This window comes from Ambystoma mexicanum, chromosome 14 (assembly GCF_040938575.1).
Source record: "Ambystoma mexicanum isolate Mex_15411 chromosome 14, UKY_AmexF1_1, whole genome shotgun sequence".
Taxonomy (NCBI): Eukaryota; Metazoa; Chordata; class Amphibia; order Caudata; family Ambystomatidae; genus Ambystoma; species Ambystoma mexicanum.
In genome coordinates this window covers 431,133,382-431,710,097 of record NC_090940.1, presented here as the reverse complement: position 1 = coordinate 431,710,097, position 576,716 = coordinate 431,133,382, and the positions used below count along the sequence as shown (strand labels likewise).

At 46.7% G+C, this 576,716-nt stretch overlaps 1 protein-coding gene across 3 annotated transcripts; it reads right to left on the bottom strand.

Annotated features, from left to right (window-relative positions):
• Positions 1 to 148,414: 148,414 nt before the first annotated feature.
• On the bottom strand, positions 148,415 to 454,309 carry VSX2 (visual system homeobox 2). 3 transcript variants are annotated; one of them, XM_069637612.1, is made up of 5 exons: positions 453,730 to 454,309; positions 429,596 to 429,680; positions 300,710 to 300,833; positions 188,300 to 188,480; positions 148,415 to 156,150 (listed from the first exon to the last, which is right to left on the bottom strand). In XM_069637612.1, the coding sequence occupies exons 1-5, from the start codon at positions 454,091 to 454,093 to the stop codon at positions 155,768 to 155,770; spliced, it is 1,137 nt and encodes a 378-aa protein (XP_069493713.1). In that variant the 5' UTR covers positions 454,094 to 454,309; the 3' UTR covers positions 148,415 to 155,767. The 3 variants fall into 3 exon arrangements, 2 of the variants coding, with proteins under 2 accessions (XP_069493713.1, XP_069493714.1); XM_069637613.1 differs by having other exon boundaries at positions 148,415 to 156,087; positions 453,730 to 454,301; XR_011283759.1 differs by lacking the exons at positions 188,300 to 188,480; positions 300,710 to 300,833; positions 429,596 to 429,680; positions 453,730 to 454,309 and adding an exon at positions 163,668 to 168,553 and having other exon boundaries at positions 155,953 to 156,087.
• Between the last annotated feature and the right edge of the window lie 122,407 nt (positions 454,310 to 576,716).

The window sequence follows — 576,716 nt, the reverse complement described above, 5'->3', positions numbered from 1 at the left end:
TGCCATCCATTTCCTCCCATTCCCCCGTACCCCGGTCCACCTCCTCTTCGGCCCCTGTACCCACCTCGTCCCCCTCGAGGGGTCCACTCTTGCCACTGCGGACCTCCACCTTGCTCCTGCTCATTCCACTGCCGCTGTCCTGTTCCCGCCCAATTAGTTGCCACCCTTCCTTGTAGTGCTATCAGCCCCTCCTCCTCATCGTCTCCCTCCCTGCTGTGTGGGAGCGCGGCTACTGCTGCTGCGACCTTCACCAACTTTGTCTGTACTAACTTCGCCTCGTCTGCCAATCTTTTCTGCGCCACCTCCTTCTCCCTCTCCTTTATTCGTTTACAATGGTGTACTATTATGCTCTGAATTTCTGGCCATCCCTTTGCTTCAATACCTGCTATCTTGTCGAGCGCCTTCTGCACTTCCTTTGGGAGCCCTCTTTTTATAATGAAGTAAAATAAAGATGTCGATTGATACTAGGGCGTGCCCGTTTCTGCTCTCCACATCTCTTGGACCCGAAAAATGTAATCCATAGCCTCCTCCCCGTCATTCATTGTACACTGCATCACTGACTGTAAGTCCGGTGTGTCTGGGAATGTTTCGCGTAAGGCATCCCATACCCTAGCACGCACTGTGTTAAAGGAGGCCCCATCATGGCGGTCACAGTCTAACGTTACTCCCGGGAAACCGGCTTTAACCCATACCCTTTCAGCCTGATCGCCCACTGCTGATACGAGCAGACTTTTCACATCTCCTATAGCTAGGGGTACCCCAGCAGTATGTTTCTCAAAGGCGTATATCCACTTACTTGCCCCTCCTGATAACGGGGGCAATAGCTTTAATAAATTGGCTTTATCCATCTGTGCCCATGGGATATAGTTAGGCCTCCCTCCTCCCCTGTATATCAACGGGAGCTGTAGCCTTCCTTTCGCCGTGGCATCCGGACCCGTTTTGGCTGCTGATGTTCCCAATGATGCCATTTTCCCCACTCTGTTCCTTAGTCGTCCCGTCCACTCATCGTCCAGGGTTCTCACTGAGCATGTACCATCCCCCCCTTCGCTTCCCCCTCCCATTGCATGCTCAACCTGTCACTTTCTTCTAACTCGTCCCTTATGTCACATAGTAATTCCTCTCTATCCCCCATAGGCCTTTCATCATTGTCAGTATCTCCGTCGCGTGTCTCTATTTCAATTATTCGTGTCGGTTCTTCTTCAATTCTGAACAGTATCTCACCTTTCTTCCACCCCTCTTCAAGTTTTCTATTCTCACCTGGCGCTCTAGACGTGCGCCCTGATCTAGCCGCGGTAAGTGGTGTTTGTCCGCACATGTCTTTTATCCTCGAGAGCTCATCTTTTGCTATTGAGAGTCTTGACTGTAAATCATCTGTGAGTTTCTCTATGTCCACCCTTTGTGTACTCGCCTGGTCTCGCTCTCTCGTGCTTTCATATGGTGGGGGTGCAGTGGGCCGGTGGGGTGTAGTAGTTGTCGGGGGAGGCACATACGTCGGATCACTGTATCCTTCTGCGGGTACAGGCTTTTTTAATATCGGGTACAAACTTATTACCTCTACTGGTGGCGCTACACTTGACAATTCTTTGACATCTTTCTGTATCATCAGTGGATTGTCTGTGGTGGATGGGAGATCAGGATTTAATGCTGGTGTTTTAGGCGGTGGTATCTCTTCAAATAACCTCCAAAGATCTAATATTTCCCTCCTATTTTGCAACTGCTTTCCTTTGTACTTCAAATAAATGCATGTGGCCACCATATCCAGAACACTTTTATCAAATGACCCTCCCTCTGGCCATATCTGGTGTAACCCCTCTCCCTTCAACTCAGTTATCCATTGGTCGTGATATTTCTTAATCCGCTCCGCGTACCCTGGGAGATTCTTACAAATATGTGATAAGGGTGTTTCAGCCCCCATCTCTGTGCCCTCCTAGTGCTTGTGTGTCTCTGTGTGTCTGCAACTACAATGTAAATGTAGTATCAATATTATTTTTTTTTTATGCTACTTCACATTCAATGTTGGGCTCGTTTGGGCTCTCCCCCCTTCCCCTGATTGCACAATACAAAACTGGCTATACACAGTGTCTACTCTGTTCTCTTGGGGGGGCACATACAAGGGCAACCCATCATTTATTTCGACAATATCAATCCGGAAATCAAAAAGGTACACACTCACTTCACTGTATCAACTTTGCTTTCAAAAAAGTTTTATCCGGTCACACTTACCATGACCATTTAACTAATATACATTTATAACCGTTATGCACATTCACAACATCAAATTGTCCCCTGACACATACGAGGTGCACACACCTCTTGGTAACACTCAATTCACCATTCAAGCTGCCCTCCCTTTCCTCCCTAGCCGGCTGTCCCTGTCCGTCTTATTTGGATAGATGGATGCGCATATGCATATATGTATATGTTTTAACCTGCTCTCCCCCTTCTAGTAGGACCCTTTTTCTCTTACTTTCTTCCCAAGTTCGTGCTAATCTCGCTTTTTATTCTCCCCCTACCCCTAAAGAAAAAGAAAAGAAAGAAGTAATAGCGGTCACTAATATATTCTCAGTGCCCCCTTTTGCTGAACACTTTTATCTTGTATTTCACTTCGTCATATATTCCCAGTACTAGTCAATATAGCACTATGCGGCGCCGCCTTCCACCCCCTTTCGGAGCTAGGTTCCCGTCACTTTTATCTCTTATTCACCTCTTAATCCTAATGGCCATATGCAAAGAAAAAGCAAGGAAATTTTAGGATGATCTTTAGTATATCTTCGTACCCCCTCTTCGTTCCCTGTCCTACACTTCTCTCCCCGCTCCCTTTACAATCGCTCGCACTCAGTACTCACGTGCCCGTCTTGAACCGATAGTCTCCGAAACTGGGTCCGTCCAGGCAGTGTCAGCTCAACAGTCAGCCCCGGCTCCGGCGAGCGGTACTCAAAGGGGATTTTTCAACTGGGATCCCGTACCCTCTCTCTATTGAGTGCGCACTTCTTAGTGTACCGGTCGCCGTTGGCGGGCAGCCTCCCGGAGCCGGCTCACTGTGCGTATCCCTTTTCGACCGGAGATTCTCGTGCCAAAAGGGGACGGTTATAATGAGTTAGGAAGAAATAAAAATCACGCTATCGGGGTCACCACTGAAGGTAAGCGTCCCCAAACAGCACGATCCTCCCCGCAATGAGAGACAATGAAGGACTCTCCCAAAATGGGAATAAGGCCAAGACAGAGTGCGGGTGAGCGTAAATGGGAGTTTATCAATCAGAATAGGGCATGCAAAGAACTCTGCAAACTCCGAGAGCGCTCTGTCTGACAATAGCAAAGACAGGCGTATATATTTACAAAAAACATCATAAGAACCTACACACTATAGGGGGCACAAGTTCAAGGGGATTGGGTGGCGGCGACTAACTATAGGTGCTGCTGCGATGTGGTTGGCTTTGGCTGGAAGACGTCACTGGTCAGCCTCGTGGGTTGGGCTGGGCCTGGCAGGGTGGCAGAGTTCATCCGGGCGGTGTTGTTGTGCCATCGCGGCCAGTGTCAGAGATGAATGTCTTTTCCTGACTTATTTGCCCTAGGCCATGCACACCGCAGCCATTCAGTCATTTCAATATTATCTTCTTTAGTAAATCTTCCAATAGGTTATACTACAGGTTAATGCAACACAGGAGGAATGTACCTTGTGAGGGGTCTGGAGGTAATACGTCAGGACATGGTTACCAGTGTCCTGTTGACCGGGGCCTTAGGTCGAGGGGCTAAGCTTCAGGGCCTGGGACGGGCGGTACAGGTCTTTCTGCCTTGTTAGAAGTTGTTATGGATGTTCCGCTGTGTGTTGTCAAAGTGTTGGGTGTCCTGATTGCACAGGGCCATAAGTCTGAGATGGTCCGGTGGGTTGTGAGGTTTACGAGGGGGCGCGTGTGTTCAGGCAGAGGTTTACTGCTGTGCTGTAAATAATGCAGGTGGCGGGCGGCGGCCTTGGGTGCTACAGAGGGGGTTACAAATCTTTGAAGCGGCTCCAGTCTGGTTGGGGGAGGTAAAGCAGCGCGGCACGGCCTCTGCTCTCATGCCTTGGCAGCCTTTGCAGGGTGGGAGGGGGCATGGCCTTGCACATATTTCACAAAGGTATCTCCCTCGTGTGTTGCCGATTTAGGTAAAAACATCACAAACATTTGAACACTCTATAATACTTATTCAAATCAATACAAAACATGCATTTAAACCTTGCTGGATGTGTCTCGATTATACCCAGTCTGAGCACCTTATTCATACATTATGTTTTAACAAGTACAGTATTTAGTTATATGCATATATATTTGCAGTAAGTGAGGTAGAATTAGGATTGGTGGAGTACATAGAAGGTAACCCGCCACTGTTCGTGACGGTGGTGGCACATGTGGGGCCTAGACATGCACACATGACAAGCGCCTTCTCGTGCATCCTTCACATAGGCCCTCTGTATGGTTACATTCGTCTTCTCGTGTCCTCTAGCAGCATTAGTTCAGTTATGGCGCAAGCCCATGGAGTGTAAGTTTCCCAGTGATACGCGTAACAAATAGATCCCTGGTGCGTTCCTTTATTATTAGCACCCAACTGCAATGGTGTGGGCTCGCCATCGCTTATATCATGGAAGCATGCTTTCTTATATTTATACATTTTACAGGCTTTTGTAATATAAGGGATTTTGTGGAAGAAAGCATACTTTGCGAGTGGTCTTAACATTAATATATAAAGACTGTCTGCCATCTGATGACTATTTTACTGTTCTTTTCATTGCCCAGGCCTGCTGGCCGGGTCATGCTGGGAGCGATGATACACTGCGGGAGGTGAACTGTTACAATGTTAGTGTATTACGCTAGCTCATGTCCGTCTTGTTCGTGGGAACGTGCTCGCAGCGGATCTGCCAGGGTGCTGCGGCGACAGGGATGACTGAAACTCTCCAAGGGTGGGGGCCGCGCTACAGTGCGCTGAGCTCACACCATCTTTACCAGACAAAATGGTTTCTGGGCCTAGCTAAATTTTAATACATGTGGGCAATCAATACGTGTGGGCAATGTCTCCAGCGGGTGAACCCTCCATCACCTGGGCCCGGGTGGCATGAGGGGAACGTCACTAGGAACGTCACTAAATACACAACGTCCCATTGGCAACACAACCTATAGGACCCTTAATTATGCGGTCCTCTACAATTGGTTGGCTTCTAACCCCCGTCAGCACTTTTCGACCTACGTCGAGCAGCATGCAGTCTGAACATCCAGGTTCGGGTAAGCTCATCTTAACACTAGCTTCCCACCAATCAGCAAATCAATCCATCATCACCTCAATGGTCCAGTGTCAATTAGGGCTTTAATGTCTGGCCTTGAGTTTGTACTGTGCTCTGAGAAATGTTAAGGAATGTGCACACATCCTGCCCTCGTGCGTAGGTGTGACCACCTCGTTCTTCCAACTTCATCCTTCCACGTGACTGGAGACCATGGAATCAAGCCTTTTCGTGTATTTAGTATTATTTTCTAATAGTTCTCTGACCTCTTTTGTTTTGCTCAAGCCTTCTGGACAGGAGTTTCTGTACTTTGACACTTTTTGTATCCAATGTCAGTTCATTCCAGTTTGATAAGACCTTGGGTTCTTTGGCTCATTCAACTCCTTCTGCTGAGATTCATTTTGTACTTTAATTTGCTTTTTAAATGCAACACACGGAAATGAGGCCTTCTTGCTACTGTCAAGCACTGATTATAATGCGTAGTGGAAACATCCATCCCTTACTCGTCCATATGCATATATATACATATATTGGCTCTTGCCGCAATCTATTCACTATAAAGCTAGCCTCAAGATGAATTTGTCTGCTTGCGTTTCTCTTGCATCTGTACATGTGTAAACTAGCTTAATATCTTCATCTGTCTCGGTGGCATAGGCATTTTCACCTTGATCCCAAGATGTCACTTTTCTTGAGACTTTATTGATGCCTTATAGAATATCTACATTCTCTGGTCTCTGCATCTCTTCTACAGACGTCAGATCGATTCTGTGTGACGTCACCATTCATCTTTGCCTTTTATCTGCCCTGCTTCTTCAGGAATCTCATTCAAATGGCCATCATATTTTCTTGTATGCAGGTACGGTTTTCTCAATGGGCACCTTGCCTCCCAGATCTTCTTAGGTATGGCTACTTTCACTGGTACTGCACAGAGTCCATACTCTGCTGTTTGTCTGTTCAACTGCTCCATGTATGTCTCATACTCTGGTTTCCAACAGACAGGTAATATGGGTGGCCCGGTTGGAGTAGGGGTACTTGACTCCTCCTCTACAATGGTTTCAGCTCCTCTTGTACACTCTAGTACATCCAGAGATGTAATGAGTGCTGCTCTTCTGATACAGTGTAGTTTGTTCCACCATCTAATGGTTTCAGCACCTCTTATACAGCATAGCACATCCAGAGATTTAATGAGTGTTGCTGTTTTGATACAGTGTAGTTTGTGACACCATCTGAGGGTTTCGGATCTTCTGGAACTCTAGCACATCCAGAGATTTTAATTTGTTCTGCCATCTGATGGTTTCACCTCCTCTTGTATACGTTAGAACATCCAGATATTTGATGAGTGCTTCTCTTTTGATGCACTGTATTTTGTCCTGCCCGATGGTTTCAGCTCCTTTTATATACTCTTGCACATCCAGAGATTTGATGGGTGCTCCTCTTTTGATACAATGTAGTTTGTTCCACCATCTGATTGATGGTTTCAGCACGTCTTATACACTGTAGCACATCCAGAGATTTCATGAGTGCTGCTCTTTCGGAATAGTGTAGTTTGTTCCACCATCTGATGGTTTCAGCACCTCCTGTATGCTGTAGCACATCCAGCAATTTGATGAGTGTTCCTCTTTTGATACAGTGTAGTTTGTTACAAGATCTGAGATTTTCAGATCTTCTGGCACTTGAGCACATCCAGAGATTTGATGAGTGCTACTCCCTTGATACAGTGTAGTTTGTTCTGCCATCAGATTATGTCAGCTTCTCTGGTACACTGTAGCACATCCAGAGATTTGGTGAGTACTTCTCTTTAGATACAGTGTAATTTGTTCTGCCATCTGATAGTTTCAGCTCTTCTTATACACTGCAGCACATCCAGAGATTTAATGAGTACTTCTCTTTTGATACAGTTTAATTTGTTCTGCCATTAGTTCTTTCCTTTTTTCCTCCTCTCCCATTAATCGTGGCACCCGGTGGGAGGCCCTCCTGGACCCCTTCCACTCCTCCAAGACCATCAATAATGTCTACCTAAATGGCACTGTCTTGCTCCAGGGCCCTCAGGCCAATCTCTTCCTTTTTGATAGATGCTTCCCGTGTCTTATCAACTTCCTTCCTTCTCCTGCTACTCCTACCTACCCCTCTCTGGCTCCTCCCCCGCCTCCTGCCTTCGCCACCTCTCTGGCACCTTCTGCTGCTTCTCTGGCCGCTTTGGCTTCTCTTTCCTCTGCCACCTCTACAGCATCCTCTTCTTCCTCTCTGACTACCCTGCCATCTCCTGCTTCCTCCTCTGCCCATTCTTGGGCACCTCTAACACTTCCGCAGGGCGTATCTCATGCCTGTAGCCCTCTACGGAAGAGTTGCAAAGGTGGAATCTGCTCCACGTCGCTATTCTTAACTCTGCTCCACTGTTAAACACTCCTCGGACATCTGCAATCTCCTCGAAGAGCTTGATTTGGATGTACTCGGTCTCACCAAGACTTAGTTCACGGCCAGTTCTGTCACAAGTTTTGACACTCTCCTCCCTGATAGCTACAAGATCCTCTGCAAACACAGAACCAACCATCCTGGAGGGGGAGTAGCCCTGAATTTCCCAGAGTGGATCCCTGCTTCTGTCATTCCTACGCAGGCCTACCCCTCCTTTGAATGCCTGATCTGCTGGCTCTCTATCTCTCCTAGACTCTCTCTCTGTGGCCACCATCTACAGGCCGCCTGGCCAGATCGCCCTCTTTCTCTCTGAGTGGGCTGACGTCTCCTCCTCCCTCCTTGCCTCTACCTCTCAACATTTCCTCCTCGGAGACCTCAACATCCACTTGAATGCTTCTAGCCCCTCCTCAGGGCTCTTTTGCAACCTCTGGTACTCTCTTTCTCTCTCTATTCTTCCCTCTGGCCTGACTAACTTTGCAGGGCACTGACCTGGATTTTCATATCTCATCAGACCTCCCTCTCTCCAACCCTCTCACCACTACTCTCTCTTGGACTGACCACTCTCTTCTCTCCTCTCACCTGTCGCGCTCTGCCCCTCAGGTTAAGCCAACCCCAGAACTGCCACCCACCTTCTTAGTCATCTGTCCCATGAAGTGTGTGTCAGAGGAGGCTTTTGCTGTTACTTTCTCTCCTCCTCCTACACCTTTAGCTGACACACACTCTGACAAAGCCCTTTCCAACCTTTATCTCTTAATCTCTGACACTCTGGATGTCCTTGCCCCTGTCATGAGGATCGGTCTGAAGCCCACATCCAAGTGCAACTCTGGGTTACGATTCCGACCCCCCACCCTTAAGCGCAAGTGTAGGGTGGCTGAAAGGCAGTGGAGAGCATCAGGCTCGTCCTCTGACAACTTGGCCTGCCACCTGCTCCAAAGGCAAAACGGAATCTATGTTCTTTCTAAGAAGAGAGCCTACATCCAAGCTCGTGTCTCAACAGCCTCTAACAACTCGGCCGAACTTTTCAAAATCCGCAAGGAGCTTGCCAATCCTGCTGCAGTCTCTGCTTCTCCTGGTCCCTCCCAGCCCCTTTGCCCAGCTCTGGCATCTCAATTCACCACTAAAACTCAGGACATCCTGTCCACTCTCTCCTCTTCATCCCCTTCCTCTCCCTCTACCATTCAATGCTCCTATCCGGCCGTATCTCTTCTTCCTTTCTCCTCCTTCTACCTGTTCACTCCTGACGATGTTTCTAGACAAGTCTGATCTATGAAAGTCTCATCAAAGCAGGTGCTCCCCTGCTCCTCTAGAACCATTAAGGACCACATTGACACACTTGCTTCAGCCGATTTCTGCAATCACTCCTATGCCACTGGAACCTTCCCCTTACCCCTTAAGCACTCCCTTGTGCACCCCTGTAGAGATGTCTCTTATTAGTCACACCGGACACACAGACCAGCTGTGGAGACTTAAGTTATTTCCAAGCAAGGCTTTATTTTACATATGTACAATCTGTACATTGCTCCAGTTACTCTTGTTATAGTTACAGCACACGTGGACATTGACAGGGACATGGGAAGGTATAAACATCACTCACAAAGGAGCAGACCCACCGGCCATCCATTCAACCCAGCTCAGGCCCCCAACTGACACTCACAGAACATTCACACACAGATCCACCCAACATTCTCCTGAGCTGCATTCATGCACCAACATTCTACAGCAAGCATCCAGGCCAGTGGCAAGACAATACAACATTACAACATCTCCCTTTCATACCAGACTCATCACACTCAACATCTCCCTTCCATAACAGACTCACCACAACATCTCCCCATCACCAAAACATCTAACCAAACAATCACCTTCCATTTGGACCTGCCACATCCAAACACAGAGCCTGCCACACTCTGGCACCAACCATACACAGCCAAGGAAACCAATCATACATTCAGGTGGGGAAAAAACAGGGGGGGGTCACGCATTTGCCCCACCACGGACCTGGTGTCACCACAAACATGACACCCTGGGGAAGCATAGTCCAAGTCCAACCAACTAACACACAACAAGAGGTGTTGCCATGACAGGTCAACAATTGCAGAGGGCTACTTAGATCACTCCTCTTCCTCTTACACCCTCACATCACATCCAAATACAAATCACTCCCACTTGACTCCCTCATACATCCCACAGAATCACCAACACGCAGAAAGAAAAAAACAAAACCACCACAACCAACAATCGAACTGCAACCAGAAAAGGGGAACATACGCACACGTCACTTATCACCAATATCATCCAAACCAGACACTACCAGAATCACACACACAAACGACATGTAACAAATGATGTGCTCCTGGTAGCACTAATGCATTGAACAACTTAACTTTGACCTGTAGGGAAACAATAGTTAACATTCTAATAACTTAAACCTATTAACTAGAGTGCACTCTATATACATTGTAATTACAACCGCTGGCCAGTTCAACCCCAATTGGTTGATATAACTTTACTTGTAAAGTTCCACTAAATATTCCACTATACTCACACCATAGCAACCTTAATGACGGTTGACCATTAACTTCGACAAATACTACCCCAATAAATATTATTATAACTGTCAGGCGCAACCCTTACCCGGTTGGCCACCACTGTACCTCAAACTTGAGTGTACATATCACATATGTACCTCATAAGTGAGTGTGAATTCCATCACATACACTGGCAAATACCTACAACTTTGAACACATCACATAAATATATGACACTTTAGATTACCCTGTACTTCGGCCATGAACAGCAACACATGAGTCATGGTCGGGATGAGACACTTCACAATTAGGGCCACAACACCAGACAAACGTCACAAGACAATGGCCCAGCACTATTACAGGATATCTGTACCGTTCACCTAGCAATACATTACATACATAGGTCATCACTAAACCCAATAACTTTTTCCAAGATCCTTAACATTAAACTCCAAACTACAAACATAAAATGATGCATGTGTTTAAAACACCTGAAATAAATTCTTGCATATGCACAAAAACATTCACTTTTTGATTACCTCGCCTAACTATCTTGCAATAAATGATTTCTCAATTCAGTTCAATTGCTGAAAAGAAGAAGAAAAAAAAAATCTAACTATCAGAATGTGTTGCTTGATCAAGGCCACACATATTTATATAACATTTTGCAGTAAAACACACATTATATTGACACACTGATTTCTCCCACACATTAATGACATTGTTACTGTGGATCAAAAGCTCTGTGATAATCATGCTCCTATAGATAGCTCATCTGAACATAAATACACATGTTCATAAAACATTAATTGTTGCAATCGTCAAATCTGAATCTTTCACTGTATTTGTAAATATAAAGGCTTATGTCTGTAACATAAAAAAACTTCCAAACCGGCACCATGTTGTGCAATTTAAGTGTGCCTTAAGTCTTCAGGCATTGTCCACATAAATTCATTAGTACGCACTTTATACCCCAAATCCTTATTGCCTTTATAAATGCCACCTAAAACACGTAACATTAACGTTAGCTGCCTGCAGAACCACGAGGGAAACAGTACCCTTTTCCTGGTCCTTTTTATAAAACATGCGCTGTGGCAGCAATGTACTACTATCAACACAGTACCTCTTTGCACATCCATTGGAAGATAATAAACATCCCCACTGATGCTGCATCGGACGATTTCATCCTATAACAGTTGATCACACGGAAGACAGACCAAAATCCTTCCGTGTGTGTCATCACGCTGGCCGACGTTCCTGCGGCCTCATCTAATGTTTCTCTCTCTTTCCGTGCGCTTTGACAGGAACGCATCATCATAATTGGAATGTTTGAAAACACCAGTTCACACGTTCCAGGCTTCGCCATACTCCCTCGCATTCCGAGCCACGTCATCATTCTTTGTTTTGATCCGAACGAGCAAGACCTAGCTGGGCCTCCTCACCGCAACCGCCACTCACGCACAGCATTATTCAAATGGCAAGTTCATGCTGTATGGCACTGGATGCCAACTTGTTTGCCTAACATCACAATTATAAAACTGCACGGGAAACTGAATATATTAATAGATCTCCCTTATCCGAATTCCAGACATCACTGATCGAAGTTGATCACAAACGCACGGCACATTTCCTCCATAGACGCACGGGCCATGTTCTTTCACAATTTTGTTATGCACGTTTCTCGAAAAGTACATGGAGCTCTGGCGCCACCCGCTGGATAATTACAGCATTTACTCCACCAAGTCACTTGTAGATAGTCATAGCAACTTAATGTATCTCCAATTCGTATTCATATGTCCTTCAGGTGGGTCTGACTAAATCACAGCCGCCCCATGTTCCTCTTTGATGGTAATTCCTGGGCATATCTGTCGGATGGGGGCCTCCCTCCCAGGGAATCCTATGAGCTTATTTCTTTATCCATTATGCATGCTGGGCAGGACGGTTATACAAGATGTTGGGGGAACGGTGGGTCACTCTAATGCTGCTTCCCCCCCACAGCACTCCTTACTGTACTTTATGGTAGCTGCAGCTCCTCTGTAAGCACGCTGACCAGTCCATTTCTCCATGTCCTCTTAATTTTCTGGTTTTCCTCGTCGCCATTTGTAGAGATGTCTCTTATTAGTCACACCGGACACACAGACCAGCTGTGGAGACTTAAGTTATTTCCAGGCAAGGCTTTATTTTACATATGTACAATCTGTACATTGCTCCAGTTACTCTTGTTATAGTTACAGCACGCGTGGACATTGACAGGGACATGGGAAGGTATAAACATCACTCACAAAGGAGCAGACCCACCGGCCATCCATTCAACCCAGCTCAGGCCCCCAACTGACACTCACAGAACATTCACACACAGATCCACCCAACATTCTCCTGAGCTGCATTCATGCACCAACATTCTACAGCAAGCATCCAGGCCAGTGGCAAGACAATACAACATTACAACAACCCCCTCCTTAAGAAGCCCTTGTATGATCCTTCCTCTGCGGCAAACTATCGCCTGATCTCCATGACTCCTTTCCTTGGCAATCTCCAGGAAAAGCTGGCCATATCCCAACTTAATTTACATACTGAATCTGTTGTTTGTCTCCATGACCACTAGTCTGGCTTCAGAGCAGCCAGAAGCATGGAAACTGCTCTCCTGAACACCTGTCAACCACACCATCCTGCTCAATTGTCTCAGTGACAACCTGGGTATCTCTGGTCAGGCCCTAATCTGGTTGACCTCTTTTCTCTAAGATCGACCCTCCCAGGTCCAGCTTGGGTCTTCCCTCTCTTCTATCTCTCTCTCTAAATGTGGTGTATCTCAGCGGTCTAACTTCTCTCCCTGGATCTTGAACCACTTCTGGCACCTCTGGCCCACCACATCTCTACCTTCTGTTCTAACTTTCAGTGTTATGTGGAAGACACCTAGCTCTCCTTCAGGCTTCCCGCAGCCTCTTCTGCTCCTTCTCTCATACCTGACTGTCTGTCTGCAATTCCGGAATGGTGTGCCTCCAACAATCTCTGCTTTAATGCCAGTAGAACTGAGATCCTCCTCATTGGGACACTTGCTTCCGCATTCCCTCTCTCACTCTGGCCGCCCATCCTTGGCCCTCTACCTGCACCTTCCTGTGCGGCTAAGAACCTTAGTGCATGCTTGTTTGTTTCGACTCCAACCTCTCCTTATCTCATCACATCTCAGACTTCTCTAAGAAGTCATACTATCAGCTGCACCTCTTCAGAGGTATTCTTCCTTTTCTCACTTTCCCCCGGAAGCTCACTGTCTGCAGAGCCCTGGTCCTCTCTAGACTGGACTACTGCAACAACCTCTTTCTAAATCTTCCTGCCTTTACTCTTCGCCTTTTCAACTAATCCAGAACAGGACTGCAACACTTGTCCTTGGCCTCACACCCAGTGATCGTATCTCTCCAGCCCTGAAATCTCTCTAATTGTTCCCTGTGGCTGCAAGGATCAAGTCCAAGACCCTCTGCATCGTCCACAAGGCTTTCTGGTTGACGGGGACCACACTACATCCAGCTTTCTCTTCCTAAGCATCTTCCTTCTCGAGCCCTCCGCTCATCCACCTTCAAATCTCTGAGGAGCTGAGGGTCAGACGCTTCTCCAGGCAGAGAGTGGAGGGTAGATCTCTGTCCTCGCCTGGGGCCTTCCTCTGGAACAGCTTCCTTGCTTCTCTCAAACTTGAGCAGGACAACCTAAGGTTCCGGAAGCAACTCAAGACCTTCCTTTTTGCTTCCGCTTTCTCTCTCTGTCTCCTTTGCTGATGTCCATGTCTGCTGCGCATACTGGTTACCTGGCCACCCACTGAACTTACGGGATCAGGCTCCTGCATGAGCAGTTGCCCTTGAACTGCCTCCCAGCCTCCCAACCACTTAGGGACTGTATCTGCAACCCTACAGTGCCTGACTCTCTGCACCTAAGAGCCACCTCCATGGCAGCACTTAAGAGTTCCTTTGCGCTCTCTCCTTCCCCCTCCCGCCTCCCCCTGGCACTTCTCCCCCTCCTCCCCCGGCACTTGGAGCTCTGAATGACGCAAGGCCTAGTAAGATAGTTATTTTGTCCTCCTTCTGGCTTCCCTTCCTTTTCTTGTTGAACCTAGACACACATGTGTACAGGCACGTTATGAAAGACTTATATCATATCATATCTGAGGGTTTCAGCACCTCTTGTGCACTGTAGCACATCCTGAGATTTGATGAGTGCTGCTCTCTTGATACAGTGTGATTTGTTCTGCTATCTGATGATTTCAGCTCCTCTTATACACTGTAGCACATCCCGAGATTTGATGAGTGCTGCTCTCTTGATACAGTGTGATTTTTTCTGCTATCTGATGATTTCAGCTCCTCTTATACACTGTAGCACATCCGGAGATTGTATGGGTGCTGCTCTTTTGATACAGTGCAGTTTGTTTCACCATCTGATGCTTTGAGATCTGAAGTGACCAAATACACGCAGGAAGACGTGATTGATTAACACGCTATTTATTTACATTTATAGCTAAGTGATAGTGATTCGGCCCCACCGACCGCGGAAAGCAACTGACATGAAGCGGGTTTGAAACTCGCATTCCGAACATACATCTTTATATTCTATTCACCCTTCCATCACGAGAGCTCGCGCAGGGTCTCGTGATGAAATGATGAAAGGATTTTACACATCTCCCCTCCTTAGTCTCTTGCTGTTTATGGAACACAGTCTAGTATGCTTCTTCTGTATATTCGGTAATATTAGACAAAATCCTTCATGTGGTTTGGTTTGCGGATTACTCTTCCTGTTCTTGACATATGCAGAGGATCTGGTTTAGATGTTGGCAAGGAAATTTTTGATATTACATTTCTATTCAACCTAGATCTCACATGCTCAACATTCCTCTTCATGCTTTCATTACCACCCCTACTGAATTGCTCCTTGTGTTCCACTTCACTAGTTTTCACATCCTTACTTGACTCCATCACACATACTCTCTCCATATTCCAGACTCTACCATCTTGCACTCTCACCGCATGTCTAAAAACCTCAATCACACTCACCGGTTTGGACCATTTGCAGGGTCCATCTCTTAGTACAGGGGGTAGTTTAATTCTCACTAGACCCCCCACTCTGGGAACCTTGTTTCTTTTCCCTTCGCTCATTAGACTATCGTGAGCTGCCTTATTCCTCAGCTGGATTTTCCTGATACTCTCTACTGCCTCTCCAAAATCTTTTCTTACTATAGTCTCTCTCTCCAACCAAGATGGTGTCAATTTGGTGTTTGCTCTGCGCCCTCTACTTAACTCAAAAGGTGATAGACCAGTTGTACTATGGGGAGTAAAACGGTGAGCAATTATTTTCCTTTTCACCGCTTCTTCCCAGTTGAGCCCATTTGACCAAGCCCACCGAATGGCATCCTTGAGCACTTTATTGAATCTCTCAACCACTCCATTGGTTTGTGGGTGGTATATTGCGCTAGTTTTGTGTACAATGGAATTACTGGTACAGAACCTTTCCATCTCTTTTGACCTAAATTGGACACCATTATCAGTTAATATGCTTCTTGGGAAACCCTCTCTGGTGCATATCTCTGACAAAAAATCTATCACTATTTTAGCATTCATATGAGGTTTGATTAAGACTTCTACCCATCTGGTCAGAAGGTCAATGACCACCAAGCAAAATTGTTGCTTACCATCACAATGAATAGGCCCTAGTATGTCCATGCCTACTTCATCCCATACTTTTCCTGGAATATTCGTTATTACCATAGGGTATTTCACACTCACACATGCCCTGTCACTCTGATTACAAAGGATACATTCTCTGATGGTTCTCTCGATTTGCAGATCACATCCTGGCCACCAGAAATCATCGCGTATTCTCTGTTTAGTCTTCACAATTCCTTGATGACCTTCGTGGCCCAGATCGATGATTCTTTGTCTCAGACTTGTAGGCGGAATTATTCGATCTCCTCTCATAATTCTGTCACTTGCTACATTGAGTTCATCTGCAACTCTCCAGTATTCGATGAGACCGGACCCTTCAAACATAACTTTCTTTAGACTTCCATTGCTTTGTATAATTTGCTTCAACTGTTTTATATTATCATCTTGTCTCTCTGCTTCTTCCCACTCAGTTTTGGATATGGATAGCGCTTCAACGTTCAAAACAACCTCTGGATTGTTTTCACTTTCATTATCTACCTCAGAATTGTTGGTAAGTCGCGACAAACAATCAGCAGCACGATTCTTCACTCCCGGTACATATCGTACGGTACAGTTGTACTCTTGCAGAAGTACAACCCATCTTTTAATCCTGTTAGATACATTGTCCAAACCTTTATTCATAATGACATGTATCAATGGTTTGTGGTCAGTGCGAATCTCCACCTCCACTCCCCAGATGAAATTCCTGAACTTTTCTGTTGCCCACTTGATGGCCAGTATTTCCTTTTCTATTGCAGCATGCGATCTTTCTGCACCCTTTAACAATCTAGATGCAAATGCGATAAGAACTTCTTTTCCTTCGACTTCTTGTGTGACAACAGCTCCTAACCCTAGGTTGCTTGCATCTGTTGTTATTATAGTCTTCCTCCCACTCTTGAAATTCTTCAATGATGGTGCTCTATTTAATTCTGATTTGATATTTTCAAATTCTTCTTCGCACTCCCTGTTCCATTCAAATGACTTCCTCTTTAAAAGTTCACGTAGTGGAACAGTATGTATGGCAAAATCCTTTATAAACTTAGAATAGTACTCCGCCATTCCAATGAACGTACGCACGCCTTCCTTTGGCTCTGGTCTTGGCATGTTCATTATGGCATCAGCAAGTTGCTTCTTTGGTTTTATGCCGCTAGCAGATATGGTATGTCCTAAATATTCGATTTCGCTACAATTTATATTACATTTATCTTTACTAAGGGTCATACCTGCTTCATATAACTTCTTGTAGACGTGTTGTAATCTTTCATTATGCACCTTCTGGTTGACGGCGTGTACCAATATGTCATCTTGAAAACAAATAATCCCTTCGTCACCTTCAAATAGTTTGTGCATGATTCTCTGAAATACTGAAGCAGCTGACACCAACCCAAATGGCAATCTTCTGTATTGATACAGCCCATCTGGCGTGATAAAGGCTGTCATTTTCTTAGAATCTTTATGAAGTCTAACCTGATGGTATGCTGATGTTAGATCCAGAGTGGAAAAATACTTTGAGGGCCCAATAGTGGATACAATCTCTTGAATATTGGGGAGTGGATGTCTGTCCGGGATCACGCTCTTATTTAATTCTCTCATGTCTACACATATTCTCAATTTTCCGGACTTTTTTCTTAATACAACTAATGGTGAAACCCATTCACTGGCATCTATTCTCTCGATGATCTTCTGATCTTCCAATAATTTAATCTCCTTTCTTACTTCTTCCCTCATTGAGAGCGGAATGTTGCGTAACTTCTGTGCAACAGGAACATGTCCTGGCTTCATTTTGATCTCATGAACAAACCCACGCAGACATCCAATTTCTTCCCTGAAAATTTCTTTCATCATATCAGCCTCTTTGGTGATTTCTTTGTTTCCTTGAATTCCTCCAGCGTTGCTTTCAACCGAATATACAGACTCATCCGACGCAGCATCTAACTTCACTTTGAGTTTGCATTGGTGAGTCCAACTTAACAAAGGCGTTCTCCCCTTCCTTGTTATGTATATTTTCCCATTTGCTTTCCTCTCCTTGAATTTGAGTGCTCCCCAAAACCATCCAATGACATCTATTTTAACTTCGCCATATGCCCTGGGTTTTATGTCTGGTTCATGCAGGTATTCATGTTTCTTCCTGTCCCAGAAGATTTGTGGTATCAAGGTATATTTTGCACCTGAATCAATCATCATGTGCATGTTGGTTCCATCAACACAAACTACGGCCTTGGGGCTTTCTATTTCTTGTTCATTTTCTTCGTCAGTCACGACAAACACGCATTCTTCTCCATCTTCATCACTATTTTCATCGCTTCCTATCCAGTTAGTGGAAGTGTTTTGCATTCTGCAACATCGGGCATAATGCCCCTAGCCTTTGCATTTCCCACATATAATTTTCAAAGCAGGACAGTCCGGGTTATCCGCCCAATGATCCATGCTATCACATCTAAAACATCTCCCTGTGTTCTTCCTTCTAGGGTCGTCTCCACGCCTATGTGGACTTTTCTTTCTCACATCACTGTTATTAACTCTGGAACTTGGTTTTTTTCTTTTATCATCATTCCAAGGTAATCTCCCGTTCCTTTCTGATTTGTATCTCCTATTGGGATTTCCTGAAATTTGAGCAATGGGTTCATTCTCTTTACTTGTGGTGAGTGTCGCATACATCTCTTTGGAAATTTCATGTTTAATATCAGTAGTTTGTATCCTGCTTTCTAATTCTTTAACACATTTCTCAGTGTGCTCCACTTCCTTGGCCACACGTAAGACAGTGTCCAAGTTGGGGTCATCCTCAGCCCATAATCTTTCTCTTACTTTGCTACTCCTACACTCCAGCATTAATTGATCTCTCAACCTCTCGTCCAACTGAGTATTGAAATTGCATGTCTTGGCTAGCTTTCTCAAGCTAGTGATGTATTGTTCTATGCTCTCACCCTCTCCTTGAGTTCTTTTCCCAAATTTGTAACGTTCCAAAATAGTGCTCAGTTTCTTTTCATAATGTTTTCCCATCTTCTTCACTGACCTTTCATATTCATTTAAGTCATTATCTTCATCAGAAAGCAGATCTTCAAATTTTTCCTGCCCTGCCGGGCCCAAACAATGCATTAAAAGAGATTTCCTCCTCTCCACGCTGCAATTCTGACCACACACAACGCCAGCGTAATGTTCAAATGATTTAATCCATCTTTTCCATGGAATAGCTGGCTCACCAACATCCGAAAGGAAGAACATTGGCGGTGGTACACTATTGAAAGACATGCTGACCAAAATGTGTATGTGCCACAAAATTGGAAAGGATTGACCAAAATTGCGAATTTCGGTCCTCTTAATGTCTCTTTTAGATTAGAATGCAGGGAGCTGCTGCAGTACAATAATGTATCACCTTAATTCTCTGTTTTTTTTTGTTTTTTTTATATGTACTTGCACAATGAGTTGAGAATATTGATGGGAGGTTTGAAAATAGTTAATTATCAGCCAAACATATGATTTCCTGCAGTTTAAACGCTTGTCAGTTTATGTGTACCTTCACTTTCCATGTGATTGCGCCTTTATACTGGGAATTTCGGTAGATGAAAAAACTTGTAACAGGCAAAAAGCACCTCTATTCTGTGAAATACGGTAAGATTAACAGCACAGGCCAAGAGGCGTGTCCGGACGGCATACATTGAAAGTAAACACAAGCAGGATTAAAGAAAACCACTCACTTAATTGACCTTGACTGGCGTCGCTGGAAGTCGAGTTGATTGTAAGTGGAGCGGAGCGGCCACAGCTTTTATGACAGCTGCAGGGCCTGCTCACGCACATAAATCACGGCTGACAAAACGAGCGTCGAAGATGGTAAACAGAATCAGGTAAAATGAAAGCCTGGGGCACACAAAGGGGCGGTGGGGCCTGAAGATCCTCGTCGCCACTTGAAGTGACCAAATACACGCAGGAAGACGTGATTGATTAACACGCTATTTATTTACATTTGTAGCTAAGTGATAGTGATTCGGCCCCACCGACCGCGGAAAGCAACTGACATGAAGCGGGTTTGAAACTCGCTTTCCGAACATACATCTTTATATTCTATTCACCCTTCCATCACGAGAGCTCGCGCAGGGTCTCGTGATGAAATGATGAAAGGATATTACAAGATCTTCCAGCGCTGTAGCACATCCAGAGATTTTATGAGTGCTGTTCTTTTGCTATTTTGATGCAGTGTAGTTTGCTCCGCCATCGGATGGTTTCAGCTCCTCTTGTACACTCTAGCACACCCAGAGATTCCTCTCCCGACAAGGCCAATACTTTGTTTTCGTCACAGGTGTCCATAGAGGCGTAAACAGGAGACATGGGAGGGAAAGACAGTTGAGTGAACAGCATAATGGGAACCGCATTATCAGAAAAAGAGGTAGAAGTGGGGAATTTGTTTCAGAATGTGGGTAAGTTGCCATCTATGGGGGTGGTAAAGCTGCAAGGTGGTGCACATTTGCTGACAGACACAAAGGCCAGGATTTGGGTAGGAGAGTTTGTGGAAGTGAGGTGCAAGAAGGGTCCGAAAGAAAGGGAATTGACTGAAGATGCTGACAGTTCAGACAACCTGAAAACTGAGCAGTAGCTTTTATTTATGATGATATATATTGGGAAAAGTTCTGAAAGTTGAGTGTGGTGTTAATGAAATATTTGAACATAATAAAGACATCTCAGATGAACATCAACAGTTTTCCTTCAATTCTTAATGAAAAATAGTTCTGATCAAGGATGGCAGAGAAATTGATTTGGAGCTTTGGTTACAGTGGGTGATCCTTAAATGGCCAGTGGAAGAGCATGTAAGATGAGTGTCTTGCCAATACCCTGCACACCCTTTTCAGCTTGTCTCGCTCAGAGGGGTTGAGTGGCAGGCAGATTTGGGAACAGGAGAGGATATGTCTTGGTTACCATATAAAGGAAAGGCATGCAGTAGAGCATCAAGTAATGCACCAATTGTACATACAAGCATTCACAGGTGCAGGGTAATGGACAAGGGCGAAATGGTGCTGGTAGCAGGAGACAAATTACCGGAGTGGATGCACCACTACCCAGACAAAGAGACTGCCTAATATCTCAGTGATTGATTGAGAGAGGGTTTAGGATCTGGTAATGGGGAAAGGTCAGGTGGGCAGAACATGTATTATCATCTTAGTGTACAAAAAGTTAAAGAAATGTGTCCTAGGAGGAGATGGCTGAGGCATGCTCAATGGTACCAGAACTAATGACATTGTAAATGGGGATAGTGCCCAATAAGGAAAAGAGTGAATTCCGGTAGATCCATCACCGTTTATGGCTTGGATGGGAATCGATCAATGACTCGTAGAACAAAGTAAATTTACAATGTCATGCGCAAGTGTGGATGAGATGATTGGACTACTGAGGGGATGAGGGAAAGGCTGAATGACTACGTGTGACCTGAAGTCATTGTAAAGACTGTTCCTGGTAGGCCCAGATGATTTCCCTTTGCTGGGAATTAAATTTGAGGGACAGGTTTACGTCAACAAAGCATTGCCCATAGGGTCGTTCAGTGGCATGTGTCTATTTGAGTCTTTATGGGCATTCACAAATTGTGTCTACTCAAATACCTAATTATTAAGGAGATTCTTAATGGAGGGCAGGTGTACGGAGTGGGGAGAATACACCGGCCTGCTGAGTAACTTTCATGAGCTGGCAGTGGTCTTGGGCGCCCAAATGGTTTGCTAGAAGACAGAGCACCCATCAGTACCACTAACATTCTTGGAGACTGACTTGGACTCCATTGTGATGCAGTTGCGGCTGCCGGTAGACAAGCGGGTGATGCTGGGAAGATTATTAAATGAGGAACACAATGTGAGGTGAGAAAGGTGCAGCAACGGTATTACCCAAATTCGAATGAACAATTGACCGAATTTAAAGGGTCACAATTGACCTTTTCACAATTGACCGTATATATATATATATATATATCGCTTTGGTAATATATATATATATATGTATATATATATATATATACATACAGGGTTTTGGGCGGGTTTGGGTTGGGTGGGGCTTTCCCCCCGTATATATGTTACAATTGACCTTCACAATTGTGAAAAGGTCAATTGTCATTCGAACAGTTGTAATACGAACAATTCGTATACAACCGCAGCAACTATTGGGACCCCCCAGTTTTGCTTCTCATGTGGTGGCCCCTGTCAGGGCTTTCTGTAGAGCATTACCTTTGGCTCTGCCAGGGTGCAAGGAACCACACCATGGAATCAGTGTAATGGTGAGAATTTCCATATGTGGTATGACTGTTTTAAGGACTGTGATGTGGTGTGGATGCGGCTGCCATATAAGAAGGCCCAGGGCAATGGAGATCGTTTTGGATGCAGGAGGGTCCACAGGCCTAGACTGTACCTGGACGGCTAAGCAGCGAGCAAGAAATCACAGCAGCACTTTTCTTAAAACCATTCCAGTGGCAGTACTTGGAGTGGTAGGGAAAGGAAATGGTGGGATAGGGGGGTGACATTTGTAGTGGACAATAAGAGTGCCGTTGCAGTGGTAAACAGGCAAGCTAGGAAGGACAAGTGAGTTTTACCTTTACTAAAAAGGATGGTTTTGTTGTGTGAGGTGGAATCTTGTGTTTAGGGGAAGACATATTCTTGGGGTGGAAAACTGCGCTGATGATGCGTTGTCTTGTTGACAGTGGGCCAGATTTCGTGGGCTGGCTCTGGCAGCAGAATGGTGCCCTGTGCTTGTATCGATGGAGATGTGGGTGCTGCCAGTGTGAACATCCTGGCTTTGATGGAAGGTTCGCTGTCGGAATTGACCTAGACGGTATAGAGACTAGCGTGGGTCGAATTTTAGGGAAGTGTGGAATGAGAGATAATGGGTTGGGGGGTATGCATTCAAATGCATCTGTCGCTTAGTAGCGGGAGTGTTTGTCCCAGGTTACAGTACCTGTAAGACGGACGGGGTGGCATTGTATGGCAAGTGGTTCTGGGGCTATGAGCCATCGACTGGGGAACTATGAAAGAGAAAGATGGATTGGCCCAGCAGCAGGGAAATGGAAAGGCCTGCACAGTCCAATAAAAGCAGACCACTACGGGGCTGGGAGATTGGTGGAGTTAATAAAAGTGGTATGCTTCCAACTGGGAATGTCCATTGTTGAGGGCGATGTTCACGGGGATGGTTTTGGGGGTTTTAGGGTTTCTTAGGTACTCTGAAGAGAGGGGTTGCCTAATCTATGAGTTGAGAATATGGGATGTTTGTAGGCTCTTGCAACAAAGGAGTATGTCTGGGGATATGGAAGAAAAAAACATATAAGCACACGATCAGTGGTGTGGTGTGCAGGTCATAGGTGTAGCGGGTTTGCCCTGTGTTGGTGTTTTGTAGTTTCAGAGAGGTAAGACAGAGGCAAGGCCCAGACAAATATATTTGCCGTGAAAATGATTCACTTGGGCTATGAAGTTGAACCCAATGTGTGTGGGAAACAAGTGCTGATTGTACTGTGAACATGACTGGTCGGGGTAGGAAGAATGATGTGCAATTTCTGACTCTCTTTTTCCATAGGTTCAGCATTGGATGATACCAAGTAGGGAATGACTGCTGGTGAGATACAGATTGTAGGCAGGTAGAGGATTGATATAAAGATGATGTGCGAAATTAGGAGTTAATTGCCTTTTGTTGTCAGCCGTCCCTTTCTGCTCTGCCCTGCTCCCTTACCTCAATCTGTCTCCATCCAGCACACCAGAAACCTGGTAAGGCGTTTTGGGCCTTTTTTGTTCTATGTTAGAAGGATTGTGCATTCTGGTGCTATTTTCTGCCCGTTTATCTCTGGACTACTCTTAGACTGCACGGTGGTTTTGCCTAGTCCTTTGTTTGTTTCTGGCTTTTTCCTTTCCCCTCCCACCACATGGCAATTGGCGGAGGCAGTCACATGACCCTTGTCTTTGTTGCCAGCCTTCTCTTTCTGCTCTCCTCCACTCCCCTACCTCAATCTGGGTCCACCCTGCATAGCAGACACCTGGTAAAGAATTGTAGGCCTGTTTTGTACTCTGTTGGAGGTATACTTTGTACTTTCTAGTGCTATTTTCTGCCCCTTTTCTCTGGACTACTCCTAGACTAAACTGTGTTGTGGCCTAGTCCTTTGTTTCTTTCTGTCTTTTTCCTTTCCCCTCCCAATCAACGGGAATAGGCTGAGGCACTCACATGACCCTCACATTTGCTGTCAACCTTCTCTTTCTGCTCTCCCCTGCTCCCCTGGATCAATCTGGCCCCATCTTGCACACCAGACATTTGACAAGGAAGTTTGGACCTCTTTTGTGTTGTGTCTGAGGGATATTGTATGCTTTCTTGTGCTAGCTTATGCCCGGAACTACTCATGGACTGCACTGTGTTGTGGCCTAGTCCTTTTTTTTGGTTCTGTCTTTTTCCTTTCCCCTCCCAATACATGGCAATTGGCTGATGCAGCTACATGACCTCACCTTTGTTGTCAGCTTTCACTTTCCGCTCTCCCATGATCACCTACCTCAATCTGACTCCATCCTGCACAGCAGACACCTGATAAGGAGTTCTGGGCTGATTTGTAATCTGTTGGAAGAATATTTTGTGCTTTCTTGTTCTATTTTCTGCTGCTTTTTATCTGGACTCTGGGTTTCGGCATAGTCCTTCGCTTGTTTCTATTTTTTCCCTTTCTCAGGCAGCCAGGCCAAGGGCAATGGCAAAGGGTGCCTCCTGTTAGCCTGTTCTCCTGTCACCTCAGTCCTTTCCCTAATTCAACCACTGATCAGTCAGAAAATACAATATACAGGTATGGTGAATCTACACTTTAATATCCCCTGCATTCCTAACAATTTACTTGGTTGTATGTAATTACTGTGTGCACCTGTACCCTTTAATGTGTTTGGATCCTGATATCTATGCCTGAACACCTTAGTTCATAGCTATATTAAACCATTATGCTAGCCACACATCTGTATGGTTAATTACACTGCAGCCCACATATCTGGGACATATTCTGCTCTGACTCACTGTGTTTGCCTGCATGTCTCGGGAGGATAGCTCAAGGGCAGCATGCTCACCTTGGAAGCAAGACAACATGGAGTAACACAGGTTAGACCCCGGGTCCACACTTAGAAACCTCTGGGTATTAAGTGTGTTATAAATAACATATCATATCATATGATACCTAACACATAGCCATATAGACTCAATTGTATATATGAGTACCACAACTGACTAGCTCATATCTGTCCTGAACACCTGGGACTGTAGAACATTGAAACATTGTTTTAGCCATCACAACAATTTTAATTTGCATGGGTAATTATACTGCTGAACCCATAACACTTAGCTAGATTGACTCTTTTTTGCCTAAAATTTCAGCTAACAATCGTGATTGACTCGTGTTAGAATGCATGACAAGAAATGATGTAGACGCGTTTGGCGGAGCACTAATAAAAGTGGTGGTAATTCAGTTTCCGCCACTTTGTTTGGTGGTAACAGAATGACCTCTGTTTTTATTGCTCTGCCAAACCCCGAGTTTGTCATTGAAGTGGAGTATTTACCTCCAGCATCATGCATTAAAAACTGCCTTGCAGAGATGGACCCACAGAGAACCGCAAACAGACTCAAATGAAATCCTAGCAAAACAGAAATGATGCTCTTCAATCCTGCAGGTTCTAACTCCAAAACAATCCCTTGGCCTGACAAGAAGGACCCTTGCGCAATACCATCAACCACAGTAAGGAATCTGGTAACCGCAATGGGCAACACCCTCAGTCTTGAACCGCAGATCGGTGCCATCGTCAGAAGCTGTTTCTCCCATGTGTGCATGCTACGCTGCCTCTTGCCTTATTTAGCATTCACCGACAAGGCCATGGCCATAATTTCTTTAATACTATCCAAACTAGTCCATGTAAACAATAGTACTTCTCAGACTGAAGCAATCTGAATATATCATGCCGGCAGTACGTTTTCTCCACTGGCTAAAAAAACCTTGATCATCACCATCCATCGTTCGTACCATGGAGGGGGCCCTTCCTCATTCAGAAGCAAGTTTCAACACTACACTCCCTCCAGAATACAATGCTGCACTAGTACTAGTCCCCAACTTCAACAAGAAATGGAAAGGACGATCCTCGGTTTCAGTTCTGACCATGAAACTGTGGAACACCCTACCAGTCCTCTCCTCCCGGACGTGAACGCATTTTCTGGAGACCTTTGCCCACAATATATTCTGGTGTGAGCAGACCTTTTCATGCTGGGTGTCGCAATAAATGCCAGTCTTGCCATATAAGAACACATTCATGTTGGCCCTGCCGATAATGCTAGTAATGCCATTGTAAGAAATCATATCAATGCAGGATGCTTAATATATGGCAATATCCACACATGGGAACACAGCCAGTCATGTTTATTTTGCCCATAATGCACTAATTCTAGTGTAGGAAAGCAATTCAGTGCTGACTGCACCAATATTTGCCTGTATCCCTATGTAAGAGCATGTTCATGTTGGCTTTGCCCATAGGCACTAATGCTAGTGTAAGGAAACATATCTATGCTGGCAGCACCAATATAGGGTAGTATTCCCGCCTAAGGACACACTCATGTTGGCTTTTCCCATAGTGCACTAATGCCAGTGTAAGAAATGATGTCCAGTCTGGCTGCGCGAATATAAACCAGTATTCCCACCTAAGGACACATTCATGATGGCGTTGCCCATAATGCATGAATGACAGTGTAAGACAACATGTCTAGACTAGCTGTGGCAATATATTCCAGTATTCCCATTTACAGTGTAACGATATATTGGGAGATCATGCTTAACATAGGGAGTTCCTTCCCCACCCCAAATAAGAGAGCCCACAGCACACTGTTGATTGGGATTGAACACGCCCTATCTATGACTCAAATAGAGCCACATAGACCCTTCCCCTGTGCAAACAATGAGCCAAGAGCCAGGCATGGGGTATAGGCAGAATAAATATTTATTTATAATTTATGTTCAGTTTATAATTTCCTTTATTGGTGTCACGTGCCATTTTCTCTGTGGCACACGACTAAACTTCAACAATAAACAGGTAAATAGTACTTGATCAAGTTTAGAATGAAAACAAAGCACAGTTTTAACATGAGAACACGTTACACATTGTACATGCGGTCCTTTGCTTAATTTCTTGCACATTTTAAAATGCTTGCAGCTTTGGAAACACAGACTTGGGCAAATGCATGTGACAAATACCACCCTCTTCCCTTTTCACCCCAAAACAATCTAAAATTGTTCTGCTAGCAGGGTCACTTACTCTCAGGAGACAGTGGATACTGTCCAATGGAAATTACACTCGTTTCACTTTGCAAAGCGCCTCTGCCCAAGCACCAAAAGCTCAGGCATCTGCGATCTCTTTAAGAAGGAAGTTGACATCTGTACTATTTATAACGCCGGGGTTGAATCTAGCATAACACTCAAACCATGGACAGAAGCTGCTATAATCCTGGTGTATAAGAAAGGAGGAGGGGGGGACAGGTCTCTGGGAAAATATTCGCATGTACACTTTTGTCACACTTGGTAGCATGGGCAAAGGTGTAATTTGCAATCAGCCACCTCCAAGCGCGGTTTGAACCCGGCTTGAGTACAGTGGACCAGGCCTTTAAATTCTTTTTGATCCACTGAAAATATGCTGCCCTGAGGAACCGTAATCTTTATATCATCTTGAATGACCTCAGAGCTGCATTTGATGGTGTTTCAAGTCACAAACTCTGGAAGGACCTAGCAGTTAATGGCATTCCATCAAGAGCCTGTACACCGGTAACACTGGGAAGGTAAGGTGGGATTTGGCAGGTAATATGACTCGCCCCATTGACATCAACCTTGGCGTACATCAAGACTGTGTACTTGCGACTACCTTATTTTCCATATACATCAACAAGTTGATATTGGCTCTATCCCAGGTAGAAACGGATGAACCAAGAATGGGCTCTGACCTCATACCCCTCTTGCTCTTCGGTTATGATGCCATTTTGATTTCCAAAACACCAGTGTGTCTCAAAAGGCAAATTGATACCTTTCACAAAGCCTGCATTGATAGTGGCCTCACCATTAACATCTCAAAGACCAAATCCATGGTACTTGGGCCATCTAACAGTAAGAAGCGACCTAGGTTGAAGGTGACGATAGGGGGATCACCTATCAAGCAGGTCGATACCTTTGACTATCTGGGTACTAGATTCACAGCAAAAGGTACATGGTCCGTTCAGGTAGAGAAGGCAGTGACTACAATGGATAGAACAAGCAATGCCTTGCTAAAACTTGGCAGTTTGTTTGGTGGTGGTGGCCTGTCTCCCACTCTTGAACTTTACAATGAGCACAGACGATGCAACGTCTGTTCATTGCGGGATGTTTTTTCACTGGGTTTTTGACCGCACATTTTTAAACGAAGAAAAACTCATCTCATTTTTTAGGGGGTTGGAATAATATATATTTGGGGTGTGGGTGTTCGAGATCATATAAAAAATTAAATTGGATGCAGGGTTTGGGGGGAACCCCCCGTCAAAAATTTAAAATAAAAAAAATTTGCTGTAAGAAACGCTGCGAAAAAACATCCCGCAATGAAATGACAGAAGCGAGAAGGCAAGGGCAGCTAGCTGCACTTTATGGAGCTGATATCTGAACCTGTGTTAATTGTGTGAAATTGCAAACCATTGAAAAAATCCTTTTCTAAAAAAAAATACTAGGAGCACCAAAAAGCACCCCGACCATGTCTTTGCATATAGAATTAACACAGCCATTGGTGGCGGATGTATTTGCCAGTAGACCCACATGTTATTGGATACAACTCTGGGCAACTCCTGAACTGTTGCAATCTAGAGATGCCATTTGTGATGTATTGCAGCAACTAGGTGGTAGTACCATTCCGTGCTGTATGCATGTGAGGGAAGAATTGAGCTCACTGGGCATGCTGCAATTGTGGTAGAGTCCAAAATTCACAACTTTGCAGATGAAAGTCCAGGTTAAGCACAGACATTGGCTCAAATCCCAATGTAATATTGATAGATACCTCGCATCAACAGTCCAGGCAAGGGGAAACCCACGATGCAAGCAAATCCTAGCTAAGCAGGAGTATTTGGATAATATCACCACAATGTGAAGCATAGGTTCGGAATATTGGCCCTAAACGCGCTACTCTTTAGGTGGCACGTAATTGATTCCGATCTTTGCAATGTATGCACCCTTGGCTGGGTAGACATTGTGCACTTCTTGTTTTTATGCCCACACTACTCAGGACTCAGAAGAAATGTATTGAAGCCTGTTCCGTTGAAATACAATGCCAGACATTCATATGATGCACTGTTACTGTCCAGGAGCACAGCTGACAAGATGGTGACCTTCACATATGCAACGTATATACACCGTGCCTGTTTGCTTAGAAATAGATTCTTTATATAAGACCGACCAGGATGAATATGCCCTTGGCCGAAGAACAATAAGGGCAAGCTATACCAAGTGGCTTCGACAACATTGTCAGTTTAGAGAGCATGAAAAGTGGAAGAACTTGGTTTTTAGTGCTCAAACCACTGATTCTAAAAGATTTGTCAGATCAATAATAAACGAAACAAGAGCTGTACTGCCATAATCAATGGTGTGGCCGAACCTGCCTGGGTCACCTACATTAATGACACACTTGGGGGTATCAATCTGGAACAACCGTAATTCCACCCCAGTCCGGTGAGTGGCACTTGCGGAAAAGCAGACATGAAGTTGCTAGGCTCATCAGTAACAGCAAGTCATCTGGGGCTCCTGCCCCTGACGGGCTAAGCAACCTACTGCTAAAATCAGACATTGGGCTGTGGACCAATGTTCTACAGTACCTCTTTACTAGTATTTCTGCTACCCAATTGCTCCCGCAATCATGGCATGATAGGCAATCGTACCAAAATGTCGGCCTCACAATTACGACGGCCAAAAATGCTGCCTTTTTTTATTGACCCCCCTTTACACTACATATATATGTGGGGGGGTACAGAATATAATATTAATATGGTGGGGATGCGGGGGTCTCCCCCTACATATTTATGTGGTGTAAAGGGGTTTAAAAAAAGTCACAATTTTCGGCTGTCGCAATAATCAAATAGATCTCATGATAGCATTCTGGCTCCGGTACTTAAGAAAGGTTCCCGTACAGATACTCAAAACTATCGCCTTCTTGTGATGTTAGACGTTCCCTCCAAAATATTTTGCTAAGATCTTACTCGAGGAACTGACAAGTTGGTCTGAGACAGCTGCTATCATTCCATGGAACCAAACTGGGTTCCGTAAATCACTTTCCACTTCTGTTAATGTGTTAGCCCTTACAACTATAATCCAACAGTCATGGCAGATTCAAAGATGCCCTATTTATGTGGCATTTGTGGATTATAGTGCTGCATTTGAATCAGTAGACTGTGGAATGTTATGGGGAAAGTTGTCTAGTTGGGGGATTCCATCTGGCTTGTTGGAAATGATAATGAAATTGCATGAGGAGACGGGTAAAAGTGAGATTGGAGCGCAACGGTGGAATCAACACGAAATTGGGACTCAAACAGGGCTGCACATTGGCAGCTCTGCTGTTTAACCTGTATCTACCCGACATGGGGAGGGAACTGGTTGATGTCAGATGTACTCCACCCAAACTGGGTAACCAGGTGTACAATGGTTTTGCTATGCCGATTACATAGTTATTTTAGATCTCACACCAAGTGGTCTACAATTTGCTTTAGACAACCTCCACTCATTTTCTGAAGCAAACTCATTAAAAGTAAACATGACAAAAACTAAAATCATGGTGTTCAAACCTCCTCACAAAAGAATTGGCACAATCTGTCTGGAAATTTAGTGGGGTCCCTATTGAAGTAGTAAATGACCTTGTGTGTTCATCGCATTTGAAAATGTCTGCAGTGCTCAAATCACAGCAGACATTTGTTCCTTTGCCTATAAGGGAGGGGGATACTCAGTGGGATCTGTGGTCAAACTGTACTCCATGAAGATTGCCCCTATTATCTGCTATGCTGCAGAGGCATGGGCTCTTGGTTCGTTGGAGGCCATCTCTCGAATAAAATTGATAAGACTACCACAATACGTGTCCTCTGAAATGCTTTTATTAGAATTTAATCTGATGCCTAGAAGAAAACATATCATGCTGTCTTGCCTAACTTTGTACTGGAAGCTAGTCCATGCTGTGAGTAATACTACTCTCATGGGCTTGCTGCATGAAGTGTTTCATACCAAACTTGTTTATATGAAATGTTCCACACTGGGAGCCCTTAAACAACTGTCTGATCTATGGCTTGGGAAACCCAGTTTAGATCATCCTGTAAGGAACATTAATCAATATAAACGAGTTATGAGGACACTTTTAGAGGCTCACTTCCACCAACAGATGATAGTTGATTTGGCCACGAAATCAACAGCCAAATTCTTTTTTCCTTACATTCTGGAAAGACAATTGGTTCCATCTTATGTCCGAAACTTTATTGGAAACCCACTGGTATGGGACTATTTGCGCCTTAGGTTTAATGCATCAAAAATGCTTGAAATCACTGGGCGTTGGACCAAAGTTGCAAGGAACAATAGGCTTGGCCAGTTCTGTGAGGAACTGGTCTTGGAATCTGTTCATCATCTTCTGTTTGACTGCAGCTCAATGAAAAAGCGATGAAAGCCTCGGGCCTTGAGAAGATAACAAACTCCAATGAGCTGTGGGCCATATTTGTGTCTGGGAACTATGAGGGATGCATAATTATTTTTACTAGGTTGTGGAAAGAAATATATGCAATAATAGCTGTCAGCGAAGCATGAATGAGAGACAAAAGGTGGATATACTGATGTCAGTGAAATGATATACATGTCTTTTATGATGTGACATACCTTTCTTTTATTATGTGATGTATGTGTGTAACGGATCAAAAAGTTATTAATTTAACTATACAATAAAAAATAAAAAAGAAGTGCCTTAAAACCACTCAGATGGTATAAGTGCTGGCTAAAGAATGGTTGGACTATTTTTAGTCCTGTAAGGATTGGAACTGGTATCCATAAACAACTATTTTTGAGGCACAGTGACCCAAAGGGACGATCTTTATGTAATCTTTTGTATTCTGTCATATCAAGCATGTGCCTATGAATCTATGTATTGATTGTGATTGTTGTTGTGTTACACTTTTTATGACGTTGCCGAAATAAAAGTATTTCATAATGATGATATGCAGCACCCCTCTGTTTAAAGGCCAGGTCTAGGGAGTGGGGACAGTTTAAGCATTTCATTTGGGGCCATGGGCACCCCTTTATTTAAATACAATGTTTAAGAAGTGGTAACAATTGGAAATTTCGTTTGGTGGCAAAAATATATTTTATTTAAAAGCAAGTTTTGGGAAGAGGTTTCAGTTGGAACTTTTGTTTTAGGGACAAAGACCATTTTGTTTTAAAGGCAAGGTTTGGGAATGGTGACAATTACAAATTATGTTTTTGTGGCCAAGACACCCCAATTACTTTATGTGGCTATAACATTATTCCTGCTAGGAAGGAGGGTGGATGTTTCAAACTCTTCCAAGCTCCCCCTGCATCAATCTATTTGGGAGTAAATAAAATTAATGTACAGTCAAATATGCTGTGGGTCTACACCATTTGCCCCTCCCACCCTCTCTGAAGGGAATATACTAAGGCAGACAGATCACCCACATATTTGGTTTCAAATGGATCAGTTCTACTTACTTGGGACTTCTGTTTTGGGGTGCTCGGGGAAGACAGCCTGGCTCCTCTTAGGACAGCTCGGGGTCTGGTCACTTCAGTTAGAGATCATCACCAGCTTTCCTTATGAATCAGGTCCTAGTCAGCTGTTGGCTTTACCATTTCTCTCTCCCAGGCAAAGTTTGAGGCTTCTCTCTCAATGTTAAGGCCTCTCTTCCCATGATGTCAGGCAGCTGTCTCAGGATACCCCAGGTGAATTAAGGGCATGTCCTGGAAGATGTTTGGCAGATCTCCCTCAAAGATGGTTTTTAGGCAGCTTTTCTCCTTGTCTCCTCTTTCTCCCCATAGAGCAAGTGCTTTTTAATGTATAAGCAACACCTCCAAATATTACAAATGGGAGGTGGCAGTTTATTGGTGCTAACTTTCTCATTGGAGGACTATCCTCTTTTCCTCCACCCCAGAGCTAAACCCTACCTCCGACTAAGTTTGAGGAGTTCTAGGATTTGAATGCAGTGACGAGGTACACAGCTTCTTTCCTTTACAATTTTTTTCATGACAGCTTTTTGCCTCAAAATGTCCCTACATAGCACATTTTTGTAACTTACTGATAAATGCCATAACATGTAGATATTAATATTACCCTCCTCATGACGGATTGGTAGAGGTTACATTCATTTTGGCATGCTATTACACGGGCATGCCATGGTTTTTCACCCTTTATTCCAAAACTAACATAGTGAGGAATATGAAACTTCATAATCAGATATCCAATGTAAAAGGTCATTAGCTCCCCAACTTACAGATTCAGAACTTTATCGAGGAAGCTAGAAACACTTTTTCAATTATAAAGTGAGTCCCAAAAGTCGCATTTGGATGAAATTTGTAGAAACACAATCACCTTGAAATTAGCTTTGAAATGACACCAGAATAAACATGGTGTGGCTTATCATTGCTGAGAAAATCACCAGTTATGAAAGTCCATTTAAACTAATGGGAAATCTGCAACATGTTTGCAAATCTTAACTCCCATTTCTCCATATAGGCTAAATTTCTCTTGAAATGTTCACTTAAGCTCTGCAGCCTCATTGTTGGTTCAACCTGCAATAAACCCATCAGCCTTTCTTCTCTTGAGGGTTGATGGGCTGAGGGGATTCTTATCATGCACTAGATGGTCTCTGACATCAGGCGGCTGTGCTGGCCTCTCTCCCTTTGTCCTTGTAATCTTAAGTTGACCACAATGATGATCTAATACATTGTAGTTTCAAGATTTTTCACCCACCCAGGCCGGTCCTGTGGGAAGCTGGCCCATCGTTAATAATTGGTGTGCATCAGCTTCACAGAGATCTCCCTTCCAGATAACATTACAAAGGAGTGTGGGAGTTCCTCCAATGAGAACAAACATGGGTCAAATACCCTGTTCTATGGAATTTCTTCCACCCAGGAGAGTCTACAACCACGTTTTAGCGCACTGCACCCTTCACAGAGGAGAAATATCCATTTGCATATCAGTATTTGTCCAACTCACAAGGGCAGTGAAGAACCGAAATGCTAGGCAAATCACCTCTGAACAAGAGTACCATCAGTAACCCTAAACTCTCCTTGTATTGCGTATTAGGGAACTTTGGGTCTCACCCTGAGTTACCAGGGAAATCCAGGCGTGGACCCCTTGCTCACTGCTCTTAGAGAGGCACAGCTCCACCTCACTGTTGAAGCCCGACTAGGTCGAAGCATGTGTCAGGGTTTGCTGTTGGTACTCTTGTTCAGAGGATAATTGCCTAGCATGTTGGTGCTGAATTGCCCTTGGGCAGGACAAAGACTGATATGCGGGGACATTTCTCCTCTGTGAAAGGGACAGTGAGCTAAAGAGTTGGTGAGATTCTCTCGGGGGCCATTCACCCAAGAACAGGTCAATAGGCTGTGTTTGTGCCAGTAGAGGGACACCCAGACCCCCCCGCCTTATTTCCCTTCCAGATAAGGCCCAGACAGGCCTAGCATGGGGCAGTCACTTGAGAAATCTGCTTAGCAACCCAAAATAAACGCATGTTTTACTTGTGCTGAGGAGATACACTGTTCATTGTGTCATTTCAGCAAGACACATATTTTCACTCACCATGCCCTTATGCTGTGCTAAGGTTTTAGGCCTGTCAGTTTTTTTTGCGGGTCTTGCCATTAGCGGAATATATTTCACAGTAAGGCCTAACCTGGCCTTACTGTGAAAATATTTCTGTCTGTTGATTCCCATCTGCGACAGAGCAAGGAAGAGTGGGATTTTATTTCTTCAGTTCTTTTCCAATGGAGCCCATCCTGCTCCTTTTCCTTTCATAGGGAGTGGGCATTCTGGCCTTCCTTCTGTGTTTTAGGTTGTGTGGTATGGGATGGAACCCCCTTTCCTTTTCCTTTCCGGGGTTCATAGGGTCCTCCCGGACTCCACTCCTCCAGTATGCAGGCTGGAAGTGAAGGAAGTTAGTTGTTATGAGATAGGAAGAGAAAGAGAGGCCCAGTACTTGGTACAAAACATATTCCCCTGGAAATGTTACAGAGAATTAAAGACACAATATTTGAGAAACACATAGAACAACATTGCAGAGAAAAATAAAAACATATATGGACAGCAGTTTCAGTGTTAGTGTTAAACTATACTTTCCTTTTTTTCTTTTTTACATTTTTCATATGTATTAATTAAATTACTCCCTGACAAATATATATTTTGGTCTCCATCCAAGGTTTTCCTCCTCACATGTCATTCCTGAGATGATTTCTCAGCTCAACCTTCATTGGGCTCCTCAATCAGTCGTAAAGCTTGTCTGGGATGACAGCTTTTCAACTGATTGATGTGGACCCATTTCCCTTCCATCTGTTCTCCTTTTGGGATGCAGATCTTGTAGGCAACAGGTGATATTGTATCTACAATTTCAAAGCTGCCACGACAGGCCGGAAGGAATTTCTGTTCCTTGGTCTGGTTCTTCTGGAATTTGCAGAGGTAAACTCCCTACCTCGTACTGATTCTTTGTGGACTTAAGATCATAATACATTTTCATTCCTTGAGCTGACTTTTCTAAATTTTGCTCAGCATAAGCAAAAGCGTGCTGGAGATGCTTTCTTAAATGTTCTTAAATGTTCTATTTACTCATGACTGGTTGACGCATTTATCAGATTCTGTTCCTGAGTTCTATAGAGCAGATGCGGAGGTGACAACATTTTTCATCCGGTCATATATTTTTGTTGCAGAAGATGGCGCAGACCTAATAGCCATCTGGAGAAGCGTTAATTGAATGTCCCAACTGGGCCCAGAGTCTGCCACAAAAACCTTTAAGATGCTCACAGTTGTCTTGTTGTATCTCTCTTCCCCCGGTCAAGGCTGGGCCATAGGCAATGTGGAGTTTTCTTTTTATCCCTAGAATCTCCCACATCGTCGCCATACCCTCACTGCTAAAACGACTTCCTTGATACGACTCAATCCTTAGCTGTAGGCCAAAATGAGAGAAGATGTGATTGATCATTAGGGCTGCAGCTGTCTCCGCCTTACAATTAGGGGCTGGAAGACATTCTACCCACTTTGTCAACAAGCATGTTACAATCAGTGGTCGAAGTGAGCGGGAGCGGTCGGGAGCGGTGCTCCTATACTTTTTTAATTTACCTTGTACAGCTCCTATACTTTTATTTTAAAAAGAAACCGTTCCGGAATGGTTTTGTTTTAAAATAAAAGTGTAGGAAGGAGTTGAAACCTTCACTTTCAGTGCACTGCACTGAACGTTCCCTTAAACAGCAGGTGCAAGTGTTTGGGGGGTGTATTGTGTGTGGGAGGGGTTGTGGCAATGGGGTTTGTGGGGAGCAGGGGCAGGCCAGCAGGGAACATAGCTCCACTACTTCTTTTCGTACACTTCGACCACTGGTTACAATCAACATGTACTTGTTTCCTCCAGCGGAGCGAATCACTGGCCTGATGAAACCGACTTGCAAATCTGATAAGGGAGCGTCATTCCCATTTTTTGAAGGGGAGCTCTGTGTATGAGTGAACTGGGTTGGAATTGAGCACACACAAGACACCCATTCAGATAAATGTGAAGATCCTGGCCCATGTGTGGCCAATAGGCAACCTCGCGCAAGATTTCCAATGCAGTATGAAACCTCCTATGACCGGCGGTGGCCGCAGCATGGGCGTGGTTCAACATCAGGCTTCGAAATGAGGTAGGTACCACCCACTGGTCAAATCCAGATAGGGTTCTCCGTACCAGCAAACCTTATTGGATTCAGAACATCTTGATAAACTTCATCAACACCCAGCGATCCTCTTTACCGGCATAATCCGATTCTGTTAGAGGGAAACTCATGGGGTCTTCAATGTGTCGATAGAATCTTCTGATAATCAGGTCCTCTTTCTGTGCAGTGATCAAATCTGCATTTGGGGTAGCTTTACTCCACTGGGCAGTTGAGAGTTCACTGGTGGCATGTGTTTGTTACCTAGTGACAGTGGTGACTTGGATTTCACCCAGCAGATGTTTCAGTTTCTATGAAATCCCCCTTCAGAGCTCTGGTTTTAGCCAGATGGTCAGTCAGGTCATTCACAGTCTTATCTGGCCCCTCTATTTTGCAATGACCTCTTATTTTCTTCCAATAGATGGTCATCTCATTGGAGGTCAACAGATTATCAATTGATTGGATCAATTTGCCATCGTTTAATGGTTTGTGGTTGGCACAAAGCATGCCTCAATGCTTTCAGTTAATCAGGTACTCCACAAACCCTTTCAGTCAGTGATTATGAGTAGTTCTTGGAGTTGGTGGTGCACTGCAGGGATGATGGCTTGATAAACGGCCATCAACTCTGCCACCTGATTACTTCAGGCTCCTATTTTGCAGCCAACCGAGGGTTCCAGGGTATCATTCACCAAGGCATTCCAAATGCCAGCCACTATTTATTTTTCCCTGTTATTATCAACATGGTACAAGCACCCATCCATAAACTGTGGGTATCCCCTGGCAGGTGTCTTCTTCATAGACCTTGTATGAGGAAGTTAAGTATGCCTCCATGCTGTTGTTGATCCTTAGACTTTCGTCCTCAAGACAGTTTTCTTGAGCACAATCATGCAAGTCCCCCAGCCCTTGCGCTAGGGGGCTCTTCTTGTTTTGGCTATATCTGACCTACACAGGAAAGGCTTGCATGGACAGGATGCAGGAAGTAATTCTGGAATTACTCATGTTCCTTGTCCAGATTCGGTCCCTTTGTAAATATTGCAAGGGTTGGTGAGGAGTCTCGATGATCATATGCTCCCCCTGGATGAATGGGCGATAATTTTTCAATGCCCACACCGTTGCCGGAAGTGCCTTTTCACAGTCATTGTATTTTTCCTCCACCAAGGACAATGTTTTTCTCGCGTACAAGATAACTTTGTTGACCTTGTCATGTTTTTGGTACAAGACTGCTTTTAGGCAACTATCTGAATACCCTCCAAGAAGAACTCCTTGTTCGTTATGGGGTAGGTCAAACAATGGGCCTCAGAAAGGCTTCTTTTCAGTTGTTTAACTCCCTCAGATTGTTCTGGACCATACTCTCACTTGACTCCGGCCTTTAATATATAGACCAAAGCTGTAGTCTTCAGTGAACTTCCAACTATAATTAGTGAGTCCAAGAAGGCTTCTTAATTCTTTTAGGGTCTTTTATTTCATTAAGGCTTCCACCTTCTTCGCTTGGGGATTAAGACCTCCACGGGTGATCTTGTGCCCTAAGAAGTTCACTCGGGTCTTACGCCACTGTGCCTTCTGAAACGAAAGTTTTGCTCTGGCTTTCTGCAACTGGGTTAAAACATAGAGAATTTCACCTATATGTTCCTCCACAGTCGAGCTCTTTATCAGAACATCATCTCCATAGGCCAAGGCTTCCCCTTTTGCCCAAATCGGGCATGGCCTTATGCAGAAAGATGTTGAACTCATTGCCGGAGTTTATATATCCAAAGGGGGTTCGGGTCCACGTGTACTGCTGCCCCCTCAAGGTAAGGGCCAGCTTGTATTGGTGTTCTCTACTCACGTGTACTGTCCAGTAGCCGTTGGTCAAATCAATGGAGGTGTACACCTTTGACCCATGGATCTGTGCCAGCCCTTGATTGATGTAAGGAAGTGGGCATCTTGACATGTGATCCCACATGATTCTACATTTTTAATAATCCCCATGAGGGACTCCATGGATGCGAGAGGCAACCGGTATTGCTTCCTAAATACTGGAGCCTTCTCGAGGTGGTTGAATGAATATATGTGCGTCCACAATCATATGAGTCCACTGAAAATATATCCGGTAATTCCAGGAAGACCTATTTCCGTTTTTGTCTCTGCTCTTCGGTCTCACAAGCATCAGCAAGATTGATCTGTTCTTCGACCATCTGCGTGAAACCTGGAAAGACCTTGGGCTTTGCAATTTTAGCGGTATTCTCGAGTTGGGTGAAGAGATCTCTTTGTATGGTGTTAACCTGGACAAGAGGTTCCAGGGATTCAGGGATGTGGTCCTTGACTCTGAGTACTAACTCATCACGCCCAATGTCACTGGCCACCTCTTCCACCCCATAAGGGTAGGAAGAGTACACCAAGAAATTCCCCTCCCCAGTCTAGTAAAAATATTTTCTGGACGAATACCGTTGCAGGTGTCGAAACAGTAATTTGGGATTGGTCCAATGATTTTATTACCTAAATCAATAGAATGTTGGGCATCAACCGCCATTCCAATAAAAGTATCTGCGCCCAAAGTGATACTTTGAGGGTCGCTGTTATCCACCAATATTCAAATGGTGTTGTGCTCTAGGTTCACTAGAGGTGTCAGATTTAACGGCAAACCTTGCTGTTGGAGATGGGAATTCAAATTTTTATAGGCATTCTGATGTTTGAGGTTCTGTTCTCGGTTAATTTGGAGGGCAATAGTGAATTGTCGCACCTGTCCTGGGACAGTAAACTCTTCTCACACTTGAACCTCAAAACCATAGGGCCGCAACTGAGCTCCCCAGAATGCTTTTTCAGTGTTGTAAGAGCCCATGGGTTTACCCCCCCAGCCGCAACCAGGCTATTAATTAGGTCCAAATTGATTGCGAATTGGTTGTGAATGTCACTACCTAAGTAAAAGGCAGAAGGGGCATCTCTCACGACCCAATGATTATGTTCTATGCTTTTATCGCCAATGGTCATTTTTAGCATCCACCTGCCAGGCAACAGATGTTTGAAATTTGGGTTTTGCAGACCTTCTTCCCATTTATCAATCAATTTAAATGTGAGAATTGTCCGATCTTTTGGGAGTTTCTTGAATAATCCTTAGCTGGTGAAGCTTCTTCCATTATTCAGGCATACTCTGGAGGGCACAGGCTCCTCTCCCTCATTTATCTCAATGGGGAAAAACGATCCTATGTGATTTTATCAATAACGTTTTATTCAAGGCATTTTTACAAAGAATTTTATGGAAAAAATACAGAATTTTGATTTTATTTGGGGGGCTCATCCCCCCAAAGCCCCTGGTTCCCCATGTTTGTGACCCACCCAACTCCCTCCTCACCTGTTTTTACACCTTACCCACCCCCAGCCCATATATATATATATATATATATATATATATATATATATATATATATATATATACACATATATATATATATATATATATTTGCTAAAAGTAATATTTTTTTCAGTAAAAAATGACTCGGATAAAGCGTTTTCAGTAGCATCACTGGAAACCAGGAAAAACAACCATTCCCCCTTTTTTCTGAATGTCCATCAGACTTTGAGGTGGTTCTTCATCGTCTTTTTTCACAGGACTCAATGCTTCTTTGGATTTGGACTGGTGTAAAATTTCAGAGTGTTCCCTTCTGGTGTGGAATGGCACTTAAATCTGGGAGAAAGGTTGATTTTCAAGAATTGAGAAGGGTTTCCATCACCATTTTGTTCTCCTACAGAGATGACAGTGTTGTGTGGGACCTGGTTATTCTTGAAATGGAATTCTACTTTCTCCGAGCGTTGGTCAATTAAATGCAGGTACCATTCATGTCTACATCATTTATACTCATTTTTAGTTTGATAACCCGATTAGTCTGGGTCCAGAGGACCTTGTTTACACAGTCGATAAGAGGTGATAATCTTCTTGTTTGTTACCCAGCAAACAAGGTGTGACCTCTGGAGTCAAAACTATCACTGGGTGTTTTAACCAATGCTGCCCAATTTGTATTTCCAGATCCGCAATCCCTTTGACGGAAATGCCATTCCCGTTGAAATTTCCCAGATTTATAGGATCTCGGCTGGACCAGAGTGAACCCTCAGGGTCACTTTCCATGTGGTCACGTTTAGGCCCAGGATAAAACAAAGTTTCTTCATCCCTCCTTCCCAGGATTCTGGGGAAATCTCCCCCCCCTTCCCCTGAATGTATGGAGGTTTTCAGTATGCCCTTCCTAGGCTGGAACACTGTTTTTTCTCCTCCAGCAAAGCTGGCGAGGTGGAGTCTTTGCAATCCTATCTTCAGCCAATGTAACTCCCTAATTTTCCCATCATAGGAGCTTTCATGGTCTAAAGTGCTCACAATATTCTTTTTAGTCTCCCAGGACACGCTGGTCCGGCCCCCTTCCCTTCTGTGCGGTACAGATGAATACTCATCGATATCAGATACGGACTGGCCTTCTGGATCAGTTTGGCTGAACCTGGGTAAGTCCAACTGCCTCATGTTCCACTGTTCTTTATCAGTGGCATGCATAAGGACAGTTCCCATTTGTACATGGGAAGTTGTGGGTAACAGGCCTGAGGCCCCTGATGGGTGGGGTGTCTCTCCTTGATCAGACTGCCCTACCTCAGTCCCTGATTGGTCAGGGTGCCTCAAGGCCTGCTTATAATTTTCAATTTCATTCTCACGCCTACCTCTCCCTGTCCTTATTTCCTGTTGATATTCAGAGAGCTGGCTTTTTATTTCTGACACCAAAGCCTGACTAGTCTCAAGCACCCTACTCTGAGCCACTAATCGGCCCTTCATTTGCTGCAATTCCTTGTGAAATGCTTCATTTTCTCTTTCTGGGAGTCCTGTATTAGTGCAAACTCTTGGCGCTTGTCTTTCAAGAAACAAATCCCTTTTTCCTGTGTGTTCCTACAATGAGCTGCCTGTAACAGGTCAGCTTCTGCTTGCTTTACATGCTGCACAAGCTCCATGAACTCTTATCTCATTCTGCTCATTTCCTGAGAATCTGACTGACCCTTTTCTGCATCCATTTTCACTTTTAATTCATTTTTGTCTATACTCATTTGTAAATTATGTTGCTTCAGAATATTTAAATCCTGAAGCAATTTCTCAAACCCCTGTTGTCAGTCCAGGGGCGTCATTATGAGTGTGGCGGTCCGGAAATAAGGGTGCTGGTAGCAACATACCAGCACCCTTTTCGGACCGCCTCACCATCCGACTCTGCGGGCGGGGCTGTTACGCCCGGAAGGGCTGACCTGCCGGCCGCAACGGCCTTGGACGGGAGAGTTTTCACGGAAGCACTGGCCCTGTTACCAACAGTGCCAGTGCTTCCGTGAACCCATTCCGATGGAGTCCTATGGGACTGCACGGAAAAGGGGACTTCCCGAATCTGCTGCCTGATATCCCTGTAATGTCCCAGTGGCATATCAGGCTGCGGATTAAGTGTTACGAGGACGGAGGCAACCCGCCCATAGCTGCGGCGGGTTACCGCTACCCTCATAATGAGGCCCCATCTCTTTATTGATGAACTGACTGTTTTCCCTTTCTAATTCCCTAATTTGTTGTTTGAGGGCCACCATGTAATCTAACAGCCCTTTATTATGAACAATCTGGTCATTCAGTTTGCATTGGAGACGGCTCACTGTTTCTGCACTCTCTTTGCCTATGTCTTACAGCGCAGAAAACTGTTTTTCTCGCTTTGCACTGGCCTGTAAGTGGGTTTTACCCTCATTTTGTAATTGCTCAATGAGGTTTTGTTGATTTACTTAAAAAATATGGCTCTGTTGTACTTTACCTTCTAACTATTTGCACTCACTCTTCCACTAACTTCAAGTGGAAATACAAATAAACTGTGAGCTGGGCCATTTGACTCAGTTCTTCACAAGCATTTTGGGTCATGTAAAATGCCTCTAATGCTTTGTGTAATATCAAACCTTCAAGCCAAATGTCAGCGCTCACTGAGCTCCCGGCTTCGCCAACACACTCCATTCTCCTCGAATGAAAAGCTTAGCCAGGAGATGTTTCATTGCATCACTCTTCTACAGTAGTAATTTCTAATATGGCTTTTTGCAACTTTATAACACTTTCCTTAAGCAGGGGCAACATTACCCTGTTCTGGCTTGATTTCTAACACAGTGCCAAATCAACAATCTCTACATAATCTCATTCTTCTACACCTGTATACCTCCCTGTTGCCCAGGTGTCAAGTCCGAGTGGTACATTAATTAACACAGCAAAAACAACTTTCTATCCACCTCACTGTGATTACACCAGAATGAATAGTCTATTGCAATGCATGTGTCATGAGTCAAAAGACAGTAAGCAAAATCCTGGCATGAGCCCCCACTTTGTAACAATATATTGGGAGATCACACTTAAGAAAGGGAGTTCCTCCCCCACCCCAATTAAGAGAGCCAGCAACACACTGTTGATTGGGATTCAACATTCCCTAATTATAACTCATATAGAGCCACATAGATTCCTCCCCCTGTCCCAACAATGAGCCAAGAACCAGGCAGTGGTAAAGGCAGAAAATATATTTATTTATAATTTATGTTCAATTAATAATTTCCTTTACTGGTGACAGATGCCAATTTCTTGAGTAAAAACAAATCACAGTTTTAACATGAGAACACGTTACACATTATACATGCAGTCCTTTGTTTAATTTCCTGCACACTTTAAAATTCTTGCAGCTTTGGAAACACAGACTTGGGCAAATGCATGTGGCATATACCACCCTATTTCTGTTTCATCCCAAAACAATCTAAAATCGTTCTGCTAGCAGGGTCACTTACTCTCAGTAGAGAATGGATATTGTTCAATGGAAATTACACTAGTTTCACTTTGCAAAGCGCCTCTGCCCCAGCACCAAAATCCCAGACATCAGGGGTATGTAGCACCCCTCTGTTTAAAGGCCAGATCTAGGGAGTGTGGACAGTTTAAGAATTTCGTTTGGGACCAATGGCACCCCTTTGGTTAAATACAATGCTTAAGAAGTAGTGACAATTGGACATGTTGTTTGGTGGCAAAAACACCTTTTATTTAAAAGCAAGTTTTGGGAAGGGGTTTCAGTTGAAAATTTTGTTTTAGGGACAAAGATCTTTTTATTTTAAAGGCAAGGTTTGAGAATGGTGACAATTACAAATTACGTTTTTTTGTGGCCGGGAAACCCCAATTACTTTTTGTGACTATAACATTATTCCCGCTAGGAGAGAAGGTGAAAGTTCCAAACTCTTCCAAGCTCCCTCCTGTGTCAATCTATTTGTGAGTTAATTAAATTAATATACAGTCAATTCACCAAACTTTACATGGAGTCCTATGGCCTCCAAAAATGGGGATTAACACTGTCTTTCCACCGTTTGTAATCCTGTGGTAAGTACACAGGTCTGAGTTGTGCTAACGGCAATACATTTTAGTGGATTTTCACCAGATTTACTGCTGACTCACTACCAAACTCATAATGAGGCCCTATATAATCTTTATATAGAAAAGGGCAAACAGAAAAAGCAATATACCCACAGGTAAATAACTTTGCAAAAGTGAAGATGCCACAATGTACCAGGTACGTAACACAGTTTTAAGTAAGAGTTCTTTAGAGTCAATAGAGAGTCCCTGCTAGACTGAAAAATGCAGTTCAAGAGGAGACCAAGGGTGACAAGTATTGTTAATAGGGGCAGTCATTCTAGGGAAAAAGTTACCTTTAAGCGAAAGGTCCTCAAGGTGCAGTTCCTTGAGTCGCATTGGATAGAAATCCTAAAACGTTCCTTGAAGATGAAGAAAATGCCCAGGGATAAGGAAGTGTATGAAGAAAAGACTTGCCAGCAGCGCTGCAGAGTCAGGATAGCAATACTCACACAGCACTACCCACAGACCAAAAAAGGCAGTTCTGCACCAGTTGGTCTGTGGTTTCCAGATGCGGTTGTTTTCAGTGTTGGTCAGCAGACATCTGGAGATCCATCAACAGATTACCACAGCACGAGGGACCCCAAGACCTGCTTCCAAAAGCAATTGTTCTCAATCTAGTCAGTTGGCTGTGGTCGGTCATTGTCAGTGATGCAGGGTTCCTGCGTCAATCCCTGGCACACGATTTGGGTACTACAAATGCCTCATTTGTAGTACCTGAATCATGTGTCAGAGATTGATGCAGGAACCCCGCATCACTGGCAATGACCGACCACAGCTCGCAGAGCCCTCAAATAAGAATGACTGTTAAAGACATTTTAAAGAAGCCACACTCAAGAGGGGCTAGGGATGGAAGAAGGACCGGGAAGGGATAATAGACAGCACATGCTTCTAGAGTTTCCCAATTGATAGAGATGGAACCAGAACACATGCATGAGGCCCTTCGATGATGATGCTTTGGTCAGTTTGGCATTGGCACAGAGTTCTATGAATCCTGACAGCGAAGAGGCACTTGCTTCTGAGTCCGGTGATGCAGGCACAGACAAGGATTTAAGGGATACGAAGCCTTTGAGCAGGAGTTGTGATCCAACTCCCCACCAGATCAGGGGAAGGGAGTCTGTTGTGGGTTCCTTCTGTCATGCTGAAGTGGCAGGGCTTTGCCATCAGATTATTTGGAGCATTGATGGATGCTATTGCAATTCTTCGAATAGCAAACCATCAAGAGGGCAGGTTCAGAGATCCAGCTGTTGACAAGGTGAGTGGGAAAAGGGGTTTGTCTTATCACCCTCAGGAGTAAGTGAGTGAATACAGCACTGAATCACGCACAGATCAGCATTCAAACAGAAGGGTGGTCAGCCAATGGCCAGACATCCCACGAAGCACACCCATGCCCACAGGAATGGCTCTCACACAAAGGAGTGAATTAACACTTTGTCAGACAGGCTTCTACATATTACTGGGGTGAGTGATAAGGGATTGCTGATTGATTAATGGGGGCAAAGCAAAGGGGTGCATTCAAGGGAAGGGAAGGGATAGAGGTAAGGGATAAGGGACAGAGCAAAAGGGGAGCGGAAGTCTAAAATTTATTTGTAAGGAAGGGTGGTGAAGGAGCAATGAGGATGTGGTTTAAGGGAACTATACCGGAAGGGGGTGCATAAGGAAAATAGGGCAAATGGCACAGGTACAAATCTCAGCCGAATGAGTGACTTTTGCTGAGATCTATACCTCACCTGCATGACACTATACACCCATGTCTGGGACTGGCTTGACACTGTTCTTTCTTCTGACAAAGTGATGCATACTTGCTTTGTGAACATATGTTTCAATGAAGACTTCTCTTAGATTTCATCAGCTTGCTTCATCGTGTACGTTGGTGCTTTGAAAGCCAGATTGATTGAAAGGTATACTAGATTAGCCTTTGAATAACAACTTTGCAGAAACCTTTTTTTGGTTCTAATGTTGATGACGGGATAGGAAAAGATGAAGTCGCTTCTGCTGTCTAAATTGAAAACTGCGGAACCAGGAACCAAGACGCAAATCACAGCCTTCCACATGTCCCACATTCTGCGGTCCTCAGAAAGCCACTTTTCAACAGTGGGCCTTATTTTCTTGAAATATCTGTAGGGAAAGTCTTGCTCATATGTTTTTATATTTTATAGTGTTACTCCATAAATAATTATATAAACCATTTATATAATGCACACTGGTGGGAAGGCAGCATGCCGAATGAGGGTCTTATGCTGTGGTACAGGGTAGAGATGCTGCTATGTGTGGGTTTTGTATTGTGGGCTGGGGAGGCAAGAAGCCATGTATAGGTCTTTTGCCATGCCTTCTCGTGGTTGGCTATTAGAATGATGATAGACCCCCTGGTTCAGCTATGGCTCAGCTCTACCAATTAATTCTCTAGCTTCCTCCCCTTTTTAAATCGGTCTAAAACTAAAGATGGGAAGCGTTGCAGCCTGCTGTCAAATTGCAAACTTTGACATAGGGCAATCTGGGTGCAAATCCCACCTTTCCCATTTCACTAAAATACACTATCCTGGTGAAATCATTTTTACTATGCTTGGTCTGTGGGAGAGCTTCCCTGGGGCCCACATATCTAAGAAACAAGAAACATAACTGGAATATATGTTGCATAAAAGGAGAGTAATTTCAATAATGTCTACTATATATACTTGAGAATATGTTGCTGGGAGTGATGTTGGTATTGAGTTCAGTTGTTTTCAAAGTTGGGGCCGCTGCATTCTGGGCTTGTACCCACTGCACCATGGATGGGACATTAATACTTGCCCTCTAGGCCACAAGTCGTGAATCCTCCTATGACCCTACCCTTCTCTGGGTCAGTCCGACCATGGTTACACTCCTATTTATCTTATCACTCCTTTTCTGTTCCCTGGGCAGCTAATAAGTCCTCTCTTGCTCTTCGGCGCCCAGGGTACAGTCCTTGGCCTCCTCTTGTTCTCACTTTACACTGTCTTCTATTGCACTTCCTTCCATCATTCCTATTATTTCAAGGCTGATGATTGTCAGATCTGTGTTTCTTTCTGTGAATTTTCTGGCATCCTCTTCTCAACCCGTTCAGCCAGTCTGTTTGGCTGTTCAATCTTAGATGCACTCCCACTTTCTACAGTAACTCTAGAATCACAAGTAAATGCAATAATCAAGAAATGTTTCTTCCTCCTACACACAGTAAAACGGATCCAGCCATTCCTCTCCTTCACCCATAAAACACTTACCATCATCGCACTCATCATGTCCAGAATAGACTACGCCAACAGACTATACCTTGGAATGCCGGAACGTATCCAAAGCACAGCGGCCAGACTCCTTCTCAGGCTACCGCGGAGGGACCACATCACCCTAGTGCTAAAAATGCTACATTGGCTACCCATCAGACAACGAATATGCCTAGAGCACAGAACTATCCACAGCCAAGGTGCAGAATTCCTGCAAAAGAAAATAACCATCTACCTACCGGCAAGATCACTCAGATCAAGCAATGACTTTCGCTTAGAACCAAAACCATGCAAAAAAAGACTTGGGGGGTCATATTTCACCCATCTGGCAGCAAAAACTTAGAATTGCCTCCCAAAAGACATACGCAATAAAAAGGATCACCTTAAATTCTGAAAACGACTTAAAACTTGGCTCTTCGCCTCAGAAACAGAAGGGAATGACTAGGAAAAACAAAGACTCCATTGGAGACAGAGAGCACACCTCAATGAGCATACACGGAAGGAACATGCCAGAAAGAGAGCCCAAAAGAACAAAAAAACAACCCCGTCAATAGCCCACTCTAGTTATTAGCCCAGAATCGGGAACTCCAGCTGTAAGCGGGGGAGCATTAATCAATAACGCGTACCCCCACCCCAGGAGGTCTAGTGCACCCAGTCCTCAGAAGGTGGGTACTTCCCACAAGAAACTAGGGGATACAACCAAAACTCCCAATCCCTAGCCATCTCCAGTCCAGCACGGGGGTTGGGGGAGAGCCACATAAACTCATGCCCACAAACTGCTAGGCACTCACAGGGAGCATCAACCAATTACAGGCACCCCTGGTGGCCTTAGTGCACCCGGTCCTCGGTTGACGGTTGACAGGGAATTGCGCACAAGACATTCAGGGAGTCAACCAAACCCCCAATCTTTAGCCATCTCCAGGCCGGGGACGAGGGACAGCCCACACAGCCTCATGCGCCCAAAGAACAAGTAAATAGAGAGAAAGCCTCCACATCGTGCAATACTAGGCGAACAAACCGTTACAAATCACTGAACACACAACACAGGCAGAGACAATGAGCAGAGAAATCGAAAGCCACAAGGTAAGAATAAGCCATACTAACCCAACCTTAAAACCTCAAGCTCTGCATACACTTCTCAAACGTAAAACAAAGACAACCACCGCTCTGCACAGCAATCCTCACGCACTTCACCACACTGAAATGATAAAACAATCCACGCATAGCTTTACAAAACAGCACATGGGAATCTACTGATCCGTAAATCACACCCATGTTCAGCGAATGTTGCAAACCGAACTGAAGCTGTCCACAGAACATCACAACTCCCACTCTACCTACTTCCACTATACCCTACTAACCCCACCATCCCCACTCTTACCTTTCAGATCTGCCACATCGCCACGAGCCCACCTCGGTGGTGACAGTGTGCGGTACACATGATCTATAACATTAACACCATTAACATGTTAACACATCTAAAACAGAAGTTTTCTTTTTCCTTTCCTCTACCATGTCCCCCTCCCCATTTCCCTCTTCCCATTCCTTCCCTCGGTTGCTTCTTTTTCGGCTTCTGCACGTAATGTAGGTGTTTTTTTTTACTCTTTCCTTTGTTTGTCCTGACATATGTCAAATGTTTCTCGATCCTGTTGTTTAAACCTGTTTAAAGTTCATAAAATGCACACATTTCTTTCCATTGTCACCCCTAAATGACTCACTTCTACTCTTATCCTCTATCTTCTGCCTTGTTACGGGCCTCTCTGCCTATCAGCTTTGTCCTCTACGCACAGTCTTTAAATCAGCAATTTGCACTCTCTTCCGCCTCCCCCTTTCCTCCTGACTCCGCTGCCTTTCCTTGCTCTCTTTTGATTACCGTCTCCTTTTTGTTTTCCTCTTTATTGTTTTGTTTTTAAATGCATGCATGGTTTAGGTCCAGCGTATCTTTCTTTCTTAATTGTTTTTTACTCTTCTTTGCGTTCTAATTTCCATTCATTGGGCCTCGTTACGAGGTTGCCGGTCCGGGAACAACCGTACTGGTATGCTTGCCGGTACTGTTGTTACCGAACCAGCAAACACCAGGTCTGCCCTGGCGGAATGAAAGGCAACCGCGAGCACAGCAAGCCTGTAGCACCAGCACCATTATGAACCCCATTCCCATTGAGGCCCATGGTTCTGAAATGGGAACGGGGATCTACCGGCACCCGTGAAAGGGCAATTACTGGGTCTTGCGGGGTCGGAATACCCCGGTAATTGCCCATTCGCGGGTGCCAGACTTTCATGCCAGTATGGAGGTAGCCTTGCTGCTCTTACCGGAAAGGCTACCTCCATCCTCGTAATGAGGCCCATTCTCTTTACTTCCCCCAAATACTGGAGCTCTTTACTGCTTCTTATGCACCCCACTCCCACCACTGTGCTTTTCTGTACCCGCCTGAAAGGTCATTTGTTACCTTCTCCAGTCTAATAATATGTCATTTTCATGTCGTCTTCTCTATTATTACCGTTTTCCTTTCTACGGCGCTTTGGCGAAAACGCTCTATAAACAAATACGATACAGTACAATAAAAATCCAATACCGACCTTCAGTACTGGAACACAACTATCCAGTGGCCACAGATGGCCACCTCTTCCTCGTTACACATTGGGACATGGGCTAGTCATGTGACCCCCTCTGGGCTTAGAGGCAAACAAGGACATGGAGATGGTGGGAGGGATGCAGGGGGTGGGGGGTCTTAGAGGACCTATTCATTTGAAATGGATGCCACCATTTGGGAGGAACCATATTACACAGACAAAAAAGCCACCACCAGCCCAGCCACAGGACTATCAGAGAGAGGGTACTCCCTGTGGGAGACTACGGGGTACCTTTGGGGTACATAAGCCTTGGGATTTATAAGGATTCTTAAGACAGAGCACCTACAAGACAGAGCCAGTCTCTCAGGTTTTGGATTAGGCCTGGCTGGGAGAAACACAAGCCCAAAACACAGTAAAGCAAGAAAAGAATACCGGAGGTTAGCACACGAGGTACAAAGTGGGCTTGCTACCGACCATAGAGTCACAACAGCCACACTTAATGCCTCGTCACTTCACGACTATAATATCACGCTGAGCCTCTGCTTGGAACTAATGATGTTAACATGTCAGCGTTTACAAGAATAATCTGTTACTTACATACAGGCATGTTTTGTAGTGAACATACATTGCATGCAAGGGGACCACTGACAATGTTCATGAGGCGGAGGGGAAGAGGAAAGAGTACAAGCAATGCGTTTGCTCTTTCATTTTCCTCTCCCTTTCGGAGACAAGTAAACGCTGCCTGCAAATGACTCTCTGCAGGCAGCGCTTACTAAAGGGGACTGAACAGCACCTAAATGCAATCGCTGATAGTGCCCTGGGAGTCATTTTTATTTATGTTTAATGAAATGTATAAATATTTCAACAGTGAGCATTTAATAATTAAATAATAATTTAGCATTTATATAGCGCTACGAACCCTCGGGTATCTGAGCGCTGCTTATTATTACCCACAGTGTGTGGTGCTCATTTATCGACCTCGGAAGGATGAAAGGCGGCGTTTGGCCCTGCTGAGATTCGAACCTGCGTCAGCAGGCTCTGCACAGATGTCAAAACAAGCGCTCTACTCGACTATCCGACCAGCAATAACCTGCTGTGCTACCTAACTGGCTCTTTTCCCTTAGATGTGCAGACTGGCATCATTTGGCAATGCCTCCACTGTGGGGGGTGGGGGTACATTTCTAATGTATATAACATATATTATTACAGTGCTTAAAAGCCAGGGGAACATTTAATGTCACATCATAGTACACTTCTTATCGACGTGTTCATAAATGCCTCTTTGCACCTGAACAGTGTATTATATTATTGTAAAGGTACATGCAGGATGTGGTATTGCCATTATGAGAATGTTGTATGTGCCAGAGTTTCAACACTGAATGCAAATTATATATATATTTAACCGGTATGCTTTGGTCATAATGTTGTTTGGAGTTGATTGCATTCAGAATTTCTTTTATCAACAATACTTTGACTCAGCACAATATCCACAATGATGCGTAAATAGACAGCCACTCCTTCAGCTGTGCAAATATGTGCGCAATTATTGCGCGCTGTCTTCTGGCTGCCTGCACAACATCACGCAGGGCTTATACCTGATGTAGCCCCATCAGGAACCTTTATCACGGCATGGGGCTTATGGAAACCTCTGTATGGGCAGCTGCTTCTCTCTGCTTCCGTGGCTTTATCAAATCTCGACTCTTCAGGTATCACAGCCACTCTGCAATGTATCCTCCTCATCACTGTGCTCTCAGACTCACTTGTATCCCATCCTCGTCGCCACTTGTAGTATTGGGGATACTGGAGGAGTCACAGGAAGAATGCGATGACTCAGGAGGCAGGTATGTATCAAAAGAAAGTTGCTTTATTTAGTTTCAGGGCTAGTTGGGAAAAAGGGAGGCAGGAGCTAGGTAAGAAGCATCCTCTCAAGTTAGATCTCCCATCCTGAATAATCAACTGTCATTCCTGGAACCAAGATGACCTGTAAGGTTCCAGGCTACCTCATAAAATTCTACTGCCTGCATTGGTGCACACAACACAAGCTGATACTACACACAGTTGATCAAACACTATACTGTAGCACAAGTGGATAGCTCAGTGAGTTAATCACTCAGCTCTGCCATGCATAAACCTGCACTTTCCAAGTGAACTTTTGACTGTTCATGCTTCTGAGGTTGATAAATGGAGTACCATGTAATTTGCTAGCAATACTACCATCTATGGTCACAGGAGCAGGGGAATCAGGCGAGGTAAAGATGAGATATAATATCACCTAATCCAGGCCACAGTAAAATGAAAATGTTGAGTATCTGTCCCCACACAGAATGACAGGCCACAGAAACATGAAACAATCCAGTTGACTCTTTATAAGCAGTGGTATTCAATCACGTTTATGCTGAGTCACCCTTCAGTAAAAAGAGTGTTGCTGGGTAGGGCGACTGTGACGTTCTGGTTTTGCCGGGACTGTCCCAGTAATTGGTGCTCTGTCCCCCTTTCTCAAGATTATGTTCCCATTGGAAATTGCAGTGGTCCCAGTTTTTTGTGGTAGGTCTTCATGGCTGGCAGGCAAGAATGAACAATGGCTAATCCCCCACACTAACATGAGATGGGGGGTTCGATTCTATCAAAGACAAGGAGGCGATTATTATGCATAACAATCTTTACTCTGAAACCACAGCAGCAAAGAAACAACTTTTACAAACAAAAAGGTTGTAAAGAACAGAACTAAATAGAGTTCAATGTCAATGTAAGGGAGCTCCCCAATCCATCATGGAGGACAGGTCATGCCCTGCAGGAGACCAATGAGCAGGGACCCTTCCTTATATAAGTCCATTACTCTAATCCCAACTCCTCTTTCTGTAGCTGTCTTGAACCAGACGTCCACTGCACATATCAGATGATAAACGATGACGACAAATCAAACAAAGCTCTCGTACCACGCACTCCGCATCTTGCAACTGTGATCCACACTCCTGATCAGAACCTCAACTCGTAGCTGTAAGAACAACAAGCAAGAAGGGTGGGTGGATGGGAAGAACAACAAACCAAGAATGTTCTCTCTTGAAACACCTTGTATATGCGTGTCATAACTGCCATATCATATCAAGGGTGGGTGGGTGGGATAATACTCGCCTCCTTGTCTTTAATATAATCTAAACCCCCATCTCACGTTAGTGTGGGGGATTAGCCATTCTATGACAAGACAGGAGGCTCATATTATGCAAGTTTGAAGCCCTTGCATTCCATTAGTACAATATGATCATTACAATAGTGACAATATAATAAAAATAATAGGAGAAGAATGTTTTAAAATGTTTTCATTTGATCCATCAGCTGACCGCAAGAGTATTGCCCAAGGATAGGCTTGCCGAATAACTGTCTTATAAGGCATAGCCCAATACACTGCAAGAAAATCAACTGGAAGATGTGCCAATTCCAGCAATCCTTACAGGCCACCAAAACCAACTGGTTAAAAAGAGAGGGGAAAAACACTGAACAAAGTTTCCCTATACTCACAGGTTAGGAAAAAAAACAATTGGAGTAATCAACTCCCCTGTTGTCCTATCAAACATTTAAAACACTTAAATTCATACCATCTTTGGGAACTTAGATAGCAAACAAAAGAAGATAAACACTTAGCTCTCCTGGAGATAAAGAAAAATATCCTTAGGGGGTGAAAGCTTTGTAGGTTCCATCCCATGCGTTAAAGGAAGATATCGTATTAGAAACAGGACATGTCACATAACTACACTGGGGAACCAAGTGGGAAAGACAAATCTTCATAAAAGGTAAAATGGGAGTAAAAGGTCATTATATTAATTTGTAATAGGATGACCTATCCTGAGCGGAGCTGAAGCAATAGACTTAACCCACAATTGTCCCCAAACATATGTCTATACTAAGAAAGGTATGTCTTCTGGAGGTAGAAGCAGAATGGAAGAGAGGGGCTCCACCTGAAAAGTTAAACCTGCCAAACCGCCAAGACGGAGAACAACAGATCTCCCGAGCTCTTGAAGAAGGACTCTGCTACCCTGACAAAAGGAAGATATTTACAAAAACCTGACCCTTAAGAGACCGACTTGGCAAGGATAAAAAATGTATCTTGCATCCAATCGCTACCATTATAGTGATATCTGAACCCCCTTATAGATGTGCCAGGTGCTTGGACCGTGTTCCCTCTTCCATGGTTGATAATTCCCCTAGAGGATCATAAACTAACCGAAGGAGGACCACTAAATTCCATAGTCTTAGCAAAGACTCTAAAGTGCAAAGAACTGATCACTAAACAGTTCAAATGAAGTTGCTCACCAGAAGAAAACTAACCTCTACCCTAGCCAATCTGAAGAGCCTGGAAGTGCTGGCACCTTATTGCAAAACAATCTCCTGTGAAAACCAAAAGGTCTACCTGCCATGCAGGTGACTAGGAGAACCAAGTCATTAACTAAATATATCCCAGCCCTCTGGTAATCGCACTGACAGACACCTTCTGAGATGGTTAATGTAGAGACATTGGAAGACCCTGTTATAGAGGGCCGTAATAACCTGGATGGAAGATGAGTAGCCCTCCCAGACCCCTCTATCCCACCAAGGGATATTGTGCCTTCCCAAAGGAGGAGAAAACCTCCCCCACTTATCTAAGGAAAAACTTTGCAACCCAGAAGAAGGCTACCCTGAGGACCACACTAAAGCCCTGCTTTACACCCTTAAAATAAATACACTCTTACACTTCTAACCAACCCCCTAACAGTGGAAGGGGTTAACGTAGTGAAATACCAGGAAGTAGCGCAAAGGAAAGTAAACTGACGGGAGGGAAATGCTCAGTGCGAGTCTGCACTGTTCATGAGCCAGAACTCCTGTAAAAGGAAAAACGGAAACCATCAGGTGTAATATTATGATGCAATCTCCCCCAAGGATGGCGGGAAGGGGAATGAGGGGGAAAGGGACTTTGGGATAATTATCATGCCCCGTAAATGAAAGGTTGTGAAAGAATACTGGGACCACTGTCCCTTCAAACACTGAGGTCTGAGTCTCGGTATGCATGTGAGGCTGACTGGCCACTATGGGGATCAGGGGAAGGAAAAAATTAAGCACATTGCCCATAGCAAAATAGCACTTATATAGTGCTACAAACCCTCAGGTATACGAGTGTTGCTCATCACTACTACCAACGGTGCGTGATGTGAGGTGTTCACTTATCGATCTCAGCAGGATGAAAGACTGATTTAGACCCTCCAAAATTAGGAACCTGCATCAGTAGGCTCAGCACAGATCTAAAAGCCAGCACTATATTCGCTGCACTGTAGAAACAAATATATATATAAAGAAAGAGGCTAAACAACTCTCTTGAGGGTACAGAAGCCTGCTTGTACTCCTCGAGCAGAGGTGAAATTGTAACACACTGCTAGACGGATAGCTGAAAAGAGGCCAAGCCTTGGGAGGAAAACCATGGGGCCAGTGCCAGAAAGTTATTATTTGGCAACTCTTCCCTCTGATACCAACAAGTGTTTCCAAACACTCCATCCAATTAGAACATGGTTGCCCAACCTGCCTTGCAACAAAACTGAACAGATACGCCCGAGCTGACCTTGGGCCTCATTCCGAGTATGGCGGTAAGGGATAGCGGCCACCGGTAACGAGACCGGTGGCGGTGATCCCTTACCGCCATACTCCGAGTTCCCTTTGCTCCCTCGCCCTTAACGCCTGCTTTGAGCAGGTGTTAAAGTCGAGGGCGCAAAGGGGCCTCCAAGCCAATAACGGTGACGGTAATGAACGGTCACCGTTATTTGCATCTTCCCCATTCCCATTGAGCCCTATGGGGGCTCATTTGGGAATGGGGAAGAGCCTTGGTGAATGGGGAATTACCGCCCCGCCAACCTTGGAATGGGGCGGTAATTCCGCCATCCACCAAGGCGCTGCCGGTCCGGGTACGGCGTCAACCAAGGCGTTAATAGCGCCATTGGTTAGCGCCGTACTCGGAATGAGGCCCCTTGTCTCCATCAATAGTCCAAATAGTATAATGAATGTCATAATGAAACAAATAGTCAGGGAAACACGCCACCCACTAAAGAGAGCATCAAGCCCTGCAGACATCAATAGAGGCATAACACATCATATTTTTCTTCCTCATGTTGAGAGAAAAATACCTGCGCTTAATCAGCACGGGTATTGGGTGGAGCAATTGTTATCAGGGAAAGCAAAACCTAAGGAAAGGACTGAGTTGTCCTGAAAATAACTAATGTAAAGGACAACAGAATTTTAACTAAAAGACGAAGGTTAACACCAGAGTGATGGCTAGAGAGGAAGGGACAAGCCCCCACATGGGTCTGTTTACAACTACCTCCACACACTCTTTTCTTTAAAGTACTTAATAAATAAATAAAATAATATAAAATAATATAAAATATCCAAGGAAGAGGGGTTATGCCCTCACAGGGCTCCGAACCCCACCCTTATAGAAGCTGATACCTACTGAGCTATCCTGGCTACTGACAATTCTGAAAACGCAAATGTGTTCCAGGCATCACCTAAACATATTGTTTAGCAAAAGAGTACACTGAGCAAGTGCACCTCAACTGCTCACCCTAGCATGGTGGCAACCACCAGCACACGAGGGGGGACCTCACAAAAGAACACAGGCAAAGCCTGCCACCGAGCAGGTGACAGCAGACCTACAGGGAAGATAATGATAACTGCCACCTGCAGCACCTAATATAAAACAAAGCTCTAGACTTTAAGGGAGAAATACACTGAGCAAGTGTACCTCCAACTGCTCGCCCGAGCAGGGCATGATAACCAGCAGTACACAAGGGGGTAACCTCGCATTAGAACTCAGGCAGAACCTGAACCCGAGCAGGTTATGGCACACCTACAGTGAAGGTAATCATCAATGCCATATGCTGCACACAAGCAAAGTTGCGGGGTTTAAGCGAGGAATACACTGAGCAAGTGCACCTCAAACTGCTCACCCGAGCGGGGTGGCAACCAGCACCACACAATGGGGGCCCTCGCACTAGACCACAGGGAATGCCTGTCACCGAGCAGGTTATGGGACACTTACAGTGAAGGTAATCATCAATGCCATATTCAGCAACCAAACAAAGCAGCCAACTTTAAGCGAGGAATACACTGAGCAAGTGCACCTCAACTGCTCACTCTAGCAGGGTGTGGCAACCAGCAGAGGGGGGCAACCTCGCACTAGAACACAGGCAAAACCTGCCATCGACCTAACCATTTACAGCACTTCAACAAAACTACAGACTGGCAGCGCATCGGGCTCTTGCGCTGGAGGGTCATACTTTGACCTAACAAACACACAGTCTATCAGTATACATTCTTTCTTTCTAGCACTAAAGGGAAGGAAATGTTATTGTATCACCAGGGCTACAAAATTACAAACATCTTGGACAAAACTACATTTTTTAATATTAAAATGTTCACGCCTAAGGAGTATCCGGGATTCAAACCTGTGTTGGTTTGCATGGGCTTGCTTCCAAGACCAGCAGGTTGCCCTTGTACTATAATCCTTCTGAAGAGGTTATGAACCAACAAAATCCTCAGTAAGAAATCCATGCTCAACTGAGCCAAAAGGTGACACTCAATCAAAATACATCCATTGTAAAATATAATTATTTAAAATATAATTATTTAAAATATCTAATCTTAAAATATATATTCTAAAAAATATATACTTTATTTGGCAGGAAGCAAACCCAGGTCTTACTGCATGGAAGGCATGCAGCTCTATCCTTGAGCTATCCTGCCTCTGAACTGAAGCAGAGGCTTTTGTTACAAACATAGGGTCATAGAGGGCAGGCCAAGCCCAAATGCCTGCAGCACCTGGAATCCCCAGGCGACCCTAAATCCCCCAAGGGGCACGAATTCAAACAAGAGACCTGTGCGCGCCGGGTCTTAAGCAACAGCTTCTTTCTGACTGGCGCGCAACGGGAGCCTAAAGGGCGTCACGCCCAATAAACCACTGCACCTGGAATTCCCAGGCGAAACGAAAGAGGGCACAGTGTAATCAACAATGCTCGCGTGCGCCGGGAGAGAAGCTGGGCTTCCGCTCGAACGGCGTGTACGAGTTCAAATGACCTACAAATACATTTTACATGCGCTTAAAACACCGAAGTTTACAAGCGCGTGCGACCATGTTCGCCATTCTTCATTTCCCCATGCCCACTGAAACGTGAGATATAAACGTAATAAATATTTTTTGCTAACATTCTAAAAGACACATAAATAAAACCAACGGCCGCACGCAGCTTCCCAGAGACAATGTATCAAGCATAAAACTTCCTTTATAATAAAGGTAACTTAACACATATTTACAATATATATACATTATTTAAACTCTTAAAGCCTACTACTGACAAACATGCAAGACACAACTGAAAGGAGTGACTTAGCTGTGGTGTCAGCAGCAAAGAAAGAGGAGTTGGGATTAGAGTAATGGACTTATATAAGGAAGGGTCCCTGCTCATTGGTCTCCTGCAGGGCATGACCTGTTCTCCATGATGGATTGGGGAGCTCCCTTACATTGACATTGAACTCTATTTAGTTCTGTTCTTTACAACTTTTTATTTGTAAAAGTTTTTTCTTTGCTACTGTGGTTTCAGAGTAAAGATTGTTATGCATAATATGAGCCTCCTGTCTTGTCATAGAATCTCACACAGAAGAAAGGCTGCATTTCACAACGTAAGATAGTGTTATTTTGTGATAAATTAATTAGAATATGTGTTTCTTTGAAAAGTAACACAAACTCCCATCTCCTCCAAACGCTACTGAAGTTTAGGGCCTTGACAGCCACTTTGAAGAGTTAGTCCTACTTTTATGTTAGTTGCCCCGTCCCGGTTTTTTACTTTTTAAATCTGGTCACACTTTTGCGGGCCCATCAGTTGTCATATATGCTTATATTTTCTATTGAAAGCAGTCACCATCCTCCCTTTTTAAAAATCCTCATGCCAGCTGTGTCCCGCCTTCGGCCCCCTAGCTGGGTCAGCCCCCACAGTTAGAAGACCACTTCTATAGAGCAAGCAACATTCTGATCCTGCTTCTGGTTCCTAGTATTTTGGTAGAAATACCATACTGCAGCTCACATTAGGTGCAATACCCACACATTTCGGCTGACTAGAGTGCACAAGAAGGCAACTGTTTCTGCATTCTGCCTGGGCCCAGTACCGAGGCGTCCTGTAGGGCTATAGGGCCTAAACTGTAGGGCTCAACCTGTGGAGGCGGGTGCGCATGCGACCACTGGAGCTGGCCGGTGATCTACTTCATTGCGCTCCTCCATGGAAGGTTTCCGACCAGGCCGAGGCATTTCACGTGACAGGAACCGAGGAACATCATAGACATGAGTTTTATTTTTAACTCGTGATATGTATGGCTCTTGGCAGCAGCATTGTGGATCACAAGCTGTTTTTCTTCACTGAAGACATGGAAAGACTGTCCTCTAGTGGACATCAGCGGTACTGTGGGAGTGAAATCGTAACCGCGATTGGAGTGCCTGCTCTTCTTACACATATTAGACATCTGACGCTGAGTCGCCACATGCAAGACTGCAGCAGTAGAGTTCATGCGCTTATTGTGAAGCGGAAGCGAGGCGCCTGGAGTTATCATACAGCAAGAAATGAGGCTGCAGCTTTTAGACAGAAAGGATCGAGTCACTGCAATGAGTTATTAAACATGCAGGACCTGCACCTGAGTCATCAGTGCGGAACACCACCACACCAAATATCGTGACAGATGGGTTTTCTGCTGCGTTTCTTCCACCTTTTTTTTGTTTAGGTGAATTTTTGTAGTGCGTGCGCTACAAAATTGCTGAAATCATTGTTGCATAAGAGAGAGAGGGGGGAATAGGGGTTCTGAACTGAGAATATCTGGTTGGCATAGCAAAAGGCAAATCACCAACTCCTCCGCTGTACTTCCTAATGAGAAGTTCCCCAACTATATTTGCTCCAATCAGCAGCTTTGCAAGAAGCAAGACGGGTGCCTGGCTTTCCATTTCCCAGCTGAGCAGTGATTTCATATTGGGCTATTGTGGGCTATGTTTGCAGGCAATGTGGCTATTTTGGGCTACTTTTGACAGCAAATATATTTTTGTCCTCCCGAGGCTGCCTTTCTGCACCCACCTACCCACCCGATGTCCTCTCTTTCTCTACCCCCGCCCCACTCTCTCTACGCTACCCACCTCACTCCACTCTACCCACACCCCACCCCCATTACATGTGCTGGTTGGGGTTTTTGGGCTAATTTGGGCTACTTTTGACGAGACCTCCCAAGGCTGCTTTTCTTCATGTTTTTTGCTTTAACCAGCTACCATCATCCACCCACCCCACACACTCACCCACCCTACCCATCCTACCCTCACCCTACCCCTCACTCTCTACCCCCAGCCCACCCAATCCCCACCCTCTATACCCTCACTGAATTCTCAATCTCTCTACCTACACCCAACCACCCTAACCCCACCCTGTCTACCCCACCCACACAGCCTGCCTCCACTCTCTCTACCCCCACCCACCCTACCTCCACTCTGTCTACCCACACCGACACACCCTAAACCCACCCTGTCTACCCCCACCCTCCCCACCCACACACTAACCCCACCCACTAACCCACTCCAACCCACCCTACCCCACCCTCTACTCTACCCCTCCCTCTCTACCCCTACCCAACCAATCCCCACCCTCTCTACCCTCACTGAATTCTCAATCCCTCTACCTACACCCAACCACCCTAACCCCACCCTGTCTACCCCACCCACGCAGCCTACCTCCACTCTCTCTACCCCCACCCACCCTACTTCCACTCGCTCTACCCACACCCACCCTAACTCCACTCTCTCTACCCCACCCACCCTAACTTCAATCTCTGTACCCCACCCACCCACCTTAACTCCATGTCTCTACCCCCAAACACACACCATAACTCCACATTCTCTACCCCCACCCACCCTACCCCCACTCTCTCCTACCCCTCCCACCCTAACCCCACTCTGTCTACCCCCACCCACTCAACTCTCTCTACAACCAACGCACCCACCCCACCCCACTCTGTACCCCCTTTCATCCTACCTATCACACTCCTGCTATTTTTTTTACACTCTCTGGCTCATATTTCCTGTTGCCCATCATCGTTGCCACCCTCTCTCAATCATTTCCTCCCTTGCTCTATTCTCCGTCCTTATCATTCTATTGCACAACTGCACCCATTATTGCATCCTCCTTTGAAATTTTGCACTCTCCTCTTTGCACCCTGGTGCCTTTATATGCAAAAGGCAAACAACAGCAGTAAATGCCAAAACTATTGGCTTTGCCAGTGGTTGTTCTCTTAAGGATACCACTTTTCCTGGATGTGCAATCCATACCTAAAGGTCGACCATCGTTCCACGCAGTACAGGGCTAGCCTCCTAACCACACCACTTTACATACCTGCTGATATTTAATGTCAAGAAGCGATAGTTGATTTATTAACTCTGTATGTTTCTTGCGAAAAAAAAGTCTTGGTATACGCATAGAATGTTGTAGATTTAATGATAGGGCTGTTAACATCTGAAACCCCAAATGATTGGGAATGCTCCCATACGGTATTGAAACCGATGACTCCTTACTTCAGAAATACAAATATTGTACACAACTATTTTGGGCCCCAAGTCTTCCAGCACTATGACTGATCTCTCAGGAGCTGAAGATTAGGCGGGAACTCTGCCTGTCCTTGTCCTTCATGGCGGCCATTAGATCTCCTGGCATGGAGTCTATTGAGGCAGTTTGTCACTGAGATCCCGAGCGTCCTATCACTGGGTGTCCAAGGGTAAAGGTCAGAGGTCTAAGTGTACGAAGCAAAGTAGTGCAACTATGTTCTCTGTGGGCCTGTCCCCGCTCCCCACAAACCCCATCACCACGCCCCCCTTCCACGCGCCATACAAACCCCTAAACAAATGTGCCTGCTGTTCAGGGGAACGTTCAGTGCAACGCACTGAAGTACAAGTTTCAACTTCTTCCTACACTTTTATTTTAAAATGAAACCATTCTGGAACGGTTTCCTTTGAAAATAAAAGTATAGGAACAGTAAAACATAATTAAAAAAAAAAGTAGGGGAGCGCCATTCCCAACCGCTCCCACCTAATTCGACCACTGGCTAAGACAGTGCAGTGGAAGGACAGAACCTGTTTAGCCCGCTGAAGGCCTACAGCATCTTCTGCCATCTCGTCTGCTGCCTGACCTGCCCGTTCCCATGAACCCCGTCTCTCCTTACTAATCCCCCCACTACCTGACCCAAACACCTGCCCAAACCTGGTCACAAAGTCTGAACACGGAGGAAGGGTAACTAGGCACTACAGGCCTATTGCTGGTCGCTACGGCCTAACATTTAAAGTTTTATTTGTGGTCACTGCGCGCCTATTGTTGGTCAATAACAGCCTGGTGCCAAACATTTATTGTTGATCACTTCTGCCTACTTGTCGTATCATATAGAACTATAGAATGTGGGAATGAGGGATTCTAGTGTGTCTTGAGTGTTTGCAATGAGAGGCCTGCTAGAATGGTGTGAGGTATGTGGAACCCTGGGCATCTGGAGGTTCTGGGAATGTCAGTTAGGGTCTGATTGATTAATTGATTGATATTTTATTACTATCGCGCTCCTACACAAGTGTTTCAGAGCGCGACAAGTCAAGGGAGGGGAACAGGGGAGAACAAAACAGCAATCTTACTAGGCCCAGTGACATTGAGAACGTGCAAGTGCATGGGAGAGGGGGGAGGGGAAAAGTACATGGAAGTGGAAAGTGCGAAGCAGAGGAGAAACAGATAAATAACAATAAATACATAATAAAGGCAACAAACAGTGGTAATGCAGCCAGCAATCTGGGAGATAAGACAGGGACCAGAGTGGATGCATGCTACCTCCTCTCCCACCTCTATACAGCTAAACTGTGATTTGAAGAATAAAGCATCCTTTTTCTATTTATAACTTACCCGGGTCAGTCTGGTTCCTGCTCCTTGTCTTATTACCTGGCCCAGGATACTACATTTCAAATTCCTTAATAAGCAATTGTTTTCTAAATCGTCATGCAATTTACTACCTAAACATGCACATTGCACATGTCCATGTACTGTAGATTCTGCACTATCACTCTACTTTCTTTATATACTCCAGCAAATAATTGTGAATGAATTTTGGGAATAGCACCAGGCAGAGCAGTGTGGTTCCGGCACTGCTCTGTCTGTGTACACAAAATACATTACTAACTACCCAAACTTTATTTCAATAATTCACTTGATAATTCAGTGCAGATAAAAACATTTAACTTCCAATATACTGTGCACGCCTTCTCTGCTCTTAACTCTGTTCATGTTCATCAACCTGACGGTTGTGTTGTCCATCGGCCTTCTCATCACAGGCTCGGAGGAGGCTCTGCACCTCCTCTTTCATTAACTCGATTCTTCATCTCTTCTTGCAAAACATCAAGGATGGAAGGGTGTGGAACAATGAAAGAGTCATGGTTATGAGAGGGAATGGTGAAGTGAGAAGGTGGGGGAGGCGTACAGAGAGAGAGAGAGAGAGGTAATTTTTCCTTGACAGAAGATTCAGGTACTTCTGGAACCACTTCAGCAGCTGCATCAAGGTTTGGGAGGAGCTATTGAAGACCAAGGCACCTGATGAGTAGCAGAGTCACCAGAAGGCACTTTGGCGTGAAGGAAGGAGGATGTGTGTATTGTGTAGAACTATAGAATGTGGGAATGAGGGATTCCACTTGAGAAAGCAGGGATCGAGCGAGAGATGGTTGCAGAGATTGTATGCGTTAACTTACCTTTATGTAATAAACCCTGTTCTAACGTTCCTCTGTGTCCGCGTACACTTCATGTTGTATCAGCCTTCACTACTTCACCCATGTTCGGAGGATGCCAGACCAAGGCCCACCCATGCATGGCTCCAGTTGGGATTTCAATGGCTAGGAGTCATACCTCATACTCCAACTGCTGTCCCCCACCACCTACTACCTCCATACTACTCTCTCACTACTCGCTCCTAATAAACGTGCTCCCACCAATTCTATTCCTTCTCCTCATTGTCCTCTCCCTCTGCTGCTACCTACTTCGACCTATCATATCACTCTCCCTGCCCCACCTCTCTGCCCATTCCCATTCTCCATTAACCTACCGAACGGCATCTGGCTCCCCCTCACCCCATCCTAACAGCTCCAACTGTGCCTACCCTAAGCATCTCCTCTGAACTACCCCTTGCTCCCTCTTCACCCTCTGCCTCCTTACTGAGCTTACCCTGTGGCACTGAAACACCCAGACGGCCCCATCAAAGGCAATTTGCACTGCTGAAAAGTGACTTTGCACTGCTGACGCAAACCCTCATTCATGGAACTGTGCAAAGTGTATTCTTGCCGTCCAAAGTCCAGACTAAGTCACGGCAGAAATACACTTTGCACAGTTCCATGAATCAGGGTTTTTGACGGCAGTGCAAAGTCACTTTGAACCGGGCAAATATTCCATCTCTCCACAAGATATCTTCTTTGATCACTAACAATATTGACTCCCATCCCATTCGAATTCTCTGTTATGGCTGTCACTGAAACCCCATAATACTGCCAGCATGGCTGCCCTTGCCCTCCACACTGATATACTACTCTCTCCCATGACCTCTTCCAACTAAAAGAGACAGCGGTGTTGGGCCTATTATCAGCAAGGACACACCACCTGCCCCTCCTCCACTCTGACTTTATTCCCTCCTCCTCCTCCTCATTCAGCAAATCTTCATCCAATATGTTGCCCCTACCCCTCTCATCACCCTCCTCATTGTATAACCACCCAGCACTCTTTACTCTTATTCTACAATCTAGATCTGCTACTCAAAATGGTCCCAGGTGACGGCCTTGCTCTCATAATGGAAGACCTCAATCTCCCAACGCAACCCCGTGCCACCAGCTTCAACTTTATCTGGCCCCCCATAATCACTCAGTTGTGGGATTTTACGTAAATTCATGTCTCGATTTCTAGACTCATCAGTATAAGAGTTATGTTTCGTGCAAGTCAGTGTTCCTATGTAAAGTAGGCCTGTAGAAAATCAAAATACCAAGGCAGCATTCTCGCATTTTGCATAAAAAGCCATGAGATGAAACTCGGAACTGTGAGCCAGAATTCACATAGACCGTGGTAGGTTATGAATAATCAGGGGGGATACAAGAATGCTTTGATGTTTTCTGGGAATTAGGTCCATTCCACAGAGGATGTTCATCTATGTGCCTTGAAATCCCATGACTAATGTTCTTCCATTTCACAAGCAGAGCTGAAAGATATCTGTTATCTTTTAGAAGCAAATGTCCATCTGTCAGTCTTAATTCTCTTGAAAATACAGACAACACTATTGAATGTAGTGGTTTAAAAATATGTATATAAACCGATCTCTCCAGGCATAGCAAGTGAGTGTTCGCTTAGTTTGTTATCAGATATATAGACATCCAGGCTGAGAAAAGAATGGCAAGTGAGATTCTGCAAAAGCACACGAGCAAAGCAGCAGATGGCCCCTGACCTGTGAAGTCATGCTTTGAGACTCACACTCCACCTATGACTTATGAATAGCTGCATGTCCCGTGAACATCAAACTCTGGGGCCCGTATTCCACCTGTCACAGAAAGAGACACCCGAACCATCACTCCTACTCATCACAGAAGCATGGCTGAATGAGGACTACCCACCTACCATTCAGAAAGCTGTAGCACAGGGTTGCAAAGTCCTACGGAAGAACAGAGAATTAAAAGGAGGAGGTCTATAAACATGGAGTATTAACTCTTAGCCTAATATAGCGTCTCTCAGCTGTGAATCCTTGCTGATTAAGACCAACATATCTCCTGCTTTTTGGTCCCATTCAAGCTGATATGTAGACCTGCGGTCTATGATGCAAACTTCAGTGAGAGGCCGGTTGTCTTCATTTCTAATGTTTTATCTTCTCACAAGAACTTCTGTATTCTGGGAGACTTCAATAAATGGTATAACTTGTATCAGCCAATTACCTGTATCACAAAAAATCTAATTCCTAAAATGCCTTGACATTCACTGGCAAGAAATGTATCCAATACACACACTGGGTCATACCTTTGATGCCATATTTGCCCCTGAACCGGGTACTTATGTTTCCACCAATCAGCCGACCCTTGACTAACCATCCCAAACTTTTCATTTCTGCAGCATCCTCATCTCATCCGCATTGAATGCCCGCGCCTAGAAAAATGTGAATGCTAGCATGTGCCACACTGACAGTTGTGAACACCAGCCAGCGTGGCGTTCGGATGGAGTTGTGAATGTTAGCATGCCCACACCTGGACGGATCTCTAAACTCTAGCCTGCGCCGCATATAGATAAAAGTGTGAATGTAGGCATGACCACACCTGGATGGAGTCCTAAACCCTGGCCTGCGCCGCGTCTAGATGGGAATGTGAAGGCCAACAAGTGCCACTCTCAGACAGAACTGTGAATGTTAGCATGGTAAAGGTCAGGTAACCCACTAACCAATATAAGATCAAACTCTGCATACTTATCTCACTCAACAAACTCACACAACCATCTCTCGCACAACAAGCCGCACGCACTTCACAACACTGCAACAACACATAAGCCGGAACAACAGCACACGCGGACTGACTCCGATCCGATACCCGCACCAAGGCTCAGCACCCGGTGTATACTGAGTTGAAGCTGCCAACAGAACACCTCTCCTCTCACTATCCTACTCCCTTCTACACTTTACTAACCCATCCCACCTTTATCATTTACAGATCCGCCTGAGCGCGTGGGGACCAATTCCGTTGGTGACGGTGCGCGGTACAAATACCTTTAACATTTAACATTTAACATTGAATGGCAGTTTTGTGTGAATGCGTCTTGATTCAATGTAAATATGTGCATAACCTGTCTATGCACAATTCAAAACCACTGGACAGTCTTGCACCTACTCTGCGAGTACCACCGGACGTTAAATCCAGCAATAAATTCTTGTATAGGGCAGAAAGACTGTACAGGTGTTAAAAAGTGACAATGTGAAAGAGTCTGTTGTCTGTCCATCCAACCTCTCCAAGCATGATTCATTTTGTGCAGCCATAGTCCCAATGCCTTGGCATATGTGGCTTTAATGAAGATATATTTATTTTCTCTTTGGTTGCATAAATTCCAGGGACACTCATTTGAGTCATCTCAATTCCAGCGGCTTTCGCAAAGGAGATGCTAGTGACAGAGACACTCGTCTAGCCCTCTTTCTACTGATATAGTTCTATCCGTCCTATCCTAGCAAAGGGATCTGATCAGGTGTGTCTACTGTTCGCCCTTAAGTGAGTGTTAACCTGTCTCCTTTTCTACCCCGTCTCTGGACTGCTATCTGAATGTAGACTGGGTCTCGACGCGGTAGCATGGAAAATGGTAATTGAGCAGCAGTCCTGACCCGTTGTCTGGTCGAGCACTATCTCGATGCTATTGCACAGGGCATTGCACAGACTGGCATTGACATTCTCACGCGCCAATCCTTTGTTTCACCCTGTGAAAATGGAGGCAAGTCAGTGAAAGCAAGTACCACTCCCTCTTAACGGGAGAACAGCTTATTTTATGTACATTAATTATTCACCTTAGATGTGCACGTCTCTTGATCAATGGCACCATTTTTCACAAGGTGACGTCAGGAACCAATTTCCCATGAAGGAGAATTTCATCTAGATAAGACTGTGTATTTAAGAGAGGCTCTAGAGTCCCTGGGGTGGAAAGTCCACCAAAGATGATGGGAGGCATTCTTTGAGTGGTACACTGAGGCTACCAAAAGATGCTCCAAATAGAAGAATAGAGCTCTGAACGATGCCCAAGGGATGCTTTAAATACAGTAGAGGGAGTTAAAAGCAGAGCAAGCAGATTTGATAGACCCTAAAATAGAAAAGGCTACAGTCAACTTTATATGGTAGTCCAAGGCGTACCCCTACCAAAGTAATCCGTAGAAGATATCCTTGATGTGTACAATCCTGCTATATTGAATCCTATTCCCTGATCGGGCACCCAATCACCTGGAAGTGGCAGCCATCTCATCAGGTAGACAGATCCAGTAGCCAAGCCCAGATTCATCTCTCAGTGGATCACCTGCCTATAGCCAATTTACCTCTTTGCGGTCAAAGGGAGGCATTACTTTGCAATCGCTTTCAGCTATAGATGTGATAAATGATGGATGATCAACCTTTAATCTATTTGGAGCCTCACCCACAAGTGTATCTTTAACTTCAAATGGTTTCTGAATACACCCTCCAAGCTGATACTGCAGGGTACTTTATAAAGCAGTTTTCTGGGACAGGTAAAATGTTAGTTACTGAGCACGCGCCGTGGAGCGCCACTGATTTATTTACTATTGTTCAAAGATTCCCTACGATACGTGAGGATTCTATTAAGTTTCAAGAGGAGTTACAAGTAATAATAGGCTGTTATATCACTAGCTGTGCTGACCTTAACCAATTGTTACAAAATTCTATTGCTCTAGATACTTTCACTTAATTATTAGAAAGAAGTAATTGGCCATTGTAAGATCCCCGAGCGTTAATTTAAAAGAGTTAACTGACTTCTCTGCATTATTTTAGAAAGCTGCTTCAAAATGACAGATTGGAAAAGGGTAATTCATGTAAACAGAATACGGATGAGAATCCAGCTGACTCCTTTGGCAGGCTTCAACAATGTTTTTGATCACTACTCAGGGGTCACCAATATGCCAGAAACTGCCCAGCAAACTGTGGTGTCCTTATTCGTTATGGGGCTGCAGCCCAAATTCGTAGAGGGAATTAAAGGAGTGCTTACTGGTTGGGAAGGAAATCATTTAACTGAGGTTTTGTTAGCTGCAAAGCATTTTTATGGGAAAGCTTTTTATGAGAAAGCAGAAAGGGAGAAAGAAACTACCAAGAATAGACTGGTGACAGTCGCTCCAATTTCCTCAAGGGACAACAGGAAACAGAGCAGGACCTAAGTACCAGGGAAGAGGAAGGAGTAGAGGAAGAGGAATTCCTGCCAACGTTGGACAAAGGGGAGTTCAGGATAGACAGATGTCAAATTTATATTACTACCTGTGTAGTTATTGAAAGGAGTTTGGGCATTGAAGTCTGAATGCCCGAACTGACCCACCAGCACAATCATGTCTACCACCTCGACCACCTGTTTTCTTTAATAAACAATAGGACAGCCAAGAGGCCAGTAATATTGTTGCACCACTGATGGTTGGTCCTTCTGCTCCTTATGTAAAATGTTCTATTTGTGGGGAAAAAAGTGTAATGTTTGGTAGATATTGGAACTCCTCACTCAACTCTGAAAAGCTCTGCTGTTGTACATTTGCTATGCTCAGATGAATTGGTTAATGTAGTGAGTATTGAAGATCAACCAATACCTAACATGGTTACATGACCTATAACTGTTAACTTGGTTCCTATTTCTGAACTTAATTTCTCTTTGCTTAGTCCATCTACGCCTGCCAATGAATTTATTAGGATTGAATCTGCTATGCAAAATGGGTTTCACTATTTTCTGTTCCCCTGATGGTATCCATTTCAATGTCCTTGTGCACAGAGAATTGGAATTTTCGGCTGTGTTGCAAGATGCTGCAAATCAGGTGGAGGAACCATGGTATGGCACAATCTTGTTGCAGCAAGGATGTTAAACCATGCTCTTCCACAATTATGGTCCATGCATGAAAGTTAGGCTGGACGCATAATGAATGTGGAATCCACATGTTACTCTAAACCCTGCCATGTATGCTGCAATGCCCCATTTCAAAAGCAGTGGAATGAAGGGGTGTTATTGAATATTTTGCAAGAGGGGTTGCTGAGTGGGCTGTCTTGCTGTCCTCACGCTGCTCAAAATGGATCACAGTGGATATTGGACTTTCCTCTTGGACTGTTTCTTTTGCAACTGATCCACGTCATTGTGGATCTTTGGGCCAAGTGTGATCTCACTCTGCCTGCCCACCTTTCCAGCAGCCCAACATAAGCATCACTTCCGTGTGTTTAGCACGTGCGTTTTGCAAGAGTGGTTGCTGAGTGGGCTGTTTTGCTGTCCTCACGCTGCTTATAACGGATCACAGTGGATATTGAACTTTCCTCCTGGACTGTTTCTTTTGCAACTGATCCACGTCATTGTGGATCTTTGGGCCAAGTGTGATCTCACTATGCCCACCCACCTTTCCAGCAGCCCAACATAATCATCACTTCTGCGTGTGTAGCACGCGCATTTTGCAAGAGTGGTTGCTGAGTGGGCTGTCTTGCTGTCTTCACGCTGCTCAAAACGGATCACAGTGGATATTGGACTTTCTCCTTGGACTAGTAAAAGCTTCATAGTCATCTGAAGATTGCCTTGGATCTGATTTTCATCCGCTAAGTTAATTAGTGTTTTATTTTTCTTTCTTTCTTTCTTTTCTTTTAGTTTCTTTTGCAACTGATCCACGGCATTGTGTCTGTCTTGCTGTCTCGTGTACGAGCGGACAGGGGTTACCAATCCTTTTAGTATATTGCCGAGATTTTACATCCTCGGCACAAGCCCGGTGTCAAATTTGACTCCATACATCATGGTCAGCAAAAGATACACATTAACATCAGGTATGCCAGCCTTCAATCCCGGTCAGCCTTTTACTATAGATCATCTTAAAATGGCTGTAATGAGAACGTCCTGCCGCGCCAATCGCAGGAGCCCCAATATGCGGCGTTCGATGTCGCTTACATCAGACATACGCACATACTATACTCAGGATACGATGTCTAGTGATGACATTTTTCTGCAACCCGGCGTATGCCCCGAATCCAGTCTCATTTCACCCGATGTACTAACTGCACCCGAGGCTTTACCCCCATTGGCACAATCAACAAGTTAGGCCCCAATTATTCCGAGTGATGCAAGTCCATCGGACGAGGTCACTGATACGACCATGGAATCGGCTTTTGTCTCGGGAGAATTGCCACCTTGTACTCGTATGTTGCCTTCCGTTGGTGCAAACCCACAAGCAGTTTTGGAGCCTATACGATGCACAGTGGCCGCTCAGCGTAGACTGACAGCCGCGCACGACCTGCTCACAATTGCAGGAGAGATCGATGAGGAGGCGATGGACTTCATGAATACCGCAAGTAAGTCTGTTTCCCCTTCATCTGATGTTCTCTATATATGCTCCAATACTGGGGCCCTAATTCAGTTGCACCCAGATAACACTCAAAGTATTACTTTGACTCAAACCAATCACTTTCTAGACCTGGCCCCTGCCCCAGAGAAGAACCAAATAAGTCCCCATGAATCACCCGAAATCTATAACGGGCCTAACTCCCATTGTATCGACGAATCAACTTCTTTTATTGCCTCAACTCCGTGGCAGACAAGGTTTGAAGACCCAATACAGGAGTCGCAATTCTTCATTAATAAAAACCATTCTAAGCGCTTCTCATTCCCCAGAAGCTCCAGCCCTCAACAACACTCTGAGTGCTATGAATACAGCGCTCCAACTCTAGCAAAGTTATACAAAGTTCTTGATGGCAAAATGAATCACCAGACATCACTACTAGAACAACATTTTAGTGGAATAATAGCTCTGGAGACAGTCTCCATCCCCAATTCAAACCACCCTTTACCTAATCCAGGTCATGTCACCAATGTTTATAATACAGAGGCTGCCTCAAACTCCACACCATGTTCATATGATGCAAGTGCTGTGGGTCCGATACAAAATTCAGGGCCCATATAGAGTGATCCACAGGTGCCGCCTGTCAAATCTTGCACAGTCATAAGCACCTCAGAAAGCCTGTCTCACGAATCGAACAAGCCACAAAGGTCACATGATATAAACAACCCACAAACGAACCCAGAGAGTCTCTGCCCAATAGTTAGTGAACATCAAGCAGTACATGACGAACATCAAAGACCCAATACACTCAGAGGCAAGTCACCAGTGGATGATGCCTGTGTGCAACTTCCCCATTCCACCAATGTTCATGGTGTCGCCACTGTCATTTCGGTGGTGCTGAACATTTTCAAACTCTTTGCTCCAGTGTCTAATAATGTAGAGACCAGTAAGACAATGGCTCCAGCTCCCCAGCCAGACCAAATTAAACTTAGAAGGAAAACCAAAGTGGGGCGTCGCTCACAATCTAGAGTAAAAGGGTGCAAATTTATCAAAGTAGTAGCCAGGTGCGAGAAACTAAACAATGTTAAAGCAGCCGAGTCTGTGTCATCTGGCAACAAGCTTGCAACACAGACCTTCATGCCATACAGACCACATGATGAGTTGGTGGCTCTTACCGCTAGTCAGAACTTATCGGGCGATGCACATGTAGTCACCACTCAGCATACTACATTACCCCCTTCATCCACCATAACCAATCCAAATGCCAGTTTAAACATTTGTAAACCGGCTGAAAGAAAGTCATTAACTACTTCCTCTTTTGGAACTGGCAAAGCCTTCACAGTCCAGCCGAGTATTGCCGAGCTGAGAGAGGAGATCAGAACCTCCATAAATGCATATATGACACAAGATTCATGCTTGAAATCCTTACCAGCGATCGCTCAAATACCATCTGTTTTGCAGGCCCACTGTATCACAACTCAGGGCCTTGTATCAAACAATTTGAGAACCATGAACCTTGGTCAAACCAACACTCAATCATTACATACATTCAATTCATCCAGAGACCAAATGCCGCAAGATGAATCATGCAAACCAAATATGAATACAGTCATACCCTCACTCCCTCTGAACAACATAAAATTCACAACTACTCATTCACCCTCAGAGATGAACTTTGTTCACTCGATCTCCAGAACGCAGAATCTGAGAGACATAAAAACTTCCATTGACTCGTATATTACAGAGCTTAATGAGCACACCCAAGGTACTAAAAACACTCGACATGAAGTATTCCCTGATGTGAGTGTGTTACTAAAGGGACCGTCCATGACACCCAATATGAGTGCTCAATATGACGGTACCCTCACTGGAGTCAATCTTTCTTCCCAGACACAACCCATTCAAGATAAACACCTATTCAACTCCAATTGTTCTGATGGTGGTAAATCACAAACTCAACCCAAGTCTTATTGTTTAGTGCTTAGATGTCGAGAAGATCCTTACCCTAAGTATGCACTTAACAGAGCGAGTATCTTGAACATATGTAGCGAAATTCCGAGGCCGTCAGAATTATCTTCAACGGATATCAACTTGGTGGAATTCACCAATATAAATGAACTGTCTGAGGCCAGAATTCATGTACAATCCAATATAGTGACGAACATCTTGTGGCAGGCCAAATCATCCTTGTTTGATCTGGGCTTTATCCTATTCCAAGAAGCAAACATTAGAGACAATTCCTTTGACAAACCACAAATTAAAACATACAAGCCTAGCCAGAACAGAGACGCATTGCAGTCCACAAATGATGCCCCTCATACCATGTTAACACAAGCATCTAATTCGAGATCATAACATGATGCCGCCACCAGTACCTGCAGTTTACTGTCATGGAACACAAGAGGTCATAAGCACAACATTAGCTCAGTGAGTATCGACCTGGCACAATATGACCTCATAGTCTTACAGGAAACCTGGTTTACAGAGAGCCCCATATGGGTGTCTCATATCATAATTGTGACTCCTGCCATCCAGAACGCTAAGGGCCGCACTAGCGGTGGACTACTATTAGCCATTAACAAAGCCTCCAGTTTTACGGGTGAGAAACTTGTATCGCTCTCTTCATATTTCCAAATTGTAAAGCTGACCAAAAATATGCTAACTATGGTCATCATTAACATTTATTGGAGCAGAATGAATATATCAGCAGACTGCTTCTTTGTGCAATTGCACTGGCTTCTCGATTCCTTGACACAGGACCTGAGTATACATCGGACAATAATAGTAGGCGATTTAAACTTGCACCTAATTCCACAAAGAGTAATAGGGTTAGCTGCTGATGAATCAACCTGGTCCAACATTATGAAGGAGAGAGTCTTTGTTATGCTGAATGGCGCGGTCCCAGGAGATGTTCCCTCCCAATTCACTTGGAGTAGGGGGACCCAGTGAGCCACATTGGACAACATCTATGTCCATGCAAACTTTATAGCCCATGTTCAATCTATACAGGTCGTCAAAACGGATCATAGCAATCACAACAAGCTCATTATGCGCTGTTTGATATCTCAAGTAGTAGCTCCGCTTCAGAGAAACCATCATGTGCAACATACTCTTGTTAATAATAGTGGCACACGCTTGCGTTGGAATTCCAACAAACTGAAGCAGTACCATCAAGCCCTCCGTCAGACCTTCAGCCATTCAGTCGATGATCACCTAAATTGTTATGTCAAGGTGATGCAGACTTTCAAGCAACTCAAAATTCTGGACTCAAGCATCAGGTACAAACATTGTCACCCCTATGATCCTATAATACAGCAAAAGAAAGCGGACCTACGTAGGGCCATCCGCAACCTGAAGTTTACTCCAGAAGCTCATCGTTTTTCAGCTAAAAAACAGCTAAAAGCCATTCATAGATAATGGCAAAAGGGCAAGCGCCTGCTCCACTACCAACATAATGGGGAGAAAATGATGCGCCAAATTCTAATGAAATCAACGAGCGGCATCTGGGCGTGCTTGAATGAGGCCACACATAAAACGTAAGAATCTTTCCAAATCAATGCCATCTGCAATGAAGTTTGGCAAGTATACTGTCACAAGTTATATTGCTCACCATTCCCAAATTTAAGTCCAAGTACAAGAGGCCAATGTATGTCACATCACTTTGCAATTTCAATTGATGATATTCAGCATTTTATTATTTGAGCTGATCGCGTGCAGTGGGCCTTCATAATGGTATGTTAAAAGATCATCCATACGAATGGGCCAATATACTCCACCAGATATACAGACATACTCTTGCAACAGGAGTCACCATAGAATCCTGGAAGAAGTCCATTATATTGCCCATTTTCAAAAAAGGCAACAGGTATGACCCTGGGATTTTTTTTTGCAAGACTAATTTTGAACAAATTTAATATATGGCTGGATTCTAACAAATTCCGATACCCATTCCAAACAGGCTTCCTTCCAGGCCTTGGAACAGCTGTTAATATCATCACTTTAAATAGCATTATCCAGAAAGCGCAACAACAGCAGCAACCACTTTACACCGCCTTCATAGACTTCAGAATGGCATTTGATGCTCTCCCTCGTGAACTTCTTTACAAGAAACTGATGGACAGAGTGTGTCCATGGTCCATTGTAAAATGGCTCATCGATCTACACACAGACACCACGATCCAGATCAAATTGTCTAGTGAAGGTCTATTGTCTGATCCGATTCAGACCGCGTGTGGGTTAAAACAAGGTTGCCTATTGGCCTCCGCAATGTTTACCTTTTTCATCTCAGATGTGGGTCAAAGTTTTGAGGAAATTGTTGCAGATCCTCCAAAAATCAATGGCGTCCATGTAAAATATCTGCTTCATGCTGATGACATGGTTCTCTTTTCAAAAACCCCTAAAGGGTAAATGTGCTCGTTTGGTTGCTCTTGATGGTTACACCAAGAAAAACTGTATTCCATTTAATTTAATGAAAACGAAAATTATACAATTTGGTAAGCAAAAGCAACGTAATTCCACCTATAGATGGCCCTTGCAAGACATCAATCTAACCTCAGTTATCTCATATATTTACTGGGCACATATATAACCAACTGCCCACATCAGAATGCCAATCATCAACATGTAAAGCAGAAATTAATGACTGCCATTTCTCAAACTCGACTAATCAAAGGAAAATATTGTACATTTTCGATAACCCCTATGATAGTGTATTATAAACAAAAATTCACTCCAGTAATTCTATATGGCACAGAGGCTTCTCCAGGCAAATCTTATCAATATTGGTATACAAGGGTGTTATTGGAAACGAGCCCTAAACCTTCCATTGTCAGAACCCGTATGTACCCTTAGACACAAGCTTGGTCTTGTATCCCTTTATGCAATCTACAAATGGAAATGATGCTCATTGTATCGCAAATGTGTGCTGAGTGTGGATCAACCTGGTTTACTGGGCATTATAGCGGCACATCTTTTAAAAACTGCAGATGCATTTGCAGTGATGTGGAGAGACATGGCTCAAAAAACTATTACCAATACAGGTATTTCCCTTGCCTTGCTGCTCGAAAACCCAGATAAGGCCAAAAAACGTTTGTGGGAAGACGGCTGGATTAAAACTAGGTTGGCATGCTTCCTATATCAGAAATTTCAGAATAACCCATTTGCTCTGAAATGATCTGGGGAAACAGAGAGCTATCTAACCATGTTTCCTAATTCGCGTCAGCGAAATTATTTTTTGTGAATTCGCCTCAATATTTGACCCATCAAGGAAGTTCTGTGTGTCCGTAGAATTATACCAATCACTGAGCTACATTGTCGATTTTGTCAAATAGCACCAGAAACAATGATGCATTTATGTGTTGAATGCCCAGTGTTATTATCACAATGAACCATACAATTTGCACACTTGTTTACTGGATACATGATTGTAACCAACATCCAATGCTGGAATTTGTTATTTCATACTAATTTGAGAGTTATCAGATATGCCATACTCAATTACCTGTATAGTTTGGGTTTATTGAAAAAGCCAACTATTATGAGTCATTTGTAATAGACAAAACAGGACAAGTGGCATGCTAAAAGAAGAAACTGTATATCCTTTTTAAATAGTTTTTCTTTTATTATTCTCTTGTTTTTATTATTCATACTAAATGTAATTTATTGTATATATTTTTAATGATGTTCTAATTTTGTAAAGTTATTGTTGTTTATGTTGAAAAATCAAGTTATCTTGATTAAAACAACTTATAATAAAAAAAAGAATGTTTACTTTATCAAGGAATTACTGTCCCCACACACAGTCCTTGTAGAACACCTATTTTCACCTGTGAAAAAGCCTAGTAAAGGAACATTTCAATTTGCGCAGGGCCTTCGCACTGTTAATGCATCCATTCTGCCTACATTTTTCTTACCATTTCTTATCCTGCAACTATTCTATCTTCTATTCCTACAATGGCAACTTATTTTACAGTGGTAGATTTATGTTCAGCATTCTTCGCCATACCTGTACACCCTGCTAGTCAATATTTATTTGATTTCATTTATTAAAATCTCCAGTTCAAATTCAGAAGACTTCCAAAGGGGTATGTTGTGAGTCTGACTATTTTCTCAAATTCTGAAGCAGGATCTTGATTCTCTTGTGTTCAATTGGGTGTCTGTCCTAATCCAGTATGTGGACAATCTCCTGCTGGCATACTCCGCTCTAGAAGCTTGTCAACAAGATTCTCTGGATTTGTTAACAGGTCTTCATTTGAAAGGATATAAAACCTCAAAAGAAAAGCTTAAATTGTGTCAAACCCCAATCCATTATCTCAGACATGATATTTCCTCTGGGGAGAGAAATGTGTACAAAGTCAAAATTAATGTTATTCTTCAGGTACCAAAACACTAAATCCGAAAGCAGATTAGAGGATCTCTGGGAATGGCTAGTTACTGCATGGATAATGAGGTATGCATCGATTGTGAAACTCTTGCAGAACCTTATCCCCAATTCAACTCCGGAACTGGTTTCTCCTCTTCTGTCCTCTTTTCTTCAGTTGTCTGACTGTCTTGACCCAGCTCAGTCTGGTTTTTGGCCAGGCTGGGGCACTGAGAGCGTCTTGGTTTCTGTACAGGACGACATGGCCAGGTTGGTGGATGCCGGTCGTGTCGGAGACCTGATATTATTAGATCTTTCAGTGGCTTTCAACACGGTTGAGCATCCTACCCTGATATCCCGCCTGGTTCAAGTCGGTATATCTGGTCAAGTCCTACTCTGGTTCTCCTCTTTTCTCAAGGATAGATCCCAATCTCTCCTGCTGTCTCCCTACCTTTCTAAATCCTCTGGTCTCACTTGTGGTGTCCCTCAGGGCTCCACTCTGTCACCCATTCTCTTTAACATATACATCTGGGCCTTAGTGTTCCTCATCCACTCCTTCGGCGTCAGGTGCTACTCATACGCCGATGACACCCTGATCCTGATAGATATTGATTGGACTGAGGTGTCGTTGTGCCTTCACAGGTGCCTGACGGCCATGGGGGAGTGAATGGGCCTTAATTGGTGAAAGTTGAATGGGGTCAAAACGGAGTTGCTGCTGGTGGCTTCCCCTCGGACCCTTCACTTTGGATATCAACCTTCTGGCCCTCTTCCCTGTGCTCTCTTCCTGTGCCTGCAGTGAAGGTAAAGAATCTGGGAGTTATCATGACAGCCACTCTTTCAATGGAAGCTCATATATCATCTGTCTGCCAGACTGGGTTTTTCCATTTGAAAATCCTTCGACAAGCCCTACATCTTATACCACTCACCTTGCGGCCACCGGTTTTGTACGCAATGGTTGATAGTCAATTGGATTATTGCAATTTGTTGTATCTTGCCCAGGCTAAGGGGCTGAGCCATCAACTACAGCTCCTTCAGAACATTGCAGCCCGGGTAGCGACTGGATCACCGTATGGTGTCCACATCTCTCCAGTCCTATGCCATTTACATTGGCTGACAGTGCCCCAATGTATTGAATTTAAGGCACTCTGTATTGTGCATCAGGTGCTTCACGGTCTGGGAGCGGAATATTTGCGTGTTAAATTCCTTCGCTACCTCCCTAGGAGCACTTTGAGATCTGAGTCAGCTGGTCTGCTTTGTGTACCATCATTTTGCCGTTCCTGATTGGGTGGACATGCCTTTTCTGTGGCAGCAGCACAGCTGTGGAACAAGCTCCCAGCTGAAATGAAAAAGATCCATAACCATCTGGCCTTTAGGAAGGCCTTAAAAACACTTCTTTTTTGTTAAGAAAAGGCTGGCTGATGGCTGATGGATGCCTGTCAGTGTTTGCCTCTCTCTCTAGCGGCATGACGCCTTCGGGCGAGCGTGCGCTTTACAAGAAGCCTTAACTAACATAACATAACAGAAACATCCCACCCTCCGTGGTCTACATAGGTGGAACAGTCATTTATTCAAATCAGGCTAGAGCTGTTAAGGGCTCTAGTCATAGGTTTGCCAAATTATCGGAAATCCTTTGCCCTTTATTGTGATGAATATGATGGTTTCGCTCTGGAAGTTCTGACTCAAATGCATGGTGATAAACACTGCCTTACTACATATTACAGTGATGCATTGGACCGTGTTCTGCTGGCTTAACACCTTGTTTACTTGCAGTGGCTATCACTGCTCTATTATTTGAAGAAAAAAAACATTTTACTTTCCGGACATCCTGTTACTGTGGTAACATCTTTTGCTGTTCTGGCATTACTTTTGAAATGAAAAACATACACAAAATCCTACTTCTCATCAGTCTAAGTTATTTTAAAAAACTACTATTGTCTGCTGCTAATGTTACTGTGAAAAGTTTCTATTGTCTGCTGGTGATGTTATGGTGACACAATGTACTATTTTGAATCCTGCTTCTTTGCTCTCATCGCCTTCTGATGAAGAACCCCAGGATTATTTGTTGCTTACTGAAAATCCTTTCACTGCCAGAGTTGTTTTCTAAGACGTATCCCTGCAGAATCATGAGATGATTTTCTTTGTTGGCAGATTATTTGGGAGAAATTCTTAAGGAAGAATCATCTCAGGATTTGCAGTCTGTACTCTGTTTGACATTTCAGAAGCATGCCAAACATTCTTTTTGCCCTGGATGCTGAACTGGTTGCTCTTACACGTGAATGTATTCTTGGGAAAGATACAAATGAAGCAATTTATGCTGATTTTCGCTATGCCTATGGTGTTACGCAAGGCTTTTGCATATTGTGGAAGAAACACACTTCCTGACATCAGCTAGTATACCCATATGTAAGGGTTCTTACGTTGCTGCTTTCTTGGAAGCTATGTTCCTGCCGTCTGCCCTTGCAATAGTAAAATGCACGGCCAATTACATGTCTGGAATAATGGTTGCATTAGGGAATTATTTAGCTGATGAATCAGTTAGAACATGACCCTAAAAGGGCCTTTGGCTCATAATGATGGCCTTATCTGTTTTGCAGCAGCCCAATCTCCAATTGCTACCATTTAGAGCCCAGGGTGCTGCTGAATTCAGTACCATAACAAGAGAAGTAGTACTGGTCTCAGAAAAATTGTAATTTGTACAGTGACACAATGTGGCAAAGTACATGTGCCCACCTAGTAGTGCCTAGTTTGCTTTTGCCTTATCGCACTTGACAGGCTGATTCAGTGGTTCAATCTGGGAAGAATTCCATGATATCTGCGATTAACAGAGACTGGTTTACACCTTGTTTGCCAAATGTTGCTCAGAAATATTATAACACATATTCAGTGTCTTGCTTATTCTGCAGAACAAGCTTTGAGGAGTTTTCCTTCTGCCGATCCTGTTTGGAAAGGCCACTTTTTAAATATTTAGGTGGATTTCATTCAACTCCCTAGTTGTCTGTCTTATGAGTTTTGGTTGGTAATCATGGACATGATTTCTGGATGGGTAGAAGTATAACCTTCCCGCAAGGCTGACTCTGTCAAGATTAAAAAGAAAATTCACACAGAATGTATTCCCTGATTATTCCCTTCCCGTTATTATGGATAGTGATAGGGGTACATACTTTACAGGTCAAGTGGTCAGAAATATTGGCAAGGCTCTGAATATTTCTCAGCATTTTCAACATTTCCATTGTGCATATCATCTCCAATCCAGTGGATAAGTAGAATACAGAAATTGGGACCTGAAGGCCTGCAATTAGTTCTGCTTCATAGCCGCAATAATCCCAACAGGAAGCATGGACTGACATCCCATCAAATACCAACTGGATCCCCTATACATATGGCTATAACACCTCCTACATCTGCAGGTAGTTTGAATCTTAATTTAAAGGACAAATCTGCTATGAACTATTGTAAGCCCCTCGTAAATACTATCAGATTTCTCTATCAGCAGGTCGAGGAAGGTCTGTCAGAACTTGCTGGTAGGCCCTGACACACCCTCAAACCCAGAGACTGGGTATACACGTGAATGCACCAAAGAAAATCTGCATTTCTGCCATTCTGTCCAGGACCCTTCCAAATCATGCTCATAACTCAGACAGCTATGAAGTGCAAAGGGCATCCAGCGTGGATCCATACATTCACCTGCCAAAAAGTACAGCCATCAGCTGAGGCATACAAACTGACTACGGTATCTCAGGAGACCCCTGCTTCATTCACATCTGACGAGAATGTGACATCAGGATCATCCACACATGATTTGGCTCCTCACACAATTTTGCTGCATCTAGTGCCAGAGCTTCACCGACTGTTCCGGATTGTGATGTGTCTTCAAAGGAGGCTCCATTAGCAGCTTCAGGTGACAGTGCAGTTTCACCACCATTGAGTGCAGACGCAGAAGCACAAGTAGAGGAACGACAGGCCTCGGCTCTCCAAAGTTCAGAATCCTCGTTTAATTGCAAGTGACATTTTATCCTCACATTGGAAGATGAAATCTATTTTCCTATTTATGACTGCAACAGGTAAATAAATAACCCCATTGATTTGTACTAAGATTGCTCTGGAAATGAATACGAATGTGAGGAATAGAAGGCATAGGTATCACTTTGATAGCGACCTTTGACTGCAAAAATGAATCACTACTACCGCCTCTGCTGCTCATATTAACCTCCGCAATATTCAGAAAATGTGTCTTTTTCTTACTAACCACTGTACAAAAGCTCTAATCTTCACTCTTGTGTTCAGCAAACTGGACTACTGCGAGACATTGCTGAGTTTTCTGCTGCCCCATTAACACATCCCCGGAAACAATCTCTGTTTATGGTTAGCATTTCTTTTCGCTCATAGGCTGGTATGCAGCATATCAACTCCTTGAAGGCCTATGAGGAAAATATGAACATTTGAACTACACTCTGCATCCTATAATGAGAATATTTCACTTGGCAATATGCTTGAATCCAGCAAATCAGTGATTTCTGTGCTTATGCACATCTTCCTACAATATGGATTCTGGATTTCCTATGGCACCAGTTCCCTTGAACCGGGGGGATATACGTAGTGATTTGAGATTAGTTTCCAAATTCTACATTCCAAATCCCTGCTCTGGCTATTATTCACAAATGGGGTTTTCAGGTCTGTCAAATATTCCTCCTCATGATCAGCATCACAAAACCCTGCAGCTATCTGATTATCATCCCCTGCAAGATGTGTAAATTCCCAATACAAGTACAACTTAAAGGGGAAATCCTGCACCCAATAACGGAAATAGTCAAAGTAAATGGCAAAGGCCTGCTTTATTAATAATCCACATAATGCAGGGACAACAATAAGCACACAAGTCTCAAAAGCTCTCTCTCATAATGTAGAACATCAGGTTATAACTGGAAAACACGTCATAATTGACGTCACACCACAATCTTAGTTGCAAAAACCTACAGGGTTGAGGGATTGTTTAGGGGAATTGTCTACATATGTATTGTATAAGGGTTAGTCTTTTCATTGGACACAACTATCTGATGGCCCCACATCGGACCATCCTTAAATTGATATGGGTAAGACATCTTCTTATCAACAGGTAATTGGATAATGCAACAGTTACAGGGCCGCATCACAATAAGTGTTTTGATTGGTTGGCATTGGTATTATAGTGGTAAATAGTGGAACTGGAAGGGAACTTCAAGAGCTGTTTCTTTCAATTGAATTAGACACCATCCATTATTTCCCAGGTTATAATCCAGGGCATTTATTTTGTACTTGGCCTTGTACAGCGTATCTTGTTCTGGGAATTTGTGGGGAGTTGAGGCAGGTGCCTATCTGCGTCTGGTGTTGATGAATGGACACTATCCTCCAATTATAAGTCACTGGGAGAAGACCATGTTTCAAATTAGCTTACTGTGAATTTAGATCATATTAATATGGGCATTTGTTACCCTTTCTGGCCACTAGAGACTTGGTGGATCCATTCCTCACTCAGTATTTAATCTTTTAATTAATAGGCACAAGGCATTGAAAGGCTGTTTATTCTTTTACATAATCTAAGAAAAATATGCCTTACACTTGGGAATTATTATCTTCTGTTCTCTTCTGAGCCATCCAAAACTCCCTTATTTCACAGTACGCTTGGAGGGGGCTGTGCTGTTTGGCCTGGACAGGTCTGTATTTTAGCTAATTTTAGCATTTCCCTGCAGCTTCGATGATTCTTCGAGGATTCCCATTCACTCTAACGTGGTTTCGCCGCCCATTGTATTCAAGATGGCCACTCCTTACTGTTGCATTTCTACATTTAGCAAGGTATATGCATATATCGTTTGTGTTGCCTTTCAGCGTATACATTGGTTAGGTATGTTCTTCATGGCTATGCGATGCAAGCAATATTCTTCATGTCTAAATGCACATTTGACCCAGTGTTTGTGTATCTTCCTGGTGAGTGCATATCTGCTTCATGTGTATTGTGCTCTTTTCTGTCAGTTTGGCAGTGAAGTCACTTGCTATCATCATTTTCAGTTACAGCATGTTCATTTTTTTCTTGCATTTGTCTTTTTATTTCTTCTTGTATTTGTCTAAGATACGGTTATATGGTTACCTCAGTGCATAACATTTCTCACATTTGCAGTATATAGGCAGGGGGCAGACACCATGAATGACGTATTCACCTGTCTCTCGACATTCCCCTCTCTGGTCAAGTCCTCAACCAAGTCTATTTTAGTGCCCTCCCCCCAGTATGGTACCTTGGGGGTCCATGTCTTGGTCACCTTCCATCTGGTCACCTGATTTATTTATATGATCATCCACATTCCAGGTCATATAGCAGCACTCCCCATCTGGTTTGCAGAATACCCAATGTCCCATGTAATTCCAGGAGTCTCAGGGATAACAAAATGTTGATCCTGGTGGGACGATAGGATTTTGCCTTATGTCAATATGAGGTAGATCAGATTGTGTGCATTCATGGATTTTAGTGTCCAAGTTTATCACTATTTTCATTCCTACCGCCTTTTTAGCAGTCTTCTTACATTGGCTTATGGCTATTCTCAGGGTGCAGATTCCCAATAGCACTAATACTAGTATCGCTATTAGTATTTTGAATGCAATAACCAGCCAGGAGGGGATCCAGGAGAATAGTTATGAGAGCCAGTTGTCAACTAGGATTTCTTCCACCTCCTCTACCATTTTAGTGTGTAAAGCTGTTAATAGTGCTATGGCTTCTGTGAGGGTCCCATTTTCATCATTGTGGGCAGTTATGTACGTGCAGCGAGACAGGCCAATGTTTGCCAGACGCCACACTCAATGGCCATTATCAGATCAAGGACATACCTTTTCTGGAGGGTCACGAGTCTTATCGCCCTCAGCTCCTCCCTTACGGCATTAAAGCCCTTCACGGTTGTGTTAATTGTTTGCAACAGCTCCCACCTCATTATTTGCAGCCATGTTCTGTTTGCGGCTGCCTGTAAACCAGGGAGAAACAGGGCTGAGAGAACCATTTCTGTCACTCTGAACAACTTATGCTCATCTGGTATGTCATAATAGGTTTTAATTGATTTTATTGAGAAATAATGTTCCCTCTTAAGGCATTTGAGGGCCATGGTCCTCTTCTTCCCCAAATGTGTACCCATTGTAGGAAATCTTTGATATGTATATCGTTTTGGGGTACTACCAGAGTGGGTATGTTTATTAGCATGATTGAACATAACCCTCCCCAATGTGGATACAGCTTCATATATGTTCTAGATCCACAAGCCAAATAGTTGTCCATCAATAATGTTCTTCCTGTCTTCATGCTTGGTACATCAAAGATGCATTTACACCCAGTATGTTCCCCAATGTTTATTGTACCATTATTTGAAAAGCATAGGGTGGCATTTCTCAGGGGTAATATCTGTACTGGTCCCTCCTCATCGTCGACCCAGCTTTGTAATTTTAGGCCATAGGTCAGTACATATCCCATTCACGTTCACCACAACCTCTTCCCATTTCTCCAGGAGAGCTAGTGCTTTACAAACCACTAGTCCTTCAGCCCACCCTTCAGGTGTGCACATGGTTCCCTTCATTTGTAGTTGGCCTCGTTCCCAAAATCCAGGTTTTTCCTTCCCTTCTTTGTTACTACACTGCAACATTTTATTTTCCTTGATTGTAATCCCTGCTATGTTTGTTCCAGGGTTCTCATATTTTGTTTTCTTATGCTTCATTTCAGTTTATTTCATGGACTTCATGTCTTTTATATAATTATCTTCTCGCTGGGACTTTGCTTTGTTTACCCACACTAGTGACATAGTCTGGCCTCTGAATTGTCCTCTGGTTAGATAGAGTGCAAGGTGCATCAGACAATGTGCCTATTTTGTGGGTACTTCTGTGGCTATGAAAACCTTGGAAGCGCCCATAGCGTAGTGAATGAGGGAAGACACATAGCAGCTCTCATCAGATGTCCCTTTCCTCACCTGGCTCATGTGCTGGTACCACATATTATTAGTCACTTGGGCAGAATCAGTGATGTATTCATTTATATGTTGGAAATGATCTCTCGCATTCCTTTCAGTCTTTTCATCTGCTTAGTGGCAACAGAAAACTGTTGGGTTATTACTTCATCTGTCATAGGAATGGGGTTCACATTGTTTTGCATTGGCTTGGGTACATCATAGAGGACCACCTCTCGCAACGCCAAGAGGATAAAGCAATACAGGCTGCAAAATGTGAAAAGTGCTGCTACAAGCATTACTGCTGATGTATCCATGTTTTGTAAAGGGCCACGTGCGGTAGGTTGTTTGCGGGAGCAAAAGTGTACATCTAACAAAATGGAAAAGCCCCATTTTCTTCTTTTCAATAAATCTCTTAATTTTTTTTTGAAATGTTAATACCTACAAGAAAATCTGCACAATTATAGCAAGAAGAACTCTTAAAAAAAATAAGCAAGTCTTAGGGTTTACTAAAATAGTGTGTTGTTTCTTCTTCTGAAAGCAGGGTATGAGTCCACTATATAAGAGAAAATTTAAAAAGTAGTGTTCTATGAGTCCACTATATAAGAGAAAATGACAAAAGTAGTGTTTGTAAGGGCAACAAGGAATGTCTGTATTTCTCTACTTGTGAAAGTGCTATCTGTTTATAACTGCAGGTAAAATCCTCAGCAGAAATGTTTACTGAATTATTTCCATTTGCTGATTACGAAAGACCAATGTATTGTCTGTCTCAGTCTACTGGTTGCTGTCTGCTCCTTTTAGCTGATCATGTCTGCATCCGTGTCAGCTCTTCTTCACCTTCAGACTCGGGGAGTTGTGGCAGGAGGGTCTCTCCTTTGTAGGGTTTGACATCACAAAGGTCGAGCCAGGCTTGCCTTCCTTTAATTCTGACGGATGTGGGAGAAACCTCCTCAACAAGAAATTGTCCATCGAACCACCTGGGTACAATACAGAGGGCTTTAGTAAGGTCTGAGGATCAGTTTGTCCACTCTCTTCATCATTCTTCTTTGACCTCCCCTGTCGGGCTCGAAGCTGTTCAGCCCTAAAAGCAACATTCACCATCATAGCAGTCAAGTATTCATGCATTTCATTACCAAGCACATCAGAATCATTAGGGGCGTCAGTTTGCACTTGAGTGGGAGGAGCAAGAGGTACATGCATTCAGCATCCTGTCACCAGCTCATGAGGAGTCCATTGATGGTCTGAGCTGGGCTCATTGCATAATGCGAATAGGGATAAGGGAAGGCAATGGAGTCATCCTTTTTTCAGAGTCACTTTTAGCTTAGCAATTCTTTCTTTGAGAAGGCCATTGAGGTGCTCACAAATCCTGTTTGCCTGAAGGTGATAAGCAGAAGAGAATGTGTGCTTAATACCCAATAGGATTGGGATGTGTTCAAAGACTTCATTTACAAAATGCGGTCCATTGTCAGACTGAAGGGCTTTGCACACTCCCCACCTCAGGAAGACCTCATGTATGAGGAACTTTGCAGCACAGCTGGCATCTGGATGTGCGCATGAACTGGCTTTTATCCATCGAGAAAAGGGACACACGACTACTAGTATATATCTGTAGCTGTTAGAAACGTGCAGCATATCGACATAATCGATATGCAAATGCTCAAAGGGTCCCGTTGGACAGGGTGTTGTTCCTCTCACTGTTTGCAGTGTGTGGCCTTCAGTACATTTTTGGCAAACTAGGAAATTTGTGACAAAAACAGCAATGTGCTCTGTCAGGTTGGACACAAACCATTCTTCCCATATCAGAGCTGCAAACTTCTCTTGTGTTCTGTGTGCTGCGTAATGTAGTTGGTCTAATGCTACACTAGGCAATCCACACAATACACTTCCCCAAGCTCAGTTTTGGTGACCGGGATATTGTTATTACCATCTTTTTAGTTAAACGATGTCACTGTTAGGTCAATCCATTGGAGAATGTCTGTTCTTAGTTCTTGTTTTTGCTCTCGCAGTGCCTTTCCCCACACTCCTGTTAACGTTGTTGACCATTTCCTCAGCTCCTCCCACCATCTGTCAGTATTTGGCCCCTTAGTGGCCTTCCATTGCATGGCAATGCTGCATTTTAGCTAGTATATAGATAAGGTCTTTGATCTTGGCCATGGATTTGTTCTTTGTATTTCTCCTGAAAAGGCCCAACATACATGCTTCTGGAGACTGGATGTCTAGGTTGATGCCTCCTTGAACAACTTTGTCTGCCACTTTCCTCCAAAATAACCTGCACCACCTCACATTCCCAAAACATAAGCAATAACCCAGCATTCTCTTCCTTGCATTTAGGACACGTCTGCTTACCCGCCCCTTTAAAGTTTGCTATTACAACTGGGCTTAAGTATGCTCTTTGTGTGATGCATAGTTGGATGAGCTGTAGTTTGGCATTTCTTGAAACCTTATTGTGCTATAGTACGACAGATTTGTCTCTACTAAAACACCTACCAAGGGTCCCATTGCACAACGAGTTGGGACCTTTCTCTGTTTGCATTGTGCTAACTGCAGTTTCATTAACAAAGGAGACAAGATTAACCATCCCCATACAGGCCAGAGGATTAAACTCAAACATTACGCAACTTGTGACAGCACCAATATTATTTACGTGATTAAATACCTGTGTGGCCTATACTACTTAGGCACATCTAAATGGATGGATAAGAGAAAATGGAATGAACATAGATTATGTATACGTAACTCCAACTTGAATTCCGCAGTGGCCAGGCACTGGATTGAAAAAAGACATAATCTTTCACAGATTCAATTTCACATCTTGGAGGTCATGAATACGACCAATCCGCATGAAGACATGAATTTGAAACTCGACAGGAGAGAAACTTTCTGGATCGATCGACTTGGGTCTCTAAGCCCATATGGCATCAATGAAGAAATCAACTTTCTGTGTTACATTTAATTTCCTGACTTTTCCATACGGAGTGATTTGTTTAGAACCCATCTACACCATTTAAACAGTACTCTTTTCCTGAGCTCTCACCTACATTGAATTGCTAAAGCCTTTAACCCTTTATAAGCCACAGCTAGCTTTTCCTTCTGTTTGAAAATTAAAACTATCTCTTTAATTAAACACATTGGAGTATTATTGCATTACTTTGAATATATACTCCAGTCTGAAGACATTTTGGAAGAGTTTAACCCCTACCTCAGCAAAGGTTTTGAGTAACCCTGTTTGGGGAACTAAATGAGAGCGACTGTTTAGCTGGGTGTTCCACTCAGTTTTCTCTTTGTGATAGTATTACGTTTTGCCATACTCTACCTTCGATTGATTTCCCCAGTATTCCTGTTCCCATCGTCCCCTGCATTTTAATTTAGTTCTTGATGTGCAATCTATCAGGACCTCGTAGATTCTAGAAACAGCATGCCCTCCCTCCAAGGTGTCTATTAATGCTTCAGTGTCTTCGCACTAGCCCTTATAGTTCTGGTCATGTTCCTGTGTAGTAGAAATTGACCCCCTGTATACCTGTGGCTTCTTGTAATTCCTGAAAGTCTAGCAGCCTGTTGTCTCTCCTCAGATCCCCAATAGTTGCAATGCTGCACCCTTCCCAATATGCCCGTATCCTCAGTCTACATCCCTGCATATCTGCCATTACTGCTGTTAATGGGGTCTGTGGCGATAATGGGTCTCCAAATCCCACAGTCTTGCAAGTCCTACGCCATAATTGTATGCCCAACTGCACCAGGTGTGGATGATTATACCGTTCCCGTTGTGGGGTCCAGATCACGTCTCTTAGGAATAGTCTTTTTATAGCCGGTTGTAAGAGAGCTGTTTCTCCCATGGGATCATCCGCCATCCATTGCATTACGTACAGTAAAGTTTGAAATTGGGGATCTTTGCAGCACCGAGAGTCCCACTCTTTGCCTGCCTCCCTGCCAAAGGAATCCTCTGCACATCTTGTCTAATTCCAGAAAGAATTTCCTCGGGATGTTGTACGGGATGTTCCCAAAGCAATGCATAAGTCTAGGCAATCTAAACAATTAATTGGGTACTCCCCTTTTATTTGATAACGGGGGTCAGATCTGTACTCAGGCGAGAGTTAAACGGTAAGACCAAAAGGAAAGACAGATCGATTACCCCTCTCTAGATGTCCCTTTAGTAGAAATCAAGCAGGATGATCGGAATCTACTAGGTCATTTGGTAGATTGCACTTTGACACTCTTCTAATTCAAACATACTTTGGTAACTATTCTCTTTATTTTTCTTTTTTTTAAAACAATGTAAAAAGCATATACTTGATATTCGACTCACACCACCTTCATACAACAATGGGGTAATTGGGTCTTGATTTTGCTATTCTTTTATAACACAACTATCATTTGGTTATGTGAAAAAGAGATAGGGAAAAGAACATTTTTGGATCCCTAACTAGTCGACATGTTTCGGCCCTTCTTGCGTGTACGACACCCTCTCAAGTGTTGTCACTCAATTAACTTGTTAGGCCATCTTCAGGACGCAGCAGTACAATCAGGAAACTCAATATCATTCCCCCGTGGTAGATCTTCTGATCTAAAAACAATATATAAAAACTACATGTTAGTTGTACAATTTTGTATCTTAGAGTGCCTAAGTGGCAGTGTTATTTATTATTATTTTTCTTTAAATGTGATGTCTCAGTTTTTTATGAAAATCGACCCCATCACTAACCTTTTGTCCACTCTATAATATTTGGGACATCTGAGAACTCTTTTTGCCCTTTACTGTGCTTGAAATCAGGACTTTGCGATCACCTGAAAGAACGAGAGGGTGCTTTTAGTCTACTCTCATTTGGTGTTTATATTATTCCATTTTATTTCATATTTCACTTTTTCTTTTGCACTTACGTGTTTGCAGCTGTTTGTGAGCGTGCTAAATTCTCTTCTGTCCTTATGTAGTGTCCTCCAAATGTCTTTCAGAGTGTGTTAAAGCTATGGAGCTAGCTGAAAAGGGTTGGGGTGGGAATAGTCCCTCACTGAAGACTGGTGTGATAGGTCCTCTTTTGTGGATACTAATGTTGAAGCTGATACCTTGGGCTCAACAAATGTAACTTCTTTGCCAGCTACATCCACGCAGTCAGTGTGTGTCCCATCCCCACAATGGCCTATCTTTATGGCCATTATTGCCAAAGAGCTCTTACTACGTACCAGCCCTTTTGATTTGGGCCTATTAGTTGACTCGTTGAATGATTGGGTAGTAGATGTACGCCAATCTGGTACGTTCATTGTGTCACAGACTAAAGTGGATGTCCTGTTGCTTGGCCACAATTGATGAAACAGGATAACTCTTGTCAAGGCAGCATGGAAAAGGAACAGAGAGACCAAGCTTCACAAACCGTCCATCTTACTGAGGTGTGTCTGGTATCCAAGGGGTTAACATCGGCAGCCAAGGAGAGGGTGAAAACATCCAGCTCTGAAATCAAAGGGTTAAGACAAGAAAAACCCCTTGCATTATTGCCTACCCTTTCAGATGAAAAAACAGATAAACCTCTGATAGAAATGAATGCCAACTTCAAAAGGGTAGCTTTGCGAAGCCTGCATCTAAGGAAATCAAAGATGCCTAAAATTCTGGCTAGTAGCTCCTATGACTTCATCATGGATGACAGAAACTTGATCATTACTAACATTCGGAAGGCTGAAACTATAGAGTCAAGACAAGCATTACGCTATAAGGTCCTCGCTTGGCTTCAAAGAGGACAGGACCTGGTGTAGTCAGACTGTCGGTTCTAAAGATCATGCATAGACTGGCCCTGAGTGACTGGTGTACACAACTTGACAGTGATTGCGTCCTAGTGGGTTGTGGGAGTAGCTCCTTACCCGCTTTTTTAAGAAGATGCAAATATAATAAATAATAATAATAATAATAATAATAATAATAATAATATCTCCCCAGAGGTTCTTCCGTGTGTAACCTGATAATGTGATGTGTATCTCTGTATTGTGTTTCTATTCCTTTATACTCCATACTTTTTTGGTCTGCCATATGACATGTCCTATATATGCTGATAGCTGTAATTTTTTGTTTTATGTTGTATGTACTGTATGCGCCCTCACACCTATGGGTTTATGGTTTGCCATATAAATGTAATAATAAAGTAAAGTAAAGTAAAGAAAAAGACTTTGGCTGGTGGGGTGCGTCGTTTGTGTTTTGTATCCGACCTATCTATTGTGGGCTCTAGTGTGCAATTGAAATCTCCGCCCCATACCATAACTCCAGTTCTATAGGGGCTTCACCACACATACAATGACCTAAAAAAGGCGGTGGCATCATGATTGGGGGCGTAGGTGTTCACAATGTATACCTCCCAGTTTTCCAACATTGCATGCAATATGGCCATTCTTCCTTCATCTTAGTGTTCAATACTTTTAGTGGGATAGTTGGGATTACCCAAATAAGGACACCCCTTGTGTAAACTGAGTATGTGGAACCCACTAGCACCCCCCCATGCACACGCCAGTTGATTCTGCTTTTGTGCATTTAAGTGTGTCTCTTGTAATAGCGATATCCCCACTTTTTGTCTCCTGATATACTGGAACACCCTTTGACGTTTGACAAAGTAATTTAAACCCCCGGACGTTCCAGGTCATAATCTTTTTTCTATCGGCTATCATGCATTCATTTCCCAGATGTTGGTATGCCCTCAGGCCCACCTTGCCTTCAGCTTGGGAACGTGTGTATTACATTTCCAACTATACCAGGCTTCCCCCCTATATCCCTTCCCCTCCCGCTAGCAAACTCCTCCCTCCCCCAACATGTAACCAAACTTCCTTGAACTGCAACTGTCCAGCAATGCAATGCATGCCTAGACCTCTCCTGCTTCCACTCCTTGAACGCCCAGTTGATAGTCAGGGCTCCTGGTGCCCAACAGGTGGGTACGAACCTGTACCCTCAAAAAAAAGAAAAGATAAGGGGTAGTAGGTGGACTGGTCTTCCATATATAGTCTGAGTTTTATGCTGCTGTCACAACATACCACCCATGGCTGTAGGGTTTCCATGTCATTTCATCGCGGGATGTTTTTTCGCAGGTTATTTACCGCGATTTTTTTAACGAAAAAAACCATCGAACTTTTTGAAAATTATTTTTGGGGGAGATCTCCCCAACCCTCCCCCCATTTTCTTTCATTTCTATTTATTCCCAAACACCCACACCCCATATATATAATTTACTAACCCCCCTAAAAAATGTGATGGTTTTTTTGAAAAAAGAATTTGCAGCAAAAAACCACATCCCACGATGAAAGGACGTTGTGCCGGCTTTAGAGTTGTTGCCACTCTCCATGTCGGCTGTTCTCAAATTGGTTTCCCTCTGCGGGGCCTCCGGCATCAGCATGTTCCAGCCGGTAACCTAGTCTTTTAGCAGTAGTAGGGGTTCCTAACCCGTGTCTTCCTTCTGCTGTCTCTGCGCTAGTGGCGGAACCTGTGCTCCATCCATCCAATCCTGGGCTTCCGACTGTGTTTTAAAGAACAAGGCTTTACCATTGAGGGGGATTTTCAGTATGGCAGGATAAATTAGCATGCCTCTTTTTTTAGTCTCAATTTCGTAGCAATGAATTGTGCCCGATTCTTCAGTACCTGGAAGGTATAGTCTGGGTATATGGCCAATTTGGCGGAGGCCCTCTGTATATCACCTCCATTTCTGGAGAAAGCCAGGATCTTTTCTCTTTCCTTTGTTAGGGGGACCCCCAGGCAGGCAGAGCCATGCTAGAAGTCCGCGGACACCCAGCTCATGGAAGGCCCTAGCTCCTTCCTTTATCCCAAAGAAGTCGAGGTCCACATAAGTAGCAAAATGTTACTGCAGTTTTATTACAGGCAACAAAACACACAGGGGTCATATGCACGGAGGGAAGTCAAGGCACATCTCGCTGCATTCAGGCTCGCAGGGCAGTTTTCTTACATTTGATGTCACAATTCGCGTCACTATTTGGATCCTTTCCCAAAACCTATTGCCACTCAGGATAGGTCACTGAGTGGTAGCCCCCGTATGGGACCCTATAGAGAAGTGATGTGAATGTATGCGGCTGTGTCAGGTGGTACGCTTGGATCATCCCAAGAAACTGCTACATGAAACTTGTTACAGTGAGCGGACCCTGTGATTAGTCAGTGACCGCTGCCATCTACCCCTAGACCCAAGGGTTCTGATTGGCCAGGCCGCGGGCCCCCCCCCCAAGCCTGAGAAAAACTGTGTTCCCAGCCCGCGAGACACCTGTTTGTAATACATGTATACTATGTGTCAGCAAGGTGCAACTATGTGTCAGCGTTTACAATAGTGTGTGGAAGATTAATGCCATGAGAGTGTTACATTCCCATTGTACAAGAGTATCTGGAGAGTTGCGAGTTTTTTGCAACCCGCTGTCTGGTCGTGGGACGGTTGCTTCTTCCCAGCCTCTGAGTCTTGGCCCAGTATGAGCTCAGCCGAGTCACGTGTCTGGAGACCACTCTTGCGAGCTCAGTTGCTTCGAATTAGCGTGTATTTTGCAGGGAATATTCCTTGCTGCAGCCAGTGTCACCTTGGCTCTGTGTGTGGAATGTTGTTCGCAAAATTGTGGTCTTGGTTGCCGCTGCTCTTTTCGTGGCTGCTCTGCTTGCACAGCATCTTGGGGCTTGAGATTTCTCTGAGAAGATCATGGCCTACTGTATTTTCCTAAGGCCTGCTCTGGCTTCTATTATGTGTCTTCCATATTGTCCATAGGTTAGTGTGTGCCATAGCTGGTCAGGTCCCTTGAGTGCCCCCAGGGTGTGTGCCAAGCTCACTGTGCCTCTTTGCAACACTGGGCAAGTCTGTTTATGGGCCAGCTTTGTGTCTTTTGCGTATCTGAACCCGGGGATCTTCACCTCATGACTGAAGTGTAAGCAATCTCCACAGAGCATACCCCGGCTCCCACCAGCAGTGCCCTCCAGCAGGAATCACCCCATGGTCGAACCCGGCACCAGCTATAGTGGAGCCACTAACGCATGTGTACCTCAAGCATGTTACTGCTCATCTCTTCTAATATCCGTGCCTGTTCAATACCACCACTTCTTTTTGCCTCTCCCTTTACTGGTTAGTCACCAGGTCTTCCACAATGTTTCCATGAGAGTGTGTACTAAGCACCTTTCTTGTATCTGCCACTGCCAGTGGATACTCAGCACACACAATCTTCTGCTAGGGCCAGTCAGTTGCTCCAATTCCGTTTGTGTTCGTATTTGTGTTTTATGTAGCATAAACATAGCTAGGATGCAACATAGTGCTGTATATGTTGTTGAGGGGAGCATACAAAGTAAGTGGGGTTGGCAGAGGATGTTCTGGCCATGGGGGTGGGGTGTGATGGTGAAGGCAAGGAGCCTAGAGTGCACTTAGATACTGAGTAAAGATGAATGTCTTAAGTTCTTTCCTAACCTGGAAGAGCTCTGGCACAATTTGGATTGCCAATGGGATGGTGTTCCAGTAAGAAGAGGTGTAGCAAGAGAAGCACTGTTTCCTGCTTTGTTTCTCGCATTCCAGTTCCATCTCGAGCCTAGTCATTGTCTGGCTCCCGGAGGAGCATGACCTACATGAGCTACAGAGTTTTTCAACGAGATAGGCAGGAGTGCAAGCAGTGGTTGCCTTATAGGTGATGCAGGCAGTCATAAAGACTATTCTGACTGGGATGGGAAGCCAGGGCAGATCCCTTAATATGGGAGAAATGAGGTTGGATTTCTTGTTTCCCATAATGAGTTGTGCTGCAGCATTTTGGGCAGCCATAAGTGGTTCCAGGTGTGTCACCAGGACACCAATGAGGAGAGATTTTCCACCATTAATGCAGGAGATTAGCAGGGCCTCCAACTTGGTTCTGAAGTCCTTGGCGGGAAGGAATGGTCTTATTTTCTGGAGAAGCATTAGCTGGTATTTGTTTATTTATTCATTTATTTAATTAACCTGGGGGTCACTACAGAGCATGTGATAACAAGATGGTAGTGCAGGTCAAGGGCAGGCTACCTGTTTAAAAGGCCTGATAGAAGAGGAGGTCTTGAAGGACCACCTGAATCGTGCGCTGTTCTCCTCATGACAAAGGTAAGAAGGAAGTCTGTTCCAGAGGGAAGGAGCTTGCAGGGTGAAATACCTGTCTCCTAGACGCTGTTTAGAGAATTTGGTATGCTGAGGGGGGCGTGGTCTAAGAATCTTGCTGTTGCTCCAGGTTGGTAGGTCTTGATAAGTTCCTCAATGTAGATATGTCTTTGGTCATGTATGGCTCTGTGGGTTATACTGAGGACCTTTAATTGATTTCTGAAGGTGAGTGAACGGTAGCCAGTGCAGTTGTGTGAGGGATGGTGAAGAGTGGTTGTGAGCTTTGAGGTTGAAGGTAAGTCTTGGGGTTTTATTTTGGATTGTTAAAAGTTTGGCCAGTAAGGTTTGGGGGAGAGCAAAGTAGAGGGAGTTGGCATAGTCAATTCTGAATAGTATTATGGATTTGAGGAGTGAAGCTCTGTGAGGAAGGGATATAAAAGGTGTAATGTTATGAGTTAGAATGAGTTGGAGGTTGCATTACTTTATTTGATGGATTATCTTTCATCAAATCAGAATCCCAGATTGAGCACTCATTTGGAGGGGGAAGGCATAGTACCAAAGTGAGATGGCCAGATGAGAAGGAGGTAAGCAGGTTGCAGATGGTCGAGGATTACAATTTTTGATTTGTCTTTTTTTAGGGTACGTTTGCTGAGGCTTTTCTATCTATAGATAGCTTTAAGGCAGCCATGGAGGGCATAAAATGGTGAGTGTTAATAGTTAGTATTCTGGAGAATTGTGCTTCTGTCTTTGGCTACCAGCTGGGTGTCATCAGAGTTCATTTGGAGGTCTAGTTTGTTTAAAGGATATAATAATGTTGGCTAGGGGCTTCATGTAAATATTAAAGGAGAAAGTGATGATCCTTGAGAAACTCCATATTCTAGATTGGTACAGTGAGATAGAAAAGGACTGAGCTTAAACTGTTGAACATATCTCTCAAAGGAAGTATTTTAGCCATGTTGCTGCAGGGCCGATGATCATGAACGAGATGCATATGGAGTGTAGTGAAATTGCTTGTTTCTAGGTAGATGTTATTAAAGAATTGAGTATGATGTTGAGTAAAAATGTGGTATCGTCTATGACCGGATGTTTGCTAGGATTTGAGGCTGAGGATATCAAACTTTAAAATGATGAGTACCATGTCCGTTCATTAAGTTTTGCATCACTAAAGGCATAGTTAGACTTACTGTTATCATAGCTTATGTTGATATGATTTGTGTTACATTGTTTTGTGGATGTAATGACTAGAATTTAGTTGCATATATGAAATTGATAAAACAATAAAAACAGGTAAAGACAAACAAAGAAACCAGTTGCGTAAAGTCCTGAGAAGAGTTGAGTGGTTGACGGTATCAAGGGTCGATGAGAGGTCCAGGAATAGCCGAATAATCAGCTGGCTAAGTGTTAAGTCCTTTGAGGAGGTGTTTCCATGTTAAGGAGGGCTATCTCTATGCCATGAGATGGACAGAATTCTGATTGGTGGGAACTCAAGAGTAGTTCTTTTTCAAGCTAGCTTTGAAGCCGACAGATGGTGAGTTTTTCCATGATTTTGCCAATTCTTTGCGGTTTGAGATGGAACAGTAGTTTGCGGGTAAAGAATGGTTTAGCAAAGATTTCTTGAAGATGGGGGTGAGTATAGCATGCTTAAGATGCGATGAGAAGATGCCATGTCTGAAGGACTTGTTGACGATGAGGGAGATTTTATGGTATAGGTGTTCAGCTAGGAGAATGGAGACGGACGCCAGGAAGGGCTTTATTGGGGAGCGAGAGTGGCCAGCAGCCTTAATATCTTATAGAACAACAATGGTCTGAAAAGACCACATTTGTCAAAGTGGGATGTAGAGGGTGGTGCCCCAGGGAAAGGTATTTAGAGGGTGGAATGGAGGATATTGTCTCCCCAAGAGACTGGATCTTGGAGACAAAGAAGTCCTGGAGTTTATTGCAGAGGTTTTGTGATGGGGGATGGGGTGGAGTGAAAGACAGATTTTGGCTTGATGACATTGTGATAGATTTGGAATATGGTGGCAGAGTTTCTTTTAGTATGTTAGATTGTATGGGAGAAGATAACTTTTTTTCCCTCTGGCAATTGCTCATTTGAAGGCTCTGGTGTATGCTAAAAGATTTTTTGTCTGCCAGGTATCCCGTTTCCTTCTATTGTCATTTCAGTCTTCGACATTTAAGTTTGAACTCATTAAGTTCAATGCAATGCCATTTGCTCGGGGAGTGAGATGGGCTTTTCAGGCATTTCATTTTTATGGTGTAGGATGCGGAAATGTTTGTCAAGCATTACTTCAGTATTTAAATGCTATGATAGTGGGTCAAGAGCAAAGAAGTAGGAAGTAAATGTTGTGGCTTAAAGACTGGGACAGTAATGGTAGATGATGGTATGATTAGAGGAAGATGCTTTAGAGGGTTTGGAGAAGAAATGAAAGAAGGAGAACAGGTAATCTGATCAGGAAGGGGGCATTGTGAAAAATCATTGATGGAGTGTGCGAGGGTGAATACACGCTCTAAGGATGGCCTTAGTTATAGGATGGGCTGCAGGGGTGGTGAGTGAAGGAAATGTTATCAAAGATGTTAAGAATATCCAATGTGGGGGAAGAGGGGGATTGAGATTTTCGGGCCAGATATTGAAGTCACCTTAGAAGATGACGTTTGATAGGAGTGATGATTCTTCGACGTGGTTGTTTTGGTGCAATTTTACTAGTTGGTTTGTGAATCAAAAATGAATTCAGTCTTTGGAGGCAAGGAGGGGCCACAATAGTGACACCCCTTAATCGCTTCACTTTTTGGCTTTGGAAGAGGCATGTTGAGTTGTCCGGGTAAGGTCTTGCAGGGGGCTGATGCTCTTGTCAGTAGCCCATACAAAGGTATTCAGAGACTTTGATTTTAGTGGAGGGGTATAGGATTCTCATTAGGGTAATGGTGGTTTGTGAGGGGGGCTAGGTAGCACGTAGTTGCGAGGGATTTTGGCAAGAATATTGAAGGTCTTGATTTTGCTTATGGAATGGGTGCAGATGCAGCAAGGGGTTATAGGAATCATTGGTCAGGAGTGTGTGGCATGGGGTCTTTTATATTGGCAGTAAAATATTCTATTAGGAATGTCAGGGGTACTTTAGTAAGGGTATCATTATTTAGGGAAGCTAGCTTGTGGAGTCAAGATGGTTGGAGCACTAGTGATTTCTGTTTGGGGTTCTGGTAAAATTGGGGGTGGGTTGAGGGTTTAAGGGGGTGGTGGGGTTTTCTCTGTAAAGAATGTGAAGAGCTGATCATGCTTGGTGGTATACTATCCTGGTTAATTATGGTTTAGCGCCTATTGCTTTCCTGGATCTTTGTGGTTTGGTGAATTTCGTGAGTTGGTCAACCGTGTTTAACGCGGCAGAGAGGTTGCAGAGGATGAAGTGGTTCAACAACTGGTCACTAGTGCTGTTGTTAGTGGCAACCTTTTGTGTGTGGTGCAGCCTGATATCACATGCCACACACCTTTGGGTTCCTTTCTCTAAGGCCTGTGGTGTTTGTTGTTCAGCGGCATGTTGGATGTTGCAAAAGGTGTGCTGGTTGTGAATTGACCTGACTTGAGCAGTGCTGAGTTGAGCAGGTCCTCTGAATCTCTTCTGGAGCCGAGCTTCAGACAGAGTCTGGCTGAGCCTGACTGGGGGGTCTTAACCCTGAAACCCATCCACCATGTCTGTTTGAATAGTAAGCAAGAGAAGAGTGTGACCGTGTGGTGACACTGCACCCTCTCCTTTGTGTGAGTGATGCAAGTGTCAGGAGGCCCTGCATGGTTGATTGAACATCCAAGTCTCTGAGTTACCTCTAGGGTCTCTTTCTGGGTACCTACCTTAAAACGCAGCACACTTTGCACCATACTGTGCGATTAAATAGCACCATGGAAAGCTAAAAATCTCACTTTGGCGGTATGTCCTCCAGAAAACTGACACCAATTTGTATTTTGGATCAGTTCTTAAAGGGAGCTGTGGGAGAAATTGATACAAAGATTTCTGCCTGAGAGGATCATAATAATATCATAAAGTCACAAGCGATGAGGTTCTGCGTCGTGTGTGTCCAGTAGCCCTCTTTTCAGAATTCCCTCCGGATTGGCCCCTTTTTTCCTGTGCCCTTCTACTGTAATCTTATTAGTTTTCACATTCGTCTTTACATTTGCTAATGAAGCAATGAAGCAAGAGGGTTTACCTCCCTTTGTTTTCCCAGATGAAGGCTTTAAGAGGGTCTTTCTCACCTCACTTCTATAGGGTCCTACCTCTTCCCCCTTCACTACTTCTCTAATGTTCTGGTCGAGCTCCTCATCAGTATCATGCCATGTGCTTATTCCTCCTCCCAACGTAGACTTCAGAACAGAGTTTCACCCCTGCCCTCTGGGCCATGCGTTTTCTCCCTCATGCCTTTTGGTTCTTACTATTTAATGCCTTGGTAGCTGCCTGCACTTCTATCTCATCTTTACCTACAATCTCCTTCTAGAAACTGAAGCAAATCTCCTCCTGATCTCTCTCAATCAATTTCCTGGTGAAGTCTGCACCAGCTCTCCTCTTGAAGTCTCAAATACGCCTCCTCTCAGTGACTCCAACCAGTCTTCTTTTGATGTTGCCAACCAACCTCCTTGTGATGTCTCTCAACAATCTCCTCCCGGTGAGTCAATCCAGTCTCCTCCTTATTTCTCAAACCATCCTCTTCCTGATGTTTCCAACCAACCCTCTCCTGATAGCTTGTTCTTGTGCCTCGGTGCATAGAGAATTGGGGATTACCCTTTTGGAGGACGATTGGGCAGCTGCCCAAACTTTGTCATGGTTAAGAACTTGGGGCAACACCAATGCCTCATTGTGCCACCTTATAATAAAGGAAACCCTGAATAGGGATCAGTGGCACAAAATACCTTGGCTGAAATCAGTTAAAGAGTTGTCGTGCAGGACAAATCTTTTGGTTGTGCCTCCCGCCACCAGGATGTTACAAACTAGGGGAGTAAGATCTTCCATGGAAGTAGTAACCAGCGAAATTGTGGCCATACGCTCCAATGTAACACGGGTGTCTCAGGCTAATGGTTACCATCACCAGGTAAGTGGGACGTTTGGTTTACAGCCGTATCTCATTTGGGCCAGGGTAGGCCTTCAAAGCTGGCTTACTACTAGGGCTCGTTTTGATTGCTTACGCTTGAAGGGCAATACGGCAAAATGGGCAGGATACCCGGACGATCCAAGCTGCCCTGTATGTGGTGCACCAGTTGAAAATGTGACCCACTTTATTCTGTTCTTTCCAGGGTATGGGGTCATCAGAGAACGGACTATAGTGCAAGTATTGAGATGCACAGATTTGCACCAATACAGGCCAGCACCGTCTTTTTTTTAATTAAAGGATAGTTCCGGGACTTATTTTTTATTGTCCCTACGGTTCGGCCATGTGTTTTTAAGCATAAATCGGTAGATCGTAGAAAACTTTCCTATGGACCTTACCCGACTTTTCGTCCATTAACGCACTCGAAATCAGCCGCCATTTTGTGATAATCCTATCATTTCCCCCCATCGACCTGGCTCACCTGCGTTTGCGGCACTAAATCATATCCCCCGCCCCTGTAACAGACTTTATCAAAACATTCATATTCCCCGCCTCTATCCGTGACGTGACTGTGCTGTGTAGGCAAACGCGCCCAGGCGTCTTCTACGCGACTCCACACAGAACCGGGAAACCAACACAGATCAGCTCACAACACAGCGCGCCATAATTCGAAATATGAAACTGTACTTTTAAATCAAACCGCAAGATTGTAAATTTGGTAAAGTACATTTATTTGACATCAAATGTTTAGATGTTCTGACTTGAGTGTCGTGTAGACCGATGAGACCTCCGTCCCCAAGTGACGCACAGGGGAACAAATAGAAACCCGCTGTGCGACCCTTGAGGCCACAGGTGAGAGATGTCTTCCCGGATCCACGGAGCCTCTGGAACACCGATGCTGCTGTTCAAGAAGGAATGAGGTTAAGCACCAGGCAATCACAAGACAGGCAGGTAAACAAAAGAATCTAAAGTGTCTTACCTATCTGGTGTAAGGGAGACCCAGGTAACCTAGTAGGGAGGTTCGAGGCTCAAAAAGATACAGCGGTCCCTGGAGTGGTAGAACCGCAGGTAAGCGTGGATACGGGTAGGCCACCTGTAAGGTAGGGCTTGACTTGGGCGTAGAAGTACAGCAAGATACTCAGGGATGATCCAAAGACAAGTCGATGTGCAGTCCAAAAAATCCGGCAACAGGTAAACAGTTCCAAGCAAAGGTACAAAGGGGTGTCCAAGAGAGTCCAAGATAGAGTTCCGTGGTCGAGGTAGCAAGGAGCAAGTAGTAACGCCAAACAGGGTCCGAAGCCAGCTGAGAAGCAATGATCGTCCTGCCTCTCAGTTCTTTATACTGTGTGTCCCTGGGTCATGTGACGTCTCTGGGCCATGTGACGTCCACCAAGATCACGTGAGGAACGCCACACTGTATCACGTGACCGACGTGATGACGTAACGCCGCCCCTTCTGCGATATATCCTCCAAGGCAGTTGCCAATGCAGGAAAGGTTGTAATCGAGCCCGTACACCAAAGAAGGTACGGTGTTTTCGGTTCTGTGGGTTCACCGAATCCCTTGAGCCTCGAAGCTGGGGTGGAGATGTTGGGGGAATGTGAGCAGTGTTCTGATGTGGGGAGGCCTGATGTGCTGAGGATCGCCTAACATAGCCCCTCCCCAACGGCCCACGACCCCGTGGGCAGGATGGATGGTCTAAATGGAAACGGGCTACCAAGCGAGGGGCGTTCAGGTCAGAGGCGGAAACCCATGAACGTTCCTCCGGGCCGTAACCCTTCCAATCCACCAGATACTGGATCCTACCCCTAAACCATCTGGAGCCCAAAATGGCCGACACCTCGAAAACATCAGGAGAGGTCAAGGACACCGGCGCAACAGGGGTACGAAGACGGACAGAGTCGGGACAAGGTTTGAGGAGGGAGACATGAAACACAGGATGGATGCGCCAAGAGCTGGGAAGCACCAGACGGAAAGCCACCGGATTCACAACCTTTGATATCACATAAGGACCGACAAAGCGAGGTAGCAACTTCCGACAACCCACTAGGCGAAGATGACGTGAAGACAACCAGACCCTGGAACCCACCACCAGAGGGGGAGCAGCCCGACGTTTGCCATCCACACGGGCCTTCATAGCGGCCTTTGCTTCAGTGAGATGAACCACTGTACTAGCGTGTAAGGCAGAAAGATCCCTAAGACATGTCGTGGCCGCAGGGTTCGCAGAACCAGAAGCATCAGGGACCGGCAAGACCTTGGGATGTTGGCCATAGAGGGCGTAAAAAGGAGAATAACCAGTGGCTGAATGAGCCGCATTATTATATGCGAACTCCGCAAGCTGTAAAGCGGCCAACCAAGAGGTCTGATGTTGCAATATAAGGCAACGAAGGTATTGTTCCATAGATTGATTCGTCCTTTCGGTCTGTCCATCGGTCTCAGGATGATAGGCCGAAGAATACCTGGTATCAATGCCCAATAGCTTCGTCAGGGATCTCCAAAACCGAGAGGTGAACTGTGACCCTCGATCAGATATAATGACCGAAGGAAGGCCGAATAGCATGAACACATGTTCAAAAAACAATTCCGCTAATACAGGAGCCGAAGGGATACCTTTGCAAGGAACAAAACGGGCCATTTTAGTGAACGTGTCCACCACCACCCAGCTGGAGTCAAAGCCCTTCGACTTGGGGAGATCAGTAACGAAATCCATCGTCAATGTATGCCAGGGCCTGGGAGGTACCGGAAGCGGAAGCAACAACCCAATCGGTCGACCCCTTTGATGTTTAGCCTGAGCACATACTGCGCATGATCTAACATAACATTCTACATCGCGCTTCATAGAAGGCCACCAACACCAACGCTTGAGAAGATCTAAAGTGCGCTCTTGTCCGGGGTGAGCGTTAAAGGGAGCGTCATGAGACCACTCAAGGGCCAGATTACGTGTGTCAGGTGTGGGAAGGAACAGGCGTTCATGTACGAACGGTAATCCATCAGAATACACTGGGTCCCATTCTCGCAACTGGTCAGAATGATTGCTAGTCCAGGATCGAACCGAGTCTATCAGTGACAATGAGGGAGTACAGAGACAAATCACATGACTCTTTCCGAGAACAGTGTCGGGGAATGTAGGCAATTGGACCCCCCCCGGGGAACGTGACAAGGCATCCGCCTTCCCATGTGCCGTTCCAGGACGGTGCATAATACGGAAGTCAAAAGAGGAAAAGAAAAGATGCCATCGGACCTGTCTGCTATTAATGCATTTCAGAGAGGCCAAATCCTGTAGATTCCGATGATCGGAGTATACTGTGATGGGATGTTTAGCCCCCAGAAGATGATGACGCCAAACACGGAAAGCGTCCATGACAGCCAAGAGTTCTTTCTCCGTAACGGTATAATGAGACTCAGTACTGGAAAACTTACGGGAGTGGTATGCCACTGGATGTAATTTGCCTGTATTAGGACATGTTTGTGACAGTACCGCCCCGAGGGCAAAGGAAGAGGCATCTGCCTCGACTATGAACGGAAGATCAGGATTGGGATGTTGGAGCACCGGTGCGGTAGTAAAGGCGGTTTTCAAAGTCTCAAAAGCCTCCTGCTGTTCTCTCTGCCACTGATATGGTACCCGAGGACTAGTCAGGGCCGTGAGTGGGGCTACAATCGTAGAAAAGGAAGAAATGAAACGCCTATAAAAGTTGGCGAATCCTAAAAAGGCCTGCAAGGACTTGAGTGTTTGAGGTACTGGCCAATCTAAGACTGCTTTGACCTTAGACTCGTTCATGGATAACGCCCCAGGGGTGATGTGGAAACCCACAAACTCAACAGAGGTCTTATGGAACTGACATTTCTCAGGTTTGGCAAATAAGGAATGTTTTCTTAAACGGGTTAATACTTCTCGGACGTGTTTTACATGGTCATCAAGATCACGAGAGAAGATCAGGATGTCATCCAAATACACAACCATGTACACATCCAGAATATCCCTGAAAATGTCATTCATGAATCGTTGGAACGTGGCCGGGGCGTTACATAAGCCAAAGGGCATGACAAGATATTCGTACAAGCCGTAACGAGTACAGAAAGCAGTTTTCCACTAGTTTCCCTCGCGAACGCGTACTAAATTGTATGCGCCGCGTAGATCAAGTTTGGTAAAAATGGAAGCATGTGTTAAATGATCTAAGAGTGGAGTAATTAACGGGATGGGATATCTATCCTTCTTGGTGATCGCGTTAAGACGCCGATAATCCACACAAGGACGTAAATCCCCCTCCTTCTTGGGTACAAAGAAGATAGGACTTACCGCTGGTGAAGTGGAGGGGCGGATGTGTCCTAAACGCAGGGCGTTCTGTACATATTCTTTTAACACCAGTTCCTCCGAAGGAGACAAAGAGTAGATCCTGCCCGAAGGAACAGTGGAATCAGGAAGCAATTCGATTGGGCAGTCATAAGTTCTATGTGGAGGAAGTACCTCAGATGAGCCTCGATCGAAAACTGATTCGAAAGCCCGATATTCTGGCGGAATCCCAGACATCAACCCCCCAACAGTATGGGACTGTATGACTTCTGGATCGTCAACGGTCAGTGTGAGTTGTGCTAAGGCTCCCAAGACCCGAGAGGGTGTGTCAGGGGCTTGATGGACCGGGAGACAATAATTCTGACAAATATCGGACTCAAAGAGTACAGTGCCTGCTTGCCAATTGATCAGTGGATTATGTTCACGTAACCAGGGAATCCCTAGTATGATACCGAATTGAGGTGCGGTGATCAAATCAAAACTTACGGTTTCTGTGTGTATGTCTTGTATGTTCAACAAGAGGGGTGCAGTTTGATGTCTAACAGGACCAGAAACCAATGCGGAGCCGTCTACGGCTTGGACATGTTCCGGTCGTGTCTTTACCACTAAGGGTAGATTGAGGGAATGGGCCAAATCAATATCTATGTAATTACCAGTGGCACCGGAATCAATAATGATATTGACTGCATGAAGAAGGCCAGTAGAGGGACATAGAGTAGCCTTTACGGAGATGGGTTGAACACGAGCAAAGGCAAGAGGGGTACCCGGAGAAGATGATGGGACACTCGACCTGTTCTCCGGTTCTAAGGTCGAGCCATCCGAAAAACCTGACTCTTCTTGGGACGTCGAGGACACTCTTTCACGAAATGTCCAGTGGTGCCACAATAAAAGCATGCATTATCTACCCTTCTACGTTCCCTCTCAGATGTTGTAATAGGACTGCGTAACCCTCCCACTTGCATAGGTTCTTCAGTACTGGAAGCGGGAGTACTAACAAGAGCAGGAGAGGAAGAGGCCCCCAATTCAGCTCTACGCTCCGATCGTCGTGCATCTACCTGCAGGACGAGATCAACCAATTCCTGATACTGAGTAGGCATAGAAGGGATCACTGCTAAAGCGTCTTTCATGGTGTTACTTAACCCCCTATAAAAGACCACCGCCCGCTTGTTTTCTGGCCATGATGTTTCCGCAACTAGCTGATTGAACCGGGTGATGTAATCTATCAGAGTCCTTTTGCCCTGAGTCAATTCCAACAACTCCAAATCCCTAGACTGTGCCTTGTGTCGGGTATCGAATACTCGGGACATTTCTAGGACCAACAAATCAAAGTCATAAAGAACTGGGCTATTGTTCTCTAACAGGGGATTAGCCCAAGCGGCAGCTGTTCCAGCTAAATGGGAAAGGGCGAAGGCGGCCTTAGCAGTGGACGTGGGAAAAGCCAAAGGCCTGCATAAGAAATGTAACTTGCACTGGTTAACAAAGGTTCTGAATTTCTTGGGATCGCCTTGGTAGCGTTCAGGAGCAGCCAGGGGGGAAGGAATTGGGAGGATTATTGGAGTCGGGACTGTAGAAGTAGCCAAGGGAGGGGGTGTAGTGGAGGAGCTGCCATCTCCAAACTCAGGGTCTGCAGGAAGGGAATGCTGAACGCTCTGTATGGTATCCAACCTTTGATGGATCACTGTGTTCGCGGCGGCCATATCTGCCCTTAATATTGTAATTGCCTGAACTAAAGCAGTTATGGGTTCGTCCGTGGATCCCTGCATCGTCTAACACGACTATACGGCTTCTCAGTCTGTTCTGACTTGAGTGTCGTGTAGACCGATGAGACCTCCGTCCCCAAGTGACGCACAGGGGAACAAATAGAAACCCGCTGTGCGACCCTTGAGGCCACAGGTGAGAGATGTCTTCCCGGATCCACGGAGCCTCTGGAACACCGATGCTGCTGTTCAAGAAGGAATGAGGTTAAGCACCAGGCAATCACAATACAGGCAGGTAAACAAAAGAATCTAAAGTGTCTTACCTATCTGGTGTAAGGGAGACCCAGGTAACCTAGTAGGGAGGTTCGAGGCTCAAAAAGATACAGCGGTCCCTGGAGTGGTAGAACCGCAGGTAAGCGTGGATATGGGTAGGCCACCTGTAAGGTAGGGCTTGACTTGGGCGTAGAAGTACAGCAAGATACTCAGGGATGATCCAAAGACAAGTCGATGTGCAGTCCAAAAAATCCGGCAACAGGTAAACAGTTCCAAGCAAAGGTACAAAGGGGTGTCCAAGAGAGTCCAAGATAGAGTTCCGTGGTCGAGGTAGCAAGGAGCAAGTAGTAACGCCAAACAGGGTCCGAAGCCAGCTGAGAAGCAATGATCGTCCTGCCTCTCAGTTCTTTATACTGTGTGTCCCTGGGTCATGTGACGTCTCTGGGCCATGTGACGTCCACCAAGATCACGTGAGGAACGCCACACTGTATCACGTGACCGACGTGATGACGTAACGCCGCCCCTTCTGCGATATATCCTCCAAGGCAGTTGCCAATGCAGGAAAGGTTGTAATCGAGCCCGTACACCAAAGAAGGTACGGTGTTTTCGGTTCTGTGGGTTCACCGAATCCCTTGAGCCTCGAAGCTGGGGTGGAGATGTTGGGGGAATGTGAGCAGTGTTCTGATGTGGGGAGGCCTGATGTGCTGAGGATCGCCTAACATTAGAGAATATTCAGCGATTTGCATTTTTCTTTGCTCTCGATCCAAAATAGTTTGTCTTGAGGCAAGCGATGTTCGTGTGCAGTACACAGGGTGTTGGTTTACGATAAAATAAGCTCTTCGGTCGCACTGATAATCGCATGGCTGTTCCAACAACGAGGCACTAGGCCACCACAACGGTATTTGTGTTGCATCTAGCCATTAGTACCGCGTAAGGGCATACTTGTACTTGGCGATCGTCCCATAAAATGGTCAGGGTGGTAACGTTGTTCACGCAGAGAAGCGACTGGCGGTTGTAAAAGCCATCCGCCGGTGTCTGGTACTCGTGACACATACAATAATGAAGGATGTACCTGTTTTAAAAACATAAAAAATGAAATTAGTCTCACCATCAGATCTTTATTAAAATTATTCATTTTATATATTAGGTCGGGAAATTATTTCATAGCTAGGACAGTGCAACTGGGTATTATACGTCATTTCCAGTAACCCACCCCCTCTCCTCCGCCTTTCTCAGAGCCGCCTGAGCGCCAGTGGACCACTTCGTCACTGATATGATATAATATGGCATTTTCAACGCGCCTATACACAAGTGTTTCAAGGCGTGGCGAGGCAGGGCGGGGGGGGGGAACAAGGAGAAGACAGACAACGATCCTACTAGGCCAGTTGTCATTCAGATCGCGCAAGTGCAGGGGTAGGGGGAAGGTAAAAGTGCAAGGGGAAGGGGAGGGGGGAAGTGGAGTACAAGGTAAGTAGCATAAAATAATAAATACATAAGGCCAGCTGGTGGCGAGTGCAAGGTAAGTGCAGAACAAGTGCTGGGAAGGGGTCGGCTGAAGGATACTGAGACAGTCCCCCAGTGCAGGGGTTGACAGGGAGGCAGTGCAGGTGGAGAGTGGAAGGGCCCAGGACCGAGGTCGCAGACAGTGGACCAGTTGTAGCAGGGGAGAGGGAGAGAGAAAGCAGAAGCAAAGAGGAAGGTTTTGAGGTGCTTCCGTAAAAGGAGATGGTTCTCCTCAAGATAGTGCACGGTACAAAACAATATGCCACATAGAACGAACAAGTACAACTTAACCCATCTTTAAAGCTACTGTATAGTAATTAAATTGCGGTATAAACTCATCTAAAGAGTTACTTACATTATATTTGCATTTTCCATTGTGTCTGTGCGTAGGGCAGCCCCGAAATACCACTCCTTCTATGCCGACGTTATTTCTTCTAATGAACGAACATTAAATGGCTTTCGTTTCTGAAATTATATTCATTATCGTTTACGTTATTGCACCACACCCCCAAAAAGAAGTCTTTCGGGATGGTCCCGGCCTGTCAAGGTCAAATAACAATAGAACCTTATACTGAGTCGTGGGCCATTCCGGCACCCGAGCAAAAAATCAAAGCAGCTGACCTTCACTTTGAACGAGCACACATTCCTAGTTAGCTACATTCAGTGTAAGGCCATCTCACAGGACTTGAAATTTACACTCCATCTTTGCATTTTGTCTGCATGCATTTGCAGCCCCAGAGAACCATAAATACGGAGACATTCTATATTTTTTGAAAAATGATTTATATTACTGTTTGGTTTAATTTAATGCGCAAATGAACAAGGTTGGATAGACACATTGCATGTACACTGAGCAATCACTTTTATTTACACAATACATAGCTAGACATATTCAATGGGCCTGCGACATGAGGAGACTCCAGAGCAAAGTCACAGGTGACACCCGGGTGGTTCGCACAACTGCACGGTGAAGGGAGGGGCAACTGTGGAGAGACAATTTGCATGTACACTGAGCAATCACTTTTATTTACACATTACATAGATACACATATTCAATGGGCCTGCAACATGAGGAGACTCGAGAGAACAGACAATCAAATTACAATCATTTAAACCGTGATGTGTATTTCTCAATGAGCTCTGCTTTAGGTGGACATGGAACAGAGGCAATGTTGGGTGGCAATGCAGTTGTCCCCTGCACAGGTTCGTTCACAACTCCATGCATGTGCCTATCTAGGACATCAACAATAAGTCTCTCAATAAACTCATATTGCATATCCTGAAACACTGGTTTGATCACCCATTGTTTACTTCTTTTAGTGAAGGCCTTATTGTAGCGAAGCGTCCCTAAAGTTCCGGTCGTCCTACTTTGTTGACGGCCAACATTATGGTTATGTGCCAAGACCATTAGAAGAGTCCGATTTATCATGCCCTCCATGCCAAAATGCAATCGTTTTGGCCTGACTTTAGGCACATATTGTGGAACACCTCCAAATCTCCTGTGTGGCAGAATTCCGTGAGTCCCCTCAAATCTCTTGTTATAGTTTTATCAAATACAATCTTTTGAATGGCTTTGTGAGTGGGTGATGAAGGAATCAACCACTTCTTCTTCCGTGCCTCCTCTGTGGACAAATGGCCATGTTCACAATTGTGGAAATGTTGGTTTGTGGTCCAGCGGTGAACGTTGCTACTGTGTAGCATTACTGACCGCCATTTTTCCAGTAGAATTTCCAACGACCCTCCACATGTTTTTGAGCTCCACCAAAGATGGTTGCTGATTGACTTGGACCACTGTGAAATACCTAGCATATCTTTTTTTTTACCTGCAGCCGACATTTTTTTATTGATTGTTTTTGCAAGATGCCATACGTCAAATTGGTGATTTATATTTTTGTACTCTTCTCTCATTGTCTTGGCAATTGAAACGTGTCTGTCCGTGGCTATCAGGTCGATCACCATTCCCCGCGATTGTAGTTCTTGCAATGATGCTACAAAGCCAACTTTCTCCATGGCCACTGAGGATGTACTTTGTGACACCTGCACGACCACCAAACTCACAATTTTCTTACTTTCCATGTCCTGAAAGTGGTAGGTGCAGTACTTGGCTGAAAATCCTGGGCTGTTGCACTGTCCATCACCGGCTAGCCTGAACCGTTTGCCCGCGAATGTACTATCAATAGACATTTTTTCCATTCTCCAAGCTTCGCTAATGGCTGGAAATTGCTAATCGATTTGGTATTTGTAGAACTGAGTTTTCGCAATGAAATGGATTCCCACAAACTGAAAGAAATACTCTAACTTTTTAAAACTTGAACCACTAAAAAGTGCGGCCGCTGCACAAAGTAGATTGCCTGCTGGAAGTTGCCCCAGCATGGGTTGTGCAGACCATGAGAAAGGATGATATTTTGTACAGGTGGCATTGCACGAGTCACATTAATCAATGGCTCCCCACATACTTCCCCACCAACCGAATGCCCACATTTCATCCTAATAATAATATCAATCAAACAACTATCGAATACAATGAATTTGGCCTCTTTCCTTATACTGTCACTCTGCATCCCAGCTGGTTCGGCCTGTAACGTTGAGGACATGTCACTCACATGAAAGGTAGAATCTCTGATATCGTCTTCCGCTATGTTCAGTGATATTGATGGTGTTTCATTGTCGTCCACTTCATTCTCTTCCATTGCAACATCTGTTCCTCCTCCGGCGATGGGTGAATAAAACAATTTCTTCAACTTTCTCGCGGTCTTAGTTTTTGCGGGTGTGGATTCTGTGAATTGATCTCCGACTGCATCCAAACTACCGGGAGGACATTCACTATCAATGGCTGGTGGTGGTATAGCTCCGTTGTCAATCACTTCATATTCTTCCCATTGGCACGATGCATCTCCAGTCTCAAGTCCCTGCCAAAAGGTTTGACAAGCAACATCTCTCGTTCGCTTCACTGTCTGTGTAGATCTAGTTCGTACACCCACTCGCAACTAGAGGACAGATTGGAAAAGGGATGTTCAGTTTAAACACAACTTACAGTATTGAACTATTAACAGTGAAAAACAACATAATATAGTGACCAGGACACTAACCTTCTTTTGCTTTCTTTTCTTTGAAACTTTCTTGCCTCGAACTTCAACATCAGGACGCTGTTGCTCTGACTCGTGTGTGCATGTCTCCACTTCCTCTTGCGCTGCAACGACTATATTTTCATGATAAGCACATCCATCACGCACTGACGCTCCATCGACTCCCTGAAACATAGAACTTTCATTAGCATGTATAATATTATTGAAAACACAAAATGTACTTGGGGACCAATACCCACGTACATCTCAATAGCAAAACACGAATGCACGCATTGTGTAGAACATTCAAACGACAATTATTCACGCATTGTTGATCTAGTTAGATGGAACTGTCAAGATCCATACCTCGGGCTCCGCATAGACTTCCATTGATGATATTATTGAAGATGACGCTTCAGCAACTCCCTGAAACACAGTAATTGCATTAGTATGGTTTTCTATTTTGTTAAAAAGAACAAACTTTGTGCAGGCGTCAACGGCTCATCTAAATAGACCTGCACAAATGATCAGTTGTCTAAAATAAGTAATGGATATCTAAATATGATTCGATTTGCTCGATCGTTGGAAGTGTCACCACCCAGAGATCTGCATCAACTACTAGGGGTGATGTTCTTGTAGAACATTGCGCCGACCCGTAACTGCATGCTCCCCCTTCTTCTTGGACTAATGCTCCATCGACTCCCTGAAACATAGGACTTTCATTAGTAATGAACACAATATTGAAAAAAGAAGACACATAGGAGGGCGACGACAGAAGGACATATCAATGGCTAAAAACGAAAGAAACATTGTGTGTAACAATCACGCTACAAGAATGCAATATCTGATGATCTCCATCGATGGAACTGTCCGGAAACGTACCTCGAGCATCTGAGTGACATCAACGGTTGTCGTCAATGCGTTGGACTCCTCAGCATCTCCCTGAAAGACAGTACTTGCATTATTTTGGATAACAATAATTATAACTGAAAACAGAGACTAGAGGACGAGTACTAGGGTGTACCATTAGGTAAAATAATTACACGATAAATTAAAACTATTGATTTACATGCCTAAAACAAGTCAGTGGCAGAATAGCTAAGTAAGATTACCCGATAGGCGCTTGAAGTGGCTGATGACTGCAATAACGACACGGATGGAGAATCTTCCGCCTTCATATTGAGTGGATACATAAATGGGGAAATTATTGTTAGCTAATGCTACACACTACCGCAAGGCCGAGAGCTAAATCCGTAAACTTGACTCACCAGTGGAGGGATGTGGACGGATAGAGTGGGAATAGCGGTTGAGAGCAATTTTCGCTTCGCTCGCGGTGTGTTCTTCTTTATTAGCAATGATGTGGAGTACATGTCTGAGCTAAAGTGCCTGCTGCAGATGCGGTATCGATCACCCCTCTTGTCCGCAAAGACTTCTAGGACTCTACTTTCAAGCTCAGACGGTGGATATCCGCAATATCGGACCCATTCTCTTATCTGATCTATTGTCTTAGGGAAAACATGCATTATAGTACCTTCAGATTTTTTATGGGTCTTCGAAGGGCAACCGCCAATGGAACAGGCAGGCATTGTGGAAAGTTCTGAAAAGTAAAGATCAACAATTCTCTATGAATACCAATGTGTTAAAAAATTAAATGACACATAAAAGGTTCAATGCAAGGTTCGTTTTGGTTCTTGGAACTATACACGTTATTCACATGCGGATAAGTATTTGAATAACTTTAAAAAAATAGAAAAATAATTCGACTAAACTGAGAACATGTGACTAGTTCCTTGCATGTACTGTCTTGAACGAAAAGAAAACATGGATGCAATTTGATGACTACTAGCAAATAGATATAAATTAAAAAATTGGACGCAAAATGATTATGGTACATGGCCTTACCTTGACGAACAAACAGTTAGATGCAGGGATCAGAGTAGTTTCTTGTCGTAGAACAGGGAGCAGTTCACAGGTTGCAAACTGACGAGTTTGCTCGAAGTGGTCACGGAAGTTCACAGAGACGAAGAGCAGATAACCAGCACCTTCACGGGTTGACTAGCAAAGCGCAAAGAAGTTCTCATTAGAAATATGAAGTGGGTTATAAAGAATTCGAAACAGGGGTGTGTTTGTGAATGAATGACGTGAATATGTCGTGGCATTATGCGGTTTGCAGGGGGGCGTCCAGCGTGAGGGGGGATGCTTGGCAGGAGACACGGGGTCTGGAGGTAGACATGGGAACAACAACCCATGCTCTATAGACCACTTTGAAGTGTACATGGTCTTTGGCACCTCTTGGCCTTTATCGCTCCCTGACAGCTCCACTTGCCAGCGCAAGTACCCCGGTGCGAACTGCCTTTGATAGGGCGGGGGGGTGGATTGGGGCGGTGGTCGTGCAGACAAGACACAGGAATACTCGTGAATGGAGACACACTTATGTGGATTGCAGGGGGGAGTCCAGCGTGAGGGGGGATGCTTGGCAGGAGACACGGGGTCTGGAGGTAGACATGGGAACAACAACCCATGCTCTATAGACCACTTTGAAGTGTACATGGTCTTTGGCACCTCTTGGCCTTTATCGCTCCCTGACAGCTCCACTTGCCAGCGCAAGTACCCCGGTGCGAACTGCCTTTGATAGGGCGGGGGATGGATTGGGGCGGTGGTCGTGCAGACAAGACACAGAAATACTCGTGAATGGAGACACACTTATGTGGATTGCAGGGGGGCGTCCAGCGTGAGGGGGGATGCTTGGCAGGAGACACAGGGTCTGGAGGTAGACATGGGAACAACAACCCATGCTCTATAGACCACTTTGAAGTGTACATGGTCTTTGGCACCTCTTGGCCTTTATCGCTCCCTGACAGCTCCACTTGCCAGAGCAAGTACCCCGGTGCGAACTGCCTTTGATAGGGCGGTGGGTGGATTGGGGCGGTGGTCGTGCATATGGGTTCAACGGTTATGTGGATTGAAGGTGGGCGGCCAGCGTGAGGGAGGATGCTGGCCGGAGACATGTGGTGTGACAAGACAAGGCACAGGAAGACTATTCAATGGAGACACACTAGATTCATTTAAAAAATCAAAACAACCATTGTTAAAATATATGTTGGGTTTTATTTTAGATCTTAATTTCAATTGAACATAAATAATAAACATTACACATTGTAAAGTTCCGGTTGCAGCACATCCAGGGAAAATCTGCGGTATTGTCCACTGTCGCTGGGGAAATGTTGTCTAATGGCAAGTACCGCACAGGCAGGTATTACTCTCCGAACGCGGTGTCCGAGCCTCCCGTGAAGCCACCAAGTGAAGCAACGATAGGCCACCAGCCTGTACCACCTGTGAAAAAGAAAGATGCAAACTGTATTAAAATGACAAAACTTTCTTATCAATGTCGATTCAGGTAAAAAATGTCATTCTGCTTTGAAAAAAATTCTATCTAGAAAATGCACAATATGGAACCAATTTACATGCGTTCGAATGATATGTAGATGTAATTTTATATGTGGGAGACGACCATGAAATAGTAGTGGCATCACTGACATCACAACCAGAGTATACTTACTCGTTACTCGGATTACGCGGACGAACAGTGCCGCGAAGTTCGTGCATAAGCACCATCCTCATCCTCAACACGGTCCGTGAGAGGCAGGCTTCCCTGAACTCTGGCAGCTCGGTGATGCATTGCGGACTTGGCTCGCCTTCCGAAATGTAGGCCAAGCACCCGGAATTTTCACGGCAGCAGCAATTCTCCTCCTCAGTTGGCATTATCTCGCACCGATTGCACGTGCACCAGGTGGAGACGCCGTCCATGCGACATGGTCCAGGCTCTTCATCCGTTGACTGGTCCTCACAACTGCCGTCCGAATCCCCATCGTTTTCGCGTGCTTGCCTTTCCAGTAGTTCCTCCTCGGTGTACTCGGGCTCGTACATATACAGCATTATTGTAGCCATTGTGTGGTAAAGAAAGTAAAATAATTTACAGAGATGGTACAGGTGTTCACAAGGCCTAGAAGCGGCGAAGGTAGCTGACCAGAGCACAGAAACGAGTCACAGAATACTCAAAGTAACACAGAGAGAGTAATGGAATCGAAAATCTGCTGCTGTGTGTTGTGAAACGGTGTGTTTATACTTATTGAGGAAAGAGGCGTCCTGCCATTTCCATGGCGACACTTCATTAGCTGAGGCGCAGCGATTGTTGACACGAAACGTGCTTTGGCGTTGGGAAATGGGCGGTACGCGTCTGCTGATGTCAGGCTCAGGGGCGGGGGATTTGATTTAGTGCCGCAAACGCAGGTGAGCCAGGTCGATGGGGGGAAATGATAGGATTATCACAAAATGGCGGCTGATTTCGAGTGCGTTAATGGACGAAAAGTCGGGTAAGGTCCATAGGAAAGTTTTCTACGATCTACCGATCAACCGTAGGGACAATAAAAAAAAAGTCCCGGAACTATCCTTTAAGGGCAGGAACACAATTGTCAGCTTGGGCTCTGTTGTTTTATTTGAAGGCTGCCATGTCGAATAGAAGGTTTTTTTTGAGAAGGCAAGTGGCCGCATTTTAAATATATTGCAATATGCATATTCAACAGCAATCTTTTCTCTTGTATTAGTGATTGGTTTAAAAAGCATTGAACGTCGGTGCACTTCAGAAGCACAAATGAATTGTCTCTTATTGTGATATTTTATATGTGTTTAATGAATATTTTATTATTCGAATAAACTTTTACAACAACAACTTATCTCCCAGCTCTTCTCCAACCTCCTCCTCTCTCCACTCCAAACTCATTGTTTCTCTCTAATATGCTCCAAATTCCTATTTGAAACACCAACACTGCCAGGCTGAGACTCTGTGCCCATGCTAAGAAAGGGATGTGCCAATGATTTCTGAGCAGACTCGCTGGGAAAGTACTGTAGGAAAATGCGCTGTGCTTCTGATGCCTCATCTTTTGTTCGCTACTAGTGCTGAAATAGTTACATTCCTTCACTACAGGGTTTCCCTTCATTGCACAGTCTAGTTCTCTTAAACTGAGAGTGTTTACAAAGTCCTCTGCTCAAGGAACACATACTCCTCCTGGGAATGGGGAGAACATTACATTACTGATTTCCTACTGTTTCAGTGGCCAGGTGTAGGAGCTGCCTCCTTAAATGGAGAGTGTCCTTAAATGGCCTTAATGTGATGATCCTCTGCCGTAGAGTTAATTCTGAGAGTGGGTGACAAGGGTATCTCCTGAACACCACCCCTGAGCCCAACATCCACTAACTCAAGGACAGATCCAACCCTCTTGATGACCCACTAGATGTCCCCAGAGTTAGGCAGGGGAGTTTGTCACCGGTCCTACAAGAATCCTTATTGGAAGGGTTGCACTGCTGTGAAGTCTGACCTGCCCTTCACCTAGAGAGCAACAACTCTAAGAATCAGATGTATAGCCCATGCCTTTCCACCTAGACCTCTTGTGCTGCACTTCACTTCTCCTATTTAAGTAAGTTTTAAAAGCCATGCACAAAAGAGACGCTTAGCATAAACACCCGGGTGGGTGAAATTCTAGAGGTTCACCACCTGGAAAGGGGCACGTGCCAATAGGGCTCTAGGAATCTTAGCTCGAACAAGGTGTGAAAAGAAGCAGATCTAACGAACAAAAAGCTGGGTGGTGATGGTTGGAAAAGTGATGGTTGGAAAAGTTTTCAACCCATAACCACTGGCAGGTGCATGGGCAGTTTTCCAAATCATTATTCTTCAGCCGGTTGTAACAATATAAAAGGGGAAATCCATATACAAATGAGTCTTGGTCCCACCCCAAAAAGGGCAAGTATCGTACCATTACTAGGTCAAGTCGCTTCTGAATTGGACTACAAGAAATTACAGACATGTTATTCAGCTTCTTTGGGCAAATCAGTGAGGTGTACTCTTGAGACATCAGACACAGCCAGATCAACAGTCCAAACTTGTTGACCAAGAACCAAAGTGTTGTCTGACAAGAGGACAATGGACTAAGCAAAGGTGATTGAATTTAAAGTGATTTGGGATTTTCAGATATTCAAGGGAAAAGGTAGCTGCTGGGATTTGAGTATTTGTCTTTATTCCGGTAAGAAGGCAATATTCCCTATCTTGACCTCTGTGCTTGATTCATTAATTTCTTCGGGACACCAAAATAGATGTAAAAAACGATTTTGAATTTGCCTGAGTAGTCTCAGCTGAAGGTCGCTCTCCTTCAATTGGGATTCCCAGAGAAAGAAATGTCTATTATAATCCCAATGTTTTTGAGACATGGCAGAGATTGGCACAAAGAGCAGAGGTAGCCCGACTAAAATGACAAACTCAATTTGTTGGGAATGTTGCTGACAATCACAGTGTTGAGTTAAGATGGATGAAGCTTAACTTTCATGCTATACATTAAGTGTGGCATTCCTGCAAGACATAGTTTAAATCTGTGGTCTAGTTGTGATACTTTAGTTACTGTGTACGAAGATACCGAGAGAGAATTAAAGAGGACAGAGGAATAAGTGTAAGTGCAAGGAGACACTCTAAGGCACTCCAAACCCAAATGAGTATAGGACGGGGAGTTCAAATAGGAATGGCAATCGATTGTTTCTCACCAGAGGGACAAATGTACCCTCGTGAGGGCAGCTGTCGTACCTAAAGCCACAAAATAGTTTTTAAGACGTACAGGCTGGTAACTAGTCACTTACGATAAATCCCACTGACAGTCAAGAAGAATCAGAGCTCTGAAACCACTGCCATCGATTTCAAATCAGTGAACGTCCAAAAGAATGGAGCCCATCAAACAATATTCTGTCTCAATCTGAAGACAGACTCAAATCAGCTCAACTACTATTAACCTCTTTGAACTCTAGAGGTCAGAGGGGACCGTTCTCTATAGCAGCTTAGTTGGCGTGGTGACATTTTTTCGATTTGAATATTAAATAAAAACGAACTTGTGTAGCGATGCATATTTTGTCATAGAATGTATTCTTGACAGCTGTAGAACTATATTAAAGCAATCAAAGCAAACCAACATAATCCTGCTATGAATAGGCTAGACCTGGCCAATGTACCTGTGCTGTGGCATATCTAGAGATGTGACTCCATGTATTGTGCAAAGATAATAGCTTTCTTTATATGTATTCCCGTTTGCGCATGTTCAAGCATAGATGTCCTTGTCATAGGAATTCTGCTCTGTTCAGCAAATACATGTGCTAGAATTTGCAACATTATAACTGCTTGGTTACAGCTGAATAGCTTTGCTGCTGCAGTGTAGACCAGAAAGGGCTGACCAGCTCCAATTATAGCACAATACCTGGCGTATTGATGTAGTATTGGCAGATGTGCAATGCCTGGCGTATTGTTCCATCCCTAGGTAGAAGTATTGGCAGATGCACAATGCCCGGCGTATTGATGTGAATCTTCCACCCCTAGGTAGAAGTATTGGCAGATGCACAATGCCCAGCGTATTGTTCCATCCCTAGGTAGAAGTATTGGCAGATGCACAATGCCCGGCGTATTGATGTGAATCTTCCACCCCTAGGTAGAAGTATTGGCAGATGCACAATGCCCGGCGTATTGTTCCATCCCTAGGTAGAAGTATTGGCAGATGCACAATGCCCGGCGTATTGATGGGAATCTTCCACCCCTAGGTAGAAGTATTGGCAGATGCACAATGCCCGGCGTATTGTTCCATCCCTAGGTAGAAGTATTGGCAGATGCACAATGCCCGGCGTATTGATGGGAATCTTCCACCCCTAGGTTGAAGTATTGGCAGACGCACAATGCCTGCTGTATTGATGAAATCTTCCACCCCTAGCAAGAAATATTGGCAGACGCACAATGTCTGGCATATTGATGTGAATTTTCCATCCCTAGGTAGAAGTATTGGCAGACGCACAATGCCTGGTGTATGATGGGAATCTTCCATCCCTAGGTAGAAGTATTGGCCGATGCACAATGCCTGGCGTATTGTTCCATCCCTAGGTAGAAGTATTGGCAGATGCATAATGCTTGGCGTATTGATGTGAATCTTCCACCCCTAGGTAGAAGTATTGGCCGATGCACAATGCCTGGCATATTGTTCCATCCCTAGGTAGAAGTATTGGCAGATGCACAGTGCCTGCCTTATTGATGGGAATCTTCCACCCCTAGCTAGAAGTACTGGCCGATGCACAATGCCTGGCGTATTGTTCCATCCCTAGGTAGAAGTATTGGCAGATGCATAATGCTTGGCGTATTGATGTGAATCTTCCACCCCTAGGTAGAAGTATTGGCCGATGCACAATGCCTGGCATATTGTTCCATCCCTAGGTAGAAGTATTGGCAGATGCACAGTGCCTGCCTTATTGATGGGAATCTTCCACCCCTAGCTAGAAGTACTGGCCGATGCACAATGCCTGGCGTATTGTTCCATCCCTAGGTAGAAGTATTGGCAGATGCATAATGCTTGGCGTATTGATGTGAATCTTCCACCCCTAGGTAGAAGTATTGGCAGATGCACAATGCCTGGTGTATTGATGGGAATCTTCCACCGCTAGGTAGAAGTATTGGCAGATGCACAATGCCTGGCATATTGTTCTATCCCTAGGTAGAAGTATTGGCAGATGCACAATGCCCGGCATATTGATGTGAATCTTCCACCCCTAAGTAGAAGTATTGGCAGATGCACAGTGCCTGCCTTATTGATGGGAATCTTCCACCCCTAGGTAGAAGTATTGGCTGATGCACAATGCCTGGCGTATTGTTCCATCCCTAGGTAGAAGTATTGGCAGATGCACAATGCCCGGCTTATTGATGTGAATCTTCCACCCCTAGGTAGAAGTATTGGCAGATGCACAATGCCTGGCGTATTGATGGGAATCTTCCACCCCTAGGTAGAAGTATTGGCCGATGCACAATGCCTGGCATATTGTTCCATCCCTAGGTAGAAGTATTGGCAGATGCACAATGCCCGGCGTATTGATGTGAATCTTCCACCCCTAGGTAGAAGTATTGGCAGATGCACAGTGCCTGCCTTATTGATGGGAATCTTCCACCCCTAGGTAGAAGTATTGGCCGATGCACAATGCCTGCCGTATTGTTCCATCCCTAGGTAGAAGTATTGGCAGATGCACAATGCCTGGCGTATTGATGTGAATCTTCCACCCCTAGGTAGAAGTATTGGCAGATGCACAGTGCCTGCCTTATTGATGGGAATCTTCCACCCCTTGGTAGAAGTATTGGCCGATGCACAATGCCTGGCGTATTGTTCCATCCCTAGGTAGAAGTATTGGCAGACGCACAATGCCTGGCGTACTGATGGGAATCTTCCATCCCTAGGTAGAAGTATTGGCAGATGCACAGTGCCTGCCTTATTGATGGGAATTTTCTACCCCTAGGTAGAAGTATTGGCCGATGCACAATGCCTGGCGTATTGTTCCATCCCTAGGTAGAAGTATTGGCAGATGCACAATGCCCGGTGTATTGATGTGAATCTTCCACCCCTAGGTAGAAGTATTGGCAGATGCACAATGCCTGGCATATTGATGGGAATCTTCCATCCCTAGGCAGACGTATTGGCAAACGCACAATGCATGGCGTATTGATGGGAATCTTCCATCCCTAGGTAGAAGTATTGGCAGATGCACAGTGCCTACCTTATTGATGGGAATCTTCCACCCCTAGGTAGAAGTATTGGCCGATGCACAATGCCTGGCGTATTGTTCCATCCCTAGGTAGAAGTATTGGCAGATGCATAATGCTTGGCGTATTGATGGGAATCTTCCATCCCTAGGTAGAAGTATTGGCAGATGCACAGTGCCTACCTTATTGATGGGAATCTTCCACCCCTAGGTAGAAGTATTGGCCGATGCACAATGCCTGGCGTATTGTTCCACTCCTAGGTAGAAGTATTGGCCGATGCACAATGCCTGGCGTATTGTTCCATCCCTAGGTAGAAGTATTGGCCGATGCACAATGCCTGGCGTATTGTTCCATCCCTAGGTAGAAGTATTGGCAGATGCATAATGCTTGGCGTATTGATGGGAATCGTCCACCCCTAGGAAGAAGTATTGACAGATGTTTGATATCTGCTTTGAAGGTCGTGAAGATTGGCAGGAAACTGGGGGTGTCTCCTGAAAGTGATTTCTTGAGCATGCCCCCCTCATAGAGATCAATGTGAGGAAAAGGTATGCTGGGGTGTTTTGGGGAGAAGGGGGGTCGATTCATGGTATTTGTTGGTGGTGCCCTGTGCTGTTGATCTTCGTTCTGCTGCTTTAATGATTGCCATTAAAGATGTTTACCAACCTTCCTGTTTGTATTATACGTGGAGGAGAGATTTCCGTGTCATTGGGAATGGCAATTGATCAAGCGGGTGGTAGGCAGTCGATGGACCAAAGGAAGCATAGCTTCTTTACAGATTTCAGGAGTGAATTGCTGATGTGGCAGCTATCAAATGTAACAATGGTGTGGACTGTTGCCCAGAGCAACACCAGTTGTTGTTGATTAATACAAAACCTTCCAGCCATCAGTATTGTTAAATATCGAATTTAAGACATGGGCCCAAATTCTTGATCCCTTTTGGGGAGACAGGGGTTTCGCAGGGGTGTTGAATAATAAATGCATGCCAGAAGAGCATCAAGATGTTCAACAGAGAGGGACTGAAAGACACAGAAGGAATGGCCACACATACCAGAGTTATATTAAGTGGGCATACAAATGATGGCACCAGCTGGGGAGCCAGGCAGAATATCTTCTGTAATGTTAGTGACATTTGAGATAAAAAAGGAAGGCCTGATACCTACATACATAATTACAAAGAAGGCAAAACGTCAGACTTGGATGAAGGTCATAATGGTGAATATTTCTTTTGTTTCATCAGATGCTGAGGAACTCTACACCGTGTGATATCATTTTAGATTTGAATATTCTAAAAACAAGTTCTCAAAAGAATTTTAAGCTAATATTTTGGGGCAGGAAATATGAAGACCCTTCTTCTACACTGCAACTATTTGTTAACTAATTCCATCCAGGGTCTTGTGTTTGAGAAAGAGCAGTTTAATCAATGCAATGATGTTGAGTGTATTTATCAGCTGTGTTGCATATGAGAGCAGGTTGTCAGTGTGAGCAGACTATGAGCCGCATAATGAATGTGACAGGGGAAATATGGCCATACTCATTTACTGTTACTTACACTTGTATTGTATTTTGTTATTTATATAGCTCTCTTTCATCCTTTGTATGGCCTCAATGCGCTTTGTGGTTGGAACGCCCTCGGAGACTGTAGTCAATGTGCTGGAAAATGCAAAAAGGTTTAGATTAGGAGATGCATGTATGCATTTTTGCCGGTCTAGGACTTGGGTGGCTGGCTAGGCTGTTCTAAGCAGCCCAAGAGGATGTCAGTCACGTGGGTGGGTGCTGTTGGTGGTTTGCAATAGAGTGCTATTGTTGGGAGAGTCGATGTGTGGCCAGCTACACCAAATTTTCTTTCGTTGGTAGTCGCTGTATGCTAGTGGCAGAGATGTTGAGATACGTCGGGTGTTTCAGTGTGGACAGCTATATGTGCTGCTAGATTGCAAAGCATAGCCATAGCTGCACTCTATGGTCCAAAATTGTGGTGTAAAGGTATACGTACCATATTCTTCAAGCTTATACGTAGTCTTTGGAGTTGTTTGGCTGGACTGATCTTTTGTCCGGTTTGGATGGCGTGGTCTCATTGTTCATGGTCTCTCGTGTGAGGGTCTAAGCAGGCGGTGAGGGTGGCTGAGTTTGTTGCAGTGTGCTTCAGCGAGGGCTGCTGGATTCCCTGGTCTATTTGTCTCATTACTCGTGGTCTGTGTAGTGCGTGAGTCTGTGGGGGGTTGGCCTCAGGTGAATTTATTTCGGTGTGCCACAGCAAAGGCTGCTGGCTTCATTGGTGTATTTGTCAGGTAGAAATGTTGTTGTGGATGGGGTGAAAGTGTGTCAGATGAGCTGCTGCGAAAGCTGCCGGCCACTGTGTTGCAATTGGTGTAAGGGGATGTTGGGTTCGGCAGTGAAGTTTCAAGGAACGAGGGTTCAGGGGGATATTAGGAGGAGCCAGGATTTTTAGGGCCTTTCTGAATTTCAGATAGTATTCAGTGTTGTGGATGTGTAGGTTTATGGAGTTTCAGATGATTGGCGCTCGGTCGGAGAAGGCCTCTCAGGTTTGAGGGTATGGGCGGTGGGGGTGCGTGAGTTTATTGCAGTGTGCCACAGCTAGGGCTGCTGGCTTCCGTGGTGTATTTGTTAGGTAATGGATGTTGTTGTGTATGGGGGGACAGTATGTCAGATGAGCCGCTGCGAATGCTGCCGGCCTCTGTGTTGTAATTGCAGTAAGGGTGTCCTGTCCTGATTGGTTGGCCTGGCTGGGTTTGGAGGTGTGGTTTTGAGGTGGGGAGGGATTCAGGGGAGATATATAATGGGAAGAGCCAGGATTTTAGGGCCTTTCTGAATTTCAGATGGTTTTCAGTGTTGCTAATGTGTAGGGTTAGGGAGTTCTAGATGATTGGCACTTGGACGGAGAAGGAGGATCCACCCAGCCTCAAGGAGTTGTGAGTTGGGATCAGTAGGCAAAATGCTGTGCGAGATCTGAAATTCCTTGAGGGCTGGTAGGGTATGATTTTGTCTCGAAGGAAATCCGGTCCGGTGTTGTGCACGGATCAGTGGGTGATGCACATGACTTTATGACTTTAAAGGTAGTGCGTCGACCAATCGGGAGCCAGTGGATGACTTTTAGTGTGGGGCTGATGTATTCTCTGGTGGGTAGGTTAAAGAGCAGGTGTGCTGCTGTGTGTTGGGATCATTGGAGTTTCCTTAGTTGCGATGCCGGAGTGCTTAGGTAGAGGCTCTTTGCGTAATCTAGACGGGACAGGATGATCGAGTTAGTAAAGTGGAAGGGTGAACCTTTGTTAGTGCGCGCTATACTTTGCAGTTGATTTCTGCCTTTGGTATCAAAATCCTTTTTGATTTGTTAACTACAGACTCAAGACTCCTTTTTTGATCGAGTTGAAGGCCAAGAAGTGGTGGGGATAGGTTAGGTAAGGGAAGATACGTCTGTGAATCCGTAGATGGAAGAAGCAGGTTTTAGATACGGTACTGGTGTGTTGGGTGAGGGATAGGCCTGCGTCCATTATGCATCCCAAGTTTTTTACCGCGTTGGAGATTGACCGTGCTTGTCCTGGTGCTTGAGGCCATGGAATTGGTTGGGGGAGGAGTGCAGATTTCCCACAGACTAGGATTTAGGTTTTCCCTGTGTTGAAGATGAGGTGGTTAGATGTCATGCAGTGGTCAATATTCGAGAGGCATGACGACAGGTGCAGACTGCCAGAGCCTTGAGTTTTGGGAATTTTGAGGATGATCTGTGTGTCATCTGCATAGTTGTAGCAGGTAATATTGCAAGAGTGGATAATTGCGGGCAGGGGTTTTAGGTAGAAGTTGAATATTAGGGAAGATAGGGATGCTCCTTGTGGGACACCTTTCCTTACTGGTCGCGATATGGAAGTGTACTGGTGGAGGTGCATGTTTTGTGATTGATTTGAGATAAAAGAGGAGATCCATGAGAAGCCTTTGTTTCTGATTCCTAGTGTTTTTAGCCTGTCTAGTAGAATAGAATGATCAATGGCATGCCGGTCAAGTGGCACAGCGAGTAGAGCGCTCGCTTTGACATCCGTGCAGAGCCTGCTAACGCAGGTTCGAATCCCGGCGGGGCCAATCTCAGCCTTTCATCCTTCCGAGGTCGATAAATGAGCACCACACACCGTGGGTAATAATAAGCAGCGCTCAGATACCTGAGGGTTTGTAGCGCTATATAAAAGCCTAATTATAATTATAATTATTAATTAATGGTGTTGAAGGCTGCGGAGAGATCCGGAAGGATGAGTACTGCGCAGCCTTCTGCGTCAGCTGTTCTTTTTACGCCGTCCCAGATCGAGACTAGGGAAGATTCTGTTCCCCTGAGTGGCCTGAAGCCTGATTGTGCAGGGTCTAGAAGGTTGTTGGCTTCAGCAAAGTGGCCAAGTTGTTTGTATGCTGCACAGTCCATAAGTTTGGTGATAAAGCGTGTGTTGGAGATAGGGCAGTAGTTCTGGGGAAGGAGTAGGTCGAGGGTCCGTTTTTGAGGATGGGTTTGACGTAGGAGGTTTTTGGGGCTTTCGGGAAAGATCCTGATGTCAGTCTCTTGAGCCCTGGTTCTCTCTAGGTTGGATTATTGTAACAGTTTCTTTCTCAACGTCCCTGCTTCCACTCTTTGCCCTTTGCAACTGATTCAGAACAGGCCTGCAAGACTTGCCCTTGGCCTCAAGCACTGGGATCGTATCACTCCAGCCCTGAAATCTCTCCATTGGCTCCCAGTGGATGCAAGGATTAAATTCAATACCCTTTGCTTTCTGGGGCCTGGGCCCAAAATACCTTAAGCTCTCCCTCCGTAAATTCCTTCCCTTCCAAGCTCTCTGCTCCTCCACCTCTAAATTCCTCAGGGTCAGTCATTTTGCAAAGAAACAAGCTGGGGGTAGATCTCTGTCTTCGGCTGGGGCCTACCTCTGGAACAGCCCTCCTGCCACCCTGAAACTTGAGGAGAACCATCTCCGGTTCTGGAAGCACCTTAAGACCTTCCTCTTTGCTTCTGCCTTCTCTCCTCCTCTCCCCTGCTGATCTGTTCTGTCTCGGCATCGTGCACCTGGTCACCCTCTGATTTTCGGGCCCAGGTACCTGCTCGCCCTGCCACCCACCCGCACTGCCTCCTGCCATTCCCTTGTACTTAAGTCTGTATCTGGAACCCTTACAGTACCCCCACTCCTCCTCTTTTCTGCACTTAATCAGACACACCTTGTCTGTTGCTTTAATCCTAGCACTTTCCACTTGCTGGCTTCACTACCGCTGTTTGTGTTTCTATTATTTATTTATTTATTATGTTTTATTGATTTTTATTCCTTTTGCTCAGCACTTTCCACCTCTCCCCCTCCCATGCACCTTTTCCCCTTTGCCTCTCCTATGCACTTGTGTGTTATTAATGTCAATGGGCCTAGTAAGATCGTTGTTCTCCCCTGTTCCCCTCCCTTGCCTCGTCACGCTCTGAAACACTTGTGTACGAGCGCGATACGAATAAAATATCAATATCAATATCAAAGTGAGTGGTTGAGAATTATGCGTACAACACTACTGGCACAGGTGGAGGCTAGGATATTTTTGCGGAGTGATGGTGGGCAAGGGTCGTCAGGGGAACCTGAGGGGGGCTATTTGCTATGAGCGAGAGGAACTCTTGGTGTGTGATGGGAGAGAAAGAGTGGAGGATTTGTATCATGGGAGGTGTTTGAAGGTCGATCGGTGGGCAGGTGGGTGGCGAGGGCATATGTTTTAATTTAGAGATGATGGCGGAGTGTCTGTCATTGGTGACATTGTGGAACTGCGGTGATAAGGTGTCACACAGGGCTTGGGAGATTGGTGGTGGCTGGCTCATGCATGCGCGGGATTTGAATTAGCTATGATTCTATGTAGTACCTTGCTTGGGTTACAAGCATTTTGGATTCTCTTCCCATAGAATGTTTTATTGCTTTTTCTGATTTCCTGTCTGTATGTTCTGGTTGTTTTTGCTAGGGTGATTTTGTTCTGGGCTGAAGGGTCGGCTCTCCAGGTCCATTCAAAACGGTGATTGAGAGTTTGAGTGATTTGAGATTGGCGGTGTATCACCTGGGTGTTGGTGCTGATCTCTGGGAGGTCTATTTTGTTGGAGTGAGCGGTGCAAGGGCGTTTGTAAGCCAGAGGTCAAAGGATTTGATCGCTGGAGGTGCTTTCTGGAGGCCGAGTGTATGGAGAGAGTTGAGGAGTGAGTGTGCTAGATCTGGGGTGATTACGACTTTGTTGCATAGCGGAATGGTAGAGGGGGTGGCTGGCGGTGGTCGTGAGTGGCCTTGAACGCCAGCCGCTGAGTTCATCAGTATTCAGAAGTAAATTGCTGAGTGATCAGTCCATGGTAGGGGGCGGGGGGCTGGGTATATATATTTGTGTTGCTGAAAATCGCCTCAAGGGTGTGACCTCTTGTGCGAGTAGGTGTGACCAGTATTGTGTCCAGTTGAGTGATTCCAGATTGTCTGTGGGTGAGCGGGTTATAGGGTTTGAGGGTGAGTCGAACCATATGTTGAAGTACCCTAAGACAGTAAGTGTTGGATGTTGGAGGATGTGGGTAGCTAGTGCTTCAACAAGTGTGACTGCAAAGTTTTTGTTGTAGCCAAGGGATCTGTACATGAGTAGGAAACTGTCGAAGGTGGAGGGGAAGAGTTGCAGTTTTACCAAGAGCGATTTGTAGTCTATGGTGTTGGTGGAGGTGTCCTTAATTATTAGCTGGGGTTTGTGTTTGTGTAATATTGCGAGCCCCCCTCCCCTTCGTGATCTGTTCCACACAGTGAGGTTGTAGCCAGTCGGATGGTCTTGTGTGCGATGGGCTTGTAGTCGTCGGAAAACCAGGTCTCGGTGATGAAAAGGATGTCTGAGTTTTTATCTGTGATGAGGTCATAGATGTGGAATTTGTTTTTGGAAACTGACCTGGCGTTGATGAGGGTGCAGGGTATTTGGTGGGTTGCCCTTGTATGTGCTGGCTGGTGGTGTTAAAGGGGTAAGCAGGGGCCGGCAGGCGGCTGGGCAATGAGTAGGCTGAGGCATGTGAGGGGTGGTGGCGGAGTGTGGAGAAGGAACAAGAGGAGTGGGAGGACAGGGACATAGGGCTAGGACTGGGTTGGGCATGGGAGGGGAGGTTTGGGGGGTATAGTGTGGTGGTAATGTTTGCGGGCTGGGTTGAAGGAAAAGTGATGCTAGGACGGATATATGGTGCCTTTGGTCTCTGACTTTCCTTGATTTGTGGGTGGTCCTGGGGTGTGTGTGTGGGAGTGGCTGTGGAGCTAGGGGTTTTGGCCAGAGTTCCTCTTGCTGCGCTAAGGCTGGGGAAATGCAAGTTTGATGTGTTGTGTTGTATTATGGGGACGGTGTGTGCAGATGGTGTGATTGGGTGGTTGGTGGCGAGGGTGGAGCATGATGGGTGTTTTATGTGGCTCACTGTGCCTTCAGGTATGTTCCAGGGAGCAATATTCTCCACTCCCTATCTCCATCTTGCCGTTCTAAGTTGTGCAGAGCGGGATCTACATGGGGGGATAGCAGGTCGAGGTGAGGTGGGTTGGTTTGGCGAGGAGGGAGGATAGGAGAGGTGTGAGGGTTGTCAGTTGATGGAGTGCAGCGGTGGGGTAGTGGGCTGTAAATTGGCAGAGGTAGTGATCGCTTGCGGCGGATGTCATCGGGCCTGCTGGTTCACCAGCGTGCTGCTCTGATTTGACCAGTGTGCGGCATGGTGTCTGCCTGGTCTATCGTGCTTGGTCAGCGTGATTGGCGGGAAAGGCTAGAGTTCACAGAGCGGTACAATTTGGGTGTTGGAGATCAGGCCTATATTTGAGAGTGCAGTACCGTGTGAGAGAGGTCTAAGTTTGGGATGCTGTATGTTTGATAGTTTGGAGGCAGATAATGGGGGATGAACTTAGATTTCGGGGCCCTGTGTGGAGGGTTTCACATAACAATTTAGGTATGGGAGAGGCACCCCTACGTTTGGGAACCCAGTATAGTGGGAGAGAGACCAGGATTTCAGAATTAAATTTGGATGGGGGGGGGACACACCCAGATTTGAGATTCTTATATAGTGGGAGAAAAGACCACAACCTAGATTTGAGTCATGTACAGTGGTAGAGAGGCCTAGGATTCACAATACATTTTGGGAAACACCTAGATTTGTGGTAAATACCAGGTGACACAGGGGGGGGGGGCATTAGTCCTTATATGTGGAGTCGCATAGGTCACCTATGGGAATTTGCAGCATTTACTCCAGGCAATATATCCGTCCTTGATAAATACTTCATTTTTTTAGGTAACGTGGAGGAACAGTCTCCTGTTAAGTGCTTGAGATTTTTCCTCTACATCACCACCAATCTTATAATATGGTGGTGCCGTAAACGTGCTAGTAATTATATGACTAACATTTTTCTCTGCACCACTTTAGTCGTAATTAGGCCCATGTGTTTAAAGTGTGCGGCCCAGCCACGAAGAAAAGGGACAACATGTATGGGGTTCAAAGATTCCAGTTGCAAGGTGGAATCCTAGGTATAGCTGTAAAATGTTTGGAGATGTTGATTGCAGCAAAAATCAGGACATCTCTCTCAAAGTGTTCTGTCCATGTGATATTGAGGAAGAGGAGCAGACCGGACAGCCCAAATAATAGCTGTGAATGACTAAGTTCCATCTGTGGAATTAAAGGCATGTTGGAATAAAGGACTGAACTATGGCGTAGAAAGAAGACATGTATTGTAACACTTTTTTCATGTATAGTTCCTAGCAAACAGCACATATTGAGGGAATAAATTGCAATTGGGCTGTGAGGGATGAAATGCAAAAAACAGGATACTATGGAGGTAATTTGGGAAAGGAACAGCATAACAGAAGTGCATAAATTAAACTTTTGTCCCTCTATTTTACACATCCAATGCCCAAATATCAGCCATTTCACATACATGTGCAAACATCATCCATTCCAACTTGAGGTGTGCACCTTTGATGGCTGAATAGTAGACTGAATTGAACGTTCACCAACTTAAAGACTCAATTCCCCCCCAACTCCTCCACAGTCAGTCCTCCAATGCACTCTGACCTCAGCCCTCGACATGGGGAGTGTCTGTGCATGATGCAGTAATATGTGTGTGCAGCCCTTGAAGCCCGGTTATAATTGATTCCACTCTCAATCACATCCATGTGCACCCAGTCGTTATTTTCGAGAGCTTTCCTTCTCTTGACATGATCCACATTTGAATTGTAGCCTCTCTCTTTTTACCATTTTACATACAATCCTCCTGTGATATTTGTCTACCCTTCACTCAGGACAGGAACTCTAGGGATCCTTCCAGGTAGCATCTCATCCTCATGAAAATGCAGATATGGTGACCAACATCCTGCAGAGTGAGAGAGATCACCCCAGGTACAGAGGATTCCCTATGGCCGAGTTCGGTGTAAGGTTAAACTGCACACAGCATCTTGCCTCAAGGAATCTGAGAACGAGGAGAAAAATGGCGGCACACCAGTTATCCCTCTCACCTGTGCGCCTTGGTTACATTGGGAGACATGTGGAGGGGTGATCAGTGGCAGAAGTGAAACGGTGGAGGATGGTTTGTCGCAGGATATATCCCAGCAAGTGGGTGCAAGTGGAGCTTGCAGAAACCTGCCACATGTCAAATTAGCATATGCAAACAGTATTTCCTTTCCGCACCACGATAGAAGCTGTGTTACTTTGTATGCCACTGTCCACAAGAGAAGTCTGTTGATCCCCCATGAAGAGCATACAGCATAATGGAAAAAGCACCTGCAAGTGGCATTGTGTTTAGCAATCTGTCTCATTTGCCTTTTCTTCCCCTCAACCATGGAGAAAGTCTAGAAATCGCATTGTTTGGACACTTGACAGGTTGACACACCGCTGTCCAGTCTAACGGGCAAACCTTATTGGTGAATAATAAAGTTGGTACTCCTGAAAGGTGCGATCCCCAGAAAGGAATTACAGTCAATTTTTCAAGTAATTTATTTTATTCTATGTATTTGATCCATACATTCTAGTCTTTTACTTCATCCTTATAGTATCATTTTAACTCCCAACACGTGTTTCCCCATAGCCTTAGCTATGGTTCTTCAGGAGAGATTTCCTTATATTTGTTTCCTTAATCTTGATTGGTATAAATGATTGCGATCGCGGATGAATCAAGGCAATCGTACCTTGATAAAAGACTTGCTCCAACAGAAAAATAAGATTTCAGAGGAATATACCTGTAAAAGTAAATGAAAAATACAATCATTTATACCAATCAAGATTAAGGAAACAAATATAAGGAAATCTCTCCTGAAGAACCATAGCTAAGGCTATGGGGAAACACGTGTTGGGAGATAAAATTATACTATAAGGATGAAGTAAAAGACTTGAATGTATGGATCAAATACATGGAATAAAATAAATCACTTGAAAAAGTGACTGTAATTCCTTTCTGGGGATCGCACCTTTCAGGAGTACCAACTTTATTATTCACCAATCTGGTCTACATATTATTTCAGCCACAATATAGGCACTCCAAGTGCAGACCCTGGAATCCTAAAACTTACGCAAGGCACAAAAGATTCGCTTTGGAGAGTTAACAAAGCTGAAATTGGCTGAAAAACTGGACTTTCAAAATAACGTGCAAACCTTGCAAGTCTACAGAAGAAGCAGCTCCAGGGGATCCAGCAGAAAGATTGAATCATCTTGCAAAGAAATGATCCATGGTATCCACTATCTAATAGCATGTAGATGGTTTGGCTATTATTGGCAGCTTTCAGTGATTTTTTACAAGGCCATTGACGTAGGAACCAAATATCCCTCTCTATTAGAAGAATTGCATAGACAGGTGACATTGATCTTAGACCTTGCCTTCCAAAGCGTGAGATCATCTGCATTGACCATAGATGCCTATGTCGCTGCAAGGCGCCACATCCATAATATAGAATGGCATACTGAAACATCTCAAAGGATCGCTGCTTTAATGCTTCTGGTGTAATGATCCTTGCTGGTCAGCAATCAGCTGGAGGAAAGAGTTCACAAAGGTTTTAAGGACGAAAAACAATTGGGATTATGGAGAAGTCAACGCACACCTACAGCATCTTCTTCCACAGAGGAGGACCAGTGGTGGTAACTTCAAAACTCAGGCCAAGATCTACCCCTCGCAAAGTACTGAGATCATGGCTCTCAAGATACAACACAGGTGCTGCTGGTAGGGCACTAGCTCAGCTTCTTTTGGGCTGCAGGGGAAGCCTGTAAACAGACCAATGAGTGATTTACCTCCTGCATTGGTGGTTGCAGGATTTTCCACCCACATGCCAGATGCCTGCTTTCCACTCCAATACCAAGAAATCCAGGCAAGAGAGACATCTTGGATTTTCTCCACAAGAAGATCAATACCCCGGGACCAAAACATCCACAGCAGCAAAGAGTCTGCTTTGGTATTGGAATTAATTGTGAGTGAATCTTTTGATGACAAACATGTACTTCAAGATGGAACTTAACAGCTGATTATTCCTCTCAGCCATGGACAGTATTTTGGGGTCGTCAGAGGTAGTAGATGCTTGCTACAGTGATAAATGATTGCGATCGCGGATGAATCAAGGCAATCGTACCTTGATAAAAGACTTGCTCCAACAGAAAAATAAGATTTCAGAGGAATATACCTGTAAAAGTAAATGAAAAATACAATCATTTATACCAATCAAGATTAAGGAAACAAATATAAGGAAATCTCTCCTGAAGAACCATAGCTAAGGCTATGGGGAAACACGTGTTGGGAGATAAAATTATACTATAAGGATGAAGTAAAAGACTTGAATGTATGGATCAAATACATGGAATAAAATAAATCACTTGAAAAAGTGACTGTAATTCCTTTCTGGGGATCGCACCTTTCAGGAGTACCAACTTTATTATTCACCAATCTGGTCTACATATTATTTCAGCCACAATATAGGCACTCCAAGTGCAGACCCTGGAATCCTAAAACTTACGCAAGGCACAAAAGATTCGCTTTGGAGAGTTAACAAAGCTGAAATTGGCTGAAAAACTGGACTTTCAAAATAACGTGCAAACCTTGCAAGTCTACAGAAGAAGCAGCTCCAGGGGATCCAGCAGAAAGATTGAATCATCTTGCAAAGAAATGATCCATGGTATCCACTATCTAATAGCATGTAGATGGTTTGGCTATTATTGGCAGCTTTCAGTGATTTTTTACAAGGCCATTGACGTAGGAACCAAATATCCCTCTCTATTAGAAGAATTGCATAGACAGGTGACATTGATCTTAGACCTTGCCTTCCAAAGCGTGAGATCATCTGCATTGACCATAGATGCCTATGTCGCTGCAAGGCGCCACATCCATAATATAGAATGGCATACTGAAACATCTCAAAGGATCGCTGCTTTAATGCTTCTGGTGTAATGATCCTTGCTGGTCAGCAATCAGCTGGAGGAAAGAGTTCACAAAGGTTTTAAGGACGAAAAACAATTGGGATTATGGAGAAGTCAACGCACACCTACAGCATCTTCTTCCACAGAGGAGGACCAGTGGTGGTAACTTCAAAACTCAGGCCAAGATCTACCCCTCGCAAAGTACTGAGATCATGGCTCTCAAGATACAACACAGGTGCTGCTGGTAGGGCACTAGCTCAGCTTCTTTTGGGCTGCAGGGGAAGCCTGTAAACAGACCAATGAGTGATTTACCTCCTGCATTGGTGGTTGCAGGATTTTCCACCCACATGCCAGATGCCTGCTTTCCACTCCAATACCAAGAAATCCAGGCAAGAGAGACATCTTGGATTTTCTCCACAAGAAGATCAATACCCCGGGACCAAAACATCCACAGCAGCAAAGAGTCTGCTTTGGTATTGGAATTAATTGTGAGTGAATCTTTTGATGACAAACATGTACTTCAAGATGGAACTTAACAGCTGATTATTCCTCTCAGCCATGGACAGTATTTTGGGGTCGTCAGAGGTAGTAGATGCTTGCTACAGTGGGGCCTATTAACTCGGCCCGAGTCGTTATCACCCATTCCAGCCCGTGCAACGGGCAATTATGGCTAAATTATCAATGCAGCAGTCCAAGAATGCAAAGAAAAAGCAGCACTGAATGAACTACTCACCCCCCCGGAGCAACTTTGGAGCGATAACAGTACTCATTACTTCTGGATAAAGTGAAGACTGTCTTGGGCTTGTTAGTTTCCAACCTGCAACGATGAAGGCCTGATCCTGTAAGATGATGGAGGTCAGCCATTTCTGTCTGGGTATTGGTTTGCTGCGTGGATAATCACATTGAGTGCATGGAGGCATGTGGCTTGCTGGGATGTGAAAGATGCTTCTCAACAGGGACACTCCCCACACCATGGAAGTGTATAGGTATTCACTGGGGCATAAGTGGGCAATGACCACCTCCTCCCCCTCCGCCTCTTCGCCCTCAGGGCTGCTGCTTTTAGACTCTAGTTTACCTATTTGCTAATTAATTCAAGAGTATTTATCAGTGACCAAAAAGAAACCCTCACTCCCACTTACACCAACGCCTGCCTCCACCTCTGAAGGGGTGGATAGCTCCTGTTGCAACCCATATCCTGTACTGGTGATGTGGTGCACAGGGGAAGACATTGAAGAAATGCAACAGGAATCTCAGCGCAGGTGGAGTGGTGCGCGGTAAGCCGGGTCACTATCGGAAGAAGACAAAAAGCTGAATTCAACAGGAGCAAGAGGTGCATGGAAGCAGGCTCGGCCCAGACAAAGAACTGGAAGATAAGGCAGAGGGGTGTCGGAGGTGAAGATCAGATCAGAGTTGAAGGAAAGTGCGGGGAGCAGGAGGTGAGCAGACCAGGTGGTGTATGGAGAACACATTTCATCATGTGACTGTATCCTTATTATGAAACATCATGGGAAAGCGTTACTGAGGCATTTGAGGTTGCACTTGCATGGGCAATTGATGACAGCAACTTAACATGAGGATGTACATTACAGATGGTGACATACAATTTGTATGTGGCTTTAACTGATTTCTGCGGCATTGGAGGCTGTGCTTAGAATCTGTTGGCAACAACTGGACATATGGGCTGCACACCCCTTGTATGAACAATATCGTGAGTATAAGGATCCAAGTGGCGTTACCGGAGAATTTGGCATATCATTGAAGAAACCGAACATCTAATGCTACACATGACATATGTCTATACCATCAGTATTAGGCATTTACTAGCATTTCTGGGGCATTTGTGGCTTCTTTTGGTATAGGTTTAAAGCAGCTTGGGTGGGAGCTGCCATCAAGGACAGGAGATTCAACGCAGCAGATCCCCTGTGCTATACCCACCCAGCTTGCACAACTGCCACCTACCTCTTAATTCACATAGCTCTTGGGTACTTGGTGACAAACACTGGCAGTTGCTTGCAGAAACAGAAGGAATGCCCATTGAATTGCTGCCAAGCTATTCCAATTGAAGACTATTCTTCTTCTGCCTGGAACCTCCTTGGCAAAACTGGTGAGTCATCAAGCATTGCTCCCCATCCTGTTAACCTGACACCTCTTGCGGCACAAGGGGACATGGAAAGCCCTTGCAACAGGTGATCTAGAGATAGTCGCCACTGCTGGGTGCTGCTAGCCAGGTTATTAGGATCTTGCATTGCTGGAATCTTGGGGACCACCATTACAGCAAATGATGATCAAGAGGCTTGTAATGACGGGGTGCCCAGGGAACCACTTGTGTTGATGCTATCATCAACCCCTCAACCTGTAACCATTGTCTGGCGGGATCATTCTTCGTCGTTAGCTGTGTCAGTCACCTTTCAACTGTTCGATTAATGATCTTCTGGGAAAAAAACAGCCTTCCCACATATGTAGACAAGCGGGTCCTGATGAATGTAAGAGTCTACCTTGGCAACAGGCGGCATTTGGTCCACGTTTGCAAGCAGGGGACATTTCGCCTTGAAGGCTGCCAATGGGTAACATCTGACCAAATAATTCAGGAGTGCTCTTCTATCGATGTCCTGCCATTGAATGGGCCTTATGAATGGACAACCCCTCAGATCCTGATAACTTGTATTGACCAAATCAGCGTCACGGGGAGGGTCTCCGGGAAGGTGTAACACCACTCTGATTACATGCAATGCTTCAGCTAGATGCTCCTCTTGCAAATACCCGGCTTTGCTCTCTGTGGAGCAATCAGCAGTTTAAGGGATAGATATTGCATTTACTTGAGCCGGTGCCTCCTGATTCTTAAGGGCAGCAGCTGCTGCCAGTGCAATTATTTTAAACAGCCTTTCTTCTTTAGCATTGGTACCTGAAAGATCCTGCATTGGAGGATCCACAACACCTGGCAGATCATCTTCTCTAGGCAGTTTTTCAGCATGTTTTTGCTTCATAGCACACTTTGTTGGCATGAGCTCTACAGCTGGAGATGCTTTATTGTCTCTTATCATTGCCAGTGTTGTATAAAATCCGGCTCTTTCGTGGTAGACTACAGGTTTGGTGTTCGTCAATCTTTGGAAAACCCCCACCTGGTAGATTCGCCCTCGGTGCTACAAGGTGTGCGTGACTCTGAAGATTGCTGAACACCAGCACTCTGCCACGGGAAGCCGGATATCATACGAGACTGTACAATAGATGACTCCCCGAGTTAGAATGCAGGACCTATTGTCTGGTAACAGCAACACTGTCTAGTAAAATGAACCAGTTTTCTCTGGGACAATTTCGGTAAATAATGTGTGAATCTAAAGCTTCTGGTGGAGAGTGGGACTAACCTTTGGGGCCACACCTAACTAATGGGGGTGGGAGTACTAGGTAGGCGTGGCCCGAAGATTGCCGAACACCAAGTCCTGCAGTCTGCCACGGGGGAGCCGGATATTATACAACACTGGCCTTCTAATGCTTGCCTGACAACCCTGCATAGGATTCTGCTGCTCTCTGACAGATCCACCATTTCCACGTTTGGCATTGTCTCATTTTCCCCTTTGCCATGCATACCACAGGTGCCCTCTTGAGTGCATTGCCCAGAAACCATGTCCGACGAACCAGGGCATTCTGCCGCAGCTGTTTCGGCACCAGCGGTTTTGGTGCGGCACTCAGAGTGCAAGCCCTGAAACAGCCACGTCGTAAGAGGGCATGCAATTGCAGATCGTATGCTTGTGAATGCCAGAAATCTCGGCTACACATTGCCCAAGACCAAATCACAGCACTCCTTGTCTGCCACGCTGTGATAGGAATAAGTGCATAACAAGACCTGAGACATCTGTAAAACAGGGAGGCCGTGGGGAACCCAAAGTATTTCCCCCCGGGGTGTTTTTGGGCACTGCACATTCCAGCTAGCTGGCCCGCGCATAGAGCGCCCCCAGTGCAGTATAAATGGGGGCAGGGAAGGTTCCGGAGCAAGCCACAGTTGGGACGAGAGTTTGTCCCAGGTTGCTGCTCCCAAGCCTTCCCTGCGTGGGCTGGTTATTGGCAGCGGTCATTATCAGCTTTGAGGTAGGGCTTGGGGGGAATAGCCATTAGTTATTGGTGGGCGGGTAGGCATATAGTTAGAATTATAAAACGTTTTGTTGAGACACGAGAATAGCCAGGAGTACTGTAAATAAAGTACTCCCCCCATTACCTTGAGAGAACGGCATCCCGGTTCCATTAACGCTGCGCACTAGCATAGGAGTTTGCCTAGCATTATCCGGGGCTCTGTGGGCAGTGCAGCGCCAGTTGTCCCGGTTGGTTTCTTGGTCACGTAGCCGGTGCGGTCGGAGAGGAGGAGAGAGCTCCTGTCATAGCGCCGGCCATTTGGGGAGGAAGGATTTGAACAAAAGGGTGCAATCGCTACGACCTCCGTCAGCCTGCTTTCGTCAGGCTGCCGGCTACAAGTGTGCAAATAGGTACGGTGCCGCACTGTGGCCACCAGGGGGCAGGGTGGTGCCCTTAAAGGGCCACACACCTTTCTATTCATTTCGGGTGTATTAGAAGCCGAGGTTGGGGTTTCCCATCATTGCAGGATTGTTTACTCCCCATAAGGGGGCAATTATCAGGGTGGGGAGTGTTTAGGTACATTTTTTTTTTAAAGAGAAAATTTAAAATAAGCCTACCGCCAGGGTTAGGTTCATCAGCATTAATTGGGTCATTTTCCCTTCCATTTCTGTGCTAGTGTGAGCAGTTTCCCCATTTTCCAAGGTCATTGTCGCCAGCCTGTGGGGGTCTTATAGGTGCAAGAGATTTGCAGGATTTTTTCTGGCAAGAAACCTGTCTGCACCCTCCAGTCAGTTTTAGGTTGACCACGCAGGGGATATTATACAGGTCGGGGGTCATTCTAATCCAGGAGGGCAGCAAGGGGCTGAGGAATTATTACAATTAATTTAGGTGCAGGATGGCAGGAACGGGACCTGAGAAGAAGGGCTGGGTGGATGACCAGGCCTTGAGGGAGGCGCTGGATATTATCAGCATGGCAACCAAAGCCCAGCTTGAAGGGGCAGTGGGGGAAGTTACAGGGAAAAACGGGGCCGGAGAGGGTAGGTCCCAGCGCAGAGCAGCAGCGGATGGGGCCCTCGCCACAGTGGTGGCCTGTAGCCCGGCAGCAGGTGGGGGGGAGGGGCCAGAAGGAGCAGGAGGGAGGTACCTAGGACAGCGTCCAGGGGTGGGGGGAGGTAGGTGGGGGTTGGGCAGTGGGTTGGGAGCTAAAGATTCAGTGGAGGCCTCTAGTGGAGTGGGGCCAGTAGTGGGCACAGAGCAGGTTAGGGGGAGGCTAAGGGCATCCCGGAGCAGAGAGGGCCGGCGGTGCATAGGGGCACAGGGGGGAATACCTGCAAAAGAGTGCAGGTGGGAGGAGGAGAAAACGTTCCTCGTCAAGTAGTGAAGACAGGGGAAGGTGTGGAACGACCTACCCCCTAGGAGGACTTCAGACAGAGGGTATGGTACGACCCCAGTGGTTCCTGAGGGGGCGGTGGGAGAGGGCTTGACAATGGCCCCTCCTGGGGAATGCAGAGAGCAGACTAGAGGGTGCAGCACGGCCCCTAGCACAGAGGAGCGGAGGGGGGAGGAGAGAACCCCTTGCCCAAGAAGAAAGGAGCAGGCGGGGGTCGGCACGGCCCCGGCAAGAAGTCGTCAAAGGAGCGGACGCCCCAGGCTCACCTGAAGAGGAGCTGCCCGGCCCGATGAAAGGTAGGAGGAGGATGTTGGACAATGGGAGGAGGTAGAGGAAAATGCGTCACGGGGGAGGGAAAGGGTGAGAAAGGGTTTAAGGTTTAATAGGGAAGGTCAGGGGGAGTGGGGCAGAGAGGCAAGAGGATGGCGGGGGAATTGGTTAGGGGAGTCTGCTGATGTTTTTTGTCCCCGCAGCAGTGGCCTGGTGAGGAAAGAGATGATGAGTATTCCTGTGGAGGCCAAGATGCCATGGCTAGGTGACGGTGGGGCAGAAAGAGGTGAGCGGGAGTGGTCAGCCGCTTGGTACAGGTCGGACACAAAAGGGGGGACATGCAGGGAGGGAGCTGGGGCATGGGGGAGGGGTGTGGAAATGGGGGTGCGGGCCACGGGGGCCTTGGAGAGGGAGAAGAGTGTATCCTCGGTGGAAGTGCAAACTGACAACGTGGGGGAGCCCATGGCACCAGAGGCTGTACAGGTTCCTAAGTAGAAGGTTGCAGAAGGTACTGGGAAGGACAAAAAGATGCCTTATATGGGTATTACTAAGCCATTGGGCGCGCATTTGATGGGAACAACAAAAGAAAAGATATGGGCAGGGGAATTTATGGACGTCTTTAAACTCTTGCATAGGGAGGTGAGAGCGAAAGACGGGTCTAAGGAGGAAGAGAGGGAGTTGGCTACAAGACCAAAGGTTCCGGTCATGATTGACAATTGGACGCCGGCTTTTATTATCTATGCAAGTGTTTACTGTGAGAAGTTTCCAGAGCGGTGTGTAGCACTTTTGAAATACATGAATGTTATACGAAAGGCATTTACGGGTTTTGGGGGTTTCACGTGGGTAAGATATGACTAAGAGTTCAGGGTGAGGGTGTCGGATGATAGTCAGGCGTTGGGGGGAGAGATTGACATGGATCTCTGGCTGCAGTGGATGGTGCCTACACGGCCAGCACCAACACTGCATACAGCGAGTGGGATACCCGTGCCTTACCGGCCCTTTCATGGTCACCCTGCCCTGGAGGGGGTGGGGAGAGAAGGCAGGGGTCAGCTCTCAGCAGCGTGTTGGGCTTTCTATAAATAAGGGTGCACGAGGACGGTGGGCAAGTTCAAGCACGAGTGCAGCAGATGCGTGGGACGGCATCCGATTACGCACTGTTTTCAATCAGGGGACAGAGGGAGAGGGCAGAGAACAGGGCAAACAGTTGGGAGGGTAAGGCCCATACTCCAGTTAGAGTTGTGGGATGGAGAATTGGCTCAGTTTGCCCAGACGGGGAGGGGGCCACATATTTTGGGGAAGGTTTTCACAAGTGTTTTATGAGAGTTAACAAGGTCCAAGAGTGGGGGGGGTGAATGCATTTCAAACGCCGAAATTATGTGGGTAAAGTGTGGCCTAGGGGCTGGACATTTTTATGTGCATGGGGGGCACTTTAGCTGTTGGAGTAGTGGGTACTTACAGTTTCGGTATAAGAGGGTGCATTAGTTGGATGATTTCCTGTGGGGCGAGCAGAGAACAAGAATGGCAGAGTTCATGAAGGTCTCGTCAGAAATTAATGCGGGAATGGGGAGTGCCATGGGTGATAGGTTATAATTGAAGAGCTGGTGGGGGTGTTTACTTTTCTAGGGAGGGAGATGGATATGATGGCCGGGTCCTCACGCTTACCACATGACAAAGTGAGCAGGCTTGTAGGGTTGCTTGATGAGGTGATAGCGGCCGGGATATAATACTGTAGAGACATACAAAGGTAAAGGGGTATCTCATTTCGAGTGTCTGGTAGTGGCCCTGGTTCGCAATCTGGTGGAAACATGGCGCAGGATATGGTAGGAGCCAAGCAACCATATCACAAGGTGAGGGTGGCAGGAGTGGCCATGGAGAATTGCAAGCTGGGCTAGGAGTCTTGGAAGTATGCACTGAAGGCAAAAAGGGGATATATCAGAGTTTGTGTGCTCGGGTGTAGGAGCAGAGGAAGAGCGGCACACAAAGGGAGGATTGTGCAGAGTTGCTACGTGAAGTGGCTGGTTATGTGGATTGGACTGCATGGACGGGGGTACACGTTTGGCCCCTGGTGCAGTGGGGAGGGACAGCAAGGAGAGGGAACTGCATGGACGGGGGTGCATTTTGGCCCCTGGTGCAGTGGGGTGTAACAGTGTTTAGAGGGAACTGCATGGACGGGGATGCATGGAGGGCCCCTGGTGCAGTGGGGGGAAACATGAGGATATGGACGTGAGGTGCTGGAGGATGGACAAAGAAGAGCAGGGGGGATCAGGATAGCAGGGGAAGGAGGTCTAAGGTGGGGAGATGGTCATTGATCAGAATTAGGTGGACAAAGGCCTGCAGATCGAAGACGGATCAGAAAGGAAAGGGCTGTTGGGTGCTTCGGGAGAGAGGTAGCAAGGAGTTGTGCTGCTCAAGTTCTGGCGGTCATGAAGAGGGCTTGGGCGGTGGTGGGGGAGACAGCAAAGGATTTAGAACTCATTCTTGTAGGATGGGGGGCGGCATAGGAAGGTAGCAGCATAGGGCTATCTGAGAAGGAGGTTAAAAGTTTGAGGCGCTGGAGGTAGGGAAAGTACATAGGTTACATCAGAGATTTTGGGAAAGGGGCAGGCTAGGAGCGTTGTCATACGCCGGGGGCAGGGTAGGGGGGGTTCGTAAGTGGCAGAATGAAACTCACAACAAATTTTTCTTTTGCAGATGTGGCACAGAGGAGTTCCGAGTTGCTGGACATATGGTTTTGTGGACATGCAATTGTAAAATGGGCAAAGAAAGAGGCTGGAAAAAGGATTTTTGAGACATAGTTGGGTTGCAGCTAGAACACTGCGCTAGTAAAATGGTCAGGGAGAGGGGGGCTTAAGTGGGAACAACTGTTGCCCATGTTAGCGGGATTGAGGGAGCGTCATGGGGTTCCGGAAGGAATAATAGTACACGTGGGAGAGAACGACTTAGTAAGAGATATAGGAGTTTCAGTGTTAAAGAAAATCAAATGGGACCGGAGCTGGTTAAAGGAGATATGGCCCAAGGTAAGCTTGTTTTGGACAAAGTTATTGCAGAGAAGAGTTTGGAGGGGAGCGGTTAATGAAGGGGCAGTGGAAAGGACAATGAAGAAAATTAGCAGGGAGATGAAGTTTTGGTGTGCGTGGGGGTGGAATTACTGGATCACAGGGAAATAATATATGAGGATTTCTCAGTACTTCGGGAGGACGGAGTGCACCCATCGTAGATGGAAACAGCTATTACTTATTGGGTGTCACGTTGACAGTGCAAGACATGATAAAAAGTTGGAAGTAGAGGGAAACCTAGGTTAGGTGTGGGGCAGAAAGAACAACTCAGGGGAGGGTTTTTCTGGTGGCGGGGACAGGGCCCTTTGGAGGAGGGGGGAGCACAATGGGGTACTAGCACGGTAAAGGAAGGGGGTGGTGCTGTTTGCACTCACGGGCTACCCCGGGGGTACAAAGAGGGGGAACTGGTATTGAAGAAGGAGGTACATGGCCTCGGGGAGAAGATGGGAGAAAGCAGGAATAAAGGTTGAGAGGATTTCAAGGAGACGGAAGGGAGCAAGGGATAGGAAGGGAGGAACTCAAAAAGATTTGATTATTTAATTGTGGGGAAATTAAATTATTTATTTCATTGTTTTGTTGATTTGTTAGAAAGCGGTTATGTTAATGTGTAAGGCCAGGGACCAGGTTAGCGTTTCTTTGTGAGCTTTGGCCTGTCACATTAAAGCAACCTTTTTCCACTTTAAAGCAAGTCTGGGTAATTGTGTGCAGTAAGCCCAAAGGACACCAGTCATGGACAAAGAGAGAGGACAGGACACTACATCTCCCCCTTGCATAAATGAATACAGACAACTATTACCCCATCTCTTCAAACCATCTAGATGGCCTCTTGATCACCCGCTGAGAAGGGTTCCTTAGAGGGATGGAGGTGTTTCCATCACTGTCACTGCTGTCCTCAGTATCAATATCACCATCCATTTAGTCATAGCTGTCATCCATAGAGTCTGACTGATCTGATTCATCATCTGTCACCATCAGATCAGTTGAAACATTCTTAAAAAATAATGAGTTTCTGGTGATAGTACAGCCTTGATGTTCTGCTGAAATCATGTATCCCTTAACACTCGTACCTGTCAGTGTAGTGGGACTGAACGCAGGCATCTCCTTTTGTGACTAGGTTTGGCATACAATCACAATTACCAATCTGAAAATCCACCTCCTTGGCCCCTTGCCGGTGGTCTGAGTACATCTTCATCTTTGATTTATTTACCTCATCCGATTGTCTTGCTCGCTGTATTACTTCTTCACTTGGTGAACCACTAGACACCTGCAGCAGCTGGGTATGAACTTCTCTAATAAACATGAGTTTTGACTGGCATACCCCTGTGCTGCTGTGCTGAGTGTTTCGATAATCTCTGAGCAAAGGGCTGATGGCACGCGTAAATGACCCTTTCGTGATATTGCATATTTGCAGGGTTCTTTTGACGTTGGCTATGAACCTCTCCACAGTGCCGTTGGCCTGAGGCCACAGGGGTGTGAACTTTCTATGGTGAAACCCTAGATACTCAGGGAACATCTTGAAGTCATGTACACTAAATGGAGAGCCATTGTCTGATTTCACCACCTTTAAAATTCCATAGTCCGCAAACATTTGTCCAGGGCCGGGACGATCAACAGAGCTCTCGTAGATTAAACCAACTGCGCTTCTGTGTATCGTAACATTTCGTCAATTGCCACTAATACGCATTTGCCGTTTGGACATGGCCCAAACTGATCAACGGCCACTTCTTCCCATGCACTGGAAGGCATGGACTTCATCTTCATTGGTTCAGGGAATGTCCAGGGTGCAACTGCCTTGCAGATGACACAGTTCCCGAGAGCTGCTTCTGTCTTGAAGAACCACCCCATTTCATATAGCAGTCTCTTAGTTGACACTATGGCCCGATGTCTGACATGTACAATTTCGATGACCTTTTCTTGAAGTGTGGACGATATCACTATTCTGTTTTCCTTCACAAGAAGATGATATTGAAAGTTCATCTTTCAGAGTGCGAATGTCTGTAGTGTCTTCTGCTCTTCTGTTGTTGCATCTTTGAGGTCATTTAAACAGTGCCACCTTCCAGACAGCACTCTTGTTTTTATTTCTGACAGAAGCTCATCCTTGTTTGGTTCCATCACAAGTAGTGACATGTCGAGAGGGTGTTATGTACTATGTAGTTGATATATTGGTCCTGCCGTGGTGAGGAGGAGCCTGGACAGAAAGTCGGCCGGGTTCTTCTTGTTTCCCGGTTTATGTACTATGTTAAATTTGTATTCTTATAAGCGTAGTCCCCAACGTGCAATTCCTGGAGGCATCTTGGCTTTAGGTTTTACATAGATAGCCATGAGGGCTTGATGGTCGGTGACAATCGTGAATCGCTTCTCATACAGGAACAGATGATAAGCTTTCCTTCTCTGGCTGAGAGTATGCGCATTCTGTGGTTGACACACTCTGACTTGCATAGGATACTATCCAATGTGGAGAGGGGGATCCGTGTTCAAATTGAGCCAGAAGGGCCAGCAGCACCACCAAACTGGTGTCTATAGTGAGCTTCGGTTCCAGGTCGGGTCAAAGTAGGCCATGCATGCTGCTCACGAAATGTGATCATTTATTTCCCTGAACCCCTCCTCACAGTCTTGCGACCACTGAAATTTGTGTCCAACCCCGGTGAGTAGACTTAGCAGTGTACTGATAGATGCAAAGTCTTGGATGTACCTGGTACAGTAGCTGGACATCCCCAGGAAAGATTGTACAGTGGACGTGGATGTTGGGACTGGTGTGGAGACTAGGGCATGTACTGTTTCTGGATTGGGCTGAAGGCACCTTGGTGACTCCTCAAGGTATCAGACCATGTGGCGTGTTGAACTCCGTTTGTATTCTTCTGTCTCCAAAGTTCTTCAGGATTCTTGACATCGCCCTACTGATTTTCAGGCCTCTGTGGAGATGCTTGACCTCTCTGGTGAACTTCTTTGTCTCTGGACCAGTGACCTTTTCCTGTCCTGTCGCGACAGTACTGAGTTTCTCCATTATCTCCTCATCTCGATTGCTGCCTTGGTTTGAAATGTCTACACATTGATTGGAAATGGTTGTCTCCCCCACACGCATTGCACGTGTGTCCAATGGCTGGGCAAGTCCCCTCGTGGGGATATTTGTATTCAGCCCTGCAGCACTTTCCTTGGGGAGCATTTATGTGCTTATCTGCTGAATTGAATTGACTTGACAGACATTTGCGATATCTTGATCTTGTCCATTGCTTCAGCTTGTATGTCAATGGACAGTGCCGTGTGGGCCAGCATTAGGATTTTCTCCAGTGATCTGTTTTTTTGTAGTAGTTTTTTGCGATTATTTGTAAGCTGACTGTTTCTTCAGTGGAGTAGTTGTCAAGTGACAATATTTTATCCTCTTACGTAGTCTTACGTAGTCGCATGACAAATGCAACCAGAGATTCAAGTTTTGTTTGGGCGGTGGTATGAAAGATATGGCTTACATCATCAATGTTCCAGTGGGGGGCAAAATGTGCATTTAAACAGTCAACAAGGCATTTGAACGTGTTTGTGGCCTCCTCTGACACTCATACACAACGTCTCTAGATGTGGGTCCAGTGAAGTGCATTAGAATGACTCTCATGCCTCTGTCTTCCTTTACTCCCATTGCATCCAGGTATACATCGAATGGTGGTATTGCTTGCAGATGTAAGGTTTCAAGGGCGGGGTCACTTCTGTTTGATTGTGGAGGAGAAAAGCGCAAATCCGTGGCCACTGATGTGTCCCCATTCGACATTGTAATTATTGAGATATATATATATATATATATATATATATATATATATATATATATATATATATATATGTACATATATATATATATATATATATATATATATATATATATATATATATATATATATATATATAGTGACTTGGACACCCACCTTGATGAACTGCGACCTTGTATACTCAAGGTTTTCCCCCCATGGTGCAACGTGGCGTGAGTTTTAATTTCTTGTGTCTCAATTTGTCAGCCTCCTCATGTTGTTGGGGGCGCATGTGCTAGGAAGGTTTGTCTGACTCTATCCCGGCTGGTGACCGCAGGACATGTGGATGATTAGAGCCATTGATGCGAGATGTCCGCTACGCTCGGTCGGTTTGATCCGACCGTGGAAGCTTGCCGGGGAATCCCCATGCGCGTGAAACTGGATGGTGCACTTCACGACTGCAGGCAGGCGCTGGCACGGACCAGGAATGACAGAGGGAGCACAGCAGTTCATTCCACTCGTTGCCAGTGTTGTATCCATGTTTAGATAACACAGCGGTTCCATTCTATAAACAATAAGGACACCACACAAAGTACACTGTTGCACGTCTTCTTTGTTCGATTGCTCGCTCTTCTCCTACTTCCCCCTTACTGTTCCCACCTCCTATTGTCCATAACACGCTTACCTCCGACACCAATCATGGACAAAGAGAGAGGACAGAATGAAGCTGCAAACATTGTTAACAATTTCTTTTTTAACAAGATTGAAGAAATGTGTTCCAATAGTGTGGTCAGTGAAGTGAACCAACTTTTGCCCACAGAGATACCAGTGAACCCTCCAGCTTTTTCTTTCCAGCTCTAGCCCATCTCGGAAGAGGAAGTTTGCATTGATGGGTTACCAGCTGTGTTTACGCAGACGAATGCTGCCATCTTTGCTAATCCCATTACGTTGTGGATAAATGTAACGCTTTCATAAGGTATAGTGCCTCTTTAATGTAAACCGGCAATTGTGACTCCACTATTAAAAAAACGTCTCTGTATCCCACTAATGTGAACAACTACTGCCCATTTGCTGCATTAACCTGGATGTCCAAATTATTGGAAAAGGAAGTAGCAGTACAACTATCTGAGTTTGTGCAATCTTATGGACAACTGGATATTTTTCAATCCGGCTTTCTGCCTAATCATGCAACAGAGACAGCTCTTTCGACAGTTTGGGATGATATTCTAGAAAACGCAGACAATGGAAGCATGTCATCCTTAATTATTTTGGACCTGTATGCGGCTTGGACCACAACATTCTTCTAAAACGCCTCAAATCTTTGACCAACCTGTCAAAAAACTCTGCCTGGTTTGAATCTTTTTTGACCAATAGATTGCAAAAAGTTCAATTAGGTCATTACTGTTCCTATAATCTAGCAATTTCTTGTGGTGTCCCTCGGGGGTCACCACTATATCCTCATCAATTCAATAAATATATCTAACCTTTGATTTTGCTATTCAAAAAACATCAAGTTTGCATCACTCCTATACAGACAATACGCACATTTACTTTAAGATTACAAATACTTCTGAAAGTTGGGACAATTTGACCGCAGTAATCACTTAACATCTGCACCTCGAAGCAGCTTCCCACATGGTGCGCATTATAAACACAGTCTCACATCAAATCAAAAATCAAACAATAAAACAACCTGTAATTAGCAGAGAGCAAGGATAAAGTTACAACATTAAAGCAAACAGAAAAGTACTCATGTGGCGAAACTGGAAAGGGTGCAAGAATCATGAGTCCGGCAGAGACAGTCACAAAGAGAGTCACAAAACAGAAAGTGGTTTGAGAAGAATCTCACGAGTGCAAGGTGAAAAAAAACATAGAATGATGTGATAGAGTCACGAATTATGCTTACAATAGTTTGGGAATAGCATACTAGGGAGGGTTTCTCTCAATGAGCTTTCACCTACTGTATGTAAGGACTGTGACGAGGAAGGGAAATGAGGCGGTAATGCCTGGGTTACTTAATGGTAATCTTTATTAAGCCCTACTCGTCTTCATCATTGCCTTAATGCCCTTCTCTGCCTTCCTGTCAAGGAATAAGATTGGCCCATGAAGCTTTTCAATGTAAGAGGAGTGTGGATGAGGGAACCCTTTTATAGGTCCGCCATTGGGAAGAGGAGTGAACAAGGAAAACACAGAAGGGGAAATGTAAACAGAGTTTCTGTTGAGCAATGGACTGATTGATCCCAGCTCCCTCCATGTCCATTTCTCCTCCAGTGCTTTGTCCTGCAGACGCTCTTCTAAGCAGTATGCTGCAGTACTCGCTCGCTCTCTTTCGCTCTCACTCTCCCATTTCTAGCTCTCTGTGTGCTCTCTTTGTACCTCTGCCTCTCTCACGCTTTGTCTTTGTCTCTTCCTATGTGAAGAGTCGTGTTGTCAGGTGCAAGTTTGCTAGTGCCACCCCAGCCATTGCTGACAGGTGCATGATCAGAAGAAAAATACCTCGAAGGGGCCCGGGCTGTGATTTTTGTAAAAGTATCTATTAAAAAAACAAGAATAACGACTTATTTAATTGTTCTCACATTACAAGCTGGTTCTTAATTCTATTTAAAATGTTCATTTCTAATGATCGCTTGCAGTATATATTTTAATCATAATAAGAACATTACACGTGTCTCAGTGTGCAAAGCACATTATCAAAACATGGAATTTCCACATACATTATTCTCTGATAGACGGTTATCATTACAAGATGGACAGTTTGGTGCCTCCCTGAAACTTGACGAGAATGATCTTCTGTTCCGGAAGAACCTCAAAACCTTTCTCTTTGCGTCTGCTTTTTCTCCTCCTTTCCCTTGCTAACTTCCTGGCTAATACTGATCTCGGGCCCAGGTCCCCTCCCCCGCCAGTTGCACTCCTGCACTGCCTTCCTGGCAACCCCCGCACTTGGGGACTGTTTTCTGTATCCCTACAGTCCCACTACCAGCACTTGACATCTGACGTCTGCGTTTACCCTTGCACTTGCCACCTGCTGGCCGTACTTTTACTTATTGTTTATTCATTTTCTTATCCCATGTACTGCATTGTCCTCTGCCCCTTCCCCCCTGCACTTCTCCTCCTTCACCTTCCCATGCACTTGCACAATCTGCATGACACCTGGACTAGTAGGATTGTTGTCTGTCTTCCCTCTGTTCCCCCTCCCTTGCCTCGTCGCGCCTTGAAACAGTTGTGTATAGGTGTGTTATAAATGCCATATCATATCATCATATCATATCACTACTATTGTACTCTTTCGAATTACCACATAAGAAAAGGAAAGGGGGCAAAAAAACACCAGTAAGGGATCCATCCTGCTTTGCATAAAATCAAAGAGCATTTTGGGAACATAGGAATGAGTATAGATCTTTATATTTGGCAAATATGTCTGCGATAAAAGTATTGCGTACTTGGATCACTAAGGATGTAGTGCATAGTGGGCTTGCTTCTCATTTCATTTTTTCACAATAATCACCCTAACTTTATAATGTTTGTAACACTGAACCATATAAACCAATTTGGCCAGCTTTACTCCTTGGATGTGAGGATACAATGCTGCAAAATCAGTTACAGCGTCCTACCTTTTACCTGTTCAGAATTTTAGCCAGGTCTACGATGGCTGTGCAAATGCTCAGTTTCAAAGCACAGACACCTTAAGAGCATTACATATATAGGACAGTGCCCAAAGGCCATTTTACACAGCTGAGTGTAATGTTTAACAATGGGGCTGTGGGAACGAGACACATACTGGAGCAGGCTGACAGAAGAGTAAAGTTGAGAGATTGGGTTATGAAGCGCATGTATGGGTCAAAGCAATTGTAGGGTAGACAGCCAACCAATCCTCTTCATTTTTTTTTTAGATATTTGCACAGAGAGTGCCAGAGAAATCACAGGGTCCTATGCAATACATGTCCGGACAGATTCAGAGTCTACCAATGTCTTTGCTAACGTTATTTATTTACAGTTTGTACAAAAGGGACACGATTAACAACTCACAACAATATAGCAACAAAAGGAGCTTCAACAACCTTACAAAGAGTATAGATAGAGCCTCCAGTAAAACCCGGAATGTAAAGATGGCAGCAAACATATAGGAACCCCAAAATAGAGGACTTCTCTAGGCAAACTGTGCGTGTGAGGACAATGGCTGAGGCACAGAGGGGTTCACAGAGGTACAATAGCTGAAATGTAGTTACTACCCTAAGAATCAGGAGGGAGGGATGGGGGGTTTGACTGTGTGAGAGGCTTGGGAGAAGTGTATGTGGGTGGGCTGGAGGGGTCATCATTCTGTGAGAGGGCCTATCCATGTGCAGGTGAGTCACTTGTGTGTGGAATGGGCATCTATGTAAGGAAACAAAACTAAAGATTTTTGAGAGGATAGCTCAGGGAAACGTGCTCGCCTTGGAAGCAAAACGACACGGAGCACCACAGGTTCGATCCCCGATCATATCATATGCGAGTTGGCATCATCTTTGTATAAGAGGGTCTCCCATCAATATGAGGGAGGCTTCCTCTGTGTGTGCAGGAAGGGTTTTGTGGGTGAAGGAAGACATGTGTGTCTGTGATAAGTCTTGCTTGGGGGACGTGTGTGTTGGGGAACAATTTCTGTGAGGGACGTGTCAGGTGTAAATGATTCAATCTTCGTGGGGTGAGGGCACCATTATGCATAAGGCCCAGTCTGTGTGCCTTAAGGAAGACATCTGCGCGTAGGGGGCATCAGAGGGGGCAATAAGTATGAACGTAGTGCTAAGTGCACAGGATTGCTGATTAGTATGCAAGGGAAGCTATGCGTGAAAGGAAGGGGGTGGGCATGTGTATGAGTTCAAGGAAGCTGCTGCCAGATACTGGATCAGTGCTGCTGGGGCAGTCTGGGTCTGTGCTGCTGGATACTGGATCTGTGTTGCCGGGGGCAGTCTGGATCTGTGCTGCCGGGGCAGTCTGGATCTGTGCTGCCGGGGCAGTCTGGGTCTGTGCTGCTGGGGCAGTCTGGATCTGTGCTGCCAGGGCAGTTTGGATCTGTGCTGCCGGGGCAGTCTGGGTCTGTGCTGCTGGGGCAGACTGGATTTGTGCTGCTGGGGCAGTCTGGGTCTGTGCTGCCGGGGCAGTCTGTGTCTGTGCTGCCGGGGCAGTCTGGCTCTGTGTTGCCGGGGCAGTCTGGATTTGTGCTGCCAGGGCAGTCTGGGTCTGTGCTGCTGCGGCAGTCTGGGTCTGTGCTGCCGGGGCAGTCTGGGTCTGTGCTGCTGCGGCAGTCTGGGTCTGTGCTGCCGGGGCAGTCTGGATTTGTGCTGCCGGGGCAGTCTGGGTCTGTGCTGCTGGGGCAGACTGGATTTGTGCTGCTGGGGCAGTCTGGGTCTGTGCTGCCGGGGCAGTCTGTGTCTGTACTGCCGGGGCAGTCTGGATCTGTGCTGCCGGGGCAGTCTGGATTTGTGCTGTCAGGGCAGTCTGGGTCTGTGCTGCTGGATACTGGATCTGTGCTGCCGGGGCAGTCTGGATCTGTGCTGCCGGGACAGTGGATCAGTGGGCTTGGAAGGCCCCCTCCTGAATAATCTACTGCGCCTATTCGCGTCCCTCACTACTCTATTCCAGTTGAGATCACAGGCTGTGCACCAGGTGCACGGCAGGAGATGACTTCACAGAGGCTATTGGAGCCTGTGGATGGAGGCACTGGCTCTGGTTTCTTACCTCCCACCCTTCCTAACCTCCACTGGGCATCACCAGTGAAGGGAAGCATCCTCTAACTGCTCCCAAGTGCCAGAGACTCAGCCACATCCAAGTACGGGGAAGTAGCCCCCTCCCCCCCGCAACCCACTCCACCCCTCCGCTTGGGCAGAAGACTGCCGCTTGCAAAACGAGATTTGCTTGATGTTCGGATGCAGTGGTGAGCCGCTCAACATATGGCTTTTAGAGGTCACCTTCCCGTCACGTGATACTTACTGGCAGGTAAAACGGTGTGGCAATATTAGGAGGCAGTGATGGGACAATGGCCCTGGTGGACATGTGTCCTGTGAGAACAATACGCTTAAGGAAAAGTGAGAATATTCCTTTGCTGTGGGAGGCGCCTAGTCCTGGTCCTTTCTTGCTGGATGTTGGCGTGACGGATTTAGGGACATTGCATGGAGGTTCCTCAGGAATTTCATTATTGACTCATAATGGCTACAGTGCTCTCTCGGTCATTCCTAAGTAGGATCCGCAGACTGGAGAGATTTTGAACCTAATCAGAGACATTTCATCATTTTTTTCATACTTTTACTACATAATATCTTAAGGCAGAATCCCGAACTACCAGTGTAAATGCCCCAGAATATAACCATTATGGCAAATGAAGTGGCACAGACATTATTTTAAATTGCCCTACTCAAAACACACATCACAAAAAACTCCTTAGGTTGAAACTGCTAAAATCAAAAAAATGAAATGGCAAGTGCATGAAAACTGTGCAGATATGCTTCACAGGAGAGCCCACGAACACTGAAAAGCAAAATGGTGTCATTAATGAAATATGTTAGAGGTTCTTTACAGTGAATGCATTTGCCCTTATTGAAACAAGTCTTTGGGCACCATCAAGATACGTGTATGTACATAATATACTGTCCCATCAAAAGAAGCGCCTTCGGAAGTGAATTGACATCTTATTTTCGGTGCCAGTGTTTCATCGTGTAGCAGCACCTTCCAAATATGGCCGACTCCGTTGCTGTCACGTGTATCTGCATTGGATTTTATTGTTGCCTGCCTTCCGAGTGTGCACAGAAATAGACATCAATGTGTGTGTGTTGGGAGGCTTGGTAGTGAGAGAACGGGCCCCCTCTGTGAGCTGGAGGGGGCACCTGCATGTGGGGCCAGAAATCACTGTGTACGAGTAGCTGTGTGTGCATGTGTTTATGTGAGTGTATTGCGGGGCTTGTTATTGGCGAATGGCCACCATCTGTGAGCTGGATGGGGTGCCTGCATGTGGGTCCAGGCATCAATGTGTACGATTAGCGTGTGCATGTGTTTGTGGGTGGGCGTGTGTGTTGGGGGGCCTTGTTAGTGAAAGAATGGCACCATCAGTGAGCTCGAGAGGGCACCTGTATGTGGGGCTGGTCATTAATGTGCAAGGGCAGCTGTGTGTGCATGTGTTTGCGTGCGTGTGGGTGTGTGTGTGGAGGTGTTAGTGAAATAATGGGCACACTCTTTCAGCTGAACGGGGACTCTGTATGTAGGGCCAGGCATCAGTGTGTATGAGTGGCTGAGTGTGCATGTGTGTGTGGTTGAGTAGCTGTGTGTATGTCGCTCGGCATGTTTGAGAAAAAATGGGCACGACTTGTGAGCTGGACGTGGCACCTTTATGTGGGACTAGGCATTCATGTGTACGAGTACCTGTGTGTGCATGTGTTTGTGCGAGTGTGTTGTGGGGCTTGTTAGTGAAAGAATGGCACCATCAGTGAGCAGGAGCGGACACCTGCAGGTGGGGCCAGAAATCACTGTGTACGAGTAGCTGTGTGTGCATGTGTTTGCATATTGTGTGGAGGTGTTAGTGAAAGAATGGGGCCCTCTTTGAGCTGGATGTGGGGCCAGGCATCAGTGTGTATGAGTGGCTGAGTGTGCATGTGTGTGGGGGAGGTTGAGTAGGTGTGTGTATGTCGCTCGGCATGTTTGGGAAAAAATTGGCACAACTTGTGAGCTGGTCGGGGCACCTTTATGTGGGACTAGGCATTTATGTGTATTAGTACCTGTGTGCGCATGTGTTTGTGTGAGTGTGTTGCGGGCTTGTTAGTGAAAGACTGGCCATCTGTGAGCTGGGCGGGGACTGTATGTGGGGCCAGGCATCAGTGTGTACGATTAGCGTGTGCATGTGTTTGTGGGTGGCAAGGTTGTGTGTCTGGGGGGAGGTCGGGGGTTGTTGGTGAAAGAATGGCACCATCAGTGAGAAGGAGGGGGCACCTGTATGTGGAGCCGGTCATTAATGTGCCTGTGTAGCTGTGTGTGCATGTGTTTGCGTGTGGGTGTGTGTGGAGGTGTTAGTGAAAGAATGGGACCCTCTTTGAGCTGGATGTGGGGCCAGGCATCAGTGTGTATGAGTGGCTGAGTGTGCATGTGTTTGTGAGTGGGTCTGTTTGTGTATGGGGTGGCATGATAGGGAAGGAATGGGCACCATCTGTGAGCATAAGGGGGCAAATGTTTTGGGGCCGGGCATTAAAGTGCATGTGTTTGCGGGTGGGCGAGTCTGTGTGCGTGTGTGTGTCGTGGGGCTTGTCAGGGAAAGTATGGGGATAGTCTGTGAGCTGGAGGGGGCACCTATATGTGGGGCCAGGCATCAATGTGTACGAGTAGCTCTGTGTGCACATGTTTGTGGGTGGGCGAGTGTGTGAGAGGAGAGATGGGGGGTTTGTTAGTGAAAGGATATCACCATCGGTGAGCTGGAGGGGACACCTGTATGTGGGGCCGGGCATTCATGTGTACGAGAAGCTGGGTGTGCACATGTTTGTGGGTGTGGGGGTGGATGGGGGTTGTAAGTGAAAGGATGTCACCATCATTGAGCTGGAGGGGGCACCTATATGTGGGGCCGGGTATCAATGTGTACGAGCAGTTGTGTATGCATATGGGTGTGAGTGGCAGAGTGTGTGTGTGTGGGTGGGGGGGGGTGCCAGGTTCCAGGTGCTGAGCCATTACCAATACATGGATACATGGACATGAGTTCCTATGGTTGTCCATACGCTAACGTCGTTGTTTATTACACTGCAGAGATGTAACAGAAATATGCTTTTTGTGTTGCCCAAATTCTCTTAAAAAATAATCAGGCTCGTTTTTGAGGGTGGCTATTTACAGCCATTGAGAAACTCTGGGTTAATCAGTGAAACTCGGGAGGCAAGTCCCACCAATGCCGCCTGGGGGCAAAGGGGAGACATTGAATATATGGCTACTTTAACGTGGAATTCTTGACAGATGCTGCACAGCTGCAGATCGCGGCGATAGGCTGAAGCCTTTGGTATTGTAGCAATGTATACACCGTGGCTGTGTATTTAAAAGTGATTGTTCCTAGAGTATAGAGGAATGGTTCGTTTTTACACTGGCATCGATGTATGCTGGCGGGTGTTAAAGGGCACCGTGGCACCCCAGAATGTCTGCAGTTGTCTATGTTCGGGCCCAGGAACTGAAGGCCCCGAAGGGGTCTGTAGCAACCCTGGGTACCAGGGGCATTGGTTCGTCTTTGTTGATCCTTCCCAAAGAATGTTGTCCCACTGCCCTGGGGACACTGCATTGATCGGCAGCCTTCGCCACTGCCCCTCTGCCATAGAGCTCACACAGGTAGTGCCACAGCACGGCTCTTTGGGGGGAAAGGAATCGTCTGCTCTCATGTGGAGCCGGCAGCCATGGAACACCCAGGGAACAGAAATAGATGCTGAAAGTGTGGCAGGAGGTCTGACGTCAGCTGCAGGACTGATACCAAGAAGAGGCCCAATGTCACCAGGCTCGGGGGAGCTCAGCGCAAGGACCTGGCGGAGCAGGGCGGCGAGCATCTGAATTCCCCTCCCTGGAAGCCTGCTGCCTGCACAGTGAAAGAGGGTCCTGCCTACCTGTTCCTTGGATAAGTGCTTGGCAGAGAAGTGCAATCTTCTCCTCTCTGGAAGTACTTCTTCCTGCTCTGTATTGCCTTGCAGATAGAAGCTCGAGGTCACACCCCTAGCTTTCAGGAGGGGAGAGACACCCCCGCTTTGGGAGGAGAGCCCAGGGGGTCTGTGTTACACTTATAAGGTGTAGTCTCGCCCTTTGGAGGGGTACAGGTGTGAAAGTGGTCCTTGGTAAAGGTGTGGTTGGTGCAGTGCCCCACACGTTGTAGAAGGTCTTAGTTGGACCTCTTGTGTACCTCATACCCAAACACCCAATAGGATGGAGCACCCCGGATAGTCCCTGGGAGGGAGTTCCCCACATTCCCATCCTTCATTCAGTCTATGGCATCTGCTCTCCATCACTGCATCATCTTGTCCTCCTCGTGCAATGAGTGTGAGTTCTCAAGACGCCTCTCGCACTTCTCCTCGTCGTCCAGCTCTAGTTGCCTGCTGGCCACGTCACTGGATACCGTCCCCAGCACTTTGGCGCTGTGCTCCTGTGCCTTGGCCCGCAGTGCTGCAATGCTGTGCTCCCGCATCTCCTCCTTGGAAATGGGAGTGGTGGTGTCCGGCGTCCTCTCCTCCGCCTCCTCTCTGCTGGCTTTGGTGAGGGATGGGTGCTCTGTTTCGGGCTTTCTTCCCGTCTCGACTGCGGCCTCCAGAGACTTTTTGTGCATCCCTGAAAAGAATTGTTGGTATTCTGGTTTAGAAAAGCGCCTGGTCATTGGAAAGCCATCCTGAACTGAAAATAGCAAAGATAAAGAGAGGCCGGAATTAAGGGAGAGCAGAAACATTCACACAGCAGACAGAGTGAGTCCACATATACCAACAAGGGGGAGCGGAGAGGCAGATCTTCGAAGGCGCATGAGAGAGGAGGGGGAAGCAAAGACACAGAGAGGGCATCAGGTATAGAGCAGAGGTCAGAACTTGTGACACAGAGATATAAGAAGACAGGTAGAAGGAGAGGGCTAGAGAACGAGAGATAGATGCACGCAGTGGTGAAAGGAATGGACATATCAGGAGGGGAGAAGAGAGCGGCAGAAGGCTAGAGGCAGGCGAGTAAGATATACCAAGGATTACCCCTAATTCCAGGAAGAGCATGGCGGGTAGGTGCCACTTCCTCTCTTGAGTCCATACGGAGCCAGACAAGGTAGATTAGAGAGCGCCAGAAGGCTAGAGGCAGGCAAGTAAGCAATACCAAGGATTACCCCTAATTCCAGGAAGAGCAGGGCGGGTAGGCGCCACTTCCTCTCTTGAGTCCATATGGAGCCAGGCAAGGTAGATTAGAGAGCGCCAGAAGGCTAGAGGTAGGCAAGTAAGCAATACCAAGGATTACCCCTAATTCCAGGAAGAGCAGGGCGGGTAGGCGCCACTTCCTCTCTTGAGTCCATATGGAGCCAGGCAAGGTAGATTATAGAGCGCCAAAAGGCTAGAGGCAAGCAAGTAAGATATAGCAAGGATTACCCCTAATTCCAGGAAGAGCAGGACGGGTAGATGCCACTTCCTCTCTTGTGTCCATATGGAGCCAGGCAAGGTAGATTAGAAAGTGCCAGTTGGCTAGAGGCAGGTGAGTAAACTATACCAAGGATTACCCCTAATTCCAGGAAGAGCAGGGCGGGTAGGCGCCACTTCCTCTCTTGAGTCCATATGGAGCCAGGCAAGGTAAATTAGAGAGTGCCAGAAGGCTAGAGGCAGGCAAGTAAACTATACCAAGGATTACCCCTAATTCCAGGAATAGGACGGCGGGTAGGCGCCACTTTTTCTCTTGAGTCCATATGGAGCCAGACAAGGTAGATTAGAGAGCGCCAGAAGGCTAGAGGCAGGCAAGTAAGCTATACCAAGGATTACCCCTAATTCCAGGAAGAGCAGGGCGGGTAGGCGCCACTTCCTCTCTTGAGTCCATAGGGAGCCAGGCAAGGTAAATTAGAGAGCGCCAGAAGGCTAGAGGCAGGCGAGTAAGCTATACCAAGGATTACCCTTAATTCAAGGAAGAGCACAGTGGATAGGCGCCACTTCCTCTCTTAAATCCATATGGAGCTAGGCAAGGTAGATTAGAGAGCGCCAGAAGGCTAGAGGCAGGCGAGTAAACTATACCAAGGATTACCCCTAATTCCAGGAAGAGCAGGGCGTGTAGGCAGCACTTCCTCTCTTGGGTCCATATGGAGCCAGGCAAGGTAGATTAGAGAGCTACACATGTCTAGAGGGAGGCGAGTAAACTATGCCAAGGATTACCCCTAATTCCAGGAAGGGCAGGGCGGGTAGGCACCACTTCCTCTCTTGTGTCCATATGGACCCAGGCAAGGTAGATTAGAGAGCGCCAGAAGGCTAGAGGCAGGCAAGTAAACTATACCAAGGGTTACCCCTAATTCAAGGAAGAGCAGGGCAGGTAGGCACCACTTCCTCTCTTGAGTCCATATGGAGCCAGGCAAGGTAGATTAGAGAGCTTCAGAAGTCTAGAGGGAGGCGAGTAAACTATACCAAGGATTACCCCTAATTCCAGGAAGGGCAGGGCGGGTAGGCGCCACTTCCTCTCTTGAGTCCATATGGAGCCAGGCAAGGTAGATTAGAGAGCTTCAGAAGTCTAGAGGGAGGCGAGTAAACTATACCAAGGATTACCCCTAATTCCAGGAAGGGCAGGGCGGGTAGGCGCCACTTCCCCTCTTGAGTCCATATGGAGCCAGGCAAGGTAGATTAGAGAGCGCCAGAAGGCTAGAGGCAGGCAAGTAAACTATACCAAGGGTTAGCCCTAATTCAAGGAAGAGAAGGGCAGGTAGGCACCACTTCCTCTCTTGAGTCCATATGGAGCCAGGCAAGGTAGATTAGAGAGCGCCAGAAGGCTAGAGGCAGGCAAGTAAACTATACCAAGGATTACCCCTAATTCCAGGAAGAGCAGGGCGGGTAGGTGCCACTTGCTCTCTTGAGTCCATATGGAGCCAGGCAAGGTAGATTAGAGAGTGCCAGTTGGCTAGAGGCAGGTGAGTAAACTATACCAAGGATTACCCCTAATTCCAGGAAGAGCAGGGCGGGTAGGCGCCACTTCCTCTCTTGAGCCCATATGGAGCCAGGCAAGGTAAATTAGAGAGCGCCAGAAGGCTAGAGGCAGGCGAGTAAACTATACCAAGGATTACCCCTAATTCCAGGAAGAGCAGGGCGGGTAGGCGCCACTTCCTCTCTTGAGTCCATATGGAGCCAGGCAAGGTAGATTAGAGAGCGCCAGAAGGCTAGAGGCAGGCGAGTAAACTATACCAAGGATTACCCCTAATTCCAGGAAGAGCAGGGCGGGTAGGCGCCACTTCCTCTCTTGAGTCCATATGGAGCCTGGCAAGATAGATTAGAGAGCGGCAAAAGGCTAGAGGCAAGCAAGTAAGCTATAGCAAGGATTACCCCTAATTCCAGGAAGAGCAGGGCAGGTAGGCACCACTTCCTCTCTTAAATCCATATGGAGCCAGGCAAGGTAGATTAGAGAGCTTCAGAAGTCTAGAGGCAGGCGAGTAAACTATACCAAGGATTACCCCTAATTCCAGGAAGAGCAGGGCGGGAAGGCACCACTTCCTCTCTTGAGTCCATATGGAGCCGGGCAAGGTAGATTAGAGAGCTACACACGTCTAGAGGGAGGCGAGTCAACTATACCAAGGATTACCCCTAATTCCAGGAAGGGCAGGGCGGGTAGGCGCCACTTCCTCTCTTGAGTCCATATGGAGCCAGGCAAGGTAGATTAGAGAGCGCCAGAAGGCTAGAGGCAGGCGAGTAAACTATATCAAAGATTACTCCTAATTCAAGGAAGAGCAGGGCGGGTAGGCACCACTTCCTCTCTTGAGCCCATATGGAGCCGGGCAAGGTAGATTAGAGAGCGCCAGAAGGCTATAGGCAGGCAAGTAAACTATACCAAGGATTACCCCTAATTCCAGGAATAGTAGGGCGGGTAGGCGCCACTTTTTCTCTTGAGTCCATATGGAGCCAGGCAAGGTAGATTAGAGAGCGCCAGAAGGCTAGAGGCAGGCAAGTAAGCTATACCAAGGATTACCTGTAATTCCAGGAAGAGCAGCGCGGGTAGGCACCACTTCCTCTCTTGAGTCCATATGGAGCCAGGCAAGATAGATTAGAGAGCTCCAGAAGGCTAGAGGCAAGCAAGTAAGCTATACCAAGGATTACCCCTAATTCCAGGAAGAGCAGGGTGGGTAGGCGCCACTTCCTCTCTTGAGTCCATATGGAGCCAGGCAAGGTAAATTAGAGAGCGCAGAAAGGCTAGAGGCAGGCGAGTAAGCTATACCAAGGATTACCCCTAATTCAAGGAAGAGCACGGCGAATAGGCGCCACTTCCTCTCTTGAGTCCATATGGAGCCAGACAAGGCAGATTAGAGAGCGCCAGAAGGCTAGAGGCAGGTGAGTAAACTATACCAAGGATTACCCCTAATTCCAGGAAGAGCAGGGCGGGTAGGCGCCACTTCCTCTCTTGAGTCCATATGGAGCCAGGCAAGGTAGATTAGAGAGCGCCAAAAGGCTAGAGGCAAGCAAGTAAGCTATAGCAAGGATTACCCCTAATTCCAGGAAGAGCAGGCCGGGTAGGTGCCACTTCCTCTCTTGAGTCCATAATGAGCCAGGCAAGGTAGATTAGAGGGCGCCAAAAGGCTAGAGGCAGGCGAATAAGCAATACCAAGGATTACCCCTAATTCCAGGAAGAGCAGGGCGGGTAGGTGCCACTTCCTCTCTTGAGTCCATATGGAGCCAGGCAAGGTAGATTAGAGAGCTCCACAAGTCTAGAGGGAGGCGAGTAAACTATACCAAGGATTAACCCTAATTCCAGGAAGAGCATGACGGGTAGGCACCACTTCCTCTCTTGAGTCCATATGGAGCCAGGCAAGGTAGATTAGAGAGCGCCAGAAGGCTAGAGGAAGGCAAGTAAACTATACCAAGGATTACTCCTAATTCAAGGAAGAGCAGGGCGGGTAGGTGCCACTTCCTCCCTTGAGTCCATGTGGAGCCAGGCAAGGTAGATTAGTGAGCACCACAAGTCTAGAGGGAGGCGAGTAAACTATACCAAGGATTAACCCTAATTCCAGGAAGAGCATGACGGGTAGGCACCACTTCCTCTCTTGAGTCCATATGGAGCCAGGTAAGGTAGATTAGAAAGCGCCAGAAGGCTAGAGGCAGGAAAGTAAACTATACCAAGGATTACCCCTAATTCCAGGATTACCCCTAATTCCAGGAAGAGCAGGGCGGGTAGGAGCCACTTCCTCTCTTGAGTCCATATGGAGCCAGGCAAGGTAGATTAGAGAGCTACACAAGTCTAGAGGGAGGCGAGTAAACTATAGCAAGGATTACCCCTAATTCCAGGAAGAGCAGGGCGGGTAGGTGCCACTTCCTCTCTTGAGTCCATAATGAGCCAGGCAAGGTAGATTAGACGGCGCCAAAAGGCTAGAGGCAGGCGAGTAAGCAATACCAAGGATTACCCCTAATTCCAGGAAGAGCAGGGCGGGTAGGCGCCACTTCCTCTCTTGAGTCCATATGGAGCCAGGCAAGGTAGATTAGAGAGCGCCAAAAGGCTAGAAGCAAGCAAGTAAGCTATAGCAAGGATTACCCCTAATTCCAGGAAGAGCAGGGCGGGTAGGCGCCACTTCCTCTCTTGAGTCCATAATGAGCCAGGCAAGGTAGATTAGAGGGCGCCAAAAGGCTAGAGGCAGGCGAATAAGCAATACCAAGGATTACCCCTAATTCCAGGAAGAGCAGGGCGGGTAGGTGCCACTTCCTCTCTTGAGTCCATATGGAGCCAGGCAAGGTAGATTAGAGAGCTCCACAAGTCTAGAGGGAGGCGAGTAAACTATACCAAGGATTAACCCTAATTCCAGGAAGAGCATGACGGGTAGGCACCACTTCCTCACTTGAGTCCATATGGAGCCAGGCAAGGTAGATTAGAGAGCGCCAGAAGGCTAGAGGAAGGCAAGTAAACTATACCAAGGATTACTCCTAATTCAAGGAAGAGCAGGGCGGGTAGGTGCCACTTCCTCCCTTGAGTCCATGTGGAGCCAGGCAAGGTAGATTAGTGAGCACCACAAGTCTAGAGGGAGGCGAGTAAACTATACCAAGGATTAACCCTAATTCCAGGAAGAGCATGACGGGTAGGCACCACTTCCTCTCTTGAGTCCATATGGAGCCAGGTAAGGTAGATTAGAAAGCGCCAGAAGGCTAGAGGCAGGCAAGTAAACTATACCAAGGATTACCCCTAATTCCAGGATTACCCCTAATTCCAGGAAGAGCAGGGCGGGTAGGAGCCACTTCCTCTCTTGAGTCCATATGGAGCCAGGCAAGGTAGATTAGAGAGCTACACAAGTCTAGAGGGAGGCGAGTAAACTATAGCAAGGATTACCCCTAATTCCAGGAAGAGCAGGGCGGGTAGGTGCCACTTCCTCTCTTGAGTCCATAATGAGCCAGGCAAGGTAGATTAGACGGCGCCAAAAGGCTAGAGGCAGGCGAGTAAGCAATACCAAGGATTACCCCTAATTCCAGGAAGAGCAGGGCGGGTAGGCGCCACTTCCTCTCTTGAGTCCATATGGAGCCAGGCAAGGTAGATTAGGGAGCGCCAAAAGGCTAGAAGCAAGCAAGTAAGCTATAGCAAGGATTACCCCTAATTCCAGGAAGAGCAGGGCGGGTAGGCGCCACTTCCTCTCTTGAGTCCATATGGAACCAGGCAAGGTAGATTAGAGAGCGCCAGAAGGCTAGAGGAAGGCGAGTTAACTATATCAAGGATTACTCCTAATTCAAGGAAGAGCAGGGCGGGTAGGCGCCACTTCCTCTCTTGAGTCCATATGGAACCAGGCAAGGTAGATTAGAGAGCGCCAGAAGGCTAGAGGAAGGCGAGTAAACTATATCAAGGATTACTCCTAATTCAAGGAAGAGCAGGGCGGGTAGGCGCCACTTCCTCTCTTGAGTCCATATGGAGCCATGCAAGGTAGATTAGAGAGCGCCAAAAGGCTAGAGGCAGGCGAGTAAGCTATAGCAAGGATTACCCCTAATTCCAGGAAGAGCGAGGAGGGTAGGTGCCACTTCCTCTCTTGAGTCCATATGGAGCCAGGCAAGGTAGATTAGAGGGCGCCAGAAGGCTAGAGGCAAGCGAGTAAGCTATAGCAAGGATTACCCCTAATTCCAGGAAGAGCGAGGCGGGTAGGTGCCACTTCCTCTCTTGTGTCCATATGGAACCAGGCAAGGTAGATTAGAGGGCGCCAAAAGGCTAGAGGCAGGCGAGTAAGCAATACCAAGGATTACCCCTAATTCCAGGAAGAGCAGGGCGGGTAGGCGCCACTTCCTCTCTTGAGTCCATATGGAGCCAGGCAAGGTAGATTAGAGAGCGCCAAAAGGCTAGAGGCAAGCAAGTAAGCGATAGCAAGGATTACCCTTAATTCCAGGAAGAGCAGGGCGGGTAGGCGCCACTTCCTCTCTTGAGTCCATATGGAACCAGGCAAGGTAGATTAGAGAGCGCCAGAAGGCTAGAGGCAGGCGAGTAAACTATATCAAGGATTACTCCTAATTCAAGGAAGAGCAGGGCAGGTAGGCGCCACTTCCTCTCTTGAGTCCATATGGAGCCAGGCAAGGTAGATTAGGAAGCATGGCTCAAATTAAACTCCAGGCAATGGCATTTGTGAATCAAGTCTTTCATCCAGTATCCTATACATTGGGACCCCGGTCTCAGACTATAGTAAAGTGTGAGAAACCCCCCTTAACAGGCAAGAACTCTAACTGTATTTTGAGGGATGACTTCCATTTGCATTTCTTATTGCATTGTGCGCCGTTTATTTGCATTATTACCTTTCTGAAATAGCGAGATCCACAATACAGCTATGGTGATTTACCTATTGGGAAAACCCTGAGAAATGGGAAGTGAAGGCCACATTGGGTAGATCAGTAGCAATACAGTCACAACTGGAGCACTGACAGATGCACAATGATCTACAAGGGGAGAGGAGAGCAACGTGCAGCCCACCCGGGAGCAGGTGGGGTACTGCTGGCCCTCCTACTCAAAAGAATCCTGCGCTTGGGTATTGTAGGAGCATGCACGAAGGCAGCAGTGCCTGCTGGGAAGGACTCAAGAGAAAGGCGTCCATGGCTTTACATCAATGCTTTTGCATCATTAGGTAGCTGCAACGGTACATTGGCATCTATGGATTTACATATTTTTTGTTAAAAAGGAGGTAGCAAGCCCCTGTACTCCCCTATCGCTTTTTTTTTTTTACTTCCCCCAGGACTTTTTTTTCCTATACCCCTTACCTTTTGTAGATATCGTTTGCTTGTTCCCTGAGAAACTATCAAAAACGATGTAAAAGGGTCCTTTTTTTACTGGGGGCATGTCCAACCCCCTGCCTCTCCCCCTTTTTTTCCATACCCCTGTCCCCTTGCTTTGCTTGTTTCCTGAAAAACGAACAAAACCAATGTAAATTCACGGATGCAAAACCGCAGATGCAAACGCAAAGACATGTCATCAGTGAAAGGAGAAGGATTGCAGACATCTGGGGAGGGGTTAAAAAGTGAAGACATGGGGCCATGATTTGGAAATCAGCAAACACATAAATCACTGCCGCCCTGAGTATCTGCTAGTGCCCCAGATGCCCCACCCATCCAACTGCCTTATGAGGATTACTCAGACACGCATAGCGAAGAGGCACACACTCCAGAAAGAAGTTTCAGAGAAGAGACTAACTCCATCAATTAGCATCACCAGAAAGAAACACAAACATCAGTAAAAAGTCATGGGGAAATAAAAGAAAGCAAGACAATTAAGGGGCAAACCACGATGCATATTATTTTAAAACAATGAAGTAATCAACAGTGACACTTTGGACAACACCAAAAGAGTTATGTTTGATAGACCCACAATGAGCTCTTCAGTTAACTCCTGGAGGCAGCCATCCCTCCCACTGTTTTATGCTGCCCTTGCCTCCTGTCACACCGTATGAATAGGATTACACTTGATTTACAAAGAAGAAAACAACGTTATACAACTATCAGGGTTCGAAGCGTTACTTAACACTTATTCTGAAGGTGGCACATTCCTCTGAAGTCGGAATGAATGCGCCACTTTCAGAATATGGGTGGCGGTTGCTAGGAAGGGCCTATTCTTGTGGCACTCCTCCTCTTTCGGAACTGCCTGAAATTGGCACTCAAGTACGGCCCCAAATTGGTGTCGTTCATGTGGAGGAGTGGCACAAGAATCACAGATTCTTGGGTGAAGAGATTGCAGGCATTAGCTCTATTGGCATTTTGAGCGATGATGAGGGCTACGCTCAGATATCGCGGATCTCTGATGACCCAAAAGCGCCTGCTGGAGACACTCCTTGCTCAGAGTTGTAAACATAGTATGGCCTTGCATTACTTCATGGAAGGTTTTCTTTTATCACCTTGGGTGTGCTTCACGTTGACTTCAGTGACAGCTTCAAGAAAGCACAAGACTTCATTTGTGCTGAGATAATTTAATATCATCACGAGGGCATTGCAGCAAATGTGGACATGGAATTCATCATCATCATCAGGGCGTCACATCAAATGTATAGAGACAATATGCCACACGCTAGGATGAAAACAGAGAATGAAACTGAGGATTGAGTGAACAACATGTGCATAAACTGTCATGTTGTTGTTGATGAAGATTTCTCACTGTTTGTTATGATCTGTAAAATATATTTCACGAAAGTGCTGCAGAGATTCTTCAATCCACCCGTTCTCGAAAGAAACATGCGGATTGCAGCCAGGGCACTGTTGTGCTCTGCGATGACGCCCAGGCCCAACTGAAAATATTCGTGGCGCCTGGCTGTCAATAAAAGGCACAGTGAAGCCTGCTATTTAGCAGGCTCACTGCGCCTACATAAGAAACAGGCCCCCAGTGGCAATGGCTGCTACTGCTACAAAGTATCAGCAATGGACGTAACTACAAGGAACACCTTTCAACTCTGAAGTCCAACGAAACAATTGTTAAGTTGACCAAATGTATTTCAGCACCCCTACCACTTATTATTCCTCCGTTCAGTTGCACTTCTTTCTTTTTCTTTTCAACTTTCTTTTATTTCAGCATTCCTTCTACACTTTTTTCTTTGATTCCCTTCATTCCATCCTTATTTCCTGCTTTCCTTTTCCTCTTTATACCTCTTTCCCTTCGTTTCATCTTCCCTCCAGCCCATCGTTTTCTCTCATTTCCCCATCTTTGCATGTTTCCTTCATTTCATATTTCCTTCATTCTAGCTTTCCTTTTTATTGTTTTCTTCTTACCTACTTTGCTTCCATCTTTCTGTCCTTCATTCCACCTTGGCATTGTTCCCTTTATTCCTTTGGCCATCGTTCATGCAAGCTTTCCTTTTCCCTTTTCTTTCTTTCCTTCCTTCTTTCCATCTTTATTTAATCTTTCCTTCATTTCACCTGTCCATCTTTCCTTCATTCCGTCTTTCCATCATTCCATCTTTCATTTTCTATTTTGCTCTTTTCTTTACATTCATGTTTCTTTCCCTTTCTTCCTTCCCTCCCTTCATTCCATTTGTATGTCCTTCGTTCCTCTGTTCCACCTTTCCTTTCTTTTTCCTTAGTTCCGTCTTTATGTCCTTTATTTTCCTTCCCTCCCTTCCTACCTTCCTTCCTTCCTTTCTTTGCTTAGGTCTGTCAAGTTTTTTTAATACAACTTTCCTACATTCCGTAATTTCTTCATTCGTTCATTCCTGTTTTCCTGAATTCCATCTTTTCACCTTTCCATCATTCCAGCATTGCTTCTTTCCTTCATTCTCTCTCATTTTCCCTTTCCATCTTTTCTTCCTTCCACCATTTCTTCTTTCCTTCGTTCCCGCTGTCCTTCATGTCACCTTTCTTTCTTTACTTCCACCTATGCTTCTTTTTGTCATTCCATTTTCCATCATTACTTCCTGCTCCATTCGAGATTTACTTGTCAGTCTTACTTTCCACATTTCCTTCTGTCATTCATATTTTTCTTCATTCTACTGTCTCTTTCTTTGCCTCATTCATTCCACAACTTGTTCATTGCTTCTTTTTCTCTCTTTACATCAATCTTTCTTTTCTTTATATCTTCATTCCATAATTGCCGCTGCCCTCCCTTCTTTACTTCGTTTCGTCTTTCCATCCCCATTATTTCTCTCATTTTTCCCTGCTGCTTTCCTTCATTCCATCTTTTTTTCTTTTTTCACACCTTCCATCAGCCTTCTGGCCTTATTAAGTGTTCCTTCTGTCTTTCATTATTTCCATCATTACATCTTTCTTTCTTTAATTCCAACTTATATTTTCTTCCCTTCCTTCCTTCATTCCATCTTTCTTTTTTGATGAATTCCATTGTTTCTACTTTCCCCCTTGATTTCCTTTGTTCTATCTTTCCACCATTCTTTTCATCTTTTGTTCTTCATCCTATCTTGCCTTTTTCTTCCTTCTGTCTTTCCTTCCCTGGTTCACTTTCTTTGCTTCATTGATTGTTTCTTTGTATTTCCTTCATTACATCTTTCCTTGATTCCCTCTTTCCTTGATTCCATCTATCCTTCTTTTAAAAGTTCTGACCTTCATCTTTCATTTATTCTCCTTTCATTCATTCCATTTTTCCTTTCTTCTCTTCCTTTATCCTTTGTTTCCATCCTTGTCACTCCGTTATTTATTTATTTATTTATTTTAATTCTTGTAATGCGCCAACATGCCCGTAGGCCTCAGGGCGCACATAAAACTGGACAAAACAAACAGACACACATGGCAGAGAAAGAAGAAGGGTCAAAGAGTTATTCCAGATTGAAGAAGTGGGTTTTTAAAGCACGTTTGAATACAGTGTAGTCCTGGATCTGCCGCGTCTGGGCTGGGAGTTTGTTCCATACAAGGAGTTCTTGAGCGTCAAGAGTGGTACCTCCAAATTTGGCTGTCCTGTATTTTGGATGCTTGAGAATAGTGGCAGAGGATGAACAAAGGTTTCTCGCGTTGGATTTAATGCTAATGCGGGCTGACAAATAAGTAGGACTCCAGAGGCTGAGGCATTTGTGGGTCGTGGTCAATATCTTGTGCGTTATCCGATGTTTAACGGGAAGCCAGTGAAGTTTTTTCCTAAAAGTGGAGATGTGTGTACGACGGGAATGATTAAAGATATTACGCACAGCATTATTCTGAGCCACTTGTAGTGATTGGATGTTGGAGGCTGTGGTGCCCGCTAGGAGGCTGTTGCAATAATCCAATCTTGAATTGATCAATGCAGTGGACAGAAGGGCACAGTTTTCTTCCGAAATGAATGGTCGAGTATAGCCTATTCTTTTATTTATAAGACCGCAGCTAGATTTGATGCTGGAGACATGGGACTTCATAGAGAGTTCTTCGTCAAGAACGACGCCCAGGGTCTTGACTTTCTTCTGGACGAGAATGGTATTGTCGGCAATATGGAAACTAGCATAGTTGGAGTCGAGTTTCGCCCAAGTGTTTTTTGATGCCACGATGAGGAGTTCAGTTTTTTTGTCGTTCAGGGCGAGAGAATTGCAGGCCATCCAGTCTTGTATGGCTTTGTATATTTTATTGATGGTTACTGTATCGCTGCTATAGGAGCCACTCAGCTGTAAGACCACCTGAGTATCATCTTCGTAGTTCGTGTATTGCACTCCTAATTTGTTTAAGAGGTCAAGAAGGGGATGGATATAAAGATTGAAAAGCAGAGGCGATAGACAGGAGCCCTGAGGAACTCTGCATGTCTGAGATATTGGAGAAGATTGATTATCGCCAACACAGACCCTCACCATTCTAGGACCCAGAAAGGAAGCAATCCATCTGGATGCAATTACGGAGCAGTTGGCGACCTCTCCGAGCCTTGACACCAGTAAGCTGTGATCAACTAGGTCGAAGGCTGCGGAGAGGTCTAATAACATGAGCAAAGCAGCTTGATTATTATCAGCTATGCTAGCTAAGGTAGATTTAAGATCTAGCATTGCTGTCTCAGTCCCGTGACGAGCCCTATAGCCCGACTGACGGGTACCTAAGATGTTATATTTTTCGACATGGGCTTGTAACTGTAAATAGGCTAGTTTGTCAATTATCTTGAGAACATACGGCACGTTGGTAATGGGCCAGTAATTGTCTTTGTTCGCTGGGTCAAGATTTTCCTTTTTCAATAAGGGTCTAATCCACGCTGATTTTAACAGTTCCGGTACCAGGCCCTCATCAAAAGAGAGATTGACCAGTTTGGTAATCCATGGAACCAGAATTTCTAAGGACTCCTTAAGAGTGCTTGTGGGGCAGTCGTCAGCAGGACAGGACGTGTCTTTAAGGTCCTTTATGATTTTGAGTACTTCATCTTCGGTGTAGTGTGTGAAAGAGAATTGAGGGATATTGTTTTTGCAGGTATTGGGCAGAACAGTGTCTGTGGGGGTTTGCGGGGATGTTACATTGCCTAGGGCTTTATTTATTTTTTCTTTGTGAGAATCAATCTTGGGTAGAAAGGCATCGTGTATGCCCTGACACCATTTATCGTCCTTAATGATATTATTAGTGATTGGGGGCTGATTTTGGAACTCCGCTAAAATTTAGAAAAGCTCCCCAGTATTGGATTGAGCATTCACTATCCTTGCGTTATAATGTGTGGCCTTAGCTTCTGTGATGAGTTTTTTGTAATTGAGGATGGATTTTTTGTAATTGGTTAGAGTGTTGTTGTTGGGATCTTTCCTCCAAACTCTTTCGAGGGCTCTTTTTTCTTGTCTGGTCACAAGAATTTCATTAGTGAACCAGGTGTTCTTTGTGGTTTCGGTCTAGGAGTCAACAAAGTTGTCAAGTTGTCAAGGGGTTGAAGTTTAGAAGACAGCAGTGTGGCAAAATTTGGAGCTGTTAGATTTTTAAAGTTGCGAGACATTTTCTGGATGCGTGGGTTGGCATTAAGTTTAGGAGGGGAGGGTAGTTAAATCTTGGCTTGAATAAGAAAGTGGTCAGACCAAATACATGGTGTGGCCGAGATGTCAGAGATATTGGCATTTTGGGACAGGAGCCAGTCTAAGGTATGACCCTTACTTTGCGTGGGGGATTTCATCCACTGGGTAAGGCCAAAGGAGGTGATGGTATCCATCAGATTGGTGCCTGCTTTATCCTGTTAGTCGTTGGCCCAATGGTTAAAATCACCCATGATGATAACTGGGCCTTTAGTGGTACAAATCTGAGCCAGTAGATCACTAAGCTGTTCTTCAAATAGAGGCATGACTTTGGGTGGACGATAGATCGTAAGTGTGTTTAAAGTGGTATGTGGAGAGGTTTTTATTTTTTACCCATAAACTCTCACAGCCTTCTGGAGAGGTATGAGGAATTTCATGGCATTCAAGATTTGATTTGATTTCCCTTCTGTCCTTCTTCCACCGTGACTCCTGGTGTCTTTGTGTCCCTTCCTCCCCCCTTTCCTGCTTACATTTCTCTTTTTAGCTTATGAACAACACAAGCGGCCCCGTATTCAACTTCCTTCCGGTTATGTTCATATGTGCAATCATCTAACTGATCGCACATCGAATTGAAATCTTACCAAATTTGTTTTCTAAACGGAAGTACCACCATCACTTCCTGTCACTAAATATCCTGGGCTGAGCAAGCATGGGTCAGCTCTTCCAAGATCTGCTAGCAAAGTCCTGCACTCCTTCCTTCCCCATCAGAAATAAGACATTGGGCCTCATTACAAGTTTGGAGGTAGCCTTGCCGGTAAAACCGTCCGGCTGCCGCCAAACTTGCAAATGTTTACGGCCCCTGGCAATGGGGAAATACAGAGCCATTACAACCCTGGCGGACCCTGTATTTCCTCATTGCCAGGGGCTGGAAACTTTTACTACCCAATCCCATTTGAGCCCCATAGGGCCCCATAGGGCTGAATGGGAATGGGGAGGTTGGTAGCACCGGCACCATTCAGAATGGTGCCGGTGCATCAGACATGCTCTGTTCGCGGGTGCTGGTACGGCCGCCAGGACAGACCTGGTGGCCGTAATGGCACCCGCGAGCAGAACTCGTAGTTTGCCGTTCCGGCAACTACGGTAACGGCAAGCTTACCGGTACTGTAGGTCCCAGACCGGCAAACTTATAATGAGGCCCATTGGCTAGAAAGGGAGCCTATGCAGCAGGTCCCTCTCTAAGGAAGTCATTCCCCATTAGAAATTAGGCACCCTCCTGTAGGTGATTCCCGCTCATTTCCCTTCTCCTCCTGAAGAAGCAAAGAACATTCCCTTTCTGGTTCCTGCTGTGTACATGCTCTATATTGCAGCCTCTTACAGGCCCGGTGCAGCTTGCTTTCATTGGGCCTCATTACAACTCTGGCGGTAGCAGTGCTGTTAAAAATGGCACGGCTGCCGCCAGAGTTGCATTTTTACGGCACCCGTGAATGGGCAAGAACCAGGTTGTGCCGAGTTAGGCGGACCTGGCACTTGCCCATTTTCGGGTGCTGAAATCAAGGGCCTCCTCATTCCCATTCTGCCCCATAGGGCTGAATGGGGATGGGGACGCCGAATGCACCGGCAGATGCAGAGTTGTGCTGATGCATCCGACATGCTGTGCTTGTGGGTGCCGGTCTGCCCGCCAGGAAAAACCCGTAGTATGGCAGTCCGGGACCTACGTACCGGCATGCTTACCGGTACCATAGTTCCTGGACCGCCAGGGTCGTAATGAGGCCCGTTGTCTTTTAGCAAACCATCAATGGTGACAGGGATGGACTATGAATGATGCGCTTTGGCATTCATTTTCTTTTACTATAGCCTTATAAATGTAGACAAAGTAACACAAATAGTTGAACTTGGAGGTTTATACTCAAACCTTCACCTACTGATGTTTCCCCACTCTAAGAGAACGGGTGGTGGCATATGCAGGTTAAGGGAAGGACCCCCACCACCAAATATATCACATATGTCCATCCACTTAGGCTAGATGACACGAAGGGTAAGAACTACCGGCAATGATTGCGCTATGCTCTAAACCATTGCAATATGTATGCGGCACACTTCAAACATTCTTCCAGCCTCCGTCTTATTCCAGGTTGATGGAGTGTGAGGACGATGCCTCAGTTGCTCAGTTGTAGGGAGGGTAGACACGTGATTGCTCTGATTGTGATATTTTAAAACATGAAGTAAACGTGATCTTTTTTTGAAAACCGAGAGGCAAAAATGTCACATTCATTTAGATCATTGCAGAGATTATAGTGGGAAGAAAGGTGAACTTGATGGAGCTTGTGTTTTTTTATCAGTTGAGAAAAGAATGCAGGAAAAGATTAAGGAAATACTGGTGGAAGGAAAGAAAAAACCAAGGAAGAAGAACAAAAGAATGCATCAGAAAGGAGACAAGAGAACAATAGAGACCGAGAAAGAGGGGAAGTGCACGAAAAGGGGAGGAAACAAAAAGAGAAAAAAGGAAAGAATGCAAGAGAAGGAAATTACCTTAGAAGGAAAGGAAGTGAAGAAAACAAAAGATAAGAAAAGAAAAGAATGAAAAGTGAAAGATAGTAAAAAAAGAAATGGGAAGAAAAAGGGAAAGGGTGGACGGAAATAGCAAAGAAAAAGGAAAACATTGACCAAAAGAGTCAGAATATGAATGGAAAATTGTGAATTAGTCAATATCAAAATTGTATCATTGCATTCCAGAGTTGAAAAATGTTTCCCACAGTTAAGTCCACTACTAACAACTTGTAACTGTAGCTGTTGCCTTAGAAAGTGTCTTTCAGTGTCAAGTCGTGTCCATTGGTAGTTTTTAATATCTCCTTATCGACCGAGGGAGGGGCCACTATCATGAGATAATGACTGGCCGCTATGTTATGGCTTGAGTCGAAGCAGAGGGCCATATGTTTGGGAAAGGTCATTAGGCCAAGTGATAATTAGCCCTCACAAGCTCTGTAAGTCAATTAGCACATATTGGTAGTAGCAATATATGTTATGGAACTTTGGTGCTGAAGTAAAAAACGTGTGTTTAATAATGAGAACGTTCATGGACAAACTGAGTCAGTAAATTAAATGTGGTTTTATTATGTACTAATTAAATAACAAGTGTGCCAAGGGGTCGTGTAAAAGTAACCAGATTCTCTATAAGAAAGTGAAAGCATATTGTCATGTTTTAGCTTCCTCGTGGTTGTACTTTAAATGATATTGCAGTGAAAGAAAGGTTCTTTTGGAGAGGAAGTGTCTTGTTGAAAGCCATCTTGACTGAAAATTGCATTATTGTTTCAGTGTCTGCATTTCAAGTCAGAATGTTCAGAATAAAGTCAATACCAGTAGTTATTGACTGCACTCTGAACATTCTCATTGCCTGAGAGGTGGTCAATAACAATTTCCACATGCTAGGGTGCTATGGGCCCAGGAAGTGGTAAATATGGCTGCCTCCAGGAGACAACTGGAGGGCTCATTTCTGAGATTATTTAACATATTTTTCCCACAAGTCTATTGGTATTCTAAAAGGTGCCACTGGTGATTATTTCAATGTATAAAATAAACAATTGAAGTGCATGGACAAAGGTGTACGGATGCTAGAACTAGAATACGAGAGGGTGCTGTATATTTCTTTATTTGCATGTTTAAAGCGCTCACACAGCGCGGGGCATCGAGGCGCTGATACAGGAATATGTCTTGGCTGTATATTTATAGCGCGCTCAATACCCAGAGGTTTCTAAGCGCGGACCTGATCTAACCTTCCTGCCCAAGGCTTCATATCAAGTCTGGTGTTCCCTGGCAGAGGCGAGGCTGGGTGTCTGTGTAGGGCAGTTTTCTTTATGATAAGCACAGGATTATCAGGAACGGGTGCATGGAAGGATTGCAGTGGACTGGCACAGCTGTGTCAGCCTCTCAATGCAGGAATAGAGAGGAGGGGACGCCGGTGGATCCCAGAACTGAGATACATCGCCCCCCAGCCTATGTTCTGTATGTATGCAACATGTAAATAGATTTCACCCCATACAAATCCAGTGTTCTTCCTGTCCAAGCCTTCATGTCCCTTTCACCAAATGCTCCCTCATTCTGTCACTTTTGGGTCTGCGGTTTCTATACCTTTTTTAATCAGCTTTCCTTCTCGCGTCCCCAGTTCCCGCTGTTCTGCCTTTAACCCCAGTCTCCAAATTCATCTGAATATTTCACTCTATTTCCAGCTCTTCCCTTTGGCTCATGCTCCTTTTCCTCACGTTCTCCCATCCCTTAACTTCCCCTCTCGCCCCTTTCCCAGTGCATTTCGTCTTCTCCCGCTCATTTGCATTCCTGGGCTCAGGTCACTTTCTTTGTGTGTCTGCCTTTTCACTTTCCTTCACGCTCACTGCTTTCTGGACGAGTTTCCATGTCCTCTTTCCTGTTCATAGTTGTCTCCTCTCTTGCCTGGCGACCTTTGTTATCCTTTCCCTACATCGCCTCACCTGCCTGTTCACATCTCTTTCCTTTCACACTATCCCGGCGTGCCCTCTGCTCTACGTTACCTGTACCCTCTCTATTTCTCGGACTCTTTCCTTCCCCTCCCTCTCCTGGCCTTTCTCTCCCGCCATGCCTCGCCTCCCCCAGATTGCTCACCGCGTTCTCCCCCCCCCCACACCCAATCGCTAGGTTCTCTGCGCTGCCAGTAGATACACATATTATCTCCATGGCTTAGAAAGCATGCGATTTTACAAGGGGCAGTGCTACTGCAGTGGTGAGCTTTTAATCTGTTTTATATTTTGAGCTGTTGTCTAAAACGGATCCCTGTCAGAAAGAGAGACGTGTGATGCGATGTTCAAAATGGCGACTTGATGACACCCTCGGACCACGTTTGGTCAGGTAAGTAAAGGATGTCTGAATAGCTACAGGCGCCCCAGGAGCACTGGGAAAACATGACATGTGTTTGGACTTGCCACGGTTTAACATTTAGCCCGGACCACTGTCTGCAGGTTCCCAGAGGGAATCTGGAATGCCCGGGTTACTTGCCAGTGATCCCCACTATTCCTATTAGCGGCCCTGCCTCCCGACAGGAATCCTTTCCAATAATGTCAGTAGAGGTCAAAGGCCCTGTAACTCACTGAGGCTCAGGGAACAAAGCCTGCCAACTCCCGGGAGCGAGGGCAGGATGCAAGGAGTGTAATGTCAAAGAGGGGGACTAGTAGTAAGGAAGATTGCCAGTAAGTCATTAAGTAAGTAATCTAAGCATTACCTCTAGGCGTCTCTTCCTCTTGTCTAAACCTATGGGCTTCAGAGCAAAAACTCCTCCACAGCCCAATCCAAACTGATATTACACCAGTGGCTTTATTCATACATTCTGATCATGCATACCACTGATTATTCTGGCACCATACACCCATGTCAAAAATGGCAAATGCAGATCACCCACACAGTGGCGATAATGCTGCACGAAAAGTATGTGGCGCTGCCTATGAAGACACCTCGAAGATCTCTGCCAATGGAACTCCTTAGTTATGGCCAATGAGGCTGCCAATCTTCTCCTAGAACTCTCTGCTGAAGAACGAAGAACACGTGCTATGTAATAGGACAACACAGTTGTGAATCAAACCTGTCTAACTCAGTGTCATGGGAGAAGCCTTTCCGCCCTGGCACCGGAAACCACAAGAGAGAAAAACGATCTCTTGTTTCTGATTGGGGTCTGTCATTGCTTAGTCATTACATACATTAAGCAGCCCTCCAGCCTCTTTTCCTTTGCAGAAGGGGAGCGGGTGCAAGTGGATCTAGGTCACCTGGCCTAAGCCCTGCGCACCTGGTGCCTTCCTGGTTGCCGCTCTTTTGGCCTAAGCCCTGGCCACCTGGTGCCTTCGTGGTTGCCGCTCTTTTTCCCAACTTAAGCAGCCCTCCAGCCCCTTTTCATTTGCAGATGGGGAGCAGGTGCAAGTGGATCTCGGTCACCTGGCCTAAGCTCCGCCCACCTGGTGCCTTCCTGGTTGTTGCTCTTTTGGTTTAAGCCCCACTCACCTGGGTCCTTCCTGTTTGCCACTCTTTTTCCCTACTTAAGCAGCCTTCAGCCTCTTTTCCTTTGCAGATGGGGAGCAGGTGAAAGTGGATCTAGGTCACCTGGCCTAAGCTAAGCCCACCTGGTGCCTTCCTGGTTGCCGTTCTTTTGGCCTAAGCCCCGCCCACGTGGTGCCTTCCTGGTTGCCACTCTTTTTCCCTATTAAGCATCCCTCCAGCCTCTTTTCCTTTGCAGATGGAGTGCAGGTTCAAGTGGATCTAGGTCACCTGGCCTAAACCCCGCCCACCTGGTGCTTTCCTGGTTGCCGCTCTTTTGGCCTAAGCCCCGCCCACCTGGTGCCTCCTCCTGGTTGCCGCTCTTTTTCCCTACTTACGCAGCACTCCAGCCTCTTTTCCTTTGCAGATGGGGAGCAGGTGCAAGTGGATCTAGGTCACGTGGCCTAAGCCCCGCCCACCTGGTGCCTTCCTGGTTGCTGCTCTTTTTCCCTACTTAAGCAGCCCTCCAGCCTCTTTTCCTTTGCAGAAGGAGAACAAATGCAAGTGGATCTAGCTCACGTGCCCTAAGCCCCGCCCACCTGGTGCCTTCCTGGTTGTCGCTCTTTTTCCCGTCCACCTGGTGCCTTCCTGGTTGCTGCTCTTTTTCCCTACTTAAGAAGCCCTCCAGTCTCTTTTCCTTTGCAGATGTGGAGCAGGTGCAAGTGGATCTAGGTCACCTGGCCTAAGCCCCGGCCACCTGGTGCCTTCCTGGTTGCTGCTCTTTTGGCCTAAGCCCCGCCCACCTGGTGCCTTCCTCGTTGCCGCTCTTTTTCCCCACTTAGCCCTCCAGCATCTTTTCCTTTGCAGATGGGGAGCAGGTGCAAGTGGATCTAGCTCACCTGGCCTAAGCCCTGCCCATCTGGTGCCTTCCTGGATGCCGCTCTTTTTGGTCGAAGCCCCGCCCACATGGTGCCTTCCTCATTGCCGCTCTTTTTCCCTACTTAAGCAGAGCTCCAGTCTCTTTTCCTTTTCAGATGTGGAGCAGGTGCAAGTGGATCTAGGTCACCTGGCCTAAGCCCTGCCCACCTTCTTAGCTCTGCCTCTACCTTTCTGATCTTAATTCTTAGATCAAGGGCGTCTCTCACGCGGGTGTCGAAAGTGAAGGGCAGATGAAGATAAAGGTAGTTCCTGTTTGGGTAGGTTCGGACCAGGAGGACCCAGGGCCTGAACCCCTGCCCAGACAGCAGGTAAGCATGCACCAACATGTGTTTACTCCCTCTGTCCCCACAGGCCATCCTCACCTCTGGTCCTCCCGTGATGTTCTGTTGTACCTCCACCCCCTCTGGTCCCACTGTGATGTTCTGTTGTCACCCCCTTTTGTCCCCCTGTGATGTTGTTGTGAACCCCCCCTTCTCGCATACAGGTTTTGCCTGTTTTGCTTGGTTCTTCTACCCTGCTCCCACTCCCCCTCCAATACTCCCCCCCTACACCCTGCCTCTGCAGGAGTGTGTCTTGATACATTCCGGTTTCACCATCAACGCCTTTTGCCAATGCTTGGATTTGACTTTTATGGACTTCATTGACTCACAGTACGTCACCCTCTCTCAACTTTCATGCTGGACTTCCCCTGCATCTTGTACTCATGGTGGTCCTGAATCATGCTGTTCCAATTTTCATCTTGAATCCTGGCTTGTATTTGCTGTTCTCTCGCAACATTATGTTTTACTACTCACTTCTGCAATTGCAATTGTAATTGCTCTCCCCTCTTGCTTCTCCACTTTTTCACTGCTCACTGTCTGTTCTCTCAACCCCTCCCTTTCTACCTTTTCCTATCTTCTCCACTCCTCACCTTACTTTCTTCTATGCACTTACTCTATCAGAATTGTCCTCCTCCTCCTCTACTTGTTTTTGTTTTCTTCCCCCCACCCCCCCCCCCCCGCACCTCCAGCACTATGTGAAATGTTGTCAGGCAGAGTACAATAGTCCCTTGTTTAGTTCCTCCCCTCCCTTTCTGCACGCCTCTCCTTCATCTTTTGTTAATCTCCGGCTCTACCAGAAATGTTGTCAGAAAAGAGGACACACATCTAGCTTGAAAGTCTGGCTGCACAATCAAAACCAGTATCTGATCTCTGCTATCAGAATCGCTCCCTACAAACCAAGGATCCCAACTCAGCCAGGAATCTAGCAGAAGTTGCAGCTACTAAGAATAGCCACTTCATGGTCAAAGCATTTGCATCCACTGATGTGAAGGGCTCACAAGAATGAGACTGTAGAATCCTGAAAAGCAAAGGCAGATCCCAAGCCAGAACCAGAAAATTTACTGTGGATCTAAAATTAGAAAAACTACAAAGAACCCTATCTCAAGATTGTCACCACAGAATGCATATCTCCAATGCTCCCTGAAGGCCACAATTGCTGACCCATGTAAAGGAAGCATCGTCGCAGCCTGAGTAACCGAATAACCATCATGCAATAATTGCAGAATGTGAGCTATTGAACTTGATAGTGGCGGAAAACGGATCCAAAAAGGGCTTAGATGATCATAGGCCTTTAAGGTAGCAGGCCTCCTGGACTGGTGCACAGCCATAGCCAGTTCTCTGAAGAGTACCGGTCTCTACAGACCGTTCTGCTCAGCCTCGAAACAGACCAGTGAGCATCCTAGGTTGCTTGCCCTGCAATCTGAGCAGCAGAACAACTGCAACTGGAAGCCAAGGAAGAACCAGACCTGTTCCATTGTTATATTTTCGAACCAAAAGAGGTCACAGGGTGCCTGTCCGGGTTTAGGTTGATTTTGGTAATACACGCTCCAGTAAAAAAAAATGAGGGAAGATTTTATTAAGTAGGTTTCAGTTATGGATCACTGAAAATAACATGTTGTCATCTATTTAGACAGGGTTTAGGAATGGGGTCACTTATATAAATTCATGTTTTAGACTGCAGATGGTTTTTGACAAGTATGTAACACTTAGAAAGGGCTCCCTGTTCTGGCATTTACAGACGTCAGGGCTGCTTCTAACTCGGTCAATCATACCTTGAGATGGGTTTCACTTGCCCAAGAAGGGATGGCACCTGAACTCATAGGATATTTGAAAACCATCTATGATGGCAAATATGCACACATTAGGTTCAGCATGAACAGTCATAAATCACTGCGTTTCCCCATAAAGAGGGGCTTGCTCCAGAGGAGTGTCATGGCCCCCCATTTCATTTAGCCTTTTCATAAAGATCTGGGTAGGTGTTTGGATAGAGTCGGATTGATGTCCCCAAAATGAATAACACGCCAGTACCAGTGTTACGGTTTGTAGATGGTACAGTAATTATAGCCAGTACCGAAAAGGCTATACATACATGATAGAGGCATTTTCCTTATAATTCAAAAAGCAAAGTCTGTCCATAAATGCAGCTAAGACAAAAAAATATGGATTTAGAGCCAAGTAAGAGTAAAATGAAGCATTCATTTATAATCCGTGGTGAAGCACTTGAAATGGTTAATGCCTTTGCTTATTTGCGTATACAGTTGTCACACTGGGTCTAAGTACTAATTCCTCACTGCAGTCCCCAGAGGGTATGATTGGTTTCAACCAGCATTTTGGCAATGCACTGGTGTCAACTTATTAGGGATAAGTGAGGCAGAGGTACTGTCCACCGTGCTATTTGGAGCTTATCTTTGGGGTCAAACAAACTGCTGCCACTCCCTCCAAAAACTGGGCTTCTCCCTCAATTTCAAGAAGTCCCACGTGTACCTTGTCAAAAGCTTACATTTATTGGAGCGTTCCTGGACGCTCCCCTGGGGAAAGCTTCACCCCCCGAAGTGAGGGCTCTGCATATTCTGCAATTTCAGAATAACTGATATCTAACGGCCTTTGGATTTTTGAGGTTGCTCTGTCTCTTGGCATCCTGCATTTTCCCAGTGCCAGAGGCCTGTTGAGGATGTGATGTCTTCAGTGGGCCCTCAGATCCCAATGGTCACAATTCTCCGACCGGATGACAGACCTTCTTCAGATCCAGAACAAGTTTGCAAAGGATCACCTGTGGTGGGCCTGCAAGGAGAATGTGTTGAAAGGAGAATCTTTTTGGCAACCATGATCAGAGATAACAGTAGTTATGGACGCCTCCCCCACAGGCTGGGGAGCTCATGTAAACAATCTGACAATCATTGTTCGTTGGTCTCCATCAGAGTCCAGACTACACATAAACCTTTTAGAGCTGTCAGACTAGTGTTGATGACCTTTCTACCCTCTGTACGGGGGAAGAACGTTTTGATAGTGACAGACAACGCAGTGGTCATGCATTATCTCAACGAGAGAGGAGGCGTAGGGTCACTACCACTGTGCAGAGAAGCAATGCAGCTGTGGTTGGGCTCTTCAAGAAGGAAACTCTCTATTAGCTGTTCGCCTGTCGCGAGAAGAGAACGCACCGGTGGACGCTCTGAGCAGGCAGAGCACTGTCTCTCACCAGTGGGATTTAGCGCAGGAAGTCCTTTTAGAGATCTTTGCCCTTTGGGGTCCACTGTCAGGAATTGTAACCTGTTCTGTTCCAGGGAATTTCCTCAGAGAGTAGCTCTGGGGGGGACAAGTGTGGTGGACTGGACATTTCCACTCCTGTACGCATTTTCAACAGTCCCGTCATCCCTCATATCATCAGGAGGATGAGGAAGTTCGGGAAATCCATGATCCTGATTGCTCCAGATTGGGCCAGGAAGATGTGGCACCCAGACCTTCTAGAACCTGATTGGGAGAACCATCCCTGATCAGCCAATCATCCAGGTTGGGGTAGATGCGAATCCCTCCCCTCCTTAGACTTGCCGCCACTACTGCCATCAACTTGGTGAAGACCCTCAGGGTGAAGGTGAGCCCGAATGACAGAACCTGAAATTGAAAAGGAGAACTGCCAATGGCAAACCTCAGGTACTTTCTGTGCTTGAAATGTATGGGCACATGGAAGTAAGCATCCTGAAGATCGAGTGACACCATCCAATCCTGGAGCAGAAGGGTGTGGAGGATCAGCTAAAGAGTTACCATCTTGAACTTGTGCTTCCTGAGGAACTTGTTCAAGCATCTGAAGTCCAAGATGGATCGCAGTCCTCCATCCGTCTTGGGAATTAGGAAGTAAAGGGAGTACAATCCTTGGTTCCTCTCCACTACAGGTACCAATTCTATTGCACCTTTCGCTAACATAGTGATAACCTCCTGTAAGAGGAGCGTATATGGACCCATCAAGAAGTGGTTGTTTGACAGAAAATTCCGAGGCCTTTTCAAGAATAGGAGACAGTAACCATGGGCTATGGTTTGCAGTGACCAAGCATCTGAAGTAATGCTTCGACATTCTTCCAAATGCTCTGTTAGCCTGCCTCCCACCAGAGTCCTTTGGACTAAGGCCTCAAAGAGGTTTTGGTGTTGTGGCTGCCGCAGATGGCCGAGGTTGTGTGGGCAGCTCAACTTCTACATTCTTGTGAACCATGAGGTAGTCTCTTATGTCCCATTTGAAAGAATTATCCCCTTGCTCCTCCAACTGAAGAATAGAATCGAAAGGGCCGACCGCTGCAACTCTGAGAGGTCGAATGGGATTGCTGTGGTTGCCAAATCACTGCTCCCAACAATTTTGCAGTTGCTTTGGAAGTTTTCAGCTTTTCCAAACTTTCATTGGCCTTTATTTATTTATTGGTCATTTGTTAGGCGCTTATACAATTAGAAACAACTGTTTCAAAGCACCCACAGGGCAACCGGTGGGGAAAAGGGAAGGCAGACAATGAACAACAAGATAAATATTTGAATTAATAGTACAAACAAATAATGAAAATAACAGGGAGGGGAGACTAACCTACTATGCCTTGTGAGTGTTCAGAACGTGCAAGTGCAGAGGGGAGGGGGCTAAGGGAAAGGTGCTGAGGTGCTCAAGGAGAAGTGCTGGGGGTGAAGTGCTAATAAAAGAAGAAAGTAAGTGCAACCTCCCAATGGGAGGATGAGTCTAGGTAAGTGCATTAAATAGACAGCGACTAGGTTGAGAGATGTGGGGGGTCAGGGCCCGAGGATACATAAGTACCCTGCACATCAGTCAGGCTACTGCATGATTATCAGGGAAGAGAGAAGGAGAAGGAAGAGGTCAAGAGAAAGGTCTTGAGACTTTTTCAGAACTTAAGGAGGTCCTGCTCAAGACGCACAGAGAGAGGGAGGCTATTCCACAGGAGGGAGCCCACAGAGGAAAGTGATCTACCACCAGCTCTCTGTTTAGCAAACCATTTCACACGCAGGGAGTTGGTACAGAGGAATGCAGGAGTCTAGAAGAAGAGTATTTAGTCAGGCACCATGGAGCCTTTTTATGAGGATGTTATGGTTCACTGTTTCAAATGCAGAAAAGAGATCAAGGAGGATGAGGACAGCAGGGGAGTTGGGATGCGAGCAGTTCTTCACGATTTCTCAGAAGAGCAGTTTCCATCCCTCTGGATGCTCAGAATCCAGACCGGTGGTCATGTAGACTGCCAACAAGTTCGGTATGGGATTTGAGTTGGGGGAGGGCCAATTTCTCGAGCAGTTTCCCCAGGAACGAGGTGATGGAAATGGGGAAGTAGTTGGCTGGGCAGGAAGGGTCTGCAGATGTTTTTTTAAGGAGGGGGCGCGCAAGGAAGTGCTTGAGAGAGGATGGAAAGGAAAAGAACCAGTAGTAAATGAGTGGTTGCAGATATCAGCAAGAGCAGGGGGAGAGAGGAGCTGCTGTCCTTGATGGTTCTGGAAGAGCATGGGGCAACCTGTTTGGAAGAGACCTTCATGGAGTTGAGAACTCTGGAGACTTCTTCAGGAGCAAAGGAGGAGAAGAAGGAAGGAATAGGGTGAATGGTAGGGGGCGGAGGGATGGAGGATTGGGACGGAAGAGTGTGTGACAAGGCTGTTCAGCATGTTCTGTTTTTGGAAATGAAGTGAGAGGTGAGTGCTCTTGTAAAGGGCATGGGAAGGAGTAGGGGCAGAAGATACTGCAGGCGGGTTGGCAAGTTTTCTGCAGATTTTGGAGAGTTCAGCCATGTTGTTGGACCAAACAACTGTGAGCCATCAAAGGCCTATCCAACAGCCTTCCCTGAACAGGCGGGGTAAAACTCAACTTGCGCAGCCGCAGAAACCTGGTTAAAGCGCTCACGGTCATAGCACAAAAATGCAATCTGGGGTGTCGAAACTATCCTGGAGAGACTGGCACATACCATTTTGTCATCTTGCACAATATTGAGGAAGCCTTCCCTTTCCTCATCATCAGGAATGTTTTCTGTGGCCATTGCCACAACCTCCCACAAAGTGTATGAATACTTTGCTAGGGCACAAGAAGCATTAACAGCTTTCAGTGCCATGCTATCTGCCGAAAAACACCCTTTTCCACAGGGCATCAAATCTTTTGTCATCCCTATTTGTGGGGATTGTGGGATAGACAGTCGCCTTTGAGGTTGATGTGGCCACCTGAACAACCAGACTTTCTGGAGATGGATGCCTCCTCAGAAATTCTGGATCCACGGCTGAGGGCCTGTACTTCTTAGTCAAGTCCTTATTTACTGTTGCAGAAGTATCAGGCTTTTTCCAGTGTTCTAAAACTCTGTTGCTCAGTGTCTTATGGAAAGGTAGAATAGGATCCTTTGGAGGTTCCCTATCAAGGATGTTTCTAAGATCATCCTTCTCATTTTCTGCAAAAGGCCTGCTCCAACCTAAATACTCCACCTTGGCTATGACTGACCTAAATGAGGCATCAGCATGACTTCTAACATCTGGCGTGGCAAACTCCAATTCTGGAGAAGTAGCCACGCCACTGGCATTCTTCAAGGTGTCCACCAGGTCTCTTAATCTCGACTCTTCAGAGAGTACCTCTTCTGGAGCACTTGGCATGCCATATTCCCAGCCAAACTCTCTTCCTCCACCTCCTCCTCTTCATAAATAGAGCTTATCGACTTGAAAAAGTACTTTTTTGATAAGGGCTTATAAACCTTCGACAAATCCGTTGAGGATGTCGATGTCTTTGACGTTGATTGCTTCGACAATGAAGAACGCAACACTGATTCCTTTGATGGAGCGGAAGAGGAAGTTGATGGCTTTGACTTGACTTGAGTAGCTGAATCACTCGACCCCCCCCCCTGGAGGAAGGTTCGATGATTCACTGCCTAAGCTCTTAGGACACGAGCAGAAGATTTTGATGACGCCCTGTCTGCTTCTCGAGGCGCAATGGGGTAGGAGCCTTTTTCGGTCCACTGGAAGGGGTGGATGGTGCAGGATAGGGAGGTTTCATTGCAGGAGATTTGGTCAAAGCCAAATTCATTGAATTTATTCGGCTGAATTTGGCCACAAATATATGTGTGGGTGGGTAAGGGTAAAAGCCTTAACAACAGGGACTTTCCACCAGGACACATTGTTTTGTGAAGTGGTGTACGCGATAGAGCCGGTAGGTAAACCTTGATGGAGTTAAATACTAGGCCAGAGTTGAGCATGTAGTGAAGAATATGTGATGGAGTACATTCAACTGGGTTTACATTTTTTAAATGGCACCATATTACAAATATTTTCCATATGTTAAAGAAACAGTGCCTGGTGTTAGGTTCACATGCGTACTTGAGGATTTCCATACACCATTGAGGTAGTCTTAAATGACCAAACTCTATGACTTCTGGGGCCAAGCTGCCAAGTTCATAGATTAAGGATGTGGGTGTTACGTTGTCTCCTGTGTTAGGTGAGCAGGTTGAAGGGGCACGGGAGCTTGATTGGGTTGCACATCTCCAGTTTGAGCAGATACAGAAACCAAGGTTGTCTCACCCACATTGGAGCAACCAGGATTAGAGTTGCTTGTTCTTGGTGCATTTTGTGCACTATTCTGCTGAGGAGCTGTGTCAGTGGAAAAGCATGAGCAAATTTCCCTGACCAGCTCATCCATAGGGTGTTCTCCTTGGATGTGGGTTGGGGAAACCCGGATGCGAAGTCTGGACATTGTGCATTTTAGTTTGTGGCGAACAAGTCTACAGGAGGATAACGCCAGAGGGAGAACATATCATCTACAATTCCTCCGTTGAGTTGCCACTCATGCTCTTCGGGTAGGGGATTTCTGATTAGAGAGTCTGCTGCAGAATTGAGTTCCCCTGTTACTTGTTGAGATACTAGGAACATGTTCCGCTTGAGTGCCAACTTCCACATTTTTTAGGCTAGCGTGGACAGAGTTAGAGAGTGTGTGACTCTGATTGTTTATGTAAAACATGACAATGGTGCTGTCTGTGAGGACTTGCACTTTTGGACCTGTTAGATGCACCTGAAAGACTTGTAGGGCCTTGAGTACTGCTAGTAGCTCCAAAAGGTTGATGTGATTTTGAGCTGTGATCTGTGTCCACTGGCCATGCGTTGTGTGGTGAAGGTAATGGGCTCCCCATCAGGAGAGTGTGTTGTCTGTTGTAACTATCGCTTGCACTGGAGGATTGTGAAAGAGTTCCCTTTAACAGATATTCCTTTGTCCACCAGCGTAGCGCTTGGACTAGGGTTAGCGAAACAACCACTAGATCGTCCCACTGACCGCTTGCCTGAGACAACTGTTTCACTAACCACTCTTGCATTGGGCGCATGCGCTACAGTGTATGCGGAACCAGGTAAATGCATGAAGCCATCATCCCGAGCAAGCACATTGCTTTGCGTACGGTTATTTGGTGACAGGCCAGATATTGAGATATTTGCTGCAGTATGTTTTGTACTCTTTCGTTTGTGGGAAAGACTAGCCCCTCTTCCATTTTTATGATAGCTCCTTGGAACTGTTTGATTTTGCTTGGAACGACACTTGATTTTTTCTCGTTGATTGAGAATCCCAATTGGAACAGAAGATTGATTGTCCTTTGGGTATTTTGCTTGCAAATTTGAGGGGATTCCCCTGTTATCAGCCAGTCGTCCAGATAAGGGTACACTGGGATTGATTCTCTGTGTAAGTGCGCCACCACTACCGTTAATACCTTGTTGAATACCCTTGGAGCACAGGCTATACCGAAGGGTAGCACCTTGAATTGTTAGTGTTGATTTTCTATTTTGAAGCGCAGGAATTTTCTGTGCGCTGGGAACATTGAAATATGAAAGTAAGCATATTTCATGTCCAAGGTTGCCATCTAGTCCTCCTGTTTTAGCAGTGGGATTACTTCCTGTAGCGTAGTCATGCAAAATTTCTGAGGCTTGACATATGTGTTTGCAGGGCGCAGGTCTAGGACAGGGCGCATTGTAAGGTCTTTCTTTGGCACAAGGAAGTACATTGAATAGATACCCTTGTTTACCTGATTTGCTGGGACGATTTCTATGGCGTCCTTTAGTAGCAGTGCTTTGACCTTTTCCAGCAGAATGCGCTGTTCCTTCTGCGTCGTTTGTATTTGTCTTGGCGGGTGGTTGGGTGGTGTTTGCATGAGTTGGATGCAGTAGCCTCCTGCTACGGTGGAAAGTACCCACTTTTCTGATGTGATCCCCACCCATGCCTGGATAAAATGTATTTATTTACATTTTTGTAACGCGCCAACATGCCCGTGGGCCTCAGGGCGCACAAAGAACAAGAACAAGCATAAGAGGCAGATGGAGAAGCGAGTCAGGAGATTATTCCAGGTTAAATAAGTGAGTCTTTACGGCACGTTTTAACGCTGTATAGCTCTGGATCTGCCGTATACCAGCTGGAAGTGTGTTCCATAAAAGGGGACCCTGAGCATCCAATGTAGTACCTCCAAATTTGGCTGTCCTAAATTTAGGATAATTGAGAGTGACCGCAGAAGAAGAGCGAAGGTTCCTCACGTTAGGTTTGATGCCTATACGGGATGACAGATAGGTTGGGCCGCTGAGTCTGAGGCATTTATGGGTCGTAGTAAGCATCTTATGCGTTATGCAGTGTTAGACAGGTAGCCAGTGGAGTTTTTTCCTAAAAGTAGAGATGTGTGTGCGACGTGACTGATTGAAAATATTACGCACGGCATTGTTCTGTGCCACTTGTAAGGATTGGATGTTAGAGGCTGTGGTGCCCGCCAGGAGGCTGTTGCAATAGTCCAATCTTGAATTTATCAATGCAGTGGACAATACAGCACAGTTCTCTTCCGATATGAATGGTCGAATATATCTAATTCTCTTGTTTATAGCACCACAACTAGATTTAATGCTAGAAATATGGGATTTCATGGAGAGTTCTTCATCAAGTACTACTCCTAAGGTTTTGACTTTCTTTTGAACTATGATGGTGTTATTGGTAATATGGAAAGAGGCGTAGTTAGGATCAAGTTTTGCCCGCATGTTTTTAGATGCCACAATAAGGAGTTCAGTCTTTTTATCATTAAGAGCAAGAGAATTACAAGCCATCCAATCTTGTATGGCCTTATATATTTGGTTAATGGTTTCCGAATCGCTGCTGTATGAGCCACTCAACTGAATAACAACCTGAGTGTCATCAGCGTAATTCGTATATTGCACCCCTAGTTTGTTCAAAATATCGAGAAGGGGCGGATGTAAATGTTGAAGAGCAGCGGCGACAGACAGGAGCCCTAAGGGACTCCACATGTCTGAGAGATAGGAGAAGATTGTTTATCACCCACGCAAACCCTTACAATTCTGGGACCCAGAAAGGAAGCAATCCATTTGGATGCAATTGCAGAGAAAATGAGAAATGGGACCTACTACTGGAGAGGCATGGGAGGGGACCTGGAGCGGGTGGCCATTGCTTTGGTGGGGTGGAGCCTCCGGAGGAGAAGGATCTGCCTCTACTTCTCGACCTTCTGTGGCCCCTTTGAAAATGTTTTTGGGAGGCCTGCCCTGCGAGGAACCCCAAGATGAAGTCTGCCTGCCCTGTTTGTAGTTGCAAAAAAGAACTGAGCTTCCAGGGCCCGTTGGGCCCTTTAGCCTACTGCATCAGTATGGTAAAACAGTGGCATTCCTGCAAATCAATTGCACCCGCCGCCACCTTCGGAGGGAAGAGAGTCTGCCAGAAGTCCTTGAAGTATGCAGGAGGGCAGCATGCCATTCTGTAGGGTGCAAGGGAAAAAGCCTTAAGGTGGGTAGTTTTCATGGCAGAGAGGGCTGCAGGCTAAGGTGGTGGGAATTTGAGAGCTGCCCAGATTCGCCTGTCGGTGGGGATATGAAGCAACAAGTAATGCTTTTTGAGCAGTGGGTATTCTGTAATTATCTAGTTAATGCCTGAGCTTAGGTCCATGCTAGGAAGCCTTTCAGGAGAAAAGGGCTGCATTAGGGCATGCAGAGTGTTGCAGGCAGAAGCTCAGTCCTCACCACTTTTGGATCATAACCCATCTTACAAAGCGAGGCTCAGCAGATGTTGCCCTGCCATTCAAGAATTTCACAGAGCGGGACAGCACAAGCCCCCAGGGGTCTGACATTGCTACTGATATTGAGTGGTGGGTCTGAGTGTAGCCTGAGGAACATCAAAGAGCGGTCCAGCAACATGTGCCATGGGCCGAGACATCAAAGAGGATAGGAAGACGTACCCCTTAATAGGCTTGAGTGGAATGTAATCATAGGACCTCCAATAATGGCATATATAATGCATGGAGAAAACCAGAGACATTAGTGATTGTAAAGATGTTCACATCCTGTATTGGTTCAAGTTAGACACTAGTATATAAACCTTTATTTAGTATATAGGAAATGTTCCATTACACTCCACTTGTCCACACATAAGATGCTAGTAGACCTGCAGGAGTGTAGTAGACAACTTTCCACGCAAATGCCTGGATGTCCAGTTGCATAAATGCCTCCAGGGCAGCTGCCCTGACACTTTAGCCCTCCAAGTTCTCTGGCTGCTTGTGGCATCCGAGTATGCTCCTGGGTCATTGTCATAAGATATTGTCACATAAAGTTGCAAGGGAATGGGTCCACTGTATTGCCTCCTGCATTTTAACTGCAAACATCGATGTACATTCCCCTGGAGAATGGGACCATATGCTGTGTGGTACTTTAATACTCTACTACACCTGAGTACACTTTTGGTTTAATTCCTCTTTCCGCACTCTCCGAATTCCCATGTTTCTGGGGAAGTACCTTAATTTAACCTAGGGAACAGCTCCATTCAGGCGCTTACCAAGTAGCCAGGGGGCGCAGGACTCCATGATGCCATCCTTCGCTGATTTCAGAATGGATTCTGGCAGTGGGATGGAGTGTCTCACCATTGCCCCATACAGGCCGTACTCCGCCATGACACTGCTCCTACCCCAGCATTTCTCCCTCTTCCTCCACTTGGCACGACGGTTCTGGAACCAAACCTGTGAGGAAGCACATGAGAGGAGACAGGTGAAAGAGCGAGGCAGAGCAATGGTTGGTGTCTAATGAGTGCGGCGAGGATGCAGAAGGTGGCACAGAGAGGAGAAGTGCTGGAGAGGAAAGAGACAGGGGAAAAACTTTACAGAGCGACGCAATTTAGCATAAAAGGGGCATGGAACCAGATTTAATATGGAAGGGCGTGGAAAAGAGGCTAGGTCGAGATAGCATGAGGGAAGACAAGCAGAGCAGGGTGGTAGCATGGGACATGGAATACAGTGAGAGGGGTCAAGGAGAGAAAAAATACTAGTGGAGGGCAAGAAGAGTAGTTAGAGGAAAGTTTTGAAAGGGTTGCGGGTAGAAGGAAGTAGGAAGTGGAGAACGATTAAGAGGAAGACGGGATAGTGGTACGAGGGTGAGGCATGAGGAATACGGGGGAAGAGAAGGATTAGTGATAAGCAAGGAGGACATTTTTAGGGGTGATTCCACAGGTGCCACAAGCTGCTTACTAGCTGCCTCAGGGCATGAAGCTGAGGCGGAGTTGAAGAGATGGAGCGGGCAGAGTGGAGACGGCGTAACAGGGCAGAGAAGCAGAGCTCAATAGAGGCAGGAAGTGCAGTGGGAAGATACAATAGAGCAGAACTAAAGGGGGATATGTAGAGAGATTAAAGTGAGGAGGGTCATAAAGTGGAGCAGAAGCAAGACGGAGGAGTTAGTAGGAGCAGAGACAATAAGAGATAGAGGCAGAAGAGGGGTTATAGAGTGGTTAGGCGAGACAAAGGAATAGAGTGAGGCAGAGTGAAGGGGTAGAGGGAGGAAGCATGATTGGAAGATGAGTTAGAGGGAGTGCAATTACATTTCCAGCAGCAACATAGGAAGGTATGTTGATGTTATTGGCGCTTTTGACACCCCTATTGATAAGGCATGTCACATAGTTCAATGTTTTTGAACCATTTTATGAATGAAGAGATCATCGTGAAAACAGTGAGGAAGAGGATATATGTTATCCTTCCTAGGGGGAACCCCTCCTGGAATGCACAGTGTTTTAAGCAGAGTATGTGAGCTACCAGGTGTGCTATTCACTGTCTCTTAATGAGGGGGGGGTAAGGGGGTGGGTGGAGTACTCAGACGTTTTGTTTATCTATGATACTGACTTAGTTGTCAGCACACTTTCATGTGGTCTCATTTGGGTCTATTGGCCTGAACATTAGACAGATTTGTGTTTAATGTATGTGGAGTCACCGTATTCTTTGTGACACCACATTGAACAAGACACTTGCACTTTTGGAATCTAGCTGGGCCAAGATAGTTGTCAAAACGTGGAGGAACTGAGGATCTTGAGCAGGATCAAAAGTTGACTGGAGATAGCAAAGGTGTGGATACACACCCAGGCAATGCCATCAAGATGCCATAGCGAGGGGCCTGTACGAAGACTGTGATGCCACTATCTCGTACTTGTTATTTTATGCAAGGAGTTTGGTACAAGGAAACCTTCACTGGGATTGTGGAATGGAACGTTTGGCCTGGTAAAAGCACCATAACACCCAATTGAATCATATGTTCGTCACTGATGTCCTGTTATAATCTGCATAGATGTGGTGGGCCCGCCAGATATATCACAAGGCACTGGTACAGTTTACTATTTTCTGTTTCTGATTTGTGGTGGCCACTATCTTAATAACCACTACCAGCAAAGCTGTTCTTACGGAGCCCATTTAGTGTTTTTCTGGGTGCAGATAGCAAAGGGGATTTTTCTAGGCTTGTGAAAGAGACATACAAGATATTGAGTGCCTCATTTAGAGTGTAGCGGCTGAACTGCCAGACCACACTGACACAATTAACCACTGAATGTCAAACCTACATGCCAGGAAACCATTGTATCATGACAAGTACGCCCCAGCAGCGGAAAGCTGATGTGTGATATGACGGTAGACGCATGTGCGCTGGTGGACCCCTAAAATGCCATTCCAGCATCCACCTGTGGAAATGACATTTGACCACTTCTGGTGTCAGAGTTTATGATGGTGGGAGTGATGTTGTACCACTTCCAATGTTGGAGTGCACGCCAACTGAAATGACGTAGGACCTCTCTTGTAGTCAAATGATGCGCCACCAGAAACCTTGTGCTAACACATAACAGGCCCCACACAAAATAAGCCATCTGCATTAGGGCAATAATGCAGTTCACGACGCAACTAGTAAGGGTACAGGTTGGAAGGAAGGAAAAGCACACATCAGCAGCCAGAAATCATGACAGTGACCCCACTTAAGCGCCTCAGAACTCGAGGTGCTAGTGGAGAAAATGATGGCGGTTGAAGCACATTTCCTAGAATGTGAGGCCAATACATCCACTGGTCCCAAGAAGAGGGAAATGTGGGCCACCAATGTGGCTGCTGTCAATTAAGTGCTGACCATCCACTGTGCAACGAGACATGGAAGACCTACCCTACGCAAGTGTTGGAATGATCGGAGGAGCACCGTGTGCAAGCAGATTTCAGAGGCCCAAGAGGCAAAGGACAATACGGCAAAATGGGTACCAGACTCCATCATCTGGAATGTCTGGGAGTTGAACATGTTCCCCATAATTTAGCTGGAGTGTTTGACAGGCTGGGATGGGGGGCATGATACAGGTGAGTGTGACACATGCAGTTGACAAGCACATTACTACCATATGCAGTTTGCATGGCATACAGGCCACAGGCTACCGTACCATGCAAGCAACATAGGTAGACATACATTAATGTCTCAATTTTCAATGACCATGTGCGCAGCCCCATTCAGGCACACATCGAACACACTCAGACCCCTGATACTTTACAGCACATGTACCAACACACACAATGAGGGCATGCCGTGTGGGGGTAGCAACGGGTGTTGGGTGACATACTGATGTCTTTCCTAGCAGGCATCACCTCACAGAAAAAGACTGACAGAACGTCTGTGGCAAACTAAGGGTGTTATATTAGGTGTAACGACGCAATGAAAATGGCTGCTACGGTCACCACAACTGTCACACACCCTACTCAAGAAACTGAAAGTAGCCCTGTTGGTGAGACAAGTCAGGCCCAGGCGAGGCGGGCCACGCATCAGGTGCCACTGACCATTGAAGGAGGCATATGCTAGGAACCAACTTCTTCACGGCAGAAGACAGTTCAACACATCACACATGTCTAGGCAGGTCCAGACATGTGCATACAACCAGCTGCTTAGTCAGGATCAGGAAGACCAGATATCTCAACATGTGGAACCGCTATGCACCCTGACCTTGGTGACACGTGGTCTACCACAGCCACACAACCCAGTTGGTGGGTGGCTAATATAAGCTCATCACGTTAAGCCAAGCCAGTCGACCATTAGATGTAGCTGAGGTGGTCATTCTCCAATGGCTTGAGAAACAGAATGAGATCCAATACTGCCACACTGCAGCACTTATGATCAAGCTGAAGAAATCAAGGGAGGACCACAAGCAGGACCACAAGCAGTTTATGGAAGGGAGAAGAAGATTGCATCACGAGAATGCCACACTTGCCTCATCCAACAGGGGTGTTACGGAAGCCATTTTCAACGGGGAATCCTGCAGTGGGTCTTACATTTTGGCTTGGTAGGGTTTCTGGAGGCCACCAATTGTGTGCAGGGCAGTGTGTCCACAGTGTTTGACCAGAAGAACCCATCGGTTTAACAAGATTTGCCCCTGCTACAGCAGGCATAGCCCTCATCATCACCTGTCATGTTTGACATCTGAGGAGTGTTCACCACCACCACACACAAGGAGCAGTAGATTACCCACGCCAGAATAAGGGGACATATCTGAGATACAGCCACCACAAGCATGGAGGCAAATGTGCATCTTTCCAGTCTGGGCATGGTCTAATAATATGCCATTGATGACTCACTTGCAAAGGACATACATGTTGCAACGGCATGTGTGTCAGTGTGCCCTGGATTTCTTGGTGTTCCTTGTCCTGTTGGGTAACAGCAATCCAGCATGTGAGTTAATGGCCCTGGATTTCTTGGGGCATGTTTCCCTCTATTGGACAACACCGAACCAGCATGTGAAACAACTTGCCATGGATTAATTTGATGTACCCTTTCCCTGCTGGACAGCAATGACAGTGATTCAGCGCATGAGGCAATGTGCCCTGGATACATTTGGAGTAGCCCGCCTATGTTGGGGACAGTGATTCAGCGCATGAGGCAATGTGCCCTGGATACATTTGGAGTAGCCCGCCTATGTTGGGGACAGTGATTCAGCGCATGAGGCAATGTGCCCTGGATACATTTGGAGTAGCCCGCCTATGTTGGGGGACAGTGAGTCAGCGCATGAGGCAATGTGCCCTGGATACATTTGGTATACCCTACCCCTGTTGGGCTGCATGGGTGGACAGCGCTATGTGACTTGACACTGCACTGTCATGACACCATTTTCAGTGACCTGATCGATGACCTGCGTGGCTGCAAATAGGATTATGGATGGGTGGACAGTTACAGAAAACTGGGGTATGGGAATGTGAGTGGATGTGAGGAATATTGCCAGTCCCTCCATGTGTATATTTTGCACTCACAGAGGTCAATTATTGATCAATGATGTGAGACAATATGTAAGGGGGGGCTTGTCTGAGGCGGTGTCCTTGACTCTGTTAGGTGGCCACCGGGGCACCACCACACTTTCTTTTACCTCCACAACCCCCTTTGGGCAGTGACAGTGGCAATGGGGTCTCTACCTCCTCCCCAGATTGTACATGGGGAGGTAGGCGGTCACACTTGTTTAAGCCATGGGGCTATTTGCCTAGACACAAGGTTTGCCACATACCACACATCACTTTTGTTTTTCTCCTCATTCTCCCACCATGCAGTACTGTGGGTCCTTCCTGGTGCTTCCACGTGCGCCTGCTCTGAGACTGAAGAAAACTTACCAGGGCTTAAGCCCACTAGCAGCGCTGCAAAATAACGAGCGTGAAGCCAGGAATAAAACATGACTACAACCAGGTGGCATTTTCACACAATTCTGTTGTTGTGTGTCTTTACATATTGAAAGTATAGATGTAAAACACAGGGTTTGTTTAGGCTAATATTACTTTGAATTCTGTTGCTTGTAGTGTCCCGTTAAATGTAGTGAAAATACAGCTATTTTCAACACATTATTATTTTACACCCTGTAACCAACCAAACATTAACACACCTTTATATCAGAAAGCAGTAAGAAGATATGGGGTCACAATGATGTTGAAACCACCCAGGGGAAGATACTGCTGCTACGTCTGTAAACATGGAGTGGACACTGTTTCCCTGCGAGCAACATGAATTCACTTCCCTTTGGGTTTAGACACAAGTGGTTACCAGTCAGCAAGCCTTAAATATCTCATAGATATTGCTGTAGGTTCCTGATATCACGTTTTATGGTGGGCACATCATCCATGAGAACTCCCATTGGCTCCCGATTTCCGAAAAAATATAATAGGGGGCACAGCAATCCTCGTGGTACCAGATAATATGAAGGCGGCCGGCTGATAGAAGCCAAGAGTTGTTTTCTGGGGACGTTGATCTTCCTCATAACATATACATGCCAGCTTTAATTGCTGTGCAAAAGGTTGTATGTCCTGCCGGCTGTCCTTCAATGTCACACGCAAAATTGTTATTATTATTATATGCCAAGCTGCTTGGACAGGGCTGATCCCAACCGTAGACATTTATGCCTGAAAGTCTTCTCTTCCAGGAGATTTACAACATTCGTTTTTTAAGCGTAGGAAGCGACAGGTGTAAGTATAGCAAATGTCAGCGGTTCTGGAATTATGGACAAAACAAGCGTTTGTATATTGTCAGCTGTGAAATACCTTTTGGGGTATTTCATGCCATTTATGGATCATTTGATCTACCCAATGAAGTGAGGAATGCTAGATTACCAGGCACGTTCTTATTTTTTTCAGATTTTTTTTTTACAGGAAACTTAGCTTCCTGTGAATAAATATATAATATCTTTATGGAAATAAGGCCCACAAGGAGGCCCTGCATTCATTCCTCCTGCTTCCTTTCAACACTCGGAGCTTCTCTGCACGAGCTCCGGCTGAATTCCCCCCCTGCCAGCATACTACACCTGGATGCAGCACAATTACTGTGGTAAGCCCTTGATTTTCGGCGTGTTTTGTGCCAGATGCAGCGATTTCGGCAAAACATACGCAACATTTGTGTTCTCCACAGCTGGGAGGCTGGGGATTGCCAGATGAGCGTTCTCCTGCTTTATTTCTACCCAATTCCTGGATTTTCTGACTTTTCTCTGCTTTTGGGCATTGGTGCCTCTTTGTGCTTCGACCTTCAAGATTGTCGCAACATTTTCACCAAGTACAGCTGCCTTGGGCTGGCCTCAGTCTCCCCCTCCCATTGGTTGCACTGGTCTAGATAGACCAATCCCAGCAACCTGGAGGCGGGAACTGGCCCAGTCTACCAAGGCCCACAGCAAAGGCCATGTCTGCTCCCTGTCCGCTCAGGTGCGTTTTGTGCTCAATCAACCCCCTCTTGTCCCCCATGTGCCCCCTGTGATGTCTCCCATGTGCCCCACACCCTGCCATGTCTCCCACTTGCCCCCTATCCCCACTATTTTTCCAATGTGCCCCCACCCCCCGCCATGTCTCCCATGTGCCCCCACCCCTCACAATGTCTCCCATGTGCCCCCACCCCCTGCAATGTCTCCCATGTGCCCCCACCCCCCGCAATGTTTCCCATGTGCCCCCTTCCCCTGCGATGTTTCCCATGTGCCCCCACCCCTGCAATCTCTCCCATGTGCCCCCACCCCCTGTGATGTCTCCCATGTGCCCCCACGCCCCCCGCGATGTCACCCATGTGCCCCCACACCCTGTCATGTCTCCCATGTGCCCCCTCAGCCCCGCAATGTTTCCATTGTGCCCCCACTCCCGCAATGTCTCCCATGTGCCCCCACACCCTGCAATGTTTCCCATGTGCCCCTCCCCCCACGATGTCTCCCATGCGCCCCCACCCCTGCGATGTCTCTATTTATTTGCCCCCACCCCCGCAATGTCTCCCATGTACCCCCAGACTCCCTGCGATGTCTCCCATGTGCCCCCAAATCCCCTCATTGTCTCCCATGAGCCCCACCCCCCGCGATGTCTCCCAAGGTTCCCCCCGCAATGTCTTCAATGTGCCCCCTCAATGTTTCGAATGCGCCCCCACCCCCAGCGATGTCTCCCATGTGCCCCTGCACCCTTGTGACGTCTCCCATGTGACCCCACACCCCTGCAATGTCTTCCATGTGCCCCCGGCCTCCACAATGTTTCCAATGTACCCCCTCACCCTCTTGTACCCCCAATGTCTTCCATGTGTCCCCCACCCCCGCAAAGTTTCCAATGTGCCCCCTCCCCATCTTGTCCCCCGTGATGTTTCCAAGGTGCCCCCCACCTCCTCTGGTCCCTCCTGATGTTTCCAATGTGCCCCTTCTTGTCCCCTTTCTTGTTTCCAATATTCCCCCTCCCCCTCTTGTCCCCCGTGATGTTTTCAATTTGCCCCCTCCCCTCTGGTCCCCCTTGTTGTTTCCCATGTGCCACCCTCCCCTTATGGTCCCCCCTGATGTTTTCCCACTTGCCCCGTCCTCTCTGGCCCCCCCGGATGTTTCCCATGTGCCCCTCCCCCCTGGTCCACCCTGATGCCCTGATGTTTCCCATGTGCCCCTTCTCTGGTCCTCGGTGATGTGCTCATCTGCCCCCCCCTTTCTGGCCACTTGATGTCCTCCCCATCTACCTTTCCCTGATCTCTTCTGCCTCCTCCCTCTCCCTTTTCCCTTCTCTCCCCCCCCTTTCACTGCTGGAGTTGTCTTGATTCACGAAGGATTCACCCAAATGACTTTTGCCATCACTTGGATTTGACTTTTGGACACATTGACACTTGGGGCTTCTCCCCCTCAACTTTCATGCTAGACCCTCCCTGGATCTCGCACTCAAGTTGGCTCTGAACTATGCTGTGCCGATCGTCACCGTTAATCCTTACATTTCTGTGTCCATTGCAACATTATGTACTTCACTGCCCTCTGTAACTGATTTTCGCTCTCACCCCTGCTTCCCTGGTCTTTTCACTGTTTTATTCTCTGTTCTCCTCTCCCCTCCCTTTCCTCTCTCTCCTCCCCCTCTTACTTTCTTCTATGCACTTACGCTATCTGAATTGTCCTGGACCTAGTATGATAGTAACAATGTTAACAATGTTTGTCCCCTCCCCCTCTCCTCCAACCTCTATCTGAAATGTCATCAGGCCTAGTATGATAGTCGCTTGTTTTGTTCCTCTCCCTCCTTTCTCCCCCCCTCTCCCTCACCTTGTGTAATTCTCCGGATTAACCAGAAATGTCATCAGGCCTAGTACGTAGTCACCTGTCTGTTTCCCATCTCCTTTCCACCTGTGTCTTCGCACTTGCACTATATGAAATGTCGCTAATCCGAGTACGATAGTTATTTTTCCCATTCTTGTTGTTCCTGGCCTGTAAGAATGTTTTGTATTTTCCCTTGCTCCCTCCCTTGTCGTGAAGCTCTTTGAAACACATTGTGTATAGGCGCTATATAAATAAACGATCATATCATATCATATCATAACCATGAGACTGTATGAACAAAATGTCGTCTTTTTCTTTGTACACCTATTATGTGCATTTTTACTCTCTCTCCCACACATACATATGTATATATATATATACATATTCAGTGAAAAACGTTGCTAAAGGGACGTTATGGTTAAGTTGCACTAATTAAAACCCATGCAATTCAATGAAAAAACTTTATTAAAGGGACGTTATGGTTACAGGTAAAACCGAAAAACCTCAGAAATTCACCAGTTATGGCAAGCTAAGCAACCATAACTTGCGCCACCACTGTGCACTGCTAAGACTAATACCCAGGGCATCAAAGATGACATCACAAATGTCATTGATGACATCACTGATGACATGACATATCTGGCCCACTTGTTTTTGTTCACTGAAATATCTAGGCCAGGTGGTTTTGTTCAGAATATTAAAATTCGAAAGGTACTGTATATCTAGACGTTAACCTTGTCATATGTTCTTAAAGTACTTTCCTTAGGGTTTGGTCTCAGCTCATGGCGCACGCACATGGGGTAATAGGCAAAACACACAATTCATTTGTATACATGAAGATAAACTTTAATGCTATTAACATTTTCTGATTATGCTGTTTCTTTCTTCCTTACTTTAGTTTCCCTGTATGTGCCTCTGGTTTGCATGCATTGTGGGTCTTCATATGTATTGTTTGTACTAGCACAGAAGTGTTGTAAGTCTTGAATTGTTAGCTAGTTATTACATGTTTAACATTACACAATAACCCCTAACATCTTGTTACCAACATTATAAAGACAACCCCTTGTAGGATCCCTTCAGAATCAAGTCTAGAATAAAATTCCCAAATTTCATTCAGTTTCATTGAGTGGCGCCGAAGTTATAAGCCATCCAAGAACTACTTTTCATGAACCCTGTAAGGCCGAAATAGGCCTTGATGTCCCCGAACATCTGAAGTGTCTGCGAACATCGCAGGACTGCCCCGAACATCCAGACCGTTCACGGACTTCGGGGTGAAAAACACATGTTTTTTGGCATCTTATTGCCATATCCCATCCGATCCTCATCACGCCTCACCTCCCCAGAGATTGTTTGATAAGTTTGACAAGTGCAATGTTGTATTTTTTTATGTTTGTACCGCGATGTCAGCAGACACCGACGGATGTACACGAATCCAACATGGCAGGTGTTTTCAAAAATCTGACGCACTTCACGCTTTTCACCATCCCATCAGGGGGCACGTCCGTTGTCGGCGGACATCACGTCATCCTCTAGGCCAATCGAATGCCGTGCGCAGACCGAACATGGAAGTGGGTCAGCGGACCGGACCCAGATATCACTAATTTTTTTGACCTACTAAATGGTAGTTTTATAAAAACAACTGGACGGATATACACAAAATTGACAAAAGCACGCTTTTGGGACCAAGCCGCCGTTGCTGCCGCAAATTTGTTGGAAATTGGCCCAGAGGTTTGGGCTGTAGACATAAGCAAAAATGTTTTGCATTACGTATATGGAAGAAAAAAAAATAAATGGACCCCCCTAAAGCTTCCCCCCCCTTGACTAAACCTCACCAAACTTGCCAAAATAATTCAGAGTGGGCCATATACTTTTTTGCAAAGTTTGGTTAGGATTCTAAGCTGCCCAAAAAGTGCTCTTCCTATGAGTTGAGCAACTTAACCATAACTACACGCCAGCTACCGCAGGCCGTGTAATATATGGTTATGGTTAAGTTGCTGTTTCCATAGGAAGAGCACTTTTTGGGCGGCTTATAACTTCGCTCCCCCTGGACGAATCTTCACCAAACTTTGCAGAAAAAGTATATGGGCCACTATGAATTTTGCAAAGTTTGGTGATGTTTGGTCCAGCGGGGGAAAAGTTATAGAGGGGCAGGGGGGGTCCCAAAATGTTTTTTTTTTCCCATAGACTGAATGGGGGAAAACTTTGCGCATGCCTACAGCCGAAACCGCTGGACGGATTTTCACCAAATTTGCGGCAGGAGCAGCGGCTTCGTCCCAAAAGAGTGCCTTTGTACATTTGGTGAAAATCTGACCAGTAGTTTTCTTTAAAACGATAAAAAAGTAGGTCTGCAAACATTAGTGATATCTATGCCCGCTCTGCGGTCACATTTCCCTTTTCGCTCCGCGGACAAGAAATCGATTGGCTAATCCGTAGCGTCATGTCCGCGGACATGTGGCGCTTTCACTGATTGGTTGTGGAGTAGCGTGAAGTGCGTCAGATTTCATTGCGGCCTCCGCCATCTTTTGTTCACGTTTTGGTGTACATGGACATCGCCGGTAACACACACAAAACAAGACACCAATGCACTTGTTATACTTATGAAATACTGTTTCTGAAGGTGAGCTTTAATTAGGTTGGGATGCAATGTGGCAGCGCAAACTCAAAAAGTGGTGTTTTCTTGCCACCAAATTCATACGGTAAAGTGGAAGTTGGTGCTCAATGTACGGCGACCAATGCCTACGTCTGTGTTGTAATGTTTTCAGATTAATATTGAAGTCGGAATGCCGTCCTATGTTTTCAAATCTGAGGCGGCCACCTGGAGTGTTTGATGGAAACAGTGGTTTTGGAGGCGTATGGGAGTAGCGGTTCTCATGATTGGATGCTCATATGTTGTTGCAAAGTGCGAATGTATTTGCCTTCTGAGTGAAGGTCAGTTGATTTGCTTTTTTGGTTATGAGCTGAGTAGGCCCATGCATCCAAGTTAGTCCATAAGTGGCTATTGTTTTTTGACCTTGAGCAAAAGGGAAACTTCAAAAGCTATGCAAGGAATGAAAGCTTGGAAAAAAATACCATTTGATAAGGTTATGTTTTAAAAACGTTTGTAAGGAACATGAAATATCAGTTCACGAAGATTCTTTGATGCGAACACTTTGCTGTCCAACTTTGCCAAAAACAATGGAGGCTGTCAAGATTAAATAAGTTTAATTTTGACAACTCTACACCGACCCGCGTTTTAATTTTATATTTCCAAACTCTAATTGTGACAATGGAACTGAAGTATTATCTTTTTGCGCAGTTGTAATTTTCCACCAATAACAGAGAGTGCACATTGTTCGCGTTTGCAGGCTATGACTATAGTCACCTTTGTTCACCTTTATTTATTTTTTTTTCAAATGTTATGCTTGCCCAACATAGCTTTGTGTACAACTTTGCACGTTCTTTTGGTCTTGTGTAACATCAAGACATGTAATTTTTTCTTGCTTGTCCATTAATGCTGCCTTCATAACTGAATTACAATCTAACTGTGTAGTTGCCCTTTTTTTAACCCTTACGGCGACTGCTGTTACTCGGCGTTTGTATGGTGTCACTATATGCATCCATGGTCAACGCTAATATTTCTTTAAAATGTCTTGTTTGTCCACTTCCATTTGTGCACTACTTCCCACAATCTTTGTGTCTGTTTTGGAATTTTTTCCTAAAGGTTGGGTATTGACACAGATTTTCTCTTACGTTTTCCGCCTAGCTAAATCTTGCCGTACTGTGTGTGCCATGGTTTCCAGATGCCGAGTGACGGCTTCTTTCAACGCCAGATGCAACTGCTCGTGACCAGCTGTCTGTCCATTATAATGTTATGGGATGACAGGCCAGACCCTCTCTGTCCCTACGCTGAACTAGCGATTAGGAGTGACATAACATGATTTATGGTGGTGTAAGGCAACGGTCATGGCGCTGTCTTGGAAATACCTGTGCAAACAAAGTGGGCGCTTTAACAGCAACACATACTTTGTGTATGCGAAAATAACTTCGTGTCTCACCATGAACATTTTCAATGTCGCCATTAGAACCATTGCAACAATTTAATTGGAAATGGGATTAGTCCGTTGGTCTCTGACAGTTGTTTGTTAAAAAGTACTTTACAAATTCTAAAATGTTAACGTTTTCTTTTAAAATCCTGTGTATCATTTCGAAATGTGAGGTACCACATTGTACGTCGCTGTATGTTTATTTGCAGGTTCTGCGTCACTGCATGTACTGTTGCTTTTTGGAGGCTGTCATGGAAAGCGAAGAGGGGCAATGTATGTAACAACCGCTTTCCCTTTCTATGGTGGCCATCTTGAAAAAGGATTTTGTTTTGTAATCGCTGTATGTTTATGTACAGGTTCTGCGTCTCGGTACGTACTTTTGCTTTTTGCTTGCTGCCATGGAAAGCGAAGAGGGGCCATCTACGGAACAACCGCCTTTTCTTTCGATGGTGGCCATCTTGAAAAGGGATTTTGTTTTGTAATCCGGCCCACCTATGGCGGATTATAACCAGAAATCCTATTTTTCCGTAGCACACGTTAATGATTTGCACATCTATACTATTACTGACAATTCTTATTGCGTCTATGTCCTTTACTGAGAAATATGAAGTACATGCAGTGTATGCAATTTTTAAAAAAATATATTTACACTGTGAAAGGTGATTCTTAACGCAACATTTACTTTGTTAACGGATGGATTTATTTTTTGGTAGAAAGCTAATAAGGCCATTTGCGAACGGAAATGAGCAAAGACGTATTAAACAGTGATATGGGGGGGTGGGTGGCTGGTGCAAAAATATAGTGCATTTGTTATTTCTAAGGTTAGGGCAGTGTTTGTCATGCTCCTTCATTACAGTAGTGCTGCTGTTTCTTGGGGAGGAGGGAAAGCCTTAGCTGATGTCATTTTCAGATAACTAAAACTTTTGCTAAAAGTATATAACATGTACTACATTGTTAATGGCTGACTACCAAAACGTGTTGAAGCTGTGCAAGGCAAATGTTGCAGGTGGACGTTCCTACATCAATATAAAATCTGTTTCCACATTGTCCACGAGGCAAACATCTTACTGTTAAGTGTATACGGATTCTGGAACACGTTACCGTGCTGTACACCAGCATATTGTCAAGTGGTATTCTCCGCAAGGTGTTTAAATAAGTCAGAAGTTGCTTTACATTATGGTTACGTGGCACTACTATAAATCAATCATCTTTAGCAAAAAATCTTTGCAAAAGGGACGGTATGGTTAAGTTGCTCTACTGAAAACCTGTAAAATTGAGTAAAAAAAACTTTTTTAAAGGGACGTTATGGTTAAATTCGCCTACTTAACACCCGTAAAATTCACTAAAAAAACCTTTGTTAGAGGGACGTTATGGTTAAGTTGCACTACTAAAAACCTGTGAAATTCACAAAAAAAACTTTATAAACGTGACATTATGGTTCAAAGTAAAATCGAAAAACCCCTGAAATTTGACAGTTATGGTAGGCTAAGCAACCATAACTGCCCGCACCACTGTGCACTGCTAACACTACCATCCAGGACATGAAAGATGGCATCACAAATGTCATTGATGACATCACTGATGACATCACATGTGTAGCCCCTTTGTTTTTGTTCACTGCCATATCTAGGCCAGGTGGGTTTATTTACTGACAGTCAGAAACTTAACTTTCAAAAGGAATTTCACAGGTTTTTAGTAGTGCAACTGAACCATAACGTATATATAATCTCACGGGGTACAGTTGTCGCCCTACACTTAAGGCAAAAACTAAGAAACTAAGATCTATTGACTTTGTACAATTTCTATTGCTAATAACTTTTGACCCATTCATTGCACAACCCAAACCGCTGGATGGATCTGCCTCAAATTCCAAACAATCGGGGCACAAAGGGGTGCAGACGTATCCTTTGGAGTTTGGTGCAAATCTGACCAGTAGTTATTTTTTTAATTTGGCAGACAACAGTGTGCCCCAGCACCAAAATATTGTATATCTCCCATGGTGCATTGCAGTAACTGGGGCTTTACAAATATTAGAAGTTGCCCTGTTGTTTATTAATGCAGGGTATTCTCATGAGAATAAGACATTACAATATTCTAAACATTATATTAAGAGGTGGTGAAGGGGGATGTTTGCCACCAGGGTGATTTTGGTGAGGCTGAAACAGTAGCATCTGAGAGGTTTGGGAGTTTGTGATGGGCTAAAGATAGTATGTGTTTAATTCGTTTTCATCTTCTTTTCCTGAGAATGGTCATGTTCTTGGGAGAATATGTTTTGTTTTGTGAAATGCATAAGTGGAATAGGACCTATCTAACTTCTCTTTAAAGTAAATTTGCAGGACTGTAAAATATTGAAAAAAACAAAGATCAAAATGTTGCTAAAACACCAAATATCACACCCATCCTCTCCCCAGTTTCTCATTATTGCAAAGTGCGCAAAGATTACTATTATTATTATTATTATTATGGTATTTATAGAGCAAGGACCTGACTTCGGGAAGCAATGGAGCGCTTTACAAGTCGTAAGGAAAGTACACAGTGAGGGAAGCAAATTGCAAAGCATTAACACAAGGGAGAGAGGAGCTACCAGTGGGGATGAAGAGGGCGGTCAATTTGGAACCAAGGGATCTACAAGCAACCAGGGGAGGAATCAGAGGGGAGCAAATCAACCAGTCTCAGGCTGGGTAGCAAGTGAAGGGGGTGTGGACCTAGGCGTTGCCAATCAGACAATGACCCTTAATGAATAAAAGTCAGATGGGGCATAGCTTAGACACATAATGATAATATAAATATGACATCTGTGAAGACACAAAAAGAAAAAACGTTATAACTGCAAGTGGTACGAGATATAGCATAACAAAACCTTGTATTTCAGTGAAAAAACTTTAGTTAAAGTGATGTTAAGGTGATAGCTTAATGCAACAAAAACTTTAAAGCAACAAAAACTTTGAAATTTGACAAGTGCTGTAAACTTCACCATCTAAATTCTGAGACCTCTGTTGTACAACCCATTTGCCCACACTGATGACATCACCTATGATATCACTGGGAACTTGAGCACACTGACAAGATCCCAGCAAACATCACAGGAAACTACCTGTCCAAGTAAAACATTCTGTTGGTCTTTTTCAGGAGATATGACAAACATATTGGATAGACGTATGTGTATGGCATGCTAACAGAATTGTAAGATAGCAGTTTACCCATTATGAGGGTAAAGTAGCTACTCGACCTGGCCAGAGGCGAGGCCCAGTCACTACTTTGGGTGGCCTGGTGGTGCCTGGTTATTGACCTACTGACCTGCTAAGGGGGTTGAGTAGACACTGTGGCTTGGCAGGCCCCAGGCAATGAGACAGGCCATGGTTGTCATCAGAGTACTCTAGCTTACAGGGATGTCATTGATGATGTAATACGAGGTGTAATCTGTGATGTCATCAGTGTGCTCGTGGACTGTTCAATGGAGGACACAGAGTTAAGTTGATGGAGCTTCTTTCTTTGTGTTAATCCATCACCTTAATGACACTTCAACTAAAAGTGTTCACTGAAAAAGACAGAAATGGATGTCATCTCAGCTAATGTACATGTTCGCAATGCTCTTTTGACTCTGAACTGGAGGTGAACTTCCAGTGCAGGCTATAGGTTGGAGCTATGGCATGTGTGATTTGGCTGAAAAGACTTAGTTTACTCTCACACTTTAGGTGGCCATTTCTTTCAAGCCTTTATAAACTCCCCATAATGTTCCTGGTGTATTCTAAATGTACCCCAAGGCAATTATTTTAATACCAAGAAAGGAACTTCCATGAGGGTGTATAATGTGCCCCTGCTGTTTATACTTAGATTTCAGTGCTCGTTTTGAGGAACTTCCTTTCTTAATATTAATATAATTAATATATATGTAGACACAAAGTTGTTGGTTTACAGGTCTTACGTTCCTATAACACTGACAAACACAAACACTAAGGTTGTCAGCATTAATCATCCCTAATAAGGTGAAACAGATATACAGATGTCTGTATCCTTGTGATATATCTGTTTTGGGTTGAAAAATGTATGTATAAAATCGTGCTGCTCTGCAAGACAAAGGCAATGTTCTGTAGCAGGAAGTCTTGCATTTGAGCTAATTTGCATACCCACAATCGATTGCTAACATGGCTCTGAACTGGGGGTGAAATTCTAGTGATGGCTAGTGGGTGGCAATGTGGCATGTGTGTGGCTAAAATGGATTATTTTACATTTACATATTCAGGTGGAAGTTTTTGTTTAGCCTTTATAAACCTACAATAACATTGCTAGTATATCTGGAGTAACATATTCTAGATACATTGTGGAATGTGTGACTTGGCTCAAATGGACTTTCCTACATATATAAATATATATGTATGTAAAAAACAACTCCTCTTACAAGGCGTCCTGCCTACTTCCAGCGTATGCATGGGAATACGGTTAAAGAAAAAACATGTTTTCAACAAGGACGAGTTGGTTGCCAGGTCTTAAATTCTTATAACACTGACAAACAAAAACACTTCAAATTACCCCAGCATTCAGTCTCAATTAGGCAAAAAATAAATGTATTTAGAAAAAAATCATTTTTAAAAGCAGTTTGACCAGCCTGGACTTACTGAATCTTGCGCTCCAATCAAGTTGGCATCACAGCGCCACGCGTTACGTCTCGTTACATTTGGGTAGAGCCACTTGGGTAGAGTCACTGATATTGTACATGACAGTGATTGATAAATGTAATATATTTTTTAATTGTGAATAGGACCTTAGTTCATTGAAGCTTATTTGAGCTACTGGTTTATACAGGTAGACCTCGCAGAACCGGCTTGGTTTTAGAGGCAACTAATAAAGGTTTGTGACTAGAATGTATAAGGTCACAATAGAGGTTGCATGGGAACAACAAGGTATCTAACCGTTGCAAAATGGCTGCCATGGCAGCTGTGTATAGATATGGACATATTGAAGGGTCACATGGCCGCATATGTACACTGCTATGCGAGACAAATTAAATAAAGAACAACTTCTAAAGAATGGAGGTAATGATTGCCTGACTAAGTCTCCGTAACAAGATGAAACGCATGGCGTTGTGATGCCGACTTGAGTGGAATACAAGATTCAGTGAGTTCATGCTGGTCGGAATGCTTTTAAAAATTATTTTTTGCTACATAAATGTATTTTTTAAACAATTGAGAGCGAGTTTTAGGGTAATTTGAAGGTTTTGTGTTTGTCAGTGTTATAAGAACGTAAGACCTGCACACCAACAACTTCGTGTCTATATATATATTATATTAATACTAAGAAAGGAAGTTCCTCAAAACGAGCATTGAAATCTAAGTATAAATAGCGGGGGTGCATTGCGCACCCTCATGGAAGTTCCTTTCTTGGTATTAAAATAATTCAAAATGTAAACACTCGATTGGGTCGGTTTTGGCCTCACATGCTCTTTCAAACATTGATCAATTAGCAATGAATGAGGAAAACCAGTCGAGGGCATGGCCCTGAACCACAAAAGGTCCATCAAGAAGGATAGCAAAACCCTATTCTAATTACCATCACAAGCAGGGGCGTTGCTAGGGGGGGGCTAAGGGGGCTATAGCCCCTGATCTTTTGGTTGTAGCCCCGGATAGAATCTTAGGAGCTACAGCCAAAAGACTAGCTAGCCCCCAGTCCCAACAGTACCGACATCAGCTTAGCCCCTGGTCTTTTCCAGACCTAGCAACTCCCCTGATCACAAGTCAATGAGAGCCCCCTGGCATCCAGGAGGCCGCGTGCCTCAGCGGTCCTCTCTGGAATAGCCAGCTTAGGGCTTCAGCGTGCCCTAAACCAAACTCACACAGTCACGAGTAGAGGGTTCAGTTGCGATTCAATATCGGGAAACTAAAACTATCAAATTGAAAGGTTGATTGATAGTTATTATTGATGCCAGTTGACCACTTGCTGCTAATGGTTTGTTCCAATATTTCGATTTCTCACATGCAATGTCTAACTCTTTTCATCTTTCCCATCAGGGGAACAGTAGGCCAGTCATAGGGAGGGTTTACTCCAGCGCAATACAGCAAAGTCTTGCACTTTGTCTTTGCACAAAAGAGTTTGGAATCTGCTTTGACCTTTTCAATAACCGACTGGTATTGGGAATCATTGCCCCCTACCAGCTAATGTGCTGTGGTCCTTGCATTAACTGACTGACATTTAGAACATTGCCCCATGCCAGCTAATGTGCTGTGGTCCTTACAATAACCAACTGGCATTGGGAACCGTTGCCCCCTACCAGCTAATGTGATGTGGTCATTGCAATAACCGACTGGCGTTAGAAATCATTGCTCCCTACTAGCTAATGTGCCATGATCCTTGCAATAACGGACTGGCATTATGAATCATTGCCCCCTACTAGCTAATATGCCGTGGTCTTTGCAATAACCAAGTGGTATTGGGAATCATTGCCCCCTACTAGCTAATGTGCTGTGGTCCTTGCAATAACCGACTGGTGTTGGGAATCATTGCCTCCTACCAGCTAGTGTGCTTTGGTCATTGCAATAATGGAAAGGTGTTAGGAATCACTGCCCCATACTAGCTAATGGCCCGTGGTACTTGCAATAACCGACTGGCACTGGGAACCATTGCCCCCTAGCAGCTAATGTGATGTGTTCATTGCAATAACGTACTGGCGTTAGGAGTCATTGCTCCCTACTAGCTAATGTGGCATGATCCTTGCAATAACCGACTGGTGTTGGGAATCATTGCCCCATACTAGCTAACGCGCCAGGGTCATTTCAATAACTGACTGGCATTGGGAAGCATTGCCCCCTACTAGCTAATGGGGCGTGGTCCTTGCAATAAGTGAATGGCATTGGGAATAATTACTCCCTACTAGCTAAGGGGCTGTGGTCCTGGCAATAAGTGATTGGCATTGAGAATCATTGCCTAGCTAATGTCCTTGCAATAACTGACTGGTGTGGGAATCATTGCCCCCTACCAGCTAATGTGCTTTGGTCATTGTAATAACTGACTGGCGTTGGGAGCCATTGCCCCCTATCAGATAATGTGATGTGGTCATTGCAATAATGGACTGGCGTTAGGAATCATTGATCCCTATTAGCTAATGTGCCGTGGTTCTTGCAATAACCGACTGGCATTGTGAATCATTGCCCCCTACTAGCTAATGCGCTGTGGTTCTTGCAATAACCGACTAGCATTGGAAATCATTGCCCCCTATAAGCTAATGCACTGTAGTCCTTGCAATAAGTGAATGGCTTTGGGAATTCTTGGCCCCTACTAGCTAATGTGATGTGGTTCTTGCAATAACCAACTGGCATTGGAAATCATTGCCCCCTACTAGCTAATGCGCCGTCGTCCTTGCAATGAGTGAATGGCATTGAGAATCATTGCCCCCTACTAGCTAATGCACTGTGGTCCTTGCAATAAGTGAATGGCATTGGGAATTCTTGGCCCCTACTAGATAATGCGATGTGGTCCTTGCAGTAACCGACTGGCATTGGGAATCATTGCCCCCTACTAGCTAATGCACTGTGGTCCTTGAAATAAGTGATTGGCATTGAGAATCATTGCCTAGCTAATGAGCTGTGGTCTTTGCAATAACTGAATGGCACTGGGAATCATTACCCCCTGCCAGCTAATGTGATGTGGTCCTTGCAATAATCGACTGGCGTTGGGAATCATTGTCCCCTACTAGCTAATGGACCGTGATTCTTGCAATAAGTGAATGGCATTGAGAATCCTTGCCCCCTACTAGCTAATGCGCTGTTGTCCTTGCAATAACCGAGTGGCGTCGGGAATCATTGCCCCGTACTAGCTAATGCACCATGGTCCTTGTAATAAGTGAATGGCATTGGGAATCCTTGCCCCCTACTAGCTAATGTGCTGTGTTCCTTGCAATAACTGAACGGTGTCGGGAATCATTGCCCCCTACAATGCTCTGTGGTCCTTACAATAAGTGAATGGCATTGGAAATTCTTTGCCACACTAGCTAATGCGCCGTCGTCCTTGCAATAAGTGACTGGCATTGCGAATCATTGCCTAGCTAGTGCGCTGTGGTCCTTGCAATAAGTAAATGGCATTGGGAATTATTGCCCCCTACTAGCTAATGTGCCGTTGTCCTTGCAATAAGTGACTGGCATCGGGAATCATTGCCCCTTACTAGCTAATGCGCCTGTCCTTGCAATAAGTGAGTGGCATTGGGAATCATTGCCTAGCTAATGCGCTGTGGTCTTTGCAGTAAGTGAATGGCATTGGGAATCATTGCCCCCTACTAGCTAATGCGTTGTCGTCCTTGCAATAGGTGACAGGCATTGGGAATCATTGCCAAACTAATGCGCTGTGGTCCTTGCAATAACTTATTGGCACTGGGAATCATTCCCTCTATCAGCTAATGTGATGTGGTCCTTGCAATATCCGACTGGCATTGAGAATAATTGTCCCCTACTAGCTAATGCACTGTCGGCCTTGCAATAAGTGACTGGCATTGGGAATCATTGCCCCCTACTAGCTAATGCACCGTGGTCCTTGCAATAAGTGAATGGCATTGGGAATCCTTGCCCCCTACTAGCTAATGTGCTGTGTTCCTTGCAATAACCGAATGGCGTCGGGAATCATTGCCCCCTACAACGCTCTGTGGTCCTTGCAATAAGTGAATGGCATTGGAAATTCTTTGCCACACTAGCTAATGCGCCGTCGTCCTTGCAATAAGTGACTGGCATTGCAAATCATTGCCTAGCTAGTGCGCTGTGGTCCTTGCAATAAGTAAATGGCATTGGGAATCATTGCCTAGCTAATGCGCTGTGGTCCTTGCAGTAAGTGAATGGCATTTGGAATCATTGCCCCTACTAGCTAATGCGCCGTCGTTCTTGCAATAAGTGACTGGCATTGGGAATCATTGCCCCTTACTAGCTAATGCGCCTGTCGTCCTTGCAATAAGTGACTGGCATTGGGAATCATTGCCTAGCTAATGCGCTGTGGTCCTTGCGGTAAGTGAATGGCATTGGGAATAATTGCCCCCTACTAGCTAATGCGCTGTCGTCCTTGCAATAAGTGAATGGCATTGGGAATCATTGCCAAGCTAATGCGCTGTGGTCCTTGCAATAACTTATTGGCACTGGGAATCATTCCATCTACCAGCTAATGTGATGTGGTCCTTGCAATATCCGACTGGCATTGAGAATAATTGTCCCCTACTAGCTAATGCACTGTCGTCCTTGCAATAAGTGACTGGCATTGGGAATCCTTTCCCCCTACTAGCTAATGTGCTGTGTTCCCTGCAATAAACGAATGGCGTCGGGAATCATTGCCCCCTATAATGCTCTGTGGTCCTTGCAATAAGTGAATGGCATTGGAAATTCTTTGCCACACTAGCTAATGCGCCGTCGTCCTTGCAATAAGTGACTGGCATTGCAAATCATTGCCTAGCTAGTGCGCTCTGGTCCTTGCAATAAGTAAATGGCATTGGGAATCATTGCCTAGCTGATGTGCTGTGGTCCTTGCAGTAAGTGAATGGCATTTGGAATCATTGCCCCCACTAGCTAATGCGCCGTCGTCCTTGCAATAAGTGACTGGCATTGGGAATCATTGCCCCTTACTAGCTAATGCGCCTGTCGTCCTTGCAATAAGTGACTGGCATTGGGGATCATTGCCTAGCTAATGTGCTGTGGTCCTTGCGGTAAGTGAATGGCATTGGGATTCATTGCCAAGCTAATGCGCTGTGGTCCTTGCAATAACTTACTGGCACTGGGAATCATTCCCTCTACCAGCTAATGTGATGTGGTCCTTGCAATAACTGACTGCCATTGAGCTCATTGCCAACTACTAGCTAATGCGTCGTGGTCCTTGCAATAAGTGAAGGGCATTGGGAATCCTTGCCCCGTACTCGCTAATGCGCCGTGGTGCTTGCAATAACCGAGTGTCGTTGGGAATCATTGCCCCCTACTAGCTAATGCGCGGCCGTCCTTGCAATAAGTGACTGGCATTGGGAATCATTCCCCCTTACTAGCTAATGCGCCTGTCGTCCTTGCAATAAGTGACTGGCATTGGGAATCATTGCCTAGCTAATGCGCTGTGGTCCTTGCAGTAAGTGAATGGCATTGGGAATCATTGCCCCCTACTAGCTAATGTGCTGTCGTCCTTGCAATAAGTGACAGGCATTGGGAATCATTGCCAAACTAATGCGCTGTGGTCCTTGCAATAACTTATTGGCACTGGGAATCATTCCCTCCATCAGCTAATGTGATGTGGTCCTTGCAATATCCGACTGGCACTGAGAATAATTGTCCCCTACTAGCTAATGCACTGTCGTCCTTGCAATAAGTGACTGGCATTGGGAATCATTGCCCCCTACTAGCTAATGCACCGTGGTCCTTGCAATAAGTGAATGGCATTGGGAAACCTTGCCCCCTACTAGCTAATGTGCTGTGTTCCTTGCAATAACCGAATGGCGTCGGGAATCATTGCCCCCTACAATGCTCTGTGGTCCTTGCAATAAGTGAATGGCACTGGAAATTCTTTGCCACACTAGCTAATGCGCCGTCGTCCTTGCAATAAGTGACTGGCATTGCAAATCATTGCCTAGCTAGTGCGCTCTGCTCCTTGCAATAAGTATATGGCATTGGGAATCATTGCCTAGCTAATGCGCTGTGGTCCTTGCAGTAAGTGAATGGCATTTGGAATCATTGCCCCCACTAGGTAATGTGCCGTCGTCCTTGCAATAAGTGACTGGCATTGGGAATCATTGCCCCTTACTAGCTAATGCGCCTGTCGTCCTTGCAATAAGTGACTGGCATTGGGAATCATTGCCTAGCTAATGTGCTGTGGTCCTTGCGGTAAGTGAATGGCATTGGGAATCATTGCCAAGCTAATGCGCTGTGGTCCTTGCAATAACTTATTGGCACTGGGAATCATTCCCTCTACCAGCTAATGTGATGTGGTCCTTGCAATAACTGACTGCCATTGAGCTCATTGCCAACTACTAGCTAATGCTTCGTGGTCCTTGCAATAAGTGAAGGGCATTGGGAATCCTTGCCCCCTACTCGCTAATGCGCTGTGGTCCTTGCAATAACCGAGTGTCGTTGGGAATCATTGCCCCCTACTAGCTAATGCTCGGCCGTCCTTGCAATAAGTGACTGGAATTGGGAATCATTGCCCCTTACTAGCTAATGCGCCTGTCGTCCTTGCAATAAGTGACTGGCATTGGGAATCATTGCCTAGCTAATGCGCTGTGGTCCTTGCAGTAAGTGAATGGCATTGGGAATCATTGCCCCCTACTAGCTAATGCGCTGTCGTCCTTGCAATAAGTGACAGGCATTGGGAATCATTGCCAAACTAATGCGCTGTGGTCCTTGCAATAACTTATTGGCACTGGGAATCATTCCCTCTATCAGCTAATGTGATGTGGTCCTTGCAATATCCGACTGCCATTGAGAATAATTGTCCCCTACTAGCTAATGCACTGTCGTCCTTGCAATAAGTGACTGGTATTGGGAATCATTGCCCCCTACTAGCTAATGCGTCGTGGCCCTTGCAATAAGTGAAGGGCATTGGGAATCCTTGCCCCCTACTCGCTAATGTGCCGTGGTCCTTGCAATAACCGAGTGTCGTTGGGAATCATTGCCCCCTACTAGCTAATGCTCGGCCGTCCTTGCAATAAGTGATTGGCATTGGGAATCATTGCCCGTTACTAGCTAATGCGCCTGTCGTCCTTGCAATAAGTGACTGGCATTGGGAATCATTGCCTAGCTAATGCGCTGTGGTCCTTGCAGTAAGTGAATGGCATTGGGAATCATTGCCCCCTACTAGCTAATGCACTGTCGTCCTTGCAATAGGTGACAGGCATTGGGAATCATTGCCAAACTAATGTGCTGTGGTCCTTGCAATAACTTATTGGCACTGGGAATCATTCCCTCTATCAGCTAATGTGATGTGGTCCTTGCAATATCCGACTGGCATTGAGAATAATTGTCCCCTACTAGCTAATGCACTGTCGTCCTTGCAATAAGTGACTGGCATTGGGAATCATTGCCCCCTACTAGCTAAAGCGTCGTGGTCCTTGCAATAAGTGAAGGGCATTGGGAATCCTTGCCCCCTACTCGCTAATGCGCCGTGGTCCTTGCAATAACCGAGTGTCGTTGGGAATCATTGCCCCCTACTAGCTAATGCTCGGCCGTCCTTGCAATAAGTGAATGGCATTGGGAATCCTTGCCCCCTACTAGCTAATGTGCTGTGTTCCTTGCAATAACCGAATGGCGTCGGGAATCATTGCCCCCTATAATGCTCTGTGGTCCTTGCAATAAGTGAATGGCATTGGAAATTCTTTGCCACACTAGCTAATGCGTCGTCGTTCTTGCAATAAGTGACTGGCATTGCAAATCATTGCCTAGCTAGTGTGCTCTGGTCCTTGCAATAAGTAAATGGCATTGGGAATCATTGCCTAGCTAATGCGCTGTGGTCCTTGCAGTAAGTGAATGGCATTTGGAATCATTGCCCCCACTAGCTTATGCGCCGTCGTCCTTGCAATAAGTGACTGGCATTGGGAATCATTGCCCCTTACTAGCTAATGCGCCTGTCGTCCTTGCAATAAGTGACTGGCATTGGGAATCATTGCCTAGCTAATGTGCTGTGGTCCTTGCGGTAAGTGAATGGCATTGGGAATCATTGCCAAGCTAATGCGCTGTGGTCCTTGCAATAACTTATTGGCACTGGGAATCATTCCCTCTACCAGCTAATGTGATGTGGTCCTTGCAATAACTGACTGCCATTGAGCTCATTGCCAACTACTAGCTAATGCGTCGTGATCCTTGCAATAAGTGAAGGGCATTGGGAATCCGTGCCCCCTACTCGCTAATGCGCCGTGGTCCTTGCAATAACCGAGTGTCGTTGGGAATCATTGCCCCCTACTAGCTAATGCGCGGCCGTCCTTGCAATAAGTGACTGGCATTGGGAATCATTGCCCCTTACTAGCTAATGCACCTGTCGTCCTTGCAATAAGTGACTGGCATTGGGAATCATTGCCTAGCTAATGCGCTGTGGTCCTTGCAGTAAGTGAATGGCATTGGGAATCATTGCCCCCTACTAGCTAATGCGCTGTCGTCCTTGCAATAAGTGACAGGCATTGGGTATCATTGCCAAACTAATGCACTGTGGTCCTTGCAATAACCTATTGGCACTGGGAATCATTCCCTCTATCAGCTAATGTGATGTGGTCCTTGCAATATCCGACTGGCATTGAGAATAATTGTCCCCTACTAGCTAATGCACTGTCGTCCTTGCAATAAGTGACTGGCATTGGGAATCATTGCCCCCTACTAGCTAATGCACCTTGGTCCTTGCAATAAGTGAAAGGCATTGGGAATCCTTGCCCCCTAATAGCTAATGTGCTGTGTTCCTTGCAATAACCGAATGGCGTCGGGAATCATTGCCCCCTACAATTCTCTGTGGTCCTTGCAATAAGTGAATGGCATTGGAAATTCTTTGCCACACTAGCTAATGCGCCGTCGTCCTTGCAATAAGTGACTGGCATTGCAAATCATTGCCTAGCTAGTGCGCTCTGCTCCTTGCAATAAGTAAATGGCATTGGGAATCATTGCCTAGCTAATGCGCTGTGGTCCTTGCAGTAAGTGAATGGCATTTGGAATCATTGCCCCCACTAGCTAATGCGCCGTCGTCTTTGCAATAAGTGACTGGCATTGGAATCATTGCCCCTTACTAGCTAATGCGCCTGTCGTCCTTGCAATAAGTGACTGGCATTGGGAATCATTGCCTAGCTAATGTGCTGTGGTCCTTGCGGTAAGTGAATGGCATTGGGAATCATTGCCAAGCTAATGCGCTGTGGTCCTTGCAATAACTTATTGGCACTGGGAATCATTCCCTCTTCCAGCTAATGTGATGTGGTCCTTAAAATAACTGACTGCCATTGAGCTCATTGCCAACTACTAACTAATGCGTCGTGGTCCTTGCAATAAGTGAAGGGCATTGGTAATCCTTGCCCCCTACTCGCTAATGCGCGGTGGTCCTTGCAATAACCGATTGTCGTTGGGAATCACTGCCCACTACTAGCTAATGCTCGGCCGTCCTTGCAATAAGTGACTGGCATTGGGAATCATTGCCCCCTACTAGCTAATGCACCGTGGTCCTTGCAATAAGTGAATGGCATTGGGAATCCTTGCCCCCTACTAGCTAATGTGCTGTGTTCCTTGCAATAACCGAATGGCGTCGGGAATCATTGCCCCCTACAATGCTCTGTGGTCCTTGCAATAAGTGAATGGCATTGGAAATTCTTTGCCACACTAGCTAATGCGCCGTCGTCTTTGCAATAAGTGACTGGCATTGCAAATCATTGCCTAGCTAGTGCGCTCTGGTCCTTGCAATAAGTAAATGGCATTGGGAATCATTGCCTAACTAATGCGCTGTGGTCCTTGCAGTAAGTGAATGGCATTTGGAATCATTGCCCCCACTAGCTAATGCGCTGTCGTCCTTGCAATAAGTGACTGGCATTGGGAATCATTGCCCCTTACTAGCTAATGCGCCTGTCGTCCTTGCAATAAGTGACTGGCATTGGGAATCATTGCCTAGCTAATGTGCTGTGGTCCTTGCGGTAAGTGAATGGCATTGGGAATCATTGCCAAGCTAATGCGCTGTGGTCCTTGCAATAACTTATTGGCACTGGGAATCATTCCCTCTACTAGCTAATGTGATGTGGTCCTTGCAATAACTGACTGCCATTAAGCTCATTGCCAACTACTAGCTAATGTGTCGTGGTCCTTGCAATAAGTGAAGGGCATTGGGAATCCTTGCCCCCTACTCGCTAATGCGCCGTGGTCCTTGCAATAACCGAGTGTCGTTGGGAATCATTGCCCCCTACTAGCTAATGCGCGGCCGTCCTTGCAATAAGTGACTGGCATTGGGAATCATTGCCCCTTACTAGCTAATGCACCTGTCGTCCTTGCAATAAGTGACTGGCATTGGGAATCATTGCCTAGCTAATGCGCTGTGGTCCTTGCAGTAAGTGAATGGCATTGGGAATCATTGCCCTCTACTAGCTAATGCGCTGTCGTCCTTGCAATAAGTGACAGGCATTGGGAATCATTGCCAAACTAATGCACTGTGGTCCTTGCAATAACTTATTGGCACTGGGAATCATTCCCTCTATCAGCTAATGTGATGTGGTCCTTGCAATATCCGACTGGCATTGAGAATAATTGTCCCCTACTAGCTAATGCACTGTCGTCCTTGCAATAAGTGACTGGCATTGGGAATCATTGCCCCCTATTAGCTAATGCACCCTGGTCCTTGCAATAAGTGAATGGCATTGGGAATCCTTGCCCCCTACTAGTTAATGTGCTGTGTTCCTTGCAATAACCGAATGGCGTCGGGAATCATTGCCCCCTACAATGCTCTGTGGTCCTTGCAATAAGTGAATGGCATTGGAAATTCTTTGCCACACTAGCTAATGCGCCGTCGTCCTTGCAATAAGTGACTGGCATTGCAAATCATTGCCTAGCTAGTGCGCTCTGCTCCTTGCAATAAGTAAATGGCATTGGGAATCATTGCCTAGCTAATGCGCTGTGGTCCTTGCAGTAAGTGAATGGCATTTGGAATCATTGCCCCCACTAGCTAATGCGCCGTCGTCCTTGCAATAAGTGACTGGCATTGGGAATCATTGCCCCTTACTAGCTAATGCGCCTGTCGTCCTTGCAATAAGTGACTGGCATTGGGAATCATTGCCTAGCTAATGTGCTGTGGTCCTTGCGGTAAGTGAATGGCATTGGGAATCATTGCCTAGCTAATGCGCTGTGGTCCTTGCAGTAAGTGAATGGCATTTGGAATCATTGCCCCCACTAGCTAATGCGCCGTCGTCCTTGCAATAAGTGACTGGCATTGGGAATCATTGCCCCTTACTAGCTAATGCGCCTGTCGTCCTTGCAATAAGTGACTGGCATTGGGAATCATTGCCTAGCTAATGTGCTGTGGTCCTTGCGGTAAGTGAATGGCATTGGGAATCATTGCCAAGCTAATGCGCTGTGGTCCTTGTAATAACTTATTGGCACTGGGAATCATTCCCTCTTCCAGCTAATGTGATGTGGTCCTTAAAATAACTGACTGCCATTGAGCTCATTGCCAACTACTAGCTAATGCGTCGTGGTCCTTGCAATAAGTGAAGGGCATTGGGAATCCTTGCCCCCTACTCGCTAATGCGCGGTGGTCCTTGCAATAACCGATTGTCGTTGGGAATCATTGCCCACTACTAGCTAATGCTCGACCGTCCTTGCAATAAGTGACTGGCATTGGGAATCAATGCCCCTTACTAGCTAATGCGCCTGTCGTCCTTGCAATAAGTGACTGGCATTGGGAATCATTGCCCCCTACTAGCTAATGCGTCGTGGTCCTTGCAATAAGTGAAGGGCATTGGGAATCCTTGCTCCCTACTCGCTAATGCGCCGTGGTCCTTGCAATAACCGAGTGTCGTTGGGAATCATTGCCCCCTACTAGCTAATGCTCGGCCGTCGTTGCAATAAGTGAATGGCATTGGGAATCATTGCCTAGCTAATGCGCTGTGGTCCTTGCAGTAAGTGAATGGCATTGGGAATCATTGCCCCCTACTAGCTAATGCGCTGTCGTCCTTGCAATAAGTGACAGGCATTGGGAATCATTGCCAAACTAATGCGCTGTGGTCCTTGCAATAACTTATTGGCACTGGGAATCATTCCCTCTATCAGCTAATGTGATGTGGTCCTTGCAATATCCGACTGGCATTGAGAATAATTGTCCCCTACTAGCTAATGCACTGTCGTCCTTGCAATAAGTGATTGGCATTGGGAATCATTGCCCCCTACTAGCTAATGCATCGTGGTCCTTGCAATAAGTGAAGGGCATTGGGAATCCTTGCCCCCTACTCGCTAATGCGCCGTGGTCCTTGCAATAACCGAGTGTCGTTGGGAATCATTGCCCCCTACTAGCTAATGCTCGGCCGTCCTTGCAATAAGTGATTGGCATTGGGAATCATTGCCCCTTACTAGCTAATGCGCCTGTCGTCCTTGCAATAAGTGACTGGCATTGGGAATCATTGCCTAGCTAATGCGCTGTGGTCCTTGCAATAACTTATTGGCACTGGGAATCATTCCCTCTATCAGCTAATGTGATGTGGTCCTTGCAATATCCGACTGGCATTGAGAATAATTGTCCCCTACTAGCTAATGCACTGTCGTCCTTGCAATAAGTGACTGGCATTGGGAATCATTGCCCCCTACTCGCTAATGCGCCGTGGTCCTTGCAATAACCGAGTGTCGTTGGGAATCATTGCCCCCTACTAGCTAATGCTCGGCCGTCCTTGCAATAAGTGAATGGCATTGGGAATCCTTGCCCCCTACTAGCTAATGTGCTGTGTTCCTTGCAATAACCGAATGGTGTCGGGAATCATTGCCCCCTACAATGCTCTGTGGTCCTTGCAATAAGTGAATGGCATTGGAAATTCTTTGCCACACTAGCTAATGCGCCGTCGTCCTTGCAATAAGTGACTGGCATTGCAAATCATTGCCTAGCTAGTGCGCTCTGCTCCTTGTAATAAGTAAATGGCATTGGGAATCATTGCCTAGCTAATGCGCTGTGGACCTTGCAGTAAGTGAATGGCATTTGGAATCATTGCCCCCACTAGCTAATGCGCCGTCGTCCTTGCAATAAGTGACTGGCATTGGGAATCATTGCCCCTTACTAGCTAATGCGCCTGTCGTCCTTGCAATAAGTGACTGGCATTGGGAATCATTGCCTAGCTAATGTGCTGTGGTCCTTGCAGTAAGTGAATGGCATTGGGAATCATTGCCAAGCTAATGCGCTGTGGTCCTTGCAATAACTTATTGGCACTGGGAATCATTCCCTCTTCCAGCTAATGTGATGTGGTCCTTAAAATAACTGACTGCCATTGAGCTCATTGCCAACTACTAGCTAATGCGTCGTGGTCCTTGCAATAAGTGAAGGGCATTGGGAATCCTTGCCCCCTACTCGCTAATGCGCGGTGGTCCTTGCAATAACCGATTGTCGTTGGGAATCATTGCCCACTACTAGCTAATGCTCGGCCGTCCTTGCAATAAGTGACTGGCATTGGGAATCAATGCCCCTTACTAGCTAATGCGCCTGTCGTCCTTGCAATAAGTGACTGGCATTGGGAATCATTGCCCCCTACTAGCTAATGCGTCGTGGTCCTTGCAATAAGTGAAGGGCATTGGGAATCCTTGCTCCCTACTCGCTAATGCGCCGTGGTCCTTGCAATAACCGAGTGTCGTTGGGAATCATTGCCCCCTACTAGCTAATGCTCGGCCGTCGTTGCAATAAGTGAATGGCATTGGGAATCATTGCCTAGCTAATGCGCTGTGGTCCTTACAGTAAGTGAATGGCATTGGGAATCATTGCCCCCTACTAGCTAATGCGCTGTCGTCCTTGCAATAAGTGACAGGCATTGGGAATCATTGCCAAACTAATGCGCTGTGGTCCTTGCAATAACTTATTGGCACTGGGAATCATTCCCTCTATCAGCTAATGTGATGTGGTCCTTGCAATATCCGACTGGCATTGAGAATAATTGTCCCCTACTAGCTAATGCACTGTCGTCCTTGCAATAAGTGATTGGCATTGGGAATCCTTGCCCCCTACTAGCTAATGTGCTGTGTTCCTTGCAATAACCGAATGGTGTCGGGAATCATTGCCCCCTACAATGCTCTGTGGTCCTTGCAATAAGTGAATGGCATTGGAAATTCTTTGCCACACTAGCTAATGCGCCGTCGTCCTTGCAATAAGTGACTGGCATTGCAAATCATTGCCTAGCTAGTGCGCTCTGCTCCTTGTAATAAGTAAATGGCATTGGGAATCATTGCCTAGCTAATGCGCTGTGGTCCTTGCAGTAAGTGAATGGCATTTGGAATCATTGCCCCCACTAGCTAATGCGCCGTCGTCCTTGCAATAAGTGACTGGCATTGGGAATCATTGCCCCTTACTAGCTAATGCGCCTGTCGTCCTTGCAATAAGTGACTGGCATTGGGAATCATTGCCTAGCTAATGTGCTGTGGTCCTTGCGGTAAGTGAATGGCATTGGGAATCATTGCCAAGCTAATGCGCTGTGGTCCTTGCAATAACTTATTGGCACTGGGAATCATTCCCTCTTCCAGCTAATGTGATGTGGTCCTTAAAATAACTGACTGCCATTGAGCTCATTGCCAACTACTAGCTAATGCGTCGTGGTCCTTGCAATAAGTGAAGGGCATTGGGAATCCTTGCCCCCTACTCGCTAATGCGCGGTGGTCCTTGCAATAACCGATTGTCGTTGGGAATCATTGCCCACTACTAGCTAATGCTCGGCCGTCCTTGCAATAAGTGACTGGCATTGGGAATCAATGCCCCTTACTAGCTAATGCGCCTGTCGTCCTTGCAATAAGTGACTGGCATTGGGAATCATTGCCCCCTACTAGCTAATGCGTCGTGGTCCTTGCAATAAGTGAAGGGCATTGGGAATCCTTTCTCCCTACTCGCTAATGCGCCGTGGTCCTTGCAATAACCGAGTGTCGTTGGGAATCATTGCCCCCTACTAGCTAATGCTCGGCCGTCGTTGCAATAAATGAATGGCATTGGGAATCATTGCCTAGCTAATGCACTGTGGTCCTTGCAGTAAGTGAATGGCATTGGGAATCATTGCCCCCTACTACTACTAGCTAATGCGCTGTCGTCCTTGCAATAAGTGACAGGCATTGGGAATCATTGCCAAACTAATGCGCTGTGGTCCTTGCAATAACTTATTGGCACTGGGAATCATTCCCTCTATCAGCTAATGTGATGTGGTCCTTGCAATATCCGACTGGCATTGAGAATAATTGTCCCCTACTAGCTAATGCACTGTCGTCCTTGCAATAAGTGATTGGCATTGGGAATCATTGTCCCCTACTAGCTAATGCACTGTCGTCCTTGCAATAAGTGATTGGCATTGAGAATAATTGTCCCCTACTAGCTAATGCACTGTCGTCCTTGCAATAAGTGACTGGCATTGGGAATCATTGCCCCCTACTAGCTAATGCGTCGTGGTCCTTGCAATAAGTGAAGGGCATTGGGAATCCTTGCCCCCTACTCGCTAATGCGCCGTGGTCCTTGCAATAACCGAGTGTCGTTGGGAATCATTGCCCCCTACTAGCTAATGCTCGGCCGTCCTTGCAATAAGTGAATGGCATTGGGAATCCTTGCCTCCTACTAGCTAATGTGCTGTGTTCCTTGCAATAACCGAATGGTGTCGGGAATCATTGCCCCCTACAATGCTCTGTGGTCCTTGCAATAAGTGAATGGCATTGGAAATTCTTTGCCACACTAGCTAATGCGCCGTTGTCCTTGCAATAAGTAACTGGCATTGCAAATCATTGCCTAGCTAGTGCGCTCTGGTCCTTGCAATAAGTAAATGGCATTGGGAATCATTGCCTAGCTAATGCGCTGTGGTCCTTCAAGTAAGTGAATGGCATTTGGAATCATTGCCCCCACTAGCTAATGCGCCGTCGTCCTTGCAATAAGTGACTGGCATTGGGAATCATTGCCCCTTACGAGCTAATGCGCCTGTCGTCCTTGCAATAAGTGACTGGCATTGAGAATCATTGCCTAGCTAATGTGCTGTGGTCCTTGCGGTAAGTGAATGGCATTGGGAATCATTGCCAAGCTAATGCGCTGTGGTCCTTGCAATAACTTATTGGCACTGGGAATCATTCCCTCTACCAGCTAATGTGATGTGGCCCTTGCAATAACTGACTGCCATTGAGCTCATTGCCAACTACTAGCTAATGCGTCGTGGTCCTTGCAATAAGTGAAGGGCATTGGGAATCCTTGCCCCCTACTCGCTAATGCGCCGTGGTCCTTGCAATAACCGAGTGTCGTTGGGAATCATTGCCCCCTACTAGCTAATGCGCGGCCGTCCTTGCAATAAGTGACTGGCATTGGGAATCATTGCCCCTTACTAGCTAATGCGCCTGTCGTCCTTGCAATAAGTGACTGGCATTGGGAATCATTGCCTAGCTAATGCGCGGTGGTCCTTGCAGTAAGTGAATGGCATTGGGAATCATTGCCCCCTACTAGCTAATGCGCTGTCGTCCTTGCAATAAGTGACAGGCATTGGGAATCATTGCCAAACTAATGCGCTGTGGTCCTTGCAATAACTTATTGGCACTGGGAATCATTCCCTCTATCAGCTAATGTGATGTGGCCCTTGCAATATCCGACTGGCATTGAGAATAATTGTCCCCTACTAGCTAATGCACTGTTGTCCTTGCAATAAGTGACTGGCATTGGGAATCATTGCCCCCTACTAGCTAATGCGTCGTGGTCCTTGCAATAAGTGAAGGGCATTGGGAATCCTTGCCCCCTACTCGCTAATGCGCCGTGGTCCTTGCAATAACCGAGTGTCGTTGGGAATCATTGCCCCCTACTAGCTAATGCTCGGCCGTCCTTGCAATAAGTGATTGGCATTGGGAATCAGTGCCTAGCTAATGCGCTGTGGTCCTTGCAATAACAAGACTGGCAACGGGAATCATTACCCCAACTAGCTAATGCGCCTCGTATATTGTGCCTATGGGGTACAATGGTTTGTAGGACTGAACGTTTTAGTGGTAAATCAGTGCATTTATACAAGGTAGGGAATATTCTGGGTGCACTAGATGCGACCAGTGAACTGTCAGCGTTCACGCTCGGACTGACCTATAGAGCAATAGAAAATACCCAAAGTGCGGGCCCAAAGCATGATAGTGCGCGCCAGTGTTTTGGGCAATGTGGGCCAGTTTAATGAGTTACTTCCCTATGCGCCTATTAGTTTGGATCAGTGGTACTGAAAAAATAGTGTTTAAAATGCACAATTTACAACATATTTTACTTGCAAATTGTTAGTAGTGCATAAACGGTCATAAAAGTAACGAATTGCCATTTGCGCTGGAGGGCCACTTTTTCACTTGTACCCGAGGCAATGTTATGCCCCAGTCCGACCCTGACTGCGTTATATTCAAAGCACTGTTTGTTGGTTGAGTTATGTACCCCTTCCTACTGAACAAGTGCAGTGGCGCCTCTAGCTGGTGATCGCAATTCTTGCAATATAGCCTAAACAGCGGCTGCTGTGGAAAGCGGTCACTAGCGCCATAACATCGAACATGTCTGCCATAGTGATAATGCCTGCCTGGCTTGTCTACAATGTACCGGTGTCTTATGAAAACAACAGGTGGCGCCCTTGCCTGAGAAACTACCCATAGGCACCTACGGTTAGGAGCTGGTTCACCATTAACTTCTGGTTAATGCAAGGAAAGTGTGCAGATCCCTCGTTTCGACTTACATACAACCTCTTCGGCTAACTCTGTAAACGACTGTGAAGGGCAATAAGCAGCCCAACATAAAGAGTACAGGAAGACGGGTCTATAGCACTGGAGGAGGTAGGACATGCGAGGTGTAAACCACTGCAGGGTGGAGGGGACTTTAGCAAGGGAAAGGAGATATATAGTATAGAAATGATGCTCTATAGTACGAAAGATTGGGGGTCCCGGGGGCATGAAGGATGCAATTGCCCCCCCCCCTGTTCCCCATCCCTGGGGTTTTGGGTTCCTAGTAATTGCATCGACAGCCAAACCATCGACAGCCATACCATTGACAAAAAGGCATTTAAAAAAGATCTTAAAAAAAAATTGAGTGCATTTTTTTATGAGGCGTTCCCCCAACCCCCTTTTTAAACCATTAAAACACTGTTTTACTAAATTAAACCCTTTACCATTGAAAAAAATGCATTAGATGGATTTTTTTCGATGCATTTTTTTCAATGGTATGATCTGTCGATTCTTTGTACTCGATGCAATGACTGGATTCCGGGGTTTTCGGCGGTACACCTCACCCTACAAAAAGTACCAGGGAAGGTTCAGGAACAAGAGACGGTTTGACAGAGCCGTGGCAAGTTGTTCCCGAGCCATCAGCAGCCCTTCAGGGAGTATGGCCTATTTATTTCTTTATTTATTGGTAATTTATATAGCGCCTACACACTTAAAAAGCGTTAAAAGCACCCCAACGCAAGGAGGGTAAGTAGTTAATGCAAAAAATTGACATTCTTAATAGGCATTGGAACATTCAGAACAGGCAAGTGCTATGCATTTAAGGTACAACATAGAATAAGGAGGAATACAAACTGTTTACAACATATGACATAAATTATTGTACATGCCTGATGGTCGTTTCAAAGATGCAAGAGCCTAGTGAGGCTTTGGATTAGCCTCTTAAGTGAGGGGGAGGGGGAGGACATGGGGGTAGTGTGGGTCAGTACAAAAAAAATAATTAGGTTGTGGGTCGGGATGAATTGATGGCCCGCTCAGGAATTTCAGAGACTGCCAGGGACGTCAGGTTTTTCCTGCTGGCCTGCATACTCACGCATCAGGTACCAGCCGCCTCCTTTCTGCAACTCCACAGGGCAGCAGTAAAGCCGTTGCAGGTGGCGGTCACAGCAAGGACTGCCTTTTTTCTGCTTCGGGTGGAGTGCGCCGATTCTGTAGCACGGGGCAGCAGTGCTTTCTGGTTTGTTTGCTGTCTGTTTTCTCCTTTCATAGGGGGCCTGGGTCAGGCAGTTGAAGTGGTGGTGTAAGGGAATTAGATATATACAAATAAATCCATAAAGTATTAATTTACAGGTTTTGGGTTAGTTCAGTCTTGGGTTAGTTGGGGTCAGGAGTTTGGAAAAAGGGTAGGGCGAGCCTAACATTTATTTGATTTATTTATTGTGCATTTGTGAGGCGCTTATACATCATGTAAATTGTGTTGTAAAAGCACCCAACATGACAAGGAGGAGGGTGGATGCACAGGTGTTCAGAGATGCCCAGAACTGATTAGCAGGGCAAGTAAAGGAGAGTTGTCAGAGGCCGTTTTAGACATCACAAACGATGGGAGAGGGTAAGTGGGAGGAGAGAGACACCAGCGCAGGACCCTCGCGGCAGTGGTGGCGTGTGACCCAGACTTGGGCAGGGAAATAGGTAGGCATAAGGAGGCGATGGGGGCTGGGGGATATTCTGATGTGGGCGTCTAGGGGACGAGGACCTTTACAGGGCCATGCAAGCAGTATTACCAGGAGAAAAACTAATAGGGGGAAAACACTTTGCAGCTGGGGTGCAATAGATGGCAGCGAGAGGGGCGCGAAAGTAGGGAGCACGATATGATGCTTTATTTATATTGTGCTCGTGCACAAGTGTTTCCGAGCACGACCAGGCAAAGGGAGGGGAACAAGGGAGAACAAAAAAATATATAACAACGATCTTACTAGGCCCAGTGACATCTAAGAAAGCGCAAGTGCATGGAGAATGAAAAATGGGGAAGTGCTGAGGAGAGAAAAACAAATAAATATTAAATAAAATAAATAAATGAAGGGCAATAAAAACCCTGGTAGTGCAATCAGTAAGTGGCAGGTGAAAGTTGGTGTATCTGATAAGTGCAGAAAAAAGTGGGAGGTGGACTGTATGGGTACAGATACAGAACTCTAGTGCAGATGATAGCCTGGAGGCAGTGCAGGAGGGTGGCAGGGTGAGCAGGTACCTGGGTCCGGAAGACAGAGGGTGGCCAGGTGCACAATGCCAAGAGAAGAAACAGATCAACAGGGGAGAAGGGGGGCAAAGGCAGAGACAAAGAGGAAGGTCTTGAGATGCTTCCGGAATCAGACGTGGTTTTCCTCAAGTTTTAAGGCGGCAGGGAGGGTGTTCCAAAGGGAGGCACCCGCAGAAGACAGAGATCTACCTCTGCTCGTTTATTTGCAAAACAAATCATCCAGAGGGAGTTAGAAGTAGAGGAGCAAAGGGCTCGAGAGGGGAAGTATTTACAGTGGGATAGTTGAAGGTATTTTGGACCCAGGCCCCAGAAAGCCATGTGGACAATGCAGAGGGTTTTAAATGTAATCCTTTAATTAACTGGGAGCCAATGAAGGGATTTCAGGGCTGGAGCGATACGATCCCAGGGTTTGAGGCCAAGGACAAGTCTCGCAGTCCTGTTCTGGATTAGTTGTAAAGGGCGGAGTGTGGAGGCAGGTAGATTTAGAAAGAGGCTGTTACAGTAATCCAGTCTGGAGAGAACCAGAGCTTGGGAAACAGTGGGCTTTCGAGAGAAGGAGTGCAATACAAAGTTTGACTTTTTGGTGACATCAGAGATGTGTGAGGAGAAGAAGAGTGTGGAGTCAAAGATAACCCCAAGGTTCCTGGCCACGAAGGTGGGAGTAGGAGGAGGGCCAAGGGAGGCAGGCCAGAGAGTGAGAGGAAAGGAAGGAGATGGTGTGCCAATAAGGAGGATCTCAGTCTTGTTGGCACTGAGACATAGATTGTTGGCGGCACACCAATTTTGAATGGCAATTAGACAATCGGAGATGAGGGAAGGAGAGGAGGAAGCCGAAGGAAGCCTGAAAATGAGTTGGGTGTCGTAAGCATAGCATTGGAAAGTTGGGCAGAAAAAGGAGATGCAGTGGGCGAGAGTTGCCAGATATTGGTTAAAAAGCCAGGGCGAGAGGTTAGACTCCTGGGGGACACCACATGTGGAGAGGGAAATGGAAGATCGAAAGGACCCGAGTTGTACCTGGGAGGGTCGATCAGAGCGAAAAGAGGTCCGCCAGCCCAGAGCCTGATCAGTGATACCCAGGTTGCCACAGAGATGATTGAGCAGGGGGGTATGGTTGACCGTGTCGAACGCAGAGGAGAGATCAAGTAAGACGAGGACATAGGGAATGTTAGAATCAAGGTTAGAGAGCAGGTCTTCACGGATGTTCAGGAGAGCAGTTTCCCTGCTTATGGCAGCTCTGAAGCCAGATTGGTGGTCATGGAGGGAGCCAACAGAGTCGGAATGAAGGTTAAGCTGAGAGATGGCCAGCTTTTCCAGGAGACTACGCAAAAAGGGAGTAAGGGAAATTGGGCGGTAGTTTGCCGGACAGGATGGGTCAGCAGTGGATTTCAAGGGAGTGCTTAAGAGGAGAGGGGAAAGAGCCAGAGGCAAAGGAGAAGTTGCAGAAATTGGCAAGAGCCAGAGCAAGGGTGTCAATGTGGTCCTTAATGGTTTTAGAGGAACAGGGATGGACCTGTTTTGATGAGGTTTTCATAGATCAGACTTGTCTAGCTACCTCATCAGGGGAGAAAAGAGGAAAGGAGGAGAAGGGGGAGTAGCTGAAGGAGGAGAGGGAGGAGAGGGAGGAGGAGGGAGAGAGGAGGGGAGGGTGGAAAGGATGTCCTTGGTTGTGGAGATAAAGTGAGAGGCAAGGGCATTGCAAAGAGCCTGGGAGGCGAGACGAGGGGTGGAGACTGCAGCAGGGTTGGCCAGCTCCTTGCAGATTTTGAAGAGTTCGGCCAAATTGTTAGATGCCGCAGAGATGCGGGCTTGTATGTGGACTCTTTTCTTAGTGCGGACAGCGAGTCTGTATTGCCTTTGGAGCAGGCGGCCTGCCAGTTTGTCGGAGGATGAGCAAGAAGCCCTCCATTTCCTCTCTGCCGCTCTACACTTCCGTTTAAGTGTAACAAGGCCAGAGTCATATAAAGAGTTGCACTTGGATTTGGACTTCAAACGGATCCTCATGACAGAGGCAAGAGTATCCAGAGTAGCAGAAATAGAGGAGTAGAGAAGAGAGAGCGCTGTGTCAGGGTGTAAGTCAGCCTGGGGTGGAGGAGGTGGGGAGAAGGTTGCAGCAAAGGCCTCGACTGACACACGCTTCATGGGATGAATATCCGAGAAGGTGGGAGGCAGGCTAGCACAGGACTTGACTTGGGGGGAGGAGATGGAGAGATGGGAGGAGAGGAGGCAGTGATCACTCCATGAGAGAGGAGTGATAAGGGGGGTAGAGAGGGAGAGTCTGGATGAGATAAAGACATCAAGTGTGTGCCCCGCAGAGTGAGTTGGGCCTGGGGGAAGGATAGAGGGGGAGAGTGAGTCGCAGATGCAGGACAGGTAGAATCAAGATGGATGTTGAGGTCACCAAGGAGAAGAAGTTGAGTGGTTGAGGCCAAGAGGGAGGAGGAGAGGTCAACCCACTCGGAGAGATAAGAGGTGATTTGACAGAATGGCTAGGAGAGAGAGAGAGCCTGCAGACTAGGCATTCAGAAGAGGAGTAAGCTTGAGTGGGAATGAGAGAAGCAGGGATCCAATCAGGGAAGATCAGGGCTACACCCCCCGGGCTGGTTGGATTTGGGGGCTGAGAGGCTCTTGTAGCCTCCGGGGAGGAGTGCCAAAACTCTTGACAGAGCTGGTCGTGAACCATGTCTCAGTGAGACCAAGGACATTGAGGTCAAGTTCTTTGAGGAGGTGACAGATGTCAGAGGAGTGTTTAACAGCCGATCGAGAATTGAGAGTAGCAAGATGTAGAAGGTTGCCAGCCTTAAAGACCTTCCGGGGAGGGGTGCAGATCAGAGGTATGCCCTGCAGATGTGTGGAAGGAGTTAGAGATGGAGCAGAGGAGGATGTGGAGGAGGGCAAGGTGGCCAGGGGAATAGAGAAGGGGACAGCTGGAGATGAGAGGAAGTTCATGAGGCGAGGGAACTGCCTATCGAAGAGGAGAAGATTAGCCTGAGGACCTTGTACCATGACAGTATCATTTAGATGGACGTGAATGAAGACTGTAAAGGAGTCAAAGAGATCCATACAGACTTCCCAGCAGGTGCCACCATTAATGGGAGAGGAGGAGACAGGACAGAGCATAGAGATCATATGAGGGATCCAGAGATCTGGTGAGGGAACGAAAAAGAGGATTTCGGTGAGGGTTTGTTTGGCAGAGGCGCTGGAATAGGTATCATTGATGGGGAGATCTGGGTTCGAAACCAAGATTTCGTTGTTGAATTTATTCTTAACAGACTTAGTGAGAAGGGAAGGAAAGTTGATAGAGAAACAGTTGGAAAAGATAGGAGAAACAGATAACACCATGGGCAGGTAGAGAAAGGAGACAAGTGGGAGAAATGTAGGATCAGAGGAATGGAGCAGTCACTGAGCTAGCAAGTTAGAATTGGGGGCAGGAGTCAAGTGAGAAAAAGAACACAGCCACTTTTTGATTAACAAAAACACACCAAATTTGACTTTCCCAAAACACACCCAAGTTTGACTTTCCCAAAAACACACCCACGTTTGACTTTCCCAAACACACCCAAATATGACTTTCCCAAACACACCCAAATTTGAATTTCCCAAAATGAACCCCAAATTTGACTTGCAAGGCACTTTCTAAGGCATCAATGAGTAAAATAAGCGAGGAAGGATTGTAGGTAAGTGCCTGGACGGGAGCATGAAGGGAAGATCAGTTGTACTTAGGAGAAGGGTAGAGTGAGGGTCCATGGCTGAAATCGAGAGGGTGGGCCGAAGGAGGGAAACAAACCAGTAGAGAGGGAAGTAAAGAGTCTTGGAAGTCCAGTTTCATGAGCTGGCAGTGCCAGGGATGGTCAGGCTGAATAGTAGCATCGTCTAGCTACCTGGTAAGCAGGCAGGGAAGCTGACAGAGGCCTTAGAAGTGGGCCTTGGAATAACAAGCCGGCTCCCGCCTCTTGGTCCGCCCAGGTTGCAAGTTGAATGAGTAGCCAGCCAATAAGAAAGGAGCCAAAGAAGGCTACACAGTGTGATGTGAAAATTCGGCAGCCATCTTGGTAGAAGTGAAGGCCTGTTGCAGAGTAACCACGAAGTAAACAAGTAACCAGATTCAGGATGCACACAAGCACAATTCTGAGCAAATCACACGTGGATTCAATTACTGCGTTGACCAGCACAACGCACTGTGATTGATGGGTGCAACATAAACGCATATATGCTGTTCTGAGATTCTTTCACTTTTTTTTTCTTCATTCGTGTTTCCTTTTTTTTCAATTTAAGTTATGACTTTTGATAAAAAAAAATATATTAGGGTGCCTGTGCTGGGAAATAGGGCCAACGGGGCTCACCTGTGGAAAATGTGGCCGTCAAGGCTGTAGGATTCATTGACCTCAGGCAAAACAGCTGATCCAGGTTGAACCATCCACGCGGAGATCGCGGGGACTAAGCGCTATGTGAACAGCTGTTGATTCAATTTCACAATACGCGCGGAAAGCGTGCGATGACTGGAGGCCAAGCAAGGAAATAAGCAGATGAATGCGGTATGAGAAATGCACGCTGTGCACGTGGCGACTGCAGGCAAGCGGCAAAAATAAAGAGAAACAGCTGAGAGCAGTATAGATGCACGCAGAGTGTGTTGTAGTCAGGAAGCAGGAGAAAGGAAAACGGAGGGATATAGGAGAACAGGGAGAGGAGGGTTTTGGGGGAGAACCCAACAGCGTTCGACAGTGAAGAAAGGGCAAGGGAGAAAATTCCTGCACACGATTGTGGGGGAAATGGCAGGATGTCTTCCCATCAACTAGCTGCAGTACAGGTGGCGCTGGGGTGGATCACCAGAGGACAGAAAAAGGACAGTGGTGAGGGCACGGTACAGCCCCCATTGCAGCCGAAGGAGGAGTAAAGGGAAGCCCTTACACACATGCACAGCCGGGGAGATAGTTTGGACAGCTCCCCTTGGTGGGGGATGCAGGAGTGTTGGGGTGGAGGCCCCACATTGGGACGAAGAGGAGCAACCTGGACCAAGTGGTTTGAGAGAACAGCAAGAGAGAAGGATTGGGAAGAGGAGTGGATTGTGTGGGAGGAAGGGGCTCATGGGGAATCGTGGGAGGTGGTGGAACAGGAGGTTGCGGTGAGAGAGGATAGGCACAGGGCAGAGTGCATCGGAAAAAGGGGGGAGATTTGGCCTAGGGGTCAAGCTGACAAGCAGAGTAGGTCTTCTGAGGTGTTCTATTCCCGCAGCAGGAGTTCTATTGCAGGAAGGCAAAAGAGGAAAGAAGGTGGTGTAACCAGGATGGCTCAGATGGACAGGGCAGCATGTCTGCAAAGAGGTGAGCATGGAAGAGAATGGTCGGCAGCATGGGTAACGTTCACTGGCATAGCAGTGGCCCCTGCAGCCCCCACGGTATGGGGGGACCCGCCACACCAGGTCTTGGGAGGCCCTGACCCAGTCCTCACCCATTAGCGTGAAGGCTGGACCGGGGCTTGCAGCACGAGAAGGAGGCGCTCAGTAGGGGTTGGAGCTGATCGTGACATGTAGCATGCTCATCTCCAACCCATTTTCCTGCGTCTTCCTCACGGCTCATATACAGGAACCAGGGAGCCCTCCCACTGAGGAGTCGCGGGTGGCCTGGAGTGACGGACTGAAGCTGGAAAAACAGGTAAGAAGGCTTTTATTTTATATTGTTATATGTGATGTGTATTTTGCATGTGTGAAGTGCATGTGAGATGTATGTATGTGCTATGGATCAGTGAGTGGCGGCTAAATGTGAAGAAATGTGATAGTGTGTGTGTGTTTGAATGTTTTGGATGGGTGGGTGGGTGGATGTGTGTATGTGCTTCCCTGGAGAATGCAGTGAGAGTGGATGAAAGAGAAGGTCTATGAGTGAGTGGTGGGTGAATGGGTATGAATGTGATAGTGTGTTTTTGAATGTTCTGGGTGGGTATGTGCCTGTGTGGAGAATGCAGTGTGAGTGGATATTAGAGAAGGTTTATGGGTGAGTGACTAGTAGGTGAATGTGTAGGAATGTGATACTGTGTGTTTAAATATTCTGGGTGGGTATGTGCCTGTGTGGAGAATGTAGTGCAAGTGGATGTGAAAGATTTATGGGTGAGTGCATGGTGGGTGAGTGAGTAGGAATGTGAGTGTGCGTGAATGTTCTGGGTGGGTGGGTGCCAATGTGAGTGTATGTGAGAGAAGCTATATGGGTGAGTGACTGGTGTGTGAGTGGGTATGGATGTGAATGTTCTGCCTGTGTGGTGAATGCTTTGTGAATGAATGTGAGAGGAAATGTATGGGTGAAAGGGGATACCCAGCCGTGTGTGTGTGTGTGTGTGTGCGCGCGCGTGCGTGCGTGCGTGTGTGTGTGAGAAAGGTCCTGCGAGACTGGGGATCACTTGAGAATTTTTGACACATCCTTTATTGACTTTGCATGTTTTACTGGTATTTTCGGGCAAAGCCAAGTACATGGTTGTCATTACCTGGCTAGACTGGCATTTTGGGACAGCCAGTCTAGCCATTGCTTACTGTGGCATGACATGTATTATTCAGCATCTTTGATAAAGCGAACATGATAAATAGTATTAACTCGCTAGGCTGATGTTTTGATGTAGCTGCCTCTATATTTCTTACCGTAGTATGACCTTTTATAAACTGAGCATCTATGATGAAGCAAGGATGGTAAGTGTTCTTAAGGGTCTAAACTGCCTTACATTGGAACCAGATTGGACATGTTTTCTTATTTGCACATGTCACTTTTAATAGCCAAACCAACTAGAGTATTTTCTTACATAGGAGTACTGGCATATATTGGCAGAGCCATCTTTGTGCCTAGCACTAGTAATGATACTATAAAAAATAAATCGCAAAGTGAACATGAGCATGTTCTTATATGGGAATACTAGCATATGTCGGTGGAGCCAGCATGGAAATGTATGGGCACAGCCAGCATGAAAATGTTTTTTATACTGGCATATATTACAGGGACCGGCATGACAATGCATTGGGAAATGCGCCTGTGTACCTTTGGTGACTTGCCTCTATTGTGCTTTTTTTCATGAGTTATTCTACACCCTACAAAACTGATTGTAAACTGCCTGGCCTTTTACCCACATTTTCACAGAAAGTGTGCTTTGTAATGCACTATTTTACCCATTATTCAAAACATTTTCTCAGTGAGTGGGAAGCGGGAAGAATTCATCTGACCCTCCCAAATCCGTTTTTGTTCATTCTGACCCCCTCGCTACGCATAGTCGCAATCGTATACTTGTGGCAAACATTTACACTGTTCAATAAAACAACTTGGCTGGTATATTTGGGAGCCCCCTTCTGTCTATGCTTGGTGAAACATTCATGCTTTGATTAAAAAACATATTTACTTCTTTCACTTGGAGTAGTGCATGCCCCTGCAGCAGAATAATCATCATGGACATTGCGCACACATGGTGGTACTGATCCAGGCAAGGGGGCCCCCAAACTTTGTGCTTCGCCACAGGTAAGGTTTGGGGCGAGGTGGGGGTCTCTCAGAGGGGAGGGAGGTGATCAAGCTGGGGGAATGACTTATGTGGGGGAGGGTGCACTCGTACATTTGGGAGGTGGGACAAAAAACAGTGCAGGTACAAACAGACCAGGTAGCCCAAGACAATGGTGGGCAGTTAAAGAATGGAACGCAAATAAAGGATGAAAGTAAGGGCAAAGAGAAATTAAAGAAGTTACCATACATGGGCATGACTAAACCGTTAGAGCTCATCTAATGGTATCATTGGAAGAGAAAATATGGAATGGAGGGATTGTAGACATTTTTAAGCTGCTGCGTAGGAAAGTGAGGGCAAAGGAAGAGGTGAAGGAGCTGGCATCAAGTACCAGGGTACCAGTGACTACTGACAATTGGACCTAAGCATTTATTATATATATGATAGGTTATTTATAACACGCTTAACACCCAGAGGTTTCTAAGCACGGACCCCAGGATCGAACCTGTGTTACTCTGTATCATCTTGCTTCCAAGGGGAGCACTTTGCCCCTGAGCTACCCTCCCGAGACAATATATCCCAGTACATATTGCTAGAAGTATCCAGAGAGAAGTGTAGCACTTTTAAAGTACATGTACGTCATTAGGAAGGCGTGTTTGAGTTTTCGGGCTTTTTACGTGGGTAAGATACAATGAGTTTAGAGTGAGGCTCGGAGAAGAGCAGAGTGTGGCAGGGGGGAAATTGATGTGGATTTATGGCTACAACGGATGGCTAGGACGCATCTGGCTCTGGCGCTGCATACGGTGAGCAGCTTGCCTGTGCCTTATCAGCCTTTTCATCGTCGCCCCAGCCCTGATGGGATGGGGTCAGGAGGCAGAGGGCAGCTGCCGTCAGCATGAACCATTGGACCTGCCCAATGGCACCTTCAGGTGGCTCGACAGGTCTCTATGCTGGCTAGTAGTGGCTGTACACCATGACTAGTTGCAACTTTGAAGGAGGGGTCCATTACAATGCACGTTAAACCTTACCGCAAACTACACCACTATTTCACCAATATTCGGTGTCTTACATCAATGCTATAGCTAAAGAATCTTGTGAAGTTGTGCTGTAGTTTGACATTTATTTTGTAGCTTTATAAATTGTGTTGGTGTTACGGAAATGCTTTATTTAGACACAGTGTTTGTACCGCCACAGTGGCATTCCCAATGTTCATATTTTTTTATAGGTAGTGATATCCTCAATGTAATATTAGCATAGACGTACACTAATATTTAAAGCGAGTGTTGTAAAGTAGCAGTGTAGTGTGTGTTATGGTTCCATTTTGATTATAATGGATTGACGTTTTTTTAGTGTAGTACTTCATTTGGTTACAATGTTTGAACCTTTACAATGGCAATTACAACATTTGAAGTGTTTACGTGTTCTTTTTGAGTGAGTTTGTGCACCTTACCGTTGGCTTTTCCAAAATGTGTGGACTCATATTTTTTTTATAGGTAATAACCTCAACAATTCTTTCAGTGATTTCCACGTTTTTTTTATTTTGTGTGTTGTTTTGCAAGGTGATTGTGACAATGTTCATGTTTTTCCTGATGTGACCTTGTATGCAAATGCATTATATGGGGTAGTGTGTATTAAACACTACTTTCCACTGTTGCCACTGCTATGACCTATTGTTATGACATATCTTCCATGTATACTGACCAATCTAAATACTCATGCATGTAATTATATCCAGTTTATACAAGCTGCATCTCTCCTGTATAAAATGTATATTCTGTGCCACGTAATTATATCCTGACTGTATAAATCGCATTTCCTTTGTATAAAAATGTATATACTATGCCATGTAACCATTACCTTTCACACAAGCGCCTAGTTACCCTTGGGTCAGGTGCGCGTTATAAATAAAACAAACAAACAAACAAGCATATTTTCTTCCAGTACATGTATAATCTGTAAGTGTGTTATGTTCCTTTTGTGTTATGTGTGGTGTATGACATGTACTATTCTCATTTTGACTGTGAATGATGTATAGTGTATTGTGTATGGTTATGGTGTACAGTGAATTGTGTATCATGTTCTATGTGTATTATGTCCCTTCGTTGATGGTGCATGGTGTATTGCATATTATGTGTATGGTATATTGAGTATTTTAATTTTTTTATTTTATTGATTATAGCACAGACCTAGCTCAAGATCAGTGGAGCGCTATACAACAGGGGGGGCGGCATTGGGCTTGGAAATGTGTGCAGTGGCACAGTACTGTTAGTGGAGGGATAGAGAGGTTTTTAATCCATCCGACAAGTATTGTTTAAAGGGCCACGTTTTTAGTGTTTTGACGAACTGGGGGATTGTGGTGGCCTTTTGAGACTCTGCTGGGATTGAGTTTCAGATGATCTGAGCACGGCAGCAGAAGGACCCCTTGTGAGTCTTCTCCTTGCAGGATAACTTCTATGAAGTCTGAAAGCCTCCAAAGGTGTGGAGTTTAGTCATCAAGTATGTTGATGTTACATTTGAGACTGATTTGTAGAGGATACATGCAATTTTATATATAATCCTGGCTGGGAAGATAGGCCAGTGAAGCGTGCACATTGTTGGAGAGATATGGTTGAATTGGCAGGCTCCGGTAGTGAAGCAGCTGCAGCATGGTGGGCTGTCTTGAGGGGGTAGGTGTGCGGCTCGAAGCCTAGTAAGCAGTTTGCTTCCCCCCGCCAATGCATGAGATCATAAGGTTTTGGATCACCGTGCAGAAGTCATGCAGGTGGGTGAAGTGTTTTCGTGTTGGGGAGTGTAGATATATGAATCCACGCAATCTGTGCCTTCTTGCCTAGGTACTTTGGCAGGAAGCCAAGTGATTTGCATGAGTGTGGCAGCTGAGGAGTGAATCTTTCAAGGTACAGGACATCCAGCTATTGGTACAAAAGTTGTTTGGTGGATGGGACCGATGATGACGAATTTGGTTTTGGTGGGGTTATTATTGTATTTATTGAGCGTGGACCTAACATTGCAAAGCAGCTGAGCACTTTACAAGTCATAGGCGGAAGGACACAATGAGGGGAAAGAGTTACAAGGGAGGTGGGAGTTTACGATGGGGGAAGGCGGGCAATTTGGCAGCAAGGGATAAGCAACCCAAGGAGGAAACATGGGGAGCACCTCACTCAATCTCAGGTTAGCTGGAGAGTGTGTATGGTTTATTTCGAGTATTGTGTGTTGGGTATCACATGTATGGTGTATTAAGTGTATTGTGTGTCATGTGTATTGTGCTATATGTTATGTGTATGGTGTATTACTTTTATTGATGTGTCACACACTGGGCCTGTTACATTGTATCACACACTGAGTGTACATGTCTGACTATATAGATAAGTTCTGTCTAATTAAATATGTAAATATCTCGAGTTTGGTTGATTTGATTATCAAAAATGTTTTTGCATGCTGAACAAAGGCTATATCTGTGCCAAAAATATCGAAAATCAGAGCAGACCATTTTGAGATATGAGGCCGGAGAGCACGTTTTTAGTCGGTCTATGAAAAACCAAATGCAAACAAGCATTAGAAATACCAACAGTTTGGGCTTTTGTGTAGACATAGGAAAGGCACTTGCCAGGCACTGGCATAGTGGTATTAACTGGCTATTTTTTTATTCTTGACTTAATTGTTCTGCAATTTTTACAAGATTTGAAGTACATTTTTCCAAATTATGACTCTGGATCCGCTTTCATTTTTGAGTGTCTCGTCAAAATAATCGTTTGAAAACTTGACACTTTCTTAAAACTATCATGTTGTTGAGCCAAGCTACTTTAATATCGTCTTGCGTGGTTCATGCCCGTGCCACTATGGTTTGATAAAATATTGAATTAACGTTTCTTCTGCATGTCCCTTCCTTCTTCCCCTAGTATTTATTTACCAAGTCAATGTTTCGGAGAAGCTGTGCTACTACAATTACCCATTTCACCGCTCATTAGTCGGATCCACCAGATTTCTTCGTCGTATGTCCTTGAGTTGGTGAAGAGATGTCTCATGTGGATATTTCTTGCTTCAGTTGTTCCTGTGCAAGACAGCAGGAGGTGTCTAACCGTTTCATAGTGGTAATAACTGGCTATTCATGGTAACAGGTGGAAAATGGTGCAAGTACATGGGCATTTTAATAGCTGTGCCTGGCATATGCCTAATACTTACACACAAGCCAACACTTTTGGCTTTGCCAATGCTTGTTTTTAACAGGATTTCAGTGAAGGACACACATAGGGCTCATACATTGAGTGGCTGAAGGCAGGCCTGGTTATGACATTTATATTACACAAGTAGCCGATTTACAGCCCAATTAAGTCATTCACTCTCAACAGAATGCTTGAGAAAAACACTGGCAGGCATTTTAAGTGCAATGTTTGTGGTAAGGCTTGATTAAAACGAGCCCAAAGAGTTCTCATAAGGAGATATTTTGGGTGGGGAGGGGCAGGAAGCACGGCTTTAAGTGGGGTAAGAAATCGAGAGGGGGCCCCTCATTTGGGGGCGTGGCTTGTGGGAGGGGCGTGGCCTAAAAAGTACGCAAATCGTAGGGTATACACACAAATGTATATAAATGTTATATATTTGTGTGCGTAACTTACTATGGTTTGTGTACTATGCAAGCCATCTTTTCTAAACATAGAAATATGTAACATAGTTCTACGTTTATAAAAGATGGCTTGCAAAGTACACAAACCATAGTAAGGTACGCACACAAATATATAACATTTATATACATTTGTGTGCATACCCTACGGTTTGCCTAGTTTTCAGGCCATCTTTTTTAAACATTTCGGGTTTATAAAAGATGGCTTTGAAAGTACACAATTCAAGCCATCTTTTATAAAGCTTTGACTAAGGACAAAATTGTCCGTCGGCAAAGCTTTATAAAAGAAGGCTTGAAATGTGTACTTTCAAAGCCATATTTTATAAACCTCGAAATATGTCGAAGAATCCCCATGTTCGCCGAGGGTTAAAGACGCCTCGGCGACCTGGGGAAACAAAGGCACAGTAACTGCCTCTGGTGACCTCTCGCGCGAGGGGTCACCAGATGCAGTTACTACGACTGAGGGAAGTGGCAGCCAGTCACAGCGTCCCTGTGGCTGGCTGCCACTTCTGTCAGCTTGCCTGACTTCATTGCAGGCGCATCTCCCGTCGCAGCTGCGGCCGCAACGGGATAATGCATCCCACCAATGTTGCGGTAGGACGGGGGCCCCGGCAGGGCCCCGGCTCAGTCCCACTTTTTGGAGACTGCCGGGCCCGGCCCCGGCAGGCCCCATCCCACTTTAAGCACTGGCAGGAAGTGCATGGGAATGGCCATAGGCAGTCAATGGGCGGGCACATAACCAAACAACACCTCTATACTGTGTGTACCTCCTCACATGTCATTCCTCTGTGTGCCTCATCAGGTGCAATTCCTCCCTTTCTGTACTCTATTGCAATAGAGGAGGAAGGACCCATGCCACACCACCCTTGAGAATTATAACAAAAAGTGTAGAACTATATAAACACACCATTATCTCATCAAAAAAGAAAACCCATAATGTATGCATTGATAATGCAAAATCAAATTCTAAAGAACTTTTTAACATTGTCTGAGAATTTGAAAGCCACTCATCTCCCTTTTCACCTATCTCTAAAGACTTCACCTGGTGTCAATCCATACAGGATGAATTTGTGAATGAAATTGCAGGTCATTGTCTATCCATTTCCAATCAACAGACCAGCCTAGCTCCTAATAATGACTTCACTATCATAAATAGTTCACACTTGCACTTTCTAGAAACCATTCCTAAATGTGTTTCTCATAGCTGCACTGAAAATGAGGTGTTAGAGATTGTTACATATATGAAATCTACTTCGTGTCTGGGGGACTCTTGCCCTGACGACTTTTTGAAAGGCTCCTCAGAAGTTCTGATCCCTTTGATCACAGACATGATTAATCTGTCATTTGAATCAGGCACAGTATCTGCTGTCCTAAAGGATATTTGGGTTGCCCCACTCCTGAAAAAGGACACACTGGATCCTGCGGTCCTGAAGAATTACAGGCCAATCACCAATGTCCCTTGTCTGTTGAAAATCCTGGACAGAGTGGCGTATTTACAGCTCTAGAAGTTCATAGAAGAAAATAATCTATTAAATACCCATCAATTTGGTTTCAGATCCCTACATGGAACAGAAACAGCTCTTCTGGATCTTGAATCTAACATTGTGGGAATCATTGAAAGAAGTCACCCAGCTCTTCTGTTATTGTTAGATCTCTTTGCAGCTTTTGACATCATTGATCATAAACTTTTACCTAACAGATTGTTAACTATTGCCAACTGCTCGAAAATGCTGCCAATTGGTTGGTCTCTTTTCTTGGTCCAAGGATCTCTAGAGTGGCCGAGCCTGGAGCTCAGGCAAATTCCATCTCCTTGACCCGTGGCGTGCTGCAGGGGTTATGCTTATAGCCTTTGCTGTTTAATATCTACATAAAACCTTTTATTGATCTTCTTGACGATCTGGGTGTCCAATGTGCGAATTACGCAGATGACACCTAGATCTTATTCAAACTATCTGGTGATTATTCTAAGGATACAGACACAGTAAATCTAGTCTATAGTAAAATACAGATCTGGATGGCACAAAATTCTCTCACACTCAACGGCTCTAAAACGGACCTTCTTATCATGGCCTCTGGTCCTCGCTTGAAGAAGCTTCCTACCCAAAACGCACATTTTGAAGTTGCCAGTACTACAATTGCTGTCAGTAACTCAGTGAAAACTCTTGGGGTCTTTCTTAATGCTGAGCTGTCAATGAAGAAACAAGTATCACAGTTGCGCTCATCCTGTGGTCATGTAATCAAGCTGCTTCACCAGATCAGACCCTATCTCTCTATTGAAAACAGAGTGTTCCTGGCATCCTCACTTGTGAATTCTCTGCTAGATTACTGTAATAGTCTACTGTTAGGCACCTCACAAAACCTTCATCGTCTCCAGACTACTCAAAATGGGGCTGTGAGAGCAGTGTTCAGACTATCTAAGCTTTCTAAAGGAACTGCACTGGCTTCCGGTTAAGCAGAGAATAAGACCTAAGATATTGTCTCTCGCTTTCAAATGTCAGAACATGTGTGCTCCCCTTTATCTCTCCAAGAGACTGCCATTGAAACAAGCCTGTCGAGAGCTCCGCTCGTCTGATAATCCTCAGCTGAACCAACTGCACTTTCGCCTAAAAAGATTTGGTGAGTCGAGCTTTGACTTCTATGCTTCGCGAGAGTGGAATGCGTTACCCCTTTCTATTGAAGCATCTCAATCTTTGACAACATTTAAGAGAAGTATAAAAACTTTACTCTTCAACTCAGCTGACTAATGGCCTCGTTTTACTAGCTCTGATCTCTCCGTCTCTGTCGTGTTGCTGTTATTCTTCCTTGCTGCGCTTTCAGGCCTTTGAGCATATAGCGCCATGTCCAAAAGATTAAATAAATAAAGGAATTATATTATGTGTGGGGTATTACATTTATGGTATGATATATTATTTGTATTGTGTGGTATATTATGTGTATTTGATATGGTGTATTTCATGTATTGTATATGGTAGCTTGTGTTTGGTGTGTTATGTGTATTGTACATATGGGATAAAATATCCCCTACCATACTTTATAAGGATATTGGAAGTCACCAAAGAGTTTTGTGATCAAATAGAGGAACAGGTCTGAATACTTGCAATATACTTTTAATGTGCATTAGGGGGTATTTTATTCATTATAATACATGGGCACATACCATCATACCCTTTAATACCTGGTACATTGCTTAATCTAATGTAAGGGAACTTCCAATTGTTGATAAATATAATCAATCTAAAATTTGTTTGGATTTAAAAAAGCACCAATATGTAGCTTGTACTGTGCTGCAAAAAAAAGAAATAAACAATTCCATGAAATACATCTAAAAATCGTTCTTAAATTTAAAATAAATTATAATATGATATTATATTTTTGCTCTCTGTTGTTAAACGTCAGCACTGCATGACATAAACATACCACCATAAGCAGTTCCTTATCAATAAATGGCAGTAAAGTGTCACAGAAAGGTATTTTACAAGATAGGAATTTGAAAAGGTAATCATGGTTTTAATTAAGTGCTGTAGGGACACCTGAAATGTTGCTCAGTGCTGGCTCAAGAAGCAAGCATTGTGACACCACAACTCAACTGTAATAACGGATTACAGTTGCTGTAATGAAGTTATTCTCTTATTACAGGTCAGTATTTATGTCACACTCGGCTGTGACTTGCAATATCCTGTACAGCGGGGAATATTTTATTCCTTATAATACATTGCCACATACTGTCGCTCTCTGTAATAACTGGCCCCTTGCTTAATCTACTCGAAGAGGAGTTCCGGTTGTTGATAAATAGAATCAGTAGATTCTGTTTTGACTAAAAAACTAGTATGCAGCTTCTAATATGTTTAAATAATTGTTGAAGCTGTGTAGTAAAATGCACTAAAAAATGGCTGCTTCTAAGTAATAATATGCGGGTAGATTCTTGCTCTTGTGATTAACTCCAACAATGCACAAAATAAATGTACTGCCATAAACAGTTCCTTATCAAATAATGTCGGGAAAGTGTCAGAGGAAGGTATTTTACAGGAATCAAAACTGAGAAGCTTGTTGTGGCTTTAATTAAGAGCTACAGTGGCACCTTAAATTCTGCTCTGTGCTAGCTCAAGCAACAGGCATTGTGATGTCACACCACAACTGGGCTGTAATAACTGATTACAGCAGTGGCATCTGAAATGTGGCTCTATGCTGGTTCAACCAACAGGTATTGTGACAAATAGCACTGTGACAAATAGCACTGAACTTACAGTTCTCAATCATGAGCCCACGCATAATAAGGGCAAGATATTAGACTGGGTGATCAGTCGGTATCAGAAACCAGGCTGTGTATTTGGTCTGATCACTTCTTTGTGGAATTTCAATTCTACCTACCACAGCGGTTGAAAAAACAGATCAATCTCCCCAAGAAAGTGGGAACTTCAAAGAAAATCACACGGCCAACCTCACCAAATGGACAAATTCTCTACTTGGGGACACAACGGATGATGACTGCCCCAACTCACTAGTAACCTCATACAAAACACACATGACCCAAATGCACCACAAACTACCACACAAAAAAAAGTTACTGTGAGAGAAGGGAGTCCCATTAGCACTGGAAGGACAAAAAAGGAGGGAAAGGAAAGCCAAACACGCCTTGCTAAAATCTAACTCCGAGCTCCATAAATCTGCCTGGAAGGCCCATGAGAAATCATATAAAAGAGCCATCCACGAGGCTAAAAAGAACTTTTTTGAGGAGCTAATAATCAATGCTAAAAACAGTTCTGAACAATTTTCTAAAATTCTAAATATGTTGGAAAAACCTAAAGTCCAACCGCAGACTTTTATACCAGCAAAGGCTGACTGCTCCAAAGTACAACAAGCATTTGCCGACAAAATTGTTGATGCATGAGATAAGATCAAGGCAAACTCCCCAGACAATTTTCATGTTCTCCTGGCTACCCCTACACTGAGCCCCACTGGGTCGGAGAGACTGGAGCAGATAAATGAACATCAAGATTTTTCTTTTTGGGCCATAACAACTTTTGAATTGGTGGAAGCACTTAAGGATATGCACCCTACTTCCTGCCCTGGGGACATCCTACCCTCCAAACTCATGTTGGATAACAAAGCACTTTTTGCACCCTTCCGTACATGCTTTGTCAATGCCTCCTTTCAACATAACACTGTCCCTGACACTATTAAACAAGTCACTTTCACACTCCTTATCAAGAAACCTGGTCTTAGCCCAGAAATCCCTGCAAACCTCAGACTGATTATCAATTTTTCTTCCTTCTGAGGATTGTGGATAAAATAGCCACAAAACAGTTCCAGGGCTTCCTGGACCAAACCTCTATCCTGCACCCCAGACAGCCAGGTTTCAGGGCCCACCAGTGCACCGAGAGTACACTTTTAGATCTTCAGATTGACATGCTCGATATGATCGATAAAAACGGATGCGGCTTGTTGTTTTTGTTGGATTCATCAGCAGCGTTTGATCTGCTTGATCATGATATTCTCCTTTTCACCCTGGTTAAGGTCGGCATATGCTCCTGCAAAGCTATCACATGTATTCACTTGTTCCAATCCCATAGGGTCTCAGCAGTGCACTGGGTGGCACCTGCTCTAATTCTGCCCCCATTGTTTGTGGAGTACCCCAGGGGCCCTGTCTGTCCCCGGCACTCTTTAATCTCTATATTAAGCCTCCCTGTGACTTGCTTTCAGAATCTGGTGTCCATTTTTCTTATTATGCAGATGATACTCAACTCTTACTCAATCTGGAAGGGGATTAGGACAATGACTAGTCTAAACGTAACTCCATTTTCAAAACCATATCCACTCACCAGATGTGCCCAAACAACTCCAAAACTGAGCTCCTGCTCTTTGGTCCACCTCGGGCTAGACACAAGTTAGACCTCTGCTATGCGAACTTGCTCATTGAGAACTGCAAAAATCCAACTCTGAGCAAGGTTAGAACCGTAGATAACTACTACCTGGACTCCTCTTTGAGTAAAAATTACAAATTATGCCATCTGCATAATCAAAAACGCAACCTGCATAGAGCACATTACCGAACGCAGAAAAATCCTCCATTGGCTCCCTGTGAACTCCAGAATTCAATTTAAAATCCTGACCTTGGCGCACAAGTGCATCATCGGCAAAGCTCCCGTATAACTGAAAGGCAAGCTAACAAATTATCAACCACAAAGAGTCTTGTGATCAAGCAACAGTCTTTCCCTTTCCTAGCAGCGTCGCCTGGAATGCGTTACCCTAGGGACTATGACTGGAAAGGAATCTACTGTCTTTCCGAAAAAATTAAAACCAATGCTGTTTGAATAAATTACCTTTGCCTGCACCCCCCCCCCCCACACACCCCTCTAGGTTGTCCTGTGCTTTATGTTTTGTCTTGTGTGTCTTTGTCGTGCCATGATGCCTGTGGGGTTTCCGTCAAGTAATAAATAAATAAACTGGACTGTAATAACTGATTACAGTAGCAGTAATGGTGTCATGTTCTTAATACAGGTCAGTAGCGATGTCATGATTAGCCTGTAATAAGAACAATATTTACCGGCTCACAAGTATTTCAGGCTCCCATGTATTAAAAACATGTTTTACAGATTTTATACAGGTTGTCATATATTATATATCAATATATTTTGTTGCTTTATGGGTGATTTGGTATATCAACGAGTTTAGGATTTACTACCTCTACATGGACTAGTAATAAACATATCATTTTCACTGATCTTGTGGATATCGTGTTTTGAACTTGTTTTAAGTAAAGGAAATTTTTTTTCAGTAACATTAGTGCAAACCTAGGCATTTTTGCTTGTTTTTCCGTTGCTGAGTCGTTACTTGCACTCGTGTTCTGGAAGTTACCCACTTTATACATTCTGCTAATTTTGACAGATGAGTGACTTGTGTGCAAGAAGGTAGAATGGTTTGCCCAGAAAACCTGGGGCATTTGTTCTTGTTTTCCCAGTGTTGAATCGTTACTTGCATTCATGTTCTGGAAGTTACCTACTTTATAAATGCTCCTACTTTTGGCAGTGGAGTGAACTTGTGTTTAGGAATGTAGAAGGACCTGCCCAGAGAACATATTCAAGTGTGGGATTCAGGATTCAAGCTCAGGTAACCTGGTCTCTAGACCACATCACCTCCCACAAAACTAAGACTGTTGCACGCTACAGAAAATATTATATTTAAATTCACAAAAGGGCATCTCTGAAAGGCGGAAAAGGCCAGGAAAGGTCGGGAAGTTAGCCAAATGGTAAATTACACGTGCCTACAGTACCTAAGCCATATCAGCTTTTGCATATGGCTCAGTCTTCCTATGGCTTGGGTGTGTGAAAGCCAATTGGGAATGGCCAGTGAAACACTTATGGGCAGATATGTTATTTGGATAGGTTACCTGGATTTAGTGGAGCAGCACAGAGCACCAGTCTGTTTGACATTATAATACAAATGGGTAACATTCACATTGAAATGACCCTATGCCTCGATTGTATTGAACTACTTGTATTTATCAATCAAGAGATGGGCGCTTTGATCAGTAACACTTCATGTGAGAACAACAACATCGGGTGGTGCAATCTCATAGGTTATTCTGCATAGCGGGATATCCTTGTTTCCCTGCTTCGGGCACGAAGCAGCTCTAGTTCTATTGTTTTTTCAATATTTATATATTGGCATTAACCCAATTTCCCTGTTCTCAATTTGGGCAAAAAATGGAACTGAGGTGCAGGAAGGGAAAGAGCTTTCCAACTGGTTGCAAAATGTGTTCAAGGGCGCAGCCAGAATTAAAACGAAGGTCGCTTTAGACAACAGCTATCACTTTAGCCACATTTCCTATCCTGGTGCTTGCTGGCCCATGTGGAAAACAAACTATGTCCTCACTTGAGGGTTCCCCACGAAGGGCTGGGGAAGAACTCTCTCTTTCTTATGCCACAGTGGCGGAAATAAATGAAGGAGGAGCGTGACATGCCCGCTCTCACAGTCACCTGTCCAGCTCCCTGGCACAATTGCTTGTGTAGGAGAACCCAGCAGGTCAGGGCAAAGGGAATAGCAAGGGTACTCTGCTTCAATGATGCTCCTCTCCATAAACAGGGAGGAGTGGGATAGGGACACAGCCTCTAAGCCCCCATAGGTGAACCAGCACTCCTGGCAAAGGATTTGAGTAAAGGGGTGTAAGGATTGCCCTCTGTAAATTCACAAATAAATACACTGAGACTGTAAGTCTTGTCTTTGTTACCGAAACAACTTTTATTAACATTAATTTTCTATTATTTTGTTTTCTTTTAGAAAAAAGGATACGTGTCTTGACTCTTGGAGGATATTCTTGAGATGACAGAAGTCTTCAAGTAATGTTGAAAAGATTTTTACTCAGGTAAGTCTTAGAGCAGGTTTAGTTCCTCTTTACTTTAAAATTAATATTTAGGCATAATTCCTTGGACCAGTTCAGTTCACCTTTAAACATCTGTTCTTTAACTTTACTCCTTTCCTCTCTGTCTTCATACACCGACCATTCAGTCTCTAGTCTCTGTTTTACTATTCTTATAACGTATTCTCTTTCTTGCCTTTCGTTCTTATCTATTCTTTGAACTCTATCTTTACTTGCTTTTAACTTCCTTCTTATATATATGCGGCTGGTTTCTAGTGACTTCCTTTTCTTGCCCCAACAGCATGCAGTCTTTCCTTTCTCTTTTGCACGTTCAAACAGGCTTTCTAGAATTTCCCCATTAATTCTCTTCTCTGTCTTTATAGCAATGGGATTTTAAACTTGACGCTTTCTCTCCAGCTTACGTCCCTTCTTTACTTCCCTCTTCACCCTCTCTCACATACACATACCTTCACTTTCTTTTCTGACATTAATCTGTACTCTGAGCTCCGTCGTAGACGGCTTCTTCGCTACTCGTGCTTGATCAGCTGTTCAGTCACACGTAGGGGCTAGTCTCTGTCCTCCTTAAGCTAAACGCCACTCGCCAGCGGATCGATGTGAGCTCTGCCCCTCGATTAACAGCTACGGGCTCGATGGGGCCTGACGTCCACACTGTTTTCTCCCTCACCTTCAGACAGGACGAAACGCTGTTTGGGCGTTTCAACAGTTTTAATGTAGCACTCTCTCACACACGGAGTATTGTTTATATAGACGTTGAGCGGGCGTTCATGCTCCGAAGCAGTCCTTCGTTTCTCCGCCTTCAGACCACGTCATGAACCCATCAGCCTCAGGGTTCCAAACAAAACATGAAATGATGTAGCAATTTGAACGGTTGCTTTGTAAGGTAGAGCGAAATTGGGATATAGTTAATTCGTAGGAAATTGTAAATTTTGTATAGCTTTCAATTTTTCTTCTTGTGGTTTAATTACCCCTTGTCCCACAAAGTATCCCAAATACCCTGTGTACAAGTTGGCTACAAAAGTTTTTTTTAGGATTTATGTGATGACCAGATCTCTGCAATAGCCGAAGTATAGTCCCCAAATGTGCCGAATGATCACTCCAAGATTGACTAAAGACAATAATATCATCAAGGTATGCTCCCACATAGTCTTCATGCCCTTTAATAATTGAATTCATAAGCCTCTGGAACGTTGCTGGGGCACCATGTAACCCAAAAGGTAATACAGTAAAATGAAATAAACCCGATGGTCTAGCAAAAGCCATTTTCTCTTTGTCATCCGGATGAAGAGGTATTTGCCAGTACCCTTTAGGCAAATCTATGGTTGTCAAAAATTACGCTTTGCCTAGCTTGTCAAGCAAATCCTCGATCCTTGGCATGGGATAGGCATCGAACTTCGAGATCTCATTCAGCTTCCTAAAATCCATGCAAAAATGAGTGTTATGTTTTAACCTACCCTGGGTCTGAGGCCATTCCCTATGTATGTGTGAGCTTGAGTCCAGAATGTTTTGTGTGGTGCATTCCATGTAGAATGTTATGGTATGAGTGCCAAGGATCTCCCTCTGCAGTTAGAAAATGAACTGGGCAGAGGGGGGCCGGTGGATACTTCCCTCCCTTATGTACTTATCCTGCCTGTAACTTCTTACCTGTGACTTATGTACCACGAACCCACTAAAGTCTCTTAACCCAACCTGGTCTCCTGGCTCATCATTGCAACCCCTCAACCTGCGTTGTAACACTGGCGACGAGGATTTTGGTGATTGAGGTGTACCTGGGGCTGAAAAGCAGCAAGAAAGGACAGAAAAGAAGCAAACCTGTGCCAGAAGGAATATGGTTATGGTGCACAGGAAGTTGGCCACCAAAAAGGAGTGAGGAACCAGATGGGGCTGAAAAGCAGCAACAAAGGACAGAAAAGAAGCAAACTTGTGCCAGAAGGAATATGGTGCACAGGAAGTTGCCCACCAAAAATGAGTGAGGAACCAGAAGCATCCACCGCCCCCCCCACCACCCGGACCCAAGGTGAGCGCGCCCCATGTCCTGCATGACTGATTAGTGAGGGACATTTATAGTGATTTTGGGGGGCAGCGCTGCTCACTTTCATTTGTTCTGCATCTGCCACAGCAATGGCTTCTTAATATATGAAGGCATAGGCGCATTTTTAGTTTGGCGCTTCACAAGAAGTCAATGGCGTGTTATTGGCAGAGCAAGGGGTCGGGGGAACAAAAGAGAGACTCTGCTTATCAGCAGTGCAAGTGGCTCCAGCGATAATGCCCATAGAAGTAGCCGGGCATTTGACATCACGCCCACGTTCATAAGACTTTTACAAGCTGCGTTTGAACATGCTGTAAAAAGGAGCGGCTGCAAGTCATATTAACACTGAGTAGGAGTTAAAGGCGCAGGCTGCACAGCTGGATTGACTGTTCATTACCTTCGGCATTACTGGAACGTTACATGTACTGCAATGACTGGAGGACGCATTTCAAGGCTATCAAAATGAAAGCGGCAGGCATTTATTTTCTATTAGCATTTCCATTTTGTCTGATCGGATCTTCAGGAAGGTGTTTCTGCCTTCCGATTTTCTTGAAAGTTTAATGTGCGAACTCAAAATGTTTTGCCTTATGTACATTGCAATTTTTTTTTGTGACATTGCCATTTTATTGAGCTGATATTTAAGAGTTAAAAAGCAACATGCAATGTTCCCATGCAACGTTTCTTTATGTTGTAAATGCAAAGGCCACCACATGCTAAAATGTTGTTTGGAAAATGAAAATGAAGGCAATGCATCACTTTGGGAATGTGATATATGAAAACATGGGTCACATTTTGCAGGCATTGTGGTGTAGTTTTTATGGTTTGTTATATGGCATTCTATAACATGCTTCTGGGAAAGGAGTTTCCTGTTTTTTGTGCCAATAGCGTTGGCAGGAGTGTTGATTTACAGTGGCCATGTGCTGTGGGTCTCTTTATTGGTGTTGGTGCATCATTGTAACAATGTGGTGTTGGCATTGTTTGGGAATGTGGTTCCCGTATCAGTAGCTCCAAATTGATTTGACATTGTACCAAGGATATAATGTTGCATGGTGGCGGTGGCAAGCCACGCATGGTGGCCATTTAGTGACACAGCGCCACTGACAGTGGTGTTTTGGTCTTGGTGTACCTCATGAGGTAGCATGTGAAATGCTCTGTCCAGGCACATTGCCACCGCTAGTGGTATTTGCGGTAGGGTGCCACTACATTTAGGGTCAGTAGTGACTATTGGTCAAAGTATTTCATGGTGCCAAAAGTGGTTTTGGCAAAATGTTTTGGATTATGTTGAATTTAGGCAGCCAATAGAAAAGTTACCTTATGAAATGTCAAGTGTTTGTTTTCTTTATGCACTAATCCAAATTCTCTCCACAGGCACATTAATACAAAGACTCTGCACGCATTACATTTTGAACTCTTATTGTGGCGCAACTAAAATTCCGGATATTCAAAATTTGTAATGCTGAATTCGTCTTGTAACTATGTGGATTTTGGGAGTGTTTTGGGAGAACTGCATATCTGTATCATAGTCACTTGGAAATGTTTGTTCTCAACCTAATTTTGTTTCCACAGTAATTTTAAAAAGAAAAGTGGACTCTGCAAGAATGATTTTGGGACTCGCTATGGTGATTTACTTACAATGTCTTATATTCCCAAAAGTCATTCTGAATTTGTTCATTAATTGTTTTAGGAGTAACTGTGTGAGTAATTAAAGTTGACCACCTGAATGATTGCGGTTGTATGGTTGTCTGAGTGTCAGTGTGTGATGACACGCAGTGCACTCTAGTTGCAATGCTATTAGGCATCAGAACTAAAGTGCCTATGTCTTGTGCTCAGCTGCGGCGGGCAGTCAGTAGAGTCATGGGTAAATTCTCAGGTGAGCATTGGTTGTTCGAAGTCTGTGGCCAGGTTACAGACCTGGTATTGTGTTGGCACACTGCTTGCGTCAATTTGTTGGTAAGTAAATTTTGACCTTTTGGTTGGGTATCAACTTTGGTGATCTACGTCATCGATATTGTGGTTGGTGCCCAGCAGTATGTTATGTTGAGGCTCATTGTTGCCTCAATAGGTTTATGCTTTAGGCAGATAGAGGGTTTAACCCTGTGGTTTCTTCAGGAAGCTGTTGATGTTGGTGAAGGTTGATACAGGGTTAATGAGGTGATGCAGGCGGTTAGGATTGCTTATATGACTGTGGGCTGGTCCCCTGTGGATGAGTTCCATAATTGGCCATTATGGTTCTGGTGAGTGTTTTTGTAGTGTTTTAGCTATTCATAGCTATATTATGGAATTGGTAGGGAATAGCATTTTGCTTTCAGTTGTTTGCAGGATGGGTTTTGGAAGAATATAGTTCTTTGAGATTTATGTGTTCATTTACTTCTTCCCCTGCTTTTCTCCTTTATTGTATTGTTATGAAAGGGGGAGATGTGTTATGTTTTAACCTACCCTGGGTCTGAGGCCATTCCCTATGTATGTGTGAGCTTGAGTCCAGAATGTTTTGTGTGGTGCATTCCATGTAGAATGTTATGGTATGAGTGCCAAGGTTCTCCCTCTGCAGTTAGAAAATGAACTGGGCAGAGGGGGACCGGTGGATGCTTCCCTCCCTTATGTACTTATCCTGCCTGTAACTTCTTACCTGTGACTTATGTACCACGAACCCACTAAAGTCTCTTAACCCAACCTGGTCTCCTGGCTCATCATTGCAACCCCTCAACCTGCGTTGTAACAACGAGCTGTACCATCGGGTTTTGGAACTGTTACGCTCACCTGGTTCCACGGGGACGCCACCCAGCAGTTGGGACTCAGGTATCCTTCTCTGCGGTTCCCAGGTTGGCCAGTGGGAGGGTTCTGCTTGGAATACAGGTGGGCAATGTTCAAGACTGGGCAACTGGGGTAAACAGCCCCCCACCACCCCGTATACCTGCGGACTCTCTGGACCTCTCCTCACCTAGTTTTTAATGCAGGTGTGCTCTCCGTCCTGCCTTCTTGGCAGGGGCGCGTTGTGCTTGGTGGGCGATTGCGATCAAGTTCCTTCACTGATGCCAGCCCGCTTTGAGTCTTTCAGGTAGGTCTTATTGCTGTGGTATATCGTTGCCCTTGCATGCCTTTTTTGGTCTAACTAATGTCTTTTTCTCTTCCTTGGGTGCGCGGAAGTCCAATATGTGGCATAGACTGAAATTGGGTCTCGCCGGTAAGTAATGGCGTATTTAGAGCGCCTTGATTCGGTGAGTTGGCGCTATGCGCAGCGCTATGATGCCTTGCCTTTTGCTAACCTGTTGTCTTTTCTTCCCCACAGGTCGCGGTGGTCATCCGGTGCATGGAATTCCTGAAGCGATGCTGATCGAGGAGCGGATTGCGAGGTAAGCTTTTTGGCACCGTTCGTTCAATTGTAAAATGTCTAATGCCTTGTTTCTTCCTTTTTGCAAATCCGACGGTCCGGGAGGAGCGCTGGTTCCAGGATGCTGGTTGCAAGAGCTGTGGACAGCTACGATGAAATTACAGGTAAGCTGCTGCTGCTGCTAACGATGTCCTTTTCCTTCTTAACAGATGCTGTTCTTCCGAAGTTCGGCTGAACACAGTGAGCGTCACGTTGCAGAATTGCAAAGTAACGCGAAGCGTGTTATCCCAGTCGGTGTGGTTTAAATAGTTTCAAGAAAGTAGTCCCGGTTAAATAGTTCCTATGTTACCACACCCAAAAATACTATACCGCATAGCTTGGTTCCAAGGAGCCAAGCTATGTGGATGCCTCCATGTTGAATGGCACTGAAATAAAGTAGTTCCCAACACAAGTCCTTTATCAAGTATGAGCCTGGCGCCAAAGGCGCCAGGACTGGCCCAAGAAGGCCTAGGCCAAGGATGCCTGGGTTTAGTGGAGACCAGAGTCAAGACCCTTCCTGGCCCATGGGCTTGCCAGGTGGTCTTCTGGAGGTGGGTCGTGACAGCACTCCCCCCCAAGGCCCCTCTCAAGGTGTTCCTTCTGTCCGGCCCAGGTTTAGTTGGGAGGTTTTGGTGATAGTTTTTGATCAGACGTGGAGCATGAACGTTTTCACAGGGTTCCCAGGATCTATCTTGGTGTCCATATCCTTTCCAATCAATGATAGTATAGTTTCCCCCTTGAGTACTTAGAATCAAGTATGCCTTTAACCCCGAATTCTGGTTCTCCGTCAACAAGTATGGGTTTCGGTGGTGTTCCAATCTGTGTACCAGGCTGCATTGGTTTTAAAAGGGACACATGAAATACCGGGTGGATGTGTAGATTGGATGGTAAATCTAATTTGACGGCTGCAGGATTAATAATCGCCTTGATGGTGTAGGGCGCTAGGTATCTGGGTTGAAAGGTCCGGGTTCCTTTGATGGGTATAAACCTGGCGGCCAGCCAAACCTTGTCCCCTCCTTGATAGTCTGGGGCCTTTTTCCTGTGTTGGTCAGCAAATTATTTTTGCTTGTCTTTGGCGCAAATTAAATGTTCTTTGGCCTTTTGAAAGCCTGAGTGATGTTGGTGTGAAGGGTTTTTACTGCTGGCATTTCCAAACTGGTTGGGAGATCCAGTTCTGAGGTATGTGGGTGTCTGCCATATAGGGTGTAAAAGGGTGTTTGTCCGGTACTGGAATGCAAGGAGTTGTTATATGCGTACTCAGCTATCCATAGTAAGTCCTTCCAGTCTCTTAATTCATGGTGCAACATGTATCTAGGTATTGCTCAAGGGTCTGGTTGGTCCTTTCGGTCTCACCGTCCGTGTGGGGGTGATGGCTATTGGATAGCCGGATGTCAATTTGCGCCATTGCACAACACTTTCTCCAAAAGTTGGAGACGAACTGGCTACCTCGATCGGAGATTAGAACTGATGGGAAGCCATGTAGTTTAACAATACCGTCCAGAAATACCTTGGCTAGAGTGGATGCGTCAGGGAGGCCTTTGAGCGGAATAAAGTGTGCCATCTTTGAGAATAGGTCTACGACTACAAGAATGGTGTTAAACCCTTGACTGGAAGGTAGGTCAGTGATGAGGTTGAGGGAAAGAGTGTGACATTGTGCGGGAGGTATGTCCAAAGGTTTCAGAAGGCCAGATGGTTTTTGTTTTTGCGACTTATTTTGTGCGCAGACTCCACAAGACTGAATGTATTGGATGACATCTCTACGCCAGGTAGGCCACCAGAGGTTCTGTTTCACCTTGGCTAAGGTCTTGGTAATTCCAGGGTGCCCTTCGATCAGAGAATCGTGATAACCTGAAATGACTTGTTGTTGTAAGTCCTTGTTGGGTATGTACATATGACCCTTAAAAAAGGGTAAGTGATCTTCGATGGAATATTGTTCCGGATTCATGGTTTGTTGAATTTCTTTTCTCAGATCCATTTGGGTTAAGGCCATAGGGAGGCCTAAGAGTTTGCCTTCGGGTATGATGGGGACTGGATCTGGGGCCGTATAAACTATGTCATCAGTGCCAGTACGAGAGAGTGCGTCAGCTTTTCCATTCTGGACCCCTGGTCGAAATGTAATGACACAATCATATTCGGCGAAGAAAAGGGCCCATCGCAACTGGCGTGAAGACTGAGCTTTAGCTGTTTTAAGGTATCGCAGGTTTCGGTGGTCCGTGATAACTGTAATGGTGTGTCTGCCCCCCAGAAGGTAGTGTCGCAGGCTTTAAAGGCGGATTTGATTGCCAAGAGTTCTTTGTCCGTGATGGCGTAATTTATTTCTGGAGGTGAGAACTTCTTCGACCAGAAGACCACTGGATATAGCTGGCCGGTTTCAGGATCTCTTTGTAAGAGGACAGCTCCCATTGCTATACTGGAAGCGTCCGTTTCCACGATATAAGGAATATCTGGACGTGGATGTTGCAGGATTGGTGCTGAGGTGAACCTTTTCTTCCGTCCCTGAAAAGCTTTTTCTGCTTCTTCGGTCCAGGCAATTTTTTGTTATTTTGTTATTTTTTCATAGCAATACGGTGATCGTGTGTACAACTTGGGAGAAGTCTGGTATGAACCGGCGATAGAAGTTCGCAAAGCCCAACATAGTCTGTACTCCTTTTACTGACGTTGGTGATGGCCACTTCAGAACGGCGTCAACCTTGTGCAGGTCCATCCTGATGCCTCCGGGAGTAAGGATAAAGCCTAGAAACTCTACTTCAGTTACATAAAAAAACACTTTTCAAGCTTTGCATATAAACGATGTTCATGGAGCTTGGCGAGGACTGAACGTACGTGCTTGATATGATCCTGTTTTGAGGTTGAGTACACTAGGATATCATCTATGTACACTAGGGCGCAGACATCAATTAACTCTCTCAAGACATCATTCATGAAATATTGGAATGCTGCCGGAGCGTTGCATAACCCAAAGGGCATGACTTGATATTCGAATAAACCATATTTGGTACGGAAAGCAGTTTTCCATTCGTCTCCTCTTCTGACCCGGACCAGGCGGCACGCTCCTCGAAGATCCAATTTGGTGTAAATCTGAGCATCTTTGACCTGATCCAGCATTTCCGGGATAAGTGGCAAGGGGTAACGGTTCTTTACAGTGATCTGGTTCAATGCGCGGTAGTCAATACAGGTCCTTAAGTCCCCTTCTTTTTTCGGCACCAAGAACAAAGGACTGGCTGCAGGGGACTTCGATGGACAAATGAATCCGTTTGCAAAGTATTGGTCTAAATAAGACTTCAGATGAAGATTTTCAGGTTCCGTAAGAGCATAGATTCTACCACAAGGGACTTGAGCACCAGGAACAAGGTCGATTTGACAGTCATAGGGTCTGTGCGGCGGCAGGGTGTTTGCTTGGTCCTTCTGGAATACATCCTGGAAATCGCGGTATTACTCTGGCAAGGTATTAGTTACACCCAGGGTTGATGTTGTCGTTCCGGGAGTTGTAGAAATACTGAAAGCTGGGTTCTGTTCTTGATAATAACAGGCTGGAGAGCAGTCAATGGGGAAGGTTAATTTCCTGGCCCGCCAGTCAATCAAAGGCTTGTGAGCGACTAACCATGGCATCCCTAGTATAAGCCGGAATTGAGGTGCCTTGATGAGATCAAACGAAATGAGTTCCCGATGCCCGTCCTGGCACAGCAAGGTTATCTTGGCTGTGCATTGGGTTACGGGTCCGGAAGAGATTTCTGTCCCATCCACCGTAGTCACCTTGTCTGTAGTCGGCTTAAAACATAAGGGAAGCCCCATCTCTGCAGCCAAGTCTTGATCTATATCATTCCTGACTGCCCCGCTGTCGATGTACGCCTCAACGGCATGCATTCTTGACGACCGTTGGTTATTGATTAAGATCACTGGTATTGCAAAGTGTGAGGTCGGTGGCTCTTTCCTCTCACTCGACAAACTGACCTCTACGTTTGCCGAGCTGGGTAGTTTTCCGATTTAGATGCCTTCTCTTCATCTTTTTCCGTGGCCCCAACGATCTTCCTTGGGGGTTTTACCAGGCAGTCCTTCAGGAAATGCCCAGGTTTTCCGCAATACAGACATAGTTGTTGTTGCCTTCTTTTATCTCGCTATTGTTTTGTTAATGGACGTCGCACTCCACCCCCCCAATTTGCATGGGCTCCACAGTGCTTTCTCGTGCTCGAGTTACATTGTCTCTAGACTGAACATACACAGCCCGAGAATCCATTTTGGAACGATCTGCTTTTCGGTCTTTCAACCGGTGGTCTAGTTGCACGACCAGATTTATGAACTCAGAACAGTCTCAAGGAGGATCAACTACTTGAGCTAGAACGTCTTTGTAAGACCCGATGAAACAACGTGGTTCTTTTGTTTTCAGGCCACCTAGCTTCAGCAACCAACCTGTTGAAAGTAGCAATGTATGTTAACAAGTCCTGATACCCCTGTCGGAGGGAAAGGAGTTCATTGTCCACTGCTTGCTCTCGGGTATGGCGAGCAAAATGTTTCTCCATTTCCCTTTCAAATCCCCCAAAGTCATGTAATAAAGGATCATCATGGGTCCCCAAGAAGGCCTAGGCCAAGGATGCCTGGGTTTAGTGGAGACCCGAGTCAAGACCCTTCCTGGCCCATGGGCTTGCCAGGGGGTCTTCTGGATGTGGGTCGTGACAGGAACCAACACTATGGGTGATGACCACTCACTATGTGAAGGTTCTATCACTCCAATTTCTAACATCTCTTTAATCTCGTTGTTGATTGATTGCAACTTTGCCTCCGGAATTCTATAAGGTCTTATCCTCACTAATTCTCCAGGTTGAGTTACAATGCGGTGATACGCCAACTTCGTTCTCCCTGGTAAAAGTAGAGAATGTCTTTGAATATCTCTTGACAAGATCCAGGAGTTATTTCTTCTGATTTTCAGATAAATCTTGATTTATGTTTAATACTTCTAGGCCAAGTTCTCCTTTTAGCTGTGGGAAGTGTTGATATTGGTATTGATCAATGCTACAATGGGTATAGGCTCTACCCATTTTTTTAGTAAGTTTACATGATAAGTTTGTGTTGGAAACCTTCTGTCATTCTGTCTCACCTTGTAGGTCAGAGGACCTAGGACTTCTTCAATCACATACGGACCCCTCCAAACTGCCAACATTTTATTTTCGGACGTCGGCAGTAACACTAACACCTTATCTCCCTTTTTGAAGGATCTCAACTGAGTATTTCGATTATAATAGTGTTCTTGCTTTGTTTGGGCTTGTAGCAGATTTTCTCGGGCGATATTCTGTAACTTTTCCACTCTAAGTTGATAGGCATATTCTGTTAAGGAAATCTCTTGACTAGGCTCTTCTTCCCATCTTTCGCTCAAGATGTCAAGGAGGGTTCTCACTGATCTTCCGAACAGAAGTTCAAAAGGTGAAAACCCAGTTGATGATTGTGGGGTATTCCGGAGTGTGAAAAGTATCCAGGGTAATAGTCTGTCCCAATTCTTGCCCCCGGGGTCTTCTGTTTTGCGTAGCAACTGTTTAATCGTTTGATTATACCTTTCCACAAGGCCATCGGTTTGGGGATGATAAACAGCTGTTTTCAAATGTTTCATTTGTAGAATCCCACAAACCTGTTCCATAACGGCTGACATAAAATTAGACCACCACGATCTGTGACAATTTCTTTCTGAATCCCCACTCTGCTGATAAAAGGAATTAACGCATCACAAATATTCTGAGCGTTAGTAGATCTAAGAGGAACCGCTTCTGGGTATCTCATGGCGTAGTCGACAGCCACCAATATATACTTATGCCCTCTTGAAGATGGTTCTAAGGGGCCCACAATATCTAAACCAATCCTATTAAAAGGTTCCAGTACTACCGGCATCGGTTGCAGAGGGACTTTCTTTATATTCGCTTTATTTTTCTTCTGACATTCCGGACAGGCCTGACAGAAACAAGCTACTTGGGCATATAAACCTGACCAATAAAATCTTGCCAACATTTTCTGCGTGGTCTTCTCAGTCCCCAAATGTCCTTCCCCTAATTGCAGGTGAGCCACTTCCCAGACTGTTTGACAGTATTTATTGGGGACTAACAGCTGTCTTACCGTAGCTCCTGTGACATCCTTGCTTATCCGATAGTAGAGACCCTTTTCCTGGATGAAACAGGGTCCATTTCTGGTCATCTCAGTTTGAACAGTTGCCCTAGCATTACCTAATAGTGGGTCTATTTCCTGTGCCATTCTGAAACTATCGCCCCCTTCATCAATTTTCCAGTCGACTGCAACGGGACAAACATTTTCTCTGCCCAGTCTTTCTTGAACTTCTTTAACGTAGATTTTCTCTTCCTTTCTTTCGTAGAAGCTATAGGAATCTCTTCATGATAAAAAAGGGGCATTCTTTAACCAATTTTCCTCTATTTTCTGTATGATTTGTGAAAAATTAGGGACATCGGAACCAATTAGGAGAGGCTCTGGCAATACTGGCATGACAGCGGCACGTACCTCCATTTGTTCCCCAGCCACCTTTAAATTAATCTCTTTGGTAGGGTAAGGCTTTACATCACCATGGACACATCGAATTGGAATTTGTTTATTTGAGTTCCCTGTATTCCCCACGAGATCTGTACTTATTACTGTTTGTAAGCTGCCAGTATCGACCATGGCTTCCCATCAACCTCAGCCTCACAGATATAGGAATAAGATGATTTTGGAAGTGTTGCTGATTCTTGACACTCTCCTTCTTTAGAAACCTCCATGTTTCCGACATTGATGAGCTCTACCTTAACTCTTTTGGGACACATTCTTGCTAAGTGGCCCCATTCACCACAGTCGAAGCACTGTATTCCTTTCGTTATTACAGTAGAGGATCGAATCCCTGCAGGACTTTCACTAGTCGGCCGCATTCTAGGAGGTTCCCACTCCGTTTTCCAGAGCATTGAGTTAGGCCATCTGGTAGAACTGGCTGGTCTGACAGAAGAACTATTCAAGGTGGTAGGTGGCTTAGTATTTATCATATTTGACATTGTCTTACCCTGTCTAGCCTTTTGATAGGCTGAAGCGATGTTAACAGCTTCAACGAGGCTGGGACGGTGGTGTTGTCGGACCCAGTGTCGCATGGGTAAAGGTAAGGCTTCAATAAATTGTTCCATAACAATTTTTTCTGACAACTCATGAGTCGTGCTGGTAGTTGTCTGTAACCATTTATCTCCTAGTTATTTGACCCTGTAGAACAACTGCTGTGGTGTTTCTTCTGTTTGTAATTTAATTTCTCAAAACTTTATCCTGTAGGCCTCTTCATCATGCCCCAAGCGCTCCAGGACCACTCGTTTCATATCTACATAGGGTGTTTCCCTAGTTGGATTGGCTGCCTGGTACGCACTCTGCATTTCGCCAGTCATGAGGGGCGCTATGTAATGACACCAGCTTTCGTTCGGCCATTGAGCATTCCTCGCTATTCTTTCAAAGTTCACAAAAAAGTGAGCGGGGTCCTCTGCCACAGAGTATTTTTGTAGGACTGAAGCTGGAACTTTAGAGTGTCTGCATACATTGGTTGCCTCTATTAACTGCGCTTGTTGAAGTTGTATAGCCTGTTGAAAGCCTTGCCTGTCTGCTTGGGCTTGCTGATTCTGTAATTGTAAAGCTTGCTGTAGAAGTTGTTGCCCTTCGCTTAGTCTTAATGAGTTCTTCCATGGTGTTCTACTAGAATCCCACTTCTGACACCAAATTGTAAGGATTGCCCTCTGTAAATTCACAAATAAGTACACTGAGACTGTAAGTAGGTGTTGTCTTTGTTACCGAAACAACTTTTATTAACATTAACTTTCTATTATTTTGTTTTCTTTTAGAAAAAAGCATACGTGTCTTGACTCTTGGAGGATATTCTTGAGATGACAGAAGTCTTCAAGTAATGTTGAAAAGATTTTTACTCAGGTAAGTCTTAGAGCAGGTTTAGTTCCTCTTTACTTTAAAAGTAATATTTAGGCATAATTCCTTGTACCAGTTCAGTTCATCTTTAAACATCTGTTCTTTAACTTTACTCCTTTCCTCTCTGTCTTCATACAACGACCATTCAGTCTCTAGTCTCTGTTTTACTATTCTTGTAATGTATTCTCTTTCTTGCCTTTCGTTCTTATCTATTCTTTGAACTCTATCTTTACTTGCTTTTAACTTCCTTCTTATATATATGCGGCTGGTTTCTTGTGACTTCCTTTTCTTGCCCCAACAGCATGCAGTCTTCCCTTTCTCTTTTGCACGTTCAAACAGGCTTTCAAGAATTTCCCCATTAATTCTCTTCTCTGTTTTTATAGCAATGGGATTTTAAACTTGACGCTTTCTCTCCAGTTTACGTCCCTTCTTTACTTCCCTCTTCACCCTCTCTCACATACACGTACCTTCACTTTCTTTTCCGACCTTAATCTGTGCTCTGAGCTTGGTCATAGACGGCCTCTTCGCTACTAGTGCTTGATCAGCTGTTCAGTCACACGTAGGGGCACGTCGCTGTCCGCCTTCAGCCAAACGTCACTCGCCAGCGGATCGATGTGAGCTCCGCCCTTCGATTAACAGCTACGGACCCGATGGGGCCTGACGTCCACACTGTTTTCTCCCTCACCTTCAGACAGGACGAAACGCTGTTCGGGCGTTTCAACAGTTTTAATGTAGCACTCTCTCACACATGGAGCCTTCTTTATATAGACATTGAACGGGCGTTCATTCTCCGAAGCCGTCCTTCGTTTCTCCGCCTTCAGACCGCATCACGAACCCATCGGCCTCAGGGTTCCAAACAAAACATGAAATTATGTAGCGATTTGAATGGTCGCTTTGTAGGGTAGAGCGAAATTGGGATATAGCGCAACGGCGCAACAGGATTTTTCTTTTAACTAGATGTTACTTTCTCCCTCAGTTCAGACGCTTAATACGCCCACTCATAACCGTCGTTTCTCATCTCCTCCGGCTCCGTCTCCGGGCAACAACAGCATTTAAACAAAACAATCATTTGTTGACAGAAGCATGCAGCTGGCAATAGAAGCTAGACTCTGATTGGATAAGTGTTGTGTCAATTACTTTTTCCCTCTTTGAGAGCCCAGTGAACCCTTCATATGGTGTTTTTGCCTAGTATTGTCAGAGCCTAAGCTAGAAGGTGTTTATATTACGCACATGGTAATAATCTCAGTAATGGGACACGCCCAAGTCCTTGCAGAGTGGTGTGAAGTTAAGCGAAATGGCTGGTCCCTTCTGAAAGCCACTGTGCCTCCAGAAAATAGCGCTGCTGGTAGCTTAGTGACCGACAAAGGTGGGACCTGAAAGGGAGGGAAAATCCCCCTCTGTGGATACAGTCAGAGAGCAGGAGAAACAGAATCAGCCAGATTTAGGGGAGTAGTCCAGATCAGGTATCGGAGTTGATCCCAGTAGGGGTGAAAACCAAACCACGTTCCGGGGTTGGGAGGCTTCAGCAGATCCGAACAAGGGACAGCCTTCAATGAGAGGTAGAACCAGAAGCCCAGAGCAATCTAGCAAGTAGGAAGGGAGCAGGAGTGTGGGTTATGGCGAGTCAGACAGCAAGTGAACTCAGAACGGGCGGGGCAGCAAGGTCCAGGAGTAGCAAGGGAGCTAGTATATTTCAACCAGGGGGAGCATAAACGACCTGAATTGCAACAGGCCAAAGGACCTACATTTACAGAATGAAACAGTTTGGTGTTCCTTGGGGCAAGGTAATGTCACATTAAACTAGAAATTCCAGCCAGGCATAGGCACCAGCTTGAAAGGGGCAATTCACACGTTAAAGAGGCAGAGCACGGTGCTAATGCGCCCATCTCCATGGCCACATAAGTATATGAGGAATATGGCAATACGATAACAATGGCAATAGCTAGGACTCCAGAATAGGTTTTGATTTTGGGAGCATTTTACTCGCAATTTTTGTAAGTAGGCGAGCAAAAATACAATTTGTCTCTAAAACATATATTTATTTAAGTCATACTTCTCTGCATCAAGTAAGTCATGCAAACTAAAATATGTATTTTCCTGTAAAGTTTCCCTAACTATCAGGCAGAAATAATATTAGAGCTACCTGTGGAACTGCAGTGCTGGTTCCACTGAGCTGAGCACATCAGTGGAGTTCTGCGACTAGCAGCAGGCTCCTATGAGCCCATTGTTTCCTATGTTTTGTTGGGAGCATTTCTCCCTCCCCTATTCTTTTTCTAGGGAGCGTTAGCTTGTTTTAATTGCAAAAATGGCAAGTTTGTCACTTATCTTTAGGGTCAACAATACTGGGTAAATTGTGTGAATAACTGGGTATGTGATGGCAACAGATGACGAATAGGGCATCTGGGCATATCTTGGTGACTAATGGCAGTTGTGAAAGTATAACGTTATAGAATATCAATATGTCACAAAACCTGGCATATGGTGTGAGTGCATGTACAAATTATAGTAACACCTGGCTAATGGTGTGTGTAGCTCAGCATATGATGGCAAAACGTGATTTGTTGTGCAAGTACCTGATAAGCTGATATCAATTCGTAGAAAATGGGTTCAGTATCTGGCCATGTGATGGCAATAGCTTGTGCCAGTAACGAGGCATATGATCACATTACATTGCAAATGATCTGAGTATCTCGACATATAGCAACATCTGACCAATAGTGTATATAGAACATGATGACAATTGTCTGGCAAACACTGCAAATAACTAAGTATATGATGCCAATGCCTGGCAAATGGTGTACCTTGGCATACGATGAGAATAGCTGACATATAATGCCAACATCTGGCAAACAGTGGCACTGGCTAGCATTGGATGGGAGCACCTAAGCAAACAATAGCACTATTGGAAATGGCGAGAGCAACTTGGCGTCTGATGGAATAAACTGGCAAATGGTGAGTGTACCTGACTCACAATAACAAAAATACTTTGCAAGAATGTATCTTGCTACATTTTAGGTGATGTTATGAAGCTTTTATACTGCGCCAAATCACCAACGTCGTGGTGTCAGAGAGTCTGGCTTCTCCTGGATGTAGGGTTATTCTGTCCTCGCCTGGGATGGCCAAACCTTTTCACTTCATAAAGTAATACAAAAGTGTTAAAATTTGAGCTACATCATATAGGACAAACGAAAACACAATACAGAAAGAAATGTAGATCAATTCGACAAACAAGGCCATTAAAATAATTAGCTTATAACCAATAATACACATTGTAAAATGTGTCCCCCTTTAAAGTGGAACATTCAAAATGTCCAACACATCTTAAATCATCTAATAAAGATGATGCACGTTTGCCATACTATTGCCCCTCATTATGTCGGGCTAAGGGGCATGCTCCCCTTCTGAGGTCCTATGCCCCTGAAGGAATTGAAAATGATTGCATCACAAAACAACATCAGATGCTTTATGGTTTCTTGGACATGTTCTATTTTGTTCTGTTAACTGTAATCTAGGCCCCATCATTTCTAGCGTCAGAAGCAGATTCATTCTAAATCTCATGTACAGTGTTTGTGCTTTATAGCAAGAAAATGAAGATATATATTTTACAAGGCACCTTCTTTTCCTCAGAAACCTACCATACTCTTTATACAAGGAATAGGCATCAAGTCAGGAGTTTCCATTAAATTAATTTCTTCCAAATTTAAGAGTCTCAAGTAAGGCTTTCATAATCCTCCCCAAGATATTTAGTGATGGAATACTCTTTTCATTAAGCATAGCGTGCAAAGACTCAAACAAAGAGTTGGGGGGAAGAAGTAGCATCTTATAGTAAAATTGCAGTGTAGACCACAAGATGCTGGTTGCCAAGAATACCAGCCCAAACTTGTGGCGTATAACACATTTTAGAACAAAGAGGGGAGGCCTAACCCCCTCTTTCAGATGGTTCCCTCCAAAGAATTAAAAAATGTAACATGGTCTTATAGGGAACATTCCAATCCATTTATTAGGCATGGCACCACCTTAGCCAAATAATGCTTGCAAACGGAAGGAGGGAAAAACTGCACAGAGAAATGTGCTGTCTCAAGCTGAGCAATAAAGGATTTTCTTTTTGTTCTCAGCTTCTCTAACTGCCCCTCTAGGCTCCTATATGTTATATTGAAGCCCAATTATCGCAGTGAGGAGGTTAAGGCCAAACGGGTGTTACCCACTCCCCACCCCATCACCTTATGTTTCTGTTTTTTGGAAAAAATGACTATTCTTGACTTGCTAGCATTAATGGTCAATTGTTCTCTACTGCATAGTTAGTAAAAGCTATCAACTTGCGTTGAAGCCCTACAGGAGTCAAGTCAAATGCCCACCAATTTATTTGTAGAGATCTAAGTCTGATGGGATGGGAGTTTATAGTTTCCGATAAATTGTCTTTATCTGAGAGATATATGTTGAAAAGAAGAGCGGCAAGCAGGCATCCCTCTCTCAGGCCTAACGTAGTGTCAATGGGACGGGACAAATCGACCTCTTTTGATAGCCTGATCTTCACAGATGTGTTGTGATGAAGTAGAAAAAAAGAGTTTTACCAATGGAGCGGACACCCTGTTCTTTATCAACTTATGGCAAAGTATGTTTTTGCTGACTGTATCAAAGGCACTGGTGAGATCCAATGAAGCCATATAGACTGTGCCAATAGAACCCACCTCCAGCGAGGCCCGAATATAGGAAAGGATAGGTCCAGTCAGACTGGTTCCCACATTTCTCCTGAAACCATCTGGCTTTGAACCAGAATGTTAACTTTGTTAACCTAGAGCTCTGGCTCCTTCAGGACCACGGCCGTAAATATTTTGCTGATGGCATCTAAAAGGGCGATAGGTCTATAGTTGGACAGATTAGACATATAACCCTTTTTTTATTTTATGGGTAGAATGTAAGCTACGCTCCATGTGGGAGGCATCACTCCCATTTCCAGAATTTCTTTAAACAAATTAGCTAGAATAGGGGCTCATGGGACCGGGTCCTGCTTTCATGTAAATGGGGCTAATTTATCAGGACTCTGCTCCCTCTACCCTTTGCTTTTCTTTATAAGGAGTTCTAAATCTTCTGGGTCAAAAGCTGTCCATGAGATAGCCTGTGATGTATCATTTGGTAAATCAGCATCCCTATCATCCCATAGTCTTTGAAAGTGGTTGTGTGGTATGCTGTCCATGTATCCTCACTTATGACGACACTTCCTCCCCCACCTCCTTCTCAGCACATTTGGTAGTTTGTTTCCAAAATTATGTTACACCTTGTTTTAATAGATGCTTGACTGCTGATTGGCCATCTTTAACGTGCAATTGAAATGTCATACTTTTAACATAATTCCTGTATCGCTGCTTAATTTTTCTTTTTCGGCGCAACCATCTTCCTCTGATAAATTGCAGAAGTGCAGGTTGCGAAGCTGGACATTTTTGGGGCTTTTGTTAGTCTTGTATCATAATGGCGTACATGAATGGGAAGACCCCCTCGGCATCCCTCGAGCCAAGCACTCAGCCATTGTAGTATTATTATTTCTGCATGAGAAGGAATTCTGCATAATAGATCTTCCGCAGCCTCCCTTACTTGTGAAGTAAATATATGTAATAGGGAGGTATTCCATCTCACACGTAGTCCCTTATTGCATATTTCTAGGAAAGGAAACCAGGTCTAGATTCTAATTTTTTTAGTGCAAAAGCTAGCCTAATCAATAGGGGGCGATGTTCACTAGAATACAAGATAAGAATAGTGGTGTCAGAGAGCCTGGCTTCTCCTGGAAGTATGGTTATTCTGTCCCTGCCATGGATGACCAAACCTTTATGAGATGGTAAAGAGGATACACTTTTTGACAGACATTGGGAGGGGTGATGTAGCCAGTAAGAGGTATGTTTGTGACAGTGTGGCTGCGTGTGTGCCTTCTGGGGGGCTGCATGTCAGTTTGAGGGAGGTGGTGGATCTATGTGTTGTAAACAATTGATGCAACACTTTAAGGATGGGTTTAAAGTCATATAGTGTGAATACTTGAGCACTTTGTGGCAACACCTAGCAAATGATGGTAATACATAGGCATAGAATGGAAAAACCTGGTCATATGATATCAATAGATGGCATTTTTAATACACAAATCATAAACCGTTTGTCTCTGTCAGGGCTATCATTACTACTTGTACCACTCTCTTGTTCTTGGAACACTAAAGTTAGTCTATCCGTTTATTGTCTTCTGTTACTCAACTCATGGTGTCCTCTCCCTGTTACCATTTTTAGGAAGCTCAAGACCTATTCTGCTCTTCTTCTGCTCGCCCATTGCCATTATTTCAAACATTGTCCTGCCTGTCACTCTCCCACTTGTTGCTCACTCCACAGGCTGCCAATTCCCTCCTTGAATCACTCCAACCCTGCTCACAGTATTGTTAACCCGTAGACTTTGTCCGCTGGTCTCAAATTGTTGCTCTCCTCCAGTTGTTCTGCTGGACAGCTCTTTCCAAATGACGCCAAATCTAGTTTCTGCTCCCCCAATCACCTGTTGATGTTCCTTTGTTTGACACCCCATCCTCTGTGGCGCTGCACCCCCATTGTTATCCTCTTGCTGCTTTGCCTTCTCCTATGTTGCTGTCTCTCTGCCCCCAGGGATGGATACCCTTCCATTGCTGCTCCCTCAGTTTGCCCATTCCTGTCCAACGCCCCCACCCCCCTCCATCCCCACCGCCACCCCCCACACCCTCCTCTGAAGAGGCCTCATCTTTGATGAAAAATTGCCTGGCCTCATCCCTGCAGCCTGCAAAGGAAGAGCGTCCCATGGGGCCGCCGGGGCCTGATTGAAAAATAAGTTAATTTTCGGCAGAATCGATGAGGTTGAGGCACTTGAAATATCTCGGGAAATTAAAGCAGCTTACTCTCCGGGGGCGCGCCACCATTGACCTGCGCTAATTAATACCGCGACGATTTCCGTGAGCAGCGACACCACCTCCCCGGGGACCCCGAAAACGCTTCACATTTAACTAATTACGACCGCGGAGCGTGGGTGGGAGTACGCGCCTCTCCCAGGTGTTGTGCATCCTCGCCTCGGCGCCGGCCTCGTGCCCGACAGATGCATCCAGGGGTCACTGTGCAATCTTCTCCGACGCCGTTGCCTGATTAGGTCGTTAGCGCATTAAAAAAAAAATTGCTTTGGGCCTGGCGCCGCGTGATGAGCGCGCCGGCCCTGCTGCCGGCCATCAGTCTTCTTTATACTGCAGAGACGTGCATTTCAATCCCGCCGCTGCCTGGGGAGAAGCCGCGCGCAGCACCTGCTGCTCCAAAATGGCGCCCGCGCAAACCCACCGAGGCCCGACGCCTGCTGGGCCCTCAGGGCGGCGCCGCGTGCGTATGCCGTCAATACGCTTGCATATAACCGCATTCCTTGTATTTGCCCTAAATCTCGAACTTATCAGGGAGCGCGGCTGAAAAACTGTACAGCTGCACGATTTCAACAGATAAAGATACGAACGATGGTTAGAAATTAGTATGTATGAACAAACGAACGAACGGCTAAAGACTACGTTTTCATCCATGTTGGATTCAAGTTTTCATTCTGTTTTCGCTACGTGCTGTCGTTTAGTGCACTGCAATTTTTAAACCCGATTGGCAACCAAATTGGCAACCAAAAAAAAAGAAATCTGCAACCAAATTTGTCGATCAGTTAAAAAAAATCGCATGTGACTAAATTGAATCAATTTATTTGCGAACAATAATATTTGACGAAAATACATACATTAGAGCAAAATAACGCGTCATTGTATAACAAAAATGAAATGTAACGACAAACAAAATGGTAAACGCAGATGGATTGGCAGTTGACAAAAAAAACGGTATGGGGCAAAGCCTTTTCTGTGTGACAACAATAATGTGCTTGTCTTGGTGGGCGAGGGACAGGCTGCCCTGCGCCGAACCAAAAACTGAAAATGCTGGTGTGTGCCAGTTTTTTGGGTCCTTTTGGGTCCAAGTGGGCCCCTTTTTTGTCCCATATGGGCCTCTTTGATGAGTTAATTCATTCTGCTGTTAGTAGTTTTAACCAGTGTTGCTGAATAAATTATCTTTAAAATGCACAATTTGCATCACATTTCATCAAAAAACCCCTCCCTTGGGTACTATTCAAACAGCGTCACAAAAGGAATGAATAGCCATTTGCAGCTCTGGGCCACTTTTGCATCGGTGCCCATTATAGACAATTTTATAGCCCAGTCCTGCCCTGGTGATGGACACAGGGCACGCACTGTTAACTAGTCCACAACTTTGGATTTACACCTCTGCGCTCGGGTGGGTACTTCTAATGTGTTCAATGGCAATTCGCTGACTTGCCAAATGAACGCTCTGGATTGGGAAACGGTTTCTTCCGAGGACGGCATAAACGAATTCATATGTGAAATTATGTGTATAGCGCATACGTGTAAGATAAAGCCTAACTGCGGTTGTCATGGCTTCATAGCAGACTGTAGCCTGAATATACATGGCACACACAGTAAATTGCATTACATGAGAAGGGCTTTACAGGATATGTATTTTTGCTATCACATGCACATTACTATTTTTTGGTACACATGACATACTGTAACGCTATATTCAGCAGGTGTATGTGCTGGGTACAGGTTGGCTATGCCAGTTCATGGACCGAATTTGTTGTGGGACTCATCCAACTAACGTTTGGATGCTGCGCTGAAACACGAGATGAGCACACGTGTGAAATATGACAATGCGCAAGCCACATAAATAAAGATATGGGAAACGTGTTTTGCGGGAAACGTATCTAGATAACGAGAACCAACAAATGAGTGTTAGAAACAACACGACGTGCGGCAGAAACATCCAAATAAAATAAAATGCATATTAGAAGAAATGCATTAGGTGTGACGCCAACGAATCAAATATAAACCCAAGTGGCGCATTATGTGAATAAAAGCGACACTTGACAAAAACAAACACATGCCTATAAAATGAATTAAAGCCCAACACCGAAACCTATAAATTCCTAAAAAGAATCGCGATAGAGAAAACGGATTGCTGTGACGAAAACGAATTGATGTGACAAAAATATGTCAATACCGAATTGATTTGTGATAAAGCATACCTAACTGTGAAAACAATGTATCGACGTCACACATACAAATCAAAATAGGGCTTAGCTAAGTAGATTGAAATTGATATCTGACAAAATAGAACGGATTTGCAAGCAGGATGGAAGGGGCCAATTGGCGCACGTCTCTGGAGCAGCGGCGCTCCGATCCTGACCGTAAGGATGCCGCTCGCTTATGTCCATTCGAATTAAACAAACGCTACAACCAGAATGTATTCGTTGTTAAAGCAACTCCCCCTACTGGAGAAATATGCCCTGTACGGGGAGCTATCGGGCCACCATAGACAAAAACGAACACGAGACAAATGAGAGATTTGAGCAAAAAAATGGACGTTACCACATGCAATAATTGTCTTCAAATTTCGATTTGTGCGGCAAATGCATTCATATGGGATCAAAAGGGAAAACGAATGACGTGTAATGGAAACTAGTCCGTGCGGGATTTGCCAACTTGGTGGATGTCTGGCAAAGCAAGATGCTATGTTCCTAGTGTGGCGTCCGGCAGACCTTGGCCCGAGTTGTTTTGCGGGACCAATGTCATAGTTGCGGCCAGGGCTACGGATCCCAGTGCAGTTCGCTGTTGCCTACAATGCCAGGGACAGACAGTTCATCCCGGCCCGTTGACACGCCCGTGTAACGTCCCTATTTCGTCCCGTTTTATTGAGGCCCGGTTCATTTTGACCCAATGCAGGTACACTTTTAAGTGACTTTGGTGAGGGTTGGTCTAGGTGCCGGCGCGCCGCTTGCAAAGAGGCAGACACCCTCAAGCAGCAGTTCGGCAGGAGGTCCGGTGATTTAGGAGCTAAAGCGGCTGAGTGGGAGTTTTTGGAATCGTGTAGCTGGCACTGCTGTAAACTAGATTGTGATAGAATTTGAAAATGGAGCAAGGTAAGACACATATTCGTTTTTATAAGCTGTAGATGTATTTGTACACGATTGCTGATTTTATACTTCATTGTCACAGAGAGAAAAGGTCGCAATGTAACCAAAAACACATTTAAAAAAAAGATTCCGATGGTGTGCGAGACGGTGGCGGGGGGGGGGGGGGGGGGGGGTCTAGGTTCGCAGGGCGTGACCCACACCCAGTTGCGTACGAGAGAACCTTAAGGATGGGGCGCACCATTCCGACCCTCTGTTCTTAGACTTTTATTTTTTTTTCGACTGTTTGACAGGCCATTAGCTCCCCCCACCCCCACCCTTCCGCTCCAGCCCCCAATGTATTTGCTGCCACTGAGGCGGTGCAATAACAGCAGTGTCTTCCTGTTCTTACATTCCAACATTTAGCAGCACCTGGCAGGGCGATTGTGTCACCAAAAACGAGAGAATTACATTTTCCCGTTCGATTGCATTGGGGTTAGAATTATTTTAGAAGGGAGAAAGTACAAACTTGCGACATTTTTAATGTAAATATCGGATCTCTTGCCTACATCTGGAAGGTTGGCCTGTATGCCTATAGTACCCTAAATGTGTGTACGGGGTGTACATTTCAATATACTAAGTAAAGCAGTCTATCAGCCAGAGGGAGGCGCTGCACGCCATGCTGCATGCAGAAGCGGTGCAAGGACTTTTACCTCCTTTCTTCTATTTTCTAGGGCAGGGCTCTGCAGAGAAAGGCACTGACCGTAGGGCTGACCAACGGTTCCAACTGCACTACCTGTCTTTCCCCGCATGAGGCACTGCCAAGTTTGTACTTGGAACACTAACCCCGGAGCGAGAATGCCGCCTGCTAGTCTGTACCCCTTCTAGCAGGAAGCACTGCAGCGAATAGTGCAGGGTACATCACACCCCTGAGGTCAGGTGCCTGCCTTATCCAGCAGATGTATTGCAGAAGGTAACGTTGCACACATTGTAATGCAGGGACTACTTCGTAATCCTCACAAAACTTACTCTGTGAGGTCCCAGAGTCCATAACAGGAAACCTTTCAAATCATTTTCTCCCCTTACGGCTCCACCCCCATGATGCTGGGAACATAAAGCCCCTCTTACCCATAATGCACCCGTTATATATCCCACCTCGTTATGGATCCATATCCCGGGCATCGAGTGGGAGCGTTGGGTCGTAAGTACTCCAACAGGAAGAATATGACAAGAAGTAATGTAGATTATCGTTATGTAATCCATGCAGTACCTCCATGCCTCCCTTCCTCGTCACATTACTTACTCTACGAGGAATACCCAAGCTTAGGACCTGTATGGTCAAATAATGACTCTGGCCAATGGATGCTGCCAACACATCATATAACCATCTTTACTGAAAGTATTCCAATAAGATTATACTTCTTGTCCTGCCTGCATCACCCCTGTGCTGAAAGTTGCGGAACTGTGCCCTGAAATGTTCACGTGATAATGGCAGAAGAATTGGGATCAGCCAATGTAGCTGCACAGCGAATGTCCTGGCTGGGACCAGAGAATCAGAGGAACAGGGCAATGAACCGGAAGAGTATCATGCTTTTCATACCAATCAGAAACATGTTTTCAATCTCCATCATATGTCTTTTGGGTCGAGGGCCCTTTGGCATTTTGAACCACTGTCACTAACTGAGATCTCAGAAATTGACATTTCCACCTTTGCATCTCCGTTTCCAGGCTCCTCATTGATGCACCACAGAACCCCTGCAGCCTGTTATATTTAAGATTGGCTCTGGAGACCCTGCTTAGGGAATCTTCGAGACTAGCATTCTATTTGCACACATCTTGAATCCCCTTGAACAATGCCAGATGTTTTGTTGTGTTCTTTGGGGCTGTGGTGATGACCTGACCAGATGGAATCAGTTCCTGTGAGATCTCTACCTTGTAATCCCTTCTTTCAATGTTGTTGACAGAGGCGGTTGAGGATCTTGCCACCCAGGCTTTGAAGAAGCAGTTGTGCCTTGCCCCCACATGCCTAGTGTCAGGACTTCTTTGTGTTCTCTGGAGGAAAAACATTCCCGATGACCTGTTGTCACTTCTATATTGATCTCAAGGTCTGGCCACACTGGACTTTCTCCTAGGGCGGAAGCTGCCTTGCTTTCTTAGCCCTTGTCCGTAAGATCACTAGGAATCGTGGTTTATTTGCAATGTGTCTGCATGTTTTAATGATTCACCTGTGGGATGTTTTAACCCACTCTGCTCTGCCCTGCGACATCCCTGTGTGCTGGAGGCACCAGAATTAGCGAAATGGCCACGAAAGCCCTATGCGCGCCAAAACCTATGAAAAATTGCGCTTTGAAACTGGAAAAGATGGCTGCCAAATCTACTTTGCCTGTTGTCAGTGGTGCAAGGAGACCACACTGCTGAAACAAGCCACTGGGCTGCCTACAAGGAAAAATGGAAACTGCATGAAAGGCAGTGCTTTACTGCGAGAAACCCAGAAATTGCTCTTAAATCCCTTTTTCTTGGATGCTGAAAACACAGAATGCCAGTCCAAAATATCAGAAAACATTCAATATCTATGCTGGGTGTTACCCACCACTTCACTTAAGGAATCAATATGAACACACAATGTCAGGAAAAGTGCAATCTATCATCAAAATATCCACAGTAAAAAGTGTGCTTGCCTGTGAAAATCTGTCAAAATGTGGGCGCAGTACCAGTGGCCGCCTGTGACTGTTTCAAAAGCCTGCATTTAAACTGTAAATTTGTACCATTAAGATCTAATGTCTTAAATCTAAGTGACCTGTCATTAAGAGGAAAATAGGTTGTAACTATTTAATCTCCAAGATTTAGAGACTGGAATCAGAGTTCTAGCTGCATGATTAAAAATTGCACGTTTTATTTTAAATTAAGAAAAATGTTATAAATTGACAGTGGATTTAGCTGAACACAGAGTCACCAAACCAGTTTTCCCCAGCTTTCCCCTAACAAAAGGCATCTCCCCTGCTTCCCACAAAGGCCAGGAACTTACACCTTTGTGTTGAGTAAATCAGGGGAGGAGATTTTGGGCTGCTGCTCCTGGAGGAGACAAGGAACCTTCCTTGGCTGAAAAGATATGCAGATTGTAAGTGTCAACAGTGGCCTCTGCCAGAGGAAGAAGGCAGGGATTGCTCTTGAGCTACAAAATGGAGGCGGGGATAGACATTTTTGTTGATTCTCAATGGACAGAAAGCATATTTTTTGGAAAAGACTGATAAAGGACTGTGCAAATTTGTAAAAATGAGAGAACTAACAGCATTGCGAATGTGATTTTTTTTGTGCACATTTTAAAAGGAGCCAGAACTCTGTGCAATGTTCAGGGAAGGCACAGTAAAAATTCTGGTTTTGTAGAAATTGTATTCATGTCAGAAGCATGAAACTTCATACGATTATGCCCAGATATCAGGTGCACATATGTACAAAATTGTGGACGAATCAGATGTTGTGTCCCGGACAAAAGTGCGAAAATTTGTCAAATCCAGACCCAAGACCTTACAGCTACGGGGCTTGGAAGAATATGTGCTCCACAAAATATGTGATCTATGGATGTTATTGGTATAAAGATTGTACACATGTAAAGATGTATTATATCAAAAATAGATTTTATGTTCAAAAGGCAAAGGGGAGGTTCTCCCTGCATCATAAACCACATCATCATGATGACACACTGTTTTCTCCTCCAATCAAGGGAGAGAGCAGACTTTAGCCAATAGACTACCTAGGGGGTGCGCCTAGGATAATTCAGTATACCCACCCCTTTATGAAACACATACATAGAGACAGTTTAGGACCTAGAAAAACAGACTGATCCACCCACCATCTCGAATTTGGCAAAGCACTTTGAAGGAGATCCATCCATACTCCTTGTTCCAGACTACAGAAACTTTGCAAGCAGAAAGGCTCAGAGCATAGCTGAACCACTTTCAGCTGGGCCTAACTTCCATAACCCATCCCTCAACATAAAGGGGAAACCAAATAAGCAGGCTGTGCTATATGTAACTGCTTGACTGCCCAAGAATTATCTTCATAACCAGAAGGGCAGATTAAACCCTGTCTGGTGCCGTGCTGTGCTGTGCAGACCAGAGAGCCATTGCAGATCCAGTCCAGTCGTGCTGTGCAGTGTAGACCAGAGCGCCTTGCTGTCCAGTCCTGCCATACAGTGTCCAGTGGGCCTTGCTGATCGCTGACCCATCGGGTCCGCTGTGCCCAGCAGTCTGTCCCAGAAAAATCCTTGACCACAATCCCTGACGGTTCCATTCAAAACATTGGTAGTGAGTATCCATAGTATAGGATTGTCACTAGCCTGTGTACTGTCCATAGTCATCCCTATACAAATCAAATCTATCTTAGATCCAGAACTGTACTGTTAGAAATGTTTGTCTTTTTGTCTTGCCTGAACTCTCTCTTATCCTATAGTCCTTCTGTAATAATATTGTTAAAATCCTCTTTGCACTGATATATTTTATCTGAAGCTTCTCGGTGGGCAAAAACCTGATCAGTGACGTCCTGGTCTGGTGGTTGTGCTGTCGTGTCATTTGTTTCTTTATAGTCCATCCCTAGTGTAAAGAAACCTTGTTTTTATTTTAAAAAGTGCATCCTTGTTTCACAATTTGCCTCTTTCTGAAAAAACCACATCCACGAAAACGTCCATAACTTCTTCATACTTTATGCTAGAAGGTTTGCACCAAATTATTTTCGTTTGGCTAAAATCTATAACGTGTAAAATAGCTTTTCATTGCACCCAACCTCAAAATTAAGTTTTCAACTTGCTTAGTATTCTCAAATCATTGCAAGTGTTTGTCTGAACCCATGCAAAGTGGCTCCCATTAGGATTTAAATAATTTCAGTGAATTAAACCATCTTCAGTGTTTTTTAACTATTCATTCAAAGTCATCTTTGAAACAATTTTTGACAGTTTGCCAATCATTCCTGCTTCCCTCTTGTGTTTGCTGGGGGGGAAATTGGGATTGATACATTGGTTGAATTCTGCATTCCTGAAACCTGTTCTCTCTCCTTCTATGTCTTCATATTGCATATTGGGGGGATTGAGGGGTGTGCAGGGAAAATATTAACCACTTTGCCATTTCATTGAACAAGCCCACAAAAGTATTCTTTGTTGCATTGTTTTCCCCATCATTACTCCTTCTGATTAAAGAGATTGTTGAATGTGACATCACCCCATTGGTGATCATTTTATACCCATTAACATAGTGTGTTATATATTGTGCAATACAAAAAAATAAAGACTTTAACTTTGCAAACCAGCCTGATTCCTGTTTCAGTGTGACCGGGGGGGTGGAGGGGGGGTTAAAAGAGAGGGGTGTGATATAAGTGGTATATCGTTCAGAATAAAATAACTTATATACACAAATAAATAATTAAGGGTTTCAGTTGTGCATCCTACGCTAGGCATTGACATAGGTGAAGTGCCGGATTGAAATCACTTACACACCAAATAACAGACATCCCTCAAAGGGAATTCTTATTGCTGTAGCTTTCTGATGTGAATCTGTGTGCCAGTCCTGAAATGTAAATGCTGTTTGCCTGCTACCGCCACAGCATGTTTAAAGCGGATGCCTTTATCCCATCATATGCTGGGTCTGAGAGCATTTAAACTTGCGCCTGCAACTTCTCCAGATTGGTTGAACAATCAGATTCTTATTCTATAGCTTTGGAAAGCTTTGCAAACCCGACCAGCGCCAGTTCCGCTGTGTCGGATGCATATGCACAAGTCCTGGGGGACAGATGAGGCCCAGCATAGGCTTTCTTGCCTGGCAAATTAGTCTTTTTATCCACTGTATCCTTGATGTCAGCTTCCTCTGGGGCATAGAGAACTACCAACCAAGCTTGGTAGGATCTCATCAATCTGGAGGGAATGGGGCAATGGCGTGCCTTCTTCCTTCAGAGGGTACAGTTCTGCTAAGAATCTAGGGTGTCCAAATCTCCTGTTTGTCCCCATTTCCTGAGCTTCTCCTCTTATGTTGCTTTTGGGGAGAGAGCTTCCCCACTTCTCCAGACAGAGAGCCCATCTCCTCCTGGAGTCCAATGTAATCCAGAGTCTGGGCTTTGACCCTTGCGGCTACCTCTTGATCAACATGTTTCCCCCTTTCCTTTGTATCTTCCAGAGATTACATTTCTCAGGAGAAGGAGTATGAATCAAATGATCAAAGGAATAAGGTTGTGGGGGCTCACGTGTTTCTCTTCATTTTACATTTGACGCCCTCAAGGCTGTCTTAAAATAGTCCATTAGAAGACCTCTTTTTAAAAGTTTTTTCTTCTTATCAAAAGATGATTTATGTCTGTAGGAGGTAGTCTCCTCTAAATGCTTTACTTTGTGCAATGCTTTTCAGCCACTCATCGTGTTAGTCCGAACTTTCCAAGAGAGCTAGCAAAACACTCTAGTAACAATGCCTCCTGTGAGATGCTGGAACATATACAAAGTCCCCCATGCACATGCGCAGAATCGCCAGTCCATTATACTCACCCAACACGGCTGCCAATGTTCTGCAGGCCCCCGGCCTTCTTGGGACTGTGCCGACTATGCTGCACGCTTACAAACGATAAGCCTGTGCAGAACCAACAAAAGGCTTACTCGCTCAACCCAGTCTAACAGCAATGCCCAGTTCTCCTTACCGTACTCATGCCAAAGCTCAGATACTCACTCTGCATCTTTACTCCAGTGTGAGTTGCCCCTCCAGCACTGACTAAGTCAGGTTTTCAGCATTCCTCCTTGTTCCTAAATTGCCCCCCCCCCCCTGCTCCTTAAGGTGTCCAGGAGGCCTTGCCCATGGTGCCTACAGAAGGGATGCCCGGGCAGAGAATGTTGCCCCTGAAAGCCCTCCAGCAAGAGTTTGTCATGTGGTAGTTTGAAGCCCAGCAGCCTGCTTTGGCCATAAGGCAGGAATTGAAAAAACAGGTGCATTATGGGTAAGTGAAGCTCTATGCTCCCGGCAACATGGGGGTGGAGCCTTTAGAGGAGAAAAGGATTTGCAAGAGTTCCTACAATGGAGGCGAGCGCCTTACAAAGTAAGTACTGGGAGGAGGAAGGGGGACCTATAGAGATAATAGGAGCGTGCAGCTCCTCCAGTCCCTGCTTTTCCCACTGGGCATCACACCAGGAGTCGTGAGAAAGCAGACATTTATGGAGGCACAGAGATAGGGAAAAGCAAACGTGAAGGATAGGAGCAGCTACAGAGGGGTGGGTGGAAAACAGGAAAGGTACATAACATATCAAGGGAGCATCTGAGGAGATAGTGGGGAACAGGGAAGGAGTGGTGATTTATAGAGGCAAAGATGGTAAAGAAAGCGACACAGAGAGGGCCATAGGAGAAATTTAAGGGGGACCAAGAACAAAGGGTACAGAGAATCAGAGGAAATAAAAAGTGGAAACGAGGAAACAATGTGGACAGAGGGAATGAGTAGAGAGGTGGAGTGCAGCAGAAGATATCAAAGGAGAGGTTGAGGAGACAGTGAGGACAGGAGGGGAGAGGGAAGATTAATAGCGACACAGATGGGCCAATAGAAATACTCAGAGGCCCAACAGAGGCCAAAGAGATGGCAAGGGATAGGAGCAGTCCAAGATGAGCTGGAGGGGTAGAGAACAAGAGGATGTGAGGAGGAGATCAGGAGGAAGCAGGGGAGCTAATGGGACACAGGAGGAAGGAGCAGAGAAGGGCAGAGGAGCAGGGTTGAGTCAAGGGACAGGAGCAGTCCAAGAGGAGAGAGAGACGATCGGAAGAGGAACAGAGACAAATCAAGAACCATGTGAGACTAGGTGAGACAATGGGGTACAACAGTAGTCGAAGAGGTGGGCATGGAGATCAAGATAGTCAGAGTATGGAAGGACCGAGAGCAAGTGTCTGCTAGGACAGATGGGAGATATGTAGAGGAATACACTTGTGCCAAAGGAAGGGCAGAGATGAATATGAGCGAGGGCAGGTGGACAGGAGTATCCCAAGAGGAAGGAGCAGCGATCTAGAGAGGATTAAGGGAGGAAAAAGGAGACAGTAAGGGACACGAGTTGTGCAAACGGAGGAGATGGCAGAGAACAATAAAGCAACAGAGGAGATCAGGACAAGCGTGGAGGCAAACATGGGGGACAGGAGCAGTCCAGGCAGAGAAGTGAAGATCCATGAACCTCCATAGAGGCACAGAAAAGACACAGATAGTTACTAGAAGGTGGGTGGCAGGATCAGTCAAAGAGGAGGGGGCAGAGATCAGGAACAGACAATGCTAAAGAGGCACAGGGGAGAACAGGAGATTAGAGGGGGCCAGGGGAGGCAGCCTCTACAGGGACAGATTAGAGGCATGGCAAGGTTGGGTATATTTGGAACCAATAGTCATTAAGGTATAGCCAAGCGGTACAAGTACAGTGAACACTTGTGATAGCTGGGGAAATTAAGGGAAATCCTTCTGGCAAAAGACCTAGTGGGAAGCAGGGCACTATTATGAAGGATTTGGCACTGGAGGGTACAGGAAATGACAAAGGGAAAGCGCAGAAGAGGTATCAAAAAGGAGGGATGTGAGGGTCATTACATACATGGCTTTCACCAACCTTCCTGAACCGAGTCACGGAGGCAAGTCTGCCCTTCCTTCCAGGTAGTAGTGATGACTACGGATCTGCCAATCAGCCACAATAATGGAGTGGAAAGCAGGAAGTCTCTGTTCAAGACTGGAAGTCATCTTGAGTTCCTACTTGGGGTAGCGCTACCATCGTAGTCATGAGGTCCACAGTAGGGTTGAGAAATGGGGTAATGTGGTTTTCATGTGAGTGACATGCCTTCTCCCAAAACAAGTAAGAGTCACAAAATAAAACCTCTTTTTTGTTTACTTGATAAGCATGATGTCTGCAAACATGAAATTGATAAGTAAAAAAAGGTTTTCGTTTGTGTGGTAGTGGTAATCCAAACGTTCTCGACAAGGCGAGGGTGGGAAGCACTCAAGTAATAATGAAGCAAGTACAATTGAACACTCTACAAGGCGTCTTCCAGAAACCCAAAAAGCAGTATTTCGCGAATAAGAAATCAAGAGACACTCTGATGGCTCACATCACCAGATCTGTAGACGCCAACCTGTAGTGAAAACGACTGCATTCAAAACATAGTCACATTAACATGAAGTCAAAAAAGACTATTCAAATTTCAGGTCATTCATCTTCTTTTTAGAATCCGTTTAATGATGCATTCTGTGCTTTTTTATAATCACGAAGAAGCAGAAACATCAGCCGATGCATTGGGGGCAGAACCCATCCTCGCGGCTAATTCTGCTTTATGAAGCAACTCCTGCACCATTTGGTTAAAAACAATATCTAGGCAGATGATCTAGGCATTCTGTTGCACTTGTTTTGGATACAAACAAAGGAAACCCCTCCTAGTATGTGACAGAACTCCCTGATCAACGCAGGAATCCAAAATGTCTTAACACCATGTGCTAAGCACAGCCCTTTAAATTCTGAAAGTATACTGGTAAAAGGTAAAGAAGATATTTCCGATCAAATTAGTTTGCATTTTGGTATTCGTGGTCTTCCATTCAGAATGTAGATACTAACAAAACAACCATACTGTGTGTTGCTTAACCTCTTATTATTGTCATTCTTGAAAGCTAAAACTAAATAGATATTTGCACCAAATACAGCTTGGAAAGTCAAGTGTATAAATGGCTGCGTGGGTTCAAATTCTAGCTTCACTGCTTAACCAAAATGTCTCATCCTGGCAGTATCATTTAACCCCATTAAGTGCTAGAGAAAAAAGAAGTGCCTAGCACTTTGATTCCCTAAAAATAGTTAAGTAGTCCCTACAAAAATAGGAAACAACATACACCCGTGCCTCTGGTTTCAAGCTCATAGCTCCCCAGATATATTTGATCAGTGCTACCAACAAAGTAGGGGCCAGGAAGAAACTCAAAGCGGTAATTGCAAAAAAAAAGTTTTTGAGTAAAAATAAAAAAAGATATATGTTTACTCGCCTAAAAAATACCCTCCTCTATAATGGAAATTGCCATTTTACTCCCGAAAAATCATTTTACTTCCAAAAATATGGCAGAATTCTGCCACTTCAAAATCTTAACAGCAGCTCTGAATCTCATTGTGTGCTACCTGCACACATTCTGAGTCCATAAAAATGATTGCATTCGCACAGTGTATGCTACTTAAAAAGCCTCATTAATAGACCATAGTGTTACTTCATACATAATAACAGTGACTCTTCATAAATTGCTCATCTATCCTATTTGTCTCTTGGTTTACTCATGACAACACCACTTGACAATCATGGCTCTCTTACAAGTGAACTAAATAAAATACCACAGTGTTTAGTGCCACCTTTGATTTAGGTGTATTTGTATCTACACATAAATGCATATTTGGGACTCTTTGGTCTCTGCCCTTATTGGCAGCAAGTGGCTCGAGTATCCTTTGGCCGCTCCTCGATGGCCCCTTAACAAACAATATTGATAGACTTGAAGTAGGGAGTTACTATCGATTGATGGCAGCAGTACAGAGTACTACTTTTGGATGCCAGCTTCCGGACCTACCATCCATGGTCCCGCTAAGGAAGGTGGTCACGTGCAGAAAGGGTCGGCATGGAGGATCAGGGGTACATTTAAATGCACACCACAAACAACATTGTCTTGAAGAGCTTGAATTATTGGGCTCATTAACCTACACATTGATTCTCATTATATCACCCATGGAGGGAAGAAAGGCCAATGCTGTCAGGATTAAAAACCTACCTGCAGGTATGTGCGTGGCTCAGTGAGGTCTTGCTAGTTTGAGTTTAATACTGTATACATTCACACCCCATTGGCCATACACAGCAGATGATGGAACAGTCTGCTCACATTTTGTTGTTAGACATTGTTTGCCGATATAACAATGGTAAGAAGTCTTGAAATGCTCTTCTATCTTGTCAAGTATTTTAACGGTCAACCATGCAATCCTGCTCAATCGTCTCTGGGACAAACTTGGTATTACTGATCAGGCCCTGGCCTGGTTGAGCTCCTTTCTCACCGACTGATCCTCTCAGGTCCAACTGGGGTCTTTCCTCTCTTCTATCTCTTTTTCTACTTGTGGTGTTCCCTCAACCACTACCTGGCACCTTTTGCCCACGCATCGCTACTTTCTGCTCCAAGTTTCAATGTTATGCAGATGACACTCAGCTCTCTTCCAGACTCCCCTCAGCCACCTATGCTTCTTCTCTCATACCAGACTGCCTGGCCGCAAATTCAGGTATGGTGTGCCGCCTATGATCTCTTCCTTAATGCCAGTAAGACTGAGATCATCCTCATTTGGACACCCGCTCCCTCCATTCCTCTCTCTCTCTCTGGCCACCCAATCTGGGCCCTCGTGCTGCTCCTTCATGTGAGGCTAAGAACCTTGTGTCATGGTCATGAAGTCAGGGGCACAGGCATGCAGGGGTCGCATGCACAGGAGACCTGGGTGGACGCTGTCCTGGCAACTTTGGCACCGGCTCATGAATAAAAGTAAACAAGAACATCCATTTAACACCAAAAAGCTTTTATTATGGACATAGCACTTCAGATGCATTAACCTTGAACATTCCATCCATTAAGCAGGATGCATTAACCTTGAACATTCCATCCATTAAGCAGCCCCAAGTGTATTGTTGGGTGTGGCTGCTAATGGATTGCCTTTGCACATGCTCACTCTCTAGGAGTGGCAGCGTGTGGCTGGTAAGCCGGCCCTAATGGGTGTGCTCACAATCTCAGCTATATAAGCTGCCCAGATCCTCAAGACAGACGCTTTGTGTTATTCTGCACTTGTAAGCAGCGTACTGCTCACCGTGGCCTGAGGTCAGACTTACCTTTGAAGATCCTGCTTCCTGGCCATCCTGCTTCCTGCCAGCATACTTACCAACTGCGGGAAGCTGTTCTTACCTATACATCTCTTCGGCGAACCAAGTATTCATCTTTACACTTTCTGGAACGCCGAATTCTTCATCTTGGCACCGCAGCACGACACGCTCCATCGTCGACAGCAGCGCCTGCTAGGAAAAAACAGAAGACAAGGTTAGACATAGACAGTCAGTCAGTTTAAGGTTGCGCTTCGCTATACTTCGCGCTTTTCCTTAAACCATCACTTACCTGCTGTCGAACATTGGGGTAGAATCCATCTTCCATCCGGCCGCGTCTCGCATCTCAAAGCTGCATGGAGGCTTCATTTCCATCTAAGGGAAGAAAACAGAAGAGAGACATTATTGCGGGCATAAATCGGAGGAACATATAAAGACATTAAACAGAACGAACAGCATCACAAGAGCTCAAGAAAGACTTACCAATCATAAAGAGAAGCATAGTTGCAGCTGGACTGGACAAATCCTTATCAGGGATTAGTGAAGGAACTAGATCCCATTCAACGCGCCCCTGCCAGAAGTAGCAGGACGGAGAGCTTATCTTCCATAATTCACAGGAGCAGTATCACCACGTACCACCGCTCACAGCTTTTCTACTGAGGGAGAGGCCTGAAGGAGGTGATTCAAGTTCAGGGAGGGCTGCAACCATGCCCCAACGCCTCCGCAGAGACCAGGTGAGCGTAACAGAACGCGAAGCCTCTAATACTCTCTGCTTGGGCATTATGGAAACTTCAGAAACAGATCAATTAGCCCTCTTACTAGGGGAATTACGGGCTGCTTCAAGACAGGAAACCAATGCATTATGGAGGGATAATGTTGTAACTCGAGAAAGAACTGACGAATTGGCAAGACAAATGCTACAAGCAAAAGCAGGACCGGTTCCACTGCCTGGAGTGACCCATTCTTCTCATTCTTCCACACCACAACAATCAACACCGGTTCAGGTGGTTCTTCCATGAGCAGTGCCTTTAGCCCCTCCCGAACGCTTCATCAGCGACCCAAACAAGTTTGCTGTATTTATGAACCAATGTCGCCTTCATTTCTTGTGCAGACCAGGAGCCTTTCTTAATGACCAAGCCAAAGTGGCGTTTGTACTCTCGTATTTAGGAGGTAGTGCGGCGGACTGGTCTATACCTTTGGTAAATCAAGATGACCCTTTATTCCGGAACTTTGGGAATTTCCAACATGAGATGGAGAAATTGTTTGCCCGTCTTACTCAAGGACAAGCTCTGGAAAACGAGTTATTGTCACTCAGACAAGGGAGTCAAGATCTATCAACCTATATTGCAACCTTCAATCGTCTCATAGCCCAGACCAACTGGCCAGAAGAGAAGAGGACTACACTCTTTTGCCGAGGGTTACGTGGAGAACTTAAGGATGTGTTGATAGACCTGATGGTGCAACTCGATCATAGGTTGCAGAATCGGAAAATGGATCGAGCTAGATCAGAGGGATGGTCAGTTTATGTACGACCTCGTGAGAATCAGACTAAACCACATGAACAATCTGAGCCAATGTAGATTGGTGGATTACAAAGTCCCCTTAGCAAAGCAGAAAGGGAAAAAAAAGACAACAGCAGCTTTGCTTATATTGTGGACAAGCAGGTCACTTCCTCAATGATTGCCCGGTAAAACCACCCAAGAAAACGGTTGGGGCAACAGACAAAACTGATGAAGAAGAAGAACAGAACTCTGGAAACGCCAATGCCCGGCAAGTGTAGGGGTCTGCTTGTCGAGCATGAAAAAGTAATCCGTACAGACCTCACATATAGTCCTTCCAGTGCTTTTGGTGAATCACAAGCAACCATCAAAAATACATGCCTTGGAGGCATATATTGATTGTGGAGCTGTGGGTAACTACATTGACCAATATTTGGCTCTCCGAATAGGCCTTCCTCTCCGACAGAAGCAGAAATCGGAAAACGGCACTGCTGTGGATGGTTCTCAGCTATCAGCCGGCCCGGTGACACAATAAACTGAGGAAGTCAAGTTTCTGTGTGAGGACGGGCTTCAAGAGGACATTACTTTCAATCTCATCAGTGCTCCTCAGTTCCAGACAATATTGGGAATGCCCTGGCTGGAGGCCCACAATCCTAGGATCGACTGGCGAAAATGAGTTCTGACATTTCCTCATGATTGTGCCGACACATGTTAAAAAAAAGATGACACCAATCTGAAACCAAAGAAAGGAATCGTGTTGGGCCTCATCAGCTCCTTACCGCTTGAATACCAAGATTACCAGGATGTCTTCAAAAAAGGGCAAGCTAACGTTCTGCCCCCGTACAGACCCTACGATTGTCAAATAGATCTTGTACCCAGAGCCCAGATCCCTTGCAGCCGAATTTATGCTCCGACAGAACAGGAAAATCAGCATCTTAGAATTTACCTGAATCAGTACCTGGTGAACGGTTTCATTTGCCCGTCCAAGTCACCTGCGTCCTCGGCCTTATTCTGCGTGCCTAAAAAGGAGGGGGATTTAAGAACTTACATCGACTATAGAGCCATCAATCAGATCACAGTAAAAAATCGATATCCTTTACCACTTATACCAGAGCTCCTGGACCAAGTGAAACATGCTCAAATCTACACAAAACTGGATTTAAGAGGAGCATACCATCTTGTAAGAGTAAAAGAGGGAGACAAGTGGAAAACGGCCTTCCGCACGAAGTACAGCCTTTTTGAATACCAGGTCATGCCCTTTGGGCTATGCAATGCCCCAGCGGAGTTCCAATTCTTTATGAATGATGTACTCTGTGAACTACTGGATGTTTGTTCTCTTGTTTACATTGACAACATTCTTATCTACTCAAATTCCATGGAAGAACATGTAGGCCAGGTCCAGGCAGTCTTAGAGAAGCTTCAACAACACCAATTGTATGCCAAGTTGGAAAAATGTTTTTTCCATGTAACTGAGGTCGAGGTTCTCGGGTTCATGCTCACACCACAAGGTGTACATATGGATACACGAAAGTTGGATGCAATCCTCCAATGGACCTCACCAACATCCACGAAAGGAGTGCAAAGCGTGCTCGGATTCCCCAACCTTTACCATCAGTTTATAACTGGGTTTTCACAAATTGTACATCCAATTACCTCCTTGTTAAAGAAACATCAAAAGTTCCGTTGGTCGACAGAAGCTGAAAAAGCCTTCCAGAAGCTGAAACTAGCATTCACTACAGCAGCAGTCCCTTGACACCCACGACCAGACCTACCTTACATAGTTCAGACAGATGCTTCAAAGATAGCCATGGGAGCAGTATTGTCACAACGAGACCCTGAAACAGGACAACTACACCCCGTCACATTCTCGTCTCTCAAATTTTCAGCCACTGAGTTGAACTATGCAACCACAGATAAGGAATTACTGGTGATTAAAGCAGCATTAAAGGCCTGGAGACATTATCTTCTTGGGACGAGACATACAATCACTGTCATCACGGACCACCGTAACTTGCAATACTTGAAAACCGCCAAAGCACAATCCTCGCGTCACCTTCGTTGGGCTCTCTTTTTCACGGAATACGATTTTATTATCACTTATAGACCTGGAGTACGCAATGGGAAAGCAGACGCTCTATCATGCATTAGTGAAGAAAAAGAGGCTTTTACAGCATCCAACCCCGTGGCCATAATTCCTGAGGAAAGGATTCAAACCAAAATAGCTGCCACCACGTGTGTGGAAGACCAAAGAACCAGTTTGCAATCCCCGATGGATCAATCAACACAACAGGAATGGCTGTTAAAAGGTGACCAGTACACCATCGAAGACAATCTACTGTATTTCCAAGGACGATTATATATCCAAGACCAAGAACTGCAAAAGCAAATCATCACAAATTGCCACGATTCATTAGTGGAAGAACACCCAGGAATAGCCAAAATTCAGGCTAATGTAAAACAAAACTACTGGTGGCCAACCTGATGAAAAGACATTGCCCAATTTATTGAAACCTCCGGTGTCTGTGCACAACACAAGTCTCAGAAACAGAACCCTGCTGGCTTAGTACATCCCCTAACAGTACAGCCAGCACCTTTGTATACCCTGTCGATGGACTTCATCTCGGATCTTCCACCCTGCAATGGATCCAACACCATATTAGTCGTTGTGGATTTAGTCTCCAAAATGGCCCATTTCATCCCTCTGAAGGGACTCCCAACTGCGTCAACTCTCGCTTCTGTGTTCCTAGAGCAAATTGTTTGATTGCATAGATTTCCATCAATATTAGTATCTGATCGTGGAACTCAATTTGTTTCTGCCTTTTCGAGAAAGTGTTGTACGATTGCCAAAATCGATCTCCGGTTGTCCACAAGCCATCACCCTCAAACTGATGGGCAAACTGAATGAACCAACCAAACTTTAGAGCAATATCTCAGGTGTATGTTGCAACAGTCCGAGGATTCTTGGAAAAATATACTCTGGATAGCTGAGTATGCATATAACAACTCTGTTCACACAAGCACAGGGCAAACTCCATTCTACATTCTGCATGGAAGACATCCGAGGACATCAGTATTTGATCCACCCAATACCATGGAAATGCCAGCCATAAAAAAACTTGCATGAAACCATCACTTAGGCTCTTAAGGAGGTGACAGAGCATCTGACCAAGGCTAAGGAAAGACAAAAAATGTTTGCTGATCGACATCGGAAGGAAGCTCCCGCCTACCAGATTGGAGAAAAGGTGTGGTTAGCATCAAAATATATTCCCTTGAAGGAGCCAAGAGCTTTCCGCCCAAGATACCTGGGCCCCTATACTATAAAGTCCATAATCAATCCTGTCGCCATGAAATTGGAGTTACCATCTCACATGAAAATTCACCCCGTATTTCATGACTCTTTACTCAAACCCATGAAATCCAATACACAGGTTAGTTCTCCACCAGAGCCCGAAGTAATAGATGGAGAACCAGAATATGAATTCAAATCCATCCTGGTTTGATCAAAATTGTATTACCGAATTGACTGGAAAGTTTACGGACCTCAATACCGAACTTGGGAACCCAGTGGACACGTCCATGCTCCGCATTTAATCAGACAGTTCCATCGCAATAATCCCACCAAACCTGGACCGGGAGGAGAACCACCCTTGAGAGGGGCCTTGAGGGGGAGTGCTGTCATGGTCTTGAAGTCAGGGGCACAGGCATGCAGGGGTCGCATGCACAGGAGACCTGGGTGCACACTATCCTGACTCTTTTGGCGCCAGGCTCATGAACAAAAGTAAACAAGAACATCCATTTAACACCAAAAAGCTTTTATTATGGACATAGCACTTCAGATGCATTAACCTTGAACATTCCATCCATTAAGCAGGATGCATTAACCTTGAACGTTCCATCCATTAAGCAGCCACAAGTGTATTCTTGGGTGTGGCTGCTAATGGATTGCCTTCGCACATGCTCACTCTCTAGGAGTGGTAGGGTGTGGCTGGTAAGCAGGCCCTAATGGGCGTGGCCACGATCTCAGCTATATAAGCTGCCCCGATCCTCAAGACAGACGCTTCGCGTTATTCTGCACTTGCAAGCAGAGAAACGCTCACCGTCGCCTGAGGTCAGACTTACCTTTGAAGATCCTGCTTCCTGGACATCCTGCTTCCTGCCAGCATACTTACCAACTGGCGGAAGCTGTTCTTACCTGTACATCTCTTTGGCGAACCAAGTATTCATCTTTACACTTTCCGGAACGCCGGAATCTTCATCTTGGCACCGCAGCACGACACGCTCCATCGTCGACAGCAGCACCTGCAAGGAAAAAAGAGAAGACAAGGTTAGACATCGAAAAAACAGTCAGTTTAAGGTTGCGCTTCACCATACTTCACGCTTTTCCTTAAACCATCACTTACCTGCTATCGAACTTTGCGGTAGCATCCATCTTCCATCCGGCCACGTCTCGCGTCTCACAGCTGCATTGAGGCCGCATTTCCTTCTAAGGGAAGAAAACAGAAGAGAGACATAATTGCGGGCATAAATAGGAGCAACATATAAAGACATTAAACAGAACGAACAGCATCACAAGAGCTCAAGAAAGACTTACCAATCATAAGGAGAAGCATAGTCGCAGCTGGACTGGACAAATCCTTATCAGGGCTCAGTGAAGGAACTAGATCCCATTTGACGCTCCCCTGCCAGATGTAGCAGGACAGAGAGCTTATCTTCCATAATTCACAGGAGCAGTATCACCACGTACCATCACTCACAGCTTTTCTACTGAGGGAGAGGCCTGAAGGGGGTGATTCAAATTCAGGGAAGGCTGCAACCGTGCCCCAACGCCTCCGCAGAGACCAGGTGAGCCCTTGGTGTCATCTTCGACTCCACCCTCTCCTTCTCTACTCCCATCTCTGACGGTTACATGTCTTCATATTGCAGTAGTTTATAAAGAATGCCCATATATTAAATCTTTTATCTTGAAAACCTTTATCATGAATGCATTTTTTTTGGGGGGTTGTCCCTGCCCAAACCCCCATTTCCCAGCCCTAAAAACCCATCCTGGCTGTTTCCCAAAAATATTTAACCCTTTACCGCACCCTAAACACATTCACTATAAAGATTTTCAAGATAAAAGATTCGATACATGGGCATTCAATATATAGGATTCCATATAAACACTGTATACCATCTCTGACATCTCTAAGAAGTCAAACTATCAACTTCACCTCCTCAGAGGTATTCTGCCTTTTCTCACTTTCCCCCAGAAGCTAAATGTCTCCATAGCTCTGGTCCTCTCTAGGCTGGACTATTGCAACAGCCTCTTTCTTAATCTTCCTGCCTCTACTCTTCCACCTTTACAACTTATCCAGAACAGGACTGCAAGAGTTGCCCTTGGCCTCAAGCCCAGGGATCGTATTTCTTCAGCTCTGAAATCTCTTCACTGGCTCCCTGTGTCTGCAAGGATCAACTTCAAGACTCTCTGCATTGTCCACAAGGCTTTCTGGGGCATAGGACCGCTCGACCTCCAACTTTCTCTTCCAAAACATCTTCCTTCTTGAGCTCTGCGCTCACTCACCACCAACTCTCTGAGGGTCAGACTCTTCTCCAAGCAGAGAGCTGTGGGCAGATCTATCTCCTCAACTGGGGCCTCCATCTGGAACAGCCTCCCTGCCTCTCTCAAAGTTGAGCAGAACCACCTCTTTTTTCGGAATCAACTAAAGACCTTGCTTTTCGCTTCCGCTTTCTCTCTTCCACTCCCCTGCTTATGCACCTGACTGCTCCACGCACTGGTCATCCTCTGAGCTTGGACCCAGACTCCTGCATGTCCAGTTGCCCTTGCATTGTCTTCGGGCACCCCAGCACTTAAGGGTCTCTGTATCTGCAACCCTACAATCCCTTCTCTCTGCACTTATGAGCCACCCGCTGGCTGCACTTGTGAGTTAACTGCACTCCCCTCTTCCTCTCCCCCCTGGCACTTCTCCCATTCCCTCTTCCCCGTACTTGCGCAATCTGAATGACACAAGGCCTAGTAAGACTGTTATTTTGTCCTGCCTAGTTTCCCCGTCCTTGTCTTGTCACGCCTAGAAACACTTGTGTACAGGCGCGTTATAAATGCCACATCATATCATATCACAACCCATTTTACTGATGGCCTTTGCTATAATTCTACATCTTGTACTGTCACTTTGTTTCCTGCCCTTAAGTAATGATGATTGATGTCTCTTCTAGTGATGTTACTAGATATGCAATTTAGGGGGCCCTGCTCATTTTTTGCGGTGCAGGACCTCCTAAATCCAACGATCGATTTGACCCTACGGAAATATATACCAGGCTATGGGGTTGCTCCTGCACTGCACTGCCTATTTGCTGAAATTCCCCCACCTGTACGGAGGCTGCTCTGAGAATTCAGGCGGTGCCTAAAACCTCTGAGAGTCTGGGAGGAACTATGCTCTTTTCAGTTAGACTGATTGGGCATGTTGACCCATAGCATTGGGGCAGGATTTGTATTTCCATTTAGCATCTGAGAGATGTTTCTGAGCCAATCAAATGGGTTGGAATGTGGGCATTATAGATCAGCAAAGGGCACAGCCTGAGCCATCCCGTTTGCTTGGTGTGGTCTCCACTACATTATTAACTTTAATTTGTCTGCTTCCTCACTCCTCTTACTGCTCCCCATGCCCACCTTTTCTGCCACATACATTTCTTCCTCAGATCCTCTAGCTAACCCTCCTGCACTTACACCTTTTTAATTTGGGCTATTGCCTATATGCCTAAACTATTGCATTAGAGTACACATAGGGAGAAATGTCATATGAGGAGGGACATAAAGCTTGTAGGTGTTGCTTGGGTGTGAGCCCACCCATTGACTGTGCATGGCCATACTTATCCCTAAAGCCATTTCCACCTACCTCATCATGGGAACTCTTTGTCCTTGCTTTATTTACCATCAAACTTTGCACTCAATTTGCCTGCCTGTGTATTTTCAAAACAGTCTTCTAAAAGTTAATGGCCCTCATTACGACCCTTGCGGAAATCAACCGACCGGACCGCCATAGCGTAAATAGCGTTTCCGCCATTGCACGATGGAGCAAAGTGCGGCTCATTCCGACCCATCGGGCACGAGCACCACGCCATGGCGGAAGTGCAAAGTCCGCGATGGCGGAAATGACCCCAAAACGGCCAACACCGCCGCCGTACGGCGCCCTAGGTGCAATACCGCCACCCATCTCAGCGGACACCGCAGTGAGCGCCAACCGGAAAGTACGGTGACCGTAAATATACGGAAACGGAAGTAAAAGCATGGTCCCGGAACGGGAAACATCCCGCCGTACACCTATAAAACCACAAATTCCACACAACCATTAAAAATACTACCCTGAGACACATCCCAACCCGTCATCCACCCTAGTGAAACCAAGAAAAATGGGAAAAGTAGCGAAGAAAGCGTGCGTCCGCAAGCGGCAGGTCCACTTCTCCCGTGAGGAACTCACGGTGCTCACGGAGACCCTCCAGGAGAATGCTGCCGTCGTCTTCTCCACGCAAATGACCAGGACGGCACTTGCGAACAAGAAGGCCATATGGGCCCTGGTGGCACAGCGGGTAAGTGCGGTGGGGACCGCACCCCGCAACCCACAGCAATGCAGAAAGCGATGGGACGACCTGCGGATACGCGTCCGTAGCATACTTTCTGCCAACCGCAACATTGCCACAGCTACCGGGGGAGGATCGGAATCACCCATCAAGTTGACCCCCTGGGAAGAAATCTGTGCCTCCACCATCGGAATGGAGAGCATAGAGGGAGTCGGAGGGATGGAGAAAGGAGTGCAGACATCCGAAGAATCAGGTAGGTGTCCCAGAGAAAACAATGCCAAAACCACAATGTCCAATCATGTGAAGTACCACGTGCCCACATAGTGCAACAGGAACACATGTCCAGGAGAACGTCCACATACATAGGCCTGATAGAACACTTTAAAACTCACATCAAATACATAAATAATTAAAAATCCTAAAAACACCCTCTACACGTGCAGCAGGCACACCCTAACTGCAGGCTGCCAAACAACTGCACCCTCACTCCACACACAAATGAAACCACCTCCAAGGCCCCGACCCAAATCACCCTCAGGTACCACCCCAATGCATGAGATACATTGCCATTCCAATTCCCACAGACCCATTAATAACGCTCGCCCTCCTTTACTCCACCACAGGGTCCGATCCAAACGACGAGCTCCAGGACACCCCTACCAGCACACCTGCAAAGAGGGCCAAGACCAACGGCCAAAGACCCTCCACCTCAGCTGCACGCATCAAGACACGGCAGCAGCACAAATCAAGTGACAGCACACAGGAGGGAACTCCAACAGGCACCCCAGCAGCCAGCATGCCCACAACACCACCACCACAGGTCCCCCCAATGGATGCCACAGTAGGCACTGCTTCTGGTGGCAGCAGCACCATAGGTGATACTGCATTGATGGCAGCATGCTCCGACACAGAAAACGGGGATGTCGAAGTTAGATCCATCCATGACCTGTCTCAATCCCCCTGTCTGTTCCATCCCGTACACCATGAGGATACCACGCAGGGGCACCCACAAGACGACGACTGGCCATCCCCCACAAGCCCTGTGGCAAGGCAACATGAGGTGATCAGCCCCTCTGTGACACCACCGCAAATGGCCATGGCCCAGCAGAGGCAACAGTCCCTCAACCAGGTGATCGTGCAACAGCAGCAACTGGCCACGCTCCTCAAGGACCATGCTGATGAATGTGGGGGTACCAAGGCAGCCATAGAAACATCAACTGAGACACTTAGGGCAGAAATGGAGAGAAGTACAGAGACACTAAGGGCACAAATGGAGAGTAGCACCGAGAGCCTGAGAGTACAAATGGAGAGAAGCACCGAGAGCCTGAGGGGGGAACTGCATGCGACGTCCAAAGACGTATGTGCCGAACTTGCCGCAGTGCGCCATGTGCTTACTGAGCTCTCACAAACCCTTAGGGACATGCATGGACGTGAGCAGGCAGAGACATCATCCGTCACAAGTTCCGTCCAGGGCAGCCCCCAACGTAGATCTGGGAGGAACCTGCGCTCCACAGGCAGGGGTGCCCCTGATACCCGCAGAGGGGGCTTGCAATAGCGACAGGCCACTGACAATGAGCATCTTTGGACACTGGTGTTCGGGGGGGAGGTAGGAGGGTGGAGGGGGTGTGTTGGGCTCACTTGGGTGGCGGGTCGATAGGGTGTCTAACATGATATCACATATGCCATAAACAATGCACGATCATGCAATGAGATGTGTGGACATTGATCTTTGTGTACGAGGCCATTATAGGCGTACAGTCCATATTGTGCATGTAGAGACACACACAGTGCCACGAGTCCCGTGTCCATGTATCAGCCACCAGGCGTGAGCGCTAGAAGCATGCATCTATGAGATGCTGACGAATGTCACAGCCCTCCTGTGCCTCGCAGAATCCTTGAGGTGCTGCCACATCCCCACCCTCATCATGACCATCATCAGGTGCTTGCAGTTCTGCGTCAGGGGGCATGGGCACATTTCTACGTACGCACATGTTGTGTAGCATGACACATGCCATGACCATCTTTGCAACCTTCACATGGCGGTACAGGAGTGCCCCGCCAGACCTGCTGAGGCAGCGGAAACAAGTCTTCAGTAGGCCGAATGTCTGTTCTATGACTACACGGGTACGTGAGTGGGCATGGTTGTAGTCCTCCTCATGCTGGTCCCGTGGGTTCCGGACTGGTGTGAGGAGCCATCTCTTCAGTGGATACCCGGCATCACCTGTATGTGGACAAGAAAGGAATTTTGAGGAATGCCATTGCTACGTACGCACCCCCCCCCCCTTTCTGCCAGGTCATTGCCGCATCACATACCCCACATCATCATGCATTAAATGAGACTCACCGAGTAGCCAGGATCTGTTCCCTGCGTGTCGCTCCATGTAGCGTGGTATAGTAGAGTTCCTCAAGACCATAGAATCATGGGTTGATCCAGGGAATCGGGCACAACAATGTGTAATGATCCTGTTGGAGTCACACACCATTTGTACATTCAGGGAATGAAATTGTTTTCGGTTGCGGTACTGGGCCTCCATGGCATGTGGGACGACCAATTCCACATGGGTGCAGTCGATGGCACCAATGCAACCCGGTATGCCGGCAAGTGCATGGAATCCCACTTTTGTGTTGGTAATTTCCTGCTCTGAGCGTGGTAGAGAGATGTAGTCGTCTGCGTGCTTCAGGAGGGCATCGAGCACTTGCAATAGTGTCCGTGAGAACAGTGGCTGTGATATGCCATGCAACTGTCCGACTGTGTGCTGGTAGGTGCCTGTGGCCAGGAAGTGGAGTACAGACACCACCTTCAGTAGGGGTGGGATGGCGGTTGGGCTATCTATCATGCTGACAAGGTCAGCCTGTGTCATGTCCACAATGGCGGTTATGGTGTCCCGGTCCAAACGGTAGAGGGTGTGGATCTGCTCATCAGTGAGGTTGAACCGATGTGCTCGGAGGCGTGGGATTGCGGGCTGCCTGCGTGGTGGTAGTGGCTGTGCTGGCGGCCCTTGCTGGCCCTGCCTTGGCCTCCTCCTCCTCCTGCGTCTCCGCCGTGCGGCCGGTTGTAGTTGGTGTTCGTCTTCCTCTTGAAGTTGGAGTACTTGCAGTGCTATCAGGTCCCCCAGGGCCAACATGGCTAGTCCTGCCGGTAGCATTTCGGAGTGGGTGTGGTTGTGGGAGGAGACTGGGCGTGCAATTTATGTGTTTTCAGGCTGTATGGCCTCCACCTGTGGTGATTCATTCCACCTGTGCAAGCTGCACTCCCCTTTGGGCGAGCACGTCCCGCACACAACGCTGCAATTCGACGAATGGCATCTTGCTATTGCAATCATGTATTTGTACCCGATGGCAGTGTAACATTGGTTGATATGTTCATTCGGCTATGGTCCCATTGTTTCACATACTATCTTTGCAGTCGCGAACAGACTTGTGAAGGGTCAGTGGAACGTAGTACTCGAGTAACGGTGGACCCTCATGCAACACTGTACCGAGCTACACCGACGGGCGGGGCGTCCCATTTGTGAGTGAAGGCAGTTGCCATTTTCACACACAGCCGCACTAGATGGATTAATTTGTGATTTCAAGCGGCCACAGATGCCTTTTCGACGTGATGTTGCAAATGAGGAATTCGAAGGGCGGCGCTTTCGGCTTTCAGCTAGCGGCGAGGAGATGCCCACAGGTCTGACTGCAAATATAACGTTCTATTGTTCAATGTCCTTGGGACAGGGGCCATGGCGAGGATGCAATGATTGATATGAATAGTTTGGGATGCGCAATGGCGACGTGGGCGATGAGGCCGGACGTTCCCAAATACTTGTTACTTCACAACACTGGAATTACGGGCTAGGGCACAGTGGATTTAGCAGGCTGCATAACGCACAGACTCAATGGAAATTTCACATGTTATGTGAGTATGGAAACAGGCGTTTTCTTTACGGGATGAGGGAATGATGTATGGATGCATGGACAGATGATTTGATACAGAGTTTGCCATGTACAGGGCTTCTTGGAATCTATCCGCCTCCCCTGCGCTATGTGATGCAGGGCTGACATAGTGGGACCATCGTCTATCTGGCCTTGTTGAGCCCTCCCTGTCTCGACGCGCCTTCAGACACTTGTGTCTATGCACGTTACCAATCCCATCAGATGGATTCTGTTTTAACAGACGCATGCACAGGTACACTCGTTTGTGATAGTGTTTTCACCTCGATATAGATAGTTATGATTCGCAAGTGGTTTTTGGGTGGTGATGATCCTTTGGAGTGGGCTAGCATGCATATGGCTGTGGATTTGGTGTGATCATTGAAGTGAGTAATTCAAATGTAGTTCTGATGGCCATACTATTCTTTTTCATTTCATTTGGTTGACAGGTATCTCCTCCCCTTTTGCCACTGCCATCTGTATACCACTCCTGTAGATGGATTTTACTCCCGACACCTGCTGCTTCGTGTTAATCAGTGGACCAGCATTACGATCTTATGGGACGATCGCCAATGGCCCACATGCCCTTACGCAGTACTAGTGGCTAGGAGCAACATTTCGGTCTTTCAGCTGGACTAGTGCCTCCCTATTGGGACGGCCCTGCGGTTCTAGGCGCTTCCATGTTGCCTTTTCGTACGGGAATGTAGCACCTGTGTACCATGAAGGAACAGGGCGTCACACAAGAAGTAGCTGGTCATTTATTGCGGATGCAGCCCACAATAATGAAATATGTTTTGGAGTTCATGGCCTAATGGCTGTATGGGCTTGGAGAATTTGTTGTGCATTAAATTTCTATTCGGATATGAACCGTGTAGCGTTCTTCTTTGCAAGTGATGTGGCATATTACTATTTGGGGAGCGATGTATTGTGAGGAGATCTGCATTGGGTTCCAGCTTCGGGGTATAGTTGCGTGGTACTGTGCTGGGCGCGTTTGCCTACGAAGCCCAGTGAGGTCAGGGATAAGGGCTGCCATTATGACTGTTTTGATGTTGTCATGCTCAGGGGCGGGGGATTAGCTTTTGTGTAACAGATGCCGGTCAGCCAGTTGGATTGGTGGAATGATGTGATTATCGGAATGTTGCTGGTCACAGGTGCCTGTGTTTGCGTGCGTTTCTTGGTGGGAGACTGAGGTCATGTCCATTTGTATAGCTTCTGTATTCGTGCCATCTGTGCCCTGCAGCTCCCATTGGGCCCTCTTGAGATTCATTTGTTCGTTGGCAGGCATGGATGACTAGTACATTTCACTGGTTGCATTGTGTGACTTCATTGCACCTACGGGGGGTTGTACAATGTGGCCAGGGAGCGGTGTACAAGCACTCAGTAGGGCCGTTTACGGTTGGTTCGCGATGCCGTACTTCTCACCATGGCGGAATGGTACTTTCCGCCGTGCTTGATGGCGTTAGGTGCATGTCCGCTAGGGTCGGAATTCGCGTACCGTTGCGCCATGGTGGTAATTACAGTTTGGCATGGCGCGCGCGCGCGTACTTGGTGCAGTTAGCGTTGGCGTTCACTACGGTGTCGCTAATGGCATCGTACTTTGCGGTGACGGGTCATGATCGCACCGAGCGCTATTCGATGGCGGTATTGCATTTCCGCCATCGTTTTTCGATTTCCGCCAGGGTCGTAATGAGGCCCAATGACTTAATTGGAGTTGTAAACATGCTACTGGCGTAATAAAAATGTCTTAGCAAGGTCTGCCTTCAGTCACTCAATTTATAAGCACTATGTGTCCTTCACTGAAGCCCTGTGAAAAACAAGCATTGGCAAAGCCAACCGTTTTGGCTAGTGGATAAGTCTTAGGCATTTGTCAGGCACTGCTATTAAATGCCAAGGTAGTCGCACCAATTTTCAGCTGCTACCATTGATGGCCAGCTAATACAATTACGGCAGTGCCTGGCAAGTGCAGTTCCCATGCCTAAACAAAAGCACATACTGTTGGCATTGGCAATGTGTGTTTCTTTTGTTCATGTTTCCCCGCTTGCGCATTTGACACACCACTTTTCCTTTGCACAGCCTGATTACCTGCACAAGAGCCAACATACACTTCCTCCCTTGCTGCTGCCAGTTACTGGAGTTGCTTGGGCAGATCAGAGCTCTGCCCCACTGGAGAATGAAAAACTATTTGCTGTGCCCTGCTATGCTGTATTATGAATCTTACGGTGCATCATGCATGCTTTGTCATTTTATGCTAAAATAGAGGGCCTGTTTAGGGCCAGTAATTTGTAATCAGTTTTTCGGGACCCAGCTTCTGAGTGTCCAGTGACACTTCTTAGAATCTCCAAGTGTAGCACAACTCAGACTTATGTTTGGAAGTTGAGACTTGGATTTTTAGGGAGTCAAAAACAGTTTTATTTATTTATTTATTTATTTGTTTATTTATTTATTTATAATATGTTCACAGCCATTACTGGCTTTACATATACAGACATTGTTTACAACACATCATAACACACATGCTTCATTAGTTAAAATCTACATACAAAAATAAACATACAATAAATACAATAAATACAATAAATAATAAAGTGTTTTAATTTCAAGCTGGTGCATTTTTAGCTAAAAAGGAATATATTTTAATTTTAAAAAAAGAGGTTGCTTTCTTGACATTTAAACTTGTGTGTAGCGTGTGTCACTGTTTGGAAGAAACAACACACACGCATATGGTGTGATCTTAACACTTTCATTCTGGAGTGCAAAGTGGGATGAGCACTGTGCCTAGAGCAGAGGTCTTCAAACTGTGGGGCGCGCCTGCCCAGTAGGGCACGGCCGCATCCCAGTGGGGGCGTTAGAGCCCAGCATGAAATGTAAAAAAAAAGTTTTTTCTTTTTTTTAGATTGGAGGAAATGTGAAGGGGCAGCTCACATGGTCAGACTGGACCATAAAACGGTCATAGGCACCAATGAAAAAATGGCCAGCAGTTGCAAATGGATATTCAGTCCTTTAGTCACAGACTGTTTGAATAGTATCCAAGTGGTTGTTTTTTGTTCAACTGTAAACAAATTGTGATATTTAAAGAATATTTATTCAGCAACAATGGTCAAAACTACTAGCTGCATAGGAGCCGAGAAGCCAGCTCAGTGAAACACTGAGCACTCCCTCTGCTGCTTTTTCCAGCTGAGGGAATGCTCGTGGGCTGGCTGAACTGTCAAAGGGAAACACTGTTTGCCTTTGACAGTTCATTTCCCCAGCCGCACATGATCACTGAGCCATGCAACGCTGGGGGTGTTTTGCTTCGCCAGCCTTGCATAGCTCATTGGAAATGCTGGCTGGGACACTGCATGTATCTATGTGCGAGGGGGTGCTCCTGCGCCTCCTCGCACATACGGGCAGAGCAACCTGGAGCGGAGCATTTTAGCAACCACGAGCAGGCCCCTGCAGAAGGTACGTTTGTGGCGATTTATTTTTTATTTAAATGTATATGGATGTGTGTATGCTTGTGTTATGGGACTGCAGTGGCAGCAGGATGGGCAGCAGCACTGGGATAGTGGTGGGAGTAGGGTGGGGAGAGCCCAGGGTCTGTACTGGGAGTAGGGTGCGGTGACCGCACGCAAAAGTTCATAGCGATTTCTACATACTGTCCATCTGGCACTTTTGGAGGGGCCTGGCCTGCCCAAACATTTCTCAGGGGGGCTCAGGCCAAAAAAGGTTGAAGACCACTGGCCTAGAGGCAACCGCCCCAGCCATGCTCTCAGTTAGGGCCAAAGTTACGGTCCGGATTCTGACGCCCACTCATAGGCTCCCTATCACAAATCCCCCACTTGCATGGAGGGCACAGTTACCTGGCACACCCCTGATTGCCAGTGCACTCTAGCAAAGGGCATCCTGCTTTCTCTAATTTTAGATGTGCCATAGCCTTGGGAAGAGCCTATCAGGTTCAAGCTGCCAGTGAACGCACATCTCTCACGGAGGAACACTGCATGACTGCGTGCTTTAGAACTACATTGAAAACACTATTGTTGTAGGTGCCTGTGAGTCCTTTTTGCACTTTGGTACATCAGGAGCTGACTGACATTCCAATTTGGTCTGGAGATTCATTTGAATCTTTGAAGATTGCTTTAGTGCAGGAAGCCCAGAACTACAGATAGCCCCCTGCCAGTGCACGAAGCCCAGATCTGCAGATACCGCCCTGCCAGTGCATGAAGTCCAGATCTGCAGCTAGCTCCTTGCCGGTGCATGAAGCCCAGATCTGCAGATAGCCCCCTGCCAGTGCATGAAGCCCAGATCTGCAGATCCCTGCCCGTGCACAAAGCCCAGATCTCCAGAGAGCTCCCTGCTGGTGCCTGAAGCAGATCTGCAGATAGCTCCCTGCCAGTGCATGAAGCAGATCGGCAGATAGCTCCCTGTCGGTGCATGAATCCCAGATCTCCAGATAGCTCCTTTCCGGTGCATGAAGCAGATCTGCAGATAGCTCCCTGCTGGTGCATGAATCCCAGATCTGCAGATAGCTCCTTGCCGGTGCATCAAGCCCAGATCTGCAGATGGCTCCCGGCCGTTGCATGAATCCCAGATCTGCAGATAGCTCCCTGCCAGTGCACGAGGCCCAGATCTGCAGATACCTCCCTGCGAGTGCATGAAGCCCAGATCTGCAGATAGCTCCCTGCTGGTGCATGAAGTGCAGATCTGCAGGTAGCTCCATGCCAGTGCACAAAGACCCGATCTGCAGATAGCGCCCTACCAGTACATGAAGCACAGATCCGCAGATAACTCCCTGCCCGTGCATGAATCCCAGATCTACAGATAGCTCCCTACCGGTGCATGAAGCCCAGATCTGCAGATAGCCCCCTGCCGGTGCATGAAGGTCAGATCTGCAGATAGCTCCCTGCCAGTGCATGAAGCACAGATCTGCAGATAGCTTCCTGCTTTTTTTCATCCCATGAAGGTAAAAAGGGCAATTACCATAGATATTTGAATCATCTTTCAGGAGGCAAGGCAAAAGTTGGGAAATCTACCTTTCTCGTGGATTCCCTAGGTTCATTTGCAAATTTTTTCCAGCAAATATCAAATTGTGGGTTTATTTTCTATCAAAATGTAGTTTGCGACTTTTGTTACGAGTGTAACAAGTGCTCACTCTGCCACTTTGTTTATTGAGTTTTTTTAGAAATTCTCCAGAAAAGGTTACTATGCCAATTTTTAAAGCTACAACAAACAAACGATGTAAAAGATATCTTGCAAAAATTGTAAAATGCACAATTAAGTCAAATAAATTAAAAAAAATAAAAAATATGCTATTTTAGCAAGTAGCAAGAAACTCCCATTATCACTAGAAAAGATGAGTTTGAACATTTTAATTCCTGTTTGACTACCAGTGTGGTGTATTTGAGGAAGTTCTGCACATGCTTGTCTGAATGAAATGGCTAATTATCAAAGATATTATAACTGAACAGAAATTATCTTTTGTATAAAGGATCTGAAATCACGCACAGCTAGGCATTTTAAGGATGTCAAAATACAATTTATTAGATACAATTCTTGATACTTGAGGGAGTGATCACACAAAAAAAAAACTAAAACAATGGACCGCTTTTTTGGGATTCACAGGCTTTTGTATCGTTTTCCAGAAGGCATGATATTTCAGCTACCTTATAAGTACACTTAATCCTGAAAATCATTGCTTTAAGGTGGGCATTGTTTGAGATCATCTAGGAAAAGGAGCTATTTCAATTCTATTGTCTACCTCCACCCAGGGGAGGATGAAGTACAGTTTGCATGTGTTCAAGGTAGTAGTTAATAGAATAGACACTCTAATTGAATGCATAAATGTCAGCTTCTGACTTTGGCATACTACCTACACAATGCTGATTGGTCATACATGACTTGCTACTGAAATCCATCAGGTGATTAAGTGAAATGTACAAATGAAGGTTTTGACATTGATTTATTTTTTAAATCCCTGACAGTTATCTTGAATTTAAACCTCTGTGAAATTCACAGCAAATTTGTTTTTTGTTTGATTCACACTAGTGTATACGACAAAGCGGAGTACCTGAAACACATTGCGCTTAGTTGAAAAATGTAATTGTGAATTAGGTTTAGAACAATTAATAGAACAATTTGGTCACGACATGTTAAGGAAAGTAACTAATAGTTTAAGATGGAATCACATGATTACAATGACTGACTACTAAATATGATGTATGGATTCACTAAAAGACATTTTTGCTTGAAGATCATTGTGAATCAAATACTTGTTTTGAAGAATATGGGATAATTATTCAGTAATTAATGAGTGTTTATCCCATTAAAGCATTGATGAAAAAGATAACAGTCATGATGAATATAGTGCTGGTGTCTGTGATGATGATGAAGGTAACAGACATAATATTCCAACTGTGGTGACTGTGACGAGGATGAGGACAGCCTTGATCACTGTGGCCATGGTGACCACCATGACCGCTCTGTTGTTGGTGACTGAGATTTTGTTGCATCTAGTGATGATGCCTGTGAGTCGATGAGGAAGAAGGCAGGCTTAAAGTATATGCTGATAGTAGTGTATTGTGATGCAGACATCCCTGATGTGCATGTTGGCTGTGACTGGAAATTATTAGAAAGGTGACAGATATGATTTCTATACGAACTTTGAAATGATATGAAAGGTGATATTCTCTAGGGGTGACTATAATGGTGCCAAGCATGGTGATAGCACTAATGGCTATGTTGTTGACTATGGTGATTAAGCAAATAAAAGCATGAGTCATGGTGGTGATTGTAGTAAAGAATCATGTATTTGTACCTGTATCCTGTCCTCTGGAAGCTCTGTTTTCATGGCTAGCATCTCTCTGGCATACACGTCGGGGTAATGTGCCTCGTTGAAGGCCTTCTCCAGCTCCTCCAGCTGGTACGAGGTGAAGATTGTTCTGAAGACATCAATATTCATTAGTAGAAGAAAAATAAAACCGACCCACAATTCAACCAACAAAAGATTTCCTCAATTGTCCCCCAGAAAGGCACCCATTCATGACAGGTTCCATGAATGAGCCAAGGACCTAGGTGAAATCGAGACCCCATTAGTGCGAGCCTGTGCCTGCAGAGTGAATTAGGCCTGTAACACATGTTCAAGACCAAGAAGAAAAGTGAGGGCTAGGCTCCACTGGTTGAAGAAATCTTTCCATCACCCTAGTCGTTGAACCTTGTAAGTCGCTCTGAGACCCTCTGTGAGGGCCAGTGCTGAACAATCAGTTAAATAAAATAATAAATAAAATAGTCATTGACGAAATCAGAAGACAAGCCAAACAGGACTAATGGGGAAATTACTTGGCTCTGGATTGGTCTCTCTAAACCATGCTCTCCCCCTTGTTCGTATTCCTCTCCCCCCTCTCTCTTTTTTATCTATACTGTGATATCCCTGCATACTCTCTTTTCTCTGTTTGGCATGGATCTATAATACAGGGAAGCTGCAATAGTTACATGCAAACCTGAACATAATTTCCTTATTCGTCTAGTTGTAACACCAATGTTCAGGTGTGTCTTGTGGTAAAGAGTGCACAACAATTGACATGATTTAATCTGTTTTGCTGTTTCCTAGAAAAATGAGAGTCCATGTTTAAGCTCTTGCAAGTTTGGAATAGGGTGATTACTTCCAAACACCACTACAGTTCACGTTAAATAAAACATTCTAAAATCTGAGAATTGTTTAAATTTGATCGGCGGTAACCACCCCCCTTGTTATACAGTTGTGGTATCACAATGCCTGCAATTAAATAGTGGCATGCTTAGCTTTCCAGATTACTTTGTACTGAGCTTTATTTCTCTGATAATTTAATCACTAATTGACAATGAGATATGTATAGATGTGTTTTTGTTTACTGCCCTGTTGAAGCTTGTTCTATGTGAGTAGGAATGCTGCATGTTGAAATTTATTTTAAAATACAACGCCACGCTTGAAAGGTACTTCTAATAATCTGCAGAAAATATTTATTGGCAGTAATTACAAGCTGAATATGTGTGTTGTTTTAGGAACAATGCAAATAGTGCATTTGTTCTTCAGATCTTTTGAATCAGAACACACGGGAAATCAAGAATTTAAGATGGTACAGCCATGTGTTACAAGGAATAACCATTCCCCCTACTTCACCTAAATGGGATATTTCTGTGACCTTCTAAATAAACCTGGACTTCATCCTCATTCCTTTATTTAATCACTGAATTCCTAAGTGACTTGAAATGACTGTATATAATGTGCTGTAGTAGATAAATAATGGAATATGTAATGCCATTATTAATAAGTTCTGTTTCACATTTATTTTATTTGAATTTTGTCTGGCCTTACCCAGAGGGTCTCGGAGCATTTTAAAATGTTCAAAAGGGAAGAGATGAAAAGGAAGATACAATATTTTCAGGACATGAGAGGAAGATCAAGACAAGAGGAAGGCAGGACATGTCGTCTGGCTGTATTAGGTTTGGGGAAAGAGCAAGGGATTTAGGCTTTTTTCAGAAAGTTATATGGGAGGATGTTGTGTGGATTTGGAGATGTAGGGTGCTCTATACTCTGGATGTCCACTTGGTAGATGCTTGTTTTTTCATGTTTGACTGGTTTTATTTTGGGTCAAGCCCATAAAAACCAACATGTAAATATAAGTACAACAGTTAACAAATGTCATTAATCAATATAAAATACATGAGAACTATATAAAATCAATCCCATTTGAAACAAGTATTTATATATACACATATATACATATATATATATATTTATCCACCACAAACTCTTGCTGATGCGGTGCATTAGCCTGCGCCTAACGTGTGCTCTAGCTTGGCCGCAAGAAAGGCCAGTAATAATACTCACACAAACGTTCAACCTCCAAGTACCATTTGTTGTAATTCAGCAGTGAACTCCCGGGTGAACATAATAATGCTAGAGCACTCAGTCTTATAAGGTGCAAAACAGCTTAATTTTATTTTCTCATAAAATCAACATATAAAACATGTTAAAAGGCAACATGGTCCTACTGAACAGTTGATGTAGTCCTGCCGTGTCACATTACGCCACACGATCCAACCCTACCTCGGGGACTTCTTCAGATGAAATTACCAATTTGTTATTGTAGGATGTTTTTTATTTCCACACTCCTTCGATTCAGCTGGTATACCTAGTCACATTACTTATTTAAATCAGGTCCAATAATGATGTAAAAACTGGCTGCCATTTTATAATATATAGTAGTTAGTATATACTAGCTAGACATTCGGTTTGTGCCCATATTATTCTTTTACAAGCACCATTAAAAACCAAAAGAAACAGCAACAAACTAATGCAGTGATGTCATATCTGCCCATGTGGGCTGTTTGGTGTACATTACACCTCTCATTGTCTTATTGGTGCTCATAATTAGAATTGAGCCAAAGTGGGCTAAATTAAAGTGCCATGTGCTTATATCAAAGTGCTAATATTCCTTTGTTCCTATTATCAGGCCCTAGTAGGCTAAAGTGCAACAGACTCAAAGTGCCAAGTGCTCAATTTCAAAGGAAAAAAACACATCTAGCAATGATTTCATCAAGTGACAAAATGGCAATACAATTGAAATGTAGTAATTTTTTTAAGTACAAGTCTTTCTCAATAAACTTTGAACGCTTGTATAAAAAAATCTAAACATATTCTGGAGTAAACTTTCCAGGCATGCGCCTGCACATGCAAAATTTCAGATTTCTACATTAGCGGCTTCATGGTTAAACATTTGTTTTACTTTTATCACATTTGAACAGCTTTTAACATGGGGTTTTGGGAAATAAAATGTCAGCCCAAATATCTCAAAATTGGCAGCGTCGCAGACGAACATTTTTGAAAATTCGACTTTGCTAATTTTGGAATATTAACATTTCAAATATATCTATATATGCCACATGCATAGAATTAATGCTCCTTTTTCATACACTCTCTACACAAAGCTTATGGAATAAATGTACACTTTCAATATGAACTATCCACAGAGCATATATGTTTTACGATAGTTACATTACACAATTAATATCTCCTTCAAACTCACATTAAAGGCAAGTCTCAGCTGACTTTAATGTGAGTTTTAAGCGTATGAATTGATTTTGATTTCAGTTTTAAGGCGATGGACTACCTGTCCACTTTTCATACAGACTGTACACAGAGCGTGCACCTACAAGACATGCTCATACAACAAACACCCTTACAACACACACAATCTAATGACACACACTCATAACACGTGCTCCTATGACACATGCTCTTATGACACGTGCTGCTATAACAAGCGCTCCGACAACACACACTCCTTTGGCACGTGCACCTACTACTCATGCGCCTACTGCACATAACATATTGACATGCGGCAGGTGCTCTCAGATGCACCTATATCCCATGCACCTTTGACACATGCACCTACAACACATGCTCTTACCACACACACCCTAACAACACACATTTATTGCACACTCTTCCAACACACACTCTAATGACACATGCTCCTGTAACACGCGCACTCACTACACCTGCACCTACTGAACATAATATCTGGACATACTACACATGCTTTCATATGCATCTACAACACATGCGCCTATAACACACGCACCTACAAAACACACTCCTACCACACACACTACTACAACACACGCTCCTACCACACAAGCTCCTACCACACACGCTCTTACAATACACACTCTTATGATGCAATCCTACATCATTCTCTCCTACAACACATAGTTCTACAACACAAACTCATGCACCAACAACATGCACTGCAATCACATACATAGAGTGTATGGGTTTTAGAGTTTGTATATTGCAAAATTAACATCTCCTAAAAACCCCCATCAAAAGAAAGTCACAGCTTTCCAGAGTGAATGTGTGTTTTATAATACGTACCTTACAAAATGAACATCTCCTAAACACCCACATTAAAGGCAATTCTCAGCTGACTTTAACGTGAGTTTTAAGGTGATGGAATAAATTGGCACTTTCAATATGAACAGTGCACAGAGCGTATGAGTTGACTTTGATGTAAGGTGTAAGGTGATAGAATAAATGTACACTTTTCATACAAACTGTACACAGAGCGTGCACCTACAACACATGCTTCTATGACACACGCTCCTACCACATACAACCTTATGACACACACTTACTGCACACTCTTACAACACACACTGCAATGACCCAGGCTCATATAACATGCAGACCTACTACACCTGCACCTACCAATTTTAGGATGTACAGTCTTACAACACAGAAACTTTCAACACATGCAATTAAAATACATATACTTACACCATGTGCTGTTATGCAACATGCTCTTATGCTAACGCACACTTATAATACATGCTCTTACAACACAGGCATTATAACAGCAATCAATTAAAATGTAACTGTAAAAAATGAGATTATTCAAAGAAAAATTACAATAAAGTTAGGATTAAATAACAAAAAAACATAATGGGCCTCATTACGACCCTGGCGGTAAGGGGTTTACGCCAGCGTTAGCTGCGCCGACCCCTTACCGCCAATTACGAGGTCCCTTAGCGCCATGGCGCTTTTAACACCTGCTTTTAGCAGGTGTTAAAATCCATGGCGCTAAGGGACCATGGAGTTAATTACGCCACCGTAATTTACGGTGGCGTAATTAACGCCTTCCCCACTTCCATTATGCCCTATGGGGCAAAAATGGGAATGGGGAAGGGTAAATGGGGATTGGGGACTTACCGCCCCGCCTAGGTCGGAATGGGGCGGTAAGTCCGCCTACCACCATGGCGTAAACGTAGTTTACGCCATGGTGGTAAAGTCACGGCCCAGGCGGTAATTTACCGCCTGGGTCGTAATGAGGCCCAATGTCTACAAACATCAGCAATGATAAAGTTAAGGTAACAACATAATAAACTTTATCCAAAAATAAAAAAAATATTATATTGAAATCAAATATGGAAAAAATAACTCACCCATACATTTAAAAGCATCTAAAACAATTATAACAATTTCACATATCAAAACAAGTAATTGTATACATTCTCAAATCATTCAAAAGTAAATTAAATGTACACCAGTAATACATGTTAAGGAAAGTATAAGATATGCTTCTAATACAAAATTACTACATAAGAGCAAACTCTAATTACAATATACAAAGGCATAGTTCCTCCAAATAATTGCAATTAAAAAAATTAACATAATAGTTTCTAAAACACATTTACAATAACAAAATATACATAAGCATTCAAGTCTTATGCTTTACATATACAATATCAATTAACAAATAACTTTATAAATAAATAGAAATACAAATGCAAATATTGAGAAGATACGTCATTATTGTAAATACATATAATTTACTAAACAATAAACATAATATTAAAATAAACCATACACAAAACCAATACAAATTATTAAAATATTATATATAGTAAAAGCTTAGAAACATTTACTTCTACAAATAACACTAACATATACACAACATTTATAGTCATCACACTGTGTATAAACAATGTAAACATTTAATATGTGTGCTAAATTAAATTTAGTAAATAATGTGAACTGTAAATACTAACAAAAGTAGCACAAACAAAATGCACATTAAAAACATAAATACATGAAAACACCTGAACATTTTTATTAAAACAAAACATAGTCACACAACACATTATATTACTGTGACTATAAAACATTTTGGAGATAAAACAAAATACTGCAATACAAAAACACGGTGAGTTAAGGTTACCATGATATTTCATTCAAATATATATATATTTTTATTTATTAATAACATGTTGTTATCTTAACTTTAGTATTTCTGATGTTTGAAGAGTTTAAGTTGTTTTTGATTTAACCTTAACCCTTTTGTAAAAAAACATGTTTTCAAAATTTATATATATATATATATATAAATATATATATATTGTAGTGCAGCAGTCGCTGCTCTACAGTTAAGTTGAATAGCATGATCTATAGGAAACCCACAAATTAAATTGCTAATAACCTTTCACATTTAGGACGGATTTGGCTGATATTTTGAAAACAAAATGTTTGCCCGGCCCCCATAGTACTGGACATTTTGGGAGAGATTAGTTAGAAAAATGAAAGGTTTTAAGAAAGCAAAAAAACACTGTTTTTGGCCTACTCCCATTCATTTTCCCATAGCGAATAAGTCCACATTTCTGCGCAGTGCAGGGCAATAACCGCTGCATGGAATTGGACCAAATACGAAACAACTTGGGAATGCACCGTTGACTTGATTTCCATGAGGTGTCCTTGATTTCCCAGCAGGATATTTCACATGATAACTCATACTCTGTCCTGCACTGCTCTATTACAGAATGTTTGCCATAACTGTAATTAAGGAAGTGTTGTTCAGTGAATAATTTGATTGTCTTTTTAATGATATACATACTAACATAGCCAGAGGACCCAGTGAGCAATGTGCCAGACCAAGTCATGGCCTTCAGCCTTGCCGCATTCACAGCCAACACACATTAACTAACCACTGCAAAGACTGTGACCCAGCCACTACAAACACACTCACGGCATCCATTGCTTGTGTATACCCACACCCAGTGGGCATCCTGCCAAGGACATGGATTTCATTCATGCCCTTGGCACCTTAACCACACCCTCACATCCCACTGGGCATGGCCTGTGGCCTTGCCCATGGGGCACAGTGCATGGGGCCTGAATTCTGGCCAGGACCACAGTTACCTCAAAGACACCTAAAGTGCCTACTGGACATTAATTGCAGGCTTGCCCAGTGCCCACTGGAACACAAACACAACCAAGGTGCCCACACCATAAATAATGTTCCAATGGAATGGCCTAAGGCCACGGTCAGTGCAAAATATGCACATACCCACTGGACACTGAAAAGGGCATGGCCTTAGGTCATGCCATGGTGCAATCAAGCGCACTTACAGTGCCCAGTGGACACTGTGCCTGTAACAATGTCAGGGCTGAATCATCAGATCCACATTCATGGATCGTTGACACAAAGTCTGCAGATCTAAAGTTGAGCTTGTGTATGCCATTCTGCACATACCTGTTTCTTTTTATTATCTTTATTTTATTATGTTGTTTAGAGCAATGGCCTAGCTCAAGTACAGCAGAGCACTGTACAGGGTGTCGGTAGCCAGCGTTTAGGTTGGTGTCTTTTAACAGTTGCGCAGACCTGTGAGTTGCGGTCTATGCATCGGTATGTACATCCATTTAGAGTAGACCTTGGTCAGGTATTGTTGAAGATGCCAGGTTTTGAAAGCTTTACAGAATTGGGGAATTGTGGTGGAATTCTGAGCTGATACAAAGATCAAGTTCCAGACAGTGACTGCATGACAAGAGGATTGTTTCCAGGTCCTCTCCTTATGGGTGAGTTGTGATTTGAGCCGATTAGCCAATTTGCTACATGAGGAGTATGTGCCTCCAGATATGGTCACCACATATGTTTCTTTGGCTACTCCGCACAATAGCCACGTTTAATTTCGTACTCATCTGCTGGCCTTCCCTCACATCAGAATATGCCCTACAGATCACTTGTGCCACGTTTCCTACCATTTTATTTGGTAATCTATGTAACCTGTGCTGAGACTGTGGACAGAACCACTTGTGCCTTGTTACCAACGTTTTATTTGGTATGCAGAAACTGTTAATGCTCTGCTAAGTGTAAGGAACTAAGAGTAAGACTTGGACACAGTGGCATGTTAGGTTTTGATTATAGATTTTTATTTCCAGAAAATAATAAAAAAGGGTTGGAAGAAATCCTATCTATCCCTAATCCTAAAATGGGTTTACCTTCCTCAACTAAACTAAGGAACATCTGTGTCAGGATGTTAAACAACAGAGCGTCCTCCGTCCTGTGTCCAAAAATACTAAAATTACCCTTACACTCTAAACTCAATATAATGTGCACAAGGGGGATTCTGATGATATGCTATGTACTTGGTGCTTTCTTTCAAAGTTCTCAACGTAAAGTTCTTAAGGTGCCAAACAGAAAGGAAATAAAGTACCTCTAGGAAAGGTGCTCCCTTTCCCGGTGCCTAGTCAAAGGATCGAATATAAAGGGTTGACAGGTCAAAGGATCGAATTTTTTTTTCACATTTGTTTTTTTTGGGGGGGAAAAAGTGTTTTTTAGCAACAAAAAAAGGGGGGTTAGGGAGGGAACCTCCCCAAAAAAAAGAAATGTGAAAAAAATAAATCAAAAATTTAATCCTTTGACCTGTCGACCCTATGGTGTCGATCCTTTGACCTGTCAACCCTTTTACTGTCAATCCTTTGACCTACAATCCCCTTTCCCCTAGAATCCTTCTGGTAGTTTAAATGTCACTTGATCACAGAACAACTTCTCACACTCTGTCCTCGTTTGATCCCTGGTATACTCTCCTGCCAGGTTATTTGCAACTCTCTTCTTGATCCTTAAAACAGGTATGAATCATCCCTTTGTATTCATAATGTCAGGTTCACTTCTTCTCTCACTCCTGCTTTACTCTCCTTCCATGATATTACTTCCCTTCTCTACTCATCCTGGTTTACTCTCATGCCACGATATTACTTCACTTCTCTTCTCACTCTTGGTTTACTCTACTGCCTGGATATTATTTCACTTCTCTTGTCACTCCTTTCCTGGGTGTGAGTCCCAGCCTTACTGGTGGCCTGGTGCACTAACTTGCTAGGGCTTTCCTTTCTCTGGTCACTTTTTCTTTCATCCATGTGACAATATTTGTCCAATGTTGGGTCCCTGACCCTTTATTGACAAAGTTCACAACTGTGCTAATTCCTCTTTTCAACTGTTGGTTCTTCGAACCTCTCTCAAGCTCTGACTCACCTTTACCACTGTTTGTATATATATATTAAGAATATCAAATCCTCGGGGCCGCTTAGGCGGTCCTCACATCTCTTCTGCGTCCATCTCGATCTACTAACTGGGCGTGTGTCCTGTCAGCCGGTCATCTTTCCCTTTTTCTTCCTTCGCTCTGGGCGCTTCCAGCAAGCAGTAAGCTTCCTTCAGCTCAGTTTTCTTGCACACTGTTTGTATCAGCCTGTGCTGCTTCTTACAATCATCTCGTCTCTGGCATCCCGACTGGCATCAGAACAAGTTACATACAGCTTCTGACTCTGCCTCTATCCCTCACACGTAGAAGCTGTGGCAACTTTAAACTTCCCAATATTGGTCAAAGTTTTCTAAAGACTAGACCGCAGTGTTGGCTTCCCGCTTCTAGTCATCTTCATTACTCCATTCCTCCTCCTCGTCTCAACCTGGAAAGTCATTATCTATGCCACAATAGGCCATGCAGATATGTTGTAAAGGCCCATGAGTGTCATGTGGAATTGTGGCTGCAAGGTTATATCGCTAGATTCGTCACATGTGTCAGTTGGCTACTTCATCAAATCTTCCAGTTTTGTTTAGTCTAAAAGGGCCAGATTATATTCCTGTGTGGTACACAGTAAGCCTGATATAGATTGGAATATAGCGTGGACAATGGTGGTACAACACTTTTTAAGTTCTTGCAAGGTGGTATCTGCAACCCTCTCAATGGAATCTGCACACCAAGATGTCAGACAACTTTAACATTTTCAGTTTTGCTCTAACACATCGTACTTGCTTGTTGTTTAAACAATGAAAATGTTTTCTGTCTGGGTCCGCAGACCCATCTACAACCTGAATCAACCAATCAACTTTGCATTATCATCATGGCATTGTGGACCCGCAAGGTAGTCTACAAACTTGAAATATCTCTAACTCAATGTTGCCTTTTTGGAACACATATTTTTTCTTTCAAAATATATACAGCTGAAAGCGTTCACAATAGAGCACGAGAAGATTGCGTGTTGAACCAAGCACCAACTTCCCATGCTGCTTTAGGTGAAAGCAAATATTCCCTATAGAGGATTACATGGAGTTTGGGATCCCCCTTTTAACTTTGCCTCACCAGTCTGATCTTCACAAACATTTGCAAAGATTTGCAGAATCTGATACGTATATATATTTTTAATGTTTGTGCAGTTTTGCTGAATGGTACCAAGGTTATTAACATGTGAAAAAGTGCTCCTTTCTTCTACAGGGAGTCCAACCTAGCCATAACCAGCAAACTGCTATTGCCAGCCTCGTAGTTAATTATATAATACACAGAAACAGGCCCTGCCTTCTGGCATAATAGTTGTCAGCACACTTAGAATCGATATAAGAACACTATAAATGACACAACATTGTTTATTATTTATCCTCCTACCTCTCCTTCTCGGCCTGCTGACCCTCCCTCAGCTACGCCTCATCCCCCTTTCTCCTCCTTTCCTCTTTTCTCCCCTGATGAGATATCTAGACAAGTCTGATCTATGAAAACCTCATAAAAACAGGTCCAGCCCTGTTCCTCTAAAACCATTAAGGACCACATTGACACCCTTGTGCCGGCCCTTGCTGATTTCTGCAACCTCTCCTTTGCCTCTGGCTCTTTCCCCACCCCCTCTTAAACACTCCCTTGTGCATCCTCTCCTCAAGAAAACCACTGCTGATCCGTCATGTCTGGCAAACTACCGCCCAATTTCCATTACTCCCTTTTTGGGCAAGCTCCTGGAAAAGCTGGCCATCTCTCAGCTTAATCTCCATTCCGACTCTGTTTGCTCCCTCCATGATCACCAATCTGGCTTCAGAGCTGCCAGAAGTACGGAAACTGCTCTCTTGAACATTCCTGAAAACCTGCTCTCCAACCTCGATTCTAACATTCCCTCTGTCCTCATCCTACTTGATCTCTCCTATGTGTTTGACACGGTCAACCATACCACCCTGCTAAATCGTCTTCGTGACAACCTCGGTATCACTCATCAGGCTCTGGCATGGCTGACCTCTTTTCTCTCTAATCGACCCTTCGAGGTACAACCTGGGTCCTTCCTATCTTGTATCTCCCTCTCCACATGTGGTGTCCCCCAGGGGGCTATCCTCTAACCCTGGCTTTTCAACCAATACCTGGCAACTCTCGCTTACTGCATCTCAATGTTCTGCTCAACTTTCCAGTGCTATGCTGACGACACCCAACTCATTTTCAGGCTTCCTTCAGCCTCCTCCTCTCCTTCCCTCATCTCCGATTGCCTAATCGCCATTCAAAATTTGTGTGCCGCCAATGATCTATGTCTAAATGCCAACAAGACTGAGATCCTCCTTATTGAGATCCTCCTTATTGGTACACCATCTACATCCTTTGCTCTCACTCTCTAACCGGCCTCCATTGGCCCTCCTCCCACCTGCACGGCTAAAAACCTTGGGTTTATCTTTGACTCTACACTTTCCTTCTCTGCACACATCTCTGATTTCTCCAAAAAAATCAAACTTTTTACTTCACTTCCTTAGAGGTACTCTGCCTTTCCTCTCCTTCCCTCAAAAGCTCACTGTCTCCCAAGCTCTGGTTCTTTCCAGACTGGATTGCTGGAACAGCCTCTTTTTAAATCTACCTGCCTCCACTCTCTGCCCTCTACAATTAATCCAGAACAGGACTGCGAGACTTGTCCTTGGCCTCGAGCCCTGGGATCGTATCTCTCCAGCCTTGAAATCCCTTCATAGGCTCCTAGTGGAAGCAAGGATTACATTTAAAACCCTCTGCATTGTCCACAAGGCTTTCTGGGGCCTGGGTCCAAAATACCTTCAACCTTTCCCTCCGTAAATACCTCCCCTCTCGAGCCCTTCGCTCCTCTACTTCTAACTCCCTCAGGGTTAGTCGTTTTGCAAAAAAACGAACTGGGGGTAGATCTCTGTCTTCGGCTGGTGCCTCCCTTTGGAACAGCCTCCCAGCCACCTTGAAACTTGAGGAAAAACATCTTCAGTTCCGGAGCCTTTGCCCCCTTCTCTCCTGTTGATCTGTTTCTGCTCATGGCATTGTGCACCTGGCCACTCTCTGTTCTTTCGGGCCCAGGTACCTGCTCACCCTGCCACCCTTCTGCACTGCCTCCAGGCTATCATCTACACTAGGGTTCTGTATCTGTACCCATACAGTCCCCCTCCCACGTTTCTTTTGCACTTATCAGATATACCTTTCTGACAAACTTTCACCTTCCACTTGCTGGCTGCACTACCATGGTTTAAAGCCCTTACTTATTATTTATTCTATTTAATATTTATTTATGTTTTCTCTCCTCTGCTTCACACTTTCCACTCCCCCCCTTTCCTTGCACTTTTCCCCCATTTTCCTTTCCCATGCACTTGCGCTTTCTTAAATGTCACTGGGCCTAGTAAGATCCATGTTTTTCTGTTTTTTTCTCCCTTGCTCCCCTCCCTTTTTGCCTGGTCGCGCTCTGAAACACTTGTGTACGAGCGCGATATAAATAAAATATCATTTCATTTAATTTCATTTATATATGCAGAAAAGGGAGGCTAATAAACTGTCTGTTTCGCTTCTCATGATGCTCCTTCACAAGGGTAGTCAGAGCAGCCATTTTATATTGACCCCACGTGCATGTTTACATCTAACATTGAAAATGATTTGGAAACTGTAGTTTCTTCGCACTGCCCCAGTGGGCAATAAAAGTCCTTAATGTGCCGTTCCACTGAATGGCGCCGAGGTTATTAGCATATATAGTAAAATAGGAGTCCAACGTCCAACTTAACTGTAATGTTGCTGATTCTGCAGTAGTTGTGTGTGTGTGTGCGTCATCACCACTGCCTGTACTGAGAAAATGTTATTGATGCTGAACTACAATCACTTATTACAATTCCCTGTGACGTGCTAGAGTCGCCACAAGGCACAATTCCAGCTGTCACTAGAGCACTTCATTAAAGCTGTGATGAGCTTTTTGGATTGCCTCCTTGTAACGTAGCTTTCTGTGATAGTTTATAATTATTAATGGATAGAAAAGCGTTTAAGTCAGTATGCTTCTTGTGTGCACTGCACGGGTTTGGCACAAGAGAAAATGAACCTACATGTTATCACTTATCTTAAACCACAAAATGTAATTTAGATGCCTTGTAATAGACGGATTTAAATATTATTTTGTAACATGTTACAAGCTGCATATTGTTTATTCCTACTGAACAGATTCTACATACATACCTGGATCTCTCTTGCATTAGAGTATGCATGACACCAAAGATTCATTGAATGATTTGCGTGTAAAACAGGGAATTGCGTGCCATTCAGCCCGCAAATCCGTTTTACAAATGGGGATTTGAGGGCAGAATGGCATGCAAATCCCCATTTTACACGCAAATAAGTCCACCAATCAGGGCCTAAGTGTTAGGATGACAGTACTGCCGTGTAGTATAACGGAAAACATACCCCCAACCATATGTAAAACGCATATTGAAAGTCACCTCATGGTTCCTTGACCATATAAAGGAACTTGGCATTTGGCATTCTTCCCCTTAATGACATATAGACATATAGGACCTGATTCACGGAAATGTGTACAGAAATCCCACAACGGCCACACTCCGAGAATGACACTGCGTGAGCCTGCATGCAAAATGAAAAATGCACGCCCGCATATTCATGGAATTTACTGCGCAAGTAACCATAATTGCAAGTCGTGGCCGAATCGCCCCGGACATGCTCACACGCATAGCAAAAAACAGCCAGAACAGCTACCTTTGCGCGCTCCCTTGGGCACAAATACATGCACCCTTCCACCCGCAAGCAGGCCTGCATCTCGGCAACCCTCCACAGGGTCCCCCGTAACTGCACCCCGACAACATGCCTATAATAAATCGTACCTCAGTAATTACTCAGGAAATCTACGTGCGAACCCCCGTAAACCATTCATGCACCCCACTAAACTGCGTACAAGCGCACCGCTAAATTAGATCAGAAACCCTGGTTGAGTACATGGACCCCCATATCCGACATGCAACCCCTCCTCCGTACTGCGAATCCTACGCGCAAGTGTACTTACGCCTGCCTTCGGGTGGCGGATAGTATGAAGGGCTTGTGTGGTAATTTCCCGGCCGAGAGGATGGACGATCGAATCCATGAATATGTCTCGTGCTATGCAATTGTGGGCATGCGAGGGACTGCCTGCAGGCCGTCCCTCGGAATGCCCATTTTTTTGCAAGTACTTCCCCATTTTTGGTGTTCCGCCCCCTTCCCAGCCCTCTGCGCAAGCCACGCTCTGCGTGGAGTCTCGTGCAAGGCCCTCAATGGCTTGCAGAGATGAGACGAGCCTGCGCAAACTCTATGCAAGTCTTGGAAAAGTACTGCGCATTCGATTTCATGAATCGACGAATGGGGATTTGCACGCAGAATGGTGCGCAAGTACCCTATTTTCCCTGCAAATAATTCCATGATTCAGTGCCATAATGTTAAGCAATTCAATTTCAAGCTTTATTTGTTAAGAGAACTCATTTTACTCTTCCAAGATTATATAATAAATCACATGATTTCCTTCCAAAGTTGTAATTTGCCAGTATGGCGAAGTGGCAGTCAAATTGATCACCATTTTTTCCCCACACCACCAAACTCATCATGAGGCCCCAGGGCTGGGAGCAGCATGGATTAGAACGGCAGTGGATGGGGCAGAAGGAAGGGGTGGTGCTGATGGGCACAGGGAATTTCCCCCTTTTAAAAAAAAGTATACCTTCGGGATGGAAAGTATAGACGCAAAGGAAGGGGTGCCGAGTTGAGCGGGGTAGTGTACTTATCTTTCTATTTCTAAATGAACAGGAAACTTAAACACTGTTTTAAAACAAACAGCTACATTTCAGAAGATCTTTATTTTTAAGAAAAGCGAGCAAACTAGGAAATGTATTTTCTTTTATTTTTCTTCATAGAAAGTCTTTATTTTTAATATTGACATTATGTTCACTGTAAAACTAGGTATGTTAGCCTCTTCCTTTTATCCACTTCATTTTCTGCTGTGATTATTATTCTGAGCATACTGTAAACCTAAAACTGACCATTCTAATGTAAAAAACAGGGCTTAGATTCTGCAGCCATTTGGGCAACCAACAACAGATTCAGACCCCACCTTAGCAGTACAGTGACCACTGGGTCCGACCCAAGAGTGGATGAGGTACATGGGACAAGCAGACAAAGGAGGGTCTTGTAGCTCAGTCTGGGATAGTGGCAGCCCGGGAGAGAGATAACGAGATTACTTCTTTATATTTTATGGCCATAGCCAGAGCCACCACTGGGGCCTAACTGGACTACTTTAACGTCCTACTGGCTGGAACCTCTGCACAAAATCTGAAAAGACTACAAACCATTCAAAATAATGCGCCCAGGGCAGCTCTGGGCATTCCCAAAAGGGAACACATCTCACTTGCAAGACGTCATGCCCACTGGCTCCCGGTAAAGAATGCATACTAATCAAGACCTTGGCCATGACACTCAAATGCCTCTCACTCACAGCCCCTTCTTATCTATCAGAAAGAATAGTTTGTGCCACATCTTCCAGACCCAAGCGCTCACATCACACAAATCAGCTTAATGTCCTGACCTACAAAAAAACCAAAGTGGGAGGCTCTAGCTTCCTATTCCTAGCACCTAAACATTGGAATGCCCTCCCTACGGCCCTAAGGAATGAGACATCCCACCTTTCCTTCCGCAAGTCACTCAAAACTAAGCTCTTCAACTAACATACCTCACCACAAGGGGCCCACACATTGTCTTCCTAGGAAGGTCCTCTTTATTTTCTTTATTTGCTCTGGCTCCTCCGTAACCAAAAAACCCTGCACAATATATATCGCTGTTAATAGTTCCAACAACTGTCTTGTAACAGGTTCACCGTAACCTGGAACCTTGAAATGTAACTATGCCAATGAATGAAACCTCAACTACCCTGCTCTGACACGGGTTCAATGTAACCAAGAACCTCAGACTGTATGGGCCATTGTTGTTCTTGCTTCTGGTAACTAAGTAAGCTTCACTGCAACAACGCCACAGTGCCCCAGGGCCGACTTGCGCGTTTTATAAATGCTGATAGATAAGGCAGCTTTGGTACTATCTATCTAAGAAATAGAAATTGAAGTGTGATCAGACCTTGGAAGAGTTCCTTAGAGCCCTAGAGTGAGTGTTTTCGGTTATATCAGATGTAAACCCAGGTCCGAGCTATGACCCTCTGTATGTGCAGGCCCTATGCCAGTTCTTACTGCTGATCAGTGCATGCTGTTTAAACTTTGATCACTTACCACTAACTTTTGGTCAAAGTAACCTTTTCAGTTTAGGCTATTAGTTGGCGATTAAGCGCCACCCATAAACCGAAATGATTACATGGAGTATATATAGGAGTGAGATGAAATGTGAGGAGGGACACACAGCTTGTGGGTGTTGTTTTGTTATTTATCCACCGAATGACAGCCCATGACAATGCTAATCCCTATGACCACTCCCAGCCACTACTTGCCCCTCCCCACCCTAAACACATCCTCCTGGGATCTCTCTGATCTCCCTCTATCAATTCATAACATCAGACTTTAGCCTGCCCAGTCTACTGAACGTCAATGACTTAATTGAAGCTTTAAATGGCTTCTCGTGCACTAAATATGTCTTAACCAAGTGTGCCTTCAGCCACTTTATCTATTTTGCTTCCATGCACCCCAGTCCTGTTACATACAAGCAACGACTAAGTCAACCGTTTTGACTTGAGGTATTAGACAAGCATTTGCCAGGTACTGACATCACATGGCCTGTTAATTGCTCCATGTTTGAGCTGTTGCGATCCTATTGCCAAGTAGTACCATTATATAAATGCCTAGCAAATGCCTATTCCATACCAAACAAAAGCCCAAACTGTTGGCTTTGTCAATGCTTGTTTGACATCAGTGATAAATTATGTATGGCTCTCTAGCAGATATTGGAATGCCTGACCTCCTAATAAATTATACCAATAGACATGCCCATCTCTCCTTCCCATCCTTAAAAGGTATCAGCACTCTTATGGATCTAGTGGAGGTGGATGGCTGGTTGGTGCTTATTTTGGCGAACATCATCTCAATAGATGGAAATCGACAGCTTCGGATTTCTGGAGTCACCCTAACAAGAAGAAGAAGCACTCTTATGATGTACAGTTGGTTAGGTCATGGCTATGTCTCAGTTGCCATTATCCTTTTCAAAACCATGGGAAACAATCCGCTCTTCCTTGTGTTTGGAACTAGGTGATATACAGTGTAGGGTGTAGGTGGAGGGGATAGCAGGAATTGGACAGTGGGTGCATGGCTTGTGAGCGGTAGACGATATAACAGTGGGACTGGTGCCATGGTGCAGATTATAAATGAAATGGCAGAGGCCTGTGGGGAAAGCTGGAGAAAGTTGGGGTTGAACTGGTGGAAAATTGATGGTGTACAGAGGCTATCTTTTTGGTGCGTTGGGACGACTTGGAGGTTAAGTGGAACAGATTTATGTGTGAACCGTGAGAATTTGCAGGTGGAGCTTTGCTGTTGAATAGTTGGGGTAAACAGGTAATGTTTGGGATGGTTGCTAGCACAGCCAGGAGGCTTGTATATAGGACAGAGAAATGTGTGGTTATCAGGGAGATGTGAATGTAGACTGTGGAGCTTGTGGGTAGAAGAGGATAGACCTGTTAGTGGAACATGAATACTTGTAATCATAGTAGGGGAGCCTACTATGATTACAGGTCAAGCCTGGATTCTTGTATGCAAGAGGCATGAAGAGTAGGAGAACTCGTGGCAGCTTCTGACTAGGTCTGTGCAGACTTTGTGATAATAATTAATAATTAATTCTTGTTAGCAGAGGCATGGCAACCGTGTGAGTGCAAGACAGGGCCTTGTGGGTAGATTGAGCAAGCTTGTGAGAACAGTGGAGATACTTGTGAGTCATGCTGGGAGTACAGCAGCAGCATTTTTCTTTGTGTCTAGTGCAGAGTAAAATATGTCCACTCGCCACTAGACATTGTTATAGTGTGCTGTGTGCATTTATAGAATTGAGGTGGCAAGTTATTTTTTTATGGCTGGGTAGTAGCTGACAATTTCAATTGTTGCCCCCGGTCTAGTGTCACAGATTGTTTGCCTAGGCAAGCACGTTTCTTTGACACCATCTTGACATTTGAGTGAATTTGTCTTCACTCATCTAACCAACATAACCTGAACATTGGCAATACACAGCTCAGACCAACCAGGCCCTCATGTGGTATTCTTACTACTAAACTATAATCTGTAGATTCACCTTCGCTGAAGAGATGTAGACCAAACCGCAACTAGCGCTGCCCCTCTGATAATGGACAGATTAACATATCACTCAGGGCTGTTGCCTCTGCCCCAGACCAATATTACAAATATGAGAAGTGTAATTCACTTAAACAACTGTATCATCCATACCCTAAGCAGAGACAGTGAGGATCAACATGGTGTGAGGCAAGGTTGACAAAAGCAAATGACGTCATCTCACTTATGACACATGTAGCTGCATAAGAAATGAGGCAAATATATATTTATCACAAAGTTTCACAGACATTAAATCAAGCTGTGTTTAGATTTGAAGAATGTTACCCACACTCAATAGACACTAGAAAAACATATCATAAATAATGTATCAGCAACATGTAATGCTGAAATATATGCAGAATATAACCACTGACATAGAAATACTATAGCAAAAGGTATCATTTGCTTCCAAAATGGATGTCACAGTATGCATTACAAAATTAATTGCAGACAGATTTTGGCAAACTATGTATAAAACAGAATCAAATAGGAGAAAATACAATCTCAGCAGTGTGTCCCGAGAGTTCTTTATAAATGGACTTGGCAGTAAAGTAAGAAATAGATATGATACAGAAATTAGCCAATGAGTATGCAACAGCAGCCTTATGTCCTTGGCAGAGTTTGCCACAGCCTGCATCATCACAGCACCGCTTCTGTCTAGTTTTTAAGTTGCAAAATATGTTCTGTGATTCATTGGAAATGGGAAAAACAAGTTGTATGCTGATCAGCAGAGTTTGAGGTCATCAGAATAGGAAATAATGATGTATTTCAGGGAAGCATGGGTCACCAATGGGAGAGGGTAATGTAGTTTACTCATAGAAACCTGATCAATTACAGTGTAGGAATTATGTTATAGCAGGACTGTTGTGTCATATTTCTGGTTATAAATATATGGTAGACATAGGAGTACTCTGAGACTTTCATTGCCAGCTTGAAACACCCTGTTGTCATGTGAAATGCTCCTGGCTGGCCGTGGGGAAGATAAATAAATGTCTTTGTGGTTTGCACTTTGTCTCTATCCATGAATGGCTTTACTGGATTATGTCTGAGAAATGACCTCCTTTACACCGCTATTAAGATTGCCTATCATTCTCAAAATCCTTTTTGATTGTGTAACGCTCTGTTGGTTCGACTGCTTCTGCACTTCAAGGCCATACCAATGGTAGTTGAGCTATTTACAAATGCTGGATAGCCTAACTGTGTGCTCAGAATCCAGTTCAGAGGCAGGGCTTTCCGCAATAGCCATGCGTTTCCTTTTTTCGTTCTCATATTAAGGTCAAAGGCTGGAATTAGATAAAAAAATAGATCATCTCTATTTACACTCTTAACTGCAGAAATGCAGGTAATGTACAATCCACTGCAATGACAAGCAAAAACTCATCAGTGAGATTCTGTGCCATTAGATACGTTTAAAAGCAGTTCAGTTCTTCACATCAAGATGGCTGTCAGTTCTGAAGGAACATCTTCGCCTCCATGAGGTAGGGGCACTGGGAACGTTGGGGAAAAGCTCCTGCTTCTGACTGTGTCTGTTTTTAGATTGGTATCAGTGGTATGTGGCTGCGTCATTTGTGCTGTGTGGTGGCACAGCTTACAGCCACTGCAAAATCGTGTGGTGCTACATACTGGTGGCAATGGCATAGCTACTTGGGACCACCGGGGATTGGGGGAGGCACTGTTCTGGCATTTTGCCTGGCTGACATGCCTGTTTCCTTAGGAACACATTAGTGTGGTTGCACATGGTTCTAAAGAGATCATGGGCACATAGTTTTGCACCTGGGCAGTGAACTTGCAGTAAGGAATATAATGCTGATCTAGCAAAATTGAGTTGAATTGAAAAACTGAAGAAGTTGCACCATGCGCTACTATCTGGAGATATGTTCAGCAGTGATGGGGTACACAAGTTAGACAAGGAGACAGAGAATGCCATGTGAACATTTGTGGGGTTCACCCACTGGCAAGCACAGGGTGAATCACCAATAGTCCCTCTTCAGTCTGAGGCAGAGTTTCTGGTGGAGTCAGAGTTAATCACAGATGCTGCAATGAGTCTGTGGCCTGTGGGCCTGGCTGGGTACCTGGGTTCCTGGTATGATGACACTCGCAGGCATTGGGCTAAGGGTCTGTACCATCAGGTGTAGGGAAATATCTGTGTTGTGCTGCAGCAAACCAGACTTGCTCCTCCGCCCTGCTTCAGGGAAGCAGTCTACGTCCCCTACCCCCGCAGGAGCAGCATACCCCAGGCCTTATTTTTGGTTGGACATGGTACTGTGTCTGGGGTGGGGGCAGAACTGAAATGCACCCCGCCCTGGTTATAAATATTAGAAGTTGTATTGTTGTTTTTAGTGATGTGTGTTTTAAATACGTAATTTGTAATGATAGAATAAACCTGTGGCAAAAGGGAATAGTTTCTTACCTGTAACTCCATTTCTCCAGCATTGGTATCTTTCATGGATTCACATGCTTTGAATATTCCCCCGTCGTCAGGCTGGGAATCCCCGGTACATTATATAGACCCTTTCCCGTAGGAAAACTTTTTCGACGCTTATGCGTCCTATCCACCTCGTTTTGTATCATGCGTGCCCGTGCCGTCAGGACGTCATGATATAAATACAGGCCCCGCCCCCGCGCTCCCTCAGATTTCGGCCCCCAAAGTAGTGGGGGAACCGGTTTGCATGATCAGGGGAGGCAGGTGGGCGCATGTGAATCCATGAAAGATACCAATGCTGGAGAAATGGAGTTACAGGTAAGAAACTATTCCCTTCTCCAGCATTGGATCTTTCATGGATTCACATGCTTTGAATAGATTACATAGCAGTACTACCCCCAAGAGGAGGTGTGCATGCAAACCCCTATACATTCTTCGCAAAAGGCCGTTCCCTAAGATTATGTATACATCAGTAATAGTTTACATAGGGAAAAAACGGACCACATACAGTCATAAATTCCACAGGATGCCACCCCGCAGCCGGGGCTTACCTTACTGGAATAGGTGTCGAAGCACCGCCTGTCCCATCCGGGTGTCTTCGGCATGTTGCTGCGACAGGCAGTAATGGCGGGTAAAGGTGTGTGTAGTCGCCCAGGTAGCCGCCATGCAGATGTCCCCTAGAGGGACTCCGGCCCACAGTGCCGTCGACGATGCCGCTGCTCTAGTTGAATGAGCTCTTGGCCGTCGTAGAAGAGGCTTCCCTGCCTTGGAATGGCAGTACGAGATGGTAGATGACACCCATCTTGAAAGTCCTTGCTTTGAAATGGCTTTTCCTCTAGCACCCAACCCATAGGCCACAAACAGCTGTCTCGTTTCTCTGAACGGTTGCGTACGATGAAGATAAAACTTGAGAGCCCTTTTTACATCCAATGTGTGTAGCATGCGCTCCGCTCCCGAGCATGGCTCCGGAAAAAACGTAGGCAACACGATAGAAGAGTGTTTATGAAACACCGAAGGAGCTTTTGGTATGAACTGTGGGTTAGTGGCTAGGACTACCTTGGTCTTGAAAAATCGTAAGTATGGTGGGTCCACCATTAGAGCCTGAACTTCTGAGATACGTCGGGCTGAAGTGATGGCCACCAGGAAGGCCAATTTCCACGACAGAAACTTCAGAGACGATGATGACATTGGCTCAAACGGAGGTTTCATAAGAGACGTTAAGATCAGATTGAGGCTCCACTCCGGTGGAAATTTCTTCTCTGGAGGGAAACTCCGAAAGAGGCCTTTAAGGAAGTGCTTAATCAGGCGGTCGCTGAACAATGGTGCCGAGTGCCGTCGACGAGTAAACCTGGAAATGGCTGCTAGGTGTACTTTTATTGACGACACCGACAGGCCCATTTGAGCTAATAACAGCAAGTATGGAAGGAGCTGTTCCGGCCTAATCGATTGCGGGGCCAAACCTGGTTGATCCTCACACCATTGACAGAACCTTTTCCATTTGTACGCGTATGAGGCGTTTGTGGAAGGTGCTCTTGCCGCTTGCAGGATACGTCGACAGTCCTCCGGAATCGTTAGCCGACCAAATTCGGCGAAGTCAGGAGCCAGGCCGTCAACTTGAGGCTGTCCGGGTCGTGATGCCAAACGACACCCTCCTGTCGAGACAGAAGGTCGGGGGTCTTCTGGAATCTCATCGGTTCCGCCGCCGCTAAGTGTAGTAGGTCTGAAAACCACACTTGTCTGGCCCAGTATGGGGCCACCAGAATTACCCGACATGGGTACCTGAGGATCCATTGCAACGTCCTCCTGACAAGGGGAAAAGGAGGAAATGCGTACAGGAATTTGTTCGTCCATGGGAATGAGAACGCATCCCCCAGTGAGCCCTGCTGAGGCCATCTGCTTGCGTACTGATGGCATTTCTTGTTGTTCTTCGTTGCAAACAGGTCTATGGAAGGGTGTCCCCATTCCTTGAATACTTGTTGAAGTTGTTGGTCGTTCAGCACCCATTCGTGAACTTCGTTCATTTCTCTGCTGAGGGCATCGGCTTCCACGTTTTTCACTCCTGGTAGGTGAAATGCTAAGATTTGTATGTTGTGTTGAAGGGCCCAATGCCAGATTTTCTGTGCCTCTGTCGATAGGGACCTGGAACGTGTCCCTCCTTGTTTCCTCAAGTAGAACATCGTAGTGGTGTTGTCCGTCATGACACGCACCACCGAGTCCCTCAGTTGCGGAAGAAAAGACTTCAGAGCCCATCGCACTGCTCTCAGTTCTAGCAGGTTGATATGCAGGGAGGACTCCTGCAAAGACCACTGGCCTTGTACCTGTAACATATCCAGATGAGCTCCCCATCCGCTCAGCGATGCATCCGTCACCACCGTCTTTTGGAACTCTGGTTCCAGTAGAGGCATCCCTCTCGTTAGGTGAGTAGACACTTTCCACCAGCCGAGTGCTTGAACTAGTTGTTCGTCGACGACCAGTCTGTCGGACCAGCGACCTCTGCTCTGTGCCCAACGGTCCGCTAGAAATTCCTGGCAAGGCCTCATAAACAGACGGCAGTTGTTTATTAACGGAATGCAGGACGACATGGTCCCTAGCAGGGACATGTACTTGCGCACAGAGACTCTGGTACCGCCGCTCCATTCCGACGCCTTGTTTTGAAGTTTCTGAATTCTTTCGCTGGATGGTTTCACCAGGCTTGTGTGCGTATGAAACTCCGCTCCTAGAAAGACCAAGGTCCTCGAAGGCTCTACTGAGGACTTGTTGAAGTTTATTGCGAAGCCCAGTTCCTGTAAGATGGACATTGTGGCTCGTAGACTGTCTCGTGTTTGTTCCTTGGATGACCCTCTGATTAGCCAGTCGTCTAGATATGGATAGACATGATGACCATCCTTCCTTAAATGGGCCGCTATAGGGGCCAAGCACTTGGTGAACGTCCTGGGGGAGGACTTGAGCCCGAACGGGAGGACCTTGAACTGAAAATGCTTTCTCCCGACGACGAATCTTAAATATCTCCTGTGTCGTGGGCGTATTGGGATGTGAAAATAAGCATCCTGAAGGTCTAGTGAAGAGAGATAGTCCATGGGTTGCACCGATCTGATAACCTCTTGGAGTTTTAGCATTTTGAATTTTTGGCTCTTTAGCCACTTGTTGAGTACCCTCAGGTCGAGAATGGGCCTCCATTTGCCGTTTGGCTTTTTGACAACAAAGAACCTGGAATAAACTCCTTGGCCTTCCTGTGCCACAGGAACTCTCTCTACCGCCCCTTTTCGCAACATAAGCTCCGCCTCTTGTCGTAGGATTTGGAGGTGGGGCTGTGTCGAGAATAAAGGAGGAAGACGCGGAGGCTTGTCTTTGAATTGCAGCGCATGACCCATGCGAATCGTGTCTAGGACCCATCGATCTTTGGTGATGCATTTCCATCGGTCGAAGTGATGAGAGACTCGACCCCCCAGGACGTTCCGAAGGCCGTCATTGGTTGCTGGTTTGCTTGTTCTTCGTTGACGACGGACCTGAGCCTCGCCGCCTGGAGGCTTGATAGTCCCTGCTTCCACGTGCCGACTGGGACGCTCGTCTGAACCCTTGTGAAGAGTACGAGGGCCTGTTAAATCCACGGTCCCTCGAGGCTCCAAAGCGGGAGTTTCCAGAAGCACCTCTGAAAGGGCGAAAAGAGCGAAAATTTCTACCCGTTTGAAGGGCGCCGAGGGACCTAGCAGTATCCGTGTCTTCTTTCATCCCTTTCAGCGCTTCATCAACTTTTTCGCCAAACAGGTGCTCCCCTTCGCATGGCATGTCCAGGACTTTGTACTGTACTTCAGGACGGAAAGTAGTACATTTGAGCCACGCTTGTCGACGAAGCACTACTCCATGGTTGATTTGTTTGAAACCAGACTCTGCTAGGTCCACTGCGATATTAATAGCGTGGTTCGAGGCCTCCTCGCCGTCCCGCACCAGTAACATAGCTGCTTTTCGGTGTTCGTCTGGCAGGTGTTCTAGGATAGGGGCTAATTTGTGCCACATTTCCCTATCATATCGTGACACGATCGCTAAGGAATTGGCTGCTCTTACTGTCGTCGCTCCGACCGAGAGCACCTTCTTTCCAAATGCGTCCTGCCTCCTAGCCTCGCTTTCCGGTGGCGTTGAACATTTCTGCTGGACCCTGGCCTTCCTAGCTGCTGCCGCCGACACCACCGAGTCAGACAAAGGCTGTGATGTTAGACATTTTGGAGTGGACTCAGGAGCTTTAAACTTTTTCTCGATCCGTCCCTTTATGGCTGGTTCCGAGAACGGATGGCGCATCGTTTTGAGACCTTCTTGCCACACGTGGTCAAGGATTGGGATGGCAAATACCGATTTTCTCCTTTGACCCATATGGTCAAAAAGGAAACAGTCTTTCCTCTGCTCCTCAGGAATCAAGCCGAATTCGGAACACGCTTTCCCCATCATTGCATGGAAGGCTCCCACATCATCAGGGGGAGATGGCTGTGTCTGGCTCCTCGTAGACTCCAATTCTACATCCGAATTCCATGTCGGGTCCCTCGACGGTGACAGGGAGATGTCTGACCCAGAGTCATCATGTATAGAGTCGGACTCCGACAACTCACCCTCCTCCTGAGCTCGAGGACGATCTTTTACCGCCTGGGGAGCCGATGGGTGATTCGTCGACGAGCGAGCCGTACAAGTTTGCTCGTCGACGGAAGGTACAGACAGAAGTGACGATGACGTCCCAGGTTGAGGGAACTGGGTATCCAGCCGCTGTAGTAGCTTCTGAAGAGTATTAAGCACATCCAGAGACAAAACTGTCTGGGGGTTCAGCAACGTGGATGATATAGGTACCATACCCCCGCTCGCACTCGTCGCCGTCGTCGTCGACGTGGAAGGCCGTAAGCCTAAATCCAATGGCTGCAGAACCATGTCACCTTCCCCTTCCGCCGAGCAGGCCGTGTCTGGCTGCAGTAAGACCTCAGGGGGGATCGGGTCATAGACCTCAGGCAGCCAAGCCATAGACTGAGTTTCCGTCGACGAAGGAATCCCAACCGCTGCTGCTTGAACGGTAATAGGCATCGTCAACGACACCGAGGTCGACGAGGAAGTCGTCGTCGTCGAGCCTTTAGACTTCGTTGTCGATTTTGATGCCGACTTCCCGGCTGAAGCTTCTCGACTCACGGAAGACCTGGGACGGTCCCCTGAGGAGGATTTAGACAGCGCCAGCCTCTCCGTCTTAGATGATGAGGAGGAGGAGGGCTTTTTATGAGATGAGGAGGATCCAGCATGTTTCCCCTTATGCTTGTCCTCAGGGCGAATTTCTGCTGGCCGCACCTTCTTCGATGGAGGCTCCGACTTGCTCCTGGAGGCCGTGGAGCCAACTTCCGAAGCCGGGTAGGCACCCGCTCCGTCATTAAGCCAGTCGACCAGCCTTCTTTTACGGTCCTTAAGGGTTTTTTGGGAGAAACCCTGGCATATCTCACATGTATCCGCCGCGTGGTGCGGGTGGAGACAGTAGATACAGTCCATGTGGCCGTCTCCTTCATAAACCTTTTTGAGGCCACAGGTTGCACATGGGCGAAATAACGCCTTTCCAGACATAATTCTCCAGATTTGAACTTCGCTTACGCGAAACAGACAAAAAAACAATCTAGTTATCACTAGTAGTAACACGAAGATCCCACTGCTTTGAAAGACGGTTGAAATCTGAGGGAGCGCGGGGGCGGGGCCTGTATTTATATCATGACGTCCTGACGGCACGGGCACGCATGATACAAAACGAGGTGGATAGGACGCATAAGCGTCGAAAAAGTTTTCCTACGGGAAAGGGTCTATATAATGTACCGGGGATTCCCAGCCTGACGACGGGGGAATATTCAAAGCATGTGAATCCATGAAAGATCCAATGCTGGAGAATGGTTTTCCAAATGAAGATGTGTCATGTGTTTCCTTGCTGGTAATGCTCAACACATGCAAGGCTTGAAGTCCTTTCATCTGCCCAGCAGTGGATAACAAAGCTGAAAGATTAGGGGCTGCCATTTCTGGGTCAGGCACATCCTTCAAGACACAAGACAACGTTATACTGCGTGCCCGGTTGTCAGGTGTCGATTATTTCCCACGGCTCTCTTCAGCTCTTCAGTGGAAGCACCCTTTCTAATACTTCACAGCCAAACTTCCATGGTCTGAACAATTAACCTTAAGTCATCATGACACAGATCTGTGGGATTAATTCAATATACCAAATGTGGATCTTACTGTACCAATGGTCTTTGGCTATCTTTCTTGTTCCGTTTTTTCGGACTGTGGAATTGGCCCAGACCATCTCTTGTCTCGGCTGGGCCTTTTTAACCCGAACCTCCAATGTCTTTTTTCGTTCTTCCTCACCCACATATTTGAGCTACTAGCGTTTCCTCTTGCTTAGGACTATTTATGTTACTGGGATTCATACCATGAACAGCTGCCATTTTCATGGCCTTACAGCACGCTGGAGAACGGGGAGGGAGGGAACGTGAAATGGAGCTTTGCTGTGGCCCTGAGTGCTGTGTGTGGATCTGTTTATATGTGATCTATGTCAAGAGAATAGACATTTGTGTCCTGAGGGGAGCCTTGTTTGCCTGTGCTGCGTTGGCTGAGACTGTTATATGCAAATTGACTGTAGATGTGTAGTGTTCTGGTGTTTTATTTCTGTTGGGAGGTTTTATTCAATTGCTTTATGTGAATGAACTAGCTGGCATGCAAATAGTGTGTTTGAGCATAGAGGTTGAGGTTGTTAATGTGAATGTGGGGAGGTTAGTGGAGGACCTTGTGGTCCACTTGGAGCATCCAGCCGGTATGGCCAAGGTGACATCTTGGTAGGAGTGCCCTTTGAGATAGGTACTTGTGAGGAGATGTGCTGACCAACACATTTCATTTATTTCCAACCGTATACATATAAATATTGCTGTTTTGTCAATAAGTAAAAACAACTTTATACATTTGCTCCGTCTAATCATAAGTATATTTGCCAGTTACAGTGATTTCATTGACTACAGTTAGTTTGTGGTTTTCTAGTTTTATATATGTGTGGTGTGCTGATAGTATGGGTGAGGGGGCAAGATAGTGGGGTATGGGAGTCGCCCCCATTAAAAATCAAAAGGGAAAATAAATTGACTTACAAGAGTGGAAATAGAAGACCACAAACTATCTGTAGTTAATGTAAACACATAGAACCATAATTTGCTATTTGGCGCAAAAACAGAACTAAAGTCGTTTGTTTTGGAACTCATGCAGAAAATGCACAGTGAAATGAAATGATTTTCCCATGCTTACACATACAAGGGGGTTGAAGCTGGGATTTGGGTCCATTGTGAAACTTAGGCACATGACCATTTTTGACACAGATGAGCTGTTGTTATGTATGCTGTCAAGAAAATGTGACGTTCTCAAAAGCAAACCTGTGTTGGTCTGTGTCAAATATGCACACAAGAAAATAAGATGAATAGTTTGTTAACATAAACCATTGTGCACTGGAACAAGTGAAGTTCTAGGATTTAGGTGTGTGGTTTTTGGAAAGTGGCCACTGGACAGCCCAAATAGATAGGCTTGCACTAATCTTGGTAAATACAGCGCGGCAACGTTGACATTTTTCAATAGTCATGGAAAGGGCACAATTTCACTGGCGCTTTCACTTAACAGGGCGCAAGCTAGAGCTGCTGTCCTATATAGCGCTGATATCTGGGGACACACAAAACCAGCCAAACTAAGGGCCTCATTCTAAGTCTGGCGGTCCGGAAATAAGGGTGCTGGTAGCAACATATTGGCACCCTTTCCGGACCGCCAGACTTCAAGTATGCCTGAAGGGGCCATTGCTCCCGGCAGGTCTGACCTGCCGGGGGCACAACGGCCCCTGCAGGCGTGGTCTTCATGGAAGCCCCGGCATCGCTAGCAATGGGGCTTCAGTGTCCCCATCCCCGTGGAGTCCTGTGGGACACTTTAGCCGCCTGCCATCCGGGATACCAGGGATACCAGGCAGCAGAACATTGTTACGAGTTCGGGAGCAACCCGCCGGTAGTACTGGCGGGTTCCTGCCAAACTCGTAGTGAGGCCCTAGGGGTTGTTAAGAATCCATTTTGGAAGGAATTGCTCAGGCTCCCGCCAAAATTGCCTGAATGCATCGGTCCATTTGGAGCTGGATCTCCGCCCTATTTGGATCAAAGCTAGCCTAAGACTCATACTCTACTGAATAAGGATCTAGAGTATCCCTGCCCTGCAGAAATGTAGAGATGTGCTAATCCATATTATGGACTTGAAGGGGGGATCATTGCCATGGTTGAGGCACGTGAAAACTGTTCTTCTAGACCTGAACTCCCTGTGACATGCTCTGCACATTATTAACAAACCCACATGAGCAGTGCAAAAGAAAGTGGCCTTGGATTATTCGCAGAGGAATTTCGTTGAGACTTGCAGCTTGTTACAAATAGGCCCGGAAGATCTTTCATGTAAAATGGAAATTGGATTGGAGAAGTATCTGGACCAGACCGCCTCTGGCTCGAGTTTTTCTCCTGAAATTAAGATTTAATATTCTTAATGTTGCCGCCTTTACTAGTTGTTGGGGAGTAAATAACGATTGTGCCTGCCCAGTTTGTGGCTACGAACACAAAACATCAGTTAATTTTTATTCTAAAAAATGTACTAAGTGCCAACCAAGCAATGGCATTGATTAAACAGATGGCTGATATGACTATGGTGTATCTTGCATCTAATTACGTCCACCGTACGTTTCTGTATAGAACTAGCGGCTTAAAATCATAGTGAAGGTCTTTGTAATCAACATGCGCTTTAAGCTCCTTCCTATATAACTTATAGGCACCCTGAACAATGTATGTATGTATGTTCGACTTATTTTTTAGTTCTATTTTATATTTTTTTAACTTTATAACGATGTGATAGGATAAGAAAAGGGAACTCTTAGTAATAAGATTTTAGTTAGAATAAAATCTGGGTTACAATGTTGTGCATGACAGCGATTGGATAATAATATGATGTTTATGTAACTGCTATGAATTAAACAAAGTAGTACATTTTCAAGCTTATGTTTTAATGATTAATGATTATATCTATACTTGTATTGTTGTGTTTTATATATTGATATATCTTTGTTGTATTGTATGTTCTTTTATGGCAATGTGTCGAATAAAGCTTGTAAAGCGAGAGAAATAGTTTACATTGTCTGTATGCGACTCCTGTTAATGGTCTTGAAAGAAGGAACAGATTTGGGCTGCTAACTGGAGCTTATGTGGCGTTTCAGAAGCAAATATACCCATCCGTCCTTATAATCAAAGTGTAACACTTAAAGCGCTTCCCTTTGCAATGCTACCCTGGTAACAATCAGTGAGGCCTCGTGCGAGACTAGCGGTGGGAAATCCAAGACATTCAAAGGGAGAGCCGAGCCAGAGCTGAGCCTATATTCTGGTCGTGTGTCCCCAAGGGCCAAAGCATAAGCCGAGCCATTGAAAGACAACGTTTTAATTAGGAGCATACTATTTTGGAATCAACAACTGTCACGTAAAATAAAATGTTGTGGTTATTGTCATTATGATAAAACAGGCTTCATTTTCAAAAAGTACAAGCAAAACTGGACTTGCAGCACTCACAAGAAAGATTAGCTCACAACACTACCCATAACCACTTTCAGTGAAAAGCATTCAAGCCTAGTGGAACACTGACCTCATGGGCCCTGGCCAGTGGCAGATTTAAGGCAAAGGGCCCTGTGGGCAGCACCTGACACAGGGCCCTAGGTGGGCGGGTCATGGAGGCGGAGCTTTGGGTGGACAGAGTTAATTGTGGTCACAGTGCACAATGGTAAACTTTAGGGACAAAAGCAATTTTGTATTAAGTTGTCTTCATTACAGTTACCTAGGGATCTGACTAACTGGAAACAGCTGGGCTTCCTCAGCAGGCTTTGCTATCAATGATAAATATTCTAAACCTAGAGAACATACGCGTCTTTGTAGCAGAAAAGTGATATCATTCTGTTTGTGCAGGCTTTGCTGCATCCATGCATTGCAAAACGGCAGAATTGCATAGTGTTAAGCTTTTGCTGCACTGGTTGGAGAGGGATAACCTCGGATCAGTATAAGGAATATGGAATTACGGAGCACTTTACAATATTTTATATCTGCGTGTAGTTTAGATGCAAAACAGATCAATGTGGATGGTGTTAAAAAACAAACAAGGATAATTGATGTTTGTGACAACAGTGTGATGATGAGCTGCTTGTGATCGCTGCAGGACCACATACTATATATTAATTTATTAATTTGATTTTTTCCCCAAAAGATGATAGAATGTTGTGACACTCCCCAATCATACCACACCTAGATGTGCCCGATTTACAAAACGTTTCCAATGGGATATTTCCACTGAAAAGTGCTTTTGTAAATCAGGCCATATGGCGCCTTCTAGGGTAGGGCTGTGCTCCGTAAACTTCCTAAATAAAGGAAAAGTGAAAAAGAAAAGAAAAGCAACACAGAACAATGTGCTGATGTGGATTGTCGTAATATTTAAAAACCTTCACATTGCAGCATGTATTATGAAGGAGATACTGGCATTTGTATATAAGAAAGCCCTAACCATGTGACAACTAACATGCAAAACACGCCACTAGAACTGCGTTATTTTTTTTTTTTCATCAGTGACCAAACCCCTCTTCATTTCGCACCAACCTTGTTTGGCTCTGTTTATGGTGTGAAAGCTGTCACAATGTTAAGATCCACAATGAGCAACACGGCGATGGCACGTGTGCTCTCTGGCAGCAGTCAGGGGAAAGCGAGCAGAGAACTTGCCGCCGCAAAGCAGGTCCGCCACAGCAGAAAGGGCCCTGTGCTGTGTGGAAGAGGCGGGCCCTAGCACAGGGGCCGCTCGCCATTTGTCTGGCTGACGACCGTTAGATCCGCCTCTGGCCCTGTCTCCCCGCCCTCCTTCTAATAAACGGAGTGGCGTGCACACTTACTGTGGTGTGGTTGGATACAATTCTATTGCAAAAGCAATATAAATTAGCCGCGCAGCTCCCCGTGTACCAGGCTCAGAATGGGACAAGTCTCGTGCAGTATGATCACATCTCAGGTTCTCAGGGAAAGAAGTCGTTTCTCTCGGGTAACCTGCATTTTTGAATTTCTGATTCTGCTGCATTTTTACAGATTCGTACTTCTGTTAGGAACTGTGATAATGTAGACTATTGTAACACGCCTGCAAAGGGCGACTAGTGCCACCCTTCAAACAATACATGCTGTAGCCAATCATTTCTCTGAAATCTCTTGCTCAGTGACACATCTTAGAGGGAGAAAAATCCACAAATTCCCAGCTGGAGGATACATTGTAGAGGGTCACAGCAAGAAAAGGGTCACTTAAATAAAAATGAACCAAGAATACTCATCGGAACTTCCAAAAGAGTGTCACGTGAGGGCAACGGTCAGGGAATGCTAATTTCAACTTGGGCAGGTCGAACAACAGAGCGAAACGTCTGAACAAGCCTACCCAATGAGTACAGCGGATGTGTTGTTACTAATTACTACACTACACTGACCAGCATTCACACAGGCTGGACGAGGTCTGGGGTGGTACAATATTACTTTTGTGCAGCACTTCGTGTGAGATGTATGCCACTGCGAAGTACAGTGATATTATCCCCCTGACTAATGGAGGGCCAGACCCGTGCCTGTGGAGCACACACAGACATCAGAGACAAACATGTAACTCACTGAGCGATTCCAGCCTCCTTGTACTTGCATTCATTCCCTGTAGTGTGGCCTCTCTAGACTGACGCTAATGTACGTGTCTTTTGCTAGTGGCTGGTGGATTGCTGGTAGACAGCAGTCTTGCACATGGCCCTCTGCAATTGTGCCTCCCCTAATGTATGCACATTTAACACAGATAGTGTCTGTACAGAAATAAAGGGCAGCTATGCATAATAATAATAATAATTAATAATAATAATAATAATAATAATCTGTTCTCCAGAAAGGCATTGCGACAAAACACGCCTACTCACATGTACAGGTTGTGCAGCCCTTGAGTAGGTATTTACAGTTGGATCTGCTGTAGTCTTTCACAGATTATTCAGGTTTTCTTAATGTTTGTCAGGAGGGATTCAATTGAAAGTTTGAATCTGTGATAACAGTGTTAGCTGCCTTTTCGCCTGCATTTAGGGTACCTTTCTCCCAATACAATAAGAGGCGAATTCACTGGTCTACAAATCCCTGTCTGGTTGCGCACCCGTGTATCTCTGCTCACGCTTCAGAAGGCTCCCGTAAGACGAACCTCGCGATCTAATACAAATGGAAACCTGACTTGCCCAAGGTTCCATCTAAAAGGGTTTGGAGGTACCAGCTTTGATGTCTGGACCCCTGTGATGTGGAATGCACTTGCTGTCCTGCTGAGCGAAATACCATGGTTGTCTCTCTTTAAAAATAATCTAAAAACCTTTCTCTTTGATAAAGGTAAATCCGAAGAAGTTTTAGGCTAATCAGCATCGGCCCATGTTTGTATCTATGTCTTGTCTTTCTTGTCAGGGCTCTGAGGCCTCCGGGTGAGTTACGCTATACAAAACATACATAGATAGAAATAGGTGGAAGCTTCTCACATTGTATTTCCAGACAGCGCATTAGTCGTAGGCTCCACAAACAATGCATGTGCTACTATAACCCTCTGAGTTTATCAAAAGAGGTGGAGGCTGGTTGGGGCAATAGTGCAGTTACAAGACAAATTGGCCCAACACGCACTGAGTGCACTCACAGTGCAATCACTCCCTTTTCTTTTTTCAACAAATGTCAGTCTATCGCAATGCTTTCTTTTTCTATTCAGCCTCTCCTCGCTCGCTGGATTTGTCTCTCCTTTGTCAGTTCTTCCTCCTAGTCTTTCCCTCACAGTGCGCTGGGTGAGTCGGGATGCCCAAAGGAAGACGAGAGAGGGCACCGGTTCCTCGGGTAGCCCAGAGCCACATCTTGGCAAAAACCTATATTGTCCTGCGTGGTACACTGGCAAATGAACATCCCCCAGACACTGAGGTCTGCTATACACAGTGCTACACGAGAAAACGGAGAGGTGCTCTGGCAGACAGCTGTTCACACTAACTCCAGTCCTCATTTCTGGGACATCTCACTCCGGAAGCAGCCAAATATGGCGACGTAGAATCCCCGCTGCCTGGCTGACTTTACAAGACAGCCCCCCTACACATCATGAAAAGGACCTGGAGACGAAAGAGACATGTTTAGCTCAGCTCTTCTTTGGCTCTTGGCCTCCAGAGGACCTAGAGCAGTGCCAGTGATGGACATTTGTCTTGAGTCAGAATTGAGCCCTTGTTGGCTTACCCACCTCTATGGGAGACCGCTTTGAATGGATGCGAGGAGAAATCATTATCCAGTAAAAAGTCTCTCAGATGCATCCTCTGATTACTGCTCTGATGGGCCTGATTGGATTCCTAATTCGCTCCCAAAGGAAATGTGAACTGTACAACAAAAGGCAAAGAAGCTATTTGGGAACCGAGCAAGAAAGATACGAGCTTGGAGAAAGAAGCTACTTTCTGGGAAGTAGACACAGGAGTGGAACAGAAGGAAGTCTTACAATATGTAGCGAGAGTAAATTGGGAGTGGGAAAGCGGCTGATCACTTGAAAGAGAAAGAAGAGGTTAATAGCCTATGGAAGAAGAACAAGGAGGTAATTGTGCACCACGTTTGTCTGTCAGAGAGTGTGAAAGCGGGAGGAGGATTAAGATGCCATCATTACACCAAGGAGTCGGGAGGACAGAAGAGCAATAACCAGGAGAATGGAAGGCCCCAGAGAAAGCCACGAGGAAATAGATTGGTAGCTAGGAGTAGGGTCACACCTCACCAATACAGCCCATTTGGCCAGCCAGTCATCCCAACAAGCCACACCCAAACACCAAAAGGGGGTCTGAGGCTCCTACTCGCAAGCCCTGGGAGAACTACTGTGAAACAACCGAAGAAGAAACGGTCTGTCAGATAACGCAAACACCAATCTTTCAGAGAGCAGTGGGTTAAGGAGATGGTCGAAGGACCAAACCACCCTTCTCAAGGGTATGTTAGGAGGAGACGAGACATTCTCCTTGCGAAAAGAGACATGTGTAAGATACTTTTGTTTGGACAGGGAAAGAACCTTTGTTGAACTTTGTATTTTGGTTACCACGGTTTGGGGATTTTGTCGAACTTTGGAAAACTGAACATCTCACCATTAAACCCCTTTTGTGCAAGCACAATCACCCTGTTTTTTGGAGTCTTTGATTGAAAACCCATTGGGCCTGACTCGTATTGCATGGGCGACAGTAAGATATTTTCTAACACTTTACATTGTGGCCATTCTTATTATACTGACAATCTTAGAATTATGTCAAGCAAGCATTGAGCAATATTGTAAATAAACAATTAAAACGTGTCCTTTTGTCCATCTCAGTTTCTGATCATACAAGTGATGAGTCCATAGACCACACGTGGGACCTCACCACATAGGGTGGACTGGCTGACTCATATTTCAAGATGAATTACCTTGTGTCTGCTAACTGCTAAGTGCCACTGCAACTCTAAGGCTACTCTAGGAAGTGTTGACTTATTAACCTTTCATGGACATTTCCATTTGATAGGTCCTTTGAGTAATGATTGATTGATCAAAGCTCCTTTCCCTTCTTTCCACTCTATTCTATCCCTTCACCACCCACTGTATCTGCCTCGCCCCCCGTTCTCCCGCCTCTCCTTCTGTTGATGCCCACAGCCACCAGCAGACAACCACAGGGTGGGAAATTTGCCACACAGTACATTGAACATGGTGACCCATAGCACATTGAGGCAAAGGGCCACCATCACTTAGAGCAGGTGATGACCATCACACAGAGGAGGTTGGCCAAGCAGCATTTGGGGCATGGAGGTGAACAGGGGACTGAAGGTGCTCTGAATGAGTCATCGCGAATCTTGCAATGCATTACTCATTCCACAGTGACATGACATGGTGCAGGCTGCCCAAGTGCAGAGTGGGAAGAGTGATTAATAGCTGATCAAGCAAGGTTGCCAACTCCACGTCCAGAGTGAGCAACGCTGCTCTGAAGTGGCATTCACAAAGCACACATCCCACATATTCTCACTGCAAATGACTTAGAGTAGGGTGACCAACATCAGCTTGCAGCAAGTGAAATTAATGTCAATTATTCTCTGCAAGGTGAGATCTTGCAACAATGAATTCTGGGCATTTGGAGGAAGGTGCCTGTCTGTTCTCATTTTCACACACAAAAGGCTAGAAAGAGCAGTTGGATACCATCCACTGCTCAGATTTGTATAGCACAAAAAGGAGGATGGAAATCCTACCTTTGTTAATTATACACAAATGCTCACTATATCACTCCAACAGAACTGAATATCCCTTATTTATATATTTACCGGGTCCCGCGAGGGGAAGAGGGAGCAAACAACGGGCCACTCGTAATCGGCCAGTTGTTTGCTCCCTCTCCCATTCAGCCCTATGGGGGCTGAAATGGGAATGGGGAAGGTCCGGGTCCGGGTCCTTGGAGGGAGGAATTACTGGGCCCTCCGAACTCGGAATCGCCCGGTAATTCCTCATTCTGGGAACCCGGACGCCATTTCAGCGGCAGCCATGCCGCCAATAGCGGCATGGCTACCGCCGAGGTCGTAATGAGGCCTTATATGCTGGGAGCTCACTGCGGCCATGAACAGATCTGGCTGGATGTATGAATGCTGACCACTCCGGATTGGGTGGCTTCCTGATTGGAGGTTGGGTGAGCACACAGTCACTAAGAGCTGCATACCTTTGGGAAAAGCAGACAGAAGAACTTACCCATGGAAGACAAAGTGTCTGCTCCTGCTCAACACAATCCGTCGGAAAGGTACTGCTGGAACCTGCATGCCATCGAGCTCAGTTCAGGACCAGAGGGAACCACATTAGTGCTGTATTCTACTAACCTAGTGGGCACCGTCGAGTTACTCACCTGACGATTCCACGTCTCAACGTAATACAACTTTGCAGGCCCTTAACCAACCTGCTTGGTGTCTTGGATCATGACTCTCCTGCAAAGGGCGAGCAGTAGGCAGTTTCTAAGACCTATGACTCTAAACCATCTTACCTACGGTGGAACCACTGGACCACCCCAGGCACTTCTTTGTCCATGAAGACTGGAATCTCAGTTATGAAAGTAAGTCCAGTGATCCCCAGCAAATGGATCTTCTTTCTTCAATCGAGTGACGTGGCCAAGGGTCTTTGTGCGGTCTCTTATGCCAAGCTGCCGCCTGCATCCCCATCCACCTTCACTGGTGGAGTATGACTTTGACAGCTCTTTTTCCCTAGAACTGGAGGCTTCCTCCTGGGTTTTGTCACATGGGATATCCTTGGGGCCATAAAAATGCATTGGCTTGAAATGCGACAATTCATGCGACTTGTGCTGGCTCTGCCTTCAGTTTGTCAGCTACTTTTCACTATGACGTCAAGCTTTCTTCTTCTCTCCTCCCGTTTCAGAGCCGCCAGAGCGCCAAGGGACCACTCCGGTAGTGATAGTGCTCGGTACAAATATCCTTTAACATTAACATTCATTGCATTCCATTATTAATATTGCATTGTACCTCAATTCTAAATCCCTATACAAAAACTCAGCAAACTTGAATCATGCGCTGTTTCTTGAACATTTAGTGACTTCTGTGGAAGTCACTGCCCTGAAAGACTCACCTGTAACATACTGCTTTCCTGTTTCTGCTCATCTATAGACAGGGTTTATGCTAGCATAGATACTGTGTTGACATTGCTTATCATTTGTGGTTGTGTGCTAGCCTGTACCTTTTCTCTCCCCTCCTCTCCCCTTGTGAGCAAAGCATAACTCTGCTCGGCCACACTTATTCCTTGGAGAGGGAGGCAATATACCAAAAGGCCCTGCAGCTGATGTGTCGGTTATTACCCCTGAACTTTACACCTAGGGCCCAGGACAATCCTAACAGTTATAGAAAGTATTATCCAAATCAGACAAATGCTGATACCAAACTAACACGCCCTTCTTCGGGACAATTTGATAATTCACAATGGATTTCCAACTGCAAGTAATGAGATGTTCACTCTATCAATCATTATTGTTCAGAAAACCACCATATCAGCAAGTATTGTCACTTCCTCACCTCCTCCGTCAGGGGCACAGAGTGAGGAAGTGGAGCTTTGCTTGCATTTTATTCCATGAACTGGTTCAAAACGCAACTCGAGCTTGTGCCAGCCATCTGGTCCGAACCAGCCTGAGCATCACCTCACTTGCCCACCGTTACACCACACAAACAGTGTGACCTGGGTCCAGTGAAAGGCCCACAGATGATGATCGTGCCGCATAACCTAGTGGGAGGGTTAATGGCATATACCCACACTGCCCTATTTTGCTACCCTGTACATGAGGAGACAAGCGTCGATTCTTCTGCACATGTGGATTTGTTAGCCCAGATTTAGTGTCCCATAGAGTTAAAATATTTCTGTAGCAGGATTCACCGCAATCTTTACAGCCAAAGAGCTCCTTAACATTCCAATTCAATGTGGTGTCACCAGAAAGTAGCATATCAGGTGCTGTCTGAACAAAGTGAGGGAACTTCTGAAAAAAGCAGGGGACTGAACCCTCGACTTGAGCCCTGAAGGTGGGAGCATTACACAGAGAGACACAACCCCTGCAGGTGTGATATTGATAACTGCTGAACCCATATGCATGCATTAGTAATGGCCGAACCCCAAACCCTCACCCATAATGATAGGCTCACAACTTGTATCAAGAGTTGGCAATAAAAGGCTGTAGGATTTTATTGTACAGATATGGGTTATGGTAATAACAATATCACATATCATGATAGTATCATACTTTTGGGCACCGGGTCCTGAGGTTACCCCTTCGGACCCGTGCCGCCTTCTTGTGTTCCACGACTTGTTGTGGGCACCGTACAGTGCCTTGTACTTCTTTTTGTTCTTCTCCCCTTTTTGTAGGGTGGGCGGGTTCTGTGGTAAAGAAGCAAGAAGATTTGGAAGACACTGAGTAAACAGGGAACCTCCTGTTTGCTTGGGTCCCCGTTCAGGGTCCACAAACAGATTGTGTTTACTCTGAGCATGTTGCTCTCTTTTATAGGACCCAGGGAGGCCCTATGTCTTTGTTGTGTACGTGGTGGGGGCTGCTGTTGTCGCAGCCCCCGGCCAGATAGCCGACTGTCTGACCCCCTGGTGGGGGCAGATCTTTTGAACCTGGGCCCTGCCTGATGGTTGTTTTCCTTATGGCGCTTAGCACCTTGGTGTTTGGAGGAAGTGTGCGATGACTGTTCGCACCTTACCCTTCAGTGGCTTTTGTGCTGCCGAGACTGCGTGTCTCCGTACCTGGGGGGAGGAGAGGAGCAGGCGCGGGGAGGTTGGGGCTGCCCCTCTCCCAGCTGCCGATGGTAACAGAAGTTACCCTGCCTCGCTTGTGGGATGCCCATGCAGCATTGCCCAGATTGGTGTTAGGCATCTGATCGGTTATAGCACTGGTGAGTGGCTATTGTAAAGGGTGTTAAAACAGGAAACGTAGGGAAATGGGCGAGTATCGCAGCTGCTCATCTGACCCCTTCAGGGTGAAGCTGAGATTGTCCAAAGGTAGAGAGACAGCGTGTATGTGGGAAGAGCAGGGCATTGTGAGTAGAGCAGATATACTTGTAAGTTGAGTGAAGTGAATATGCAAAGCTTAATACAGAAGACCACAAACCCTGCTTGAGGGTGAGCAGAATGCTTGCAGCTAGTGTCACTTGGAGGTAAGGGGGCAGTGGTGAAAGTGGGGGCACGAGTGGTTGGGAATGTTGGGAATGGTGCTCCTATACTTTTTTAATTAAGTTTTACTGTTCCTATACTTTTATTTTAGAAACCTTTCTGGAATGGTTTCATTTTCATTTTAAAATAAGTGTAGGGAGCAGTTGAAGCTTGCACTGCACTGACCGTTACCTTAAACAGCATGTGCATTTGTTTGGGGTTTGTATTGTGCGTGGGAGGGGGCGTTGCAATGGGGTTTGTGGGGAGCCGGGCAGGCCAGCAGGGAACATAGTTCCACTACTTCTTTTCATACACTTCGAACACTGCAAAGGGGAGCAAATGTGCGTGTAGCATGGATCTTGCAGGCAGAGCAGTGGCTCAGAAGGGTAAGGTTGGAATGTATGTGGGAAAAGCAGATGGCTTCTGGGAAGAAAAGTGGGTGACTTCACTGGCCTGACTTTCAGGTTCATGCTTGCAGCTGCTGCCCTTGTTTTTCCTCACAGATTACGCACTGATTTGTTTCTAGGGAGCTTCTAATTCCTTTCCCCGCAGAAGCAAAAAGGATTTGGATAAAGCCATTAGGCAAAACCTGCTGTAGACAAATATTTTACAAAGAAGCGACAGAAATTGTTAAGCCTCTGGGATTCAAAATACAAATAAATGCAATGCATAGCTGTACCACCCTAGGAAGATTAATTCTCAGAACTTTCAGCAACACAGCACGTTCAGGCCCACAGCTTTTCAAAGCTCGGGGCTCGAGGCTGAAGGCTTGTAGTACAAGCTCCTTCAAGGTGAGAGAAAACTTGCCTTTCAGGACTCAGTATGAAAAGGCTGCCCGATTCGGAGAGCTTGAGACAGAGGCTCTCTAGGGGTGACATACACACTGCATCTCAGGCCTCAGGGTGAAAGAACTACTTGACAGGGGACTCGAGGCTGAGGCCTCCTCGGAATGAGATACGCCGAGCTACCTGACGGGGTCTTGAGGCAGAGGCCTCCTCAGAATTAGATATCCCCTACCTCTCAGGACACAGGGTGAAAGAACTGCCTGATACTAAGGGGTTGTGGCATAGGTATTCTCAGAGTGAGGGCCAATCTGCCTCTCAGGACACAGGGTGAAAGAGCTACCTGACAGGGGACTTGAGGCTGAGGCCCCCTCAGCATGAGATACACCCGACCTCTCAGGACACAGGGAGAACGAGCTACTGACTCAGAACTTGAGGCAAAGCCCCCCTCTTAATGAGAAACACCCCACCTCTCAGGACACAGGGTGAAAGAGGTGTCTGACAAAAAAACAACTAATACCGAAATAACTAAATTTGCAAAAACTAAAAATGTGGTTGCGAGAGGGAATAGTGGTTTTTGCGGTGGAGGAAAAGTTTTATTAAAAAGAAAAGGGGGTGGGTTGTGGGAAACCCCCCAGAAACAACGAACAATGAATTAGTCATTTTGGAATTAATTATTTTGTATTCGTTATTTTTTCATTAGTTATTATTTGCTTAGTTATCATTGCATGTAACCATTATTTTCTGTATGAAAACTTTCCTTCCCGTAGCTGATGCCTTTGCCATGCCCATATGCTGCAGGCTCTAGCGTTTATTATTTTACTTTAAATCATAACAGACTCTCTCAATGGTTTCCCCTGTTTATTTAGCTGAAGGTAGTGCTTGTAGGCGATATGAGAGGCTGTGCCCTGAGAACTGCTGAGATTAGGACTTTAACAATGAGCCCCTCATTAGAGACAAGAAACACATCCTGTGGTAGAGAATGTACACCCCTTGCCTGAGAAGGTGAAAAAACGGAAGTTGTCATATTCGTCATCTTGACCCAGAAGGCAGCTACCACGTGATACCTGGAACCATGGAAATGGAAGACAGGCTCTTGTGATAATACAAGGAACTCCCTTGTTATAAAGGAGGCCAGAACAGCGTGCTGTAAGTCCCTTCTCGAAGATTCGTGGTCGAGCTTCTTGAAGGGAATAACAGGAGCCGAGCTGGGGGATGGGGCTTTGGATGTGAGTTAGGATGGGATGCTGTTTGTCTTGCAAACTGCTATTAATAAACTTTTTCCTGTTCATTTACAGAGAACGAAAACGGCTGCTTTTCCATCACATTTAGAGGCCTCAGTAGTACAAGCTCCCCTCACACACAGCAAAAGTACCCAACACGCAACAGCAGTGAAAGCTATCTTTACACACAGGAGAGGTGAAGAGCAGACAGCGGTAATGGAAACTCCTCCCTCACACAGAAAAAGTATGGCTCAGATGCCACATAGACATTAGCAGTGCATACTCTCCTCACACACAAGAAAGATGCAGGACAGACATCCGCAGTGCAAGCTCCCCTGACACAGAGAGGTACGGAACAGGCAGCAGGGCAAGCTTCCCTGACACAGAGAGGTACGGAACAGGCAGCAGGGCAAGCTTCGCTTACACACATGAAAAGTAAAGACCTGGGGTAAGAGTGCACACTCCCCTCACACACGGTAGGTACATAGCAGGTACCAGCAATGCATGCTCTAGACACACACATAAGAGGTGTAGAACATGCAGCAGCAGCGGTTTTCGCTATTTTATCACACACAGAACAATTACTGCAGGGCCAAAAAAAGACACGCTTAAACGACACTCACACCAGGGTTCAGCAAGTAAATGTGTCGATTAGGGAGATAGAGAAGAAAGCAAGAAAAGGGTGGATCTCTCTCCACATATCATGTGGTGGTGACCGGCGAGTACAGACGATACTTACCAAGTGCTCCCTTTGTCAGAACCTACTGTCCCCTTCACTTTAACCAAGATTACCAACTCACTGCCTACTCTTGAATCAGGCCCCTGTGCCCATGCTGAAGGCCACATCTGGAGACAACTCCTTTTCCTTAAAACTTAAGTTTGGTTGAATACCTGTTTCCAAATAACCCCAGTTTTGGCAGATGGGGAACTGAGCCACCCCTTCGTCGAGGGGCTCTTGGTCTCTGTATCATATGCCACCTACTGCATTGGGTGGACACCATCAACCGGGGTGCTCTCTGGCGCTGGTCGATCTTCTTCCAACTATTAGTGATATAACCATCCACGTAACTGATTCGCATTGCTCCGAAGTGGCCAAGCACACATGTAGCACTAAATAAGACACAAGCAACAACAGGTACAATCCCATTCTCATACTAATGTCGTACAATTCTCATGATGATTGTGTTGAACTTCCTGTCATGGGATACAAAATATTGCCATACTAATGTACCAGGCCCCTGGGATGCTAGAATCCACCCCCTTGCTGTTCTGTTTTAAAAATGCACATTACAAAATTAGATCATGCCCTTAAATAATGATACAAAGACTAATGGCATATACATATTAAATGTGTAAACAAAGTAATAGCAGACGTACGTACTAATATAAAACCGAATGATTACGGTTTTATTTGACCTTATTCACGCAGTACTATTGAATACAAATACAACACAATCACTCGTGTGGCCCTAACTTCATCTGGTGTTCAACGTTTCTTGACTTGAAATCACTATCTGACTCATTTTGAATTTGGCGGTAAATCGATGGTAAATCTGCCGAATTGCTTGCAAAATTCTTTAGCGTTACTGCCACTCGGTCCCATGGGATTGCGAGTGGTGGTAGAACTGTGTAATGGCCCATTTCTGGGGTCGATGGGACTCCATGGGGATTTTGGCAGATTTACAGCGATACAGAATAAGTGATTTACAGCGAAGGGTAATTCCCACCAAAGAAGTGGCAGTAACAGAATTGCTGTCAGCAAACTCATAATGAGGCTAACCTCTCATGCAGGCAGTGCTGCTGCCATCGTGTTCTTCCTGTACACCTGAAGCAGGCAGTGCTGCTGCAAACACATTCTTTTTGTAACCTGATTGAGTCACTGCAGCTACCATCCCATTCTTTCTCTAAACCTAATGCAGGCAGTGCTGCTGCCATCCCATTCTTTCTGTAAACCTAATGCAGGCAGTGCTGCTGCCATCACACTCTTTCTGTACATGTGACACAGACAGTGCTGCTGCCATCACACTCTTTCTGTACATGTGACACAGGCAGTTCTGATGCCATCCCATTCTTTCTGTTAACGTAATGCAGGCAGTGCTGCTGCCATCCCATTCTTTCTGTAAACCGAATGCAGGCAGTGCTGCTGCCATCCCATTCTTTCTGTAAACCTAATGCAGGCAGTGCTGCTGCCATCACACTCTTTCTGTACATGTGACACAGACAGTGCTGCTGCCATCACACTCTTTCTGTACATGTGACACAGGCAGTTCTGATGCCATCCCATTCTTTCTGTTAACGTAATGCAGGCAGTGCTGTTGCAATCACACCCTTTCTGTGCATGTGACACAGGCAGTGCTGCTGCCATCACATTCTTTCTGCACAGGTGATGCAGGCATTGCTGCATCATATTTATTTGTGCCTGATGCAGGCAGTGCTGCCACCATCACATTCGTTCTGTACATCTGAAGCAGACAGTGCTGCATCACATTATTTCTTTTTTTTAAACATGTTTATTTTTTGTCGACACACAGGAGAATCATACATTACAGCATATTAAAACTTAGCAATTTATCAAGCCATCTAGTCACCTTCCTTTGAGCCAGCTCTCCTCCCTTTGACCCTCAGTTATCCTCTAGCTCTCGCTCCTCCGCTAGTTGTATCATGTCTATGCTCTCGGCCAATAGAGCATTTGCCACTGAACGTGGCTTGAATGTTAGAGCTGGATAGCTCTGGTCGTAGTCTATCACTGGTGACCAAATGTTTGTGAAGCGGTGGAGGAGGCCTCTGTTTGCTGCTGTAATTCTTTCTGCTATGAAAGTGTCCCAGAGTTTCAGCCACCACAGGATCATTAGGGGGCCTTCCAGAGATTTCCAGGTTCGTGCCACCGTGATTTTTGCGGCTAGGAGCAGATGGGTTAGGAGGGTAGCCCCTCTGCCAGATCTTGGGTATATGCCCGGGTTCGGGACTCCTAATAGAATTGGTTCTGGCTCCAGAGGTAGCTTTATCTTGGTTATGCCTGCTATGGCCGCGCTGCATTGGGACCAGAAATTTGCAATCACTGGGCATGACCACCACATATGAATGAACGATCCCGGGAGGCCACATTGGCGCCAACATCGGGGGTCTAAAGTTTGGTTGAAGTGATGTAGTCGGAGCGGCAGGTAGTACCATTTTAGAAGTAGTTTATGAGCACACTCACGATTGGTGATGCAGAAGGAGGAGGATCGAGTTTGAGACCAAATGTCTATCCAGGTCTGGTCTTCTATCGCGTGTCCTAGGTCTGTTTCCCATTGGGTCATATAGGTTGCTCTAGCGACGAGAAAGTTTGTCAGCAACAGCTTGTATATCGTCGAGATTCGTCCTCGGTTTGGGGGATCTGCGATTGTCAGCTCTGTGGAGTCCAGATCCCGTGTAGCTGCCAAGCGTGTTGATGGATGGGAGCACCAATGCCGTAATTGCGCATATGAGAATCTGTCTGTTTCCGTTAAGCTAAAGGCGCTCTTGCATTGTTCAAAGGTGAGTGGTCGATTCCTCTCAAGAGCTGACCTAAGGATCTAAGGCCACCGGCGATCCAGTTTTTGAAGTTCGCAGGGTGGGCCCCCGGTGAGAACGCCCGGTTATGAAATACTGGGGCGGATGGGCTCAGGTCTCTCGGGATGCCTCTATGTTTACGTGTCCATTCCCATGCTTTCACTGTGTGCTTGGTGGAGGATAGGATGGCTGGCCATGTTCTCCGTAAGGCTGGAGGGAGGTGTAAGAGGAAGCGGAGGGGCAGGGGTAAGCGGGATTGTTCAATCTCTGCCCACCTTGGCCGGTTTAAGCTAATAGTCCAAGCTTGAGTGTGAGCTAGCTGGGCCGCTATCTGATATTTCTGGAGATCCGGGACCCCCAGGCCTCCTAGGTTCGGACTGCTCAGCATCGTTCTCAGTGGCATCCTTCATTTTATACCTTTCCAGATAAAGTGCAATACCTTCCTCTGGAGGCGCTGGAGCGGGGGCCAGGGTATCATAATAGGAAGGGCTGAGCAAGCATAAATGAGACGTGGGAGGAGGTTCATCTTACACACCGCTATGCGGCCCAGCAGCGAGATCTCCTGTGAGAGCCAGAGATCGAGGTCCTCTTCCAGGGTCTTGAATAACGGCTGAAAGTTTGTCCGATAGGTATCTTCCGGACGGGCTGTGATCTGGACTCCTAGGTAGGGAATCGACTTTTCGCTCAGTTGGATCTTACAGAGGGTTCTGAAGGAAACTTTATCTTTCGGCTCCAGTCTCACCCCTAGGGCTGATGATTTCGTGAGGTTTATAGCGAATCCCGACACCCTACCGAAGCAATGAATTTCTGCCAGAGAGGACCTCAGCGACTGGGCACATGATCCGCATATAGCGCTATTTTGTGCTGGGAAGGGCCTACTTGGAGGCCTTTCATTCTGGGGCTAAGGCGGATTCGTTGGGCCAGGGGTTGCATAACCAGAGAGAAGAGCAGGGGGATAGGGGACATCCCTGCCTGGTTCCACATGATAAGGGGGTCTGGTTAGATAGAAGGCCGTTGACTCGAAGCAAAGTTTTTGGGGATTGGTAGTTCGCCAAAACGAGTTTCTGGAATGAGGGTTCGAAGTGAAAGGACTCTAGGGTGAGTCGGAGAAACGACCAGTCTACTTTGTCGAAGGCCTTGGTTGCGTCTAGAGCCAACACTGCCAATTTTCGCGAGTCTCGATGTGTGACTTCAATCAGATTCAGGACCCTGCGTATGTTGTCTGCAGCGGATCTGTTCAATATAAATCCCGTCTGGTCTGGGTCGATGATGTCAGGGAGCACCTTCGCTAGTCGGTTAGCCAGGACTTTTGAATATATGTTAGCGTCTAGGTTTAGTAGGGAGATAGGTATATACGCCGTGACGTCTCTGGGGCCTTTTCCCGGCTTCAAAGCGAGGACTGTGATCGATTCTTGCATTGATGGAGTATTTGTCCCCGAGACGGCAAACAAGTTAAAAAGCGTTGTCAGAGGGGTCACCAGCTGGGGGCGGAAGATTTTGTAGAAGCAGGTCGAGAATCCGTCTGGACCCAGGGCCTTTGGTTTGAGACTCTTGATGGCTTTGTCGACCTCTTCGCTTATGATCGGGGTCTCCAGCTCGTCTCTTATCGTGGGAGAGATCTGGGGGAGAGCTGCGTCTCAGAGGTAGGATTGTTGCTCTTCAGGCGATCTCGGGGATGCTGTCATCGTGTCCATGAGGTGAGCTACTGCAATATGCTGTTTGTCTCCCTCTGCAAATTGGACTCTACCCTGGGGATCACGGAGGCCCAGGATCGTGTTCCTTTTCCTGATCTTCGCCAGCTTTTCCACCAGGAATTTGTTTGCTTTGTTTCCTTTGGCGTAATAGCTTTGTTTAGTTCTGGCTAGGAGCTGGGCTGTGTCTTCCGCGTAATGTGCTTTCAGCTTCTTCTGGGCTACCTGCAGGGTCCGGTGGGCTCTAGGCGTCCAATTCCTTGCTTTACATATTGCTTCCGCTTTCTCTACTTCGTCTTGTAGGATCTGGCGGATTTGTCGCTTCTTCTTGTGATAAGCTGCTCCTTGTGAAATTAAGACCCCCTCTCACTACCTCTTTCATTGCGTCCCATGTGTTGGCTGGAGAGGTGTCTTCGTTTTTATTTTCCTTAAAGAATTCTTTAATAGCTTTCGCTATTACGTCCCTCAGTGACATGTCTCCCAAGATCGGGTCGTACAGGGACCCCCTGCGTTTTGGGAGCGGGTCAGGGTCATGGGCTCTTAGCGTTAGAATGATCGGGGCATGATCTGATACGATTCTCGGCCCAATGGTTACATCGTCAGTGAAGGCCAACGCTTGGGGGAAGTTAACAGAAGGTCGATGCGGGAGTAGGTTTGGTGTACGTAGGAATAGAATGAATAATCGCGGACCTCTGGATGTAGAACTCTCCAAGTGTCCACCACATCTAGGGTTCGGAATAATTTGAGTAGGGCCGTTGCTACGCTATAGTCTTTGCAAGCCGGGGGGTGAGACTTATCTTTGATTGGGTCTGGGGCTCCATTGAAGTCTCCTCCCATTATCGTCTGGCCCTCTACGAATTGTGGCAGAGCTTCTTCTAGGGCTGAGTATAATTCTTCCTGTTTATCATTTGAGGCGTAGACCGAAATGAGTGAGTAAAGCTGGCCATAGATCCGGCATTTGATCGCTACGAAGCGGCCTTCTGGGCAGAGCAAGGTGTCTAGGATTTGTGGTCTAAGTCCCTTGGCGAAGAGTATCGCCGCCCCAACTTTCTTGGTGCCATTCGATGCCAAAAACTGTAGCGGGAATTGTCTGTCGCGGAGCCTAATGAAATCTGCTGGGATCAGGTGGATTTCCTGGAGGAAGACAACTGAGGCCTCTTCGTTCTGCAAACGCTGTAGCGTGGATTTCCTTTTCTGCTGCGCGTTTAAGCCTCTGACGTTAACCGTTAGGAACCTCACTTTTCGGTGTGGTTGTGAGGTCTCATGATCTTCCATCAGCGCCTGGGGCTGAGTCTGAGGGGGAGGGCGGTGGGTTTCAGGCATCATATATGGACTTGATATCAATGCGGTTCTCCAGAGGTCGAGTTTTATGACCTCTCCAACGTAAGGGTAAACTTGCAACCTTGAGGGAGGCCGGTTTTTCCTGGAGGGAGGTGTAAGAGGAAGCGGAGGGGCAGGGGTAAGCGGGATTGTTCAATCTCTGCCCACCTTGGCCGGTTTAAACTAATAGTCCAAGCTTGAGTGTGAGCTAGCTGGGCCGCTATCTGATATTTCTGGAGATCCGGGACCCCCAGGCCTCCTAGGTTCGGACTGCTCAGCATCGTTCTCAGTGGGATCCTTGATTTTTTACCTTTCCAGATAAAGTGCAATACCTTCCTCTGGAGGCGCTGGAGCGGGGGCCAGGGTATCATAATAGGAAGGGCTGAGCAAGCATAAATGAGACGTGTGAGTAGGTTCATCTTACACACCGCTATGCGGCCCAGCAGCGAGATCTCCTGTGAGAGCCAGCGATCGAGGTCCTCTTCCAGGGTCTTGAATAACGGTTGAAAGTTTGTCCGATAGGTATCTTCCGGACGGGCTGTGATCTGGACTCCTAGGTAGGGAATCGACTTTTCGCTCAGTTGGATCTTACAGAGGGTTCTGAAGGAAACTTTATCTTTCGGCTCTAGTCTCACCCCAAGGGCTGATGATTTCGTGAGGTTTATAGCGAATCCCGACACCCTACCGAAGCAATGAATTTCTGCCAGAGAGGACCTCAGCGACTGGGCACATGATCCGCATATAGCGCTATTTTGTGCTGGGAAGGGCCTACTTGGAGGCCTTTCATTCTGGGGCTAAGGCGGATTAGTTGGGCCAGGGGTTGCATAACCAGAGCGAAGAGCAGGGGGGATAGGGGACATCCCTGCCTGGTTCCACATGATAAGGGGATCGGGTTAGATAGAAGGCCGTTGACTCGAAGCAAAGTTTTTGGGGATTGGTAGTACGCCAAAACGAGTTTGAGGAATGAGGGTTCGAAGTGAAAGGACTCTAGGGTGAGTCGGAGAAACGACCAGTCTACTTTGTCGAAGGCGTTGGTTGCGTCTAGAGCCAACACTGCCAATTTTCGCGAGTCTCGCTGTGTGACTTCAATCAGATTCAGGACCCTGCGTACGTTGTCTGCAGCGGATCTGTTCAATATAAATCCCGTCTGGTCTGGGTCGATGATGTCTGGGAGCACCTTCGCTAGTCGGTTAGCCAGGACTTTTGAATATATGTTAGCGTCTAGTTTTAGTAGGGAGATAGGTCTATACGCCGTGGCGTCTCTGGGGCCTTTTCCCGGCTTCAAAGCGAGGACTGTGATCGATTCTTGCATTGATGGAGTATTTGTCCCCGAGACGGCAAACGAGTTAAAAAGCATTGTCAGAGGGGTCACCAGCTGGGGGCGGGAGATTTTGTACAAGCAGGTCGAGAATCCGTCTGGACCCAGGGCCTTTGGTTTGAGACTCTTGATGGCTTTGTCGACCTCTTCGCTTATGATCGGGGTCTCCAGCTCGTCTCTTATCGTGGGAGAGATCTGGGGGAGAGCTGCGTCTCGGAGGTAGGATTGTTGCTCTTCAGGCGATCTCGGGGATGCTGTCATCGTGTCCATGAGGTGAGCTACTGCAATATGCTGTTTGTCTCCCTCCGCAAATTGGACTCTACCCTGGGGATCACGGAGGCCCAGGATCGTGTTCCTCTTCCTGATCTTCGCCAGCTTTTCCACCAGGAATTTGTTTGCCTTGTTTCCTTTGGCGTAATAGCTTTGTTTAGTTCTGGCTAGGAGCTGGGCTGTGTCTTCCGCGTAATGTGCTTTCAGCTTCTTCTGGGCTACATCAGGGTCCGGTGGGCTCTAGGCGTCCAATTCCTTGCTTTACATATTGCTTCCGCTTTCTCTACTTCGTCTTGTAGGATCTGGCGGATTTGTCGCTTCTTCTTGTGATAAGCTGCTCCTTGTGAAATGAAGACCCCCTCTCACTACTTCTTTCATTGCGTCCCATGTGTTGGCTGGAGAGGTGTCTTCGTTTTTATTTTCCTTAAAGAATTCTTTAATAGCTTTCGCTATTACGTCCCTCAGTGACATGTCTCCCAAGATCGGGTCGTACAGGGACCCCCTGCGTTTTGGGAGCGGGTCAGGGTCATGGGCTCTTAGCGTTAGAATGATCGGGGCATGATCTGATACGATTCTCGGCCCAATGGTTACATCGTCAGTGAAGGCCAACGCTTGGGGGAAGTTAACAGAAGGTCGATGCGGGAGTAGGTTCTGTGTACGTAGGAATAGAATGAATAATCGCGGACCTCTGGATGTAGAACTCTCCAAGTGTCCACCACATCTAGGGTTCGGAATAATTTGAGTAGGGCCGTTGCTACGCTATAGTCTTTGCAAGCCGGGGGGTGAGACTTATCTTTGATTGGGTCTGGGGCTCCATTGAAGTCTCCTCCCATTATCGTCTGGCCCTCTACGAATTGTGGCAGAGCTTCTTCTAGGGCTGAGTATAATTCTTCCTGTTTATCATTTGAGGCGTAGACCGAAATGAGTGAGTAAATCTGGCCATAGATCCGGCATTTGATCGCTACGAAGCGGCCTTCTGGGCAGAGCAAGGTGTCTAGGATTTGTGGTCTAAGTCCCTTGGCGAAGAGTATCGCCGCCCCAACTTTCTTGGTGCCATTCGATGCCAAAAACTGTAGCGGGAATTGTCTGTCGCGGAGCCTAATGAAATCTGCTGGGATCAGGTGGGTTTCCTGGAGGAAGACAACTGAGGCCTCTTCGTTCTGCAAACGCTGTAGCGTGGATTTCCTTTTCTGCTGCGCGTTTAAGCCTCTGACGTTAACCGTTAGGAACCTCACTTTTCGGTGTGGTTGTGAGGTCTCATGATCTTCCATCAGCGCCTGGGGCTGAGTCTGAGGGGGAGGGCGGTGGGTTTCAGGCATCATATATGGACTTGATATCAATGCGGTTCTCCAGAGGTCGAGTTTTATGACCTCTCCAACGTAAGGGTAAACTTGCAACCTTGAGGGAGGCCGATTTTTCCTGGAGGGAGGTGTAAGAGGAAGCGGAGGGGCAGGGGTAAGCGGGATTGTTCAATCTCTGCCCACCTTGGCCGGTTTAAACTAATAGTCCAAGCTTGAGTGTGAGCTAGCTGGGCCGCTATCTGATATTTCTGGAGATCCGGGACCCCCAGGCCTCCTAGGTTCGGACTGCTCAGCATCGTTCTCAGTGGGATCCTTGATTTTTTACCTTTCCAGATAAAGTGCAATACCTTCCTCTGGAGGCGCTGGAGCGGGGGCCAGGGTATCATAATAGGAAGGGCTGAGCAAGCATAAATGAGACGTGTGAGTAGGTTCATCTTACACACCGCTATGCGGCCCAGCAGCAAGATCTCCTGTGAGAGCCAGCGATCGAGGTCCTCTTCCAGGGTCTTGAATAACGGTTGAAAGTTTGTCCGATAGGTATCTTCCGGACGGGCTGTGATCTGGACTCCTAGGTAGGGAATCAACTTTTCGCTCAGTTGGATCTTACAGAGGGTTCTGAAGGAAACTTTATCTTTCGGCTCTAGTCTCACCCCAAGGGCTGATGATTTCGTGAGGTTTATAGCGAATCCCGACACCCTACCGAAGCAATGAATTTCTGCCAGAGAGGACCTCAGCGACTGGGCACATCATCCGCATATAGCGCTATTTTGTGCTGGGAAGGGCCTACTTGGAGGCCTTTCATTCTGGGGCTAAGGCGGATTAGTTGGGCCAGGGGTTGCATAACCAGAGCGAAGAGCAGGGGGGATAGGGGACATCCCTGCCTGGTTCCACATGATAAGGGGATCGGGTTAGATAGAAGGCCGTTGACTCGAAGCAAAGTTTTTGGGGATTGGTAGTACGCCAAAACGAGTTTGAGGAATGAGGGTTCGAAGTGAAAGGACTCTAGGGTGAGTCGGAGAAACGACCAGTCTACTTTGTCGAAGGCGTTGGTTGCGTCTAGAGCCAACACTGCCAATTTTCGCGAGTCTCGCTGTGTGACTTCAATCAGATTCAGGACCCTGCGTACGTTGTCTGCAGCGGATCTGTTCAATATAAATCCCGTCTGGTCTGGGTCGATGATGTCTGGGAGCACCTTCGCTAGTCGGTTAGCCAGGACTTTTGAATATATGTTAGCGTCTAGTTTTAGTAGGGAGATAGGTCTATACGCCGTGGCGTCTCTGGGGCCTTTTCCCGGCTTCAAAGCGAGGACTGTGATCGATTCTTGCATTGATGGAGTATTTGTCCCCGAGACGGCAAACGAGTTAAAAAGCATTGTCAGAGGGGTCACCAGCTGGGGGCGGGAGATTTTGTAGAAGCAGGTCGAGAATCCGTCTGGACCCAGGGCCTTTGGTTTGAGACTCTTGATGGCTTTGTCGACCTCTTCGCTTATGATCGGGGTCTCCAGCTCGTCTCTTATCGTGGGAGAGATCTGGGGGAGAGCTGCGTCTCGGAGGTAGGATTGTTGCTCTTCAGGCGATCTCGGGGATGCTGTCATCGTGTCCATGAGGTGAGCTACTGCAATATGCTGTTTGTCTCCCTCCGCAAATTGGACTCTACCCTGGGGATCACGGAGGCCCAGGATCGTGTTCCTCTTCCTGATCTTCGCCAGCTTTTCCACCAGGAATTTGTTTGCCTTGTTTCCTTTGGCGTAATAGCTTTGTTTAGTTCTGGCTAGGAGCTGGGCTGTGTCTTCCGCGTAATGTGCTTTCAGCTTCTTCTGGGCTACATCAGGGTCCGGTGGGCTCTAGGCGTCCAATTCCTTGCTTTACATATTGCTTCCGCTTTCTCTACTTCGTCTTGTAGGATCTGGCGGATTTGTCGCTTCTTCTTGTGATAAGCTGCTCCTTGTGAAATGAAGACCCCCTCTCACTACTTCTTTCATTGCGTCCCATGTGTTGGCTGGAGAGGTGTCTTCGTTTTTATTTTCCTTAAAGAATTCTTTAATAGCTTTCGCTATTACGTCCCTCAGTGACATGTCTCCCAAGATCGGGTCGTACAGGGACCCCCTGCGTTTTGAGAGCGGGTCAGGGTCATGGGCTCTTAGCGTTAGAATGATCGGGGCATGATCTGATACGATTCTCGGCCCAATGGTTACATCGTCAGTGAAGGCCAACGCTTGGGGAAGTTAACAGAAGGTCAATGCGGGAGTAGGTTCTGTGTACGTAGGAATAGAATGAATAATCGCGGACCTCTGGATGTAGAACTCTCCAAGTGTCCACCACATCTAGGGTTCGGAATAATTTGAGTAGGGCCGTTGCTACGCTATGGTCTTTGCAAGCCGGGGGGGTGAGACTTATCTTTGATTGGGTCTGGGGCTCCATTAAAGTCTCCTCCCATTATCGTCTGGCCCTCTACAAATTGTGGCAGGGCTTCTTCTAGGGCTGAGTAGAATTCTTCCTGTTTGTCATTTGAGGCGTAGCCCGAAATGAGTGAGTAAAGCTGGCCATAGATCCGGCATTTGATCGCTACGAAGCGGCCTTCTGGGCAGAGCAAGGTGTCTAGGATTTGTGGTCTAAGTCCCTTGGCGAAGAGTATCGCCGCCCCACCTTTCTTGGTGCCATTCGATGCCAAAAACTGTAGCGGGAATTGTCTGTCGCGGAGCCTAATGAAATCCGCTGGGATCAGGTGGGTTTCCTGGAGGAAGACAACTGAGGCCTCTTCGTTCTGCAAACGCTGTAGCGTGGATTTCCTTTTCTGCTGCACGTTTAAGCCTCTGACGTTAACCGTTAGGAACCTCACTTTTCGGTGTGGTTGTGAGGTCTCATGATCTTCCATTAGCGCCTGGGGCTGAGTCTGAGGGGGAGGGCGGTGGGTTTCAGGCATCATATATGGACTTGATATCAATGCGGTTCTCCAGAGGTCGAGTTTTATGACCTCTCCAACGTAAGGGTAAACTTGCAACCTTGAGGGAGGCCGATTTTTCCTGTTCGGCTATTCCCATGGTCAACCGGGCCTTCTTTGTCCACTTAGCCAACAGGGCTGGGATGATTGAACATAACTGAATTTGTCGCCAAGGGTAGGGTGATGGCATACACCTCAGAGAGGGGTATGGGCCGCTCGGGGCCCGCAGCATCGTTATTTTCTTTCGTAGATCTGCGGGTGGTTGATCTTTGTGCGTAGGTCCTCATGGATCTATCTCATTTTCCGGCATCTCTGCGCCTTTGACCAAGGCTGGTTGAGGCTGCTTCCAGGGAGGCTGGTTCGGGTCGTCAGGCGTGGAGGACGGGCTGCAAGAGAGCGAATTCCCGGGAGAAACTGGGTGAAGAATAGATTCAGCGTGTTCCAGGTGGCTTATTGAACGCTGGGTTCCTTGGTAGGTGAATTGGAGAGCAGTGGGGAATAGCCACCAGTATTGGATCTTCTGGCTCTGCAGGAATAGGATTAGGAGTTTCAGGGCTCTTCTTTATTGTAGGGTCATCGGGGAGAGGTCTTGGTATATCTGGAGGGGGGTGCTTAGGAAAGACAGTTCGTCTTTGGTGCGGCTGATTGCTGCAATAGCCGCCTTGGTAGTATAAAAATGGACCCTCGTTATCACATCCGGCGAGGTATCTGAATTCACCCCCCGCCTTGGGTGCAGTCTATGAGTGCGATCTAGGATAAGTTGGGTCTGGTCCATATGTGGGAATAGGGCTGGAAAAAAGTTGACTATATATTCTAGGAGGTCTTTATCTTGTATTGTTGAGGGGACCCCTCGAATGCGAAGATTGTTTCTTCGGGCCCTGTTTTCCAAGTCCTCCTGCTTAAATTCTAGTACGTCACTCCTGTTCTGGAGAGCCAGGATCGCTTGTTGCATCTCTATTAGGGTTGCATCATGACTCTGGGTTAAGTCCTCGACCTCTCCCAGCCTCTGCTTTGCCTCTATGACTCGTTGGTCCATTTGTTCTAGTTTCACGGTGAGCTCAGCCATGCAAGATCTGAATTCTTCTTTGATGTCTAGTATAAAGGCCTGAATATCTCCCTTCGTTGCCAGCTTTCCCTGCTCTTCCGGGGTCTTCTGTGGGGTGAGTCTGGGAGGGTCCGGTTTCTTAGCTTTGTCTGCTGCTAACAGCATGGTGGAGATGTCAGAGTGCTTGGTTGCTTTAGCGGGCTTCGTCATAGTGTCTGCTACGCAGCCTTATACTGGGAGTTGTACAAGGGGGACTTCAATAGGCAGTCCTGTACGCTCCCAGCTTGCTAACGGTCTGGTAACTAGTACAGAGCACCGCTTTAACATAGATTATCGGGTGACTTTCAGGGCGAGATTCTCAGCGCTGCTTGTCTGACCACGATGGAAGAGGAATGCTCTGTGTTCATCGGTGAGGTTTAGCTTCCAAGCGTAGGCAGCCTGGAGGGGAGGAAAGTGGGCCAGGGCGCCCCAGGAAACTGCTGGGCTGAGGGGCTCAATATGAGCACAATGCAATGAGTCTAGGAGGCTAGAGGTCCGGAATAGCTCAGGCCAGCTCTGAGGTGTGGTGGCGGGCTGCCCAGGATGCGTTACTCAGCTGGGACCTCAATGGGAAGGGCTCCCAGGTAGCCGTTGTTAATGGGGCGCTGCGGGGGTGAGGGAAATGAGCTGGGGCGCCCCAGGATGCAGCTGGAGCAGTGGGGCCAGAGGGGCAAAGCGATCGTGGCTGTCGCTAAGGGGCAAAGTCTAGGGCCCCACTAGAGGCGTCTCCCCGTTAGTCTACACGCCTCCCCAGGCTTCACAGCGCGTAGATGGCCTCTCGGGGTCCGGGTTTGGGGTTTGCTGGTGCTAGGCTCTCACCTTGTTTGCAGCGGGAGCTCCCTGGATCCAGTAGCACAGCTGCAGGCGCGGGCTGAACACCGCTCCAGAGTCGCCTGCCGGTAGCCAGGAGCCGTATCCGACGCCTTTTCCGGGAGTCGCGTGGATTTTCCTCTGGGTGTCGCGCAGTGTTGTTTCCCTGGGCCTCGGTGCTTCACCTTTCTTCACAGCTGTCCCCCGAGCGGTGGGGGTTTATGGCTCCTCGGGGCCTCGCTTATGTCGGGAGGGGGGGGAGGGAGAGGGCTAGGCCCCTCCAGAGTTGTCTCACCGTCAGCATCCACACCCTCCCAGGCTTCCCCGCACGTAGCCGGTCTCTCGGGGTACGGGCGTGGGGCCTGTTGGGGCCAGGCCCTCACCTTGTCTGTACTGGGAGCTCCCGGGCTTTGCTGGCTCAACTGCAGGCGCGGGCTGAACACCGCTCCGGAGGAGTCTGCCGGGACCTCGGTGCAGTGTCCGTCGCCTTCTCCAGGAGTCGCGTGGGCTTTCCTCAGGGAGTCGCGGGGGTGTTGCCTCCCAGGGACTCAGGGCTTCACACTTTTCCCGGCAGGTCCAACGGCAGTGGGGGTCTATTACTCCTTGGAGTCTCGCCCCGGCTCTCGCTTGTGTCGGGAGAGGGGGATGGAGCATCTGCTTCAAACGTTGCCATTGATGAGGAATTCATCGCTGGAAGACCGCAGAAAGGTTAGCTTTTTGTCGGATGCCGCGGGTCCCGGACGGAGGCCATTAAAGGAGCAGCCACATCGCTGGTGCTCCAGGACATGCCCCCATCACATTATTTCTGTACCTGCAAAAGGGAGGGTACACACACGATAGCATATATAGTGGGTACAGATTTGAAGTTACCAGAAGGAGAACATATCCGAACATAGGCTGATCTTTGAGGTATGGTTTTCATGCAATGTATCAATGGTCTTTATTTGGGTGGGGGTAGGTGGGTGGTGTGGCCTGAGCCGATGAGTTAAGCCCTCGCTGCGTGGAGCCCCTGCCGTGATCCTGCTTTGATCCTTGCAATGGCAGCTAAGATGTTTCAACCCAGCCCAGAAACACACCCCTAAGCAGGGGAAAGTGGTGCCTGACTGCTGAGCCCATCCCGGGAGAAATGAAATTCGGAGTGGCATAACGGCAGATAACAGAAAATTGCAGGAGTCCCCCTGTGCATCAAGGTGGCGACCGCAGCGAGGGACAGGCACTAAGAGCAAATCTACTGACATTGCTGCTGTGGCCTCCCACAAAGTTTGACTCATCCTGCGGTCTGCATGCAGTGATGTCATTTCATCGAAATGACTGGGGTAGCGGAAGTGACATCACACGACCCTTGGACTCTGGTGACATCACAGGAAGTGATGTCATTTGACCCCACCCCAAGTGATATTGCGGGAAGCGATGGAAAACGACCTTTCATCCCTTGACAAAACAGGAAGTGGCATTACATAACATTGTTTCTAAGTACAATACGAAAAATATGGTTACGATATTACTATAATGTGATGTACATTTCATACAAGAATGGATCGCCATTTGTATCGTTAAGATCAGTGTGTATAGGCCCATATTACCAAATTACTGTGAATGTAAGTATACGTCCATGGCCAAATGGTGATGATGATTTATATAGAAAAACTATACACCCAATATCGCCCAACCTGTGTTGGTACTCATTTAGCAACCTCAGAAGGATGAAAGGCTGAGTTGAGGTGTTTAAGAACAGACTGTTTCAGGCACACTTCAGGGTGTGAGTCACTGATTTAAACCTTTAACGAGTCTAGCAATTATTGTATAGAATTCCAGAAAGACACATTATTTGGTATTGCTATTCTTTCTTATTTAGGGCCAGTGCTGAAAGTGTTAGTCTTGTGGCACCCCTGCTCTTTTTTTAAGGGGCCTGAATAAGAAAACCAGCCACTCCAGCAGTAAAGAGCCACATTGTGCTGACCACAGTCCAGGAGCTTGCATTATTAAAAAAAAAAAAAGAAACAGATTTTTTTTTTAGGTGTATCAAGGGAGACCACAGTGGTCGCAAGGGAGAACTCAGAGGTCGCAGTTGCGACCTCTGGCGACCCCTAAATGACGTCCCTGTCTGCATGCATGTAACAACACAACGTATCCTGACTTTCACTCGAGCAACACTCGAGCAACACTGACGCGATCCATCTTTGACCCCCACAACCAATGAGGAAACGGCCTGTGATCTGATATCGCACTACCAAGATCTGCTGTGAAGCGCGCAACATCACTCGGCCTCTTTTGCAAGAAGCAGTGCCTGCAGCTCCCGTCAGCTTTGATCCTGCAGATGCCACTGGGATACTGGTCCTGCTGCCTGGCTTCGGTCTAGCAATTCCCCATTGTGTGGTAAGTGGGGTAAGTGCGTATGACCGTCTCGACACCCCAGGTCCTTTGCTAGCACATGACCATGTCTGGCCCTATTAAATATTAATTCCTACGCAAGGTACCCTGCATCTGGCCTGAACAAACCCAAAGGGGCTTAACCCTTCATCTTGTTTCACCCCCTCCCTGTGACTAACTACTGCGCCAACGACCCAAACTGAGGGAACTGCACCGAGCAGCTTTCTCCAGCACCTAGATCCGGTCCTGCAACTCAATGCCTCGCTAAGTGGGGAGCTTGCTGCCGCACCACCACAGGACCCAAACCTCACACGAACCCACGTGGCCCCATTAGAACCCTAGACTACCACCAAATTAGACTCACAACTGGGCGAGAATAAACTGGGATTTACCTCTCCCCTACCTCCTTCCTCCAACCTTGCACCCGCGGAGCTGGGCCATTCCACCCCTACATTGCTGTGGTTCATGAAGCATAAACTGGGTACCGTGACCATACGCCTGCTTCGGAGAACCATTGGCGTTGACCTTCCTAAAACAAGGGGCCAGCGGAGCGGGCAGCTATAGAGTGGCCAGATACTTGAATCAGTGAGTGCAAAATACCCACATGCTCAGCAACGAGCCCCTACGTGGCCTACAATAGGGCTAACAATACCCATGCAACTAGCTAAACCTCTGGCAGTCAGGCACTGCCCAAAGAACCCTGCTGCTTGCACCCTGGTGACATGCCTACCTGACAGTTTAGCTGCTTGTAGATTGCTGCGCCTCAGACTACGCCTCTGCAGAGGTGTCAACCTGGGCTTCTCTGGGATTTACCCTGCAAACACAGCTGTGCCCCTGGCTGGACACCACGACACAGCATAATCAACTTTACCCGCCAAACATCGTCACAACATGTCACCTACCCAGAACAAGAATAAGTCCATGACAATGGAATCCTTTGTGGTACAAGTGGAAAATTGCACTGCCGCACAGGCTGAGAGCCCTAATCAACAACCGATCCCTGTGATCCCACAAGACTCACCGGAAAAACAAGTTCTTGCAGCAATAGCAGCCTTACGCACATCCCTGGAGTCGAGGATAGATGAGGTTAAAAGTGACGTACAGCTCCTCCGACAAGACGTCAGACAACTAGCTGCAAGGGTCTGCAGAAGTGCTCCTGCAATAGACAACAGACTCTACAAAGGACCTAGTCAAGAGGGTCAAGGAACTTGAGAAACGAAACTGTTAAGATGGATTTTTGAACTCTGTCCTGGAGGGGCAGAGGTTCAGAAGGCCAGCCCAGTTTCTTGGAACAGGGTAACCTCTGGACAAGCCAGACCAATCAGGGTAGCGATCGCGGCGGTCAAGACTAGGTCTCAAGAGGGGTGAGGGTGACTGAAAGCCCGCAATGAGCACACAAAGCAAGGACACTTACAAATCACTCCAAGCAGGTGTTATATTAAAAATATAGACACATTTATTACAAGGCTTTTGTAACGTTGGCCGTAGCGAGAAATCACAATGCAACTCAAGTAAACCAACACATCACAATCAAATACAATATATATACAAATACAAACGAGTCTAACGAGTTAGACGCACAAAATGTGTAGACCACCTAGATGGGGAGGAAAACAGGCAGTGCGAATAATAATTAGACCCAGTCCGCCTTCAGAAGCACCTAACTAAAAGGAAGTCCAAGCCCTACGAAGAGGGGAGCCTTGTGCTCAAAAGTACCTGCACACGCTGGTGCCAACGGGCAAAAAGGGGAGTCTCTTCGAGGGAATCAGGCAGTTTAGTTCGATGAACAATTGAAGATGAACAGAGCTCTGCGACTCAAGCGCAGCCTCCACTGGGGTCAGAAGCAGAGCGCGAGTACGGAAAGGTGTGCTGCTAGACACAGCGGGGAAAAGCTATGGGCTCCTGCAGGAGGGCGACCAGTTCCTAGCGATGCTACTCACCGGTCCCCGATGCAGGCAGACCCAGGCTTCTCCGCGTCAGTTTCAGCGCTGGCAGGTTCAGATACGAGCAGGGGACGTCTCGGCGTCGTGTAGATTCCGCAGCAGCAGAAGTTGAGTGGAGGATGTCCCAAACGCAGTGAACCCACACAGTTTGTTACCACAGCAGGGCAACGGAGCAGCCGTCTGTATTTCAGCCCAATGTACACTACTCACATCAGACCTGGGAATGCCAAGTGTACGAATCGTGTGAGAGTGACAAGGACTCGTAATACAACACAACCTGATGGAGGTTACAGAGCAAGACTCCTGGGTAGGCTGGTCAGTCTGCTGGATGGCCCAGAGACACTTCCGAAGGCATTCGTGCAGGAGATGGTGAAGATGCTGAGAATAGTTGTTCCCACTATTCCAAGGGTCGAAGTACCAGTAAAGGCCTTCTCGTTCGATCAGAGGTAGAAAGGGTTTCACAAAGCGACAGCAGTGCAGAGGAGCAGTCCTTCAGCGGGTCACCAGCGATTCCTCGGTTCAGCCTCGTGGTTGCAGGATACTTGGCTCCTGTATTCCTTTGTTCGTGAGAACTCAGGAGATCGACATGGTAGTGGTGTTTCCAGCCCCCTTTTATCCACGGTTCGCTTCGCGCCAAAACGGAGGGGACCCAATGGGAGATCTGCTCATAAAACACTCACACCATGCGTGGACCTATCACGGACCACGGGGGTCCCAGGTATTTACGACACCCTAGACTCTCTGGCGCCCAGGATGTGTATTGGGACCAGACATCCCAGCCCACATCCTGGAGGCACACACAAGGCCTGTAGAAGCCCGCGAAAGCATCTGTGTTTCGCGGGAAAGTACATGCCCAAATAAGGAAGGCCCTGGGTCGGCTCGACCTGGGGGAGGTGAAGGGGGCAAGACGGTCAGCGGACAGGACAAAGAGCCTCATGGTCTGGCCATTTTGGAAGCCAGGCCACCATTATGGGCTAAGCGCGAGAAACGCGCTTAAACCCCAAAAGGAGCTCAAAAACACAAGAAACGATCGCTGCCACCAATCCCGTCCGTGATTCACTTGCATCGTTCATTTACAATCCAAAGAGAGTGTCTAGGGCCTGTAGAAGACTATAGACCCAAGAGAGCAATGACTTAGCTTACAGTGCCCTCTCGTGCCATGTTGCGCGAAAGCTGCAACCTGATAAAAGAACTACGGAAAACAACGTTTCCCGGTACTGACTGTTTTAAGGGCTTGTCAGTTTCCCCGTAAGAATGGAGCGAAAGCCCAGAGGAGTGCGGCAGAAGGCTGCACTTCGCTGGCAAAGTCTAGATCATGGTGAAAACAACAGCAAAAAGTTAAGGGGTTGCCACATGGAAGGAAAATTACCCACAATTAAGAAATCTTTCCTAACAGAAACAGCATCCTGAAAATGCGTGCGGCGGACGCTGAACACAGATCGCATAGAAACAAAGTGTGGGTTCTTGGTATACCGGAGGGAACCGAAGGGCCAGACCCCACCTTGTATATTGACAACTTACTACTCCAGGAGATTAGACCAGGCAAACTCTCACAAGGGTTTGCTATTGAAAGGGCCGACTGATCACTCCAAAAAAGACCTCTGCCTGGATCACACCCACGACAAATGATTGATAGAATCCTTAACTTCCGAGACAGGGAAGTCATCCTGCAACACTCTGGAGAAGGGGGCGAGATAATATGTAGCAGCTCAAAGATCACTATCTATCCGGACTATACACCAACAGTTCAAAGAGCCAGGAACTCGTTCAGCCCTATAAAAGCAAGACTGAGGCAGCTAAACCTTTGCAAACGAGAACACCCCAGACCGCAGACCACGTTGCTCTACAACGAATGCGGGATCCCCTGGAGATCCCAACTGGCGATTAACAAGACCTTTACCTCCTTCTATTTACAATTGTACAAGCACGACAACCCTGTTCCCAAAAAGGACCTGGACGAGGTGTTCGCCCAGATACGTCTCCCGAAAATCTCAGTCAGCGAGAATCCCTGCACTTACCCATCTCTGTTGAGGAATTGAGCGAAGCTATCGCTTCATTGCCCACCGGAAAGACCCCGGGCACAGATGGGCTCCCTTCAGAATTTTATAAGGCGTATACCACTACCCTTACCCCAACACTTCTGAACGTCTTTATGGAGGCTTATGACACAGGCACGCTCCCAGCTGGCATGAGGGAGACCCTAGTGATACCCATTCTCAAACCTGGGAAACCAGCAGACAGGTGTGTTTCATACTGACCTCTGGCAATGCTAAACTGTGACATAAAGATACTTACAACAGTACTAGCTAGACACCTCTGCACAGTTATCACAACACTGATACACACAGATCAGACAGGATTTATCCCCGGGCGCAGCACAGCCTTGAACCTCAGAAGACTCCAGAACATCATCGACCAGACTCACATCTGCAAAGAACAGTATGTGGTGGCATCCCTAGACGCCACTAAGGCATTTGACTCGGTCTACTGGTAGTGGCTGCTCACAACACTGGAAAATATTGGGCTGGGCCGGGCCTTCATCCATTGGGTCAAACTTCTGTACCCCTCCCCGATGGCTAGACTAAAGTTGAACAAGCAGATATCCGAAATATGAAATATTCAACACAGTACCCGCCAAGGCTGCCCAGCCTCATCTATACGATATATATTGGCCATGGAACCCATAGCGGCATATATACGCCAAGAATACTTAGAAGCGGGCATAATGATAGGCAGCACTAAGCACTTGATATCGCTCTATGCGGACAACGCCTTTACCTTTGTGAACCACAACACAATCTCACCATTATCCTAGATGTGCTTGATAGATTTGCTGAGCTATCCAGGATCACGTTCAACAGACATAAATCCTGCCTTTTTCCCCACTAGCTGGCCTCCACAAGGCCGGTCCGGCTGCCCTACCCGATTTGGCACTCCCTTGGGAGACTGAATCATTTAGATACCTAGGAATCCGGATCGCACAGACACCCAAAGAAACACACAATTGCAACACACTGCGGGTACTGGGGGTCTGGAGAAATCTATGTCCTTCTGGTCCAGACTGCTGCTATCGGCCATGGGCAGAATGGCCATTATCAAAATGATAGTGCTCCCAAGATTTCTCTATGGCTTTACAAATGTCCACCTCTACATAGGAGCAGCCTTTTTTCGCTGTCTGGACTTGATAATGAGAGACTTCATATTGGGCGCCCGGTGCCGCATACTGGCCCTCACTGTGTTGCAAATACCTTACAAAGATAGCAGGATACAGTTACCTAATCTCAAACCTTATTAGCTCGCCGCTCAACTATGTTTTGACGCAAAACAGCTGGCGGAACCTCCCACATCAGACTTGCAGTTGCTGCAGCAACTGGTGTCCCCAGCCAGACTCATCAAAATCCTGAGGCTCCCAGCGGGCTGTGCAAACGCAATCCCAATGTTTTTAAGACTGGGCAGACAGATATGGCACAGGGCAATGAAGCTCTTAAAAATAAATAGTCCATACTCACCTAATGTTACAATAATCACAGATGTGTGCACAGAGTAGACATGGGAGCTGCCAGACTCTGGGAAGAATGGTGGCGGGGTTTGGGGGGTCTATAGATGGGGGGACATCTACAAGAACGGTCAGTTCAGAGATATTGATAATCTGTCACAGCCTAATTCTTGCAGTACATGAGAGTGAGGAGTGTAGCCAGATGAAAGTGGGAGAGGTGGACACAGGAGCCAGAGGAGACCTAACTCCCCTAAACAGGTATCCTGAAACGCCAGGTTCCAATTGATCCAAATGAATGTGCTACACTGCACGTACATGACCCTAACAGGATAGCCACAGTCAGGTGAATGATGTGTCTGTCATTGGGAAACCAAGCAACTGAAACACTTATTCTAAATTCAGTAGAATCAAGGAGAAAGGTTTTTTTAAAACCATTTAAAAAAACAAACTAAAACAGCAACCACTAAGTAATAACAAAACACATTTTAAAAAAAATGTTTTTTATTTGTTTCAGCTGAATTAAATCAACCTTTCAAATATTAGAAAATATTAGATATCCAAGATTTTTTTTTTACATATCAGTTATAAAACCATATTAGTATCTTTTACATTACAATTATCTAACATTTTTACAAAACCACTAAAACCGTGGGAGAACAAAGGAGTACATAATCATACAACCAATATGAAATAAAATCAACACAAGGTGTTGTTATTTAAAAAAAAAAACACATCAAAGTTAATTCATCATATAAGGAATCACATAGGAGCACATAAGTAATCATGTTTTCCTTTTTGTTCCTGCAATGTCAATTTCTAGTTTTCAATAGTCTCCAACTTTAAAGATGTTAAAAAGTTGACAGTAGCAATTTGTAGAGGTAAGTTACAGGCACCCAAAATTAATGACCAACACAGCTCCTGTCCTGTCATGCATAGGTATTTACAATGCTTTGTGTAATGTGTTTCACGCAAAGCTCATAGTGCACAACATTCTGATATGATGTGCTCTAATGTTTCGCAAGCGTCTCTCATCAAACAAAAGCGGCAGTAGTTGTCATTTATGGCTATTTGTTTCTGTTTTGCTTGCACATCCCTGGTGTTCCATAAATTAAAGCGTAGTCTTAGAATACCATTACGAATTCTATGAGAGGGACACTGAATCAGATAGAATGGCAAGGTTTGTAACTTTTTGTGTGGAAATCGGGATAACTCTATATTATAGTATGAAAGACATAGCGTTCTGGTAGTTATCCAGTCAAAATCAAACAATTTTGATTTAGGTTTGTCGGGATTCTGAATTAATAGATCTAAAGACACATCTGCCGCATTTAGTATATGGGAGACCTTTGTAAGCCATTGTTTAATGAATGGTTGGCTGGTAGTAAATATATAATCTGTCAGGGTTTTTAATAGAAAATTCAAGCTAGTGGAAATCAAACATTTTCTAAAAAATGCACACAGACGCCACTGATATATGGCATGGATAGAGATCAAACCCAGTTCATACCTTATCCAGGCGGCTGGAACACAATTTGGTAGATGTAAAACACGCCGCCAATATCTTGCCTCCCATTTATCAAACGGGAAGTTTAAGTTGGAATTTAGTGTTTCAAGGCCATACAGAAGAGCTGGAATTGCTTTCATATTCCATAACAACAATGCAATCTTTATGGAGAACTTAGCATATTTAAACATTATTATTTTTGCTTGAGAGATAAATGATGTAAGTTTTGTCTCTATTTGTGCTATATGAGCTTTTGCATTGTACTAGCCCTCAAAAATGATTCCCAGATAGGTGTACTGGGATACCATTTGTATGGGGATTGATCAAGTGTCCATACAAAGATAGGGGGCCTTGACGCTTAGGTGAATAAACAACAATTTGAGTTTTGCTTAAGTTTATTTTCAGCTCATTATCTTGAGTATAGATCTAAAACACCTCTAGTAAGCGCTGCAGACCTATCTGAGTTTTTAATATAAGAACTAGGTCGTCTGCATACATAAGTGATTGAATATGTTGGTTATTTAGCTTTGGAGAGTGTGACATTACATTTATCAAGACAGATCTAACGTCATGAATAAAATAGTTGAATATTGCTGATGCCAGAAGACATCCTTGCTTCAAATCCCTAAAGGGACTGATCTGTTCAGACAGTAAACCGTCTAAGGTTAACCGGACTCTAATGGAGGTTTGAGAATGCAATGAATGTATGACATCATATATTGTCCCTGGACAATTGTCTCTAGACAATTTAGTAAGCAGAAGTACCCTGCTCACTGAATCAAACGCGGCATTGAGATCCACAAAAGCAAAATAAACTTGTTGTTTAAGCATCTGGCATTGTGATTTAATTGAATTAAGGGCAAACAAGTTTATGGTAGTTCCCATACCCGCAACAAAACCTGTTTGGTGTGGGTCTTGTAGCTGGCATTCTAGAGTCCAGGCATTGAATTCACAAAGAATCAATTTAGTAAATATTTTTCCTGGCGCATCTAATAAAGCGATCGGCCGGTAGTTGGCAGGAACACTTCGATCTCCTTTTTTGAAAATAGGAACAATAGATGTTTTCCAAGAAAGGGGGATGGTCCGAGAGGTCAAAATTTCCTTAAAGATGGAATAAAGAATATTCGCCCATTCGTCAGGATAGGTTTTGGACATAAAGTTTGAAAGTCCGTCAGGACCCATCGCCCTAGAGGAACTTGCCTGCATAATGATGGCACGTATTCTTTCTACGGAAATCTGTAACTGCCACTTGGAAGTAGAAGAGGGTGAATAGATAATTTGTGAAAAAGCAGAGTCGGCATACAGCGAGAAAAAATGGGAAATCCAGTCCAATTCCTTGACGCCATTAATTTGTGCGTCTCCTTTTAAATTACATTTTTGGTCATTCAATAATTGCCACATATTGGCAGAGTTTTTATTGGACATGGCATTTAGCATGATCTCACTGTCCCGTTGGAATTGAGCTGCCTTTCTACTCCTCAGCCGATTTTTGTAGCAGTATTTGGCTGTTTTTAAGTGCTGCCACCGTAATGGATCTAAAGATGCTGCTAATTTCTTTTGGAGATTTTTATAGTCTGCTTTAATGCAGTGTGTCTCTGCGTTAAAATTATGTGGGTGCCGTATTCGGTTAGACCGAGGGATTGTGATGGTCTTTCTAAACGGGTTTAGCATGTCAGAGTATTCCTTGGTGTCAGTTTGCATAGCATTTTGTTCCACACTATTTTGAAAACTAGAAAGAGTCTTAGGGTTCGACCGAAGACGATTTCTGGCGGCATTAACTGTTACCTCTGCATGTAAAGTTTGCTTATCTCTGATTTGCACCGCATTCCAAGTGAAGTGCACAATCAGCACCCTGTGATCACTATGTGCGTGGTCACAGATATCAAGTTTGATTACATTTTTAAATAGGCGGGCACTCAAGTAGATATAATCAATTGTACTTCTGCTGGACCCACGCTGCCACGTATGTTGAGAAGGTATGTCGCCATTAAGCATATAAAAGTTACGGTCTTGCATGAAGTTATTCCATCTTTGGGCATTCTGTGTGCTGCTCATGGTTTCCAAACAGTCCAAGTTGAGATCACCTGCAATGATAGTTTCTGAGATGATTTTACTCATCGTTATTATGTCCAGAGGCGTTGCTGGGGGGGCTAAAGGGGCTATAGCCCCTGGTCTTTTGGTTGTAGCCCCGGATAGAATTTCAGGAACTACAACCAAAAGGCTAGCTAGGCCCGAGTCCCGACAGTCCGTACATTAGCATAGCCCCGAGTCTTTTCCAGTCCTAGCAACACCCCTGATTATGTCTAATATTCCGGATAGGCCATCATAGAAGCTGTCATCAGACATGACGGCAATGTTCCTATAGATATTAACAAATGCTATCATTTGCGTGTTTCTAACAACTTGTACTAGTTGTATTTGCACCCCAACAGAAGACCAGGACTTAACATGCAGCCCACTCGCAATGTGTACTGCGACAAGGAGGCCTGAAGACGGTCTGCCCCCACTTGGAAGGGCAGGCAGAAGGGCGATCTCATACCCATCCCACAGTGGGCAATCAATAAGCCAAGTTTCCTGCAAAGCTAAGACATGGCAAAGATTAGCCAATTTAGTAATGGAGGACTGTAAATGAGAATTGCCCCTTGTATTCCAACTTGCTATTTTAAAAGGGGCAATACTTATTGGTGGTTAATAATTTTGAGTCGCACCACTTTGGACAATTACATTGTCTTGATTTGCTCCACGATAGATATTTGGTTTCACATAGACATTTTGGATTTTAGGGCGTACACCTGAAGGGTCTTCAGCTAGGAGGAAACCTATGTCAAACAATTGCATTCTGCATCTCCAAATGGAGTCCCGCACTACTCCAGAAGGGAGCCATAACCTCACAATTGTTCGTGACACATCCGAAATAAATTCGATTTGATCACTATCCTGTGTTGATACATTACATAGATCAGGGATATCCCCAAAAATGTTCAGCACACTTTGACGATTCAAGTCATATGATGGAAAATTCCCATCCCTACATTTTAAAATGAAAGTATGGAAATGTGCCCTGCGTGCGTGTATATGGCGAGAAACTGATTGCAGGTTGGGATTTGATGGTTTCCATGTTAGTTTCGAATGTTCAGTGTTCCTATTACAATGATCTATACATTTCCTCCTGTGTCTGTTGTTCTTTGCGACAGCAACGTTGTGGGCTATGTCCACTTGCAGTTGTCACCACTGCAGGGATGGTGTTTTGCATCCTAGCAATGTTTGTGGCTAAATAATCGTCTACCTTCTGTTTAAAATTCTCAAACACATGTTGTGTTACCAAACCATCTATTATTGGAACATGTACTTTTGGAAGAGAAACATTAGCATTGATTACATTAGGCAAAACAATTGGTTCACATGTTTGTTCACTGAAAAATGTGATTGGCATAGTTGGTGGATCACATACTGTGTGCTTTGACAACACTTCAGTGGACTAGACCAAACAACTCATGATTATATTTTTTTAATGCAGCGAGTTGTTTGTCGGCCTCATTATTACAGGCTATAGATAGTACAAGTTGTGAGAGAGGCGACAAGGGGCCACTCCGCTCATCTTTATTGCCTGGTTCCTCTATAATTAAAGGCGCCAAAGATGAGTACGGGGGCACTTCTGGTGCTGATGTTACAGTAGGGGCTGTTTCACTTAGCACTTGTACCTTTTTTTGAGGAACAGATGTTTTGTACAAAGCTTTGAAAAGGGAATGGAGTGTTTTTTTAGTATGTTTAACATTTACCATATATTTTTTTTTAGCACTGAAAGCGTTTTTTTTTTTACCAACTTTGGGGTTTCTCACTTTTAAAGCCACTAAGTGGCTTAAACCTTGGCCTACTGGTCGTTCAGGTGGTAGCACCATGTTTACCTGAATTTCTCCAGTTGCCCATGTTTGAGGTATTTGAACCATAAGTGTAGGTTTTGCTTCTTCACTTGGACCAGAGCACGAACTTATGTTAGAGCGTATTATGCCAGGGATCAGAGGCAAAGTACAAACTTCAATCGACACCTTTTGATTAGCAATATCTATCCGTTCGCTAATCTTGATCTGAGTGTGCTCATTACCATTAACATTAACATCAACACATTCTATTGATTTGTTCACTGCACCTGGATCATTGTGCGCAAGCATACTCTTGGACTGAACAGTAGAGAAATATGTCGATAGCCACTTTGTTAAATCATCGAATTGTTTCGACTGATGTGATACTTTTGTATCCAATGACTCAAATAATTTACATAGGCTCAGAACGGTAGTATTAATGGCAATGAGAGCAGGTTGAATCATGGTTGCATGCTGAAGAAAGAGATCAGCTGAAACTATGTTGGTAGCTCTAGGTGTGGGAAAGGCAAAGGATTGTAGCATCGAGTTACGAGTTTGTTCTCGAGAGTCTACTTGAATGGAAGCTTCCTCTCTTGACTGGACAGCCTCACCATAGTCATGTTACGCTCACCTGGTTCCCACGGGGGCGTCGACCGGAACGGGGCCGCTGTTATTTCCACCAGCGTGACGTGTAGCGCCGAGATGACTGACTGGACTGGCCCGCTCAGCCTAGTTTGTCTGGCTCGCAAGAATATTCTTCTGCAAAGGAGAAGAGGAATTAACTACCCGTGGAATTGAGTGCCAACCCACCTTCCCCTCTCCCATTGTCTTCCCACTGATCACTCTTGATGTCCCCTCCTTAGTCTCACCTGATGGTTTGGAAGGATGAGCTCCCCATCCTGCGTCGACCGCAGGGGCGCGTTGATGACCAGTTACTTCACTGGCGTAGAGGAATTGGTGAGTTTCAGTATTGACTCTAAAGTCCAATTGTTCATAAGAGTTCAAATGTCTGCTCTTCACTATGTCCGATTCCTTGCAGGTTGCCGATAATCCACTCGAAGATTTCCAAATGGCACTCGGTAAGATTCAGGTAAGTCTATTGTGATTTTCCCCTTAGGGGCCGGGGTACGGCGATGAAGCAGAGTTGACTGTGCCGACCCGAGATGAGGTGAGACCCCGTGGTAATCAGGTAAGTTTTGTGGGGGGTAACTGGTATTGTCCTTGCTTTCTCCCCATAGGGGCCGGGGTACGGCGGTGAAGCAGAGTTGACGGGGCCGACCCGAAATGAGGTGAGTACCTCCCGTGGTCAGGTAAGTCCTTGGGGGTAGCTTGTATGGCCTTAGAGAGTCCCCTTGCTCACCTTGCTGTCTTTGTCTCCTTAGGTGTCGGAGGGCGGTCGCGAGATGGAGAGAGCGTGATGGAATGCTGAAGTACCGCCAAGCAGGTGAGTTCAGCGCGGCGCCGTAAGAATGCGAAGCAATGCTTCAAAGACTTCTGTCTTTCAGTTCCGTGGCGAAATGGATCAGGATTCAGGTAAGGATTAAAGTTAAAACTCCTGTTCTAACCTTTATCCTTTTTGTCTTCTTGTTTCAGGAGTCCCAGGACTGAAGCGGCGTGGCTGAAGACTGGAGCTGCTGAAAACACGGTGAGCGTTACGCTGCAGCAAGCAGAATAACGCGAAGCACATGTGGCTGTCCAGGCGTGGTTTAAATAGCCTTGGAAGAAGATCCAGGTAAGTATTCTTCCACAGCCCCACCCAAGTAACAAAATAGTCCCTTCAGTAAAATAGTCCCTCCTAAGCCTCATTTGGCTTGAGTCTTCATGCAGCATGGTCTGCCTCAGGTGAGTATGCAGCATGGTCTGCTTCAGGTAAATTATCAATAATGAGCCTGGCGCCCATGGCGCCAGGACTGACCTTTATGAGCCTGGCGCCATAGGTGCCAGGACTGTACCCAAACAGCCCCTAACTGGGGCTTTTGGGCATGCTCCAAGTGGCATGATGCCTGCTTCCGGGGCTGCTGGGCCTGGTCTGGTCTTCCGGGGGCAGGCATCATGACAGCACTCCCCCTCAAGGCCCCTCCTAAAGTCGTTCTCCCCCTTGGCCGTGGTTTGTCTGGAAATTCCCGATGGAACCTCTTCACTAAACGAGGTGCATGCACGTGGTCACTAGGTTCCCAACACCTTTCCTGTGGACCATAACCTTTCCAGTCAATTAGGTAAAAGAGTTTTGATCTCACTCTTTTTGAGTCCAAAATATTCTTGACTTCGAACTCGGGCTCCCAGTCTATGAGGATAGGTTCAGGTGGAGTTGTTAGCCTTGCTCCTGGTTGCACTGGTTTTAAAAGAGACACGTGGAAAACGGGATGGATTCGCATATGAGCAGGTAGGTCCAACTTGACGGCCGCTGGGTTAATAATTGCCTTGACAGAAAAAGGTCCCAAATACCTGGGGTTAAAGGTCCGAGTCCCCTTGAGTGGTAAGTGCTTAGTGGCTAACCATACTTGGTCCCCTATTTGATATTGAGGAGCTTCACTTCTGTGCTGATCCGCATCCTTTTTGTATTTTTCCTTAGCCTTTTGCAAATGGATGGTTGCTTCTTTAAAGGCTTGTGTAATAACAGCGTGGAGATGGTCCACTGCGGGCATCTCTAAATGCTGGGGTGAGTCCAAATCCGAGGTTCGAGGATGGTGCCCATAATTGGTAAAAAAAAGGAGTTTGTCCAGTTCCTGAGTGTACGGAATTATTGTACGCATACTCTGCGATCCACAGAATGTCTTTCCAATTCCCCTCAGACTGATGTAGCATACAACGGAGGTACTGTTCAAGAGTCTGGTTGGTCCTCTCTGTTTGACCGTCGGTCTGAGGGTGGTGACTGGTCGAAAGCCTAACATCAATTTGTGCCAGTTGGCAGCATTTCCTCCAGAAATGTGAAATGAATTGACTGCCCCAATCTGAAATTAACACTGAAGGAAAGCCATGCAGGCGGACAACATTTTCAAGGAATTCCTTGGTCAGGATTGAAGCTGAAGGTATCCCTTTTAAAGGAATGAAGTGGGCCATTTTAGAAAAAAAGATCTACAATAACTAGAATGGTATTGTAACCTTGGTACGGGGGTAAATCTGTGATGAAGTCTAATGGCAAGATATGCCAAGGGGTAGGTGGTATGTCTAATGGTTGCAATAATCCAGCAGGTTTTTTCTTTTGCCATTTATTTTGTGCGCAAATGCCACAAGACATGGCAAATGACTTGACATCCTTTCGCCAGGTGGGCCACCAAAATTGCTTCCTAATTTTAGCTTCGGTTTTTGCAATACCCGGATGCCCTTCTATTAAGGTGTCATGGTAATGGGAAATTACAAGTTCCTATAGTTCCTTTTGCGGTAAAAATAGCCGGCCTTGGTAATAAGGTAAATCATCGATGACAGAGTACTCTGGACCTTTCTTTGCCCAGTCCTATAGGGCAACGGAATCAAAGAGTTGGTGGATCTTGTTTTGAATGTTCTCCAGTGTCTGTATGGCTGTCAGGCCAAGGATTCTCTGTTCTGGAATTATGGGTACGGGTTCTAAAGTTATTTCTGCTTCTCCCATTCCAATCCGGGACAAGGCGTCTGCTTTACCATTCTTACAACCTGGTCGATAGGTTATTACAAAATCAAACTCGGCGAAGAACAATGCCCAACGGAGTTGGCGCGAAGATTGGGCTTTGGCTGTCTTTAGGTATTGTAAGTTGCGGTGATCGGTGATGACTGTGATGGTATTTCTGGCACCCAGTAGATAGTGCCGCCAAGCCTTGAAGGCGGACTTGATGGCCAGCAGCTCCTTGTCGGTTATGGAATAGTTTAATTCGGGGGTTGAAAATTTTCTTGACCAAAACGCCACTGGGTGAAGCTGGTTAGTTTCGGGATCCTTTTGGGAAAGGACTGCTCCCATGGCTGAACTGGATGCATCTGTTTCCACTATGTAGGGAAGCTCGGGCGCGGGTGTCTTAATATGGGAGCAGATGTGAATTTAGCTTTTAACTCTTGGAAGGCGTTCTCAGCTTCCTCTGTCCACACAAAGCGTTTGTTTTTTCGCAATAGCGTTGTGATGGGATGTACAATGTGCGAGAAGTCCGGGATAAACCTGCGGTAGAAATTGGCAAAGCCAAGCATGCTTTGAACTCCTTTGATTGAACTTGGCGAAGGCCAATTAAGAATGGCATCCACTTTTCGTGTATCCATCCGGATTCCTCTCGGGGTCAGAATAAATCCAAGGAATTCCACTTCCGTAGTGTGGAAGATGCATTTTTCCAGTTTAGCATATAATTTATGCTGGCGTAACTTCTTTAGGACTGCTCGGATGTGTTTTACATGCTCAGATTCTGATAAAGAGTATACTAAGATGTCGTCGATGTAAACGACCACACAAACGTCGATAAGCTCTCGGAGGACATCGTTCATGAAGAATTGGAAGGCTGCTGGTGCATTGCATAGTCCGAAGGGCATCACCTGGTACTCATATAGTCCGTACTTGGTGCGAAAAGCAGTCTTCCATTCGTCACCCTCTTTGACACGTACCAGATGATATGCCCCCCGAAGGTCTAGTTTCGTGTATATACAAGAGTCCTTCACCTGGTCTAGTAGTTCTGGGATCAAAGGCAGTGGGTATCGATTCTTGATGGTTATCTGATTCAGTGCGCGGTAGTCTATACATGTTCTAAGGTCGCCTTCCTTTTTCGGTACGAAGAACAAAGCTGAAGATGCAGGGGATTTGGACGGGTGAATGAAGCCATTAGCAAGGTACTGGTCTAGGTACTGGCGCAAATGAAGATTTTCGGGTTCCGTAAGGGCATAGATTCTGCTGCAAGGTGGTTGTTCTCCAGGTACAAGATCTATTTGACAATCATACGATGTGTGAGGTGGTAAGGTGTTTGCCTGTTCCTTTTGGAAGACATCCTGAAAGTCTTGGTATTCAACAGGTAATTGCATGGCTACTGGAATGGACTGAGTTTTGAGTTTTCCTTGGGTAGCAGGTTGCCGATAATCCACTTGAAGATTTCCAAATGGCACTCGGTAAGATTCAGGTAAGTCTATTGTGATTTTCCCCTTAGGGGCAGGGGTACGGCGATGAAGCAGAGTTGACTGTGCCGACCCGAGATGAGGTGAGACCCCAGTGGTAATCCGGTAAGTTTTGTGGGGGGGTAACTGGTATTGTCCTTGCTTTCTCCCCATAGGGGCCGGGGTACAGCGATGAAGCAGAGTTGACTGCGCCGACCCGAAATGAGGTGAGTACCTCCCGTGGTCAGGTAAGTCCTTGGGGGTAGCTTGTATGGCCTTAGAGAGTCCCCTTGCTCCCCTTGCTGTCTTTGTCTCCTTAGCTGTCGGAGGGCGGCCGCGAGATGGAGAGAGCGTGATGGAATGCTGAAGTACCGCCAAGCAGGTGAGTTCAGCGCGGCGCCGTAAGAATGCGAAGCGATGCTTCAAAGACTTCTGCCTTTCAGTTCCGTGGCTAAATGGATCAGGATTCAGGTAAGGATTAAAGTTAAAACTCCTGTTCTAACCTTTATCCTTTTTGTCTTCTTGTTTCAGGAGTCCCAGGACTGAAACGGGCGTGGCTGAAGACTGGAGCTGCTGAAAACACGGTGAGCGTTACGCTGCAGCAAGCAGAATAACACGAAGCATGTGTGGCTGTCCGGGCGTGGTTTAAATAGCCTTGGAAGAAGATCCAGGTAAGTATTCTTCCACAGCCCCACCCAAGTAACAAAATAGTCCCTTCAGTAAAATAGTCCCTCCTAAGCCTCATTTGGCTTAAGTCTTCATGCAGCATGGTCTGCCTCAGGTGAGTATGCAGCATGGTCTGCTTCAGGTAAGTTATCAATAATGAGCCTGGCGCCCATGGCGCCAGGACTGACTTTATCTTTATGAGCCTGGCGCCATAGGCGCCAGGACTGTACCCAAACAGCCCCTAACTGGGGTTTTTGGGCATGCTCCAAGTGGCATGATGCCTGCTTCCAGGGCTGCTGGGCCTGGTCTGGTCTTCCGGGGGCAGGCATCATGACAGCCATTCTTATCACTCCATAATACCGGAGACTCACATTGACTAGCATGAATGGACAAGCAGGTGTGATCATTACACAAGGAAGGAAACTTTATGGATGAGGTGACAATGCGGGAAGAAGAGTGTCTCGGAATGTCTTTCGTGGACACTAGCATTGTATGATCAGATATTTGTTGGGGGTTAACCTTCACACATGGTGTGCTCTCAGGAGATGGTAAGCTATTTGTCTCAGGCCCACCAGATTTCTTATAATCGACTAAGTGAGAAGTTTTTGATTTTGAAATGAACGATGCTCGCGTTGGTGTGATTGAAGTTGCTCAGTAAAAGTTCTGCTGAATAGCTTCCACATCACCTGTATTCGCTGGTTTCCTGACTGATGCTAAATGCTGAATATTCAGCAGCATACTCGTTGTAAGTTTATATGCCATGGTGCATTCACTTCACAAAGGCAAAGAACGAATCAGGTTCTTGGGCCAACACCCTATGGGTCTTTGGTCTGTGAGTCTTTTAACAGTTTACCAAATTACCTTCTCCAAAGTTTGCATGCCAAGGTGGGCAATCGGTTACAGATTAATAACAAAAAGTCGGCAAATTTAGCAAAGTTTTTGAAAGACTTTAAAGTCAATGGAGTCAGTAAATGCTCTATGAAAGAGTTCACAAATGTGCCGTCTTAAGTCACCAAGGCACATCAAAAGGCTCGACTGCTCAAAGGGTAGAACTCCACGGCCACAATCAAGCCGATCGAGTCAATTGAGAACTATATATATTAGCGGGACTGCTCAAAGGGTCATGCCCCGCAGTCACAGTCGTGCATATCACAAATTGGGGCTACTGCAGCCCTGATAAACTTACTGGCTTAATATACTATGAACAAAAAGAAATTTGCTGAGTCATTTGATGGAGCAAACTAGTCGAATTCCGCTCACCTCCTGTTTTTGGTCCGGGATCGCTCTCCTTGAAGTCGCTCTAACTCCCCCACCAGAGCATGCCCTCTTACTCATCCAGCTTCCTTACCGAGATTGGTGTGATGATGGTATATTCGCACCTTTTTAAACCAGCAGAAGCGCCCAGCAAAGATTTCACTCTTCCTTCGCCACCAGAGCCAAACAGCACCCTAACAGCTCTGTTTGTCACAGCGCACCGCCCTTGACACCGCAGCCGGGCTTCACACCGCGAGGGCTGGGTGTCGTGATTTTAACTTCCTGATTCCTCCTCCTCCGGGTGCAGGGGGCGTGGCTTCGTTCTTCAAGAGCATTAAAGGCACACGCAGCTGATTGCAGGGTGTTCGTCTGAATACTAGACCAACAATTCAAAGAGCAGATTATGCAGATTATGCTCTCAGTCTTATTCGTTGTCGTTGTCCAAATGCAGCAATAGTCTGAAAGCAGAAAAATGCTCCCACGCGATCCTGGAAACACACCAGAGCCACAGCACCCTAACAGCTCTGTTTGTCACAGCGCACCGCCCTTGACACCGCAGCCGGGCTTCACGCCGCGAGGGCTGGGTGTCGTGATTTTAACTTCCTGATTCCTCCTCCTCCGGGTGCAGGGGGCGTGGCTTCGTTCTTCAAGAGCATTAAAGGCACACGCAGCTGATTGCAGGGTGTTCGTCTGAATACTAGACCAACAATTCAAAGAGCAGATTATGCAGATTATGCTCTCAGTCTTATTCGTTGTCGTTGTCCAAATGCAGCAATAGTCTGAAAGCAGAAAAATGCTCCCACACGATCCTGGAAACACACCAGAGCCACAGCACCCTAACAGCTCTGTTTGTCACAGCGCACCGCCCTTGACACCGCAGCCGGGCTTCACGCCGCGAGGGCTGGGTGTCGTGATTTTAACTTCCTGATTCCTCCTCCTCCGGGTGCAGGGGGCGTGGCTTCGTTCTTCAAGAGCATTAAAGGCACACGCAGCTGATTGCAGGGTGTTCGTCTGAATACTGGACCAACAATTCAAAGAGCAGATTATGCAGATTATGCTCTCAGTCTTATTCGTTGTCGTTGTCCAAATGCAGCAATAGTCTGAAAGCAGAAAAATGCTCCCACACGATCCTGGAAACACACCAGAGCCACAGCACCCTAACAGCTCTGTTTGTCACAGCGCACCGCCCTTGAAACCGCAGCCGGGCTTCACGCCGCGAGGGCTGGGTGTCGTGATTTTAACTTCCTGATTCCTCCTCCTCCGGGTGCAGGGGGCGTGGCTTCGTTCTTCAAGAGCATTAAAGGCACACGCAGCTGATTGCAGGGTGTTCGTCTGAATACTAGACCAACAATTCAAAGAGCAGATTATGCAGATTATGCTCTCAGTCTTATTCGTTGTCGTTGTCCAAATGCAGCAATAGTCTGAAAGCAGAAAAATGCACCCACACGATCCTGGAAACACACCAGAGCCACAGCACCCTAACAGCTCTGTTTGTCACAGCGCACCGCCCTTGACACCGCAGCCGGGCTTCACGCCGCGAGGGCTGGGTGTCGTGATTTTAACTTCCTGATTCCTCCTCCTCCGGGTGCAGGGGGCGTGGCTTCGTTCTTCAAGAGCATTAAAGGCACACGCAGCTGATTGCAGGGTGTTCGTCTGAATACTAGACCAACAATTCAAAGAGCAGATTATGCAGATTATGCTCTCAGTCTTATTCGTTGTCGTTGTCCAAATGCAGCAATAGTCTGAAAGCAGAAAAATGCTCCCACACGATCCTGGAAACACACCAGAGCCACAGCAGCCTAACAGCTCTGTTTGTCACAGCGCATCACCCTTGACACTGCAGCCGGCTCAAATTAGGCTTGTTCTTTTATGTGGGTGTTGGAATGATGTTGTGGCATGAAAACTAGAGCGTTCTCGTGTCTATGCCGCACCGTCATTCCAACACCCACATAAAAGAACGAGCCTAATTCGTTCACAGCTGCTCACAAAAGCGCGTATGCTCGACACGTTGCTTTACCCGGTCCGTGTTGGTGGCCACACCTTCTATCCTGTCCCCAGCGTTTGTATTACAAAAACGGAGCTTCTGTGAGCCCGCCCATCCTACGCTGCTCAACAAGCAGCGAAAGGCAAGCAGCTTTTTGAAGCATTTTCGATTCCTCATGCTCTGATAGGACTTAGCATTCCGATTCACTATGTGCCGTTGTCTATTTATTATTAAGCACTGTTGTGACCGACGCGAACACGACATAAACATAATTTCCATCAAGTGGACCTGACCTCCTACAATGTCAGAGGTAATTACCATGGTCCACCGCACTCACTGCACATAAAAGTTGAACTTGTAGATCGAGTGGACTGATTCTATGCAGATTAAACAGTGCTTCTCTTTTGCATTTGCTGTTCACAATAGATCCTGAGAATGCTTAAACCAATCAATACCGCATTCTGGACAGAGTATTGTGTATAAATACATCTTGTGGTCTTGCCACACAAGTTTTTACAACATTAAATATAGTTGAGTATTCTCACCACATCATCATTAGATGCTGTTACACCCATTTACTTGGTTTAACAAGAAATGCAAACAAATATTTAAAACAAAGTTGCAACCTTTGCGTAAACGGAACAAGTTACTTACCTGTAACTGTTGTTCTCCAGCATGGGTCTGGCATGGATTCACATGCTCATGAATATTCCCCGTCGTCAGGCTGGGAATCCTCGGTAAAGAAAAAACCAGTATCAGTTTCGTTTCTGATCTGTCTTTCGCAGTAATAACCAATCACTGGTCTCTGCGTCATACTGACCACAGCCAATGACTGCCCTCTACCTAAGCACCGCCTCTGGCAGCCATCTTCAGATTTGGAAGCACGTGAAGTGGCAGTATGACCAAGTGAAGAGCCGCAGAGGGGTAGGCGGGAGGGTTCGCATGTGAATCCATGCCAGACCCATGCTGGAGAACAACAGTTACAGGTAAGTAACTTGTTCCTTCTCCAGCATGGGGTCTGGCATGGATTCACATGCTCATGAATAAAGAATACATAGCAGTACACACATGCACAACCACGGGAGGTGGCAAAGGCTCAACATTAAGCATCACATCAACTCAACATTAAGCATCTTACCTCCTCACCAGGCTCACCTCAGGCGAACAGGTTGCGCAGCACTGCTTGGCCGACCCTGGACTCCTCCCTGGAATCCCGGTCGACGCAGTAGAATTTCGTGAAGGTGTGCGTCGACCTCCACGTAGCAGCCCTGCATATGTCCAGCAGGGGCACACCAGATAGGAACGCCGTGGTAGCTGCGATCGCTCTGGTGGAATGGGCTCTCGGACGGCCAGGCAGCGGTCGGTTTGCCAACCGGTGACAGCACATGATACAGCCGGAGAGCCATCTGGAGATGGAAGCCTTCGAGAGAGCCTTCCCCTGATTGACAGGTCCAAAGTTCACAAAGAGTTGTGACGTCTTCCGAAAACCCTTCGTGCGGTCCACGTAGAACTTCAGCGCTCTAGCTACATCCAGCGAGTGCAAAGTCCTCTCAGCCGGCGATGAAGGCGACGGGAAGAACACAGGTAACACCAAGGGTTCGTTGAGATGGAAGTCCGACGGTACCTTGGGCATGAAGGAGGGGTGCGTCCTGAGCACTACCCTCGTGTCGTGGAAAGTCAAGTACGGGGCCTTGCAGGAAAGGGCCTGGATCTCTCCCACTCGTCGTGCGGAGGTGATGGCCACAAGAAAAGCTGTTTTCCACGATAGAAACTTCAACGGGGCCGAGTGCAGAGGCTCGAAAGGAGGTCCCATGAGCTTGGTCAGCACCACGTTGAGCTCCCACGCCAGGGCCGGAGCCTTCACCGGCGGGAACGATCTGAACAGTCCCTTCATGAACTCTTTCACCAGACGATGAGACCACAAGGACGTCCGCCCCGTGGTTCTGGTGTATCGGGAGATCGCAGCAAGATGAATCTTGATGGACGCGTGTGCCAGACCAGCTTTGGCCAGCGTCAGCAGGTACGGCAGTACTTGGGGAGCCGTAATCCGTAGAGGGTTAATCTTCTGTGCGTGGCACCAGACAGAGAACCTCTTCCATTTGTGTCCGTAGCATTTAAGAGTCGAGGACGCCCTGGCCTTTGCAAGGACCTCTCTGCAATCGGCCGGTATGTCGTATCCTCCAAACTCTAGCGCTGCAGAAGCCAGGCCTGCAAGTTCAGCGACTTCGGGTCGTGGTGGAGGATGGCGCCTCCTTCCCTGGAGAGTAGATCCGCGTCCGCCGGCAGCTTGATCGGCGGGGACGCTGACAAGTCCAGAAGGTCCGGGAACCATATCTGCCTCGGCCACGCAGGTGCGACGAGGATCATCCTGCACCGTGACCTCTTGAGCTGGTTGACGAGCCGGATTAGCAGAGGCAAGGGAGGGAACGCGTAGAGGAACAGGCCCTCCCAGGGGAACGAGAAAGCATCGCCCATGCTCCTCGTCTGGGGAAACCTGCTGGCGAACCTCCGGCACTTGGTGTTCGTCGCCGTCGCGAACAGGTCGATCTGGGGTGTGCCCCACCGTCGGAAGAGGCGATCCACCAGATCCTGCCGTAGTTCCCACTCGTGGCACGAGCGCAGCTCCCTGCTGAGTGAGTCGGCGATGGTGTTTTTTATCCCTGCCAGATGAAACGGCACCAGAAAAATCCCTTGGGCGACGGCCCAATGCCACAGGTCCTGCGCCTCCTTGGACAGCGCTGGGGACCTGGTTCCGCCCTGTTTCCTGATGTAAAACATGGTGGTGGTGTTGTCGGTGAAGATCCTCACCACCTTGCCCTTGAGGGACGGAAGGAAGGACCTGAGGGCCCAAAACACTGCACGGAGCTCCAGGACGTTGATATGCAGGGACTTCTCCGTCGGGAGCCAGAGTCCCCTTGCGTGCAGATTTTCGGTGTGCGCTCCCCACCCTTCCAGGGAGGCATCCGTGGTCACAGTCTCCTGGTGGGCTGGGGTCTGGAAGTCCATGCCCGCCGTCAGATGCGCGCGGGTGCCCCACCACCGTACCGCTCGTCGGAAACTCTCGTCGAGCTTGATCCTTTCCTCGAAGCTGCCCGTCGTCTGGATCCAGCGCGCATCCAGGAATTCTTGCAACGGGCGCATCCGGAGCCTGCACATGGGAATGAGGTAGATGCAGGAAGACATCATCCCGAGGAGGGACTTGATGGACCTCACTTTGGCCGCGTCGGCCACCAACATCCGTTGCACCTTGCCCAAGATGGTCCTGGTCCTCTCCTCCGACGGGGAGGCCAGAAGGGACACTGTGTCGAGCCTCGCTCCCAGAAACAGTGCGACTTGCGCGGGCACCAGGTGGGATTTGACGTAGTTCACGGAGAATCCCAGGTCCGTGAGGAGTTGGACGGTCCTCGCCGTGTGGACCACGGCGAGCTCCCTCGTCTTGGCGCGGATGAGCCAGTCGTCCAGGTAGGGGTAGACGTGAATCCCCTTGCGGCGCAGCTGCGCCGCCACCGGTGCGAGGCACTTGGTGAATACCCTGGGTGCCGACCGTAGTCCGAAGGGAAGGGCTTTGAACTGGTAATGACGCCCTTGGACCACGAATCTGAGGAATTTTCGGTGCCCCTTTAGGATGGGAATGTGGAAGTAGGCATCCTCCAAATCCAACGACGATAGGAAGTCCCTTTCCTCCAGCTGACCCAGGACGTGCTGGAGGGTGACCATCCGGAACTTCTGCGCCTTGATGAACTTGTTCAGACGTCGCAGGTCTAGGATGGGGCGCCATCCTCCCGTCTTCTTCTTCACGAGGAAGTATCGCGAGTAGACTCCGGAGCCCCGAAGCCTCTTTGGGACGAGTTCGATGGCGCCCTTTCTGAGCATCGCCTTTACCTCCAGGAGAAGTTGAGGGACGTGAAGTTCTTTCCTGGCCACGGGGGGGACGCGCGGGCACCTTCTTTGAAACTCGAGCGCGTGGCCCCGGGCCAGGGCGTCCAGCACCCAACGGTCGCTGGAGATGGACTCCCACACGCTGACGAAGCCCGCCAGCCGGCCTCCCACCGGGGTGCTTCGGTGGGGGCCCGACCCCACGGCCGGTTCAATCCTGCTTGGACGCGGCCTTGCCGCCTTGACCTCCTTGGCGACGACGGCGGGGTCCGCTAGACTTGCCTCGTCCTCTGTAGGCCTCTTGCGACGACGAGCGGGCCGCTTGACGGTAGGAAGCGAAACCGCCGCCGGAACCTTTGGAGGCGCCCTTGCCTCCGCCGCTCCGAAAGGGCGTTCGTCGTTGCTGCAGGACTCCAAGGGCCCGGGCCGTCTCAGTATCCGCCTTGATGGCCTGAAGGGAATCGTCCACTGTCTTCCCAAACAGGTTGTTCCCGTCGAAGGGCATGTCCAGGACTCTGGTCTGGACGTCCTGCCGAAAGTCCGTAGCTTTGAGCCATCCACGACGTCGAAGGCAAACGCCGTTGCCCAGCTGGCGGAACCCAGTGTCGGCGATGTCCGTCGCCATGGTGATGGCGTGGTCCGACGCCACCTCACCTTCCTGCAGGATCTCAAGGGCCTCCGCCCTCTTGTCGTCCGGCAGAAAATCCAGCAGGGGAGCTATCTTGTACCAGAGCTCCCTGTCGTAGCGGGCCACGATAGCCAAGGCGTTGGCTGCTTTAATCGTCGTCCTGCCGACGAGATGACTCTACGTCCCATAGCATCCAATTTCTTTCCCTCGCCGTCCGGCGGGGAAGTCGATGTGGAGGCCGCACCCCCCCCCGCTTTCTTCCTGGCTGCCGCGGAGACGACGGAGTCCGGGGTAGGCTGCGCCCGGAGGCATAGGGGGGCCGTGTCCGGGACCCGGTACTTTTTCTCGTACCGGTCTCTTCTAGCTGGCGTCGTGGAAGGGTTCTTGAGGAGGGAAAGGCCCTCATCCCAAATGTCGTCCAACAGAGGCACTGCGAGGACCGTCTTCCTCTTGGCCTCGCGCCGCTGATAAAGGAAGCCTTCCTTTTTCTTCTCCTCAGGGCAGAGTTGGAAAAGCTCGGAAGCCCTGGAGATCATGGAGTGGAAAGATCCGATCTCGTCGGGCGGAGAAGCCCTGGTGGGAGGCGACGACGGAAAATCCTCGTCGTATGCCTCGTCGTCCGTACCCGTCGCTGCCGTGTCAGTCCCCGTATCATCCCCTCGGGTGGACGGGGAGGAGGGCTGGACGGGGCGCGACGGTTGAAAAGGAGGTGGTGGATGGATCCTTCTTTTCTTGGTAGGGGGAACACCAGAAGGTCCCGGTTCTGGATCCCCCGACGGGAGAGGTTCCTCCGTCGGTAACGGTAGCCTCGTCCTTATCTCGGAGCATAAGGACTGTATGGCCAACAAAATGGCCGCCGAGTTGTCTTGCGGCGCTGGCAGAGGGGAATCCGACGGGCGAGCAGGGGCCCCGTCGGTATCCTCGACGATGTCGTCGTCGTCACCTGCGTCGGGGTCCATTCCGACGGGCTGGCCTTCTTCCACGCCTAGGCCGTGGCTTAAGACCTCGATCAGCTCCTCTTCTGAGGTTGAGGCCGAATCTACGACGACGCCCTGCCCCCCCTTCTTCTTCCCCACGGAGGGTTTCACGGGGGTCCTATCGATGGGCACAAAGGAAGACTCCCTCCGAGGAGGCAGGGAGATTCTGGGCCCTGAGGTCGCCACCACTGGTGCAGCCACCACAGGCTGAGCTAGGGCCGCCGCGACCGTTTCGATAGAGGGCTTGGTCGGATGGATCAAGGCCTTCACCACCTTAGGTGCGCTCACCGCCTTATCCTTGAGGGAGGGGGCACTGCCACGCTCCTCCTCTGCCTTAGAGCTCGACCGGGGCCTCTCCAGGAACTTCGCCGGGTGCTCGGCCTTCCTCTTACCCGACCCAGAGCGTTGGCTCGTGGTTGATGGTGCCGGGGAGGGTGCGCCCTGCCTGGCGCCCGTAGAGCCCGACCGTTCGGCGCTCCCGGTGCCAGCGGACTCGCGGTGCTTGGCCTTATGTTGGGCCCCCGTCGCCGGGGCGCCCTCAAAGGTCTTAGAAGACCGCTCGGATTTCTTCTTCTTCTCGCCAGACGGGCTCTTACCCTCCAGCCAGTTGGCGAGACGTTGATGGCGGTCCTTCATGGTCCGTTCCGACATGTTGCCGCAAAACGCACAGTCCTTCTCCACGTGCGTCTTGTCCTCATGAAGGCAGTAAAGGCAGAAAGAGTGTTCGTCCTCCTTGAAGACGTTCTGCAGCTGGCATCCAGGGCAGACCCTGAACAGCTTTCCGGGCGTCGAGCTTCCCTTCTCCTGGGCCATCTCCGAGACCGGGCCTGAGAAGCTTCTGGAGTCCTCCGAAGTGTAGCTCGACGAAATCTTCACCCTTGAGGGGCACAGATGAATCCGACACGGGTCCCCGTTGATCGGATGTAGGATCGGTGGAGCTTGAGGCTCTTTTGACCGAAAGAATCGAAGTTTTTTGTGAAAAAGCGCGAAAAATAGCACTAACGCTCGAGAGCAATAGCACGAGGATCCCAACACATGAACGTGCGGTAAAAATCTGAAGATGGCTGCCAGAGGCGGTGCTTAGGTAGAGGGCAGTCATTGGCTGTGGTCAGTATGACGCAGAGACCAGTGATTGGTTATTACTGCGAAAGACAGATCAGAAACGAAACTGATACTGGTTTTTTCTTTACCGAGGATTCCCAGCCTGACGATGGGGAATATTCATGAGCATGTGAATCCATGCCAGACCCCATGCTGGAGAAGCTATATTGATCTTGAGTCGTTTTCTACTGATAGATCCTTTCCGTCCACTGGGACTACAAAGATATCTGGCCCGTGTTGAATTTTAACAAACACAGTGTGGATCTTCCTCCCCAATTATATATATAGGTGAGTTCACCCTACTCCATGCTGCTAAAAATGAGTATGCTATCAAAGACGCTTGTTGTCTTGTTAAAATCTCTTAATTCACCAGTTGGAAGGTCAAAATAAATACGCCCTCCTACACATTGCATGTTAAATTAAAATAATACATGTTTTTCGGCCACAATTAGTGATGATAGTAATGATGTGTACCGTCAATGGAGACCTTGCCTCTGCAACACTGCCAGTGTTTTAAACATGTATTTTTCTTCTCAACCACTTTGTATATATTTACTTGTTTATTTTTGTTTATTTTGTAGTGGGTTTCGTGGTTTTCATATAAAAAAAAGTATGGCTACTAAGAAGTACTCAACACTACCAAGTTTTCATATCGCTCCCTTCCTCTTGTCCTGAAGACGGCTATACCTGCATCAACAGACAACGTTTTTGTGCATTGTCTGATTTTTCTTGGTGCCATTAGCCGAAACATATGTCGACTTTCACAAAAATCAAACCTAAGATATCTAATAGGTTTTGTTTTCCTTTGATAGAGCTAGTTCAACTAAGTAGTGCTCTACTTTTGAGTGTTTGATGTTGCACAGTCAGTGCTTACACTACACCTTATCTCACCTTATCTCACGTACTAACCCCACAATAATTTCTTTGCATATTAGACTATCGCAGCTTTGCAAAAAAACATAATTCGCTGTAGTCACATTGTGTGTTTTCTACTTTTCAATGGAATTTGTTTTAGACTGATTTTAGTATGATCAAAAATAAAATTTGTTTTGTTATTACTTAGTGGTTGCTGTTTTAGGCTGTTTTTTTAATGGTTTAAAAACAACTCTTTTCCTTGTTTCTACTGAATTTAGAATAAGTGTTTCAGTTGCTTGGTTTCCCAATGACAGACACACCATTCACCTGACTGTGGCTTCAAGATATAGGGTCACCACCATCTCTTTTGTTGCTCTTTGTACTTCCCTGTGATCCCTGAGGGTGGTGTTCCCATAAACTGGATCCTTCCTAATGCTTAAATAACTAACAGGATAGCGACATTAACACTGAAGCTTCATCCCGGTGCCCCCGATCCCACCAAGAGGAGGCAAACTTTATACACATGTTCTAGAACTACATAAAAGTAAAGCCCTTTTTGTCCCAAATTGAACAGGCTTGTACAGCTGTGGGAGTTGTTAGGTACTCCTGGAACCCACTAGAGTGCCTGCTGGAGCATACCCAAGACAAAGTAAACACAAACATACTGTCAAATTTATGAACTTGGCATGTATACTTGCGAAAAGGCAAATCGCTGTGCAATGGAAATCGGCAAAAGGCCCCAGTACAAACGCTGGGTGCATGACTTTAAAATCTGGAGCAAAGCAGAGACGTGGGCCTGGGCAAAATCAGCACCGAGACAGGAGGATAGCCTCGCTGTCACCCTAAAGGCCTGGAAAGCATTGCTAGATGCTATGTTCCATTCCCCAGATAACAAACCACCATGAAACAAACAAGGTCACTACGACATACAACAAAATATCCACAATTACTCTCCCTGGAACACCCTGCTCGGTTATCCCGCCTGTAAATTGCCTGTCATTGAACTTTGACAAAACCTTCCTACCAGTGGATCACCCCACACCTGGTCAGAAATTAATCTTCTCTATACAAAATGTTGTTTGCTGCTTGACTTAACTGTTACAAGGGTTTTCTGATCTACTATAAGTACGTACAGAAATGAAATTGATCATTTACCCGGCACTAATAACTTGCTGTATGTGCCAGCCCGTACTTATGAAAATGCAAATAAACAAAGTTCAAGTAAATAACCGAGAAAAAGCTGAGACTTGATTGTATCATTTGCTTTACTGTTGGAATTTACTGTAATAATTATACAGTATTTTTGAAAATGCCAATAAACAAAGTTTATAATAAACCAATGGTAAACCATGTGTGAGGCTTGTTTGAACAGTGTACCCTGGAACTAAATCACTCTTATGGGATGATACATTTCATAGATTAGGGGGCCTCATGCCGAGTTGGGCGGAGCAGTAAAATACAGCGGTAACGCTTTTGCCGCCCCATTTACCATCTCGAGTTGGGTGTAAAGTGGGAGTTTTACCTCCAGCCTTTTGCTGGAGGTAACAATCTCCCTTTGCTGCCCGTTTTCGGTGCTATTAGCATGGCATGAATTGCGCTATTGATATTGATATTTTATTTCTATCGCGCTCGTACACAAGTGTTTCAGAGCGCGACAAGGCAAGGGAGGCGAAAAGAGGAGAACAAAACAGCGATCTTACTAGGCCCAGTGACATTGAGAACACGCAACTGCATGGGAGAGGGGGAGGGGAAAAGTGCATGGAAGGGGGGAGAAGTGGAAAGTGCGAAGCTGAGGAGAAACAGATAAATAACAATAAATAAATAATAAAGTGAACAAACAATTTTAGTGCAGCCAGCAATTTGCAAGTCCTAGGTTTCAGGCAGCAGACAGGGTAGGTCTGATAAGTGCAAGAAGATAGAAGGGGGGGCGGGCTGTATGGGTACAGATACAAACCCCAGTGCAAGGGGTGGCCCGGAGGCAGTGCGGGAGGGTGGCAGGGTGAGCAGGTACCTGGGCCCGGAGGACAGAGGGTGGCCAGGTGCACGGTGTCAAGAGAGAACAGATCAGCATGGGAGAAGGGGAGCGAAGGGAGAAGAAAAGAGGAAGGTCTTGAGGTGCTTCCAGAACCGGAGATGGTTCTCCTCAAGTTTTAGAGTTGCAGCAAGGCTGTTCCAGAGGGAGGCCAAAGACAGAGATCTACTCCCAGCTTGTTTCTTTGAAAAACGACTGACCCTGAGGGAGTTGGAGGTAGAGGAGCAAAGAGCTCGAGAGGGGAGGTATTTGCAGAGGGATAGCTGAAGGTATTTTGGACCCAGGCCCCAGAAAGCCTTGTGGACAATGCAGAGGGATTTGAATTTAATCCTTGCATCCACCGTGACCCAATGAAGAGATTTCAGAGCTGGAGAGGTACGATCCCAGGGCTTGAGGCCAAGGACAAGTCTTGCAGTCCTGTTCTGGATTAGTTGCAGAGGGCGGAGAGTAGAGGCAGGTAGATTTAGAAAGAGGCTATTACAATAGTCCATGCTAGAGAGAACCAGAGCTTGAGATAACATTAGCTTCTGGGGGAAGGAGAGGTAAGGCAGAGTACCTCTGAGGAGATGCAGTCGGAAATTTGACTTTTTAGAGACCTCAGAGATGTGGGCGGAGAAGGAAAGGGTGGAGTCAAAGATGACCCCGAGATTCTTAGCCTCACAGGTAGGGGTAGGAGGAGGGCCAAGGGAGGCCAGGCAGAGAGTGAGAGGAAAGGATGGTGGAGATGTGCCAATAAGGAGGATCTCCGTCTTGCTGGCATTCAGACAAAGATCATTGGGGCACACCAATCTTGAATGGCAGTTAGGCAATCAGAGATGAGAGAGGGAGAGGTGGTGGCAGAGGGCAGCCTGAAAATGAGTTGAGTGTCATCAGGGTAGCACTGGAAATTTGAGCAGAAAGTGGCAATGCAGTGGGCGAGAGTTGCCAGGTATTGGTTGAAAAGCCAGGGCGAGAGGTTAGACCCCTGGGGAACACCACAGGTGAGAGGACGATAGATGAAAGGAAGGACTCAAGTTGGACCTGGGAGGGTCGATCTGAGAGGAAAGAGGTCAGCCAGAGCCTGATCAGTGATACCCAGGTTTTCACAGAGATGGTTGAGCAGGATGGTATGGTTGACCATGTCAAAGGCAGAAGAGAGATCGAGGAGGATGAGGACAGAGGGAATGTTAGAGTCAAGGTTGGAGAGCAGATCTTCACGGATGTTCAGGAGAGCAGTTTCCGTGTTTCTGGCAGCTCTGAAGCCAGACTGGTGGTCATGAAGACAGCAAACAGAATTGGAATGAAGGTTAAGCTGAGAGATGGCCAACTTTTCCAGGAGTTTGCCAAGAAAGGGAGTAATGGAAATTGGGCGATAGTTAGCTGGACAAGAAGGATCAGCTGTGGGTTTCTTGAAAAGAGGATGCACAAAGGAGTGCTTCACAGGGGAGGGGAAGGATCCCGAGTTGCAAAAATCAGCAAGGGCCGGAGCGAGGGTGTCAATGCGGTCCTTGATGGTTTTAGAGGAACAGGGATGAACCTGTTTTGACGAGGCTTTCATAGATCGGACTTGTCTAGCAACCTCGTCAGGGGAGAAAAAAGGAAAGGACGAGAAGGATGGTGGGGGGTGGCTAAAGGAGGATCAGCAAGCACAGATGGAGAGGGGAGAGAAGGGGTGTGGTGGAGAGGGTGGACAGGATGTACTGGGTTTTTGAAATTAAGTGAGAGGCAAGGGCATTGCAAAGAGCATGGGAGGCAACAGGAGGGGTAGAGACTGCCGCAGAATTGGCCAGCTCCTTGCAGATTTTAAAGAGTTTGGCCAAGTTGTTAGATGCCGCAGAGACACAAGCTTGAATGTGGACTCTCTCCTTGGTGAGGACAGAGAGTCTGTATTGCCTTTGTAGCAGGCGACAGGCCAGTTTATCAGAGGATGAACAGGAGGTCCTCCATTTCCTCTCAGCCGCCCTACACTTACGTTTACGTGTAGCTAGGTCAGAGTCATACCAGGAATTGCACTTGGCTTTGGACTTCAAACGGATCCTCATGACAGGGGCAAGAGCATCAAGCGTATCAGAAATTGAAGAGTAGAGCAGAGACAGGGCTGTGTCAGGATGTGTGACAGCCAAAGGTGGAGGGGGGAGAGAAAGTGGTGGTAAAAGCCTCAACTGGCACACGCTTCATGGGCCGGATGTCCCAGAAGGTAGGTGGCAGTGTTGGGGTAGGCTTGGCTTGGGGGGAAGAGAGGGAGAGATGTGAGGAGAGGAGGGACTGATCGCTCCAGGAGAGAGGAGTGGTCAGAGGGATGGAGAGGGGGAGGTCAGAGGAGATCAAGACATTGAGTGTGTGCCCTGCAAAGTGCGTCGGGCCAGAGGGGAGGATGGACTGGGAGAGGGAGTCGCAGAGGTCACAGAAGAGTACAGAGGAGGAGCAAGGAGAGTCTAAATGTATATTGAGGTCACCAAGGAGGAGGAGTTGAGTGGTAGAGGCCAGGAGGGAGAAGGAGAGGTCTGCCCACTCAGAGAGAAATTAGGTGATTTGACCAGGAGGCCAGTAGATGGTAACTACAGTAAGAGAATGGGTAGGCGAGAGAGAAAGCCTACAGACAAGGCATTCAAAAGAGGAGTAGGTCGGAGTGGGAATGATAGAGGCAGGAATCCACTCAGGAAAGAGCAAGGCTCCCCCCCCACCAGACCGGGAGGATCTGGGTGCTAAGAGGATCTTGTAGCCATCAGGGAGGAGAGTGTCAAAGCTTGTGACAGAGCTGGCCGTGAACCATGTCTCAGTAAGACAAAGGACATCAAGGTCTACTTCTTCAAGGAGGTGGCAGATGTCAGAGGAGTGTTTGACAGCAGAGCGAGAGTTGAGAGTGGCAATATGAAGAAGGTTGCCAGCCTTAAAGACCTTCCGGGGAGGGGTACAGATCAGAGGTACACCCTGCGGAGGAGAAAGAGCCTTAGGAGGGGTAGAGGAGGAGGAGGAGAGAGAAGGCAAGGTAGCCCAGGGGGCAGAGGAGGGGACAGCAGGAGATGAGAGGAAATTGATGAGGCGAGGGAAGTGCCTATCAAAGAGGAGGAGATTGGCCTGAGGGCCTTGGACCATGACAGTGCCATTTAGGTAGACATTAATGATGACTTTAGAGGAGTCGAAGGAAGCCATGAGAACTTCCCAGCGAGTGCCACCATTAATGGGAGAGGAGGAGATAGGACAGAGCACAGAGACCATATGAGGAGTCCATAGATCTGGCGAAGGAACGACAAAGAGGATGTCGGTGAGGGTCTGTCTGGCGGAAGCATTGGAGTAGGTGTCGGCGATAAGAAGACCAGGGTTAGAGGCCAAGATATCCATTTTGAACTTCTTCCTACCTGGTGCTAATCGCGCCAAGAAACCCCCATAGAATCAGGAAAGGGGGATCTAACTCCCCCAAGCAAATTGGGATCTAGCACAAATTGCGCCGGACCAAGTTGTGGTAACGCTAGTAGGCTCACAGGAGCAGTCACTTCCTGACTGGAACCAAACAGATTGGACGCTACAACCAGCCACGGATTAGCCACACAAGCCTCAACCCAGCACCCTACTTAGGCTGATCTGCCTACCGCTCCATTATTAGCCTGCTCAACAACCTCCTTTGCCATGATAAAGACTACGGTCGAAACGCACGTCAGTTTTTTTGTTTCACCACATTTGGCACCAAATGCCACAATTGTCATGCTGTATCAGAACATTAAAACAGCATGACCAACATTAATTCAAGACTGAATTGTCAATAACTTTCAACAAGTATCAAGAGTATCAAATATTGGACCACCAATAACTGCCAGCGCACACACCAAACAAGGATTTGTCACCCCAACTAGTAATTACTTTTAAACTTGTCACTTGACATGTCTGGCGAAGTCCGTCCTGTAAGGCCATTGTAAAGTCCTGGTTCACACGTCTGGAAAAAAAAGTCAGCCCTCACAATCAGACACAGCAGTAAGGTCTGTGCCATAACGCTCTGAAAATGTGCACCCAGCTCCAGGCACCCCACCAAGCCAGCAATGTCTCATCCAGCAGCAGCCCCTGCAGCCCACTAATGGACCCATCCTTGCCTGGACTCACACATCTTGCTTGTGGTTCAGTCAGCAAGGGTCTGGTCAGTGCTGTGTACTCACCGCAGCTAGGGTGGCCAACCTTGTGGGACTTACCCGTATTGATTGGGTTTGTCCTGCGTTTTGCAGACACTCTATGCGGGACGTCCAAAGTCCTGCATTTGCTTCCTCCCAGCCCATACATGCCTTTTCAGTTCTGTGCTCACACTTAACTGTGATCACTGGCGCTCGGGCAGCAGACAGCTGCTCAGTGGGTCCATGCAGCAACTTAACACATTGCATTACAATGGGAGCAATTAGGCACTGACGAGAAGGAGGAAGGGGGACTATTAGCAGGGACTTTGGCACTTTAGAAATGGGAATGGCACTGGTGAGAAACAGGAAGAGTGCACAATGCAGCATGCTCTGTGAAATAAGACTGGTTTTAAAACACCATGTAAGATTGTTTTGTCTCGAATGACTTTCCGTGGTCCCGTGCAGGATGGGGAAAATAGAGCTAAAGCCACACTTATTTTGCTCAAGCTGTTTCTATAGCAATTTACATAATGCGCGTTTAGTTTATTATGACATACTTGTTTATTATGTTGTGTGCATTACTTTCAAGGCATTTCTTAAAACAAAGCCTTAATAAATATATATATATATATATCACCTTAACCTGGAAAGACGTGTAGTTAACTTGCCTAATCCTGGGCAAATCGTTTAATCTCACTGATCCAGTCCATGGCTTATGTTATATTATTATGTTATTATAATAAGCTATTATAAAAAAAAATCCCCACTCACTGTTTAATGACTATAGAGTTGCTTCATATCTAGTAATAGTGTCATTCATGTTTTTCACACCCCAACGTTATTTGCCACTTAACGTAATTATTCCAGCTTATTCTAAATCCACTTCCCATGGTGTCTCGAAGTATCACAGACTGATGCTGCTTCTTGCAGTGCCCTTTCTCTGATGTCACTTATGTTGATGGCAACATGTATGCAAATTGGTATATTTGCATATATGTTGGCCAACAGGACCTGGACACAGCTCTAACAAATGAGGGTCCTGCATCTATAATGGCCCCACAGTGTTTACTGCTGTGTGTTAAAATGCCATATGCCACCCCAGCAGTGGATGGGAGAGGTGGAGGGGGGGGCCGGAATGACACTATATGGAACCACGCGCAATGCAGGCTGCTTTCAATGGCTACCACTTCCAAAGTGTCCTGCAAAACTATTTTGTAAAGTTGGTCACCCTAGCAGCAGTTAATGCTGTTTTTTGAATGAGGGACCAACGTCTCTGCGTTCTTGCCACTGCTGTTCCCCATTCACTTAGCAGGAGAGAAGAACCACCGCTTGCCCATTTTAAGAAGCTCGGCCTGGCAGTTCCACAACCCCCTGGCACATTTTACATTTCCTGTGATGTCATGTCCCATCATTTCATTGTGTCACATTGACGCAACATCATTTCCTGTGATGTCATGTCCTATCATTTCATAGGGTCAAATTGACTTGACATGATTTTCTGTGATATTATCATTACGCTAATTACTATTTTTGAACCTTTAATATTCCTACAGATTTTTGGTCACAGAATGTTAGCATATATGCATATGCTGGGAGCCCCCAGCAACGATACACATGGACTGTGTGCCCACGAGCTAGCCTCACGACACTGGCGTCGAGGGGTCCATGAATCCAGCTGTGCCCATGGGGTGCAAGGCTTCCGTAACGCTTCCGGATCTGAGCTGTTTGAAGAAGAAAAGAGATGCAGTGTTGCTCCATGGCCGGTGCTCTAAAGAGTGCCTCCAGCTCGCCCCGGTGTTCATGGGAGTTCGTATTGCTCCGAGATTGGGTCTTCAAACAAAATGGAAGAAGACGCGGCACGCCCCGGGACTGGAGCTGCAAGAAGGCCCCCTGGTGTTATCCCTGGGCCGCAATGGTGCCTCTAGGGGCGGGGCAGTTAAAGGAAAAATAAAGAAGAGAAACGCTGGCGGTAGAGCAACCCTGCATTCTGCCGTGCTGGTAATCCCAGGCCGCAGGCGGTGAGTTTCTGCAATGCTCATGAGCCGAGGTTTAAACAAAGACAGAAATATGTGTGCTCTGTGAACGGAGCAGGGAAAAGCAGTGTAAAGTAAGAGTGCCCAGACCAGAGGTGGCCGCAAGAGCCTGAAAACAGCCCATGGAAAGCAGAGTGACAGCGTCCGCATAGGCCAGGAGTAGCCAGCGGTATCCTGGAGCTGCGCAGGAAGGTCAACAAGCGCTTTACAAGGCCCAGGCCGATTTAAGGCTGCAGGCCGCGCGCCTCAGCGTCTCCCCAGTCACTGAGCCACTCAAGGCCTGTGCACTGAGAAAGTCTGACAGTCCCTAGCGGTGTCAAAGATGAGACCAGCACCCATATCAGGCAGATGTTGCATACTGAATGAGATTACCATTTGGTGAAGATGAATACCGTGGCCGACGACCACAAGGAGAGCTGGGCCTCTTTAGTCGTCGCAGCGAACACTACCACCAGCAAAATGGCAATGACTTTGTTTTGATGACTGCTTACAAGCCAAAATTTCAATCTACCTTTGCCTATGCATCCCATGGCAGTGGAGCCCTTTCTGATGCTGCCCAGCACTATATAGAAGACATCTGTAGTCCACAAGACCACAAGGGCCCTGCCACCCTGCCTGCCTCCCCAATGCCCTGTCAATATCCAGATGCATTCCCACCTGGGGGAGCCTGAACGTGGTGCAGCCCAGACACCCTGCCACCAGTGTCTCGCTGCTGCCTACCCCCCCATCTGGACTGTTGCCGATGGGGCCCCCGATGTCCCTATTATTAAATGTAGTCTCAACCATCCTGGACTGGTAAAAGTGTGTGGTCTTCCAAGCCCGTGAGTGTGCCTGTCCTTGTGACCACGCTGCCCCAGGGCGTGTATTAGGAGCTGGGCATGTCCCTGCTCCCCAAGACAATGGTGTTTGTGCGATGTGAACCTGTTGTCCTCCATTGCTCTAACTGCTTAAAGTGTACTCAGTGACGATGTACTTTTGATGCTGGAATCCCGCATGTTATTAATGTTCATAAAGTAGTCCTAGTAATTGTGTGTGTCTGAAGCTGCGATCATGCCCATTATCAGCATGCTTAAAGTGAACACTCTATTGTTTGTGGGAGTTCCCACCTCCCCTGTCCATTAAAGGTTCCCCTATTATGTGTTTGCCACACTTTGAACACCTGCCCGACCAAAATGTGTCTATAAGTGTATGTGAGTAGTAGAATAATTTGTAATGCACATGCTTGAAACTGTACCTAATGTCGCATCAGGTGGTTGCCTTAACGTTTTACCCATGGCATGTGATGTTGTCCCCTGGTTAGAGGAGAATGGAAAGGACTTGAACTCACCTGCGACTGTGAAATTGGGTAACATGCATAACCCTTGTCTGTTCTTTTTTTTTGTTATGGAGAAGGAAGATTGTGGTAATGTCCCCTTTAAGAGTGTTTCATGACTGTGTCATGACTGGCTCCCAATTAAAGGAGCCTCAGCCAGCACGTGCTTTAGAATGGCGGCAGACTCCATGAATGGCACTTCTGTCTCCTACCTCATTTATTGTGCCTACTGGCTGACGCTGTGTGATCACGATAGTGCAACCCTGGCCGGCATATTGACGCTGCGGGATCACAATACTGCAACCCTGGCCGGCATATTGACGCTGTGTGATCACGATAGTGCAACCCTGGCCGGCATATTGACGCTGCGTGATCACGATAGTGCAACCGTGGCCGGCATATTGACACTGTGTGATCAGGATACTGCAACCCCCACTCATCTGGAAGCCCCCAAATTAGTGTGTGTGACCTGGGTGCACCCAGGCCAACATCCAGCCATGTGATCATGGCTACAATGAGGAGCCCGGGTGCCCCCGGCAACTGTATCCCGCCGTGTAACCACAGCATTGTAACTGTATGCTGGGTGCCCCCTGCAACGATCCGACTGGCCCGTGTGCCCACGAGCCAGCCTCATAACAGCCCTTGGGCTCCAGGATCCCAGCATCGGAGCAACCAGCACATACAAGCTGGTAGGGTGCCAATGAGGGGCCAAGATCGGGCAGTCTGAGAAAAGTCTACACCTGTGGGCAGGGGCAGACCGGCAAAGCAGATACATTCTGGCCTGGTTGCCTAGCAACATGAGCACTGCACTGCTGCCTGTTCCTTTCCACGGCCACCAAACTCTCTGTTTTCGCAGAGAAGAAGCTGCAGACCAAAAATGCAAACTGTTTCTTTTGAGACAAGAGGAAGCCCACTCAGAGCACTGGCCTCTTTCCTTCTCTGGATAAGGACTTTATCGCTGCAGAAAGACCAGTCTTCCATCGCCAGCCAGTAGTGCGGGGCAGCAGCACTGAGTTGAGCTTCTTGTGCTTGCTCTCGCACTCACGTGTGCATCCTCGGTTCGCGCTTTCCACCTGCATTGCAGTATTATCCTCTGCTGTGTACTGCTCCCATTACAGTCCCTTTTGGTTAAATTAGCCACCGCATGCGCTTGTCTCCCACTTGGAAAGGAGGGCATGTACATTAAATGTCTCTCACAATAAAAGGCATTTGCAGATACACTGTCCCACAAGCAACCAGTAGAGAGCCCCTTGAGCTTACAGCCAGCTAGCTTGCAGGCAGTCGGGGGGCAGGGACGCACCGTGACATAAAGGATGCATTGAGAGGTGGCTACCGCCCCGCCTGCCCCACCCTAGCTCCGCCAATGAGTGAGACCATGCACTGTTGAATGCGCATGTGCATTACCATGGTTTCCAATACGCAACAGCCTCTAGCATAGGCTATATTGCACAGAGTCGTCATTCCGCTTGAGATTCTTCACTGCTAGCAAGGTAAAGTACTCCCATGCTCCTGATGAGGTGGGCATTGTCAAGGGTGGGCAAGATTTGCCCTACTCCACCTGACACTTGACAATGAATGCCAGTGGCTGCCTTGCCACCTCTGCTGGGGCCGACATGGGTAAAGAAGTACCAGTCCCTTCCTCCTGCTGAGACATCGGCTGTGGAGCCATCTCCGTCTCCTCGATCTTATGCTCTTCGATCTGCTGCAATGCCACCACTTGCACGCTTTCCTCTTCTATCTGGGGTTTCCCCACACCTCCACTGCATTGTCTCCCTGGTGAGTTCCCACAGACTCCTTGCAAACTCCAAAGTTGATCCACTGAGGGTCATTGTCTGTGAAGTCCTGTGTTTTATCTTGTCCTGTGTCACCATGATATTCGCTATGCAACCTTCATCTGACACCCCAGACACCTCACCAGCAAATTCTACTAACTCACAAGCACTGCCTCCTATGCTACCTCCTCCTCCTATAACTATGGCAAACCTGCCTTTGATCGCACTACGTACTCGCCTCTTCCTGAGCCGTCCCCCAATGACTCTCCAACCTCGAGCAACACCTACCGTGACTACAGGCAACAGGACCCACGCAAGCACAAGAAGCCCACTATTCTCCTACAGGACCATGGGTGGACTGGGAACCAAAAGAGGCCCTGGAAATCATTTTCAAAGTGGCCCCATATTACACATTTTCAGGAAGCTCAAATAAAACAGGTCACCGCACAAAAGAGGTCCATGGTGCAGAGGCCTACAGGGAAATCTCCAGAGTTCCCTATAGGCCAGTCCAGGGCATCGCAGTTGGCATCCTGTCCCAGAGAAGTGAACTCCTCTTCCTCCTGCAACTCTCCCTATGAGTCCAATGCCCAGTCCCGAATCATGATTTAGATTCCTTCCTTAGGACTCAAACGAAACAAAAACAATAAAGAAAAGTGACTAGGGCAAACAAATGGATTCACACAAAATTCAGACAATATGACAGGATTCAAAGGAATGCGACTAAAAACAGGAAGGATTCTCTGATGCATGCAGAATATGGAATGATTTTCAGATTGCATTAAAGTGGGGATACCTGCTAAATGTTTCATTTTTTATATTCTTTTAGTAAAAGGAAAATCACATAGCCAAATGGGATTAGGAATATAAATCAGACAATGGGCCTCATTACGAGTATGATGGTCCGGAAACAAGGGTGCCAGTAGCAACGTATTGGCACCCTTTCCGGACCACCATACTCTGAGAATGCCGGTAGGTGCACTGATCCCCCGGTAGACCTGACCTGCCAGGAAATCAGGCCACTACTGGCATGTCTCTCACTGAAGCACTGGCACCGTTAGCAACTCCATGGGACTCCATGTGAATGGGGATTTACCATTCCACCACCGCGTGTGATATATCAGGTGGTGAAATCGCTATTACAGGGTTGGTAGCAACACAACCGTAGCACCGACAGGTTACCGCCAACCTCGTAATGAGGCCCATTGCTTTGTTTGCTTTTGTATATTTTTGTATTGCTACTGACTCTCATAACCCACGGAATTTCCTCAAGGGATTCAGTGGTTGTGAGTGGCTCACCAAAGTTAAATCCATCCTGCCTAACTCATGCATGAGTTTGAGCACTGTTTGGGGCTGTAAACAAATCCCACAGCATCAGACAAACCCACAGTGTATCAGGTTGGGGGTTCGGTTCAACTTGTGAGATTGGCTAGGCAGGTAGTGTCCAGCTTTATGACCAACCACCATCAGAAAAAGGCCATAAACAAAGCCGATTTCAGTGTGGCCCCTAACTGTTTAACGCCCTGTAGCCCACACTTATCCACAAATGAGAAACTGGGCCTTCTTAAGCAGGACCCACAGGCCAATAACATTCTTACCAACCACCTTCAGGCGCTGACCAGGAACTGAGATATCTTCACTCAAGCCTTTGCCTCCCTACACCTGCAGCCTGCACGCAGTCAAGAGCCAGGAACAGAGCATTGTCCATTGAACACTCATGGGTCATAACAACCTACTACAGCCCACAATCATCCAAAAACCTAGCCATCTCTGTTGAATCCCCCAGGGTATATAACAACATAGGCCACACTCACCCCGGAACAATGAACTAAGCCTCCTTGAGATTTCTGAATTGAAGTCCCCAGGGTCCATACCAGCTGACAGCCCACTCTCATCCAAGATCTGGGAACTGTGTCTTATCCATTGAAAGCACCCAGGATCCATAACATCATACAGAACATATTCTGCCAAATGCCAGGAATGTAGCCTTCTCTTTTGAAGCCCTTGTGGTCCACAAGGGCCTACAGGGTTCATGTCTTTACATTGGTTCTAAGACCTGTGTGTCTACTAGCATTGGTGAAAAGGCATTGGTGCAGCAGCTTCATTTTTATTTTGTTTCAGGGAATAAGAAATATAAATTAAAAAATATGTAACAAGAAAGGCTTTCTCCTACTTTGTCCCAGACTCAAGAACAGATCCTAGAGCCACCCGGACAAGGACCAGGAACACAGTCTTCTCCTGCTTAGCCCCCAGGTTGCAGAACAGACTACAACTCCACTCAGACATGAAGGAGCAACAAGGTCAGCCCTAAGGCTCCAGAACCTACCCAAACCCACTCTTAGACAAGAAACAGGCACAAAGCTTTCCTTTCTCCTACTTAGGCCCAAGACTACAGAACAGAAGCCAGCTCCTACTTAGACAAGAGGCAGTAGCAACGCCTTGTCCTGCTCAGTCCCAGGACAGACCTAAGCCCTCCCTCAGACAAGAACGAGGAACCAAGCCTTCTCCTGATCAACTCCTCAGTCCAGAAGAGACCATATCACATACTCAAGACATGAACCACTTAGCCCAAGATTGCAGACCATCCAAGCAACTACCATGAGGAAAGATCAAGTCTTCTTCAGTGCATCCCCAACGCTCCAAATTGGCGTGAAGTCTGCACTTGGAGAAGAATCAGGAATTGTCCCTTTTTATGCAAGGCTCCAAACTTCAGGACCACCCAATGAACTACACTTAAGCAATTCCCAAAGACCAAGCTTTCTCGTGCTGTGCACTTACTCTCTGCTGACCATTATCAGTTCCTGCTGCACCTTATTTACTGCAGACGGAAGACCATAGAGTGACCTAGTATCCATACTTAGAGAAGAGTATTTCCACCTTCCTTCCCCTCTAAATTCACCCCAAACCAATTACTTTTCAATCAACTTCCAACTTGTCTCTTCACCAGCTACTCATCTGCGCACGCTGACATTTAAAAAAATTACCTTTGCACTTAAAGGATTAAATATAGCTCCCATGTATGATCTGAGAAAGATAGAACTGTATCGTTTTAACACCATCAAGTGTTCAATAGTGTTTCATGCTGGGTTCCTGGCCGCAGCCATTCACTAAAGTAACTGGTTGTGCACTCATGATCATAAGGCGAACACAAATCCATCAATAAATAAGGTCAGCGGCCTCGTCCCTGGGCAGATCGACAGGTGGAGCAGGAAGCAAGCTTTAGAGCAGAGATGCCACATCCTGTGACACAATAAAGGGCAATCATTCAACTAAGGAAATGCCAAATAAATGAAATACCAAAATCATTATGTGGTTACTTTTACTTTTCAACAGTTACCTAGATATTGAAAAGAGACAACCTCCAATTTGAATTTTTGAAATTCTAAACTAACTGGGAGGAAGTAAAACGAACTCTGACACAGCTGCAGAAGCTTTCTGCCATCACGGTGCAATGGTGGGATGAATAATTGTTGCAGAGATCTGAAGACCAAAGTTTCAAATCCAAGTAGGGCAGACTATTAATTCCGAGGCTATTACACTGTGAACTATTGTGTTAGAGGCTTATACAGCCTATTGTGCAAATGTCAAGAGACATTATAGTTTGTAGCGTGTGCTAAGTAAGTGGTTGAAATTACCATCATTATTGCACTTTTATTATTATATCAGTAGTATTAGTATAATACCAATACAAACATAAAACCATTCTAATTTATTTGAGTTAATCCCATTGTAGCCCTCTAGATGTGCTATCAGAAGTGTCTGAATATAGGCTAATGCTCCGATTGTGATATCAATGAACACGAAGCTAATGAAGATGAGTGCAGACTTCGTGGTACATCATCTACTCTGCAGTGCCAGTGTGCATTAACCATCTAGCCAAGGATGGAGAGTGTTCCACTCAACCTTTTCTCGTCTGTCCCTTGACAGCTAATAACTACATCACTGACCATGATACCCCACCTGCTTTGCAAACTACCCTGTTACTCCACAGACCTTCCAACCTGCTTCCAGTCTGCATCCTAACCCCGCAGGGATCAATAATATTACCTACCCTTCTACTCCCACCTTGGACCAGGGAATCTCCCCACAAAAGTGCTTTGGCGACATCTGTAAACCAGACACTTCCCTACAGCATTATAGTAGGCACCCTACATGCAAGATCTGCTGTGAAAAAACCTACAAATATACGGCAGGTATGTAGGATATCTCCGAAATGTAGCATTCAGACAATTTCAACACTTAATTGAATACTCTACTCCTTCCTAACTACACGATCCAGACATGCAATAGACAACCTTAAAATGAGGAAGTATGAAGGGGAAAATGAGGCTCCGAATTTCAGCGGGGGTAGAATTTTAGCAAAAACTCAGTCAGCAAGAGGTGTGAGACTGTGATGTGAATCAGGTGTGAGTCAATACGGTGTGTTTATATAAAACAAAGAAATGGGGGAATTTGAACCCAGCTTTGCATTGTACTTATACTATAGCAAAATGCACCATGGCATGGTATGGATTGAATTGCAACGAAGTTTAGGACTAATAATTACTTACTATTAATATCCTAACCTACCAATTCCTTAATAATATTGATGGCAGGTCAGTCCATAGCTCAGAGGTACAAATCATTGGTGCAGCTCATTGGGACAAATTAGCCCACTTAATGAGATTGCAGGCGCAGGCTGAAAGGCTGCTTAGAGAGCAAACGGCAGAATTAAAGATGTCTTTGCGGTGAAGACGTTACAAGTTAAGGGACATATAATGTGCTGACAACTAAAGCCCTTTGTTTGAAGCTTTCAGCTTCTAGCACAGGAAGGTGAAAATGTAACTCATTGGCATCTGTTTGCTACATTGAATATCTGTGCAAAGGTGGCAGCCAAACATGTATTCTCTGGAAGAGTTTAGAGATTTGGGCAGAGGAGGTGGTGTCTGATTGGCATGTGACATCACAGTCAGGGGAAGGCAGTTCTTACACTTTTCATAGAGGAACTTATAGAAAAGGGCAGGTTGAGGAGACAGGCCTTAAATGGGAAGTACAGAGAGAGAAACGGGTGTCTCTCGACGGGTCTGGCTGTCTTTGCTGACTGTGGCTGTTTGCTGGGTTTTTCCGGCAGAAAGAGAGAGAAGCAGATGAGATGGGCTTTCCGTGTGCAAGCCTGTGGAGCGAAAACATTCCAGCAGCAGAGGAAGGTGGGACAATCCGGGTCCAGCAGACCGAGGCAGACAGAACTTATCCTTCTCTGAATCTACTGGCGTGAATAATTCAAGCATTCTTTAGGTGAGAACCTGTACTAAATGAGTTGTGTGCCTGTTTGATAGCACAGTGTGGTCAGCTGCAGGCTGGCAAACCTTTTCACTTACAAATGAAAATAGCTATGTTTATGTGTTCTCTGCGCCATCCGAGAAGCAAATTTCACATACATAAACTGAAAGCTCAAAGCTCTGCTAAAGTGAACGATATGTTTCAAGGCCATTAGATGACAGTGTTTTGAACTACAACACTATGGGCCTCATTACACGGTAGGCGGTAAGGGTTTACCGGTACCGATATGTTACCGGTACCGGTAAACCCTTACCGCCTTACTACGAGGTCCCTTTGCGGGTTGGGGAATTTAACGGCTGCTTTTTGCAGGCGTTAAAAACCAACCCGCAAAGGGACCAGGGAGCTAATTACGGTACCGCAATTTGCGGTGCCATAATTAGCACCTTCCCCATTCCCATTATGCCCTATGGGGCAAAAATGAGAATGGGGAAGGGCAATGGGGGAAGGGGGAATTACCGCCCCACCAACCTTGGAATAGGGCGGTAATTCCCCTTTCCACCAAGGCGGTGCCAGTATTTTACAGGCATGGACCAAGGTGCTAATAGCACCTTGGTCCACCGCCATCCGTGTAATGAGGCCCTATGAGTGTATTTAGAATCTATTATGGGAGAAAAGGCTTTATCGCGGGGGAGGCAGTTACCGTGATGTGTGCCCACAGTTCTGTTTTAGCCTGAAGATTGGAATCTGCTATCACTGCAAGGGAAAATATGAAATAGCGATGTGCGCTTTCATTTCTGTATTGCATAAAATATCATACTCAACTCATTGCACTGTATATACTGTTTTGTGTCACTCATAAATCTCTGATGTTAATGTTTTACATGATTTAGGGAGAGGTTGCATCGGAAGCAGCAGTATTAGCTCTGTGGCTCTTCCTGTTTGCAGTGCAGCTTGATGCGGGTCGGCAGTGGGTCCTTTCCTCTAGCTCTACTGCACTTGGTGCTGCAGCACAGGGACACGGACACAGAGACACGGAGACAGGAGACGGGGACAATAAAACGTCTACCTCCTAGGCTGCAGAAGATTGTGGACTGTTGATCTGCCTATGCATTGGACCTGAGGTGCCAAAGGCCAGAAACCCTGAAAGAAGTGTGGCTTGCGATGAACAGATCTGCGAGAGGCCTCAGTGTTGTGCTGCTGTTGCTGCTGCCATGGTAAGGTAGTGGGGGTCAAGATGGGGGGATTACTAGCTTCCTAGCTTTCTCAGTGACCCCAGTGAGTGCAAGCTGCACCTTGAGGAAAACGGGGCAGCTGAAATAAATTAAAAAATGTAAAAACTCAGCTGTTCTCCTCTCCCTCACTCTGTTTTCTCATCTTCTTTTATCTCTTCATCCCCGTGCTTGCCGGTGGTTGGAGACCCTACGTGTGCTGTGTTGGAAGTTGGCAGGCAGAGGGTGGTTGCTACCGAACAGAAGCCCAACATGGTGGAAGAACTCTGACTGAGGAAGACTATCACAAAAAGGGGGGGGTCTCAGCCATACGATGGAGAAAACAGGCTAGGCAATCCATAACTGATTGGGCGGCCACAAGTGAGAAGGTCAGAAGTGACCCCAGAGGTGACTCTATGAGCCTCGTCCCCTGTCAGTGTAATGTAGTGGTGGCGGACGGGGTGTCTGAGTTGATTAAAAGGGGACGTAATGCCATTAATCCCACTGATTCTAGTGAAGCTATGCCCCATTCTGTGGCACAGGCACAGACCTGTGAAGGTGGCAGTCTAGCCTCCAGAGAGGGGTCTGGTATGGACGAGGTGGTGATAAGGGTGAGTAGGACACAGAGCCAACTTCCAAGAAGGGACCTACTTGGAATAATTTTAACTCCCCGCATGCAACCAAACATGGCAGCCGACTTGACACAATATCAACGGCGCAAATGCGGCCCTATCGAAATGGCCCAGCAAGATAACATGGTTCCCAACTGGGTTTAGGATTCTGTGGCTGTGGTGGCAGCTGTAGGTGGTCACTTGGATAAGTCAGCTTTGGCAGCACTGGATCGCTCAATCGACCGCTACTATGCAGAGAACGGTCTGCACAGGGCAACAGGGAAAACATTTGAGAGGGTGTAGTGTCAAATCCAAAAAGTTGGCATGAATGCTTCCGAGAATGAGATTAACATTGACATGGGCGATCTGGAGGTTAGTTCAACTATGGAGCCATTGTCGACGCTGGTTAATACCCCTGCTGGCTGGATAGATAATGCGGGGAATAAAATTAGAAGTAGTAGGTGGTCGAGAAAACACCGGAAAGAGCTTCACCTATCCCTACAATAACCAGGCATCTTTCCTGTAATTACCCTGCATCTGCATACTCAGTGGATAGAGCGTGACGCACATTGTCGGGGCACCCATTGTAGGGGCAACCTTTTTGCCATTCATCCCATATGGAGTATGCAGATGGTATAATTGGCTGTCCAAATGGGAGCATAGTAGAGGAGGAGGTGCCACGTGCGCCTGTTCCTCCCCGTCACACTGCATCCCAGAGCAATATGCCTACAGACTCTCATGATCCTAGTTCAATCCTAGGAGGTGAACAGCTTGAAGAACCGAGCATGAGCACAAATATGGAGAACATGCTATACTTCTCAAGACACATAAACAGAATCTCTGATGCATACTTGGAGCTGAAAGATGTATATAGACAGCTTTTGGACAGGTCTGAAAGGGATGCTGAAAAGCTGGATACATGTTTGGGAGTTAGTACTTTGGCAAAATGTATGACAGATATATTGGCAGGGGACAGCACTCCCTGGCAGGCTGCAACCATATTGGCACACACATGCCTAAGTGCCCCATGGATAATTTAAAGAACCAGGCAGTGGCAGCATCAATGGCGGAGCCAGAGGAGGGCTCAGGCAAACTCTGAGGGGATGAAGGAATAACTGCAGGAGTAACTACAGAGAATAAACTCCCGAAGGAAAAGAAGAAAGAAAACATTAATGACATACAGAAGTCCAGAACATCGGAAAGGGCTAATAACAGAGCAGTCAACCAACAAGAAGTGATTGCAAGAAAAAGTATAAGGCCAGCTCAAGTAGGGACCGCAACCCAAACTCATCTCGTACAGCAGGAATCTACCTGTCTTAATTTGGAGAAAAGAGATACCAAAGCAGACACTCTGGATCCCTTGGTAGGATGGAGGAACATGTACCTAATGTGTTGTTTTAAGGGTCTCAAGCATGTTTAAAAAAATGGCTATAAAAGAGCATTAGTGAAGGCCCTATCAGAGGCCCTAGGTGTGAGCGACATCTCGTTTAATCTATTTCTGAATATTCATATTTTATTGGACTGTGTGTTCTGCAAGGGGTGCAATGTTCGATTTTGTTTTGTTAACTCACATTTTCATCTGTGTACACTAAACTGTAGAGATGCACTAGCAGTGAAGGGGATCAAGGTATTTGAGGGTATAAAGGCAGAAACATGCCATCTGCATGACTCATGGTATTCCTCGCACATAGAGGATGGCACTCTAGATGAGCTGCAACGACTAATTGAGAGGGTGGGGTAGAAGGAGCAAAAAGAAAAACTTGTTCATCCTAATCGTTGAATTATTGACCTGACAAGACCAGAGTTAGAGCAGAGGCTTAGGCAGGCTATCCATGTGAACTACCAATTATCCAAGCAGGCAGGAGAGAAAGTCTATGCATTTGTGACACAGACCCCAACACTATAGCAGCTCTAGGGGAGCAGTAGCCAATAGGGAAGAGGGGGAATAGGGCTGGGATAATGGGATCATATGAGGAAGAGACCCAAGTTTATAATCTGAGGGGCCACATTCCCATACTGAACCAGGCAGTTACTTGTGGCAGAACCCCTCGAAGGGTGCTATAATCTCTCTATCATCATGGAATATAGCAGGGACTAAGTCCAAATTTGAAAGGGAAGATATAAGGGACTTGAGGAAGCAGTTTGAATTTGTTTTCCTACAGGAGACATGGGCACAAGATACCACCGTTTCTGGATGGTGTTCAATCATTCCAGATTCCCACGTCTCGGGAGGATAGCTCAGGGGCAACGTGCTCGACTTGGAAACAAGACGACACAGAGCAACACAGATTCGATCCTCTGGTCCGCGCTTAGAAACCTCTGGGTATTAAGCACGTTATAAATAACCTATCATATCATATCACGTCAAAGAACACACAGGGTTGATCATACACGGGAATGGCAGTCTTTGTTAAGTCCTTGTATAAATGTTATCATGTTGATTTAAATGTTGAAAATCGTTGCTTGTAGGTGGCAAAAGTTAGCCTGGATGTTAATATGAGCATCGTCCTGGTTAACTTTTATAATGTCGGGCAAATAAAATGGAGACACGAGGATTCTCTGGGGCTATCCTGTTGGTCCCTAAGACTTAAGGTAGGAACTCACAATGCATCATCCCCTTTGTTGTACCTCCCCGACACCCCAGCAAATCTTTTGGAAAGGGACATCCTAAGTAAGCTACGGATGATCATACATTTCACAGAAGAGGGTATAGTATGCTCGACCCCAGGGTTGTAGCCGGTAAGAGAAGCAGCATGTTTGCAGGCTTATAGTAGCAATAGTGTGATTAGGGTGGTTCCCATGCATTCAGCATTGTTTCTTTATGGGGTGATAGTTTTGTTGAGTTGGATCCCAAGGATCACAAATCAGGCTTGGCAGGTACCGTTTGAGTTCTTATTTCGGCCTGATGTGCTGCAGGAAGTAACGTCAGACACCATTGTTACGATATTCTTAGAAGCTGTAGTGATCAAGAAGAACAGAGTGGTTCTCTCAGGCATATATGAAGAACACAGAGAGTGCTTCACAGTTCTGTGCATTGATCCGACCTTGTCCCTAAGGGACTTGTCCGACGCGCAATTGTTCAAAAACACCAAAGAAACAGGAAAGATGGTCTTTGAAATTGGGGTGCCTTGCCAGATAGCGATAGAGCAAAGGAAAATACCACAGACCATGCTCATCATTAGAAATATATCGCCATTTTGGATGGAGGATTTGGGAAAAGTGCCAGACCATTTATGGACCAACAATCCTCATGATGTGGGGCTGCTAAAGAGTGTTGGAGCAGTGAGGATAAAATTGAAACCCGGTGGGATATTACCACAGGATCAGCAGTACCCCATGTCTAGGGAGGCAGACAAATGGATTTTTGAGACTATTATAGCGTTGTTGGAGCAAGGCATAATGCAACCTTCTGTGTCCCCATGCAATACGGCCATCTACTCTGTGAAGAAAGCGAAGGAGTCTAGTTGGAGTATGGTCCAGGATTTGCGCCGCCTCAGTAATATTGATTAGGCACATTTTCTGATCGTACCGAAACCTGCCACCATTCTTTGTAACATCCTTACTGGTTCGACGCACTTCACGACGATTGACTTAAAAAAATGAATGTTTCTTTGTTCCCTTACACCCCCATTTCTCAGTACGTTTGCGTATCGTGGTACATGATTCGAGCACATGAGGTTGATCCAGGGGTACTGCAAATCTCTGAGTGTCTTTAGCAGGGGGTTCAAATTAATTTTGGAATTTACACGTGTCCAGTACCATTATTCAGTACGTGGATGACCTATTAGTTTGTAGCACTTCAGAGGAGCAGTGTCGCGGGGACACAATAACGCTCCTTACTCTGCTTGCGGAGAAGGGTTAAAAAGTGTACAAAGAATATTTGCAGTACTACCAGACAGAGGAAATATATTTGGGGCAAGTAATATCACCTGCAGGAAGGAAGGTAATATCGGCGAGAGCCACTGCCGTTCAGAATATGCCTCAGACAGTCACGGTGAAACAGATGCAGCAGTTTTTTGGGTTCTGTAACTATTGTAGATCATGGATATTCGATTACTCTAGTCATGTGAGGCCCTTAGTGCAAGGACTCGAGGAAGCGCGGAAGGTGAAAGGTCCGATAGAGTGGTCTGAGGAAATGGGGACTTTCTTTTCTAGAACTCAAGGCTGCAATCAGCAATGCGCCGGTCTTGGCAACCCCGAATTACAAGAAGAATTTTTTTCTGTTTTCCCGTTCAAATGGGCAGGCGATGACAGCAGTCCTGACGCAGCAAACATTGATAGGCCACAAATCTTTTGCGTACTACAGCTGACTCCTAGACCGAGTAATGCAGGAACAGTTCCCTTGTGAGCAAGCTCTAGTGCCAGCATACAGGTGCAGCTTTCGTGGGTCTTGTGGATGGGGAGTACTGGGTCTGACTGAAGAGTCAGTTGCCTTCTCATTACTCTGCGCCGTGGCGGAACTAGTGGCAATCATAGAGGCACTAGAAATGAATAAGGGGAAGGCAGTCACTGTTTATTCTCACTCCCCGTACGTCACCTCCACTGTCCATTCTGAGTTATCAAGATGGCAGAGAAGAGGGGTTATAAGGTCTGACGGTACCCCTGTCCAGCATGCTGCGCAGCTATCCCGACTAATTGAAGCATTAGCTTTGCCAGCAGAAATAGGTTTTGTTAAATGCCCTGCCTACACTAACCACACTAACTCAATAGCTCTCAGGAATGATGCTGCAGATAAGGCAGTGAAGGAAGCGACATATTTACCTTTCACGTATTCCCAGAAAATGGAAACTGTGTCCCAACAGGTACAGTTACCAGCCCCGTACACCACAGTCCTGGTGCTCCAGATAATAGAGATGCAAGGGAAAACACCTAGAGAAGAACAGGAGCTCTGGAAAAAAAAGAGGATGTGTTCTCTAACCCACAAATTTGCTCTGGGGACAGGAGGTGTAGGGGAAGGTAGTAATGATTGTAAAGCTACTTCTTTTGGCTCTAGAGCAACTACACTAGCCTTCACATACTTCTATATGGCAAATCGAAGCAGAGATCCAGGAGGATTGGTTTATCCCTAAATTACAAGAATAGGTACGTAGATTTGTAGGGAATTTTGTAATGTGCAAGGAGTTCAATCCTGAAAATATCATGAGGTCGGTCAGGGGAGCCTTGCCCAAGCCCTCTGGTCCACTCAGGGTACTTCACCTCGATTTTGGGGACATGATTATGAGGTGTAGTAACTTCAAGTATCTAATTGGCGTTGCTTGTCTATTCTCCCTGTGGCTTGAGGTTGGTCCCTGCGTACATCCTGACGCTAAATCGGCGGCAAGATTTCTGGTCAGAGAGGTGTTCCCGCAGTGGGGAATTTGTGAGGTCCTAAAATCTGATAATGGAACCCACTTGTTTAATGACTTGTTCGCAGAAATCCCGTTGCTGTCTGGCACAAAGCATAGGTTGTGCTTGGTGTAACACCCACAGGCCAACAGAATCATGGAGAGTACAATGGGCTCCTTAAGGCCTGTTTAGCCAAACCATGTGCAGAATTGAATGAATTGTGGTATGTGTGCTCCCACTGGCACTGTTTTATTTACAGAATCAGTCAGGGAGGGACCACCACTGGAGCCCTCCCGAAATCGTGACTGGGCATAGGCTAGACAAACCACTCTCACCTACACACATGGCATCAGACGCACACAAGACTGCAGTGGTCCTAGAAGAGGAGTTTAGGGAGTACATTAGGGCGTTAACGAAAAGTGTTAAGATATCTTCACATGTTGTGTCTTCTCACCAACAGACAACAGGAGGCAACAGCATGACTACTGATAATCAGCACAAGACACAGCTGCTCCCAGGGACAGAATCTATATAAGCACTTTCATGCGTCATTGGACTCAGACTGCTGCGAATTTGGAGGGCCACAAGTATTGGATTTACATTAGTGATACTCGAAGGGATACTGGCAGCCCTCCACTGGCACAGGAGCAGGCATAAACGTTAAGTATGCCCTAGGGATTCACCATTCGCTTTGGTGCAAGTGGGTTCCGAATAGAAATCTGGAATTTAAATAATTTTGTTCAGGAACAGAAATGTCTAAACTTGTACATTTTGTGAAAATTAATGTTTTTTATGGCTTTCTTGCTTGTGTCAGGATGACAATGAGTGTATATATAGAACATTTTAAATTGTCTAATTTTATGAAGTCCTAGGAGAAAATATTAAGAGGAAAAAGAAATGTTGATAATTATCTTTTTGATAATGGGGATTATGAACTAGATCCCATAACAAATGCACATGGTTTCTCAGCGGACAACGTATGGTGTAGTCATATGCGGAAGGTGGGGAGAAAGAGATCCGTTGGATAGGGCTACATCTGCTCTCTCATCCCCCATGTTTCTGGCATTCCTAGGGTGTTTATTCTGAGTGAGGTAGAGGTAGAAGATGTGCTATGTCTAGTGCACCTGGCCCTGTGCAGGGTTTGAGGGCAGTTTAAGGGGCAGCCAATAACAGCATCGATTATACCAGTTGACAAGTTTCTGATCGAAAAGAGCATAAAGACAGGAGGTGTGTTCAAAGAGCCCAATTGTCTTTGGAAGGGGCTATTATTTTTAAAAATCAGTGGGAGCAAGGGGTGAAGAGTTGCAGAGCAGGGGGCATGAGGGGATTCTCAGAAGAAGAGGTGTCAATAAATCAAGAGTGTGGGGCAGTATGGAGAAATCATTTGCAATATCTGACATGGCTCAAGGAGCAAGAAAAACCTGTTAAGATACAGACAATCACCAATTCTTCTCTGTGTTTTAAGGGCAATGGCACGGTGGCCATTGGCACAAATGGGAACTGCAGCTGCACGCTTTGCATCGCAGACCTGGCAGGCGGTACAGCTGCCCGTCTAGATAATTTTTTGACCTGTGGGAAGACTGCATAAAGGCAGTTGGCTCCAGTTTGGCGAGGTGTGTGCTGTCTCTCTACTCAGTTTTAGAGCATTTATCTTGCCTGCATGGAAGGTTCATATTTCACGGGGGGTGAATAAAGCATGGCATTGCGCCAATCAGGAAATCATTCCCACGTGCACTGTCCTGTGTGCAGATAGCTATGGGACAGGATCCCAGCTATTTTTAGTGGATTGCTATTAGATTAATTGTAGTGGCAGGAACAGTCTTCCCTCTATTCTATTCTATTCTATTAGATAGGCGGTGCACAACCTCTCATCTAGGGATAGTACATCCCACAGGGCTAGGGTGTGCTTCTGGGTAGGGTTAGTGTATAGTGGACACATTCTTTGGTGAACAGACTAAAGAAAATAGCTATGTGTACCAGTCTTTGTTTGTGTGTAATATCCAAGCTAATATTTAACAAGGAGGTCTATTGCCCTTTGAGGTGTAGTAAGTTAACAAATGTCTCTCCCTGTAGTGGCCTGCAGTCTCTCTACTCTTCCTATGCCTGTCCTTGTGATCCCTAAAGAACACCTAATTTTGCCACGTTCAATGCCCGAAGTTGCATCTGTGCCCCCTTTGTCTCCAGTGTCCCTTGCATCCTTTTCATCATCTCATATGGACAAAGAGGTAGTGGCTGGAAGGTTTAGAATGAATCTTAACCACTGGCATTGCTCTCGGCAACTCTCCAGACCATCGTTCTTCGTCTGCCAAGCCATTATAGAAGGGGAAAGGCCATATGTAAATCGCAAGTGGTTAAGATTCATTCTAAACCTTCCAGCCATCACCGCTTTGGTTTTGCTTTGTCCCCCCGAGTGGGATGGGTATGCCCTGACGTGGATCCCTTGCCTGCTGGGCCTAGAGACCCAAGCTACTCCTCACTGATGTGGCCCAACAAGGCTGAAACATGTTTGGGGATGCTTGTGGTCTCGTGTAGAAGGGAGTGACCTAGCAGTTCAGGCTGCACTGCCCCTTTTGGGGTGGGACCAAGCCTGATTTGCATATGGTCTTTCCACTTCTGTAGTGGCTTGGCAGGCGAAGAGCAATGGTCTGGAGGGTTACCCAGAGCAATGCCAGAGGTTAAAATTAATTCTAAACCTTCCAGCCACCACCTCTATGTTTTTGCTTTGTCACCCCGAGTGGGATGCGTATGCCCAGACGTGGATCCCGTGCCTGCGGGGCCTAGAGGCCCAAGCTACTCCTCACTGATGAGGCCCAACAAGGCTGAAACATGTTTGGGGATGCATGTGGTCTCGTGCAGAAGGGATGTTACCTAGCAGTTCGGGCTGGGCTGCCCCTTTTGGGGTGGCACCAAGCCTGATTTGCATATGGTCTTTCCCCTTTTGTAATGGAACATGGTCTGGAGGGTTGCCCAGCGAAATACCAGAGGTTAAGATTAATTTTAAACCTTCCAGCCATCACCTCTTTGTTTTTGCTTTGTCACCCCGAGTGGGACGGGTATGGCCAGACGTGGGTCCTGTACCTGCTGAGCCTAGAGGCCCCAGCTACTCCTCACTGATGAGGCCCAACAAGGCCGAAACCTGTTTGGGGATGCTTGTGGTCTCGTGCAGACGAGATGTGACCTAGCAGTTTGGGCTGGACTGCCCCTTTTAGAGTGGGACGAAGAATGATTGGCATATGGTCTTTCCTCCTCTGCAATGGCTTGGCAGGCGAAGAACAATGCTCTGGAGGGTTGCTCAGAGCAATGGCAGAGGTTAGGATTCATTCTAAACCTTCCAGCCATCAATCACCTTTTTGTTTTTGCTTTGGGACATGTTACTTTAGTGTTATTGTTGTCTAGAATCGATACATATTAGCTTGCACAGGCGAAGAAAGTCAATGCCAAGGCTACCCAGGAGTTTCAATTGTGCGATAAGGGCGCAGTTTTGTAGATTGGAAAGTTTCAATGGCACTGTGACCTGGGGAATGAGATATAATTTTGCTAACTCAAAAAGAAATGATTTGCCTAGCCCTCCTCATATCGCTTGAAATAGTTACGCAACCCATGTGTGTCATGAACCATCAAACTCGTCCCTTCTGGGCTTCCTGGTCCCTGTCACGTCGAGCCTTACACTCCATAATACTACCAACATGGCGGCAAGCTCAGCACGCTGCTCGCCAGTCTTCACGTTCTACGCAGTGTCCTCTATAAAGAATCCACTCCCCCGCGGCCCTGCACGTCTCAACGCTGCTACTATCTGTGATCGGACGTGTGTTCCGAACTTCTCTAGTGCTACTTGCTATCCCCTGACCCCTGGATTCCCTTCTTTCGACTTCTTCCCTCTTTTCTACTTCCCGGAATCTCTGTGCCGCTTCCGCACGCCCCCAATACCTTCTTGAATACCCCTGGAGTTTCCTGTGATCCTGGACATCAAAGCCGAATGTAATCTGGAAGCTGAGGACGGCCGAGCGGGCTTATTTAAGTCCCGAACCATACGAAAGAAGACTCCACCAAAGGAGGACATCAGGCAACATAGACAGGGGAGAAGGGGGAAACCTGTGACAGATTGAGACGCCACCTGACCGAAGTCGATACAGACATGGAGGAGGCCATCCAGGATTTTATGCGTGGCATGCAAGAACTATCGACCGAAGTATAGAACTTGAAAGCGGAGAACGCCGCGCTGAAACAATTGGTACTCTCACACGACTCTGCCTCAAAGGACAGCGTGCTATTGGGCGGCATAGTTGACAAATATGACGGCTGTGCAAAAACCCTCAGAGGATTCCTGGATTCTTGTTTGGTCCACTTTACCTTTAAACCTTATTATTTTTCCACCCCCAGGGCTAAAGTGGGCTTTATTATTTCTCACCTCTCCGGGAATGCCTTAGCCTGGGCCACACCATTAGTTAACACCGGAGATTCTCTTTTGTATGGTTATGATGGATTCATTCACGCACTAAAAACTATGTTTGTCCGCCCAGAACAGGTCTTTAGTGCTCAAGAACGTTTACTCAATTTCCAGCAAGGCTCTCAGGACATGCTCACCTACGTAACTCGATTCAAGCAATTGGCTAAAGAAGCGGGTTGGCCTTATGAAACTTGCTTCACCCTCTTTCGAAGAGGGCTAAATGAAGATGTTAAGGATGAATTAGCCAGGGTAGCACGTCCTAGTTCTTACCAGGCACTTATGGATCTTGTTCTACAAATTGATTTCCGAATCCAGGAAAGAAAGGCAGAGAAAAGGAAGACCAAGTCAACCATCCAAAAAAATCCTCTTGCAAGCCCTTCAAAATCCAAAGATTCTCCTGCTCCTACAAATGAACCTGAACCCATGCAGCTAGGGGCCTTCCGTGGACCCATATCCCCCCAAGAAAGGCTGCGAAGGATCCATACTGGCTTATGCATGTACTGCCTCGGACAAGCATTTAGTCAGAGAATGTCCCTTAGCCCCTCCACCGCGTTCGGAAAACGCCAGCTCCCGATCCTAGATGGAGCTCAGTTTCGGGAGAGAGATGCAGGCTCCACATCTATACCATCCTTGAACTCTCCTGGACAAAACTCCCTGGTAGTCTTACAGGCTTTTCTATCGTCATCTGAGAAGGAATCCTACCCCATTCTGGCACTAGTGGACTGTGGGGCCATGGGAATATTCATAGATCAGGAATGGGTCCTTAAACACCATATTCCTTACGAATCCCAGAACGTCCAGCAACTTGTAGAAGCAATTGATGGAAGACCTCTTTCTTCTGGACCCATAACCCTTCAGACTAAGGGAATTGAGCTTGCTATAAACCATCACCCAGAAAGGATAAAGTTTGACATCATAAAATCTGCCCATTACCCAATGGTTTTGGGAATGCCCTGGCTACAAAAACACAACCCATACATCAATTGGACAGCTGGTTCCCTGTTCTTAGGTTCCGAATTTTGTATGTCCCATTGTCTGCTCCAGGATCCTTCACCGACAACATGAGAAGCACATTCAACAATTCAGCAAGATCCTCTTATGGTCTCCAACATCATCCAGGTTCCTAAAACCTACCAGGAATACGGCAATGTGTTCTCTTCTGCTATTGTCCAAGCCCTGCCACCCCATAGGCCTGAGGACTGTGCTATTGAGACTGAACCTTCAGCCGTGATTCCCTTTGGAAGGATGTTCATCCTGTCTGAACCAGAGAAAAAGGCCCTTCGAGAATACCTAGATACTAACCTAAAAAATTGCACCATACGCCCATCCAAGTCTCCGGCTGGAGCTTCATTATTCTTTGTTCCTAAAAAAGACACCAAGGAACTCAGACCTTGTCTTGATTATCGAGGTCATAATCAGTGCACCCTTAAGGATCGTTATCCATTACCCTTGATCTCGGATATCCTGGAAGCCGTAAGAGGAGCCGTAATATTCACCAAATTGGATCTTAGGGGTGCTTATCACTTGATTCGTATTAGAGAAGGTGACGAATGGAAGACAGCTTTCAGAACACCCTTCGTCATTAGGAATACTTGGTCATGCCCTTTGGACTCTCTAATGCTCCGGCAATCTTCCAACGCTTCATGGACCGGGTGTTTTCGGATATGCTATTTCTTTTCGTCATCGTCTACTTGGACGATATTTTGATATTCTCCAAGGATCCTCTCAAGCATGAAGAACATGTCAAACCAGTGTTACAACGGCTACGCGAACACAAGCTTCTAGCAAAACCCGAGAAATGCCTTTTTCATGTTTCCACTGTTCACTATCTAGGATTTGTCCTTAGCCCAGATGGCATAGGCATGGATCAATCCAAGGTTAAAGCCATACTATCCTGGCCAACTCCGACCTCGTAAAACAGATCCAATCTTTCCTGGGCTTGGCCAATTTCTATCGGAGGTTTATACCATCCTTCTCCGAGATTGTTCAACCAATCATCTCCTTGTTGAAAAAAGATACTCCCTATCGATGGACCCCAGCCCAGGTGAAGGCTTTCCAACGCCTAAAAACAGAATTTACACAAGCCCTCATCCTGGTTCAACCTGATATAAATCGACCATTCTTAGTGGAAACAGATGCCTCTAACTATGCCATCGGAGCAGTTCTGAAACAGGAACTAGATGACGGGCTGGAACATCCTATTGCCCATCTTTCACGGACATTGACCTTCAGTGAAACTCATTACTCAGTCTTAGAAAAGGAACTTCTAGCCATCCGCCAAGCCTTCAACGAGTGGCGTCATTTAATTCTAGGAGCTAAACATCCTGCCCAGGTTCGGACGGACCATCGAAATCTCCAAGTGTTACAGGCCCTGGAATGCAGGAACAGCCGTCAGGCCCGTTGGGCGTTCTTCTTTGCTCAATGCCAGTTCCAGATTCACCATGTTCCGGGAACACAAAACGTAATTGCTGACACCTTGTCTCGGCGCCCTGACTATGAACCTCCTGATGACCGAGCATTTCCCAAGATGTTTCCCCACACAATAATTGTAGCCCAGGCGACCAGCTTCCTAGATGAAGTCTGGAGTCAGACTCAATCCTCGGAACTCTGGAAAGGTATCTCGGACAGGAACCAGTGGAAACTGAAGACCAAACATGGATCCTTGTTCAAAGACAATGCCTTGGTCATCCCAACACAAAAACTACAGCAAAGGATAATAAATCTCTGTCACGATACTCTTTACTCCGGGCACCGTGGTATTACCAATACCCTCTGATTAATAAAAAGACAATTTTGATGGCCTGGAGTGAAAACTGATGTGCAAAGGTATATCCAGGCATGCTCTGTCTGTAATCAAAACAAACATGACAACAAGAGACCAGCGGGTTTATTGCAGCAACCTCCACTTCCAACAAGGCCTTGGGAATTCATAGCAACAGACTTTATTGTGGAATTACCACCTTCCAGGGTATACACAACCATCATGGTCACCATTGATTTGTTCACCCATGTGGCCCATTTTACACCTCTGTTTAAATTACCATCCTCGTCAGAACTTGCTGGAATTTTCCTGGAACACATATTCCGACTGCATGGACTCCCTTCCAAGATCATATCAGACAGAGGGCCCCAATACATTTCTCAGTTCTGGAAACATCTTTGCCAAATACTAGGAATCCAACGCGCTCTTTCCTCAGGATATCATCCCCAAACCAACGGAGCCACAGAGCGTGTAAACCAAACCTTGGAACAATACCTCTGTTGCTTCGCTACCAAGGTCCAGGACGATTGGTCCCTCTTAATACCAGTGGCAGAATTTGCCTATAATAATTCGGACCACTCTGCTATTAAGACCAGTCCTTTTTTCTGTGGCCAAGGATTCCACCCTTCGGTTCTACCCTCCATCCTTCCTCATCCTACACCAGTTCCAACTGTCGATTCCTGGATTGAAATGCTCTTTAATGTTCAAAGAGAAGCCAAAGAACAATTAGAAAAGGCCAGGACCCAGACCAAACCGTATGCAGATTCCAAACGAAGACCAAGCCCCTCCTACACAATAGGGGATAAGGTTTGGCTGTCCTCGAAACTACTACCACAGCATTTGCGACCAAATAAATTGGCTCCTCTATAGTATGGGCCATTCCTTATAAAGGAAATCATCAACCCAGTGGCCTACCGACTCAAGCTTCTAGACTCCTGGAGGAAAATCCACCCAGTCTTTCACACGTCCTTAATAAAGCCATATGTTCAGACCTCTCGAACTAACCTTCGGCCCAAACCAGTAATCATCAATGACCAACTGGAGTATAGGTCTCCAGGATTTGCGATTCTAGATATAGACGTGGCAAACTCCAGTACCTAGTGGAGTGGAAAGGATATCCCCCTAGTGAACGCAAATCTCAAATCTAAATACCCCCAGGCTACTCAGAAGGTTCCATCTCATACACCCGGGCAAACCCGGTGGAACGAGTTTCCGGAGGAGGCATGCTGTCATGAACCATCAAACTCGTCCCTTCTGGGCTTCCTGGTCCCTATCACGTCGGGCCTTACACTCCATAACACTACCAACATGGCGGCAAGCTCAGCACGCTGCTCGCCAGTCTTCACGTTCTACGCAGCGTCCTCTATAAAGAAGCCACACCCCGCGGCCCCGCGCGTCTCAACGCTGCTACCAGCTGTGATCGAACGTGTGTTCTGAACTTCTCAAGTGCTACTTGCTATCCTCTGACTCCTGGATTCCCTTCTTTCGACTTCTTCGCTCTTTTCTACTTCCCGGAATCTCTGTGCCGCTTCCGCGCGGCCCCAACACCTTCTTGAATACCCCTGGAGTTTCCCGTGATCCTGGACATTGAAGCTGAACGTAATCTGGAAGCCGAGGACGGACGAGCGGGCTTATTTAAATCCCGAACCATACGAAAGAAGACTCCACCAAAGGAGGACATCAGGCAACATAGACAAGTGAGAAGGGGGGGAACCTGTGACAATGTGCAAATTAAAGGTTAAGGCTAAAGAGCTAGTCCAGTTATTGCTAGTAATGAATTATGTTTCAATACCAATGTTACCCATGTGCTGATGTCATGACCTACCACAACGAATCCTAAGAAGAGGTGTGTTCTACATAGGATCTGAAGATGGCAATTAAAATAAAACTGCCCAATGAAAACATAGAAATTGGAAAAAGTAGGGGTTTCTTTGCAGAGGTTTTTGTCCAGTCATATTAAGGGGGGGCATGTGATACATTATCTGGGAGTGTTCTAACTGTTGCAAACATGTTTAAAAGATGTCAACTGATGTGGTTTGTTGAGACATGGGTTAGTTTGGTCCTACAACACCATCTAACTGCTCCCCGCATAATTGTACAATAAAACGTGTGCTGCCTCTGCCTCTCCGTCGCAGGTAACGTTACGTGAGGCTCTTAGTGTTTCACCGAAATCCTTCATGATGGTTTACGTAATCCGACACCTTTTTCATTTGTATGTTTAAATATCTAGTGTGGAGCTATTACTCAAATCCAACTAATATTTTGAATTACATTGGCGTCGGACACAAGGAAAGTGTGCGTGTGTACTCGGTGGGAAAACTTGACTGTGGTAGAGGCTGGGGCCGGGCTGCAGCGACTGGGGAATGGTGAGGCACGCATCATTTTCAAATGGACCCTTGCTTCCTTTCAGCCGGACCTGTTCTTAGATGGACCATAGAGACGTTGTCGCAATTGTAAGCAGCGATTAAGGTGCAAGTAAACAACATATATCGCTCGTTCCACTAATAGTGAGGAGGTATGTTATTGTCAACACATTACTTTCCCATAAAAGTTAGAGAGGTTGAAACGACGGCCCCACGCGTAGCGCCTGTAGGTTCTGCATGTTGACTTTGTGACACTTTTTTGTTTTGTTTCACCAGCGTTATTCCTTAGCAAGGCCTATGCTTCAAAACTGACATTCATTCCAGTAACCACCACAACCCCTCGCCAACCGCCCACACGCGGATGGCGAAATTTGATGGCAATGGTGTCTGATGTTTATTGATTTGTTTTTAGCCAATGCCACAGTGCCTTGAGCGACTTCATCCAGCCCCCACGTAAAGCATAAACCCCCTCGACCGGTCAGGCTCATGTGCTGGGGAACCTCCCCCCCCCCCCCCCCCCCCCGCAGACCCCAACACCACACTGTGGCGGACTGGGGAAACACTGACTATAACAAACTTCCAAACATCCGTGATGTTTTAAAGGTGTTTCGATTATTCCCACAGACACCCGACGTCTCAAATCTAAAGTAACCTTATTCCACATAACGAGTTTCTAAAGACTCTGGTTTTGAAAAAAAATGCAAAAGATATGGCAAAAAGAAGGGCATCCGTGGATGCAAGAAATAAGGATCCATCCGCATAGGCACAAGGTGCCAAGAGATTGCCAGATAGATGTCTCTTAGAACAATCGATAGCTCCAAAGCCTTAAAGGGACTTTATGCAAAGCTCATGTGCTCCCCAACCCTTCTATGAGGGTATTCTATTGTAGCCTCAGCAGTGCTTGGGTGAGGGGGGAGTGCAGGGGGTAGAAGAATCTGGAAAGAGGCTATGGGTAATTGCCCTGGGCGACTGGCTGCAAAGAGGGGGGCCGGCATGAGCCCTGATGCATCTTCAGCTGGCCTTGATAACACCCATGAGAACACCAATGTAAGTTACTTGCTGCTTTGCATAAAATCAAAGGGCATTTTGGGAACTAATGAATGAGAACGCATATGCCAAATTATACATTATTATTATATGACACATCTATGACCACGATTCAAGCCTGAAACACGTCTGAGCATATATTGCGCACTGACCTTTCTGTTTATTTAATGTAGCACCCGAACAGTCAAAATACAGTAACTAAGTCACCTACAACCATTTGACCACCTTTTGCTTTTAGGAGTGCAGTGCTGGCTTTCCTGCTTTTACAATAGTCCTTGGTCACCCCTACCAGCGGCCGCCCATGGAAACTCTGGTGCTTATTCAGAAACTGGGGAGCCCAGCAACACCCCAGCTTGCAGGTAGTTTTCAGGCTGCTGGAGTTCTGCTCCACCTAGCCCTGGCCCGCTTAAAGCCCTCAGCCTAGGGGTTGGGCACTAATAACTTCCTGCTGAGCAGAGGAACCGTGCATGCCTATAGCAGAATCCAAACAGTCAAATTAAACTGGTTTCGAGAGCGATTGCTCGCGAGTAATGCAGTATTCCTGTGATGAAAGGCAAGTGCTTGTGAATGGGATCACTGAGCTGGACAGGTTCAGCAGGAGGGGACGGAAGCGACAAGAAACATATGAGATTCGTTCTTCACCAGGCCCGTTTCTTGGCCCGGCCGAAGCGGGCAGCTGCCTGGGGTGCAATTGCCCAGGGGGCTGCATTTGCCCTGGGAGGTGAAATTTCACTGTTGGGGGCGATTGCCTGTGGGCGAGTAGAGGGCAGCAGGTGCTACCTATGCCTCTCTGTCCCACGTAACGTTACATGAGGCTCACTGAACCCAGGCCACCATTTTGTTGTAGGGTTGAACCGAAATCATTCATGATGGTTTACATAATTCCGACACCTGTTTCATTTGTACAGCAATGATTAATTGACGTTGGGTAGGAGTTACTTAACCATGTAGTGTAGTTAGGGAGTGGCGAATGTTGTGCGGGGGGGGGATGCATGTTTAGTGTTTCGCCCTGGACCCCAAATGGACTAGAAACTGCCCTGAATAACAGTACAAAGTCGTGTATACAATCTGTTATGTTATGTTACTTTGCATTTATATAGCGCCTTATGTACCACTGGTATGGTCTGAAGGCGCTGGTTGGTTGAACGCCCTTGGGAACCGGAGTTCAAGTCAGTAGAGAGAGTAGAAAGAGTCAAAGGTGCGTGTGAGCATCGGCTATGTGCGCAGCTGGTGTGGTATTCGTGTAATAGCTGCTTCTTAGCGGTAGGTGTGGTGGTTGAGAGATCAGGAGTATGTGTTCGTTCTGGCAGGATTTATCCATTCCGAATGTGGCTGCGTTAGGCCTGAGGAGAACGCCCAGCTGGGGATGTGTAACCAGCGGTGTTTACTTAGAGTGATGGGGAGTATGCGGTGGATGTTAGTATGAGAACAGTTATACCGAATGGTATCATAGTATCTCTGTGTTCTAGTTGAGTGGTGGTGTAAAGAAGAGAGTAAGCATGGTGATGTGATATGATGGGTTACACGCTCTTTCAAACGTTCCATGCACTTAAAAACATTCCATGTAAGTCGCGCAGTTCTATGCACTCCAGTCCGCTCCACGCACTCCAGTCTGCCCCGCGCACTCCAGTCCGCCCCACGCACTCAGTCCGCTCCGCGCACTCAGTCCGCTTCACGCACTCCACTCAGCTCCACGCACTCCACTCAGCTCCACGCACTCCAATCTGTTCCACGCACTCCAATCTGTTCCACGCACTCCAATCTGTTCCATGCACTCCAATCCGATTCATGCATTCGAATTTGTTCTTTTTACTCCGATCCGTTCCGTGTATTCTAAGTTGTTTTATGTACTCCATCCACATATTTCACTTGTACCATCTACATATTTCACCTGTCCAATCTACATACTTCATTCGTTCCATCCATATTTTTCCCACGTTCCATCCACATACATCACCCGTTTCATCCACATACGCCGCTTGTTCCATCCACATACGCCGCCCGTTCCATCCATATATGTCACCTGTTTCATCCACATACGTCACCCGTTCCATCCACATACGTCACCTGTTCCATCCGCTCTACGCATTCAGCGACTCTACGTACTCATCCGCTCTACGCAATCATCCGCTCTATGCATTCTTTTGCTCTAGACACTCATTCGTTCTAGGCACTCATCCGTTCTACGCACTCATCCGCTCTACACAACTCATTCGCTCTACGCAACTCATCCGCTCTAGGCAACTCATCTGCTCTAAGCACTCATCCGCTCTATGCAACTCATCTGCTCAACGCAACTCATCCGCTCTAGGCACACGTCCGTTCTAGGAACTCGTCTGCTCTAGGCACTCACTCGCTCTACGCACTCACTCGCTCTTACGCACCCCTCCTTTCTTACGCACTAATTTGCTTATACGCACTCGTCTGCTCCATATACGCACTCGTCTGCTCCATACACTCGTCGGCTCTACCCACTAGTCTGTTCTACGCAAACATCTGCTCTACACACTCCTCCATTCTTACACACTCCTCCGCTCTGCGCACTCTTCCGCTCTGCGCACTCTTCCGCTCTGGTCACCCATCACGCTCTGCTCACCCATCACGCTCCCTGCACTCATCACGCTCCACGCACTCATCCGCTCCCCGCACTCATCCGCTCCCCGCACTCGTTCTTTCCACGTGTTCATCTGCTATATGCATTCGTCAGCTCTACAAAGTTGTTTGCTCATACGCAGACATCCGCTCTATACACTCATCCGGTCTGCAGGTTCATCTGCTCCAGCGTTCTACATATTCTTCCACACTTCCGTATTCATCCGCTCTACACCCTCATCAGCTCTAAACTCATCCATTCTGCACATTCATTTGGTCTACGCACTCCTGATTTCTACACACTTCTCTGTACTTATGCACTCATCCGCTCTACACACTGGTCGGCTCTACACATTCAACCACTCAACATACTCATCCGTTTTATACACTCATCCAATCTACACACTCATCCGATCTACACACTCATCTGCTTAACGCATTCATCCGCTCAGCGCATTCATCCATTCCACACGTTTCATCCATTGCAACGATTTCATCTACTCCATTCACTTTGTTCATTCATCATGCAATACATCCATTTCATTAATTTAAATCTCGTTACTATTTTTGTACGATTTATTCTTATAATTCACTTCACTGCTTTGATCTACTTTACTAGTCATATTCTGTTTGTCTGTTTATTTTATATCAGTTTTTAGATGTTAATATCTCGCATATAGTAGTTTATTGGATTGGTGTAATTTGAGATGCTGTTCTTCTGTTTGGGTAAGTTTGCGTACGGGTTGGTTTTAGGGGAAGAGCCAGGTTTTCAGTAGTTTGCGGAAAGCCATTAGATCTTCAGTTAGGTGAATGTGAGGTGGGAGAGAGTTCCACAGCGTGGGGGCCAAGGCTGAGAATGATGATACGACTAACCTGACTGAGTTTGTTTTAGGTATGACTAGTAGGCCGGCTGAGCTTGATCTTAAGAGTGCGTGGAGGGTGGTAGGGTTTTAGCTTGTCTTGAAGATATTGAGGTCCGGTTTTATGCAACGCTCGATGGGAGATGCATAAGGTTTTGAAAGTCACCCTTCGGGCCACTGGAAGCCAGTGCAGAGTCTTAAGGGCTGGGAGATGTGATCTCTTGGGCTGAGTGCAAGTAGCAGTTTGGCTGCAGCGTTTTGTGCCCTTTGAAGTTTATTCAGTTGGTACGTGTGGACTCCGAGGTACAGGGGGTTTGCGTAGTCCAGTCTTGATATAACAATTGATTGGACAGCGGAGAATCTGTTGGGAAAGGAGAGATATGGAAAGATGCGCCTAAGGGTTTTAAGGTGGTAGTGGCAGGACTTTGAGACGTTGTTGACTTGGCGCGAGAGTGTTAGGTCAGAGTTGAGGGTGCATCCAAGGTTTTTCACTGAGTTAGAGGGGGTCGGTGAGTTGCCCATGGCGGATGGCCAGGGTAGTGGGTTTAGAAGAAGTTCGGAGTTGCCACATACCATGAATTCAGTTTTGGAGGGGTTTAACAAGAGGTGGCTTCGGGTCATCCAGAGCTCTATGTCAAGGAGGCAGGAGGCAAGGTCAGGTCGGCAGGATGTTGTGTGAACGAATTATTGGTGGGAGGGTGATCAAGTAGAGATTGAACAGGAGGGCAGATAGGCATGCTCCTTGTGGGACTCCCGTGTCGACTAGTCGGGCTTGGGAGGAATAGGTGGAAAGTATTGTTATTTGGTACCTATCTTTGAGGAATGAAGCTATCCATTTAAGAGCGGTTCCACGAATTCCTAGGGAATGGAGACGGTCAAGGAGGATTGAGTGATTGATTGTGTCGAAGGCAGCGGATAGGTCAAGAAGGATTAATGCGGCGCATCCCGCAGAGTCTGCCGTCATTTTAAGGTCATCCCAGATTGAGGTCAGGGTGGTTTCAGTTCTGTGACGGGCTCTGAAACCTGATTGTGTGGGGTCTAGGAGTTTGTTGGCTTCGACAAAGGTATTTGGTTGGGAGTAGGCGGTTTGGTCAATGAGTTTGGCAAGGAACCTGGTGTTTGAGATGGGGCGGTAGTTTTTGGGCTCGAGAGGGTCGAGGCAAGATTCTTTTATTAGAGGTTTGGCATGAACCGTTTTGAATGCGACTGGAAAGATACCAGAGAAAAGGGAGTCATTTATGATGGATCTTGCGTGTTCTCCTGGGCAGGTGGAAGCGAAAATTTCTTTGAGGGTTGTGGCTGGACAAGGGTCTTGCAGAGAGCCAGATGGTTTGCGGGCAGATAGAAGTTTGAGAAATTGATCTGGTGATATTGGACTAAAGGATTCGAACGTTGGTTGCGTAATGGTCGCAGGCGGTGGGTTGGCCGGTATGCCGGGGAATGTTGCCTGCTGGATGTAAGAGAGCAAGTTTGGTGGTTAGAACATTTGTTCTTTTGAGAGCCGTGGCTTAAAAGTGGAGAGAGAGAGAGTCGCACAGTGATTTTGAGGGGGTCGGGACGGTCGTAGTGCATGCCGGTTTGGTGAATTCAGAGATGATTTTGTGAAGTTCTTTGCTGGGGTTTTTGTAGCTTAGGATTCGGGAGTTGTAGTGGGCTTTTTTTTGTTTTCCGGATTTCGGCCTTGTACTGATGAAGGTGTCTGGCTAAAGTGGCTCTGCTCTCCTGTATTTTGTCTTTCTGCCATTCGTGTTCTAGGTATTTATATAGTTGTTTAGTGTTCTTCAACTGAGGTGTGAACCATCTAGGGAACAGGCCACGACGGGCTGATGGTTTGCAAGAGGGTGTGAGCCGCATTAGTAACGTGTTGAGCCATGAGTCAAAGGCATCGGGGGTTAGTTGTTTATTGAGTTGGCGGGTAGGTGGTGGAGACTGGAGGAGTGTGTCGGCTAGGTCAGGAACGATTATTAGTTTTTTCCAGCATTTGCGTGGCTACGGAGGTTCAGATTCGAGTACGGGAAGGGAGTCGGGAGAGCGAATGGCGAAAGAAACAATGAAGTGATCGAACCAGATGATAGGGGTGGGGCGGTTGAGATGTATCCGGTTGTGGGAGGTAAAGATGGCATCAAGAGTGTGTCCTTTATAGTGAGTCGGGCCGTTTATGTGGGGTTGGAGGTTTATTGCGTCTAGACCGTCAACCAAGAGTGTGCCATAGGGTTGGTGGGGATGTCGAGCCATATGTTGAAGTCTCCAAGGAGGGTGAGGTTGGGATGGTTTAGTTGAAGGGTGGCAATAGAGTCGCTGAGGTTTTTTGAGAATTGTCTATCGTAGCCAGGGGGTCTGGAGTTTATTAGGAAGCTGTGTGAGAACGACAGGGAGAGGGATAGTTTAACAAGGAGTGATTCGCAGGAAGGAATGGAAGGTTGGTTGTCGATGATTGAGGCATGGAAGTGAGACTTGAAGACGAATGCTATTCCCCCATCTTTAGAGGGATGGTTCAATGGGATGAGGGAGTAGTCAGGGGGGAAGGCTTCATTGGCGATTGGGGCGAAGTCGTCAGAAACCAAGTTTCGGTGATGAAAACCAGTTCTGGTTTGTTAGAGGCGATGAGGTCAAAGCTGCAGTGTCTGTTTTTTGCTATAGATCGGGCATTAAATAGGATGCAGTTCACTTGGGTAGGTGAGGTTGGTGTCGGAGGTGGAGTGGAAGGGGCTGGGGGAGAGTGGAAACTGGAGAGGAAGAGGGGTAGGGTGATTGATGATCGATGGGAAAAGTGGGCGAGCAGAAAAGTTGGCAGGTTTCGGGTGGGAGTGGGTGGATGCGTGTGTTAGGATGAATGGGTTTGGCCCGGGGGAATTGAAGGTAGGGTGTGGGAGGTTAGGAGTTTCAGTTGCAGTTGGTGAGAAAACGAGGGAGAGGGGTTTCAGGGAGGGTGAAAGGCGGGGGAAGGTGGTGATTGGGGGAAAGAGGTGGTGGGCCGAGATAGGGGAGGCGAGGAGTGCTGAGAGATTGAGGGGGACCAGGTACGTTTCCTCTTTCGTGTCTTTGTTGCGATTGGCCTATGAGAGAGGGTAGGGGAGTTAGAGGGGGAGAGGGATGAGGCTTCTGTTCTTGCTAGGGCTAGGTGTGCAGTTTTTAGGGAGGGGAAAGGGTGTGGTCTGGGGGAAGATGGTGGGGTTTTGTGGGAAAGGCTGGGATGGTTGATTGTAGGGTGGGGTGTGCCCGGTGTGATAGTGAGGGGAGCGGGCATGATCAGCATAGGCTGGTCGGTGGTTGGCTCGCCATTGTGCGCCTCTGGCTTGGTGTTTGGAAAGGGGAAGGGTACGGGATGCGAAGGAGGGTGGGATGATTTGGGAAGTGGGGGGCGGGAGGCGAGGCAGACCAGAGAGTGGAGGCGGTCCACGGTGGTCGTTTCCGGCAAGCCCTGGTGGAGTGGGTGTACCGCTGTTAGGTGTAGTTTCAGGTGCAACATACACTTTATTGAACTTTATAAGTTCGGCTATATCACTGGGTGAGATTAGTCTTGGTTTCATGGTTCCACTAAGCAGGGTGTTATTATTCACTTATTCTAGGTTTTGGTGTATTAGTTGTACTAGGCTGCAGATATTAGGCCGTTTTGAAGTGTAGCTAGACCTTAGGATATGTTGATTAGGCGGCCTATTTAGTTGCAACTACAGCACAGTTACGCTGTTGGGTAGGGTTTCTTCTAGTAAGCTGGAATACAGGAAAGCTATTAAGGTGAAATTGAATGCAGAAACACCACAGGTATGGTTTAGGTGGACTTTTAAGTGCAGTTTAGGAGGGCTTTCTAATTGTAGTTCTAAATTCTAATTGGGGGCAGGCTATTAGGCACACTTCTAGATTCGAGCAAGGGGCGCTATTAGGCCCACTTCTAAATTTGAGTTTTGTACAGATAGGATATTAGGGATGCTTATATAGATGCTTTTAGGCACACTTCTAGATTCAACTTTACATAGATGATATTAGACTATTAGGTACACTTCTAAATTCAACTGTGCAGGAGGGTTTCATAGTTGCTTTCCAACACTTCAGTAGCTCTCTTTCCGCCAATATAAGGGCTCATTAGCACCACCCAGGTTTAAACAGGCTCCTAAGAACCATCTATTCAAAAAAGCATTCCCCGACACTGAGATATGAGGAGCGGAACATGATCCCCCGGCCACCTGGACCACCCTGATTCTGTGTCATCACACTTTTCCCCAGGTCCTTGCCAAATGTGACCTTACTGCCTTGATTTTCCCTTGATCTTTGTTGTGATTTCAGATATTACCAATCCTGGATGTTTACCACTTTGTGCCGAACTTCACCCCCTTACTGTTCTGTTCCTATCCTCCCTACCAATTCTTTGAAACAACTTATGATTTGGAGAGCTACAAAACTGCAATAAAAGAAAACTTGTGTTTGCATTACTTGTATTAAGCATTCCAGTTAATTGAAAATCCGTAATTCTTAATTATATGAATCGTAGGGCTTCACAAATCCTACCTTAACTTGTGAGTGCGTTGGTGAAAAGAAGCTTACAGCTCGCAGACTGGCGGAAGGGTGGGCGCACCTGGAGCAGAGTGGGATGAATCTGGGGCAGCGTGGATGAGTGTGGGACAGAGTGGGTGTGTCTGGCATGACTGGCTCGAAGTCCGAGGTGGCGTCAGGGCCTTTCAACCCTTTCTGTTGATATGGGTATGTGATGGTTGAGTTGGTGATAGGATGGGCGAGTTGGGGATAGGAGGAGTGAGTTGGGGCTTGGTAGTGGGGTGGATGACTTCTTGACAGGGACGCGTGAGTTGGTGAGGGGATGGGTGAGTTGGTGATAGGAAGGGTGAGTTGGGACTTGGTGACGGGGATGATTTCTTGGCAGGACACGTGACTTGGTGACAAGATGGATGACTTCTTGGCGGGACGCATGAGTTGGAGATAGGATGGGTGAGTTGGTGACGGGATGGATGACTTCTTGACGGGACGCGTGAGTTGGTGATAGGAATGGTTCAGTTGGTGATAGGATGGGTGAGTTGGGGATAGGAGGAGTGAGTTGGGGCTTGGTAGCGGGGTGGATGACTTCTTGACGGGGACGTGTGAGTTGATGAGGGGATGGGTGAGTTGGTGATAGGAAGGGTGAGTTGGGGCTTGGTGGGAGGATGGATGACTTCTTGGCAGGACGCATGAGTTGGTGATAGGATGGGTGAGTTGGTGATAGGAGGAGTGAGTTGGGGCTTGGTGGTAGGATGGATGACTTCTTGACGGGACGCATGAGTTGGTGATGGGATGGGTGAGTGGGTGATAGGAAGGGTGAGTTGGACTTGGTGACGGGGATGATTTCTTGACAGGACACGTGACTTGGTGACAAGATGGATGACTTCTTGGCAGGACGCATGAGTTGGTGATAGGGCGTGTGAGTTGGGGATAGGAAGAGTGAGTTGGGGCTTGGTGGGAGGATGGATGACTTCTTGGCAGGACGCATGAGTTGGTGATAGGTTGGGTGAGTTGGTGATAGGAGGAGTGAGTTGGGGCTTGGTGGTAGGATGGATGACTTCTTGACGGGACGCATGAGTTGGTGATGGGATGGGTGAGTGGGTGATAGGAAGGGTGAGTTGGGACTTGGTGACAGGGATGATTTATTGACGGGACGCGTGACTTGGTGACAAGATGGATGACTTCTTGGCGGGACGCGTGAGTTGGTGATAGGTTGATGGGCGAGTTGCAGATAGGAGGAGTGAGTTGTGGATCAGATAGGTGCATTATGGATAGCTGGCAGAGCTGCCTCCACCAGGGCAGGCGATCCGCGGCTCCTGTTGGGGGTTGAAATATAAAAGAGGTAGAGAGGGTGGTCTCACCTGTGCCGCCGCTTCTTCCGCTTCTTGCTTTGATTTAGGGAGGATTTGGACATCTTTCGGTCACTTGAAGAAACATCCTCTGAATCTGTAGGGGCAAGAAGCACACGTTGTTTGTGGGGGTCAGCAGACACAAAATAGACACATCACCATCGCCTGCCCCCGAATTCCATGCTCACATGACCCCCTCTTGTTTCGCTGCAATGAACACAGAGAGCATCCCAGACGCCATATCGCATCCACATGCCTGACCAGCAATAACACAGCATGTTCCATGTGCGATGTGGGCGCCCGTTAGTGAGGGTGGGTAGCATTGTGCCCGCGCTTCTCCTGGCATTGAGCAGTGCTCGCGCAGTGGTGTTGGGAGTCATCCCAGTGCGGACGGTCGATTGGGCCACACTGCTTTGCATGTCTCCACCGCACGGCCGTCTCTAGGGCTGGGCAAACCGGGGCACTGCCTGGAGCACAGTTGGGGGCAAGGAGCGCAGCCGGAAGCCTGTTAATCTCCCACCTGGGAGAGCAGGGAGCCGGTGCATTTCACAGCTGAGCACTGCACAGCCGTAGGCACAGCTGGCCGCCTTGCCCACATCCATGTGTACTCGTGTACAGGCGCGTTATACATGCTATATCATATCATTTTGCACCCATGTTGCTGCCAATGGCTTAATACTCTGCTGAGAGTTGTTTTAAAAGGCTCCATCTTCCAAATGAGCATCACTTTGGGCAACTAATCACGCGTACCCAGCGGGCGATGTCTGCAGAGGACTGGGATGCCAGAATGGAGGGTCGGTTGTTCATGGTGCACTGATAGGGGCAGGTTATCAATTTGTTGTTGCTGGATTAATGAAAAGAGCCAGAGACCTCCAGCAGAAGGCGGCGGTGGGGCCAGGGGTGGAAGACCAAAGTAAATGACCAAAGGAAAGCATAATATGGGGGGGGGTTGTGTGGGGGGGTTGACATTCATGTATGGTATTTTAGCAGGTGGCTAGGTTCACTTGCTTGTTTGTGGGACGTTTTCAGGCAATGAAATGAGTGCCTCCACGTCATTTGAACACCACTGGGGTTTCTTTAGGAAAAAACAATGTGCATACACGATATGTTTGTTGCTGCAAAGGGGTCAGGAGATGGAAACATAGAAGGGTGAAGGCTAGGGAGTTTGCACTTAAGGGGATGGCTTCCTTTGGAGGTGTGTGCCTTATTTACTATAGAAAAAATGGATCTGCAAAGGGAGAAATCAATTATTGTAGCAAAAATAAATGACAAAGCTAACGGTGTTGACAGGTGTCTGGGGAAGAGGTTTTCTTTCCTGCTGCTGTAGGTATTGAGGTCGCCCTGCCCATTTACCACTTGCCTGGCGTTACAATGCCTTTCCAAGCTCCCATTATATGAAAGGGTTTGCCAGGATATGATCATATACAGCCTATTACCGGTATTGCCATCACGCATCATTGCCAGGTATATAGACACGCGTGGCCAGCTTGTGCCATTGGACAGCAGCAGCTAGCAGAATTTACTGGGCACTTCAGAATGTCGGCTTTGTACTTGTATCATGTAGTTATAATGTGATTCATGTAGATGGACCACTTCTACGCTCTTTATTAATCGGTGTTCCTATTGCCCAGCGATGGCACGCAATTCATCGTCCTAAGAATGACGAATGACCTAGTCAGTGCCACCCAGGTTTCGAACCTGTTGCATGGCATTGCCCCATCCCCAACACCAACACTTTGCACATGAGCTACCCAGCCAACATCCAACTGTTTGCAAGCAGTTAACATTATATGCCCAGGTACTCTCCCCATTGGATGGCTGTTGCCATAACATAGCTAAGCACTCATGCCATGGTCTAGATAATGTTCTCCTATACTCAGGTACTTTCCCCATTAGGTGGCTGTTGCCATCACTTAGCTAAGTACTCATGCCATTTTCCAGGTAATGTTCGCCTATTCTCTGGTACTCTCCCCATTAGGTCACATAGGTAAGCACTCATGCCATTGTCTAAGTAATGTTCTCCTATACTCAGGTACTCTCCCCATTAGGTGGCTGTTGCCATCACTTAGCTAAGTACTCATGCCATTGTCTAGGTAATGTTCTCCTATACTCAGGTACTCTCCCCATTAAGTGGCTGTTGCCATCACTTAGCTAAGTACTCATGCAATTGTCTAGGTAATGTTCTCCTATACTCAGGTACTTTCCCCATTAGGTGGCTGTTGCCATCACTTAGCTAAGTACTCAAGCCATGGTCTAGATAATGTTCTCCTATACTCAGGTACTTTCCCCATTAGGTGGCTGTTGCCATCACTTAGCTAAGTACTCATGCCATTTTCCAGGTAATGTTCGCCTATTCTCTGGTACTCTCCCCATTAGGTCACATAGGTAAGCACTCATGCCATTGTCTAAGTAATGTTCTCCTATACTCAGGTACTCTCCCCATTAGGTGGCTGTTGCCATCACTTAGCTAAGTACTCATGCCATTGTCTAGGTAATGTTCTCCTATACTCAGGTACTCTCCCCATTAGGTGGCTGTTGCCATCACTTAGCTAAGTACTCATGCAATTGTCTAGGTAATGTTCTCCTATACTCAGGTACTTTCCCCATTAGGTGGCTGTTGCCATCACTTAGCTAAGTACTCAAGCCATTGTCTAGGTAATGTTCTCCTATACTCAGGTACTCTCCCCATTAGGTCACATAGGTAAGTATTCATGCCATTGTCTAGGTAATGTTCTCCTATACTCAGGTACTCTCCCCATTAGGTCACATAGGTAAGTACTCATGCCATTGTCTGAATAATATTCTCCGATACTCAGGTACTCTCCCCATTAGGTCACATAGGTAAGTATTCATGCCATTGTATAGGTAATGTTTTCCTATACTCAGGTACTCTCCCCATTAGGTCACATAGGTAAGTACTCATGCCATGGTCTAGGTAATGTTCTCCCATACTCAGGTACTCTCCCCATTAGGTCACATAGGTAAGTACTCATGCCATGGTCTAGGTAATGTTCTCCCATACTCAGGTACTCTCCCCATTAGGTCACATAGATAAGTAAGTACTCATGCCATGGTCTAGGTAATGCTCTCCCATACTCAGCTACTCTCCCCATTAGGTCACATAGGTAAGTACTCATGCCATGGTCTAGGTAATGCTCTCCCATACTCAGTTACTCTCCCCATTAGGTCACATAGGTAAGTACTCATGCCATGGTCTAGGTAATGCTCTCCTATAATCAGCTACTCTCCCCATTAGGTCACATAGGTAAGTACTCATGCCATGGTCTAGGTAATGTTCTCCCATACTCAGGTACTCTCCCCATTAGGTCACATAGGTAAGTACTCATGCCATGGTCTAGGTAATGTTCTCCTATACTCAGGTACTCTCCCCATTAGGTCACATAGGTAAGTACTCATGCCATGGTCTAGGTAATGTTCTCCTATACTCAGGTACTCTCCCCATTAGGTCACATAGGTAAGTACTCATGCCATGGTCTAGGTAATGTTCTCCTATACTCAGCTACTCTCCCCATTGGGTCACATAGGTAAGTACTCATGCCATTGTCTAGGTAATGTTCTCCCATACTCAGCTACTCTCCCCATTAGGTCACATAGGTAAGTAAGTACTCATGCCATGTTCTAGGTAATGTTCTCCCATACTCAGGTACTCTCCCCATTAGGTCAAATAGGTAACTAAGTACTCATGCCATGGTCTAGGTAATGTTCTCCCATACTCAGCTACTCTCCCCATTAGGTCACATAGGTAGGTACTCATGCCATGGTCTAGGTAATGTTCTCCCATACTCAGCTACTCTCCCCATTAGGTCACATAGGTAAGTACTCATGCCATGGTCTAGGTAATGTTCTCCCATACTCAGCTACTCTCCCCATTAGGTCACATAGGTAAGTACTCATGCCATGGTCTAGGTAATGTTCTCCCATACTCAGCTACTCTCCCCATTAGCTCACATAGGTAAGTACTCATGCCATGGTCTAGGTAACGTTCTCCCATACTCAGCTACTCTCCCCATTAGGTCACATAGGTAAGTACTCATGCCATGGTCTAGGTAATGTTCTCCCATACTCAGGTACTCTCCCCATTAGGTCACATAGGTAAGTACTCATGCCATTGTCTAGGTAATGTTCTCCCATACTCAGGTACTCTCCCCATTAGGTCACATAGGTAAGTAAGTACTCATGCCATGGTCTAGGTAATGTTCTCCCATGCTCAGCTACTCTACCCATTAGGTCACATAGGTAAGTACTCATGCCATGGTCTAGGTAATGTTATCCCATGCTCAGCTACTCTCCCCTTTAGGTCACATAGGTAAGTACTCATGCCATGGTCTAGGTAATGCTCTCCCATGCTCAGCTACTCTCCCCATTAGGTCACATAGGTAAGTATTCATGCCATGGCCTAGGTAATGTTCTCCCATGCTAAGCTACTCTCCCCATTAGCTCACATAGGTAAGTACTCATGCCATGGTCTAGGCAATGTTCTCCCATGCTCAGCTACTCTCCCCATTAGGTCACATAGGTAAGTACTCATGCCATGGTCTAGGCAATTTTCTCCCATGCTCAGCTACTCTCCCCATTAGGTCACATAGGTAAGTACTCATGCCATGGTCTAGGCAATGTTCTCCCATGCTCAGCTACTCTCCCCATTAGGTCACATAGGTAAGTACTCATGCCATGGTCTAGGTAATGTTCTCCCATACTCAGCTACTCTCCCCATTAGGTCACATAGGTAAGTACTCATGCCATGGTCTAGGTAATGTTCTCCCATACTCAGCTACTCCCCCCATTAGGTCACATAGGTAAGTACTCATGCCATGGTCTAGGTAATTTTCTCCCATACTCAGCTACTCCCCCCATTAGGTCACATAGGTAAGTACTCATGCCATGGTCTAGGTAATGTTCTCCCATATTCAGCTACTCTCCCCATTAGGTCACATAAGTAAGTACTCATGCCATGGTCTAGGTAATGTTCTCCCATACTCAGCTACTCTCCCCATTAGGTCACATAGGTAAGTACTCATGCCATGGTCTAGGTAATGTTCTCCCATACTCAGCTACTCTCCCCATTAGGTCACATAGGTAAGTACTCATGCCAGGGCCTAGGTAATGTTCTCCCATACTCAGCTACTCTCCCCATTAGGTCACATAGGTAAGTACTCATGCCATGGTCTAGGTAATGTTCTCCCATACTCAGCTACTCTCCCCATTAGGTCACATAGGTATGTACTCATGCCATGGTCTAGGTAATGTTCTCCTATACTCAGCTACTCTCCCCATTAGGTCACATAGGTAAGTACTCATGCCATGGTCTAGGTAATGTTCTCCCATACTCAGCTACTCTCCCCATTAGGTCACATAGGTAAGTAAGTACTCATGCCATGTTCTAGGTAATGTTCTCCCATACTCGGCTACTCTCCCCATATGCCAGGCTTCCCCATTTAGTGTACTCGCACCATTTGGCAGGTATTGTTATACCTTGTCTAGGTGCGCAAATCATGTAGGAACTTGAGTGGTTCAGCTCATAGCCTACCCACTTTTCTTTCAAGTAGTTTCAAGGCCTTCTCCGTAACCTAACGTAACCTGTCTTCATATAGCCGGCGCCACCGCCCAGCGCTTTCCCTTCATTTCACGCCCATCGTGCATTCTTCCTTGGAACGGCCTCTGGGCGCTGTGTTCGCCAGCTGAAGAGAGCTACTGGCTCTTGCAACACATTCATTCAGAGCCACATTGTTGGAAAAACAGATAACGAAGCAGCAGCAAAGGAGGCTTTTCGGAAAGCATCAAATGCGAGACTCCTTCATTTAGACAACGCAAAAAGCCTCAGATAGAACGTGAATTCCCAGAGAGGCAGTGCGGTGCCTGGCGGGCAGCAGTAGCGCAGCACGGCGGGGGGCGTATTCTAGTGTTTCGCCCCGTCTAGAAGCGGCCCCGCTCTGCCGCTATCCCTCTACGTGGGAGGGAGAGGGGGCGGGCTGCACAGTGAGTGGCCCCTTCTGTTCGGGCCAGCTGCTTTACTCAAGCGTGAGTGCAGCTGGAGAAGCGCAGACAGGTGAACCTTGCTCTTCCTACTGCCACTCTGCTCCTTTCCTGCTGCCACTCTGCTCCTGCAGCCTGCCTGTCTCCCTGCAGTGCTCGCAGACACCTTCCTGCAGCCACTATAATCCTGCAGACCACCTCTGTTCCTGCTGCCTGTCTTCCTGCAGTGCCCGTAGACATCTTCCTGCAGCCACTCTACTCCTGCACACCACATCTGTTCCTGCTGCCTGTCTTCCTGCAGTGCCTGCACACATCTTCCTGCAGCCTCTGTAATCCTGCAGACCACATCTGTCCCTGCAGACCGTCTCCCTGCACTGCCTGCACACATCTTCCTGCAGCCAGTCTCCTCCTGCACACCACCGCTGTTCCTGCAGTCTGCCTGTTTCCTGCAGTGCCTGCGCACATCTTCCTGCAGCCACTACAATCCTGCAGACCACTCCTGTTCCTGCAGACTGTCTTCCTGCAGTGCCCGCACACAGGTGCCTGCAGCCACTCTACTCCTTCACACCACCTCTGCTTCTGCTGTCTGTCTTCTTGCAGCGCCCACACACATCTTCCTGCAGTCACTCTACTCCAGCGGCTGCACACCACCTCGGTTCCTGCAGTCTGCACGTCCTCCTGCAGTGCCCGCACACATGTGCCTGCAGCCACTCTACTCCTTCACACCACCTCTGCTTCTGCTGTCTGGCTTCCTGCAGCGCCCACACACATCTTCCTGCAGTCACTCTACTCCTGCGGCTGCACACCACCTCGGTTCCTGCAGTCTGCACGTCCTCCTTCAGTGTCCGCACACATCCCGCAGCCACCCTACTCCTGCACACCACCTCCGTCCCTGCCACCTGTCTCCCTGGAGTTTCCCTTTATTCCTGCCGTCTCGTGTTGGGTCTGTTTCGCCATGGATGGTTGTTCTTCCCTGCTGCATATGCTTGTTCCTGCAGCTCCCCCCTGTTCCTGCAGACTGCCTCTGTTAATTCCACCTGGCCATGTTTCTGAGTGAGTATTCTTCCTGAAGCCGGTGAAGCCGGTGTCCCCATCCCCAGTGTTACAGTTTCTCTCAGTTCCCGGCGCCTGCCTCAGCTACTCCTGCGGTTTCTGCCCGTTCCTGCAGTTTCACTATGTTCCCGCCTTGGGCCCCTGTTGTGCCAGGCGATGCTGCCGGGCCGTACTGCCCGTGTCTACACTCTCGGCCCCTGCTGCAGTTTCTCTGGCTTCGCTCTGTCCCTGCCGTTTCACTACACCCCCTGCTGCTGGTCGCCTCTGCAGATTAGTTTCGTGCTTCCTGCAGTTTTTCCTCCGTCCTCATTTCCTGCGCCTACAGCTATCCCTGCCACCTGCTCTTCCACTTTCGCTGCCTCTGCTGGTGGTCTCCCTACTAGGCATATCTTTTCTGGGGGCGGGACAACGAAAGAGGGAGGTGGGGGGTTAGCTTGCGAGTAAAGTCCCGGGCACCGAGAAGCGGCGTCTGCTCTTCGCAGGTTAGACTCCCACTGCAGGAGGCCAGCATCTTTCCAAGGTCGAGGAGTCGGGTGCGAGAACCATGGCGCAATAACCGCTCTATAGCAGAGCTCTTAGAAGCGGGGGGAATATGCATAAGAACCCGAATAATGAATGGTCTTCTCTCATCGCATCTTATTCCCGGATCGGTCGAGCCGGGGGTCCCTTTCCGGCATTCCCAGAGACTTCCCCGGAAGCGCTTCCTATCCGCTACTGGGGCGCCTCCCACCTCGGTCTTTATCCATTAACGCCCGGGCATTATTGCGTGACAACATGCCCGTTCTTTTTTAATAGTGCAGTTAATGTTGTTTTGGGAGAAGATCTTAGATGTAATCGCCGCCTCCCGTGAAATTCGTAGTTTATGTCGCGTTTCCAAAACTCGCCGTATAGAAGTAATCCTTAAACACTTTTAACGCTTCGATTTGTGGAACGCGTTTCTTTTACGTGCATATATTTTATCGTTATATTTAAAAGGGGTCGTGCCCGGGGTGGACTGGGAACCAAAAGAGGCCCTGGAATGGAAATAATTTTCGAAGTGGCTCCATATTACACATTTTGAGCAAACTCAACCCGTTTCCAATAGGAACATTTGGAAATAAAATAAGCAACCACACAAAAGAGGCGGCCCGGGTGGAGAGGCCAATAGGGACATCTCCAGAGTTCACTGTAGACCAGCTAATCCCTGCCCACAGACCAGGTACTGCAGTGGCAGCAGCTGGGCAAGCTTCCTTCACACACACGCCAGGTAACCCAGGGGCAGCAGCAGTGTAGGGATACTTCACGCCCGAAATAGCTATTGCACTGCAGGGGCAGCAGCTGGGCAAGCTTCCTTCACACACACGCCAGGTAACCCAGGGGCAGCAGCAGTGTAGGGATACTTCACGCCCGAAATAGCTATTGCACTGCAGGGGCAGCAGCTGGGCAAGCTTCCTTCACACACACGCCAGGTAACCCAGGGGCAGCAGCAGTGTAGGGATACTTCACGCCCGAAATAGCTATTGCACAGCAGTGCCAGCAGCTGGGCAAGCTTCCTTCACACACACGCCAGGTAACCCAGGGGCAGCAGCAGTGTAGGGATACTTCACGACCGAAATAGCTATTGCACTGCAGGGGCAGCAGCTGGGCAAGCTTCCTTCACACACACGCCAGGTAACCCAGGGGAAAGCAGCAGCGCAGGAGTCCTTCACGCACGGAATAGCTATTGCACAGCAGTGCCAGCAGCTGGGCAAGCTTCCTTCACACACACGCCAGGTAACCCAGGGGCAGCAGCAGCGTAGGGATACTTCACACCCGGAATAGCTATTGCACTGCAGGGGCAGCAGCTGTGCAAGCTTCCTTCACACACACGCCAGGTAACCCAGGGGAAAGCAGCAGCGCAGGAGTCCTTCACGCACGCCAGGTAACCCAGGGGCAGCAGCAGCGCAGGAGTCCTTCACGCACGGAATAGCTATTGCACTGCGGGGGCAGAAGCTGTGCAAGCTTCCTTCACACACGCCAGGTAACCCAGGGGAAAGCAGCAGCGCAGGAGTCCTTCACGCACGGAATAGCTATTGCACAGCAGTGCCAGCAGCTGGGCAAGCTTCCTTCACACACACGCCAGGTAACCCAGGGGCAGCAGCAGTGTAGGGATACTTCACGCCCGAAATAGCTATTGCACAGCAGTGCCAGCAGCTGGGCAAGCTTCCTTCACACACAGGCCAGGTAACCCAGGGGCAGCAGCAGTGTAGGGATACTTCACACCCGGAATAGCTATTGCACTGCAGGGGCAGCAGCTGTGCAAGCTTCCTTCACACACACGCCAGGTAACCCAGGGGAAAGCAGCAGCGCAGGAGTCCTTCACGCACGGAATAGCTATTGCACAGCAGTGCCAGCAGCTGGGCAAGCTTCCTTCACACACACGCCAGGTAACCCAGGGGCAGCAGCAGTGTAGGGATACTTCACACCCGGAATAGCTATTGCACTGCAGGGGCAGCAGCTGTGCAAGCTTCCTTCACACACGCCAGGTAACCCAGGGGAAAGCAGCAGCGCAGGAGTCCTTCACGCACGGAATAGCTATTGCACAGCAGTGCCAGCAGCTGGGCAAGCTTCCTTCACACACACGCCAGGTAACCCAGGGGCAGCAGCAGTGTAGGGATACTTCACACCCGGAATAGCTATTGCACTGCAGGGGCAGCAGCTGTGCAAGCTTCCTTCACACACGCCAGGTAACCCAGGGGAAAGCAGCAGCGCAGGAGTCCTTCACGCAAGAAATAGCTATTGCACAGCAGTGCCAGCAGCTGGGCAAGCTTCCTTCACACACACGCCAGGTAACCCAGGGGCAGCAGCAGTGTAGGGATACTTCACACCCGGAATAGCTATTGCACTGCAGGGGCAGCAGCTGTGCAAGCTTCCTTCACACACGCCAGGTAACCCAGGGGAAAGCAGCAGCGCAGGAGTCCTTCACGCACGGAATAGCTATTGCACAGCAGTGCCAGCAGCTGGGCAAGCTTCCTTCACACACACGCCAGGTAACCCAGGGGCAGCAGCAGTGTAGGGATACTTCACACCCGGAATAGCTATTGCACTGCAGGAGCAGCAGCTGTGCAAGCTTCCTTCACACACGCCAGGTAACCCAGGGGAAAGCAGCAGCGCAGGAGTCCTTCACGCACGGAATAGCTATTGCACTGCGGGGGCAGAAGCTGTGCAAGCTTCCTTCACACACGCCAGGTAACCCAGGGGCAGCAGCAGCTTAAGAAACCTTGACACATGGAGTAGCTATTGCACTGCGTTGGCAGCTGCTGTGCAAGCTTCCTTTCAACACCAGAGAGGACCACCACAAGACATGGAGCCGCCGTGGAAATCTGTGTCACATTTCCATTTTGCTATGGAGCAGAATTAGCCTCCTGAAATATTAGAAAGCAACAAAATCAAACGAGGGAACTTGACTCCCCTCGGGCGGTTTCGGAGTGGTGCAACTTGTTGCACATTTTCCATAAAAAAAATTGCATCAAAACCTTTAAGAATGTACTTAGAATATTGCAATTGCAGCTGATACCAAGCGGGGCTGTGAAGTTCCTGTGAAGAGTACAGACACAGAAAGGGCACCCAGGAGTGGTCTACCAGTACACATGCATTTAGAAAACGAGCGTGGGGACACTCCCGCGCGAGGAGACTGCTGTACATCTAAGCAGTGGCAGTTCCCACGGCATGTGTATGAAACCCTTCTGTGCATCGCATGGCAAAGGTGGGGGGGGCATGAGAGGCGCCCGCTTTCTTACCACACCTGGATATCCCCAAGTGGTTGTTGTATTAGGGGGAGGTAGAAATTGGAGGAGTTTTCAGTATTAAATATGCAAAATGAGGTGACATTTATCGCATGCGGTATGCCTTAGATCTCCTAATCAGGTAGAGTGGTAAAACAGGTGGTATTCGGATATATACCACCAGTTTACCATTACAGCCTGACTCTAAACGAGGCCCTTCCCATTTATTTGAAAGTATAAAAACATTTGGAATACATGTACCATTAACCAGTGTAATATACAATTTATTTCACTTTCTGTGATGGAAACACGACTCACCAATTGTGTTGCCAAGGCTGGGGGGCAAAGTGACAATATTGTGCACAATTGAATGCTAATATTATCAAACATTTAGCATTTAACAAAATACCTTTAACATGTAACGTTGTATACGCGCAGAAAACACCGCAGACTATCAAAGCATGCACGGATGCAACTTTCCTTCTGCAGGCCATCCAGTGAATGCCGATGTTGTGCTCAAACAGAAAAAATGCATCATTTTTCATTTTCAAATGAGCTGAAGAATGTGTGAAATGATACTAGAAGGCACAAGCAATTGTAATTTCAGCACCCCGCCGCGGGGCCATTTAGTTTCTGCTATTTGATGCCAAGGGCGCCACCACTGCCGAGAGCCACACATCAGGGAAGGCACTAATCCGTGAGAGTGCGCTCCCATGCAGGAGGCACAGGAAGAGAACTATGCTTCTTCATCAAGTCTCATTTATCACAACGGCTGCTAATTGTACAGAATTGCGCCGCAATAGATCCGTATTCTTGGCACAGACTTTTGAGATGAAGGCCACCCGCTACACCCTTGCAGACAAGTTCGGGACTCTGGGGAGTAGATGGCTGCGGCCTTCATATCTGTGCTCGCAAGGCTGTCCCTGCAACTCTGCTGTACTGGTGTGCCAGGCAGTGCATAGCTGCCCGGTCCTGACAGATCGGCGAGGTTGGACCCCAGCTCACTTGGATAACACGCACCTCGTCCCTGCTGTAGTTGCTGTCAGTGGGCTCCGCACTTTACAGCTAGGACAGAGCTCCGCGGAAGCCAGTGTGCTCACCGCGGAAATACGATCACCCTCCTGCCAAGCTGCCCATCTCTTACATGATGCCACCACCTCCTAGAAAAGCCTTCTCCCTTCTTGACTCAGACTCTTTCTGTTGCCACGCTGAAGATCCCACCCCCTCTCTGTCCAGTGCACCCCTAGGTGACAGTGTGCCCTGCTGCTAACATGAACCTAACATGCTTTGATTATGCAATGGTATTAATCATTTGATGTACGGTGTATCCTTCCCCCGAGAAAAGAGGCCCTGTGAGGCCTACCGGGGAAACTCCCGAGGTCCCGGTGGACCAGTGTGGGTCAGTGCTCCTGTAATAGGCTGCAGGTTTTACGGAAATGATTTCACGTGCAAACCTACCTAATAGACAGCATGTGCAGTAAACACACCACGTCATTCATATGGTGGGGTGCGCGACGAAAAGGCGGACACCTGACCTTCACTAGGGCTGAACATGTCTCTTAGGGCAAGCAGGTGCTCCTGGGCCTCCGAGCCGGGGGTGCTCCTGGGCCACGGGGCAGCGGTTGCTCCTAGGTCAAGGGTGCTCCTGGGCCTCAGGGGTGCTCTTGGGCCTCAGGGCAACGGGTGCTCCTGGGCCTCGGGCAGGGGGTGCTCCTGGGCCTCGGGGCAGGGGGTGCTCCTCGGCCTCGGGGCAGCGGTTGCTACTGGGCCTCGGGTGCTCCTGGGCCTCGGGGCAGGGGGTGCTCCTCGGCCTCGGGGCAGCGGTTGCTACTGGGCCTCGGGTGCTCCTGGGCCACGGGACAGCGGTTGCTCCTAGGTCAAGGGTGCTCCTGGGCCTCAGGGCAACGGGTGCTCCTGGGCCTCGGGCAGGGGGTGCTCCTGGGCCTCGGGGCAGGGGGTGCTCCTCGGCCTCGGGGCAGGGGGTGCTCCTCGGCCTCAAGGCAGCGGGTGCTCCTGGGCCTCGGGTGCTCCTGGGCCTCGGGGCAGGGGGTGCCCCTGGGCTTCAAGGCAGCGGGTGCTCCTGGGCCTCGGGTGCTCCTGGGCCTCGGGGCAGGGGGTGCCCCTGGGCCTCGGGGCAGGGGGTGCTCCTGGGCCTCAAGGCAGCGGGTGCTCCTGGGCCTCAGGGCAGCGGGTGCTCCCGGGCCTCGGACAGGTGGTGCACCTTGGCCTAGGGGCAGGGGGTGCTCCTGGACCTCGGGGCAGGGGGTGCTACTGGGTCGCAGGAAACCGGACCTTGATCGGTACTGGCCAATCTGTAGCACATGCTCCGTTGCACCCCAGCCCCACCGCGCCCCCTTATGTTGTGTGCGCATGCCAATAATCACATCAGGGCTGATTTTATGATGGCACAATACCATTGAAAAAAGCTCCGGAATCGGACCCACAACCATTGTCTGAAAAATGACCCATGGAAAAAGAAAAAATGCATTGCCCCAACGTGTTCGAGGGTCTGGCGGGTGCCCCTCCAAAATAAAGGCTCAAAAACCTTCATCCCGATCGCCCCCATACGAGGACTCGCCCTCCAAGAGAAGCAACATAAATAAGAGGCCCAAGTCCTCGCGGGTAAAAATATAACATATAAATAATACAAATTAAAAAAGAGCAGTAGGGAGAAATAACCACGTGTACGATCATATAAAACACAGAGCAAAACAAAATCTAAAGGCAGACTTACTCGATACAGGAAGAAAGAACGCATTTCAAATGACAAACGAATGGAAGGCTAGTGGGGAGGGACTGCAGGAGGACAAGAGCCGTAGCCCGCAGGGGGCACAGAGAAGCAAGTAGCCTGCAGGAGGGGGGGCAGCACGCAGGAGGGGAGGGGAGCAGTACGCAGGAGGTGGAGAGAAGCAGCATGCAGGAGGGGAGAGGAGCAGTACGCAGGAGGGGGAGAGGAGCAGTACGCAGGAGGTGGAGAGGAGCAGCATGCAGGAGGGTAGAGGAGCAGTATGCAGGAGGGGAGAGGAGCAGTACGCAGGAGGTGGAGAGGAGCAGCACGCAGGAGGGGAGAGGAGCAGTATGCAGGAGGTGGAGAGCAGTACGCAGGAGGGGAGAGGAGCAGTACGCAGGAGGGGAGAGGAGCAGTATGCAGGAGGTGGAGATAAGCAGCACGCAGGAGGGGAGAGGAGCAGTACGCAGGAGGGGGAGAGGAGCAGTACGCAGGAGGTGGAGAGGAGCAGCACGCAGGAGGGGAGAGGAGCAGTACGCAGGAGGGGAGAGGAGCAGTACGGAGGAGGGGAGAGGAGCAGTACGCAGGAGGTGGAGAGAAGCAGCATGCAGGAGGGGAGAGGAGCAGTACGCAGGAGGTGGAGAGGAGCAGCATGCAGGAGGGTAGAGGAGCAGTATGCAGGAGGGGAGAGGAGCAGTACGCAGGAGGTGGAGAGTAGCAGCACGCAGGAGGGGAGAGGAGCAGTATGCAGGAGGTGGAGAGCAGTACGCAGGAGGGGAGAGGAGCAGTATGCAGGAAGTGGAGAGCAGCACGCAGGAGGGGAGAGGAGCAGTATGCAGGAGGGGAGAGGAGCAGTACGCAGGAGGTGGAGGGGAGCAGCACGCAGGAGGGGAGAGGAGCAGTATGCAGTAGGGGAGAGGAGCAGTATGCAGCAGGGGAGAGGAGCAGTACGCAGGAGGTGGAGAGGAGCAACATGCAGGAGGGGAGCAGCACATAGGAGGGGAGAGGAGCAGTATGCAGGAGGGGGAGAGGAGCAGCACGCAGGAGGGGGAGAGGAGCAGCATGCAGGAGGGGAGAGGAGCAGTATGCAGGAGGGGAGAGGAGCAGTACGCAGGAGGTGGAGAGGAGCAGCACGCAGGAGGGGAGAGGAGCAGTATGCAGGAGGGGAGAGGAGCAGTACGCAGGAGGTGGAGAGGAGCAGCACGCAGGAGGGGAGAGGAGCAGTATGCAGGAGGTGGAGAGCAGTACGCAGGAGGGGAGAGGAGCAGTATGCAAGAGGTGGAGAGCAGTATGCAGGAGGTGGAGAGGAGCAGCCTGCAGGAGGGGGAGAGGAGCAGCACGCAGGAGGGGAGAGGAGCAGTACGCCAGAGGGGAGAGGAGCAGTACGCAGGAGGTGGAGAGGAGCAACATGCAGGAGGGGAGAGGAGCAGTACGCAGGAGGGGGAGAGGAGCAGCACGCAGGAGGTGGAGAGCAGTATGCAGGAGGTGAAGAGGAGCAACATGCAGGAGGGGGAGCAGCACGCAGGAGGGGAGAGGAGCAGTATGCAGGAGGTGGAGAGGAGCAGCACGCAGGAGGGGAGAGGAGCAGCACGCAGGAGGGGAGAGGAGCAGTATGCAGGAGGGGAGAGGAGCAGTACGCAGGAGGTGGAGAGGAGCAGCACGCAGGAGGGGAGAGGAGCAGTATGCAGGAGGTGGAGAGCAGTACGCAGGAGGGGAGAGGAGCAGTATGAAGGAGGTGGAGAGCAGTATGCAGGAGGTGGAGAGGAGCAACATGCAGGAGGGGGAGAGGAGCAGCACGCAGGAGGGGAGAGGAGCAGTACGCAGGAGGGGAGAGGAGCAGTATGCAGGAGGTGGAGAGGAGCAACATGCAGGAGGGGAGAGGAGCAGTATGCAGGAGGGGAGAGGAGCAGTACGTAGGAGGTGGAGAGGAGCAACATGCAGGAGGGGAGAGGAGCAGCACGCAGGCGGGGGAGAGGAGCAGCATGCAGGAGGGGGAGAGGAGCAGTATGCAGGAGGGGAGAGGAGCAGTACGCAGGAGGTGGAGAGGAGCAGCACGCAGGATGGGAGAGAAGCAGTATGCAGGAGGTGGAGAGGAGCAGCACGCAGGAGGGGAGAGGAGCAGTATGCAGGAGGGGAGAGGAGCAGTACGCAGGAGGTGGAGAGGAGCAACATGCAGGAGGGGGAGAGGAGCAGCACGTAGGCGGGGGAGAGGAGCAGCACGCAGGAGGGGAGAGGAGCAGTATGCAGGAGGGGAGAGGAGCAGTACGCAGGAGGTGAAGAGGAGCAGTACGCAGGAGGTGGAGAGGAGCAGCACGCAGGAGGGGAGAGGAGCAGTACGCAGGAGGTGGAGAGGAGCAACATGCAGGAGGGGTAGAGGAGCAGCACGCAGGAGGGGAGAGGAGCAGTATGCAGGAGGTGGAGAGCAGTACGCAGGAGGGGAGAGGAGCAGTATGCAGGAGGTGGAGAGCAGTACACAGGAGGTGGAGAGGAGCAACATGCAGGAGGGGAGGAGCAGCACGCAGGAGGGGAGAGGAGCAGTATGCAGGAGGGGAGAGGAGCAGTACACAGGAGTTGGAGGGGAGCAGCACGCAGGAGGGGAGAGGAGCAGTATGCAGGAGGGGAGAGGAGCAGTATGCAGCAGGGGAGAGGAGCAGTACGCAGGAGGTGGAGAGGAGCAACATGCAGGAGGGGAGGGGAGCAGCACATAGGAGGGGAGAGGAGCTGTATGCAGGAGGGGGAGAGGAGCAGCACACAGGAGGGGGAGAGGAGCAGCCTGCAGGAGGGGGAGAGGAGCAGCCTGCAGGAGGGGAGAGGAGCAGCCTGCAGGAGGGGAGAGGAGCAACATGCAGGAGGAGGAGAGGAGCAGCACGCAGGAGGGGGAGAGGGGCAGCCTGCAGGAGGGGGAGAGGGGCAGCCTGCAGGAGGGGAGAGGAGCAGCCTGCAGGAGGTGGAAAGGAGACACATGCAGGAGGGGAGAGGAGCAGCACGCAGGAGGGTGAGAAGGGCAGTATGCAGGAGGGGGAGAGGAGCTGTATGCGGGAGGGGGAGAGGAGCTGTATGCGGGAGGGGAGAGCAGCAATATGCAGGAGGGGAGAGGAGCAGTATGCAGGAGGGGGAGAGGAGCAGTATGCAGGAGGGGAGAGGGGCAGTATGCAGGAGGGAGAGAGGAGCTGTATGCGGGAGGGGGAGAGGAGCTGTATGCGGGAGGGGAGAGGAGCAATATGCAGGAGGGGAGAGGAGCAGTATGCAGGAGGGGGAGAGGAGCAGTATGCAGGAGGGGGAGAGGAGCAGTATGCAGGAGGGGAGAGGGGCAGTATGCAGGAGGGGGAGAGGAGCTGTATGCAGGAGGGGAGAGGAGCAATATGCAAGAGGGGAGAGGAGCAATATGCAGGAGGGGAGAGGAGCAGTATGCAGGAGGGGGGAGGAGCAGTATGCAGGAGGGGGAGAAGGGCAGTATGCAGGAGGGGGAGAGGAGCAGTAAGTAGGAGGGGAGAGGGGCATTATGCAGGAGGGGGAGAGGAGCTGTATGCAGGGGAGAGGAGCTGTATGTAGGGGAGAGGAGCAGTATGTAGGGGAGCAGAGCTCTATGTCGGGGAGAGAAGCTTTACGTAGGGGAGAGGAGCAGTATGTAGGGGAGAGGAGCAGTATGTAGGGGAGAGGAGCTGTATTTAGGGGAGAGGAGCTGTATGTAGGGGAGAGGAGCAGTATGTAGGGGAGAGGAGCTGTATTTAGGGGAGAGGAGCTGTATGTAGGGGAGAGGAGCAGTATGTAGGGGAGAGGAGCTGTTTGTAGGGGAGAGGAGCTCTATGTAGAGGAGAGGAGCTGTAGGTAGGGGTGAGGAGCTCTATGTAGAGGAGCGGAGCTGTAGGTAGGGGAGAGGAGCTGTACGTAGGGGAGAGGAGCAGTACGCATGAGATAAAGGGACGCAGCTTGTCGAACAATCCAGCCAAAAGGTTCAATCGAAAATTGGATTCAAGAAATGTGATGTTTCTCGCTTAGCATTTCTTGAAGGAAAACGACAGCACCTATGCAACACATCACACAATAATATTCAATACAATTTACAAAAGCGAAAATGTGCACTAACAACAATATGAATTATTATGACGGTCATTTTTAGAATGTTTTTTATTACACATTTTCCAACCGTGTCACCTTGAAAATCAGGTCCATATCCCGAAAAAGTGGCCGAATGGTAGAAGGCCAATTGAGGGGGGCTTTCGGGGGCTTTCCGTGTAATTCTGGCAGGCGTCTGCAGACGGCGAATTACAGGAATTTTGGCATTTCTCTCTAAAGAGCAAGCCCTGGTGGAAGGAGAGGGCCGATGGCGCTACTGAAAAGAACGGAAAGGGAAAAGGCCTCATTAGAAAGGAGGGAAACGGCGTAGCCGCTCCAGCTGAACTCCCCACTCTCAGGGTGGGGGGAGTGGGCCAGACCACCGGGAAGAAGCACCAAATAACGATACCGTCCGAAGGACGAGAGGGTGGCCAGACAGGGGGAAACGAGAACAACGACCAGGCGGTTACAAGGGTCGGAGAGACAGCCAGGCGGATGGGTGGCCAGAGAGAGGCGTGAACAAAGAGACAGCCAGAGGGGTGACCGGCCACAGAGAGGCCTGGACAAACGGGTAGAGCAGGGAATAGAGAGAGCAGGGAAGCAGGATATAGAGACAGGCAGAGGGGTGACAGGCCAGAAAGAGGCGTGAATAAACAGGGAGAGGAGAGCAGGGAATAGGGAGAGCCAGGAAAACAGGACATAAAGACAGGCAGAGAGATGGGTGGCCAGAGAGAGGCGTGAACAAAAAGGGAGAGGAGAGCAGGGATTAGAGAGAGCCGGGACAGCAGGTAGGGACATAGAGACAGCCAGAGGGATAGGTGGCCAGAGAGAGGCGTGAACAAACAGGGAGACCAGAGCAGGGAATAGAGAGAGCCATGTAAGCAGAACACAGAGACAGGCAGAGGGATGAGAGGCCAGAGAGAGGCGTGAACAAAGAGACATGCAGAGGGATGGGTGGCCAGAGAGAGGCGTGAACAAACAGGGAGACCAGAGCAGTGAATAGAGAGAGCCAGCTAAGCAGGACATAGAGACAGGCAGAGGGATGAAAGGCCAGAGAGAGACGTGAACAAACGGGGAGAGGAGAGCAGGGAATAGAGAGAGCCAGGAAAGCAGGACAGAGAGACAGGCAGAGGGATGAGAGGCCAGAGAGAGACGTGAACAAAGAGACAGGCAGAGGGATGAGAGGCCAGAGAGAGACGTGAAGAAAGAGACAGGCAGAGGGATGAGAGGCCAGAGAGAGACGTGAACAAAGAGACAGGCAGAGGGATGGGTGGCCAGAGAGAGGCGTGAACAAACGGGGAGAGCAGAGCTGGCAATAGAGAGAGCCGGGACAGCAGGTAGGGACATAGAGACAGGCAGAGGGATGAGAGGCCAGAGAGAAGAGTGCACAAAGAGTGAGAGTCGGGATTAGAGAGACCTGACAGGAAAATGGATAGGGACATAGAGACAGGCAGAGGGATGGGTGACCAGAGAGAGACAGGAGTGCACAGACAAGAAAGGTAGGGAATGGAGACAGGGTCGGAATGGGGCATAAAATTGTTTCGGGCACCAACGAAAAAGGGGCCCTTGAGAATTAATTCCTTTTGTGACGATGTTTGAATAGTACCCATGGGGAAGGTTTTTGATAAAATGTGATGCAAATTGTACATTTTAAAGAATATGTATTCAGCAACACTGGTCAAAACTATTAGCCACACAGTGAAGTAACTCATCAAACGGGTCCAACATTGGCCCAAAAGTGGCCCACACAGGCATTTTACGTTTTTGGTTCTGCCATGGGCCTATTGCCCTATAGGCCAGTCCGAGCCTGAAGGGAGACTGTGCAGGAAAATAGAGGGAGAGAAAGTGAGTGGCCAGAGAGAGGGTTAAAGAGATATGGAGAGTAGGGAGCTGAAACCGTGCAGGAAACCTAGGTAGGGATGAACGGGCAAGCAGGGGGTGCCCTGCGCGGGGAGAGAGAGAGCCAGAGAGAGGAGTGAACAGACCGGAGCAGCATATGAGGAGAGTACATGCATCGAAAGGAAGGAACAGAGAGGGCGTGAGGGGGGGGGGAGGTAGGCAGGCAGACAGGTGAGGCAGCAAAGATCGAACAGCAAAACAGATGCATGGGCAGAGAGTCGGGGAGAGGGCGGGGAGAGGAGCTAACTGCTGGAAATACAGCCAGAAGCAGTGACAGCGTGGGGTGGGGGTGATGGGGGGGGGAGGATAGAGTGACTAGGCATTGACAGATTGTCAGAGACGGCCAGAGAGACAGACACACGGAAATCGGGAGAGAAGTGACCTGTGACTGGGCAGGAACACCGTGAGGGAAAGGAGCAGAGAGAGATAGGAGAAGGTGGGAGCAGAAAGGGAGAATGGGGGCGGGCGTCTGCGGCCAGGCAGGAAATACGACGAGGGGGAGGGGGCATACGGGGAGAATAGAGGTGACTATATACACAGATGTGCAGAAAGCAGTGCTCCTGTGCATGTCTGTAGGTAGAGGGAGACAGGGGGAGGAAAGCTAACAAGATGGAGGGACCCTCAGCAGGGGCGTTGCTAGGGGGGGCTAAGGGGGCTAAAGCCCCTAATCTTTTGGTTGTAGCCTCGGATAGAATCTCAGGAGCTACAGCCAAAAGACTAGCTAGCCCCCAGTCCCGACAGTTCCGACATCAGCATAGCCCCGGGTCTTTTCCAGACCTAGCAACTCCCCTGACCCTCAGAGAGGCGGGATGAAGAGGCAGGGCGCAGAGGATGTAGAGCAAGGTGAAGGGAGACATCGGGAGTGGCGGGTTAGAGCGAGGCGCAGTGGGATGGAGAGCGAGAGACCCGCTGGTGGGGAGACTGCGAGTCGTGGAGTGGAGGCCGGAGAGAGAGACAATGGCCCAAACATTGTGAGACAGAGAGAAGTTGGGGGGAGAGTAAAAAGACGAGATAAGTTACAGGAGGAAGTTGAAAGAATGAGGGGGGAGGGTAGAAAAATAAAGCGTTGACGATGGGGGCGAGGAGGGCAGAAAGGATACAAATGACGCGACGCCATCAACCTGATTCATGGAATTATCTGCGCGTAAAACGCAGATTTGCGCGCCATTCTGCCCGAAAATCCCTGTTTTGAGGTATGGGGGATTTGCGGGCAGAATGGCGCGCAAACCTGCGTTTTACGCGCAAATAATTCCATGAATCAGACTTTACATAGAAAAACGTGGAGACACGTTTCCGAGCGCGGGAAAGCGGGGGACAGACAGAGAATGGGGGGGGGGGGGGGGGGGCGAGGGTAGAAAGATAAAGCGTTGAAGACGGGGTGATGGGGCAGAGGGGATACATATAAGGCGCCTTTAATATACACAGGTAAGGCGCCTTAAAACACTATTTGTTGTACAGGCGCCTTACAAATATCCAATAAATAAATAAATGTCGGGACACCATGACTACATAAAAACACGTGGAAACCCGTTTCAGAGAGAGGGAGTGTAGGAGAGGGTACACTAGGGAAGTGTGGGGGGGGGGGGGTGCAGACAGACACGGGCACGCGCACCGCTCCCTACACCGACACATAGACCGCGACACCCGGGCGAGAGAGGCCGAGAGAGCTCGCAAAGATACGGCGAGAATGGAAGGCGGCTCGGCCCCTCTCCAGCTAGAGGCTAGAAGAGAGAAAGATGGAGAATGGGGGGGGGGGGCGGCGAGCAGCCTAGTGGCCCATGGGGGGACGTGCCAATAGAGGGGGGGGGGTTGAAGCACAGCAGGACGGGGGTCTAGAGAGATCTATAGCGAGATAACGCGTTCCATAGATCTAGTCAGAGAGAGCGAGATATGAGACAGAGCGGGACCTCGGCAGAGAGATAGATTGATCGAGGCAGACAGCCCAAGGGGTGCAGAGAGAGCGAGAGAAAGTCCGGCTCCCTTCCCCAGGCAGCTCGATAGATCCAGGAAGATAGAGGGCTATTGAGAGGTGCAGACCCATAGATGGGTGTATACACAGAGAGACGGGGGAATGGGTACATAGGGGGATGAATAGATAGGGGGGGGGCAGGTAGATAGACGGATGGAGAGGTGGATAGATAGACGAATAGATAGATCAATACATAGATAGATGAAGTAATAGCCAGGTGACTAGATAGGTAGATACATACATATACAGATTCATAGATAGAAAGATAGATTAATAGATGGATAGATAGATGGATGGATAGATAGATAGATAGATAGATAGATAGATAGATAGATAGATAGTTATGTGTATTGAGAAGTAAACAGACAGATGATAGATAGGTGAATCTATAGGTAGATACTGGAACACGGATGATCAGGCAGAAATGGGGGTATATTAGACTTCTGCAGAAAATGGCGGGGCGGGCTGCAAAGTGGCCCATTTTTCGTTTTCTTCTACTGGGGTCAGCAGCAATGATCGGAGGCCCGCAGAATCCCCGCCCACGCCGAGGGGTTCTCGGGGTGCACAGCGCACCCTGCTTTCGCAGGAACTACCCAGGGCCGCGCTTTAGCCCAGAAAACGTTCAATGCATTTATTTCGTGTATTATAAATGCCCAACCCTTCCGCGTCCTCGCACAGACCAGCGAATTCCGTTTTGCCAAATGCTTCATTTGTGCAGCTCGGATATCGTCCCTCACCACCAACCTATGTTCTCTCAGGGGGTCCATGTTTAGGATCGGAAAGCCAGGTAAATCGTGGCCGAAAAGAAAGCGGCTCTGGTGAGGGGGGTGGCTCAGGGGCAACCGAGACAACTGAGCGCAGCACAGGTTCGGATCCTGGCCCCGCGCGCGCTATGCAAGAACAATTATAATCGCAGGAAAGTGCGAACCCCCAAAATACAAAACGAAAAAAACCTACCCCCCGCCGACTCACTAAATACAAAACGAAAAACTAAATTCCGAAAGCCCCAATGCCCCTCACTTGAGCTTCTTCAAGCGCATGACACCTGTGCCTTTTCTGCGTTCATGTTTAAGGAGATCAGCTCTCAAAGTGCTGGAATTAGAAAAGGTGTCTTGGGGCATGTTGATGTGAGAGGGGGTGTAAGGCGAGTCCCTCTTTGCGGGGGCGAGGCGGCTGCACCTCTATTCTGCGTTAGTATTGCGAGGGCTCTCCCTTTCCGAGTGGGGCGTCGGTCAATGCCACGTAAAAGCCCCCTGGCCTGTGATGGCGGCCTGGTGTGTGGAGGAGGGACCCGCGGGGTCCCGGGCGTGGGCCCCGTTGCATGAGTGCATGGGGGGGGGGGCACGGACAGGCGTGGGGGCTTCTCTCTGTGTGCTTGGCGCAATTGGACTGCGGGCGCGGTGGGCTCTTTCTGACCAAGGTGGCGAGGAAGCAGCTTTGCTGCCCGTGTGTGGAAGACGGCAGCCTAGTCCTGCCTCCTATGCATTGCTCGACACGAAGTGCGTGATGTGGGCAGTGTGGCTGCTCTTTACTCGGTGGGAGTGTGGCATGTGCTGTGCCACGCGTAGGTGTGAAGGTTGAGCGTGTCTCGGTTTGTGGGCAGGATGGTTGCTGTGTGGTTCGAGGCCTTTCTTTGCCCAAACTGAGTGTACATTAGGAAAGTCATGTTTGTGCTGCGCTCAGAGGGGGGTACCGTAGTATTTACGGTGTCCAGTACTGTGGGCTCTCCCTGGTTGCGTTATGTACGGTGTGTGTGCGGCTGTACAGTACTCGGAGGGGCCCTCTAGCCACGTATTACACCCCGTTCATTGTGGGAGTACACTACTTCGAGGGTGTGTTTGGAGGCAGGGTGATTGGTGGACTGTGTGTGCATTGGGCCCAAACCGAGTGTACAATAGTTTTAGCAACTCCACGTCTGAGCAGTAGTGGTGCGCCTCCCGGGATCGGCCTACTCTCCTTGGACGTGTTATGCAGGGTACACAGCACACACTACTGCACCTACTGCACGGGGCCTCTCTCTTCCTGCATTGCATCGCGCCCACCGTGGAAGAGCAGTCGTTTGAGGGTCCCTCTGTTGCTATGGGATTAAGGACAGCTGTACACTAGTCTGAAATTCCCATGAGAACATTGTGCGGTGTGTGCATGTGCAGTAACTCGGGGGCCGGTTTTGTGTACTGCGTGGGCGTACAGAGGTTTGAGGTCTTGCTTACCGTGTTGTGTCGTGTGAATGTGCTGTCGTTTGAGGCGCGTGTGCTATTCTAACAGGGGAGACGGTGGGGTCGTGTGAGGGTCTCCCTGTGTGTGTTGTGTGCCCAGGATGAGTGTGCAATAATTCGCGCATCGCCCTGCGTGCGCTGTGCATGTGGTAGGTTTACAGCAGCGCGAGGCCCTCCCTGGGTGTCTGCAGTTATAGGGCGGTGGGACGTAGTTTGGAGGTCCCCTTGCATGTGCATTGTGTGCGAGTGCAGGGATTTGCGCTAGGCATAGAGTCGGCTTGAGGGTCTCTTCATGGTGCCGGACTCAGAGTCCAGTCATTCGCGGGTCGTCCTGTGTGCGCTGCGCATTCCGTCGTCGTCTAGACCTTTGAGGGTCTCTGCGGTGTTGCGGACTGCGTACGAGACCAGTAATGTGCGCTGTGTATGTTCCCAGTAGCTTGAGGGTCTCCCCTGTTTATGCCGTGCGCGGAAGCTCTCCTTCCCGTTACCTGAGCTGACGGATTCCCTGCTGTCTCGCGGTCCCACGCCTCGCCCTAGGGTCGTCAGGTGCCCGTTCTGGGGGTCTTGCAGCACCTCCAGGAAGCTGGGCTGGCTGTAGAAGCCGGGGATGCCCCCCGCCCCGAGAAGGCCCATGCCCATCCCAGCTGGGCTCAGCACGCTGCGGGCAGCCAACAGGTGGGCCCCGGGCGGCAGGGGGTCCAGGCCTGGCCTGGGCATCGGCGGGGGGTCCTTGTTCAGTCCCAGGATCTCCTGGATGCCGAAGCCGGTGCAGCGCGGCGGGTGCGGGGCTGCAGGGGGGGTCCTGGCTTTAGTCAGTGGCTCCGGCAGTAGTTGCCCTTCTTTGCCCGTCATCCTTTCTCCGGAGGCCCGCGTGCCCCCCGTGTCCTCTGCGGGCTTCTGTCTCCTGGTCCACCTGTGCCTCCTGTGTACCTCCTGCTGCCTCGCCTAAACTTGGTCCCAGGTGCCCCCGCGGCCTCAATGCTCTGGAGCCCCCGGCAAACCCCCCTTTTATCCAGCGAGGCCGCCACGCGCGCGGGGTCAGCGCTGGCAGCCAATCAGGATCCCCCGAGCGATTAGGGATGCCGAAAAGCAGGAATCCATCAGTGCAGTCACCGGAGGGAGGGCGGGAGGGGGGCAGGTGCCAGGATAACGGGTATTGATAGAGAGTGGGAGTGAGCTGGGAGGGGAAAGGGCAATGCGGGAAGGAGCGGGACCAGCATCGCCCACATGTGGGTGGTATTAGCAGGCACGCACGAGTGGCAACACCCGCACAGCACAGTGCAAGTGCCTGCGCGTGGCGAGTACCCTCGGCTCACTCTGGAGTGTCTGTGAGGCAGCTGGACCTCAAAGGAATGAGTAGAGATCTGCACCGCGCAGCGAATAAACGCCGGGCGCTTAATGGACCCATTAGCGTTGGTACAACGGCGTGAAGAGGTGCTCGGTGGTTTGGCATGACACCGCTGTGGGCACAGTGACCCCTGGTCGTTGGGGGAGAGGGGGTGCATGATTAGCTAATTAACTGTTTTTTTCCAAACTGTAATTTTTCGAAAATACATACATTTTGTCTCCAGATACAACGTTCTATTATTGTTGCAGAAGGTGTCACTTTGTCTGAGAACTCAACTTGTTTTTTCTGAAAAAACATTTTTTTACCACGATGAGACCCTTAAATATTTTCGAAAATTAACTAATTTTATCCACAAACATCAATTGACCAATTTTCTTAGCTTTTTACTTCAGCCCCCAAATATCAGATTTTCAATTTATTTAAAAACATTTTGCTTCACCCCAAACATCAATGTGTCGCTTTCTGAACGTGCACGTATTTTGTCCCCAAATGACACTAATCAATGTTGTTAATTAGAAATAGAATTTTGCCACCAAATTCTTTTACCGAAAATACGCGCATTTTGCCTAATACCTGCAAGTAATTTATAGCGAGTTCTTGCACTTTTCTTCCTAACAGAAGCTCGCTTTTTTGAAAATTCAGTCATCTTGTAGGCTTACATTTTTAATAAATAAATTAGAATTTATTTTATTGTAAAGTAAACTAAATTTTGCCATTAAAATACCAGTATATTTTATAATAATGCGTTAATTTTGTTTCTTGCCGTGAGAATTGCCTTTTCGTAATACACTAATTTTGTCCCCAAACATCAGTTGCCCTTTTTCATGATGTGCCGTGTTTTACTAATGCTGCACAATGACAGAGAATGTCCCACGTGCGCATGCGTACTCTCCTACTCCCGTGTGCCATCACCAGCTGTGAGAAGCGGCTTCACGTGCCCAGTTCGTGCGTTAATGGCAGAGAGAACATGGGCGCTGCCTGCAGAGGCTAGTCATAAGTATGTGAGCAGTGTGGGTAGGGGTAGTACAAAGCACCATACAGCTTCCTGCAACTCAGTCGAACACGCAGCCAGAGCTAGCAACTCACACATACTGCCACACATCACATGGAAACCCTCCCGCCTACAGACACACGCACGCGCAGCTGTTGTTGGTTCGGGCTCCCGGTCGGGCAGACGCGGCCGGGAACGCCCCATTTATTTAAGGGGCAGCACCACACTTCTCCTTTTTCATAACAAACAATGAACAAAGGATTGCTACCTACAAAACTATAAGAATACACTGCACACAAAATGGCGGACCCCTTTAATCATAGCCACCCACTTCCTGCATGTCACATCCAGTCCACTGGGTGATCCCACCAGTTCAGGGGTCCAAAATATAGTCACTTAGGTGGGCAGGCTTCCCCCTCCCGACCGACCCTCTGGGGACCCCCTGCCCGCCTCCCGGATCGGCCCTCCTCACCTGAACTCCCTTGTACTGGGGAGCTAGGCGGGTGGACCAGGTCACTGCCCTCGTCCGATACCTCAGTCATGTCCCTTCTCTGCACTGCCTCCGGCCTGGCTTCTCCCAGTCTTTTAAAGAAACTGCTGTTGCGTGTTACAGAGGCAGCCCCATCAGACGCCGTCACCATCGATCCTTGCACTGCCACCCAGTCCAAGGGACTCAGCTCGTAATCAGCGACAGCTTCCCATGTGGATGGCGATTCCTGACCAACACCTCATCACCTGGGACGAACTGTTGGGGGCAAAGTCCTCTTCGGATGATCTTGTGCTCAGTCCTTGCTTTCCTCTCCTTTTCCACCTGCTCGTCGTTAATGACGGCATGCTCACCCACTTCCGATAATAGGCCTTCAGCAGGCGCCACCCCCGTGGATGTATGTGGGGTAGCCCGCTATTCCCGAAGGAACTTGAAGAGGGCCCTCTGTAAACTTTGACCCTGGCCTTGAGCAATTAAAAAAATACCTTATTCAAAGTCCTCATCAGCTGTTCCGCCTCGCCATTCGCCCTGGGCCACAGTGGCATGATCTTCCGATGGTGGATCCCCATACTACTCCATCAAGTGGGCAAAGCTCTCACCCTGGAACGGTGCCCCATTGTCTGAGCACAGCACCTAAGGCAGTCCATGAATCTTAAATATCTTCTCAACTGTGACAGCAACATTCTGAAAGGCCACCAATTCCACAAACTCCACCTCGGGTGTCTGGACCACTCGTCCACGATCACCAGAAAATGCGTGTCCCGTCCTGTGGACCCAAAGTCAGCATGGACCACTTCCCATTGCTTGGTGCCCCGCTACATGGTTTCTATGATGGGTTCCCTCTGAGCTGGTGACGCTGCTTGGCACTACACACAGGCCGCTACAAACTCTTCCACCCGCCTTTCCAGATCCAGGAACCACACCGTTTTGGCGCAGCCAGGCCTTCGTTTTGGCAGTGCCTTGATGACCCTGGTGTTCCAGTTCAATCACCTGCGAGATCTTTACTTGTGGGACCACAATTCGGTCACCCCGGAGCAGTAGACCAGCCTCAGAGAATGCCAGCTCATCCCTGACTCTCCATAGTTGATCCAGCGTCGCCTTGGCCTCCTGAGTCCTTAGCACCAGCGTTTCCAACACAGACCTCCACGAGCCATGCTGGAGGGCTGCCTTGAGGATGCCAAAGCACTCATCCTCAGCAGCCGCTTGTTCCAGTTCGGAAATCGGCTCCACGTTTGGTGTGGATGCCTCCACCACCAGCCGGACATGCTCATCCGCCTCCTCCACGCTGACGTCCTGTGCCGCTTCCGCTTCCCCCCTCGGATGTCTTGAGAGGTAGTCAGCTGCTTTGCTGTTACCGGGCCGGTACACTAGGGATACCCCATACATCAATAGGGCCATCATCCACCGCTCGATCCTTGCTGGTGGCTTGGAGGACGACCCAGCCAGTATGGGCAACAGGGGCTTATGATCAGTGGCCACCGTTACTGGCCTCCCCAACATATACAGCCGGAAGTGGCGACAGCCCCATAGGACTGCCAGGGCCTCTTGCTCGATCTGAGAGTACCGCTGCTCCGTCTCAGATAAGGCTTTGCTGGCATACGCAACAGGGCGGATCTCCAAGTTTACATCGACCTAAGAGAGCACAGCACCCAGTCCGAATGGGCTGGCATCCACCACGATCTCAGTTTGGAGTGACGGATCAAAGAAGGCCATTGTGTCCTCCACCATCAGGGCCCCCTTAATGTCCTCAAACGCAGCTTGCTCCAGCGGCCCCCACTGCCATGTGATGTCTTTCTTTGTCAGGGCTCGCAGCGGCTCCTATCGGGACGCCTGGTTCCTGATGAACCAGCCACAATATATGACCATCCCCAGAAAACTGCAAACTTCTGAGACGTTCTCTGGAGGTCGAGTCTCAACAATGTCCTTTACCTTCCTGGGGTCAGGTGACACACCTCCTTCTTTAAAGACAAAGTCAAAGAACTCAATTTCAGTCCTCAGGAACTCATACTTGTCCCGGTGTAATGTTACACCCAGAGACTGGAGCCGCTCAAAAGTCTTGGCAAGCCGGCGAAGATGTCCTGCCTCCGACCGAGCAAACACCAAAATGGCATCACTGATAATCAATACTCCGGCCAGATCAGCAAGGGCACCCCGGATGATGTTCTGGAAGATTTCCGTCGCCGATGATACCCCGAAGCTCAGGCGTTTGTAGCGGTAAAGGCCACGTTTGAGTGGTAAACATGGTAATTTTTTCCCGCGATTCTGGGTGTAACACCACCTGATGGTATCCAGCCCTCAAATCCAGCTTTGAGAAGAAACGGGCCCCTTGCAAATCAGCGATTATGTCATCTATGGTGGGTGTCAGATGCCGTTCCCGTTTGATGACTTTGTTCGGAAGCCGCATGTCCACACATATACTTACTGAGTCTGGCTGCTTCGGTTTCCTGGCGATGACAATTGGGAAGACCCACAGTATCAGACCTTCCATCTTCTCAATGATGTCCAGTTTGACAAGGTTGTCCAGCTTTTTATCAACCAAGTCCCTGAGATGGAACGGGACCCGGCGATACTTCAGTGCAATCGGTTGAATAGATTCATCTATGTGTAGCCTCACTGGGTCACCTGCCATGCTCCCAATGGCCTCAAACAGAGACAGTATTTTGCCAACAGCTCCTGTACATCCTCCACATACACTGAGTAGGCAAAACGGACAATGCCCAACGCCTCTGCCGCCGCACAGTTCATCAGGGTGTTGCTGCTAACCGGCGTCACGTAGAAACGGGCTCTGATTAACACTTCACCATGTCCCACATTGGCTACAAACGCCCCATCCAACAGGATCGGCTGCGCCCCACCAAAAGTGAAGATGCGTGCTTTGGGAGTAACTAGCCTCGGCGGATATTCCATGGCATCATAATGTTCTACAGCCATTACGTTCACTGAAGCCCCTGTGTCGACCAGCACCAGAACCAATGACTCGATCACCCTCACCAGGCACCTCGGCTGTCTCCTGTTTTTGGAGCGCAGAATGCCCACACTGGATACAAAGAATACATTCCCCTCCTCATCTTCGCCTTCATCCTCCGGAGGGCCACTGTTTTCCCCTTGATCCACTTGGGCCACGTTGGGGGCGGGCATTGTTGCCAGAAGAATCCTGCTCTGACAGGCGCCCTTGGGACCACAACTGGCAGCGGGGACCTGCACATCCGGGCATAGTGATCCGACACACCACAGCGGCCACATGATTTTCCCAGCACAGGGCTCTCCACAGGGTGTGGAAGATTATATCTGCACTTCATACATGAGTCCATTGGCCTCGGCGTCTAGCTCCTCTTCCACCCTGGTCACAGCCAACTGCGCACACCTCCTCCGATCTCCCTGGGCGCACCACTGCCTCCATTTTGGCCTTCTCACCTCCGACACTTCCTGACAGCTCCAAGATGCGAGGTAGTGAAATCACGGGTTCACACAGCACCTGCCTGCGTAGCTTGCCTGATGCGCACCCCTGAATTAGCTGGTTATGGATCATCGCGTCAGGATTGTCCCAAGCACATGGCAGGGCTAGCCGACGCAGCCTGCCATAAAAGGCGTCCAAAGTCTCATCATCCTTTTGGCGAGCAGATCCCATGACAAAGCGTTCATAGTCCACGTTTGCAAGTGGCAGGAAATATTCTTGCAAAGCAGCCTTTGCTGCATCATATAAGGTGTTTGGGGGTTGCAAGGACTTGAAGACCTCATGCACAGCAGGGCCAGCAGAATACAGAAGTGTCACCACCTTACTGTCATCATGGGTCTCCATTGTGGCCCTGAAATACATATCCAGCCGGTCGATCCACATCTTCCAACGAGGTCCCAGACTGGATGGGGCACCCGAGATATCAAGCTCAGGCATTGGTAGGAGTGCCCCTGCAGTTTCATTCCGATCAGTGGCTGGTGCGTTGGGGCCCTGCTTGTTGTGGCAGAGCCTGGGGGGGAGGAGGTGCTACCTGGTTCTGGTCCATGATGGCAAGCGCACAGGCACCCCACTAAGTGTAGATGGGGCCACAACTCACCACCCTGCACCCAGTAAATGAGTGTGACAATGTCCTTGAGACAGCGATGTTGTGGCATACACTAGCATACACTGGATGCGTATGCAAAAAGGACCTCCATTACCAGAGGTCTTCTGATGACGTCTAATACCACCATCCACCTGGTAGGCCTGTGCACCCATCTATGCACCCCAGAAAATGAAAATGTCCAAAAAAATGAAAATGGGGGCACCAGGCATGCATCACAAACAGCAATGCGCAGAGTGGGAAGATGGCACTGCCAAGGGACTTCCAGCCACTCCAGTGGCTACAAAAAATGAGCAGGGTGGGGCTTAGGGGAACAGCCAAAGGAAAATTGCAGGCCTCCCCAAGCTCCTCACCTCATACTCGACGTCAAAATGCAAAGAAATTACTTCAAAGGCACATCATGTGCAACATCAGCTGTTCCGCGAAACAGAATGTCCAAAAATTCAGCCTGGATGGCGCACCGGCACTCTAACAAAGAGCCGCGACCATCCCGAGCATGCGATTCAAAATGGCGGCCAAACCGGGTGGTCCTTCCCATCTCTGCAGCATTAAAACAGTGAAATTAGGATCAATAATATAGAACGTAACTTCACTGTCTTCACTGCCGTGCCCAGGTAGACCATTCATGCGTCGTCGCCACTGTTGCATCTCTACGGTTCCGTCCACTGTGCCGTGAGCCCCCTCCCGCCTACAGACACACGCACACACAGCTGTTGGTGGTTTTGGCTCCCCGGTCACTCTGACACAGCCGGGAACACCCTGTTTATTTATAGTGCACGCGGCGGAGTGCAACGTCACTCCGCCGCGTGGGTGTGCCCTTAAAGGGACAACACCGCACCAGAGGACACCAGCTAAGGCGCTGCCATGTTACGCAACCGATAACGCAATATCTTGCTGATGCCTGTGTAATGTAACCCATGCACGCCAAGGTTGAAAGGGAGACCAGTCTGCAGTGTGTGCATGGACTGCTGTTTGCTGGGCAATGGTAAACCGTGGCCCTTTGGAAACCCAGGCAATTGCAAGACTGCACTAAGAGACAGCCCCTGGCACTTTCAGGGCATAGCAATGGCAGATGAAAGCTTAACACATGTCTTGTTGTAACACTGACTGGCAGGCATTTTCACAGCCCTCTGTGCCCAAGTGCAATCATGAGTATAAGTACCATGGCAGTTCCCTTTTATTCAGGTTTAGGCTGCTCATTGCATTGCGATTGCACGCACTTTGTTTTTGTTCCATTTAGACAGCGTGACTTTATATGTGAAAGTGTGAACTTGTTTACTTGACTACCCAGCTACTGCCAGTGAGCGCGTTCCTTTGTTGGTGCTGCTGTGTTTTGCAATTAACCTCTGAATTCTTCCTGGCAGAGAGGAAAACACTCTCATTGTTGTAACATTACCTTCTGAATTGTAACTGTAAACCCCTTTTCCTTGGAGGTTTCAGAATTGCAAGTGCTCAGTGCCGTATTCAGAAGTAGGCTGTGTATTTCTTAGTCCTTTTTTTGTATCTGCCACTCTCCACGCGGTTGTGGTTTTGGGCACATAGTTTACGGGACCCTTATAATGTGGGTACTACCAGCAGGGGGAGCGGAGCCATTTATGAGGTGATTTCACCTCAAGCTTGCAGGGAGCTCCCCTGCTGGTGAAGGAAAATGGAAGCGCCGGTTGGGCATATCAGCCAGCCAGAGGTTCGTAAGGAGAGGGAAGAGGGAGAGAGGAATCCAGGCTGAAGTCGATACTTCTCCAGAGAGCACCGAGGCACTCTGTCGAGTCTGGGACTTGCGCCCCCTTCAACCCAGGCCGTCTGCCTATTGGTGTGGTCGGCGGCTCCCCCCCTTCCCCGGAGAGTGAAAGCAAGCCATAATAGGGATCGTCATTACTCGGCTCACGAGACAGCTGGGGCCGAGCAGGTAGGAGACACCTGAAGAGGCAACAGGAACACCCGTTATCGCTAGTCAGTCAGCTGGGCTTTACCAACGGGCCGGGTGTTTCGCTTCGTTGTAGCCAAACGTTACTTGGGTAATACTAGTTGTGTTCCCCTCCGGGTGGCGCCAAGGTTAAAGGTTATTTCCTCAGCTTTCTGGGTTTCACATGCTCTCGCCTCAACCCTGTCGGTCGGGTAGCATATTCAGTCGGTGTTTAGCTGCCTCCGTTTCATCAAGAGAAAGATCAGTGACAGACTAAGTTGGTAGCCAGGCACAGAGGGAAGCGTTTTCTTTTTCTCTCAGGCAATGTCCGTGACCCGAAGCGTCAACAAGATACCAAGGGTGATCGTGTTCTGGAACGAAAGAAACTAGTGACAGGAGGAGCTATTTATTTGTCACATGAGAAACGTTTGCTTCCAGGGAGCACCTTTAGGCATTAATGTAAGGTATTTATCAAAGGTAAAAGTGTTCTGTCACAAGAGAAACTAGTGACAGGAGGAGCTATTTATTTGTCACATGAGAAACGTTTGCTCCCAGGGAGCGCCTGTGGGCATTAATGTAATATATTTATCAAAGGTAAAAGTGTTCTGTCACAAGAGAAATTAGTGACAGGAGGAGCTATTTATTTGTCACATGAGAAACGTATGCTTCCACAGAGCACCTGTAGGCATTACTCCACTGTATATATCAAAGGTAAAAGTGTCCTGTAAACCCTGAGATTGTCGACAGAAAAAGTTGTGATGTAACACCTTAGTATCTGACATCACCATGGTAATATTTATGACCAGCTATGTTAGGTATGTGAGGGAAAGGCCAGGGTTCAGTTAAAGAATTGAAGTTTGACATAATATAGTTTCTATTTAGCGCATGTGCAAAAATGTCATACAAGGGTATGTTATGAGAACCGCCCTGGTCAAAGTTCTATGGTGTGATGTAAGGCCAATGTAGTATTGTTTTATTATTACCAACTGTCTTCCTATTAAGATAAAGTGGAATCCCGCTCAAACAAAACAAAGAAGTCTGTGGTTGTTTATTGGTCGTTGACCTCCTATGAGTGTTGGTGTGCAGGTCAAACCCCTTTGTCTTTACCTGCAAGCACCCTCTTGGGTAGCTCCTTCCTGGTGGCCACCGCACCCCATTGGGCTATATAAAACTCTGGCACATGTGTGCCGTAAGGTGTTACTCCTCCCCCATACTCAGGTCTCCTACAGCTAGCTATTCACTCGTTGTACAGGATGAAACAAATGTAAACACCATCACAGGGAAAAACACCTCACACTTTTGGAGGCACTGCTGAGAATGCCCACGGGGAAAGGGGAGTGTTCCACCAGGTATTGAAAAAAAATAATCAAACCCACTTGCTCTCGCCCTGGTGAGATATCTTTACCATTAGTCAAAATGGCACAATATTACGTGATACAGTGGATTTGGGCTGAGGGACTTAGCCCTGAGGGCTGTTTCATCATAGGAGAGGTTCCCTTACACGTAACCACTGATGAAATTTTAGCCATGACTGGTCCCTTAGAATCGGTCACTGGAAAAGTGAAAAGTGTGTACCGCCTACCAAGATGTGATAATAAATGTTATATGTTATGTTACAGTGGAGTTTCTATTACAGGAACAGTTCTGCCTACCCAAATTCAAAGCAGGGAACCAGTGTTTACCTGCCCAGTGTGGCAGCTGGACACATGGCCTGGACTACCTACACGCCCTGAAGCTGCCTCCCCAACTAAGGATGCCATTGTCATTGCGGAAGCAGTCCGGGTGACTATGGACCAGCAACCCACATTGCCGTTGATTAACGAACATGGAGCCTACACCCGGCTGCGCCCCTTTTCAGGTGACAAACCCACGCCCAAAGGAGAGGAAGGGTACAAGGTGTGGGCCGATCTAGCTCGACTTATGCTTCAGGATTGGGAAGTGTCAGACCAAGAGAAACGGAGGCGTGTGATAGAGCCCTTGTGAGGACCAGCACTACAGACGGTACAGTCCTTGTGTACCCTGAATCCAGATCCCACTTCTCAACAAGTGATGTCTACGCTGGAAGGAGCATTTGGCACTACCGAGCCCAGAGAAGATTTGATGATGAGGTTCCACTCCACTTCACTGAAATCGGGAGAAGTTATCCGGATTCCTCACGATGACTGAGCAACTTTTGCGTTTGGCACATCAAAGGGGAGGAGTAGAGAAGTCCCAGCTGAACCAGTGCCGCTTGAAACAGATCCTTAGAGGGGCCAAAGATGCTGCCATACCCATCCTCCAATTGAGGCTGCGAAAAAGGCTGGACTCCCCATCCAAATACGAGGAGCTACTGAGGTCGATAAGGGCACTGGAGGAAGAAACTGGCGATGTCGAGGCTCACAGTCATCCCGTGAAACACAAGATGCCCACTCATGACATTGCCCTTGTTCAGCTAAAGCAGATTGAGGACTTGCAATAGTTAGTGAAGAAATTGCAGACACAGGTACTACCCAGAGAAAATTTGAGTGTACCCCCCGACGGGGTAGATACTTTTTCCCCTCAGCCCGTGACAGAGAACATCAACTATTTAGACGCACTCAAGAGCCCCGAGAATATGGTACATTTGCACCTGTGTTAGGGAGAATTCTCCTTTATAGCTAATTTCCCTTACCTAGTGAGTCCCTCAGTAGCTTTGCTGCATTTCTGGGGTTTATTTTTTCCACCTGGTAAGAGTGTGAACCTTTTTCCCACTCTTACATGTGTTTTACCATGTGTATTTCTACTGTTTGTGTGATCTTGGGCTCTGGAGCCACCCCACTCCATGAGCCCAACATTTTGTGTGTGTTACACAGCACCTTCAGAGCAGTGACACAGGGTTGTCTCTAAGACTTCCCACTGACTTAATTTTTCTGGAGCTGACTACTATCCCCCAGAAACAGGTAAAGTTACCATTTACCTTATGTAGTCATTTAAACTGCAGACCCAGTACACCCCATCTTACATGGAGTATTGGAAAGGGTTAACTCCTACTCCTTTTTGTCTGCGCCTCCTGGAGCTTTGTTTCGCTCCCTTAACACTAAGACTTGGCTGGTGGCAATGGTACCTACCCTATCTTTTCTACCGTGATCATAGTATATAAACGTGGTACTGTTTTAGGCTATTGTATTAGCCTCAAACTTAAACCCGCTTGACCAAACACTTTTCATTTTGGCTCTGGTCGGGTTTTATCGCCATTTCTTTTTGTTAAAGTCCTTCTTGTGTTTTACTTTTCGCGCCAAACCAGGTTTGCCTTCTTTGTTTGCCGACCTTTGGCAGGCTTCTGTCCAGAAGCCCTACTTTGGCGTCTGGGTGTCTAGGTGGTCTGAATGTGAGGGAGGGGTTTAGTCACCCCCTGCACAGGGTCTCCTTGGAGACCCAAGTCGCACTTTATGTTCATTGGCTGAGGTGGTTGTCCGGGCAGGACAACCCCCCCGCTGTGTGATTGACAGCTAGGCTGTGTGAATTGGGGTTTTTGGCATAAAAGGCAGGACTCTTGGGCTAGAAGTCAGAGTCGCGACTAGAACTGTAAAAACCGAAGAGAAGCGGGGAAAAAGACGGCTGCTGCAACTCCCGAGTCCCGGTGAAGCCCTGCTGCAGTCCTGAGCTATCTACCCTTCACGACAGAGGAGATCCAGTCCGGAGTCTTCTTCCCTTGAGCCTGGTGGGATCAACCAGCTCACCTTCCACAGTCAGAGGATCCTCTTCTTGGTCGAAATCTCTGCACATAGCTGTAGTGGTCCGGATAGCCATCTGAAGAGCCTCTCCTGTTTTAAATGAGCGCACCTTTTATTCACTGTTGCTCCGCTGCTGCTGGCCTCATCCCTGGGTAGTGCAGATCGCTCCAGACTTACTCCTTCTTGTCCCCACGACTGAAGCTCCAGGAACCGTGAGTCTGCAGGAACTACCAGGAACAACTGCCATAGCAACAGCTTTTCTTCAAACGAATAAGGTACTGTGTCCAACTTCGAGGAATTGGGGTGATCCCTTTTTCCTCAACAAAGGCTTGTCCTTGTCTTCCTTCCCTCTTGTAACTTTTACTTCCCTTTTGACAATATCCAAGTACTCCTGGCAATCTCCAATCGTGAACTTTTTTCACCTTATGATCCTCGACAACAGGACCCCATTTCCATTTGACACTGGCGCAGGCCTATTGACTTTTATCTACGTTTTAGAAAGTATCCCCTGATTCATTTTGCCTTTACAAAGTATTGCCTATGATATTTATCCCCTATTCTCTTTTGTTAATTCAGGTGCCAAGTGCGTTTGACTTCGGTAACATTTCTTCTCGCGGGTACGCCTTTCTTTCGTAAGACCGAACTGTCATTACTGTCAAAAAGTGATCGCGTATTAACCCACGGTAACATCGTTGTTTCACAACACCGGTCTGTCAAATCCCAATGTACTTACCTTGAATTGATCTGAACAAGGGAAATTGGTTGTGTGAGTATATTTGGAGTGTGGTTTTAATTTAAAAGAAGTGAAGTGTTTTGTGAACAGATGGTTTAAAAAATAAATGTACTTAAGTCAGTGTTTGCTTGAGTCACAGTAATTGTAGTCCTTTGCGTAATCTCTACTACTGCTCATTTGCTCTTGAGATAAGTCCCGCTGCTCAGCCATTGCTACCACTTTTTCTGTGTAGTACAGGCTTGTACCAAAGGTGACATTGTACTACCACTTGTAGTCTTAATTGTGTGTAGTGGTCCCTAAGGGCACTGCACAGGATTCTGCCTAACACTGGTGTACAGCGGTGGGAATTTTAAGTATAGTGATTACACTTAGAGTGCTGCTATTACCTTGGGTCAACTAACCACAAGGCTAAACGCCACTACAATCTATTAACTGAAAAATCATGTCAAGTATGGAAAACTACAGTGAAGAGAACCTCTTAAACTACACTGCTGAGGTTTTGAGAACCATGGGTAGAGAACAGAGCCTCTCTGGTAAAGGAAAGAAATCAGAACTGGTTGCTAAGTTATTGGGAAAACAAAGTCTGGAGAGTGGGCCAGAAGGGCCGACCACTCCAGCAAATGTGGATAATGATGTTTCTGATTCTGAGAGTGTTGGATTAGAGGAAGTAGATGAGTCTATGTCAGAAGGCCCTACCACTCCTCTACATGCCAAGAAACCCCAACCTCTGTCCACAGGGACCCCATCAGGTCCTACACCCACTCCTGAATTTATTGGCCTTGAGAAAATGAGACTTGAATTGGAAGTGAAACGTATCGAGGAACAAACCGCCATGAAACATCAAGAGTTAAGGCTCAGAGAAATGGAGATGGCTCATGCTTTAGAGATGAAGAAATTGTCTTTGGAAAATGCTTCTCTCCCAGAATATTCTAGGTCTTCCAGCCCTAAGAGACCCTGTATGCCAAAGGAAATGATTGGTATGTATGAGACTAAACTTGATGTTTTGGATTGGTTAGCAATGTTTGAGTATAATCATGGGATTCAGGGTATCACAGGGAATCAGTCGATTCCTTGACTCTTCTCTAGGCTCCCCCATGTTGCAAGTGATGCTGTAATGGAGTTGGGGGAGGTGGATAAGCAGGATTATTAGTGTGTGAAGCTAGCTTTGATAGCTAGATTTGGGAAGACCCCTTCCCAGTACCTTAAGAGGTTTATGACCCTCAAAAAGCATGATGGTACCCCTTGGGCTACCTTTGTGTGTGAATGTTTGAAAAACGTAGATGGTTGGGTTAAGGGTTACAAAGTGAACACTTATGAAGATTTGAGGAATCTTGTTATGTTGGAGTCAATTTATGATGCCTGCTCTCCTGAGCTTATACAACACTTGGGCGATTCAAAGGAGATAGATCCTAAGAAGTTAGCAAAGGCTGCTGACTTGTGGGTTGCCAACAGGGCTACTCACAAGGATTCTGGGGCAACTCAGAAAAAGGAGGAGGGAAAGTAGCCAAAGAAAGATGACAATGAGAATTCCAATACCTCACATCCAGAAGAGGTCCCCAAACATAATCAGGATAAGCCACAAGGGAAACCAAATAGGGCCAGTGTACCTCCTGGTGCCAAACCAGAGGCAGGTCAGGACAGACCCCCATTCCAGAAAGCATTTGGTAAATGCTTTAGTTGTGGGTCAACTGACCATGTGAGAGGAGATCCCAGATGCAAGGGTCACCCTGCAGGGGTCATCACTACCTCCTTAGCCTTCTCCCCAGAGGGAGAAGTACAGATGGCTAGTGCTCACTTTTACTTGTTTGCTGAAGAACCTTTGTCTCTTCAAGGAACTGTATCTTTAAAGTCCAAGGGTCTGGGTAAGAAACAACATAGTGATGTGTATGACTTCACTCCTGTGGAGTATTTTGTGGACAGCCTTCTTATCAATGGCCAGGACACCCCTGCCATGAGAGACACTGGGGCCAGCAGAACAGTTGTGGGCGAAAGATATTTCAGGCCTGAGGATTTTGCTAAGGCACCCAAAGGCCCCACCAAACTTGCTGGAGGCCCTGTCCAAATGGTTCCTATTCTACCAGCTCTCATTCAGTATAACAAAATGACAGTGAGGATCCCTGTCAGTATTCAGAGTGAGGTGCCTGGGAGAGTCCTGTTGGGGAATGATCTAAAAACTCTAGGAGTAGTATCCAGTACCCCAGGCCTCACAGTATGGAGAAGCAGAACCAAACCAAATTGGCTAGAGATGCCATCATAAGGGACCACTCTGAGCCTGTGGGAACCCCTACAGAGAACCCCACTACAAGCCCTGGTGTTAGTAAGTTGACCTCTAACCCAAGCAAATTTCAGGCTAGTATGTTAGGGAAATGGGAGACCAAACCAAGCTCCTTCAATGTTCCCCCAGTTGTAAAGTCTCTGACTCCCTGCTTCTGATGAAGAGATGGATAAACCAACTGGACCCCTCTCTAGGCATAAGAGAACTGGTAATTTTCAGTGCTGGTGGAAAACCAGAAAAGAAAAGTCTAGGGCCAAAAACCTTCAGACTATTGGACCTTCTACAGAAGACTCCAACCCAAATCCTAATGTTAAGAGAAAAACTCCTAAAGTAGGTAAGGTTAGATCTAAGAGGAAGGGGAAGCATGTACCTTGCTTATCCCCAGCCCCTCCAACCAAGATGCCTGAGACCAAACCTGCTCCCCAAAGAGAGGAGGTGAGGAAACCTGGAGGCCCCTCTAGATCTAAGGGAATCCTTTATAAGGACCCCTTGAAAAAGCCTATCACAGGTTCAGGAGTCGTAGCAACTTCTGAGGGACTGGTCAACCAGATCCCCTATAGGTTTGAAAAGAAAGATGTCTCTCAAAGGGTGTGTAGGTCATATAGCTTACAACAGAAAACCTTTGATTTTACCATTGAGCACAGAGCAGGAAGTCACCACCAAAATGCTGATGGTCTCTCTAGGATGTTTATAACTGACTAGAGGTATGAGATCCATCCAGGAGTGGATTACATCCTCCTGTCCTTTAGTCTGGGGGGGCGGGTGTTAGGGGGAATTCTCATTTATGGCTAATTTCCCTTAGCTAGTGAGTCCCTCAGCAGCTTTGCTGGATTTCGGGGTTTATTTTTTCCACCTGGTAAGAGTGTGAACCTTTTTCCCCGCTCTTACATATGTTTTACCATGTGTATTTCTACTGTTTGTGTGATCTTGAGCTCTGGAGCCACCCCACTCCGTGAGCCCAACTTATTGTGTGTTTTACACAGCACCTTCAGTGCAGTGACACAGGGCAGTCTCTAAGACTTCCCACTGACTCCATTTTTCTGGGGCTGACTACTGTCCCCCAGAAACAGGTAAAGTTGCCATTTACTTTGTGTAGTCATTTAAACTGCAGACCCAGTACACCCCATTTTACATGGAGTATTGGAAATGGTTAACTCCTACTCCTTTTTGTCTGCGCCTCTTGGAGCTTTGTTTCGCTCCCTTAACACTAAGACTTGGCTGGTGGCAATGGTACCTACCCTATCGTTTCTACCACGATTATAGTATATAAACGTGGTACTGTTTTAGGCTATTGTATTAGCCTCGAACTTAAACCCGCTTGACCAAATACTTTTCATTTTGGCTCCGGTCGGGTTTTATCGCCATTTCCTTTTGTTAAAGTCCTTCTTGTGTTTTACTTTTCGCGCCAAACTAGGTTTGCCTTCTTTGTTTGCCGACCTTTGGCGGGCTTCTGTCCAGAAGCCCTCCTTTGGCGTCTGGGTGTCTAGGTGGGCTGAATGTGAGGGAGGGGTTTAGTCACTCCCTGCACAGGGTCTCCTTGGAGACCCAAGTCGCACTTTGTGTCCATTGGCTGAGGTGAATGTCCGGGCCGGACAACCCCCCTGCTGTGTGATTGACAGCGAGGCTGTGTGAATGGGGGATTTTGGCATAAAAGGCAGGACTCTTGGGCTAGAAGTCAGAGTCGCCACTGGAACTGCAAGAACCAAAGAGAAGCATAGACGAAGACGGCTGCTGCAACTCCCGAGTCCCGTTGAAGCCCTGCTGCAGTCCTGAGCTATCTACCCTTCACGACAGAGAAGATCCAGTCTGGAGTCTTCTTCCCTTGAGCCCGGTGAGATCAACCAGCTCACCTTCCACAGCCAGAGGATCCTCTTTTTGGTCGAAATCGCTGCACACAGCTATAGTTGTCCGGATAGCCATCTGAAGAGCTTCTCCTGTTTTAAAGGAGCGCACCTTTTATTCACCGTTTCTTCGCTGCTGCTGGCCTCATCCCTGGGTAGTGCAGATCGCTCCAGATGTCCTCCTTCTTGTCCCCATGACTGAAGCTCCAGGAACCGTGAGTCTGCAGGAACTACCAGGAACAACTGCCTTAGCACCAGCTTTTCTTCAAACGAATAAGGTACTGTGTCCAACTTCGAGGAATTGGGGTGAACCGTTTTTCCTCACCAAAGGCTTGTCCTTGTCTTCCTTCCCTCTTATAACTTTTGCTTCCCTTTTGACAATATCCAAGTACTCCTGGCAATCTCGAATCGTGAACTGTTCTCACATTGTGATCCACGACAACAGGACCCCTGTTCCATTTGACACTGGCGCAGGCCTATTGACTTTTATCTACATTTTAGAAAGTATCCTCTGTTTCTATTTGCCTTGACAAAAGTATTGCCTATGATTTTTATCCCCTATTCTCTTGTGTTAATTCAGGTGCTAAGTGTGTTTGACTTCGGTACTATTTCTTCTTGCGGGTACGCCTTTCTTTCGTAAGATCGAACTGTCATTACTGTCAAAAAGTGATTGCGTATTAACCCACGGTAACGTCTTTGTATAACAAAACACTGGTCTGTCAAATCCCAATGTACTTACCTTGAATTGATCTGCACAAGGCAAATTGGTTGTGTGTAGTATATTTGGAGTGTGGTTCTAAATTAATAGAAGTGAAGTGTTGATGTACTTATACTTTTTTTTTTACCAGAAACCTTGAGTCAGTGTTTGCTTGAGTCACAGTAATTGAAGTCCTTTGTGTAATCTCGACTACTGCTCATTTGCTCTTGAGATAAGTCTGGCTGCTCAGCCATTGCTACCACTTTTTCTGTGTAGTACGGGCTTGGACCAAAGGTGAAATTGTACTACCACTTGTAGTCTTAATTGTGTGTAGTGATCCCTAAGGGCACTGCACAGGATTCTGCCTAACAACCTACTCCGTTACCACCTTGGAGATTCTGCCATAGGTTTAGGAATGATCGCCACCCCACTCGGCTGTGCGACCAAGAACAAGACTATGCTTGAGTAACTGCCCGATTTACTGCTCTCAAACCAACTCCTGCCTGAGGAGTGTCAGGAAACGCACAGGAGGTTGTAGCGGAGGAGCAGGTAGAACCCAGAGTCTATGAGCCTTACTGTCAGAAGCATATGTCTCATCTGCCTTTGGAACCCTTGGAGGGGTTAAACTTGATGTGAATCGGCAACGCCACTCAACTCTATCTGGGATATGTGTGTGTAAAGATCCGCCTTGACCAAGAAGTGGCTGGAGTAAACACCACCTTGACAACCCTGGCATTAGTGTGCACCACAAGAAACCTGTAGCCCGAAGTACCCCTGGTCATGAGCACCAACTCGAACATGTTTGGTACCTTAGCACGGATGTGTAGTGAGATGGCCGGTCCGCAGTTTGCACATTCTCTGTCAATGCACCCTGCCTGCAAACAAGCCTACCTTAAAAACAGCAGGGAGAATTTTGACAGCTCTGTTGGTGAAGTGAGCACCACTAACTACAGTCAACTTGATATACTACCGGGTCAAACCATTTTGCTGCCTGGCCGTGTGCGCCTTCAAGGTCACAGCTGTTACCATAGATTGGTGATTGAGGCACCGGAGGGTGAAAAATTGATGGGAGGTTTGATGGTACAGCGCACGTTGACAAGAGAGACTGGAGCGGCAGTGACCCACATAAGAGTTTGACTACAACGATCGGATCTTTCATGCGGCACAAGTAACTAGGAATAGGAACCTCCAAAAGCATAAAAATGAAGTGGGCCAACGACTGCCAGACAAGCCAAAGGCATGAGAGATCGGCTTAACCAAATAGAATGGAATCAAAACTTGAAAATGTGTTCTTTTTGAAGTAAGTAATCACTAAGTCACCCTGGTCATTCTCTACTATTACTATTTAATATGAAATGGACCCAAAGGTAGAGCAAGCAATTAAGTCTAATATTCTTGTTGCCTCAATTTGCAGGTAAAATACAATATAAATTCTTTTGAAACTAACAAACATCAACTTTTACCACCTTAACCCTCCTGATGAACCATCCGAAGGGATGGAGAAACACGTGTAGAGGGGATATTTAGCTTTCATTGCCAAGGAATGGTATTTTGAATTACAAGAATTTCAGATGTTATAAAAAAAAATAGCGAAGAAAAGGTTTTTTGAATTGTCAGAATTAATTTTTTGAATTGAATGAAACAAAGAATCATCTGTGAAAATTAAGCACCATACATTTCCTGTATGAATATAATACAGAGCACACACAGAAATACAATGGGATAAAATACAATTCTAAATACATTTTTGGAGCGCACCAAATTATCTCTGTTGTAATTTTTCATAGCGCAGTTGTATATTGCTGACTCAGTGGCACAGGCGGCTGGAACCAGAAATTCCTATCCTACGTTGGATGTGAAAAAAATTGACTTTGGGGATTCCCCATTGTCAGAACGTGAAAAAACTCACTTACGAGACCAGCTTGCCTCGAAGGGGTATGTATTTTCAACCAGTACCTGGGATTTAGGTGAAGCCAAGGGAGTGCAACATCACCACTCCATTTCGTGATAGGTCAAGAAGACCGGCCCCGCGGATGTTGAGGACGTGAGACCTCACCTCGAAGAACTGCCCCATGCAGGTATAATCCAAGAGTCGCAGAGCCTTTATGCCTCCCCCATAGTGGTGGCGAGAAAAAAAATCAAGATGTGCGCCTATGCATCGACTATTGACGGCTGAATAGGTGAACCATACCAGACCAATATATCACCCCTCGAGTGGATGAAGCCCTCGACTGCCTAGTAGAGAGCAAGTGGTTCTCTGTACTGGATCTTCAGAGTGGGTATTACCAGATTCCTATGCTACCCGCAGATAAGGAGAAGACAGCTTTCATCTGCCCGCTGGGATTCTACCAGTTTACCAGAATGCCCCAGGGGATATCGGGAGCACCAGCCGCATTTCAGCGTCTGATGGAGCGAACCGTGGGAGACATGAACTTGCTTGAAGTGTTGGTGTACCTAGATGATGTGATAGTGTTTGGGAGGACATTAGAACATCACCAACGATTGCTAAAAGTGTTGGACCGCCTTCAACTACAAGGTTTGAAAATCTCCCTGGAAAAATGCCAGTTTTGCCGCACAAGTGTAAAATATATTGGTCATGTAGTGTCTGCTGATGGAGTGAGAGCCGACCCCACTAAAATAGAAGCACTTAAGACTTGGCCGCGCCCGCAGAACTTGCGAGAGACGAGAAGCTTCTTAGGGTTTTGTAATTATTACAGAAGTTTCGTGCCTGGATTCGCTAAGATAGCATGTCCACTTACAGATTTGGCCAAAGGGTACCCTGGCACACAGAAGAAGACAACGCTGCAGGGGGCTCAGTCCATCGCTCAGTATCATAGAAGTTTTTGGCCTTTGTTGGAATGAAGAGTGTGAACAGGAGTTTGCCCAGTTAAGAAAAACTCTTACTGAGGCACCAGTACTGGCCTACGTGGATCCGAAGTTACCCTACATATTACATGTGGATGCCAGTTTTGATGCACTGGGGGCTGTACTCTATCAAGAGCAACAGTGTTAGACCGGTGGCATTTGGTAGTCGCCGCCTGAACCCAGCTGAAGCAAACTATCCTGCACATAAACTAGAAAGTTTGTCTCTGAAGTGGGCATTGTCTGAGAAATTACATGATTACCTGTATGGAGTTACTTTAATCGTGAGAACGGACAATAATCCTCTGACATACGTTCTCAAGTCAGCCAAGTTGGACGCCACCGGACACCGATGGTTAGCAGCCTTGTCCACGTACAATTTTGAGCTAGAATATCGCCCTGGAGTCCACAACGTTGACGTGGATGCATTGTCCCGAAGGCCCCACACTGATAACAGCCACGAGTCCCAATCTGGGGTGGAAGTAGCCTCTGCACCTGCTATAAAAGCTCTCATGCAAACGGGAACAAGTAAAAGAAATGGGCCAGCGCGGTGGATCGACTGCCTAGGAGGGTTTGCGGAAAGTGTTCCTGCAAGCTATTATGACGTCACCAGAATAATGGCGTCCTAACTGCCACACCTGAACATGACGGACCTAAGGCAGAAGCAGTTGCAAGATGAAGAACTTTGGGAAGTCCTGCTGAGCAAAGAGAACGGTGCTAGCGGTCCTCTGGAAAGCCGCCACCTGCCCAAGTATCATATGTATCACAAAGAATGGAAATCATTGGTGATGAAGGGGGGAGTGGTACACACGGAGAGCCAAATTCAAGGGCGACTGATACATATACTGGTGGTACCTTCCTCGTTACGGCCTCTGGTTTTGCGGGCTCTGCATGACCAACACAGGCCCCTGGGGAGTGAACGGACCGTAGATTTGATACAGAATCGATTTTACTGGCCTCATTTAGGGCCTGAGGTGGAGGAATATTGGCAAACCTGTGCAAGGTGCATTGCCCGAAAAACCCTTAGTCATCTGGCTGCAGATCTTCACCATTTACAGAGCTCCGGGCTTATGGACCTAGTTTGTGTGGACTTTCTGAGTCTTGAGAATGATCATGGAGGGATATAAAACATTTTGGTAGTAACTGACCACTTCACCCGATATGCCCAAGCATATCCCAACAGGGATCAAAAGGCAACAGCCATAGCAAAAGTACTCTGGGACACATTTATTGTGCACGATGGTTGGCCGGCCTGATTACACTCAGACAACGGGCGAGACTTCAAGTCCAAACTGATCAAAGAACTTACGCAGCTGATTGGCATAAGGAAAACTAGGACTTCTCCTTACCATCCACAGGGAGACGCACAAGCCGAACGCTTTAACCGAGCACTGCTGAGCGTGCTGGGGACTCTAAGTGCCACCGAAAAATTGAAATGGAGCCAACATGTATCCTCTCTTGTTCACATCTACAATTGCACCAAGAACGACAGCACGGGATTCACGCTGTACCTTCTGATGTTCGGCAGGGATGCCAGACTCCCCATAGATCTGAGCTTTGGAGTCTCTTCTGATGGCACCAGGATAGAAAGCTACAGAAAGTATGTGAAGGATCTGCAAGAGCAATTGTCAAGAGCTTTCAGATTAGCACAATACACTGCCGAACATAATGCCCAGCAGAACAAACAGCGGTATGAGAAAATCCAGTTCCACCACTTGCAACCAGGGGATTGGGTGCTCATCAGGAATTTAGGAAAGGGGGCGAAATAAGCTGGGCGATCGCTTGGACTCACAGCCCTACCTGATTGAACGACAGCTGACGGGGTTGCCCGTATTCAGACTGAGACAGGATGGCCCCCAAGGAATGTGAAGACTCTCCACCGAAATCATCTCTTGCCAACAGGAGATGGTGTTGTAATGGACCCTGTTGTTAGGGAAATCCCTTTTACCCCCAGTAAACGGGACACCAGAGGTCTTCACCAAGATCAACTCCGGGGAGAAATCCCACCGCCCACCAGCACGGCCACTGTACCGTCTGTAGCATCCAAGACAGAAAAGAAAAACAATACTGAGGATATAGGGCCTGCCACAAGTGAAGTAGAGCCAAGGCCTTCAGACAATACGAATAACACAGAGGAAAACGAAGAAGACGACAGTGATGAGGACCTAACTGTGGGCTACTGGCATGGAAACCAGGATCCATACCCAGCCGCCACTGAACAGTACAAAGTGAAAAAATACCTGTCAGGATTGGGGGACTCCGTTGCAGTTGTTCCCATCCAACAGGGAAGCCCAACAAGGTCAGACTCACCTAGTATGAATCAATCACCTGCCTACACAGCTTTGCAAGAAGCACCACCTGCACATCTTTCAGGAGTTAGGCAAGAATTGCGACGTTGTCAATGACAAATTAGGCCGGTCCGAATTTTTAGCTATGGTGCACCTGGAGCTCAAATTGAAGATGTCCGACAAAGAATGCCTGTTCACACAAGTACCAGCACATTAATGTATGTTAATGAACCAATGAAGGGGTCCAGGAAATGGTGGACTGTACCATTGTTGTGGAGAGAGGAATGTCATGTTGTAATGTATGTACTAAGAGACTAGTGAAACCCTTACGGACAAGGGTTTTGGTGGAGTAGGGGATGAATCTAAACCCCTTTTCCTTGGAGATTTCAGCATAGCAAGGGCTCAGTGCCGTATTCAGAAGCAGGTTGTATATTTCTTAGTTCCTTTTTTGTGTCTGCCACTCTCCACACAGTTGTGGTTTTGGGCGCATAGTTTACAGGACCCTTATAATGTGGGTACTATCAGCAGGGGGAGATGGGGCCATGTATGAGGTGATTTCACCTCAGGTTTGGGAGCTCCCCTGCTGGTGAAGGAAAATGGAAGCGCTGGTTGGGCATATCAGCCCGACAGAGGTTCGTAAGGGGAGGGAAGGGGGAGAGAGGAATCCAGGCTGAAGCCATGACTTCTCCAGAGGGCACCAAAGCCCTTCTGTCGAGTCAGGTACTCCTATCCCCTTCACCCCAGGCTGTCTGCCTATCAGTGTGGTCGATGGCTCTTCCCCTTCCCCACCCGGGACAGAGAGTGAGAGCAAGCCATAATAGGAACCGTCATTACTCGGCTCACAAAGCAGCCTGGGGGCCGAGCAGGTAGGAGACACCCGAAGAGGCAATGGGATCACCCGTTACCGCTAGTCAGTCAGCTGGGATTTACCAACGGGCCGGGTGTTTTGCTTCTTTTTAGCCAAACGTTACTTGGGTACTACTAGTTGTGTTCCCCTCTGGGTGACACCGATATAAAAGGTTGTTTCCTCAGCTTTCTGTGTTTCACATGCTCTCGCCTCGACCCTGTCGGTCGGGTGGCATATTCAGTCAGTGGTTATCAGCCTCCATTTCATCAAGAGAAAGATCATTGACGGACTAAGTTGGTAGCCAGGCACAGGGGTAAGTGTTTTTTTTTCTCTCTCACGAAATGTCCTTGACCCGAAGCATCAACGAAATACCAAGGGTGATAGTGTTCTGGCAGGAAAGAAACTAGTGACAGGAGGGGCTATTTATTTGTCATATGAGAAACCTTTTGCTCCCAGGGAGCACCTGTGGGTATTAATGTAATGTATTTATCAAAGGTTAAAGTGTTCTGTCACAAGAGAAACTAGTGACAGGAGGAGCTATTTATTTGTCACATGAGAAACCTTTTGCTCCCAGGGAGCACCTGTGGGTATTAATGTAATGTATTTATCAAAGGTAAAAGTGTTCTGTCACAAGAGAAACTAATGAAGGAGCTATTTATTTGTCACATGAGAAACGTTCGCTTCCAGAGAGCACCTGTAGGCATTACTCCACTGTATTTATCAAAGGTAAAAGTGTCCTGTAGAAAAAGTTATTATATAACACCGTAGTATCTGACATCACTGGTAATATCTATGACCAGCTATATTAGGTATGTGAGGAAAAACCAGGGTTCAGTTAAAGAACAGAAGTTTGACATAAGAAGGTATCTATTTAGCGCATGTGCACAAATGTCCTAAAAGGGTATGTTATAAGAACCGCCCTGGTCAAAGATCTATGGTGTGATGTAAGGCCAATGTATGTATGGTTTGATTATTACCAACTATCTTCCTATAAAGATAAAGCTGACTCCCGCTCAAAGAAAACAAAGAAGTCTGTGGTCGTTGACCACCTATGAGTGTTGGTGTAGAGGTCAAACCCCTTTGTCTTTACCGGCAAGCACCCTCTTTGGGTAGCTCCTTCCTGGTGGCCACCACACCCTCTTGGGCTATATAGAACTCTGGCACATGTGTGCCGTAAGGTGTTACCCCTCCCCCATACTCAGGTCTCCTACAGGTAGCTATTCATTCATTGTTTTACAGGATGAAACAAATGTCAACACCATGACAGGACACCATAGACCCCCCGGTTCCAGATACGGTTCTTTGGATTAATTCCATCAGCAACAGTGGCCACTGGGCCACCGCCTTCACCTGACTTCCCGCATGGTTGAAGATTCTCAGAAGCCCTTACCGCTGCACCGCTTGTCGGTTCACAATACCCCACGGACAGTTTTTCATCCCTTCACCCCCATCCTGAAGAAGGCCATCCCAGTCACCTACGTCCAGTCTTTGTACCCTGTGGCCGAAACACTACAGTGTCGATCTGTGACACAACTCCACGCCTTGCATACTTGTACACACCTGTTGTGTTTTTTTCCCTATGACAATACCCATGGACCAACTGAGGTCCTGGGCTGCATTCACTCTTGTGTTGTAAACCCTTGTTAACTGTGTATCCAAGAGATCTTGCACCATCAGAAGGCTTGCACCCTCCTCACTCTTGAGGGTGGTACCTAGTGGTACACCTACATATCAAATGTGCAACTGTCAGTCTGTCTGTTATTATGCCAACAATTGAAATATTATATGTATAATCACCAAAATTCAGAGATTAAACAAAAATTATCCTGAATCTCAAAAGTGTGGGTCTCCCATCCTGATTTTATGTTTGAATATACCTTCACCCTCCTGGGCATATCAGGACCTAGCCAGGCGCCCTGTATTATTACATGTGCCCCAGGGAGCCTCCATTTCACAGCTGCTTTTCAATCTTTATGTGCTCGCCTTCTGTTCACTTTTGGAAGACCTGGGAGTATTTCTTTACCAACTATGCTGATGATACACAGCTGGTCATCAAGCTGTGTGGGGACCACTCACAGGACTCCTTGATACTGAACAACATCTATAATTCGATCGAGGGATGTATGTCCAAGAACTGGTTATGTCTTAATGGCAACAAAACCGAGCTCCTAATATTCAGATCCCCACAGGCTCGATCCAAACTTCACCCCTCATATAATAACTTCTTGTTACAAGGTAAAAAATCATGACCCGTAAAGTCAAAACCCATTGGAGGCCTCTCTGAATTCAGATGGCCAGGTGCAACATCTTCGCCGGACCTGTAACTATCATTTTAGGATTCTCCGGACCATCCGCCCCTATCTTAATGAAACAAATTCAGTGATCATAGCTCGGACCACTATTTTATCAAGGTTGGATTACTGCAACACCTTGTCATGTGGTACCTCGAAATCCAAAATCCAGGCCTGCCAAACCATTTAGAACAACGCGGTTTGCGTGGCCCTAAACATCCCCAGAAGATTGCATATATCCACTTTCATCGTCACTGGCTCCCAGTAAAGGAGTGAATTCAGTTCAAAATTGGCACCTTAGTGCATCACTCTCTTTACGGCAAGGCCCCAGAATATCTTAAAGTTTTGGGTCTACCGTACCAACTAACTAGAAATCTGCGATCCTCCTTTCTTGCTCAGCTGCAGGGAATTAGGTTCACAAGATTCAGGGGTCTCAGAAGATCCTTCCCTTCATGGAACAGGAAAAAATAGCTCATCGCAGGTTGAGGGACGAGAAATACAAGCGTCTGGTATAGAACAAAAGCCAGTCAATGGCACGTACAGAAGGATCCTGGGAGAGGGAGACAGCCGCAGGGTCCAGTGCTGTGGCCTCGCAGACCTGTTGTATGTACGGGACAACAACATTCAGCAAGTGCTTAGCTGGTAAGATCGTTGTGGTGTGTTCTTTGGACAGCAAGTCATGGTCATATAGTCACAACAGGGCGTCAGTCTTCAAGTTGTGTGGTTCAGGAATATAGGAGATGACAAAACCACCGTCTGGACCAATAGCCATCAAGCCAGTTATGGCCTTTTTGTTTTCTCAATTTAATTTTAAGGAATTGGAGGTTCCGATGGTCAGTTTGCACCTCAACCTTATGACGACTTCCTAACAGGTGGTGCCTCCATTCAATGAAGGCCTCTTTAAATGCCATCAATTTCTTAATTACAGAGCACTTGATTTAGCTCAAAGTGAGTTTCCTGGAATGGAAAGAAATGGGGTGCTGCATGTTGGTATCAGGATTTCATTGTAGTAGTAAAGCTGCAACCGCTCGGCTGAAAGCATCAGTTTTAATGATAAAGGGATGTACTTCATTTGGATACTGCAGGATGGGTGCCTCAACAAAGGATTTCTTCAAGGCTGAGAAGGCGGATTCGGCTTTTTCGTCCCACACATACATCGTCTTGGATGAAAGAAGGTGGGTGATATCAGCAGACAGAGAGGAAAGACCGGGTATAAAAGAACAGTAGAAATTTGCAAACCTCAAACATCTCTGAGCTGCCTTGGTTGAGGCCAATCCAGGACAGTTTGCACCTTTCTGAAATCCATATGCACCCCAACCAAGTTGATCACGTACCATAGGAACTCAATACGGTTCTGGTGAAAAACAAATTTTTCCGCTTTGGCGTAGAGTTGGTTATCCACCAATCAGGCAAATACTTCCGATACATTGAGCACAAAAGATCAGGATATCATCCAGGTAGATCCAAACTGAAATACCAAGAAGATCAGGAAAGATGGAGTCCATGAATCGCTGAAAAATATATGGGACATTACAAAGTCCGAACGGCATAACACAATATTTAAATTGTCCCATGGGTGTTTAAAGACTATTTTCCATTTGTCACCCTGCCGTATCCGCAGCAGATGGTAAGCCCCGCGCAGGTCCAACATGGTGAACACAGTAGAAGAATGTAGAGATTCCATAATGTCCCAGATCAGGGGGAGAGGGTATCAGTTTTTCAGTGTGATTTCCTTAAGAAGGCGATAATCCACACAGGGACGCAGAGTACCTTCCTTCTTAGGTACAAAGGACAGGGGAGCTCCAGCCGGAGATATAGGTGGAACAATAAACCCCTTCTGTAGACAGTCATCTAGGCAACAACGTAGTACCTCTTTTTCCGGGACAGTTAAAGAATACAGCCGATAATGTGGAATAGGTTTATCAGGCAACAGGTCAATGCTACAGTCCTGCACCTGGTGGGGTGGAAGAGAGAGATGTCATCAGGTTCAGCAAAAACATGAGCAAAGCCATTGTACTCTTCTGGTATCCCAGACAGAGTGCATCCCAGTGTGGAGGAAGGCAGAGTATCAGGAATGTCAGATCAGACTTCCAACAACGGCACCAGTGACTGACCACCAGAAAGGAAACTGAGACTCTTCTTCCTCCAATCAACATGGGGATTATGATTGACCAGCCAGGGTAGGCCCAGAATAATGGGATACAATGGCGCTTGTATGGCATTAAATGCTGGTTCCTCCTCGTGACCAGCAATGGACAGGATCAAAGGTAACGTGTGCTGGTGTACTGGTCCTGAAGCCAACAGAGATCCGTCATTTACTTCAATTAGACAAGCCACAGGTTTGAAGGCCACTGGAATTCCGGTTCGTTGCGCAAAGGACGTGTCAATATAATTCTCCTGATGCCCCACAATCCAATAATGCTTTGGTGCAGACAGAGGACTGGTTATTATTCCACCGCAAACACACCTTCACAGTGAGCAATCGTAGCAGTGACATCAGCAAAACTGGATTTTCACAGAAGGTTTCAGTAACGGAAACTGGGCTTGTTGCTACCTCCCTTCTATGCAACAAGCCCTTTAGTTTCCCGCTGACTTCGGGGGTCGTAGAGGACAGAGCCCCAAAAAATGACCACTCCCTTCACAGTAGAGGCATAGCCTAAGCTGATGATGGCACCTATGCTCTGACTCCAATAATGACCCTCGTAGAGCATCCAATTGCATGGGTTAATTGGGTGCATCCCACACTGGAGTAACCGGGACCGGTAAACAGACGCTGGTCTGGAAGCACCGTCTCTGGTTTGTCGCCGTTCCCCAGGACATTCCATCAAGTGGTGATCTATGCGGATCACATGATCAATCAAACCCTGAAAGGAATCCAGCTCGGGGGTATGGACAAGTTCATCTTTGTATTCCTCACGAAGCCCCCTCAGGAACATAGTCTGTTGTGTTACTTCTGGCCATTCTTCTGATAAGTGATGAGGTCTAAATGTTCTTGCTCCAAGTCGAGGAGCTGGTTCTGGACAGTTACAGCCAATTTTGGGGATTGGAAAACCACCAAAAAGGCTTTCTCAAACTCGCCGAATTCCTCTAATACAGGACTATTAGCAGACGTAAGGAGCTGCGCATGCCAAGGCACTACCCGTAAGGTTGCTTAAGATAAACCCGATCCTTGCTTTGTCATGTTGAAAATGTTGTGGACGAAACCTGAATTGGATCTTGCAGTAATTACAGAACTCTGCTAATTTTCTTGGATCGCTATCATATTGCAGGGTCAAAGTTTGTGCCACAGCAGACTCCGCCAAGGCTGATGCAGAATCATGAGGAAGGGTCCCAGGTAGGGCTGCATTTTCCTGTTGCAACGCGGTGGCTTCCAGTCTGACAGCCTGCAGTTCATTGCACAATTCTTGCATGGCTGACTTGCGTTCGGGTGAAGTTAGGCGTTTAATCTGTCAAATGCCTGGTCTCTCCTTCGTTGTGTCTCCTGGTGGGAAGATCCTTTTCCCGAGGCTGGGTCCTCCAGTGCTTCAGTCCCGAGGATAGTGTAACGCAAGAGTCAGCCCCAGGTCTCTGAGTATGGAACAGAAAAAAGTGCCTGGCAGCATCTTCCTACGCCACGGTACACTCCCCCGGATTAACGTGGTGCAGGGCAGTGTAAGCACACACCGGGTGAGCCAGATGGTATAACAGACTGAAGAGGTTCCAGACAATTCTAGGGACCAAGAGGGCATGGCCTAGGGCAGAGAGAGAGCAAGGCAGAGGGGAAGAAGAGGGATGGCAGAAGAAGGTAACAGGTCAAGGCGACCAAAAGGCTGGTGAATTGCTGGTACAGAACTAGGTCTGGAACAGAGCGCAATTAAGAAGCGACTGCCAACCAGCAAGCAAGGGCCAAGAAACAGGAAGCGCGGCAACAGAGTCAGCCGCTGCTGTCATGGCAACGAAAGGCTTCCCAGGCAGTGCGCACGCGTGCCAAGCAGGCACTGACTCCCTTTGCATGCTCACTTAGGCGGCCATGGTGGAGACGCTGGGACCGCCAGAGATGGCCATGGGGCTGGGACTGAACCTGTGCCACCCCTCGGGACGGCTGATACCAGCTGGAGATCCCCGCTGCAGGCGCCAATGAGGATAGAGCTGCCAAGCAGGTAAGTGCGGCAAGCGGCAGTGATGTGCGTGCATGACAACTTGTTCTGCTGGAATTAGTGCCGGATTACAAGTGGCAGAATGACGGTGTTAGTCCCTATTTATGGAGGGCATAGGACTCCATTGAAATTTCAGCAGAATTACCACTGGCGGTAATTCCGCTGATGGTAATTCTGTCAATTTTGCAGATTTTTGGTGGTAAGGCAGCACAATTACCTCCAGCATTTTAATGGAGGTTTATAAACCTCCACCTCAGCACCAAAGTTATAGTACAACATTGCGGTATTACCACTGTTTATTTCACGCACTGCCGTTCTTGCAGTGAGGCCCTACATTTTTTAAAAAAAAGTAAATCTGCCTGGGGGGGGGGAGGGGGGGCTGTTTGCCGGGAACAGGCTAGTTCCCAGTAACCATGTCTAAAACTATTATAATGAGGAAGAGGCATGGATTGGGAAGGAAGGCTAGGGCCGTGCGTTTGTCTTGGAAGGAAGACAACACAGCACAACACAGGCTTGAATCCTGATCACATGCTTAGAAACCACTCGTTGGTATTAAGTGCATTATAAATGATAATAATAATAATTAATTAGCAACCGGGCTGTGTCTCCCAGGTGTGGCCAGCCCCAGCCAACAGGGGGTAGGGGTGGCTACCCGCCCCCTCGCATGATAAGTAGTGGAGGGAAGGGGTGGTTCATTTCACATGCCCGGGCTACATCTGTGAGGTGTGGCCTGGGCAGGATGAGAGCGGTGCTGGGAGGAGGGCCTTCAACCACTCCCCCCCTCCCAAAGAAGTTAAGGAGTGGGGTAAAAGGGTGGGTCATTTTTCATGACTGGGCGGGCAACCTCTGTGAGCTGGGCCAGGTGGAGGGTCACACTGACGTGCTCCAGTGAAGAGGGAGTACCACGCTGACAATCATGGCCGCATGGCTCTCAGCGCAGCGATCCCTCTCATCATGGAGGCCCTGCTCTGAGAGCCATGTGCTATGGCTTTCAGCGCAGTGCTTCCTCGCATCACCATGCACAGCTTGCAGCGTAGCATTCCCGTGATGGGCACCATACTGTCAGTGCAGGGAACCCGGGGAAATGCTGAGGCCTTCCCCCTTTGGCTAATCTTCGTGCTCTCTGGAATTTCAGAGGCATGCCGGCTCCTATAGCCTGGAAATTGTCAACTGGGGAAGTGCTACATCAATCCCCCCCTCATCCCCTCCCCTCGGACATAGTCACTGTTATGCTTCCACTCAGTGTTTAATGCACAGCTCTCTGGCCAAAAGTATAACTCCATTGTTTGTTCATCATGGTTGCTATTCTGATCTGGGAACCCTGTGAGGTCACTTGGTAAATTGGCGCCTGGCTGTGGTGACTGTTGGGTACCAATGAATTAACTCCTCACTTATTCATTGTGGCTCTTGCTGCTTTACTGATGACGAGGATGGAATCTGGAGCCCGCCACTGCCTGCGAACCCAGGCATGCTGATGCACAAATTAAGCACGGGTAAATCAACACCCACACGCCGGAACAGCAGTATGGAGGAGGAAGGAAGCGACAGAGGAGCCAATGTAAGGGTGACGAGTGGCAACGGAAGACAGAAAGTGGCAGAGCAGCAAATGGAGTGGTGCCTTGTTTAGAGGTGTATGCAGAAGGTTGAGATTTTTAGTGGGGTTGTTTACTGTCCACATCACTTTACCACCAGCACACAATAGTGTGCTGCAACCACCTCGGCAGAGCTCTCCGGGGGGGTACCTATTCCCTGTGCCCTTGAGTTCCCTGTGCACTGTGGTCCATCAGTACCGGGTGTGGGACGCCTCTCTCGCCCCTTTAATTCTAATGCCCTCCATCTGTGGTTCAATTAGGTCGGTCCCTTCTCTCTCCTCTTTTTCCGGTAGGACCCTCCCAGTCAGACGCCTCTCTACTGTCCTGCACTTCTCTGTGGTCCGGCCTAGTCCCGTTTTTCCACTTGTGTGTTAATTCAATGCAGCGTGGGTGTTTCTCATTTGTTTCCGTCCCATTCTGAGTTGAAGAGCCAGGTTTTTAGAAGTGTTCTGCATTTTAGTTTTTCCTTCATGGCTCGTATTTCTCTGGGGCAGGAGTTCCAAAGTTTAACGGCTAGGCAAAAGAAGGCTGATCCACCAAGTTTTTTCCTCTGTACGGTTTAGGTTGTACGCAGATGTTGTCGCTGGACCTCAGAGTTCTGGTCGGCTGGTAAATGGTGATTTTCTTTTATATAAATTCTGCTCCTAGGCCGTGGATTGCTCTGTGTGTTATGCACATTGTTTTGAAGGTAATTTGTTTTTTGACTGGCAGCCAATGCAGCATCTTTAGCGCTATTGTGACGTGGTCCGTTCGTGAGGCTTTGAGGAGAAGTCTGGCAGCTGCGTTCTGTATACGCTGTAGTTTCTTAAGTAAATAATCTGGCATTCCGAGGTATAGTCTATCCTGGACTTGATGATGCCCAGTGTTTTGTACGTGAAGGAGGGGAATGGTAGAATTACCTTTATTGTGTGTAGTGGGAAGAAGCATGTCTTGATTATCGCGTTTACTTGCTGTTCTAGGGTTAGCTCGTTGTCCATTAGGAATCCAAGGTTTTTGACAATTTTGGATGGTGTATGTGCTGTTCCCAGTTCTGTGGGCCATGGAATGTACTGTTTGCTTCCTTGGTTTTTGGATGTAATCATGATTTCTGTCTTGCTCGGGTGGACTTTGAGGCTTTAAGTGTTCATCCATTCGTAGAGTTCTTTAACACAGTCTATTAATGTTGTGTTCTCCTCTTGTTCATCTCCGATTCTGTAGATGATTTGGGTGTCATTTGCGTAGTTGTAGTAAGTGGAGCTGTGTCTTTTGATGAGGTTTTTATTTTATTTGTATTTTTTATTAATTTATTGTTAATTTATAAGGCGCTTAATACCAGCAAGTGGTCTCTAAGCACGGGATCGGGTTTCAAACCTGTGTTGCCACGTTATCTTGTTTCCAAGACAAATGCATTGCCCCTGAGCTATTGATTAGTGGTGTGATTTAGATGTTAAAGAGAAGTCGGAAAAGGGAGGATCCTTGTGGTACTCCACAGGTGGTGTCCCACAGTGCATATTTGAATGGTTTCATCCATACTGTTTCTGTTCTTTCAGACAATAAATATTTCCTCCAGAGCAGCGCTGTGTTGTTCATCCCTATTTCTTCCAGCATTGTGACTGCAGCGTCACCAGTGGATTGGGTTAACAAGTGCAAAAAAACAAAAAGGTATAAAGGACAAATTAAAGGGAGAAGGAAAAAGGACATAAGAGCACACATGTACACTAAAGTCTAGCCCGGCTATAAACGTTTGTCCAAGCCACAATCTGGTTATACACTATAGTTGCCATGCAGACCAACAACGCAAATGCAGGCATCCACCAATTCTACGGGAATTATGGATAGAGGCATTTAAATTGTATCTAAGGGCTGGTGGTGGTACAACATACACTAATGACCAGAGGTAAGTGGCTCCTTAAAAATGCATTGGGACAGACAGTTTATGGGTGTTCAGGCATTTGCCTGCTGAGCAAGTGAGGGTGCTACCTGCAGGGGATAGAGAGGAATCAGTAATCAGCCTGTATGAAACCACTGAGGCAAAACTAGAGGGGCGTTTTGGCAAAACACCCAATGCGCTACTGGTACATTACCATTTCTTTTTTGCATGCCCAAAGGCCCAGGAAACACTAGACACATATGTTACAGCACAGAAAACTTCGAACGCCTCATGCAAATTAACGGACGTTATCCACAAATACATAAAGGACCAAATTATGATGAGAACTTGCAATCCTAAAATAAGAGAATGCCTACAGATCTAAAAGGGCCCCATGCTTCAAAAAGCATTGGACATTGGCAGAGCCATAGAGGAACCACCCTAAAGCGTGCAGGAGATCACCAACAATGAAAGACTCACATGGTGTGGAAGGAGGTCCAGCTGGTGCAGCCAACTAGACCAAGTGGCAGTATGGTGTATGCCAGCAAAAAATGTAATAAGAACAAAATGAACAAACAGGAATGGAATCAATCTCGTGGAGAAATCTATAAAGAGCCAGGGGGGAGGGATTCCCTGCAGGCGGTATAGTCACGGCATAGGTGATATAGTCCAGCAACATATGCTGAGTTATCGTGGTGCCGATCAAGGGCATTTTTCAAGGTTATGCCAAATGGTCTTATAAAAGGCAGAAAGGCAAAATAAACAAAGTGTCGGTAGACAGCCCATAAGGATAATAATAATAATAATAATTTGGCATTTATATAGCGCTACGAACTCTCAGGTATCTGAGCGCTGCTTATTATTACCCACGGTGTGTGGTGCTCATTTATCGACCTCGGAAGGATGAAAGGCTGAGTTTGGCCCCGCCGGGATTCGAACCTGTGTTAGCAGGATCTGCACGAATGTCAAAGCGAGCGCTCTACTCGCTGTGCCACTTGACCGGCCCATGGAAACTGGCCCATGGTAAACTGTGAGAGCAAATGGAGTATAGTTAGATATGTAGGTTGATTCTGGCTCTCCATACACTTTGACAACTACACAGTTATACGAGAGCAGTTACAACAAACCAATTTCAACTCTACTGCCCTCAGACATAAATCGCAGAGCATATGGACAGGTTCCTTTAACATTGGTTGGCTATGAATGGGCCCAACTAGAGTACAAAGGTTGAACCCCAAAGAGAAAATTGTATATGACTCTGAATGGGACAAGCTTATTTCGGTGGGGAGAACAAACTGCGTTCGAGATTCAGATACATCCAAGAAAGCTGCAACCAGTATTATGTGTGGATTAATCAAAAGAGATGTGTCCAGAATCTTTCAATGTGTCATATCCACAATTATTTAGTGACAAGTTAGGGAAGCTGAACAGATTTTCTCATAAAATAAATCTTAAAAGAGGTGCCAAAAGGGCAAAAAGTCTGGAATATGCCCGTCTTAGCAAGGGAAGCCTTAAGGGCAGAGTTGGGCAAATTAAATCTAGCAGGGATGATAGCAGAGATAGAGTCCTCAGAGTGGTTATATACTGTAATGCTAGCGCGCAAGGAGGATAGGGATTTGAGGATGTGTGTCAACCACAGAGAACTAAAGGCCAACATGTGGGTAGATAGGCATCCCTTAACAAACAAAATCAAGTTGTTGGCTAGCATGTACCAGTCCTTGTAGTTCTCCATGTTGGATTTGGCACATCACCAGATCAACCTGCATGAAGCGTCACATCATTTGTAACCCCCTTCAGTGCATACAGTTTCTGCAGGATGCCTTCCGGATTGGCTTCTGTATCCATTGTATTTCAACGCCTCATGCACAAGTTGTTTGGAGATGTGCCGGCGTGAGCTAGTTTCAAGATTACATTCTGATCTTTGGGTGGGACAGAGTGAAATCACAGTGATGCTAATAATTCTGCAAGACAAGTTCTAATGGTCAAATTGTACAACTGCCAAATAAAGAGGCAGAACATGACATACATGAGCATACGATAGAGAGCCGGGGTATCAGAGGGATACCTTGGTAAAGGTCATGCAGCAGACACTGCCGCATCTTCCAAAGACCAACTTAGGTCATTCCTCAGCATGACCAAGTACCATGTGAACTTCATGCCGTTATGCAGAAAAAAACTGTTCACGTAAGGGAACTCCTTAAAAAGAGTGTACCATTTAAATGGCCACTACTGTGCAAGATGAGTTTGAGGTGTTTAAATGTGATGTAGCTCAGGTATCATTTTTGGCGACGTTTTACGTGCGATGTAAACCCATAGTCACTGTGGACGCCATGATGCAGGGAGAGGAGTGGTGTTGGCACAGTGGCAAAGAGGTGAGTTTAGCACCATAGCATTTGCATCCTCAGCACTTAGGGAACCAAAGAAGAGATATGCAGTGACCAAGAAGGAGGCACTGACAGTGTGGTGGGCTAGCAAATAATTCTGTACATTGCTGTTGGGCATACTGCATATGCTCAGAACTAACCACAGGCCCCTCACATACGTTATGACCACTAGGGTTCTGAGTTCAGTATCCCAACTAATTGCTAAATGGGTGGTTGACTTGCAAGAGTATCATTTTATGGTGGAATACGCTGCAGGAGCAAAGAATGCTCAAGCTGACTGGTAGTCCTGTTCAAGTTCGCCTGAAGGCCAGGAGGAGGATGGGGAGAGGGACACAGTGCAAATTGCTTGTGTGGTAACATCTCTGGATAAGGATGAATGGATAGCAGTGTGCAACAAGGCTCCTGAGTTGTCGTGGATTTGCAAGGGCCTTCATGAAGGCTGGTTTAGCAGTGATTTATCACAGGAGGAGAGGCTATATGCCACCTGCGGGGGGCATTTAAAGGCCACAAACAGAAGTCCCTTTCACATGAATGGCAGGCATGTCAAACACTGAAACAAAAACAGCCTGGCCTTTTGTTTTTCAAGCAAAATTAAGGAGCCATGTGGAAAGGGGCCTACCTGTCATTACCAATGGACAAGCAGCATTTTAATTTACAAAAGAAGGAGCAATCAAAGATCCCTGTCACATGGGAAACAGGATTTTTGCACATTGAAAACAAAAACGGCCTGCATATGTGAGTGCAAAGAAAAACGGTTTAAAAAAAAGTTAAAGGTGAAAAAAATATCACTGCTCACAGACAAATGTCAGGAAAACAAAACATGATTTGTGGGTTAACCAAAAGCAATGTATATTATGTTTCACCTACAAAACTCCAGTGACATTTGAAGAACCACTTTGTCTTCAAGGAAAATGTCAGCCCAAGGCAGTCTCTTTTGCTGGCTGTGGGCAAAACTTCACAAGGACATCTCCCACTTCCAGCCCGAATGTCACATCTTCCATCTAATGTCCAACCGCAATAAAAATGTCCTGCTAAAGGCGTCAAAATTCAGTGTTCTCCAGACCTGCTCGCTCTGAAAGCAACAGGTACCCTTGGCTGGAGGAGCATGACTAATATGTGTGAAAATGGGGGCACTCACTTCAAAGAGCAAACTTCCAACAGATTGAAAAAAAAACTGTGGGCACAGGCTGACCCAGTGAAAACAAAGGGCCGGAAGGCAGGAGTCAGGGCCATTTGTCCCACATGATGATTCACATTTGATTTAAAAGGACTATTATCATTTAGGCCTTTTTCTCAGTCATCAGAAGGTGGATGGATTTCGTCTATTTACCATTTATTATGTAATTTCCAGGCGATTTCGGGGATATAAAATTCATCCACGTGCGACTCTTGGAACTGTAAAGGCTATGAAAGATGTGTTTGGTTGATCTGAACATTTTCCAAATGTGAGAGTTGGTGAGTGGGTGGAAAATTAAATTAGGGATATGCTTAATAACTTACATATTATTGTTGTATGACTGTTGTATTTTTTATGCAACCAGCAGAAATGTGCCACATGGCCGTGCTACATCATACGGTTTTGGTGGTCGGCTTATCTAATTTTCCATGATTAGCGGAATCAGAAAATATGTTTAGTATGGCAGTTGCTAGTAAAATTATGAAGTTGTGATACATAACTAGTTTTTGCCAAAATGTTGAAAGGAGGTCAAAGAGGCGACGAAAATGGAAATTGCCATTTGTTGCTCCAGACCCCTAAACCAATCCTGACTTGGAGGCTGTGTTAGGGAGGAGAGAGTAGGGTAACTGTCCAACCTAGTGGCAGGGTACTTGATATGATATGGCATTTCCCCAAGATTGTAAAATTGGTGGTCTCATTGCTGCTATATAAGGGGGACTGCACTAGGACAGAGACAGACAGAAAAAAGAAACACAAAGAAAGGACAAAGAAAAGAGAGACCATCAAGAAGGCCGCTGAAACTTACCATCTGACAGCTGTAAGGAGACACCAGAGGAGATTGATGAGATTGCATCTGGGTGGAGCGGTCTATCCCTTGGAGGGTGGTCAGTCAAAAGGCCGAAAAAAAAATATTGAATGACAAAAATATCAACAAAAAAATCTCAGAAAAAAAAAACATTCGCATTTTTTATTTATTTATTTATATGTATTTTTGGGGTCAGGTAAGTAAAAAAAAGGGGTAAAATAAAAAAAAATGAAAAAAGGGCGGTTTGGCGGGGAGCCCCCTCAATTAAAAAAAAAAATGTATTGAAAAAAAATGATTTTTTTTTTTCGAGATTTTTTGGTTCGACCTTTTTTCGATATTTATTTTCGGTCTTTTCACTATAAACCGCCTTGGAGGGCCTCAAGCTGACTGGGTCCTATGGTGGAGAGCGGGAGGCCATCTTTGAGAGTGTAGTGACCAGATCCCTTCCCTATCTATCCAGAGTGTCCGAGATGCAGCTGGCTTTCCTGAAGCGTAAACAGTGGCTTTCTAAGTAAGTAGAACTGCGCCTTGGGAAAACAAAAGGTTGGGGGAGGGGGGGTCTGCTTGCCTTGAGTTCTCTCCCCGTATAGTGGGCATGGGGGTGGGTGGGGCAAAAACCATGTACATCATTAGCCTATGTAACCAACAATATTAATTTAATTAATTCCCCATTTGGCAAAATACTATGGGTGAATTTTGTTCAAATGCGAAATTAACAAAGCTCACTTCCCAGTATGTGCTGAAAACTTTAGCCTATAAATTAACTGGGTAATCCTTGTCCAGCTGACCCCAACACAGGCCTTTCAGTAAGGGGGGGGTCTGAAATCAAAAACTCCCCAAAACATTCCAATTTTTCTGTCCGACTTCCCAGTATAGACCAAAGCGAAGAGGGGTCTGAAAAACAAACCGAGAAATCCCCTGTGTTTATTTCAAACCAAAAGTGTGGTTGAAATCATCATTACCAATCTTGAAATCCTACTGCTATCCTTTTAAGCATGCAGGAAAATGAAAATCGCTCATTACATAGGTGTCTTTGTTATTGATAAGTGTAATTATTTTGAGAAGTGAAATTTGCAGAAAGTTTTAGAATTGTGATTGTGTTCTTTTTAACTCACTTTTGTGATCTGTTTATGCTGAGAGAAGTTGATTGAGTTGTGCCATGGATAAAGAGGTGTTTTGAAATATTTGGGCTAATTACTATTACTTTTAATTTAAATAAATGCCAATATATATCCCATACACCGGCCTGGATCTTGGCTCATAGTTAGCTCAGGGCAGAGGCATCCAAGGGGCAAGATATGTGTCTGAGAACAGTTTGTGCATAACCAGGTGAGTGGGGAGGGAAGGAACTCCCCATGTTGAGGGTGGTTTCTCAATAAACCGTTACACACCGTATGGGATGAAAAAAGGCTGAAGGACCTTGGGGAGTAATGAAGGGGGGCAGGTTGACGCCCCTGGGGTCGCCTGGAGGATTTGGCCCATGAAGGTCATCTGGGAAGGCCCTCCTCCTCATCAACTCCAGCAACTGCATTCCCAGGCTGTGGGCAAAACCTTTATAGGCCTGGTTGGAACCCAGAGCTCAGAGCCATAACAGCAGCAACCAGTTAGACATTCTAGGGCTGCTGTAGTAATCAGATATACAAGACATAGAAAAGTAAAAACTAATTTAAACCCAAACAATGTACAGGTATAATCCATCTCATGCTATGGTATTTACAATATATACAAAACCAAGAGATGCATAGTAAGCAATACCTAACAAAACTCCCTTCCAAAATATACAAAACATATACAATGAAACAGTGCACATTGAGCAACACCCAGCACTCAATGGCATACATTGATTCACAGAGAATCACAAACATGAACATTTACGCTCTACCACCAACCAGCAATATGTTGCGGACTGGTCCTCTGCCACCATGCTCTTATTCCAAGTTCTGCCATCTTCCAAGTGCACAGCATCCCTCAGCATCCTTCTCCCTTCAAAACTCCACACAGCCTACGGACCCACACCCTATCAATTCATCAACTCTGGTGAGTCGTGCTTTCTTTTCACTATCATATCTCTCTTTCATCTTCTCATTCCTGACCATCACCCGTTTTCTAAGTGCTTCCTCATCCCATGCTACAAATTTCATTCTTCCAAGCCAGTGAGGGCAGACATGAGTGCCTGCTTCTTTCTCCTCAATACTTCAAAGGGAACTAACCATGTTGTGGCACAGTCTTTCTTATACATTCCTTTCAATCTCTACCCTCTCACACAGCCATCTTAATGCTCTGTATAAGAGTCCTGTTAAATCTCTCCACTACTCCATTGGTGAAAGGATTGAACAGAGACATTTTGTGCTGTTCTACCCGAATATTTCACAAACACTCTCATAATTTTTTAAGGCAACTGAACATCATCACTCATCAACATCTTAGTAGGAAACCCTTCACGTTGAAATACCTCAATTAAAAATTCAACTACCCCCCTCAAAACCGTCCTAATCTCGACCAATTTAGAGTATAGATGTACCAACACAAAAATGTATTTCTTCACCCCTCTCCTAGACACTGGTCCTAAAATGTCCAATGTTACAAAATCCCATGGCAATTCCGGAAAGTCTAACAGTTTAAGAGTCTGAACATGAGTTTTACGCACCTTATCCGAGGACAGACACTCACTGCAGTTCTTCACCAGCTCCTCAACTTCACAGTCTAAACTAGACAACCAGTAGTCTGACCTGAGCTGCCCTTTTGTCTTTACTATCCCAAATGTCCTTTAATTTCTCCCAGAATGGCATTCATTACACACTGAAAGAAAGCTGCAGCTGAAATCAAGCCGAAGGGCATTCTCTTGAACCTGAATATCCCGTCATGTGTGACAAACGTTGTGAGATCTCAGGATTCAGGATGCAAAACCACCTGATCATATGCCAAGGCAAGCTCCAGTGTAATACAAATTTTGGCTGATGCTATGACACTCAACAACTCACCAGTGTTTGACAATGGAACCTGTCTACTTAACACATTTATTTAGTGCCCTGAGGTCCACACACAAATTGACTGCTCCACTCCCTTTTCTCATAATCACCAGAGGAGAGCACCATTCTGAGGCCACTACAGGTTCTCTGATATCTTCTGTCACCAATCTTTCAATTTCCCCTGATACCGCCTCACGCAATGCTAGCAGCACAAACCTGCGCTTCGACACCACAGGAGTCGTTCCCTTCTTCAATGTTATCTTCTGTACATGTACATATCATCTCAAACAACCCAATGTTTCACTGAACACTTCACACCAACTATCTTCTGGCTTGGATCAATAACTATATCCATATCAGATTGTTGATACCATCCTAATAAGCATGCGCTTTTTCTGACACATACACCGTAGCTTTCTTTCGTCTATTCCGCCACTCTAATATGGCCATAAAACAACCAATTATTCCTATTTGTACACCTCCACAGGCACTTGCTATCAGGTTGAGAGGCATCAGACTGATGTTGCTAAATTTGTTCTGCCACAATTCTGTTTACAATCATGCAATCAGAACTCGAGACAATTAACACACACACACCAATGCCATTCACCAAAATCACTCCATGATGTTTCTTGACGACGCCTATTGCAGGCTCATCCTCGCTTACAGACCAACAATTGCCAAAACGTTCATCCTTTGCAACCGATTCTTCCACAACATCACACTCCCCCATGTCATTAATTTGGTTGTATACAAATTGTTCGAACTACAATTGTACGAATTACAATTGACCTTTGCACAATTGACCGAATTGTGAAGGTCAATTGTTACACATATGCGGGGGAAACCCCCCGCAACCCCCACATATATATATATATTGCGGTCAATTGTGCAAAGGTCAATTAGGACCCTTGACTTTCAGTCAATTAGGTAATTTGAACAATTGTGTTGGAACAATTTGGGTAATATTACTTTCTCTGAACCATCTCTGAGCCATATATTGACAACATCTAGAAAAATGACCCCTGTTCCCACATTTATTGCATGCTGTACCATGACCTAGACAACCAACATTGTAAGCTAAGTGGGAGGAACTCCCACAATGAAAACATTTCTTGACATTCGCAGTAGGGGAACATTTGAATGGGCGAGAATTGCCCTTGCCATGCATGGCATGTCTCTGCATGGGCTTGACTAAATTGACACTTTTCTTTTAAGCAGAATATGCTTGCTTTTTTGCTTTTGGGCATCAATTGCAGTGACTGTTCCGGTTTTTCCAATTCCTTCACACAGGATAGCACGTGTCCCTTTGACCCAAATTTCTTCTCTTATTTTGTTTTCTCTTACCTTTAACATAAATTGATCTCTAATTCTCTCTTTATAAGTAGTCCCAAAGTTACATTTATTAGCCAGTTCCCCGAGGGCAGTCACAAAATCCTCTATTGATTCATCTGTATTTTGATCTCTTACGCTGAAATAATATTGCTGCAAAAAAGAACTAATCTTCTTTTCAAAGTGGATAGCCATTTTGTGTAGCATGACTTACTAGTGCATCCTCACCTTCCCCTCCTACCGACGCTGTGGCTGGTTAGTCCAGCATACCCTTAAATATGCACTTGCCCTCGAATCCTAGGCAATGCATAATTGGAGCTCTGCGACGCTCTACACTAAAACTTGACCCATGAATTGCCAAGACCTACGGTCTGCCAGTAACCCTGCCAGTGCTAAAGGCGGGTTGCTGCCGGACCCGTAAAAAATTACTGGCGCCTAACTTCCTGGTGCCACCGGGCTATTCCCAGTCCGGCGGCCGGGAAGTCAGACGCCGGTAATTTCGATAGTCACCCACAGGACTCTATGGGAATGGGGACACAGGAGCACCAGCACCGTTGCTAACGGTGCTGGTGCACCTGTGAAAACTCTGCATGTCTGACCTGCCGGGCGGTAGAGCACCTGCCCGCAGAGCTGCAGTGTGCCAGTCCGGAAACAACAATGCCGGTAAGCTTACTGGTACCGTTGTTTACGGACCGGCACGCTTAGAAAGAGGCCCATAGTCTTGGAAGTTCTCTTTCCAAGTGCTCCATTTGACTGCTGCCTCACCAGGAGTCAGAAAGAACTGTGGTGGTAAATTACAATTTGTCTTTTTTGGGGAGGGGGAGATTCAAGTAAGGAAGGGATAGTCAAATGCTGGGTTTCATAGGCTCATAGTATGGTGAAAGGTAAGCATCAATGTTAATAAATAAGGCAAAATGCCAATACCAAAAGTTGGTACTGCACCAAATCCTAAATCCAGAACAAAGTACCACGACGAGGAAGAGGTGCGCGTCAGGCACATGTAATCCCCATTTGCCCGACGCGATAAGAATGTCCAAATCTAGCTCCCTGATTAACGCGCATGACGTAAGCACATTGCAGGTCCTTTCCTCACACATCAGCACTGCACAGTGAATGGTGAGCAAGTCCTTTCCGCAGGCACTCCGGATGGTCCTGCAACACTGACAGAAGAGATGCAGCTTTGCTGCAGGCAATTCCACACAATTCCACAGTTGAGTAATGCTGGGACGGCTTGCCGCCTATGCAGTTCCCTTTAAGCAGCTGGGTACCGCAGAGCTACGCATATGGGAGACAATGGAGCAGAGCAGACACTTAGTCTCAAGTTTTCAAAACAGCAACAGAGACTGTAAGATGCTCTCCACACCGCACAGGGTCACCGGTCCATCCGACTACTGAGGCAGCAACTCAGGATCACTAACCAGGAGCAGTAGGCAGGAGGGCCTCCAGGGGTTCAGCAGCCTGTAACCAACATCTGTAGGATCCCACCACAGGAATGAATAGACAAAGTAAGTCCTTTCCAAGCTGTATTAGGTTACAATGTATGAGGTCCTCCTCCTCATCAACTCCAGCAACTGCCTTCTCAGGCTGTGGGCAAAACCTTTATAGCCAAGGTTGGAACCCAGAGGTCAGGGCCAGAACCGCAGCAACCAGATAAATATTCTAAGCCTGCTGTAGTATCCAGATACACAAGACATAGAAAAGTAAACACTAATTCAAACCCAAACAATGTACAGGTAATAAATAATACATCACATGCTATGGTATTTACAATATATACAAAATGAGGAGATGCACATTAAGCAACGCCTAATACTGATATCTCTGCCCGTGTACACTTGTGTGTTGGGCAAAGATTGATAATAGGGGACTCTGTGATAAAAACATAGCAGTCACCATTACTGTGGATCCCTAAGGACTCCTCCTGCTTTTTTACAACTGCAAAAGAGGGGTAGAATCTGCACAGATCCCTATCTCTCTACGACATCAACACTGTGATGCAGGCAGAGAAGTGAGCGGATCCCCCGTAGTATTGGACTATTGGAGAGGACCAAGGACTTTGGGATGGCTCTATAATATCCGAGGCTAACATCATCTCCACCTCCTGTACGACTATCTGCCTTCTGGTGTCAGGAATTCTAATGGGTTTCAGGTTAACAACTTTCCCTGGGGGTGTATGAATATAATGAAAACCCCTTTTCACTCTTCCAGGCTCATGACTGCAAACGTCTGGAAATTGTTCTAGCAGGTCTTGTTTTTGATTCAGTGGAAGACTTGGGGGAATTAGGTTGTTCTCTTTGGGTCCTTCCATTAGAAGGCTAGCCATTACAACAGTTGTGTATGCTATCAGATCCTCCCTCCATTCTTTTAACAGGTTAATGTGATATATTTGGGTCTTAACTCGTCTATCCGGCTGAGAGACCCGGTAGTTACAAGGACCTGTTTGCTGTAGAACCTTGTAGGGCCCATTCCATCTGGACTGCATCTTGTTTTCATAAGTTGGAAACAATACTAGAACTTTCTATCCCATAGAAAACGTTCTAAGAGTGGTGGTGTTATCATGAAGAGATTTTTGTTGTTCTTGAGCTTTGGCCAACTGGGAGTGAACTATAGATCTTACAGTTGCCATGTGTTCTTTCAGACATTGGGCAGTCTGAGACAGGGGTAATAAACCTTCTTCTCTTTCCACCCACGTCTCCCTTAACATATCTAGTACATCCTGGGGCTCCCTTCCGTATAAAAGTTCAAAAGGTGAGAAGGCTAGGGAGGATTTGGGGTCTTTCGGATGCCAAAAAGGGCCCATGGTATCATAACGTCCCAATTCCTCCCGTCTGCTTTGACCAGTTTCCTAAGAACACTCTTCAGGGGTTTGTTAAAATGCTTGACTAATCCATCAGTCTGTGGATTGTATATGGAGGTTCGAAATATTTTAATTTGTATGGCTTGTTTAACCTCTGTCATTAACTTAGTCATTAAGGTGCTCCCTTGACTTGTGAGGATCTCTTTAAGGAAACCAATTCTAGAGAAAAAAAGGTATCAAATGTTTTAGGATCTGCTTGCAGGTGTTGCCTCCTAGAGGGAATGCCTCAGGATATTGGGTGGCGTAATGTAAAATTACCAAGATGTACGAATCTCTAACTTTGTAGTTTCAAGAGGTCCCACTATGTCCATGTCAATACGGGAGAAGGGTATATCAATAATGGATGAAGGTTGGAGTGAGGATGAAAGGGTAAATGAGTACTGGTCTTCTGACGCAAGGCACAAGTATGGACAACATTTTTGATGGTGGCCTAAACGCCGGGCTAATCCAATCTGTTGATCACCTGCCCTTGAATTTTGTCCATTCCCAAATGGCCACCTGTTAGATTGGAATGGCGATCTCTAAGACCATTCTTTTATGACTTTTGGGGACCACAATCTGAGACCTAGGCATGTTCTCTGAACTGGAATTTCCTCTATAGAGCAGACCTTGCCCGATAAAGGAGAAAGGTCCCTCCTTCGTTCTCCCCTCTTTACTAAGATGATAAGGAATAAGGAGCAAGACTTGCACACAGGGGCATTGTGCTGGTTGCTATAGACTTTTATTAAAGAAAAGAGAGGGTTGGATAAAGACCTATCTCACCCTATTGCTACGAGGGGTTTCCCTGACTCAACAAAACTAAAGAATGTCAATGTCAGCATGTCCAAAAGTAAAGGGTTCTCCATCCTGTGTCCAACATCCTAACATGACCCTTACATACTAAACTCAAAATAAAGTGTAAAGGGATATAGTCTTTCAACTGGCCATCTTTAGCTTTTTCCAAAGTTCAAACACAAAGTTTCAAGAGGTGGAAAAATAAACAAATAATCACAATTTCACACTCCTCAGGAAGGAGGGGGGCTCCCTTCCCCTGAGTTTCTCAGCCTCTTTACAGTGCACAATCACAGATCTCTCCTTAGAATATGCAGTTTTCCAATCTTGATGGTATGTCTCCCTTCCCCTGGATTTCACACAGTCAAGGAGTTCTCTTCCTCTCCTTGGCCTTTCAAAATGTATGTAACTTTCCAGTCCAGGGGGCATGCTTCACTTCCTGTAGACTTCACACACCTAAGAGGTTGTCTTTCCCCTTCTTCACTTTCTCAGTTTCATCACAATTGGGTGCAGGTCCCAGACTTGCAATCACATTGCCTGGTATGCTCTCGTGCCAGGGCTTTCACAATGTTCACGTTCTGATTGGGTGCGGTCCCAGACTCGCAACAGGATGCCTGCTATGCTCTCCTGCCAGGTCTTTCACAATGTTCACTTTATTATTGAGTGCAGGTCCCAGACTTGCAACAGGTTGCCTGCTATACTCTCCTGCCAGGACATCCTCCACATGTAACAGTCTACGTTTTTCAGACACTGGGTCTTCAATCCCCTTTCATTGGATTCACTCCACCATGTACTTGGCGTCCCAGCTCCTTTGCTCAGGTTCGCTCTGTGAATGTCACTGTCTTTACTCGGTATGCGGTATACGCTGCAAAGCGTGCTGGTGTCCCAATTCCCCTCACAGGGCGAACCAGTCTCTTGTGGTGGCTTCGGTGTTATCTGCATTCTTCGTTTTCTCCAGCGGGGCACCTCCTCCTTCTGTTGGCGTCTTGTCCGCTCACCGGTACCCGCTCTCCCGTGGCTTCCTCTCCACAGCATCTCCTGCGGCAGACCTCTGTGCAGCATAGCCTGAACTTTGAAGCTTTTCGTGACTGCACCGGTTGGAGCTCTTGTGCTCCCCACTACAGCTGACTTATTCCTTGCCTCTTGACCCGTGTCTGGTATGGTGATGCCCCCCCCCCCAGCAGCTATCTGATCGATCCAACCACTAGAGCGTGTCTCTAGTTTGGTTGCTGCAGCACTCTGTATTGCTCCCGTGCTCCTCCTCGTCCCAGTCATTTTATAAAAAGTATAGGAAAGAGCCCTACTGCCAGTGCACAGTGGATGGACTGGATCAATATCACAATAGGTCATACAGGTTTTGGAATTCAAGGGGTTGGTGTTATACCCTGAGTGGGAAGGGAGATACCATGTTCCTACCAGCTAGTCTCCTTCCCTCCCATGAGGGTTGTCTCCCCCAATATGGTCCTCCCTCAAGCAGCCACTCCCAGGGTCAAGATCAGGTAGGGCTGCCATTCCCTGGCCATATGAGAGGAGAGTTTCCCCGCAGATGGAGTGATGACATCGCTAGATTCACCACCGTCTCCAGGGATGCTGAGTTTCTCAGTGAGGCAGCTTGGAGACTTAAGGGCAACAACCTTGAAGCAGGAGTCAGTGCAGTTTAGTGAGGGTAAGAGTAATGTGGTTGAATGTGCAGAGATCTTTGATGAGTAATGCCGCGGCATGTAGCACACATCTCAGGTGTGCCAGCGTAGTTACTGGAAGACCTTTGAGAAGGTCATTGCCACCATCAAGGTGGGAGAGGAGCAAGGTTTGTGCAGAAGATCTGAAGTTGTTTTCTAGGATGAAGGGCTTGATTTTCCACAGGAGACAATGTTGTTACTTAGCCATTAGTGTCTTTCTTGCTAAGTGTTGCTTGAAGGAAAGTTGTATGGCCATGACAAACCCAAGTGACTTGGCACAGGTGGCCAGCTACAGTGTGAAGCCCTTGAGGTTCATATCAGTGAGCCGGGTCTGAATATCAGGGTGTTCTGTGTTGTTGGTCAGCAGTAGAAATTCAGTCTTGGAGTGGTTGAGCTTTAGGTAAGTACTGGACATTGGATCAATGTGAGGCATGTCTTGAGCCTGTGGATGTCTTCGATTGAGGAGAGTTTGAGAGAGAGCTGCATTTAATTAGCGTATTGGTGGATTTGGAGGTTGTAGAGAACCAGGAGAGTTCAGAGCAGTTCCATGTAAAGGTTGAAGGTCATGGGAGAGAGGATGGATCCTTACGGGATTCCACAGGTGATGGGTAGAGTTGGTGATCTGGCGGAATCCATTTGGACAAATTCGTGGCAGTTAGCAAGGTAGGATTTGAACCAGAATACATGATCTCTTCTCCAATAAAGTGGAGGTACACATTTGAGAAATTCTCCTATTCCCAAATAATTCTCACGCTCTGGCAAATCCGAGGTTAGGGGTGTAGTTTGTTGAAGCGGGATACAATTGGAGCATCTACTAAAAATAGAGGAGCAATAGAAAATAATGGGCCTCATCACAAGTCTGGCGGTAATCCGGCACAATTACCGCAGAGCGGAACCAGCGTTACCAGCGGGTCATGCAGCGGAATTAGCGCTGCATCCCAACCTGGTGTGAACCTGCCCCCGACTTCGGCGGTAATGCTATTAGGGCCTGGTGGTAACAGCACCAGAATAAGGGCTACCACAGAGAAAGCAGTGTTAATAGCGGTACCAACGGCGATTCCAGCGCTGTTAGTGCGGCCGCTAATAGCGCCGGCAGAAATTGCGTCACCGCCGGAGTGGGAAGCATCAGAGTGGCCATTTTGGAAAACACAATCTATTAAATATCTCCCCTTCCTGCAGCCATCCGGTCTTGGTAAGATGCAAATATTGTCCCAGGAGAGGATAAGAGGCAAGGTGGCGGAACATCACCTGCGCAAACCCAAATTTAGCGAGGGGGAGCTGGTGGTCCTCACAGATGAGGTCATTGCCCACTGTGAGGAACTTTATGGCAGTCGCCGAACGGAAGAACACTGAGCAGTGCAGGACAGTCATCTGGAATTCCATCTGCCAGAAGGTGACAGCAGTATCCAGCGAACCCTGTGATGGAGAGGACTGTGCAAGCTAAGGAACGACCTACCGGCCAGGGTGCAGGGTCTGTGCCCCAACACCGGTGGGAGTCCCTGGCGACCGGAGGAAGCACAGTTGAGCCACTGGTCCTCACCGCCTCAGAGGAGAAATGCAGCACAGAGCTGGACCTCTAAGGGATAGAGGGAATCGGCAGTGCCGAGGCGGGTGCCTGCAGCCAGGAAGCAGGAGTTGAGCTCCCCCCCTCCCAACACAAATCCACGCACAAATGACAGCCCAGCATAAGATGCCTCAGTGGACAGGGACACAAGTCAGCACACCCAGAAGTCGAGCATGCCAACAGGGCAAAATGATGGGGTGGCACATCAGCCCTCCCCTACAGCAACCATGGTGCAGAGCACCCCTGAGCGTCACAGCAGCAGGAAGGGCAGGCAAGTGAAGCAAACAAATGCCATGCACACCACACCCCTACTGGCACATCCTGTGCCAACGGGATTGAGGTGCGTGAGCAACCACAACACTGTGCAGCAGTCACAGCAGCATTTTGCAGGCCCAGTAGGCCTGCCCATATCGGCATGGCAGACAAGCCACAGGGAAGCACACATCCCACACACCGACATGTCCCCAGCCTGCCAATCACTGTGCACCACAGTGCAGCCCTGCTGACTGCAGAGCAGTGTCATGGACTAAGCCACTAGCCCCACCATATGAGTGCCACCTGGGGAGGGTATGTGGGGCCATGAAGGACCACAATCATGCATGTCAGACGTAAGCTGCCCCAGCATGAACACCCTGCCCTACCCACACACAGACCAAAGACCACCAAGCCATGGGTCACAAGCCCATCGCTACAAGCAACCCCATGACGCTGGGCCCACGTGCAGCCTCCCGTGACCAACCATGGCCATTGGCCCATATGTGTGGGGTCACACTCTGTACCATGGCAATTGTCCCTAGCATGCCAACACCTGCAGGGGAATCATACCTGACAACATTTCCTATGTCCCCTACAGGCACTCACACTTCGCCAGAGGCATCAGAGGAGGATCAGGAGGTTGCGGGCCCATATGGGAGTGGTGCTTCCAGGCCCTCAAGGTCTGCCACCAGCGCCACACCACCTTGCAAAGGCACAAACAGGCTATACCAAGGTGGAGGTCCCAGCGCATTATGCCGCAGCACAGCAGGGCTCATGCAATGCCCACACCACAGACCACCAGGAGCAGTGTAGGGCACACAACACCCACAGCCAGAGGCACAGACACTGAGTCTACACCTGCTGGCAGGGTGACTGAGGAGTCACAGGGGGACACCAGCCCAGTGTCACCACCTGCCAAAGAGCCACACACCCCAGAGTGCCCTCCACGCCACTAGCGCCACCACTCCCTGGAGAGTCCTCCACACCGCCAGCGTGCACGGACAATAGAACCGGACGCTGATACTCCCTCATATGGCTTTCCTGCATTCAGCCCTGGGCCAGTGCAGAGCCCCCTCATCCACACAACACATCATGTGTTGCGGAGGCTCTTGGACATGTAGTGCAGACAACAGGAGATAGAGGAGTTTGGCCACAGACACTTCGCACACCTGCAGGTCATTAGGAACAGCATCCAGGGGGCTACCCACAGGTTTGTGCATGCCATGGCGCGGAACAAGACAGAGACAGCAGCCAACACATCCGCCATGACACTGTACACCCAATGGGTCAGGGAAATGACAGAAGGTGTCTCTGTACTGGCTGAGGCCATCCGGCAGAGCACAGAGGTACAACGTCAGCAAAACCTGGGAACAGGCTCCCTCCTATCCACTTCAACCACACTCACAGAGGGGTCACAGCAGGGCATGCCGCGGCAACAGTCACAGCACCTTCTGTGCCCAAAATCACCAGGGTCCGGCAGGGGTGTATGGGTGGGGAAGAGGCCACGGTTGTGAAGGACTCTGGGACACTAATTGCCAATGCGTGGCCATGCTGGGGAGTTGGTGGGGGGAGGCGGGAGGGGAGATTGTGTGCTGGGGAGTTGGTAGGGGGAGGTGGGATAGTTGGGGCGCTTCATTACAAAACCATTTAACTTCATCAATGCAAGGACATTCCTGATTGTGTAATTATCGTGTTTATTGATAGAGGCGAGCGTCACACAAGTGTGCATGGCTTGTGCCATGTTAAAGTGTCAGAAGAAATGGTTTATCAGTCCCTGGCGGGCCAGTTTCCCATCCCTCACATGATCTCTGGCAATGCATGCATTTGCCTCAGGCACAGACACTGCATCCTCATCCTCTGGGGGTGGTATGTCCATGTCAAGGGGTAGCGGGACATTCCTCTTCAGGCAGATATGGTGCAGAAAGGCACACAAACACAATTTTACCCACTTTCTCTGGAGTGTACATCAGGCCTCTATCGGTACGGTCGAGGCAGCGGAAATGTGCCTTCAGGAGGCCAAAAGGTACGCTCGATGCACACACAGGTCCTGCTATGAGCATGGCTGTAGGCATTATCCTGCAGTGTTTGTGGATCACGCACAGGGGTCATTAGCCACGGCAGCTGTGGGTGTCCGGAGTCACCTGCATGGGGGGAGGCACAGGCATTAGTCACGTTGTAAGATGTGGGTTTACACAATATCAGGGCAATGGACTACTTGTGCATATAAATGGGCCTTCTTTTCATGTCATGTGTCGATTATATGTCTGTGCATGCTGTGTCACTCGTGTCATGCATTGTTTCTCCTTCACATGCACCCTGTCCCCTTGCAGCATATGTTACGTGAGGTGTATTTTGTGACATGTGCATCTCAAATGGTGGCTGTCATCTGGCAGTGTATTTCCACTGTGCATGTGGCATGCTAGGTTTCCCATTGGCCCTCCCTGAGCATCTGGGTCTGCCAGCTAGCCATTGTGGGCTAGCCACACTACATGGCGCGGGAGGATAGTTTAGGGGCAACGTGCACTCCTTGGAAGCAAGACGACGCAGAGCAACAAAGGTTCGATCCCCGGGTCTGCCTCTGAGTATTAAGCACCTTATAAATAACCGATTACAAATTACTGGCAGGGTTGTTCTTGTTTGAGACAATGAGGCCATTTGTCATCATTCCTTTGGTAAGTGCATGTTGCATTGTGGTATGTGTATTCATGTTGGATGCTTATTGTTTTTTTAAAAAACAACTTGTATTATTTATTTCACAAAAAACATAACACTAACAGACTTGCGTAAACATATACATCATATTACATAACCTCTGCGTCTGTTCCCCACACTCCTCCATCTCCCTCCCCCATCCCCGGCCTACATCATACTTACTAACTCTATCACTTCACTCCTGCATTCCTGGTGACCCATTATACATCAGTCTCTGTCTGTGCAGGTGTTTCTTCTGAATCTGTGGTGCCCCTCACAGAAGCGGATAATTCTACTATTAACTGTCTCCATGCATCTACTGCCCCGCCTCCTTGTTCCGTGTCCCGACTCGCTGTTTCCCGCCACACCACAGTCTCTCTGTTTGTCCATTTTATAAGGTCCGCCCACCACCCCCTCACTGATGGTCTCCCAAGCGCCTTCCACCCCATTGCAATCCTGCTTTTTACAAGTATGTATTCCAAATCCTTGAGCTTACTAATATGTCTCACTTCTTTGGATCTTGTGAAACTTCCCAGTAAACAAGCTTGAGGGGATCCAATGTCCAGGGGTGTTGGATGTTTATAGTTGTTGCTTTATGTGTATATCAGCTTCTCCATGCAAGTAAGTCCGACATGTGCATGCTCCCTGGCCTGTACTGTGACACTGGTGCGGGAGGTGGACAAGTACGGAATTTGCATTTGCTTGTCATGACATCCTTTGTGTAGCTATTTGCTCCCCTGCCCCCATTTGGGCATGTGCTTCACAGCGCATGTGTGATGGCTTTTCTACTCCCCCACTACCCAGGTCTGCTGTCCTCTGTGCCTCTGTATGTATCCTGGTAGTGTGCTGTTCCGTAAGACCAGGGTAGCGGGGACAGCAGTGGGTGATGTACAGGTTGGGGATGCAGGTCATCTGCACATTCAGGGAGTGGCAGTGCTTCCAGTTATGGTACACTGCTTCGTGGGCCTATGGAGCCACCAGTGCAACATAGGTACAGTCCAGAGCAACAATCACATTTGGCATTTGGGTAACGACATAAAACTGTGCCTTCATGTCATTGACCTGGGCTGGGTGGTAGGCAGTGAGATGTGGCGTTGCACTTTTGACGCAGTAGGGCCTCAAGCACCTGGCCCAACACTGCTCAGAATGTGGGCTGAGCCATGCTGTGCATCATGGCCACTGGGTGCTGGAAGGTGCCAGTTCCGGGGGTGAGGGAGGGGGGCAGTGGGGGCACAGCTGTCCGGATGTTGATCCTGCTCCCTAAGTCAGCCTGTACTGTGGTGAGCAGCAGTGTTATGGTGTCCCTATTGAGGCGGTACAGGGTGACCAACTGGCTGTCAGTGAGGGTCCACAATGAGAGCTCTGGACCCTCACTGACCCTGGAGATTGGTGCACGCCTTGCCTGGGCTCTCCTCCTCCTCCCTCAAATGCCCCCTGTACTTCCTGTGCTCTGGTACTGGTTGTCCTGCCTCTCTACTCCCAGGCGCAGCATGAGCAGCTGCCTTTGCCAGCTCAGTGGCTAGTGGCAGCATGGTCTTGGAAACAGTGTTTGGGTGTGCCTTATGTAGCCCCCTGGGGTGGATTGGGATCACCTGTGACTTTTTTCAGACACCTGTGTTAATTTACCTCCAGCTGGAAGCTAATACCGCTGAATATAGACTTGTGATGCTGCTGTGTTTGCGCCTCGTGTGGACGGCTGTGTTTGAGCCAGCTGTAATAGCGCCGGCTGTAATTGCTCATGATCCGGCAGAGCGGTATTGGCACCGCTAATTCTGTTACTACCACTTTTAACGGTTACCGCCAGACTTGTGATGAGGCCCAAAGTCATCATCAATGTCTCATAAGGAGTGTTGTTATGCATTTTATAAAGGCTAACCTTATGCAGAGAAGGGAGAATGATTTTTGGCTAGCATACAGTACAGAAAGACAGCGGGTATGGAAAGAATACCAGTGTTCTTATATTGAGACAGAATGATTCAAAAAGGACAGGAAGGAACCACCATGGAAGAAGAGTCTTAAAGCAATATTGGTCAGGCCCATTCCGGTTTGGGGCTGGAGCAGAGGGAATCCAACACTAAGTAGTTAAACCAAAAGTGCCTGACGGTGGAGTTGGTTCCTGAGAATAGCCAGAGGCCTTGCAAATCCAGGTAGTGTGAAGGGATTAGTCAGAGTGGGCCAATAGAGTGATTGATCCGTGAACAGACCTGCTGCCTGTTGACAACTTAATACGCCTTAAAAGTCAGTGAATTGATACAGTGAAAGAATATTTCAACATTACATTTCCACAGAATCTAATATAGTTCAGGGTGTAAGGACCTCTGCCAGGTAGAAATTAATTAAGACTCCCAGTTTTCACAGGAGAACAATGTAATCTGGGTATGTTGTTTGTTACTGTGCACAACAGATATTACAGATATCTGGCATGGTATCAAGATAAGACACAGACAGATAAAGTGGATTTTCAAAACCTTTATTTTCAATGATCAGGATGGTAGAATGCCGAGCTTGCCCTAACTCTGAAGTGGGAAGGTTCCCTAACAGAAAGAAAACTAAGGGGAATCTAAATCTGTCAGTCCAAAACAAAATACTGTCTGTCAAAACCTACGCTTGCCCTCACTTCTACACAATAACATGGTGTATGCGATTTGGCCAACTCAGTAGTGTTCAAAGTGAAGTTAATGTGCAATGGGGCTCTTCTGCAGCTCCCTTCCCCAAGTTCAGGGCACTAAGGATTATAAGGTTCCACAGATCTCTCAGGATTCACTTGGCAAAATGTTCACAGTAACTTTTCCTTGTAAATTCTGCAGGCTTCTCCAGGTCCCCCTTCCTTGAACCCAATAAGCCCTCTGGTTCACACTTCTTCAATAGGTCTCTCAGGCTTCCCTCTCACAAGTTTAGACCCTCGTGGTTACTTTCAAATCACTAAAGGTCAACAGGTTCAGTTGTATTTCCTTTAACACCAACACCAAAAGTTGCATACAGTTCACTGGTCTTCTTTCAGGACTCCCTTCCCCATTCTGAACTAAGTCCTTTTAGCTTTTAACTGTACCAGATCATGTATCTTCTTGCTTTCAACTGGTGCTACCCTTGTCGAGGCGCACCTGTCAGATACACCGTCCACCCATTACATGTTGCGCAACCAGGTGCCTTAAACTTTAAGGGTGTACTCTTTTCCCGACTGGTAGTCACCCCAATGCTTGTTCAAAACTCTCTGCTTTGTTTCTTTACTTCCCATCAACTTTAGGAATTGTGCTTCCACTTTTTGCATAGCTCCCCTTTTTTAGGATCTATATTTCGCATGCTTTTCGTGTCTGCGCACAGATCCCCTCTTTGCATGCACTTCCTTCCTTCAGATAGTCTTTCGAGAACATGTAATCATAGACGCAACTACTATGCCCCTTTGTATCCTTGTGTTTTCACTCATCAATTTCACCTGACGCATCTTTAACCTAACGCAATCGAGCTGCAATGTCATATCTCAGTCACTTGCGTAACAGACACCAGGCTTTCACTGTGCTTGACTCACCGGTTGTGTTTCCTTCATTCTGGGGTCAATGTTTTTGCCGTCTGATATCATGGTACCACCACCTGCCCCTCAGACACTCCTGGGCTCCTGTCGTTGCCCAGGGGAATGAGCATTTTGTTTCACTGATGTAACAAGGAGTCATCACGCCCCCGGCTCCCTTTTCCGGGCCTCTCTTCTTTGGTGGAGATATGAGCCTCTAGCAATGCTTTCTCTGGAGTCTTCCTCACACAGCCCTGCGCCGTCTCCGCATCTCGGTTCCTCGCAGCTGGTCCTGGGCAGCCACAGGTCCTCAGCTCTCCTCCTGACTCGTTCCAACTGCTTAATGTGTGTCCTCTTTATATTTGCCGGCATAGTTAATAGGCTACAGGTGGGCATGGTTGATGTCAATTTCCTGACCCCGCCTGGCCTTGTTAGTTGGACAGGTTCAATGAGGATGTTGATGTGCCTTGATCTGCATCTTCCTCGTCCCGGTACCATAGTGGTGTTTCTCTAGGAAGTCTACTCTCCTCTTGACTTCCTCTTCTTCGTCACACTATTTGAGTGCTATTTGGAGAAAGGAAGAGTATGTGTCTTAATACAGCCTATGAAGGCTGAGGGGGCCGGGGAGGGGGGGTGAATAGGGTACTTTCAGAGAACGGGGGATACCAAGTCTCAGTTCTAGGGGTATCCTTATGACAGAAAGATGATATTACTGTTAGTTTTCTCTTCCCCTTCTCAAGATTAGTGTTTGAGAGAAAGTCCTTCGGTAGGAAAGGACATGTGTGGCAATATCCTTTGACAGTAGAGGGAGGGTAGGACAGATCAGAACTAGAACAGGGGGATACCATGTCTCACCCACGGGCATTCCCTCCCCAGTCCCACGGATGTCATTTGTGGGTCACCAGGGGGGCGCAGCTGAGACCCCAGAGGTCTCCCTTGCTACCCCTATGGTCTTCCTTGCTACCCCTAGCTGTCATGAATCACAGAGTGCGCCACTTTTGGGCTTCTTGGTCCCTGTCACAGCGGGCTTGCACTCATTAATACTCCCAACATGGCCATCCAGCGTATCCCTTCTCGCTCCATGCGCTGGACGTAGCCTTTTCTACTAATAGACCATGCCTTCCGCGGCTCCGAGCGTCTCAATGCTATTGCGAAGTGGCGACCAGACGTGTGCTCCGTAGCTCGAGGTTGTTCTCCTTTTTCCAATCCTGCTATCCCTTCCTTGTCCTCCCCCTTCTACTTACCTCCTGGATTCGTGGCTAGCGTGCTTTCACTGCCTCCTGGATTCCTGGATTCGGCATCCCGGAAACTGAACGCATTCTGGATTCGGAAGAGACTCGGGCAGCCTTCTTCAAGACCCGGTCCATCCGCAAGAAGGCATCGACCAAGGACACCAGTAAAGAACTGACTCAGATGAGAAGGGGGGAACTCCTTGACAATTTGAGACGCCACCCGACCGAACTGGATATTGATATGGAGGCTGCCGTGCAGGACCTGATGCGTAGTATGCAGGAATTATCAACCGAGGTACAGAATTTAAAGGCGGAGAACGCCGCTCTCAAACAATTGGTCCTATCCCGGGATTCTGCTACAAAAGAAAGTGTCTTACTGGGCGGCATCTTGGACAAATACGACGGCTCAGCAAAAACCCTTCGTGAATTCCTGGATTCGTGCTTGGTCCACTTTACCTTCAAGCCCTATTACTTTTCGACCCCCAGGGCCAAGGTGGGTTTTATAATCTCTCACCTTTCCGGGAATGCCTTAACTTGGGCTACTCCCCTCGTTAGCTCTAGTAATGCCCTCTTGGACGACTATGATGGATTTATACAGGCCCTTAAAAACATGTTTGACCGCCCTGAGCAGGTTTACAGTGTCCAGGAATGCCTGTTAGACTTTCAGCAAGGTTCCCAGGATATGCTCACGTATGTGACCCAATTTAAACAACTGGCTAAGGAAGCTGACTGGTCCGCTGAGGCGAGCTTTACCCTGTTCAGGAGAGGATTGAACGAAGAAATTAAAGGGATGGTCTAGTAAAAATGTTTATTTAAAAAATAGATAGGCCACATAAAAAAAATACTAGCATCCTCCGTTTTAAAACTTCCTATGTAAAATTTTGAGCTATTCAAGCTCAAAATTCGAAAAAGCAAGCACAGGGGCGCAGCCATTTTGTGAAATGGAGGCCCTCCTGTGCTGGCTTTTGCTTTTGCGGCACTAATGAAGGAAAAGCCAGCCAGCTGTAGTAAACAAAGTTTACCGCTGGGTGGCTTTCCCTTCATTAGTGCCGGGACTCGGAGGACACGGACCGGAGACCAGAGCAGGAAAGCTGCAGCTGAATCTCGGTAAGTGCTATTTATTTTTTTTACAAATAATAAGCACTAGCTGCGTTTGGAGGAGCCCGGAAAACTTAGAAATAAAACTGCAGCTTTAAAAACGTTGTATTTATGTTTGCGGTCGCTTCTGCGGTTTTTCTTTCCAAGTTTCTCAGGCTCCTCCGGCTCGGAGGAGCCTGAGAAACTCGGAAAGAAAAACTGCAGCGTTTTCCAACACAACCGCGTTGTGTCTGCCTGAATCTGCTTTACCATTTGGGGCTCTCGGGCTCCCCACGGAGAAAAGCAGATTCAGGCAGACACAACGCGGCATTGCGGAGAACAACCGCGTTGTGTCTGCCTCAATCTGCTTTACCATTTGGGGCTCTCGGGCTCCCCACGGCATTGCGGAAAACAACCGCGTTGTGTCTGCCTGAATCTGCTTTCCCATTTGGGGCTCTCGGGCTCCCCACGGGGAGCCCGAGAGCCCCAAATGGGAAAGCAGATTTAGGCAGACAACGCAGCATTTAGCATTTCCTATTTGGGGTATAGACTTTGTTTACTACAGCAGGCTGGCTTTTCCTTCATTAGTGCCGCAAAAGCAAAAGCCAGCACAGGAGGGCCTCCATTTCACAAAATGGCTGCGCCCCTGTGCTTGCTTTTTCGAATTTTGAGCTTGAATAGCTCAAAATTTTACATAGGAAGTTTTAAAACGGAGGATGCTAGTATTTTCTTTTTTATGTGGCCTATCTATTTTTTAAATAAAAATTTTTACTAGACCATCCCTTTAAGGATGAGCTGGCCAGAGTGGCACGACCAAGCTCGTTCCAGGAACTAATGGATTTTACCATGCAAATTGACTTCAGTATCCAGGAAAGGAAGACAGAAAAAAACCAGGGGAATTCCTCCCAAGGTATCATTTGAGAGTACCGTCAGAACGGACACCAACCCAAGCCCAGTCACGGAACCAGAGCCCATGCAGATTGGGGCCTTTCGTGGACCCATATCTCCACAAGAGAGAATGAGAAGATTTCATACGGGCTTGTGCATGTATTGTGCCTCAGATAAGCATTTGGTTAGGGAATGCCCTCTAGCACCCCCTCGGCGTTCGGGAAACTCCAGCTCCCGATCCTAGATGGAGCAGAGCTTCAGGAGAGAGATGTATGCTCCACATCAATTCCATCCTTGAACTCTCCTGGACAAAACAAATTGGTGATATTACAGGCCGCCTTATCACCCTCCAAGAATAAGACCTATTCCATTTTGGTCCTGGTAGACTGCGGAGCTATGGGGATATTCATCGATCAAGAATGGGTTACTAAACATCGAATTCCGTACGAGACACGAAGCACCATGCAACCTGTGGAAGCTATTGACGGAAGACCCCTCGCATCAGGGCCCATAAGCCTGCAGACCAAGAGATCCAGCTTTCAATAAATCACCATCAGGAGCTGATTAGGTTTGACATCATTAAGTCAGCTCATTACCCCATGGTTTTGGGTATGACCTGGCTACAGAAACACAATCCATATATCAACTGGACAGCGGGTTCTCTATTCCTAGGCTCAGAGTTTTGCATGTCTCACTGCCTATCCCTGGAACCTCCGTTAACACACCCAAAGGAACCTACAAGGGAACAACAGACATCACTCATGGTGTCTAATGTCATACACGTTCCTGAGGCCTATCAAGGATATTCTGATGTGTTTTCGACTACCATAGTCCAGGCCTTACCCCCACACAGACCTGAAGACTGCGCAATAGATACAGAACCCTCCACAGTGATTCACTTTGGCAGGATGTTCATCCTTTCCGAACCCGAGAAAAAGGCCCTAAGAGAATACCTGGATACCAACCTTGAAAATGGCACAGTAAGACCTTCAAAATCTCCTGCTGGTGCTTCCCTATTCTTTGTTCCCAAGCAGGATACCAAGGAACTCAGACCCTGCCTCGATTATCGCGGCCTAAATCAATGCACCCTCAAGGACTGGTACCTGTTACCCTTGATTTCGGACATCCTGGAAGCCGTGAGAGGCGCGGTAATATTCACCAAGTTGGATCTCAGGGGCACCTGTCATTTGATTCGTGTCCGAGAAGGGGACGAATGGAAAACCGCCTTCAGAACACCCTTTGGCCATTATGAATATCTAGTCATGCCCTTTGGACTAGCTAATGCCCCAGCAATTTTCCAACGCTTTATGGACAGGGTGTTTTCTGACATGTTGTTTCTCTTCGTCATTGTATATCTGGATGACATATTGATCTTCTCCAAGGACCCTATACAACATGAAGAGCACATGAAGGCAGTCTTGCAGAGACTTAAAGAACACAAACTCTTAGCCAAACCCAAAAAATCTTTGTTTCATGTAACCTCCGTTCATTACCTAGGATTTATCCTTAGCCCAGAAGGAATCCGTATGGATCCTTCAAAGGTAAAGGCCATACTGACCTGGACTGCTCCTACTTCTGTGAAACAAGTTCAATCATTCCTGGGCATTGCCAATTTCTACCGCAAGTTCATATCTAATTTCTCTGAGATAGTACAACCGGTTGTTGCTCTCCTGAAGAAAGACACTCCCTTCCTCTGGTCTATACCACAAGAAACGGCGTTCCAGCGTTTGAAGACAGAGTTTACACAAGCTCCTATCTTGGCCCAACCCGATACTACTCGACCCTTCCTAGTAGAAACGGACGCCTGCAATTACGCCATAGGTGTGGTCCTGAAGCAAGAATTAGGAGATAAACTGGAACACCCAATTGCTTATCTTTCACGAATCCTGACTCCTAGTGAAACACACTATTCAGTCCTGGAAAAGGAATTGTTAGCCATCCGTCAAGCCTTCACTGAGTGGCGACATTTACTTCTGGGAGCTAAACATCCAGTTCAGGTCCGTACGGACCACCAGAACCTCCAGATTCTACAGTCTTTGGAGTGTAGGAATAGTCGTCAGGCGCAATGGGCCTACTTCTTTGCCCAGTACCAGTTCCACATCACTCATGTTCCAGGATCACAAAACATAATTGCTGACGCCTTATCTCGACGACCAGACTACGAGCCCATTGAAGACAAGGCATGTCCTCAGATGTTTTCCCCCAAGATCTTTGTAGCCCAAGCAGTCAACCTCCTTGAAGAAATCCAAGCTCAGACCCAATCCTCTGATCTGTGGAAGGATATATCCAAGAAAAATCAATGGAATCTAAGGGTCCGGGAAGGGTATCTGTTCAAGGACAATGGGCCTCATTACGACCCTGGCGGAAGACCATGGTGCTATTAGCACCATGGTCCATGCCGGTAAATTACCGACTCCGCCATGGAGAAAGGGGGAATTACCACCCCATTACAAGGTTGGCGGGGCGGTTATTCCCCCTTCCTCCATGGCCCTTCCCCATTCCAATTTTTGCCCCATAGGGCTCAATAGGAATGGGGAAGGCGCTAATTACGGTGCCGCAAATTGCAGCACAGTAATTAGCACCAAGGTCCCTTTGCGGGTCCCTACTTTAACGGCTGGTCTACACCAGCCGTTAAGGTCGGGTCCCGCAAAGGGACCTCGTAATTAGGCGCTAATAGGTTAATGGCACCGCAGCCTTTTAAGGCGCCGTTAACCCATTAGCGCCTGGGTCGTAATGAGGCCCAATGTATTGGTCATCCCTACAAAAAGGCTACAACAAAGAATAATAAATCTCTGTCATGATACCCTACACTCCGGACATCGTGTCATCGCCAATACCCTCCGTCTTACACAAAGGCAATTCTGGTGGCCTAGGATGAGATTCGATGTACGGCAGTACATTCAATCCTGTATTGTCTGCAGTCAAAACATGATAACAAGAGACCGGCGGGCCTCCTACTGCAACCTACACTGCCAACCAGGCCATGGGAGATTATCGCTACGGACTTCATTGTGGAACTACCACCTTCCCGTGGATACATTACCATTATGGTTACCATAGACTTGTTCACTCATATGGCTCATTTTACACCCCTGCATAAACTACCATCCTCCTCTGAACTAGCAGGAATCTTCCTGGAACACATATTCCGTTTGCTCTGACTCCCTTCCAAGATCATATCAGATCGTGGACCTCAATACATCTCACAATTCTGGAAATGTCTCTGTCAATGCTTAGGAATCCAACGTGCCCTTTCTTCAGGATATCACCCTCAAACCAACGGAGCCACAGAACGTGTCAATCAAACCCTCAAACAGTATATTTGATGCTTCGCCACCAAGGTTCAGGATGACTGGGCCCTCCTGATACCCGTGGCTGAATTCGCCTACAACAATTCCGACCATTCGGCACTTAAGACCAGCCCCTTTTATTGCAGTCAAGGTTTCCATCCATCGTTCCTGCCTTCTGTTCTTCCTCAACCTACACCAGTACCTACAGTTGACTCCTGGATCGAAACCCTTGTCAATATACATAAGGAGGCCAAGGAATTCTTGGAGAAGGCCAGAAAACAGACCAAGAAATATGCAGATTCCAAAAGAAGACCAGGCCCTTCTTATGCAATCGGTGACCAGGTCGGGTTGTGCTCAAAATTACTACCCCGACATCTAAGGCCTAGTAAACTGGCCCCTCAATACTATGGTCCATTTCCCATCAAAGAAGATATAAATCCCGTTTCTTATCGGATCAAATTGCCATACACCCAGTCTTTCACACATCGTTGCTGAAACCCTACTATCCATCCTCCCGGAAACCCTGCAAACCTCCTCCCATACTGGCCGACAACCAATTGGAATACGAGGTGTCCCGGATTTGTGATTCCAGGTATAGAAGGGGCCAGCTTCAATATCTGGTTGAATGGAAAGGATATCCCCCTAGTGAAAGAACCTGGGAGCCTATGTCAAACATCAAGGCCCCTCGGCTGCTCAGAAGATTTCATTTCATTCACCCGGGCAAACCTGGAGGGAAAGGTCTTCGGAGGAGGCATGCTGTCATGAATCAGAGAGTGCGCCCCTTTTGGGCTTCTTGGTCACAGCAGGCTTGCACTCATTAATACTCCCAAAATGGCCGTCCAGCGTATCCCTTCTCGCTCCATGCGCTGGGCGTAGCCTTTTCTACTAATAGACTACGCCTTCTGCGGCTCCGCGTGTCTCAATGCTGTTGCGAAGTAGCGACCAGACGTGTGCTCCGTAGCTTGCGGTTCTTCTCCTTTTTCCAATCCCGCTATCCCTTCCTTGTCCTCCCCCTTCTACTTACCTCCTGGATTCGTGGCTAGCGTGCTTTCACTGCCTCCTGGATTGCTGGATTCGGCATCCCGGAAACTGAACGCATTCTGGATTCAGAAAAGACTCGGACAGCCTTCTTCAAGACCCGGTCCATCCGCAAGAAGGCATCGACCAAGGACACCAGTAAAGAACGGACTCAGGTGAGAAGGGGGGAACTCCTTGACACTAGCAAAACCAAAAACTATTTTTAATTGAAGCTTTAATTGAAGCTCCTAGGCTTTCTTGTACAGGCCTCTTAAAATAACAAGGAGTTGAGGATCCAAGATGGTCGCCGGGGTGAGGAGTCGCAGCTAATCCGCGCTCCGCCCGGGCCGCCAAAAAAACAGCACGACCGAAGCCGTGATGGACCGTCACTCGACCCCCCCCCGACAGTTGGAAGTCCCCCCCGCCACCCCTCCCGGCGAGGAAACGGCGCCGCGGCGGATCAATTGGCGGACGAGATCCGGGGAGAAGGCAGACCGGCCCCTCCCCCATCGGCCGAGGGAGACTCTCCAGCGCCGCAGAGGACCTCACAACGCGGCCCCGGGAGTTCGGGAGGCGTCGGCTGGTGTGGGGGTCGGATCGGGGATTCAGTGGCGCCCCGAGAGAAGGCTCGCCCCCCCCGGCGCCGCACAGACAAACGAAGAGCACCGAGGAGGAGGGAGCCACAGCGGCAGCAGCGGCGCCGGGGAGGGGAGAGAGCAGCGCGATCGGGGTGGTCCGCTGGCGTGTTGAAGCGGGGGCCGCCCTGACATATAGTGCAGGACGTGATGAGGTGAGCCAACTGGGGGGGGGAAATATTCACCTGCCCACATCGTTGCACCCCGGAGGGGGAGGACCCAGAGAAGAAAAAGGAGGGAAAACAAAAATAAAAAATAAAAAAAAAAAATTTGCGGGATGAATGCGGGGAAATATATATAACAAGACAAAATTATAACAAATAACCCCCGCAGCGTGAAAGGGCTCCGGCATTATCTGGATCGGGGATCCCCCCCGGTCTGAAAGAATCCACTACGCAAGACCCCCCCCCGCGCAGGTTGGAGAATCCTCTTCCCCCACTAACCAGGGGGCAAGGAGTGGAGGGACAGCAACTAAGGGGAAACAGTACCTACCAACAACATAGACACTGAGTACCAAAGGAGAAGAAACGCAGACTGCACATCTGCCTAAATTGAGGACCCTCCGCCCACAGAGACATTTCAGAGGACAGGACCGGGAGAAGGGCCCTTCGGATGGCTACAAGAAGGCGCAGCAGCCCCCATAGACATTTTACCGGATCAAGCTACCATGTCTAGAGCAAAAAGTAAGGGGAACCCCATCCAACAGACACCCCAATCTGTGAAGCAAGGTGCAGATATTCTGCAAATGTGGTCAACAGAGGGATCATCGCAACCGAGGGGGAGGACCCAGGGAGAATCCATGGGGGAGCCAGAGTCACTATCCCAACAACTACAACCACTGACCAGGGAAGATATGCAAACCTGGTTCATGGACTTGCAAGAAAAATTCATGTCCACAGTTCAAGAACAATTTACAACTATGAAAAATGAAATGAAACAAGTGGTACAAGACATGAAAATTGATATAAACAACTTAGAAGAAAGAACGGACACAGTGGAAAAAACGGTGCAAAGTCTAGAAGAAGATATGAGACAAACAAGCGAAACGCAAGAACACTTGGTGACACCCACTCACAACTTGGAACTTCAATGCGAGGACTTGGAGAACCGTTCTAGGCGCGCCAACATCCGAATCAAGAATATGGCGGAAACAGTGCTAGACAAAGATCTGAAAGAGGCGGTAAAGGAGGGGTTCAGAGACATACTGGGGTCCCGAGACACGGATGAAATAGGAATTGATAGAATCCACAGGGTTGGACCTAAAAGATCAGGGGCCCCAGGGGAAAGACCACGCGATGTCCTAGCGGCTCTCTCCTCCTACCCACAGAAAGAACAGATCCTCAGAAGAGCCAGAGAATTGGAACATATCAAAATGAACGGTCAAGACGTCCAATTGTATCAAGACCTCGCTCTAATAACCCTCCAAAAGAGGAGAGCAATGGCACCAGTGGTGAAAGTTCTGATAGAAAAGCAAACCCACTATAAATGGACCTTCCCATTCGGGCTGCTATTTACATGGGAAGGGAAATAGAGAAGAGTAACCACGGTGGAGGAGTGTCTGAGCACTTTGGGTCTCCAAGAAGATGAGGACGAACAGGGGGAGACCTCAAACAGGAGGGATTGCACGAGAAGGCCAAGGGGCTGAGAAACAATCACGCAAAAGAAGACTAATACAGGGAGGGACTCCCGGAGAAGAGTAACATGAAGAACCGGGAGCAGACATACAAGGGGTACGGACAAGAAAGAGCAGCTATTGAAACACTGTCGGGGAGTGGGAGGAGGGCGGAACGGAACGGACAACACACAGATGGCGGTTGGGGTAAGAACCGACGGCTTGGAACTCGGCGAAGACCAATGGGTCATTGGGGTTTAGGACTCCCCATAACATACCCCCCAAGGGTAAGGAGGGCAGGGAGCGATGGGCGCAATGCTCTAGCGTCAATAGGAACCCTCGCCCTACTCGGGGGACAGTTTGGTTGGTACAAAGTTCAAAGTTGGGGGGGCGGGGAAGTTCAAGGGCGGGGAAGGGATCGGAGGAATCAAAGAAATGAAACAAGAACAGAAGGGGACCCGAGGCAACGACAAACAAATGTAACACAATGGGGATGTTACGCATTGTGACATACAACATTAGGGGCATGAATCACCCAACAAAAAGGGCTAAACTGGAAAAGCAGTTTAAAAGGGGGAAGGCAGACATACTACTTCTCCAGGAAACCCATGTGAGAACGAGGGATAAGCAGAAAATGCGGATAAAAGGATACAAAATATGGGCTCAGGCTACTACAACGGAAAAAAAAGCTGGGGTACTGATTGCAGTAAAAGAAGGAATGGACACTAAACTACTAGATACAAGCATAGATAAAGAAGGGAGATATGCCTTCGTCAATGTGGTAATTGAAGGACTTCACATGACACTCGCCTCAATATATGCACCCAATCAGGGACAGGATGGCTTTCTCAGAGATGTTCTATCGAAACTGGAAATCTATGCTAAAGGGGAAGTGATCATGGGGGGAGATCTTAATATGGCATGGAATCCACATATAGATAGGAGTACAGGGAACGCACATGGCCAGGGGGCACCATCAAAACGTCTGAGACAACAAATGGACCAGATGGCCCTGAATGATGTTTGGAGGGAACTGAAGGGTGAACAGAGGGAGTACACTTACTTCTCACATGTCCACAATACTATGTCAAGAATTGACTATTTCTGGGTCTCTTTGGGACTACTGGGAAAAATCCAGGGGCTCGATAAGGGCACAATAGCCCTCTCGGACCATGCCCCGCTATGGCTCGATATGACTCTCCCAGGGAGGAAGAATGGGCTATGGAGGTGGAAACTACCGCATGAGCTGATTCAGGACCCAATTACAGGGGAGTCCATAAGGGAAATGATAGAGGAATACTTTATACAAAATGACACGAGGGAGGTAGCATTGCAAGCAGTATGGGACGCGTTCAAAGCAGTGTTGAGGGGGAAAATGATTGCGTTGAAAATCACAAGAGACAAACAAAGGTTTCAGTGGGAAAAAGAGCTGGAAAAAAGAGCTGGAAAAAACAATCGAAGATATCCAAGAAAAACTTCTGACACACCCCACAAAAATATTAAAAAATTCACTGAAGCATACACAGGGCCAATTAGAGATGCTCCGCACGAAAGGCGCAGAGAGGAACCTACTCTATCTGAAGCAAAGATATTACATTAGAGCAAACAAAGCAGACCGACTCCTGGGGAGACAACTGAGGGCAAAACAGAAAGAAACAACGATTAAGGCCATATATGACACCAATGGAGCCCCCCAAACATGCACACAAGACATGGGGGAAGCATTAAGGCATTACTACCAAACTCTCTACTCCACTGAATTCCCCGACGCGAACGCCCAAGATGCATACTTAGAAGCTATAAAGTTCCCGAAAATCTCAGAGGAGGATAAACAGTCACTAGAGACACCAATCAGTGAAGAGGAGGTCAGTAAATCCATAAAAGGACTCCCAAGTATCAAAGCCCCGGGCCCAGATGGGTTTACGGCCTCATTCTATAAAAAATATGCACACATATTGACCCCGATCCTAACTAGGCTCCTGAACTCCTTTAAAGATAGCGGTAATGTGACCCCCACTATGAACGAAGCGAAGGTTCTACTGTTTCACAAACAAGGCAAAGATCCAAAAAACCCAGCATCATATAGGCCAATTTCCCTAATTAATCTAGATACAAAAATCTATACGAAGATCCTGGCATCGAGGCTATCCCCGCTTCTCCCTAAACTAATAAGTAGAGATCAGTCAGGCTTCATACCCGGCAGACAATCCCATGACAACACAAGGAGGCTAGCCCATTTAGTGGAAAAAATAGGTATAAATCACACCCCAGCGATACTGCTGTCTGTAGACGCCGAAAAGGCTTTTGATAGGGTGGAGTGGTCAATACTGTTCAAAATTCTGGAGCGCATGAGGTTTGGGGAACAGTATATTGCAAGCATTAGAGCGAACTACAATTCCCCATCCACTAGAATAGTCATTAATGGCGAGGTTACGAACACGGTGAGGATATCGAGAGGAACGAAACAGGGTTGCCCCCTTTCACCTTTGTTGTACGCTCTGTTTTTAGAACCCCTCCTAATTAAAATACGGGAATCAGTACACATTAAAGGGATAGAAATGGCAGGTCAGCAACACAAAGTGATTGCCTACGCGGATGACATGTTAATAACCCTAGAGGACCCAGAATCCACGTTATCAGCTGCAGTGAGAGAATTAGAAAATTATGGGGCCATCTCAGGCCTAAAAATTAATAGGAAGAAATCAGAGATTCTAATCTTGGCAGGGGACAGAGCAAATATAGAAAGGGAAGCAAAACTACTGGATCTTAAGAAAGTACTGAAAGGTATAAAATATCTGGGGATAATTGTTCCTCAAAAAATAGACCAATTCTATGGGGAAAACTACCCGCCGCTTATCATAAGCATCCGAAGGGAGCTAGGCAGATGGAACCCTCTACAGATTTCCTGGTGGGGTAGAATACAAGCTGTCAAGATGACCGTCCTCCCAAGGGTACTGTATTATTTTCAGGCTCTCCCGGTGGGTGTCCCAGACTCGTTCTTTAAATCATTAACAAAACTGATATCGTCCTTTGTATGGAAGGGGAAAACGCCTAGAATAGCCAGGATTGTCCTTACAGCCCCAACCAGAGAAGGAGGATTGGCGCTCCCCCATTTTAAAACATTCTATCAGGCAGCACAGCTGAAAGTCCTGAGGGAGTGGGTGGGGGAGGACCCGCAGCAGATATGGGCCAAACAAGAGGACCCCACTGGTAGAACTCCTCTGGAAACAGAGGCAGCACAGACATGCGAACTTAGGAATAAGTGAAATTATGAAAACCACGCTAGAAGCATGGGATTCCCAAACAAGAAAAGGCATAATGTCCACAGCGATAGGACCCTTTACACCCATCTGCAGAAATCCACTATTTCCTCCGGGGATGGAACAGGGGGCATTCGATAGCTGGGAGAAGGTGGGTATCACTAAAATTGGTGAGATGTTCGCAGATAAGGAAATCAGATCCCTCGAATCCTGCTTCGCAGGCGTGAATATACCTAAAAGGGATAGATATAGATACGAGCAACTAAAACATTGGCTGAACTCCCCAATGATTACAGATGCAGCAACCAGGGATCTTACAGGGTTCGAGACACATATCATTTCCAACACGGGGGAAAAAAAGTGGGTATCAACGCTGTACAAATACATAAACTCACAAGGGGAAAACATCAAATGGGCATACAGAATAAAATGGGGCAGAACGCTGGGGAATGAACCATCGGACAGACAATGGGCAGACCTTTGGAAACAGATCCCCAGAATGACCCGTTCGGCACAAACCAGGGAGATGTGGGTCAAGATTATGACACAGTGGCATTACACCCCTGAGAAGCTACACTCGATGTACCCAAACACACCAAACCTCTGCTGGAGAGGATGTAATGAAGTAGGAACGTGGAAACACATATGGGGGGACTGCAAAGGCATAAAACCCTTCTGGGAAGACGTGAAAAACGAAATTGGAAAAATGTTCCCGGATGTGGGTTTGATGGGGGAGGAGGTGTGGCTCTGCGGAATCAGAGATGATACAGCAAGACAATATAGTACATCACAATGGAGAAGCTATATGGGATTGCTTATAGCTCATGGACCACCATTGCACAAAATTGGAAAAATAAGAATACCCCACTGACATTTACATGGCTACAGAAGGTATGGTCCAATATAACAATGGAGAAAATCACCCACAAAATTCAAGGAACTGGAGACAAGTTTATTAAAGAGTGGGAAGGGGCCCTTCAATATCTCCAGTCAGACTTTATGGAACAGTGGTGCCCCCACAACATTAAAGTTTCAGACATTTTCAACGCATAATGGGAACCCGGGACAATATGATTTCATCCGATCCAAGGGGAGGGAAGGGGGAGGGGGAAGGGAAAGTTTTAAGTTGCAATGTTTATCTTTTTGTGTTATTAATGTAAAATCAATAAACATAAGTTTTTATAAAAAAAATAACAGGGAGTTGCACAAGTGTAACACTTTGAGAAGTGACCCTAAATAAGAAAAACAAGGAATAACAAATAATTTGCCATTCTGGAATTCTATACAATAATTGCTAGACTCATTAAAGTTTTTAAAGCTAAAGTTTTATTTCAGACACACTTCAGGGGGTTAGTCTGTTCTTAAACACCTCAAATTCACAATACAGACAAAACCTCCCAAAAAGCATTTAGAGTAGAATAAGGATCAATTTTGGACTATGTATTTTGCTTTTCGCAAGTTGCAGTTATATCACGTTTTTTTTGCTGCAGTCCCTGTTACGATCATCACAAGACATTCCATCTCGATGTCCTTGACCACTTGACAAAATCCTTGTGCCTAAAAGCTTGTGTAAAGTATAGAAATGTTTGACCCTAGCACATAAAGTGGGCCTTCATTTCGTTGTGTGACAATTCATGATTTGTTGTAATGTATCTATCTTTCCTATCTCCCTAACATGCTGTTCAGGATTATTGTTTGCATGTATGAGGCAACGAGTGCCCAGTGTATGGGATGCAGTGTGAGTGCGCTGCTTTCCATGTGCCACTCTAAATTCTTCAATACACAGTTATGAACCCTCCCAATGGTATATATTTTGCCAACCTGGCAACCTTTGATGGAAGTAACATTAAGCCTGCTTTGCATTTTTTTAAAAACTGTAACTTAAATTGTGTCTACGATTGTTTAATACTATTTTAAATTGCTTTTACCCGCGATTTTATTATTAACCTAGTTACTTTTCGAATTACGTGTGTGAGAGCCTCAGTACTCAGTTACTTTTAGAATTGCGTGTGTGAGAGACTCAGTACTCACTTACTTTTAGAATTACGTGTGTGAGAGCCTCAGTATAGCGCTCGTGTTGGAGTTTGTTATTGAGCACTTTTACTATATCCTTGATTGTCACCACAGCAATTTGAAGTTGCAACTCTGTTGCAGCACGCACGTGGTTTTCACTCAAAGAAACTACAACTCCCTGAGAGTTTGTAGTTTCCTGACGCCCACTTCCCTACAAACCCTGCGTGAACGTGCAGGCGCAGATGGGCAGTCTGTGGCCCATTTAAGCATTGGCCAGAGCGGTATTAGGTAATATTATCCCGATATATATGGTCGCCGTACATAATATCGCCGGGAAAAGGTTGTGGCGATATTATATGGGTGACCATAAATATGGGGATAGGGGCAGCCAAAAAAAAAAAAAGGGTTTGGGGGTTGCGGGGGTGTCCCCCGCATGTTCAATGCAATAATGTCCCCACAAAAAACGGCCATTTTCCGGAAATATTTTTGCATGCCGATATTTTTGTGGGGACATTATTACATGGAACCGCCAGAGCACCCTGCAGCTTGATAGAAGTAACATTAAGCCTGATAAGCATTTTATTTTAAACTGTAACTTAAATTGTGTCTAGGATTGTTTAATACTATTTTAAATTGCTTTTACCCGCGATTTTATTATTAACCTAGTTACTTTTCGAATTGTGTGTGTGAGAGCGTCAGTATAGCGCTCGTGTTGGAGTTTGTTATTGAGCACTTTTACTATTTCTTTTATTTTCACCACCGCGATTTGGAGTTGCAACTCTGTTGCAGCACGCGGGTGGTTTTCACTCAAAGAAACTACAACTCCCTGAGAGTTTCTAGTTTCCTGACGCCCATTTCCCTACAAACCCTGCGCGAACGCGCAGGCGCGGACAGGCAGTCTGTGGCAGTCCGTGGGCAGACAGGGTGGATAGGCGCACAGTAAGTTTATTTTGTTTCCTGTATTGTTTGCCTTATTGTCTTACGGCTGTATGCACTTTAACCTATAACTAAGGGTAGTGACAAATTCCTACCTTGTTGTTTCAAGTCCGGATAGATTCCTGTGATTCCTATACACAGTTACCTCTCTACTAATCGAGGTTTGTAATATAGAAATTACCCTAGATGGTTGTTCCCACATCAAGGATCACACTAAAGGAACTTCCCAAACATCCTCTGACTAATAAGAAACTGATATTAGTATTGCTAAACACCAGATCTTTGGTAAAACATAGGGTTGACATCCATGATTTCATCCTTCAACATAATGTGGACATCATGTGCATTACTAAGACTTGGCTCAGAGATGCACATGGTCTACCATTGAACATGGTGACACCCCCTGGTTATGCGTTCTTTGGGAAACACCGAGAGGTGGGCACCGGAGGAGGTGTGGCAGTTATATGTAAAAAAGAATTGGGGATCTATCAAAGTAAAATGGAATGTGTGGGTTGTGATCTCCTACACATTAAACTACTTGCTGATTTCAATCACAGCATTAACTTTATCTTAATCTATCACCCCCAGGTGAATCCCCCAATTTCAATGACGATATTGTGGACATTGTCACACCGTTGTTGACCACTAACTCTGCTGTAGTGATTTTGGGTGATTTTAACCTACGGAAGGGTCATTCTAAGGACAGTAAAGCTATTGATCTAAAAAAAATCCCTAAAAAAACTTAATATACTTATTCATAATAATGAACCTACACATATAAAAGGCCATATCTTGGATTGGGTGGGAAGTGGAAATATCGTAATTGACAATGTAATTACTGAGCCATGTCCCTGGTCAGATCATTCCTCCATTAATTTCCAACTGACACTTCCTATCACTTACCCCAGGAAAAATGAACCCACACATGATTTGATTGTTAGGAACATGAAGTTGGTTACGCCTTCTATCCTCTCAAAATGTTTGGAGACGATAATGAATATTACCAAGGACTCTGATCGTCCGGAGGTACTTATTAGCACTTATAACAATCAAATTCTAAAAATTCTAGATCAAGTTGCACCACTGAAAGTTAGAAAGGTCAGAGATACCCCCAAACCATCACAAATGGTTTACTCCAGCATTAGCAGAATTGAAAACAGTCAAACAAAAGGCGGGACATACCTGGCAAAAAAACAACACCCCGAAAAATTTTGAAATCTGGAAAATTAAGGCCAAGGAATATAAGAAGAAAATTGTGGAAGCTAAGCATAACTTTGATAATAATCAAATTACTAACGCTGGGAATCAAACTAAAGAGCTTTTTAGTCTCCTGAGATCTTGGGAAAAACCTGCCAGTATAAGCCCGGTAATTAAACCCACGAGGGACGATTGTAAAAAGGTACAAAAAGCCTTTGCTGATAAATTAAAAACAGCCCAAAATAAAATCCTCCAAGAACTAGCCAAATAACCCCTAGTGCTATTTTTAGTGATCCTATTCACGACAGCACTGTGGAGATACAGCTTAAATCCAAAATCACATCTAAATCCTCAATCAAGGGAGAACAATCTCCTCAAAAACCCGAAGCTAAGTTTAATTTCAAAGAACATACCACTACAGATATTTGTAATATTATGCGAGGCATGCATCCTACAAGTTGCCCAGGTGAACTTCTATCATCTAAAACTATGTTTGCCCCTTTCTATTGTCACTTTGTAAATTCCTCCTTCCGTACCAATCACATCCCTTCATCTATAAAACATGTAGTAGTCACCCCTTTGGTAAAAAAGGTTGGCCTTGACCCTAACAATGCCGCAAACCTTAGACCAATTACAAATACTCTCTTTTTCTTAGAGCTTGTAGATAAAGTAGCTATGCTACAATTGCAGGCACATGTGGCAGAAAGAAACATCTTCCATAACAAACAATCAGGGTTTCACAGTTTCCATGGCACTGAGAGTGCCTTGCTGGATTTGCAGATGCACATGCTGTCTGGGTTAGAATCTGGCAAGTCGGGGCTGCTGATGTTACTCGACCTATCAGCAGCCTTTGACTTGCTAGATCACAGGATTCTGCTAGATCGCATGTCTACCATGGGAGGTCTCTCAGAGGAGGCAAAAACCTGGCTGAAGTCATTTCTTGTGGGCCGTAACTCCCGAGTACACTGGGGCGAGAGTGACTCCGATGCTGAGATCACTATCTGTGGAGTCCCTCAGGGGGCTTGCCTTTCTCCCCTGCTTTTTAATATTTACATTATCCCTTTATGTTGGGATCTTGAGAATGCAGACCTCTTTTTCTGCAATTATGCAGACGACTTTCAGTTGGTACTGGAGGTTGGTGGGGACCACAGTAAGGACCAACAAAACTTAGATCGGGTCTATCAAATGGGGAAGAGCTTGATGACAACTAATTTGCTCTACCTTTACGCCACCAATACGGAACCTATGTTATATGGCCCCAAACAAGTTTGAGAGAAGTTGGGTTCCCAGTATAACAGTTTTCTGGTCGACAGATGTCAGATAACAGTAGTACCCAAGGTTAAGACCTTGGGCACCTATCTGGAAGCCAGCGTAGACAACAAGGCCCATGTTGACGCTGTTGTGAAAAGCACCAACTACTATTTGAAAGTGCTTCATCAAGTGGCCCCGCTGGTCTCAGAGGAAAACCGCAAGAAACTAGTCCGGGCTGTAATATTGCCTAGAGTGGACTACTGTAACGCCCTTTTGGAAGGAGCAAAGAAAGTAGATCTACAAAGACTCCAAAAAATGCAAAACGCTGCGGTACGTATAGTCTTCCAGATGAAGCATCTAGAGCCTACATCTATAGCCAGGAGTCGCCGCCACTGGCTGCCAGTCTCAGCTAGAATACAATTCAAGCTTTTGACAACTTGTCATAAATGCATCTATGGTGATGCACCTATATATCTTAAGAACAGGCTGAAGTTATATATGCCAAGTAGATCTCTTCGCTCAGCTAAGACCTGCTCTCTACAAGTAGATCGAGTGAAAAGAGCTTGTGGCAATGGCCGCGCTTTTCATGTGCAGGCCGCACAGGCCTGGAATGCCCTTCCAGCGTCTCTACGTAACACATCTAATCTTCGAATCTTACGGAAACAGTTGAAGATCCTTCTATTTTCATAATGCTCTGTCCAGCTACCTGGTTGTTCTTGATAGGGCTCTACTTTTCTTCTCATGGTGCCTGGATGCCTTCAAGCTTTGGCGCCTTACAAATAAAATAACATAACATAACATAACAACCTCTGAAGCCTGAAAAATAGATCCATGTAGGCTTGAAATTTGGCCAAATTTGCACCAGACCTGCAGATGAAATGGCCTGCTGTTAAATCCCAGTTTAATGGTATCCTCTACAGAGTGTGATTTGCTTTCTGACTTTGAGGGCATTCAGGCATGTAATTGCTCATTTTACTATAGCCGGAAAGCTAACTATAGCCGGTTAGATATCTCAGTAGGTTGAGCGCTTGCTGCTGCGATGAGTGTGAGATCGGCAGGTTGCAGGTTCGAATCCTGGAAAGCCCAACTAAGCCTTTCATCATGCTAAGGTTGCTAAATGAGCACTGTAGAGAAGGAGCTAAGTACCCCCGCCTCAACCACCTCACCCATATTGCCTATATGTTGGGAACCAGAGTGTGAGACACGTGCAGTACCAATGAGAATAGCAATACCGAAGAGAATCCTGGAAGCAAGGTTCCCATTGAGGAAACCATACCTGCATACGAGAAAGTATGATGGCCATTTGAATGAAATCCCAGAAGACACCCGCTGCAGTCCAGCGGACGTGTTCTGCACGGACACACTCTATCGCTCCGGCAGCACCACTAGGACAGTGCCTCGTGCAATTCATCTCAGGAGGAACGGGATTCCCTCGCCCAGCCGCCAGAACCACGCTCCGGTCTTCTGTACTAGTTGGCTCCATTCCGACGTACTCCACGACCGATACCCGCCACCCAAGAGCCACCCACCTAACAGCACAGAGCAAGCCGCCCCTCTGGCTACTCTAGTCCGGAGACTGACTTCGGCTCTCCCACATCCAGTCGAACAGCAGTGCTGATTAACCGGTTCGACCTGGCCTGGAAGCCTGCCTCACAAGCAAGATTCATGACAAGGTCTTAGTGGGGCCTCTTATTTGCCCTGATGAAGGCGGTTCATTCAAAGTAATACTGTTCCGGCTGATGCAATTGGAGCTGGACATTTCCGCCGCCGAAACGTGTACCATACGCAAGGGGGTTATTCGTATCAATAAGGATATTTTTGGGTCTATGGACTATTTATTACCAGACCTATATTTGAAACCAAGATTACGGTCCCCCTGTCACGTTGGCACCTGTAATATATTCGAAAAATTTAGATATTGTGTTTAATACGGCACATGCAAGCAACAGCATCGAAAAATTTAGATGTTGTGTTGAATACGGTGTACTGGTAGCGCCCTACACCCACCTTTTGCACTGAAGCATAGCCTTTATGACTTCACAAGTGTGCTATATGATCAATGGCTTAGCACCGATCTTTGTATGAAAGCTAAAATGTGATTTCTTTATCCATTTATGGTTTGATTATTTAAGTTTTCCACACACAAATTATTTAGAAATGTTTTCCTGTTCATGTCTGAATGTTTTTTATTTTTGAATGTGTTTCATTTTAATACAAACCACGTTTATTCACCATCATGGTTGTATGTGATCTTCTTTGCTTAATCCTTACTTTCTTTCTGGACATCCCCATGGAGTAGTAATTTAGAGGTTTTCCCAAGAGTACCACCAATACCAGGATTCCCATCATTATGATATATTTGTTGCATTTATTGACAACATTTGGGGACACACCTGGTCAGTAGCAGTACTACTTTTCTAGGTTCATGAAATCCCAGAAGAAGCAGGACCAATAAATGGAAGAGAAGAATGGTGACGTCACGCAAAGCTGAGCTGACATACATAGAAGAGATGCAGAGACAAGAGAATGCAGATATTCTATAAGGCATCAAGAACGTATCAAAGATAAGTGACATCTTGTGATCAAGATGAAGAAGCTTATGCTACAGAACTGATGACGAAATCAAGATATTTTCCACATGTACGGATGCAAAGAAACGCAAGCAGAAGAAGTATTCTTGAGACTAGCTTTATAGTGAATAGATTGCGGAATGCGCCAACATATATATATATTGAAGTGAGTAAAGAATGGATGTTTCCAATACGTATTATAGCAGAGCTGCACCAGGGAGGGAAGGCCTCTTTTCCAGTGTGTCACAGTTAAAAAAGCTATTGAATTACAGAAGCAGATCTCAGAAAGGCAAGGCTGGATGAGCCAAGAAGCCAAGGCCATATCAGGCTGGGGTGAGCAGACTTTGGATACAAATTGTGTGAAAGAACGAAACTCTTGTTCAGGAGGCATGGACAAAAACAAGGAAGACGTCAGAAGTCTATTAGAAAATAGTATTTTAAATACACTAGGGCTCGATTTTGTGGTCTTCAGTCACATGGAAGGAAGAAGTTGGACGAACACGATGGTCACACCTAAACATGAGGGCAGAGCGTGCCTTCACTCCCCTGAATTCTCCAGAGCAAAAGAACACTCCCAAGGACAAGTTCAAAGCCTTAATTGGCAGCAGACCACTGAGGTGATGATAGATGAATATGCTAATTGGTAGGAAGCTATGGTTGAAGACTAGCTCACCAGCACCTGGAAGTCCAGTCTCTGTGCTGCTAACATAGGTGAAAAAGTACTGACGGAGTTTAGAGTGCTGCGTGATTAACAGTCCTATAGTTTGTGTAGCCAATGAGACGTTGTGTATTTAGTGACGTTTGTAGTGACCTGTTTAAGGGGAGGGCTTAGTCTGATGTTAAGAAACCTATCACTTTTCTTCACTCTCTTAGACGAGTATGGATTGTATACTTAGATGTTCCCTAAGAACCTATCATAATTGCCACTCGGTTTTTGTAGTTTGCCACGTAGGATGACATTAGAAATACATAGGTTGATGTCATTAATGATGTTTTTTGCTATAAAAGAATGCTTTTTTTAAAGATACACTGAGAGATCTTACGCTGAGACGTCAGTTGATGTCCGTTGTACTCCCTGTTTTAGATAATTGATATTAAAACATATCTTTTTGCCAACTACCTGAGTCATTTCGATTATTGATGTTTGAGTAACTGAAGGGTATTGCTACCTTGTCTTAAAAGGCTGGAAGCCTCCAGTTCAATACCAACACAGGCTGGGTGATATTGTATGTATATTTGTGCTATATAACGCGCTTAAAAGTAAGTGCTATATAATAACACATCATTATCATTTGGCCTTGGACGTCTTCTTGCAATCACAGTAATTTGGTAATATGGGCCTATACACACTGATATTAATGATACATATGATGATCCGTTCTTGTACGAAATGTATATTACATTACAGTGAAATCGTAACCATATTTTCTGTAGTGTACTTACGAGCTTGCTGGTAGTGTCTGAGTCAGAGGTGGCCACAGGCTGTGGGCTCTCCTCCACCATATCCATGCCTGTAGCCCACAGCCTGCAGAGCCCCCTTTTCACCCTCAGCATGGATACAGACTGGGTTACAGCTCAACGATCGCTTGACCCCGGGCCTTCAAACATGGCAGCTGCTATGTGCTTACATTTGCAGCTTGCCTTGCTGCTTCAGCCCTCTCCCGGTGGCAGGAGTTGGATTGGCCGCCTATTCTACCTAACTGGCCATTCAGGGTGAGCCGGCAGACGAAGCCACCTCCCCACTAAGGGCCACACGAAGGCCTGTGTTCCTTTCTTGCCTGTTCGGCCAAAAGCAGGAGTGCCGTGCCGGCGACTCCCCATTCATCCTTCTCCCTGCCTTCCATGTTGCTGTTGCGGATTGCTTCCAGTCTGCCTTCATTGGCCGTTCACAGCTTTTCTGCCACTTCTTCTTCTACAAGGTAGCACTGCCAGGTTCTCTCTAGCTTGGTTACATGCCCTGTATCCCCTTTTCCCTCCTTCTACCTTCCAAGCTGTTCCTACAGCCTCTGCTTGATAGTCCTATGACCATGTTATTTTTTCCCTTCTCATCCAGTGCTTTCCTCTCCTTGCCTCCTTACCTCCCCTCCTGTCTCTGCCGCTTGGCGTTCTCCTTTTTTGTTAGCCTTCTTCCCCCTTCCATAGCCTTCTTCCCCCCTTGATTGCGTCCTTGCCCCTTGCATCTTTCAGATGCCTTCAACTGTTTCCTTTACATTCCTCTGGCTCCCCTCCTCCTTTTCATCCTCTCTCCACTGGGTGCTGCCTTCCCCATTGCTGCCTCCGAATGCGGACCCCATGTTAACTTGGCCCTCCCTCCCTCCTTCTGCCATTGCTTCCTCAAGTGTGATCTGTTCCATTGTAAACTCTTGCTTAATCCCTCCCCTTTGCTGTGCTCGGCCTCAAATCCTCGTCTGCAAGGTCTTTCAGTGATATGCTTTTTTGATCTACCTGCTAACACTGAATGACTTGATACCTCACTGTAAGGTGCATTTGATCTACCTGCTAACACTGAAAGACTTGATACCTCGCTGTGTTGGTGCATTTGATCTACCTGCTAACACTGAATGGGCCTCATTACGAGAATGGAGGAAATGAAAATAGGAAGGCGGAATGGTATTACCGGCATCGTTAACGGGTCCAGGCCATTACTGCCCTACAACCCGCCAATATCGCCACCGCCCGTACTGTGCCCCTCCATACGGCTTGCACGCATACACGCGCCTCTTCATGGAAGAAATACCGGGATGCCGGTAATAGGAGGACATCACAAGTTACGCGGGCATGCACTTACCGGCATCCCAGAGGCCGTAAATAGGGCCTGCACGACAGCGGCCATACAGGCATCGCAGACCACACGTAAACAGCAACCTGCAGTGAAGGCAACTGCCACAGGTGCACACAATCATCACAGGTGGAGTCAATGGAGCCTGTCCCAGTATAAAAAGAGTACACCCACACACCACACCCCTTCCCACACCAAAATGATACCACTAGCTGTTGCAGTCATGGGGCTGGAGGACATGCCTATACTGCTACAACTACAGCAACAACACCAACTACAACAACAACCACAGCCACAGGCAGCACAGAGGAGACGCAGGAGGAGAAGGAGGGTGAGACAGGCCCAGCAATTACCACCAGTGCAGCCAGTAGTACCTCGTAGGCAGCCACCAATCCCTCGCATCAGACTCAGTCCATTCAATCTAACCCCTGAGCATATCCACACCCTGTACCGGTTGGACCGGGACACCATCACCACCATTGTGGACATGATACATGACAACACTGTCAGCCTCATTGAAATACGCACGGCCATCCCCCCCGCTACTAAAGGTGGTGTCTGTGCTCCACTTCCTGGCCGCAGGCACCTACCAGCACACAGTGGGCCAGCTGTATGGCATATACAACCACTCTTTTCACGCATGCTGACCCAGGAGCTGGATGCCCTGCTGAAGCACAGCAGCACCCACATATCCGTACCACAGACTGCCAAGGAGATTGCAGACACCAAAGTAGGCTTGCATGCACTGGCAGGCATGCCCAATTGCGTCGGTGCCCTCGACTGCACCCATGTCGAATTGGTAGTCCCTCATGCCATAGAGGCTGTGTACCGCAATCGCAAGCAATACCACTCCATCAATGTGCAGATGGTATGTGACTCCAGCAAGATCATCACACATTGTTGCGCCCGATATCCCGGATCTACACATGATGCCATGGTGCTGCGTAATTCCAGGCTACCCCGTCACATGGAGCGACATTCTGGACGACGTGCCTGGCTGCTTGGTGAGTTGCCTGACTGGCCCATGGCAGTGCATCGGGGTTGTGAGGTGGGGGGGATGCATACTCCACCAGGGTGGGAATGGGCGGTGAGTGGACAATGTACTCAAAGCTAAACACTCCTGACCTGAACCTCCCAACCCGAACATGACACATCACTGCCACACATTGGACTAATGCCGTATATCAATGACAACATGTAAGACGCACAACCAGGCCACCATGGGTATGTCAAGCAATGCATGACCAAACATGATTGCAACTGTGCCAATGCGGCTAGTGTGATTATGCACAGACTAGTATACACTGCAATCATGGGAGGCAAGACATCGTTCTGCATCCACAGTACATCCACATCATCTGTTCAACGCCATCCAGACAAGCACACCATATTGCAGTATACAATGCATCTAAATAATCTTTGTGCATACGTACAGGGACATGTGCATGTCAACAGCAAATAGCTGGAGCCATGGCTGTGAATCCTGAAGGTAGCAGCTCAGAGTGACTCACACAGATCTCTTTGTACCCACATGCAGGTGATGGAGGATATCCCTTGAAGCCCAGGCTACTTACCCCTGTGCGGAACCCACGTAATAGCCATGAAGAGGAGTACAATCGGGTTGATACCCGTACCCGTGTCGTGATTGAGCAGACTTCTGGCCTGTTGAAGGCACGGTATCGCTGCCTAAGCAGGTCTGTTGGAGCACTCCTTTACAGGCCTGAGAAGGTGGCAAAGATCACCATGGCCTGTGTCATGCTGCACAACATGTGCGTCCGGAGAAATGTACCACTGCCACCTGACATTGACATGCATGCACCGGGCGTGGATGATGAGGATGAAGACGAAGGAGAAGCAGCACCCCTGCCAGTACATGATGCGCAAGATGGCCATGCTATACGCCAATCACTGATTGACGAATACTTCTGAACCACAGGGACGTTGATGGATATGTGTCAGTGCTACACTGAGAACTGGGTCCATGTGGACATGCACACAGGGTATGTGGGAAGTCATGAATAAAATGAATACACACGAAATTAACAATGTCCAGGCATTAAATGATTTTTTACACAACAGGTGTATTAATGTAAACTACAGACAAGTGCCTTCCCCCTCCCCCCAACACACCAAAACTCCCCATACCCCCCAATGAACTCGCCATAACCCAATGAACTCCCAATACCACCCCAATGAATTCCCCATACCCCCCAATGAACACCCCCTTGTTCACCTATATACCACCAACACCATCTCCCCCACTCCCATTGTTGACCCACACTATTTTCATGCTTTCTTTGTGTCCAGGGGCAGCATTTCGGACTGCCTCGCACTCCGTCTTGTCAGTCGCACAGGGCTGGAGGGTGCCGAGGATGCGGGTGTGTTGGATGGGGTGGATGCGGTAGTGATTGGCACGGCTGGCGCCGGTTGTTGCTGCTGCATGTGTTGCAGTATTGCGGTCAGGACCTGTGTGACGGCCCGCAGACTGTTACGCATCATGACCACAGAGGCATTTATGGCGGCAGTGTTCCCTGCAATGGCCTGCGCAATCTCTCGCCTTGTGTCCTCTCCCTTAGCCACATATTGGCAAACAAGTTCCAGCATGGAGTCCTGCCTTGCCTCCACCTTTGATAGCCATGCCTCAAAGTCAGTGGGAGCAGCAGAGGTTGAGGGTGCTGCGGCCGGGCGTGCAATTGCAGGGCTGGCCTCAGGGGTGGTGCTGAGGTCGGAACTGTGCAGTGCAGGATCCGCAACGGGCCTGGAGAGTGTGGCCTGAGTGTGGGGTTAGGGGGTGGACGGGGGGCTTGGGGTGTGTCGTCATGCCACAAGGATTAGGCCTTCCTGGTCCACGTACTCCTCCGCTCCTATGTCAATGTCGCTCAGTGGGGCTGTGACTGCTGCCTCACCCACAGAACTTGTTGCAGCAGAATGGGTGCCACTGGCCTCCCCTTCCGCTGGTGTTGCCAGCTCTGTGGTTCCGGTCTCATCCATAGCTGTGGGGCCCTCATGTGCCGGCATGGCCTGTGCACTCGCCCTGGCTTGTAGTGCGGGCCGCAAGTCTGCCCCGGAGGTGGCTTTGCCAGTGGCAGGTGGTTTGGCCCGGGACTTGCCCTTGTGGCTGGATCTTCACTTCCGTCTTCTCCATCGGTGCCTGGGTGGGTAGAAGAGATGCAGGGCATCAGTGATGGTGTTACATGCAAGATGCATTATATGGCGCTGTGGAGATTTTCATTTATCATGCATTCATATCTTACAGGTGTGTCACACAGGGTCGTTTGAAGGGGGGCATTTTGGCATTAGCCGTGACGTCTCAATTCAGAAATGCTGGATGCCAAGTGGCATGCCGTAGTATTGGGGTTTGTGTGATGTATGACATGGGAATGGTCCCTGTGTGTTGGCTGTCTGTTGGTAATGGGATTGGCACTCAGCATGCATTTCAGTTTGGCAGGGTTTGGGCCTCCATCTGGACATGGATATGTTGATGTGTGTGTGTTGGAACATGCATTGCCTTGCCTAGGCTCTATTCCAGATCACTTGTGCTATGTCATGGTTTGCCCTACTGGGGTCTGCAGGGTCACTCATCTCCATCTCCAGATGTTGTGGCACCCGTCTCCATCTCCCCGAAGCCCTCAATAGACTCCATCTGAATGGTAGCACTGCATGTCTCCTCCCAGCGCATTAGTTTGAACGGGGAGTGGGCACCCCCGCCTGTGGCCATGGCCTCCCTCCGATTGCTGGCCAGGATGTTGCGGACCCTAAGGTGGAGGTCATCCCACCTTTTCTTGCAGTCTTTCACTGTCCGTGGGGTGGGGCCAACAGCAGATACCTTGCGTTAGCGGCGTCAAACGAGCACGGACCAGCTACTTACTCCATGCCGGTAATGGGCCCGTTTTTAACGGGATTCTCCTAATGAGGCCCAATGTCTTGATACCTTGCTGTAAGGTGCATTTGATCTACCTGCTAACACTGAATCACTTGATACCTTGCTGTAAGGTGCATTTGATCTACCTGCTAACTCTGAATTACTTGATACCTCGCTGTGTTGGTGCATTTGATCTACCTGCTAACACTGAATGACTTGATACCTTGCTTTGTTGGTGCATTTGATCTACCTGCTAACACTGAATGACTTGCTACCTCGCTGTAAGGTGAATTTGATCTACCTACTAACACTGAATGATTTGATACCTCGCTGTGTTGGTGCATTTGATCTACCTACTAACCCTGAATAACTTTGCTACTGCGACCCAGCTACTATGCTAGCTACCTGTACTTGCATAGCTGATGTAGCCCCTCTTCCCATGGGGTGTGCCTTTTGCAGTCTGCAGTCACTTCTACATGATTAGTCTTAACTGCTTGCCTGCATGCATGATTTCGCCCCTCTTACTCGAATCAAGGCCTTTCCAGGTTGCATTCACTCATACCTGCGTGTTATAATTGCATGTTTGGTACTTTTCCTCAATGCAGTTTACCTACCTGTTCCCTGCACTTATTACCTTGTTTTGCATTTTCACCTTTCCCTCCTGCACTTCCCTTCCTCCCCTTCTCCCCATTTCATGTCTAGCATTTGCACGTTCTAAATCGTCTCACGACCTAGTCAGAATGTTTTGTTTGTTTCCTTCCCTTCTAACCCCCTCCTGCACTTCCCCTCCTCCCCCTTGCCCATATGCTATAGCACTTTCACATTCCGAATGTTTCAAGCCCTTTTAAGGAAGTTTTGTTCTTATTTTATACCTTCCTCCTTATCCCTTTCCTCCCCCGTCTTGATGCCCCTTGAAACACAATGTTTGCTGTATAGTGCGCATTACAAATAACCAATAGATAAATAAATGCTATGTGATGCCACTTTCTGTTTGGCTTCCCGTGATGTCACTTTGGGGTGGGGTTAAATGACATCACTTCCTGTGATGTCATCAGAGATCAAGGGTTGTGTAATGTCACTTCCGCTACCCCTGACATTTTGGTGAAATTACGTCCCTACCCAGTCCTCGAGGACCCTCCCCTCAGGTGATCCTCCCTCGCTTGTCCACCCCCAGGGTTGGGATCCAGAAGTGATGGCCCTCCCCTGGCCACCTGAATAAAGGATCCCCGGGGACTACATGTGAGAACCCCCTCAGGTTTCTCACACCTGTGAGGCCCATAGTCTAAATGAATATCCTGAATTAACTTGTTTTCTAGTCCTTAAAGGGACTAGAAAAAAGGATGGTGAAAGGGAATAGAATCGCAATAGACATCTGTGGGTGTGTTAGACTATCCCCTGTATTTTGCTGGTAACTAACGCCTCAATTTTAAATACTAATTTCTACTGCACTGACATTTTAAGCAGCACACAAATTAAGACATTTTGTCATTAGTGAATTTGTGAGAATAAGTGAGTGACTTGTTAATTCCTGTGAATTTTGATTTCGTAATCTCATTATTGTGTGACGTTTCACAAGTGATTCCCCTTTGGTTTTCTAAAACATTTTAAATGCAACCTGATTTTAAATGACGCACTTTTTTTTTTCTGTGCTTTTATATATATAGTGTCATGAAGTCCCCTGTCTGACCTTGGAAACCCAGAGAGGTAGACAAAGGGGCTGGGTGTCACACTAAGATAGTACATTCTGGGCCTGGAGGTGGTATACAGAGGATCCGCAGACCCCCCCCACCCCTAACTGGGTGTCTGCCTTAAGGCAGAGGGCGCACACAGGCATGCTCAGACTCTATCACCCCTACAGATATGTAGGACCTTGAAGAGGGTCGTCAGAGGTGCATTCACATGTCCACTACCCCTAACGGGATGCAGAAACCCCAAGGGAGGAGTCGCATTTTAAACGCAACCTGATCTAAATGATGCAGTGAAGTCCCCTGCCTGACCATGGAAACCCACAGAGAGGTAGTAAATGCTGGGCCCGGAGGTGGTATACAGAGGATCCGCAGACCCACCCACCCCCACCAACGGGTTCTCTGTGCTAAGGCAGAGGACACACACAGGCATGCCCAGACTATCACCCCTACAGATATGCAAGACCTCGAAGGGGATAGTCACAGGTGCATTCACATGTCCACTACTCCTAACGGGATGCATAAACCCGGAGGAGTCACAGAGACATTCACACACCAACTGCTTATGCTCATATGCAGGACCACAAGGTGGTAGGCATGGGGGTGCACACACAAACCCCACTCATACCCTTATAAGCGACCACCAAAGGGAGAGGGAATTCCGATAACCTTTAAAGACAATCCTTCCCATCAGTTGAACTCACTTATGCAGCCATGCAAGCTCCCTAACCAGACTCAAACATCTAGCATAGGAAAAGAAGCAGCATGCCCCTTTAAAGGGACAATGCTGCAAATTTCAAAATGTCTGACGAACAAGGAAATACATTTTTTTTCTGTCACTGATAGCAAAGGAACCAGTTAATATGGTCACTTATAATAGCGCAGAACACTCAGGCCCTCTGGTAAAGTTGTGCTCTAACAATAAGGGAGTGATTTGCATGGGATGACCAAACAAGGAAAAAACAAACACCATTCTCTCGTGTCACAGGTTTTTCAAACTTGCACATTAACAGCACCAAAGGAAGTTTACATGTAACAGATTATCCATGCTTACCCGAAGAATTTCTAACAGCAGATTGACATGCAGGCAGATCAAAGGGACCCGGAAGCAAGGGGGCAAGAACAGCTGGAGAACTGAACTAGTATGAGAGAGAATGACTCCATGCGTGTCCATGAGCTTATTGAAATCCAAGATGGAGATAGACCTTTATGTATCTTCAAGCCAAGTCCCTGCCAAGTCACATGACCACTAACCAAAGGTCCAATCACAGAACAGCACAACCTTCAGTACATGGTTGTTCTCAATATCAAAATATATCATATCCTGCTTTGTTCCGAAAAGAAACATTTTTTATAGAGAAAACACACAAAACATTTTTTAAATCCTTTACAAAACACATAAACAAATTCATCATTAAAATCAGGCATCTTAATTACTTCATATGTACACATGTCTCTTGAAGATCCCCCCTAATCTTTAATGCTTAATTAACCAATTTTCCACTGCATGACAAACCAAATGTTCCTTGCAAATCATTAAAAAGAGCAAAGCTGGATGATATTGCATAAATTGCATTTTACTGAACGCCAGAATAATGGTTCTACGATCTTAAAGATTGTACATTGGGCAAAACATCATAAATGCAGTACATTCTCCAGTGGGCTAGACTCACATTTGCATCAGTGCACTATTATTCCATCTGTGAGTTACACTGTTCAAAGATAACAAATTAAGCCTAAGTTTACTCAACAAGACGCAAGAATCCCATTGTGTTAATCAGGTGAAACAACCTTCCATTCCTAAGGTCGATTTGAAAATATAATGCTGCCGGACCCTTGGCTTCAAAATTTTATGATCGTCTCTTTGAGAATTATGATCATTCAAATAACAAGCTGTTTGTGTATTTTTAGAATTCAAGTCCAGCATCCTGGGGTTTGCAAACCAAGATTCCTGACCCAAGATTGTTAGTTACTCTTTAACATATTCCAACCACTCGATTTAGTGCAATATATCGCTTTTTGCCAGGTCATGCGTTGCATTTTGCATCACATGTACGGGTGTAAAAGGAAGAGACTAGCACAAAGGTGGCAGGGATTTGGCTATAGACCTTTATTTCATAGGTAGTAAACCTCACTGTCCCTATTTCTACAAGGGGTTTTCATGCCTCAAACTAAAACTAAAGGAATTGTCAGAACGTCCGTCAAATCAAACTCCCACCATCCTTTGTCAAACCCTAGTCTAATACTCACACTATAACTAAAGAATAAACTAACAAAATGTTCTTCCTTCAGGAGAAAGGTTCCCTTATCCTGGTTCTTCAACAGTGTCCAACAATTGTTATTTCTGAATAGAAAATACCAGGTGGACTATACTCTCTTCCCCAGGCTCACGGTCAACAAGTCTTTTATCCAATGCCAAGAAGAATGACTCCCTTCTCCTGGATTGCACTTTGGTAGTCTCCATCAGGACCAGTGGGGATGACTCCCTTCCTCTGATAATATTTTACAATTCAGCACAAGGCCAGGGGGAATGACTCCCTTCTCCTGGGTTGCACTTTTGTAGTTTCCAACAGGACCAGGGGGAATGACTCCCTTGCCCTGGTGTTACTTCATACAATTCAGTACAAGGCAAGGGGAATGACTCCCTTCCCTTGCGATTCTCTTTAGGGTCCGAGACCCTTCTCTGGTGGTCAGTGGTCTCCCCACTGTGACAAGGAGGAAGGTTTCCTCTTAGGTTTGTTTTGCTGAACTTCACAGGGTCCGAGACCATTAAATGCTTTATAACGGTTTCACTGTGTGGAAGAAGTCCACCTTGGATGCACTCTGCAGTTTTGATGGGGTTCCAGTCCCAGACCCTCCCTACTCCCTCTAGGGGCCTGCGCACAGAGTTCTCAGAACGTCTTGCCGGGTGCTAGAGCCTCCTTGGCCCCTTCCTAGATCTTGCATCCTACACGGTGTGCTTTGGTGACCTTCTTTGACTTCCTTTGTCCCTACCAGCCCACTCGTAGCTCCCATTATTTTCTGGGACTCCTGCATATTGCGGTGGTTCTTCCTGGGACTGGAGTCGGCTGTCAGTGCACTCTCCACAGTCATATGTTTTTTTTGCGGTTGCTGGTTTGAGTCCTTGCAGTATTGGTACAATTTGGGGACTGCACAGTCCACCTACCCCCTGAAGGTTGCACCACTGCCTCGCCTCCGTTTTATATGACCGGCTGATGTCAGGTCCTGGAGAGCCACCTTCTGCTTCCCGCCGGTGGTTTCTCCGGTCTTTGCCGCTTCACTGTGCCTGAGCCTGACAGCATCCTTCCCTGCTGCTGCTCCGGGGCTGGCTTGACAGCGTGCTTCGGTTTTTAAACTCTGCCAATGTCCATTCCCTTGCGGAAGGCTAGAAGGCTGTTCCAAGTTCCACTGATCTATCTTCATTCCTCCGTGCATCCTCCTCATGTTAGTAATTGAGATAAAGGTATTCTTCATGTTATTTATCACCTTCTTCTTCCCAGGACTTTCAAAGGGATCTGTCTTGGAGGTATAGCACATAGTGTTATGCTCAATAAGAGGTTGTAGGGTGGTGTGACCAGTGTGGTGACTGTGATTGGACACTGGGGTTGTGACTAGAGGGCTTGTATCCTAGGGGTTCATCTTGGTGCCCAGGAGAGGAGTTTCTCCCCATTAGGTCATCCCGCATTATAGCACCCCTATTGGGTAGCAGCCTCACCCTCCTCATGAGAAGGGTCTCCCCCCGGGGAGAAGTGACGATACCTAATGATTCGTCACACACTCCATCTAAAGGTTTTGTCCATACTAAGGTCCATATTGAAAGTTTTTTTTTAATTTAATGTAATGTATTAGAGACATCAATACAATTCTACATGCACAGACAATGTTGGCGATTCTTGGGAAAACCCTAAAAGTCTTTTTAGAAAGCCATTCTCAATGGTGGCCAGTTGTTCCACATTGCCATTACCCCAGATAAATGCACCTTATGCAACTGCTAACAGAGTTTTCGCTCGCTAGGGCATTAGCATGGCTTTCACAAGGAAACGACTTCTATTATTTGCAAAGCATTCAGGTATTTCATACAACTAGATGCTTTCCCGGGAGGACGCATGCGAAAACGTAATTCCCAAATAGACATGTTTCAGACTATGCCATCTTTTCCTTTTTAAACAGCATCGCACAAACTGGGTGTTTTCCTATCCCCACTGCCGTCACCTTAGACTTAGAAATATTAACTAATGCAGCTCGTTTATTCATAAACTCTGTGAATGTGTTTATTAACGTTTAAAGTGCCTCTGGTGTTTGGGCTGGAGGCACCGGCATATTATAGCAGTGGGCTATGGGCCGCCTGCTACTATTGGAACATCAAGGATATTATTTAGCTCTAACTCTAATTCATTTATATAGACATTAAAAAGGAGAAGTGCAAGCATGCACCCCTGCTGAACACCTCTGTTTGACGGGAAAGGGGTTGATAACTCGCCATCAGCCATATTTTGTACTAATGCTCAGGTCTGTGCAAGTTATATTTAAGATATTTAATATTTTTAAATTAGGATTTAAGATATTTAATATTGATGCAGAAACACCCTTCTTCGGTTGTAATGCCCACAACAAACGCCTTTCTACACAATTGATAGGTCCATGAACCCCAAATGTATGTGCATCTGATCACCAATGCATATCGTGGTTGTAAGAAGAGGTAGTTCTAACCCTTATGCTACATCCATATTGTAAATCAGATATTGGGAAGTATTATTTTGGCCACTCTAAAAGCTCTAAAAGTCTTCCATGGAGAACTTGCTCAACACGTTTTGACAACTCGTCTGATAGGGATATGGGCATGTAGAAATCTGAGTCCCCACTATCTCCCTCCTTGATGATGGGGGCAAGTATGGCATGTTTCCAACTTGTCGGCGCCTCAAAGTATTTGCAGCTAATATTAAATAATGCTGTCAATGTTAGTATTAAAAAGACAGTGGGCCTCATTACGTGTTTACTGCAACACCGAATTAGGGGTATATGGAAATGGGCGCTATTCCACCGGCGGACACAGTGCTGTCATCTGGTGGTAATTTCCGCGGGTGCAATAACCGCCAAGAAGCAACATGGTATTTCTGCTGCATTACAAGTTGAAATACTGCCGAAATACCTCAGAAAACAGGAAGTAATTCCCTCAAAAACACAGCACGGTTACCTCCACCTAAAAGGTGGCAGTAAATGCATAAATTAGATGGAAATCAAGTCACAGGTGCACCTAATCCACTCAGAAAGAGTAAATAAGGCCTGCACCTGTCCCTAACACCCTTTCCAACACCATGTTGCCACTAGAAGTCACTACTGGGACATGCAGCACCACCTGCTCCACATTGAGCTGCAGAGGCAGGAACAGCATCACACAGGACATGCCGCAGAGAGGAGGAAGAAGAGACGTCATGCAAGAAAAGGGCCCATTCCCCAAGTCAGGCCCTCAGCCTGGGCATTGACTGATGCTCAGCTCATTACCCTGTACCGGCTGAACAGGGAGACGATTGCAGAGATACTGGCCATGATCCACATCATCCAGAGCAGGATCAATATCAGGACTGCCCTACCTCTGCTGCTAAAGCTTGTGTCAGCACTATATTTTCTTGCTAGTGGCACCTTCTGACATTTCTGTGCCATGCATCATGACACATCTCCCTGCCTAACATCCTGGCACAGATACATGCCACAACGGCACGTTTCTATCCAGCAACCCTCATGTCAAACATAATTGCTGCCCTTCACTGCGCCCAGGTGGCATTGGTTGTCCCCCAGGTATCCGGAAAGGCATAACACAAAAGGAAGCAGTTCCACTCTATGATTGTGCAGGTTATGTGCGACGCTGACCTGACAATAACACACTCCTGTACTCGCTTTCCTGAATCCAACCATGAAAAAAAAGAGGACCGATTTACTGGCGGACTACCATGGCATTTCTTCGAGGCAACGTTTAATATAGACGCACTGGCCAAGTGATATTAATCACCATTGGCTACCTGCTTTCTCAAACTCCATACGGAAGACACACCTTAACCTAGCCTTGATAAAACCCTTGCAATGGTTGAAACACGTGTAAGCACCCATAGTGAAGATATAAATGGTATCAAACTCAAACAAGTGGACTATACCTTTCATGACCAACAGCAGACAAAGGAAACATGTGTAAATTGTGTATAGCGCCAAGTGTGTAGGAATCAAACCCAAGCATATACAATAGTCATGTGTATTAGCACCTGGGATAGGTAGGTTTCAGCGCAGGAAATTTGGTTGAAGCCAAATACATTAAAAATGTGCAGCCGAATTGGGTCGCAAATATATGTGGTGGTTGGGTAAGGGTAATAATTAAGGTGGGGGGGGCAAGGTGGGGTCCCCCGCATATAGTTGCGGCCAAATGGCTTAAAAGAAACAAATGAGATGGATTTGGATACGACCAAATCTCCTCGATGAAATCACATAGAACCTTAGCACCCTGCCTGCGTACTAGGAGAGCCACAGAGGTCAACAGACATGGATGCTGGGTGCCATCACACAATACAATCTCGCAGCACCAGTTGAATGCCATGTGAAGGGGGACGGGGGAACATTAATACTACTGATCAATGTATGCCATCTCACAGCCCCGTACATGCAGGACGTGCTCTCTCAGGTCGCACATGACACCCACCTACTAACGAGACAACGCCCAGCAGGACTATGCAGTAGTATGACAGAAACGCATATTGCCCCAACAAGTAACTCATGCACAGAGGACTACAAGAACCAGAATGCATAGGGCACACATACCTTCACAACCAATGCAACAGTTGAACAGTGCACAATGACAATGCAACACTGCCAGACAGTGATGCATGTGCACTGCAACCCACGACTGTGAATCCATTGTGGCAGGAATGCAGAAACCACAAGCATGCACAAGAACAACCAATCACCCAGCAGGGTACTACTTGACAGCACAGCACAGGCCCAACACAGACAACATGCACATTTTACATCCTATCACAGGCTGTGTCTGGTACAACTTGTGTGTGACATATGCACAGTGTACTTCTAAGTGACAGTGCACATGTACCCTCGTAGTATATCACACTTCATTGAATTACTGGGAATGAAAACCCACCATGTTGTACAAATGCACCATAACTGCATCAAGAGAGTGTCCATCAACAACACATGTAACATGCCACGCATCCTCAATGCACTGTGCCTGACGTCTGTGTCCTATGCTCTTGCAGGTGACTCTGGTTACCCCCAGCTCCCATAGCTAATGACCGCTGTGCGCAATCCACATACGCCACAGGAGGTGGACCACAATGAGGCACACATCAGGACCAGGCTCTGCATTGAGCAGACATTTGGGCCCCTGACGGTAGCTGCGGGGTCCTGATGTACAGGCTAGAGAAGATTGGCCAGATATTTGTTGCTTGTGCCGTGCTGCACAACATCTGCTTCAGGTGAAATATGTCCCTGCTCCCTGATGTGGACATGCATCCACCAGCAGACAATGATGCACTGTCCACAGATGAAGTGCTGCTGCACATTGAGCATGAGGAAGACAGCGATGGACATCTGGTACGGCAAGAAATAATTGGACATTTTTTCTAGGCACATTACTTTTCACATGCATCACGCTTTTGTATATGCACATGCTGAATATATCACCCTAACACAAAAAGGGTATCACCCCATTACTGCGCAGCAGAAAATACAGAGGATGAAAATGCAGAATTCTTTACTGCGAATTTCAACACAATTATCTGTGGACAGGTGGGTTAGGGTAATAAATAATGTGAGGGGAGTATGGGGGCTGCAGAGGTCTCCCCCTGCATATAATTGCATTGAAATGTGTGGAAAGAAGAAAAAAACATCGACATTTTCGTCTTGGGTATTTTATTTTCACAGTAATCAGATAGATCCCACTAAAAATATGGTCCTTGCATTTCTTCTAGTGAATTTGTTTTTTATTTACAACTGTGGTGAGGCTTCATACCCAACACCCCTACCCCCAACCCACCCCCATTCCCAAACAGCCCTTCCCACCCACCTCCCCAATCCCAAATAGCCATTCCCACCCACCTCCCCAATCCTCAAAAGCCCTTCCCACCCACCTCCCTTGTGCCCAGTGAAATAATGTAATGTAAATACAAGTCTTTTGCATGGCCTCTTGCCCTTGCACTACTGCTTGGGCAGTGTACAGGCCACATTGCTCAAGGAGCGGGGCAGTGGACTCGTAGGCAATGGCCCCTCTCTGGGGGTGACGGAGATGGATGTGTTGCAGCCACCCATGACACCATAGTCATGTCTATTAGCACCCGGGATAGGCCTTTTTCCTAGCCAGATGAGCATGCTATTGTGCATAGATTTGGCAAAAGCTAGTGGCCAGGGACAACTGCCGGCACTGGCAGTCCAATGACCTCGTTATTCTTTGTGAGGAGCCCTGGACACTGTCCAATATTGCCTGCAGATGCTGCACCTGTATATGTGCCTGGGTTTTCATGGTGACCTGGCAGCGCTCCATGGCGTCCAGCCTCCCCCAGATTGCATCCAGTGAATGCTGTTACACAGTCCGTGGACGATGGAGATGGTCAGGGCTGAAGCAGGGGGACCTGGAGCAGGTATCTTCTCCATCAGGTCTACCACTGCCATCACTCCCTGCATCCAGCTCACCCTGGCAATGGCAAAGGGTGACCGCTTCAGATAGCGAGGGGAGTAAGGGGCGGATGGGTGGGTGCAGGTGTTGTGCCACGTGTGATACTAAGATCATGGATCGCCACAGGGGTCGGATGTGGTGTGGTGTGGCGGTTGCAGCTGCTGAGTGTGCTGCACCTGCAGCTGCATGTGGCCTGCTGATGAAGGGGCTACTGGGCACACTTGTGGGAGTTGTGGCTGTTTCACCACTTGGCACGGCTGACATGCTGTGCTCCAGCCCTGGTGCCTAGCTCCTGCTCTTCCTCCTGCTTTTCCCATGGCTGGTCTGTTCAGGGGTGGAGGTTGGTGTACTACCAGCAGTGGAGGTTTTCTGGGAAGTGGACAGCCCTGTCTCATCAGCCTGAGTCGACTGTGAACTTGTTGGGTGAATAATGACATGCTGTCAGTCATCATGAATACTAGTATGTGAGCTAGTGAAACACCCATGCAACATGATGAATGGTCATCTTACACACATTTTGTCTGATGAGAATGGTAATTTGCAGGCCAACGAGTACAGCTCATGCAAGATGGGAGTAGTGTCTGCTGAGGGTGTACTTGGCACAACCATGGGCTCTTTGCCCATTGGCATGCCAATATAGATTGTTGATGTGGTGGTACAGGAGGGTCACTTTGCAACTTCGACTTTCACAGCACACATGGGTGCTTCTCATGATATGATATGATATGATATGATATGATATGATATGGCATTTATAACGCACATATACACAAGTGTTTGAAGGCGCGATGAGGCAAGGGAGTGGGAACAGAGGGAAGACAGACAGCGATCCTAATAGGCCAGGTGTCATTCAGATCGCACAAGTGCATGGGAAGGTGCAAGGGGGAAAGTGCAGTGGGAAGGAGGAGGGCAAAGTGCAGTACATGGGATAATAAAATAAATAAACAATAAGTAAAAGTACGGCCAGCAAGTGGCAAGTGCATGGCTAAGTGCAAAAATCAGGTGTAAAGTGCTGGTAGTGGGACTGTAGGGATACAGAAACAGTCCGAAAGAGCGGCGGTTGCCAGGAAGGCAGTGCAGGCGTGCGACTGACGGGGGAGGGGACCTGAGCCCGAGATCAGAGGGTGGCCAGGTAACCAGTGCAGTTTCATTTTCAGCCAGGAAGTAATGGTCCCATGGCTTCACATGCACATTTCCCCTATGTTACATGTGTATTTCAACAGTATCCCACCTTCCCTTGGGCATGCATGTAGTCACAGCGCCTTTGTACAGATTGCCATGTGGTTGCCCATTCCCCAGATCATTGGGCCCATCTATGCTGGGGCAAACATGCTTTTACACTGTGCATTCTCATGGGAGGAGGAACGTAAGGAATCCCAAGCATCTCCTTGGCTGCTTGCTCCCGCTTCGGCACTGCCAACACCCTCCACCCCTACCATTTGGAGGATGCTGCTGGCCTTTTCCTCCCATAGGGTCAGGACAAATGGTTTGATGGTTTGATGGTGCCGCCTCCTGTGGCAGAGGTTTTACACCTTGCGTTGGCAATGAGGCTGCAGACCCTGGCCTTGAGGTCATACCATCTTTTGTGGCAGTACTTGCTGTCTCGTGGGACAATGCCCACTGCCACAACCTTGTCCCGGATGCTAGCCCAGGTGGCTGCTTTCGTTTGGCCAGAGGTCCTCCGCTGTCTGGAGCCATACAGCTTATCTGCATAAGCAACCACCTCATCAGGACCTCCAGTTCCCCCTGTCTGAATTTCTGCTTTCACAGCCTCATCTCCCCACCTTGCCTTTCCCCTTTTCTTGTGAAATGTTCCACACAACTGTGGTCTTCAGCTGGCACCAGGAAATGGGAGATCCATGTTGGATTGGACTATTAAATATGGCTGCCGCCAGGCTTCCCGTTCCTGTGATGATGCTGTTTTCGCCGCAGGAAATAGCGCAGAGTTAGGTGGCAGTAATAGTAATCCTGTCAATGCCTGGCAGAATTACTGTCCAAACTTCATTTACGGTAGTAATTCTGCCAGACGGAATTACTATTACCACTGATGGTGTGTGCGTGTCCCCGTCACCTTGTAATGCGGCAGTCGTTTTTCTGGACACCACAGCATCATCACCCAACTCGTAATGAGGCCCAGTATCTAATTCATAAATATTCCCCTCGAAAAATAAATGTGGTCCTGGACTCTTATTAATTGTTGCTTTACCCAAAGCTTCCACAGTTTCATTCAGACGGAAAGCTAGTTATCCAGACCAGGGCTGATCCCCAAAGCTCAGCCCACACGTAGCCACACCAAACTTTTCCTTGCCTGCATTATCCACATATGCTCCGCCCAAGCTAATTCTTGTGTATTGCATCGATAGCTACAACATCTCTAGATTTTCTACAGTCTTTAGCTACTATTGCCCAAAATCTTGCATGATCCCTTACTCTTAATGCCTTGGATCAATTCATCCCAAACTTTACTTTTCCGCCCCTTCTTCCCCTGTCTGGAAGCTCTTTTATAGCATTGATTTCTTTGAGCTATCTTGAAATCTCATTCCCCTTTTCTAAGACAAACTAGAGTTCCATTTTTGCACTTTAAAAAAAAGAATGCATTTGTGATTTTACAGTACAACAAATCAAAATTCAAAACAGAAACCAAAATCTTAAATACCGAACTCGGATGGGGTAGTCTTGTAACAGCATTGATAGAACATACAGAAACTGGAAACAGGGCAAGGTACGCTGAAGCAAATAAAATACCCATAAAAGGTGAGCAAAACAGAAATAAATCAGACCATTGATAAGCATCACAGCATTTGTGGTCTAATGACCTGAGCAGGTTTTTCTTGTTGAACTCATGGAGGGAAAGCCACGTCAACATAGGTTTGGAGGGGTACGCTTGGGAGATGGCCCAGACCTTTTCCATTGTAGCCATTTCCCATGTCTTGTACCACCAGACATCGATGTGTGGTCCTCAGCCATCTTCTAGCTCTTGGCTAGTGTGATTAGTGCTGCCACCAGTAAGAGGGATATTAGCGCTGCTCTGGCACCCTTCATAGGGTAAATGGAGTTAACCGGTTTTCCCAACAAGAATACTAAAGGGTCCATAGGTAATTGAGAGCCTGTGATGTCTCCGGTCAGAGCCTGCACCTCCTTCCAAAACCTACCATCTTTTTCGCAGTGGCACCAAAGGTGCAGAAAATCACACCCCCTGGCCACAATTCCGTCAGCAATAGTGAGAGCTGGAGTCATTGATCTTATTAAGGCGGGTCGGGTATATATACCAGCAAAACAGAAATGTCTATGCATTTTCCTTGTTTGAAAAACACCGGAAAGAGGTGGCGGTTCCCTCCCATATCTCATCCCAGGACTTCTCTGTGATGGGGCTGTCCAGGTCTCTTTCCCATTGTGCATATGGGAGAGCCAATCAGAGGGATACGATCTATCCAGTAACTTGAGTAGCCTAGTCATTTTCTTCCCAAGGCAGCCCGCTTGGATAGTAAGCGCTAATGCTGTGAGCGGTTGTGTTCCGGCCACTAGTTCTGGATGAGAGATCCAGTGTCTAAGTTGGCAATATCTGAAGCGTTCTTAATCAGGGACACCAAAAGTCACCTTACATTCTCCAAATGTCAACGGGGTGCGCCCACGATATAGTTGATACAAGAGAAGCAGACCACCCCAATGCCATGCTCAAAAAGCACCTTTCACAAAGACCAAGGGAGAGGAGTGCGTCTTCCCGAGAACCAGAGATAGAGGGCCAACGCCCTTTGGGACATTCCATAGCTTGGTTGCTCTATCCCAGTAAGCCAAGGAGACAACAGTAGAGGCAAATAAGGGGGCTTTATCACTTATTTGCGCATCACTCAGATGAGGAAGAGTCGGCAAGGGGTGTTAAGTGACAGATTGTTCTATATCTACCCAAAGGACACAACCGCTGTTGTCCTACCAGGTTAAAACATGTGGCACGTTGGCTGCTATTACGTAATCCTGAAGAATGGGAAGGCTCAGGCCCCTGCTATATTTGTTCGAATGCAGGGTCTTTGTACTGACATAGGGTCTACGGTAACACCATACAAACTGCATAATTTTCTGATGTAGAGCCTGAAGGGAGGGGTTTGGGATCACTTTGTTTATTAAGTAACCCGGAACATGCTCGAACAAGTCAAGTTCTACCTTAAGGGCCGGGAGCAAAAATCTAGAGTGCAATTTAATTAATAGGATATCACCCGTTTATAGGGCGGCCTTATATTCGATTGCTCCTACAGGGATGACTTTGGTCTCTGGGTTAGATCGGATGTGCATGTCTAGGGGTCCCATTATAAGGGAAAAAATTAAAGGCGACAGAGGGCATCCCTGCCGTGCCCCCCTGGTAATCGGGATGGCTCGTGAGTTGTGCCCGTTGATACAGATCCCGTTTTTTAGGGAACTATAACAAGCCATAATGCATGCGCTAAACGTGGACCCGAATCCGAACGATTGAAGAGCGAAAAAGATATAAATTGCCCGTCCAGCTTATCAAAAGTCTTGTTACCGTTCAGCGCTCGGAGGGCCAATAGAATATTAGGTAACTCACCCACCTCTATGACGTCGACAGCCGGCCTGATATTGTCGTGCGTACTGCAGCCAACGATAAATCCGGATTCATCCAGATGAACTAGGATCTGAAGGGACTCCGCCAACTGAGTGGGCAGAACTTTGGAAAAGTTTTTCATGTCAGTATTGAGGAGCGATATCGGGAAGTAGTCGCCACATAGGGTGGCATCTTTGCCGGGTTTATTTATTTATTTCAATTCTTATACATTGCTGCTCACCCAAAGGCCTCAGAGTATTTTACACAAAAAAAACACACACCAACAAACACAAAGGGAGAACAGGGCCCATTAGTTGATACACTTGTTAAAAAGAAAGATATTAAGGTCCTTTTCAACTTCAAAAGAAAAATGCAGCGAGATAAAAAACATAAGGTAGCTAAACAATCCTTAAATTGGTGGCCGATGACATGTGGCTCAAGTTCTTACACTGACTCAAGAATAAAGCAAGATTGTTTTGACCACAACCTATGATAATATAATCCGTATTATTTCCAGTGCACCAGGCATCAGAGAGAGCATCAGAGAGAGCCGAGATTCCGCCATTGTCTCAGTCACCTTGCCTGAAGCAAAACGATTGTTAAGTAAAGCCGTTAGTGTGGACAGGAGTCGGAATTTGTATGCTTTGAAAAAAAGCGGTGTTAAACCACCTGGGCCCGGATATTGAGAAGAAAGAGATTGCTAGCTCGTCTCCTCCTCCGGAGAAGAAAGAGATTGCTCACTCGTCTCCTCCTCCGTAATAGGGAGCTTGAGACGTCCTTGTAGTTCTTGGGAGAGTCGAGCAAGGGTGGGAATGTCAAAATAAGAGTGCTGTGTCTCGAGATCATGCCTGCTGGCTGGAAGGTCGTAAAAACTTGAAAAGACTGACCTCCAATTTAGATGCCTCTGTGAACTGGATACATTCACTCCTATCCATGATACCAGAGGCATGATTTCTGGTCTTTTGCTGTTTCAGCTTATAGGCCAATAACCTGTTGTCCTTATTACCATTACTTTGTCTGCAATAGGGAACTAGCCGCTTCTGAAGCCTTAGCGCTTCTAGGTGATCCCTATTCTGTTCCCTAGATTTAAAGTAAGCAGCTGACCAGCTAATACATTCCCTCCTGAAGACCACTTTCATTGCATCCCACAGGGTCCCTGACAAGATCTCAGTGCTGTCATTATCCTAGAAATAGTTGTCAATAACAGTGGCTATTTCATCTTGTAGAATGGCATTTTGAAGCAACGGATTATAGAGCTTCCATAAACATTAAGTTGGAGGGTGTGATGTTGAGCCTCTTAAAAGAAACGAGTCCCTGATAAGGGCTCGTGCTAATGTCTATGACCATGTGCAGCAGTTAATAAAAGGAATGAGCGATTTCCCGCTCATCAGTTAGCACCACCAGACTCCAGCCTGATGTCTCGTTATTTCCAGCGATATGCTGGCGCTGCGTTTACAGGCAGAGGGCCTGACCTGTAAGTCCCACTACCATGACAGTGGCCCTGCGAGGTAACACTGTCCCTCCTGAACAAAGATTAGCAGGGCCCCTGCCGGGCAACTCAGCAGTTGAGTCCTGGAGCCCCTGCTGGGCAACTCAACTCCGGCTGTTGTGCTATGTCGGCCTGGGTGTCCACAGGCTGTGATATGACTGTGTGCCCATGGTCTAGCAGAGTGATCCCGCAACCAAGATTGTCGGCTGGGTGCCCCCAACAATGATGGGCCGAGGAGTTTTGGGCCCCAATGCCCTGTGCTATGGAGAAAGCGGCATCCACCTCCGGAAAGAAGGAGAGGTCTGTGGCTGAGCTTCAGCAAAAGGAAATTATGGTGGCCGCTCACTCCACGAACGAGATGATGAGGAAGACTGCAGCACTGGCAGCGCTCCAATGGGTGAGCAAGGAGATGGCTGGCTGCAGTGTGTCGGCTCCACGGTCGGGCTATGAGGGAGTAAGAGGTGAGTACCCAGCTCTGCCCCATGACAAGGGAGGTGTCGGCATGTCATTCACCATACCGTCAGAGCCCCCAGTGAGAGTCCGTGCTAACTAGCGGTGAAAAACGAAATGCTCTGTGGCAGAGTTTGGAAAGAAAAAAGAAAAGGGGAAATGTGCCACGGGGCTACCGGTACTCTCCCGTAATGGCCGGGTCGGCCCGCAGTAATTTGAACACACTCAAGCGTTTGGTTGCCAAGCAGGCAGTTTTTCCAGAAGTCGCAAGATAGCAAAGTTACCTTTGATAAAATAAGATCCCCACAAACCAAAGCTGATTGATTACTGCCTGGAGGAGCTAAATAAGAAGCAAGTGGCCTCAGACACCCTACCACCAGTACTGTGCACAACAGCGGGTTGAATCTGCTAACCGTTATCTGCATGGAAACTAGAGAGTGGTCGTAAAACAGTCACTTTAACTATGGCCCATACAGCTGGGTCGCAATGTCGTCCCTGAAAGCACCTAAAGTTGGAAAAGGCGGAGACGTGCTGACGTTGATCCACAGTCAAGATAAGTCCAAGAGACCTGGACTCCCCACTGATGCTCAGGATCCCACGGAGGTCATGGGGGCACAAGAGCTGTGGGGGGACAAGAGCTGTCTGCACTGGCTACCAGAACCGACCTTCAACAAATGGTAGCTGAAATGAGAAGAGAGTTTCAGGGCTCACTGTGTAAAGTGCCTCAAGAACTGAGTGTGCTCGATAAGAGAATTGACTCGACCAAAGCCTGCGTTGAAGATCTGGAGAATGGAGCATGTGAGACCTCTTACGACCTCTCGCAATTGACCAACAGGGTGGACAAACTCAAATCGTGCTATTCCGTACTACAGTTATGCCAGGAAGATTTGGAGAATAGGTCAAGAAGGAATAATATTCGTCTGAGAGGTGACCTGGCACAGGAACAGGACTCAGACTTGAAAGTCTATGTTCTCAACGTATTCAGATCGATCCTGTAGTGTGCCCAAAGACCGATAGCTGGAACTTGACCACACCCATAGAGTGTATTCCTCCATCCAGATACATGGGTACCAGACGTCCTAACAAGAGTGCATTATTTCCGAGTCAAAGAAGACCTCATGACTGCCTCCAGAACCACCCTGGACTTGAGTTTTCGGGGCTCTAAGATCACTCTGTTGCAAGACTTTGCCCTGACCACTTTAGCTAAGTTAAGGGACATCTGTGACTTCACAATGTGGCTCTGAGATATAGGCCTGAAATAGCACTGGGGCTTCCCCTCTGCGGTCATCTGCACCTTTGACGGAGAACAAAAGGTGATCACGATGATGCAGGAAGCAATGACTATCATGACTACCTGCTCCCCCTCACCCTCTGTCTCCTCGACCCCAGCGGGAGATCTGCACGACGCATGTCCATCCCTTTCTGCTGTTGGACCAAGGTTGCCTTATCAAGGGGTCGTTGAAAGCATATATTGCCCAGAACTTCTTCTTCCCAAGCTCACCACACGCTAGTTCCCTGACAAAAAGGATTCCGGAGCCTACTGGTTTTATGAACAATCCTGTTCCCGGCAGCTGATATTCCATGGGGAATGGTCCGACAGAGTTAGGGGAATGGTGGGGTTACCTTGGACTTCCTTTTTAGCTCACTTGCTGGAATGTAGCGTTATTATTCCCCAAGTTAATTGTTTCTTAAATATGATTAGAACAGGGCTCAGCAGCGGGTCTATTCGCGCTACACCATTGGCCCGATTGGTGTATGGAGAGTGAGGGCCTTCTATAATCAGATGAGTGTCAGTTGACGCTAGAATTGTCTTAACATCATTAATGCTTGCTGTCTTAAACAAAGGCCATTTTGAAGCCAGGCTGGAGATTGATCATTTCAGTGCACGTCTATTGCTAGCTACTTTCCCCATTGTACATTTACATTTTGTTGGTTTAGGACCATCCCAAGAGTCAAGTAAATATGAAAGCACCAAAGGGTTTTATGGTCACTTTCTAAGCATTCCATAACAAATATGTCCTTGGCCATATTCAAATTCTCAATAGCAACCATAAAATAAAAATACAAAATAGACTAGAGTGCTACTTTTCCATGAACCCTTACTGTCTTCAGTCCAGTTTCGTTTCAATAAACAAGGAACCAATTACTAAAATCACCTTTCCTTGAATCTGTCAGAATGATACATGGTTCATCAAAATGTATATCTTCCACGTCATCAAGGGGGTGCTGTTCTCTATATGAGCAATTATTAAGATGAAAATCATCCCAATCAATAGCCACTTGCCTATTCTTTTCTGGGACTCTATAAAAGTATATTACAATGGGCCTCATTACAAGTTTGGAGGTAGCCATGCCCTTAATAAGTGCATGGCTACCCCCAAACCCGGGTCCGGGTCCTGCAAAAGTGAATTTACCGGGCCATTCCGACCTTGGAGGGCCCGGTAATTCCCTCGCGGGACCCGGACCCGGTACATTCCCATTCCCATTTGAGACCCCATAGGGCTCACTGGGAATGGGGAGGATGGTAGCAGCGGTACCATTCATAACGGTACAGTTGCTACCATCCTCATCTGATCGCGGGTGCTGCTCTGCACGCCAGGTCTGACCAGGCGTCCAGAGCGGCACCTGCAAGCAGACTCGGAATGTTGCGGCATGGCAACAACGGCGCCGGTAGCACTACTGGCGCCGTTGTTGCCTTACCGCAACACTCCTAATGAGGCCCAATGTCTGGAAAGCAACAAGAGAATTTGGGTCTTTAGTTGCGTTATAAAAATGTACTATTCTCCCGTCTCTTCTACTGCTCCTCTCTTCTCTCTGGCCTCCCTATGGCAACAACGGCGCCGGTAGCACTACTGGCGCCATTGTTGCCTTACCGCAACACTCCTAATGAGGCCCAATGTCTGGAAAGCAACAAGAGAATTTGGGTCTTTAGTTGCGTTATAAAAATGTACTATTCTCCCGTCTCTTCTACTGCTCCTCTCTTCTCTCTGGCCTCCCTATCTCTCACCTGACTCCCCTAAAATCCATCTACCACTCCTCTATCCATACTCTATCTCTAACTCACTCTCCCAACTTGGCTGGCTCCCTTTCCTCTCACAATTCAAATTCCAATTCCTCTGCCTTGTCTACAAATCTCTCCATGACCTCGCCCCCCCTATCTTTCCTCCCTCCTCTCATTCTACTCTCCCTCCCGCTCTCTCTGCTCAGCTGACCTATACCTTCTCACTGTACCCCCAGCACCCTGTGTCTCCTCACGCTTCCGCTCCTTCCAACTCTTGGCCCCCCCTCTAATGGAACTCTCTACCTCTCTTTATCCGCTCCTCTGCCACCTACTCATCTTTCCGCCCCTCACTGAGAGCCCTTCTTCGCCACTCCCCCCCTGAATCTCCTTCCCTACCTCTCCCCCCCAAAACCCCTTCTCCCCCCCTCGTCCCAATGCCCTTATATTGGATGCTGTAACCACCTGTTGGCGTCAAGACCATCGGGGCACATCCCCCCCTCCTTTTGAGTAAATGGTTCTATTTACTGTACCACTGGTTTGTTTCAAGTTTGTAAATATGTTTCTTTCTTTTGTACGGTTTTTATACTGTAAAGCGCTTGGGAGTAAAGCGCTATATAAACGCAATAAACATAAACATACTACTAGCAATGCGGGGCTCCTTGGAACACATTTCTCACTGTGAGAATGACTGCTGTAGAACCTAACCTCACTACAGAAATAGTGTGCAACAAAAATCCAAATAATAAGATTGCCTTTTTTCTACAGATTTTGTCACCTTTATGAAACAGACATGTAAAACCATCTCACTCAACCGGACAGTCTCCCATGTTTCTTGTAACAATAAAATGTCAACACTTAACAAATGATAAAAAAAAGAGTCAGTCTTCATACATAAGGATAGTCCAGTTATGTTCCAGCATCTGTGAGGGTGCAGTAGTGAGAGATTGACACACAGGTGGCATTTTTGTTGCTACAGACTTTTATTGAAATGAAAATAGGGTTGGGGCAAAGGCCTCACTAGCCCTAACGCTAAGAGGGGTTTTCCTGCCTCAACACAAATCTCAAATGGGTCTGCCAGGTTGTCAGACTAAAGATAAGTCCACCGTTGTGTCAAAAACCTAACTCTAGCCCTCACACTAACAACTCAATATAAAGTGCAAAGGGATTGTCTTCTCAGCAGATTCTTCATAGCTCCTTTCAAAGTACAAAACACAAAGTTCCAAATGGTGAAAAAACAAAGTTCCACAGGAGTCAATGGAAGGTCTCCCTTCTCTTGACTTCTTACAGTGAGAGTATTCTCCCAGGGGGAATAACCTCTTTCCCTTGGTTCCTTTTCCTCTTCCTCGAAGAGCTAAGATAATGTCTCCCCTTCTCTTAGCTTTGCCACCATGTTCACAATACCAGGGGATGTCTCCTTTCCCCAGGTTTCTCTTCCTTTGCAAAGCCAACTGGGTCCACACTTCTCCCTGGTGCTGTGACTATGAAGAGGAGTAACAAGTTTCCTTTTTATGTGGGTGTGTGTCCCAGACTCGCTTGGTTTCAACAATTATCTTTCTAGGTAGACTTGGTGTACTCTCCTGCAAAGTACTACCTATTGTAACAACTGTCCTTATTTGGATGAGAATCCCAGACTCGCCTGATTTCAACAGTTCTCGTTCTATGTAATGTAGACTTGGTGTACTCTCCTGCCAAGTACTATCTATTGTACAGATAGCCTGGTTCACCTTCCTCCCAAGCACTGTGACTATGAAGATAAGCAACTGATGTATTTCTGTTAAGGGAGTCCCAAACTTGCCTGCCCTTTGCACTTCTCTTTCTTGAGAGGCTTGGTTTACTCTCCTGCCAAGCACTACCATATATGATCATATATGTAAAGGTTTCTTCAATGTCACTTTGAGGGTCCCAAACCCTCAGCTCTGGGTCTTTCTCTGGGTCTTTCTCCCCCTTCTCTGCTTGCCACCACCTCTTCTTACTCTCAGGATCCCAGACCCTAGGTACAGGGTATGTCGCCCCCTCTTCTACTTTCCACCACCTTCTCTCCTTGCCAGGGTCCCAGAGCCTAGGTTCAGGGTATTTCTTCCACTTTTCTGCTTCACGACTTTCTCTGTTTGTCAGGGTCCCAGACCCTAGGTTAGGGGTATTTCTCCCCCTTTTATGCCCCTTCGCATACCTGTTGTCTTGGTTCGCGACTGTGTCCGCTTTCTTCAAGCTTCCTCCGTCAGCCACGGCACTCGTGGAGCTTGTGAAGGCTTTGTTTGGTCTGCGGCAGCTCTCAAGCACCAAACGTACTTCAGGAAGCCATTGTGGTTCCAAAGTCTCAGGACCACCTTTTGCATGCATACGCCAGCCTGCCGTCTCTTCCTACATCTCAGGACCAGCTCCGGAGCTCTTGGCTTCTTCTTGGGCATCCTGGCTTTCTCCCTGTATTGCAGACACAGTGCCTTTCCTCGTGGCTCCTTCAGGGAGGACTACTCCTCATCGGAAGTCCTTCTTTCCTTTTTATTTTATAGCCAGGTTTGGCTAAATTTAATAGGCTGGTCTACTCACTGTAGCTCCACGGTATGCTCTTCCGCTCTCTGCGCATTTTCTTCGTCTCAGTACATTTCTTTACAATGTCATGACTGTTCTTTTTCATCTCAGTATTTTTAGGGGTGGACAAACGTCTACTTTGCTCACATACATAGAAGTATGAGGGATTTCAGAATGCTGGAAAGAAAGAGGGGGAGGGAGCTGTAGAAATATATGGGGTGTGATCCCTCATCCCATGAGGGTTTTCCCTTGCCCTGTGATCCTCCTGTGATGCACCACCCCCAGGGGTATTAATGGAATGGGGACATACCGCCCTGGCCACAGGCAGGAGAAGGGTTCTCCGCCATGGGATAACATCCAAGGATTAATCACCCAACAGATTCAATGTGACTAATTTTTCTTCATCGTTCTGGTCCCTTATATTTTTATCTGTCGCCAAAGGCCCTCTAGGGTCCAATTGTTTGTGTCCCGTAAACATAGAGCTTCTGACCTTTTTGCACAGGTCGGGGCATACATCATGGTATATCCACATGTCTATCCAGGTCTCCTGCCTGATCCCTCACACTCCCTCTTTTTTTCCAAACTTTAGCTTCAAACCGATTCCTTTCCCATTGTAATTCCACAATTGGGTGGGACAACTGTGTGCCTATGATAGATCCAATTACTCAGTTTGCCCTGTTAGCACGCTTCCACCTACAGGGGGCAACATGATCTCTGCTGGCCTAATATGATATTCATTCAGAATCCCGCACACATACACTTTTCTTCTTGGGCTTGGCTTACTGGTCTTTAAAAGCAGCCCAGAGGGGGGTGCTGTTGAGCAGCTGCAGGTGGAGGACGTGGGCCTTCCAAGCTCTGCCGGTGCCGATGTTATCCTGCAGTAAATCTCCTATCAGAATCGTGTATCCTGAGGGTGTTTTTGGATGGTGCGATAGTTGAAAGTCATGGGTATACTCCGCTACCTTTCTGTGAGGATTTACTGCCGGGAAACCTCTTAACGAGGCTGATCTTCATCAGAGCTGGGGATGGGTGCCATCTTGCCCACGGATTTCCACCGCCCTCGCTGCACCCAACACAGCTATCAGCACTCTAGATCATTGCTGCAGGTGAGCGGAGTTCCCGGCTCAGCAGGGAGGAGTGGGGGCCGCGACCGCTCCCATGAACACTTTTCTCGGCCAGTGCTGGGACTGCCTACATCGGGCCGGCTTGTAACTGTTCCCGGCTCACTCATCGAGCAGGGACCTGTGGCGGGGCTCTTCCGCAGGTGCCCGTGCCCTACCGCCGTTGTGGCCCTTCCCCCCCCTCTACCTGGACTGCAGTGGTGGACCTTAGCACACGACTTGGATGCTTGCACTGAATTGAGCCTCCCGGGGATTAAAGACTGTGTCGGATCAGCGCCCCTTGGGGGACACAACTGCTGATCCTTATTACCTGGGCAAGTGAATACTCTGCACACTATGATTGATGCATCCCCTTAGCCCCCCTCACCCACCTCAGGAGGGCTAGAGGGGAGAAGAACACGTTACTCTCTTACCTGGTAACGTTCTTTCAATGGGATATTCCGACGACGTATTCCATATCTATGACAGGTAATCACCACAGCTGTGCTGCTTCGGGAAATCTTCGGCGTCTACGTCATGCGTCAATGACGTCGATACACTGTCCTCGAGAGCCTCCGTCAAACCGACGTCACCGGATGTTATAAGTAGGACGCATGACGCCTGTAGCCTCAGTAGTTAGCTTGTGGGACAAATCTTCTGCCAGTATGACCACAGAAAGCCTTGCAGAAACGTAAGCTGCAATCGCATAAGAAATTCTGTAGTGTGGCAGGTAGGAAGGGAGCGATATTGAATACATCGTCGGACCATCCCATCGAAAGAACGTTACCAGGTAAGAGAGTAACTTGTTCTTCGAGGGGATTGGGTCCTCCGATGTATTCCATATCTATGACAGACTCCCAAAGCAGTACCAACGTATGGAGGAGGGAAAAGAATTTAGATATGCCCAATCAAATTGCAGAGTAAAGGACCGCTTTGCCAAAGGCCAGATCCTGCCCATGGATAGAATCTAGGGAGTAGTGTCTTACAAAATGGACCGAAGCCCAAGTGGCTGCTTCACAGATGTTACGAATAGGAACACCCCTCGCGCAGGGCAGTAGAGGCAGCCATACCCCTAGTAGAATGGGCCCGTAAGCCTACCGGACGGTCCTTACCCGCCAAGCGGTAACATTCAGAAATTAATCCATCTAGACAAAGTCTGCTTAGAAACAGCTTGTCCCAAACGCCTTCCAGCGTAACCTATAAGGAGCTGATTGTCCACTCTGACCCGGGACATGCATGAAATGTAGAAACTTAAAGCTCTCCTAGGATCCAACCTATGGAGCCTCTCCTCTTCCTTACCAGGATGCGGAGCAGGATAAAATGCCGGAAGAATTACCTTCTGGCTTAAATGAAATTCCGATACCATGAAACACCGTGAAGGGTGGCTTAACAGAAAGTGCCTGCAACTCACTCACTCTGCGAGCAGAAGTAACCGCAACTAAAAATACAGTGTTAAGGGTTAACAGTCTCAAAGGACAAGAATGTAAAGGCTCAAATGAAGCACCCATTAGGAATTTTAGAACAAGGTTCAAATCCCAACCGGGCACCTGGAAAGGTGATGGTGGAACACATTAGTGAGCCCTTTCAAAAACTGAGAAATTAAAGGAATTTTGACATAAGAACACTCCTCAGACGAGCGCTTAAATATGGACAGCGCCGCCAGGTAATCTTTAATGGTACCCACTTGCAGGCCCTTGTGGGCTAACGAAAACAAACAAGACAGAACCACAGGAATGAAAAAGGATCCACATTCTTAACCCTGCACCAGTCGCAGAACTTTCTCCAACGGCAACGGTACAGGGACTTTGTTGCAGGCCCAAAGTAACACCTCCATCGCGTCTTCAGGGAGGTCCCAATCCTTATACCTCAACCTTTCAGAAGCCAAGCGTGAAGGTTGAAGGATCTGACCTCTGGATGGAGAACCTGACCCCCCTCCCATGAGAGCAGATCGTCTCAGTAGGGAAGACGGCGTGGAGGGCAGATGGACAAGACGAGAAGAGAAGGTTCAGGTACCACGTTCTCCGGGCCCATGCTGGAGCAATGAGGATCATCCGGGAACCGAACCTCCGTAACCTCCGCAGCACTTGCGGGATGACAGGGATTGGAGGAAACGCATACAGCAGTGGGAAGGACCACGCCACCACGAATGCGTCCCCTAAGGCTCCTTATGGAGGAAATTCCCGCGAGCAGAACCTTTCGCACTTCTGGTTGACACTGGAGGCGAAGAGATCCACTTGCGGGGTCCCCCAAAGGGCGAAGATCTCCAGAAGAATCTCCTGAGCCTGCTCAGAGCGTCCGCCGTCTCGTTTTTGTCTCCGGCCAGATGAACTGCCGAGATCGAAATTTCCTGCTGGATGGCCCAGAACCAGAGCTGCATCGCCTCCCTGCACAGAGGAAGTGACCCTGCCCCCTCCTTTTTGTTGAGGTAGTGCATGGCCACTGTGTTGTCCGTCAGAATGAGGACATTCTTCCCTCGCACAGTCGGCAGAAAAGTCTTCAGGGCAAGCCTGATGGCCCTCAGCTCCAACAGATTGATATGGAGTCTGGACTCCGACGGAGACCAACGACCGCTGACTGTCAACTCGTTGGCATGAGCTCCCCATCCCGTGAGGGATGCGCCCGTCAAGATCGTCACCTCCGGCCAGGGCAGCCAAAATGGGGCCCCACTCATGAGATTGCCTTCGACGGCCCACCAGAGAAGGTCATGGGCGACCGAGGGCAGCACCTGAACGGGGTCCGACATCCTGCCGTAGGACTGCGACCACTGCATCTTGAGAGCCCATTGCAGAGATCTCATCCGCAACCTGGCCTCTGGCATCAGAAGAATGCAGGATGCCATGAGGCCGAGCAACCTCAAGAACTCGAACGCCGGGAGACTCTGGGCATGTTGAAACTTGTGCACCAGCTGCTGAATGTGATGAGCCCTCACTTGGGGAGGGAAACACTGCCCCCATGGATGTGTCGAGAACTGCTCCGATGTACTGGAGCCGCTGAGTTGGCATCAAGTGGGACTTCTTTAAGTTGAGGGAGAAGCCCAGCTTATGAAGGGAGTGGCAGGTGACGGACAGATGATCCAGGACTTGCACGGGAGAGCGCGCCCTGATAAACCAATCATCCAGGTAGGGGTAGACGTGAATGCCCCCCTTTCCTGAGATACACAGCCACCACCACCATGAGCTTGGTGAAAACCCTCAGGGCGGAGGTCAATCTGAACGGCAGGACCCGAAACTGAAAGTGCGAGTCGCCAACCGCAAACCTCATGTACTTCTTGTGCTTGGGATGGATCGGCACATGAAAGTAAGCATCCTTGAGGTCGAGAGACACCAACCAGTCCTGAAGTTGAAGGGCCTGGAGGACTTGAGAGAGAGTAACCATCATGAACTTGTCCTTCCTGAGGAGTTTGTTCAAACCACGCAAGTCCATGATGGGTCTCAATCTTTTATGTTCTGGCCCTGGAAGGTTTGGCATAGATGGTCCCTTTCCCGGTGTAAGGAGTGAACAGCAGCTAGAAGCGCTATGCTCAGTGCGTTGTATCGCTCCGCTACCTGTTTGGCGTTCTGGTCCTCCGTTCGCTAAGCTTTTCCGTGCGAGATACTCGCCGTTCCTTTCCGCGGTGGTATCCCGCTGCCGCCGCCTCCTTCCTCTCTAGCCCTTCCCGTTCTGCTGCCTCCGTCTCCTCCGTATCCTCTCTTTCTCTCTTCTGGGTATCCGGAGTGTTCTCTTTTGCCTCTTGCTTTCGGTCCGCACGTTACCTCTTCGGAAGTGCCGTGGGGCGTTCTCCTTTTCTGTGCCTCTGCATGCTCTAAAGCCACTCTGGGCATTTCTCCCTATTGTTTCCTCTGTTACAGATTCTTCTTCCTGTGCGAACCCGTGTACATACCAACAGCTGATCCCTTAACAAGACATCACGCCATTGGACTTGCTGGGTCTACTCTTCGCCGCCATCTAAAGACTTACCTGATTCAAGCCAAGTCAAACACCTCGCGCAGTCAGCGCCTCCAGGGTTTTTTGTAGCCATGGAAGCTTTTTCCCTGAGTTTAAGGCGGGCTTGCTGGGGGTCCCACTTGGCTGGGAGTATCCCCTGCTGCCAAGGTGGCCTCCAGCGGAGCCCGCCCTTACCTACACGACAAGAGGGTAAAGACAAGAAAGAAGAAGACCCAGAAGGCAACACCGAGAAGGAGAGAGACCTCACAGACACAAAACACATCTTCTGGAAAATCAGGTGAGGAGGGGTCAGGGGAGAGTACCATAATCCTTCGCAGCCATGACAGTATACAACGCCCAAATACCCCCATGGCTACCCTGGAACAATATCAGGAGTTAGTGGCAGCCATCCAAGGATTTACTGTACAGATGCAGAATATGCAGGCAGAGAACACCACTTTGAGACAGCAGGTGGCCGCACGCAACGAGGAAAGAGGTTACCTCCCTCCGATGCCATTGTCATTTGGCAAGTACGATGGAAATCCCAGGTCCTGGAAGGAATTTATGGATGCTTGTAAGGTGTACTTCACGTTCAGGCCAAAGACCTTTGAGACCGATAAGGCTAAGGTGGGGTTTCTAATTTCAAATCTGGTTGGAAATGCGTTGGCCTCGGCCACTCCATTAGTGACCAAACACGACTCAGTTCTCACAGCAATTTCAAACAAGATTTGACCGACCTAAGGTGGTTTTTGCTTCATACAAGGCCATGCTGGATGTCAGACAAGGGAGTTCAAATGTCCAAACATATGTCTCCAGATTCCGGAAGCTAGCTACAGATTCCGAATGGCCTGATTCGGCTCAACAAACTATCTTTAGAAGGGGTTTACATGAAGACCTGAAGGATGAACTAGCACGAGTATCCCGACCTGGTTCATTCCAAGAATTGGTTACCCTTCCCTTACAGATCGAATACCGACTAAACAAGAGGCGCCTTGAGAAGAGACCGCAAAGAGGATACTCTCCCTTGCATGACCCTCCTCCTTCTAACAAGGAAGTACTCAAGACAGAACTAGCACCTGAAGAACCTATGCAGATCGGTTCAGCTAGGGGCCTGCTGACTCCCGAAGAAAGACAGAGAAGGCAAGAATTGGGACTTTGTATGTATTGTCGTTCCTCTAAGCACTTACTACGTAATTGTCCAGACGTGCCTCCCGGAAGAAGGGAAACGCTTCCCCCGCCGAGTCTGTGCAGGGGCGAAATCGGGGGAGACTATCGAAAGCCCTGTAATCACACTCAAGCCCCAAGATTAACCAAGGATTCTCGATTAATGGTATTCTAGGTCCGACTGCAGTTAACTACCAAGAAGTCTGTGGAGGTGCTAGCTATGTTGGACAGTGGAGCAGCAGGGAATTTTGTGGATGGCGTCTGGGCGAGAGACCAGGAGGTTCCCTTTCAGAACAAACAACGAGCGAATCCTGTGGAAGGAGTAGATGGCTCTCCCCTCATTTCAGGTCCCATTGTGTCAGAGACGGAACCTCTACTGGTACAGATGGGAAATCACCGAGAATGGATTCGTTTTGACGTCATAAGAGCTGCTCACTTCCCCATAATATTGGGTATACCCTGGCTCAGAAGGCATAACCCTTGCATAGACTGGTCACTTAATACCTTAAGTTTTGACTCTGGGTTTTGTTTGAGAACTGCTTCAGTCAACTGGTACAAGAGGAACAGGTGAGTCAGGGCTGCACACTACAGACCAAGGTGGTCTCGAGTATTCCACTGGTTTATCAATCCTTTGCCGAAGTGTTTGAAGATAAGGTACCGCGCCTCCTACCACCTCACAGACCCAAAGATTGCTCCATCGAGTTGCTGGAGGGAGCAGAAGTGCCCTTCGGAAGAATGTTCCCTTTATCCCTTCCAGAAAGGAAGGCCCTAACGAAATACCTGGACGAAAATTTGGAGAACGGGCTTATTTGTGAATCACGATCATCTGGGGGTGCCTCTTTATTCTTTATTCCCAAGAGGGGAACTTCGGAACTGAGGCCTTGCATCGACTAAATAGGATCACCCGCCGGGATAGGTATCTTATGCCACTGATCAGAGATATCCTAGAGGCAGTGCAAGGATGTAACATCTTCACCAAACTGGACCTAAGGGAGGCCTATCATCTCCTTAGGATTAAGGAGGGGGACGAATGGAAGAACGCCTTCAGGACCCCCAGGCCTTTTCGAATAAAGGGTGATGCCATTCGGCCTGGTCAATGCGCCCGCTATATTTCAGAGGTATATGGACAGGATATTCTCAGATCTATTATACCTGTCGGTAGTCGTGTACCTTGATGCCATACTTATATTTTCCGCAAATCTCAAGGAACACATTCAGGTGGTGAAGGAAGTATTGAGGCGCCTCCAAGAGAACCAGCTCTTTGTGAAGCCCGAAAAGTGTCAATTCCATGCAGAATCAGTTCCCTATCTCGGATTCATATTATCCAGTAAAGGTATCAGGATGGATCCAGGGAAGGTTGAAGCTATCCTCCGATGGCCGGAACCCAAGAGTGTCAAGGAGGTTCAAAGATTTTTAGGCCTAGCGAATTTCTATTGCCGATTTATCCCTCACTTCTCAAAGATAGTACTCCCAATCACAGCCCTATTAAAGAAGGGTGTCATGTTCCACATGCACTCCTCCGCACTACAGGCCTTCCAGTACCTCAAGAACTTGTTTACATCAGCTCCCATTCTGGTCCAACCTGATCAGACACGTCCCTTTGTTCTGGAGACCGATGCTTCCGATAGTGCCATTGGGGCCGCCCTGCTCCAGAACACAGAGGATGGGGTTGAACATCCCGTAGCCTATTTTTCCAAATCCCTGACCCCCAGTGAAAGGAACTACTCGGTATTGGAGAAGGAGCTTCTGGCCATAAAAAGAGCATGTGAAGAATGGAGGCATTTATTACAAGGATCCCTTGAGCCCTTTATTATAAGAAAATGACCATCTGAATCTGCGGGTACTCAAACAAATGGACTGCGTCAATGCCTGTCACGCTAGATGGGCGTATTTCTTCTACCAATTTGACTTCCACCTCACTTATCTACCAGGCTCGCAAAATACCTTGGCAGATGCTGTCATGAATCACAGAGTGCGCCCCTTTTGGGCTTCTTGGTCCCTGTCACAGCGGGCTTGCACTCATTAATACTCCCAACATGGCCGTCCAGCGTAATCCCTTCTCGCTCCATGCGCTGGATGTTGCCTTTTCTACTAATAGACCACGCCTTCCGCGGCCCCGCGCATCTCAATGCTATTGCGAAGTAGCGACCAAACGTGTGCTCCATAGCTCGCGGTTCTTCTCCTTTTTCCAATCCCGCTATCCCTTCCTAGTCCTCCCCCTTCTACTTACCTCCTGGATTCCTGGCTAGTGTGCTTCCACTGCCTTGTGGATTCCTGGATTCCTGGATTCCTGGATTCGGCGTCCCGGAAACTGAACGCATTCTGGATTCGGAAGAGAATCGGCAGCCTTCTTCAAGACCCTGTCCATCCGCAAGAAGGCATCGACCAAGGACACCAGTAAAGAATGGACTCAGGTGAGAAGGGGGGAACTACTTGACAGTTTGAGACGTCACCCGACCGAACTTGATATTGATATGGAGGCTGCCGTGCAGGACCTGGTGCGTAGTATGCAGGAATTATCAACCGAGGTACAGAATTTAAAGGCGGAGAACGCTGCTCTCAAACAGTTGGTCCTATCCCGGGATTCTGCTACAAAAGAAAGTGTCTTACTGGGCGGCATCGTGGACAAATACGACGGCTCAGCAAAAACCCTTCGTGCATTCCTGGATTCGTGCTTGGTCCACTTTACCTTCAAGCCCTATTACTTTTCTACCCCCAGGGCCAAGGTGGGTTTTATAATCTCTCACCTTTCCGGGAATGCCTTAACTTGGGCTACTCCCCTCGTTAACTCTACTGATGCCCTCTTGGACGACTATGATGGGTTTATACAGGCCCTTAAAAACATGTTTGACCGCCCTGAGCAGGTTTACAGCGCCCAGGAACGCCTGTTAGACTTTCAGCAAGGTTCCCAGGATATGCTCACGTATGTGACCGGATTTAAACAGTTGGTTAAGGAAGCTGACTGGTCCGCTGAGGCGAGCTTTACCCTGTTCAGGAGAGGATTGAATGAAGAGATTAAGGATGAGCTGGCCAGAGTGGCACGACCAAGCTCGTTCCAGGCACTAATGGATCTTGCCATGCAAATTGACTTCGTATCCAGGAAAGGAAGACAGAAAAGAAAAAAAAACAGGGGAATTCCTCCCAAGGTATCATTTGAGAGTACCGTCAGAACGGACACCAACCCAAGCCCAGTCACGGAACCAGAGCCCATGCAGATTGGGGTCTTTCGTGGACCCATATCCCCGCAAGAGAGAATGAGAAGAATTCATACGGGCTTGTGCATGTATTGTGCCTCGGATAAGCATTTGGTTAGGGAATGCCCTCTACCACCCCCTCAGCGTTCGGGAAACGCCAGCTCCCGATCCTAGATGGAGCAGAGCTTCGGGAGAGAGATGTTTGCTCCACATCAATTCCATCCTTGAACTCTCCTGGACAAAACAATTTGATGATATTACAGGCCTTTCTATCACCCTCCAAGAATAAGACCTATTCCATTTTGGCCCTGGTAGACTGCGGAGCTATGGGGATATTCATCGATCAAGAATGGGTTACTAAACATCGAATTCCGTACGAGACACGAAGCCCCATGAAACCTGTGGATCCTATTGACGCAAGACCCCTCGCATCAGGGCCCATAAGCCTGCAGACCAAAGAGATCCAGCTTTCAATAAATCACCATCAGGAGCTGATTAGGTTTGACATCATTAAGTCAGCTCATTACCCCGTGGTTTTGAGTATGCCCTGGCTACAGAAACACAATCCATATATCAACTGGACAGGGGGTTCTCTATTCCTAGGCTCAGAGTTTTGCATGTCTCACTGCCTATCCCTGGAACCTCCGTTAACACACCCAAAAGAACCAACAAAGGAACAACAGACATCACTCATGGTGTCTAATGTCATACACGTTCCTGAGGCCTATCAAGGATATGCTGATGTGTTTTCAACTGCCATAGTCCAGGCCTTACCCCTACACAGACCTGAAGACTGCGCAATAGATACAGAAACCTCCGCAGTGATTCCCTTTGGCAGGATGTTCATCCTTTCCGAAACCCGAGAAAAAGGCCCTAAGAGAATACCTGGATACCAACCTTGAAAATGGCACCATAAGACCTTCAAATCTCCTGCTGGTGCTTCCCTATTCTTTGTTCCCAAGAAGGATACCAAGGAACTCAGACCCTGCCTCCAATATCGCAGCCTAAATCAATGCACCCTCAAGGACCGGTACCCGTTACCCTTGATTTCGGACATCCTGGAAGCCGTGAGAGGCGCGGTAATATTCACCAAGTTGGATCTCAGAGGCGCCTATCATTTGATTTGTGTCCGGGAAGGGGACGAATGGAAAACCGCCTTCAGAACACCCTTTGGCCATTATGAATATCTAGTCATGCCCTTTGGACTAGCTAATGCCCCAGCAATTTTCCAACGCTTTATGGACAGGGTGTTTTCTGACATGTTGTTTCTCTTCGTCATTGTATATCTGGATGAAATATTGATCTTCCCCAAGGACCCTATACAACATGAAGAGCACGTGAAGGCAGTCTTGCAGAGACTCAGAGAACACAAACTTCTAGCCAAACCCGAAAAATGTTTGTTCCATGTAACCTCCGTTCATTACCTAGGATTTATCCTTAGCCCAGAAGGAATCGGTATGGATCCTTCAAAGGTAAAGGCCATACTGACCTGGCCTGCTCCTGCTTCCGTGAAACAAGTTCAATCATTCCTGGGCCTTGCCAATTTCTACCGCAAGTTCATATCTAACTTCTCCGAGATAGTACAACCGATTGTTGCTCTCCTGAAGAAAGACACTCCCTTCCTCTGGTCTACACCACAAGAAACGGCGTTCCAGCGTCTTAAGACAGAGTTTACACAAGCTCCTATCTTGGCCCAACCCGATACTAGTCGACCCTTCCTAGTAGAAACGGACGCCTCTAATTACGCCATAGGTGCGGTCCTGAAGCAAGAATTAGGAGATATACTGGAACACCCAATTGCTTATCTTTCACAAACCCTGACTCCTCGTGAAACACACTATTCAGTCCTGGAAAGGGAATTGTTAGCCATCCGTCAAGCCTTCACTGAGTGGCGACATTTACTTCTGGGACCTAAACATCCAGTTCAGGTCCGTACGGACCACCAGAACCTCCAGATTGTACAGTCTTTGGAGTGTAGGAATAGTCGTCAGGCGCGATGGGCCTACTTCTTTGCCCAGTACCAGTCCCACATCACTCATGTTCCAGGATCACAAAACCTAATTGCTGACACCTTATCTCGACGAACAGACTACGAGCCCATTGAAGACAAGGCATATCCTCAAATGTTTTCCCCCCAAGATCTTTGTAGCCCAAGCAGTCAACCTCCTTGAAGAAATCCAAGCTCAGACCCAATCCTCTGATCTGTGGAAGGATATATCTAAGAAAAATCAATGGAATCTAAGTTCCGGGAAGGGTATCTGTTCAAGGACAATGCATTGGTCATCCCTACAAAAAGGCTACAACAAAGAATAATAAATCTGTGTCATGATACCCTACACTCAGGACATCCTAGCATTGCCAATACCCTCCGTTTTATACAAAGGCAATTCTGGTGGCCTAGGATGAGATTTGATGTACAGCAATACATTCAATCCTGTATTGTCTGCAGTCAAAATAAACATGATAACAAGAAACCGGCGGGCCTTCTACTGCAACCTACACTGCCAACCAGGCCATGGGAGATTATCGCTATGGATTTCATTGTGGAACTACCACCTTCCCGTGGATACACTACCATTATAGTTACCATAGACTTGTTCACTCATATGGCTCATTTTACACCCCTGCATAAACTGCCATCCTCCTCTGAACTAGCAGGAATCTTCCTGGAACACATATTCCGTTTGCATGGACTCCCTTCCAAGATCATATCGGATCGTGGACCTCAATACATCTCGCAATTCTGGAAAAGTCTCTGTCAATGCTCAGGAATCCAATGCGCCCTTTCTTCAGGATATCACCCTCAAACCAACAGAGCCACAGAATGTGTCAATGAAACCCTGGAACAGTATCTTCGAAGCTTCGCCACCAAGGTTCAGGATGACTGGTCCCGCCTGATACCCGTGTCTGAATTCGCCTGTCATGATCTCTGCATCCAAAAGGTCAGGGTTTTCCCAACTCCCTTGGAAGCAGATCCATAACCCAGGTTCCGAGTGCCAACCAGTCCCAATTGGGATCTTTTGGACCCAGTCCTGGCGCCAGTGGCACCAGGCTCATAAATATGCCCAGTCCCAGCGCTGGAAGCGCCGGGCTCATAATGCTTGGGTGGACTTACCTGCAGCAGACCATGCTGCTTACTTGCCTGCCAGTTGAGCCTCTGATCCTCTTCTGTTTGGAACTACTTTTCCTGTTGGGTGGGGCAGGAGCCACTCCCTAGATTCAGAACACTGGAACTCTTCTGGAAAGCAGGAACTCTTTTCTTACCTAGGCGTGGCTGTGGAAGGAGACACCTAAGCACTACAGGAGGCTATTTAAACCACACCCAATGGATGAATCTTGCTTTGCGTTATTCTGCATCCTCTGCAGCAGAACGCTCATCGTGTCTTCTGCATCTGATCCTGGGCCTAAGGAAAAAGGCTTACCATCCTGAATCCAGCCTTCAGCAACACCTATAAAGACAAGAAAGAACAGGTTAGCATTACGTTCTTCAGTGACAGCTCTTCACTTACCTGGTCCATCGGCTGTCACCAACGCCTCGCGCTGCATTCCGGCATCTGAAAGACAAAGGCTTACCTACTCTTCGTGCGCTCCGGAGGTCTTCACACTGCATTCCGGCATCTGAAAGACAAAAGCTTACCAACTCTTCGCACGCTCCGGAGGCCTTTGGCGCTGCATCCCGCATTTAAAGACATTGGGGAACTTTAATACTCACGTGCCATTACTCCTTTCCACATCTAACCCAGTGGGTATTCCGGCACCCTGCAGCCGCTCCGAACTTGTACCTGCAAAATAAAAAGACAGTTAGAGCGCATCGTGAAGCAGGCAACAAGCGCTTACTTACGTGCTTCCAGGCGCTTCTATTCATCACACGGGCTCCATCTTCAACTCACTTCAGCCCGTCATCCGCCATCGCCGGAACCCTGCAAAACAAGAGACATCATTACTAAAGACTTTAAAGACATTAGGATTACTCGAAACTTACCGTTCGTGCAGTTAACGACGGACAGCAGTCCTCTGAAGTCAAGAGGCCTGCTCCCCTAATCCAGTGAAGAAACTGGTTACAGCACCCTGCCCCGAGGCAGATGGAGAGCACGGCGTTCACTTACCTAAGACATCTTACCCTTCGAGTCAGACATACAGTGCACAGAGGTCCAGCCCAAAGAGCCAGCCGTGTGTTACACATCACCTTTGAAGATACGGTATACGCCCAGTCAAGACCGGCGCCTCTACGGGAATCAGGTGAGCGTTACATCGCCTACAACAATTCCGACCATTCGGCACTTAAGACCAGCCCCTTTTATTGCAGTCAAGGTTTCCATCCATCGGTCCTGCCTTCTGTTCTTCCTCAACCTACACCAGTACCTACAGTTGACTCCTGGATCGAAACCCTTGTCAATATACATAAGGAGGCCAAGGAATTCTTGGAGAAGGCCAGAAAACAGACCAAGAAATATGCAGATTCCAAAAGAAGACCAGGCCCTTCTTATGCAATCGCTGACCAGGTCTGGTTGTCCTCAAAATTACTACCCCGACATCTACGGCCAAGTAAATTGGCCCCTCGATACTATGGACCATTTCCCATCAAAGAAGTTATAAATCCCGTTTCTTATCGGATCAAATTGCCAGACTCCTGGAAGAAAATACACCCAGTCTTTCACACATCTTTGCTGAAACCCTACTATCCATCCTCCCGAAAACCCTGCAAACCTCCTCCTATACTGGTCGACAACCAATTGGAATACGAGGTGTCCCGGATTTGTGATTCCAGGTATAGAAGGGGCCAGCTTCAATATCTGGTTGAATGGAAAGGATATCCCCCTAGTGAAAGAACCTGGGAGCCTATGTCAAACATCAAGGTCCCTCGACTGCTCAGAAGATTTCATCTCATTCACCCGGGCAAAGGTCTTCGGAGGAGGCATGCTGTCATGAATCACAGAGTGCGCCCCTTTGGGGCTTCTTGGTCCCTGTCACAGCGGGCTTGCACTCATTAATACTCCCAACATGGCTGTCCAGCGTAATCCCTTCTCGCTCCATGCGCTGGACGTAGCCTTTTCTACTAACAGACCACGCCTTCCGCGGCTCCGTGCGTCTCAATGCTATTGCAAAGTAGCGACCAAATGTGTGCTCTGTAGCTCGCGTTTCTTCTCCTTTTTCCAATCCCGCTATCCCTTCCTAGTCCTCCCCCTTCTACTTACCTCCTGGATTCCTGGCTAGCGTGCTTCCACTGCCTCCTGGATTCCTGGATTCGGCGCCCCGGAAACTGAATGCATTCTGGATTCAGAAGAGAATCGGGCAGCCTTCTTCAAGACCCGGTCCATCCGCAAGAAGGTATCGACCAAGGACACCAGTAAAGAACGGACTCAGGTGAGAAGGGGGAAACTCCTTGACAGATGCCCTGTCGAGAAGCTGGGAGGTTTCTCCCGAGACACAGTCCGGAAGGGAGCTGCTTTTAGCCAATAAGAGTTTTATTTCGGTGGCCTCTAGTTTTCTTCAAGCCATCCAAGAGGGGATTCAGAGCAAGGACAGAAGTGACCCCGACCTACTTTTGAAGGATGGGCTGTTATACCACAACTCAGCTCTATTTATCCCAACGCACAATCTGAGAACGCAGGTGTTAAAGTGGTGCCATGAGTCTCCCCTGGCAGGTCACAAGGGCCTGAGGAATACGGTGGAATTGGTGAAGAGACTCTTCTAGTGGCCTACTCTATCACAGGATGTCAGACAATACGTGTCTTCCTGTCCAGTATGTGCCATCAGTAAGTCCCAAACCGGCAAACCATTGGGTCTGTTGCAACAACTGGAAGTTCCCTTGCAGCCCTGGGAACACGTATCAACTGACTTTATTGTGGACCTACCACTTTCGGAAGGTCACCGAGCCATTATGGTCACCGTAGACTCCTTTAGTAAGATGGCCCACATCACAGCACTTACAGGAATTCCCACAGCTCCAGAAATGGCAACTGTTTTCCTTCGAGATATTGTTCGACTCCATGGATTACCCAGAACAGTGCTCTCAGACAGAGGGTCACAGTTCACCTCTCGATTCTGGGCTTCCCTGTGTAAGCAACTGGGGATACAGAGGGCACTCTCGTCTGGATTCCATCCACAAAGCAACGGTCAGACAGAAAGACTGATTGCCACTCTCGAACAATACCTCAGACGTTTTTGTAACCGGGAGCAGGACAACTGGTCCTCTTTGTTACCCTTGGCAGAATTTTCATACAATAACACATATCATTCTGCCATTAAGATGAGTCTGTTTTTGTGCACCTATGGATTCCACCCTTCCCATGTTCCTGGGATTAAGAAGATAGGTTTGGATTCTCCCTCTGTGGACGGTTTGTTGGAAGCTATCCGATCTACCCAAAAGGAGGCCTTGAGAGCACTGGAGGAAAGTCGCAAGAACAAGAAGGAGGGGGCAGATCTTCATAGATGGAACAATCCGTAATGGGTTCCCGGTACTTTGGTTTGGCTTTCAACCAAATTCCTCCCCCGGTGGCTACACCTAGGCAAATTTGCCCCTAAATACCTGGGCCCCTACTCTATAGTTGAACAAATCAACCCGGTGGCTTACCGACTTCGACTCCCACAGAAGATGAAGAGAGTTCACCCTATTTTCCATACCTCTCTATTGAAGCCTTTTATTCCGGATCCATATCACAGGCCCAGAGTTCAGCAGAAGATTCCTTCTCCCTCGGAACCTGCTGAATATGAAGTGTCTCATATTGTGGACTCCAGATACTACCAAGGTTCCTTGCAGTATCTGGTATATTGGAAGGGGTATTCAGTGGCCGAACGTACCTGGGAACCCAGGCATCACATTCATGCACCTCGTTTATTGCAAATTTTTCACAGAAGACATCCGGGCAAGCCGGGGGGGGACCCTGGTGAGGAGAGGGCATACTGTTATGTTCCGGCCCTGGAAGGTTTGGCATAGATGGTCCCTTTCCCGGTGTAAGGAGTGAACAGCAGCTAGAAGCGCTATGCGCGGTCTAGACTTCCCCTAAAATGGCCACCGTTTACGGTGTTTCTATAACAACACACTGAAGCTTCCGCTCAGTGTGTTGTATCGCTCCGCTACCTGTTTGGCGTTCTGGTCCTCCGTTCGCTAAGCTTTTCCGTGCGAGTTACTCGCCGTTCCTTTCCGCGGCGGTATACCACTGCCGCCACCTCCTTCCTCTCTAGCCCTTCCCGTTCTGCTGCCTCCTTCTCCTCCGTATCCTCTCTTTCTCTCTTCCAGGTATCCGGAGTGTTCTCTTTTGCCTCTTGCTTTCGGTCTGCACGTTACCTCTTCAGAAGTGCCGTGGGGCGTTCTCCTTTTCTGTGCCTCTGCACGCTCTAAAGCCACTCTGGGCATTTCACCCTATTGTTTCCTCTGTTACAGATTCCTCTTCCTGCGTGCACCCGTGTACATACCAACAGCTGATCCCTTAACAAGACATCACGCCATTGGACTTGCTGGGTCTACTCTTCGCCCGCCATCTAAAGACTTACCTGATTCAAGCCAAGTCAAACACCTCGCGCAGTTAGCGCCCTCCAGGGTTTTTTGGAGCCGTAGAAGTTTTTTCCCTGAGTTTAAGGCAGGCTTGCTGGGGGTCCCACTTGGTTGGGAGTATCCCCTGCTGCCAAGGTGGGCTCCAGTGGAGCCCGTCCTTACCTACAGAACAAGAGGGTAAAGACAAGAAAGAAGAAGACCCAGAAGGCAACACCGAGAAGGAGAGAGACCTCACAGACACAAAGCACATCTTCTGGAACATCAGGTGAAGAGGGGTCACGGGAGAGTACCATAATCTTTCGCAGTCACGACACAATCCTCCGTCTTTCTTTGAAATCAAAAAATAAGGGGAATACCATCCCTTGTTCCTCTCCGCTACAGGCAACAGTTCTATGGCGCCTTTCTCCAGCAGGGCTTTGATTTCCTACGCAAGGAGCGGATCCGGACTCTTCAAAGACAGATTCCCTGGTGGATTGTCGTGAGGCCTCTGCCGGAAAAGAAAACAATAGCCGTGGGCTATGATCTCCAGAACCCACAAATCTGAAGTAATGGCACGCCATTCTACAAGATGCTGCGCCAGCCTTCCCCCAACCGGCGAACCATGGGACATGGCCTCATGACTGAGCTGAAGCAGCTGCGGCATTGGCTGAGGGTAAAGAGGCAACTGCCCGAGCAGCCTTGGCACCTCGAGTACCTTATTTTCCACCTCTGGTACTCCTACGG

Coding starts and splice junctions, on each gene's coding strand:
- VSX2 (XM_069637612.1), bottom strand. CDS start 454,093: ATGACGGGCAAAGAAGGGCAACTACTGCCGGAGCCACTGACTAAAGCC. Junction 300,834..429,595: donor CGGAAGAAGCGGCGGCACAG/GTGAGACCACCC, acceptor TGATGTCTTCAG/AACAATCTTCACCTCGTACC. Junction 156,151..188,299: donor CTGCGCCCCCTGGCTACTTG/GTAAGCGCCTGA, acceptor TGCTATTTTCAG/TTCAGGATGGCTTTCCAATG.